General features: G+C 44.7%; 12 protein-coding genes, 1 non-coding gene and 1 pseudogene across 26 annotated transcripts; 7 read left to right on the top strand and 7 right to left on the bottom strand.

Annotated features, from left to right (window-relative positions):
- The first annotated feature begins 25,087 nt into the window (after positions 1–25,087).
- Positions 25,088–28,463, top strand: LOC139548461 (protein unc-119 homolog A-like). The gene is made up of 4 exons (XM_071358168.1): positions 25,088–25,169; positions 27,109–27,202; positions 27,992–28,164; positions 28,351–28,463. The coding sequence occupies exons 1-4, from the start codon at positions 25,088–25,090 to the stop codon at positions 28,461–28,463; spliced, it is 462 nt and encodes a 153-aa protein (XP_071214269.1).
- A 2,577-nt stretch (positions 28,464–31,040) lies between these two features.
- Positions 31,041–40,840, bottom strand: LOC139548460 (forkhead box protein N1-like). Its single transcript, XM_071358166.1, has 8 exons — positions 40,692–40,840; positions 39,439–39,807; positions 39,047–39,154; positions 38,230–38,420; positions 35,385–35,481; positions 33,118–33,325; positions 32,376–32,804; positions 31,041–32,259 (listed from the first exon to the last, which is right to left on the bottom strand). The coding sequence occupies exons 1-8, from the start codon at positions 40,827–40,829 to the stop codon at positions 31,940–31,942; spliced, it is 1,860 nt and encodes a 619-aa protein (XP_071214267.1). The 5' UTR covers positions 40,830–40,840; the 3' UTR covers positions 31,041–31,939.
- Positions 40,841–50,748: 9,908 nt separating this feature from the next.
- Positions 50,749–81,668, bottom strand: LOC139548459 (solute carrier family 13 member 2-like). Its single transcript, XM_071358165.1, has 9 exons — positions 81,567–81,668; positions 78,483–78,611; positions 75,030–75,166; positions 74,598–74,818; positions 73,595–73,775; positions 73,045–73,167; positions 72,497–72,706; positions 72,161–72,255; positions 50,749–50,813 (listed from the first exon to the last, which is right to left on the bottom strand). The coding sequence occupies exons 1-9, from the start codon at positions 81,666–81,668 to the stop codon at positions 50,749–50,751; spliced, it is 1,263 nt and encodes a 420-aa protein (XP_071214266.1).
- Positions 81,669–86,961: 5,293 nt separating this feature from the next.
- On the top strand, positions 86,962–90,733 carry LOC139548458 (proton-coupled folate transporter-like; annotated as a pseudogene).
- A 12,727-nt stretch (positions 90,734–103,460) lies between these two features.
- Positions 103,461–115,865, bottom strand: LOC139547970 (NAD(+) hydrolase SARM1). The gene is made up of 10 exons (XM_071357218.1): positions 114,519–115,865; positions 113,954–114,341; positions 113,569–113,799; positions 110,503–110,715; positions 109,366–109,457; positions 109,039–109,232; positions 108,658–108,790; positions 108,246–108,435; positions 105,743–105,864; positions 103,461–105,510 (listed from the first exon to the last, which is right to left on the bottom strand). The coding sequence occupies exons 1-10, from the start codon at positions 114,995–114,997 to the stop codon at positions 105,378–105,380; spliced, it is 2,175 nt and encodes a 724-aa protein (XP_071213319.1). The 5' UTR covers positions 114,998–115,865; the 3' UTR covers positions 103,461–105,377.
- A 2,651-nt stretch (positions 115,866–118,516) lies between these two features.
- Positions 118,517–123,956, top strand: vtna (vitronectin a). Of its 2 annotated transcripts, XM_071357216.1 has the most exons (9): positions 118,517–118,655; positions 118,797–118,916; positions 119,236–119,465; positions 119,556–119,745; positions 120,104–120,243; positions 120,456–120,612; positions 120,852–121,004; positions 121,284–121,946; positions 122,069–123,956. In XM_071357216.1, exons 1-9 carry the CDS (start codon positions 118,598–118,600, stop codon positions 122,191–122,193), a joined length of 1,836 nt encoding a protein of 611 aa, XP_071213317.1. In that variant the 5' UTR covers positions 118,517–118,597; the 3' UTR covers positions 122,194–123,956. The 2 variants fall into 2 exon arrangements, with proteins under 2 accessions (XP_071213317.1, XP_071213315.1); XM_071357214.1 differs by having other exon boundaries at positions 119,236–119,745.
- A 319-nt stretch (positions 123,957–124,275) lies between these two features.
- On the bottom strand, positions 124,276–130,391 carry LOC139547967 (scavenger receptor class F member 1-like). 2 transcript variants are annotated; one of them, XM_071357213.1, is made up of 13 exons: positions 129,778–130,391; positions 129,504–129,565; positions 129,031–129,132; positions 128,581–128,848; positions 128,141–128,404; positions 127,827–128,045; positions 127,528–127,656; positions 127,233–127,339; positions 126,951–127,059; positions 126,745–126,869; positions 126,427–126,564; positions 126,002–126,191; positions 124,276–125,830 (listed from the first exon to the last, which is right to left on the bottom strand). In XM_071357213.1, the coding sequence occupies exons 1-13, from the start codon at positions 129,876–129,878 to the stop codon at positions 124,768–124,770; spliced, it is 2,877 nt and encodes a 958-aa protein (XP_071213314.1). In that variant the 5' UTR covers positions 129,879–130,391; the 3' UTR covers positions 124,276–124,767. The 2 variants fall into 2 exon arrangements, with proteins under 2 accessions (XP_071213314.1, XP_071213313.1); XM_071357212.1 differs by having other exon boundaries at positions 124,276–125,836; positions 129,778–130,390.
- A 180-nt stretch (positions 130,392–130,571) lies between these two features.
- LOC139547969 (RILP-like protein 1) lies at positions 130,572–147,369 on the bottom strand. The gene is made up of 8 exons (XM_071357217.1): positions 146,612–147,369; positions 145,271–145,394; positions 138,308–138,429; positions 134,867–135,055; positions 133,686–133,855; positions 133,430–133,552; positions 133,229–133,327; positions 130,572–132,136 (listed from the first exon to the last, which is right to left on the bottom strand). The coding sequence occupies exons 1-8, from the start codon at positions 146,975–146,977 to the stop codon at positions 132,004–132,006; spliced, it is 1,326 nt and encodes a 441-aa protein (XP_071213318.1). The 5' UTR covers positions 146,978–147,369; the 3' UTR covers positions 130,572–132,003.
- A 794-nt stretch (positions 147,370–148,163) lies between these two features.
- Positions 148,164–172,078, bottom strand: LOC139547965 (pre-mRNA-processing-splicing factor 8). The gene is made up of 43 exons (XM_071357211.1): positions 171,879–172,078; positions 171,135–171,255; positions 170,803–170,971; positions 167,228–167,392; positions 166,795–167,013; positions 166,252–166,464; positions 165,958–166,083; positions 165,709–165,814; positions 165,101–165,291; positions 164,687–164,806; positions 164,323–164,512; positions 163,828–163,947; positions 163,507–163,641; positions 163,166–163,295; positions 162,675–162,871; positions 162,129–162,335; positions 161,568–161,731; positions 161,317–161,443; positions 160,919–161,111; positions 160,512–160,699; positions 160,031–160,269; positions 159,687–159,833; positions 158,782–158,992; positions 158,424–158,540; positions 157,991–158,238; positions 157,516–157,695; positions 157,089–157,224; positions 156,761–156,930; positions 156,380–156,509; positions 156,120–156,266; positions 155,669–155,829; positions 155,233–155,424; positions 154,705–154,942; positions 154,314–154,442; positions 154,047–154,160; positions 153,622–153,795; positions 153,041–153,234; positions 152,540–152,779; positions 151,778–151,919; positions 151,325–151,465; positions 150,894–151,033; positions 150,324–150,526; positions 148,164–149,001 (listed from the first exon to the last, which is right to left on the bottom strand). Exons 2-43 carry the CDS (start codon positions 171,241–171,243, stop codon positions 148,847–148,849), a joined length of 7,017 nt encoding a protein of 2,338 aa, XP_071213312.1. The 5' UTR covers positions 171,244–171,255; positions 171,879–172,078; the 3' UTR covers positions 148,164–148,846.
- LOC139548669 (small nucleolar RNA U109) lies at positions 161,898–162,031 on the bottom strand. The gene has a single exon (XR_011669757.1). It is a non-coding gene; the product is annotated as a small nucleolar RNA U109 (small nucleolar RNA).
- A 6,400-nt stretch (positions 172,079–178,478) lies between the features above and the next one.
- LOC139547964 (arsenite methyltransferase-like) lies at positions 178,479–184,094 on the top strand. 2 transcript variants are annotated; one of them, XM_071357209.1, is made up of 10 exons: positions 178,479–178,620; positions 180,539–180,669; positions 181,030–181,180; positions 181,412–181,548; positions 181,692–181,761; positions 181,920–182,001; positions 182,230–182,361; positions 182,527–182,669; positions 183,184–183,267; positions 183,451–184,094. In XM_071357209.1, the coding sequence occupies exons 1-10, from the start codon at positions 178,507–178,509 to the stop codon at positions 183,550–183,552; spliced, it is 1,146 nt and encodes a 381-aa protein (XP_071213310.1). In that variant the 5' UTR covers positions 178,479–178,506; the 3' UTR covers positions 183,553–184,094. The 2 variants fall into 2 exon arrangements, with proteins under 2 accessions (XP_071213310.1, XP_071213311.1); XM_071357210.1 differs by lacking the exon at positions 178,479–178,620 and adding an exon at positions 178,808–179,035.
- Positions 184,095–186,861: 2,767 nt separating this feature from the next.
- On the top strand, positions 186,862–548,293 carry LOC139547962 (BCAS3 microtubule associated cell migration factor-like). Of its 8 annotated transcripts, none has more exons than XM_071357197.1 (26): positions 186,862–186,973; positions 189,721–189,811; positions 190,264–190,318; positions 190,582–190,657; positions 192,133–192,239; positions 197,328–197,409; positions 200,922–200,994; positions 214,477–214,584; positions 214,707–214,783; positions 219,936–220,012; positions 220,748–220,831; positions 226,264–226,428; positions 232,314–232,407; positions 249,889–250,022; positions 255,099–255,369; positions 267,598–267,630; positions 286,155–286,305; positions 302,563–302,607; positions 310,908–311,032; positions 311,387–311,552; positions 321,608–321,708; positions 329,948–330,048; positions 335,704–335,900; positions 336,087–336,184; positions 521,675–521,842; positions 546,636–548,293. In XM_071357197.1, the coding sequence occupies exons 2-26, from the start codon at positions 189,741–189,743 to the stop codon at positions 546,782–546,784; spliced, it is 2,808 nt and encodes a 935-aa protein (XP_071213298.1). In that variant the 5' UTR covers positions 186,862–186,973; positions 189,721–189,740; the 3' UTR covers positions 546,785–548,293. The 8 variants fall into 8 exon arrangements, with proteins under 8 accessions (XP_071213298.1, XP_071213297.1, XP_071213300.1 ...); XM_071357196.1 differs by having other exon boundaries at positions 226,255–226,428; XM_071357199.1 differs by lacking the exon at positions 267,598–267,630.
- Positions 373,205–397,819, top strand: LOC139547473 (clumping factor A-like). The gene is made up of 2 exons (XM_071356357.1): positions 373,205–373,338; positions 396,526–397,819. The coding sequence occupies exons 1-2, from the start codon at positions 373,205–373,207 to the stop codon at positions 397,817–397,819; spliced, it is 1,428 nt and encodes a 475-aa protein (XP_071212458.1).
- Positions 548,294–560,098: 11,805 nt separating the features above from the next.
- LOC139547963 (T-box transcription factor TBX2b-like) lies at positions 560,099–570,012 on the top strand. 4 transcript variants are annotated; one of them, XM_071357207.1, is made up of 7 exons: positions 560,099–560,965; positions 562,064–562,331; positions 563,740–563,886; positions 565,430–565,506; positions 565,808–565,995; positions 566,805–567,412; positions 568,315–570,012. In XM_071357207.1, exons 1-7 carry the CDS (start codon positions 560,607–560,609, stop codon positions 568,747–568,749), a joined length of 2,082 nt encoding a protein of 693 aa, XP_071213308.1. In that variant the 5' UTR covers positions 560,099–560,606; the 3' UTR covers positions 568,750–570,012. The 4 variants fall into 4 exon arrangements, with proteins under 4 accessions (XP_071213308.1, XP_071213309.1, XP_071213307.1 ...); XM_071357208.1 differs by having other exon boundaries at positions 560,156–560,965; positions 562,064–562,340; positions 565,826–565,995; XM_071357206.1 differs by having other exon boundaries at positions 560,475–560,965; positions 565,826–565,995.
- The last annotated feature ends 4,490 nt before the right edge of the window (positions 570,013–574,502 follow it).

The following is a 574,502-nucleotide window of genomic DNA, read 5'->3' as shown; positions in this document are numbered from 1 at the left end:
TGAAAGAGACTGCTTCTCAGGTTAAAATGAATTGCACCAGCCTCACAGAGTATACAGACTGGTGGCTGTTGTATTACTTGCATCAATTCACCTTTCACATCAGTAGCGGATATACAGTACAATAGAACGAAGGCCAGGCATACTACGGTACTATTCTGTAGGCACTGTAGGATAAGGGACTTCTTGGCCACTTTAGAGACTTGGGATGCATCCATATTGTACTTGACACGCTAGTTTCATTTTATATCACAAACCAATGCCCTGTGGTCGTGGGTTAGCTAGATGGTAATAAGGCCTTTAACCTAAGCTTCCATGTACGATGAGTCATTTCAATAAACTGTACATACAGACTTGTGTCTGAACAATTTGGTTGCTATGCGGAGAGTCTCTGCTTTAAGCAAAGGGCATTTCTCATCATCCAGAGCAGTACTCATCCCAAAAGGCGCACTAGCCTGCCGACATCATCCCTTTTATCCATGTTGCTGTCCGATAGTGTTAGCTGTTTGGTTCTGTAACCCCCAGAGGAAGAGCAGAAGAGCAGCATCGGGCTGCAGTGGCGAGATAATACAGAAATCACTGATGATGGCTGCATAGTGATAATCTCTGCTCTCCACTGACATGTAATCTGGATTATGTTAGAAAGGAAGGGAATGTGGCGCTTCTATGACCTGATTGACTCTAGTTAATTAATGCTTCAGAGTCAAGCAGCATGCAACAAAACACTCAATGAAGAACGCATCCGGACATTTGTTTACAGGGCATATCATTTCTGATTAGAAGCCAAGTTTAGCTGATACTATATGTGTTACATTTGCTGTGTTCACTGTTTTGGTCTCTAGCCCACATAGTTGCAGTTTAGGATACATTCAGGAAACCATAGATCAAATGGCATAAATGGCATTTCTCTGACAAATGCTTTATGATAGCCACCTGCTATGGCCTAATAATTATTTGATTCATGGTCATTGTATAGAATATCGTTGTCCCCCCCTCCTTTAGGAGATGCAGTCGTATTGAATTTGGCCCTATGGTTGCCTTACTCCCTTTGAATCAGCACAGTACATACTGTATTAATGAACCAGAGAATCTTCATTATTCTGTCAATACATATGCTACATGTATGCCGAGACTGTACAGAGATCAATTTTGTCAATTTTCTGCTCAGTGGAGGAGAAATAACCAGTGAAAGACTGAAGCAGAAAATTGCAAGGCTTGCTGTGTAAATGACTTTCATGGCAGTGCTTTGGGAGGTAACTGCGTCCATTTTGGGGCGGCAGGGAGACACAGTGGCTCAGTGCTGATAAGGGAGGGAGACACACTGTTTCTCTGAGACAGGCATGATGAGGAAAATAAATGTAATCTAACCAGTAGAGAGAGTGTTTTGTGAAATGAGAAATGGTTTCTTATCAGTGTACTACTGTATGTATGCTGCATGGGGCTTTTCCTATAAGGAAAGGGGATCACAGGGGGCCTAGGGAGAAGGGATATCAAATACAGTAGTCACTGCAGGAATTTATTCAGCTTACAGTATGCCATGTATTTAATAGTATGTAAGATGTGAAGAGTTTCATTCCAAAACGCTATATATGCATTTTCATAAATGTTGGTAAATTAGCTTTTATTCTTTATAGAAATTATGAAAGAGATTGGTGTGTTCTTTCACTATTTAATCATGGCATGGGGTTGTTCAATGGCAGACATGTATTTATTTAAAATCTATCACTTGATGGTTTCATTTCAGGGAGACAAATAATCATGTTGTTTTGCAAAATTCGATATACCCGCCTCAGTCTCAGAGAAAGATGTAGTACTGCTAGGTTTTACACAGTCAAATCTAATAAATAACTACATCTGTCATAAATACATGTACACATGATACATTTGTGACATCAATATTATTATGTTTATATATATACAGTGGGGCAAAAAAGTATTTAGTCAGCCACCAATTGTGCAAGTTCTACCACTTAAAAAGATGAGAGAGGCCTGTAATTTTCATCATAGGGTACACTTCAACTATGACAGACAAAATGAGAAAAAAAAATCCAGAAAATCACATTGTAGGATTTATTTGCAAATTATGGTGGAAAATAAGTATTTGGTCAATAACAAAAGTTTATCTCAATACTTTGTTATATACCCTTTGTTGGCAATGACAGAGGTCAAACGTTTTCTGTAAGTCTTCACAAGGTTTTCACACACTGTTGCTGGTATTTTGGCCCATTCCTCCATGCAGATCTCCTCTAGAGCAGTGATGTTTTGGGACTGTTGCTGGGCAACACGGACTTTCAACTCCCTCCAAAGATTTTCTATGGGGTTGAGATCTGGAGACTGGCTATGCCACTCCAGGACCTTGAAATGCTTCTTACGAAGCCACTCCTTCGTTGCCCGGGCGGTGTGTTTGGGGTCATTGTCATGCTGAAAGACCCAGCCACGTTTCATCTTCAATGCCCTTGCTGATGGAAAATCTCACGATACATGGCCCCATTCATTCTTTCCTTTACACGGATCAGTCGTCCTGGTCCCTTTGCAGAAAAACAGCCCCAAAGCATGTTTCCACCCCCATGCTTCACAGTAGGTATGGTGTTCTTTGGATGCAACTTAGCATTCTTTGTTCCTCCAAACACGACGAGTTGAGTTTTTACCAAAAAGTTATATTTTGGTTTCATCTGACCATATGACATTCTCCCAATCTTCTTCTGGATCATCCAAATGCTCTCTAGCAAACTTCAGACGGGCCTGGACATGTACTGGCTTAAGCAGGGGGACACGTCTGGCACTGCAGGATTTGAGTCCCTGGCGGCGTAGTGTGTTACTGATGGTAGGCTTTGTTACTTTGGTCCCAGCTCTCTGCAGGTCATTCACTAGGTCCCCCCGTGTGGTTCTGGGATTTTTGCTCACTGTTCTTGTGATCATTTTGACCCCACGGGGTGAGATCTTGCGTGGAGCCCCAGATCGAGGGAGATTATCAGTGGTCTTGTATGTCTTCCATTTCCTAATAATTGCTCCCACAGTTGATTTCTTCAAACCAAGCTGCTTACCTATTGCAGATTCAGTCTTCCCAGCCTGGTGCAGGTCTACAATTTTGTTTCTGGTGTCCTTTGACAGCTCTTTGGTCTTGGCCATAGTGGAGTTTGGAGTGTGACTGTTTGAGGTTGTGGACAGGTGTCTTTTATACTGATAACAAGTTCAAACAGGTGCCATTAATACAGGTAACGAGTGGAGGACAGAGGAGCCTCATAAAGAAGAACTTACAGGTCTGTGAGAGCCAGAAATCTTGCTTGTTTGTAGGTGACCAAATACTTATTTTCCACCATAATTTGCAAATAAATTCATAAAAAATCCTACAATGTGATTTTCTGGATTTTCTTTTCTCATTTTGTCTGTCACAGTTGAAGTGTACCTATGATGAAAATTACAGGCCTCTCTCATCTTTTTAAGTGGGAGAACTTGCACAATTGGTGGCTGACTAAATACTTTTTTGCCCCACTGTATATACTGTATATCAAATGTCAAATGCAAATGTTTTACGTACAAATATCATATTACTGTATTGAATTATATATAATTCAATACAGTAATATGATATTTGTACGTAAAACATTTGCATTTGACATTTGAGTCGTTTAGCAGACAATCTTATCAGAGTGACAGTAAGTGCATTGATCTTAAGATAGCTAGGTGAGACAACCACATATCACAGTCCAATTGTAAGGGCTGGTGCTTTCCTCATCCTCGGATGAGGTGAGGAGAGAAGGATCTTCTGACCAAAATGCGGGTTCAGGGAAATATGCCATCTTTATTTATAAAACGAAAACTGATGACACGAAAACAAACACTTTCAAAGCTTACAAAATAACAAAACGACGTAGAACGCAACCTGAACATAAACTCACATCACAAACGTAAACTCACGGACAGGAACGTTACATCGAAACACACGAACAGCCAAACAGTCCCGTAAGTCAAAACACATCGACAACGACGAAAGACATCACAGGAGACAATCACCCACAAACAAACAGTGAGAACGCCCTACCTAAATATGACTCTTAATTAGAGGAAAATGCAAACCACCTGCCTCTAATCAAGAGCCATACCAGGTAACCCAAAACCAACATAGAAACAGATAACATAGACTGCCCACCCAAAACACATGCCCTGACCATAAACACATAAAAAACAACATAAAACAGGTCAGGACTGTTACAGTACCCCCCCCTCAAGATGCGCACGCCGGGCGCACAAGCACAAAGTCCAGGGGAGGGTCCGGGTGGGCAGTTGACCACGGTGGTGGTTCCGGCTCAGGACGCTGTCCCCATACCACCATAGTCACTCCCCTCTTCTGTCTACCCCTTCTACTGACCACCCTAACACTACCATCCCCTAAATAAACAGCTAGCACCGGGACAAGGGGCAGCACCGGGACAAGGGGTAGCACCGGGACAAGGGGCAGCACCAGAACAAGGGGCAGCACCAGGATAAGGACCAGCACCGGAATAAGGGGCAGCACCGGGACAAGGGGCAGCACCGGGACAAGGGGCAGCACCGGGACAAGGGGCAGCACCGGGACAAGGGGCAGCACCGGGACAAGGGGCAGCACCGGGACAAGGGGCAACACCGGGACAAGGGGCAGATCCCGGCTGAAGGACTCTGGCAGGTCCTGTTTGGACGGCTCTGGCAGGTCCATGCAGGCTGACGGCTCTCGACGCTCATGGCAGACTGACGGCTCTCGACGCTCATGGCAGGCTGACGGCTCTCGACGCTCATGGCAGGCTGACGGCTCTCGACGCTCATGGCAGGCTGACGGCTCTCGACGCTCATGGCGCTCTGACGGCTCTGGCTGCTCATGGCTCTCTAACGGCTCTGGCTGCTCATGGCTCACTGACGGCTCTGGCTGCTCATGGCTCACTGACGGCTCTGGCTGCTCATGGCTCTCTGACGGCTCTGGCTGCTCATGGCTCTCTGACGGCTCTGGCTGCTCATGGCTCTCTGACGGCTCTGGCTGCTCATGGCTCTCTGACGGCTCTGGCTGCTCATGGCTCTCTGGCGGCTCTGGCAGATCCTGTCTGGTTGGCGGCTCTGGCAGATCCTGTCTGGCGGGCGGCTCTAGCGGCTCCTGTCTGGCTGGCGGCTCTTGCAGATCCTGTCTGGCGGGCGGCTCTAGCGGCTCCTGTCTGGCTGGCGGCTCTGGCAGATCATGTCTGGTTGGCGGCTCTGGCAGATCCTGTCTGGTTGGCGGCTCTGGCAGATCCAGTCTGGCGGGCGGCTCTGGCAGATCCAGTCTGGCGGGCGGCTCTAGCGGCTCCTGTCTGGCTGACGGCTCTAGCGGCTCCTGTCTGGCGGATGGCTCTGTAGGCTCATGGCAGACGGGCGGCTTTGCAGGCTCATGGCAGACGGGCGGCTTTGCAGGCTCCTGGCAGACGGATGGCTCAGATGGCGCTGGGGAGACGGATGGCTCAGATGGCGCTGGGGAGACGGATGGCTCAGATGGCGCTGGGGAGACGGATGGCTCAGATGGCGCTGGGGAGACGGATGGCTCAGATGGCGCTGGGGAGACGGATGGCTCAGATGGCGCTGGGGAGACGGATGGCTCAGATGGCGCTGGGGAGACGGATGGCTCTGGCCGGATACGGCGCACTGTAGACCTGGTGCGTGGTGCCGGAACTGGAGGCACCGGGCTAATGATAAGCACCTTCCTACTAGTGCGTGGAGCAGGGACAGGGCACACTGAACTCTCAAAGCGTACTCTATACCTGGTGCGTGGTACCGGCACTGGTGGCACCTGGCTGAGGGCACGCACCTCAGGACTAGTACGGGGAGAAGTGACAGTGTGTACAGGACTTAGGAGACGCACAGGTGGCTTAGTGCGTGGGGCCGGAACTGGAGGCACTGAACTGGATACACGCACTATAGGGAGAGTGCGTGGAGGAGGAACAGGGCTCTGGAAATGCACTGGTAGCCTAGTGCGTAATGTAGGCACTGTAGGTACTAGGCTGGGGCGGGGAGGTGGCGCCGGAAATACCGGACCGTGGAGGCGTACTGGCACTCTTGAGCATTGAGCTTGCCCAACCTTACCTGGTTGAATACCCCCGGTTGCCCGACCAGTGCGGGGAGGTGGAATAACCCGCACCGGGCTATGTAGGCGAACCGGGGAAACCATGCGTAAGGCAGGTGCCATGTATGCCGGCCCGAGGAGACGCACTGGAGACCAGACGCGTTGAGCCGGCCTCATGACACCTGGCTCAATACTCAATCTAGCCCTACCAGTGCGGGGAGGTGGAATAACCCGCACTGGGCTATGCACTCGTACAGGAGACACCGTGCGCTCTACTGCGTAACACGGCGCCTGCCCGTACTCCCGCTCTCCACGGTAAGCCTGGGAAGTGGGCGCAGGTCTCCTACCTGCCCTTGGCCCACTATCTCCTAGCCCCCCCCCAAGAAATTTTTGGGAATTACTCACGGGCTTTTTTGGCTTCCGTGCCAGACGCGTTCCCTCATAGCTCCGGTTCCTCTCCTCGGTAGCCTCTGCTCTCCTCAGTGCCTCCACCTGTTCCCATGGCTTTTCGGGCTTCCAGCCACGTCTCCTTGCTGCCTCCTCAAACCACCGCTCCTGGGCTTTAGCTGCCTCCCTCTCTTCCTGGGAACGGCGATTTTCTCCTGCCTTAGCCCAGGGACCTTCTCCATTCATTATCTGCTCCCATGTCCAGAAATCCTTGTTTTTCTCCTGTCCCTTACTCCGTTTATTTTTCCCTTGCCGCTTGGTCTTAGCGTGGTGGGTGATTCTGTAACGGATGTCGCTCTCCTCATCCTCGGTAAAGGTGAGGAGAGAAGGATCTTCTGACCAAAATGCGGGTTCAGGGAAATATGCCATCTTTATTTATAAAACGAAAACTGATGACACGAAAACAAACACTTTCAAAGCTTACAAAATAACAAAACGACGTAGAACGCAACCTGAACATAAACTCACATCACAAACGTAAACTCACGGACAGGAACGTTACATCGAAACACACGAACAGCCAAACAGTCCCGTAAGTCAAAACACATCGACAACGACGAAAGACATCACAGGAGACAATCACCCACAAACAAACAGTGAGAACGCCCTACCTAAATATGACTCTTAATTAGAGGAAAATGCAAACCACCTGCCTCTAATCAAGAGCCATACCAGGTAACCCAAAACCAACATAGAAACAGATAACATAGACTGCCCACCCAAAACACATGCCCTGACCATAAACACATAAAAAACAACATAAAACAGGTCAGGACTGTTACACCAATACAGGATACGAACATTCCATTCCAGTTAAACAACTGATATATAGAGAACACATTTTCATATACATCTAAAATCTATTCATCAAAAATCTGAGAACAGTAATATTTAATACACACACACACACACACATAAGCAATCATTTCTGATGAAAAAACACACGTGACAAATTGGTAGATATAGTGTTTAGGAAACTCTTCATGTACAGTATACAATCTGTCTCCAAAGGAAACTGAAGAAACATTTTATCTTTGGCACATGCTCACATCTATTAGATAAACCATGGGCCATTTGACATTTGATGTGACTAGTTCACACAACATTGGATGTCATCCTATTACTCGAATGTAGTCAGATGGCCCGCTTTGTTGTGATAGTATTAATCATAATGGCTTCAGATTGTTCACCAGGGAGAATCCTTTCTCAGGGATAGCTCATTCCACTCTAGTCAGCCAACACTAACCCAACAGGCTTTTGGCTCTCAGGAAGTGTCTCACCACACAAGCAATTGCTTGAATATAGGCCACCACTCTTGGAAAACCATCCTAGGTAGCCAAAGCCAACAATACATCAACAGGCTTCTGGCAGAATACTGGGCTGCTCTGTATGTGTGGGGTGACTTAAATGTAAATGTAAATGTGAAGTGGGGAACCAACCTGTATACTGGCAGGTCTCAGTCTCACCACATCAGATAAAATGCAAATTAATTACTTAAAATTCATACAATGTGATTTTCTGGATTTTTGTTTTAGATTCCGTCTCTCACAGTTGAAGTGTACCTATGATAAAAAATTACAGACCTCTACATGCTTTGTAAGTAGGAAAACCTGCAAAATCGGCAGTGTATCAAATACTTGTTCTCCCCACTGTATATAGGCCACTTCAATCAGTTGTCCTTAGGTAACATAATGAGATCCTAAAAGTAGAACTATAGCTTTTTTTCTCACACTTATTGACTTCTTACTGTAGTTGTCAAGCCACATAACAGTACTATATGTAAGTAATAAGGCCCGAGGAGGTGTGTTGCGACGTGCCTAAGAACAGCCCTTAGCCGTGGTATATTGGCCATATATCACAAACATTCGAGGAGCCTTATTGCTATTATAAACTAGTTACCAACATAATTAGAGCAGTAAAACTAAACCACCCGGTTTATAATGTATATTAGCTATTGCTTGTTATTTATTACACCTAGTCACCTCCAACTGTTGTCCAGTCCTCCTCACTCATTGTGTGTTTATTTGTCTGCAGTGTAATTGTCTTTTTTTCAAATGAGTGTATGAAAGACATTACTGTAAGTATATTCATGTAAGTATATTAGCGCTCCAGTAATGAATCTCTTATTCAGTGAGACCAGCCCACTTCACGTCCAGCTTCTATACAGTCTCTCAATGTCTCCGTCATCATAGAGAGATTGAATTAAAGCCAGGGAAACACTGCATCACTGTCTGTCTGATAAACAACAACCTTTCCCTCTAACTGTATATTCCCATGACTGTATTTACAGTCTCTGGACTTGACTGTCACCACAATGGCTGGAGCTTTAAAAGCAAATTGATGTGTGTGGCTGGCCTAATTTAAATCTGCTCTTTGCATCTGTCACAAGGTAAACTACTATTCTATGGGGGTCATTCATCTGATGTCGATGGGCAGGACAGTCCTCTCCTCTCTTCTATTCTCTTCTCCCGTCCCGTCCTGTCCTCTCCCGTCCTGTCCTCTCCTGTCCTGTGCTCTTCTGTCTTCTCCTCTAATTTTTGCATGTGGATAGATGTCTTGTGGTGGGGATATTGTTCCTCACTTGGGTCAAAGCAACTCAACTCTAAATCTGATTAAACAAGTGTAATCTTTAGTATAACAAAACAGTTGTGATAGCCTGTTGATTTGAAGGTTAACAATTAACGCAAGTCGGATAGGCCTAAGTAATACAACATGTATGATCTATTGAGTGGCACATTGGGGTATTGAGAATGTATCATTGTGTGTGTGTGTGTGTGTGTGTGTGTGTGTGTGTGTGTGTGTGTGTGTGTGTGTGTGTGTGTGTGTGTGTGTGTGTGTGTGTGTGTGTGTGTGTGTGTGTGTGTGTGTGTGTGTGTGTGTGTGCGCGTGTGCGTGTGTGCGTGCCAGCCGACCACAGAGTCTGTGCACCGGTAGAGAGGAAGAAGAAGGAGCCACTCACTCAACACACTGTTGGTGGAGGAGGAAATGACTTCTTCGGTCAGGGACACAAAAACCCTCCATCCTATGGCTGTACCCGGCCCACCATGACAACATTGTGTATTACATAAGCAAAACCTTCCACAATATGCTATTGTATAATTTGCATAATGAAAAATACGAAAATATTATTACTCTTTTATTGTCGGACAGACCATTGTTACACCAGTCTTAGCATATGTGTTACTATTGTATGATGCAGGTCTGAAAAAAGGTTCACATGATAATTGAATGTATCTGTGCCTAAAGTTCTGGGGTAGGGAAATCTGTTTCCAGACAGACCGGTGAACTCAGTATGCCACGTAGTGGAAAGAGACCCTGGAGGAATATATGAACTTAGTCATACCGCCACGAGTGTGAGTGTGTTAAAGTGTGTGCGTGAGTGTGTGTGTGTATGTATGTGTGTGTGTGTGTGTGTGTGTGTGTGTGTGTGTGTGTGTGTGTGTGTGTGTGTGTGTGTGTGTGTGTGTGTGTGCGTGCGTGCGTGCGTGCGTGCGTGCGTGCGTGCGTGCGTGCGTGCGTGCGTGCGTGCGTGCGTGCATGCGTGCATGCATGTGTTCACCCTCTGAATGGGATGACGTGATGAACTGAGCCGATTCACGTTCAAGCTAAAACAGCCCTACGGTACAATAACACAACAGTACTTCTTTCCAAGCCGTATTCATTTCAGTTGCCTCCATTCTTTGTGACGTTTGGCACAGAATCCTATCAACATAGAGCAGAGTTTAAAATGGCCGCCGGCCTTTTCTCTCTCAACTGGTAGCAGTGTGACCCTGGGGGCCAGTGAAGTACTGTAGTGGTAGATGGTAGATATCAGAGGAAAGCTGTCAGAGAGATGTGTAACTGGAGCTCCCTGGGTTTTGTTTATTTTTCCTATGGCCCTAAAACATGGCTCCAACTAGGGCTACATGGCCAAGCTGCAAAGTCAAACTTGGCTATAACATTATACTTTTTTTGCCCTACAATATGCTTATTTTAAGGTTAAGGGTCAGAGCTTTTCCTTTGATCCTCCACCTCCTAGTATGTGTCTATACTTGCTCCTGGTTGGCTGAAGCAGTGTAGTAACCTGTAGCAGCCTATATTGTGGCTTCTACTGTTCCGCCTCTCTGATAAAAACATATTTGCTTCTCAAAGTTCTAAAGCAGATGAATAAAAGGATTGTGACCAGTAAACAAAACACCATAGGAAGGTTTGTTTAAATCAAAACTAAATGATAGACATGTTCTATCACTTAGTAGGTCTATCTTGTGTGTGTTTTAAAAAGGCCTAGTTTTATAGTCAATGACTTACCGTCACATATTGTTGTTATAGGCTACTGTAGACACACAGTTGGTCCACTTCCTCCATTTTGTTGAAGTGGGAAACAGTTAACTAGCCGTCTGTTGCAGATGCATCTCTACAGGGTTAATGCAGTTAACCCTTTCAGGACAGCAGCACCCCCTGCTGATCATCAAATCCCCAAGCCAGTGTGCTGCTGACAGTAGCTTTCTAGCTGACTGTATGTGCTGTAAATGTGAGTGAGAGGGCTTCTCCAGACAGTTACCACAGCCACTTGCATTACAAAGCAAGATGCCTGCATCATGATAAAGGAGCAGTACACTATGTTAACATGTAGACCTAACTCACACTAACATTAGATAAGATGGTGGTATTAGTCTAGTAAATGTGACAGACCTGTAAATGTAAGTGGAGCATTAATTGCTGTGTTGTTTTATTGCACAACTGGTAATGATATTTAATATGTCAGTGGCAGGAAAGGGAAGTGGATATGAGGTGTGTGTTTGTGTGTGTGTGTGTGTGTGTGTGTGTGTGTGTGTGTGTGTGTGTGTGTGTGTGTGTGTGTGTGTGTGTGTGTGTGTGTGTGTGTGTGTGTGTGTGTGTGTGTGTGTGTGTGTGTGTGTGTGTGTGTGTGTGTGTGTGTGTGTGAGATATTGAGGTGTGGGTGTGTTTATGTGTGTGTTGTGGTCAGACCGGGAGGGTTCCATCTCTATTACTGTACGTCAGCAGAGTAAAGCTTGAACAGGAAGTGAGGTTATTTGTGCGTCCCAAATTACACCCTATTCTGTATCAAGTGCAATAGTGTTGGTCAAAAGTAGTGCACTAGATAGGGAATAGGGTGCCATTTGGAATGTAACCTATTTGATAGGTGAGGCAATCGCTTAGTTACCCTGATGTGTGTGGTTAGCATGATGTAGCGCCTAGCACAACAGAACATAGTGTTCAATCACAGGGCTTGTGAACAGAGCTAGTATGTTCTGCAGAGCAACCACACAGCAACACTTCTCTCACAGCCAATTGCAGCTCAAATTCAGACCTTAACGCCTCGATCACACCGACAGCTTCATTGCATTTTGGTACACCAGAAGTACATTCAATTCCAATGGAATTCTGCGTTTGCCTTGCAGCATTGCGATGCAGAGGCAGTTGCAGTGTGTTCTGTGTGGTGCATACGTTGGATTTATCGGCTTGACAGAAATGGTAGCAGAAAGTGAATATTGAACTTTTGTTGCACACATATCTAGATGATGCTGCTTACCATTTTGCTCAATGACGCTGTCGGTGTGATGGAGGCGTAAAGCCTCCTGATACATCTCCCCCAGACCATTATACAAACAGACACAGGCCCTCTCACGCATTCCCTTCAAAATCAAGCTGCTTTTTCACACCGACCGAACAACAGACCAAGCGGGGGCTAAGGAGGGAGGAGATCTCATCTGCATTCAGCTCTTAAATAAAAACACAACCTTTCAATGAACTTCACAGCCAGTCAGCCAATCACCTCACAGTCAGCCAGCCAGCCAGCCAATCACCTCACAGTCAGCCAGCCAGCCAGCCAATCACCTCACAGTCAGCCAGGCAGCCAACCAGTAGCCTACAGGCAGCATATCTGAGACATGCTGTGTGAAAAAGCATAATAATAAGCCTATCACTATCATCCTGAAAAAAAATAACTATTTCAAATGTAGATTTGTTCCTGTGGGAGACTGTCAAATGTTAGGTTTTGGGCATGTACTGTAAATAGGTCTCCTTGTGTATTTATCCATGTTGATTGACAGCTCGAGTCAAGTCAAAAGAAAGAAAGAGGGAGATGTGAAGGAAGCTTGTGGCTGAAAAGTCTTCTAACTCCTCCTGGCTAATCTGGGGGATTAGGAGCTATAAATGACAGCCAGTCGCTTGCTGATGATGAATGCCATGAACAGACATCTTGTGTCAAAACAGGTCCCTTTCTTTAAGAACTATATATGGCAGTCGCTTGCTGTTGATGAATGCCATGAACGGCCATCTTGTGTCATACAGGTCCTTTCTATAAGAACAGCATGACTCAAGGCTGAGTCTAATTTTACTCCTCCGCAATACTTCTGTGAGCTTTGAAGCATTCGATGCAAGAAATGCAGATCAGTGTCAGCCCATGCTGTATTGTGTCCAGTTTTGGAATAACCTGAGGCTCTATCATATCCTGTAGCCTTGTCGTCTACTGTGTATGAATATAAGGACTGTACATTAGGCATAGAACCTGCATAAAACCCACATCCCTATTACGTGGAGTTCATGTCAATGTACCATGTTGTATGTTGACACATCTGTTCCAAGACATATCTGAAGGTGTTCTGCATCACACTGTAATGTATTACAGGCAGAGCCTCAGGCAGTAACAGCCAAATTGCTTTCTGAGCAAGTGTGTAAAATGTCTTTCCCATCTCTTTTTTTTTATTTTTTACATTTGAGTCAACGCTCTTATCCAGAGCAACTTACTTAGGGTTAAGTGTCTTGCTCAAGGGTACAGACAGATTTTACACCTAGTCGTCTCGGAGATTCAAACCAGCAACCTTTCTGTTACTGTCCCTACCTTCTGTTAAGTTCCAGACAGAGAAAGACACACGGACACACACACACATGCGCACACACACAGCAGGAGGCCCAGTGGTCTGACACCACTTTATCAGATCACTGTAAAATAGCATTTCATTACCCTGATTTTTCATGACAACAACCATATAAGTTACATCTATACAGCACAAACAGATCTGAGACCAGCTGATAGAGTTTCATTACCATTTGAATTAACCCTAACATGATCCGTTCAGCTCTGCTTTGTCTTGGTTATGCAAAGTGGACAGGTGGGGGAGAAAAGGTAGAGGAGGAGGAGAGGTGGGTGGAGAGGAGGAAAGGTAGAGGAGGAGGAGAGGATGGTGGAGAGGAGGAAAGGTAGAGGAGGAGGAGAGGAGGAAAGGTAGAGGAGGAGGAGAGGTGGGTGGAGAGGAGGAAAGGTAGAGGAGGAGGAGAGGTGGGTGGAGAGGAGGAAAAGTAGAGGAGGAGGAGAGGTGGGTGGAGAGGAGGAAAGGTAGAGGAGGAGGAGAGGTGGGTGGAGAGGAGGAAAGGTAGAGGAGGGGGAGAGGAGGAGAGGTGGAAAGGTAGAGGAGGAGGAGAGGTGTGGAGAGGAGGAAAGGTAGAAGAGGAGGAGAGGTGGATGGAGAGGAGAGGAGGAAAGGTGGAGGAGGAGGAGAGATGGGTGGAGGGGAGGAAAGGGGGTTGAGGAGGAGGAGAGGTGGGTGGAGGGGAGGAAAGGTGGAGAGGAGGAAAGGTAGAGGAGGAGGAGAGGTGGGTGGAGGGGAGATAAGGTGGAGGAGGAGGAGAGGTGGATGGAGGGGCGTAAAGGGGGTAGAGGTGGAGCAGAAAGCAGAATGTCCTGGCACGGCATCAGAAGAAGCGTTGCTAGGTGATGCTGTTAAAGGAAAAGGAAGTGAAGAGTGGCACTCCTCTCAGGGAGAGAAAAAGAGGGAAAGAGAGAGAGGCATTAAGAGAGAGAGACAGAGGGAACCTGGGAGACGCTGCCACTTCAGAGCCTTCCGGCATCTGGCTGCCACCGAGCTGCCGACACACATGGGCAAGCACACGGACAAACACACACACACAGTCGCACAGGAAGAGATACACACACGCATGGCCACATATTATTCATAAACACTCATAGAGCTCATAGACACTCATAGGGCAAAAACACTCATAGAGCTCATAGACACTCATAGAGCAATAACACTCATAGAGCTCATAGACACTCATAGAGCAATAACACTCATAGAGCTCATAGACACTCATAGAGCAATAACACTCATAGAGCTCATAGACACTCATTGAGCAATAACACTCATAGAGCTCATAGACACTCATAGAGCAATAACACTCATAGAGCTCATAGACACTCATAGAGCAATAACACTCATAGAGCTCATAGACACTCATAGAGCAATAACACTCATAGAGCTCATAGACACTCATAGAGCTCATAGACACTCATAGAGCTCATAGACACTCATAGAGCAATAACACTCATAGAGCTCATAGACACTCATAGAGCAATAACACTCATAGAGCTCATAGACACTCATAGAGCAATAACACTCATAGAGCAGGGTCCCTTATGTTCACACATACACAGACAGAACCACACATAGGATTCCAGACGAACCAGATCTCCTTGACCATATGGAGCAGCGGCAGCCCGTAGGACGCAGACTGAGAGGACAGTGACACCCTATATCTAATTACACCCAGGTTCCTTGATTCACACACATAACAACCAAACTATACACACAAAGAACCATCCATCGATATGTACACACGCACAGACAAACCACAGGGCCTGTCTGTGCTGCAGAGCTCAGCTAATATAAGGCATCCCATATAGCACACACTGATATACTGTATCTAGATGAGAGACAGAGGACACAGTGATATACTGTATCTAGATGAGAGACAGAGGACACAGTGATATACTGTATCTAGATGAGAGACAGAGGACACAGTGATATACTGTATCTAGATGAGAGACAGAGGACACAGTGATATACTGTATCTAGATGAGAGACAGAGGACACAGTGATATACTGTATCCGCCGGATCCTAATTCACACAGAACGATCCATAGAGCTCGACTCACACTCTGTGAAGCCCATTTCTATCTCACACACAGTGTCTACAATGCCTCCATAAGCACATACAATAAGACCTAGAGCTCATATTATTATCAGGTGCCAGACCGTTAGGATGACATACTTCCGCACAAACAGGGAACAAAAACGTTTATCAGTTACAGTATAAACTCTATCAATGTTAGAGTTGGTTCTCATGAACTGTCTAATGTCACCCACCTGTCATTTTAATATCACCTTTTAGTCATTACAGGTTGATGAATGGCCATCTGTATGGCAATTTTCTTGTGATGCAGTACACACACACACACACACAAACGCACGCTCACACACACGCTGAAGTGAGCAAGACAACAGTGGTACTCTGTGTAGACTAGACTACAAAGTCAACTGGCCTTTTAACTGCACAGTGCAGTGGCATCCCTCAAGTCTCTGCCAAGCAGCTCCTATCTGATATCTGCACAGCCAGCAGTTTGAAGGAAGTGTTTTGGTGAAGTTCATTACAGAGAGAATCCCTCTGCTTTGAAGAGTAAGCAGTAAGCCACTGCTCAATGTTCTGACTCACTGAACCATGCTGGTACTGGAACATCAATACACCTGACAATGTAGGCATCTACAAGAATTTCGCTACACCCACAATAACATCTAGCTAAATATGTGTATGTGACCAATAAAATGTAATTTGATTTGATTTTGACTGCAGACTGATACAATGCAGGTTCAGTTGTGCTCTGTCCTGCTGCATACTGGAAGTGTGCTTGGACCAATCAGACTGAATTTAGACAGAGACAAATGTATTAATTACAAAGGAATACACACACACATACACAGAGACACACATACATACTTTACACACACACACACACACACACACACACACACACACACACACACACACACACACACACACACACACACACACACACTTATTCATATACCCTCCATAGATGCGTAGATCACCTGGGCCACCTTGCTCAATGATATCAATAGGCTGTCTCTACTCAGACATTTATGTATTGTAATATGCAGGTCAACTCCTGGTGGGATTGCAGAAATGTCCTTTTGATGGTTTTCTCTGTAAATTAAGCCATAGCTTTATTCATCTTTATTAGCCTAGTTACTCAAGGGAATACTGGTAAAGGTCATCATGGACCAGGTTGTTGCTGTGATGCGGTTAATGGACAGAACTGTTTTAACATTCAATTACAATGTATAATCTTCCTCTTCTCTCCTCCCACCTCTCATCGAATCCTCTCCATTCCTCTCTTCCTCTCCTCTCATCCTTCTCTTCTCTCCTTTCATCTCTTCCTCTCCTCTCCTTCTCTCCTCTTCAAGGATAACCATTCAGATGAATAGGAAGTGGAACCTCTTCATGTTGAATATGATGATTCACGCCATATTTGTCATGACTCCGTCTTTCTGTCCCTCTCTCAATGTTTTAGACGTAAATCACAATCTTGTGTTGTCGTTCCTTGTGAGGAAATATACACAATGATCACTTAAATGACCCTTAAAACTTCTTATGGCTGAGATCCCGTTAACGGGATCGACTTGACAACAGCCAGTGAAAGTGCAGGGCGCAAAATTCAAACAACAGAAATCTCATAATAAAAATCCCTCAAACATACAAGTATTTTACACCATTTTAAAGATAACTTGTTGTTAATCCCACCACAGTGTCCGATTTCAAAAAGGCTTTACGACGAAAGCACACCATCTGATTATGTTAGGTCAGTAAACAGCCATTTTTCCAGTCAAAGAGAGGAGTCACAAAAAGCAGAAATAGAGATAAAATGAATCACTAACCTTTGATGATCTTCATCAGATGACACTCATAGGACTTCATGTTACACAATACATGTATGTTTTGTTTGATAAAGTTAATATTTATATCCAAAAATCTTAGTTTACATTGGCGCGTTATGTTCAGTAATGTTTTGCCTCCAAAACATCTGGTGATTTTGCAGAGCCACATCAATTTACAGAAATACTCATAATAAACATTGATAAAAGATACAAGTATTACACATGGAACTTAAGATAAACTTCTCCTTAATGTAACCGCTGTGTCAGATTTCAAAAAAACTTTACGGAAAAAGCACACCATGCAATAATCTGAGTACGGCGCTCAGACACAAAAACAAGCCATACAGGTACCCGCCATGTTGTGGAGTCAACAGAAGTTAGAAATAGCATTATAAATATTCACTTACCTTTGATGATCTTCATCAGAATGCACTCCCAGGAATCCCAGTTCCACAATAAATGTTTGTTTTGTTCGATAACGTCCATAATTTATGTCCAAATACCTCCTTTTTGTTCGCGCGTTTAGTTAAAAAATCCAAATTCACGACACGCAGGCACACTTAGTCAAGACGAAAAGTCAAAATATTCCATTACAGTTCGTAGAAACATGTCAAACAATGTATAGAATCAATCTTTAGAATGTTTTTAACATAAATCTTCAATATTGTTTCAACCGGAGAATTCCTTTCTCTTTAGAAACGAAAAGGAACACAGCTACCTCTCACGGGGGCACGCCTGAGTGAGCTCGTGGCAATCTGCCAGACCCCTGACTCAATCAGCTCTCATTCCCCCCTCCTTCACAGTAGAAGCATCAAACAAGGTTCTAAGACTGTTGACATCTAGTGGAAGCCTTAGGAAGTGCATTATGACCCCATAGACACTGTATATTGGATAGGCAAACCTACAAACCTCAGATTTCCCACTTCCTGGTTGGATTTCTTCTCAGGTTTTTGCCTGCCATATGAGTTCTGTTATACTCACAGACATCAGTCAAACAGTTTTTGAAACTTCAGAGTGTTTTCTATCCAAATCTACCAATAATATGCATATCTTAGCTTCAGGGACTGAGTAGCAGGCAGTTTACTCTGGGCACCTTATTCATCCAAGCTACTCAATACTGCCCCCAGCCATAAAAGTACAGCGGATGAGGTCTGTTAGGATTTTAACAGCAGCTATTACTGTACTTTTGTTAATCTATTATGTACATGCAGGCTTTACTCAGTGAGGAGAGAGAATGTAGAGACATTTAGGAGCTGTGATTGCAGGTCTTTTTGGTGACTCGTTGGGTATGACATTTGTTTACAAGTAGAGTACATTTATTTCTATGCAAATGTTCACACTGTCTGGATCACGATGAGGGAAATTAGCGCAGGTTAATTAGCATAGTGTGGAATGTCTGATGACATTCTCTCTCCATCTGTAATTCTGGCTGACTTAGCGTGTGTGTGTGTGTGTGTGTGTGTGTGTGTGTGTGTGTGTGTGTGTGTGTGTGTGTGTGTGTGTGTGTGTGTGTGTGTGTGTGTGTGTGTGTGTGTGTGTGTGTGTGTGTGTGTGTGTGTGTAACTTGGCGTGTTGCTATCCCTCCTCTGCAGAGCATCTGTCGGTAATCTGTCCAGTCAGCTTCAGATTTATAATCACACACGCGTTTTGCAGTGCAGTGTTTCACGGGCCAAAGATTCAAGTTAACGCTAGGCAGCCATGTAGTGTATTCTCTCCCTACCTACCTGCCCACTGGACTGGATGAGTGGGCAAAGCTAAAGCTACAACAGAAATCAATCAGAAAGTAGATTTCCCAATGAGGAAGCTGACATGATCACTTATATGATGTGCGGTGTATATTGTGTATCGGGATGTGTAGCGAAGGGAATACAATATTTAGGCTACATGAATAATCAGGGATGGCTGATTAACGTGGCCCACGCCATGTTAGTTGAAATGATTGAATAGCTCATGCTCATACAAGCATTACAGTGAGTCATCATGACAGTCTCTGATGGAACAGGGTCCATGTGCCTTTTGGCATTGCCTGCACAAAGGTCTCTGATGCTATCTTACTCTGAGCCTTCAGCATTTCAGACCCTGTTACTTCAGATGGCTCAATGACTATTGGACCTACAGTAGGTACAGATAATGTAGTGGTATTATCATTGTCATCTTTTGTGATGAGCAATGGAGTATTGGTCACTTTGGGTGTGTCTCAATAGTCTCTCCTCGTCTCCTTCCGGCAATCTACACTGACATGAATGAAATGAACAGGTGAAAGCAATTTCCTGGTTCAGTTGGCATCCTCCATAAATTATTTGTCTGTGTTCAGATCAGTAAAGGGGAGGAAGCCACTTTAGACTATTGAGATGTGGCCTTCTTTGTACTATGGGTCATGGTGATGACTATTGAGATGCAACCCTTGTACTGCAGTATGGGTAGTGGGGCTCATACAATTTGCTCATGGAGCTCCTGTTTAGCTAGCTGATCTGTAGCCGTCTCATGTTCTGAGAACATCACTCTTATCAGACATCCCGGTCACAGTAAAGAAGGCAAGGCTGCCATGTGCCAAGAACATAGTGCCAGTGTTGCCAGGGTAACAGCACCTTAATTTCCAACACACTGTGGTTGTAGTTGTCATGGCTGTAGAAATGTGGGTGGAGCTTTTGGGGTTGAGTGACAGATTGGAAAAAGGGACATCGATTATAGAAATTGAATGGTCATAATAACGTCATTTCTTACAATTTTGCATACGGCACAGCATTATTTTTTAAACCAGAGATTGAATGTACACTTGACTTTTCTTACACCGTGATGCAGCATGGTTATGTGTTGATGAGGATTTAATGGCCGCACTATTCTGCTCTACCACTTGTTAGCCGATGCCTGGACACAGCTTGGGCCTCTGATCTAACGTGCTAGGTGTTAGATAACACCTACCATATGGCACCAGAGTCAGAGTGCAAATGAAGGTCATTCAGTCACTACACATATAACTGACCTACAATCATGTTATAGAGCTGTAATAGTCTACAGTGTTTTGTTATGAATATTTACATTCTAACACTGTAGGTCTGTTCTATAATTCTTTGTTTATTATTGAGGGGACAGCAACATTTCATTTGAAATGTATTATTTCACACCGATTTGAACCTGAATGACCTGTGCTCCCCAAGGAGGAAAAGGTTAGCCTAAGAGCTGTAAGTTAGTGTTTGAACTCAATGGTCAATTATTGAAGATATACTGTAGTGTGCAGCCCTCCATATTCCTACTGTTTATTTACCACATTTACCCCAAAATCACTGTGTTATTCACCTACAGCTACAGTATCTACCTCAATACTCCAGTATCACTACACATTGTCCATTTGGTATTGGCACTGACCTTGAATATACCTGACATTCTTCTGTTTTTGTCTTTTTCTTCCTCTCTTATTTCTCAAGATTTTATATTTTTATTTTTGTATTAGTTATACTATTTTGATATTGAATACTGCACTGTTGGATAGTGCTTACAAGATAAGCATGTCACTGTACATGTGCATGTGACAAATAAAACTTGAAACTTGACTCTGGCATAATATTCTTAGTAGTACAGATAAGTGTCATACATCAACATCAGTTATTTTGTGAACCACTGTAACCCGCAGAGCTTGCAGTAGGTTGGCCTCAGAAGTAAAAATCACAGAATTTGTGGTTGCTGGTTTAAGTTGGAGAGCTACATGTACAGTAAATCTGTTGACTTGTCTGTTATTCCAGCAGACATGTGATGTTGTGTAGCTATCCCAGTGCTGAGTGCTTTCCCATCAACTCCACTGAGACAACCTTTCTGGACTTAGACATAGACCCCCGGTCTTACATATTAAAAAGGTCCATTATCCCACAGCACACACACACACATACACACACACACACACACACACACACACACACACACACACACACACACACACACACACACACACACACACACACACACACACACACACACACACACACACACACACACAGCAGAGTCCAAAGCCTGCTACCAATTATTTTAATGAACCTAACAACACCGGAGCCTGAGCAGGGAACGAGGGCGTCGTCTTAAGACCTCAGCAGATTTGTGTGAAGGCCCTTTGAGTCCAACACTCCCCCCTCCTCCACTCACATAGACACACACACACGTATGTGAGCGCACACATACACACAGACACACACGCGTGCATGTGTATGCACAAACACACACACAAGACCTTTCATACTTACTTACACATACACACACCTCCCCTCTCTCCATGTAGCACAGCTAGGTACCAGGAAGGCTAAAAATATCTCCTGGCCATTGGCTAGCCAGTTTGGTCCATCTGCTTCCTAACCCTTAGGTAAGTAAAGAACTGAAGAGAGAGAGGAAGAGAGACAGAGAGAGAGAGAGAGAGAGAGAGAGAGAGAGAGAGAGAGAGAGAGAGAGAGAGAGAGAGAGAGAGAGAGAAAGAGAGAGTGTGTGCACACACAGTGTATGTTTTGTGTGTGTTTGAGGGCTCGCTGAACTCTTACTAGAACGTGCTCTTACTATTCTACCTCAGTACAGTTTTGACATGAAGTTATATCAAAGGCTTAGAGGCAGGTGCCCACCTGTAGTTTCCATTAATGGGACGCAGGTAGGGAGGGGTGTATGAAAGGGGTGTAGTGGTCAATGTGTGGGGTGGTGTCGGGGGAATGGGGGTTATACTACAGCAAAACCTATAGTTTCCCCAAATCCCCTTAACGTCTTCCAATCTGTCCATGTGACGGTGAAACAATGTAAGCCTCTTAGTCCTAATCCACAGCCTGTGGGGAGGTGAGTGTATGCCACAGGGCTGTAGATGCTGTCCCTTAGGCACAGATCTGTAAAAAGGGTGCTATCTAGAACCTAAAAGGGTTCTACGCATTTCCCCATAGGTTAACCCTTTGAAGAACCCTTTTTGGTTCCAGCTAGAAGTCTTTTGCATTTCATGTATTATCCTTTCCACAGAGAGGGCTCCACATGGAACCAAAAAGGATTCTACCTGGAACCAAAAAGGGTTAATCTATGGGGACAGCCGAAGAACCCTTTTGGAACCCTTTTTTTCTAAGAGTGTGGGATCAGCGTACAGTACTCTCGACCCAAACCTTAGGTTATGTTGGCTGGCCCCCTGGTGTTGCCCTCGACAACATGCTTCAACCAACTGAGCTGTATTGGAACCATACGTGTTTGTTAGTGTTCTATTTCTGTCCTAATATTTTTCCTTCCACATATTCCAAACTGTAAGTTCTGTGAGAGGGCCTTATAGAAGTGTCTCATATTCCAAACTGTAAGTTCTGTGATAGGGCCTTATAGAAGTGTCTCATATTCCAAACTGTGAGTTCTGTGAGAGGGCCTTATAGAAGTGTCTCATATTCCAAACTGTAAGTTCTGGGAGAGGGCCGTCTCATATTCCAAACTGTGAGTTCTGTGAGAGGGCCTTATAGAGGTGTCTCATATTCCAAACTGTAAGTTCTGTGAGAGGGCCTTATAGAGGTGTCTCATATTCCAAACTGTAAGTTCTGTGAGAGGGCCTTATAGAAGTGTCTCATATTCCAAACTGTGAGTTCTGGGAGAGGGCCTTATAGAAGTGTCTCATATTCCAAACTGTGAGTTCTGTGAGAGGGCCTTATAGAGGTGTCTCATATTCCAAACTGTGAGTTCTGGGAGAGGGCCTTATAGAAGTGTCTCATATTCCAAACTGTGAGTTCTGGGAGAGGTCCTTATAGAAGTGTCTCATATTCCAAACTGTGAGTTCTGGGAGAGGGCCTTATAGAAGTGTCTCATATTCCAAACTGTGAGTTCTGGGAGAGGGCCTTATAGAAGTGTCTCATATTCCAAACTGTGAGTTCTGGGAGAGGGCCTTATAGAAGTGTCTCATATTCCAAACTGTGAGTTCTGGGAGAGGGCCTTATAGAAGTGTCTCATATTCCAAACTGTCAGTTCTGTTAGTGTGACACAAAACACTGTGGGCCTGCATGTTATCACAGAGAGGTTCTGTGGTTATTGTCAGTGTCACATCTTGGCAGACTCAAGGATTAGAGGAATAAAAATAGCTATTTCTGTCTCTGTGTTAGGTGAGGATCTGACAGGCTGGCCAAGTGGCTGGATGCGGCAGGGTCAGAGTGTTTAGTGAAGGGGCATGTTTTGGAAGAGCTGAATCAGTGAGCACAAGGCTTTAACAACTGCATAATTGTCTTTTAACATAGCTATTATTACTTGCTATTATTACTTGTATATATGGTCCAGGTGTACCAAGTTTCACGCTTTTACATTCCTCTATTTGATAAAAGTGAACTTTTATACTAATATATTAAACATTTCTGGTCTGGTTTGTATGCAAGAGGTTGACAATTCTAGAATGTTCATGAACTTGAACAAATGTATCGTAAAAGTATCACATAGTCTTTGTGGAACTACTGTTCATTCCTTTGATTAAAAGGTGTTCTGTAGAGTATGTAGCCCTCCTGTATTCAGATTAAAAGGTGTTCTGTAGAGTATGTAGCCCTCCTGTATTCAGATTAAAAGGTGTTCTGTAGAGTATGTAGCCCTCCTGTATTCAGATTAAAAGGTGTTCTGTAGAGTATGTAGCGCTCCTGTATTCAGATTAAAAGGTGTTCTGTAGAGTATGTAGCCCTCCTGTATTCAGATTAAAAGGTGTTCTGTAGAGTATGTAGCCCTCCTGTATTCAGATTAAAAGGTGTTCTGTAGAGTATGTAGCCCTCCTGTATTCAGATTAAAAGGTGTTCTGTAGAGTATGTAGCCCTCCTGTATTCAGATTAAAAGGTGTTCTGTAGAGTATGTTGCCCTCCTGTATTCAGATTAAAAGGTGTTCTGTAGAGTATGTAGCCCTCCTGTATTCAGATTAAAAGGTGTTCTGTAGAGTATGTAGCCCTCCTGTATTCAGATTAAAAAGTGTTCTGTAGAGCATGTTGCCCTCCTGTATTCAGATTAAAAGGTGTTCTGTAGAGTATGTAGCCCTCCTGTATTCAGATTAAAAGGTGTTCTGTAGAGTATGTAGCCCTCCTGTATTCAGATTAAAAGGTGTTCTGTAGAGTATGTAGCCCTCCTGTATTCAGATTAAAAGGTGTTCTGTAGAGTATGTTGCCCTCCTGTATTCAGATTAAAAGGTGTTCTGTAGAGTATGTAGCCCTCCTGTATTCAGATTTAAAGGTGTTCTGTAGAGTATGTTGCCCTCCTGTATTCAGATTAAAAGGTGTTCTGTAGAGTATGTAGCCCTCCTGTATTCAGATTAAAAGGTGTTCTGTAGAGTATGTAGCCCTCCTGTATTCAGATTAAAAGGTGTTCTGTAGAGTATGTAGCCCTCCTGTATTCAGATTAAAAGGTGTTCTGTAGAGTATGTAGCCCTCCTGTATTCAGATTAAAAGGTGTTCTGTAGAGTATGTAGCCCTCCTGTATTCAGATTAAAAGGTGTTCTGTAGAGTATGTAGCCCTCCTGTATTCAGATTAAAAGGTGTTCTGTAGAGTATGTAGCCCTCCTGTATTCAGATTAAAAGGTGTTCTGTAGAGTATGTAGCCCTCCTGTATTCAGATTAAAAAGTGTTCTGTAGAGTATGTAGCGCTCCTGTATTCAGATTAAAAGGTGTTCTGTAGAGTATGTAGCCCTCCTGTATTCAGATTAAAAAGTGTTCTGTAGAGTATGTAGCGCTCCTGTATTCAGATTAAAAGGTGTTCTGTAGAGTATGTAGCGCTCCTGTATTCAGATTAAAAAGTGTTCTGTAGAGCATGTTGCCCTCCTGTAGCACTCCTGTATTCAAATTAAAAGGTGCTCTGTCTCCTTTCTGTTTCAGACTACCTATGTTCCCCAGAGGAGAACGTTCACATGATCGACTTCACACGGTTCAAGATCCGAGACATGGAGACAGGAACGGTTCTGTTTGAGATCACCAAGCCCCCTGCACCAGGTATGTGCTATGTCGAAACTATCACATTATACAGTACAGATATTAGAAACATGTCCCCCATTATAATGTATTTAATCAAGACATGGAGACAGGGACGGTGCTGTTTGAGATCACCAAACCACCAGCACCAGGTCAGTATTAGGCCTGTCTGTGCTATGTACACGACCGTTCAAAACGCTACAAAACACTACAATAGTCATTTACAGCATTAGCAATGTCTAGACTGTATTTCTGATTTTATGTTATTTTAATGGACAAAAAAAGTGCTTTTCTTTCAAAAACAAGGACATTTGTTAGTGACCCCAAACTTTTTTTCTTGTTAACAAACTATAGTTTTGGCAAGTCGGTTAGGACATCTACTTTGTGCATGACACAAGTCATTTTTCCAACAATTGTTTACAGACAGATTATTTCACTTATAATTCACAATTCCAGTGGGTCAGAAGTTTACATACACTAAGTTGACTGTGCCTTTAAATTCCCGAAAATGATGTCATGGCTTTAGAAGGTTCTGGTAGGCTAATTGACATAATTTGAGTCAATTGGAGGTGTACCTGTGGATGTATTTCAAGGCCTACCTTCAAACTCAGTGCCTCTTTGCTTGACATCATGGGAAAATCAAAATAAATCAGCCAAGACCTCATAAAAAAAATTGTAGACCTCCACAAGTCTGTCTTCTAGAGATACACGTACTTTTGTGCGAAAAGTGCTAATCAATCCCAGAACAACAGCAAAGGACCTTGTGAAGATGCTGGAGGAAACAGGTACAAAAGTATCTATATCCACAGTAAAACGAGTCCTATATCGACATAACCTGAAAAGCCACTCAGCAAGGAAGAAGCCACTGCTCTAAAACTGCCTAAAAAAAGCCAGACTACGGTTTGCAACTGCACATGGGAACAAAGATCGTACTTTTTGGAGAAATGTCCTCTGGTCTGATGAAACCAAAATAGAACTGTTTGGCCATAATGACCATCGTTATGTTTGGGGGGAAAAGGGGGAGGCTTGCTAGCCGAAGAACACCATCCCAACCGTGAAGCACGGGGTGGCAGCATCGTGTTGTGGGGGTGCTTTGCTGCAGGAGGGACTGGTGCACTTCACAAAATAGATGGCATCATGAGGGAGGAAAATTATGTGGATATATTGAAGCAACATCTCAAGACATCAGTCAGGAAGTTAAAGCTTGGTCGCAAATGAGTCTTCCAAATGGACAATGACCCCAAGCATACTTCCAAAGTTGTGGCAAAATGGCTTAAGGACAACAAAGTCAAGGTATTAGAGTGGCCATCACAAAGCCCTGACCTCAATCCTATAGAAAATGTGTGGGCAGAACTGAAAAAGCGTGTGCGAGCAAGGAGGTATACAAACCTGACTCAGTTACACCAGCTCTGTCAGGAGAAATGGGCCAAAATTCACCCAACTTATTGTGGGAAGCTTGTGGAAGGCTACCTGAAACGTTTGACCCAAGTTAAACAATTTAAAGGCAATGCTACCAAATACTAATTGAGTGTATGTAAACTTCTGACCCACTGGGAATGTGATGAAAGAACTAAAAGCTGAAATAAATCATTCTATCTACTATTATTCTGACATTTCACATTCTTAAAATAAAGTGGTGATCCTAATTGACCAAAGACAGGGAATTTTTACTAGGACTAAATGTCAGGAATTGTGAAAAACTGAGTTTAAATGTATTTGGCTAAGGTGTATGTAAACTTCCGACTTCAACCGCTGGGTTAACTAGGCCCAGGCAGTAATATGCATGATTCAATGAATTACTCCTATTAGCTAGGTCGCCATTGAGAAGGTGTTATTTCGCTGTGTGAGTTGATCATCTAAGGCTCTGAAACAGTGTCTATTCAGAGAGGTACACAGCAGAGAGACCGCGCTTCAAAACAGCAGGCTTGTTAACACGGTCTCTTTTGTGACACTGTGGCAGCGGGCGAAAAGAAGGACATGGACCCCAACGGAGGCCGCTTCGTCCGTTACCAGTTCACCCCCGCCTTCCTGCAGCTGCGCCAGGTCGGAGCCACGTAAGTCACAGCTAAGATGGCCGCCAGGGTGTGTGGGTGTGTAAGAATGGTGGTGCGGTGGACACTCAGTGCCCTGCTGCTCTACGAAGAGGAGACAGATGGGGAGGGCTATTCTCAGAGAGTGAGAGGAGGTGAGACTGTGTGCATGCCTACGTGCTTGCATGCGTGTTTGTGAGTGACAGATACCAAGGAGCCAGGAAGGCCGTACAGTAGGGGGCAGAGAGAAAGAGAGAGGGAGAGAGAGAGAAAAAATAAGGCAGAGAGGGAGAAAGAGAAAGAGAGAAAGAGAGATGAGGAAAAGGACATTCGGGCCAGTTGTTATTAATTACTGCAGTGGGCTAAATCACTGTTTCTTGGTAGTCTTAAACAAATCTACTTTGAAACCAAAGTATACACTTCACACACATGGTTATGGGCTTAAAAAAAGAAGACACCTGTACTATTTCATATATAAAGTTGAAATGTTTGGAGTTTGCATCCCAATACTACACTTTATATAGATCATAGAAGACTGAAATATAACAAAATTGTTTGACATAGAAACACCAGATGTTCGACTGTTTAAAATAATCTTTATTAATCAGGAAATTCTGAAAAATATGAATAACATTCCACCCATGAGGTCAGTGTTTCATTGGACTGCAGGAAAGGGCTACAGAATGGGGGCAGATGAGGAAACATGGAATTATACTTCTGTTCTGCAGCAAACTATAACAAACTAATGATGTGTGTAAGTGTGTTTCCAAGAGTTTATCAGATCTCTCTGTCCCCCTGTCCTTTCTGACACAGTGTGGAGTTCACAGTGGGAGACATGCCCATCAACAACTTCAGGATGATTGAGAGGCACTACTTCAGAGAGCAGCTCCTCAAGAGCTTTGATTTTGAGTTTGGTTTCTGTATGCCCAGCAGCAAGAACACCTGTGAACACATCTATGAGTTCCCCCCTCTGTCAGAGGACATCAGTGAGTATAGACACTCATAGAAACAGAGACACAGACATAGCACGCATGCATGCGTGCACTTCCTGTACCCATACCAGACAGGCCGACACACACACACACACACACACACACACACGTTCACTCAAACACACACACTTACGCAAACACACACACACTGATATGTCCTTGCTCTCCCTTCTTCCTCAGTGCGTGAGATGATCCTGCACCCATACAAAACGCAGTCCGACAGCTTCTACTTTGTGGACAACAAGCTGGTGATGCACAACAAGGCAGACTACTCCTACAGTGGGAGTCCATAGGACCACAGGACCCCCCTAGACACCTAGACCCATCCCAACTCCAACTCAATCCCACCCCCCCCATGGGACCACGGACAAACAGACAGACGAACGTGCTGACGAATGGAGAGATGTATGGACGGACTGACAGGTCACAAGCAACAGGACTGATGGACAGCCTCACGCACTCTCAGCAGCTTTATTTCTCCAATCAGAATTCCCCCATTGCTTGTTATTGCCTCAATTGCAATCCCCTACTCCAAGTCTCTTGCAATGACCTCTCAACTTATGTTTCTGTGTCTGATAGACAGTGTTGTAGATGTGTTCACAGTGTAGCATACATAAACACACACATACCTTCGCTATGGGACACATCTGATGTGGCCTGATCTAGACAAAATAAAAGCACAACAAGTACAGTATGTAAGGGCCAGTAACAATGAATGAGATTGACTGTCTAGTCAGTGTTTTCTGAAGGGCTCAGTCAATCTGCTAAAGAGAAAAAGAGAGCAGGAAAGAGAGAAAAAGGAGAGACAGAAAAAATTGAGAGAGAGAGAAAGAGAGACAGAGAGAGGGTCTGCTTATCTGCCCTTCATCTCATTGACATTAAGCTATTTGAACAACAGACAGACAGACCCGCCAGTTGTCTGTCGCAGGACCAAGTGACACAGACACACAATTCTCTGACATCCTCAAAACATGTATTCTAGTCGAGCAAGCAGAACCTATATATTTCTACTAGGGTTCAGCAACTTTTTTTTACTCTTAAAGAAAGTCAAAAAAGTTTATTGAATTTCTAATAAATAGCCATTAGCTCTGAATGACTCGATGTCCCTGATAGGAATAGTACTACTGTTTGATGAAGTTCTTTGTCGATCACCATTCCACTAGAAACCAGTCAAATGCCATTAGGGTACAGTAAGTCGTAGAATGGGACAGGTACTCTTTTAAAGTGAATGTGTCGTATTTAGGGATGTAAAATTCTAGCTTTCCCAAAATTCCCTGGTTTTCCAGAAGTCCCGTTTGGAGGATTCCTGCGTTTCTTATTCCAACCTGATTCCCGGAATCTTCCAACCTGGATTTCCGGAAAACTTGGGAGTTTTAGGAAAGTTACTGGAATTTTGCAATCCTAGTCGTGTTTATTTCCGTATACTCATAGTTTTATGTTCTAAAGTATTTTTTTAAATAGCCACTTTGAGGAGTTAAAAGTAGGTGAAGGATAGTCATATAGGAAATCAAAACCAGATATTCATTTTGATATCCAGCACATACTATTTAGTCTCAAGTGATCTGCAGATTTATTTAAAATAAATGTGTTTTTTGTAAATTAAAACAAAAAATTGTGTAAAGTTTAGATGGTTGAAATGCCACTTTGAGAAATAAATATATGTGACTTTTTGGGAAGTTTTGAAATGCGTCTTGTGGTCTTTATTCACTTGATAGGAAGATGATGATATGTGGGAACAGCCAATCACAGTGCATTCGGAAATTATTCAAGACCCCTTGACTTTTTCCACATTTTGTTACGTTACAGCCTTATTCTAAAATGGATTCAATAGTTTTTTTCCCCTCATCAATCTACACACTATAACCCATAATGACGAGCAAAAACAGGTTTTAGAAATGTTTGCAAATATTTAAAAAATAAAAACTCAAATATCACATAAGTATTCAGACCCTTTATTCAGTACTTTATTGAAGCACCTTTGGCATCGATCACAGCGTCGAGTCTTCTTGGGTATGATGCTTCAAGCTTGGCACACCTGTATTTGGGGAGTTTCTCCCATTCTTCTCTGTAGATCCTCTCAAGCTCTGTCAGGTTGGATGGGGAGCGTCGCTGCACAGCTATTTTGAGGTCTCCAGAGATGTTCCATCGCGTTCAAGTCCGGGCTCTGGCTGGGCCACTCAAGGACATTCAGAGACTTGTCCCGAAGCCACTCCTGAGTTGTCTTGGCTGTGTGCTTAGGGTTGTTGTCCTGTTAGAAGGCGAACCTTTGCCCCAGTCTGAGGTCCTGAGCGCTCTGGAGCAGGTTTTCATCAAGGATCTCTGTACTTTGCTCCGTTCATATTTCCCTTGATCCTGACTAGTCTCCCAGTCCCTGCCGCTAAAAAAACGTACCCACAGCGTGATGCTGCCACCACCATGCTTCACTGTAGGGATGGTAGCAGGTTTCCTCCAGACGTGAGGTATTTCTGTTTTTTATTTTAATAAATAAAATATAAACTGTTTTTCGCTTTATCATTATGGGGTATTGTGTGTAGATTGATGAGGAACATTTTTTATTTAATCCATTTTAGAATAAGGCTGTAACGTAACAAAATGTGGAAAACGTCAAGGGGTCTGAATACTTTCCGAATGCACTGTATAACAAATGTTGTTTTACAATGACTGGATAGATCTGTGACAGAAATTAGAAGAAGGGAATTGCATAGATAGACACAGAACAATTGTCTAGACTAGAATATAAATTCATGAATGAATTCAAGCGCTATAAATCAAAAACAGTTTACTATATACTCAGTTAAGTCATACAAGAAAAAGGGGCTTTTCACACATGCCTTGACTAAAATACACTCTCAAAAAATGTGTCTGGTAAGGTGATTTTATTTTTATTATGAGATAGTGCCTGCAGGAACCAGATGAAAGCCTGAGAACAGTCGTCTGGCTCTGCCTTGATATTGACTTCCATCCTCAATGGTAATTTAGCTATAAAGCTTTGAAAACTATTTCTATAAAGCAAAATGAATTGAGTAAACAGTGAGTATGTTCCCTGTTTCGTATAAGAAATTATGCTAAGACACATTTTGTAATTGTATTCATTAGCTTTGAGCTAAAAAACAACTGGCTTGAATCATCTCTTGTCACCATAAGCTGTATAAAAGGCTAATTGCAATAGTGGGAACATATCACACCAGGGGGCTTATTCAGGAGAATGCGACTTCACAGAATGTTCAACATAGAAATGTTTTGTGTAGAACATATATGATTCTCTGTAGTGTAGAATACGGAAAAAATGTGATTAGTGCTGTATTTCTGTCTACAACTTTAAAGTTCCCAGTAACTACAGCTCTACAGCTCTTTGCTGCCATCTTGTGTGGAGTTAGGTCATACTGCACTCTACTCTTAATCACTGAACAGTCAGGTGTGTCATGAGCTTTTGGATACATTCATTCTCATGAATGTCAAGTCTTGACTTTGACCCAGCCAAAGTCATTGTTATGAATAACAACATATTTTTTACGCGGTTATGATCAAATCTGAACTCAGACTCCCCCATTCTCTTTAGACTCATTGTCGACAAATTGAGTCAACGTGCTCTGCATGTTCAAAGCAAAGCAAAATATGACATTTGATTGTGATCATTGCTACATTCACTTTCAAACTGAGCCCTTTGTGATAAGTCTTGACCTTCACAACCACAGTCTTGAGTTGTTCTAGAGGTCCAGGGGGGGGGTCTTTGTGAGCTATTCCACGAAGGGAGCCCTATTCCTGGGCTTCAAAGCAAAGGTATGGGGGTGTTCCCCATAGAAGTGAGGTAACCAGCCAAGCTCTCCACACCTGGGTAGGCTGTGTGGTACTGTCCATTAATATGTAGGTCTGATGGACCTCCACATCCTCCTCCCATCTCCTCCTCATCTTCCTTCCCCAGCCCGTCGGAGATCCACTCTGATGTCTGGTTGACAGGACCGGTGCTCCTCAGACTGGACCCCAGGAGGAGGTGTGTTGGCTGGGAAGAGGATGGGGACAGGGAGGGGCTGATTACCACCAGCGAATCAGGAGCCAGGCTGTCCTCTCTCAGCTCGTCCCACAAGTAACCTGAGAGGAGAGTGAACAAGGTTGTAAATCTTGTTGTAGATTGTATAAAAATAATTCCTGAATATGGTTCTCTCTGTCTTGGCCTCTCACTCTCTATCTCTCTCTTTCATCCTTACCGTGGAGCTGCAGGTCAGTCAAGCTGGGGTTGAGCGTGTCGATATCGTTACTAGCATCTTCATCTAGCTGTAGCTCCTGTATGCTCCTGGGCCCAACATCATACTCTGCCTGTATGGTGGCGCTACAGGTGGGGGGTGTCTGCCCCGCCAGAGGGGAACCCAGGGTACCCACATTGGGGGGGATTCCCGATGGAGGCTGCTGTCTGCAGGGGGAGTAGAAGGAGAAGGGGGGGGTGGGGGGCAGGTAATGGGGGTGCTGTTGGACTGTCAGGGAGGGAGGGGGGACGTGGGGGTAGAGGGGAAGTCGAAGAGGGTGACAGGGCTCTGGAGGATGGGATGTGAAGGAGGAAGGGGTAGGGATTTGGTTGTGGTAAGAAGGTAAAGATTTCAGCTTCTCTGGTCTTTCCCCCAACAGGCGATCCAGGTCCTCTGAGAAAACAGAGAAAGAGAGAGAGAGAGACTGTGGGTAAATTGAGATGACCTTGCACTTATCTCCTGTAACAGCTGCCAAAAAGGCTGAGTAGATAGAATCACCAGAACGCTGGAGTTGCTCAGTCTCAAAGGTAAAATACCCTGTATGTAACAGCATCTTATTTAGGGTGTCATTTATGCCATGACGGACCTGAGAATTGCCAAGCTTACCCTCCACCTAAAATACTGGCATCCGAACTTTGAGGAAGCGCAAATAAAACATAGCCCAGGTCTAAGGGGAGTCCTGGTCTGTGATGTATAGACCACCTACCTGGCCTGGCCATGCTCTTGCGGACAGTGAGGGGGTCTTTACGGCGCCACTTGTGTAGCTCTTCCTGCATCTTCTCTATCTTGGCTGGGTTGAGGGCCCACAGGCAGCCCTTACGGGAAGAGTTGCCAATCTTATTCTCCACCTTCTCAAAGCACTTATTCAGAGACAGGTTGTGGCGGACCGAGTTCTTCCATCCATCTGGAGCTGTCTGAGAGACAGAAAGGAGAGGAAAAACTCACAGTAACAGTGTATTTTTACATTTTCCATGGGATACTTTTTGTTCTCTTAAATTTTTCAATTTCAATATACTATTGTACAGTTTGTATGTAAATAATCAAGGTATTGCTTTGAAGTATATTTAACATTTATTTATTCCTTAAAGGGGCTATCTGTAAAGGGGTGCGTAACTGGTGGCAGGGAAGTCAGACTCAGGAGAGCAGAACTAGGTAGTAGCCGGAGCAGTTTAATCCAAAAACCAACGGCATAAAAATACAAAAACCCGACGCGCACCAGTAAACATGTGCACAAGCACTTACAACAAACAATTCCACACAAAGACATGGGGGGAACAGAGGGTTAAATACACAACAAATAATGAGGGAAATGGAAACCAGGTGTGTAGGAAAACAAGACAAAACAAATGGAAAATGAAAAGTGGATCGACGATGGCTCGAAGACCGGTGACGCCAACCACCGAACGCCGCCCGAACAAGGAGAGGAAATGACTTCGGTGGAAGTTGTGACACTATCTGCGATTGACGTATCCGTTTTTGGACTTTTCAATTAATGATATTTACCCATCAGTGGAGGCTTCTATGGGGAGGACAGCTCACAATAATGGCTGGAACGGCACAAATGACCACTAGCCCGTCCTCCCCAATTAAGATGCCACCAACCTCCTGTGTTACCCACTGATCCTTGAAGAATATAACTTATAAGTTAGTTCAGAACCCAAAATATATGCTTGTTTTACTCCACTGTTTGTGAACATTAAATGTAAACAAACAATATACACCTTGCATCCAGAGCTCTGTCCAGCCCCATCCCTCAGCTTTTTACCCCAAACAGGGGCGGGCAGAACACTGAGTTATTGTTTCAACTGCCAAAACCCTAACCAATTAAGTAATTCAAAATCAAGTCAAAAGTCAAGAGGAACCAAAGCAGTGTGAGTGCCATGTCGCACACACACACACACACACACACACACACACACACACACACACACACACACACACACACACACACACACACACACACACACACACACACACACACACACACACACACACACACACACACACACACACACACACACACACACACACACACACACACACGTGCACACTCACATGCACACACACCCCCCGAGGTAGTCTCTCAGTCAAAGGTCTTACTGTATGTGTGGCTGGAGAGGAGCCAAAGCTGTTGCAATGCCACATTGCACCTTCCTCCACCTCCTCCTATAAACAGCCAGCCAACAAACAGCCAACCATTTCATGGGTCTATAACCACTGGGATGGATGGGAAGACACTGATCAAGCCCTAACGGGAATCAGCCGGGGTGGCCCACGGTTAGCCTTGTTAAACACTGGCTATGTCCCAAATGGCACCCTGTTACTTAGTGCACTACTTTTGACTAGGTCCTATAGGCCACGCCTGTATTCTCTATGGAATAGGTAGGGGTCGATGATGCTTAACAAACGGCTGGGGAAGAGGCTAGCCTATGGCTGCTTCTGCTTTGGCACACTGTTGAATCTATATACACTATTACAGTATCATTCATCATTCATCTACGGAGGCTTGCCAGGAGATCTGGAGACTGCTAGGTGGTAGAGCACATCCTTCCAATGTCTAAAGAAAATATAGGGTTTCTCTCTCTCTCTTTTGATATCACTCTCTCTTTCTCTCGCTCTGTCCATCTCTCTCTCCCTATCCATGTCTTTCTATAAAGGGCTTATCGCCAGATAAGACAGGATTGAAGATCAACAGGCGTTGATCTCTCAGTGATTGAGTCTTTTAAACCACATGTAAATACTACAGGGTATTTACTTTACAAGTGTGGTTATGCCCAATGCATAACACACTTATGTGTCTGTTTTGGAAAGTTAGGTGATGCAAAGTTCATACAATTTCTCAGTGCATGATTTATAGCAATGGTTATAACAACTCTGCCTGTGACATTGCACAGATAAAATACATAGGATGAGAATAATGAAACAGAGATGACTGTTGGGTCAGTGAGAAGTCATAATGTCCTCCTGCTGTACCTTGAAGTAGGGGAAGTGTTCAGTCATGAACCTGTAGATCTCACTAACCGGGAGACTCCCTGTCTTACTGTTCCTCAGAGCCATGAAGATCAGGATGCTATGGATAGAAGACAAACATTGTAGTCAGTGTAGTCAATCAGATGTAGTCAATTTATATTATTATTATATTTATTATTACGTATATTACATTTTATTATTTAACATCACAGTGTTGTTTCTCCCTTTCATATACACTACAATCTCAGAAAAAAGGGTTCCAAAAGGGTTCATCGACTGTCCCCGTAGGCATAGGGGAACCCTTTGAATAACCCTTTTTGGTTCCAGGTAAAACCCTTTTTGATTCCAGTTAGAGCCCTTTTGGGCTCCATGTGGAACCGTCTGTAGAAAGGGTTCTACATGGAATCAAAAAGGGTTATTCTAAGGGTTCTCCTATGGGGACAGCCCTTTAAGGTTCTAGATAGCATATTCTTTTCTACGAGTGTACATTCATGACAAGGATTCATGATGACATCCACAAAACACTAAAAGGAAACAAGGACATTCACGTTGTTATTATTACACTATTTCAGTCTTTGAGGAAAACGTCTGAAAATAAGCATAGTAGATACAGTAGAATTGACATTATCGTAAATAAAAGCACGAATGGTCTTCCGTAGTGGGTTTGAATAAGAGGCTGTGCTGTGTATGCAGAACCAGTGAAGATCTAGGGCATGGGCCACCTCACACACACACACACCCCATCCACCTCACACCTGCAAGCCTGAGGGATAATTTGTATTATGTAACATTGATACTTGAAAGTAGTTTAGGTTAAATCATTATTGAAATATATACCATCTGGTCCTCAGAGGACCAGAGTACAAAATGTGCAGAAACTAACTGAAATCATAGCTGAACACCGAATACTTGGGTTCACTTTCAATCCAAACTGGTAAACTGGTTTTAGGGGTTATTAAAGAACTGACATGCTAACAGCTCAACTTCTTTTTGTTTCACCTTATAAACATTATTTCAAACATGTAGAGAAAGAAGAGTGATGAAATGGGTCTGATTAAATAAGGTCTTGATTGAATAAGGTCTTTAGTATATAATTAATGCTGCACCAAAGTCCAAAATCTGATTGTACAGGTTGGTAAAAGATTGTGATTATGCACATGTATGGAGTATCGAAGTAGGGTGCTGTCATGACTCTTTCCTGGGTGAGGATCAAAGGTGCCAGATCAGCTTGGCAAATGGCTCACGGATTGGGCTGGTTTTGACACCTTCACACCCTGTCATAAATTAAGGGAGAGAGAACTCTCCTTCTGGCTCTCTAGTAGCAAGGTTGGAATGTGCTTTGTGTAGAGAGAGACTTTTGCCGCCAAAACCTTTTTGTCCAGAAAGTGAATATGGGAACAATATTTATAAGAGAGGAATGTTAAGAATGATCAGTGGGGATCTAAAGAATAATCATGTCATATTGTTTATTATTTTGTGATGTCCTGAAGGATGGTATAGTTTTTGTAACTCTGAAAGTGTACGTATTCTATGTATCAAGTTTACATCTAAATATGTAAAATATATGATTAAATATGAGAACAGTTTTGTGAAGATAGTGATGTGATTTTAGCCTTCTAAATGAGCTAATTGTTTTTCATATAAACGTGTGCCCAGTCAGTAACCACGCCCAAGTGATGACAGACATTGTGTCGGCGTGATGGAATGCCCCCCTTTTTACCCAAGGATAAAAGCCTTGGAAACTAAATTTACATTAGACCAAAACATGCCGGGTTGCTGCTGGCGTGTAACGTGGTCGGGAGCCTGAACCTGAATAATCAGCCTTCAGACCATTACGAGACCAGCCAACGTACAGCGTGAGCTAAACGTGACAAATGGTTTGAACTCTACAGACCAGAAAATGTGAGACGGTAGTCCATACGTTTGAAATGGTGAAACTCTGAAACTCTCAATCTCTACACAAGAAGAAGAAACTCACTAGACCGTAGCATTTACCAGTCTGCAGCTGGCATGTAAAGTAGTCTAGGACATTTGATCAAAGACACGAGGGGAAGGAATAGGTCCCTCTCAGACAACCATTGGCACATCTGAAGTATCTATTCTACCACTCCACTACCAGTGAAGCTCTACAAAAGACATTGTGACCTCTGGTGGACAAACCAGAACCTTACACCCATCGACAAATTCACCATAGGAGTCATCGAGTTCAACAGAGATAGACGACGATCAAGGACAGCTATGCGTAAATGTATATATTGTACTTCTTATCCGAGTGAGCGGTGGTTCATGTGCAAAGTATTACTATTCCTTTGAGTGTAGGTTCCAAATGTAACAACGATAAGTTGACTCTTTGTCTCTCCCTCTCTTTACCTACCCCTCCCTCTCCATATATGTAACAAGCCGTCATATCATGTCAGTCCACTAGGGACTTTTATCTCATGTAAGTGTGTATGTGTATTCTGTGTTATTATTTAGTTAGTTAGTAAATAAATGATTAAATCAATTTGTGTAGTACTGAATATTCAGAAGGGCTAGGGTTCTCGTTGATCCAAGGATTATGCAACGTTCGGAATGGGACTGATGAGGTAATAATTCATAATTGACTGTTATTGATGTAAGAGATATCTACATATCTGTAGAGTTTAATTTGGGAGGTGGTAAGTCATTAAACAACTTAACATTAAACATTAAACATTAACATTAAACAACCTAACTCCATGGTGCCCCAAATTTCTAATGAATTAATTGTTACATGATCAATTTAATTGAGGTACAATTAAACATAGTTAGTTGACAAAATAAATAACAGTCATTAGATGAATGATAGTCACGTCACGACAGTGTTCACCTGTATGAGTAGATGGGCTTGGGGAAGAGGGACTGCATGCTACTGTCCTGATGGGTTGGAGTGGAGAGGCACTGGAGAGAATACTGAGAACTTTTGGATTGTCCACTGGTAGAATACACACCTGGTGAGAACTGGAGAGAACACACACACGAACACACGCACATACGTACACACACATTGTTACAGCAAAACTTGTATTACTTTAGCAACAGAGTGTGTACACAGTGAGGTTTTTCCAAACCGCACAGCTGTGTGCTGCAAAGCCTACAACTGTAAACAAGTTCACGGTATGATATAATCAAGCCCTGTTGGCAAAGTGTTATTTTCCTTGGCAAGGTGTTTGACAAGGTATTTGGCAGAGTGGCACTAATCCTTGGAAAGATATGCAGTAGAATACACACCTAATAGGAAAGATATGCAGTACCGTAGGTGGTTTCTATGTCAATCAACCTATACACCGCCAAAATTCCACCCAAACAAAAAGAGGTTGCCAGTTTGTAGTCCTAAAAAACAGAAATTAGTTTTGTTCTTTGAGAGAATATTAATCAGTAAACATGACATTAATGAATTATGAAGCCTTAAGTGCTTTGTGTGCTTGTTTCGATTACATAAATGCTTCAAAATTCAAAAATGTTTACGTTAGCAGATGAAGATTATCTCATAGAACAAAACATATACTATAAGATCTCCTAAGCCTGTGTTTACCACTGACCTTATTTTCTGTGCAATTCCAAAATCACTCCATTGAGATAAGCTCCTCTAAGAAACTCCCCCTTAAGTTATCACCTCACCCTGTACTTTGGTCCTGCCCACTCACCTGCGGAAGCGGGGCTAGGGGGCTGTAGGAGGCGTGGCCTTGGGACAGGAAGCAGGAAGGTTCTTCGGGTGCATCCGGTGGTTCTGTGTAAGAGCACTGGGAGCCCTGCTGTGTTGAATGAAGGGAATGAATGAAGATAATAGCATGATTCAAGTGATGAAATCTGAGAAAACTCATTGGCAGCACTAGTATCAACGTGATGTGTGGGTGGGTGGGTGGGTGGGTGGATAGGAGCTGTAGGTGTGTATGAGAGATCTGTCTATGGGGAATTACTTGCACATGTGGGGCTCTCCCCGATGGCCATGTACACCTGGGTATGGTACTACAGTTCATCTGGTGGCGTGTACGAAGAATGAATAGCCATTTAGAGTATGAGTATCACTGTATCATACCATCAGTCTGGAAGCCTGGAAACTCCCGTTGTATGGATCCCAGGATGTCTGTTCCTCACTGGTAGATGTGCGTGTGGCAACGAAGCTATCTGGAGCCTCTACCTCTCTGAGACAGACGAAGGTACGAGACCCAGGGGCACCAGGGGCCAGGCAACCGGTGCCAACCCCATCATCGCTGAACTGATGTCGGTAGGGGTGGAAGCGGTCAGCCGATCCTGACACTAAGTTTGACCTTTGACTCTGTCCCACCATGGCTCCATCAACGCTGTGCCTCCTGCAGCTCTCTGCAGCGGCATTTCTCTGTCTGTAGGTGGCACTCTCTCTCTCGCGCTGGGCAGTGGTAAATGACACAGAACTGCTCTCCTCACACTGAGGGGAGATGAATATACAATTTCTAAGCTGGTTATTTAGCAACGTCCAGAATCTCCTGGCTAGCATCTGCAATCATAAAACAATGCAAGTGGAAATAGCCAACAATCACCTACATTTTATCTCCTGGCATTGTCTGTGTCCCAAGTGGCATCCTATTAGGGAATAGGGTGGTATTTGGGACGCAGACATTATTTCTGTTTAAACACATCATGCCTGTTTCAGGGGGGGTGTGGTCGTATTTTGATCTCTAGATAGATATTACTGCCCCAAGGGTGGGTAATTAATTAGTCCAAAAGAAGAGGAACGTGATTAATGTCAGGATAAAACTTAACACATTTTCTCCAGGGCATCTTGTCCTTGAAAAGGTCCTGTGTGTGCGATAGGTAGATAGTTTACATCCTTTTAGATTCACTCATAAACAATCTCTCTGTTGCAAGCAGACCTGGGTTCAAACAGTATTCATTTTCATTCAAATACTTTATCTGGCACACTGGAACCAATGAAAATGACAAATGAAAAGTATCCAATGGAACCAAAAAAAGGTACATTTTTCAAAACCTGTCCATCTACCACTCCAAGCAGGCTGAAGCAAATGCTCAAAGTATTTGAAAGATAACAAATACTACTTGCACTGAGGTTTGGTTAGTCAAACAGCTAAGGGCTAATGCACTAAGATCACAGTGTGTATTCTGGAATTACCACTGGAGGAACAGTAGCCTAATGCAGGTGCAGGAAAGGAGATTAGATGGTTAAAGCATGCATGGCTTTGGGCGAGATCAAAATGGAGAGAGTGTTTCCATGCCCATGGCTAACATCTGGATTGTTTCTGGGTGAAAATGGGTGCAACTTTAAAAGAAACAGTTTTCAGTGGATTCTGGTACCTGTGAGTGCGCCATCTGCTGGAAGGAGAACCCTGGAGGCTCAGAGGGGCGTAGGGAGGAGGTCTGAGGGGCTGGTGTCGTTGTCAGGAACCTGTTGGCACTGGGTGTAAATGTGGAGCTGGGAGAGTCTGTAGACATGATAGTGTGCCTAGAAAGAAATCTGCACCCGGGAGGAAAATATATATTTTTATTTATTTATTTTACTAGGCAAGTCAGTTAAGAACAAATTCTTATTTTCAATGATAGCCTAGGAACAGTGGGTTAACTGCCTTGTTCAGGGGCAGGATGACAGATTTTCAATGGATTCAATGTTGCAACCTTTCGGTTACTAGTCCAACGCTCTAACCACTAGGCTACCTGCCGCCCCTCAAACATGTTTGAGTTTGGGGTGTGATATACACTGATTGTACAAAACCTTAGGAACACCTTCCTAATGTTGAGTTGCACCCCCTTTTGCCCTCAGAACAGCCTCAATTTATCAGGGCATGGACTCTACAAGGTGTTCTTTGGGTGGTGGACCATTCTTGATACACACAGGAAACTGTTGAGCATGAAACACCCAGCAGCGTTGCAATTCTTGACACACTCAAACTGAGCCTGACACCTACGACCACACCCCATTCAAAGACACTTACATATTTTTTCTTGCACATTCACCCTCTGAATGGCACATATACATGATCCATATCTGAATTGTCTCAAGGCTTAAAAATCCTTCTTTAACCTGTCTCCTCCCCTTCATCTACACTGATAAAGGGATCATAGCTTTCACCTGGATTTACCTGGTCAGTCTCTGTGGTCAGTCTATGTTTTGTACACTCAGTGTAGCTCAACATGTGTGTTATGAGTCACAATCCCATTCCCTGTGTTTTTTCTCTATGTGATTTGGAATTGGAAATTAATTGGAAATGACTAGCTTTCACAGGTCCATGACATGTACTGTTTGCACAGTGGCTTGTATGATTCATCTCTTTGTGGTTGATGCTTACCAGTGCCATCCATGCATTACATTATATTTTTATTGTATCCTTCAGTCTGGGTCATTCATAGTATGAATGTACCTTTCAGGTAGGCTACAGCACTTAACCCCATTGTAACATCTCAGTGGTCTTCTGGGCATCTCTGAGTTATCATTGTACAAGACTAGGAGCGATACAGTACGTGATCTTTAAGTGTACAGGTGTAGGTACTTTAGGTTCGATGGAACAGTTTCCCGGACACAGATTAAGTCTAAGAAGCACTTTAAATGGAGAAACATTTTGTCTAGGACTCTATGGAAGGAGGCAAGGTGCTCTTCCATCTTCATCAGTTTACAGTTCTGTTATCAGCAGAGGTGTGAGGCACGTGGCAAAAGTTACCAGGAAGGGTAACCTCATACACACACATATTTGCACGCACGCACGCACACATACACACACACACTCCTCAAAGCTCATTAAAATGGGCAACAAACTGTGAAGATTAGGTCACTCAAAACCAGCTATTGCTGAGGTGGGTTGAAGGGTGACATCAAGACCCTTTTGTTGTGTTGTGTGTGTGTGTGTGTGTGTGTGTGTGTGTGTGTGTGTGTGTGTGTGTGTGTGTGTGTGTGTGTGTGTGTGTGTGTGTGTGTGTGTGTGTGTGTGTGTGTGTGTGTGTGTGTGTGTGTGTGTGTGTGTGTGTGTGTGTGTGTGTGTGTTTGTGAAAAAGGTCAAATTGAGGGTGCTTATATTTCCCCTGCTTACCTGCATGTACATGTGGGGAACCTGTACTTGTGTAAGAGGTGTAACATTAAAATGTGTTTTTTGCTTATCCCAACTCCCCGAGACACCCTCGGAGAGTGGGGTCACGGCCAGTGATCCACAATTATTGATGGCGACTCGATTCAGAGATGTAGAGAGCGAGACAGAGAGAGAGAGAGAAAGATAGAGAGATATTGTGGAAGTTTTCATACAGGAGTAATAAGGAAGTGAGATGTCAGAGTTGAGACAGCCTTTGTTCTGTTGCAGCAACAGCTCCTTTGACTTTTGACCTGTTTGACTCAAACCTCTGATTGGCCGTTTGGAGTTGCACTGACGAGGAAGAATAACTAATCAAGAAAAAAAATCGCTGTGCTGCCATTTCTTTGGCCAAAGATGGTTAACTGGATTTAAGGTGGAGCGGGATCTGTGGACGGTTGAGGACTATAGTGTGACATCCCTGTTTGTAAGCATACTGTGACCTCTGACAAAAGGGCTGGACCTTTATGACATAGGTGAAGTGCACTTGCTATGTAACAGCAGGGTCCTTCGTTAGACTCTGGGAACTAACCAATATACTACAATACATCTTCACAATTAACCTTAATGTCTAAATGATTTGACTCTAGGAACTGTGTACTGATAATGGTCTCCACAACCAGAAGCTAATACTAACAAATGTACAGTATGTGCCATTCAGATGAACAAACGCTGCCATTGTCTGTGAGTTGACATGGGAAAAGGAATGGCACCAGTCTGCCATGTTATCATAACCCTAGAAAAAACGACCCATTAAAAATCAGGTATCAAAATGTCCACAGTTTGTCCTGAGGATATTCCCACAATTCAGGAGCCAAAATGTATGAATGAATGGTTCCCATCTGATTTAAAGACAAAAATATGTATGTGAATAATTTGATACACCAGTGTTTAGTGGTGGTGGTTTTCCTTTAAGTGTCCAATTCCTCTTTAAAGCTCTTCTAAAGCTGAACGGTGTGCTGGTTCCTGACAGACCTGGGTTCAAATGGTATTTGAAATCATTATGAATACTTTATCTGTGCTTGATTGAGCATGCCTTGCTTAATGGACCAATAGAATAGTCCCAAAACTGTAAAACCCACCCATCTGGCACTCAGGGTAAGCTAGAGCAGACGCTCAAAGTATTTTAAAGATTTCAAATAGTATTTGAACCCAAGTGGGTTTGTTTCTGAGCATGTTTCAGCTGTCCCAGTGTTGAGATGTTGCCATAACTAACCCTCACCTTGACAAACAGTTCTAATGGACCAAGAAAGTCTACTTTTTCACTTTCATCCATCGTGTAATTAGGAAGTACTTATTTTCATCTCCTTTGCTCTGTCGGTTCCTGAGTTGTGTTGTTATAACTGAAGCCCAGAGTGCCAGCAGTGAGATGAGGGGAGAAAACTAATATCATCTCAAAGAACGAATACTGGGGACTTAACCCTCGTTCACTTCACTTACAGTTTTGTGACCTGTTGACATTCCAAGTCATCCATCACAGATGTTATAAGCTTCTGTGCAGTATCTCTATGCTCCTACATGTCATGTCACAGACAGTAACACAGGGGTGGGCAACTTCTGACTCAGCACTAACACACCTGTTTCAACTAATACAAGTCTAAATTGAAGATCATGATTAGTTGATGTGATGAATCAGGTGTGTTAGAGCTGGGCTGGAACAAAAGCCTTGTTCCAGCCCACATTGTTAATGTTGTATATGACTATTGTAGCTGGAAACGGCAGATTTGTTATGGAATATCTACATAGGCGTACAGAGGCCCATTATTAGCAACCATCACTCCTGTGTTCCAATGACACGTTGTGTTAGCTAATCCAAGTTTATCATTTTAAAAAGCTAATTTTATTATTTTTCCTTTATTTAACTAGGTAAGTCAGTTAAAAATAAGAATTTGTTCTTAACTGACTTTCCTCGTTAAATAAAGGTTAAATAAAAATGAGAAATGTATACTGTAGCTAAGAAAGTAATAGTAAGTGTACAGTTGAAGTCGGAAGTTTACATACACTTAGATTGGAGTCATTAAAACTCGTTTTTCAACCACTCCACAAATTTCTTGTTAACAAACTATAGTTTGGGCAAGTCGGTTAGGACATCTACTTTGTGCATGACATAAGTCATTTTTCCAACAATTGTTTACAGACAGATTATTTCACTTATAATTCACTGTATCACAATTCCAGTGGGTCAGAAGTTTACATACACTTGGAAAATTCCAGAAAATTATGTCATGGCCTTAGAAGGTTCTGATAGGCTAATTGACATAATTTGAGTCAATTGGAGGTGTACCTGTGGATGTATTTCAAGGCCTACCTTCAAACTCAGTGCCTCTTTGCTTGACATCATGGGAAAATCAAAAGAAATCAGCCAAGACCTCAGAAAAAAAATTGTAGACCTCCACAAGTCTGGTTCATCCTTGTCTGGTTTATCCAAACGCCTGAAGGTACCACGTTCATCTGTACAAACAATAATACGCAAGTATAAACACCATGGGACCACGAAGCAGTCATACCACTCAGGAAGGAGACGCATTCTGTCTTCTAGAGATTAACGTACTTTGGTGCGAAAAGTGCAAATCAATCCCAGAACAACAGCAAAGGACCTTGTGAAGATGCTGGAGGAAACAGTGACAAAAGTATCTATATCCACATTAAAACGAGTCCTATATTGACATAACCTGAAAGGCCGCTCATCAAGGAAGAAGCCACTGCTCCGAAACCACCATAAAAAAGCCAGACTACGGTTTTCAGCTGCACATGGGAACAAAGATCGTACTTTTTGGAGAAATGTCCTAAAATAGAACTGTTTAGCCATAATGACCATCGTTATGTTTGGAGGAAAAGGGGGACGCTTGCAAGCCGAAGAACACCATCCCAACCGTGAAGCACGGGGGTGGCAGCATCATGTTGTGGGGGTGCTTTGCTGCAGGAGGGACTGGTGCACTTCACAAAATAGATGGCATCATAAGGGAGGGAAATTATGTGGATATATTGAAGCAACGTCTCAAGATATCAGTCAGGAAGTTAAAGCTTGGTCGCAAATGGGTCTTCCAAATGGACAATGACCCCAAGCATATTTCCAAAGTTGTGGCAAAATGGCTTAAGGACAACAACGTCAAGGTATTGGAGTGGCCATCACAAAGCCCTGACCTCAATCCTATGGAAAATTTGTGGGCAGAACTGAAAAAGCGTGTGCGAGCAAGGAGGCCTACAAACCTGACTCAGTTACACCAGCTCTGTCAGGAGGAATGGGCCAAAATTCATCCAACTTATTGTGGGAAGCTTGTGGAAGGCTACCTGAAACGTTTGACCCAAGTTAAACATTTTAAAGGCAATGCTACCAAATACTAATTGAGTGTATGTAAACTTCTGACCCACTGGGAATGTGATGAAAGAAATAAAAGCTGATATAGATCATTCTCTCTACTATTATTCTAACATTTCACATTCTTAAAATAAAGTGGTGATCCTAACTGACCTAAGACATGGCATTTTTATTAGGATTAAGTGTCAGGAATTGTGTAAAACTGAGTTTAAATGTATTTGGCTAAGGTGTATGTAAACTTCCGACTTCAACTGTATGTTGTGTAGTAAGCTTTTAGTAGCCCATATGCCTCACCCTAATAATTTGGTCTATTTTCCCCTCTTAATTCTGCCTACTGTTCTGACTTGGTGGTGCACATGTAGCCTATAACCTGTTTTATAAAAATGTAATCATCAAATATTGTAAGAGCTGTCGTTGTCGGCTTATATGCCCCCTTTATTTATGCTATGGTTCTGACTTGGTGTACAGGGAGAACACTGTAAGAATGGCCCATGTTCTGAATTCTGCTACTGTACATTTCAAAGGTGCTGAACAAATAGTTATATTGACTACGTCCGTCCTAGCTCGCTCATTAATGTTTTAATCGAATTTACGGATTGGCTCTTATCCGCTTGTCGTCCCCTTATGACATAGTTTGTACATCTCAATTGTCATTAGAAACCACATTTGTTTAAGCAAGTCAGCCATATCAGATATGTTTTTTATAAGGCAGTAAATGAGGCTGAATTAACTGTTTCGCTGCCAGACAAGGCTCCACTGATAGCCAGGTGTAGCAGTGGTAAGATGTTGGGACTGCTGTTGGGACTCTGCTATTGTAACAGCTTTATGTAGGCCATAACAGCTTGTGAGCATAGTTTGTCACCATTATAGTGCAATTCATGTATTGTTTAGTGTTGTATTGTGTAGTGAAGTGGCTTTGCTGGCATGCATCCCCCCTAAAATGTTTGTTTCCCCATCAAGATTTACATGCTAAAATCGCCACTGGTTACAACCTTATTCTAAAATGGATAAAATAATCAAATATCCTCATCAATCTGCACACAATACCCCATTATGACAAAGCGCAAACAGTTTTTTAGAAATACCTTATTTAAGTAAGTATTCAGACCCTTTGCTATGAGACTCGAAATTGAGCTCAGGTGCATCCTTTTTCCATTGATCGTCCTTGAGATGTTTCTATAATTTGATTGGAGTCCACCTGTGGTAAATTCAATTGATTGGACATGATTTGGAAAAGCGCACACACTTGTCTATATAAGGTCCCACAGTTGACAGTGCATGTCAGAGCAAAAAACAATCCATGAGGTCGAAGGAGTTGTCTGTAAAGCTCTGAGACAGGATCGTGTCGAGGAACAGATCTGGGAAAGGGCACCCAAAAAATTCTGCAGCATTGAAGGTCCCCAAGAACACAGTGGCATCCTTAATTCTTAAATGAGTTTAGAACCACCAAGACTCTTCCTAGAGCTGGCCGCCCGACCAAACTGAGCAATCGGGGTAGAAGGGCCTTGGTCAGGGAGATGACCAAGAACCTGATGGTCAAGCACCTAAAGGACTCTTGAGAAATGAGAAATTGAGAAAGAAGATTCTCAGAACTGATGAAACCAAGATTAAACTCTTTGGCCTGAATGCCAAGCATCACGACTGGATGAAACCTGGCACCATCCCTACGGTGAAGCATAGAGTGGGGATGTTTTTCAGCATCAGGGACTGGGAGACTAGTCAGGATCAAGGGAAAGATGAACGGAGCAAAGTACAGAGAGATCCTTGATGAAAACCTGCTCCAGAGCTCTCAGGACCTCAGACTGGAGCGAAGGTTCATGTTCAACAGGACAACGACCCTATGCACACAGCCAAGACAATACAGGAGTGGCTTCGATACAAGTCTTTGAATGTCCTTGAGTGGCCCAGCCAGAGTCCAGATTTGAACCCGATCGAACATCTCTGGAGAGACCTGAAAATAGCTGTGCAGCGACGTGCCCCATCCTACCTGACAGAGCTTGAGAGGATCTGCAGAGAAGAATGGAATAAACTCTCCAAGTACAGGTGTGCCAAGAAGATTCAAGGCTGTAATCGCTGCCAAAAGTGCTTCAACAAAGTACTGAGGAAAAGGTCTGAATACTTATGTAAATGTGATTTCCAGGTTTTTGGGGGGATACATTTGCAAACATTTCTAATAACCTGTTTTTGCTTTGCCATTATGGGTTATTGTGTGTAGATTGATAAGAAGAAAAAAAGTTATTCAAATAAGGCTGTAATGTAACAAAATATGGGAAAAGTCAAGGGGTCTGAATACTTTCCCGAATACACCGTTTATGCTTTTTTGGAGGAATTTAGATAGGGTGCTCCTCCAACCTGTTTACCAGGAATTTGTCATTTTGGGGAGGTTTTTCCTGGAAACCATTGGATAGGACCATGAAACCAGGCAAAGGCATAATCCCATAGCCTCTCCTCTCTGTACAGGCTCCATGCCTACATGTGAAAGTGCTGGCTTGCCTGTTGTCAACAATGTGATAGTCATATTATACAACTCACAGCGCTCCTGTTAGTTCTCACATTACATTTACTATTTAGACAAACAAACACTGGCAGTGATCCAAAATGCATACTTGTGTTCTATCTAGAGCGTATAGCAAGTACGAAAGACAACTGTCATTTTTCAAGTGTGATTCCAAACATAAGAATGTAAAAAGACAAGTATGTCAAGTTCTATAAGTGTACTTGGGAGTACTGGAAAACAAAGCACGCAAGGGAGCATACTTTTTCATTCCCTTTGGTGGGGAGGGTATCCCATAACACCTTGCGACACAGCGAGAATTTCAAAAACGTCTGAATTAATGGTGGACTGTTATGGTCCCTGTTCGGGAGAAACTTTTACAGTTCTAGCCAGCCAAGTTGTTTGTGCATTCTTACATGATCAGTCAATACTGTACATGCATGTAATGTCTGTTTAACTAACGTTAGCAAGCTAGCTAACTTTCTTCCTGTCACTTTCCCCTCCCCTCGTGTTTCACCATTGCATATGAAGAAAATGTTTTGAGTAATGAAATTATACATTTAAAGTAAATCAGGGACAACTTGATCAAGCCTATGAATAGGAAAACTGTTTACAAAACCATTGCACATTAACAAAGGTAGTTGTGGTTCGCAGCAACTTGAACCAGAACCAGCTAAGTTGATCATACAGCAGGGGTAGTTACTCAGTCCATTGTGGCTGACACAGGGCCAGAAGGCCACTAAAGCTTGCTTAATGTCGTTAGTCGGTGCCCTTTCAGCCGCTAAACATCAGAGTTGCAGGTAAGAAGACAAGACTCATCTTTGTTCAACGCTTTTCTTTTGAAAGTAGTGTCCCCCCAGCAAACACACAACCACCAAACAAGGTCCTCTCCTTGTGGGCCTTAACATGCCGTACATGAGTTTTCAGTGTCATTTCACAGGCATGTCACACTTAATAAAGAAACAATAGCTGATTAGAAGCACAGACAGGTGTAATGCCATAGGTTCGTCATATTTGCTCCAAAGTTTCCAACCTTTTCCCATCCTTGACCATTTAGACATGCTCAACTCACCCTCCTTGATTCGACAACAATCTTGTTCTGCCAGTAGGCCACAGTATCTTATTTGAATCTCGTGGTGACAATCAATCATTCCAGTCCAGTCTGGGGAAGAAGAAGAATTGATCAGATTCACACAATCCACATGGTTTAGCCTAAACACCTGGAACACTTTCCAACAGAGCGATTCTTCTTTTGAAGAATACTGTTGAAGATATATTGACTAAGAAGAGTGTGGTAGTAGGAAGCAGAGCTGAAGGGCTGGTTCCAGCCTTCAGAGCATTAATCTCATGCTCATTCTCTCTCTTCTTTCACTCTCTCTCTCTTTTTCTCTCTTTCTGTCTGGCCCTCAGCCAACCCACAGTAGCCCAGCAGAGAGCTATGAGATACATAGAAGGAAACCTGTCACAACAGGTTCCAAAGGCCTAGCTACTGTACTGCTGAAGTCACCACTTCTGTCTCTCTCTCCTTCCCTCTTTCTTTACCTGATTCGAAGTAGGTGACTTGTGTGAATGGGGCATCAGATACACTTTAATCACATCCCCTATCCACTGGCAGAGAGTGTGTACTAAGCCCCGGTTTCAGAGCTCGTCCACATTAATAGGACCTGTAGGATAGGATCTGGTTCTCCCTGTGTAATTGCACCAATCATAAGAGCCTGTATAGCATATTAGTTCAATTATCTAGCTTGGTCTATTGACACTAATTGCTGTTCTTTGATTGCATCAGGGCTCTCATTTGCTACGGCAATATATTATTATTTTATAATTGTTTTGTAGATTAAAAAATGTTGACATTTTGATGCATCTGCATAAAATAGCATTAGTTAACGAATGAAACTGCTGGATTAGACGTACCCAGATATGTCCAGGTGTGTCGCGGACGCAGTGCCAGGCAGTCAGGTGCTGAGCAGACGGCACAGGCTCAGAGAAGAAGTGCCAGGTGTGTCACACTCTGTCAGACCGGTCACATGCCAAGGTGGTTGTTGGTTTAGATAGACTGAGTGGCGCTGGGTAGAGGAGAGGGGTTGACCCTTTGAGCCTCTCATTGAGAAAGCAAATGATGGACTGAATCGCTGAAGACCTCTTCCAAACTTTTATACTGACAGATGGATCAAGACCAACACCTGAGCCAAAGAGGGAGAGAAGGGGAGGAGGGGGGGAAGGAGAGAGAGAAAGAAAGTAAGAGAAAGAAGTGGAAGAAGTATGTCAATACAGGTAAATTCCTATCCTACCCTCCAAGTAAACCAAGAAAGTAACACCCTCCCTCCCTCCCTCTCTCTCTCTCTTTCCTTCCCTCTCTCTCTCCTAGCCTCTCTCTCTCTCCCTCCCTCTCTCTCTCTCCATCTCTCTCTGAGCTGCCTTAAAATTCAAACCAGGCTGAGGTGATTGATAGATAGACAGAGGGATAAGTTACAGATGAATAAAATCTTAGGTTACAGTGGGGGGTCTCAGCCAACCTCTCAACGCAGTCAAGTAGCCGCAGGGGGCTCCTCCTGACAGAAACAGGGATTTCTGAAGAGGTGGAATGTGGGAAAGAAGTCCTAAAGGGCACTTGTTGAAATGACACCAAACCCCACTTGGTAAAAAAACAAAACATCCTGTAGCACTGAGGTGTCCTTGTTTGCTGTTGTTTTACTAGAATTGTTTATTTTCGGGCAATGGAAGGGTGGCGGGGGGGAATTCTAGTCTTGAATCATTCTCCATTAGTTGCCACCTTAGCACATGCTCCAGACAGGCTCATCAAAACAAACTGTTCATGCAAATCTCTGAAACGATTGATGCCGCAAACACGTGTAACACAATTTGACCATATACCTATGTGTAACTGCTATGTTATTACATGGTAATAGAGTGTAGTGGGTGCTAGAAAGAAACAGACATTTCCGTGAAGTGAATTATACACTGTGCCTTGTTACAATTGTATCAGCCAACTAAGGTCCTTAGATCAGGATCCTATCAACCCTGGGATTCCACTTGTGTTACAGTATGTTACATATCTAGAGTATGTTACATATCTACAGTGTGTTACATATCTACAGTGTGTTACATATCTACAGTGTGTTACATATCTACAGTATGTTACATATCTACAGTGTGTTACATATCTACAGTATGTTACATATCTACAGTGTATTACATATCTACAGTGTATTACATATCTACAGTATGTTACATATCTACAGTATGTTACATATCTACAGTGTATTACATATCTACAGTATGTTACATATCTACAGTATGTTACATATCCACAGTGTGTTACATATCTACAGTGTATTACATATCTACAGTATGTTACATATCTACAGTGTATTACATATCTACAGTATGTTACATATCTACAGTGTGTTACATATCTACAGTGTATTACATATCTACAGTATGTTACATATCTACAGTATGTTACATATCTACAGTGTGTTACATATCTACAGTATGTTACATATCTACAGTATGTTACATATCTACAGTGTATTACACATCTACAGTATGTTACATATCTACAGTATGTTACATATCTACAGTGTATTACATATCTACAGTGTATTACATATCTACAGTATGTTACATATCTACAGTATATTACATATCTACAGTGTATTACATATCTACAGTATGTTACATATCTACAGTGTGTTACATATGTACAGTATGTTACATATCTACTGTGTATTACATATCTACAGTATGTTACATATCTACAGTATATTACATATCTACAGTGTATTACATATCTACAGTATATTACATATCTACAGTATGTTACATATCTACAGTATGTTACATATCTACAGTGTATTACATATCTACAGTATGTTACATATCTACAGTGTATTACATATCTACAGTATGTTACATATCTACAGTGTATTACATATCTACAGTATATTACATATCTACAGTGTGTTACATATCTACAGTATGCTACATATCTACAGTATGTTACATATCTACAGTGTATTACATATCTACAGTATGTTACATATCTACAGTGTATTACATATCTACAGTATATTACATATCTACAGTGTGTTACATATCTACAGTATGTTACATATCTACAGTATGTTACATATCTACAGTATATTACATATGTACAGTATGTTACATATCTACAGTGTGTTACATATGTACAGTGTGTTACACATCTACAGTGTATTACATATCTACATTATGTTACATATCTACAGTGTATTACATATCTACAGTATATTACATATCTACAGTATGTTACATATCTACAGTATATTACATATGTACAGTATGTTACATATCTACAGTATGTTACATATCTACAGTGTGTTACATATGTACAGTGTGTTACACATCTACAGTGTATTACATATCTACAGTATGTTACATATCTACAGTGTATTACATATCTACAGTATGTTACATATCTACAGTATGTTACATATCTACAGTATGTTACATATCTACAGTATATTACATATCTACAGTATGTTACATATCTAGAGTATGTTACATATCTACAGTATGGTACATATCACAGGAGGTTACATATCTACAGTGTGTTACATATCTACAGTATGTTACATATCTACAGTGTATTACATATCTACAGTATGTTACATATCTACAGTGTGTTACATATCTACAGTGTGTTACATATCTACAGTATGTTACATATCTACAGTATGTTACATATCTACAGTATATTACATATCTACAGTATGTTACATATCTACAGTATGTTACATATCTAAAGTATGTTACATATCTACAGTGTATTACATATCTACAGTATGCTATATAGGTATAGGGGCTACTTCACGTAAAGTGTTGCCAGTTTGTTAACTCTGAAATGATGTGTGTCATTACTAGAGTACAATACACTACAGTTTATTTTTCTCCAGGTAGTGTCGGTGCCAATGATTAAATCAAGCTATACCAACAAACACCACTTGAACATCAGAAGAGAAAGGAAACCATACGATGGCTATCCCCACAGGAGATAACAGACTGACTTACTGTGACCTAAACCTCTTGTTGTGTTGCTTGCCTGCTGCCTCTAATTGGGCCATGTCATCAGAATGACTTATACTGCATCTGGTACTCTTATATGTAATCAGTTCAGCAAATCAGAACACATATACATATACATATGAATGAGAACTTTCAATCAATCACCGATTCTGTTATTGTCAGTTTTTATTGTGGTTATTTGGCCCAGGTGCTGACATGGGGGCTCCCTGTACACACCTGCTTACTGCTTTAATTTATTTTTAATTTCACCTTTATTTAACCATGTAGGCAAGTTGAGAACAAGTTCTCATTTACAATTGCGACCTGGCCAAGATAAAGCAAAGCAGTTCGACACATACAACAACACAGAGTTACACATGGAGTAAAACAAACATACAGTCAATAATACAGTAGAAAAATAAGGCCATGGTGGCAAGGTAAATACAATATAGCAAGTAAAACACTGGAATGGTAGATTTGCAGTGGAAGAATGTGCAAAGTAGAAATAGAAATAATGGGGTGCAAAGGAGCAAAATAAATAAATACAGTAGGGGAAGAGGTAGTTGTTTGGGCTAAATTATAGATGGGCTATGTACAGGTGCAGTAATCTGTGAGCTGCTCTGACAGCTGGTGCTTAAAGCTAGTGAGGGAGATAAGTGTTTCCAGTTTCAGAGATTTTTGTAGTTCGTTCCAGTCATTGGCAGCAGAGAACTGGAAGGAGAGGCAGCCAAAGGAAGAATTGGCTTTGGGTGTGACCAGAGAGATATACCTGCTGGAGCGCGTGCTACAGGTGGGTGCTGCTATGGTGACCAGCGAGCTGAGATAAGGGGGGACTTTACCTAGCAGGGTCTTGTAGATGACCTGGAGCCAGTGGGTTTGGAGACGAGTATGAAGCGAGGGCCAGCCAACGAGAGCATACAGGTCGCAGTGGTGGGTAGTATATGGGGCTTTGGTGCCAAAACGGATGGCACTGTGATAGACTGCATCCAATTTATTGAGTAGGGTATTGGAGGTTATTTTGTAAATGACATCGCCGAAGTCGAGGATCGGTAGGATGGTCAGTTTTACGAGGGTATGTTTGGCAACATGAGTGAAGGATGCTTTGTTGCGAAATAGGAAGCCAATTCTAGATTTAACTTTGGATTGGAGATGTTTGATGTGAGTCTGGAAGGAGAGTTTACAGTCTAACCAGACACCTAGGTATTTGTAGTTGTCCACATATTCTAAGTCAGAACCGTCCAGAGTAGTGATGCTGGACGGGCGGGCAGGTGCAGGCAGCGATCGGTTGAAGAGCATGCATTTAGTTTTACTTGCATTTAAGAGCAGTTGGAGGCCACCGAAGGAGAGTTGTATGGCATTGAAGCTCATCTGGAGGTTAGTTAACACAGTGTCCAAAGAAGGGCCAGAAGTATACAGAATGGTGTTGTCTGCGTAGAGGTGGATCAGAGACTCACCAGCAGCAAGAGCGACATCATTGATGTATACAGAGAAGAGAGTCGGCCCAAGAATTGAACCCTGTGGCACCCCCATAGAGACTGCCAGAGGCCCGGACAACAGGCCCTCCGATTTGACACACTAACCTCTATCAGAGAGGTAGTTGGTGAACCAGGCGAGGCAATCATTTGAGAAACCAAGGCTATTGAGTCTGCCGATGAGGATGTGGTGATTGACAGAGTCGAAAGCCTTGGCCAGGTCAATGAATACGGCTGCACAGTATTGTTTCTTATCGATGGCGGTTAAGATATCGTTTAGGACCTTGAGCGTGGCTGAGGTGCACCCATGACCAGCTCTGAAACCAGATTGCATAGCGGAGAAGGTGCAGTGGGATTCGAAATTGTTGGTAATCTGTTTGTTGACTTGGCTTTCGAAGACCTTAGAAAGGCAGGGTAGGATAGATATAGGTCTGTAGCAGTTTGTGTCAAGAGTGTCCTCCCCTTTGAAGAGGGGGATGACCGCAGCTGCTTTCCAATCTTTTGGAATCTCAGACGACACGAAAGAGAGGTTGAACAGGCTAGTAATAGGGGTTGCAACAATTTTGGCAGATAATTTTAGAAAGAAAGGGTCCAGATTGTCTAGCCCGGCTGATTTGTAGGGGTCCAGATTTTGCAGCTCTTTCAGAACATCAGCTGACTGGATTTGGGAGAAGGAGAAATGGGGAAGGCTTGGGCGAGTTGCTGTGGGGGGTGCAGTGCTGTTGACCGGGGTAGGGGTAGCCAGGTGGAAAGCATGGCCAGCCGTAGAAAAATGCTTATTGAAATTCTCAATTATAGTGGATTTATTGGTGGTGACAGAGTGTCCTATCCTCAGTAAAGTGGGCAGCTGGGAGGAGGTGCTCTTGTTCTCCATGGACTTTACAGTGTCCTAGAAAGGTTTTGAGTTTGTGTTGCAGGAAGCAAATTTCTGCTTGAAAAAGCTAGCCTTGGCTTTTCTAACTGCCTGTGTACATTGGTTTCTAACTTCCCTGAAAAGTTGCATATCACGGGGGATGCTAATGCAGAATGCCACAGGATGTTTTTGCGTTGGTTAAGGGCAGTCAGGTCTGGAGAGAACCAAGGGCTATATCTGTTCCTGGTTCTAAATTTCTTGAATGGGGCATGCTTATTTAAGATGGTGAGGAAGGCATTTAAAAAAAATAACCAGGCATCCTCAACTGACGGGATGAGGTCAATATCCTTCCAGGATACCCGGGCCAGGTCGATAAGAAAGGCCTGCTCGCTGAAGTGTTTCAGGGAGCGTTTGACAGTGATGAGTGGAGGTCGTTTGACCGCTGACCCATTACGGATGCAGGCAATGAGGCAGTGATCGCTGAGATCTTGGTTGAAAACAGCAGAGGTGTATTTAGAGGGCGTGTTTATGGCTTTGGGGTGGTACCTGGTAGGTTCATTGATAATTTGTGTGAGATTGAGGACATCAAGCTAGATTGTAGTAAGGCTGGGGTGTTAAGCATGTCCCAGTTTAGGTCACCTAGCAGCACGAGATCTGAAGATAGATGTGGGGGCAATCAGTTCAAAAAAGGTGTCCAGAGCACAGCTGGGGACAGAGGGTGGTCTATAGCAGGCGGAAACGGTGAGAGACTTGTTTTTAGAGAGGTGGATTTTTAAAAGTAGAAGTCCAAATTGTTTGGGTATAGACCTGGATAGTAGGACAGAACTCTGCAGGCTATCTCTGCAGTAGATTGCAACACCGCCCCATTTGGCTGTTCTATCTTGTCTGAAAATGTTGTAGTTAGGGATGGAGATTTCAGAGTTTTTGGTGGTCTTCCTAAGCCAGGATTCAGACACGGCTAGGACATCCGGGTTGGCAGAGTGTGCTAAAGCAGTGAATAAAGCAAACTTAGGGAGAAGGCTTCTAATGTTAACATGCATGAAACCAAGGCTATTACGGTTACAGAAGTCATCAAAAGAGAGCGCCTGGAGAATAGGAGTGGAGCTAGGCACTGCAGGGCCTGGATTCACCTCTACATCACCAGAGGAACATAGGAGGAGTAGGATAAGGGTACGGCTAAAAGCTATGAGAATTGGTCGTCCAGGACGTCCGGAACAGAGAGTAAAAGGAGCAGGGTTCTGGGGGCGATAAAATAGCTTCAAGGTATAATGTGCAGACAAAGGTATGGTAGGATGTGAATACAGTGGAGGTCAACCTAGGCATTGAGTGATGATGAGAGAGATATTGTCTCTAGAAACATCATTGAAACCAGGTGATGTCTTCACATGTGTGGGTGGTGGAACTGAAAGGTTGGATAAGGTATAATGAGCAGGGCTAGAGGCTCTACAGTGAAATAAGCCAATAAACACTAACCAGAACAGCAATGGACAAGGCATATTGACATTAAGGAGAGGCATGCTTAGCCGAGTGATCATAAGGGTCCAGTGAGTAGTGAGGTTGGTTGGGGTCACGGCGATTCAGACAGCTAGCCGGGCCATGGGTAGCAAGCTGGCAGAAGATGGAGGTCTGTTTTTAGCCACCTCGTACGTTTCCGTCGGTAGATTAGTGGGGTTCCGTGTGGTAGAGGGGACCAATCCAATTGTCAAAATAGTTATAGTTATAGTGGCCCAAGAAAATTGTCCGATAGACCTAATCAGATTGCAGCCGATAAGACAGCTAACGATTAGCGGGCCGCAGATGGGCGTTCAGGCAGCGGAGGGGCCAGTTGGATAACTCTCTCGGTCAGATAACGTCGGTAGTCCAGTCGTGAAGGCCCGGTGGGGCTCCGTATCGACAGTAAAACAGGTCCGGATAGGTGATTGTAGCCCAGGAGTGGCTGATGGAACTCTTCAGCTGGCTAGCTCCGGAATAATTGATGTTTGCTCCGGGACCGACGTTAGCCAATAGTCACTCGGATAGCAGCTAGCTAGCTGCAAGATCCAGGTGTAAATGTCCAGAGCTTGCGGTAGAAATCCGGGGATATGGAGAGAAAATAGGTATGCTCTGGTCTGAGTCGCGTTGTACAAAACTGGCGATAGCTTTTCGAGCTAAAGGATAACTGCTTACCTGATAACACCTGACAACAGCTGCCCTGGAAATAATAGAGAGCTGCCAATCAGAGCTCTGCTCTTACTAGACTGGTAACCTAGGTAAGAGATGCTAGGTGAAGATGCCACACACAGCCAGGTCAGGCCAGACAGGGTAGCTTGACTACAGTACAGACAATCCTGATGCCAGTGACCTGGCAGAGAGCTAGATGCTAAAGTTGTGTAAACTGCCAATACTAAATTATTTTAACAAAGTGATGTTTATAACACATGTAAAACACAGTGTTTCTTATCGAACAATACTGTGGGTACTGTATGTGGTATTGTATGTGGGTAGCTTGATGATGTTTGACGCCAATGTGAGAGGCAGGTGAGAGAGGTAACATGTTGATGACCTGGTTTACTCAGAAAGAGAGGAATATTGTGTCCTTAAATATCATGATTTATGAGTTCATGTTTTAAAACTCTAAAAAGAACACTCCCAACCCCCAGGGAACATAAATAGATTTATAACTTAGTGATTCCACTCTTGGCTCATGGTAAAGGTATATAAAATAGATATTTATTTACTCTCCCAGTGATTCAGTGGAACATCCCAAATGGCACCCTATGCACCTTTGACCTGCGCCCTGTCAAACCGAGTGTACAATGGAGGAAACGGGGTGCCATTTGGGACACATCCTATATGCTATTAAACAGCAGCTGTCTACCCAGGAGACATTATAGAACAATATTATGCAGGTCTCTTATTTAGCTCTCTTTGAAAAGAAAAACGGGCATAAAAACACACCTTGAAAATATAACGTGTACCTTATCTTTAACAGAGTGCAGTAGCCTATCGAAAATGTGTGAATGACCTACAGTGCATTCAGAATATATTCAGACCCCTTGACTTTTCCCACATTTTGTTACATTACAGCCTTATTCTAAAATTGATTCAATAGTTTTTTCCCCTCATTAATCAACACACAATATCCCATAATGACAAAGCAAAAACTGTTTTTTGAAATATCAAATTTACATAAGTATTCAGACCCTTTACTCAGTACTTTGTTGAAGCACCTTTGGCAGCGATTACTGCCTTGAGTCTTCTTAGGTATAACGCTACAGGCTTGGCACACCTGCATTTGGGGAGTTTCTCCCATTTTTCTCTGCAGATTCTCTCAAGTTTTGTCAGGTTGGATGGGGAGCGTCACTGCACAGCTATTTTCAGGTCTCTCCAGAGATGTTAGATCGGGTTCAAGTCCGGGCTCTGGCTGGGCCACTCAAGGACATTTAGAGACTTGTACCGAAGCCACTCCTGCATTGTCTTGGCTGTGTGCGTAGGGTCGTGTGCGTAGCGACTCCTGTGGCGGGCCGGGAGCAAGCACGCTGATACGGTCACCAGGTGTACAGTGTTTCCTCCGACACATTGGTGCGGCTGGCTTCCGGGTTAAGTGGGCATTGTGTCAAGAAGCAGTGCGGCCTGGTTGGGTTGTGTATCGGAGGACACATGGCTCACGACCTTCACCTCTCCCGAGTTGAAGCGATGAGACAAGACTGTAACTACCAATTGGATACCACGAAACTGGGGGGGAAAGGTATAAAAAAATATATATATTTATATATGGAACCACCCTACCACCTGACTATGCATGGAACCACCCTACCACCTGACTATGCATGGAACCACCCTACCACCTGACAATGCATGAAACCACCCTACCACCTGACTATGCATGGAACCCACCCTACCACCTGACTATGCAAGAAACCACCCTACTACCCATCTATGCATGGAACCACCCTACCACCTGACTATGCAAGAAACCACCCTACTACCCATCTATGCATGGAACCACCCTACCACCTGACTATGCATGAAACCACCCTACTACCCACCTATGCATGGAATCACCCTACCACCTGACTATGCATGGAACCACCCTACTACCCATCTATGCATGGAACCACCCTACCACCTGACTATGCATGGAACCACCCTACCACCTGACTATGCATGAAACCACCCTACCACCTGACTATGCATGGAACCACCCTACTACCCATCCATGCATGGATCCACCCTACCACCCGACTATGCATGGAACCACCCTACCACCTGACTATGCATGGAACCACCCTACCACCTGACTATGCATGAAACCACCCTACTATCTGACTATGCATGGAACCACCCTACCACCCATCTATGCATGGAACCACCCTACCACCCATCTATGCATGGAACCACCCTACCACCTGACTATGCATGGAACCACCCTACTACCATCTATGCATGGAACCACCCTACCACCCATCTATGCATGGAACCACCCTACCACCTGACTATGCATGGAACCACCCTACTACCTGACTATGCATGGAACCACCCTACCACCTGACTATGCATGGAACCACCCTACCACCTGACTATGCATGAAACCACCCTACCACCTGACTATGCATGGAACCACCCTACCACCTGACTATGCATGGAACCACCCTACCACCTGACTATGCATGGAACCACCCTACCACCTGACTATGCATGGAACCACCCTACCACCTGACTATGCATGGAACCACCCTACCACCTGACTATGCATGGAACCACCCTACCACCTGACTATGCATGGAACCACCCTACCACCAGACTATGCATGGAACCACCCTACCACCTGACTATGCATGGAACCACCCTACCACCTGACTATGCATGGAACCACCCTACTACCATCTATGCATGAAACCACCCTACTACCCGACGATGCATGAAACCATCCTACTACCCGACGATGCATGGAACCACCCTACCACCTGACTATGCATGGAACCACCCTACTACCTGACTATGCATGGAACTACCCTACCACCTGACTATGCATGGAACCACCCTACCACCTGACTATGCATGGAACCACCCTACTACCCGACTATGCATGGAACCACCCTACTACCATCTATACATGGAACCATCCTACTACCATCTATGCATGGAACCACCCTACCACCTGACTATGCATGGAACCACCCTACCACCTGACTATGCATGGAACCACCCTACTACCCGACAATGCATGGAACCACCCTACTACCTGACTATGCATGGAACCACCCTACTACCCGACTATGCATGGAACCACCCTACTACCATCTATGCATGGAACCACCCTACTACCATCTATGCATGGAACCACCCTACTACCATCTATGCATGGAACTACCCTACCACCCGACTATGCATGGAACCACCCTACTACCATCTATGCATGGAACCACCCTGCCACCTGACTATGCATGGAACCACCCTACCACCTGACTATGCATGGAACCACCCTGCCACCTGACTATGCATGGAACCACCCTACCACCTGACTATGCATGGAACCACCCTACCACCTGACTATGCATGAAACCACCCTGCCACCTGACTATGCATGGAACCACCCTACCACCTGACTATGCATGGAACCACCCTACCACCTGACTATGCATGGAACCACCCTACCACCTGACTATGCATGAAACACCCCTACCACCTGACTATGCATGGAACCACCCTACCACCTGACTATGCATGGAACCACCCTACCACCTGACTATGCATGGAACCACCCTACCACCTGACTATGCATGGAACCACCCTACCACCTGACTATGCATGGAACCACCCTACTACCCGACTATGCATGGAACCACCCTACTACCATCTATGCATGGAACCACCCTACTACCATCTATGCATGGAACCACCCTACCACCCGACTATGCATGGAACCACCCTACCACCTGACTATGCATGGAACCACCCTACTACTATCTATGCATGGAACCACCCTGCCACCTGACTATACATGGAACCACCCTACCACCTGACTATGCATGGAACCACCCTGCCACCTGACTATGCATGGAACCACCCTACTACCATCTATGCATGGAATCACCCTACCACCTGACTATGCATGGAACCACCCTACCACCTGACTATGCATGAAACCACCCTACCACCTGACTATGCATGGAACCACCCTGCCACCTGACTATGCATGGAACCACCCTACCACCTGACTATGCATGGAACCACCCTACCACCTGACTATGCATGAAACCACCCTGCCACCTGACTATGCATGGAACCACCCTGCCACCTGACTATGCATGGAACCAGCCTGCCACCTGACTATGCATGGAACCACCCTACCACCTGACTATGCATGAAACCACCCTACCACCTGACTATGCATGAAACCACCCTGCCACCTGACTATGCATGGAACCACCCTGCCACCTGACTATGCATGGAACCACCCTACCACCTGACTATGCATGAAACCACCCTACCACCTGACTATGCATGGAACCACCCTACCACCTGACTATGCATGGAACCACCCTACCACCTGACTATGCATGGAACCACCCTACCACCTGACTATGCATGGAACCACCCTACCACCTGACTATGCATGGAACCACCCTACCACCTGACTATGCATGGAACCACCCTACCACCTGACTATGCATGAAACACCCCTACCACCTGACTATGCATGGAACCACCCTACCACCTGACTATGCATGGAACCACCCTACCACCTGACTATGCATGGAACCACCCTACCACCTGACTATGCATGGAACCACCCTACCACCTGACTATGCATGGAACCACCCTACTACCCGACTATGCATGGAACCACCCTACTACCATCTATGCATGGAACCACCCTACTACCATCTATGCATGGAACCACCCTACCACCCGACTATGCATGGAACCACCCTACCACCTGACTATGCATGGAACCACCCTACTACTATCTATGCATGGAACCACCCTGCCACCTGACTATACATGGAACCACCCTACCACCTGACTATGCATGGAACCACCCTGCCACCTGACTATGCATGGAACCACCCTACTACCATCTATGCATGGAATCACCCTACCACCTGACTATGCATGGAACCACCCTACCACCTGACTATGCATGAAACCACCCTACCACCTGACTATGCATGGAACCACCCTGCCACCTGACTATGCATGGAACCACCCTACCACCTGACTATGCATGGAACCACCCTACCACCTGACTATGCATGAAACCACCCTGCCACCTGACTATGCATGGAACCACCCTGCCACCTGACTATGCATGGAACCAGCCTGCCACCTGACTATGCATGGAACCACCCTACCACCTGACTATGCATGAAACCACCCTACCACCTGACTATGCATGAAACCACCCTGCCACCTGACTATGCATGGAACCACCCTGCCACCTGACTATGCATGGAACCACCCTACCACCTGACTATGCATGAAACCACCCTATCACCTGACTATGCATGGAACCACCCTAACACCTGACTATGCATGGAACCACCCTACCACCTGACTATGCATGGAACCACCCTACCACCTGACTATGCATGGAACCACCCTACCACCTGACTATGCATGGAACCACCCTACCACCTGACTATGCATGAAACCACCCTACCACCTGACTATGCATGGAACCACCCTACCACCTGACTATGCATGGAACCACCCTACCACCTGACTATGCATGGAACCACCCTACTACTCGACAATGCATGGAACCACCCTACTACCTGACTATGCATGGAACCACCCTACTACCCGACTATGCATGGAACCACCCTACTACCATCTATACATGGAACCACCCTACTACCATCTATGCATGGAACCACCCTACTACCATCTATGCATGGAACTACCCTACCACCCGACTATGCATGGAACCACCCTACTACCATCTATGCATGGAACCACCCTGCCACCTGACTATGCATGGAACCACCCTACCACCTGACTATGCATGGAACCACCCTGCCACCTGACTATGCATGGAACCACCCTACCACCTGACTATGCATGGAACTACCCTACCACCTGACTATGCATGGAACCACCCTACCACCTGACTATGCATGGAACCACCCTACCACCTGACTATGCATGGAACCACCCTACCACCTGACTATGCATGGAACCACCCTACCACCTGACTATGCATGGAACCACCCTACTACCCGACTATGCATGGAACCACCCTACTACCATCTATGCATGGAACCACCCTACTACCATCTATGCATGGAACCACCCTACCACCCGACTATGCATGGAACCACCCTACCACCTGACTATGCATGGAACCACCCTACTACCATCTATGCATGGAACCACCCTGCCACCTGACTATGCATGGAACCACCCTACCACCTGACTATGCATGGAACCACCCTGCCACCTGACTATGCATGGAACCACCCTACTACCATCTATGCATGGAATCACCCTACCACCTGACTATGCATGGAACCACCCTACCACCTGACTATGCATGAAACCACCCTACCACCTGACTATGCATGGAACCACCCTGCCACCTGACTATGCATGGAACCACCCTACCACCTGACTATGCATGGAACCACCCTACCACCTGACTATGCATGAAACCACCCTGCCACCTGACTATGCATGGAACCACCCTGCCACCTGACTATGCATGGAACCACCCTGCCACCTGACTATGCATGGAACCACCCTACCACCTGACTATGCATGAAACCACCCTACCACCTGACTATGCATGAAACCACCCTGCCACCTGACTATGCATGGAACCACCCTGCCACCTGACTATGCATGGAACCACCCTACCACCTGACTATGCATGAAACCACCCTACCACCTGACTATGCATGGAACCACCCTACCACCTGACTATGCATGGAACCACCCTACCACCTGACTATGCATGGAACCACCCTACCACCTGACTATGCATGGAACCACCCTACCACCTGACTATGCATGGAACCACCCTACCACCTGACTATGCATGGAACCCCCCTACCACCTGACTATGCATGGAACCACCCTACCACCTGACTATTTATGGAACCACCCTACCACCTGACTATGCATGGAACCACCCTACCACCTGACTATGCATGGAACCACCCTACCACCTGACTATGCATGGAACCCCCCTACCACCTGACTATGCATGGAACCACCCTACCACCTGACTATGCATGGAACCACCCTACTACCCATCTATGCATGGAACCACCCTACCACCTGACTATGCATGGTACCACCCGACTATGCATGGAACCACCCTACCACCTGACTATGCATGGAACCACCCTACGACCTGACTATGCATGGAACCACCCTACCACCTGACTATGCATGGTACCACCCGACTATGCATGGAACCACCCTACCACCTGACTATGCATGGTACCACCCGACTATGCATGGAACCACCCTACCACCTGACTATGCATGGTACCACCCGACTATGCATGGAACCACCCTACTACCTGACTATGCATGGAACCACCCTACCACCTGACTATGCATGAAACCACCCTACCACCTGACTATGCATGGAACCACCCTACCACCTGACTATGCATGGAACCACCCTACCACCTGACTATGCATGGAACCACCCTACCACCTGACTATGCATGGAACCACCCTACCACCTGACTATGCATGGAACCACCCTACCACCTGACTATGCATGAAACCACCCTACCACCTGACTATGCATGGAACCACCCTACCACCTGACTATGCATGGAACCACCCTACCACCTGACTATGCATGGAACCACCCTACTACTCGACAATGCATGGAACCACCCTACTACCTGACTATGCATGGAACCACCCTACTACCCGACTATGCATGGAACCACCCTACTACCATCTATACATGGAACCACCCTACTACCATCTATGCATGGAACCACCCTACTACCATCTATGCATGGAACTACCCTACCACCCGACTATGCATGGAACCACCCTACTACCATCTATGCATGGAACCACCCTGCCACCTGACTATGCATGGAACCACCCTACCACCTGACTATGCATGGAACCACCCTGCCACCTGACTATGCATGGAACCACCCTACCACCTGACTATGCATGGAACTACCCTACCACCTGACTATGCATGGAACCACCCTACCACCTGACTATGCATGGAACCACCCTACCACCTGACTATGCATGGAACCACCCTACCACCTGACTATGCATGGAACCACCCTACCACCTGACTATGCATGGAACCACCCTACTACCCGACTATGCATGGAACCACCCTACTACCATCTATGCATGGAACCACCCTACTACCATCTATGCATGGAACCACCCTACCACCCGACTATGCATGGAACCACCCTACCACCTGACTATGCATGGAACCACCCTACTACCATCTATGCATGGAACCACCCTGCCACCTGACTATGCATGGAACCACCCTACCACCTGACTATGCATGGAACCACCCTGCCACCTGACTATGCATGGAACCACCCTACTACCATCTATGCATGGAATCACCCTACCACCTGACTATGCATGGAACCACCCTACCACCTGACTATGCATGAAACCACCCTACCACCTGACTATGCATGGAACCACCCTGCCACCTGACTATGCATGGAACCACCCTACCACCTGACTATGCATGGAACCACCCTACCACCTGACTATGCATGAAACCACCCTGCCACCTGACTATGCATGGAACCACCCTGCCACCTGACTATGCATGGAACCACCCTGCCACCTGACTATGCATGGAACCACCCTACCACCTGACTATGCATGAAACCACCCTACCACCTGACTATGCATGAAACCACCCTGCCACCTGACTATGCATGGAACCACCCTGCCACCTGACTATGCATGGAACCACCCTACCACCTGACTATGCATGAAACCACCCTACCACCTGACTATGCATGGAACCACCCTACCACCTGACTATGCATGGAACCACCCTACCACCTGACTATGCATGGAACCACCCTACCACCTGACTATGCATGGAACCACCCTACCACCTGACTATGCATGGAACCACCCTACCACCTGACTATGCATGGAACCCCCCTACCACCTGACTATGCATGGAACCACCCTACCACCTGACTATTTATGGAACCACCCTACCACCTGACTATGCATGGAACCACCCTACCACCTGACTATGCATGGAACCACCCTACCACCTGACTATGCATGGAACCCCCCTACCACCTGACTATGCATGGAACCACCCTACCACCTGACTATGCATGGAACCACCCTACTACCCATCTATGCATGGAACCACCCTACCACCTGACTATGCATGGTACCACCCGACTATGCATGGAACCACCCTACCACCTGACTATGCATGGAACCACCCTACGACCTGACTATGCATGGAACCACCCTACCACCTGACTATGCATGGTACCACCCGACTATGCATGGAACCACCCTACCACCTGACTATGCATGGTACCACCCGACTATGCATGGAACCACCCTACCACCTGACTATGCATGGTACCACCCGACTATGCATGGAACCACCCTACTACCTGACTATGCATGGAACCACCCTACCACCTGACTATGCATGGAACCACCCTACTACCCATCTATGCATGGAACCACCCTACCACCTGACTATGCATGGTACCACCCGACTATGCATGGAACCACCCTACCACCTGACTATGCATGGAACCACCCTACGACCTGACTATGCATGGAACCACCCTACCACCTGACTATGCATGGTACCACCCGACTATGCATGGAACCACCCTACCACCTGACTATGCATGGTACCACCCGACTATGCATGGAACCACCCTACCACCTGACTATGCATGGTACCACCCGACTATGCATGGAACCACCCTACTACCTGACTATGCATGGAACCACCCTACCACCTGACTATGCATGAAACCACCCTACCACCTGACTATGCATGGAACCACCCTACCACCTGACTATGCATGGAACCACCCTACCACCTGACTATGCATGGAACCACCCTACCACCTGACTATGCATGGAACCACCCTACCACCTGACTATGCATGGAACCACCCTACCACCTGACTATGCATGAAACCACCCTACCACCTGACTATGCATGGAACCACCCTACCACCTGACTATGCATGGAACCACCCTACCACCTGACTATGCATGGAACCACCCTACTACTCGACAATGCATGGAACCACCCTACTACCTGACTATGCATGGAACCACCCTACTACCCGACTATGCATGGAACCACCCTACTACCATCTATACATGGAACCACCCTACTACCATCTATGCATGGAACCACCCTACTACCATCTATGCATGGAACTACCCTACCACCCGACTATGCATGGAACCACCCTACTACCATCTATGCATGGAACCACCCTGCCACCTGACTATGCATGGAACCACCCTACCACCTGACTATGCATGGAACCACCCTGCCACCTGACTATGCATGGAACCACCCTACCACCTGACTATGCATGGAACTACCCTACCACCTGACTATGCATGGAACCACCCTACCACCTGACTATGCATGGAACCACCCTACCACCTGACTATGCATGGAACCACCCTACCACCTGACTATGCATGGAACCACCCTACCACCTGACTATGCATGGAACCACCCTACTACCCGACTATGCATGGAACCACCCTACTACCATCTATGCATGGAACCACCCTACTACCATCTATGCATGGAACCACCCTACCACCCGACTATGCATGGAACCACCCTACCACCTGACTATGCATGGAACCACCCTACTACCATCTATGCATGGAACCACCCTGCCACCTGACTATGCATGGAACCACCCTACCACCTGACTATGCATGGAACCACCCTGCCACCTGACTATGCATGGAACCACCCTACTACCATCTATGCATGGAATCACCCTACCACCTGACTATGCATGGAACCACCCTACCACCTGACTATGCATGAAACCACCCTACCACCTGACTATGCATGGAACCACCCTGCCACCTGACTATGCATGGAACCACCCTACCACCTGACTATGCATGGAACCACCCTACCACCTGACTATGCATGAAACCACCCTGCCACCTGACTATGCATGGAACCACCCTGCCACCTGACTATGCATGGAACCACCCTGCCACCTGACTATGCATGGAACCACCCTACCACCTGACTATGCATGAAACCACCCTACCACCTGACTATGCATGAAACCACCCTGCCACCTGACTATGCATGGAACCACCCTGCCACCTGACTATGCATGGAACCACCCTACCACCTGACTATGCATGAAACCACCCTACCACCTGACTATGCATGGAACCACCCTACCACCTGACTATGCATGGAACCACCCTACCACCTGACTATGCATGGAACCACCCTACCACCTGACTATGCATGGAACCACCCTACCACCTGACTATGCATGGAACCACCCTACCACCTGACTATGCATGGAACCCCCCTACCACCTGACTATGCATGGAACCACCCTACCACCTGACTATTTATGGAACCACCCTACCACCTGACTATGCATGGAACCACCCTACCACCTGACTATGCATGGAACCACCCTACCACCTGACTATGCATGGAACCCCCCTACCACCTGACTATGCATGGAACCACCCTACCACCTGACTATGCATGGAACCACCCTACTACCCATCTATGCATGGAACCACCCTACCACCTGACTATGCATGGTACCACCCGACTATGCATGGAACCACCCTACCACCTGACTATGCATGGAACCACCCTACGACCTGACTATGCATGGAACCACCCTACCACCTGACTATGCATGGTACCACCCGACTATGCATGGAACCACCCTACCACCTGACTATGCATGGTACCACCCGACTATGCATGGAACCACCCTACCACCTGACTATGCATGGTACCACCCGACTATGCATGGAACCACCCTACTACCTGACTATGCATGGAACCACCCTACCACCTGACTACCACCTGACTATGCATGGAACCACCCTACCACCCAACTATGCATGGAACCACCCTACCACCCAACTATGCATGGAACCACCCTACCACCCAACTATGCATGGAACCACCCTACCACCCGACGATGCATGGAACCACCCTACCACCCAACTATGCATGGAACCACCCTACCACCCAACTATGCATGGTACCACCCTACTACCCATCCATGCATGGAACCACCCTACCACCCGACTATGCATGGAACCACCCTACCACCCAACTATGCATGGTACCACCCTACCACCCAACTATGCATGGTACCACCCTACCACCTGACTATGCATGGAACCACCCTACTACCCATCCATGCATGGAATCACCCTACCGCCTGACTATGCATGGAACCACTGAGTGTTTCTCTTGTTTGTTTGTCCTCTGAGTGACACTACCATGCAATGATCACGGCAGAATGTTACCAAGATTATAACCCAAATGTTTTTACATCTCATTTTATTTCCAACCGCCCTGATGACCCTAGGACATGGAAAAGTAATCCTGTCAGTTGTTCCTTTAATTAATTCTATAAATTGTAATTACATTTTATTTTATTCATTTCCTTCTTTACCCTAAATTATTATTTAGTATTTTCCTTAATTTTTTAACCTACTGTTTTGAAAGGATTCTGAATTATCTGAAAGCTATATAATTGAAAACAACAATAAGAACATTGAAATAGGAGGATTTGCCTTCCGTACCCTTCAAACCAATTGGGGTCTCCGTCAGTGGGCATAATCCTATGGGTGGCAATGGGATTTGAGGTCATCATTTTTGCCCAAATTTATATTCTGCAATCCTACAGGAAGTGGGTATGAAGGGAGCAGTGCCCCAAAATGTATGAACCCAAAAATCAATGTGCAACCCAAATAGTAATGTCATCATCAGACATGAACTATAATGCAATTATAACCAATACAAATAATTCCACATTTAGTTTGAGATGGCGTGTACTTGGACACTTTAAATTATTCTCCTATTTGGAGTGGTTGTGTGTGCAGCATTTAATACAGTAGACATAAAAACTGTTGAAACAATAATAAAAAATATATACATTTTGTGCAACAGCTGTAAGGACTAAGAGCGCAACGTTTCATAATAATATGCCACTGTTGGAGTTCCTGACATCAAAATAACATTTGTATTCCAACACAGATTGCCATTCACATTAAATAGATGTTTGTTAGTTTGTTGTTGTTTTTGACATAATAATGTGTTCAGAGAAACATAAATGATCTCATAGATTACCCTTATAATCCCCTAACCTCAAATAAAGTTATATTCTATTCTATTCTATTCTGTTCTGTTCTGTTCCCCAAACAGACACAGTATTTTCACCTCGTGTCCGCTCCTCTAAACTTAAGCCGATTTGGCTATCCCAAAAAGGATAAAATACGACCTGCATAGCTAGCTGTACAAAAAACATTTAAATAGATTAATTTAAATTAATTCAAATTAATCAAAACTTTGACAGAGTGGAGGAGGAGTACCAGTCCAACCGGTAAACAGATACTGTGTGTGTTGTTATATGGAGTGTGTATACAGTAGCAGCTTTAGATCACCCTGAGTGGGTTGACCATCAGCACTGTCTTCTGTTTACAGCCTGCCCCAGATAGAGGTGTACATACAGCATCTCTCCCCTCTTCCCATCCATCCACTCTCTTCCTCCTCCTCCTCCTTCCCTCCTTCCTTCCTTTCTGGTGTCTCTGGATCAAGGGGTGGGTATGGTGGTAACATTGGCCCAGTCAGGGAAGGTGTTGAGATTGAACATGGCTGCTTACTACAAGTTTAGATAGCTGGCTAGACTAACTTAACAATCTAAAAAATGTTAGCTGCTAATTGAGTGACTGCCAATGACTGACATAACTAGAGGAAAACTGCTTGTGGACAACCAAATGTCAAAGTTGAGACGCCGATTGAGTCCCCCCCAAAAATAATGTCACGGCTCACCATTAACATGTCCAACCCATACTTTAAGAAAGGCCGCTCTATACAATAGTATCACAGACAGGCAGACACACACACAGTCTCTCTCAATCGCACACTCCTAAACACACACGTCAAATCAAAAAAAAAAAAATGGTCACATACACATGGTTAGCAGATGTTAATGCGAGTGTAGCGAAATGCTTATAGTAATATCTAACTAATAATCGAACATTTCCCAACAACTACCTAATACACACAATCTAAAGTGGTGAATGAGAATATGTACATATAAATATATGGATGAGCGATGGCAGAGCGGAATAGTCAAGGTGCAGTAGATGGCATAAAATGCAGTATATACATGTGATATGAGTAATGTAAGATATGTAGGCATTATTAAAGTGGCATTATTCAGAGTGGCATTGTTTAAAGTGACTAGTGATCCATTTATTAAAGTGTCCAGTGATCGGGTCTCAATGCACAAACGTGCATACACACACACACACATACCATCCTCAGAGTACCCGCCACATCTGGGTAGTTGGGATGGGATCACAAAGAACAGCGTTGAAATCAACATGGCCACTGTGCCATCAGTGACGTACCTGGGACATAGACATCTACATATAAACAATGTCTCTCAGTCCCACTCAACGTGTCCCTATGTATTAATATGGTAGTTACATAGGCATGTACAGTGGAATTACAGTTTATGTACATATTATGTGTATAGCTGTATTTGTTGCTTACAAAGACTGCAGAAAGCTATTAGATAAAAAAAAGCGAGATAACCAGGCAGAACCACAGGGAGTTACAACACAGAACATACTGATGTCTATCACTCACGGTTTGTCCTTGTTGAAGAGCACAGCGGCCCAGCCGGGCATGAAGCCTGGTTCTCTGGTGAACCAGAGCAGGACCAGCAGGACAAACATCACCAGGATGCAGCCCTCAGCGAAGGACACACTGCCCAGCTTCTTATACTCATTCTTTATCACCCCGTACGCCTCCTTGTCACCATCTTTATTCGTTCCACAGCCAAACAACTTCTTCATGCTGTGGGTGAATGGGCCAAATAGATCCGAGACATATCAGAGATCTCTATACAGTACCGTATAGGGCGCTGGGTCTTATATAGGCTTTTATCTACTTTATCTATAGGTCAATGTCTAACATAAATGGATATCTACATAAGTGAAATATGACCATAAACCATTACCTTCTATTGTTTTACTATGCTTATTATATTGCATTTTGATGATTGGATATGTTCGTGAATGTGTCCCCTTTCAACATGGATTGCAGGCACATAATCACATTGCTTCGGCTTCCTGCCAAGAGTGTTATGGATGTTATTGACTGGAGGTAAAACATAACAGAAAAGAAGGACTCACTTGCAGCCCAGGTAAATAAACTGCAGCCACAGACAGGAGATGATCAGCATCAGAACCATGTTGGGGAAGGAGAAACCAAACCAGCTGGCAAAGTTGATGATGTCTCCATTTCCTGGGAACAGTCTATGGGGAAAGAATGATAGAATGATAGAATTAGAACTAGCATCAGTTACATGAACATTCCAAAGGGTACTGTACTGTAGGTACACCCAACATGGCCGCCGGGCGGTGCACCCACCAAAAAATGCTGCATTGAACGGGAATGTGCAGGGAATTCTAATTCTATCGAGGAGGTGACAGAGATGTTAGCTAACTCCCAAGCCAAGGAACTACTGTACAGTCAGTGTATCCAGCCTTGTGCTGTACACTGGGCAAAGTACACTGGGCACTGCAGTTTTCCCAGAGAAGAACAGTTGCTAAACCAGTGTGCAATACTGTATCCACACACAATAACCCTTTAATGGGAGCTACTCAGATGGGTATCTTACTGTATTTACTTGTAATAATACCCATACATAGTAAGTCTTTATAAACAGACATATAAACATACTCGTCGACCTGTCCTTTGAGGATGAGGTTCGGGGCGGTGCCGGTGAGGGTGGCTGTTCCTCCGATGCTGGCAGCGTAACACACACTGAGACTCATGCCTTTATCCAGTTTCAGGTACTTAGCCTCCCTCTTTAGCCTCCTCTCCCTCGCCTCCGGACTCTCCTCCACCTCTGGCTCGGGCTCTGGAGTGAGAGAACCATGGGTCAGCCAATCAGAATGTTCAGGGGTTAGAGGTCAGTCTGTCAGAAGTTTTCCTAAGGGTAACTAAGGGATTAGGACAAATATTTTCCACCTGTTGTTTTCAGGGAGTCTGAAACAGGGATGATATAGAATATGATGTACAATATGTCTGAGTCAGTTGTATTCCATCTTAGCCAGACGAGAGAAGTCCAAACAATCTTGTCTTGAACAGACAAAATCTATAAGGTCACATCCTGAATAAGCTTATCAATATCTCTTACTTACTTGTGTACCTCTACTAAGATGAATGGTTGAACAATTGACAGAAGGGTGTTTCAGGGAATCCACAACAGGTGTGAATGAGGTGTGTTATTCCTGGGCTGGAACAAAAGCCTGTCCACCCTGTGGGTTTCAAGGACCATGACTGAGGAACACTGATGTTGAGAGAACACACACTGTACTCTACTTACCGAACTGAATTACATTCTTCATGGGCTTGACATCCTTTGTACATTTAGTAGCACCTCCATCATCTGCCAAATAAGGGAGATATCATTTATTACAAAAACAGAAAGATGTGAATCAGCTTGTGATTGTGAAAGCTCATGGCGAACTTATGGACATAGTCTAGTGGTACCAGGCTGTATTTTAGTTTGAGAATGGCTTGAGAAACCTAGAATGGATGGTGTCGAGGCTAATGGACACAAAACAAATTACTCTCAACACACACATACACACATACACACATACACATACCCCGCCCCACACACACACCACTTCCTCTTAACAACACACACATATGGTAATACTGTTCTCCTTGTCACCCATATCAAAGGCTTGGTTGTCCTGGCCCTTAGGTATCCCAGTCCCGGGCCCGGCCCCCCTGATGGCCATCAGGTCCATCTCCCTCTCCTCTGCCTGTGCCTCGGTGTCACACAGCTGCTTCAGCACAGCATTAGCGATGGGCAGCATCATGGCAGTGGAGGCTGTGTTACCGATCCACATGGACAGGAAGGCTGTGGTGCCCATGAAGCCCATCATCAGACTGGAGAGACAGGAAGGGGAGAGAGAGAGAGAGAGAGAGAGAGAGAGAGAGAGAGAGAGAGAGAGAGAGAGAGAGAGAGAGAGAGAGAGAGAGACCATTTAAAAAGGAAACAGATAAGACATTTGATATGAATTCCACATTGGGCTATCAGAACACTAGACCAAACAGCTCTGTAATAGGAGAAGTAAAACAGATAAAGGGGGTCTCTTACAGGGCAGGCCTCACCCGTACTACGAGAAGTACTCTGAGGGCGATGCGTTTGTGAAGGTTCCAGTGTTCCACAGCTATAGCCATCAACAGCCCTCCAACGAACAGCATGTTAGAGTCCTTCATGTACTGGGTACACACCTGGATGAGAGACAAACAGGGGGGTTCTGAATGACTGTACTGGTCTGAGACAGGTTCTGCTTATAAATACCATAATATACTAAACATGGGATCAACAGTAAGGACTTTATCAACAGTACTTACACTACCGTTCAAAAGTTTGGGGTCACTTAGAAATGTCCTTGTTTTGAAAGAAAAGCACCTTTATTGTCCATTAAAATAACATCAAATTGATCCGAAATACAGTGTAGATATTGCTAATATTGTAAATGACTATTGTAGCTGTAAACTGCATACTTTTAATGGAATATCTACATATGCGTACACAGGCCCATTATCAGCAACCATCACTCCTGTGTTTCAATGGCACGTTGTCACGACTTCCGCAGAAGTCGGTCCCTCTCCTTGTTCGGGCGGCGTTCGGCAGTCGACGTCACTGGCCTTCTAGCCACCGCCGATCCACTTTTCATTTTGTCTTTGTCTTACACACCTGGCTTCACTCACCCAATTACTTGATTATTATTTAACCCTCTGTTCCCCATGTTAGTTTGTGAGTTATTGTTTGTATGTAGTAAGGTCCGTTAATGTGGGCTCTCTTTTGTAGTGCATTTGTATTATGTTGAGTAAAGTACGTTTATTTACTCATATCTGCTGTCCTGCGCCTGACTCCTATATACCAGGTACATACAGACCACATTCCAGAATAACTCACCCGGAATGGAGTCAGCAGGGGCAGACGCCCTCCCTGTGGCGGTAGAGGAGTGCGTCCAGTAGCACGCGACCATGTTGCAATGTCTGGGCACCGCCATGGATTGCGTGCTGCAGACGATGGATCGCTGGGAGAGAGGAGAAGGTTTTCCAGCGCCTCCATCAGCCCCACCACAGCAGGTCCCACTGTCCACCCCTCTTTCACCCGGTCCCAGCGGGATTCGGCTCGCGCTCCCGAGGGAGTATGATGGGACGGCTGCCGGATGCCAGGGGTTCCTACTCCAGCTGGAGCTCTACCTGGCGACTGTCCACCTGGATCCTTCGGGACGTGAGAGCGTGTACGCTCTCGTCTCCTGCCTTTCAGGCAAAGCCCTGGAGTGGGCCAACGCCGTATGGAGTGAAAGAGATGCGGCGTTGGATCATTACGCAGGTGAACGTCTGTTCCACCTGAGGCAGGGGACGAGGAGCGCGCAGGATTTCGCATTGGTCTTCCGGACCCTGGCCGCCAGCACGGGGTGTCTGTCGGGAGTTGGCCTGCCGAGACACCACCCTCACATTGGACCAACTGGTGGACCTGTCCATCCGGCTGGACAACCTACTGGCTACCCGCGTACGTCCGGATCGGGGCCTGTCAGTTCCATCCCCCAGCACCTCCTCTCCGACGCCCATGGAGCTGGGGGGTGCTGCGCTTAGGGCGACCGGAGGAGGGGCCATTCCCTGCACCATCTGTGGCCACAGAGGGTACACTGCTGGTCGGTGCTGGGGGGGTTCCTCAGGGAGTCGAGGCAGCAGGCAGGGCACTATCGTGTCACCCCAGGTGAGTCGGCACCAGGCTCACTCAGAGCCCCCTGTTGCTCACATGTATGTGTTTATTAGTTTTCCTGAGTTTTCCCCGCATTCCCAGCATAAGGCGCTCGTAGATTCAGGCACAGCTGGGAATTTTATTGATCATTCATTTGCCCACAGTTTAGGGATCCCCATTGTTCCTGTGGATATAGCCTTCCCTGTGCACGCCCTAGATAGTCGACTATTAGGGTCAGGGCTGATTAGGGAGGCCACCGCTACACTAGACATGGTTACGCAGGAGGGTCACAAGGAGAGAATCAGTCTCTTCCTTATTGATTCTCCTGTGTTTCCTGTGGTGCTGGGCCTACCCTGGTTGGCCTGTCATGACCCCACGATTTCGTGGCAACAGAGGGCTCTCAAGGGGTGGTCACGAGAGTGCTCAGGGAGGTGTGTAGGGGTTTCCGTCGGTGCTACTATGGTGGAAAGTCCAGACCAGGTCTCCACCGTGCGCATCCCCTTAAAATATGCCGATTTGGCTCTCACCTTCTGTAAGAAGAAGGCGACTCAATTACCACCCCATCGACGAGGGGATTGTGCGATAAATCTCCTGGTAGACGCAGCACTTCCCAGGAGTCACATGTATCCTCAGTCACAGGAGGAGACGGCGGCTATGGAAACATATGTCTCCGAATCCCTGGGGTAGGGATACATTCAGCCCTCCACTTCACCTGCCTCCTCGAGTTTCTTTTTTGTGAAGAAGAAGGATGGAGGTCTGCGCCCGTGTATTGACTATCGGGGCATCAATCAGATCACTGTGAGGTACAGCTAACCGCTGCCTCTCATCGCCAGTGCGATCGAGTCAATGCACGGGGCGCGCTTTTTCACAAAATTGGATCTCAGGAGCGCTTACAACCTGGTGCGTATCCTGGAGGGGGACGAGTGGAAGACGGCATTTAGTACCACCAGCATTTGTAGGTTCGATTACAGGCTCAAAATGGCTAGAAACAAAGAACTTCTGAAACTCGTCAGTCTATTCTTGTTCTGAGAAATGAAGGCTATTCCACGCAAGAAATTGCCAAGAAACTGAAGATCTCGTACAACGTTGTGTACTACTCCCTTCACAGAACAGTGCAAACTGGCTCTATCCAGAATAAAAAGAGGAGTGGGAGGCCCCGGTGCACAACTGAGCAAGAGTACAAGTACATTAGAGTGTCTAGTTTGAGAAACAGATGCCTCACAAGTCCTCAACTGGCAGCATCATTAAATAGTACCCGCAAAACACCAGTCTTAACGTCAACAGTGAAGAGGCGACACCGGAATGCTGGCCTTCTAGGCAGAGTTCCTCTGTCCAGTGTCTGTGTTCTTTTGCCCATCTTAATCTTTTATTTTTATTGTCCAGTCTGAGATATGGCTTTTTCTTTGCAACTCTGCCTAGAAGGCAAGCATCCCGGAGTCGCCTCTTCACTGTTGACGTTGAGACTCTGTACGCCTATCTAGATATTCCATTAAAAACCAGTCATTTATAACATTAACAATGTCTACACTGTATTTCTGATCAATTTGATGTTATTTTAATTGACCACAAGGAAATAACTAAGTGACCCCAAACTTTTGAACGGTAGTGTAGGTGCTTTATTTACGCGTCCTCATAACTGTATCTACTAAACCAAGATTTATATTTCACATTTTTGTCATAACAACTGTTGACCTGTTTATTTTGATCATAAAACAGAATCTTGTTTTCTCCATTGCTGAGTCTAGTGGTTGGGTAAGATCCAGTCATTAGGTATGAAGGTGGTTGAGTAGAGAGGGGAGAGAGGGGAGAGGATAGTGGTGTTGGTACCTCACTTGACTCCATAATACCCATCATAGGGAAGAGGATGACAGGCAGCAGACCGGTCACAGCCAGGGGCATGCACTCTGTACACCAGTACAGGGCCGTCAGGATGATCACATAGCCACAACTAGCCTCCTGTACACAGACAGACAGACAGACAGACAGACAGACAGACAGACAGACAGACAGACAGACAGACAGACAGACAGACAGACAGACAGACAGACAGACAGACAGACAGACAGACAGACAGACAGACAGACAGACAGACAGACAGACAGACAGACAGACAGACAGACAGACAGACAGACAGACAGACAGACAGACAGACAGACAGAGACTGTGAGAGGGCTGTTGAGGTAGGTAGCATACAACAACTGTTGTTGTAGGACAACACGTACAAACGCGTACCACACACAGTCATTCCTCTCTCAGGACCATTTTGTTCTCAGTGAACAATCAGCTGAGACAACAGCCAACAGCATCAAAGCACTGACAAGTAGTATAACTATTTTAGAACATAAAGATATCTTATTGTGTGCAATTCAATACATCTATTCAATAAGTTAGTTTCAGTTACAGTTGTTCTTACAATGCTTAGTAAATAATCATCATTCTTGAAGAATATACAGTGGGGCAAAAAAATATTTAGTCAGCCACCAATTGTGCAAGTTCTCCCACTTAAAAAGATGAGAGAGGCCTGTAATTTTCATCATAGGTACACTTCAACTGTGACAGACAAAATGAGAAAAGAAAATCCAGAAAATCACATTGTAGGATTTTTTATGAATGTATTTGGAAATTATGGTGGAAAATAAGTATTTGGTCACCTACAAACAAGCAAGATATCTGGCTCTCACAGACCTGTAACTTCTTCTTTAAGAGGCTCCTCTGTCCTCCACTCGTTACCTGTATTAATGGCACCTGTTTGAACTTGTTATCAGTATAAAAGACAACTGTCCACAACCTCAAACAGTCACACTCCAAACTCCACTATGGCCAAGACCAAAGAGCTGTCAAAGGACACCAGAAACAAAATTGTAGACCTGCAGCAGGCTGGGAAGACTGAATCTGCAATAGGTAAGCAGCTTGGTTTGAAGAAATCAACTGTGGGAGCAATTATTAGGAAATGGAAGACATACAAGACCACTGATAATCTCCCTCGATCTGGCGCTCCACGCAAGATCTCACCCCATGGGGTCAAAATGATCACAAGAACGGTGAGCAAAAATCCCAGAACCACACGGGGGGACCTAGTGAATGACCTGCAGAGAGCTGGGACCAAAGTAACAAAGCCTACCATCAGTAACACACTACGCCGCCAGGGACTCAAATCCTGCAGTGCCAGACGTGTCCCCCTGCTTAAGCCAGTACATGTCCAGGCCCGTCTGAAGTTTGCTAGAGAGCATTTGGATGATCCAGAAGAAGATTGGGAGAATGTCATATGGTCAGATGAAACCAAAATATAACTTTTTGGTAAAAACTCAACTCGTCGTGTTTGGAGGACAAAGAATGCTGAGTTGCATCCAAAGAACACCATACCTACTGTGAAGCATGGGGGTGGAAACATCATGCTTTGGGGCTGTTTTTCTGCAAAGGGACCAGGACGACTGATCCGTGTAAAGGAAAGAATGAATGGGGCCATGTATCGTGAGATTTTGAGTGAAAACCTACGTCCATCAGCAAGGACATTGAAGATGAAACGTGGCTGGGTCTTTCAGCATGACAATGATCCCAAACACACCGCCCGGGCAACAAAGGAGTGGCTTCGTAAGAAGCATTTCAAGGTCCTGGAGTGGCCTAGCCAGTCTCCAGATCTCAACCCCATAGAAAATCTTTGGAGGGAGTTGAAAGTCCGTGTTGCCCAGCAACAGCCCCAAAACATCATTGCTCTAGAGGAGATCTGCATGGAGGAATGGGCAAAAATACCAGCAACAGGGTGTGAAAACCTTGTGAAGACTTACAGAAAACGTTTGACCTCTTTCATTGCCAACAAAGGGTATATAACAAAGTATTGAGATAAACTTTTGTTATTGACCAAATACTTATTTTCCACCATAATTTGCAAATAAATTCATTAAAAATCCTACAATGTGATTTTCTGGATTTCTTTTTCTCATTTTGTCTGTCATAGTTGAAGTGTACCTATGATGAAAATTACAGGCCTCTCTCATCTTTTTAAGTGGGAGAACTTGCACAATTGGTGGCTGACTAAATACTTTTTTGCCCCACTGTAACTTATATTGCTTAATGAGCTTAGTTCAACTGTCATACTCTATCAGAACCCAAAATATGAGCTTGTTTAACTCCAATGTTTGTAAACAATGTAATGTAAACACACTCTGTATAGTCTCAAAACATGGTTAAAACTATCATTTTTATACCATGGATGGTGAGTCCTTGCATCCCTAGCTCCGTCTATGAATTTGAGAGTGGTTATATTTCTCCAGCCCCATCCCTCAGCTTTTACCAAAAGTTTTAATCAGTGATGGGTGAACCTATGTAGTTGTTTGAACTGCAGATTGCCCCTTTAATATATATTTTGATATATGAAGTTAATCAAATACATTCTTAAAGGGGAAAAACGGGCTTGGATTTTATAGAAACAAATATATTTTATGACACACGGTAAGCCATTGATGATAAAAGATGAAGAACTATAAACTGCCTGTAATGCAAGTCTTTCATGCATGATGATTTATTGTCCTGGAGGACAACCGTAACTCACAGGAAACTCAACCTGTTATGTGCATGGCTGCTGAACCTCCTATCTACACACACTAAATTACCAGTCTACAGTAGATTCCTGGATATTGTGAAATAATAAAAAATGTCACAAATACAATGGAAATGTCACTTTAGGAAATACATACAGACGTGTAACCAAAATATTCAGTGAAGCTTTAATAAACATATAGAGTTGTCTAGGAATTTCGGCATTCAATTTGTGTACAACCAGGACTTGAAATGCTTCAGAACGTTATCCTCAACTAAGAATAACTTCTGAACTTTCAAGAGGGTTAAAACAAACACATCAAAGCCTCAGTTATACACAAACAAACACACGCAAACACACACACACACTCTTACCGGTCCCCCAACTATTATGGGTAGAGGTAGAATCAACAGTGGGGTGAGGAATATGATCAGGTAATTCCGATACCTCCATAGCCCAGTCAGACACACCACCATGGCTGGTCCAGATATCCAGAGAGTAGCTCAAGTACACAGAGAAGAGAGATAGATATATTAGACAGAAAATCTAATTAGAGTGTGGGTGCAAAGGTTTTACGACATAATTGGGGACGCTACCACGCTGTTTAAAGACAGAACAGGAGATAAAGTTGCAGTATACATACAGTATATCACGTAGAGGCTGAATTAAATATTAACTTTTGAGTGAGGTGACTGGGCTGAGGAGGGAGTGTGTTGTACAACACAAGACAGTAGTGTGAGTGAGAGAGGGGGTGAGTGAGTGAGTGAGTGAGTGAGTGAGTGAGTGAGTGAGTGAGTGAGTGAGTGAGTGAGTGAGTGAGTGAGTGAGTGAGTGAGTGAGTGAGTGAGTGAGTGAGTGAGTGAGTGAGTGAGTGAGTGAGTGAGTGAGTGAGAGAGAGAGAGAGTGATTGAGTGAGAGTGTGAGTCAGTGAGTGAGTTAGTGAATGAAACAGTCACACCTTGTAGAGTTCATGCCCCGACTAACTGAGGGCAAAAGAGGGTGCAATTTAATATTAGGAAGGTGTTCCTAATGTTTTGTACGCTGTGCATCTCCCACCCCATCCTACCCCCAGCCCTTAAGGCACTGCTGGCTTTGCAAGTGTTACCTATTTCTCTGTTGATCCATTGGGCACCCTGTCACATGGTCATCACATTCACCTGAGGATGCCTCACCCATCCCACCTCTCCCTTGTTTGGGTTGTGCTGAAGTCTATTGAAGAGAAAAACAATGACAAGAGCTGGACAGAAGGCCTTGTCAGTTATATACCTGCATAAGGGCCTCTCCTACCGAAATCTGGGTGGTGTTCAGTAACTATAACCTGAAGAAAACGGGGCGGTACAATCTGAATGTTTCTAATACGAGACGCTCATATACCGTTTCCATTGCAAAACATTTTGCTACAGGATTCCCTAATGAACACGACCCATGAACTCCATCTTCTGTTGAAGCCAGTTTATTGTCCCATAACAACAGTTGTCTGTTGTACAGAAGAATAATAGTTGTTGGAACAACCCTACGCGACTATGTTTTCAGAGTGAAAACATATTAGACTAGGAAATGTAAGTTCCTAAGCATGTTTGGTGCTTTAACCACTGTCATTACCGTTACATCTGCTCCTGCCACGCCCTCTACTGCTCATTCTGTGTCTCCTTGACCTGCCGCCACTCCCCCAGTGCTCTCTCCCTCTCTCTCTCTGTGTGTGTGTGATTGTGTGGGCGGAGACAGGTGTGCTGGAGTCAGAGCAGAACCCCACCAGCTGCAAGCTGTTCCATAATCAAGACCTCTAACAAATACTCAGCCCTGCCACTTCCACTCGTCCAGATCGTAATCCCTGCTCAGTCAGTCTACGTTTCTAGCCATTTATTACTATTCAGATCCTGTTATCCAGTTGTACCTGTTTTCCTTGCCTGACGCTGTTTTCCTCTCCGCTACAGTTCTGCCCGCTCTGACTCTGGTCCCTGTCTCCAGTCCCACGTCTCGTTTTCCTGCTACTCTGTCCTGGATTCCCCACTCCACTACTCCCTTGGATTCCCCTCTGGACCTGCTTACCCTGTCTCAACCCCTCTCACTTCAGCCTCCGCATCTGGTTTCCAGCAACCCGCCCGAGCTTCCCTCGACCTGCACTCCATCTCCCCCCTGTGTTTCAATAAACACCTTGGTTACTTCATCCCAGTCTCCTCATCTGAGTCTGCTCTTGGGTTCCCCTGTTCCACTCCACGTAACAATTACATGGTGTCATCATCTCTGGGCAGAGTACACACACCACTGTTTAGAAACAAAGGAATATTCCTCCATGCCACCCGTAACTCAGATTCGCAGAATTGTGTGTGTGTGTGTGTGTGTCTGCCTGCGTGTGTGTACCACAATAAGTAAACCAAGGATAAGAGTTTTCATGTCAACTCTCCCATGTTAAGACAATATTACATACATTGTCCTTTACATAAACACTGTATTGCACAAGGCAGCCTTGAATTGGGTTGGAATTACTCTTCAGCACAAATTCCCGTTGAGTTATAAAGAAACGTTTTTATATGACCTGTTTAACAGTGTACTTCAATTGCTGCAGCTGGAAGTCAAAGGTCCCTTTCTCCCAACAAACCTTTTGTTCTCAGTAATAGTGGAATTTGAATTGCAATAATGGAAAGTACTTTTTCATTGAAATTATTGATTGCTTAATTTTGGGTTATTTAGGCAATTCTGATAGTAAACTCGTTTCAAATGATGTTCTGGAATTCTGTGCCTTTAATGTACAGATACTGTATCGTAGACATTACTTGGAAATGTTATAGAATGCATCTTTAATACAACAGGATATGTGAGGATATTTCTGAGAGGGATTGGTGAAACATGTGAGGGCACATGCAGGATGAAAATTCCCTTTTATGCAAATAAACCAATTTAAACTTTGGCGAAAAGAGAGCGGAATTGGACCTGTATCAAATACCTACACAAATACCTGTATCAACTTGTAGCACATTAAAGCTAAGGCAATACTGTGACAGCATCCAGAAGGCTATTGAAAATGATAAATCATCACCCAATAAAGTTTTTTTCTGTGTAATAATTAAAAAAGGTCAATTTGCGATTGGTACATCCATTTTTAGACTTTTAAATTGATAACATATACACTGAGTTTACAAAACATTAAGAAAACATTCCTAATATTGAGTAGCACCCCCTTTTGCCCTCAGAACAGCCTCAGTTAGTCAGGGCATGGACTCTACAAGATGTTGAAAGTGTTCCACAGGGATGCTGGCCCATGTTGACTCCAATGCTTCCCACAGTTGTGTCAAGTTGGCTGGAGGTCCTTTGGCTGGTGGACCATTCTTGATATGGGAAACAGTTGAGCATGAAAATCCAAGCAGCGTTGCACACTCAAACCGGTGCACCGGTCACATACTACCATACCACATTCAAAGGCGCTTAAATCTTTGTCTTGCCCATTCACCCTCTGAATGGTACACATACACAATCCGTGTCTCAATTGTCTCAAGGCTTAAAAATCCTTCTTTAACCTGTCTCCTCCCCTTCATCGACACTGATTGAAGTGGATTTAACAGGTTACATCAATAAGAGATCATAGCTTAAACCTGGATTCACCTGGCCAGTCTATGACATGGGAAGCACGGGTGTTCCTAATGTTTTGTACCCTCAGTGTATTTCCATTGATTCTTGAAAACGTATAAATGCCTCATGAGTACAACTGTCATACCCCACCAGAATCCAAAATATAAGCTTCTTTTACTCCATTGTTTGTAAGCAAACACTGTATGGCCTCAAAACGTGGTTAAAACTATTATTTTGGTGTAATGGATCATGGACAGTCCTTGCATCAATAGCTCTGTCTATGAATTTGAGAACGTGATTACATTTCTCCAGCCCCATCCCTCAGGTGTTTCCCAAAAGTTTTAAACAGTGTCGGGTGAACCTTTGTAGTTGTTTGAACTGCAGATTGCCCCTTTAATGTCTATTTTGATAAATTAAGTTCATAAAATCAATTGTGAGAGGGGAAAAAACAGACTTGGATTTTATAGCAACAAATATATTTTTAAGAAACTTTTTAAATAAATGTCAGTTTATCCAATGATCTAGGCCTGTTAAGCTATTATAAGGCTACATGTGTAATAACTATCTAATAACATAAAGAGTGCAGAATGTGTAATAATTCTTAGATTAAATGTCTAAATGTTTGACCATTATTTTGAAATTACTTGATGAAATTAAACAAATGCATGTGGTGACATTGTGACAATTTGTTGATGGGCAATTCCAAAGTAACAGAGTGACAAAGCCTCAGATTTTTCTATTTAAAATGTATGTCAAACCAAAACCAATGATTGCAAAGTTAAACAAACCATGCACAAGGACTCTGTCTACTTAAAAAAATTCCCACAGAACATTTTACAAAAACACATTTACTTGAAGAACCGTGCAAATGCAAAGTTTGGTAACAGAATGACAGCACCACAAATAAAACAATGAGACAGATATTTCACCGGATGTATAAATGTGAAGCATTTGGTTGGCTTTTCCACTCACTACCAAATATGATGTTGAGAGGAAGCCCAGTGGCAATCGGAAAATGGAGCAAGATGGATTTTGGCCGACATTCTGCACATGTTCTCATCGATTAAGCATCTGATCTCAATAAATGTTTCTGTTTCCAGAACTGGAATCTGTTATGAACAGAGTAGACAATGTTTGGTAGAGTTTACCCTTTGCCAAAGTGTCAATACATTGCCTTGTTTAGAAGGAGTGCAAGGGCGAATTGAGTTATTGCACACTGCACTTCACAAAGTAGGCGTTCTCTAACGGAAATATTCAAATACATGCTAGAATGCACCAATAGGCTCTCGAGAGCTCGTGCTTTGCTCTGACCACTTTCTTGCTTGTTCTGCCTGCTATGATTAATTTGCTTACATTGGAGACTACAGGCTGTGGTCTATCTTGGGTTACTTCTAAAAAATCTTTGACAGCACAAACCATAATTTTGTTATCAAACTTTGCATCTGCACTGTTCTTCAAGTAAATGTATTTTTGTAAATTTTTCTGTGGAAATTGTTAAAAGTAGTCCTTGTGCATAGAGGTGTGTGGTTTGTTTAACTTTGTAATCATTGGTTTTTGTTTGACATACATTTTAAAGTGACATCTGTGTGACTCTGATACCATGGAATTGTCCTGAAATCAGAAAGCAACAGAAGCTCGAGGTGCAGTTTAAAGCTTTGTCCAGATGGAGCGATCTCGAGACCATTACATGCTGACCAGACCGCATGCGTGTACGGTCTTGTCCACCCACACCAGACGCGTTCAGGACACGCAGGTTGAAATATCAAAACGAACTCTGAACCAACTATATAAATTTGAGGACAGGTCGAAAAACATTTAACATTTATGGCAATTTAGCTAGCAAGTTTGCTGTTGCTAGCTAATTTGTCCTGGGATATAAAGATTGGGTTGTTATTTTACCTGATAGGCACAAGGTCCTCTCCTCCTTCAGGCTTCTTCAGCTTCTTTGGACTTTATATGGTGGTTGGTAACCAGCTTTAAGCTGCATTACCAGTACCAACTGGACTAGAGTGTGGACATCAATTCATCATTCAAAACCAATTTGTTTTTAGGAGCATATACCCACGTGGGTGATTGAAAGACGAACTGAGGTCCACGCTCCAGTCCAGAATCAATTAGTTGCTAGTGCCGATTAACCAATGAATCTGCTTTATCATTGTGGGCACCCTTGACTGACTTATCGATGAATCAACTAACTCATCCTTACTCTCAGACGACTTCAACACCATCCAGGCATTTTGCATTGCCTTTGTGGCTGATATCAGCGACAGGGGCTCCCAGACCTTCAGGGTGGCAGTGCTGGAGGCCTATCTGGGACTGGCTGGCTGTAACGAACTTCGTCGGGAGAAGGAGAAGAGGACCAAGGTGCAGCGTGGTAAGTGTTCATATTACTTTTAATAAAATACGAAACACTTGACAAAACAACAAAACGACAAACGAACAGTTCTGTAAGGTGACGACACACAAAACAGAAAACAACTACCCACCAACACAGGTGGGAACAGGCTACCTAAGTATTGTTCTCAATTAGAGACAACGATAGCTGCCTCTGATTGGGAACCATACCAGGCCAAACACATAGAAATACAAAACAAGGACAACATAGAACACCAGACATAGAATGCCCACCCCAACTCACGCCCTGACCAACCAAAATAGAGACATAAAAAGGATCTCTAAGGTCAGGGTGTGACACTGGCATGCTGGCCAGTAACATAGGGGGGCAGTGGTGACAGGCACGAGCGTAGGTTATTCAACGTTAACTTCTTCTTAATAGAGGGCGCTGTTTTCACTTTGGGAAAAAATCGTGCCCAAATTAAACGGCCTCGTACTCTGTTCTAGATCATACGATATGCATATTATTATTACTATTGGATAGAAAACACTCTGAAGTTTCTAAAACTGTTTGAATTATATCTGTGAGTAAAACAGAACTCATTTGGCAGCAAACTTCCAAACAGGAAGTGAAAATTCTGAAAATGGCCTTGCCTATTCAATTGCCTTGTATTTATGGATCTGTATGCACTTCATACGCCTTCCACTAGATGTCAACAGGCAGTAGAATGTTGAATGGGGTGTCTAGCTTGATGTGAGACCGAATGAGAGCTTTTGGAGTGACAGGTCCGCCATATTGGCAGTATTTTGCTGCGCACCTGGGAGCACCATATCATTTTCTGCAATGCGTTAGGTAGACACGACGAAATGCTCCGTCTTGGACGTTATTGGATACATATGAGAAAAACATCATAAAGATGGATTTTCAGCTGAGTTTGACCAGTTTATTCGACTTTTATTATGACTTTTGGAATTTTTCGTTCCATGCGCCAAGCGTTCATGGACACGTGAGCACCATTATGCTAGCCAAAGTTGCTAATTCGACAGAAGAAATGGACATTCTAAAACAAAACAACGATTTATTGTGGAACTAGGACTCCTTGCACTGCATTCTGATGGAAGATCATCAAAGGTAAGAGAATATTTATGATGTTATTTCATATTTTTGTGGAATATGTTGGCTCCAACATGGCGGAGAATGGCTGAGCGCTGTCTCAGATTATTGCATTCTGTGCTTTGTACTAAAGTTATTTTTTTAAATCTAACACAGCGGTTGCATTAAGAACAAGTGTATCTTTCATTTGCGGTACAACATGTATTTTTCAGCAAAGTTTATGATGAGTTTTTTGGTTAGATTACGTCGCCGTGTAAAATTTCTCCGGACAATTTGGTGTTATTTGTGACGATGGCTGCGTTGTAAAACCCAGATTTGTAGCTATAAATATGCACATTTTCGAACAAAACATAAATGTATTGTATAACATGATGTCATAAGACTGTCATCTGATGAAGTTGTTCAAAGGTTAGTGATTAATTTTATCTCTATTTGTGGGTTTTGTGAAAGCTATGTTTGCGGTGAAAAAATGGCGTTGTGCGTTTGGCTATTGTGGTGAGCTAACATAAATATATATTGTGTTTTCGCTGTAAAACATTTTAAAAATCGGAAATGTTGGCTGGATTCACAAGATGTTTATTTTTCATTTGCTGTATTGGACTTGTGATTTCATGAAATTATATTATATGATATCCCTGTGGCGCTAGGCTAGGCTATGCTAGTCAGCTTTTCTGATGAGGATGGTCCCGGATCCGGGAGGGTGATTAAGTTAAGATGGCCCAAGGTAGCTAGCTATCTGTGGACTGAAAACGTATCATTGTCTTATTCTTCTTCAATTCATATTTTGATTACAGTATGTTTATACGTGTCTAAACTTGTGATACAGTAATGTAACTAGATAACACTTATACTTCTCATTGGGACTTTTCCTCCCAAGGTACATTGACACATTCTGGCTGGTGCTGGTCACTAACCTGGCTGCTGGCCTCTTTGCCCATCTGTGTGTACCCAAGTCCGTCACCCCTGACCCCAGTGTCAAACTCTTCACCACGCGCCACCACCGCGTCGTCTACCGCCTCGACTCTGTACTAGGCGACCCTACCGAGGCTGGCAGTTACACAAAATGGAGGAGGTACAAACTGTGGCTCTACACCTCCTGCTTCTTCCTGGTGGTGGTCCACTTTGGCAGCCGCAAGCTGTATGTTCTGTATGAGCTGAGCTCTCCGCTGTGCTGGGGCCCACGGCTGATCGGCTGGGGGTCTGCAGCCCAGAACCTGGCCTACCTCAGCAGCCTCCTGGGGTTAAGGACCATGCAGCGATGCCTAGAGGACTTCTGGGTGTCTCTGGTGGTACTGGCCTCAAACATGACTGGCCTGGTGGTCATCTCACTGGCCAACACTACTGAACTCATTCACAGGTGAGAGGCTATCCCAGAAGACAAAATCTGTTAAAATGTCATCATTACATCAGCTTAGAGTTCACTAGATTTCTTTATTGTTATGAACATGTGTTCTTGGCTCAGCTAGCAACAGTATAAGTCAGCAGTATTATCTGGTGGTGTGTCTGGAGAACAGTGCACAGGGGGAAACGCTCTAGTATCACACAGTAAAACACATGTCTCCCAGAGTAATAGATCAATAAGCCTGCCCTGGAGGAATTCTGTTTTCTCTCTCCTCCTGCCTTGTTTCCTCCACAGAAAACACACAGCTGGGTAAAGGTCGCAAAACTCTTCGCTTATTCACTGCCCTCTAGTGATGGTGATAGATTAATACATGGAAAATACCCAAGTAAACTTCCATAGTGTACCTTTAACCTGAAGTAAATGTGTATCCACTCCCCTTTTCTAACAGGCTATGGGCTGTGCTTCCTCCACATGGCAGCCACTCCAGTCCTCAGGGCCAAGCTGTCCAAGCTGGTGGGGCCTGAAGAACACGGTGAGAGAGAGCTTTCAAAAGAGGGCCCTTAGCTGGAATATGTTCTCAATATGTTATGGCCGCTCATGTATACAGTTTCATAGTGCTCTATGACGACATCTATAAGGTGCTATAACTGTTCATAATGTAGCATAACATTTCATGAGAATATGCTTTAAGTATTACAGACATCCTCTATGTCCTTTGTGTTTCAGGTGAGTTGTTTTCTTCGGTGGCCTGTGTGAAGGGGCTGTGATCCCTGGTGGCCAGCCTCTTTAACTCTCTCTACGCAGCCACCCTGCACATCACGAATCAAATCAAATCAATTTTTATTTGTCACATACTTCAAATACAACAGTGAAATGCTTACTTACAAGCCCTTAACCAACAACACAGTTTTAAGGAAATACCTAAACAATTAAAATTAAGAAAAAAGTAAGAGATAAGAAAAACAAAAACAAATTCCCCTTCCTGTTCGGAGCCCTCCTCCTCCTCATCCCCACAGGAATCATTGGGTAAGTCCTCCCTTTCCTGAATTTCCTATTTCAGTTTTCCTCATTTAAAACACTGCAGCCATAAACACCTTGTGATTCATGCATGTTGTTGTGTGTTTAGGATAGTGGAGTGTCGGGATCAGAGGACAGACAGAAGAGAGGACTCTGCAACATCCTGACACAGACAGACAGACAGACAGACAGACAGACAGACAGACAGACAGACAGACAGACAGACAGACAGACAGACAGACAGACAGACAGACAGACAGACAGAGACAGACAGACGATAAACTTCATCACATCACAGCTTGAGCCTCTGGAAGAACACAGCTTCTACTGCCCTACATACACCTTTTCAACAGTATGTATGAGAGGTAGCTAACTGTCATTAGACCACACAGAGGTTGGATTCCGTGGCTTCAACACCAAAAGACCAAAACCAAAAAGCTGGAACCACCAGCCAACCCCCCATGACAGACATCACTGTGAGACAAGAAGAAAAAGAAGTCTGGGTTCCCTGTTGTATTTTAAACCGAACATCTAATGTGAGCTGACATACAATTGTGGTCAAATATAGTTTTTTACAATCACTTTGGCACTAATTTCAGAATCTTGATGTCATTTTTCAAAACTCTAACACTTTTTCCACTTGCTTGGATACAATACACATAAAGCTAAAATCTTTTGTTCATTGAACTAAAATCACCTGTTCAAAATGACACAACTTAACATCAAAGTATTACCATTTCAAAATGCAATTCACACATTACATCTGAGATGACTGTCTATTCATTTCATTACAATGAACTAACTATCAAGTGATACAACTGCTCAAAATGATAAGTAATTGTTGTATTACTCTTAATGCATAGTTTTATGGAAACTGACGAACAATATTCCACGTTTAGATCATGAAAGTTTCAGGATAACGAGATCCATTGACACCCATTACCGTGGAACATGAACCAATTGGACTACATTATCTATGGATGTAATATTTCATGATCATTCTTTAACAGACACTGTTTCTATGGTCCCATGTACCACTTTTCCAGACCATGTTTTCAGATTTGACATTACTGTACACTCACCGGCCACTTTATTAGGTACACATATCTAGTACTGGGTAGGACCCCCTTTTACCTACACAACAGCCTGAATTATTCACGGGGCTGTACGTTAAGAGATGCCCTTCTGCACACCATTTGTGGCCTTTCTGTTAGCTTGAATGAGTCTGGACATTCTCCTCTGACCTCTCATTAACAAGGTGTTTTTGCCCACAGAACTGCCGTTCACTGAATGTGTTTTGTTTATCACACCATTCTCTGTAAACTCTAGAGACTGTAGTGCGTAAAAATCCCAAGAGGGCAGCTGTTTCTGAGATGCTGGAACCCCCATGTGTGGCACCAACAATCATACCAGGGTCAAAGTTGCTTAGATTACGCATCTTGCCCGTTCTAATGTTTGGTCGAACAACAACTAAAGCTCTCTACTCTATATATTGAGTTGCAGGCAGCCACATGATTCGTTGTTTGAAGGAGCAGGCTATTTGCGTTAACACGCAGGTGTACCTAATAAAGTGGCCGGTGAGTGTATGTTTGCAAGCCCTTGTAATTGCTTTTTCAATACTGCCAACTCGTTACTGATGATTGATTTCACATTGTGGTACGAGTATATAGTGAAATGAGTGGTATCCACCTACAACACCATAGCGATAACATGGAGCCAGCAGGTGATCCAGGTCACAATAGAAGTCAAGCAGTGGGAGGAGGAAGACATGGTGGTCAAAGGAATGGCAGGGGACAAGCACCCCTTCTGAGTGGTGGTCGTGGGCCTGGTTTGAGAGGTGTGGGGGAACGTGATAGAGGACAAGGCCACGGACCAAGATAGCGGCAGCAACAGCAAAGAGTGTCCAAGCAATAGTTGTAGACCATGTTGTAAATCATGGCATGACAATGACTGAGGCAGCTACTATGTTCAACCAAACCTCAGAAGATCAACCGCGGCCTCAATCATCAGAACTTTCCTCAATGAGAACCGCTAAGTCTTCAGCATGCACTAAACATTAGGCTACTCTCAATTGTCAAATGACTGTACAGTATACTGCATGCCTGTAACGGGTTTCGTCCTCTTCGCCTGACGAGGAGTAGTAGGAAGGATCGGAGGACCAATGCGCAGCGTGGTAAGTGTCCATAATGATATATTTAATAAATCAAAACGAATACTGAACGAAAATAACAAAAGTACAAACAACCCAAAACAGTCCCGTATGGTGAAAACACTAACACAGGATACAAACACCCACAAAACACAAAGGAAAACAGGCTACCTAAATATGGCTCCCAATCAGATACAACGACTGACACCTGCCTCTGATTGGGAACCATACTAGGCCAAACACAGAAATAGACAACCTAGACATAAAACATAGAATGCCCACCCACATCACACCCTGACCAAACAAAACATAGAAACATACAAAGCAATCTATGGTCAGGGCGTGACAATGCCAATGTGTACCACAGAGTTGATGATGTGACTAAATGTGTTCTTACTGTAATTATCCCTGCAAAATTGAGACTAGGCCAAATAGGGGAGTAGAGGCAAAATTCTGACTGACCAACAAGAGCGGGCTGTGGTCAATTTGGTTCGGGCCAGAAATTATATTAGCCTTACAGAAATTCGGCAGCACATCTTGGATTGACGACATGTTCAACAATGTGGAAGCCATAAGTTTGCCGACTATTGCCCGCATGCTGAAAAGACACCAGGTGTCTCTAAAACAGCTATACCATGTGCCTTTTGAAAGAAATGCAGACAGAGTGAAGCAACTGAGGACTGAGTATCTTCAGGTATGTTCAGTTTCAAGATGCCTGTTGTGAAAAATTCCCCAAAAATTCTACATCATTGTAATCAGTAATTCTCTTTCCAAAATGTCTTTTTAGAGGGTGATGGAGCTGGATGCTGATGATAACCATCACAAATTCCTCTTTTTGAATGAGGCAGGCTTCAACCTGGCCAAGACAAGGAGGAGAGGTTGGAATTTCACTGGCCAGCAGGCAACCATCCAAGTACCTGAACAACGTGGGGCAAACATCACCATTTGTGCGGCTATATCGGAAGATGTTGTGGTGGGACGCAGACCTCGTATTGGATCATATAATGCAGCTCTCCTTGTAACCTTCCTTGATGAGCTAAATCAGGTCTGTAGAGCTGATGGCGTGACCTATGTCATTGTGTGGGATAATGTCAGGTTTCTAGAGGCGAAAGAAACGCACACCTATTTAGGCGAGGTGCTGGCTAGCGAAGTGGAACACTTGAAGAATAAAGGAGAGCCGCACACCCTAGGAACTCAGATGCAAAAATGTTTATGTCCAACGTTTCGACAGACAAGCTGTCTTGATCAGGGTATAATGACAACCACACCGGGTGACTCATTTTATATAGTGTCAAAAGACACACACAGGTGTCTGTAATCATGGCCGGGTGTGGCCTGATATCATTGGTTAATTGTCATATATTAAAAAAGCAGATCAAAGTCTATGTTGAGACTGAAGGGAGCAAGGGTGTCACGATTTTGGAAATGAGCAGACCAAGGCGCAGCGTGAATTGAGTTACACATCTTTCATTACAAAGTGAAACTAGAAACAAAATAACAAAACTTACAAAGACCGTGACGACATAGTGCACAAACACACTAACACAAACAATATCCCACAAATGCAGGTGAGGAAAAAGCCTACCTACATATGATCCCCAATTAGAGGCAACGATTACCAGCTGCCTCTAATTGGGAACCACACAAACCTCCAACCTAGAAATCTATAAACTAGATAACCCCCCCAGTCACGCTCTGACCTAAACACCATAGAGAACCGAGGGCTCTCTATGGTCAGGGCGTGACAAAGGGTCTTTAGATTAAAGATCCAGGCAGCCTCTCGTTTTACGAAATTATCGAGGTCACCCCCTCTCCTACGGAGGGTGACATGTTCGATGCCAATATAACGTAGGGACGAAATCGAGTGGTTTGCTTCCAAAAAGTCGAGTTTTTGCACCTAATTGTGCTACGATGCTCCGAAACTTTGATCTGAAGCCATTCTTGTGATGTTTCTGTTGTAGGCCTATGTAGCCAAATTGTATCTATGATCATACGCTATCCATTTATGTTTTTTGTATGCTATTTTAATATATGAGAATTAACCAATGATATCAGGCCACACCCGGCCATGATTACAGACACGTGTGTGTCCTTTGACACTATATAAACGAGTCACCCCGCAGTGTTTGTCATTATGCCCTGTTGAAGACAGCTTGTCTGTCGAAACGTTGGACAAAAAATATTTTGCATCTGAGCTCCTAGGGTGTGCGGCTCTCCTTTATTTGTCATAATGTCAGGTTGCACCATGCTCAAATGGTGCAAGCATAGTTTCAGGCCCATCCACAATTTACCACCATGTACTTACCCCCATAATCTCCTTTCCTTAACCCGATTGAGACATTCTTTTCCACATGGAGGTGGAAGGTATATGATAGGTGCCCTCACGAACAAGCCACCCTTCTCCAGGCCATGGATGTAGCTAATTATTTTTGCTCTGATTCAAAGAAACCAGTGTTGTGATTTTATTGTATTTCATCAATACGTTTCAGATTTTGTTCAATGATTCCACTGTGTCTGTAGTATTCTCTCTACTAGTCCTTTTACAGTGATGTATTTACGTGTAGTACCATAATGAAACATATCACATATTTTGTACTACAATATTTAATGATTGTACGAACAACTACACAGTGAAACTATCGGTATCTTGTGTGTGGGTAATCTAAATTAATGTTCCTATGGTATTTCATGATACTTTTTTAATTAAATTGCTAACATGCATTGGTCAAAACTGAAGTCACATTGTCAGAACTCTCCACACAGTCAGCAAAACAGAAGTGTATGTGGACCAAACTGTGAATCATTTTTCATTGCTTTCACACAAAATGCATTCAATGACCACATTCTCTGAAATCCATTAAGTCTTTTCTCATTCATACTCCACCACCTGCAAAACTATATATTTGCAGCACGTTTTCAAATGCTAACACACTGTTTTCAAAACTGTTAAAAACACATTCAAAACAGAATGATGGCAAATGTTGTGCATTTCTGCAGTAACCAGATTGAAACAGTGGGTAAACTGCCTTGTTCAGGGGCAGAAGGACAGATTTATACCTTGTCAGCTCAGGGATTCGATCTAGCAAAGTTTCGGTTACTGCCCCAATGCTCTAACCACTAGGCTACCTGCCTCTACCTGCCTCTAACCACCAGGCTACCTGCCTCTAACCACCAGGCTACCTGCCTCTAACCACCAGGCTACCTGCCTCTAACCACCAGGCTATCTGCCCTCTAACCACCAGGCTACCTGTCGCCCAGTACAATAGATTATACTATTATACTACTATGTTGTTTTTTCAGGAATTTGTTTTTGTTTCAACTTTTTATTTTTCACAGGTAAATGACTATATGTAAAGATATAGAAAAAATAAAGGCTATTGAAGCAAATTGCTGCATTTCTGATTCATTCTTGTTACATATATTTTAGTACAGTCAATAAAGTGAAAAGGTTTTATTCTTATTCAATAATTAAATACTGATTTATGTAAAAAATCATTCAAACTTCAAAGAGAAAAGTTATTTTATGTAATGCTCCCTGTTAGTGATTTCTAGGTCAGTGTGTTATGAGTGACAATGTATGCTTTCTGAGTGAGATTTGTTGCCAGTGTTATGGTCGAACAAGCTTATTTTGAGACATGTATGAAGTGTTTTGGTGGTTTGAGTAAGTTTTGGAGGTGAGATTAACTGTTTGGCCAAGATGCATGTTGGTAATGCAGACTGTGAAGAGTTTTGAAAAAGTGGCTTCAGTATTGACGGATGCTTGTTAGCAATTGAAAAAAACTGTAGTTATTTGAACCAAGGATTCTGCAAGTGCAAGGTTTCTTTAAAGATATGAATGCACAATACAATGTTTTGAACATTGAACAGCCTGTATTACAAGTGATGACTGTTTTGAGTTTTGTGTCTAGAGTTTTGAAAAATGACCAAGGTTCTGAAATTAGTGCCAAAGTGATTGTAAACAACTGTAATACCCACACTACTATATCAAACAATCCAGGGGTAGGCAGAAAATACATGACTCAGAAAATATGAAATTCAATAACAGTGGATCTCGATGTCACCCTAGCATACGAGCAGCAGATAGATTGGCTTTAGCCCAACTTGTCCAGACTCAACCATTAGTATCTCTTAACAAAACGAGACTGATCGGCTTCTAGCAGCAGTCAGGGAGTACTGAGTTACACTGCTTACAGTTTACTGTCATCCCTCCATTCAACAGATAGCCCAGTCTAACCCCTTAAGTGGCCTCACACAGCAACCCTGTCACCCCTCCATACAATACACATACACAGAGAAGTCTCTGTGTGTTTGTGTGTCTGTGTCTGTCAATTGATGGCTTAGTCTAAACTCCCTGCTCCCTAAAGTGTTCCCACATAGCAACACATGATAACCCCTGAACATGAGGTCTCAGCTAACACACACACCACACACACTGACCTGGGTTCAACCCTCAGTAGCACAGAGGGGCAACCAGATCTCGTATAACACATTTAAATGGTGCAACGGAACTGAGAGGTTGAGGCCAGGGGAAGGGTTGAAGCATTACTGTCATTCAGTATTTGTGATGATTTCTTTTGATTGGCTGTTAGGGGGAAGGAAGGCCCATGACAGGCCTACTGGCTTCCTATTTTCTGATTTTGTATTTTATTTAACTAGGCAAGTCAGTTAAGAACAAATTCTTATTTACAATGACGGCCTAGGAACAGTGGGTTAACTGCCTTGATCAGGGGTAGAACTACAGATTTTTACCTTGTCAGCGCTGGGATTCGCTCTAGCAACCGATCGGTTACTGGCCCAACGCTCTAACCACTAGACTACCTGCCACCCCAAATCATGTAACCAATGTTTCCAATGCACTGACTGGAAGTTGCTTTGGATTAAAGTTTCTGCCAAATGACTAAAATGTAAATGTAAACTCAGCAAAAAAAGAAACGTCCCTTTTTCAGGACCCTGTCTTTCAAAGATAATTCATAAAAATTCAAATAACTTCACAGACTTCATTGTAAAGGGTTTAAACACTGTTTCCCATGCTTGTTCAATGAACCATAAACAATTAAGGAACATGCACTGTGGAACGGTCGTTAAGACACTAACAGCTTACAGACGGTAGGCAATTAAGGTTGCAGTTATGAAAACTTAGGACACTAAAGAGGCCTTTCTATTGACTATCTATTGACAAAAGAAAGATGTCCAGGGTCCCTGCTCATCTGTGTGAACGTGCCTTAGGCATGCTGCAAGGAGGCATGAGGACTGCAGATGTGGCCAGGGCAATAAATTGCAATGTCCGTACTGTGAGACGCCTAAGACAGCGCTACAGGGAGACAGGACGGACAGCTGATCGTCCTCGCAGTGGCAGACCACGTGTAACAACACCTGCACAGGATCGGTACATCCGAACATCACACCTGTGGGACAGGTACAGGATGGCAACAACAACTGCCTGAGTTACACCAGGAACGCACAATCCCTCAATCCCATCAGTGCTCAGACTGTCCCCAATAGGCTGAGAGAGGCTGGACTGAGGGCTTATAGGCCTGTTGTATAGCACGTCCTCACCAGACATCCCCGGCAACAACGTTGCCTATGGGCACAAACCCACCATCGCTGGACCAGACAGGACTGGCAAAAAGTGCTCTTCACTGACGAGTCGTAGTTTTGTCTCACCAGGGGTGATGGTCGGATTCACGTTTATCGTCGAAGGAATGAGCGTTACTCCGAGGCCTGTACTCTGGAGCAGGATCGATTTGGAGGTGGAGGGTCCATCATGGTCTGGGGCGGTGTGTCACAGCATCATCGGACTGAGCTTGTTGTCATTGCAGGCAATCTCAACACTGTGTGTTACAGGGAAGACATCCTCCTCCCTCATGTGGTACCCTTCCTACAGGCTCAGCCATACTGCTCGTTTTTTCATGATTTCCTGCAAGACAGGAATGTTAGTGTTCTCCCATGGCCAGCGAAGAGCACGGATCTCAAACCTGTTGGATCAGAGGGTGAGGGCTAGGGCCATTCCTTCCAGAAGTGTCCGGGAACTTGCAGATGCCTTGGTGGAAGAGTGGGGTAACATCTCACAGCAAGAACTGGCAAATCTGGTGCAGTCCATGAGGAGGAGATGCACTGCAGTACTTAATGCAGGTGGTGGCCACACCAGATACTGACTGTTACTTTTGATTTTGACCCTCCCTTTGTTTCTTGGACACATTATTCAATTTCTGTTATTATTCACATGTCTGTGGAACTTGTTCAGTTTATGTCTCAGTTGTTGAATCTTGTTATGTTCATACGAATATTAACACATGTTAAGTTTGCTGAAAATAAACGCAGTTGACAGTGAGAGGATGTTTCTTTTTTTTCTGAGTTTATGTGAGAAAATATTGTGAATTGATTTTGTCTGCACCGTACAGTATAACTGATTTTTAGATACAGTGAATGATATTTATCATCTTTAAAAAGGGAACGAATTAATGATTAAATCATGCAGATGATATACTTGGTAACACTTAACTTTAAGGTGCTTCTTATGAAATGTTATTGCCTTATAAAACATTCATAGCACCTTGTAGATTCAGTCGTGGAACATATGAAACTCTACAATAAAGCAAGACACAAAAGTTTGTGTTTTATCATGAGTGTGTCATGTTTTGTCATTGATTATCATGTCTTGTCCCTGTGCTTCCCTCTGCTGGTCTTATTAGGTTCTTTCTCTTTCTCTCTCTCTCTCCTCCTCCCTCTCTCCCTCTCCCGCTCTCTCTCTCTCTATCGTTCCGTTCCTGCTCCCAGCTGTTTCTCATTCTCCCTACGACCTCATTTGCTCTTTCACACCTGTCCCCTATTTTGCCCTCTGATTAGAGTCCCTATTTCTCCCTCTGTTTTCCGCTCCTGTCGTTGTCGGATTCTTGTTTGACGTTTGCTGTTTCTGTGTCCTTGTTCCGCCCTATCGTGTTTTTGCCTTCATCAGATGCTGCGTGTGAGCAGGTGTCTAGGGGTCGCGTCTCCAGTCGTTCATCTCTACTGACGAGAGGATTTCAGTTTTCCTGTTTTGTTTTTACCTTAGATATTCAGGAGTATCGTTTTTTGTCTATGACTGGAATAAAGACTCTGTTTCTATTTCGTCGCTTTTGGGTCCTCCTTCATCAGCATAACAGAAGAATCCGACCAAGATGGACCCAGCGACTATGGATTCTCTCAACACTGCCGTCGGGTTCCAGGGAGCAATGCTCGGCAGACACGAGCAGGAATTGTTTGCTGCTCGTCATGCCGTTGAGACCCTGGCCGCTCAGGTCTCTGATCTCTCTGGACAGTTTCAGAGTCTTCGTCTTGTGCCACCAGCTACTTCCTGGTCTTCCGAGTCTCCGGAACCTAGGGTTAATAACCCACCATGTTACTCTGGGCAGCCCACTGAGTGTCGCTCTTTTCTCACCCAGTGTGATATTGTGTTCTCTCTCCAGCCCAACACGTACTCTAGTGAGAGAGCTCGGATCGCTTACGTCATATCACTCCTTACTGGTCGGGCTCGGGAGTGGGGCACAGCTATCTGGGAGGCAAGGGCTGAGTGTTCTAACGTTTATCAGAACTTTAAGGAGGAGATGATACGGGTCTTTGATCGTTCAGTTTTTGGGAAGGAGGCTTCCAGGGGTCTGGCTTCCCTATGTCAAGGTGATCGATCCATAACGGATTACTCTATAGAGTTTCGTACTCTTGCTGCATCCAGTGACTGGAACGAGCCGGCGTTGCTCGCTCGTTTTCTGGAGGGACTCCACGCTGAGGTTAAGGATGAGATTCTCTCCCGGGAGGTTCCTTCCAGCGTGGACTCGTTGATTGCACTCGCCATCCGCATAGAACGACGGGTAGATCTTCGTCACCGAGCTCGGGGAAGAGAGCTCGCGTTAGCGGGGCTTCCCTTCTCCGCATCTCGACCATCTCCTTCCATCGGCTCAGAGACTGAGCCCATGCAGCTGGGAGGTGTTCACATCTCGACTAAGGAGAGGGAACGGAGAATCACCAACCGCCTTTGCTTCTATTGCGGTTCTGCTGGACATTTTGTCATGTCATGTCCAGTTAAAGGTCAGAGATCATCAGTAAGTGGAGGGCTACTGGTGAGCGCTACTACTCAGGTCTCTCCATCAAGATCCTGTACTACCTTGTCGGTCCATCTACGCTGGACCGGGTCGGCTGCTTCCTGCAGTGCCTTGATAGACTCTGGGGCTGAGGGTTGTTTTATGGACGAAGCATGGGCTCGGAAACATGACATTCCTCTCAGAGAGTTAGGGAGGATCACACCCATGTTCGCCTTAGATGGTAGTTCTCTCCCCAGTATCAGATATGAGACACTACCTTTAACCCTCACAGTATCTGGTAACCACAGTGAGACCATTTCTTTTTTGATTTTTTGTTCACCTGTTACACCTGTTGTTTTGGGTCATCCCTGGCTAGTATGTCATAATCCTTCTATTAATTGGTCTAGTAATTCTATCCTATCCTGGAACGTTTCTTGTCATGTGAAGTGTTTAATGTCTGCTATTCCTCCTGTTTCTTCTGTCCCCTCTACTCAGGAGGAGCCTGGTGATGTGACAGGAGTGCCGGAGGAACATCATGATCTACGCACGGTCTTCAGTCGGTCCAGAGCCAACTCTCTTCCTCCTCACCGGTCGTATGATTGTTGTATTGATCTCCATCCGGGGACCACTTCTCCTCGGGGTAGATTATTCTCTCTGTCGGCTCCCGAACGTAAGGCTCTCGATGATTATCTGTCTGCTGAAGGCATTCAGATGGATTCCGCTAAGGTCCAGGATGTCAGCGATTGGCCTGTTCCTAAGTCACGTGTCGAGTTACAGCGTTTTCTCGGTTTCGCTAATTTCTATCGGCGTTTCATTCGTAATTTCGGTCAAGTGGCTGCCCCTCTCACAGCTCTGACTTCTGTCAAGTCTTGTTTTAAGTGGTCTGGTACCGCCCAGGGAGCTTTTGATCTCCTCAAGAAGCGTTTTACATCCGCCCCTATCCTTGTTACTCCTGACGTCACTAAACAATTCATTGTCGAGGTTGACGCTTCAGAGGTGGGCGTGGGAGCCATTCTGTCCCAGCGCTTCCAGTCTGACGATAAGGTCCATCCTTGCGCTTACTTTTCTCATCGATTGTCGTCATCGGAACCCGAGGGGATTCTCCCTGAAGGGCGTGTTGTCGGGTTGACTGTCTGTGAAATTGAGAGACAGGTAAAGCAAGCACTCACTCACACTGCGTCGCCGCGCGCTTGTCCTAGTAACCTTCTGTTCGTTCCTGTCTCTATTCGTCTGGCTGTTCTTCAGTGGGCTCATTCTGCCAAGTTAGTTGGTCACCCCGGTGTTCGGGGTACGCTTGCTTCTATTCGCCAGCGGTTTTGGTGGCCTACTCAGGAGCGGGACACGCGCCGTTTCGTGGCTGCTTGTTCGGACTGCGCGCAGACTAAGTCAGGTAACTCTCCTCCTGCCGGTCGTCTTAGACCGCTTCCCATTCCTTCTCGACCATGGTCTCAGATCGCCTTAGACTTTAGTACCGGTCTGTCTTCGTCTGCGGGGAGGACTGTGAGAGCCGCCAATAAACGTAGGATTAAGAGTCTTAGGTATTGTCGCGGTCAGAGAGTGTGGCTTTCCACTCGTAACCTTTCCCTTACGACAGCTTCTCGCAAGTTGACTCCGCGGTTCATTGGTCCGTTTCGTGTCTCTCAGGTCGTTAATCCTGTCGCTGTGCGACTGCTTCTTCCGCGACATCTTCGTCGCGTCCACCCTGTCTTCCATGTCTCTTGTGTCAAGCCTTTTCTTCGCGCCCCCGTTCGTCTTCCCTCCCCCCTCCCGTCCTTGTCGAGGGCGCTCCTATTTACAAGGAACGGAGGATCATGGACATGCGTTCTCAGGGACGTGGTCACCAGTACTTAGTGGATTGGGAGGGTTACGGTCCTGAGGAGAGGAGTTGGGTTCCTTCTCGGGACGTGCTGGACCGTTCGTTGATTGATGATTTCCTTCGTCGCCGCCAGGGTTCCTCCTCGAGTGCGCCAGGAGGCGCTTGGTGAGTGGGGGGGTACTGTCATGTTTTGTCATTGATTATCATGTCTTGTCCCTGTGCTTCCCTCTGCTGGTCTTATTAGGTTCTTTCTCTTTCTCTCTCTCTCTCCTCCTCCCTCTCTCCCTCTCCCGCTCTCTCTCTCTCTATCGTTCCGTTCCTGCTCCCAGCTGTTTCTCATTCTCCCTACGACCTCATTTGCTCTTTCACACCTGTCCCCTATTTTGCCCTCTGATTAGAGTCCCTATTTCTCCCTCTGTTTTCCGCTCCTGTCGTTGTCGGATTCTTGTTTGACGTTTGCTGTTTCTGTGTCCTTGTTCCGCCCTATCGTGTTTTTGCCTTCATCAGATGCTGCGTGTGAGCAGGTGTCTAGGGGTCGCGTCTCCAGTCGTTCATCTCTACTGACGAGAGGATTTCAGTTTTCCTGTTTTGTTTTTACCTTAGATATTCAGGAGTATCGTTTTTTGTCTATGACTGGAATAAAGACTCTGTTTCTATTTCGTCGCTTTTGGGTCCTCCTTCATCAGCATAACAGAGTGTTTCACAACTATGGACCTTCTGCCTCATGCCTTACTGATTTAGTCTGCACTTTCATAAAACGATTGCATCTATTAGCTGCTAAGAATATGTTAATTATAATAAGGCATTATAACGCTTCATAAAAATCTATTTCAAGTACAGTGTTGCACAGAAAGAATCACAGACGTACTGTATCCTCAGGTTAGTAGTTTTTATTGCGTCACTGTATTGTTAAATGACAACACTGCCTAAATCTTAAATAAAAGAAGTAAACAAGAACCTGTCCATGTATACAGTATTTAATCAACATACCTGTATTGAGAGCAACACATATATTAAGGCAACAGGGGAAATAGCCCAGAAGAGCCATCAAAACAGTGACAAGATGTAGCTAGTAGTGCTGAGAGCAAATACTGTAGCTTTAGACTGAGGTGACATTTTGTGTTTGCCTTCCTGCACACCATTTAGGTGTGGGTACATACATCACACCAAGGTGTGGGTACATACATCATTAACAGATATGAATCTACAAAACAAACATGTCACTGAACCTAAGAATTCCATGTTTAAAATAATGTTTTACCAATCCACTTCATTTAATTATAAATACGATAACCTGGTGATTTTATGACTTCTGCGGTCATTTTGAAACACTTACGTAATATCTAAACTGATAACCAGATACTGCATGATTGTTTTGGTTGGATGTTTCTAGAATCTTTATCTTGTCACAGATAATAGTATAGTAAGACTGTAGGTGATTTAGACAGGGGTGGTGCATGCTGGTACATGTCTAAGAAGGATCCTCAATGTGAGCCAAGTATACAGTATTTAGCTCTGCCCTCAATGTGATAACATTTATCTACTGAACTGCTTCTATCCAATAGATACAAGCAAGTGAACTAAGGCTAACTGTCAAGCAGCCAAATCAATGACAGAATCTCTTAGCGTTATGAAGGAACCAAACCACAAATCAGTATTGTAGATACAGCGGTTTAGCCAAACAAAGTAATGCAGCATGTTGTGACTGTATACTACAAGACTTTCTGACAGGAAGATGATGGAACCATTTTCATGGAGTAGCTTCAGCCTTAAGGGGTAGTGTAGATATTGGTTTTGTAAACTAATTGTATCTTTGTGAACAGAGCGTCTATCCATTTTCACATCAGCAAGATGCATTGATAATGGTATTTGTCATTGCCTTAAGCTTCGTTGAGAGAGATAGTTCTTTGTGAACTTCTGGTTGTTGTTAAGCACATGAGCGCAGGTTTGTAATGAGTATATGTAGCTGGTGGGATCTGAACCCCTCTCTCCTGGTCCGGAAACTAACATCTCAACCATTAGGCTAATTCCCCCTTGGGCAGAGGGTGACACTTGCTTTAAGTAACAGGCAGGGCTACCTCATCACGAGAACAGGATTCCAAATCACCGTTACATATAGAGATCGTACATCATCTCTGTTGGATTAAGCTGTTTGCCATCACCTAGGTTACACTATCGTAAAGAGACATATCAAATACGGGCAACAGTTGACCACCAATGAGCATACAGGGTTTCATTTATAAACACCATGAGAAAAAAAGAGATATAGTTTACACTGGATCATGATTAAAAACCAGGATATTGTTTCGTCTTAGAAAGTATGGGCCTATTTAAGACAATGAGAGTGTAGTGCTATTTAGAGGCAACAGAGATACTCCAGATTGTTATTACATGTTATGCTCGGTGCCAGCGATAGCTGATATATCACACTGGTTATTTCCTGAGAGACACAAAATATCCCTGACCACGCCAATAACAGCTTATGACTGTGGCCCTGCAGTTTAAGGGAGTAGTACATGGTATTTAGAAGTGCTGAAACCCCAAATTACATTTAGTATTTACGCTATGGACTATAATTTCATTAACTTTACATCTGGATCAGCGGCTAGTAGCAAAGCCATCTCATTAGCATATGATCTAAATACAGCCTATTAAACATGTCTTCACATGCACAGGGTTAGAGCTCACCAACCAGAGCTCAGAGCACGCTCTGTTTGGTATTATTGATTACTGATCACTATTGGTCACCATTTTACATCATCACAGACCAGAGGACCTCCAATCAGAGGCCTCTATTTCTTCTGTGGTCCCTGAGGCCCCTTGGGGCAGTCTGTCTTGGGGCTGTCGGTCAGATCTTGGCTGGGGTTGCCCATAAGGAAACGTAGGATCTTCTCAATGGTGGCCTCCTGGTACTCATGGGACCACCTGTATGCAGAGAGAGAGAGGAAGGGAGGGAGAGTCAGAGGAAGAGAGAGGGAAGGAGAAAGAGAGGGAGAAAGAGAGAGAGAGGTGAAGAGAGATGGAAAGAGAAATTGATAGAGAAAGAGGGAGAACGAAAATGAAAGATAGATTTGATTCCTACACTTCAGATAAATGCCCAAACTGCCAATCATTCTCAAACAGATTCTGCGGTACTGTATCTCTCTCTGTGACTCACTTAATGCCATTGAAGTTTAGGATAGTTTTCATGTCCTCGGGAAGAGTGTTTGGGTCAGGCCACAGGAAGTTATCAGTTACAGGGACAATGTTCTTCTTTCCAGCCAGAGCTGTGACAATCTCCTGCAGGATTTACGAGAGGTACGTTAAATCACGGACAGACACAGAATGCACCCGCAGACATGGAATGTCTACACTTGGAAGGGGCAGGGGTATATGGGAAAAATAATCTCTCAACTATAACATTGTTCTGTATGGAGGGGACCTCTCTATGTCTAATATTGTATATCACCAACATATAGATGGAACATCTAGACATGTAAAGGCCAGGGTGACCGGATTATACACATAGAAAATAATTGCAATTCCATCTAGATACTATAGGATCTACAGTTGAAATCGGAAGTTTACATACACCTTAGCCAAATACATTTAAACTCAGTTTTACACAATTCCTGACATTTAATCCTAGTAAAAAATCCCTGTCTTTGGTCAGTTAGGATCACCACACAATGTGAAATGTCAGAACAATAGTAGAGAGAATGATTTATTTCAGCTTTTATTTCTTTCATCACATTCCCAGTGGGTCAGAAGTTTACATACACTCAATTAGTATTTGGTAGCATTGCCTTGAAATTGTTTAACTTCGGTCAAATGTTTCGGGTAGCCTTCCACAAGCTTCCCACAATAAGTTGGATGAATTTTGGCCCATTTCTCCTGACAGAGCTGGTGTAACTGAGTCAGGTTTGTAGGCCTCCTTGTTCGCACACGCTTTTCAGTTCTGCCGACAATGCTTGGGGTCATTGTCCATTTGGAAGACCCATTTGCGACCAAGCTTTAACTTCCTGACTGACGTCTTGAGATGTTGCTTCAATATATCCACATAATTTTCCTTTCTCATGATGCCATCTATTTTGTGAAGTGCACCAGTCCCTCCTGCAGCAAAGCACCCCCACAACATGATGCTGCCACCCCCGTGCTTCACGGTTGGGATGGAGTTCTTCGGCTTGCAAGCAACCCCCTTTTTCTTCCAAACATAACGATGGTCATTATGGCCAAACAATTCTATTTTTGTTTCATCAGACCAGAGGACATTTCTCCAAAAAGTACGATCTTTGTCCCCATGTGCAGTTGCAAACCGTGGTCTGGCTTTTTTATGGCGGTTTTGGAGAAGTGGCTTCTTCCTTGCTGAGCGGCCTTTCAGGTTATGTCGATATAGGACTCGTTTTACTGTGGATATAGATACTTTTGTACCTGTTTCCTCCAGCATCTTCACAGGGTCCTTTGCTGTTGTTCTGGGATTGATTTGCACTTTTCGCATCAAAGTACGTTCATCTCTAGGAGACAGAACGCGTCTCCTTCCTGAGCGGTATGACGGCTGCGTGGTCCCATGGTGTTTATACTTACGTACTATTTTTGTACAGGTGAACGTGGTACCTTCAGGCGTTTGGAAATTGCTCCCAAGGATGAACCAGACTTGTGAAGGTCTACAATTTTTCAAGGTCTTGGCTGATTTCTATTGATTTTCCCATGATGTCAAGCAAAGAGGCAGTGAATTTGAAGGTAGGCCTTGAAATACATCCGCAGGTACACCTCCAATTGACTCAAATTATGTCAATTAGCCTATCAGAAGCTTCTAAAGCCATGACATAATTTCTGGAATTTTCCAAGCTGTTTAAAGGCACAGTCAACTTAGTGTATGTAAACTTCTGACCCACTGGAATTGTGATACAGTGAATTATAAGTGAAATAATCTGTCTGTAAACAATTGTTGGAAAAATATATTGTGTCGTGCACAAAGTAGATGTCCTAACCGACTCGCCAAAACTATAGTTTGTTAAAAATTAATTTGTGGAGTGGTTGAAAAACGAGTTTTAATGACGCCAACCTAAAAGTATGTAAACTTCCGACTTCAACTGTATGTGAGAATGCTGTTCATCGACTACAACTCAGCGTTCAACACTATAGGGCCCTCCAAGCTCATCACCAAGCTCAGGACCCTGGGACTGAACTCCTCCCTCTGTTCTCCATCCTGGACTTCCTGACGGGCCGCCCCCATGCGGTGAGGGTAGGCAACAACACATCCGCTACGCTAACACTCAACACGTAGGCCCTCATCACATACGCTGCTGCTACTGTTTATTACCTATCCTGTTGCCTAGTCACTTTAGCCCTACCTGTAATCACATATCTAACTCAATTACCTCGTACCCCTGCACAAGGACTCGGTACTGGTACCCTGTGTATATAGGCAAGTTATCTTTACTCATTGTGTATTTATTCTGTGTGTTATTCTTTTTTCTATATTTTTCTCTCTGCATTGTTGGAAAGTAAGCATCAAGTAAGTAAGCATTTCACTGTTTGTCTACACCTGTTGTTTACGAAGCAAGTGACAAATACAAATTGATTTGAACATCTAGACAGGTAGCTGCAGCTGTATACTATTGGATCTATATTGTTCTGTATGCAGCACCCATCTATGTATAGATCTATCTATGTCTGACCTTGTGTACCCAGTCCTTCATGCCAGTGTCGCCCATGCACTTGTCGAGGGCATTGGCAGACAGCACCAGGATGAAGTTCCGTGCACGCTGGACGCTCTGGATCAGCTTGTCAGCAAACTTCCCTGCTTCCAGCTTCTCCACGTCAATGAACACACTGAAACCTCTGACCTGAAGGTGGACCTTCAACAGACTGGGGGGAGAGAGGGAGGGGAGGGGAGAGAGAGGGAGTGGAGAGAGGGAGACAGAGAAAAAGGTGGGGAGAAAGTAAGGATTGACGATCTACAGATCTTAGACTCCAGATAATCCTGACGAACCTGATTAAGTTGTTTATCTTCCAAAGCTCCCTAGCTTTCCCTCTCTTTACCTCTCCCTAGCTTTCCCGCTCTCCCTCTCCATCTCCCTCTCTCCATACCTGGCCAGCTGGGAACCGGTGGTCCTGCGGTAGCTAATAAACACATCCGGTCCAGGGGGTTGGGCATCGGTCAGACACGGCTTAATCGGCCTACGGGTGGCTGCCAGGATCTTGGCGCGGTGGATGCCATTCTCTAGAAGGAGAAAATGAATACTTTATTCTCCATTATAAACTGGGTGGTTCGAGCCCTGAATGCTGATTGACTGACAGCCGTGGTATTCTACGGGTATGACAAAACATGTATTTTTACTGCTCCACTTTGCATCGTGCCTAAGAACAGCACTTAGCTGTGGTATTTTGGCAATATACCACACCCCCTCGGGCCTTATTGCTTAATTGTCTCGCAGGGGGCGTAAATGTGTCTTTTGGTTCACAACCCACCTATGTAACAGTCTGACTGGAGCTGCTGGTCGGTGAGGTGGAGGACGTTCTTGCGGTCCACTCCAGACTGTACCAGGCCGTAGGTGTACTGGCGGAAGCGCGGGTCCACCTCACCCAGCCAGTCAGCCATGTTGTTGGGGTCACAGGTCGAGTAGTTGGCGTAGGTCTTCAGCACGCGCAGGTCACGGAGGAACCTAGAAGACAACACAAAATGGAGTGGGCAGGGTAAATCAGGGATTTTATTTCAATGTTCAATTTCACTGAAGTTGACTGGTGTAGCAGACGTTTTATATGCTTGACATAAACTTGACAGACGACTGAACTAACCTCTTGCGAGTGAGTCCTGCAGTCATACCCAGGTCAGTGCTCAGATCCTGGTCTGTGATGTTAAGCAGTAGGTCGCCATCCACTTGCAGCTCCTGAAGGACGGGCACAGAGAGGAGAAAGAAAGACTGAGTGAATATAGTGAGCAAGAGGCTAAGGAGAAATACAGGTAACTGCCAAAATAAAGGGAACACCAACATAAAGTGTCTTAATAGGGCGTTGGGTCACCACAAACCAGAACAGCAATACACCTTGACATAGATTCTACTAGTGTCTTGAACTCTATTGGAGGGATGCGACACCATTTTTCCATGAGAAATTCCATCATTTGGTGTTTTGTTGATGGTGGTGGAAAACGCTGTCTCAGGCGCCGCTGCAGCAGAATCTCCCAAAAGTGTTTAATTGGGTTGGGATCTGGTGACTGAGACGGCCATGGCATTTGGTTTACTATTGTAAAGTGGTTGTTCCACTGGATATCATAAGGTGAATGCACCAATTTGTAAGTCGCTCTGGATAAGAGCGTCTGCTAAATGACTTAAATGTAAATGTAATGTAAATGTTTACATCGTTTTCATACTCATCAAACCATTCAGTGACCACTCGTACCCTGTAGATGGGGCCATTGTCATGTTATGGGGGCATAGCTGTGGTAGACAAAATAATGGCCAAATTAATGGCCTGCCCAGCATTTTTATACATGACCCTAAGCATGATAGGATGTTAATTGCTTAAATAACTCAGGAACCACACCTGTGTGGAAGCACCTGCTTTCAATGTACTTTGTATCCTTCATTTACTCAAGTGTTTCCATTATTTTGACAGTTACTTGTAGGTATCCATATCTAATCGATATGAAACCAAACATTCACCTTATTTTCTCAACATCTCTCCAAGGACTATAGAAGAGCATTCTCATTCGTTATTGTTCAAACTTTGTCTTTTGCTATCGCTATCTCTATCTCTCTTTCTCTCACACACAAACACACACAAACACACACACACACACACACACACACACACACACACACACACACACACACACACACACACACACACACACACACACACACACACACACACACACACACACACACACACAGAGAGAGACACACACATACACAGAGACACAGAAACACACACCTGGAAGCGCTCAGTGTAAGCGCTGAATCCAATCACTTGGAGCCATCTCTGCACCTCACCACCCTTCCAGTTGGGCACGGAGGACAGGATACGTCGTGGAACCTCCTCCCCCATCATCCTTAGTGCACGCTTGGCCAGGGCACAGGCCGTCCCATTGCTGGAGTACATGACGATCCTTTTCAGGCTCTGCACCGCACCTATCTCCTGGAAGATCTAGGAGGAAGAATGCACACACATTCAATTGTATGTCTATTGATATTGTAGGACCGGTGATTTTAACACAGGGAAACTGAACTTAACTATTTTTTACCAAATGTTTTACCACCATGTCACCTGTGCAACTACAGGCAACAAAACTCTTTATCACATTTACTCCATACACAGAAACACATACAAGGCTCTACCTCGCCCTCCCTTTAGCAAATCTGACCATAACTCTATCCTCCTGATTCCTGCTTACAAGAAAACAGGAAGTACCAGTGATGCGCTCAATACGGAAGTGGTCCGATGAAGCGGATGCTAAACTTAGGGACTATTTCATTAGCACAGACTGGAAAAGTTCCGGAATTCATCCGATAACATTGAGGAGTTTACCACATCAGTCACCGGCTTCATTAGTAAGTGCATCAATGACGTCTTCCCGAAAGTGACCGTAGTACCCCAATCAAATAACATGGATTACAGGCAACATCTGAACTGAGCTGCAGGCTAGAGCTACTGCTTTCAAGGAGCATCCTGCTACAACCTCTGACGAGCCATCAAACAGGCAAAGGATCAATACAGAACTAAGACCAAATCCTACTACACCGGCTCTAAAGCTCGTCAGATGTGTCAGGGCTTGCAAACTATCACGGATTACAAAGTGAAATGCAGCAGCGAGCTGCCCAGTGATGCAAGCCTACCATACGAGCTAAATGCCTTCTATGCTCGCTTTGAGGCAAGTAACACTGAACCATGCATGAGAGCACCAGCAGTTCCGGACGACTGTGTGATCTCGCTGTCAGTAGCCGATGTAAGACCTTTAAACATGTTAACAATTACAAGACCGTGGGGCTAGACGGATACCAGAACGCGTACTCAGAGCATATGCTGAGATTTTCAACCTCTCCCTGACCGAGTCTGTAATACCTACATGTTTCAAGTAGACCACCGTAGTCCCTTCACCCAAGAACGTCAAGGTAACCTGTATAAATGTCTATCGCCCAGAGCACTCATATCTGTAGCCATGAAATGCGTTGAAAGGCTGGTCATGGCACACATCATCACCATCATCCCAGACACGCTGGACCCACTCCAATTCGCATATCGCCCCAACAGATGACAGTATCTCTATTGCACTCCACACTGCCCTCTCCCACCTGGACAAGAGGCACACCTATGTGAGAATGCTATTCATTGACTACAGCTCAGCATTCAATACCATAGTGCCCTCCAAGCTTATCACTAAGGTCAGGACCCTGGGACTGAACACCTCCCTCTGCAACTGGATCCTGGACTTCCTGGCGGGGCATCCTCAGGTGGTGAGAGTAGGCAACAACACATCCGCCACACTGACCCGCAACACGGGGGCCCCTCAGGGGTGCGTCCTTATTCCCCTCCTGTACTCCCTGTTCATCCACAACTGCGTGTCTGTGCACGACTCCAACACCATCATTATGTTTTCTGATGACACGTCAGTGGTAGGCCTGATCACCGACAACGATAAGACCACCTACAGAGAGGAGGTCAGTGACCTGACAGTGTGGTGCCAGGACAACAACTTCTCCCTAAATGTCAGCAAGACAAAGGAGCTGATTGTGGACTACAGGAAACGTAGGGCCGAGTACGCCCCCATCCACATCATCAGTGCTGTCGTGGAGCGGGTTGAGAGATTCAAGTTCCTTGTGTCCACATCACTAAGGAATTAACATGGTCCACACAAACCAACACAGTCGTGAAGAAGGCACGATAACGCCTCTTCCCTTTTAGGGGGCTGAAAAGATTTGGCATGGGCCCTCAGATCCTCAAAAGGTTCTACAGCTGCACCATTGAGAGCATCTTGACTGGCTGCATCACCGCTTGGTATGGTAACTGCTTGGCATCCGTCCGCAAGACGCTACAGAGGGTAGTGTGTATGGTCCAGTGCATCACTTGGGTCAGAGGAAAGCCCTAAAAATGTTCAAAGACTTCATTCACCCAAGTCATAGACTGTTCTCTCTGCTACCGAACGGCAAGCGGTACCAATGCACTGCAAGTCTGGAACCAACAGGACTCTGAACAGCTTCTACCCTCAAGCCATAAGACTATTAAATAGTTAACCAAATAGCTACCTGGACTATCTGCATTGAACCTTTTTGCTCTTTTGACTGATTACATATGCTCTGCTACTGTTTATTATCTATCCTGTTACCTAGTCACTTTACCCCTACCTATATGTACATATCTAACTCAATTACCTCGTACCCCTGCACAAGGACTCGGTACTGGTACCATGTGTATATAGCAAAGTTATCGTTGTACTCATTTGGTATTTATTCCTTGTGTTATTATGTTTCTATATTTCTCTCTCTACATTGTAGGGAAGGGCCCGTAAGTAAACATTTCACTGTTAGACTACCCATGTTGTTTATGAAGCATGTGACAACTACAATTTGATTTGATCTATAGTTAGGAAGTGGGCACCAGAAGTAGTTTTAGGCCCCATAAGGTTGTTGGATGGAATCCCTGTATCCACTACCTACTAAAGCAGCGTTTCCCAAACTCAGTCCTCGGGACCCCAAGGGGTGCACGTTTTGGTTTTTGCACTAGCACTACACAGCTGATTAAATTAATCAACTAATCATCAAGCTTTGATAATATGAATCAGCTGTGTAGTGTTAGGGCCAAAACTAAAACGTGCATCCTTCGGGTCCTGAGGACAGAGTTTGGGAAACGCTGGACTATAGTGCTTACCAACCATGTCGTGACTTGGAGAGCTACAGGAAGGGTGTGCAAGCTTTTGTTCCAGCCCAGCACTCACATCTGAATTCAGCGAATCAACTGCTCATCAAGGATGAACCAGTTGTGCTTTTGTTCCCTGATACTGACCTTGGTGTTGCGCTGGCGTGACTTGATGCTGGTTTCGACACACAGGTAGAAGGCAGCAATACATTTCCCCTCCAGTCTGGCACCATCCAGTAGTGGCAGCAGCTGCTGTAGGTCTGCAGCCGTCCTCCCCTGCATGCTGTCTGCACTGTCCAGCAAGCTCCGGGCAAACTCATCAGGGTCCAGAGAAGCAATAAAGGGCTCCACCAGCTCCAATGTCCCGGACTTCACCACCTATAATAAGACATTTAACAGAAACTTTAATCCAAGGTGATTTACAGTGTTATGCACATCCATATTTCCATATGGGTGGCCCGAGCAGGAATCGAACCAACCACCCTGGCGTTACAAGCTCCATGCTCTACTAACTGAGCCACACAGGACCCACCTCCTTCTCAATCTCCCGGTTATTGGCGAGCACGGCCACCGCTAAACACGCATGGAAGCGGATGAGTTCGTCCTCTTTGGAGAACGCCAATGGAAACAACCACTCAGCTGCCTGCTTCTCAATCATCAGCCGCTGGCAGCGATGGCCGCCATACATGGCACAGTTGGCGAGTGCAACGGCACAGTGGCGAAGGACGGTGGGGTCGGTACCGCGACACCAGAAGAGCAGGGCATCCAGGGCGCCGTTGGCGATGAGCTGGGCAGACGTCTCCTCTGTGTGTTTGAACATGTGCTCCAGGATGCCTGAGACACTGCGGGCCAGCTGGGCATCCTCTGTCTCCCTCGTCAGGTTCAGGATCACCCCCAGACCCATGCGAGCCACGTAGTCTCTGAAGAGGAAGAGAGAGAGAGGTGAAAAGGGTCAACAAAAAGACGAGTATACAACTAGGTTTATAAAGACTAAGACTTACTGTATGTGGGTCCTGGAAACTGGCCCTTACGGTTAGGACCAAGACAATATTTTGTATAACAGAAAAAGTGCATGTAGGCATGTAGTGAATACACACCTGTTCTCAGAGACCAGTATCTGCTCCAGTAGTTTGGCAGACTCATAGGTGATCTCCACAGCAGGTGTCATGAGGAGTTGCAGGAGCAGCTCCAGTCCTCCATCCAGTCGTATCCTGTTGCATATCTCCTCTGCAACCTGCCTGCCCACAGTGGGTAGAACCCAGGCCTCCTCTACTAACTGGAACGTTTCTGCTATGGCCCTGCGGGTCTCATCTAGATCCGAGGTATCTTTGGCTGATTTCAGTGTCTTGATAGCGGAGCGCAGGGCTGGGAGCGAGGTGTCCAAAACATCCTGAACGTCGGCACCATAGACACCCGGCGAGACCGGTGGTGCTTTCGGTTCCGAGGATGAGCTAGAGCTGCCCGACCTCCGGTTCCCAATCCGGCTGACATATTCCGGTACTGTGAGTCTTTCAGAGCTGAACATGGAGAGGTATCGATAGAGTCTCCAGAGGAAAACGGTTAGAGATAAGAGCATCCACCGATCCACCGACAGGGCTTGTGGCAGGCCCTGATCAATAACAGATCAATTGTCTATTTCTCAGGAGAAATAAACGTGTGCATATTAACCTGGTTAGAACTGAATGGGAAACTATGTTTGTCTTGCATTCGAGTTGTTTAGATACTTAAACAAACCACAATAGGTGAAATTACAATCCCATCATCTCTACTGGATGCTAAACTTTAAATGAAAACTGACAGCTTTTAGTAAATTGCATCATCATCACACTGATGTCATCTTTGAAAATAAGTAGATAAAGACTTACTCATCTCGCATCATCATGACCAAGCAGTCACACTATGCTTGCATTTAAACACGGATGTCCTCCGTTTACTCCTATCATTTACACGAGGCCTTCTTGGATCAAATTATGTCTACTCAGAATAACCCGAGTCAAAATAAATGATCACGCCTCCACTGTATCCACTATGAAATAATGTATCACCACTGCGGAAGTTCACAAAGCTGCTAGACGGGATTTTTTTCTCTCTAAAAGCCCATTACACAAATGACGTTTACCAGCTGGATGGAGAAATATAAACAGCTCTGTTGTCTTCTGTCTCTCGCTTGCATTACTGAGATTTAATCCAGACAAAGACGCACTGTTCATCAAAATGCCTCTCACGGTTTTCCTTTTTCCTCTCTATTCACATGACTCTCTATTGCTATGCTTTAAACCACAAAAAATAGATATCTTATTTCCGTATTATTAAAATAGCCTCACTCTTTGACATCCTCGCCTCAGCATCTTCGAGCATCCTGAAACTAGGACCGCCCATTACCTTCAGGATATATTTACAGACCAACTGTCATGCCGAGGTCTGCTCAGCAACAAAGCGCCAGTATGGTGCTCGTCTCCACTATGCCCCCTTGTGGATCAAGGTAGAAGCATAATCAATCCACAAGGTGTTACACACATCAGCTGTGCCAAATATGTTGTTATGGAGCTACAATAAGATAAAACAGTGGACATCAATTACTATATCAGCAGAAACAAATAACAATATGTTGTCCATTGTAGTCATTAGGCCTTTTACTGTTGCTTATGTAACGGATGTGAAATGGCTAGCTAGTTAGCGGTGGTGCGCGCTAATAGCCTTTCAATCGGTGACGTCACTAGCCATTTCACATCCGTTACACTTAAAGGGTCAATCTATGATTTCTACATCAATCTTTTTACTTTTCAATTCATGATATAGGCTACAGTGCCTTCAGAAAGTATTCTTACCCCTTGATTTATTGCACATGTATTTGTATCACAGTCTGAATAAAAATTGATTAAATAAAACATTTTCTCATCCATCTCCACACTATAATGACAAAGTGGATTTTTTTTTTTTTTTTATGTTTGCAAATGTATTGAAAATGAAATACATACATATCTAATTTACATAAGTATTCACCCCCCTGAGTCATTACTTTGTAGAAGCTCCTTTGGCAGCAATTGCAGCTGTGAGTCTTTCTGGGTACGCTTTCCCCACCTGGATTGTGAGACATTTGCCCATTATTCAAATTTTCCAAGCAGATTTAAGTCAAAATTATAACTCGGCCACTCAGGAACATTCACTGTCTTCTTGGTAAGCAACTCTTTGTAGTGACTGGATGTATTAATACACCATCCAAAGTGTAATTAATAACTTCACCACACTCAAAGAGATATACAATGTCTGATTTATTATTTGTGCCCATCTACCAATAGGTGCCCTTCTTTGCAAGGCATTGGAAAACCTCCCTGGTCTTTGTGGTTGAATCTGTGTTTGAAATTCACTGCTCGACTGAGGGACCTTACAGATAATTGTATGTGTGAGGTACAGAGATGAGGTAGTCTTTAAAAAATCATGTTAAACACTATTATTGCACACAGAGTGAGTTCATGCAACTTATTAAGCACATTTGTACTCATGAACTTATTAAGGCTTGCCATAACAAAGGGGTTGAATAATTGTTTACTCAAGACATTTCAGCTTTTCATTTTTAATGAATTTGTAAAAATGTTGAAAAACACAATTTGACTTTGACATTATGGGGCATTGTGTTGTCAGTGATAAAACATCTAAATGTAAAACATTTTTAATTCAGGCTGAAACAACAACATTTTGAAAAAGTAAAGGGGTGTGAATACTTTCTGTATAGCCATTGATTCTTGAATAATATCATTCATAAATACTTCATGAGCTTGGTTTTAGTTCAACTGTGTGACCCCATCACAACCCAAAATATAAGCTTGTTTGACTCTTTTGTTTGTAAAAACTGTAATTATAAACAAACACTGTAGAGCCTCTAAACATGGTTTAAACTATACTTTTTATAGCATGGTTGGTCAGTCCTTGCATTCATAGCTCTGTTAACTCTATGAATTTTAGATTGGTTACATTTCTCCAGCCCATCCCTCAGCTGTTTACTGAAACATTGGCGGAGTAGGGTGGTTGCTTTGTAATTGTCCGGACTGCAGATTGCCCCTTTAATGATTATAATTTACATATTTTACAACATTTACAAATAGTGTCAGTAATTCTCTTATCAACCAGACCAACAAGGCCACTAACAGAAACTGTGTTAGGTCTACACTATTGATCACTCAGACATCTATACTGTGAGATTTTGGATTTTGTGTAACTTTCCAAGTACTGTAGGCTTATGTAACTTCTTCAAAGTAGATTAACTAGACAATTGGAACTCAAACTCTCTCGCTCAATTTGAAAAGGTTATTTCCAAAAAGCTGTATCCACCAATTTTTCACGTTTGTGTTTTTTCATTCGAAATGATTGCTTATGGGTACCTTCATATCTGTGTAAAATATTACTGTTCTCAGATTTTTTATTCATAGATTTTAGATGTGTATTAAATTGTGTTATTTTTTGCCCAACGCTAATTATTAATTGTTTAGCTGGAATGGAATGTTCGCATATATTGTATATTTGACTATGATATGTGGTTGTCTCAGCTAGCTATCTTAAGATGAATGCACTAATACTGTAAGTTGCTCTGGATAAGAGCATCTGCTAAATGACTAAAATGTCAAATGCAAATGTTACAGATCTCATATTACTGTATTGATTCATTTTGTAAAAACATTTTGTAATTATTGATGTCACAAATGTATCATTTGTACAGTTCTTTATTACAAATGTCGTTATTTGTTACTTTGACTATGTAAAACCAGCAGTACTACTTATTTCTCTGAGAGTGAGGCAGATATAGAGCGTTTTGCAAAAAAACATGCTTATTTGTCTCTCTGAAATGAAACTATCAAGGGATAGATGTCATTGAACAACCCCATGCCATGATTAGATAGTGATAAAAACACACATTTCTTTCACAAGTTCTTTAAACCATGAAAGCTAACTTACCAGCATTTGATATAAAGCATTTTTGAATGAAACTCTTTATTTACTGATTGCTTCAGCAAAAACAAGGTTGATAACAAGGTTGAATCAAGGTTTAAGTAAACATTCTGTAGAGGTGAATGACACTGGTAGCCACTGCATTGCATTGGTAATTGATTAGTAGCACACTGTTCTCTACCCCTGGGTCCTCTCCGTCACACACCCAGAGAGACCCAGAAAGATAGACAGCATGAGGCTCGGGCTGATACTCCTGCTAGCCGGGATAGCTACTGTGTTTGCTGCAGAGGGTAAGTATACCATTAAAAAATATATAGTCTAGGTTGACTTGAAAATGTATTGGGGACGTTTTGGTTGAAATTAAACTGAGTTGTCATTTCTGCTGTTCTATTATCATTTATAAGTTACCTCTCTGTGTCCTTTTGTGTCAGAGTCATGCATGGACCGCTGTGAGAATGGCTTCGACTCCAAGAAGGATTGCCAGTGTGACACCATGTGTCGGTACTACAAGAGCTGCTGCTCAGACTACGAGACCGCATGTCATATGAAAAGTAAGTTGTGTGTGTGTGTGTGTGTGTGTGTGTGTGTGTGTGTGTGTGTGTGTGTGTGTGTGTGTGTGTGTGTGTGTGTGTGTGTGTGTGTGTGTGTGTGTGTGTGTGTGTGTGTGTGTGTGTGTGTGCGTGTGTGTGTGCGTGTTTGTATATTGATTGTTAGAAAAGTCACAGATTTCCCTTTTAACAACCTTTAAAGGTCATATTGAATAATGCACCACTGATTAACATGGTAATGAGTTGCATATGTTCATCATTCATATAATATTTTGCTATTAATTCATTGTGTGATTCATTTAATGTGACCTGTTTCCTTCAGCACGCGGGGACACCTTTGAATTTGCAGAGGATGACGATGGTCCATTTACCCCTACAACGCCCGCCTTCCCGACCCAACCTGAGGCCGGGGAATCCAGCTCCAGCCAACATAGGCAACTCACACGCCTCAGAACCCCCAACACCACCCCTACTCCTGCCAAAATTGCCACAAAGATAACCCCAGTCACAGAGCCAGCTAGAGGCGCAGCTCGAGGCCCACAGAGAGGCCAGGTCCCAGTGGTTGTCCCACTCCCGGAGGCAGCTAAAGCCACTAGGGCACCGTCGGCCACACAGGCAGGTAGAGGCTCAGATAGAGGCCAGTTCCCAGTGGTAGTCCCACTCCCAGAGACAGCTATAACCACCGAGGCAACATCAATCCCACAGACAACCACAGAGGAAGTGGTGACGACCACCAAGGCTCCGGTAGTAGACCCAGATGCACAGCCATGCAGCAGCAGGCCCTGGGACTCCCTAATGCAGCTCAAGAACGGCTCTGTCTACGCCTTCAGAGGTAAGGGTCTTCATGGGTCTTACTCAGTCACCTTCAGAGGTAAGGGTCTTCATGGGTCTTACTCAGTCACCTTCAGAAGTAAGGGTCTTCATGGGTCTTACCCCGTCACCTTCAGAGGTAAGAGTCTTCATGGGTCTTACCCCGTCACCTTCAGAGGTAAGAGTCTTCATGGGTCTTACCCCGTCACCTTCAGAGGTAAGAGTCTTCATGGGTCTTACCCCGTCACCTTCAGAGGTAAGGGTCTTCATGGGTCTTACCCCGTCACCTTCAGAGGTGTCGGTGAGTGGAAGAAAAACACCAGGAGAGGTTTTGTTTATCTGTATCTCTATGTAGGTGTTTGTTTTGTGTCCTTTCCTAGGGGAGTGGTTCTTTGAGCTGGATGAGAAGTCGGTGATGCCCGGCTACCCCAAACTGATCCAGGACATCTGGGGTATCAGAGGGCCTATAGATGCTGCCTTCACACGTATCAACTGCCAGGGAAAGACATACATGTTCAAGGTGGGATGAATACCCTGGCTAGAGAGCTTAGATTAAATATTAAATGTTGGTAGGATGGTAGAAGGTTGGTAATGGAAGTTATATCTCTAGCTGTCTGTATTTATTATACATTTTATAAATGTAATACATTTGTTATAAATTTCCAACTTCACTGATATAAATTACATTTATTAATTTCAAACATATTTTTCAAATTGCAAATCCTCCAACAGGGTAACAAGTACTGGCGGTTTGATGATGGTGTGCTGGAGGAGGACTATCCCAGGGATATCAACGTGGGCTTTGAGAAGATACCAGACGACGTGGACGCAGCCTTCGCCATAGCAGCCCCTGGACACCACGGCAAAGAGAAGGTCTACTTCTTCAAAGGTCACACCAAATCTTAAATGAAGAAAACACAATCCACTAGGCAGTTGCTAATTGATAAGTGATTGAATTCATTTTTGTGTTTAAACTTGAGAATACCTCTCAATGATAGTCCTCCTCCTGAACTTATTCAAATGATGGAAGATATAGCCACAATGAAGTGACTAACTCACTGTTTCCAGTGTATTTCTTTTCACATAATCTGTTTTGTTAACAGACCAGTTGTTTGTCTGTGTTCCCAGGTGACCAGTACTACCAGTATGAGTTCAAGCACCAGCCATCACATGAGGAGTGTATCAAGATGTCAGCTGGGTCTCCCTCTGCTCTGTTCACAGCCTACACTGACATCTACCACAACAACTGGGAGGAACTCTTCAACATGCTCTTCAGAGGCAGTAAGACGCTGTGGCGCTTTCTCAATGATCTTTTCTTGTGTCCTCACTTCCTCTTTCCATTCCTCCTTCTCAAAACGCATTGGAGAAGAAGATCCAAGCCTCTTACCTGTGGACCTTCTCACCCAATGCGTATTGAGGAGGTGAAGAAAGAGGATATAAGGAATCATTAATGGCACAATGTTGACTTTAAGAAAATGGTTGCTTAACAAACAGGAATAGTTTTAAAGCTAGCCCCCACCATCTAATGCTACATCTCATCTGTCATTCTCTCTCCACCAGTCCCCAACCACCATGGTGGGCATCGGTTCATCAACAAGGACTGGATCGGCATCAAGGCCCCAGTGGACGCTGTCATGACAGGGAGACTCTACATCACCCCCAGGTCACTGGCCCCACCCCTGTTCCCACCCTTACCCCCTTTACGGGACCACAACGATGGGAGGCGCCAGCCATGGGACCAACAGTGGGGGCAGTATGGTCAACAGGATCAGTTAAATGGACAGCAAAATGGACAACAATATGGACAACAAGGACAACAATATGGACAGCAGTGGGAACAGCAGTGGGGCCGCCGCAGAAGTAGGCGCCAGTCTTACTGGGGTGCCGGGACGGGAATGACTATGGGGCAGGCGTTCGCAGAGAAGGGGATGGATATGGGGAAAGGATTCGCTGAGAAGGGTATGGATCTCGGTCGGAAGCTGGCGGAGAGGGGGATGGCTATGGAGGGGATGTTTGGAGGGTGGGACATGCGTCGAACGTATGCCAGGGATGAAGACAGAGACAGGGATAGAAGGAGGGATGACCAGGATAGGAGGAGGGATGACCAAGACAGGAGAGGAGATGGATACAACTATGACTCCAGATACAACGCTGAGGGGAGGGCCTACTGGGAGTTTGTCAACAAGGGCCAGCCAGTGCAGAGCGTCTACTTCTTCAAGGGAGGTAAGGAAGGATACTTTATTGTCCTATTGCTTTTTTCTTTTTAACCTCCCATTAAACACACACCCTAAGGGCACAGAACAACTTGAAATCCACCAGACATATTCTCTGTATTCGTTTTCCAGATAAATACTACAGAGTGGATCTGAAGAACAAGAAAGTGGACCCAGCCAGCCCTCCTTACCCCAGGTCCATTGGCAAGTACTGGCTGGGCTGCCCTGAAAAACACCTGGAGGCCGAGAAGAAATAGTTTCACAACTGGATAAAGAAACATATGCAGTATGTCAAAACATGTTTTACATCAAAGACTCAAATAGACAGTAATTTAAAGCTAGATAATTAGAAGAATCACTTGAAAAATTAAAGGAGAGCCGCACACTATGAGCTCAGATGCAATACTTTAATAACCTCATATCCAACGTTTTGATAGACAAGCTGATACCCTGATGAAGGCAGCTTGTCTGTCGAAATGTTGGATATTAGGTTATTAAAGTATTGCATCTGAGCTCCTAGAGTGTGCGACTGTTCTACTACGCTAGCCAGCGCCTCTCCTAAATAGGTGTGCGTTTCTTTCGCCTCTAAATTAGAAGAATCACGTCACAAAAATGTTCTGATATGAGGCCATTTCTCTTTGTACCTGGAATACTTGTGTGTAATACTTTTATAATTAAATATTTTCTAGCTGTAAAGGGTACCCACATGTTATTGGGGGTATTGAAATTAATCCAAGGCTCAATTCAGTCAAACTAGCCTTGTAGTATTTGCGCTGTAGCTCCCCTTATTGGAGATCAATGAAGGCCCATCCCCTCTGTTCCCCACCCCCTCTGTTCCCCACCCCCTCTGTTCCCCACCCATCTCTGTTCCCCACCCCCTCTGTTCCCCACCCCCTCTGTTCCCCACCCATCTCTGTTCCCCACCCCCTCTGTTCCCCACCCCCTGTGTTCCCCACCCATCTCTGTTCCCCACCCCCTCTGTTCCCCACCCCCTCTGTTCCCCACCCATCTCTGTTCCCCACCCCCTCTGTTCCCCACCCGCTCTGTTCCCCACCCCCTCTGTTCCCCACCCATCTCTGTTCCCCACCCCCTCTGTTCCCCACCCGCTCTGTTCCCCACCCCCTCTGTTCCCCACCCCCTCTGTTCCCCACCCATCTCTGTTCCCCACCCCCTCTGTTCCCCACCCCCTCTGTTCCCCACCCATCTCTGTTCCCCACCCCCTCTGTTCCCCATGATTTGGGGCAAAGTTCAGCTGGTTGGTTGGTGTGCAAACTGAAGTCCACAAAAACACTACAGTGAATACTATAGTAATTACTGTAGTATACTGTAGTATTTACAGTTAACTATAGTATAAATACTGTAGTGAAAGAAAACTGTAGTATATACTATAGTAATTAATGTAGCATTTTTGCGGATTGTAGTATACTGTAGTATTTACTGTAGTGTTTTTGCGGACATTATTGTAGTATTTACTATAGTTTTTGGTTTTATTATCTTTGACATAGAAGTGGAGGCTTTCACAGTGTGTAGTATAGTATTCTACAGTATACTACTGAATTCTATTGTAAACTGTAATAATTTGTGGGTTATCTCTCCTCTCTAATATCTGACCCAGTTCACAAGAGGGGTCTTTAAAGGTTGGATTGACAGTGTGATACAGAAACACTACTACCACCTAGTGAATGACAGGCTAGAAAGACATCAACAAACACAACTCTGGACCACCAGGACTCCATTTCCTGACTAGCGCTTTCAGTGGAATATGATGAAACTGTTTTTGGCTGCATAGAAGGACATGCTATGTGGGAGGCAAGCTTAACAGTGATCAAGAGGACACAGGCTTGGCAAAACCTACAGATAGTACATAGACTATGCTAGCCTGATAGTAGACTATGCCAGGTAGCCGGGGGATATCTGTTCCAATGAGACACCACAGCGTACACGGTCCAGACTTGTTGATTCACTGCTGATTTTTGGAAACATTCAGAAATTTGATTAAAGAAGATCAAGTCATCAATCATCCATTCTAACCCTGTCTGTCAACCCCTCCTTAAATCCTGTACAAGCAGAGGGGGAGTGGTCACCATAGAGATTAATATAGTCTCTACAGATATGTCTATGGTGGCTTATTTTCTTTTATATGTAAATCCCAACACAACCAAAATGCTCTCAACCCTACAATATTGGGAATGCAGCTGACAGACACCATAATACATCAGATGCATGGCAGGTATCAGTTTCATCACTTGGTTTGTTTCACTCAGAGTGCATCCCAAATGGCACCCTGTTTCCTTTATAGTGCACTACTTTTGACCAGTGCCACTTTAAAAGGAATAGGGTGCCATTTGGGACACAGCCTAATACATATCACAGACAGGTGATGGTGTGACAGGTGATGGTTTGGGAAGTGTTGGTGCTGCCAGTGCCAACACTTTTAAATGGTTCAAGCTGGCACCACAGAGCAATGTTATCCCAGTGATGACAGACAAGTCAAAGTGAACAAAGTGCACAGGAGCATTTTTTAGTTTTCATTTGCATAGTTGTTTCACACATGGCAGTTACAGTGTCAATAACTATTTGGTAAGGTGATTTCAACATTATCCTATTGTTGTATAATATACATACATACAGTACATATTGTACAGAACCATCATATACATAGTGTAATTCATAAAATTCTATACTCAATATTGTAAAGATTGCTAGTTTATGTCAGACTCGACTGTTAACTCAGTACAGTAGGCTAGTTTCCAAATGCCTCATTCATTAGTAGTTGAACTACATACTCAATTGTGAGAAGAGATAGAGCACCACAGTCATTGCATCTGAAATTAGGAATGCATAATCATCACATTCTCATAAAGGTTAGGTCCATCGTCCACACCGGCCACCACTCCTTCATTGGCGATGACTTCACTCAGACTAACAGCGTCTGTTACAAATCCAGCTGGCCCGATTGTTCGATATCCACTCTCAGTCTGCATCCCAGGGTCGCCGTTCTCTTCCCTCACCCCGGACCTTTCACCCCTGACCTCTGACCCAGCGACCTCTGGCACGCTTTTCAAAATGGAGGACAGGGGCCTCGTGGGCGTAACAGTGGCAGGGGCGTCCTCTGGTGGGGGTTGAGTGTTAGTGCCAGCGTCAGTGTTTCCCATGACAGCTGGGGAGCTGTGGTGGGCGTGCTGTTTCCTCCTACTGGGTTTCCTCATAGATACGCCTTCCCCTACAGCACCCTCCACCCCCGAGGGTGGGGGACCCCCCTGCTCCCACACACTGACCCTAGTCTCCAGCTTCCTCCTGGGGGGCTTGGTGATCCCCTCCGCCCCCGGGCTCTTCCCCTTGGGCTTAGTTCCCACCTCCTGGTCTTTGTGTCTCTGGAGGCTGCCTAGCCTGCGTAGCATGGCCTGTACCGGGCCCTCCGAGCTGGGGAGCTCTAGTTTAGACAGGGGCCTCCCCACCCCCGCCTTCCCCACTGTCACATACACTGTGGTCACTTTGTCCATCCCTTTATCCATCTCTGCCTGCTGGCCATCGGATGTGGACCCTGGTGTTTGCCCACCCTTTCTGGGAACAGCAGCGTTGGATATGGTGCGCATTTGCCCTACCACTGCTCCAGGCACCTGCAGGGTAGACATGGCTCGGGATGGGGTAGTTGTGTACCTGTCCACATCGGGGTCCCCTGCTTCACCACTGGATTCTGGGTCTTCCAATGGTCCAGTCCCACCTCCACATCCATCCACCCCCCCCTCACCTGTCTCCGTCTCTTCCCCCTCTGAGGCCTTCCCTCCCTGGGCCTGGAGGGCTGACAGCATCAGGATCCCCCAGGGGGACTTGGGTTTGGTGCGGGGGGCCCCGGGAGTCAGGTCCTGGGCAGAGCCTCGGCGCTCCTTGGGGCTGAACCTCGGATGAGATGAGATTGTACTTTATTACTCCCCAAGGGTACATATTTTGACATTCTCACAACATTAAAAACAATCACAAAAAGAGAATTGAAGTGCTGCGTAGTGTCGTGTGGTGTGTGTAGCGCCCAATGTCCTCATCATGATGACTACGACCTGGTGTTACCTGGTGCCTTCGGCGAAGGAGACGGAGGGGCATTTGGACTTTGCGTTGCTGGAGGTGCGTGGGATGCCAAAGGGGAGGGACATGTCTTCTGCACTAATACTGAAGGCAGAGGGGTCAGGGAAGATGTTACACTTAGAACTCATCTCATGCTGGAACTCCTGGAACTCACCGCCCGCCACTGCTGGGATGTCTGAGGGACGTAGAGGGGGGGAATGGAGGGACAGGGAGAGAGAGAAAAAATGTAGTCAATCGAAACACAAAGGGTTGAACACACACACACACACACACACACACACACACACACACACACACACACACACACACACACACACACACACACACACACACACACACACACACACACACACACACACACACACACACACACACACACACACACACACACACACACACACACTGATTACCTTCTCTGGGGGGGACACAGTAGAGCACCTCTCTGGTCTCCTCATCACTGTCGAAGAAGGATCCCTCCGTCACCCAGCCTGAGGAGGGAGGCTCTATGAAGCTGTGGTTGAACGTCAGCTCAGGGTCGTGGTGGGACACTGGAGAGAGAAGCGTTTATTATTATTATTATTGTCATAATATTGTAATACGTATAGTATGGACACCACTCCTTTTTCCAAGCGCATGGAGAAAAACTTTCAGAGCATCCAAGTACTAGAGTTTCTTCCTTACATAGATACAGACATATGACATGATCTCTAGTGTGATATTGGACTGACCTGTGACTCTGGGTAGCCCAGAGGACCAGACAGAGATACAGGGTACAGCAGAGCTCACGTTGGCCAGGACGTTATACACATGATGCTTCATACGGACAGAGGTACCACCGTCACCCACTGCTACCCTGTAGGACCAGAGCAGAGTCAGAGGAACACACACACACACACCTGTCTTTGTCATCAGAATTATATACACACACACACACCTGTCTTTGCCGTCAGTAGGTCCTCCACAGCAGCAGCAGCAGCAGATCAGCCCCAGCAGCACCAAGAGCAGAGGGACCAGGAGACCAGTGATCAGAGCCCTGTGACCACCTGACACCACACACACACGCGCGCACACACACACAAACAAATGTGATTCAACCTCACATATTCCTTCTTGAGGAAAAACAAATATTTTAATCCATAGGCTCATCTACTATTACTTATCATTAGCTACACATTATCCACCAACTAGCGCTGTATCCAATAGGAGGAGTACATACTGTATGGACACGCCCCCGTTGCTGGGTGACAGGCGGTGCCCTCTCCACAGTCACAGACAGAGGAACAGTTAAAGCCATACAGCTGGTCTGGACAGGTGATGTTACAACTGGGGACACAACAGAGAGAAACCTGTTAGTGACAGCCAGATACATAATCCCAGCAAGATGTCTAAATCAGACATTATTGGATTGGAGAAACGTAGTTATTTGAACCATTGTTTCACATCACTTCAAGGAAGGATGCATTTTAAGAGTATTCAAACAGAACCTCTGTCTGCTTTCTCAGTACTCTCACCTCCGTCCCTGGAACCCAGGCCCACAGACACAACTTCCTGTCACGCGATCACAGTGGCCATGGAAACAGGAGCTGCACAGGGAGCGGCAGGCGTCCCCGAATGTCCTGTTAGAGCACGGCTCGTCACACCTGCAGACATACAGAGTGGCCCAGATAACAGAGGGACAACAAAACTATCAGCACTAGAAGAAAACACTGAACCTTTTCAGTATCAACGACACATGCATGTCTGGGAAGTGGAATTACTGTAAAAGGTCTCAGATACGTTTCACTGGTAGTTAGCCATCAAACACACACACCTGGGTTCGGTCCATCCTGGATCACATCGTGAACACGCCCCCGTCCTGGGGTCACATGGTTCACCGTTTCTGCAGCGTGGGCATGCCTCCTGGCAGTGGTTTCCATGGTAACCGTGCGGGCACAGCCGGTCACAGTGTGTGCCGTTCCACCCAGGCTCACAGGCCGTACAGACACCATCAACCACAGAGCATGACTGGCCTCCTTCACAGTGGCCACAGCTACATAGGAGGGCAGAGAGAGAGAGACATCCACAGCAAAATGACAAGGCTGTACCATCAAAACATCACTGCAATATCCATATACACTCTCTTACCTCAGTTTACAGCCACTGCCATACTCCCCAGGTCCACACGGTTCGTTACAGAAGGCTCCCTTGTACCCAGGCTGACATACACACTCCCCGCTGACCGCATTACACTCGCTGTGCTCCAGGTCACAGTTACAGCGGCGGTCACACGTCGGACCCCACCACCCGTTCTGGCATTCACACGCCCCCGTCTTCTGTTGGCAGGATGATATGTAGCAGCTACAGCGAAGGCTGCACTTCTGACCCCAGTAACCCGGGGCACACTGACACCTGCCAACCAACGTTTTTTAAGAAAACATATATTTCTATTGTGTTGTAGCTATTGTGTTAAAAATATGTGTGTACACTGTCCTTTAAATTATTAAATTGCAGGCTAAATTTTATCAAGTGATTCAGCTTTTAGCTAACTAATGCCTCCCATTGTAAATAAACCCATTCTCTCTCACCTGCCGGTCAGTGGGTTGCAGGTGGAGGTGCCTGGGTAGCACTGGCACTGTTTGGTACAGGTGGGTGTCCACCAGCCCTCGTCGCAGGTGCAGTTGCCGTGTACGGGGTGGCAGTGTCCATGACGGCCACATTTGCAGGCGTTCTGGCAGAGTGGCCCCCAGCGGTTGGAGAGGCATGTACACTCGCCCGTGATCGGGTCACAGCGCCCATGAGGGTGGCACTTGCACAGCTCACGGCAGTCCGGTGCCCAGAACTCTGGAGGGCAGCCTGAAGAGGGAGACAGGTTGTAATACTTCAGTAGTTTCCACTTAATTACAATGTTCTTACCCTTTTATTCCTGCAATGTAAAGCACTACCAAAGTTGTTATATTGACTCTTGTTGTGTTCAAAATATATTGTTTGAGTGACACAGCCTATGTAACTTAAACGTCAGAGTTGATTTGACTTACGTGTCTTGCAGTGGGCTCCATAGTAGCCAGGTCGACAGCGACAGACGCCCGGGTATACACACACCTCATCCTGCTGGCAGGCCTGCTCGCCATCACACACAGCTGGAGTCATAAACAACAGACACAGTGCTGAATTATACAATACTACCTAAACAAGACAAAAAGCCTGTTCTTGTGTGCCCTGGACGGTTTTACACAATTTACTGTCAGCTGATACTCACGTAAAGTACACTCCTCTCCCCTAAACTGATACTCATGTAAAGTACACTCCTCTCCCCTAAACTGATACTCATGTAAAGTACACTCCTCTCCCCTAAACTGATACTCATGTAAAGTACACTCCTCTCCCCTAAACTGATACTCATGTAAAGTACACTCCTCTCCCCTAAACTGATACTCACGTAAAGTACACTCCTCTCCCCTAAACTGATACTCATGTAAAGTACACTTCTCTCCCCTAAACTGATACTCACGTAAAATACACTCCTCTCTCTGTTGTCTCCATCCAGTGCAACAGACAAGAGTGGAAGTATCCCTGTTAGAGGTGGGTAAACAAAATACATACTGTAAAGCATAGTAGGAAGTTTCTTGATGGGACTTTTTACTGTGTTTTTTTTCATGAAATAATGGAAGATTACAATTATGAAGATACTGAGAATGTTTCATAAAGCAAGGATACATGTCTGGATAGAAAAGGCAGAAAACGAAAGTGAGAAAAATAAAGTGTGAGTGTAATGTAGTCATCACCTGGGGTCCTGGCAGACGTTTCTCCCTGAGGGAGCCAGTCTCTGAGGGGAGGAGAGGGAACAGCAGAGCAGTAGTCCTAGACCCGTCAGAAACTGGCCCATGTCCACCCCACAACCAGGTACCAGCCCACAATAGGTCTCAGAACGTGTCCAACTCACAGGAAAATCCCTTTCTCCTTTTCTTCTCTTTCTCTCACTCTTCTCTTCCAAAGTCCAGAAGAGGACAATGGAAATTGAAGGCAGTCTTCTCTCTCTTTCTCAATTATTTTTCTCTCTCGCTCCCTCTATCTGTCTTTCTCCCGTCACTCTCTCGTTCTACCTTTATTTTCCCTAGTCCAGCTCTGTGGTCTTGTAGGCCAATGGAAGGCAGTCTTTCTCTTTATGTTTCTCTCTCCCTGCCTCTATCTGTCTTTCTCCCCAGCCAGCTCTCTTCAGTCATTAGTCTTGTAGTTGTATGCCCAGCCTGACTGAGCGGTCCAAACCCGTCCGTTTCCTCTCCCTCTTTCCTGGGGAAGTTAGAGCCACTTCCTCCCATTCAATCTGCCTCAGTAAGGCTTTTTTAAGACATCACCACATACTGAGAGATTATGGAAAGAGGTGAGCAGCATATTTAGATGTGTTTGTATGTGTGTTTGTGTACTGTACATCTGTCTTCCACACAAGAACACACACACACTCACCTTGTTGCAAAGTAAAGCCTAACTGTCCATCCTAGATCAGAAGTGGGATGTTCTCTTGGTAAATGGATGTATGTTGACAGCCCAACTCACATTCTCCCACAATACACACTTCTGATTTCAATTCAGATATTTATTTGGTTTTTATAGCTCAAAGGCTTCTCCGTTTAAAAATAGTCATGCTTACAAAAAGAACATGTACATACAGTTTGTAGGAAAATACGTCATTTAACACTATCACCAGCAGCATTCATTTAGAATGTCAGAAAACTACGTCAGAGTCAGATGTCTGAGTACCGATAAGTTATGGGAGGGGGCAGCCATTGTTGTAGGTGTGTGTTTCTGTGTGTGTTTGTTTAACGATATGGTCAGATGGAAGGATAGTGACGGCACACACACACCATCTCCCATTTACCCCCAAGGAAACACACATTTCCTCTGTAAGTGCAGCAACTAACTTACAGGGGCTGGTGTCTCAGTGAACACACACACACACACAGAGACAGGCGTGCACACACGCACACTTGGCAGCCACATGCATAACAACCAACCCCAATGCTCAATTCATGGTCCTAGGGAAGACATGGTTGAACTCATAATAGGATTCTATCAAAAATGTAAGAGCTGATGGTTAAGAATATAAATTCTAATCAATAAATGACTGTTACTCTGTGGCAAAAGGTTTTCTATAACTCACACTATGTCCAAGTCCGTCACAGATTGTAAGAATTACAGCAACCCCAAAACACACCAAAAACACCCACACTAGGTCAAATGTTAAACACATAGAAGTCCACCATGTGTGTTCCTGCAATGACTAATGATTGCTGTGTTCAAAATATATCTTGGTAGGCCTCCCGGGTGGCGCAGTGGTCTAGGGAACTGCATCGCAGCGCTAGCTGCGCCACCAGAGTCTCTGGGTTCGTGCCCAGGCTGGTTGGTTGGGTTGTGCTTCGGAGGACGCATGACTTTCGACCTTCGTCTCTCCCGAGCCCGTACGGGAGTTGTAGCGATGAGACAAGATAGTAATTACTAGCGATTGGATACCACGAAAATTGGGGAGAAAAGGGGCTAAAATTTATTTAAAAAAATATATATACTGTATATATCTTGGTATCTTTGGCTAAAAATATTTGTTAAAATATCTCAATACAAATTTGCTTCAGAGATTTGTTGTAGATGGTTACATACCAATACACATCACTATAATGTTGAATACAAATACTAAAACAATTACAAAAGCATTATCCGTTAAAAAAAGTCCCTCTTAATAATGTCCTGCACAGTTATTGTCAATGCAAAGTGTACAGTTGGCCATCTCACCATTCTGAACCTATTCCTGAGAGAAACAGAGGGAGAGAAAGAGAGAGGAAGAGGAAGAGAAAGGTATACAGAGCACGAACGAGGGGGTAATAACAAATAAAGAAGGAAGGCATGAGAGAAGGCTCTTCCTTTCTTAGGGCTGCTGTGGAGACCTAACCAGTATGAAACATCCTGTGAAAACTGAACAGAATGGAGGACAAGTGTAGTTGGACGGGTGTTGAGGGTTGTTATGGTGATTGTCGGGGTTCTGTCTCCGCAGTGTTGTCAGTGTCGTCGATGATTTCCCAGGAAGAAGCAGCGTTGTTTTCACTGGGACTACGGCTGCTGTGGTTGCTGCCGGAGCGTGTCAGGAAGCCAAAGCTAGGAGACAACACAGGTCTAGGATCAGCTATACTAACTCACAACCAGAAGAAACTAAAGGTACACACAGGAGGAGAGAAAACAACACAGGTCACAGGTCAGAGATATTGTCTGAAAGGTTATATGCCGCATAGTCTCTTGTGACCGACTGTGATCATTAAACGGTAAGCGTGCATGTGAGATGTGGTTCTGGTCAGGGTTTCTGAGATCGCTTCCATTTTGTATTTTTCGTCTTTTTGTGTATATATTTCAATTTATTACGTTTGTTTATTCCATGTGTAACTCTGTGTTGTTAAATGTGTCGCACTGCTTTGCTTTATCTTGGTCAGGTCGCAGTTGTAAATGAGAACTTCTCAACTGGCCTACCTGGCCAACTGGCCTACCTGGTTAAATAAAGGTGAAATAAAATAAAAAATAAAAATAAAAACATGTAGTAAGTACTACATTCTGTAGATATGAGGTAGTCCCTAGTTACACCACAAGGGGGAGTAGTCTATGTTTATATTAATGAGCCTAGTCAGAGGCATCAGCAGGTGCTGTGAAAGTTATACATTGAAAGTAAAAGCAGAACAGTGAACAGAGCTGCAGCATGTGTTTGAATGTCTGCCTTGAGGTAAACATAGACACACAACAGTATTATCAGGAGTCCAGAGGTAGTTTAACATAGACAGACAATATAATCAGGATTCAGGACATAGCCACAAGTTGATGGAACGATTGATGCATGCTGGAGGCCTATGAAAGAAGCCAAACCTGTCAAACCAACCACAGACCTGCCTCAAATTTGCCTAGCCAATCAGTGGCCTCGAAGTAAGGGTTATGGTAGGGAACTGCATAGTTAACTGAGGCTCATTGTCATTACAAATCAGGCTTTTGCAGGAATTCTCCAACAGAACAAGGTCCTGCATCAGTTTAGCAGAGTAACAACATTGTAACAGGCAACTATTCATACTATATTTCTAGAACTATCTCCTGATTGGGTTTCTTTGAATGTTGTAAATGTGCTTTAAACATGTTTACATTTCTGTATGTAAATAGCTATGTTAATAGATGTGTTGTTTACATTAGCAAAAACAGGCCAGTAGTACTTACAGGTTCCTGATGCGAGACTCTTGTGGTTTGCTGTCAGTGCTATCTGTCTCGGTTTCTGTCTCTGCTCTCCTCTCAAACAGGGGTCCTTTCTCCTCATCACTGTTTAAGGAAAGCACATCCACAAAGTCAGCACTGCGTCTTTGTGTTTGTGTGTGTGGGTGTGTGTGTGTACCCGTGTGTGTGTTTGTGTGTCAGTGTCACCTGCTGCATTCGTCCTCTGGCATGCCCAACATCTTGGCCTTGATGACAGTTTTCTGTTTCTTTATGGCAGAACGTACAGCGTCCAGCAAGAATCCTGGACACCGCTCATCATTCAGGATCTCCCTGTGAGGATGACACAAATGACACACACGTCAGTACATACACACACAGGTATGAAACTAGACAAACACAAACAAACAAACATGTAAACACATACATACACACCCATAAAAGGTATGAAACCCATAGTACCTACCTTTGGTAGTAGGAGAGTTCCTCCTGCACCAGGAACAGGTTGGCTTTGAGCTCGTTCCTCTCTGTCAGCATCTCTCTGACCTCCTGCTTGGTGAAACAGGGTCTGTTGGGATCTTTCAGGTCTATCACCAGCTTGTCAGTCAGGTCCACTTCTGTCTTACACGGATTGGCCTGTTGGGGTGGAGAAAACATAGGTACACTATCACAATTTACTTAATGTAACAACAGTCATGTGTTTTATGGCTAAGGGAAACAAAATGTTGTTGTTCACCTGGTATAACACATTTAGTGAACTTTACAGTCTTTGAAATTGTCTAAAAGCATAATACCCATCAAAATGATGAGATTTGGCAAAATGTGTGACTATTACAAAGTAACAAGACAAAATGTTTCTTGTAGTGAGATTTCTTAGTCACATTATACTGTAGGTGGACAATACATACATGTACATCTTGTGCCAACGCTGTTTCCTCTCACAACAATGAGTTAACTCCTTTGTCAGAGAGGAAAGTCACACATATTACCTTCATTTCTCTTATCTTAGTCATAACAAATATTTCAAAATGGCTACAGTTTCTTTTACAGGGTGAAGAGTTTAAAGAAAACAAAGGCCAAGTGTAAGACTTGGCAGAGAGAGGACAGTGACAACTGTTCAAAGATTAAAGTTCAGCTACAAAATAAACTGAGGGAGAGGGCAGGACACTAAAAGTTCTCTAGAGAAATGACAACAAGGTGTAACAAACAAGTCAGTAAAGTGAGTCAGAATACACCACACTGCATGACTAATGTTTATGTAGTATTATAAACTTGGTACTTTGGGTCCTGGATACTGATTGGCTGAAACAGCATTTCAACTGTGTGTATATCAGACAATATACCACAAGTATGACTCAAAAGTACTTGTTTACTGTTCCATGTATGTTGGTAACCAGTTTATAATAGCGATAATGCACTTTAGGGATTTGTGGTATATGGCCAACAAACCACACCCCCTCGGGACTTTTTGCTTAAATATAATATGAAGGTCCAAGGCCAATTCAAAAATGGAAATGAACCCTTGCCTTTCAACAAGGGACAAACACACCTTTACACACACAGAGCCACCCATCCACACACATACAACCCTCCACACCATGCATGCACACACACGCACCCCACCGCTTTCACATAGACACTTCTTACCGTGCCAGCAGCAGCGTTGGCCTTTTCCAGCTGGGTGGTGAGGCGTTCTATCTCTTTCTGTTTCTCTCGGAGGTCTGCCTCCATGTCAGCCTTCCTCTCCACAGCATTCTTCACCTGGGCCGTAACGATGCTCTGCTTGTGTCTCAGCTCCCCATTCATCTTCATGAAGCGCTCCAACTGCTCCTGCAGCTGTATGTATGTATATATATATACACACACACACACACACACACACACACACACACACACACACACACACACACACACACACACACACACACACACACACACACACACACACACACACACACACACACACACACACACACACACACACACAGGTATGTAACAACACATTAACATAACACTCATATTACATACATATACACTCATTCACATCCAGGCCGATGATATGATATGCTAGATATCATAGCAGGCCTTTGTGGGGGTGCAGGGACTCATTGGGAGCAAGAGGAGAGGACCATATTAGACAAACACAGGGGGTTACTCCCATGAACAGAAAAACATGTTCAAGCATCATTTTGAGCAAACTTCATTTAGGAGGCCTAGGGTTCTAGGTAAGGTGAAAAGCCTAGAAACATCAACAAACACACCCAGCTCGAGCTGGAGTTTAAAACCATTACTGTGTGACAGAGAGAGCTGCTGTGAATAAGGGAGTGGAGTCATGGCCCAGACTTGTCTCCAAGATGTGGGTGATGCTCAGCACAAACCCATAACAACTATATCAGTACTGTTTCAGTATCATGTTTTATTAGTCGTATGTACACGTGGTATACACCGTCCAATGAAATGCTTACTTGCAGGTTCCTTTTGACAATGCAACAACAATAAATAATAAAAGATAAGAATACGAACGTAAAGTAAAATGGCTCAGTAGAATAGAATAATCATTTTAGCATAAGTATAATACACAATTTATAGTCCAATATTTACAAGTGTTTTGGGGAAGGGAGGATTGGGGGGCAAGTGTTTGAATTGTGCAGTACTAAGCAATCATAACAAAAATCTGGTAGTAGCAGTTGTGATGTGTGTGTAGCATGAATGTACACTGAGTGTACAAAACATGATCTTTCCATGACATAGACTGACCAGGTGAATCCAGGTGAAAGCTATGATCCCTTATTGATGTCACTTGTTAAATTCACTTCAATCAGTGTAGATGAAGGGGAGGAGATATGTTAAATAATTATTTTTAAGCCTTGAGACAATTGAGACATGGATGTTGTATGTGTGCCATTGAGAGGGTGAATGGGAAAGACAAAATATTTAAGTGCATTTGAACGGGGTATGGTAGTGGGTGCCAGGCGCACCCATTTCAGTGTGTCAAGAACTGCAACGCTGCTCGGTGTTTCATGCTTAACAGTTTCCTGTGTGTATCAAGAATGGTCCACCACCCAAAGTACATCCAGCAAACTTGACACAACTGTGGGAAGCATTAGAGTCAACATAGGCCAGGATCCCTGTGGAACGCTTTCGATACCCTGTAGAGTTCATGCCCCGACGAATTGAGGCTGTTCTGAGTAGAGGTCGACCGATTAATCGGAATGGCCGATTAATTAGGGCCGATTTCAAGTTTTCATAACAATCGGTAATCGGCATTTTTGGACACCGATCATGGCCGATTACATTGCTCTCCACGAGGAGACTGCGTGGCAGGCTGACAACTTGTTATGCAAGATGCATTAAACGCATCTTATGAAAAACAATCAATCTTAACATAATCACTAGTTAACACATGGTTGATGATATTACTAGTTATCTAGCTTGTCTTGCGTTGCATATAATCAATGTGGTGCCTGTTAATTTATCATTGAATCATAGCCTACTTCGCCAAACGGGTGATTTAACAAGCGCATTCGCAAAAAAAGCACTGTCGTTGCACCAATGTGTACTTCACCATAAACATCAACGCCTTTCTTAAAATCAATTCACAAGTATATATTTTTAAACCTGCATATTTAGTTAATATTGCGTGCTAACATGAATTTCTTTTAACTAGGGAAATTGTGTCACTTCTCTTGCGTTCTGTGCAACTGAGTCAGGGTATATGCCTGCAGTTTGGGCCGCCTGGCTCGTTGCGAACTGTGTGACGACTATTTCTTCCTAACAGCCAACTTCGCCAAACAGGGGATGATTTAACAAAAGCAAATTTGCGAAAAAAGCACAATCGATGCACGAATGTACCTAACCATAAACATCAATGCCTTTCTAAAAATCAATACACAGAAGTATATATTTTTAAACCTGCATATTTAGTTAAAAGAAATCCAGTTTAGCAGGCAATATTAAACCAGGGAAATTGTGTCACTTGTTGCACGCAGAGTCAGGGTATATATGCAACAGTTTGGGCCGCCTGGCTCGTTGTGAACTAATTTGCCAGAATTTTACGTAATTATGACATAACATTGAATGTTGTGCAATGTAACAGGAATATTTAGACTTATGGATGCCACCCGTTAGATAAAATACGGAACGGTTCCGTATTTCACTGAAAGAATAAACGTTTTGTTTTCGAAATGATAGTTTCCGGATTTGACCATATTAATGACCTAAGGCTCGTATTTCTGTGTGTTATTATGTTATAATTAAGTCTATGATTTGATATTTGATAGCAGCAGGCTCGTAACCATTCATTCAAACAGCACTTCGTGCTTTTCGGGTGTAACCGATGTGAAATGGCTAGCTAGTTAGCGGGGTGCGCGCTAATAGCGTTTCAATCGGTGACGTCACTCGCTCTGAGACCTTGAAGTAGTTGTTCCCCTTGCAAGGGCCGCGGCTTTTGTGGAGCGATGGGTAACGATGCTTCGAGGGTGGCTGTTATCGATGTGTTCCTGGTTCGAGCCCAGGTAGGGGTGAGGCGAGGGACGGAAGCTATACTGTTACACTGGCAATACTGCCTATAAGAACATCCAATAGTCAAAGGTATATTAAATACAAATGGTATAGAGATAAATAGTCCTATAATTCCTATAATAACTACAACCTAAAACTTATTACCTGGGAATATTGAAGACTCATGTTTAAAGGAACCACCAGCTTTCATATGTTCTCATGTTCTGAGCAAGGAACTTAAATGTTAGCTTTTTTAAATGGCACATATTGCACTTTTACTTTCTTCTCCAACACTTTGTTTTTGCATTATTTAAACCAAATTGAATATGTTTGATTATTTATTTGAGGCAAAATTTATTTTATTGATGTATTATATTAAGTTAAAATAAAAGTGTTCATTCAGTATTGTTGTAATTGTCATTGCTACAAATAAATAAATAAATAAATCGCCCAATTAATCGGTATCTGCTTTTTTTGGTCCTCCAATAACCGGTGTGTGTGTGTGTGAGTGTGCGTGCGTGGGCACTGAAGCGTGTCTGGGTACACTCGTATTCAGATAGACTGTACATGTAGTCTTCTTGTCCTTACCGCCTCCACCTCTTTAGACACGCTGGCTATCTGCTGTGCTTTGGCCCTCAACTCATCTCTCTGCTTGTCAACCACCTCCTTCAGTTTCAGCATCACCTCCCGCTCCTGCCGTTGGACACGGTCTGGAACACAGGACCACAACAATACAATATCATCACTGTGGGTTTTCAATGGTCAACAGACGGTACAGAGACAACACATTAGGGCACAAAAAATAAAAGTAAAGAAATAAAAGCGCAACGGAAAACGGAAATTAATGTCCAGGAAGTCCCTAATGAACATGTCCCAGTAGTTCATCAACCATCAACAGTCGGTCAGCACTAAGTCCCCAGCCAAAGCTGCTCAGTGGAGTGTATCTTAAGGTCTGTGGTTAAACAGTAAAGACACTTAAGGATTATCCTTCAGCACATGGTCATCTTTAAGCAGTCTGGTTTATACCTGTTGATTCAGACACACTACTCTGGACGTGTAATGACTGATACATAACCTATGGTGGAGATTATTTTATTTAACCTTTATTTAACTAGGAAAGTCAGTTAAGAACAAATTCTTATTTACAATGACGGCCTACCCCGGCCAAACCCTCCCCTAACCCGGACGACGCTGGGCCAATTGTGCGTCGCCCTATGGGACTCCCAATCACGGCCTGTAGTGATACAGCCCGGGATCGAACCCAGGTCTGCAGTGCCTTAGACCGCTGCGCCACTCAGGATCACAGGAGCTATGGCGTTTTAATTTGGATGGACATTGGAGACACTAATGTTCCTAGGCCAAACTGGTGCAATTAAACTTAACAACAAGCAGCTAACATGGACCTCTTGGTGGGAAAACTGGTTTCAGCGTGTAGTATGGCTGGGGCCCGTAGAGGTACTGCAGGGGGTCCACAATTTTCTATACCTTTTTATAAATAAAACAAAATGAGAGCCTGCCTGCCATTCTGTCCCATTTCGTAGCCTTGGACTACGAACCTCTGCCTACCCACGACCTGCCCTTCGCCTGCCCCCTTGTTATAATAAATATTCTGAGAACCGAACCATCCGCCTCTTGTGTTTGCATCTGGGTCATATCCTGAGTCGTGATAGTACGAACTGGCCCTGACTGACCCAGCAGACTCGGACCAGCTCCACAATGCTGTCTCCTTCCAAGGAGCCGCCATTAGAAGACACGAAGAGGTACTCCAAAACCTTATGGAAGGATTCCAGATCTTGGCGGAATGCCACTACCACACTTTCACTACATTGCTGGAGCAATTCCAAGGATTATCAACTGGGCAACAAGCCATTACAGTAACACCCCAGACGCTTCTCCCCAGCCTACCCCGGCTTCCCGAGAACCCCACTTATCTCCTCCGGAGCGCTATGCTGGAGATCCTGGAACCTGCTGGGCGTTTCTCTCCCAGTGCTCCCTCATCTTTGAGGTACATCCCTCTTTGTTTCATTCGGATCAGTCGAAAATAGCATATCTTATAACGCTGATGTCTGTAAGGGCGCTCGCCTGGGCTACGGCAGTTTGGGATCAACAATCCGCCTTTTGCCTTAGTCTGGAGGATTTTGTGGTGGAGCTAAGGAATGTGTTCGAATCCCCGGTGTCCGGAGAGAGGCGGCTTGGAAGCTACCTCGTCTGAGTCAAGACTTCCGCAGTGTGGCTGACTACGTGGTTCACTTTTGGATGCTGTCCACCGAGAGGGCCTGGAATCTGGAGTACCTGTTTGACACCTTCCTTCATGGATTATCGGAGGAAATCAAAGACGAACTCACAGTCCGGGAGTTACCCAGAGACCTCGACTCCCTCATAGCCTTGAATATAAGGATTGATGGGCACCTACGGGAACGCAGGAGAGAGAGGAGTTCTGTTCTCAGCCACACTCGCTCGTCCACGTTTTCTCCCTCGCCTCCGAAGAACCCCGGAAGTCCCCGACGCCTGCATTCCTGAGAGAATCCGAAATCACCCGAGCCCCTCGGCGACTCGTCTCCTCCTGAGCCCATGCAACTGGGCAGGGCTAGATTGTCTCCTAGCGAACGTTTTCGCAGGCTGAGCTTCAACAGTTGCCTGTATTGTTGTACTACAGGACATTACATAGCCACCTGTCCAGTAAAAGAACAGGCTCATCAGTAGGTACGGGTACGATAGTGGGCCATACAGGGAGTCTCCAAACTCCCATTACTTGTACTCCTCTCCATGCTGTTCCACTCCTGCTGTGGGGTGGTCGGTCAAAATGTCTTCGGGTGCTCATTGACTCTGGGGCTGATGAGAGCTTCATGGATGCTACCCTGGTATCTGAGCTGGGAATCTCTACTCAACTCCATTCCCATGGACGCCAGAGCTTTGAAGGACACTCCATTGGCAGGGTTACTCACAGTACGGTTCCCATTAACCTGCAAGTGTCGGGTAATCACAGTGAGTCCCTACAGTTTCTACTAATTGCATCTCCTCATACACTTGTGGTTTTGGGATTTTCATGGCTCCAGAGGCACAACCCCCTGATCGACTGGGCTACTAGTTCTATCCTGGGTTGGAGTCCGTTCTGCCATGCACATTGCCTTAAGGCGGCGCAGCCTGCCCTGGGACACCCTTCTGCGGGCTTGGGAAAAGCCTCGGTACCAGGACCTCCGGGAGGTTTTCAGCAAAGCTTGTGCCACATCCCTTCCTCTGCATCGACACTGTGATTGCGCTATTGACCTCCTCTCGGGCACCACGCCACCTCGGGGTTGGCTTTATTCCCTGTCTGGCCCGGAGACCAAGACCATGGAGGTATACATTAAGGACTCCCTAGCTGCCAGGATCATGCGTCCTCCTGCCTCCCCTGTCGGTGCATTGTTTTGCTTTGTGGAAAAGAAGGACAAAACCCTGCACCCATGTATTGACTACCGGGGCCTCAATGACATCACTGTAAAGAATTGTTACCCACTACCACTCCTCGGCTTTCGAGCTTCTCCAGGGGGTGACCTTCAGAACACCCATCACCTGGTTCGGATACGGGAATGAGACTAGTGGAAGACAGCCTTCAACACGGCTAGCGGACACAACGAGTACCTGGTTATGCCGTTTGGTCTGGCCAACGCTCCCGCAGTGTTCCAGGCCCTGGTCAACGATGTGCTCTGTGACATGTTGGTTTGTGTTTGTCTATCCGGTTTGTGTTTGTCTATCTCAACAACATCTTTGTCTTTTCCCTGGCGGCTCAAGAGCATGTTCGCAATGTCTGACAAGTCCTCCAGTGCCTCCTGGAGAACCAGATGGATCCTGACAAGGTGAAAGCTGTGGTGGATTGGCCCCAACCCACATCCAGAGTCCAGCTGCAATGTTTCCTGGGATTTGCTCATTTCTACCGTGGCCTCCCCCCTCTCTGCACTCCCCTCTCCCAAGGTTCCGTTCATGTGATCCCCAGCTACTGACCGGGCGTTTCTGGATCTGAAGCACCGTTTCACCACAGCCCTCATCCTAATCCATCCGGACACGTCCCGTCAGTTTGTGGTGGAGGTTGACGCCTCGGACATTGGAGTGGGGTCCGTCCTGTCCCAGCGTTCTGTCCAGGACCAAAAGCTGCATCCAGGCGCATTCCTCTCCCATCGTCTCAATTTCGCTGAGAGGAACTATGATGTGGGAAATCGGGAACTTATTGCGGTCAAGATGGCACTGGAGGAGTGAAGGCACTGGCTCGAAGGGAAGGAACATCCATTCTTAGTGTGGACCGATTGTAAGAATTGGGAATATCTTCGCACCGCCATGTGCTCAACTCAAGGCAAGCTCGTTGGGCTCTGTTATTCACTCGATTCAATTTTACCATTGCCTACTGCCCTGGGTTCAAGAATGTGAAGCCTGACGCCCTCTTCCGCCTGTATAGTTCCGCTGCTACACCATCTGACACTGAGACCATCCTCCCTACCTCCTGTCTAGCAGCTACACTAGTCTGGGGTATTAAGAACCGGGTCCGCAAGGGGCCACGTTCCCAGCCAGACCCCGGGGAGGGGGCGGCTAACCAGATGTTCATCCCAGATTCGGCCCGGTCCTGGAATGGAGCCATTCCTCTAAACTCACCTGTCATCCCGGCTCTCGCCGGACCCTGGCTTTCTTCCACCAACGTTTTTGGTGGCCCACCATGGTTCCGGACGTCTCCGCATTCGTTGGCGCCTGCACAGTGTGCACACAGAACATGACTCTGCGGCAAGCTCCGGCTGGCCTCCTTCAACCATTCCCTGTTCCTCATTGCCACTGGTCCCATATATCCCTGGACTTTGTCACTGGTCTCCCTCTGTCTGATGGCAACACCACCATCCTTACTGTGGTGGATAGGTTTTCCAAAGTGGCACATTTCATTCCCCTTCCAAAGTTACCCTCAGCCAAAGAGACAGCTTATGGTGCAGCACGTCTTCTGGATTTATGGACTTCCGGTCGACATGGTCTCCGTTTGGGGTCCTCAGTTCTTGTCCAGGTTCTGGAAGGCATTCTGCACCCTCATTGCATCATCGGCCAGCCTGTCCTCCGGGTTTCATCCCCAGTCTAACGGCTAATCAGAGTGAGCTAATCAGACTACTCTTCGCTGCCTCGTCTCTGCCAAACCCACCACCTGGAGCCAGCAACTTGTGTGGGTGGAGTACGCCCGCAACTCCTTCCCTGCTCGGCCACTGGACTCTCGCCCTTCGAGTGTTCCTTGGGTTACCAACCCCCGCTCTTCCCTGAGCAAGAGGAAGAAGTCAGCATAGCCTCGGCCCAGATGTTTGTCCGCTCTTCTTACGACCACCTCCAGGTATCACCGGCCTCCGGCTCCCCGCTATCGGCCCGGACAATGGGTATGACTGTCCACCCGTGATCTGCCCCTCCGGATGGAGTCTCAAAAACTTTCCCCACGTTTTATTTGTCCATTCCCCATCTCTAATGTCCTTAGCCCCTCTGCTGTTCGTCTTTTGTTGCCCCTGCCTGCCCTGATCCTGAGCCTGAGTCTGCTGTTCTGTCCCTTTTTTGACTCTGCCTTGGACTACGAACCTCTGCCTGCCCTTTTGCCTGCCTCTTTGTTATAATAAATATTCTGAGAACCGAACCATCCGCCTCCTGTGTCTGCATCTGGTTCATATCCTGAGTCGTGATACTATTTTGTTGTATGATACTAGGGTTGGTGCTCTTAGCAGCTTCCATAGCGCAGCGAGAGTATAGACTACTAAGCAGGGACGAGATGAATAATGAATATCTTACGAATACTTAATAAATTAGTGTAATAATACAAATATACGTGTCTATTATAGTCTATTAGTTTATTTGTATCTTTTCTGCTTTGTTCGTCTTTCAGTATTTACATAACAAATGTCACATTTACGGTCACACATTCACTTCCCAAATAAACAAACACCGGAATTTCTGTCAGCAATGTTTTTCCGTGTGATTACCACCATAAGTAAATACTCTGAGCCAGCTTTGCAGTAACTCCATTCCCGTGACACACATTACTTTGGGGTATTTTACCTGTTGTGGTGGGTAGTATGTTTGCATACACACATGTGAGAAGGGGATTGTTTCTAAGAGGTGTGTAATATATTATGTATGACAGAAAGGGTAAGTACCATACCCAAACCTTCCTGGACATGGTTGCCCCTAAGGCAGATGTTTAAACTAACTTTCCTGAGCATGGTTGCCCCTAAGGCAGATGTTTAAACTAACTTTCCTGAGCATGGTTGCCTCTAAGGCAGATGTTTAAACTAACCTTCCTGAGCATAGTTGCCCCTAAGGCAGATGTTTAAACTAACTTTCCTGAGCATGGTTGCCCTTAAGGCAGATGTTTAAACTAACTTTCCTGAGCATGGTTGCCGCTAAGGCTGATGTTTAAACTAACCTTCCTGAGCATGGTTGCCCCTAAGGCAGATGTTTAAACTAACTTTCCTGAGCATGGTTGCCCCTAAGGCAGATGTTTAAACTAACCTTCCTGAGCATAGTTGCCCCTAAGGCAGATGTTTAAACTAACTTTCCTGAGCATGGTTGCCCCTAAGGCAGATGTTTAAACTAACTTTCCTGGACATGGTTGCCCCTAAGGCAGATGTTTAAACTAACTTTCCTGAGCATGGTTGCCCCTAAGGCAGATGTTTAAACTAACTTTCCTGAGCATGGTTGCCCCTAAGGCAGATGTTTAAACTAACCTTCCTGAGCATGGTTGCCCCTAAGGCAGATGTTTAAACTAACCTTCCTGAGCATGGTTGCCCCTAAGGCAGATGTTTAAACTAACTTTCCTGAGCATGGTTGCCCCTAAGGCAGATGTTTAAACTAACTTTCCTGAGCATGGTTGCCCCTAAGGCAGATGTTTAAACTAACCTTCCTGAGCATGGTTGCCCCTAAGGCAGATGTTTAAACTAACCTTCCTGAGCATGGTTGCCGCTAAGGCAGATGTTTAAACTAACATTTACATTTACATTTAAGTCATTTAGCAGACGCTCTTATCCAGAGCGACTTACAAATTGGTGCATTCACCTTATGATATCCAGTGGAACAACCACTTTACAATAGTGCATCTAACTCTTTTAAGGGGGGGGGGGGGGTTAGAAGGATTACTTTCTCCTATCCTAGGTATTCCTTAAAGAGGTGGGGTTTCAGGTGTCTCCGGAAGGTGGTGATTGACTCCGCTGACCTGGCGTCGTGAGGGAGTTTGTTCCACCATTGGGGTGCCAGAGCAGCGAACAGTTTTGACTGGGCTGAGCGGGAACTGTACTTCCTCAGAGGTAGGGAGGCGAGCAGGCCAGAGGTGGATGAACGCAGTGCCCTTGTTTGGGTGTAGGGCCTGATCAGAGCCTGAAGGTACGGAGGTGCCGTTCCCCTCACAGCTCCGTAGGCAAGCACCATGGTCTAACCTTCCTGAGCATGGCCCCTAAGGCAGATGTTTAAGGCTGTTCTATATCAACCAACCTCCCTAAATTTCGTTGCCCTTAAGGCCGCTGTTTAAGCCAATCGCGTGTGTGTATGTGTGTTTATGTGTTTTAAACCAACCTTCCTGGACATGGTTGCCCCTCAGGCAGCTCTGTAACTCCTGATTCTCCATCTGTAGATGCAATACCTGGGCCTGCAGCTCCTCGCACCTCCTCTTCTGCTTCTCCACCTCCTCCTGCACCTCCTGGTGGGGGACAAGGAGGAGCTGTTACAGACTCTGGGATAGGAGGAGACACACAGCATACCCACCATAGAAATAGAATGACATTCTAGTCATTATATTTCTATGGTACCCATAACCATTGACTTCTAGTGAACTCATTGCAACCAGAGGAGTCTACAGGTACTTGGTGGTGAGGAAGAATACGCTCCTAATTAAATCAAAGATATTGATAGCTACAGAGTGCTAGCTGAAGAATGTTCCAAGTGAAAGAGAAAAATAAGCCAACAAGACCAATAACAGACAGTGTAATCAGGTGTGAGACAGAAACAACGTGTTGTAATGAGCAGGGCCCATGGTGTGGTGTGTGGTGCATAGACATGTGGTGTAGTGAAAACTGTAGTACCAACATGTTTCCTCTTATCATATCAAATCTATGATCGTTGAGATCACAGACCAGATAACAGTGACTTCCCTAATTATACTGCGATATAGCCTGGGTTCATTTATATTAAACACTGCACAATGCACAGTTTCTCCAGAGATACATCTGATCAAGACCGAACTGTGCGATGTAGTAGGGAGTTGTAGTTTCCAACATGACAATATTCTACATAGCTTATTGCAGAAAATGTGGTAATTAACTACATTGACCATAATCCATTGCACGGGACTTTTATTGTTTAATTCTGCGTTGTTACATCATTCGACCCACGTAATGCACAGTGCAGTTAATGTAATTTTTATTTGATCAAAACCGAAATCCGTGATACATACTGTGGCAATAGCGACCTGTCAATAAAAACACACGAGGGACATCATAACGACAATGGCACGAGCGTCCATTCTGAACACACCATTCCGTGATGTTACATAACAGAAACGACATATAGTCTACATTTCACTTAGGCTACTAATACAACTAAAATGGAGCCTTCTCTGTGTGGGGGAATAGTTGCCAGTGGTAGGTCTACACACAATGTGTCACACAGATAACAAATATGTTTTGTGAGCTGTCACTTGCCACTGAATGGGCATGATGAATAACGTGGCATGCTAACGTGCAGCAAGTAGTAGTTATTAAATTGTACCCTAGCCGTCAAAACAATTCAATTGCTACATTGTAGCAGCAACCCCAAATCACATATCTTCAGTGTTGTTACAATCCGCTAATTGAAACGATACGTCACTGGAGGTATTATCTGCCCCATGTTACTACCATGTTATTACCACCGACTCACCCGTTGTATTTCGTTCTTGCTTTCTTCGCATTCTTTCACATTTCTCGTCTTCTTCTGTTTCTGTACATTAAGTGTTTCGAACGCTTTAAGTAAGTCTTCTTCTTTTGACTTGTGTGCATGGTTCCGCGATGCGAAGCTCTCCAAAAGTTCTAGAACTTTGACAATTTTAGGCACCAGTCCTGTGGCGCTCTCTTTACCGTAGCCGTCAATAAGTGTTTCCACTTCCGAGCCAATCAATTTAGCTATTTCGTATACATCATCCACAGTTAGTGCTGAACATGTCCTTTCAAAACACACCTCTGTCTTGACGTCTTGCTTTTGATCGTTTCTACCGCAATCCTTCTCCATTATTGCACAAGTGTGCATGCAAGTTACTATCGAAACCCAGAAACAAAAAGAACGTCGTTCTCACGGTGACATGATAGTTCCCCGGCGAAAGAGTCCGAAACACAATTAAAGCGAAAGCGTTCTCGCAATAAACAGGTGTCTTATCTACACGGCGATATGCTGCTGCATCTAAACTTAATGCATTCGTCAAATCGTCACCCTATGCTCGAACTTGACTGAGTTGCATGCTTGGTCAGAGACGAGAACAAACCCGTTCTAACTTGAACCTCATTCGAGTATACGTCACACATTTTACCTAACCCTAGTCTAGAACATTAATGAGGCCCAATTCAAATAAAATAACATCGAGTTCCTCATCGAGATGTCTTGAAAAAACAAAAGTGTACTGTCGATTGGACGCCAATATTTCTGCCCACTCGGCTTGTTTGTCTCAACATCCCTTCTACTTTCCTGACCAATGTAATAGGAGTGAGTTATTTAACCTTAATTTAACTAGGCGAGTCAGTTAAGAACAAGTTCTTATTTAAAACGGTGGCCTACCCCGGACGCTGGGCCAATTGTACACCGCCCTATGGGACTCCCAATCACAGCCAGATGTGATACAGCCTGGATTCGAACCAGGGACTGTATTGACCTCTTGCACTGTGATGCAGTGCCTTAGACCACTGCACCACTCTAAAGCCACATAACACAGTGTACTGTTACACTGGTATGCTAGGTCGACCATACAGTAATGCATCAGACAAGCACACAAATTGGATTTCCTCTGAAGGCATGGGAAACGATCAATGATGCTGTACTGTTCTTTAACAGCAGCCATAGATAAAACTGAATAGATCAAACAAAATATAACAACTGCAATTGAAGGACACAATCTACCCACATTTGTTTCATTGCCACGACAATTCAGTTTGCAAAGCAGAGTAAAAAAAATACATTTGTACTTTTTTTGAATGCTACATTCTTAGTCATCGAAGAGACAATGCCGCAAAATAAGGTTCAGTCTTTGGCCAGTTTGCGCCCTGTCCCATGAGTCCCAACTCTTCCAGCTCAGCCACCACCAGTAAGTTTGACTGCAGACATCATGCTAAGCACCACAGCAGTCAGTATCCCTGGTGTGTCCTTGCTATAAGACAGTGCTATTCACAAAATACATGATAACTGCACTCACACAAAAACTGACAGACAACCAAACAAGGGCAAATACTTATAAAATGTTGATCTTTATTTAAACCCAAACTAAGTGTCCACAATGAATGCACAACATAGCAAGTGGGTAAGAGACTGCTTGCATAAACAACAGTACATATCAATTCCATTGTCACAGTTCAGTTTCTATGGGAGAAAAAAATTAGCATTATGAATATGATTAACTACCCATTTAAAGAAATGCCACAGAAAAATGAATCTTACAGCTATATCAACTACTACACACTGAAGACAAACACAAATACCATTACAGTCGCAGCAATGTGTCAAAAGGAAAGCCATAAATGAAACGCAGTAGAATTCACATGCCTTATTGGAGAGATCAGAGGGGAGAGGGCAACCAAATGGAACAAACATAATTTTGCAGAAAACATACACATTGTGTCCTAAAAAGGTGGTACTAGGCTTACATACAAATTCCCCAATATCTTCAGGCCATCCCTATCAGTTGGTACACTCAGTCCATCACAGCTATGGAGATCACACACTTGTGAGATCGCCATTGCTGTGCTGTACCTCATTTCCTTCCTTCATGGAGCAGTAGTTATTCATAACTTCATGGCTGGCTGGGTCAAATGATGTCTTGACTGTACTAGACAGGGCCGCATAAGGAAGTCCATATCATAGAATATCTACAATAGAGAGGTAATCCTCTCATCTCTGAGCAGAGTGCCAGTCTCAACCGTACATGTCCTCTCTGTCTGCGTTGTAGATCTCTCCCTCCTGCAGGGAGGCGAAGTTGAGGAAGTGAGAGGGCCGATGGACCTCGTGGTAGAACTCCTTGGGGTTGGACAGCTGCAGGTCATACTTCATGTTGGGGTCGTGGCGAACACCTGAAAGAGGAAGAGAGGATGTATTATTGAGATGTACTACATTGCCAGAAGTATGTGGACACCTCTTTAAATTAGTGGATTCGGCTATTTCAGCCACACCCGTTGCTGACAGGTGTATAACATTGAGTAAAGACAAACATTGGCCTTACTGAAGAGCTCAGTGACTTTCAAAGTGGCACCGCCATAGGATGCCACCTTTCCAACAAGCCAGTTCATCACATTTCTGCCCTGCTAGAGCTGCACCAGTCAACTATAAGTGCTGTTATTGTGAAGTGGAAACGTCTATGAGCAACAACGGCTCAGCTACAAAGTGGTAGGCCACACAAGCTCACCGAACAGGACCGCTGAGTGCTGAAGCGTGTAAAAATCGTCTGTCCACGGTTGCAACACTCACTACCGAGTTCCAAACTGCCTCTGGAAGCAACGTCAGCACAGTAACTGTTAGTCGAGAGCTTCATGAAATGGGTTTCCATGGCCGAGCAGCCGCACACAAGCTTAAGTCCACCATGGGCAATGCCAAGTGTTGCCTGGAGTAGAGTAAAGCTCGCCAACATTGGACTCTGGAGCAATGGAACGCGTTCTCTGGAGTGATGAATCACGCTTCACCATCTGGCAGTCTGACAGGGACAAATCAGTGTTTGACCGATCACAGGAGAACGCGATCTGCCCCAATGCATTGTGCCAACTGTAAAGTTCGGTGGAGGATGAATAATGGTCTGGTGCTCTTATCATGGTTGGGGCTAGGCCCCTTAGTTCCAGTGAAGGGAAATCTTAATGACATTCTAGAAGGTCCATAAAGAAATGGTTTGTCGAGATTGGTGTGGAAGAACTTGACTCGCCCGCACAGAGCCCTGACCTCAATCCCATCCAACAACTTTGGGATAAATTGGAACGCAGACTGCTAGCCAGGCCTAATCACCCAACAGCCTGACCTCACTAATGCTCGTGGCAGAATGGAAGCAAGTCCCCCCAGCAATGTTCCAACAGCTAGTGGAAAGCCTTCCCAGAAGAGTGAAGGCTGTTATAGCAACAAGGGGGGGGACCAACTCCATATTAATGCCTATGATTTTGGAATGAGATGTTCGACGAGCAGGTGTCCACATACCGATAGCATGTTGATAATCAAACACTGCAAGCATGTGGTTGGAAAATGCTTATTTCCCTGATATGTTACACAGATGTTGAATTTCATTATTTCAAATACACTAAGATTTGAAGACACTGATAGCCATTATACAAGACTTTCCATTTAGCATGCTTTTTCAATCTAGGAATAGGTTTAATCTGTGTCTGCGAAATCCCGGGTTCTATGCACTACTCACCCATGAAGTTGTAGTTCCAGGAGACCTGTCCAGGCACCATGAAGAAGCCCAGGAAGCGATCAGACAGAAGCATCTGAACCCTCTCATAGTGGGAGGGCAGGTAGCCCTTGGGGTTGTTGCCCTTGTCTGTGTTCTGTCTGCCCCACTCGTACCCACTGGGAGTCAGCTTGTAGGCCGTCAGAGTGCAGGAGCCGGGAGTGAAACTGGAAATGAATAAAGATGTTATACGGTAGTTAGCGTTGATGTACATGATGCAACTTGAATGTTAAGAAGAGTGATGCATGTATAGGTGGAGTTAATCAATGTTTACAAATGTAGCTGGGGTGGTTGGGACGATGAATAACCTTGACGAGACCCGAAGGCCTTAGTTCAGGCTAACCCAGTCTAGTGACGAGTAGACAGTCTGGGTTTAAACCAAGTCGGTCAATCCAACCAACATACAATAAAGCCCTCTATAACCGGGCTGGCCTGGTCTGTCATGAAGTAAGACCGTTTTCAAATTAGCTACTATATGTAGACTCACTGCTGATAAGAGTTACTAAAAAGCAAGTACAACAGTATCTGTCCTACCTGCAGGTGATGATGATGGTCTTCTCTCCGTCCCAGGCGGGGTTGTCAGCCATGATCTTGGCGTGGCTGGTGACGTCCTGGGGGGAGAGTTGGGGAGACTCGTTGGGCTGGGTGTGGATCCAACCCAGGGGCTCCATCTCCTGTAGGCGGAGATGGGGTAGAGAGGAGGTGAGACACAGGGGAAGCAGGAGTGCGTGTGTGTTCTGCCCTGATCAGGAACTGAACACTTCCAATTTCAAAGGCTATGGCACACTTGGTATGAGCCTCAAAAACATAGAGACAAGGAAAATGAGCCATGGTTCATGGTTAATCACTTCCACATAATGAGACGTGATCCAGTAAACAGCATGCCATCAAATCATGTTATATGCTTGTATCTGAGCATGTGTGTTCATGTGTGAGTGTGTGTATGGTATCCCCTAAGTCTGTACCTTGAGGTACTCGTGTCCTGGCAGCTGATTGGGTAGGTGGACGGTCTGATGCGTTCCCCACTGGGGTACCATGACGATACACCTGATCTCCTTCACCTGGGGGTTGTCAGGGGGACTGGTGCCGTACAGGTAACCTGCAATCTGGAGACAGAGGGGATGCACACGCCAGCAACACACATTCAGACTGACCGATATATAAAAACTATACAATAGACATGATTGAGGGTACCAAATAATCCTGTTCTAGCTATATAAGCAGTTAAGCACTTCATTCATATATAAAGAGGATTACAATAATATCTAAAGAGATGTACAAAGAGATGAAGGTAGAGTGATTTGACTGTTTTAGCATCATAGTAGGCATTTTACCACAACAAGGGTCACAAGCAAAGAGATAACTAGGAGAGGTTTACGGTGATGCAAACAGGATAAACAGTAGGCTGCGGTACTGACCTGGGCCCGCAGGTCTGAGATGCAGATGAACTTCTTGAGGACGTTCTTGGGCAGGATGTAGGTGTAGCCCGTCTCCTTGATGTCATCAGACGACACGTAGATGTGGTTGGTCCTCAGGTGCAGGTTGGCAGCAGAGATGGCCCTGCAGGAGGAAGTTATCAAAGAGCCATTATTGGCGCTTCATTCACTTCCGAAGCTATGGCCTTGATTTCACAACTCCTGCTTGGAGGAATAACTATAATATAACAATCAAAAAGCTCCAAGAAAGTTTATTACATTCCTTTGTCAGCACCAAGGGTGATTGGAAGGATATACAGTGCATTCGTAAAGTATTCAGACCCCTTGACATTGTTACATTACAGCCTTATTCTAAAATAGATTTTTTTCTTTCTCAATCTACACACAATTCCCCATAATTACAAAGTGAACACAGGTTTAGAATTTTTGGCAAATAAAATAAAAAACAGAAATGCATTATTTACATAAGTATTCAAACCCTTTGCTGAGACATTGTTTCCATTGATCATCCTTGAGATGTTTCTACAACTTGATTAGAGTCCACCTGCAGTAAATTCAATTGATTGGACATGATTTCGAAAGGCACACACCTGTCTATATAAAAGGTCACACAGTTGACAGTGCATGTCAGAGCAAAACCAAGCCATGAGGTTGAAGGAATTGCCGGTAGAGCTCCGAGACAGGATTGTGTCGAGGAAAAGACCTGGGGAAGGGTACCAAAAAAGGTGTCTCCCCCCTACATACCTGACTCTCCATTCTGTCTTGGAGGAGAAGGTCTGTGTCTCGTAGTTTGAGGTTGTTGAGGTGATGATCTCGTCTCCGTGTTTGTTGACTGTGCGTGTCTGCGTGGCAGTGAGCTGGGACTGCTCCTTGGTCTGCTTCTCAATCTCAGCAATCTGCTGGCGCTGCTGGGACGGAGCAGAGATCTCCATGCCCAGGATGATGTCACGGATCTCAGACTGGGTCAGAGACGCCACGTTCACACTGGAGAGTTCAGAGAGTCGAGGTCAGATATGGTTGAGGGAGATTTGGGATTGAAATGCATGCTCGCTTGTAGAGGGTACCCTAGATGTTACTCGATTCCATAAACATTTTTGCAATAGCTTATTGAGATGGTTAGAATTTTTTTTCTTTTAGGTGTTGTGAACTCTCATAATAGCAAATGGAAGTTAATATACATATGACAGCGTTGTGAAGCTTCATGACAGCTTTACAAAGGCCACCACAGACATTATAGCCACTCACTTGTTCTTCTTTCCATAGTCGGCCAGGATGAGGTCTTTGAGCTGCACCTCCACCTTGATCCACTCTTCGTCGGTCAGCGTGGGCCAGATGTGGTGAGGCTCTGTGATGGTGGTCTTATCCGGCTTCAGGATCACCTTGGCACGGTCGTTGTTCACATGGAGCGCCCTTAGGATCAGAATGAGACGGGAGAACGCCTAGAGACAGGAAACAGAGCCACACAGACACTGGTTAAACAGAAACGGCTTGCCCAATAAAAGTTTTGCACTCCAGAAGAGCTTCTAGAATGAGAAACAGGACTAGACATTGTTGATATTTATGGCATCATTCTTCAGTTAGCAGGCTTCTATGTATACTTAACACTTTATATATATATATTTTTTTATAAACATTGACCCCTATCGGCTAGATTTGGCATAAATCGCTGTTGAATCCTTTTTAGTCTCATTCTAGTTTTATCGGTCACAGGAAGTGAACAGCCACTCACGATGCGGGAGGAGAGTGCCTTGAACCAGTCAGTCTAATATCTCCACCATCTTGCTTAAGTCTCATTCTTGTACAAAAAGAGTAGGAAGTAGACTAACGGTGTAGGAGGAGATGGTCTTGAGCCAGTCGTCGTACAGGTTGAACAGGACCATCTGAGGCTCGGTGGCCTTCAGGATTAGGTCTCCAAACTTCTCCACCTTCAGACAGGCCTGGAAGGGCAGCTGCAGCTCAGAGCCCTTGATCACAATGTTGGGGAAATCCAGCAAGTGGACCTGGGAGGAGAAAGGGATAAAAATAAAATGTTAGGTTGTAAAGAGATTGTAATTGCTACACATTGGTCATCTCAGTTTTTCAATAATCTCAACCGTATCAAAATGTATCACAGAGAAGCGTGATAGTCAAAATATTTATCATCTCAGTCAAGTACTGATGTGTAAATTGGGCACATTAAATGCTATGTCTATATCAATGAGGTGCAGTGTGAAGTGTAATCAATCGATGTGATTGAGGTATGGGGTATCACCTCGAGGGGGTCCAGCATGCCCTTCCTGGTGACAATGATCTGTTTGGGCTGCTCCTCCACAGGAAGGGAACGAATCAGAGCAGCCACCTCCTCAGCTGTCTTCCACTTCGCCAGCTATAAAAGGAAGAGTGAAGAGGAGGAAAGAAAGAGGTGAGGACATTGAGCATAACTAGTCTTCCATGCATTTTTGTTTTTCTCCTTTCCAGAGTCTGATTGCCCTGTGCATTGCTAAAGAGAGTAAAAGGTATTTTTCATTTGAAGACGTACCTGTCCCAGACGTTTCTGTCCGGCCCACACAGAGGTGTGGATGATCTTGAGGAAGAGCTGGCCTGTCCTGGGGTTGAAGATGAAGATGGCTCCGTTGATGGGCTTGGTGGTCAAGTTACCCTCAAACGTCTGCAAGGACAGAGCAGGAGTATTTACATGACTGAAGATAGACAGTGTTTAACATCCTCTGAGACTAGTTGCCTAACAGTATATATTTTCATAAATGTTTCATTGTCTGAAAATGTTACATTATAAACTATTCTAGAGGTACACTGCTGTGCCAGAGAATCCAACCAATAAAATTAGAAGCCCTAGAACGTTTACATGAATTGCAGAATGTCTCTTCTCTAATAATTCTAAATTCTAATTCCGCCCCAGACTCCTCACCCACCTTGTGGATGGTGACCCGGTAGACGTTAGTGTCGTCCACAAACCAGATGATCTGATTGGAGAAGAGCTCTCCGTAGTTCTGGGAGGACAGGTAGGGCTCAGTGGGCTCTGAGGAGTAGAGTTGCAGACCCTTACGGATGCGCTCCCTCAGGACGTACAGAGCAGGGTTGGCCTTCATGATCTTAGCCATGGCCTGCTGGATCAGGGGCTTGCCTCCCGGGAACCAGTTACCATACCCACTGGAGAGAAGGGAGAGAGGTAGGGAGGGAGAGAGAAAGAGGGTGGCTGGTGAGTTCCTATGTCACGTAATAGACAAACAAACAAGTGTTCGGTAACAACCTTGAGTTCACATGTGTGAGAGGGCAACTGTTGACAACTATACAAGACTACTAGCTACGCTAACAACATTTCCCATCACTTATCATGTGGACATTAGTGGTAATGCTAGAACTCATGTCTACAGGCTAGCAAATGTATCCATTACTTATCATGCAGACATTAGCAGAAATGCTAGCGTAGCTATGCTAACCTGTGGAGGTTGTAGGCCAGGTCGATGGCGATGAGCACCCCGGTGGGGGAGGGGTAGATGCTCATGTTGTCTGTGGTGTAGTCAAGGAACTTGGCTCTGGCGTAGCGCTCGATGTCGTGAGAGTCGTAGTCTCCCCAGCGAAGCTGTATGTCGATCCAGTACTTCTGGGTGGTGGTGCTGTCCATCACGTCCCTGACGAGGGAGAGAGGTCAAGGATTAATTAGTACTAAGACAGAAATAAGGTCTATATAATGGCAAGAATAACTTGGCTTCTTGTCAAACTTGGATCTATTATGTCATGGAAGTTTGGAAGCCGTTTCCATTTTGAGATGGCACATTAAAATGGATACCCGCAAAACATCGTTCATATCCAACCAACTAAGAAACAGCTTCAGTGTTAACCTGGAATAAGGTTAAAAAAACTGTAGCGCCGTACTTTGAGTCAGCGAGCAGCGAGGGGCGTGAGACGTTCCACTTGTAGGAGGCGAAGAGTAGTATGTCGGCGCAGGAAGAGTTCATCTTGTAGGACTTCCTGGGGTGAATGGTCTCTTTCTGCACTGTCTCGATCTCCAGGGCATCCAGCTCCTGGTCAAACACCTACATACACACAGACAGAGGAAACAGATTTTTTGGAAAAGTTTCATATGATAAAAATGTACTTTTCAAACACGTTTTTTTGTGATGTCGGTAGAGAATGTCCTTAATAAAATGCAGTGACATTTATTTGGGTTTTGCAAGTTATTGCTGCCTGGAGAGGCATTGAAGGGAAAGGTACACAAACGTATCATTGGAGTCTACAGCCATGTCTCAAGATCATCCGGCTTCCTGTGATCCCTGATTGAACCAAATACATCAAGCTGGAGATAAAAGGTTTCTTAGTGATGTACCTGACAGAGATCCATGACGACGCTCTCGTGGATCTTCTGCCACAAGTGAGCCCTGAAGATCTGGATGAGGGAGATTTTCAGGGTGGGGATCTTTCCGTGCATGAAGATCCCGGTCAGATCCAACTGGACCTGGAAACCCACGTACACCTAGAGAGGACAGAATACAGAGCATGATTGTAAGTTAAGAGTGACAATATAATTAACAAAACAAATTTGGGAAATGCATCCGTGTGAGTGTGTGTGTGTAGTCAGGTACTCACGTTGGCCCTGTTGATGGTGGGGGACCACCAGAGGGTGAAGCGACGGTTGGGGATCTGGTTCAAACCAGATCTCTGGGCGTTGGTCAGCTTCTTCCACTTCATGGACTCCTCAAAGCCACTGGCCTTCTCCCTGTGGTGAAGTGGAGATGAGGCTGGAGGTTAGCTAGGTAAAACCCCTCACATCTACATTATGTTATACTGCAATACATGTCTGAGCATGCATAACATAAATACGTTAGGTAAAACCCCTCACATCTACATTATGTTATACTGCAATACATGTCTGAGCATGCATAACATAAATACGTTAGAAAATGCGCACACACAAACATGCAACAATAACAGCCTACGTCACGTAGTGAATGAGTGTGTGGTACTGACCAGAAGAGACCCTCCCAGGTGGGGAAGTAGGTTCCTTTGAAGAGCGTGTGTTCCAGGATGCCCTCCACCCCTCCCAGAGCCTGGATCATGTCTGTCCTGTAGTTGTTAAGGTTCCACAACTTCCCGTCGTGACGCTGGTGGGTCCACCAGAACGGGTTCTGCTTCAGAACCTACAGGACAATCAGACAGAACAGAGTTTATGTTCTCCTTCACAAACTAGGACACAATGAGAAAGAGCATCACATTAATGTCTGGACATACGCTGAAGGCTTTTACCAGAATTTAATTGGTTAACTTTCATTAGAGTACCACCTGGTTCCTGTCTTACCTGGTACTGTTTGAAGTCAGTGCGGACCCTCCAGCCCTTGTCGTAGGCCAGCGTGTGTCTGTCCTTCTGGAACAGGGTGTTGATACGGGGGATACCTCTGTCCCAAGAGTCCTCTAAGTCCTCCAGGGTCAGACGCCTGACAGGAACACAAGACATCTATCAACTCTCATAGTACTAAACCTCTGAACCATATGACCATCGGGTTACAGACTATGGAGCGAAGGCTAGGTTTACACTTCGAAAAGTCTTCTCCTTAGCAAAACCTCTAAAATGTTGAGTTATACATTCTGGCATGCATCAAAATCTCCAAGTGGAACCATCCGTGCAGGGTGTGATTAAAAACGCCAAGTGGAGCTTAAAATCCAGCCTACATGGGGACCAGGGGTTGAGATAGAGCAACTGTCTTGCCTGTGTAGGTGTTCAGTACCTGTTCTGTGCGATAGCCTCCTGTCTCTTCAGGGCGTACTCTGCCCAGACTCTCTGGGAGTCGATGAACTCACTCTCCCAGGGCTGGATGTAGCGGTACAGGTTAGGAATCAGCTGGTCCTCCTCGTGGCTCATACCGGACCGGAAATGAGTGATGCCAACGTCAGTCTGCTTCGACCACCTGAGGGAGAGCGGCAGGACAAGATGGGTTAGTGGCAGGAAGGAAAACTTCCCTCCAACTCGTAATTTAAAACATGTATTAATATGTAATAACTAAATTTCAAAGAGGCAGTAATGCAACCAGGTCTATCTTCATTAGTCAACTAGGAATGTCATATCATTATCCAGCTCACATTTCTATCAATACCATGTTCTCTAAGTTTGCAGTAAGTAGACTTTGTTACCCTCATACAGGAACATCTATGGCCCTTTTTATACAAATCCTAGCTTCTACATATTCTGCATTTTGCGCTCACCTCAGATCGGACTGTGGGATGAGGACGTGTCCCATGGACAGCATGCCCAGCCCTCCCAGCTCCTTGGGGGTGTAGAAGACCACAGGGGGGAAGCGACTGGGCATCTTGGAGTTGAGACCGATCTTGATACGGGTCTGGATCTTGTTCTCACATTTCACCAGCAGGTCCAGCAGCTCCTGGGTGTTGACCACCGCCTCACGGAAGTACGTCATCAGCCCTATCAGAGCCGTGTTCCACTTGTTCACAATCTGAGGGGAGATTGGGGGCGGTAATGTATTTCAACATTAGTACGGTTCTCATAACTACAGTTATGAACCCAACTAATGATGAATTTCATTTTGATCATAGATTTCTTTAGTTGGTATACTTTATATAAAATTACAGAATCTCAGTGAAGAAAGAAACAGTGATGTTTTGTAAAGGAGTTGTTTACCTTGGTGAAGGTGGTGGATCCTGAGGCCATGAGGATCTGTCTGACTCTGTTGTGGAACCGCTGCATGGACTCATCATCCACACGCAGGAAACACTGGGCAGTACGCTCTTTGGTCACCTACACACACACACACACAGCAAGAACAGCCTTGTCTTAGTACAAGGGACAACAGCGTAGCAGTTCCAGTCAGCCACAGCGATGAAGGTCTGACTATCTGGTGGCAGCTGCCATGATCATTTAGCACACCACTGTATCACCATGGAGACGCAGGACGGGGTCAACTGGTTTTAACCAGGTAACATCCCTCTTCCTCCAGCCCTTCTCTCTCCATCCTTCATCCCTCTGTTTCCCCTCTCACCTCGTTCTGCAGGTTCCAGACTCCGTCCTTGTGGGTGAACTCCTCGTAGCTGGTGCGACACTTGGGCAGGATGCGGCACTCGAAGCCACACATGTTGAAGAGCAGGTTAGGGTTGTCTTTGCTGTAGACTGACACAAAGCTGTTCTCCCATTGGACCGTGGTTACAGAGCGAGGCAGGCGGTTCTTAATGTCCCAGAACACAGCACGACCCCTGGACGGTTACAGAGAGGGAGGGACAACTATTAATTCACAAGATATGAGTATCGCTGTTCCTCCCATTCAAGTTGCTGGTGTTTGGTTCTAAATATCAGTAAGAACTCGGACACTATGAAAGCTTATACCAAGTTTATTCGTCCCAAAGGATGGAACAGCTGAACAGACCAAGACGTGGTTCTACCAGTGGTGGTATATGTACACCCCATTTTGGGGTGGAGTCTCCTCCTTCTTGCTAAACATTGCATCTTTATTGCTAGGCAGGAAATTAAGTGATACGGGTAATAGTGTTCCTTCTCCCTTAATGTGACCTGACCCCCTTCATCACTAAACCACGGCTCTCTCCCCTTGTCACTGCTGCCACATGTGATCGTTTCCCCTACACTCAGTACATTCCAAGCTTAATTGCACTGACCATTCCTCCTACAGATACCCATTAACTTCTGGTATAGACCCTAGACTATAGCACCCCTCATGTCTCTAGCATAACTAATGATTAATAATATTCAAAGTTTGGAAACAAAGATAAGTCCAAAATGCAGTGATTCTGCAGAGCTCAACTGACAATGCAAACTTCTGAAGCTGAATTAACCAGAATCCCAACATTGGTGAAGCAGGGAAAATAAAATGTGCAGGTCTCACATCAGTACATCTCACATGAGTACTGCATTATTTTCTCAGCTACGACTCACAGGTTGACGTCGTGCTTCATCAGTCTCATCCTGGCGTCTCTGGGCCAGCACTTCTTGTTGTTGTAGCCCACAATGTTCTCATTGTTGGGGTCAGGGTGCTCTGTTAGGTACCTCTGGATCAGGTCCCTTGCCTCATCAGCTGAGAACCTGGAAAAAGGAGAAAAGAGCAGGACACGTCAATCACTGAGCTTCTACAGATTCCTACATGCATAAGTCTAAGCCGTTAGTCTACACCAAGTAAAATTTGTGTGTGTGTGTCTCTTCTGCTCCTACTCAGGTATTTGATGTAGCGTCAGTTAAGGAGTACTAACTTCTATCTAAGGTGTTGTGTTACTGTTTTGTACCTGAAGAAGATATGTATACGGTCGATGTATCTGCAGTAGAGGCGGATGGGGTGGGCACTCTCTGTGGCTGTATCCTGGAAGGACAGGAAGTCGTTGGGCATTTGAGGGGGTCCAGCCATCTCACTGGCCCGGTGGAGGCCCAGCACCAACAGGTCCATGACCAGGCCGTAGTACTGCACGATGAACGAGGCAAACTGCAGACCACGGATGATACCATACGAGTTGGTGTGGTTCATGTCCTGGGATGGGAGGGAGGAAGGATATATATAAGCAACTAAACAGTTAGTAGGGAAAAGTAAAAGGTATAATATCAAACAATGCCATCATTTAACTGACAAAAAAGACAAGCATAATATCTTCGTCATTGCTTTTGAATGAGGAAAATTGGAATCTGTTTACTTCCTGAATTGACTCAAATTAAATTGATTTGATCCGAACCCTGCACAACAAACCCCTCTTCGAGATAGCAAGGTGGTCTCACCTTGTAGTTGATGACCACGTTGTTCTTGGCAGTCATGTAGTCAGCGATGTTGTGGTCCACGATGAGACGCAGCAGTCTGTTGAGCAGCGTCAGATCTATTTTCTCATACATCTTTTCATAGCGAGACTCTAGCATCACGTTACACTCTCCCTCCATCGTCTCCCACACATCCTGCAGGTTGTTGATGCCTGGTTACAAAACATAGGGAAAATTGTCTGATTTGTATCCTACCATGAATGGATATAGAATTATTGAAAGCGTCAAACAGAAACGATTGCAGAGGGTGTAGATACTTTTTGCTATTATACAATATGCATTGGCAGCATAGGCTCTGTGAATAAACATACAGTACATAAATAATACAACTACTATAAACACACTCAAAATCTACCCAACCTAGTCCTCACCTTGGCACCACTTGTAGACGAGGAGTGGAGGAGGCTCTGTGTCAGCTGGTTTGATCCAGGGGGGGAAGAGACGTCGTTTGTCAGCCTCATACCACAGGTACTGGTCCAGGTAGGCATCTGTGATCTTCTCCAGGGGCTCCACGTCATACACAGGCACCAGGTGACTGTACAGGTCCATGAACTCTATGCCCACCTAGAGAGGGGGGAGGAGAGCGATTGGAGTGGAATGGCTGAGTGCTAAGTTCATAGAAGCGAGATAGATTTGGGTCTTAAGACAGTTAACTTGGTCAACTGAAAGTTCAAATCATCTCCATATAGTTAGACGAAATGGGATGAAATTTAGAGGGTGACTTACGCAAAAAGCCCAGTGTGTATTTAGAGTTGGTCCTGGGACTAACCTCTTTGAAGGCTCTCTGTGTGAGCAGGTGCCGTTTGATTCTGGACAGGGCCTCGTGAGGGTTGTCATAGGCCTGCTCTATCAGCCCCAACTCCTCTCTCTGGGACTGGTTCAGCCTGGACTTCACACTGGAAAGAGAAAACAACCACACGGTCAAATCACTGCAAGATACCTCAGCAGAAAGGATCTAAAGCCATCTTATTACAGTACATGTTCCCTAACAGGAGGCTACAGGCAGTTGGTGTGTGTTACCTGTAGGCCTCTTTGAGCCTCTCCAGGGCCAGGATGAGCAGTTTGGTGTCATGTTTGTAGGACAGTGGGGGGAAGGGGATGGGGGAGAAGCGTCTGCTCTCCAGCCAGTGGACTGTGGTGGTGTAGATGGCCACAGCCTCCTCTGCTGTGATGTATGGACCATCCTGGGAGACACAGCTGACACATTATACACACTGCATATGGCAATATGAAGTCATAGGAACCAAGTTACCAGTTTTGGTACAAATAAATAAACCGTACCATTAAATTATAGAAAAATACAAACAAACATCCCATATATATATACACACACTTTTTTTCTTTTTAAACAAGTGTCAGAGTATTATACTACCGACTCAGCCTGTTCTTGAGAGACTGGTGGCCCTGTTAACTCTGCTGGTTTGCTGTTGCATGGCTGAATTGTCTACACTCCTCACAGCAGAGAAGGTAGTTGCACCATAGAGAGAAAACTATGTGTTCTACCTCTATGGTTGCAACAGCTATGCACTTACCTAGTGCCTTCCATGCCATAAATGAGGATCATAGTGTGTGCTGTATTACCTTCAGGTAGTTGTGCTGCCTCTCCTGCTCAGCCTTCAGGTACAGACGGGTCAGTCTGCCCAGGTTCTTCTTGCACACAGTCTTGTCCACGGTTGCGCCGCGCCTGATTCGCTCGCGGTTGTAGTGGGCCGTGTTGGTCCACCAATCAGCTTTGGCCTTCACGTAGCGTAGGATCATGTTTTCGATGGGTGTGGGCAGGCCTGGGACCTGGAGGGAGGACATGGATTAGATGTGTCAAAAGCTGTCCCAGTACTGGATAGGTGTAAATGAACTACCTTCCAGTAATGGCAAATGTTGTACCTTTCAGGAAAACAAGTTGTGTTTATTGCTTACAAAATCGTAATTGCTGAAGACAACTGAGTTTGATGAAAGATCATATTTCTATAACATGTCACCAATAAATATTCTTAAAGCAAACATTCCCCGAACTGCCTCTACCTTTTTGGCAGTAAAAATCAAGCACACAAGACCCTGGAATGAAGCCCCAACATTCCTTTCCACCTATATGTTGCCTCCTCATCCATTTTCATCTCTATAATCTCATACCTTCCAGGGGATGTTGGCCTTCCAGCAGCGCCAGGACTCAGAGAGGTGCTGCAGGATGGTTCTGGCCTTGTTCTGCTTGATGCCCTCAGGCATCATGTCCAGGATGTCGTGCATCACGGCCGCACGCAGCTCCAGGTCAAAGTGGGACTCCACACGCTGCTTCGTCACAGTCTTCGCCACGCCCTTGGAGTGACGACCTGTTGAAGGGGACATTCACGATTGGTTGATTGACTGGTGTTCCCAATCAGTCCATCAGTACGAGAGCTTCTCACAATCCACAGTGAATTAATTTGCGTTTTCTTGTCGTCACAGTTCATATGGTCCTGCTTTTTCCCTTTCCTCACCTGTATCAAAATATTTACGTTTGTTCAAGGGCTCAAAAGCAACTGGGCAAGCAAGTAGTTCATTGATAGGCCATTGTGCCTCGTGATAATTAGTATCACAAACAGTTCTAACATCACCTATGATTAAGGGAAGTTAAAAGGCCTTACCTTCAAACTGCCTGGCCAGCAGGTTGCCCAGCCATCTCTCCAGCAGGGGGGTGATGCCCCTCATAAAGAACAGCCACACTCTCCATCCTGGTGCCCAGAACCCACAGCCTGGACCCTTACCCACTGGACCCTGAGAACACAGCAAAACAACAACAAACTCAGCCTTTATTTGTGTCCCAATATAAACACCAATACATTACAGAGCAGATGTGTTACTTAATGGTGTTTCAGACATGTTGGCAATAATAGACAATTGTTCCTTCACAAAATCGACAACATAGGTAATGTTTGTGTGACCATTTACATGGACATAAGTGTGTGGGTGTATACTCAGTACTCACAGTATTGAAGCGGTAGTAGATGAGGTGCTTGAGGTCCTTGCACATCCGGATCTGTCTCATCAGCTTGTACTTGTAGCGGTACATGCCAGTCAGCTGGCCCACGTGGGCAAAGATGTACTGCAGCCCGTCTGACAACTACAGACCAAGGAGGAAGTAGGGAGAAACAATACATATTAGGAAAGACTTTAAATTGAAATAGGTTTGAATCAATTTCTAACAGGTACTTCCAATTGTGAGCCAAAATAAAATCATGCTATTTAACACCACATAAAGGAAGATTTTATTGGAGCTTTGATGTTATTCAAGTGCTGTGTTGCTGACCTGGAAAGCATCCACGTTGCCCAGTCTGTACTGCACGTGGCTGTCCACCACCAGCTTGCTGAGACGCAGCACCTCTCTGCACAGATGGAAGGCATTCCCGAACCTGGACTTCTTACGTTCCTGAAGAAAAGACAGACACCCCAGGTGCATTCAGCAGGGCACAAGGTTATAGACTGCATTTAGATAGAAATATGATAAGTAGAACAAACATGCCTCTGACACGTGGAATAATGTCAGCTCTATTCATTACATTTCTATCTGCAAATTTCCACAAAGTTTGCCAACACCACCACTAAACTGTTAACTCGTTGCAGGTTAGATAAAACATGCTTGCAATGCAGCATGTCACAAGCACCCGTTAATATTGTGCTACTCAAATTAGGATTTAGTTACGCAATTTAAACAACTAAGGGCTGCGGTACGGCCGGGGGTTGGACAGGACTTCTCTCCGTCTTGCCCCTCTTACATCAGTTGACATCCAGTTTGACTGGTTACCTTTGTGGTGAGGGTCTTGACAGGCTTGAGGTTGAAGTTGTAATCCAGGTGCAGGTAGTTGAGGTTCTTGCGGTGGATGAGCAGGTTGAGCATGTTGTAGCCCTGTCTGCACACCTGCAGGCCCACCTCCACCCAGTCCAGCTTAGTCGACTGGAAGAACTTGGTGGCTTTAAAGGAACGAAACAAGTACCTGGTAGGGTAGGACAGAGGCTGGTCAGATTGTTGTACTTGTGGTATATTTTTTCCACAAAATTGTGCTGCAAATAGTCAATGCCAGTTATTTTTCCGTATCAAACATCTACGAACAAACATTTACAAAATTGAGGGTTCTTTTAGTAACTTGAGAATCATCATTGATGCTTACCTCTTCTTCTGGGCCTTGGGTGGTCTGTGTTTGAGAGCGTTGAGTACGTAGTACTTGAGCAGTTTCTGGTAAGACACACGCACCTTCACTGGCTGGCCGGCCGGGCAGTGCTCACGATACCTGACATGGGAGGCAGTCAGGCAGACACTCACTAATTAGATTTTCATTTAGTATTACCATGCCATCTTTATTAGGTTTACAATATCAGCAGAGACAAGAGAGTTCACAGATATAGCAGTCATCTTCAGTCATTACAGGTCTATGTAGGACATGCTACTGAGTATTTATTGTAAAAGAGAAAGTTTCCAATGACGTACCTAGTTTAAAAAAGGCAATAAATACATTTACACAGCAATATCAATTCCCATCCTACATCAATTATTACCAAATAATGTTATTTGAGTGTTTCCTCACCAGTTCTTGATGAGTGGGATGTCGATGGCCCGCCTAGTCCTCCCAGAGCGCAAGTTGAAGGGGCGTGGAGCCCAGAGCAGAGCGATTCCATTGGCTGTGTTGTCTGTGTAGAGGGGCGTCTCCTTCAGGAAGGGCTCCACGTACTCTGGAAGCTCAAACTCTTCGTCATCCTCTGGCAGAGGCTCCTGACTCTGTAGGGGTGTGAGTATGGGTGAGAGAAGTGGGGGGGGGGCAACAAAACAACAACAGGAGCACACTACACTGCAATAAAGAAGTATCTGCTATTAGTTGACTCCTCCAATCTCAAAATAGGTGTTTGAATGCTGATGGACCAACTGCAGCACAGGTTCTGTTCAGCCAGTAACCCACCATTCAATTCACTTTTCCTCCAGTCGTTACGCACTTGCAAGCAAACCAATGCAAGTGCGCCTTTGTGGGAGGGGTACTAGCTAGGTAGATACAATTTGAGAAAACATTTCTGTGCCCTAGGCTAGACTGAGTTAAAGGCGCTGCTTGGGCAGGGTTCATTACAAATCAAGAGGAATTTGTCTCTGAAGGGCAATTTGGTTGCAGTGCATAACGTACTGTACATTGAAAACAACACATACCTTGACTGAGTGTCTGTGGGAGATGGGGTTGATCAGGGGGTCAAAGTAAAACGCTGGCAAATCAGGATCCTCGGTCTTGATGAACACCACATTGGGAGTGTGGTACCTACAGAAACACTAGTTAGCATTGATGGCATATCGCCCAAATGTGTGCATGTCAATAGTTGGTTTCCATTTCTGGAATCTAGGAGGATGTTCTGGGGCCTGTATGAGATAGACAGTAATGTCAGTAGAGGGCATCTTTCTCACCAGGTGAGGTGAACGTGGTGGGGAAGGTTGTTGTACAGGTATGGGAAGGCAATCTTGTACTCTGTCCTGATAGGCTGTCTGATGATGATCTTGTTGATGTCGTTGAACTCATTCCAGTCTTCATCTCTGAGATGGGAGAAGAGAGTTTAGGAACAGATACTTCCAGTGTAATGCCCAAAAGCCACCACAAGTTAGACAGCACTAAAAATATTTATTTGAGTGATTCAGCAATGTACAGTAATGTACTTAAGAGTCTCCACTAAGGGGTAACAGCCTAAAGACCCAGGCTCTTACTGGAGGTTGATGTCCCTAACTAGGGGTTCAAACTTGGGTCCCCCAGGGATGGCCATGTTGAGAGCCTTGGAGGTGAAGAAGGCCTTCAGGTCAAACAGGTAGAAATAGTTGTAGTCCACCAGGTCTGTCAGCAGCTGGTTGGCCAGACGGTACAGCGTGGACATCATGGGCAGGGTGAACTGCCAACGCCTGTACGTGGTCCCGTTCACATACCTGGAGTTGAAGGGAAGGAGAGAAAGGCAGGTTCATACAAGGACAAAAAGAAAATAGATAACCAATCTAGTCGTGTTTTAGCTTGAAGAACATTTGACTGATTTCAACTTACTCAGAACTTGTGCTAAACCAACCAAGACTTGTGTTTAAATATTGTGGCTTACATTAAGAAGTATCAGGTCTTTGGTACACTGTGATAATATTCTGATGACCACCAGGCAATAGTTTAAACTGTGTAATTTGAAAATAAAATGAAACTCAGTGTGGAGGTGTCCTTTACACATCAGGACTGTCCAGAGAGAAACCAAAACAGGTTTTGCTGTCACTCACTTGTTGGCGTCCTTGAGGGGCTGGTGTTCGTAGAGCCACTCCGCCACGGAGGAGTCCTCTTCTGCATCCAGCTCCATCTGGATGGCCTCCAGCGGCTCCACGTCCAGGATGTTATCAGCGTAGTCCAGCGGAGGTTCCTCATCGTCAAAAGGAGGGAAACGCATACGCTTGAAGTGACGACGGTCCCTCTTCTCACGACGCATCATGATCCACATGGCGCTACGGAGAAAATGTAACTAGCAAGTGAACAAGGATCATCTAGGTGGTTTGAGGCATCTATGGCTAACTCTAGTGTCTAACAATTCAAAAGAGGACTTTTATGAAAACTAGGCATGCTTCAATCCATAAACAGTCCTCAATTGTTCATTCACTCTAAAAATTACACTAAAACAGAAATAAAAACATGCATGAACAGAACATTAGTCCGTCTCACCCCCACTGGGCGATGTAGACAGGCTCAATGACCCAGGGGATCTCGTTGACGAAGGAGATGGCTCCAGTGATGTGGTATAGGACAGGAACGTCTCTGATCTGCTCCCAAGGCATGGGCATGTTCTCCAGTAGCTTCAGCACCGCGTGGGGCATGTACTTCAGGGCTCTGTGGAGAAGACCGCACAAAAAGGAGAGATGGGAAGATTAGTGGAGACAGAGCGGAAGTGGTGTGAGGTGTTGGGAGATGGGTGAAAAGATGACGACGGGGGGCATGGTTAGCAAACCACAAAACATTTTATTTATCAAAACCTCCGTAAACAACAGGTATAGGCTAACAGTGAAATGCTTACTTTCCTCTCCTTATGTGTGGCGTCAGTATGCATGTGTGCGCATATGTCGTGTGTGTGTTAGAATGTCAGTGTAAGTATGAGTGTATGCAGGGTCCAGTTGGTTCTAGACACAGCTGCACTGGCACCGCTTGCTGTGTGGTAGCAGAGAGAACAGTCTATGCCTTGGGTGGCTGGAGACCGACCATTTTTGGGGGCATCCTCCGACACCGCCTGGTGTAGAGGTCCTGGATGGCAGTGACCTTGGCCCCAGTGATGTACATGGCTGTACTCAACACCCTCTGTAGCGCCTTGCAGTTGCCGTACTGAGCAGTGATGCAGCTAGTCAAGATGCTCTCAATGGTGTAGCTGAGGGTCTAAGAACCCATGCCAAATCTTTTCAGCCTCCTAAAGGGAAAGAGCCGCTGTCATGCCCTCTTCACAACTGTGTGGGTGTGTGTGGACCATGTTAATTCCTTAGTGATGTGAACACAGAGGAATTTAAGCTCTTGACCCGCTCTACTAAAGCACAACCGATGTGGGTGTGGGCATGCTTGCCCCTCCATTCCCTCTAGTCCACGATCAGCTCCTTTGTCTTGCTCAAGTTGAGCAGTCGTGTCGTCAGCAAACGTGATGGTGTTGGAGTTGTGCACGGCCACTCGGAGAACAGGAGAGGACTAAGCACACGTGTTGATGGTCAGCGTGGTGGAAGTGCTGTAGCCTACCCTCACTGCCTGGGGGACGGCCCATCAGGAAGTCAAGGATCCAGTCGCAGAGGGAGGTATTCATTCCCAGGGTCCTGTGCTGTAGTCGATGAAACTCATTCTTACATAGGTATTCCTTTTGTCCAGGTGGGCGAGAGCAATGTGGAGTGCAATAGAGATTGCGTCATCTGTGGATCTGTTGGGGCGGTATCTGAATTGGAGTGGGTCCAGGGTTTCTGATGGTGTTGATGTGAGCCATGACCATAGCTTCAAAGCATTTCATCGCTGTAAATTGTTTTTTTACACGTTTATTTAATCTTTATTTAACTAGGCAAGTCAGTTAAGAACACATTCTTATTTTCAATGACGGCCTAGAAACGAGGCAGAACGACAGATTTTTAACCTTGTCAGCTCGGGGGATCCAATCTTGCATTGACTACATTGCACTCCACGAGGAGCCTGCCTGTAAGCGAATGCAGTAAGCTAAGGTAAGTTGCTAGCTAGCATTAAACTTATCTTATAAAAAACAATCAATCAATGACTGTCATTGCTCCAATGTGTACTTAACCATAAACATCAATGCCTTTCTTAAAATCAATACACAAGTATATATTTTTAAACCTGCATATTTAGCTAAAAGAAATCCAGGTTAGCAGGCAATATTAACCAGGTGAAATTGTGTCATTTCTCTTGCGTTAATTGCACGCAGAGTCAGGGTATATGCAAACGTTTGGGCCGCCTGGCTCTTTGCGAACTAATTTGCCAGAACTTTACGTAATTATGACAACATTGAAGGTTGTGCAATGTAACAGGAATATTTAGACTCATGGATGCCACCCGTTAGATAAAATACGGAACGGAATAAACGTTTTGTTTTCGAGGTGATAGTTTCCGGATTAGTCAAAGGTATATGGTTTAGAGAGAAATTGTCGACGCGTTATAATTCCTGTAATAACTTGCGGCTGAATTTGAAAGGGGTTCCTTCATTATTTTACCGTTCATGTCTTCCATAGAGAATGTCTTGATCTACTTCAAATAAGGTCTGTGTTTCGTGCAGGCTTAAACCGCCTCGACGTTTTGATACCCGTGTAAATCTCACTAGGATAAGGTAACGTTTGTCAACATATTTTCATAAATCCACTCTACATGTTTTTTAAATCTTCGCTTATATTTAGCCAATATTGATCAGAGTTACCTTGTCCTATGGATATCTACACAGTTATAAAATTGGCACGGTGATGTAAGCCTACACGAAACACAGACCTTATTTTAAGTGAATCTAAAAATATCCTATGGAATAAATGAAGGAACCGCTTTTCAGATTTTGCTAGATGTCATGGGAATTATGACTCGCACTTTGGTTGTCAATTCTTACCATGCCCATTATTAAAATAGGATTTCCTGCATATAGAAATTAAAGTTTTTGTTTTCAACATTCATCACAGGTAACTTAAACTCAATTTTTATTCAAACAGTTGAGAGTATTTGTCTCCTAAGCAGACTCTTCAGTATCATTGTCACTTCAGAGCTCTGTGCGTGTGTGTATCTATGTATTATATTAAGTTAAAATAAGTGTTCATTGTTCATTCAGTATTGTTGCAATTGTCATTATAACAAAAATGTGTGTGTATGATATATATATATATTTAAAAAAACGTTTTTAAAAAATTAATCGGCCGATTAATCGGTATCGGCTTTTTTTGTCCTCAAATAATCGGTATCGGCATTGAAAAATCATAATCGGTCGACCTCTACACAAAACACCCAAAAATGTAACATTTGGCGATTGTAATTAGGCCAGAATTTATGCAGCCACTCATTGCTACCTTGGCAAAATGTCAGTGTTCTCATCTAACCATAGGCTATACCACCCGTTTTCAGGTCCATTCAAATCAAATCAAAGTTTATTTGTCACGTGCGCCAAATACAACAGGTGTAGGTAGACCTTACAGTGAAATGCTTACTTACAGGCTCTAACCAATAGTTTAAAAAAGGTATTAGGTGAACAATAGGTAAGTAAAGGAATAAAACAGTAAAAAAACAGGCTATATACAGTAGCGAGGGTATAAAAGTAGCGAGGCTACATACAGACACCGGTTAGTCAGGCTGATTGAGGTAGTATGTACATGTAGATATGGTTAAAGTGACTATGCATATACGATGAACAGAAAGTAGCAGTAGCGTAAAAGAGGGGTTGGCGGGACAGAATGCAGATAGCCCGGTTAGCCAATGCGCGGGAGCACTGGTTGGTCGGCCCAATTGAGGTAGTATGTACATGAATGTATAGTTAAAGTCCATTCGCTAAATTCTCCATGCCTCTGACATGCAGTAATGATAAGTAGTGGTGTAATAGCCTAGTTTTCTTGCCATTTTGTTTTAATTATTGTGATAGGTTCATGTTTTATACGTACTGCGAATCACATTATTTATTTTGCCCGGGACACCGTACCGCTTTACTTTCACCCCTGGGTATCATTAACAAAATGTTCCCAATTCTTCTCCAAATCACTAGAGTTCCATAGAGACAATGGGAAGTTGCTTCTTACCCCAGGTATACCCTCTTGTCGTGACGGAACTTCCTGTTGGTCATGTCACCGTGGTCCCTGATGATCTTACGGACGTGCTCAGGTGGCATGTCCTCCTTCTGGGCGTCAACAAACCCAAACTTCCTCTTCTCAGAGTAGCGCTTCGCCTGCAACTGCTGCCATTTTCTGGCTGTCGTATTGGGAAGAAAACAATAATGGTTATATTCTATGTTCATTCAAAGGAATTTTCCATTTTATGAATCGAATAACAACCCCATGGAAATCATAGCCAAAGGGGCAGTGAAATGTTATGGAACAAATGGATCAAAAGTTCTCCATTGAGCTGAACCCACCTTTTTCTTGCAGTTTTTCCTCAGACATGTAGTCTGGAACCTGGGCTGGGGGATGGATACCTGGGGGCATTCCACCAGGTACCCCTCTATAAGGGAAGGCAGCTGCCATGGCGACTCACAACTTGAAAGATGTATACAAAAATACAAAAATTGGGCAAACTAGAATAATGTATTATTAGTTAACTAGTACTTCAAAGTACATAGTCCATGCATGTCAATAACAAGTAACGCATCAGCTTATTGTGCTCCAACCAAATTCATCACGAAATGTTTCAATTTACCAACATGTGAACAATGGCTGCTGCTTTCTGATAAATATAAACGACAAACAACTCAGTGGGAGTAATTATTTAGCCAATTCTTCCTAATGTTAGTTAGTTAACGTTAGTAGGTGAAATCTTTAGCAGTGCAAAGTCTGGAAAGCTAGCTAACGTTAGTTCGCTGGCTAGCTAAATTATCTTAGCCACTGAATGTGCGAATGTTTTGTAACACTTAGTTGTAGCACGCGTACAATTTCAAGTGCGTCGTTAGCACACACATTGGGGAGATAAAAAAAAGTGTGCAAACTTGTTCACCAATAGATTAACAAAATACTACCCTATGGTCTGATTTAAACAACTAATTGGTTAGTAATTGTTACTGGTTGGGCGACAACTTTTATGTGAAGGCCCAAAATGAAAGTACTAGCTAACGTTAGTCTGCTAATGCTAACTAGCTCAATTACACAACCAGAGGTAACCATACCTCCTGCTCCACGTCCAGGGTAACTGCTTTGTATTGAAAATAGCCTTGGTTTGCACACGATTATAACAACATCTCTCTGTAAAAATTCAATGAACTTTTCCCCGCTTTTCACGATTGTATTGATTAGCCTTCCTCCTGTCCAAAGCATGCAGTGTGAACGACACCGCACGTTGCGCGCAATTCGCTTGAATTCACGAACCCGTACGCTGTTTGATGGATTTCGACCAACACAAACAAAGGGACTACGCAAGAAGATGCGCAAACGTAAAAGACATGCGCACTAATTCAAAGTCCCCGGATGAAGAAACGGAAGTCTCGTCAGTTGGACAGGATAGCTGTGTTCGGATACTCATACTAACCGTACTATTTGTGACTTGGGTTTAGTAAATCGTATGCTTGTTGGTCATAGTATGGATATAGTTAGCATGACAAAAGTTCCCGGATGTCGTACTAAATTCGCCAAAATATACACGCAGAGAACACTATTTCCGTACTTTGGGGCCCATAATGCAATTGTTCAGAAATGGGCGTGGCTTCACATCGTTTTCAGATTTGAAGAAAATGGCGGAAAATATGCAGCCGATTTACAACGAGAGCGCATACAAATTCATTGCTTTAACTAATTATGACAAATGTTTAGAAAATGTTGAGCAATTTAATAAAGTAATGACTTTTCAATTAAGTTACCTTACACCTAATGTTGTCTGACAATTTGTTTGCTACGCTGTCCTTACGAACCACATAGCAGTATGTATCGGTATGTTTTCTAGTTACCTAACGTTAGCTGGCTACTTATACATCAAACTTGCCAGTATATTAACTATAGGCTATCTAACTAACTACCCAACGTTTATTGACTTGATTATTCCCGTCATTTTTAGCTTAGCTACGTGGTGCGTTCTCAATAAACTTCCGGGTGCTTTCGTAAATTCGGTCTGGCTATATATACTCCGATTTCAGAGCACTCTCGTCTGAGTAATGTATTTAGGGCGAATAAAATGGCAGATGGGTCATAGTAACTGTTAAACTTGACAATACTATTTTCATCATTTATTAGGCTCTGAATGCTCCTAATAAGACCCTTTTTACCCAATTTACCAGAAAAGTATAGAATTTAAGCAACAAATACTCAGAGGCTTTTCTAATTATTTCAGGGGATTTTAATGAAACACCTGATGCATCTGCTGGTCGTTTTCCTCATAGAACGAGTCAAAACCCTCAAAATAGTAACATTATCATTACATTATGCATGGATCTCCGTGTTGAGGATGCCTGGCGTTATTTCAATCCGGATGCTAAGGGTTATACCTGGACCAACAAAACTGTCACGTAAATCTAGAATAGATTTATTCCTAATTTCCCCTTTTTTGTTACAATTTGTTTTAGATGTAGATCATCAGTTGGCTCCCTTTTCTGACCATCACTTGATTTCCCTGAATTTACAAGCTACTAAAAAATCAAAAGGTACTCGAGGATATTGGAAATTAAACAACACACTTCTTAAAGATACTACTCTCATTGAAAACATCAAATCATTAGCTAAAGATATTTTTGCAAGAAAAGACTTGGGTCATGGAAGTAGATGGGAATTTTTCAAATATAAAGTCAGAGTGGTAGCCATTAAACGCGCCAAAGAGCTGATGCAATTAAAGAACCTTAGAGAAAAGGAGATGATGAGCAAGCTTGATAGATTATCTTTCTTTAGAAAACTATCTGAAGAAGAGGAGTCTGTGTTAAAGTCTTTACAACTAGAATTAGAACAGCTTTACACGGATATGGCAAAGGGTGCCTTTGTAAGGTCAAGAGCAAAATGGATTGAAGAGGGGGAAAGAAACACTAGTTACTTTTTTGCACATGAAAAGAGAAACCACAAAAGAAAATCTATAACTGCACTAAAAATTAACGATGTTTTATGCAAATATCCCATTACAATATCATCATTTGTCAATTCCTTTTATGAAAACCTTTACAGCTCTCAAATTCAGGAAGATGGTTGTGAAAGCTACATTTGCCACATTCAGAATTATGTCCCTGAAATTGAGGATGATTTCCACTCAGTTTGCGATTCACCTGTGTCAATTGAAGAAATTAGAGAGGCTCTGAATTCAATGAAAAAAGGGAAATCACCTGGCCTCGATGGCCTGTCAATTGAATTCTATAGACAGTTTTGGGAGTTACTAGAAGACCCGATTTTCAATATGTTTCAAGATTGTATTAAAAATGGGGAAATGGTCTCCACTATGAAACAGGGCCTTATTTCATTGATTCCCGAAGCCCGATAAAGACCCTTCTCTCATTGACAATTGAACATGAATTTCTCTTTAGGTCTCTTAAACTTTTTGGATTTGGTGAAAATTGTATTAAAGTAATTTGCATGTTTTACAAAGATATAAATAGTTCTGTGCTACTAAACCTTAATACTTCCAAAAGATTCAGTATCAACAGAAGTGTACGACAGGGATGCCCAATTTCGCCATTTTTATTCATTTTGGTTGTGGAACTTCTATCTATAGATATTCTGAATAATGCAAATTTGTATGGCTTAACCATTTTTAACAAAGAAATCAAAATCTCCCAACTGGCTGATGATACTACTCTTTTCTTAAGAGACAAAGACCAGGTCACCCATGCCCTTAATGCTATAACTGCATTTTCTATTGCATCAGGATTAATGCTGAATGTTTCTAAATGTGAAATCCTATGTTTATTTGACTCTGATGATAAAGAAATATAACATATTCCTGTAAAGGACTGTGTTAAATATTTAGGAATACATCTGTCAAAAAACCACTTAGTCAGACAACATTTGAATTTCTCTCCTAAAATTAAGAGAACTAAAAAATAGATTTAATAATTGGCTACAAAGAGATCTTTCTATACTTGGGAGAGTACTTCTGTCCAAGGCAGAGGGACTGTCTCGTTTTGTGTACCCCTCATTATCGTTATGTGTAAATCCAGCTACTTGTAACAGGGCTCCGGGCAGCCGAGCGGAAATGAAGGAAAACTCGCCTCCCTGCGGACCTGGCATCCTTTCACTCCCTCCTCTCCACATTCTCCTCTTCTGTCTCTGCTGCTAAAGCCACTTTCTACCACTCTAAATTCCAAGCATCTGCCTCTAACCCTAGGAAGCTCTTTGCCACCTTCTCCTCCCTCCTGAATCCTCCTCCCCCTCCTCCCCCCTCCTCCCTCTCTGCGGATGACTTCGTCAACCATTTTGAAAAGAAGGTCGACGACATCCGATCCTCGTTTGCTAAGTCAAACGACACCGCTGGTTCTGCTCACACTGCCCTACCCTGTGCTTTGACCTCTTTCTCCCCTCTCTCTCCAGATGAAATCTCGCGTCTTGTGACGGCCGGCCGCCCAACAACCTGCCCGCTTGACCCTATCCCATCCTCTCTTCTCCAGACCATTTCCGGAGACCTTCTCCCTTACCTCACCTCGCTCATCAACTCATCCTTGACCGCTGGCTACGTCCCTTCCGTCTTCAAGAGAGCGAGAGTTGCACCCCTTCTGAAAAAACCTACACTCGATCCCTCCGATGTCAACAACTACAGACCAGTATCCCTTCTTTCTTTTCTCTCCAAAACTCTTGAACGTGCCGTCCTTGGCCAGCTCTCCTGCTATCTCTCTCAGAATGACCTTCTTGATCCAAATCAGTCAGGTTTCAAGACTAGTCATTCAACTGAGACTGCTCTTCTCTGTGTCACGGAGGCGCTCCGCACTGCTAAAGCTAACTCTCTCTCCTCTGCTCTCATCCTTCTAGACCTATCGGCTGCCTTTGATACTGTGAACCATCAGATCCTCCTCTCCACCCTCTCCGAGTTGGGCATCTCCGGCGCGGCCCACGCTTGGATTGCGTCCTACCTGACAGGTCGCGCCTACCAGGTGGCGTGGCGAGAATCTGTCTCTGCACCACGTGCTCTCACCACTGGTGTCCCCCAGGGCTCTGTTCTAGGCCCTCTCCTATTCTCGCTATACACCAAGTCACTTGGCTCTGTCATATCCTCACATGGTCTCTCCTATCATTGCTATGCAGACGACACACAATTAATCTTCTCCTTTCCCCCCTCTGATAACCAGGTGGCGAATCGCATCTCTGCATGTCTGGCAGACATATCAGTGTGGATGACGGATCACCACCTCAAGCTGAACCTCGGCAAGACGGAGCTAGTCTTCCTCCCGGGGAAGGACTGCCCGTTCCATGATCTCGCCATCACGGTTGACAACTCCATTGTGTCCTCCTCCCAGAGTGCTAAGAACCTTGGCGTGATCCTGGACAACACCCTGTCGTTCTCAACTAACATCAAGGCGGTGACCCGTTCCTGTAGGTTCATGCTCTACAACATTCGCAGAGTACGACCCTGCCTCACACAGGAAGCGGTGCAGGTCCTAATCCAGGCACTTGTCATCTCCCGTCTGGATTACTGCAACTCGCTGTTGGCTGGCCTCCCTGCCTGTGCCATTAAACCCCTACAACTCATCCAGAACGCCGCAGCCCGTCTGGTGTTCAACCTTCCCAAGTTCTCTCACGTCACCCCGCTCCTCCGCTCTCTCCACTGGCTTCCAGTTGAAGCTCGCATCCGCTACAAGACCATGGTGCTTGCCTACGGAGCTGTGAGGTGAACGGCACCTCCGTACCTTCAGGCTCTGATCAGGCCCTACACCCAAACAAGGGCACTGCGTTCATCCACCTCTGGCCTGCTCGCCTCCCTACCTCTGAGGAAGTACAGTTCCCGCTCAGCCCAGTCAAAACTGTTCGCTGCTCTGGCACCCCAATGGTGGAACAAACTCCCTCACGACGCCAGGTCAGCGGAGTCAATCACCACCTTCCGGAGACACCTGAAACCCCACCTCTTTAAGGAATACCTAGGATAGGATAAAGTAATCCTTCTAACCCTCCCCCCCCCTTAAAAGAGTTAGATGCACTATTGTAAAGTGGTTGTTCTACTGGATATCATAAGGTGAATGCACCAATTTGTAAGTCGCTCTGGATAAGAGCGTCTGCTAAATGACTTAAATGTAAATGTAAAATGTTGTAAAGAGATCAATAAGACCTTTCTTGACTTCATCTGGAAAAATAAGTCTCACAAAAAATCTGTCCTTTCTAACAAAAGAGCTGAAGGCGGTCTAGAAGTGTTGGATTTTGTTGACATAAATAACACTTTCAAGATAAACTGGTTGATTTTTTTGGGGGGATTAATACTGATTCAATATGGTATTTCATTCCAAATAATGTGTTTAATAAATTGGGAGGTCTTCAATTTTTACTGAAATGTAATTATATTCCTGAAAGATTACCTGCTAAATTGGCTAGGTTTCACCAACAAGCTATAATGGCCTGGAAAATATGTTTCCTGCACAATCTTTCCCCACATAAAGCTCTTTTGTGGAATAATTCAGACATAACTGTAAGGAATAAGTCATTGTTCTACCCCAGCTTGCATGAGAGGAATATTGACTTTGTTCTTGATATTTTCGACAACAAGGGTAATATTCTCACATATGAACAATTTATAACATTGAAAGAGTTTCCAATACCTTTCAGAGAGTTTATTTCTGTGATCAAAGCCGTTCCCAGTGGTCTAACTACACTAATGAAAACTCATCTTAGCTTTGGGAATGATCACAAAGTTTATCCAGAACTCAGATTGGAAGGCGTGAGCCTACTTGATAGATCTTGTTGTAATAAATATATAAGACAAATTCTTCATTCACAAAACCAACTTACACCGAGAGGAAAGTTTTTCTGGAACATGCTTATTCCTGACATTGTCTGGAAAAATGCATGGTTAAGGCCTTACAAATACTGTATACCAAACAAAGTTAAGGAAGTGCACTTGAAAATTTGACATAAGATATATCCATGTAATTCTATGATATCCAAATTTGTGGCTGTTGATGATATCTGCGTTTTCTGTGAAAAAGGTGGGAATCTGTCTCACTTGTTCTTTGAATGTAAATTTGTGTCAGAATTTTGGGAAAACCTTGCAAAATACTTATTTACCATTATGAACACTGCCTATGTTTTTGACATGAAAGATATATGTTACTATTGCAATGATAACAAGACCACTGAAATTATTGTACATTTTTTAAATTCTTGTTGCCAAATACTTCATACACAAACAAAAATTCCCAAATTCTCTACAAAAATTAAATTTTTTTCTGATTGAATTTAATTATCTTATTAAAACATTAACCCTAGTGAATAACAACAAGAATAACATCTTCCTGAATCATTATAAGATTTTTTCAGAGTGAATACAATTGCACTAAAATTGTTTAGTTTTTGTATTATTTTATTGATATTTTTTGTATGTTTGAGCGTTTTCTTGTTAATACCTGTGTTTTGTTTTGTTAGACATGTTTGATGTAGCAATGTAAGTTGATTTTTGTATTATGAAACATGTTTATTTATTTATTTAAAAAGTGGTGATGTCCCATCCTTTCAGGTTGTTGTCACGAGGTAGGACTAAATACATTTAAATAGTGGAGTATGGTATTCATTATTATTTATTGTGAGTGTAGTGTTAGATGGTAGGGTATTTTTTTGGGGGGGGAAAAATAAGTAAAGCATAAGGGAGTTATACTCCAGTCTAGTAGGTGGCGGTAATGCAACATATATTCAATGCCAACTGCAGTTAAACCTCGAAAAAGAAGGATTTCAAAGTTCATCCTGAGTCTGCTTCTAAAAAAATATTTATTTGTCAACATGTCAACACAAGTCCATGACAATGTCAAGGTAGGTTTGTTTTGAGATTACAACCATGCATGTAGCTACACTCATTATTAAAGGTAGCTAAAGAAAGACGTTGTTTTGATCTCCTAGAGTACCTACCCTCAGCCTAGGTATGTGTAATAAGTGTTGCACCTTGTTCCCTGCATCGATCTTTCAACACAACACCGCGCAACATGCCGTCGCCACTGTCTTGCAGTAAATGTTCTACACATTTTGAGAAGAAAGCAAAAGGGTTCAGAAGATTACGTATTTTAGCGCTAACAGATGAGAGGACAGCTAGAGTACTTTCCACGGACATTACCCCACCACTCTGTCCGCATTTCTGTGTCCAGACAGTCAAATCAGGCTTCAAATAACCATTTCCTCCGTGACTCCTCCGGTCATTATGTCAACAAAACAAGTGCATGACAATGTCAAGGTAGGTTTATCCTTACGAAAAAAAGATGCCGTCAGTGCAGTAACTGTAGTACACTGTTGTATAAGTGTAGTTAGAGTGCAGTATGCTGCAAATACTGCGTCCAAAATAACTGTTTAACTACAGTAAATTATTCAGCAATTATTGCGTCCAAAACACCAGTTGACTGCAGTTTCAAACTGCAATTTTTTTGTAAGGGTATCATCATATTTTCTATCAGAATAATGGTTAGGGCAGGCAACCCTTTTGCTGGTGTACTGCAGGATTTGGGTCCAACTAGGCACCACACCTGCTCAGCTGAGCTAATTGATCAGTTCATTGATTGCCTAAATTCAACACACCTGGTCTTCCAGGTCGGTTAAATCAAAAACATGAAGTGTCTGAGGCACTCCAGGACCAGGGTTGCCTACCTCTGGGTTAGGGGGTTGGCTCTACAGTCCCTGGACACGGGTTCCAATTTGCAACAATATCATATCACGTTGCCTGGGGAGCAGACAGGTGAATTTAGAAATTGGAAACCTATTCCTATTCCACATTGTCTTGGGTGATTTCTCTGAAACAGATAAAGCCTAGTCCTGAACTAAAAACCAAACTCAATATTGAAAGTGATTTTTAGTCCACGACTAGGTTTAATCTGTGTCTGGAGACTGCCCCCATATTCAGCTAGTCAAGGGCATGATTTATTATTATTTGTATTTATTTAACCTTTATATATCCAGGTTAGTCTCATTGAGATAAAATCTATTTTTCAAGAGAGACCTTGTTCAACCAAGACACCAGTGGGGGGAACAATGTTTGAGACAAATATCAGATATACTGTAACATGTCTGTACAGTATGTTTTTGACGTAAACACAAATACATTTCAATTACAGAAACATCCAAATGTCATAAAAAATCTATCATATATACCACCGCATCAAGTCCTAATGACAATCACATTCCTCAGTAACATGTGAGTCAACAAAAGTTTTAAACTCCTCCAAGGAAACAAGATTCTGGGGTTTCAAGCTGGTCTGGAGAGAATTCCAAGACCAGGGAGCTGATTAGCTAAAACACTTTTTGACATGATCTGTTCTTATTTTAGGAACTGTTAAAAGTAAGTAGGAGTGAGACCATATCTGGTATTTATTTTCAGACTTTATTAAAGAAGAACAAAAATAGTGTCAGTTTTACCAAAACTGCCTTAGATCATAATTCATATAGTATAGCAATGTTTAAGCCTATGTAGAGTCAACGAAGACTAGCCAACAGTGTGTTCAGATGCTTTTAGTTGGTAATAAACCTAAGAGCTGCATGATACATGGAATCAAGTACCATCAGGGTAGTGCTTGAGGTCTGCATATAAATTACATCAGGGCATTGATGATCATGTCCAATTAAATGAGTGTGCTTGTTCAAGATCAGTGGAACAGTTGTTGGGGACACCTAAGGACAGAGAGGTTTGGGAAACACTGGTACCAAGTATTTTAATAGTGACATTTAAATATTTTGATCTCTTCCTCAGCAATATTATGGTTCTCGCCTGGAGTCCACCTGTGATCTGCAGACCAATGCTGCCTGCTCTCTAGCCTGCAGGCCAATGCCCAAGAGTGCTATAGAGGCCCTCAATCTCGTTCACCCTGAAGTAACCAAACGGTATGACGATGACAATGAACCAATTGATTCAGGACTGCTTCTGTTGAGAATGTATCTATTTGTATAATGATACAGAAGTAGAATACATTCATTTCCAACCAATATACACGAATAAAGACTAATATTGCAGCAAATGTGAAACTGGTTAGGACACACACTCTTTGTTCCAGATTTAGCAGACACTCTTATCCAGAGTGACTTAGTTAGTGCATTCATCTTAAGATAGCTAGGTGGGACAACCACATATCACAGTCATAGTAAGTACATTTTTCCTCAATAAAGTAGCTATCAGCAAAGTCAGTGCTAGCTAAAGGGAAAAGTGTTCGTTCACGAAAGGCTATATATGTCATTTTGTTCTAGGTTCTTTGGCTGTGGTCTTCCTGTTCCAGAGAAACTTCAGGGCTGCAGAATCTTGGACCTGGGCAGCGGTTCCGGCAGAGACTGCTATGCCCTCAGTAAACTGGTTGGCGAGACTGGCCATGTCACAGGCATTGATATGACTGAGGAACTGGTATGTATAGCACCTAGACCTATATATTCACTCACCCTACATCTTCAGTAATCTAACAATCATTCTATTACATTGGTGTGTGATACTCTGCTTTCTGCTGTGGTAGTGTATGGCTCAGTTGGTAGAGCACGGTCCTTGCAATGCCAGCATCATGGATTAAATTCAGGCTGGGGTCATCAATACAAAAATGAATGTGTAAAATCAGCTACTAAATGTATTTTTTGTTCTCAGATTCTAGTCTCCCGTAAATACATCCCATACCACCAGGAGAAGTTTGGCTTTGAGAAACCCAACACCACCTTCCTCCAGGGGTATATGGAGAAGCTAACTGCAGCTGGCGTTGAGAATGACTCTATGGATATCATAGTGTAAGTTGAGGAACAATCATGTTAATTTGCTATCAAAACAATGAGTCCTTCTTTCTCTTTTGATCGTTTATCTGTTTTACTGTGTCACGATCTGTTGGGAAAGTGAACAAAAATCCACTTCTTTTATCTACTGTTTCTTCCAGGTCAAACTGTGTCATCTGTTTATGCCCTGATAAGAAAACGGTGCTACGTGAAGCCTATAAGGTCCTCAAGGTAAATAGTCCACCACACTGCCTGTTATCATTGCATAACATGATTATTAAAACGAGTATCCCTGGGCTTTATAAAATACAGATGGCAGTGACTGTGTCTCATGAAAAGTACTCCTTTCTTTGCCCGTGTCTCTCTCCCATCTCTCCTGTGTGATATAGGAGGGTGGTGAATTATACTACAGTGACATGTATGCCAGCAATGTTGTTCCTGACCACTTAAAAGAAGATTCAGTTCTGTGGGGTAAGTGATCAAGTTGCACCTTCCTAGCAGACAAATAATGTTTGGTAATGCATATTCTGCTTCTGTAGAAAAGACTATCTCTTATCTTAAATATTTTTCAGATTTAGTCACATTGGTGACATCTCAATATACCCATAAGTGGTTTCACTTGACCCGAGTGTGCCGTGCAAGTTGTAGAACTGCACTTCACACTGATGATGTTCTCTTTTCTTTTGTGTTTTGTGATAGGTGAGGGAATGGGCGGTTCCCTCTATTGGCGCGACTTTATCTCATTGGTCCAGGAGGTGGGCTTCAGCACGCCTCACCTCATCTCAGCCAGTCACATTGAGGTCCACAACTGCGAGCTCAAAAAGAAAGCAGGTATATGCATCTCCATGACTGTCTAAGGCTACTTACTGTAGGATGGAAAAGGTATGCAGTTCTTACGCTAACCTAACTAATAGCACATTTATTAATGGGATCTAGAAGAATTTAGTATAAAAAATGTAAGCCTAGTCAGTCACTTCCATTTCCAATGTGTTGCAGGTGATATTAGCTATGCATCTGGCACTTACCGGCTCTTCAAGTTGCCCAAAAAGCTTGAGATGTCAAGTGCAATAGTGACCTACAAGGGGACAGTGCCTGACTACCCATGTCAGCTGGAGTTTGACTCCTCCCACTGCTTCAAGGTATGTTGGTGCAAACACGGCAGGGCTCTCCAAACCTGTTCATGGAGAACTACTGTTCTGTAGTTTTCGCTCCAACCTCAATCTTGCTCACCTGATTCTAATAATTAGCTGGTTGATGAGCTGAATCACGTTAGTTACAACAAGGGTTGGAGTGAACCTACAGGAGGGTAGCTCTCTAGGAGCAGGGTTGCAGTGAACCTACAGGAAGGTAGCTCTCTAGGAGCAGGGTTGGAGAACACTGAAACACAGCATAATAGGACTACCCTCACCTAAGCCATTTTCATTAAGGCAGCATTTTGTTTATGTAGCAAGGTCATGTTGTTCCCTTATTTTATGAACAATTGTTTTACTTGTGTATGCATACTGATACAGTAGTTGGTATGGACCACTGATACACACACCTTTTATACATACAAATGGATTCCACACTACTTTAGGTCAATGCACAAATTGTGTGGGTTGTCTAATATGTTAAGTGAATGTATAATAATCCCTGTGATGTTGTGCTGTGCAGAAGGACGTGGCGCTGCAGGTGGATGGGGAGATGGCTGCTATCCTTCAGTGCTCTCGCTTCTCCTCGGACTTCTGCATCCAGAAGGTAGGTACCACTTTACAAAGGTAACACCTTATAGCTCTGTAATAGCCATGTAATTACAATAGTAACATGGTACCCAAAAGCAATCAGGGACTTTATTATTATTATAGGAAATAAAGCTACTCCGCAAATACCTCAACTGGCGTTTACTGGTGATCATTTGAATCCTGAACTGTCCCTTTTCAGTACGGCCACCTCAACCCATTTCTGCTGGCCGATAAGCTGGGCTCCTCAGTGAAGCAGTGCTCCAAAACAGGCAAAGCCGCAGGAGGCTGTGGGGAGACCTAACTACACCTGGATGACATCATATCCATGAAGGATCCTCCTCAGAGTGACAGGGTGTATGTCCCAATAGTCTCTCCTTCCTCCTGAAGTGTGCACTCATTCATTACTTTCCACAAATCTAAAATCATTGGATTGTTGTTGGCCTGGGCTATTGGGAGTTTCCACCATATTTCTTATACCAGTCATTTCATAACAGTGAAGGGAAGTGAACAAGTGCACTTGAAGGAGAGGTTATTTGGATCACCCAATGTGACAGAAAATACGTCAATTTTGATGTCCGTACCTATGTAGCACAAATTATATAAAAAGGGTTGTAGTGTTTCTTTTCAGACTGAAAAGCCTACTGTGCCTTGAAATACTATATTTTCCTCCCATGTCCAGCTCATAGATTTAAATGGCAATGGTTATTTTATTATGTGACATTTGGAGCATTTCCTTGATAATACATGAGACTGTAGCCTATATACTAACTTATTTACACACTGATGTGGACGCCTAAGGCCCGCCCAGTCATTCAATGTAAAAATTAAATTAGTAAAAAAAGACTTGTCTTGTTAAATTATCAAATTACATGCACACGGGCTGAAGGTCCCACCAGCCCATACACATAGATCACTTGACAAACACACAAAAGAGAAGATAAATAATTCAACAAAACTGCCAGTTTCAGATATTTATTTGTATCTAGGAGTATTCTGTGTGTGGTGGTGATTTTGGGCCTCGCTAATGTGACCCACATTACCTACAACGAGGTCAAATCATGATGTCAGTGATCTTCAGGTTGGAGTCCTAGAAAGATGCTGAGTGTCCGACTTGGAATTCCAAGTTGGATGACCATTCCGAGTTCCCAGTTGTCTTGAAAGCTCGGAAGTCAGAGATTTCCTAGTTCCCAGTTGTTTTGACTGCGGCAGTAGCCAGACTAGCAGGGTTTCCACTAGTTACCACAGCCACCATTAGTCATGATTAGATTATATTTTAGATTAGTTTAATAGTCACATGTACAGGGTTGCAGATGTAATTACAGGGTACAGTGAAAGGGGGAGAAGATAGCTGATTTAGTGGTGGTTATTCAGCAGCCTGAAGGTCTGGGGGTAGAAGCTATTGGCCAGTCTTACAGTTTTTGCCATGATGCTCATATTATGCCCTTGTCTGAGTGATGGAAACGGGGAGAACAGGCCATAGCTCGGGTGGCTGGGGTCCCTGAGGATCTTCTTGGCCTTCCTGCAACACTTGGTGTAGGTGTCCTGGAGGGCAGGCTGAGTGTACCATCCACTGTAACGCCTTGCGTTCCCTGGTGGTGGAGTTGCAGCCAGACAGTTTGCTCTCGGTGCTCCTGTAGAACACTGTGAGGGGCCTCGGGACATGCTGAATTTCTTCAGCATCCTGAGATTAAATAGCCGCTGTCGTAAAAATTAGCTTTTTGGTCTTAAGGTTAGGGTTAGTCAAGGTTAGCAGTGTGGTTAAGGTTATGTTTAAAATCTTAGCAACCAGGAAATGGCAGAGCGATTTCTGCAAAGTGCATCTTTATGTGTTTCCCTTAAAGGCTTACCTTAATAATACTGTTACCTTACCTAAGGGAATTGTTTAAGGGTGTTGCATATAGTCCCTCAAACATTTCCTTGGATAAGGTAATCATTTAAGGGTTTAAGGTTAGAGTAGTGCAGAAGTTGTCATATGCTGAGGCATTGAAGAAAGTAGAGGAAGATGGGTCAAGGGAGAGGGATCCTGAGAGGAGTGGTGTGAATAGTAGATCTGTACCAGTACAGAGGGATAGGCCAACAAGTGATATGTGTTTCAGTAAGATTGGATTTTTAGCGTTTATAGTAATGGTTATCAACTGTACTGCAGGGATGGACGTAAGTCGCAGAAAATTGAGATTGTGGTGGCAGCTGCAGAGAAGTATTTGGGTGTGTGAGACTTGACATCAGAAGAGTTACAGGGTGTGTATAAGTGGTGATGTCTCATCCTTTCAGGTTGGTGGCATGAGGTAGGACTAAATAGATCTAAATAGTGTAGTAGGGTGGTGTTATTTTTATTTAATTTGTTAGATTTTTTTGTGAGTGTAGTGTTAGATGGTAGGGTATTTGTTTATTTCAAGCAAAGTATAAGGGAGTTGAACTCCAGTCTAGTAGTTGGCGGTAATGCAACATATTGGATGCCAACCGCCGTTAAACCTCATCGAAGAAGCACTCTTATCGAATATTCAAAAATGTATTACAATAATGAGATGTATCCAAACTTAAGGAAAGCTTTGACTATGTACAGACTCAGTGAGCATAGCCTTGCTATTGCGAAAGGTCGGGGTACGCAGACCTGTGCACACTGCCCACAAAATGAGGTGGAAACTGAGCTGCACTTCCTAACCTCCTGCAAAATGTATGACCATATTATAGACACATATTTCCCTCAGATTACACAGATCCACAAAGAATTTGAAAACATACCCGATTTTGATAAACTCCCATATATACTGGGTGAAATACCACAGTGTGCCATCACAGCATAAATAATTGTGACCTGTTGCTGCAAGAAATGGGCAACTAGTGAAGAAAAAACACCATTGTAAATACAACCCATATTTATGTTTATTTATTTTCCTTTTTGAACTTTCACTATTTGCACATAGTTACAACACTGTATAAATACATAATAGGACATTTGAAATGTCTTTATTCTTTTTGAACTTCTGTGAGTACCATGTTTACTGTTAATTTTTGTTTATTTCACTTTTGTTTATTATCTACTTCACTTGCTTTGGAAATGTTAACATGTTTCCCATGCCAATAAAGCTCTTGAATTGAATTGTATCCACCAATCCAAAGAAAGGATAGCCGGGAGCTAAACAGGTCGACATGCCGCTTTGTGGACAACGACTCCCATTGTTAGGACGGAGAGACTTCTATCTTTTCAGTATATCCATAATCTTTGATTAAATTTAAGGAAACTTTAATTAAAAGATGAGAAAATTAAATATGTTTCATGCAACTGGGCCCAGAGTTCTCGCTGAAACTGCATCAGACACATGCGAAGAGGTATCACGCGAGAACTCGATGTAAACAAACAAATCTGTGTGGTTCGAAATCGGGCTTTGTGTCATGGTGAGCACGTTCACGACAGGATCATTGTCTGTTGTGACTCATGAAAATAAAATGTAGCTGTTGATCAAATTTAACAATTTCATAATCACCCCCAAAATAATCTGCGAGATTCCTAAAAATTATCCTGGGACAAACAGGGTATTATTATTCACTCTGATTGGACGAGGACCTACAACACCCGCCTCTGTCGTACACTGATTGGCTTGGTGAACGCAGCGAGGATGCTACCATTGGTCTCTAACTCTGACACGTCTTTCCTACTGTTTTATGGCAATTATTTAGGAGATTCGTTGAACTAACAAGATAGCTAGACAACAACACACTAGGTATGTATTGAATAACATATACATTAGTTGGTTAAACTTCGCGAATGATGTTTAATAAATAGGTGTAGCTACTGGTGTTTGATAAAATGACTTGTCTGGTGGTGGTTAGCTAGCTAGCTGCTGCTGTCACAGAAAGAATAGGACTGGAGACTAACGTTAGTTCTTGACATCTAAGTTAGCTAGCTACATTTATCAAACAATTTAGACTTTTTTAAATATCCGCAGATATTTCTTGTTAGCTAACTAAGTCATCTTCAGTTTGTGATTTGAGGCTGACCAGCTAGTTGGAGGAACCAACTTGAGCTAGATAGAGTAGCTAGCTAGCCAGTTAGCTGTCAGTGTTACCAAATGTTGCAATCATTGTTAAGGCTAACAGTAGTTCGTGTATGTGTACCTAATCATATTTGTTAGTTACTTTAACCCAAGTATCTAGATCCATTTGTAGTTAAACTTGTAAAAAACAACAACTGTAAAATGGCTCTAGTTAGTATGTTAGCTATTAGGGGAGAGTGGAGTAAGTTGCGCCAAAGGGGTAAATTGAGCCACCCTTCTAGGAAACCATACACAAAATGCATAATTTGACCACATATTTAGGAAGAGGTCATAATTTCATGTAGTCTTGAGGAAGAAACCACATTTTCATCAAGTCAAATTAATTTATTGTTAGAGGTTTCATAATGCTTGTATCTTAACCAAAATATATAATTTTAAGATTGTTCTATACATAATTTGGGGTCCTACACCTAGCATGAAAGTGCATCCTTGTAGCTGTGTGGGCTAATTTATTACAAATGTTTGTCTTGGGGTAAGTTCAACCAATGGCAAGTTGAACAAATTGAAGGCTGGGATATGAGGTAAAAACGGGGCCTGGCCTATGTTCAAAGTGTTTTAGAAATGTACAGTGTTTGTTAGGTGTTAAGCCTGTGTTAAAATATGCTTAAAAATAAGACAAAAAGCTATTTTGTTGAATTGTGTTTGGGAAATAAAAAATAAACATGGTTTTTAAAAGGTAGTCTTAATATTTCATTCAGTACAGTAAATGTGTAGGCGTCTTAACTCCCCATACCCAAGGTAAATTGTGCCATCAGACCACTTTTTTTGGACAAGCTATGTTTTCAAAACTAATGTTTACTTGAATTCTGATTATTTCCAGGGATACACAATATCCTAAAATATATGTAGCCTAGATATCTTTGTTAGAATACTATATTTCCCTTGATAGGGTGCTTAATGTAAAAAATGGTTCAATTTACCCCACTCTCCCCTACTGGATAACTTTAGTACAAGTCCATTCACAGTCTGACAGCTGGCTAACAACACTTCTGAATGAAAGAAAGAAAAGAAAACAGTTAGCCACTATATTTAAAATCAAATCAAATTTTTATTTGTCACATACACATGGTTAGCAGATGTTAATGCGAGTGTAGTGAAATGCTACACATAACAGTAAATAGAAATACAAACACATTACCTGGAAGACAGTCACCTTTGAATGGCACAGTTTCAAATTAGACACAAAAAGGAGATAATTGTAGTCGCATAACAATGTTCCAGACTTGGTGCATTGGTACTGCTTGCCTTGCAGTAGCAGAACAATCTATGACTTGGGTGGCTGGAGTAATTTACAATTTTTTGGGGGCCTTTCTCTGATGCCGCATGGTGGTCCCGCATGGTGGTCCTTTAGTGGTCCTGGATGGCAGGGAGCTCGGCCCCTCTGATTTACTTGGCTGTACGCACTACCCTCTAGCACCTTGTGGTCAGATACCAAGCAGTTTCCATACTAAGCTCTCATCTGAGGGCTCATGCCAAATCTTTTCAGCCTCCTGAGGGGGAAGCGATGTTGTCGTGCCCTCTTCACAGCTGTGTTGGTTTGTGGACCATGATATATCTTTAGTGTTGTGTACACTGAGGAACTTGAAGCTCTCGACCCGCTCCACTACAGCCCCGTTGATGTGAATGTAGTCCGCGATCAGCTCCTTTTTCTTGCTGACGTTAAGGGAGAGGTTGTCGTACTGGCACCACACTGCCCGGTTTCTGACCACCTCCCTATAGGCTGTCTCATCGTTGTCGGTGATCAGGCCTACCACCGTTGTGTCATCTGCAAAATTAATGATGGTCTTGGAGTTGTGCGTGGCCACACAGTCGTGGGTGAACAGGGAGTACAGAAGGGTACTAAGCACAGTCCCATGAGGGGCCCCCGTGTTGAGGGTCAGCATGGCAGATGTGTTGTTGCCTACCCTCACCAACTGGGGGCATCCCGTCAGCAATTCCAGGATCCAGTTGCAGAGGGAGGTGTTCAGTCACAGGGACCTTAGGTTGGTGATGAGCTTGGAGCGGACTATGGTGTTGAACTATGGTGTCGAAATTATTAAAGATAATTTAATGTAGCAAAGGTAATCAAGCTCAAATTGATATGTGATACAGGAAATGTATTGAAAATAAAAAACAGACTTACATCCTAGTTACTGAATGTAATGATTTGGCCCTAATCATGGTTATATTAGGCAGGTTTGTTGGAGCGGGGCGTGGTTTACTGTGTTGACTATCAGGTGTACCGTTAGGCCTACATTTTGTAGTACAAAATGTTAAATTAGTACAACCAAAAGTGGTAGGAATCTGTTCAAGATCTTTCGTGACCATTCTACACCCTATATGAAAGTCTACTAGTCTCGACCTTTATGGAGACCGAGACATAAATTAAACCTAGCTATTACCGGATTGTAATAGTCATGTTCTTTCCTCTGTAGGATAAAGACTTGGAGACAGAATGGCATCAGAATCTCCGCGCAGACCAAGCCGCTGTGCTGGAGGGGTTGTGGTGCGAGCACAAGCTGCCACGTAAGGACACACACACACAATAAACACACACACACACACACACACACACACACACACACACACACACACACACACACACACACACACACACACACACACACACACACACACAGAATAATAGGCTTTCAGCTATTCCACCTGAAGTGTCTGGTCTGCCTACTTATACAAGTTTCCCCTTGCAAAGCATGACATTGCCTAACAGCTAATCCCATGATGGTTGTTATTGACCATCAGTTTCAGACATATGCTTCAGTGCTATTGATCAATATGATCTGGTTCAGTATATTTCCTTGGGCACTTTTTGAGGTGGAGAGTGCATAACAGAAAGTGTTAACTACAACCAATTTAGCTGAATTAAGTGCAAAGACAATACTTATACCTATGCATACACTACAAATATTCTACTCTTAGGTATACACATTCAACAAGGTAATGCTATTGTGTTATTACAGTGAGCAGTCGTATATGGAGAGTGTTGTGACCTTCCTCCAAGATGTGGTCCCTCAGGTAAGACTGTTTCCATTGATTGTCGTCTTTTCTACAGTAACAGAAATGTGTATTACATGTTACCCTTATTCAGAATGACTAGCTTACTCAGGCAGTCAATGGTGTTTTTATAGGGTGGAGAGAGTTGAAGTATAGGATTAACTGAATCACAAATTATCTTATTAAAGTTTTAATAGGTCATTCTATGACATTAACAGATTGCAGTAATTTAATCTGATAAATTGTTGTCCTCATCTCCTACTTTTCTTTTGTCCAAATTCAAGGCATACACTGGCGCACCCCCAACTGATGAAAAAGAGAAAATAGTTTGGGTCAGATTTGAGAAAGCTGACATCAATGGTAAGTCCAAGAACAGTTTCAAAGCTTCCCCCCTTGACTGTGTTGTGTTCAACCTTGGAGGGCATACACGTTCTGATAACAACTGAAAACTTGCTTCATATTATCTGGTATTTTAAACCCAGAGATTAGCTTAAACCATATATAAACAGGTTCTTGAATATTATGAGTTTACTGAAATATGCTGATAAGTGGCCTCTTGTTAGAATTCCTGGGTAGAAAACTGTTTAAATGTGACACATGAATAGTTCCTTTGGCAGGCGTTGTTTGCGAACCATTTGATGGTTCATTTCTTGAAAGGACTTTGAGTGACAGGTCTGATGTATCTCAATGGCACAAGTCTGTGTGTGTGTGTGTGCGCGCCAGATCTCTCCCTCAATCTGACAACAGCTGTGTTGATTAGACACAGCATTTTGTCTGTGTTTATAAACATTTCTACCACTTTAATGTTATTTACGCAAACCTTTTGAAGAGGACTTCTGTTTGGCGTTCAATTTAGAGCTTCACTGTTCCAGCCCTGCTTCTTTGCATGCTCAATGTAAAGCAAATTGTTCCATACGGAAGCAATGGTTCATATACATTAAAAACGGCTGGAGTTGACACGCATTCAAAGTAGCTAGAGTTGAACATTTATTCAGAAGAATGAGCTGGAACACTTAAACCCCAACCATTCTTCTACAAAATGAAACAGTTTTGTAAAAGGTTTTTGAAATCGACAAAGACAAGGATTAATCATTTTAGATAGCAGCAACAAACAAAGCAGTCAAATGTATTGTATAGACTGATTATACACTGAGTGTACAAAACATTAAGAACAATGGCTCTTTCCAAGACACAGACTGACCAGGTGAATCCAGGTGACATGTCACTTGTTAAATCCACTTCAATCAGTGTAGATGAAGGGGAGGAGGCAGATTAAAGAAGGATTTTTATTGAGACATGGATTGTGTATGTGTTCCATTCAGAGGTGGAATGGGCAAGACAGAAGATTTAAGTGCCTTTGAATGGGGTATGGCAGAAGTGCTACGCTGCTGGGGTTTTCACGCTCAACAGTTTCCCGTGTGTATCAAGAATGGTCCACCACCCAAAGGACTTCCAGCCAACTTGCCACAACTGTGGGAAGCATTGGAGTCAATATGGGAAGGTGTTCAATATCAGGAAGATGTTACTGATGTTTGGTATACTCAGTTTATGTTTGCATATGTTTATGGGGAGACCTACAAGACACAGGCACATACAACAGTTGTCTGGGATGGAGCCCGCTACAGAAGTACACTGGTTCTGATTAGACCCCCCCCCCCCCCACCCCCGGTCTTCACTGGTTTTGCCAAAGTATGGTAAATATCTATGTCAGGCAGTTCTAGTTTGATAGTCAATTCATCAAAGGAATTAAAATCAAAATAAGTTTGAATAAGTCTACAGAGTTGACTGAATATAAATGTATAACTTCCCTTTGTGTTTTCCTGTGTGTCCATCAGATACGTCCCGCTCCCCAGAGTTCCTGGAGATGCACAGTGGCAGCAGTGACCCTCCCCTCTGCCTCATGATTGGTTATGCAGACGGGATGCAGATCTGGAGCATATCCGTGAGTGTTTTTGTTGTTACTGTGCTGTTGTTGGTGTTGAAGCTTGCTGTTTGGGATTTTAGGCTGGGTTTCTGAATAAGCACTTTGTGACATCTGCTGGTGTAAAAAGGGCTTTATAAATACATTTTGAATAGAAAGATGTTGAACAACAAAAGACACGCGAGTGGCACTGCTGTCTAAGACACTGCATCTCAGTGCTTGAGGCGTCACTACAGACACCCTGATTCGAATCCAGGCTGCATCACATCCAGTCCAATAGGGCGACACACAATTGGCCCAGCGTCGTCCGGTTTTGGCCGGTGTAGGCCGTCATTGTAAATAAGAATTTGTTTTTAACTGACTTGCCTAGTTAAATAAAGGTAAAAAAAACCAGACATTATTGTATCTCATTTGCCGTACCCCTTGTCCCCCACTAGATGTCAGGATAGACCAGGGTGTTAACAGTTAATTTATTTTTTAAAATGCTCCAGTCAATTACAAGTCTTGACAACTTCTGCACCAACAGCTTCTCTAGGATCTGTGTTGTGGTTGTTAACATATGAAATACAGATCTTTGTGTTTTTGGTGTTGAAATATTTCATTTTAAATATAGAGCTGTTTACATTTGATGAGCAGGTTGGGTAGGTTGGGAGACACTACTCTCTCCAGGTCCCATAATTACAGGAACCATAGCACCTATTGTGCACTCCGGCTGGGAATTGCAAAGGACCTCACGATACGATATTATCACAATACTTAGGTGCCGACACGATATTATCACAATACTTAGGTGCCGATACGATATTATCACAATACTTAGGTGCCGATACGATATTATCACAATACTTAGGTGCCGATACGATATGTTGCGATTCTTTATGTGTTCGATACTGTGATTTTATTGCAATTCGATGTTCCAAACAAATTGCGCACCATATGTCTGCTGCAGAGGGACAAGAGAGAGACATCAACATTTTTATTAGTCATGGAAATAAAAGTGCTGAAACAAATTGTTCCCTGTTTAAAAAGAAGATAGAGAACAAACTTTGAAAGAAAATACTGGCGTTTGGTACAGCCAACTAAGACAAATAATATTGCGATATTGTCAAAATGATATCCCGATGTGTAACTGTATCTATTTTATTTTACCCATCACTATTGTGCACCCACATTGAGCAGACTTGAACAATAGAGAGACATGCACAGGCCTCCACAATGTGAGGAGAATCATGGAGGTGAGAGAAGGGCCACTCATTTCCTTCTCTCCTCGTCTGTCACTGAGGAGGTAGACTTAGACTTTTGATATTCTTTTAAGGTGGTTTGTGTTGATGTGACTGGTATCATCCCAGGGTCAAATATTTAAGGAGGAATATGGATTGAAATAAAGTAAGAAACCACTTATGGAAAAACCTAAGAGTGGAAATAGCATTAATGTTTTTCCTGCACTTTTTTGTGCACATTTGTATTCTTTTGAGTTAATTTCAAAGCCCTACAAGGAGGAAATGTAAAGGCTATTTGAAAGAGCTTTTTTTCAACCACAGTAAAGTAATTTCCAGGATTATCTGAAAATAATAACTGAGATATTCTTTAGTAAAATCATTAGAGGATTTTGTCAGCTCTACAACTTAAGAAATAACCTGCAACTCTGCAAAGGCCTCTATTTAGGACTATCAGGTTTCACGTGCAAGCTGTCACAGAAACATGCTAACTTAACATACATCCTGTGAGATCTAAACAGCCTAAGTCCTTAATCAGTCCTTTCTAAACATCCACAGGCCACCAAGGAAATGACACACTTCCCCTCCACACACTGACACTGGAGGCTGACTGACACACACACACACACACACACTGGTGGGATGTGGCTATGAACAACGTCTCTGTTGTTAGCGCACCTCTTCTCTCTTAAAGATGAGAGGAACTATATGCAGCTAGCTACAGATGTGCTACACTAGCCAGCCTACATAATACCATCCAGAATAAACTAGTAGAGGAGAAGGGCCATAGCCAGCCAGCCAGCTACAAATGTGCTGCTGCACTACATATAGAGTATTGTAGTACCATCCCGAGTTGGGTACAGTATAGTTCCGTTTCAATACCAGTCGACCAAGGAGTGGAATTGGAATTGGCCCCAACTGGGCGATACACTCGATACTGTTGCGGTGTTGCTCCTCTTTATCTCACACTCTTACCCCTCTTGTAGTTTTTCTGTGGTTTTGGCATGTTTCCGGGACGTTTTGTCTCACTGGGTTCATATTAAGTTATGATAGCACCTCAGTCTCGAACCCTGAGTAGCTGTAAAGTTTTTTTGACAGTCGCTAAGCCGACACCCTCTGTAATGGCACTGACTGCATGGAGAGACACACACACATACACACTCCTCATCAGACGCCCGACAGAGTGTGTATGTGCATATCAACCGTCCGTGTGTGTGTGCATTACTGTCCACTCAGACAGCGAGGGATCTTTGACTGGATAGGTGTCGCCTGTCTTGTCCCAGACAGATGAGGCCCATACTACCGTGGGCAAGTTGTTGGCCGGAAGAGGTGTTGGGGGAAATGACCAGCTTTGAAGAGAGGTGTCTGTGTGGGCGCTGTTATTATTAAAGTACAGTCCCAGATAGGGACAATATCAGCCTGTCTTCATGTGCTTCCAAGAGGGATAAAAGTTATCACCGCTGGTCCACCGCCTGCTTTGAAGCTCAACAGTGAAAACGCCCCCCGCTTGTGACCTTAGTACCAAGTGTTATGTGTCTCTCATGGTGGAAAGTAAAATTTAAATCAGCTGTTGTTTTAGGATACCCAAAAGCACTTCATTTTGTTGAAAATTATTCATTGATCATATTCATATACTATCATTAGGCCCTTGCCGTGTGTCCTGTCTGAATGCATGTCTGTCTGTCTACAACTGAGGGGTAATACAGAGATTAAAACACTGTGTACAACACTAGTTTCCACAGAAAACATCCCACCCAGACCCAGAAATGAAATTAATAAAAATTATGATAATAAAAAAATAAATACACACACACACACACACACACACACACAGAGAGAGAGAAAGAAGCAATTGGGCATATTGCTGCTGTATAGACAGGCGGCTAATGTAATGGCAGAAAGCAGAGATGCATGTTGTTGATGCCTGGCTGGCTGTCTTGTCACACAGAGCCATGTAAGGCAAGGATGAGCTGTGGGGTAATGCACAATGCCCACCGTATTGTCATTATCCTAACCCCCCGCCCACCCACCACACACAATCCAGCAAATTCCATTATTCTCCAACTCCATTTGCTGTAGGAATCCCACCCATCCTCCCACCATAGTCCCACTTATTCCCTCTCTGTGCTCCTTTAACCTGCTAGTGGTTTATGATGCTCTAGTTTAATGCCACTGGACCGAGCTGCACTTTTAATAAAAACAATGGCCTGATCCACCACTTTGAAAAGAGGCTACTAATTGTGCGAAAGAGCATTCATCCTCGGATGTGCTTATCTACTTAAGACACGTGGATTATGGTGACAGTAATGTGATAATGCACGTTTCGCTGTAATTTAACACAAAAAAAATCACAAAAGTGGAGCTTAGAGCTTAAAACAATGCACCATTACAGGCGTCAGAGCCACCACGGACCACGCAAGGGTTCTGACCTGACTATCCAAGCCTCTCTCTGGGGCCTAATGCAGGGGATGACCTAGCATCTCTGGAGCCTCGAACAGGGACACAGCTACCACTTTAATTCCATTAACAGTTCTCATTGCATCTGATACAACAGTAAAGACAGGAAGCAACCTACAATAACCTCTGATCTATTGGTGACCTCCAGCTATAGATACTGTAGCTTCTCAGAATGACAGGGGATATAGGCCTACACAGTACACGCTGGGTGAACAACAGGTGTGGCGGACATGTTCAACATGTCGATGTGGGAACACTATTTCCTGAACACTATCCACCTGCTAACCTGTCATTCTTTACTTCAGATACTGTATGTAAGTCGCTCTGGATAAGAGCGTCTGCTAAATGACTTAAATGTAAATGTAAATGTATGTAGGCTATGTTTGATCTCAGTTCTGTTCAAAGCATTTTAAAAGTATTTTTGGCATCAGTCATCATAGCACTTTTGAAACCAATTACCTGAGCTGTCTGGTTATCAGACTGTTGGTCTTGCCAGCCAGGCGACACCGCAGCCTGCTCTGTCCCATTGGCTCAGTCACAGAAAGAAAGAGTAGGCCGCTCGTTTGCATCGGAATGCTTTGGGGACCTTTGTTGGTAGCTTTCACTCTACTGTTTGGTTGGCACTTCAACCACCAGCCCCTCCTCCACTACCTTTAGTGCTCCCCTTCCTCTCCCTCTAGGCCACCCCCCCCCCACCACCCCACCCCCCAATCTCCCTCTAGGGCCCCCTTCCTCCTTGACAAGCCCCTTTCCACGCAGTTGGAATAGATGTTTTATTTTTTTCCCAGTGTGAACAAATCTCTCTTTGTTCCAGCTAGGGGCCCCCACATTGTCTTTTGACTTTGCCCTGCTGCCGACTTCTTAGCCCTTTAGCCTCCATCCAAACAGGAGCTTTAAGTTTGTGGTTGTGTAGCGTTGATAATTCTTATCATTACGCTGAGGCTTAATCATAAGTATGGCCGTATTGATTATCGGAGCAGCCTCGTAAAGAACTAGTGGTCACCCCACCTAGTGGTCACAACTCCAGCCCTGTTGACTATGGCAAACTGTTAACAGTTTTATATGAAGTGTTTACCCTAGCATTGTATAGGTGGGCTTGCCCCCCTGCCTAGCTCTATTCAGCTGGTGTTTGCTTGGCCAAGTGTTTTTGACAGAACTACACCGCAACAACCGTAAAACAACAATGTCCTCTTTTAAATACATTTTTTACATTTCCTTTATAAGAAATCAGAGTAAATGAGAGTGGTCTTAGACTGAGCGTTCATTGTATGCATTTATGTCAGAAGGACGGCGAGAGAAAGCTGGCCAGCCACTGTAAAATAGTCTCAAAGCGTTTGACTTTTCACTGGTGACACTACTTTTGACTTGTTACATTTACTTGTTCTTACATTGTTGTTGAACTTGCTCTACTCTCTTTTCCCCCTCTCTGTTGTAGCTGGGTGGGGAGGCCCAGGAGCTTTTCTCTGTGCGCCACGGACCTGTGAGAGCTGCCCACATCCTGCCAGCGCCCCATATCAGTGAGTATCTACCTGCTTACCTCTGCCATCTTTTACGTCTACCCTAACGTTTCCCAGTATTTCTGTCGTTCTACGCGTTCACATCAGACCATCTTTGAGTGTGATGCACATTGTAAGCGATGTTGTTCCCAGGGACTCAGGTCCTCAAGATGCTTTCGTTCTATAAATCAGTAGAAAAGCTTGGCTGTTTTCAGCTTGTCATGTCACATGAACCTCCTCTCTGTCCACTTCAGTCAATATTTATCCACCCAATCTGCAAAGTGGAAGAAAAAACGCTCTGCCGTTAAATGTATGCGTTTTGAAGCACATTGGTCTTGTTTTTCCTCTGATGTGAGTTTTCAACACGGCCTCTCCTCCCCCGAAAAAATTCAATCACTTAAACTCAAATCAGTTCTCGCCAGCGCTCAAGGACCGCTCTTGAAACGAAGTTAAGTGTGGCACAATTTATGTCGTTTGAGGATGTGGCGTGTGTGTGTTTGCTGTGATATGTCATGGGTTAATTAAAGACTACCCTGTTTGTTAATAGTCAGAAGCGCCATGCCAGCGCCCCCTCTCTTCCTGTTCCTATCCTAATATTAAAGGCAGTCCTGGCCTCAATCATACTGTTGGCCTGGCCCCCGCTGGCTCAGACTGACTCAGAATGAAGTGACAGAGCTCTGGTGAGCCCCCCCCCCACCATTTATATCTCTCCCTCTCTCAAGTCACTCATTGGCCCCATTGTATTACAGGGGTAATAGCATTTCTAAAGGTTAGGTATGGAAGAGAAGCAGGCCAGTGAAAAACATGTCCAAGGTTCTGATCTAATCATATTCAATCAGAGACTTCAAAGGAAAGCAGAGGGGACATATCACCTCTAGGTTGCCTATGGACCACCCTCACAGACACACCGTTGTATCTAATATTAGACCGTAAGCATTCACATCCTCTTAAACCCATATACAAGTGGATTTCCCTCGTTCTGCCAATTAGTTATTCTCGAGGCATGAAGTTTGAATTTGCTGTCACTGCAGGTATAATTCAGAAATGAAGTGAAATGCACAAAACGCTAGCATGTGGCGTTCTGGTGAGAAAATCAGCTTTTTGTTCTCGCTCTGTGTTCCGGTCCTTTGGCAGATTTCAACAATGCACAATGACAGCATTGAAAGGGCCCTGGACGTGGATGAAAGCCACCAACAGTAATAAGAAGCAGCAGATACCCAACACATGAGGGGAAGGATTCTCTGACTGCTAAAATAAAAATGAATTGTACTACCAGAGTAGCGGGGGGAGAGAGCGAGAGACACTGATTGCAATCTGTTAGACACAGCCGGCGCAAACAGTGTTGCTCTGTGGCAGCTGTTAAAAGACCAATTGTTTCAGTCGGGATCCTGGGTGGGCGGGTTTGGAAAGTCCTGAAAATAGGTGTCGGTTCAAATAAGTCAAAAGGCCCCTTCCTGGAATAGAGGAGGAAGTGGTGTTTTTCCGAAGAGAGTGATCAGTTTATCTGTCCAGCATCCCACAGTTTGTAACCTATGCTCTTTTCTTCCGTCTTCTGGTATAGGCCATATATACGCCAACCAAAGTGATTCACAGTACAATAGATGAGCATTGATGACAAGTGATCCTAATATATACAGTATGAGCCTTCTGTTGGTCTCTTGAACAGTAGAATGGATGTCAGTAATAGTATTGTGTTGGACCTGAACTCAGATGACCCAGAGGCCCAGCCTCCATGTAAAGGGACTAATTACTGAAATGGCTCTGGAAATTATATAATTTTATAACAGCAAACATGTTGGCTTCAATACAGACTTTGCCTTCCTCTATAAATGAGACAAACACACACTCAACAGTCAAACATACAAATGTCGAGTTTGAAATGGAGCTATATTATATCTCTGAAATTACAGTCTACTCATAATCAAAGCATAGTCAACACTAGTCATGAAGGAATCTTAGATCATTTTCCCCCTGACTGTATTTACAGAAACTGTTTATTTTCCTAAATTCATTGTTCAAATGAAACCCTTTGGTATTTTGGGGAAATCATATTTGCCTACAGCTCAATATGGTGACCCGTTGTGATGTTTGATGACAGAAATATGAGTGCAGAAGAAAGGCTGTGTTTGGGAGTGTTAGGGGTTTGAGGACGGCACATTGGCTCTCCCACACGGCACGGTCACACCACAGGAACTCACACTGATTACTGTCAGGGCTAAATGACTCCCCTCCACAGGCCTAACAGCTTCTTCAATCTGGACCCCCACTACGCACGCACACACACACGCACACCACATCCCTCCCTCGCCATCTTTAGGAATGGGACAATTAGGGGAAAATGGCACCCTATTCCCTACATAGTGCACTACTTTGATCAGAGCCCTATGGGACAGAAACTAAATATGCCCACTGGGCTTTTACCATACTGTAATTTCGCCCCAAACCCAAAGAATTAAACAGGCAGACAAAAGAACCCTACTCAGCTTTGAAGGGGTTCTCTGTCAATCTATCTCGCTCTATCCTCCCCTCCATACGGAGAGGAAAGATAGTTTGAGTTCAGCACGTTGCGCAGAGTGCTGTTTCTGTTTTTCCGTCTCCCTCCTCTCCTTTCTTCTTAATGTCTTGCATGCTGGTATGTTAATCTATTTGATCCCCATAAGTCTTCATGTTAACCTGGGCATTATTCTGTGGTCAGCAGGGATGAGTCCTCTCCAAGTTGCCTGGAATGAGACGGTCCAACTTCTGTAATGTTCTATTTTATATATTGTCTCCTTCTCCTCTTCAGAATTCGGTGTTATTTTTATTTATAATTTTTTTACCCCTTTTTATCCCCAATTTCGTGGTGTCCAATTGTCTCGCTGCAACTCCCGTACGGACTCGGGAGAGATGAAGGTCGAAAGCTGTGCGTCCTCCGAAACACAACCCAGCCAAGCCGCACTGCTTCTTGACACTATGCCCACTTAACCCGGAAGCCAGCAGCACCAATGTGTCGGAGGAAACCCCGTACACCTGGCAACCGTGTTAGCGTGCATGCGCCTGGCCCGCCACAGGAGTCGCTAGAGTGTGATGGGACAAGGACGTCCCTGCCGGCCAAACCCTCCCCTAACCCGGACAACGCTGGGCCAATTGTGCAATGCCCAATGGGTCTCCCAGTCGCAGCCGGCTGTGACAGAGCCTGGACTCAAACCAGGATCTCTAGTGGCCTTAGACCACTGCGCCACTCGGGAGTCCATCTCTTCAGATTTTTTTAGGGGGTATCATTTGATTACAGAGCTACTGTAGTAATGTAATCAACACGCATCCTGCTACAGTAGCGCTAGTTAAGTGGAGTGGGTGGCTCTGGCAGGCTGGACTGGGCACACTACACAACAGGCCTCTCTCACATGCATAGGGCCCACTAATGATGAATGATCACTGCTCTCTGTCAGTCCCTCATCATCATCATCTCTCTCTCTCTCTCCTTCTCCTCCCCCTTTTTTTCTTCTCCTTCTCCCTCTTCTTCTTCTCCCTCTTTCTTCTTCTTCTTCTTCTAGGTCCGCTGATGATTGATAGTTTTGCGGACAAAAGGCCTCTCCTGGGGGTGTGCAAGAGTACCGGGTCCTCAGGGTGAGTACAGTACACATTTCTCATGACATCGCTGGGAGATACGCTTAGGAGGGTGGTATCTGACTGAATCCACAAACTGTGCCTTTTACAGTACAAGCCCCTAGAGATCCGATAATGTGATTCTATGTACAAGCCCAAGTCTTTCCCATGCTGAAAGAGTTGATTTTTCCTGATGACATCATTAGAGTTACAGTCCATTAGCTCTAAAGCCTTTCTCTGGTTGGGTCAAAGTTGAACTACGCCACACACACTTGTAATCCAGTTTCCACATGTGCTAACCATGGCTGCTGGTAACCATGACCACTGGTAGGAGTGATGTGCGTCAGTTGGCGACCAGGCATAGTTTTATTTTATTGGGCGCCCCCAGTTTTCGAGCGTCTCAGAAGTTAGTTTATGTATGATGATGGACTCATTTCTGGTCTAGTCGTTCTATTTCTCTGGCCTCCATCTCACTGATTGGTCACTCAGACAGACACACAGTGGCACCAGATTGCACAACATGTCAACGTGACTTGCATACTCGGACTACGTCTGCAATGACACCCTATTTAGTAGTGCACTATATATAGATCAGACTGTCATTTCATACAACACCTTAACATGAGTTCCCTTTCCCCATCCTTCCTTCCTTCCAGTCACATCACATGCCTGGTTAACAAGGGAGCAACAAGTCAAATAGTTGTTTTGATCTTTTACTAGAAATAATCAGGTTTGCAAGAGCTGACACAAGGTAGCGCATTAGTAAGTCATTTTGGGTGATCTTAGGTTGACTTTCCTTGCTAATTTACCATACTTGGATAAGCAAATCTGTCTGCATGGCGAGGCAGAAAAGGAGCGAGGAGATGAGAGGAGAGGTTAGAGGAACAGGAGGAGGAGGAGATGAGAGGAGAAGATGTGAAACTTCCATGTGGTAATGGAATGTCCTTTCTCTGTCACCAGAGTCGATCTTTATTAAAATGTGTGGGAAGGGAAAGACAGGCTAGGATCCTTGGTTGTACTGCGTGACGTTCAGACGTTACGAGGTACAAATCTTAAGTACATTTGAAAGCCTATAATTTGGCCTACGTAATAAGAGCCATCAAAGCCCCCCTGGTGAAGAGAGAGAACCCCAGGCGTCTGTTCTCTCCATACGTTGCCATGACTTCCATTTTTCCCCTCCCCTTGTCCCTGCTCCTCTTCCAGAACATCGAAAACATTTAACTCGATATTTCCTACCTGGGAAATGAAATAAGGAAGTCTGTCTTCGGCTGGGCTTTGATGGAGACCACCTTCCCCAAGTATTCAAAGTACAGCTGCCTCCTCCTCTACTGCCTCTGCCACCGATTCTCTACTGCCTCGTCTACCTCTGTACTGCCTCTACCACTGCTCTGGCTGTGTTCTGGCTGACACGGAGAGAGAGCTACAGACGGGGAGGATTTGGCTGCTTGGCCTGGTGACTGACGCTCAGCAGTAATGCTGAAAACATGCTTGATGCTTAAAAGCCCAAACCCTGACCTCTGGCTGAATGGCACAGCCAGGCTGGGGCCATCCTGACTCCCGACCGACAGAGGTGTTTGGTAAATAACACTACATTAAAAGAAGAGAGGAGTCCCCTATGGCCACAGCACAGTTTTTCCGTTCAGGACGTTCGTAAACTTACTAAGGTCCTCACTCAATTTTTAGCATATAATCATTTTAAAATAACAGCTTTTGTCAACCAGCAAAAAGGATGCCGGCTTGACACTTTAATGGAAAACAGATTGGAGTCTTGGCCGCGAGAGCAGCGCTGGTTTAGAAGTTGGTTCAGTCAGCTCGAGGCTTAGATTACAAGATTTGCAAATTAAAGGAAAACCAGAAAGGGGGAAAAAGCATGTGTGCCTATCCTTGTATTTGTGGGCTTCTAGCCAGACCCACTCAACATAATTTTATCAATGGAAAGGATTATGCGTTAAGCCAAAACAATGTATGGATCTAGTGATTTTCCTGACAGCAAAGTACATGTGTGTCCCTTCACGCACTGCGCCGGTGCCAGTTGGGTTGGTGGGGGAATTAGTGAAGAATGCCTGTGTGCCATACTGTATCAGCCCCTGGGCTCTGGTCTTCCAGCTCTCCTGCTCCTCTTCTCCTCACATAGTGTCTGGAAAGGATTTGTGTTTCCAGCCCCTGCTGCTGCTGGTCGTTGTTATTATATAAATGATTTAATTAGGTCCGCTGGTATTAACATTCAGAACATTTAAGACTGCTCTTTGTCAATGAATGCAAATCACAGAGGCAGGGGGTGGAGGGCGGAGGCATCTTAACTGTTTGTGGGTGTTTTTCGGAGTGGGAGCATACACACACTCCCAGGGTAAAAGTTCAGTAGTGAAGAAGAAGCCTGCTTTTGTTCTCACTTCTGTGTCCCAAATGGCACCCTATTCCCTGACTAGTGCACTACTTTTGACCAGGACCCATAGGGCTCTGGTCAAAAATATTGCACTTTTAGGGAATAGGATGTAATTTGGGACATAACCTCTGAGTTTGGGAACTGTGTGGGTGAAGTGTCTGGGCGGGCAGAAAGCTCTTGTCAGCAGAGCCCCTGACATTTACAACCCCCCAGTCTTCCTACCCTGTACGCCCTCCCCCAAATCTCCAGATGCACAGAGGATGTGGGCATGATTTTATTATTTATTTTTGACAAATAAAGTGTTCTGTCACCATGGAGACTATGGATGGATTCATATTTTCTGAGGGTTCCGGCTGGCCGGAACTCATGGAGACTCCCCCGAGGGTGACAATGGTCACCATGGCTACCTACCACAGACGGTAGCCAGTAGCGACCTGGAAACCGTCAGCACCAGTATAGGTGGATAGGATGCATGTTTTTCTTGCCTGATTTTTACATTTATTTAATTCAATATTTATCATTACCAGCGTTTTAAGTGCTGGGCCTTTCAAGAGATGATGGTTTCAGCACCAGGCCACGGCCCTCCAGCTGGCCCCTGTGAACCTCCCACGGACCTGTCCTTTAAAACTCACGGCTTTTCACACCTCACCAACAATGCCGGTGTCGTGTCCTTGATATCTCAATATTCATTAGACACATTTAGCACACAGTTTTTAATCTAATGCAGGAAGATATAAGCTATGTGTAATTTGAAATGACACCCGACAACAACAAAGCAAGCTTGATCCTAAAAAAGAGATCATGTCATGTCCCTAATTTGTCCTTATCTTAATGCTTTATCCACTAAGTCCTGTTGTCACCAAAAAAAAAAGAATAATCCTGTCACCTAATGCCTTGATATTAATTACAGTATTGAAGGGAAAACCCCACTCATTCCACTAAACATTTTCAAAGAGACTTAGATGAAAGCCTATTGTGGTACTAAGCTGTGCTTTTCATTGCTATTTTCATGACAGGTTTAGCAGTGGTAAATGCGAGGTATCCCTCTAAAGTGTATTAAATGGTAAATCTCAGAGCCTTTGTATTAAAAGAGGCACCAGATTTTGGAGAAGTGATGCTTTTGAAGCCAGCATGAGGCCTTTGGGCTGTTCTCTTAGTCACCATGATATGCACGCACGTACCCCCTCCCAGTGGGGACACAGCGATGATGTGTGTGTGTGTACAGCCAGTGTTGTCTTTTTTGTGGTCCAGCTAACCACAGAATTGATTAAGAGAAAAATAAAGCTCTAACAGGGACATTTGATTTATTTCCTACTTTTGTTTGTTTTCAATTTGTGGGTGGGAATGTCGTGTTCTTCTTTTTAAGAGTTCTGATGAAATCATTCCAGAACCTTTTGTGATGGCCATCTGTGGAAACGGGAATGCCTGTAATCTCATCTAAACCTCCTTTTTAATTTTAGCCCACACACTTACATTTAGACTTACACACACATCTCACACTCACTCACTCATTCAGCGCTAACGGAGGGCAGTCTCTGGCTTTATTTTGAAGCGTTTATTTTGACTTCCTCGTCTGTTTTCTGTCGGCTGAAAATATGTTCTGCTTCGCCAGTTTTCCCCTTCAAATAGGAAGTGAGTTTAAACACAGTGGTACGAAGTGGAAGATATAAAAAAAAAAAAATTACACGCACAATGAGGCATAAATTTCAGCCCACAGTTCATTCAGCTTTTGTGCAGTATGTTTTACATTCCGTTAATGACCAATTTAATGTGAAAATATAATCAGGGCATTTCAGTTTTGTGATACTGAAGGTATTGTTCAGCAACTTAGAATTTATTTCCTTATGTATTAATATGCCACCTATTTCTATTAAGGGAAGTAGCATATTTCTCCTCTCAATATCACTTACCAGTAATTTCCAACCCCAATTAGTTTTGGTGTGTTTAAGGATGAGAAGCCGTGAATGGATGGAAACCAGATGAAGTACCTAATCTCATAAAGAAAACATCAGTATACTGTACCTCACTTGGGATTTGAACTAGGTACCCTCTAGTTACCAATACGTTCGCTTCACCAAGAAGCTGTTTTTGTGCATGTGAGTGAGAAATAGACATTAGGGATGCTATGCTATTTAGCACACCGTCTCCTCTCTCATAGTGTGTGTCCCAAATGTTACCCTATTACTTGTACAGTATTGTACACTACTTTTGACCTGAGCCCTGTTGGCCCTTGTCAAAAGTAGTGCACTACATGGGGAATATGGTGCCATTTGGGATTCATCCATCTTGTCCTTGTGTCATGGATTCTTGTCTTCCTTCCCCTCCCGACTGTTCCTCTGAGACAGTCTAGTCCAGGTGCAGCTAACTGCTGCTTAGATCTGTGCTCTGTCTGTCCTCTGTGTGTTCCGTGCAGACTGGGACACTCATATAACTTGAGGTCTCCAAGGATAGGAAGACCCTAGCCTTTGAAGTGAAGCCTTTTGAAGAGTTTTAAAGCAGTGTTCCATATATATTTTCTTTTTAAAGATGCTGCAGGACGGGTAGCCCATCTTTATCTGTGTTGTAACCGACAAGGGTTTATTCAAAGAGTAGTTGTTCATTTTTGTGTTGATAATGCAGTGATATTTTTATTTTATAGTAATATCTTTAGTAGTATTCAATTCTCATCTGACACTTGACAGTAAAGAACAACTCCATGTGTTATCACAAAGTGGACTCCTTGGCAGATACACCCTGAGACAACATATTGTGTATTGGACAATGAAGAATGTTGGTGTAAAGTGTACAGGTTGAATTACCTTGGTTTTAAAGTATTTTCTGTTTGTTCATAATGCTCTTTCTGGCTGACCTGTCGTGTTGTTGAATCTTCCTCGTAGGTAGTCTGCTATGAGTACGTTGTTTGAACTTTAATATGATATGCTACGATATTTAGAGCATTTGACTATAGGCTATTTGACACAACTGTGCTTTTAGCTGTCAAAGCTGAAGTATAGGTGTGAATGCACACTTGACGAGATGCTGTGTTTTGTTTTAAGTGTTTCCACTTAACTCTGACAGAAAATTGGCGAATAGTGAACTGACAAGAAGTGCATTAAATACAAGGCATGTGTTTTCGATGATAAATATTCATGTCCACTCCGCTGCTGTCAGTCATGGTGAGGAGGTTGAACTCCTGTCCATCTTGGCACCTAATCTTTATTATTAGGCTCTCTTTTGTTATTGTTTTCTAAGCTGACAAATGGAATTGTTTTAAGAAGGTAAGACCATGGATCGTTTGACTATGATTTTGAGTTTTAGGACCGCTTTAGGTATATAAAAAAATATATTTTTGATGAAATATTGAATTCAGCCTTTACCACCATAGAAACACATTGAATAACATATTAATAAAGGGCAAAAAAAGACAGTAAAAAATTCAGTCATAAGGAATAAGGTTTTGAAGGGTCTGTTCTATATCTAGGAGATAGAAGAAAGCTCAGGAATTATTTTACCCCTTGTCTTTGACACAACTACCTCCATAATTCCATTAATTTGTATGGGTTACCTGTAGACAAGTCCTGTGACTCTTCTGGGAGCCGTAGAGCAAAACGGAGAACACCATCACGTTCGCAAGAGTCTCCCCTTTCTATAGGATGGTCATATTAGTTTTTTTAGGCCAAACCGTTTGGATGCAACAAAGGGCGAAATAGGTGGATGCAGTGGATTGAGACGCAGCCCATGCAAAAAAACAGACTGATTGTGATGCAGATTTTTTTAGTATGTTACCTAGATTGACGCACTGGTACGTCAATAAACTCTAGTGGTTTACCAAGGGATTTTTGCAAGCGCTCTCTCTCTCTCTCTCACACACACACACACACACACACACACACACACACACACACACACACACACACACACACACTGGCGGGGCAATGTGTTTCCAATATGCTTGTTGGTGGTGAAGGTACGGTACTGAATGAGGAGGAAATGTATTTCTGGCAGTGCTGCAGACATGGAGCTGTGGTTGAACTTTTTACCCTAATTACTTTCCCGCTAATGCCCGCGGCGTGCCGGAATCACAGACCCCCTCCCCACCCCCCCGAGCTGCCTCTGATGTGGCCAGCGTTTGTTGTGTGTTGAGGGTTGGGTTCTACAGGAGAGAGGGGGAGTGAGAAAGATGGAGAGTGGGTTGGGGGGGGGAGAGAAGGAAACTTTGGGAATATTGTGACAGAATTTGTGTCTCTTTTCTTCCAGTACCACCCACCTCACTTGATGTCTATGAAAATAAAGTAATTGTTTTCATGTGCGTGTGTGTAGAAATAACTGTTATAAATTTATGACTCAGCCTCACCAGTCTGATCTCAGTCCAAAGATTAGTTTTACCAATTTGTCCATGCTTTATTTGTAACATGTTTCTCAAAACACCACTGTGAGATCAGTTCCAATAGGCTCTTCTGTTAAGAAAAAAATTAAACATTGCCTCTTCTTTGTATGATTTTCTTTCCCCCAAAAAATCTTATCACTGACATGTGTCAGTTTTGGTAAGCATTTAAGCTCTTCAACTCCAAGGAGTTTTACCAATATCGTTCACCAGTAGTGCGTGCATATCAAACAATTTCCCAGATGCAAGATATACAGTACCAGTCAAAAGTTTGGACACCTACTCATTCAAAGGTTATTCTTTATTTTTTACTATTTTCTACATTGTAGAATCATAGTGAAGATATCAAAACCATGAAATAACACATATGGAATCATGCAGTAACCAAAAAAGTATATTTTATAGCCACCCTTTGACTTGATGACAGCTTTGCACACTCTTGTCATTCTCTCAACCAGCTTCACGAGGAATGCTTTTCCAACAGTCTTGAATGAGTTCCCACATATATGCTGAGCACTTGTTAGATGATTTTCCTTCATTCTGCGGTCCAACTCATCCCAAACCATCTCAATTGGGTTGAGGTTGGGTGACTGTGGAGGACAGGTCATCTGATGCAGCACTCCATCACGCTCCTTCCTGGTCAAATAGCCCTTACACAGCCTGGAGGTGTGTTGGGTCATTGTCCTGTTGAAAAACCAATGATAGTCCTACTAAGCGCAAACCAGATGGGATGGCGTATCGCTGCAGAATGCTGTTGACCCAAGCATGTTTCTTCTTCTTATTGGTGTCCTTTAGTGGTGTTTTCTTTGCAGCAATTCGACCATAAAGTCCTGATTCACACAGTCTCCTCTGAACAGTTGATGTTGAGATGTTTCTGTTAGTTGAACTGTGATGCATTTATTTGGGCTGCAATCTGAGGTGCATTTAACTCTAATGAACTTATCCTCTGCAGCAGAGGTAACTCTGGGTCTTCCTTTTCTGTGGCATTCCTCATGAGAGCCAGTTTCATCATAGCGCTTGATGATTTTTGCGACTGCACTTGAAGAAACTTTCAAAGTTCTTGCCATATCTTCTGTATACCACCCCTACCTTGTCACAACACAACTGATTGGCTCAAATGCATTAAGAAGGAAAGAAATTCTACAAATGAACTTTTAGCAAGCCACACCTGTTCATTGAAATACATTCCAGGTGACTACCTCATGAAGCTGGTTGAGAGAATACCAAGAGTGTGCAAAGCTGTCAAGGCAAAGGGTAGCTACTTTGAAGAATCTGAAATCAAAAATATATTTTGATTTGTTTAACACTTTTTTGGGAGGTTACTACATGATTCCATATGTGTTATAGTACTGTAGAAATGAAAGAAATCGAAATACTCTATAGTCTTGGTCACTGTTGTTTAATATGCACCCGTAGGCCTATAGTTTATTGCCCGGTCTGTGGCCCGGGTGGCATCCCTGGTCTCTGTGCACTCTGTCCCTGTCCCCTCAGCCTCTCAGCCCTTCCAGCTGAGACTGCAGGGACCAGGCCCAGGCTGTATTTGTTTTGCGTTTCCACAGCGTGTAATTGTCTGTTCGTATTCAGGGAGCTCGTAAAGGGCTCAGCTCTGAGCTGCAGTCCGAAACGTGGTGACGTCCCCCTCCTTGTAAATAAAATTTATTTGCTTGCTTTTTAATTCCACTTTACGGTTTCCCCAGTTCCCCTGCTCTACCCCACTGCAGCCCGCCACATGAAGTGTGCAGTTTTTTTATCCATCAGTTCCGCTCCGGTTCATAAAAATGTATGAATTAATAACCTTCCCGGTTCCCATCGACCAGAAGCCAGACGTTCCCTCCCGGAGAAGAAGTACAAGCCCAGCTCACAGAGCTATCATGTTGGAGGAAAAATAACAGATGTTAAAGATGTCTTTCATATAGAAAAAACCCTTTCTAGTGATTTAAATGGCATGCGTCTGACCTAATGTACATAATAACCATTGTAAACTGATGTGTTGCTAAAATTAAGGCTCTGCCCCGGTTGTAAATGTCACATAACCGTTCTGTTGTCTATACTTTTTCCAAAATGGTACAGTAGCTAGTCTGTAGCAGGCCAGGCAAAACAGAGCTGTGCTGTGCTGGATGGTCAAGAGGCTCAGAAACATGGGCTTTGTCCCAAATGGCACCCTATTCCCTAGGTAGTGCACCACTTTTGACCTGGTCCCATAGGGCTCTGGGAAAAATTGGTGCTCTATATTGGGAATAGGGTGCCATTTAGGATCTACACGTCTATTTTACTGGCTTGCCCTGCTACATCCATCTATTTGGCTGCTTTACAGCCTACTACCCAGTTATTATCGGAGTAATTTAGGTTTACTGTTATGTGGGGGAAACCCTTCATGTTAGAAGCGTTGTGAAGTCGACATGGGCTAAGACCAACCGTTTCCACTCAAGCAGGCTTAGACTCTCCTCCAGAGGTCATGGCTGTTGGCTCATCAGTGGGTGTGTGTGTTGCTCTATTTCTGTGTGTGTGTTCCTCTATTTCCATGTGTGTGAGTATGTATGCAAGTGCTTAAAGACACTCTCAACCTTTTTTATGATTTTACAATCTCATCTGTCTCTCTCGCTCTCCTAACCGCTTCAATCTCCTTCCCTCTCTCTTTGCATCAATTCAGACCCAAAAGGCCATCCCAGTAAATAGACACGTTGATCTCATAGCCATAATAACAGTCCTATTACTGAGGTGGAGGAGTGCGCTCAGTGTCACCTTAACATGTTACTGGACTGACATCTAGCCCTGATCAATGATGATTTAGCCTGGCTTTCAACCCACGCCTCCGCGGCACCAGCACCAGGAAATTACATTACAGCTGACCCTGCCCTGGCTCCATTAGAACGCCGCCATTTGTTAAAATACTGCCCAGGCCGAAACAATTCAACTGGGGGCCATTTTCATTCTGTAATAGAGGGACGGGCGTGCTATCATCATTGTCCCCATGAGTGAATCAATCCGGACGCCTGATATTTCGTAAAAAGCATTTGGATTAGATTGAGCTGACCCCGGTGATAACGCTGCAATCGATGGAGGAGCTGCCAGAAAACAAGTTAGGATAAGTTATCTCTCTATTAATCTCATTGCCTGTACTCAGATTGGTAATGCTTCCTTGCTGTGCCAGAGAGTATCATCATATGCCTTGATCTCCTAGTGTAAGTCCTGCAGCAGATCAGTATTTGGTACGGCTGCTATGGACACCCAAAACTCTGTCACCTCCTTTGTCTTCCCCATTGTCTCTTACAGGAAATGAGGGGGGAATGCACACACTTTGACATGCACACAGAACGTCAGACAATCCCACTGGCACACACACCAGACACCCACAAACAGACGTACGTGCGCACACAAACATGCAATGTCAGGTATGCATGCATACACAAACATGTATGTACGCGCGGACACAATGTTTTAGGTCTCTGGCTGGGCTGAGAGATCTGAGGGCTCCCGTGGCGCCGGAGCTGCTGCTGAGTGTCCAGCCACTGGCCTGGGAAAGTTTCCTCAACAGCCAGCCAGCGAGAGTGAGAGTGTGTGTTGGGTGTTGCCGCTGGCCTTGTCAGTGGGTGTGTGGAGCCGCGTTCATGTCTGCACCGGCTCTGTGGAGTGGTGCTGCTTACACGCACACACTAATCCCCTTGATCAAGGGGTAAGCGTCCTTTTAGGGAGTGGACAGCCGTAGCGGCCAAGGTAGTATATAGGGTGTCATTTGAGACGCAGACGATTTTCCCGCGAGAGGGTTACTCTCGGCATGATTGACATCTATTGAAATCTTATTGATGATGTTAGGTATTTTGAGACAGGGGGCAGTAGGGTGTGTTAGAAGCTCATGAAGTCACTATGGATTAGGGACTAGGTGTGATTTCTGGACAAGACCAACAGGTAACTGCCAAAATAATGGACACGCCAACATAGTGTCTTAATAGGGCGTTGGGCCACCACGAGCCACCAGAAGCCACCAGCTTCTATGTGCTTTTGTCTGGAACTCTATTGGAGGGATGTGACACCATTATTCCAATAAATTTGTGTTTTGTTTAAGGTGGTGGAAAACGCTGTCTCAGGCGCTCCAGAATCTCCCGCAAGTGTTCAATTGGGTTGAGATCTGGTAACTGAGACACACCCTTTAAACCCCCTATGCTCCTTTTGAGACCCCTCTTTCAAAGTCACAGATCTCTTCTAGTCATTAGTGCTGAGCGATTAACCGGAATTTAGTTTTTTAAACAACGAATTGACAAATGGCGGGCAGTTATTTAAATTCCATTTCGATAGTTTTCCCCCGTGAGCTCAGTGCGCACATTGCACAGTTTTTATTTTTAGATAAATCAGATCCAGCCTGAACTGTGGGATGTAGTAGGGAGATGGTTTCCAGCATGCCACAATTCTACGTAGTATAGCACCTAAACCATGGTAATATGCTACCATGACCATAATCCATTGTGCATCTACTTGTTCAGTTTCTTTTACGCCTGCTACGGAAGACAGAAGAATGTGTGATCGTGAGATGATATAGACAGCAGGTGTTGCTTCGCAAGGTATCTCTACCTGAAAATACATGATCTAAATGATTTGATGGTATTCAGCAGACATAAAAGTATGCCTTGTTTACTTTGAAGTAAATAGTGATTTTGTCAGACAGCATGGAGATGAAGACTTGGAATTAAATAATAGTCATCAAATAAAATAAATGTAATATACACTACTGAAATATTTTATTACACTGAAGTAATGTGAATAAATTAAGATTATAAGTAATGAGCAGTAATTGGCAGTCACTACCATCATGGGACTTTTATTAATAGTTTTATTCTATATTACAGCATTCAACCTACATAATGCATAGTGCATTTAATGTAAAAATATATATATAATCGAAACCAAAGTTGATTAATCGCTCAGTACGACTAGTCATGGAGCCAAAATAATGGACAACTGGGCATTTTTATACATGACCCTAAACATGATGGAATGTTAATTGCTTAACACCTGTGTGGAAGCGCCTGCTTTCGATTTGGCATCCCTCATTTACTCAAGTGTTTCCTTTATTTTGGCAGTTACCTGCATGTCTCCCTTTTGTCTGCAACAGGACTAAATTAATGTTTTTGTGTTTTTGTACCAACCAGTCCCCAGGCAGACATGGAGCCAGAACTTCATACAGCCTGTGTTCACAGAAACTAATACTGCTTGGCATTTGCTGTAGCGACAACACTCAATATAGCCAGTCTACACACGGCTAACACGAACCAACAGCAGTTAAACAAGGGCCATGTCTACTGACCAAGAGAGCGGAAAAGGAGGAGAGAGCGGGAGCGATGAAACCCTTGAGAGAAAGAGGAATAAGAGAGAGAGACGGAGTGAAAGAGAGGGAACAAGATCAAGAAGCGAGAGAGAACAAGAAAAGGAGAGAGAGGAAAAAAATAATGTAGTGCAGGCAGACTGGCTTCTCTATCATCGGCTCCATTCTAAGATTCCCTCATAAGAAGAATTATGGCAAATGAAACCCCCTCCGGTTCTCCATGGCTGCGACTCAGGGCTATCGAGTAGCACATGGAGGAGAGTCCCTGCAGCTTTTTACCATTCATCTCTCCCCAAAGTGTTTCCATGTTCCCGGCGCTTTGCGGCCAGTTTAAGATGTCTTGGCTGCTTTGTGATGGCCTGATGTGTGCATATTTTGAAATGGGGTAATTTTCTCAACGGTTCGGCCATAGTATTTCATCCACTGTTTGCATCTGTCAGAGAGAGGCCTGAATGGAAGGAGCAGATCTTTTCCACCATAAAGAATAGAAAGTAGCTGCCTGTTGGTTGGTCGGTCGGTCAGTTGGTTTCAGTGATTAGGAACGCAGATGGACATTACAACCTTATTGACGCATTGAGCCCAGTGGAGTAGAAGAACTGCTACAGGATTGGGCTCGGACTTTCGTATGAACTTTTTTGTGTTCGTAGGCTGACACAGAAAGAAGCTCTCTTAGATTTCTGGTGATTTTAGGGTCATCTCCTCTGAAATTGTACACAGTGACAGTGAACTTTGTATCGTAAATACTTTACAGACTTACGTTTTTATAGGAAGAGATTAAAAAATAGCCTGCTGAAAGCAAACAACCCCAATGGCCCTAGAAACAGAACCAACACACGAATGTGGCACCATGGTCTCTGCCAGTGGGGAGAGATCAAGAGAAGGGAGAGCGAGCGAGACCGAGGAGAGGGACAGACCGATAGAGGGAGAGAGAACAGTTGATGAGGATTTATGTCTATGTTCCAAGGCCAGCAGCCACTGGCTGGTGTTGGCCTACCTCCCGAGTAGGCCTCCAGTAAATGTGTGTTACATGACAAACCATTTCCCTATAACCCCTCTCCTCTTCTCTGACTCCCCTCCCTGGGGTGCTCTGGGGTTCCAGCCTGCCACAGGCCTCCTCTCCACTGCGCCTTCTAAATGTTGATTCACTGGTCGCCAGTGGCCTGGGCTCTCAATGGCGTTTGATCTTCACTTACAGCTGTTTAACACTGTCTCTGATTACCCTGGTGTGTGTGTGTGCGTGTGTGCGTGCGTGCGTGCGTGCGTGCGTGCGTGCGTGCGTGCGTGCGTGCGCGCGCGCGCGCTTTGGTCCATGTGTGATTTAAATATTTGACTAATGACTCATGATGACTCAGAAGTCCAAGCATCTGTATGACCTCGAAAATATCTCTGTTTTCTACTGAAAGTTTCAAATAAAGGATGTGTTTGTGTTTCTATGCCTAGGACCAGCCCCCCATACTGCTGTGTGGACCTGTACTCTCTGAGGACAGGGGAGATGGTCAAGTCCATCCAGTTCAAGACGCCCATCTACGACCTGCACTGCAATAGGGAGTACGTACAGCATAATCACTTTTCGTATTCATATAAAGTGCATTCATATCAATATATTGCAGTATTATGTTATATGAAAATCACATCCTATTTGTAATTTTCCAGATTTTTTGTTGTTGTAGGATTCTAGTTGTCGCCCTGCAGGAGAAGATTGCTGCATTCGACAGCTGTACCTTCACCAAAAAGTTCTTTGTTACAAGTAAGGAGCTGGGACTGTGTGTGTGTGTATCCTAAATCATACCCTATTCCCTACATAGTGCACTTCTTTTGAACAGAGTCCTATGGGCCCTGGTCAAAGGTAGTGCACTATGTAGGGGATCGGGTGCCATTTAGGATGCTGTCTGTGAATTTGGCCACTTTGGATGATAAGGCTTTGATGTATGTGTTCATGTTGAACCAGATGACACACTCATGGACGTTTGTTTTCCTTGTGGCTTTGATCAATAAAACCCCCCCTGATTATACTTCACACATTGTTCTTATCACCATGCACACACACACACATATACAAACACATATATATACACACACACACACTAGATTAGTACTCACAGATGCATCTTCTCTTCAGTGAAATCAATGGACATATCATCTTGGAACAGATGCTCAGTCTCTCCTGTGTCTCTCTGTGTACATATGTGAAAACACCAAAGTGATATAGCTACCCACTAACCGTTATATAGCCAGTAGCACCAACACACAGAGCCAGAACCAGCCCAGTCACGTAACACATCAGCATTTTCCACACAAACATCCTACCACCAAAAAGACAAGCAAGTCTGTCACGCTGGCATCACCCAGCCCAAACAACCAACTAACTAAACACAGATACTGGCAGCGTTTATCCCGCAATACACAAACCACCATGCCCCCTCAAGGAGCACCACAATTAGAACAAGTCTTTGAAACCGGTCTAAACTGTTTTCACTGAAACATCATGGTAGAGCAGGCTGAAGCCCCTCTGGTAGCTTAACACATCTCAACATCACTGACAGTATGTTTATAACATGTTTACAACTCCTGATTGTAACCTCGACAACTTACAGATACTATTTTTTATTTATTTCACCTTTATTTAACCAGGTAGGTCAGTTGAGAACAAGTTCTCATTTACAACTGCGACCTGGCCAAGATGAAGCAAAGCAGTGCGACAAAAACAACAACACAGAGTTACACATAAGCAAACGTACAGTCAATAACACAATAGAAAAGTCTATATACAGTGTGTGCAAATTAGGTAAGATTAGGGAGGTAAGGGAATAAATAGGCCATAGTGGCGAAATAATTACAATTTAACAATTAAGCACCGGAGTGATGGATTTGCAGAAGATGAATGTGCAAGTAGAGATACTGGGGTGCAAAGGAGCAAAAAAAAAAATAACAATATGGGGATGAGGTAGTTGGGTGGGCTGTTTACAGATGGGCTGTGTACAGGTGCAGTGATCGGTAAGCTGCTCTGACAGCTGATGCTTAAAGTTAGTGAGGGGGAGATAAATCTCCAGCTTCAGTGATTTTTGTAATTCGTTCCAGCCATTGGCAGCAGAGAACTGGAAGGAAAGGCGGCCAAAAGAGGAGTTGGCTTTGGGGGTGACCAGTGAAATATACCTGCTGGAGCGCGTGCTACGGGTGGGTGCTGCTATGGTGACCAGTGAGCTGAGATAAGGCGGGGCTTTACCTAGCAAAGACTTATAGATGACCTGGAGCAAGTGGGTTTGGCGACAAATATGAAGCAAGGGCCAGCCAACGAGAGCATACAGGTCACAGTGGTGGGTAGTATATGGGGCTTTGGTGACAAAACGGATGGCACTGTGCAAGACTACATCCAATTTTCTGAGTAGAGTGTTGGAGTGTTTTGTAAATGACATCGCCGAAGTCAGGATCGGTAGGATGGTCAGCGCAGGATGACGTGAAACAGTATATGTAACAAGGCCATTGCTGCCTGCAGATAGTAAACTGACTGCTTTTAGGAGAATTTGGTCTTAATGCGGTGTCTGCCTGCCTTTCCTATCCATGTCTGGCTGGGCCACGGGACAATGACTGTTAATCGCCCTCTATGACGCTTCCTCCTCGTGAAATGGAGACGCGTTTCTCTTTGGGGAGGATGAGGAGCAACACATGCGTCCTGTAATGTGGGTGTTTTTAGTTGTTCTTGTCTTTTATAGTGGTGTGGAGTGGGGATGAGGTTAGTTAGGTCTGTGTGTGGATGTGATGTTGGGTTTGGGGTTGGTGATTCCCCTTTTTCTCGATCAAATGTTTTATTTTCTCTTCATCTTTCCTTATTTCGGCCCTTTGCTTTTTCTCTTTCCTCTGTTCTCCTCAGCCTTTTCCCCTCTCACTTAGTCTGTCTTTTATTTTCTCTTCATATCCATTCCTCTTCTCCCCCTTCCTCTCTTCTTTCTTTTCATGTCTTTTCTGTTTTCCAATATCTCATCTCATCCTCTTCTCTCTCTCCTCTGTTCCCTTTTCGCTCTCTTTTCCTCTCTCCTCTCATCCCCCTATCCACACAGGATGTGTCAGACACATGTTATCTCACTGCCTGGGCTGAGTGGGTCATTCTCCCCCAGCCGTGGAGAGCCAACAAAAGGCCATAGCATTGTGGCTTACCTCAAGTCCTATTCACCCCGCGCCTCCCAGCCTTGACTCTTCTGAACACTAAATTACTGTCTGACTCCATCTCATCTGCACCCTGAGCACTACATTACTGTCAGCCAAACCCCTCTCCCTTTGGCTCTCTCCCTTTGCACTCACATGACCTCATATTGGTGTGTGTGTACTGGTATGTACGTTTGTGGGGGTATGTGTTTGTATATCTGTGTGTATGTGTGTGCACAAACAAGCGTATTTGTCCCCGTTACTCTCTGCGTGCATTTATGGCAGGTTCCATCATGACTCCTTCTCTGTTTACAGATATGTTTGGGAGTAGTGGTGAATCCTGATGGTGTGCTCAAATACCTTGAGTGTTTTGGAACTAATATATTGGTCTATTAAGCCAGACAAGCTTAATCAAGCACAGATAACGTTTTTGAAATCATTTCAAATAGTATTTGAACCCATGTCTGGTGCTGTCTGGCCATTGACTCCAGTGTGTGTGGTTGTATTTAGTTAATTATTACTCATGTCTACTGTGAGATGACTGTTTACATCAACATCTGTGTGAGTGGGTGGACACATTTGTTCCAGTATACAGTGCATTCAGAAAGTATTCAGACACGTTGACTTTTCCCACATTTTGTTACGTTACAGCCTTGTTCTAAAATGGATTAAAAAAATTATTATCCACTCAATCTACACACAATACCCCATAATGACAAAGCAAAAACAGGTTTTTAGACATTTTTGCTAATGTATTAAAAAGGTAAAACTGAATTATCACATTTACATAAGTATTCAGACCCTTTACTCAGTACTTTGTTGAAGCACCTTTGGCAGCGATTACAGCCTTGAGTCTTCTTGGGTATGATGTTACAAGCTTGGCACACCTGTATTTAGAGAGTTTCTCCCATTCTTCTCTGCAGATCCTCAAGCTCTATCAGGTTGGATGGGAAGCGTTGCTGCAGAGCTATTTTCAGGTCTCTCCAGAGATGTTTGATCGAGTTCAAGTCCAGGCTCTGGCTGGGCCACTCAAGGACATTCAGAAACTTGTCCCGAAGCCACTCCTGCATTGGCTTGGGTGTGTGCTTAGGGTCGTTGTCCTGTTGGAAGGTGAACCTTCACCCCAGTCTGAGGTCCTGAGTGCTCTGGAGCAGCTTTTCATCAAGGATTTCTCTGTACTTTGCTCCGTTCATCTTTCCCTTGATCCTTTCTAGTCTCCCAGTCCCCGATGCTGAAAAACATCCCCACAGCATGATACTGCCACCACCATATTTCAACGTAGGGATGTTGCCAGTTTTCCTCCAGATGTGATGCTTGGCATTCAGGCCAAATAGTTCAATCTTGGTTTCATCAGACCAGAGAATCTTGCTTCTCATGTTCTGAGAGTCCTTTAGGTGCCCTTTGGCAAACTCTAAGCGAGCTGACATGTGCTTTTTTACTGAGGAGTGGCTTCCATCTGGCTACTCTACCATAAAGGCCTGATTGGTGGAGTGCTGCAGAGATTGTTGGCCTTCTGGAAGGTTCTCTCATCTCCACAGAGGAACTCTGGAGCTCTGTCAGAGTGACCATCAGGTTCTTGGACACCTCCCTGATCAAGGCACCTTCTCCCCCGATTGCTCAGTTTGGCCGGGCGGCCAGATCTAGGAAGAGTCTTGCTGGTTCCAAACTTCTTCCATTTAAGAATGATGGAGGCCACTGTGTTCTTGGGGACCTTCAATGTTGCAGAAATTTTTTAGTACCCTTTCCTAGATCTGTGCCTCGACACAATCCTGTCTCGGAGCTCTACGGACAATTCCTTTGACCTCATGGCTTGGTTCTTGCTCTGACATGGACTGTCAACTGTGGGACCTTATATAAACAGGTGTGTGCCTTTCCAAATCATGTCCAATCAATTGAATTGACCACAGGTGGACTCTAATCAAGTTATAGAAACATCTCAAGTATGATCAATGGAAACAGGATGCACCTGAACTTAATTTCGAGTCTCATAGCCAAGGGTCTGAATACTTATGTGAATAAGCTGTTTCTGTCGTTGTTTTTAATACATTTGCAAACATTTCTAAAACCTTGTTTTCGCTTGGGCATTATGGGGTATTGTTATATCTATTTTAGAATAAGGCTGTAACGTAACAAAATGTGGAAGAAGTCAAGGGGTCTGAAGACTTTCCGAATGCACTGTATACTGATAGCTTGATCCGTGTGTGAATTTATGGGCTGTTTGTCCTCTTCTTCTGTATGTATGTTGACGTCCATTTGTATTTATGCTGAGCTTTTCAGTGTGTGTGTGTTTCTTTTTACTTAGAGCCACATTATGACCTAATGCGTTCTGTGGCACACAATAAAGTGGGGACGGCTCCTGTCTAGATTGACTGGCAGACACACTGATCCCTATGGGGACTACTAAAGCACACACACAGTGATCCACTTTCCCCTCTCAAACACATTAGGGCTTTAAGAGAAACCGAGACACACTCGGAGGAGAGGAACTCTGACTTCTAAAGCGAATATCTACAGCAGCATTATCAGCATTCACTGTTTCTGCAACTTCTAAAAGGGAACATGTTGAAGTTAGGTAATCCCAGGGCAGTCCATTTGAGATACGCAGTCATGATTTTACGCCTTGATTGGTGTATATAAATTGGTGTGACTGTGTTGTGTCAGCCTCAATTGTGCATCCAATTTGTCCCGTGGCTGAAGGGTATGGAGAAAGTATGGAGTTCACCTTCAATAACTGTATGTTTCCTCCCGTGTGTTTTCAGGCTGCTTTCCATGTCCGGGCCCCAACCTAAACCCCATAGCACTGGGAGGACGCTGGCTAGCCTACGCTGAGAATAAGGTAGGACACAGGCACACACACACACACACCCATCCGTCACAGATGTACTTATCACAACAGCATATTTACAGTCCTCAAAAGCATTTTTTATTTGAGCTCTTTAATCTCTCAGTACAACTCATTCCAAGAAGATGCCACTAGAAATGATAACATCTGAAAACCAACAGATGTAGGTTTTTTTAATGTCTATTTAATAGGATTGTGGTATTTTCCAAAAGCAAGTCCACTCTACGCAATAGGTTTAATGGATAATTGTGTCTGGTAGTTTTCTGATTACGACCGGCCACTCAAGCAATTGACAGATGGGTCAGTGACTACTTGTTACTATGGCATTGGGCAGTAGACCGAGTAATGTTGGGAAACGTATAAGCTACTCTGTTCGTGAAGTATAGAGTAGGTCTGGGATGGATGGCTGGATCCAAGGAAATGGACAGTGGGATAGGAGTAGGAGTGTTTTTAATGTGCAGCTCCTCCATATTCTGTTTCTGGTTGGCATCAGGTGCAGGAGGACGATGGTTATGTATTTCTTATCTGTTTTTCTCTCTCTGTGTTTTTCTCTCTCTGTGTGTGTCTCTCTCTCTCTCTCTCTCTCTCTCTCTCTCTCTCTCTCTCTCTCTCTCTGTGTCTCTCTCTCCCTGTCTCTCTCTGTGTCTCTGTGTCTCTCTGTCTGTCTGTCTGTCTGTCTGTGTGTGTGTGTGTGTGTGTCTCTCTCTCTCTCTCTCTCTCTCCCTCCAGTTGATCCGGTGTCACCAGTCTCGAGGCGGTGCCTGCGGGGACAATGCCCAGTCTTACACAGCTACAGTCATCAGCGCTGCTAAAGTAAGTCAAACACATACACTCTCTCACACACACTTCCCTCCATCTCAGTGGTTGTAATAAAATCATTTACATCTGTACATTTCTGAGAAGTGATATAGGATCCACCTAGGCTTTCCCCTGTGAGTCAGACACCATTCTGAGAATCTATATCATAACCCAGACACAGGCCTTGAGAGTCAATGAGCATCTTAACTCAATTCTATGGTCCCTGTATTTGTCTGTAGGGGGTTCCATCCTGTACTGTCCTGCAATATGGGACATATGGCCCCTGTAATACTCCTCTCAGCTGGAGAGCACCGCCAGGCTACGCTAACTGCTAAGCCCTTTGATACCAAACTGAATTTATACCCCTCCGCTCTGTTGATGTAGCGGCTAAGCTATCCCACGCTACTAGCCTAGCACAGCAATTTCCTCATATGGTTCCAGTCTCCTGTCTTTTCCAAGCCTGCAAAGGGGAACTCTAATTGATTTATGAAGCCCCCTCGGGTTATTCCCATGGTCTCTCCCTCCCTTTCTCCTTAATGAGCGCTAACGGCTAGCGTGATAGCAGTCCCATTAGCCGCTAATGGCGGCTTGCGAAAGTATTCACTCCCTTGGCATTTTTCCTATTTTGTTGCCTTACAACCTGGAATTAAAATAGATTTTTGGAGGGTTTGTATCATTTGATTTACACAACATGCCTACCACTTTGAAGATGCTAAATATTTTTTGGGGTGAAACAAACAAGAAATAGGACAAGAAAAACAGACAACTTGAGCATGCATAACTATTCACCCCCCCAAAAGACAATACTTTGTAGAGCCACCTTTTGCAGCAATTACAGCTGCAAGTCCTCTGGGGGTATGTTTCTATACGCTTGGCACATCTAGCCACTCGGATTTTTGCCCATTCTTCAAGGCAAAACTGCTCCAGCTCCTTCAAGTTGGATGGGTTCCTGCTGGTCATACCACAAATTCTCAGTTGGATTGAGGTCTGGGCTTTGACTAGGCCATTCAAAGACATTTAAATGTTTCCCCTTAAACCACTCGAGTGTTGCTTTAGCAGTATGCTTAGGGTCATTGTCCTGCTGGAAGGTGAGCCTCCGTTCCTGTCTCAAATCTCTGGACGACTGAAACAGGTTTCCCTCAATAATTTCCCTGTATTTAGCGCCATCCATCATTCCTTCAATTCTGACCAGTTTCCCAGTCCCTGCCGATGAAAAACATCCCCACAACATGATGCTGCCACCACCATGCTTCACTGTAGGGATGGTGTTCTCGAGGTGTTGGGTTTGCGCCAGACATAGCGTTTTCCTTGATGGCCAAAAAGCTAAATTTTTGTCTCATCTGACCAGAGTACCTTCTTCCATATGTTTGGGGAGTCTCAAATCGAAGTTTATTTGTCACGTGCGCCGAATACAACTGGTGTAGGTAGACCTTACAGTGAAATGCTTACTTACAGGCTCTAACCAATAATGCAAAAAATGTATTAGGTGAACAATAGGTAAGTAAAGAAAACAACAGTAAAAAGACTGATAAACAGTAGTGAGGCTATATACAGTAGCGAGGCTACATACAGACACTGGTTAGTCAGGCTGATTGAGGTGGTATGTACATGTAGCTATGGTTAAAGTGACTATGCATAAATGATGAACAGAGAGTAGCTGTAGCGTAAAAGAGCCGTTGGTGGGTGGCAGGACACAATGCAGATAGCCCGGTTAGCCAATGTGCGGGAGCACTGGTTGGTCGGGCCAATTGAGGTAGTATGTACAGTCGTGGCCAAACATTTTGAGAATGACACAAATATTCATTTTCACAAAGTCTGCTGTCTCAGTTTGTATGAGGGCAATTTGAATATACTCCAGAATGTTATGAAGAGTGATCAGCTTAATTGCAATTAATTGCAAAGTCCCTCTTTGCCATGCAAATGAACTGAATCCCCCAAAAACATTTCCACTGCATTTCAGCCCTGCCACAAAAGGACCAGCTGACATCATGTCAGTGATTCTCTCGTTAACACAGGTGTGAGTGTTGACGAGAATAAGGCTGGAGATCACTCTGTCATGCTGATTGAGTTCGAATAACAGACTGGAAGCTTCAAAAGGAGGGTGGTGCTTGGAATCATTGTTCTTCCTCTGTCAACCATGGTTTCCTGCAAGGAAACACATGCCGTCATCATTGCTTTGCACAAAAAGGGCTTCACAGGCAAGGATATTGCTGCCAGAAAGATTAAACCTAAATCAACCATTTATCGGATCATCAAGAACTTCAAGGAGAGCGGTTCAATTGTTGTGAAGAAGGCTTCAGGGTGCCCAAGAAAGTCCAGCAAGCGCCAGGACCGTCTCCTAAAGTTGATTCAGCTGCGGGATCGGGGCACCACCAGTACAGAGCTTGCTCAGGAATGGCAGCAGGCAGGTGTGAGTGCATCTGCACGCACAGTGAGGTGAAGACTTTTGGAGGATGGCCTGGTGTCAAGAAGGGCAGCAAAGAAGCCACTTCTCTCTAGGAAAAACATCAGGGACAGACTGATATTCTGCAAAAGGTACAGGGATTGGACTGCTGAGGACTGGGGTAAAGTCATTTTCTCTGATGAATCCCCTTTCCGATTGTTTGGGGCATCCGGAAAAAAGCTTGTCCGGAGAAGACAAGGTGAGCGCTACCATCAGTCCTGTGTCATGCCAACAGTAAAGCATCCTGAGACCATTCATGTGTGGGGTTGCTTCTCAGCCAAAGGAGTGGGCTCACTCACAATTTTGCCTAAGAACACAGCCATGAATAAAGAATGGTACCAACACATCCTCCGAGAGCAACTTCTCCCAGCCATCCAGGAACAGTTTGGTGACGAACAATGCCTTTTCCAACATGATGGAGCACCTTGCATAACGCAGAAGGGATAACGAAGTGGCTCGGGGAACAAAACATTGATATTTTGGGTCCATGGCCTGGAAACTCGTCAGAACTTAATCCCATTGAGAACTTGTGGTCAATCGTCAAGAGGCGGGTGGACAAACAAAACCCCACAAATTCTGACAAACTCCAAGCATTGATTATGCAAGAATGGGCTGCCATCAGTCAGGATGTGGCACCGAAGTTAATTGACAGCATGCCAATGCGGATTGCAGAGGTCTTGAAAAAGAAGGGTCAACACTGCAAATATTGACTCTGCATCAACTTCATGTAATTGTCAATAAAAGACTTTGACACTTATGGAATGCTTGTAATTATGTAATTAATTATACTTCAGTATTCCATAGTAACATCTGACAAAAATATCTAGAGACAATGAAGCAGCAAACTTTGTGGAAATAAATATTTGTGTCATTCTAAAATCTTTTGGCCACGACTGTACATATGTACATGAATGTATAGTTAAAGTGACTATGCATATATGATTAACAGACAGTAGCAGCAGCGTAAAACAATGCGTTTCGGCGTCCCACATGCCTTTCGGCGAACACCAAACATGTCTGCTTATTTCTTTCTGGCCACTCTTCCGTAAAGCCCAGCTCTGTGGTGTGTACGGCTTAAAGTGGTCCTATGGAGAGATACTCCAATCTCCGCTGTGGAGCTTTGCAGCTCCTTCAGGGTTATCTTTGGTCTCTTTGTTGCCTCTGATTAATGCCCTCCATGCCTGGTCTGTGAGTTTTGGTGGGCGGCCATCTCTTGGCAGGTTTGTTGTTGTGCCATATTCTTTAAAGAATTTTATGGATTTAATGGTGCTCCGTGGGGTGTTTTAAAGTTTAGGATATTCTTATATAACCCAACCCTGATCTGTACTTCTCCACAACTTTGTCCCTGACCTGTTTGGAGAGCTCCTTGGTCTTCATGGTGCCGCTTACTTGGTGGTGCCCCTTAGTGGTGTTGCAGACTCTGGGGCCTTTCAGAACAGGTGTATACATACTGAGATCATGTGACAGATCATGTGACACTTAGATTGCATACAGGTGGACTTTATTTATTTAACTAATTATGTGACTTCTGAAGGTAATTGGTTGCACCTGATCTTATTTAGGGGCTTCATAGCAAAGGGGGTGAATACATATGCACGCACCACTTTTCCGTTTTTTAAATACATTTTTTTAAACAAGTATTTTTTTTGTGTATGTCCATTACATGAAATCCAAATAAAAAGCCTTTTAAATTAAAGGTTGTAATGCAACAAAACAGGAAGAACACCAAGGGGGGGGGGTGAATACTTTTGCAAGGCACTGTACATCAAAAAGAGCAGCGGCAGCAGCGCTGAAGTGTTAGCCTGGCTAACGGAGGGAGGGGGAAACGAGGTCCCGGTCTGCAGCCGCCGTTTAGACTATATATTATCATCTCAATATTTTCACTGCTTCCCCCCTCCTCCGGTCTACAACGCCACACTCCGACTGAGTGCTGCTGTCCAGAGACTTGGAAGGCGAGAGGGGGCGTGGAGAGAGCGCTAAGGGGAAGATTTTGGGGAGTATTTCCAAGCATTTTGTAGGAAATAATATTTTCTAACAGTGCATAATTCCAGCTGTATTGTTCCTCATACTAATCACTGGAATGTAAACATAAAGCAAAACTGCGTGTGTGATGCTCTGCATCAGTGTGGAGGCTCCTCCATGTCCTCTCCGGGCCTAGCCAGGGTGTCTGACTCAAACACCTCTGTGGCCTGGGCCAGGCCAGGCTCAAGGAAATGGATAGACTCCACTTAAGCACCACTATCTCACCGCTACACTTTCCTGAGCTAATGGAGTCCGTATACTGTGTGTGTGTCAGCGCAAAGGGGCCCCGGAGAACCTAATCAGGTATTCAGGCCAGGCAGCACTGTCAATACCATGTGGCGCCTCTCGTTTGTTGGGTCTATGCATCACACACACACTCACCCACCCACACACACTCCCTCACTTGGTGACTCCACCTAGCCCACTAACAGACTGGCGTGTGTAAATTGCTCAGAGCCCCATCAATAATGAAACAGTGCGTTTGGCTCCTAATTGATCAACACTAATGTGTTTTCTAATCACTGCAGTGTGACGTTTTAGTGCTAATCCAAACAGGAGCCATTGATCTTTGTAGGGCTGAGAAGGGGGGAGTCTGGGGAGGAGAGACTGGTGGCAGACACTTGGCTCCTGCTGTTTCAGCACTCCACATCATCAGCAGCAGCTGATAGCATTGAGTAAATAGCCAGTCTCTCTCTCACAGACACACACGCACACACGCTTATAGGCATGCGTAGACACAGTCGTTCTATATTGATCAACACTTCTCTCCCAGATCCCCTTAGTCAAACAGACATACTGGTGTCTTTATTGGAAGTGTCTAGTTGGTTTATGACGATGAGCCCAATCTGATGTTTGTTTCCTGCTATTCTCCACCTCCCCCCTCTCTCCCTTCTCCTCCCCCCTCTCTCCCCTATTCTCCCCCCTCTATATATGCGCTGCTCTCCCTCCCCCTTCCCCCTGTCGTTCTGGTTAGACCCTAAAGACTGGTCTCACCATGGTGGGGAAGGTGGTGACCCAGCTAGCTGGTACTCTACCCACTGGCGCCCCCGACGAGGAGGGTGCTACCCCCCACAGCACCACCCGCCGAAGCCCCCATGCCCCCGGAGTAATCACCGTCATTGACACACACAATGTGGGAGAGGGACAGGTATGTGTGATCACTAAGTTATAGACCCTGGCTCTCCAACCGTGTTAAATCACCTTTTGATGTAATGGTAAGAAAATATACATGTTCTGCAACCAGAAATGGAAGAAGAAGGAATACTGCAAAAAAATTGTTTTCACACAATGTGGAGTTTAAAAGATGTTGTTGGAGAGGTACATGTATTACTGTGTCTTACCGTCTGTGTTATGGACCATTGCTCTGAAGTAATGTTGAAAAAGTGTACAAAGCGAAACATACATCTTGGTTGGTTTTTGTGTATGTAGTAATCCTTTTGGGGTTGTTTGAACAATAATTCTCACCTGATAATAATGTGTCATCACTACCTTTTTATAAACTGTCCCAACCTACTGTATCTCAGTAGACTGCCACTGGCTGCTCGATACATAATGGGAATGTGTCTCTTCCTGCTTTTGGCACAGGTCCCAAGTGAAGACCAGGCCATAGAAATGGAATGATTTAACACAAAATAAAGAACCACATGAATCATTTTTCTTTCAGTTACATACATGTATTTGTTTAGGGGGTAGATCAGCTTTAATATTGCAGCTCTTACTCATTCAAGGGTTTTTCTTTGAGTCCTGACCTCAACCTGATTGAGATGCTGTGGCATGACCTCGAGAGCAGTTCACACCAGACATCCCAAGAATATTGCTGAACTGAAACAGTTTTGTGAAGAGGAATGGTAAAAAATTCCTCCTGACCGTTGTGCAGGTCTGATCCGCAACTAAAGAAAAGACGCCAAAGAACCAAAGAGCCAAGCCAAAGAACACCATCCCAACCATGAAGCACGGGGGTGGCAGCATCATGTTGTGGGGGTGCTTTGCTGCAGGAGGGACTGGTGCACTTCACAAAATAGATGGCATCATGAGAAAGGAAAATGATGTGGATATATTGAAGCAACATCTCAAGACATCAGTCAGGAAGTTAAAGCTTGGTCGCAAATGGGTCTTCAAAATGGACAATGACACCAGGCATACTTCCAAAGTTGTGGCAAAATGGCTTAAGGACAACAGGGTCAAGGTATTGGAGTGGCCATCACAAAGCCCTGACCTCAATCCCATAGAAAATTTGTGGGCAGAACTAAAAAAGTGTGTGCGAGCAAGGAGGCCTAAAAACCTGGCTCAGTTACACCAGCTCTATCAGGAGGAATGGGCCAAAATTCACCCAACTTATTGTGGGAAGCTTGTGGAAGGCTACCCAACACGTTTGACTGAAGTTAAATCATTTAAAGGCAACGCTGTCAAATACTAATTGAGTGTATGTAAACTTCTGACCAACTGGGAATGTGATGAAAGAAATATAAGCTGAAATAAATCATTCTCTCCACTATTATTCTGAGAATTCACATTCTTAGAATAAAGTGGTGATTCTGACTGACCTAAGACAGGGAGTTTTTACTAGGATTAAATGTCAGGAATTGTGAAAAACTGAGTTTAAATGTATTTGGCTAAGGTGTATGTAAACTCCCAACTTCAACTGTATATATGTTTTACAGACACAGTATGTTTTACATTAGTTATCTTGTTATTAGTTGTTATTATTCCCAACCTTCAGCTCCATTCAACCCCTCCCATCTATCTCTTAACACTATCCATATTGGATTTCTATTTGCCATATATTTTAACTGTGCTGTTATGTTTCACAGAAGTTCTGAATCTTTTCTATTCTCATAATTTCTACAGATTGTAAAATAAATATATATATTTTTTGCTAAAACTATTATTATATTATTGATTATTGACTATGACTTTTAAAATCACCCAGTATTGCTATCTGCCGCGTTAGCTCCAGGTAAATGTTGCAATTCTTCAGCCATTCCTGGACCTGTGACCACAAGCTACATATGGACAGTACCAAAACAAATTATTGAATTATTCTGTCTCTTCGCAGCAAAATCTGCCGAGGTTGTATCCCCCATATTTATAACATTGTATTGGTTTAAGAATTTCGTATAATAATTCAATTGAAATATTCTACGTTTTGAAATCCGCCGTCATTTTGCGTATCAGTTCATAAACCATGTGCTATGGAATCGGTACATCGAAAATCTCTTCCCAGCTATTTCGCAATCTATATGGCACAGCTGTCAATTTTTTGGGTCCAATAAATGAAACTGTTAAACTTTTTTATTTATCAGAATTTTCTTTAACCAACTATGGTCTTTAATGCAGGGCCGACAGACAAGTTCCCTACTTTTTCCCTCTTCCACTTTGCTCTTCCATTTTTGCAGTAATGCTGCAATTAGTTGGTTGTAATTTTGAGTAGAGCAGACATTTCCATATATTTTTCTTAGCTGCATGTGTGACATAACTGCACCAGTATAATATTTGTAAATTATATAATAAACACGACTATTTCGTTTTTTAATACATTTTTATTTTTTTTATTTTTATCTATTAGTATTTTTGAGTTTAACCACTGTTTGTTCTGTTTTTTTCTTGTGGATTAAATTGAAATTGCAACCAACTTTCTATGGCTTGTTTTTAACAATAGTGATATTTTGGGAGTTTTCCTTTTCAAATATTAAAAGTGCGAGGTTGTAATCTGAATAAAGGGAAAAAGGCTCTTCTTGAAAATGGGGGGAGACATTCTTTTTAATTTGCTAGAGAACTAGTTTGGATTTAAGTAACTTTTGTTACATGTTGTTGAAGCCTGTAGTGAGAGGTCTAATGCTTTAATATTTAATGATTTCTTCCGTCTGAATTCATATTCATTATATAAATAGGCCTGTTTAATTTTTTCTGGCTTGCAGTTCCAACTAAAATGGAATGTATTTTTTATTATAATTTAAATAACGGTTCGCTAGGTGCAGGCAAGACCATAAGCAAATAGGTCAACTGGGATGAGACTGAAGAGTTAATCAGGGTCATTTTTCCACAAATAGACAGGTATTTTTCTTTCCATTGTAGCAAGATCTTCTCTATTTTTCTAAGTTTCTATTTACATTTATTGGAGTGAGATCAAGTATTTCTTTCAGGATATGTATACCGAGTATGTCCACATCACCATCAAACCATTTTATTGGTAAACTACATGGTAATGTAAATGTTGTATTTTTAGAGATCCAATATGTAATATTATACACGTTTTCCTCCTCTTGACAGTTTAACACTTTCTGAGAAGTAGCCATTGTTTACTATTTTACACCTAGGGTTACTATACATGACTTTAACCCATTTCATAAGAGATTCTCCAAAATTCAAATGTTCCAGGCATTTATTTATGAACTCCAGTCGTACTGTGAAAAACATGGGCGAGTATCTTTGTTGAATAAGTTCCTCCGTTTCTTTTTGTTTTTCCTGTAATTTATTCTGAGCCTTTGGTACAGTTTTATTGGTATCTCTGTTCTGTTAGTATCTCTGTTCTGTTGTTAATATGGACTATTTTGACCTAAACATTTAAGTGTTCCATACAATAAGGGGATCTGCTGTACCTATGTTATGTCGGAAAAATTCCTCTGTTCTAGTTGTTTTTATCATCCGTTAGGGTTTGATTCAATTTCCAATATCCTTGCCCATGTGGAAATTCATTAAGCGTAATGTATATGCCAATTATCTAATGGTCCGACCGTGTTCTGTCCCCTATCAACACTTTTTAAACTTTTGGTGCCAACGAGAATGACATAAGAAAGTAGTCAAGACGACTAGCTTGATTGAGCCTCCGCCATGTATATCTCACTAGGTCAGGATATTTAACCCTCCATATATCCACTAGTTCCAATATATCCATGACATTTGTGATTTCCTTTAGAGCATGAGGGTGATAGTTTGTAGTATGATTTCCTTTACGATCCATTGAGGTATTATAATCTCCCACCAGCACAGCTGTTCTTTGTTTGCATCAAACTGAACTCTGTCTCTAGACATTCTCTCATCAGAGTTAGAAGTGTTTTTTACTGATGCGTTGTGGGTAACCAGAAAACGTTCCCAGGTGTCCGTTTCCTTGTACAGTATCTTTAATAGAGTGTCACATTTACTGAGCTACAGCCTTACATGTTTACACTTCTCACATACAAGGCCCTTTTACACACACAACGTTTAAATCAGAACAGATTCTCTATCCTCTCTTCCCTCCTTTTTCTTGTACTTTCTGACCTCCATAAACACACCTTTTGGGTTTTGTGGTGAGAAACCTCCCAGGTTAAACTTTTTTAAATCCTCTGCTAGAGCGAACACAGGAGCCCACCAACCAACCCCACACCCCACACACGTACCTGACAGTACCTCGGGGCCTAAGGTGGGATTTATTTTGCTTGCTCACTCATATTTTCCCAGCTCGGCCTTCGCCACAGCGCCAGCTTTTTTAAGCCGTGGGGAGACTTAATGAATGCACTGCTAATCATCACCAGTAACCTCACAAGATGCTTGAACGCCATCCTCTATTTTTGGCACATTCCTCTCTTCCTAGCTCCCTTAGTGAAAGGGTGTCTGTGTAATGCTCACCGTATTGTTGGTTATAGCCGCTATGTATAAGGGGCATAAGGTTACTATAAATCCATACCATGCCTTTTATTGTAGTGCAGTGGAAGAATCATTGAATTCCTAAACTATGACCACACAACAGTGTGTGTGTGTGTGTGTGTGTGTGTGTGTGTGTGTGTGTGTGTGTGTGTGTGTGTGTGTGTGTGTGTGTGTGTGTGTGTGTGTGTGTGTGTGTGTGTGTGTGTGTGTGTGTGTGCGCGCACGTGCGTGGGCATCCCAGTCTCCTGAGGGCTCCTCCAGACCGGGGCTAAGTTCCTCAGATGCAGGTCTGCACTGTGTCACCAGCAATTTTACAGTAACCCTACACTGCACATAAACACAGTTAGGAGAAAGAGGGAGAGAGGAGGGGGCGAGAGAGAGGAGGGAGGGAAAGAAGGGGGATTTCTGTGTGACTTCAGCGTATAGCTGTGTGTTATATAGGTTTTGCGTTGCTTTCTTGCCACATCTCTCAACTCACACTATTAGTTTGTTGACTCTTTCATTGGAAGTGGTGACCCTTCTTTACACACACACATTCCTCCTGTATAATAGGTTTACTCTCCAGAGGTAGCCCCCGACACTAATTCTCCTTTTCAAAGGGCTTCAGCAGGATTCCCTCACAGAACAACATTGTGCCTCTGATGTAATAAAAGGGGTCTGGCTTATGTCTCCCCTTTTCCTTGTTCTTCTCTTTCCCTCCTTTCCTCTCTCCTTCTCTCCCTCCAGTCCAGTCTGAAATAAAGGGCTCAGTTGAGCTCAGTGGTTGTTTTTGTGTTTGGACTGGCTCATATTAATACGAATGCAGCAATGCTCCCAGCTCCTTAATGCAACACTAGACCAGATTTATCACTTTGAGACCGACCTGCTCTTTCTCGCTCCCTTTTGCTTGCTCTTTCTCTCTCCCCCCCATCTCCTTTCTCTCTCTCTCACTCTTTCTCTGGCCTTATGTCTGAGCTTAGTTATAATCTGTTCAAGACCAGAAACGTTTACACACACAATGTCTCTGGCCTGAGAACAGACTCATACTCAGCATCACTGTGATTTTTTTTGTTGCACAGTCGGAGGACTTATAGCTTAGCTACTGGTCTGAGATCAGCCTCTTGTCAGGCGTCTTAGTTTTCATGCAGCACATGGAGACAGATGACGGGCATAGTGCTGCGGTGACAGTATAGAAAGAGTGAGAGAGTGTGTTCTCTCTTTTGCTGCTGAATGTCTTGCCATTCCAAGCCTCTTTCTGGTGTTTATTGGCATTATTGCTAATTACATCCACAAGGGGGCAATGGTCTTTACCAATGGGATTGTAACATATTAATTTTCCATTATTTTACAGCAAGATGCAAAAGAAGTCCATGTGTTGGAATTTGGTCCCGCTCTGTGTAAATTCTGTTGTGTGTGTGTGTGTTCCAGGTCCTGGTGAGTGAGGACTCAGATGGAGAGGGAGTGGTGGCCCACTTCCCAGCCCATGACAAACCCATATCCTGCATGGAATTCAACCCCAGCGGTAAGGAGATGGCTCACTGCAACACACACACACACAGGCATACACACCAAAAGTATTTATTTTGGATGTAAAGAACGCTAACCTGAATTTGAGGGCAGGTTTTGGCAATCAATCCATAGTGAAGAAAGTGAGTTGAGGGATGAGGAGTTATTTGTTGTTGAGTGTGAACCCAGATGAAGGGAACACAACCTCACTGTCCAGGTCTTAAAAACCTCTTCTGTGGGACTCCAGGGTGTGTCCCAGTCTTAACCTCTTCTGTGGTACTCCAGGATGTGTCCCAGTCTTAACCTCTTCTGTGGGACTCCAGGGTGTGTCCCAGTCTTAACCTCTTCTGTGGGACTCCAGGGTGTGTCCCAGTCTTAACCTCTTCTGTGGGACTCCAGGGTGTGTCCCAGTCTTAACCTCTTCTGTGGGACTCCAGGGTGTGTCCCAGTCTTAACCTCTTCTGTGGGACTCCAGGGTGTGTCCCAGTCTTAACCTCTTCTGTGGGACTCCAGGGTGTGTCCCAGTCTTAACCTCTTCTGTGGGACTCCAGGGTGTGTCCCAGTCTTAACCTCTTCTGTGGGACTCCAGGGTGTGTCCCAGTCTTAACCTCTTCTGTGGGACTCCAGGGTGTGTCCCAGTCTTAACCTCTTCTGTGGGACTCCAAGGTGTGTCCCAGTCTTAACCTCTTCTGTGGGGCTCCAGGGTGTGTCTCAGTCTTACCCCTTCTGTGGGACTCCAGGGTGTGTCCCAGTCTTAACCTCTTCTGTGGGGTTCCAGGGTGTGTCCCAGTCTTAACCTCTTCTGTGGGACTCCAGGGTGTGTCTCAGTCTTAACCTCTTCTGTGGGACTCCAGGGTGTGTCCCAGTCTTAACCTCTTCTGTGGGACTCCAGGGTGTGTCCCAGTCTTAACCTCTTCTGTGGGGCTCCAGGGTGTGTCCCAGTCTTAACCTCTTCTGTGGGACTCCAGGGTGTGTCCCAGTCTTAACCTCTTCTGTGGGACTCCAGGGTGTGTCCCAGTCTTAACCTCTTCTGTGGGGCTCCAGGGTGAGTCCCAGTCTTAACCTCTTCTGTGGGGCTCCAGAGTGTGTCCCAGTCTTAACCTCTTCTGTGGGGCTCCAGGGTGTGTCCCAGTCTTAACCTCTTCTGTGGGACTCCAGGGTGTGTCCCAGTCTTAACCTCTTCCGTGGGGCTCCAGGGTGTGTCCCAGTCTTAACCTCTTCCGTGGGACTCCAGGGTGTGTCCCAGTCTTAACCTCTTCTGTGGGACTCCAGGGTGTGTCCCAGTCTTAACCTCTTCTGTGGGACTCCAGGGTGTGTCCCAGTCTTAACCTCTTCTGTGGGACTCCAGGGTGTGTCCCAGTCTTAACCTCTTCTGTGGGACTCCAGGGTGTGTCCCAGTCTTAACCTCTTCTGTGGGACTCCAGGGTGTGTCCCAGTCTTAACCTCTTCTGCGGGACTCCAGGGTGTGTCCCAGTCTTAACCTCTTCTGTGGGACTCCAGGGTGTGTCCCAGTCTTAACCTCTTCTGTGGGACTCCAGGGTGTGTCCCAGTCTTACACCCTGGAGCCCCACAGAAGAGGTTAAGACTGGGACACACCCTAGAATCCCACAGAAGAGGTTAAGACTGAGACACACCCTGGAGCCCCACAGAAGAGGTTGTCTCAGTCTTACCCCTTCTGTGGGACTCCAGGGTGTGTCCCAGTCTTAACCTCTTCTGTGGGACTCCAGGGTGTGTCCCAGTCTTAACCTCTTCTGTGGGACTCCAGGGTGTGTCCCAGTCTTACACCCTGGAGCCCCACAGAAGAGGTTAAGACTGGGACACACCCTGGAGTCCCACAGAAGAGGTTAAGACTGAGACACACCCTGGAGCCCCACAGAAGAGGTTGTCTCAGTCTTACCCCTTCTGTGGGACTCCAGGGTGTGTCCCAGTCTTAACCTCTTCTGTGGGGTTCCAGGGTGTGTCCCAGTCTTAACCTCTTCTGTGGGACTCCAGGGTGTGTCTCAGTCTTAACCTCTTCTGTGGGACTCCAGGGTGTGTCCCAGTCTTAACCTCTTCTGTGGGACTCCAGGGTGTGTCCCAGTCTTAACCTCTTCTGTGGGGCTCCAGGGTGTGTCCCAGTCTTAACCTCTTCTGTGGGGCTCCAGGGTGTGTCCCAGTCTTAACCTCTTCTGTGGGACTCCAGGGTGTGTCCCAGTCTTAACCTCTTCTGTGGGACTCCAGGGTGTGTCCCAGTCTTAACCTCTTCTGTGGGGCTCCAGGGTGTGTCCCAGTCTTAACCTCTTCTGTGGGGTTCCAGGGTGTGTCCCAGTATTAACCTCTTCTGTGGGACTCCAGGGTGTGTCCCAGTCTTAACCTCTTCTGTGGGACTCCAGAGTGTGTCCCAGTCTTAACCTCTTCTGTGGGGCTCCAGGGTGTGTCCCAGTCTTAACCTCTTCTGTGGGACTCCAGGGTGTGTCCCAGTCTTAACCTCTTCTGTGGGACTCCAGGGTGTGTCAGAAAGGGCCTATGAAGTGGGGATGTATGCGTACGTGTTACAACGGTAGTCAGTGGGGCCTGTGCCTGAGGGTGCATGCACTCACCTGCAGTCAACACACAATGGAAGTGGCTTGATCAAGCAGGCCCTGCAGTGACAATGGCACTTCATCCCACTGTGGGAGAGTGACAACAACCATGCATTGATATGTGAAGTCACACACCGGGGCACTCCCTTTGTGTTTCTGTGATCACACTCACTCAGTCAGGCCTTGATGTCGGTCCGACACCCGGTAGACAGCCTTAGGTGTGTGAGGTGTTGAGTTACGTAGCTCACCTCACAACAGATGAGTTACGTTGCTCTCCTCACAACGGAAGAGAGGTTAGTTAAGAGGCGTTAGAGAGTTTGGCGTGTCAGTAGTCACTGGGATCATGGACCAAAAATTCATCTAACACACTCACCCGTGTCACAAGGGCTTTCAGACGTTGAAAACACAATGCAGCCTTAAAGGTCCAACGCATTTGTTTTTTCTCAATACAAATCATTTTTGGGTAACAATTTAAACCTTACTGTGATTGTTTTCAATTAAAATGGCCAAAAATAAACATAAATAGCTTCTTAGCAAAGGGCAATTTGTAAAGCAAGAATTTTGCTATGAATGTCTGGGAGACTGAAAATTAGCTGTTATTGGCAGAGAGGTTTGGAACTCTTTCTTATTGGTCTATTAACTAATTTACCACATTGTGATGTCACCATACAAACCAAAACTCCATCCCACCAAAACGGGCTGAAATTTAAGGCGGTCTTTTCAAACAGCTCTTACACTATAAAAGGGTATTATTCCAACCTGTCTTTCCATGACATACAGTGCCTTTGGAAAGTATTTAGACCCCTTGAACTTTTGCACATTTTGTTACGTTACAACCTTATTCTAAAATTGATTTAAATATTTTTTTTTTTTTTTAAATCTTCAGCAATCTACACACACACTACCCCATAATGTCAAAGCAAAAACTGTTTTTTTTAAGTGTTTGCAAATGTATTAAAACAGATACCTTATTTATATAAGTATTCAGACATTTCTAAAGCATTGAAGGTCCCCAAGAACACAGTGGCCTCCATCATTCTTAAATGGAAGAAGTTTGGAACCACCCAGACTCTTCCTAGAGCTGGCCGCCCGGCCAAACTGAGCAATCGGGGGAGAAGGGCCTTGGTCAGGGAGGTGACCAAGAAACCAATGGTCCCTCTGACAGAGCTCCAGAGTTCCTCTGTGGAGATGGGATAAACTTCCAGAAGGACAACCATCTCTGCAGCACTCCACCAATCAGGCCTTTATGGTAGAGTGGCCAGACGGAAGCCACTCCTCAGTATAAGGCACACGACAGCCCGCTTGGAGTTTGCCATGAGGCACCTAAAGGACTCTCAGACCATGAGAAACAAGATGCTCTGGTCTGATGAAATCAAGATTGAACTGGCTTGAATGCCAAAGACTAAGTGAATCCAGGTGAAAGCTAAGATCCCTTATTGATGTCACTTGTTAAATCCACTTCAATCAGTGTAGATGAAGGGGAGGAGACAGGTAATCATTACTTTCATTATTTTAGGCTATCTGGTATTTGTGCATAAGGCTAAACTTTAGGGTTTAACTATACATGCGCCAATTGCCAGATAATGCTTTTGGGAATGGCAAAGAAAGTTAACATCAATCTACAGAGGCAAAAGGCCATTGTCGAAGTTAAATTCAATAAGACAAAAGCTGAGAAAGGAGAGTTGAAAATATAGAGAAGTGGTAAAAGAGGATGATGGCAGTGCTGGCTATGTTTGGCGGCAGGTAGCCTAGTGGTTAGAGCGATGGACTAGTAACCGAAAGGTTGCAAGTTCGAATCCCACGAGCTGACAAGGTAAAAAAAAAATATATATATATAAATCTGTCTTTCTGCCCCTGAACAAGGCAGTTAACCCACTGTTCCTAGGCCGTCATTGAAAATAAGAATTTGTTCTTAACTGACTTGCCTAGTTAAATAAAGGTTAAATAAAATAAATAAACAATTGATTGTGAGGCGCTATGCAAATTCGACAGTCACAAGACAGAACTTCAAATAGGCCTATGGCATGTCAAGGAACTGTGTAGCCTACTGTTTAGATGGGTTAAATGGAAACTGAAATCTGGACATTGACTAACTAGAATAACCTACTGTTTTTTTTGGCGAATTCCAAAGTCCTCTGATAATACTAGTCCTGTGCGAATCGACATCCCTGTGTTTTGAGATAAAAGTGCTTGCGGTTTGAGCAAGAAAACAATAACTGATTCGATAAATTGAACAAAGTGCTGCGCATAGCCTATATGAAGGGCCTACATGTATCAACCTTCAGTGAATGCTTTTGTTTATACGTTGTGCGAATTAATTGAACATCACCAAATGCATCATAAAACAATATTGCGCCGATTTAATGCAACCCTTGCTGTTAATAATAGATCGCAAAGCTGCATTCAACTGAGCTAAACGTTTGGAACAAGTTCACTTTCTCATCCATAGCCTAAAAACGCATATCAATTGCAAGTTAGCTGTTTAGCTTACATCTGAAGGCTGGTGGCATTTAGGATGTCTGCTGTGGATCATTAAAATATCCTCAAATCAAATATTATGGCGACACCATACCAACGATGGTTTGGTATGGTTTAGAAACCTGCGAACGAAGCTCGCGTTATCAATGTAGCATGTTATCGCCTGGAAATATCTCAACACTTAGAAGAAATAAACTCCAGACATCCGTCATAACTGAGAATTACAGGGGGCAGATTGTAAAAACGTCCTCTGGAATAATGTACTTTCTGGGGTAATAAATACATAATCATCGTTCTCTAGTAATACCAGTCCCTTGCGAATAGGGCTATAGCCTTAATAATAAGTCCTACAGAATTAAGCATTTCTTGCAGTAAAATTATACACCAAATATAGGCAACATATAGTCGGGCGGTTTGCTAATGAGTTGTTAGCAATTGCTGGCGGGTGCGGGTGAACAAACCGTTGACCTGCAGCGCCACTAGTTGCTACAACCTATGAATTAAAGTTTACAACGTAGGTGCACACAGGTCGAGAGATACATTTGAGTTGCACACTCTTGATTGCATCTAGCTGATCTAGTATGTAATCATTAGTCCAACATTTGCAAACGAGTTTCAATTGGACAACTTCGGATATGTTTATCCCTGTTTAGTTTGCCTCTGTTTTTTTAAATGCACTCCTAATCACAGTTCACTTTCATTGCAGCCATGTTGTATTCCTACTTGCATCTATGCTCTCTCCTCCTCTCACCTTTTCCCTTTGCTTGTGGACTTCAATGCACAACACATCAGCTGTATGTGACCAGGTGAAAAAACCTTTACAAACCATATCATAACCACTCCACACAGCCTACATTGTTGTCACCATATTAGCTAAAGTAACATCATAGTCATCATAACTCATAGAACTAACGCATTAGTAAACCCGCTATAATTATGCAGTAACGTTACAGTGTTAAATCAGTAAGCAGTTTAGCACTTACATCGGTGGGCCCCGGTGGCAATGAATTAGTCAAACCAAAAGCTTACCTTGACTTGGAAGAGTTCCAGTGTTGTGTTGGAAAGTCATAGCCAGCTAGCTAACGTGGCGTCCCTCTGTTTGAGCAGGTTGTTTAAGTAAGCTAAACTAGCTAGCTGGATTTTCTAGCTAAGTATTTGAAACTGAAAGTGAAAAAAATTACTCTATCTCTCTTGCGTCTCCTTCATTTTGGAAGAAATTAAATTGTTCTAAACTGTTCAACTATTGTCTTTGAGTCAACTACTCACCACATTTTATGCACTGCAGTGCTAGCTAGCTGTAGTTTATGCTTTCAGTGCTAGATTAACTCTCTGATCCTTTGATTGAGTGGACAACATGTCAGTTCATGCTGCAAGAGCTCTGATAGGTTGGAGGATGTACTCCGGAAGTTGTCATAATTACTGTGTAAGTCTATTGAAGGGGATGAGAACTATGAGCCTCCTAGGTTTTGTATTTTAGTTAATGTACCCAAGAAGGACAGAAGCTAGCTGTCCTTCAGCTACACCATGGTGCTACCCTACAGAGTGCTGTTGTGGCTAGTGTAGACATTAATTGCAAAACAGTGTGTTTTAACCTCACTAGGGTAGGGGGCACTATTTTCACCTCCGGATGAAAAGCGTGCCCAAAGTAAACTGCCTGTTTCTCAGGCCCAGAAGCTAGGATATGCATATAATTGGATAGAAAACACTCTAAAGTTTCCAAAACTGTTAAAATAATGTATGTGAGTATAACAGAACTGACATGGCAGGCGAAAACCTGAGAAAATGTTTTAATCTAAAAATGACAACTTTTAAAATGTTAAAAAATATATATTTTTATGAAATTCACTGAGGAGGATGGTCCTCCTAGGGCGCACCGGTTTGAGTGTGTCAAGAACTGTAGCGCTGCTGGGTTTTTCACGCTCAACAGTTTCCCATATGTATCAAGAATGGTCCACCAACCAAAGAACATCCAGCCGACTTGACACAACTGTGGGACACATTGGAGTCAACATGGGCCAGCATCCCTGTGGAACACTTTAGACATTTTGTCCTGTCCATGCCCCAACGAATTGAGGCTGTTCTTCCCCAGAGTCAGATGAACTCGTGGATACCATTTTTAAGTCTCTTCATGCAGTGTGAAGGAAGTTGCTAACAAGCATTAACGCAATTGCTAACTGGAATTCTTTTAACTGCTAGTATGCTAGCAGATACCATAGACTTCCAGTCATTGCGCTAATGCTAGTTGGCATTGGCTCACAAAACTACCTCTAACTTCTTTAATACTAGATGCAGAGACTTACAAGTGGTATCCATGAGTTCATGTGACTTTGGCTTCATTGCCAAAATCCCGTAGTATCCCTTTAAGGAGAGAGACTGTGTGTGTGTGGTTCAGTTTTACCCAGAGTGCCGTGGATGCTTCCTGGCCTCACTCTACACCAAATGATTTTGCACTGGCGTCTTCCCCCTTTTATGGATTGTTCCCCCTCGGAAATAAAGGCACCACACAGTGCAGTGTGTCTGCATGTGTGTGTGGTGTGTGTGTAAAAGAGCAGCTAATAAAGTAGCTGCTGAGTGATGGTGCTTACTGTGACCTCCAGTCTTTGGTAGGAATCCTTCACATGCCTCTGCTTCTGACCAGACTAGAATGCACCTCCCAGGAAAAAAAATTCAGATTTATAACACACACACTTTTTTGTAACAAACATTCACCGCCTTTATACATGAACTAAATGTATACCTTTGTACACATACACATCCTCAATCATTTGCTTACAAACACATAGACTAACCCATGCACCCATTGACAATATGTGTGACAATAAATCCCCAACACACACCCTTGTACAGATTATGTTTTACGCCTTCACATGCACTCGAGTCACAGATACACTCACACAAAGCGCACGATCACTCTGACACGGCACACACAGTAATCACCTTCACATACATAGCGTGCTCTCCAAGCAGGTAAATGCAACATTTAATCTAGAAGGATTGTTACTTGGAGGTTTAGCAGAGCTGTTGTTTGGCAATTACAGAACAACTCCGCCCCCTCTTCAAATCTTCTTTCCCTGGCCTGTATGACCGGTCCAGTCTGTAGGGGGCGCCCTTGGTTCACCTTGACGACCTAGAGTTGACTCAGTCGACCTTTACCCTATATGTGTGTGCGTGTTTGTGTGTGTGTGGAGCCGAATTTACCAGGAGCAGGGGTGCCGCCGCTCTGGCCATCCGCACAGCGTCCAGCCGGCAACCGTGACCACCTTTTCATTGTACTGTGAAGTGTAACACACTGAGTATACACAATGTTTGTGTCCCAAATGTCCACTTCAAGCACCCCCCACCTCCCTACTCCTGTTAACTTTACTGCCAAATCACCACATGGGTGCGTTGCCACCTCATTTATGCCTGCCCAAGTCTGAAAGACCTTAAGAGTTTTGAATTACGACGGTGTCGGGGCACCCCGAAAAGTACCCCAAGAGCCACGTTTCTTTCTCTTTTTTCCCCTTAGCAAGGTAAGGGTGAGTGTGTTAGTGTGTGCGGAGTAGCTGCATAGTCCTCCCCACTTCGATGCCTTTCATCATTAAGCCTCATGATCAAAACAACTGCCACGTTGGTCTCTGAAGCCGCCTGCTGTAGAGTAACAGAGAGCGAGGCGAGTCCCTTGGTCTTGATTGGGTGACTCGCAGTCTGTTTGTCCTGAATTAACTGCACAGAGAGAGCAAAATGAAGAGAGAAGAAAAGGACGAAAATTGTCTCAATCTACCGTAGGGCCTTCAGTACCATGTCCTCCTTCTAACAGTGGTCAAGTCAACCCCAAAAACCACCAGAGCCAGTATGAAACAATGCTATGACTCGACAGCTCAGTGACTGGTCCTGGAAAGCCCAACAAGTCCAACCCAAGAAGCATGACGCAACAAACCCCATAGAACTGCTTGTGTATGTTGGAGTGACTACACAGACAGCGGAGTGGTTATGGGGTGACTGGTCTGGCACCCTGTCCTGGCTGTGTGGCGTTCAGAGGTTCTATTCCTAGTGGTGTAATTAGAGGATAGGATGCTGCTCTGTTGAAGGCAGTTGTGAAGCTACACGCACACACACCCTTTAACAGCTGTAAGCTGTTTTATTTACCTCATCTCCTTCACTCCTTCACTACAATCTGTCTCTCCTTCACCTCTTACCCTCGCACTTCACATCATCTTGACTTGATTATTAACTGAGATGCCCAAGGTCAAAGACACATTGTTTTAACGGTAGGGCCTGTGAAACAGTTTGTGTGGAGGGTGGTTTGATTAAAGTGTGTAAGGCTGTATGCAGTGTATGATTAGGTGGTTGGACAGGAGAGACACTCGCTCTCTCTCTCGCTGTTTGTAATTCCTCTCAATCACGCCACTGATAAGAATCTTGGAATCTGTTCCTCCATGGAAGATTAGTTCAGCGTTGCTCGCTCATTTACAGGAACTCAACCTCACAACCGCTCTTAAAGAGACACACACACGACGACACACACTGAACCTAAACATCTTGTTTAATAAAAAAACAATGTTACTATTCTACAAACATTCACTCGCCTAACTAACCTCACACCTCTTAAATATCTACAAAGTCTTGGTAAACGAGGCTAGAACTAATCTCCAGCCACACTGCCTTAGCCCACTAAAGCCCAGCCCATGTTTAGTAACACAGCATCATAATGAATAGCCTGGTGAATTGATGATCGAAACATGGAAAGTGCCAAGCAGCTGTGTCATGATGAAGAAGGGTCACTGTGGTGTCATAACTCCTTGATGTGTGAGAGAGAGTCAGGCCTTCACCCCAACTCCCAGCTAACCCACACCACACATGTTGAACACGAGGGAGACACCCCGAAGATACAACCTCCACACCCCCAGCTGACTCATTTAGCCTGCAACGAGCTGTCTTCACACACAGCAAGCAATTACCACTCCCCTCGTGGTTGTATCTTCGTGTTATGTGAAGTGGTGCTTTCACTTTATTTTCACACTCATTTAGCAAGATGTGCAGCTGTGTGTGAGTGCGTGTGCATGCGTGTACATGTGACATTTGTGTGTGTGTGCCAACCATATCCGTGTTTGTGCTTTTTAGCACCATGTCACAGAGTTCTCAGAATCCCTTGTTTTACCCAGTAGCAGGGCTGTCCATCCACCATTGGCCAATCACAGAGGATTAAACCCCCATGGGGTCTGCCAGTCGTTGGGACCTTTCCTGCCCCACACACACACCTGTCCATGCCACGCCCTGGGAATCATAGCTTTAGTAAAGCGCCGCTGTCCTCCTTAGGTAAAGCTGATGATCTATATATTTTTCCCCAGCGAGCTCTGTCATAATCTATGTAATTCTCTTCCTTTCTCTCTCTCTCTCATCACTCTCCCTTTCTCTTTATTTTTTCCTCTACTTTTATATCCCTTACTCAGTTTTTAGCTGTTAAAATTTCCCCGGATAATGATTTTGTCTATTCTAGAGATCTATTGTGGATTTCCCACTGTGACTGTCCACCGTCTGTCCAACTGCAGACAGCCTGCTAGCAAGGTTTTGTGCTTTCAGCTTTTGGCTCATAAAAAAAATGATATAGCTGCACACTCCTTCCTGGGTCAGTTTTGTTTTGAAGAGGTCTTCCACAGTACTGTAATGAAAGGCTACTGAAATTGGATACATAGCTGTAACGATGAATTGTGCTCTGCTCTCGCGTACAGAGTTTATGTAGTATGTCTGTACGGTGTGTGCAGTGGTCAGTGTCTAGTGTGTGTGTTTACAGTGTAGTCTTAAGTGCCTGATGAATTTGCAGAGCTACCAGACCTATGCTAGGTCTCCCTTTAGTGCAGTCATCTCTATGGCCAGTTGGACGTCGTTCTCGCTGACGCTCTCCTACTGTTTGTCCAAGACACTGTAAAGCCACCACTGTCTGACTGCGGTTGTTTTTATGGTGTTTCCATACTAGGTGGTAAAAAGCAGCGGCACCGTCTTGGGAAGTCAAGGCCTCAGACCTGGGCTGTAAAACCACAAGGAGATCAGAGGAAAGAGGGAGAGCGAAAGAAAGGGGCAGTGAGGGAAGGAGGAGAGAAATAGAGATAGGAAGAGAAGGAGGAGGAATAGAGAGAGAGAGCGGAAGAGAGGGAGAGGAAGAGAGCGAGGGCTGGCTAGGCCCGAGACTGATCGACTGTTAGCAAGGTCTCAGTGGAAACTTAAGCCCAAATCAGACCACGCCTCCACTCCAACCCCCCACCCCACACAATCCAGACACCTCAGGCTCTGCTGTTGAGTCATCCACAACCCACACACACGACAACACGCAACCCTGTGTGTAAGTTTTTATAGTGTGGGGCGGGTTCTGATCTGTTCCCCTGATTTGATTTGGGGCTTTATTTTTCACAGAATTGAAGTCCACTTTGTAGACATACTGTATTTGGTACTGTGTTCACAAGATCCATTAAACACACACACATTGTTCAAAAAGCCTATCCTTGTACCTCCCCTCCAATCCCCCTTCCGTCAACGGCAGGCAGCACAGAGTAGCGTGAAATCTTATCTGCGGCGGCGAATGTTTGAGGGGATTCATTAGTTAACAGAAACACTAAAAGACAACTTTTAAATGGAGGTTAGAGATTACAGCCCACTCTCTGTTTTCAGAGAAACTGATTAAAGCTTTTCATCAGTCCTCTCTCCTTCCCTCCCTCCACAGTCCCCCTTTCTTTATCTGCAGATTGTGCTCTGAGTCCGACCAATTTGTTTGGGGGCTTTTAAACATGACAACAAAAGGCTGCTGTTATAGCCTGGCCTCTAAGCTGCTGGGAGAATGTGTTTTATCTGTCTGCCTGTTATGACGGAAAACTCAGACAGAGGCAGCAATACAATAACAAGCCTGTGTCCTGAATGACACCCTATTCCCTATATAGTGCACTACTTTTGACCAGGGCCCATAGGGTTATTAATGCACCATGAAGTGAGGTTTAGTCACAATGGATTTAGGAATGTTTCGTGTTTGCGGTAGAAAGAATGCGCTAACTTCTCTTCATTTGGAGAAGGGAAGTACATAGATGTAAATGTTCCATACACTGACCATGGTTTTAGAATGTTTGGATTTACTGTACATTCAGCGCATTGACTAACAGAAGGCGCTAACTTCTCTTCCTTTGTGGAGGAAAGTGTGATATAAAGTGTGATATACATATATATATATATGTTTCGTGAGATGTGAGATGTATAAATGTTCCATAATAGTGGCGGTGGATTTGGATTGAGTTCTCTTAGTTGAACAGGTGGACTAAAGGTGCTGTATAAGGATTCTGCTCCAATGGCTCCCTATATAGTGCCCTACTTTTGACTAGGGCCCATTGGGATGCAGACTAACTCCAACATCTCACTTCTGCCCCCGCCACGCTTCATGAACTTGACTGCGTGTGGAACACTCCTCCCTCTGTAAGTGAGTCAGCATTACTTGAAAGCGGCAGGTTTCACCTTGTAAAGAAAGAAAGAGTCAACCATCTTAATATTAAGCTAATTGCTGCCTGTTGGCGATGGTTAGTCAGCCATTTTCAATCTATTAATATCTGAGAGAGAGGGAGAGCTGCTCAGCTCACTGGTGGTCTGGCTGGGAAGCAGATAGAAAAACACTCCTCAGTTTCACTCCACTGTAGATCAAATGAACCATAACTTTTTTTCTCCTTCTCTCTCTCTCTCTCCCCCTCCATCTCTCCCTCACTCCTTCGCCCCTCGGTTGGATTGTGGATGTGGTTTATGGAGTTAAGAGTGTTGGAGAATCCAGTCCAAGCCAGAGCTGCCGCAGCAGTGTAGCACTCTGGTCTGCTCTACTCTGGTCTGCTCTGGTCTACTCTGGTCTGCTCTGCTCTGGTCTACTCTGGTCTGCTCTACTCTGGTCTGCTCTGGTCTACTCTGGTCTGCTCTGGTCTACTCTGGTCTGCTCTGCTCTGGTCTACTCTGGTCTGCTCTACTCTGGTCTGCTCTACTCTGGTCTACTCTACTCTGGTCTACTCTGGTCTGCTCTACTCTGGTCTGGTCTGTTCTACCCTGGTCTGCTCTGGTCTACTCTGGTCTGCTCTGGTCTACTCTGGTCTGGTCTACTCTGGTCTACTCTACTCTGGTCTGCTCTACTCTGGTCTACTCTGGTCTGGTCTAGTCTGGTCTACTCTACTCTACTCTGGTCTGCTCTACTCTGGTCTGCTCTGGTCTACTCTGGTCTGCTCTACTCTGGTCTGCTCTACTCTGGTCTGGTCTGCTCTACTCTGGTCTGCTCTACTCTGGTCTGCTCTACTCTGGTCTACTCTGGTCTGGTCTGCTCTACTCTGGTCTGTTCTGTGGCTCTATGGCATAGTGCTACACTCTATGGGTGCATCTCAAATGGCACCCTATTCCCTATTATAGTGCACTATATTTTTCTTTTATTCTTGATTTAACCTTTATTTAACCAGGAAAGGACCCATAAGGTTAGAAACCTCTTTTGCCAGGAGGACTTTGCAAGAGGTCGGCAGGAAGTAGTCAGCGGGTAAAAACAACACGAACACGATACAATAGCTACATTAAAAACAGTCACAATGGTCAACAATATTATCTTCTATCAGAGCTTTAAAATCAGCAAACAATACCTTCTCCTCCCCTTTTTCCAATTTGGTTCCCTGGGCTCTGGTCAGAGTATTGCACTACGTTGGGTGCCATCTGGAACACAACCCATGCCCCTTCCTGGTACTCAGCACAAATAACGCTCCTTACCCGACCACATAATATTGTGAGGAATCGCCAGTGGTGGTAGTGAGAGCCAGGGCTAAGCCAGGGTATGTTCCTCCCTCCACCTTGCCCGTCGGCCTGATGGAATCTGCACTGGTCATTCCAGCGGCCAGTGGTCAGGGAGGGCATAGACAACGTTTCATTTGGAGACACTTTCAGCCAATCCCTCCAACCCTTTTTTTCTTCATCCCTCCATCCAGCTTTAGTGTGGTTCATAGCCCAGTCACGATGCTAGGCCCTGTGCCACTCACTACAACATGAACAGCAACAGGCTCAGTGAAAGAGTTCATAAAATAAGGAGCCACTTGACTTAAGCTTCAAAAGATCTTACTTTTCGCCTGCATAACATCAACAACTTATTGACCGCATGGCGACCCATTGGGTGAGTATTAGCCTCCCACCCCGCTCCACCCCCTATCCTGGTTATCTTGATGTGGGGCGGTGAGGGAGAGAGAGGGAGAGACAGAAATGGAGGGAGGGCTGTAGGGAGGCTGGCCTCAGGACCCAGTGAGTTCTGGCCGGTCTGGTCTGAGTGTGCAGCTTTGATGTCAGTCTGTCATGCCGGGGCCCACTTTAGTTTTTACTGCACCCCTGTGTGTTTTCCACCGCTATCATAAACACCTTGAAAAACCCAGCACGGACGCAGCCGAGAGAGACCGCCACACACTCGTACACACGGGCACACAGTACACACATACAGTACACCGAAAAACCCACACACGGTCATTAACTGACACACCACACGCATCCAGTATTACGCACTTAGTCTCACACACATACAGTACACACACACTGTACACAGAGAAACGCTCACATCCACACACACACTGCCTGGCAGTCTCTCATCACCAGCCCCACAGCCAGCCCTGAAGACAAAGACTCTGTATGATGCATGTTGTGCTCATTTGCTCATAAGTGTATGCGTCTCCTACAGCAAATTCCCCAGTGTCCTCTTAACGTTTTCTAACTACACATGGTTAGAATTCGACATTTCCCCTTTTTCAAAGGTTTTGGAGCCAAGTGTTGTTAATTAGAGAGGGGACTAGTTTTGTTGCGGCACTCCCAAGTGGGAGACCTCATCACTGACTGCCCTCCCTTCGTCTCTCTCCTCATCTGCTTTTGTCCAGAAAAAAAAGTCCCAGCCACTTTGGAAATGAAATATCCTTGCACTATTAATGGGATTGAGCAGATGTTTTCTGTTTATACGTTTTGAGACGTGACAAAGGCTGCAGCAAAACACAACAAGGAGAAGTTTTGTGGCACAGTCCTTCTTTCCAGTGAAGAGCGAGAGAGAGAGAGAGAGAGAGCGAAGGAAGAGAGATTATATTTATGTGAATTATTTTATCACCCGCTCGCTCGTTCACTCACAGCCAGGCAGCGGGCCTTCACGCAGACTCACGTCTCACACATGGCAAATTAGAGGTTCTCTCTCCAACCAGTCGGTTTGGGTGTTCCAGGAAAGCAAACCCATTTTCATAAAGAACGTTGTAAATAACACTGATGCCCCAGAGAATGGGGAGGCTGAGGTGTTTATAAATAGGACGTGTCAAACGGAGCTCCGACAGCTTCAGGTTTGCAGCTGCAGCAGGCGGCTCTCACACCGCCGACCAGGAACGCTGCTTTTTAATTTGTGCTTCCCGTGGCCTAACCGACTGACGCCTCTCGGCGAGGGCCTGTATTTCAACAAGGCCACAAAAGCCCCAACCCTGGGCCCTTCCACTCCGGCCGGGTGCCTTTTGGAGTGCAGAGTGTACCATCAGCAAGAAGTCATGTCCTGGTCAGCCTCGCCAAGCCTCATCTGTCGAAGCCCGTGGCGAGCCAGGGAGGGAGGGAGGGAGGGAGACGCGCTGGGCGGCTTGGGCCATGGAGTGAGAAGAAGAAAGAAAGGGGGGAGGGAGTAGAGGGTGGCTGGCTAAGGGAGAGGGGAAGCTCCCAGATAAACAGAGCACAGCGCCTTAACTCCTAATCACCCTACGCTTCCGTTTGCAGACTCTATAATTAGAAGGGTCCTTCTTTTCCATGTATTCCCAGTTGACGCAAAGGGTTCTTGTGGCTTGGCACCTCATTTGGGGCGTGGGTTTAGTTTATGGCCAGGGCCCTGAGCTTCCAGCTTTGGTTTGGTCTTCACTTCTGATACAGCATGAATAGCTAAACCACCGTCTAATGCCTTGCCTGCTCTAGTTTTCTGTTTTTCTTTTCTTTCCTTCCAATGTCCCCCTCTTTGACTCCTTCTTTTCGACTCCCTCCATCAGTCTTACTCTACGTCCCTTCTTCTACTCACCTCTGTACCTCACCCTGTTACATGGCTGCTGTTGGATAAAGGTGGAAACTGGCTGCATCCTAAATGGCCCCCTATTCACTGGGCCCTAGTCAGTTGGGCACTATATAGGAAATAGGATGCCATTTGGAAAGCAATCTGTGAGGTCTGAAAGCAGTGTCCCGAAGACGTGGATAAAGGCAGCCCTCTGCACCTCTGATTGAGGGGTTGGGTTAAATGCGGAAGACACATTTCAGTTGAATACATTCAGTTGGACAACTGACTAGGTATCCCCCTGTCCCTTTCCCCTTCATCTAGCCTACATTCCTTTTTGGTGGTGTCTTTCTTCTTCATCCCTCTTGCATGTGTTGCTGGATTCTTTTCATCTCATGCCATTCCATCCTCCTCTTTTACATTTGACATGCCACCCAATAAAGACTGCCTACTAATTGCCAACTTATTGCAACCTCCACAGAAAAGACCCAGCGAAGGAAAATCACTAGTTATTCTCCTGTCAAATTATGGCTGTGAGGCTTTGGGTTCGTAGGCTTCGACGTAGAAAATTCTGCGCCATTTCTCTGGTCACACACTTTTCAGTTTGAGCTAAAGGGCTGACGTTTTGAGTTATGGCACTTTTATGTTTTTGGTAGAAATATAAAGGCTCTGTGAGGCTCTGTCCTGGGCTGACTGCGATCTGCGTTTAGATCTGGGTTTGTTCTGGTGTGGTTTGTTGAGTGTGTTGTTTACAGTAAAGGCCTATACTTTCAGCAGTTTGACAAACTTCAAATCAAACGGCTAGAAATGAATGGGCCTGTCATCGGAGGTTACACACGAGCTACGCTGTGGTTGTGTGTTAGGACAAACACACACACACACCTCCCAGTCCCTAGAACGAAGATATAGTTATAAGGGTATGGTTGCGACTGGAGAACAAATTATAATGTGAGGGATAAGCAAGCGTTTTACGGCAGTGACAAACGATAGCTGGTGTGTTTTTATTGGGTGGTTTGTTTGTGTACCGGCATGGTGGGGCCGATATGTCCCGCTTTGAAGGGATTGTCGAGTTCTGCACGGTTCAAAGGTTTTATTAACAGCTAAATAAGTCTTCAGTTTTTGACTGAAATGTCTCTTGTTCTACAGTGAATCAAATAGTTGTTTTTGGTACTGGTTTGTATGCACACAAATTTTAATCAAAGACTGACATTTGTCATTTCTACAGTACATTTAATCTCTGTACTGGCCAGTACACTACTGGTCTGGATAATATTCTGAAATATTTCATATGGGGTTTGGAGTTGATTTTTATGACTGTTGGAAATTAAACAGTTTTGCCAATATACTAAATCCTCCTGAATAACTCTTGGATATGAAGAATAGGGCTCTGCCAATGGTTATGTATTACGGTGTGTGTGTGTGTTAATGTACATGTTGTCTCTGTCTCCAGGTATGCTGCTGGTGACTGCAGACACCCTGGGCCATGACTTCCATGTGTTCCAGGTCCTCACACACCCCTGGGCCTCCAACCAGTCTGCTGTCCACCACCTCTACACACTGCACCGTGGAGAGACTGAGGCCAAGGTAACGCACGTAATATTCATCATACACTCACTGACGCCTACTTATCCCCTGTAAATAATACGCATTTTAGTAATTCAGCACTGAGGTGGTTTCTGAACAGGGCCACCCAGAGCTGTTTACTGAGTGTGCTCTGGCCGCAGCATCTAAACCAAGCCTTTGATCCTCTGTAGTGTATGTTTGCCTGTGTTGTGTCTAAACACTGTCAGATAGACAACACTGGGCTTCATCAGACTGTACAGCTGAAAGGAAGAGCCGTTTTATGCCTCTGATCAGACACAGTTCTGTAGCATGGCCTCACTGGTTCCAGAAGTACATGGGGGGAAACGGTGTGCATGTGTGTGACCACTACAGCTTCAACGTCATTTCCTCAAGACATTGTTAGGAAGGGTAAAACACTATTAGGCTGGAGGATCTGAGTTGAGTGTTTGTGTGCGTGTGTGTGAGCGGATAAGAACCCAAACAGGGCGGGGTGTGACCCCGGCAGCTCTGTAATTGATGTGAAGGATGATTTAGAAACAAGCAAGGCCTCATTGCCTCTCACTTGACTGCAGCACCAGATTCCTCACAGCTGTGGAATCACAGCCTTCCAGCCAATCAATTAATCAGCGTCCAAAGCAAACACATTTTCAAAAGCTGAAACAATTTGTAAGACAAATAGGGCATGGCGAGTTTCAAACAACATTCACTATGGCTCATTCAATAAAAAAGTCTGCTGCATGTTTTCTTCTTGTCCCTAGCTAACAGTGCTCTCTCTCTCTCTCTGTCTCTGTCTCTCTCGCTCTGCTGAAAATCTAATATTTTGAGTTGGTAGAAGGAGAGATGACCCCCTTTGACATGACACTTTCTTCCCCGACTAATCACATTGTGAGGCTGTGCAGAGCCTCTTTTGAGGAATGGCCACCATTAAAGCTCTCCCTCTGTAGTTGTGGCTGCTGCTGCCGCTGAATGTCAGCTGAGGCCTTGCTTATGGAACACACACACACACACACACACAGCCTCAGTGGCATATAAGGAGATTTATTTGATCCAAGTCAAGGGACGCAGCATCCTGTATTCTCCCTTTACAGCATGCAGGCCTGTTATATAGAATCACAGTTTATGCAGCACTTCTGGCAATCCAAATTGTAGGTTTAGTCCCATGAGATAAAAGTTACCCTAGTGTTCTCTCCTATCGGGCCATCACTCCAAATTAGAGGATTAAGATTGAATCCTACTACACCGGCTCTGACGCTCGTCGGATTTGGCAGGGCTTGAAAACTATTACTGATTACAAAGGGAAACCCAGACGCGGGTTGCCCAGTGACGCAAGCCTACCAGACGAGCTAAATGCCTTTTATGCTCGCTTCGAGGCAAGCAACACTGAAGCATGCACGAGAGCACCAGCTGTTCTGTGTGATAATGCTCTCGGTAGCCATTTTTTGTCCATTAAAATAACATCTAATTGATCAGCAATACAGTGTAGACATTGTTAACGTTGTAAATTACAATTGTAGCTGGACACGGAATATATTCTTTTTGGAATATCTACATAGGCGTACAGAGGCCCATTATCAGCAACCATCACTTAAAATGGCCAGAAACAAATAACTTTCTTCTGAAACTCGTCAGTCTATTCTTGTTCTGAGAAATGAAGGCTATTCCATGAGAGAAATTGCCAAGAAACTGAAAATCTCGTACAACGCTGTGTACTACTCCCTTCATAGAACAGCGCAAACTGTCTCTAACCAGAATAGAAAGAGGAGTGGGAGGCCCCGGTGCACAACTGAGCAAGAGGACAAGTACATTAGAGTGTCTAGTTTGAGAAACAGACGCCTCACAAGTCCTCAACTGGCAGCTTCATTAAATAGTACCCGCAAAACACCAGTCTCAACAGTGAAGAGGTGACTCCGGGATGCTGGCCTTCTAGGCAGAGTTCCTCTGTCCAGTGTTTGTGTTATTTTGCCCATCTTAATCTTTTCTTTTTATTGGCCAGTCTGAGATGGGTTTTTCTTTGCAACTCTGCCTAGAAGGCAAGCATCCCGGAGTCGCCTCTTCACTGTTGACGTTGAGACTGGTGTTTTGCGGGTTCATTTACAACATTAACAATGTCTACACTGTATTGCTGATCAATTTGATGTTACTTTAATGGACAACATTTTTAGATTTTCTTTAAAAAACAAGGACATTTCTAAGTGACCCCAACCTTTAGAACAGTAGTGTAGGTCCTTGATTGCAGGAAGCTTGGCTTCGGTGATGTACTGGGCCGTACGCACTACCCTCTGCAGTGCCTTACAGTCAGATGCCGAGCAGTTGCCATACCAGGCGGTGATGCAACCCGTCAGAATGCTCTCGATGGTGCAGCTGTAGAACTTTTTAAGGATCTGGGGACCCATGCCAAATCTTTTCAATCTCCTGAGGGGGAAAAGGTTTTGTCGTGCCCTCTTCACGACCGTCTTAGTGTGTTTGGACCTTGGTGTCCACATCACTATAGATCGTTGGTGATGTGGACACCAAGGAACTTGAAACTCTTGACCCGCTCCACTACAGCCCCGTCGATGTTAATGGGGGCCTGCTCGGCCCGCCTTTTCCTGTAGTCCACGATCAGCTCCTTAGTCTTGTTCACATTGAGGGAGAGGTTGTTGTCCTGGCACCAGACTGCCAGTTCTCTGACCTCCTCCCTATAGGCTGCTTCTACCTCCAAGTCATAAGACTGCTGAACAATTAATCAAATGGCTACTGGACTATTTACATTGATCCCCCCCCCCGCCTCTCCATTTGTTTTGTACACTGCTGCTACTCGCTGTTTATTATCTATACATAGTCACTTCACCCCTTCCTACATGTACAAATTACCTCAAACCTGTACCCCCGCACGCTGACTCGGTACCGGTACCCCCTGTATATAGCCTCATTACTGTGATGCTTTTATTTTTTCGTTTATTTGGTAAATATTTTCTTAAATCTTCTTGAACTGCACTGTTGGTTAAGGGCTTGTAAGTAAGCATTTCACGGTAAGGTCTACACCTGTTGTATTCGGCGCATGTGACAAATAAAGTTTGATTTGCTCAGTGGAGTTTGTAGGCTAAACTATTTAATATGTACTTATATTGGTTTGTAAGATACTTGTATTTCTGTTGGTATTTTTGCCCCATTTAGTCTATTTCTATGGATATTTCTTCTCTTATTAATGTACTCTCATATGTTTAGCTTTGCAGCCGTTCCAGGGCAAAAAGTATATTTTTAGTTGGCAACTTGTGGTGTTCTATTTACTTTAGCAGAACTAATATTTATCTGTGGAGAGCTTGGACCCTAGCTGCCTGTCCCGCTAGTGTCATGTTTGGACCAGAGCACTGATCTAGGCTTTGCTTCGACCTTGTGTGCGGCGCTCCTCCACGGACACACACAGGATTGTAATGGGCTGGTTAATGTGTGACTTATAACGGCAGGTCCTGCTGCCTGGCTGTGTGTTACTAGCTTTGATCCTGCTGTTGTAAACACTGTAGAGACTACAACAGAGCGAGAGAGCAGGCTGTAGGGCACAGAGGTTATCTCCTACACAGCATACAATGCCGGAAGTGCAAATGGTGATGTAGCAAGGTGGGTGGACAACTCTTATCTAGCTGGACTGACTGGCTGGGCTCGCTCCGACTCACCACACACACTGACACACACACACTGACACACACACACTGATTCACTGACACAGTCAACCCAGGTAAACAGGCATGGCTCTGATAGCGACAGAAGGGTTTCTCAGTAATAGGGCCCTAGGTGGTTTGAAACCAGTTTAAAGGGGAGTACACTCAGTGACCAGGCAGGTCAGGGTGTTTTGTATGGTCAGTCTTTTTCTTGCTCTGTGTGTCTGTTTTTGTTTTTAGTTTTCCATTGTTTTTTGTACCTTTTCCCTTTCATTTTGGTCTGTTGTCCTTTTACTCTGTCTCTGTCTCTCAGGATTCCTGTCATTCCATTGTAGTTCCTGCTAAGTGACAGTAACTCTAACTTATCAGTGTTACTGATAGAGACCGAGACACTTTGAACACTTCTATGTCTGTCTGTGTGTGACATCTCTACTGTCTCCTCTACCACAACATGTCTGCTCATCTCACCCATACACACTTCTGTTCTGAATGTTCTGGGTCAAATCACAGTCTGATTAAGTAAGAGACTTCACCCAACTTCTGCTGTTGTTGGAGAGTTTGTATCCTACAAAATATGGGGAGAGGACAATGTTATCCTGATCAAGAATGTACCCCCTCCCCATATTGACTTTAATCACGGCTAGGCAGAGCTCAGCTGAAACTACCCCCTATCCTTGTCTGTGCATAAAAACTGGTATGTGTTTGGTATGTGAAGGATGCCCCATTAACTGTCATTGCTGAGGACAATTACCCAGCCAACCTGTGCCATGGCCACAGATGAAACACACAGACACAGGTAGACAGATCTCACAGTGGAAAAGATAAACCTCTCTTTTTCTGAGGATGAATACTGTTGACTCTCTTTTACACTTTATTTTCTGTCTGTCCGTCCCTCTCGCCACCTCTGTCTTTATCTCTCTCTGTCTTTATCTCTCTCTGTCTTTATCTCGCTCTGTCTTTATCTCGCTCGGTCTTTATCTCTCTCAGTCTCTGTCTCTCTCTGTCTCTCTCTGTCTCTGTCTGTCTCTGTCTGTCTCTCTCTCTGTCTCTCTCGTGTCTGACATAGTTGTGTAGATGTGATCTGTTGGAGTGTGTCCTCTGTGAGCTGACTGTGTGTGTAGCTCTTGAGACCACAGGAGAGAAATACCTTAATTGTCTTCTGCAGACAGACTGTTGGGCTGTCTTTACCAAAGACTTAAAAATACATTCCCACCAAACCCTCAACAACCCTCCAGATACCTCCTTTCAAATGGTCATCTTATATTCTCTATTCAGTGGTCAGTTCAACATCTATTTGAGAATGTTAAGGGGAACATTGGTTTGGTTTTGCTGTAAGGTCAACTGCCTTACTACTTATACGCTGTGTTACTGTCAACGTATGACAAGCTGATCAGCTTCTTCTCTCTTTATTTATCTCTCTCTGCCTGTCTGTGTCTCTCTGTCTGTGCCCCTTCCCCAGGTCCAGGACATCTGTTTCAGCCAGGACAGTCGCTGGGTGGTGATCAGCACACTGCGTGGCACCTCCCACGTCTTTCCCATCAACCCCTACGGTGGTGCGCCTTGCGCCCGCACTCACATGTCCCCCCGCGTGGTCAACCGCATGTCCCGCTTCCAGAAGAGTGCAGGGCTGGAGGAGATAGAGAATGAACTGAACAGCAAGCAGGCTGGAGGAGGGAGATGCAGCCCCATCCCTGGGCTCTCCAGCAGCCCATCGGGGTCCCCACTACACGGTAAGGATAGAGGACACACACTCGTGCACACAGATGCACAGGCACCAAGCACAGAACTAATCCTCTTACTATTGCGCAGTACATAAAACCCCACAATACGCAGCATGTGTTGTGACATGGCTATAGCTGATATGGTGGTTGTGGCAGCACACAGCTCTTCAGACAGCAGCGGCTCCAGTTCCAGTAAGTGACAACAACCGCTGACTGGCTGTCACCTGAGTAGACCTTGTTCTGCTGGGGACTATGACCCGTCTGTTACAGCCTTGGTCCTGTTGGTCAAATACCCCTAAAGCCGCCTGGCCTGGCTGGCACACACACACACACACTATACACACTACCACCGACGCGTGGGCACACACACCCACTCATACACAAACAAACACCTGTTGACATATACTCATCAGCAAGTTCACAGAGAAAAATCACAGTTCAGGGTCGAGGCTGTTTGCAGATCTTCTCAGTTTGCCCTCCCTCCCTCCCTCTCACTGTCAGGGCATCAGTCATCCATCTCTCTCCCACTCTCTGCAGCCGTGGCGCCCTGACTTCCCCTCTCGCTTCCTCGCCTATTGTTAGCCCCAGACCCCCCCCCCCCCCCCCCCCACTACTCAGTTTGTGTGACTTCTCTCCCCCAGGCTCTGTATTAATGACCACTGTCAGATCACTTCCCCAACAATTAAAACAATGTCAGAAGGACGTTCAAGCCAAGCCAGAGTGACGTCAAGCCCAGGGAATGTACTGCCGCCGCGGCTTGTCTCGTTCTGGATCTAGAGAGAAAAAGTGGAGAGAAGGAAATGGAAAGGGAGGGAGGAGAAAGAGGAGTGAAAGAGGGAGAAATAAATTATGAAAGAGAAGGAGAAAAAAACATGGAGGGAGAGCGAAAGAGTTCAGCTTTTGTAGCGGCAGTGAATGGAGGGAGAGGGGAGCAAGAGACTCATAAATCACACTCCATTTTCAAAGGAGGGCATTAGAGCCACCTGTCAACAATTAGTCTCTTCACTGATACGTGTGTTTGTGTGTGTGTGTATGTATGTATGCGTGTGTGTGTGTGTGTGTGTGTGTGTGTGTGTGTGTGTGTGTGTGTGTGTGTGTGTGTGTGTGTGTGTGTGTGTGTGTGTGTGTGTGTGTGTGTGTGTGTGTGTGTGTGTGTGTGTGTGTGTGTGTGTGTGTAGGCCCCCAGGGATGGCAGACGGCTATATAAATGTTACAGCGTAAAGAAAGACTAAAATACCACTGTCTGAGGCAATAGGTTTTTACGTTTTCAGGACTTTGATATTTACAGCGTATCTGTTTCTTTTTATTAGGGAGTCTGTGATAAAGTTAGCCAGGAATCTGGGGGCTGGGTTTTGGAGATGTCATTCTCTGCATGGTGTTGGAGATGGTGTGTGAGTTTGTAGGGGGAGAGTCTAAATCTTCAACTACGACACACACACAGTGGCCAGTTTAACATGTAAATCTTGGTGGGACAAACTCCCCCAATTTTTTTTTACGCATGCCAGCAAAGCCACTACTCAACACTAAACAATACATTAATTGCACTATAACGGTGACAAACGGTCCCCGCAAACTGTTACGGCCTACATAAAGATGTCCCAACAGCAGAGCTTTCTTTTCAGCACCATAGATTGAATCCTTACCACCGCTACACCTGGCTATTAGCGGAGCCTTGTCTGGCAGTGAAGCAGTTCATACAGCCTCAATTACAGCCTTAAGTACGACCCTGCCTCACGCAGGAAGCGGCGCAGGTCCTAATCCAGGCACTTGTCATCTCCCGTCTGGATTACTGCAACTCGCTGTTGGCTGGGCTCCCTGCCTGTGCCATTAAACCCCTACAACTCATCCAGAACGCCGCAGCCCGTCTGGTGTTCAACTTTCCCAAGTTCTCTCACGTCACCCCGCTCCTCCGCTCTCTCCACTGGCTTCCAGTTGAAGCTCGCATCCGCTACAAGACCATGGTGCTTGCCTACGGAGCTGTGAGGGGAACGGCACCTCCGTACCTTCAGGCTCTGATCAGGCCCTACACCCAAACAAGGGCACTGCGTTCATCCACCTCTGGCCTGCTCGCCTCCCTACCTCTGAGGAAGTACAGTTCCCGCTCAGCCCAGTCAAAACTGTTCGCTGCTCTGGCACCCCAATGGTGGAACAAACTCCCTCACGACGCCAGGTCAGCGGAGTCAATCACCACCTTCCGGAGACACCTGAAACCCCACCTCTTTAAGGAATACCTAGGATAGGATAAAGTAATCCTTCTAACCCCCCCCCCCCCTTAAAAGAGTTAGATGCACTATTGTAAAGTGGTTGTTCCACTGGATATCATAAGGTGAATGCACCAATTTGTAAGTCGCTCTGGATAAGAGCGTCTGCTAAATGACTTAAATGTAAATGTAAATGTAAATTACTGCCTTCAAAAAAACATAGCTGATATGGCTGACTTGCTTAAACAAATGTGGTTTCTAATGACAATTTAGATGTACAATTTCGATTAAGACATTAATGAATGAGCTAGGAATGATGTAGTCAATATGACTGTTCAGCACTTTTGAAATGTACAGCCACAGAATTTAGAACATGGGCAGTTCTTACAGTATTCTCCCTGTACACCAAGTCAGAACCGTAGGATAAATAAGGGGGCATATAAGCAGACAATGAAATCTCTTTAAATATTTTATGATTACGTTTCTCTAAAACAGGCTATAGGCTACATGTGCACCGCCAAGTCGGAACATTAGGCTTTAGGAGTGGGAAAGGGACCAAATTATTAGGGTGAAGCACATGGGCTACTAACAGCTTACTACACAACATACACTTAGTATTACTTTCTCAGCTACAGTATTGTCACGAGAATTATGTTCTCAATGTTCATAACCCAATTCAATTAAACTACTCAGTCTGCAACCCAGAATCTGTAAGATACTGGTTGAACGAAACAGACGGAGGCCCAGCTACGATAGTCAGAAAGTTTATTTACAAGAGCGCTAGTTCGTTGTACAAAACCATTCATTTTATGCTAGCTCCTTACGCACATACTTTTGCACACAAACAAAATTCATACGCACATACATTTGCACACAAACAGTAGGTATCCTACGCACATACTGTATCAATACCCAGCCGATAAAGATTAGGGACCGTGAGAAGCACTCCCTGTCCTCCCTCAAATCTCTGTGGCCCCTAGCCAAGGTCGGCACCGAATCTTGCTCAGACAGTCTGTGTTTAAGATAATATAGAGACATATTGTACAGATATATTGTTTTCCGACTAAAACTACACACATCATTTATTATAATTTTACTGACTAAGACTACACACATCATTAATAATAATTTGATGATTCTAATGTATTTCATTGATGATTCTAATCAATTACATACAATTATATAGTTTCGGGGTGGAATATTCTAATCATTCATTTAAACATATAAATTCCATCAACAAGTATACATATCTCCCTGGCAAAATCCATCATTTTTGCAGCAGCATACAATACATTTTTGGACCTTGTTGTGCTGTTCTTACTTGAACAGGAAGGTGGCATGGCAGTCCTTCGTGGGCAAATTTTATTATCAAACTTTGTCATCAAAGTCTGGCATTCTCTGGATTTATGGTGCTTTCAAGACAACTGTGAAAAAAAACAAGGTTGAATCATGACATCAGTGATCTTCAGGTCGGAGTTCTAGAAAGAGGCCTGAGTTCCCGACTTGGAATTACGAGTTGGATGACCGTTCGAAACTTATTTTCAGCAGTCCGAGCTCGTTTTTTTAATGTTCCCAGTTGTCTTGAACTCATTGAATTCGGAGATTTCCGAGTTCCAGTTGTTTTGAACGCGGCAGAAGTCATGCTGGATTGACAGCATGGCCAATGTAGTCAATCATTTCTGGCCCATGGTGTTGAATGTTTATCCTTTTAAGCTTGGAAAAGAGTCCCTTAAACCCAGATTTGGAACACACACCCACTCCACTGAATAGCAGTCTGGTGATTGCTTTGTAGTGCTTGCAGTTAGCCACTGATTCCTTCCGATTTCCAACTTGTTGTGTCATGTTTATATCCAATGGCCGATGAGCACTGATACGTTATCTGTAATTTCTCTTCATATGACAAGGATTGAAAAGGATTTGCCAGTAGATTGTCGACTTGATTCATGATGACTGCTTTCTAGCTAAGATTTTGAAAGTACGATGTTGACATGATCAGTCCAATCAAGGCTACGGTAGATATAACGTGATTTGACGTCACTTTATCTAAGGCCAATGACCTTGAGCCTTCTTGGATGGGCATTTCTAATGTAACTCTATAGCAGCACCCAAGGGGCTTGAATTTGAGCTCTCACCGTAGATTTTGCGGTGACGTAGTGTCCTCATGAGTGACAAAATACTCAGCCAATCACGAGGCAACTAGAGAACATTACCAACCGCTACGCTCCGTGTTTTCCTCAGGCTGCCCCACCACCACAGAAAGCACTGAGCTAGGCTGAAACACCATCATTTTGGAGCTGCCTTACTCAAGAAAGCAAAAAAGAGACCATGTTTGTATGTGGCTTTAAAACTCAAAGATTTTTTTACATTGTTTTCAAACTAATATGTGACATGTATTAATGCCAAAATAACATGCCAAACAGGCATTTTTTTGTTGTTGTTGTTGTTATTTTGCTAAACAGGTTGGGCTTAAAACAGGTGGTTTTCAGCCCAAACTGCCCTGAGTGACCGGCCGCCACTGGATCCACACACTCCCTGATGTGTCACGTTGGTTCAGTTAATGTTTCTTATAGGCAGGCAACCCAATTATGATTTTTTTTTCACTAATTGGTCTTTTGACCAATCAGATCACCTCTGAAAAATATCTGATGTGAAAAGATCTGATGTGATTGGTCAAAAGGCCAACTAGTGGAAAAAAGATCCGAATTGGACTGCCTGTGTACACACAGCCATAGAGGAGAAAAATTGTGTGTCCAGTATGACGTTGTTCAACACGTCTTCTTTCGGTAAATTGTTGACAGGTTTCTCACCCTGAGAACTGACTATTCTCTAGGTCAGGGATCATCAACTAGATTCAGCCACGGGCCAATTCTTTCTTGAGCGGATGGTCAGGGGGCCAGAACATATGTTTTTATTTTCTTTAGACTCCAAATTGACCGCAAGAAGCCTAAACAGATAATATTTGACTAAAACATAATAATTTCAAACCTTGATTACATGTGGGTACATTGTCTTGTGTAGGGTGCTGTCTTTCGGATGGGACATTAAAGTGGGTGTCCTGACACTCTGTGGTCATTCAAAATTCCATGCCTCTTATTGTAAGAGTAGGGGTGTTCACCCCGGTGTCCTGGCTAAATTCCCAACCTGGCCACATTACGTCATGGCCGCCTAATCATCCCCCTCATTCCTAATTGGCATATATGACTCCTCACCTCTCCACCTGATAGCTGATGGGTGATGAGAGTTGTCACAAAAAAAGGTTGCCGCGCATCACTGAGATGGGTGCATCTCATTGATAGTGGATGAGGTGAGTTTCCCCCTACTATGTAAAGAGCTTTGAGTACCTCAGTTGGTAGAAAAGTGCTATATAAATCCATTCCATTATTATCAATTATTATTCATTTATTATTATTTGTATACGATCACATATGTCTCTCTATTATAAGTGGAATACTTCGGAACAGATTTCCAAAATGTGAATCACTTGGAGCTGATTTCCTGGTGTGTTTACAGTCTTTTATGCCCAACAATAACAATTCAACAAGCAAGCAAAATACACTGCTCAAAAAAATAAAGGGAACACTTAAACAACACAATGTAACTCCAAGTCAATGTGCATGTGTCTGCTCAAACGGTCAGAAACAGACTCCATGAGGGTGGTATGAGGGCCCGACGTCCACAGGTGGGGGTTGTGCTTACAGCCCAACACCGTGCAGGACGTTTGGCATTTGCCAGAGAACACCAAGATTGGCAAATTCGCCACTGGCGCCCTGTGCTCTTCACAGATTAAAGCAGGTTCACACTGAGCACATGAGCACGTGACAGAGTCTGGAGACGCCGTGGAGAACGTTCTGCTGCCTGCAACATCCTCCAGCATGACCGGTTTGGCAGTGGGTCAGTCATGGTGTGGGGTGGCATTTCTTTGTGGGGCCGCACAGCCCTCCATGTGCTCGCTAGAGGTAGCCTGACTGCCATTAGGTACCGAGATGAGATCCTCAGACCCCTTGTGAGACCATATGCTGACACATGCACATTTGTGGCCTGCTGGAGGTCATTTTGCAGGGCTCTGGCAGTGCACCTCCTTGCACAAAGGCGGAGGTAGCGGTCCTGCTGCTGGGTTGTTGCGCTCCTACGGCCTCCTCCACGTCTCCTGATGTACTGGCCTGTCTCCTGGTAGCGCCTCCATGCTCTGGACACTACGCTGACAGACACAGCAAACCTTTTTGCCACAGCTCGCATTGATGTGCCATCCTGGATGAACTGCACTACCTGAGCCACTTGTGTGGGTTGTAGACTCCGTCTCATGCTACCACTAGAGTGAGAGCACCGCCAGCATTCAAAAGTGACCAAAACATCAGCCAGGAAGCATAGGAACTGAGAAGTGGTCTGCGGTCACCACCTGCAGAACCATTCCTTTATTGGGGGTGTCTTGCTAATTGCCTATAATTTCCACCTTTTGTCTATTCCATTTGCACAACAGCATGTGAAATTTATTGTCAATCAGTGTTGCTTCCTAAGTGGACAGTTTGATTTCACAGAAGTGGGATTGACTTGGAGTTACATTGTGTTGTTTAAGTGTTCCCTTTATTTTTTTGAGCAGTGTATATAAATTTTTTTGCTCAGAAAACATGGGGGGACAAATAAAACCACCCAGGGGCCAAATTCGACCACCAGTTGGGGAACTCTGCTTTAGGTGTTAATGTATTCTGTACTATTCTTGTTCTGAGAAATGAAGGCTATTCCATGCGAGAAATTGCCAAGAAACTGAAGATCTCATAAAACGCTGTTGAACAGTGCAAACTGGCTCTAACCAGAATAGAAAGAGGAGTGGGAGGCCCCAGTGCACAACTGAGCAAGAGGACAAATACATTAGTTTGAGAAACAGACGCCTCACAAGTCCTCAACTGGCAGCTTCATTAAATAGTACCCGCAAAACACCAGTCTCAACGTCAACAGTGAAGAGGCGACTCCGGGATGCTTGCCTTCTAGGCAGAGTTGCAAAGAAAAACCCATGTCAGACTGGCCAATAAAAAGAAAAGATTAAGATGGGCAAAAGAACACAAACACTGGACAGAGGAACTCTGCCTAGAAGGCCAGCATCCGGAAGTCGCCTCTTCACTGTTGAGACTGGTGTTTTGCTGGTACTATTTAATGAAGCTGCCAGTTGAGGACTTGTGAGTCGTCTGTTTCTCAATTTAGACACACTAATGTACTTGTCCTCTTGCTCAGTTGTGCACTGGGGCCGCTCACTCCTCTTTCTGGTTAGAGCCAGTTTGCACTGTTCTGTGAAGGGAGTAGTATACAGTCTTGGCCTAAAGTTTTGAGAATGACACAAATATAAATTTTCACAAAGTCTGCTGCCTCAGTTTGTATGATGGCAATTTGCATATACTCCAGAATGTTATGAAGAGTGATCAGATGAATTACAATTAATTGCACTGTCCCTCTTTGCCATGCAAAGGAACTGAATCCCCAAAAAACATTTCCACTGCATTTCAGCCCTGCCACAAAAGAACCAGCTGACATCATGTCAGTGAATGTCTCGTTACCACAGGTGTGGGTGTTGACGAGGACAAGGCTGGAGATCACTCTGTCATGCTGATTGAGTTCGAATAACAGACTAGAAGCTTCAAAAGGAGGGCGGTGCTTGGAATCATTGTTCTTCCTCTGTCAACCATGGTTACCTGCAAGGAAACACGTGCCGTCATCATTGCTTTGCACAAAAGGGCTTCATAGGCAAGGATATTGCTGCCAGTAAGATTGCACCTAAATCAACAATTTATCGGATCATCAAGAACTTCAAGGAGAGTGGTTCAATTGTTGTGAAGAAGGCTTCAGGGCGCCCAAGAAAGTCCAGCAAGCGCCAGGACCGTCTCCTAAAGTTGATTCAGCTGCGGGATCGGGCACCACCAGTACAGAGCTTTCTCAGGAATGGCAGCAGGCAGGTGTGAGTGCATCTGCACGCACAGTGAGGCGAAGACTTTTGGAGGATGGCCTGGTGTCAAGAAGGGCAGCAAAGAAGCCACTTCTCTCCAGGAAAAACATCAGGGACAGACTGATATTCTGCAAAAGGTACAGGGATTGGACTCCTGAGGACTGGGATAAAGTCATTTCTCTGATGAATCCCCTTTCCGATTGTTTGGGGCATCCGGAAAAAGCTTGTCCGGAGAAGACAAGGTGAGCGCTACCATCAGTCCTGTGTCATGCCAACAGTAAAGCATCCTGAGACCATTAATGTGTGGGGTTTCTTCTCAGCCAAGGGAGTGGGCTCACTCACAATTTTGCCTAAGAATACAGCCATGAATAAAGAAGAATGGCACATCCTCCGAGAGCAACTTCTCCCAACCATCCAGGAACAGTTTGGTGACGAACAATGCCTTTTCCAGCATGATGAAGCACCTTGCCATAAGGCAAAAGTGATAACTAAGTGGCTCGATGAACAAAACATCAATATTTTGGGTCCATGGCCAGGAAACTCCCCAGACCTTAATCCCATTGAGAACTTGTGGTCAATCCTCAAGAGGCGGGTGGACAAACAAAAACCCACAAATTCTGACAAACTCCAAGCATTGATTATGCAACAATGGACTGCCATCAGTCAGGATGTGGCCCAGAAGTTAATTGACAGCATGCCAGGGCGGATTGCAGAGGTCTTGAAAAAGAAGTGTCAACACTGCAAATATTGACTCTTTGCATCAACTTCATGTAATTGTCAATAAAAGCCTTTGACACTTATGGAATGCTTGTAATTATACTTCAGTATTCCATAGTAACATCTGACAAAAATATCTAGAGACACTGAAGCAGCAAACTTTGAACATTTATATTTGTGTCATTCTCAACTTTTGGCCACGACTTTACAGTGTTGAACAATATCTTAATTTCCTTGGCAATTTCTCGCATGGAATAGCCTTCATTTCTCAGAACAAGAATAGACTGACGAGTTTCAGAAGAATGTTCTTAGTTTCTGGCCATTTTGAGCCTTTAATCGTACCCACAAATGCTGATGCTCCAGATACTCAAGTAGTCTAAAGAAGGCCAGTTTTATTGCTTCTTTAACCAGAACAACAGTTTTCAGCTGTGCTAACATAATTGCAAAAGGGTTTTCTAATGATCAATTAGCCTTTTAAAATGATAAACTTGGATTAGGTAACACAACGTGCCATTGGAACACAGGAGTGATGGTTGCTAATAATGGGCCTGTGTACGCCTATGTAGATACTCCATTAAAAGTCTGTTTCCAGCTACAATAGTCATTTACAACATCAACAATGTCTACACTGTATTTCTGATCATTTTTATGTTATTTTAAATTGACAAAAAATTAGCTTTTCTTTCAAAATCCAAGGACATTTCTAAGTGACCCCAAACTTTTGAATGGTGGTGTTGGTTTTTATAAATTGTTGCTAATTTATTAAATAAGTATAAATATACAGTACCAGTCAAATGTTTGGACACACCTACTCATTCAAGAGTTTTTCTCTATTTTACTATTTTCTACCTAGTAGAATAATAGTGAAGACATCAAAACTATGAAATAACACATATGGAATCATGTAGTAACCAAAAAAGTGTTAAATCAAAATATATTTTAGATTCTTCAAAGTAGCCACCCTCTGCCTTGATGACAGCTTTGCACGCTTTTGGCATTCTCTCAACCAGCTTCACCTGGAATGCTTTTCCAGAAGTCTTGAACGAGTTCCCACATATATGCTGAGCACTTGTTGGCTGCTTTTTCTTCACTCTGTGGTCCAACTCATCCCAAACCATCTCAATTGGTTTGAGGTCAAGTGATTGTGGAGGCCAGGTCGTCTGTTGCAGCACTCCATCACTCTCCTTCTTGGTCAAATAGCCCTTACACAGCCTGGAGGTGTGTTTTGGGTCATTGTTCTGTTGAAAAACAAATGATAGTCCCACTAAGTGCAAACGAGATGGGATGGCGTATTGCTGCAGAATGCTGTGGTAGCCATACTGATTAAGTGTGCCTTGAATTCTAAATAAATCACAGACAGTGTCACCAGCAAAGCACCTTCACACCTCATCCTCCATGCTTCTCAGTGGGAACCACACATGTGGAGATCATAATTTTACTTCACTGCGTCTCACAAAGACATGGCGGTTGGAACCAAAAATCTTACATTTGGACTCATCAGACCAAAGGATATATTTCCACCGATCTAATGTCCATTGCTCGTGTTTCTTGGCCCAAGCAAGTTTCTTCTTCTTATTGGTGTCCTTTAGTGGTGGTTTCTTTGCAGAAATTCGACCATGAAGGCCTGATTCACACAGTCTCCTCTGAACAGTTGATGTTGAGATGTTTCTGTTAGTTGATCTCTGTGATGCATTTATTTGGGCTGCAATTTCTGAGGCTAGTATGAACTTATCCTCTGCAGCAGAGGTAACTCTGGGTCTTCCTTTCCTGTGGCGGTCCTCATGAGAGCCAGTTACATCATAGAGCTTGATGGTTTTTGTGACTGCACTTGAAGAAACTTTCAGAATTCTTGAAATGTTCCGTGTTGACTGACCTTCATGTCTTAAAGTAATGATGGACTGTCGTTTCTCTTTGCTTATTTGAGCTGTTCTTGCCATTATATGGACTTGGTCTTTTACCAAATAGGGCTATCTTCTGTATACCACCCCTACCTTGTCACAACACAACTGATTGTCTGAAACGCATTAAGAAGGAAAGAAATTCCACAAATTAACTTTTAACAAGGCACACCTGTTCATTGAAATGCTTTCCAGGTGACAACCTCATGAAGCTGGTTGAGAGAATGCCAAGAGTGTGCAAAGCTGTGTTATTTAATAGTTTTGATGTCATCACTTTTATTCTACAATGTAGAAATATAGAAAAACCCTGGAATGAGTAGGTGTGTCCAAACTTTTGACTGGTACTGTATATTTATATTTTTTTCATAAATTGTTTGCGCGGCCCCCCAAAAAACCCTCCCCCTAAAAGTTGATCACTATTTGCTTTGTTTATCTTCTGTCTGTTTTGTGAACAGGTTGTTTCTCGGGCTTGAATCTGGGATGATGAATCAGTCAGAAAAGCCACAACAGCTGCCCTCTGATTGTCCCCTCTGACAACACATTGATTTTGGGGAAGGAACTAAGAAAAGTTCACATTCTTCAGAGCTGCCAGGCCGCTTTAAAAATAGAAATCTACAGTTTTTTCCCCCTCTCTCTGTTTAAATATGGAGTCGTGCTAGTTATTCTCCTCAAGTCCTGTTTTAACCCCTTGTCCTATGATCTTCACCCATGCATCCTCAAAGGAATGGCTAACCTGATGTCTCTAATTATTTTATTTAATTGAGCCAGTGTATTCAATTTAGAGCCCTGCACGGGCAGGAGCACTACCCAGGGCGCTACCCAGGCCCGATTTGCTTCTGCCAAATTTGATGAGGTTGAAGAACTTCTGACAACATGTTATGATCTTAGTAAGATATGACTGTACTGCGCTTCAGAGCACGAACAAAAGGCTCAGCTTCAGAATGTTAGTGATCAATTGTAATGATACCTGAGCCCTACCCGGGCCCAACCCCGTGTATCATTTTGGGGCTCGTCGGGTAGTAGAGCTCTGATTCTATTGACCCAATGTCCCTAATAATGTCCATGTAACAATATGAATGACTATTTGACAATCTTTTTTAACTTCTATTCACAAGTCAATCATATAGCTTAGCTTTTGATCTAGTTTCTAAAGTAGATTACACAAACCGAACTTGGATGAGTGCTCTGTTGGTCAACTGCTTAGACATCATAGATACACTGTACATATTTGATTGTTGATATGGAAGTGGATGTTTCATGTACTTTAAACCAATGTGTTTGTTTTAAACTGTCTTATGTATGGTTTTATCAGACTAATTGTCTGTGGTAGTTGAGTCTGGCTGATTTGGGGTCAGTGTTTGACTATAGACAAGACTGGGCTGGCTCTGCTGTGCTTCTGTCACTGTCCGACAGAGTTCAGTCCAAACACTCCTGTGATTGAAAGAGAAAAGTTATGCTGTACTGACTCTACTGCTATTCCATTCAACAGGAGCAAAATGCAGAAAGAAAAGAGAAAATAGAGGTCAGTGAAGTCTGGTCCGCCGTGTGTCCACTCGCATCTGTGTGTGTGTGTGTGTGTGTTTTTTGCATGAGCCCGTATGTGTTTTCAGCTGGGGTCAAACAATGACACATCAACAGATGAGTGTTAGTCTGTTAGTGAGGGTGCTGATTTCTCCTGGTGGCCTGAAATAGAGTGCTTGGTGGTTCATTGTGGATCCAACAGTCATCCAGCCATCTGGTTTCTGGCCCACGTTCAGAGGCTGCAGCAAAGGGCAAAACAAGGTGCAAAGGGAAACTGTTAATTCACTGTTGATAAAGGGATACTTCCTCTGTGCCATTACAAGCCAACACAGAGCTTGTTTTGGTTTTCAGGGTTCTTTAATCCTTCACACCGCCCTTTTCTGTCAGTCATCGTCCTCCGGCCAAAACATAGTCAGTGTAACGGACGCCGGTCGTACGATGATGGCATTTGCTGTATGTCCCAAATGACACCCTATTCCCTATATAGTACACTACTTTTGACCAGAGCTCTATGGGCCCTGGTCAAATGTAGTGCACTATAAAGGAAATATCGTGCCATTTTGGATGCAAGCATTACCTCGGAGTGGTTGATAACTAACTAACTAACGTTAAGCTAGCGAGGCGTGACACGTTTACGACTTGACCCTCTGACCTAGGGCTTGTCTGTGAAGTTCTATAATTAGAGCTTTTTAAACGCTCACTTTGAAGTGCAGAACACACTGATTTTGTCACCCTTCGTAAAACATGAGGTTTGATGTTGTTTGCTTGCTGTGTGCTCCACAGTGGCCTACTGTAGATGACCTCTGTAACACACACACACACACACACACACACACACACACACACACACACACACACACACACACACACACACACACACACACACACACACACACACACACACACACACACACACACACACACTGGAAATGAGTATCAATCACCTCAGCATAGTAACGTTGTATAGTGAAAGATGAAGGAAGATGTGGTTTACAGCGTATGTGATGGTCATACAGTTGCTTCTACACATTTTTATTTTTCTCTTGTGACAGATGAATCTGTCCCTTACTGAAAAGCGAAGGCAGTGTAGTTAGTCTTCACCTACATTTTCAACCTCTCCCTGACGTCTGTAATACCTACATGTTTCAAGCAGACCACCATAGTCCCTGTGCCCATGAACACCAAATCAACCTGTCTAAATGGCTTTCGCCCTGTACCACTCACATCTATAGCCATGAAATGCATTGAAGGCTCACTTCGCCATCATCCCAGACACCCTGGACCCACTCTATTCACACCTATGTGAGAATGCTGTTCATTGACTACAACTCAATGTTCAACACCATAGTCCCCTCCAAGCTCATCACTAAGCTAAGGTTCCTGGGACTGAACACCTCCCTCTGCACCTGGATCCTGGACTTCCTGACGGGCCGCCCCACAGGCGGTGAGGGTAGCCAATAACACATCTGCCACTCTGAGCCTCAACATTGGGGCCCCTCAGGGGTGCGTGCTCAGTCCCCTCCTGGAATCCCTGTTTACCCACAACTGCGTGGCCGCGCACGACTCAAACACTATCATTCAATTTGCCGACGACACGGAGGTAGTAGGTCTGATCACCGACAACGATGAGACAGTCTGTAGGGAGGAGATAAGGGACCTGGCAGTGTGGTGCCAGGACAACAACCTCCTTAACCTTCAGTAAGACAAAGGAGCTGATCGTCAACTACAGCAAACTAAGAGCTGAGCACGCCCCCATTCACATTGATGGGGCTGTAGTGGAGCAGGTCGAGAGCTTCAAGTTCCTTGGTGCACACATCACTAAGGATCTATCATGGTCCAAACACACCAACACAGTCGTGAAGAGGGCACAACAACACCTCTTCCCCCTCAGGAGGCTAAAAAAGATCCTCAAATGTCTACAGTTGCACCATTGAGAGCATCTTAACTGGCTGCATCACCGCTTGGTATGGCAACTGCTTGGCATCGGACCACAAAGTGCTACAGAGTAATGCGTACAGCCCAGTACATCACTGGGGCCGAGCTCTCTGCCATCTAGGACCTCTATACCAGGCGGTGTCAGGAAGGCCTTAAAAATGTTCAGATTCCAGCCACCCAATCTCTGCTACCGCACGGCAAGCGGTACCAATGCACCAAGTCTGGAACCAACAAGACCCTGAACTGCTTTTACCCACAAGCCATAATACTTCTAAACAATAGCTAATCAAATGGCTACCCGGACAACCTGCGTTGACCCTTTCTTGCACTAACTCTCTTGCACTGACTCTATGCACACACACAGGACTCTACCCACACACTCACATATACTAACACACACACACACACCCTACATACACCCACACATAACATGCACATACATGCAAACTGACCACACATTCAAACACTTTTACACTCACCAAATACACTGCTGCTACTGTCTTATCTATCCTGTTGCCTAGTCAATTTACCCCTACCGAAAGTGCCTTGAAAGTATTCAGACCCCTTGACTTTTTCCACGTTTTGTTACTTTACAGCCTTATTCTAAAATGGATTAAAGCAATCTACACACAATACCCCATAATGACAAAGCGGAAACAGGTTTTTATTTTATTTTTGCAAATGTATATATATATTTTTTTAAACGATACCTTATTTACATAAATATTCAGACACTTTGCTATGAGTCTCGAAATTGAGCTCAGGTGCATCCTGTTTCCATTGATCATCCTTGAGATGTTTCTACAACTTGATTGGAGTCCACCTGGGGTAAATTCAATTGATTGGCAATGATTTGGAAAGTCACACACCTGTCTATATAAGGTCCCACAGTTGACAGTGCATGTCAGAGCAAAAACATAACCATGAGGTCGAAGGAATTGTCTGTAGAGCTCCAAGACAGGATTGTGTTGAGGCACAGATCTGGGGAAGTGTACCAAAAAATATCTGCAACATTGAAGGTCCCCAAGAACACAGTGGCCTCCATCATTCTTAAATGGAAGAAGTTTGGAACCACCAAGACTCTTCCTAGAGCTGGCCGCCTGGCCAAACTGAGCAATCGGGGGAGAAGGGCCTTGATCAGGGAGGTGTCCAAGAACCTGATGGTCACTTTGACAGAGCTCTAGAGTTTCTCTGTGTAGATGGGAGAACCTTCCAGAAGAACAACCATCTCTGCAGCATTCCACCAATCATGCCTTTGTGGTAGAGTGGCCAGACGGAAGCCATTCCTCAGTAAAAGGCTCATAATAGCACACTTGGTGTTTGCCAAAAGACCGTCTCTCAGACCATGAGAAACAAGATTCTCTGGTCTGATGAAATCAAGATTGAACTCTTTGGCCTAGCGTCACGTCTGGAGGAAACCTGGCACCATCCCTACGGTGAAGAATGATGGTGGCAGCATCATGCTGTGGGGATGTTTTTTAGCGGCAGGGACTGGGAGACTATTCAGGATCAAGGCAAAGATGAACGGAGCAATTAACAGAGATCCTTGATGAAAACCTGCTCCAGAGTGCTCAGACTGTGGCGATGGTTCCCCTTCCAACAAGACAACTAACCTAAGCACACAGCCAAGACAACTAAGGAGTGGCTTCGGGACAAGTCCCTGAATGTCCTTGAGTGGCCCAGAGCCTGGACTTGAACTCGATCGAACATCTCTGAAGGGACCTGAAAATAGCTCTGCAGCAACGCTCCCCATCCAACCTGAAAGAGCTTGAGAGGATCTGCAGAGAAGAATGGGAGAAACTCCCCAAATAGAGGTGTGCCAAGCTTGTAGCGTCATACCCAAGACGACTCAATGCTGTAATCGCTGCCAAAAGTGCTTCAATAATGTGCTGAGTAAAGGGTCTGAATACTTTTGTAAATGTTATTTCAGTTTTTTTATTTAATAAATTTGCAAAAACGTCTAAAAACCTATTTTTACTTTGTCATGGCACCAAAGGAGATGGCTGCCATTTTACGATCCGTAACCAATTGTTCTATTGTGTATGTTTTTTCGCGTTATTTGTAACTTATTTTGTACATAATGTTTCTGCCACTGTCTGTTATGACCGAAAAGAGCTTCTAGATATCAGGACAGCGATTACTCACCCCATACTGGAAGAATACTTTTTCTTCATCGAGTCAGAGGGGAAGGATTTACTTCAGACACCCAACAAGGCCCTCGTCCCCGTCACGCGCAGAAAGAGACGGGGTTACCGTGCCTTGTAAGGATCCGTCGCAGAGAGGGTAATCTACCATTACCATCTGTTCTATTAGCCAACATACAATCAATAACATACAGCTGGTGGGTTTTAAGCTTTTTCTGCAGGATAGAACAGCAGCCTCTGGTAAGACAAGGGGTGGCGGTCTATGTATATTTGTTAACATCTGGTGCACGAAATCTAAGGAAGTCTCAAGGTTTTGCTCACCTGATGTAGAGTATCATAATGATAAGCTGTAGACCACACTATTTACCAAGAGTTTTCATCTGTATTTTTCGTAGCTGTCTATATACCACCACAAACCGATGCTGGCATTAAGACCCCACTCAATGAGCTGTATACGGCCATAAACAGGTCAACATTCACAAGGCCGCAGTGCCAGGTAGATTACCAGGACGTGTACTCCGAGCAAGCGCTGACCAACTGGCAAGTGTCTTCACTGACATTTTCAACCTGTCCCTGTCGGAGTCTGTAATACCAACATGTTTCAAGCGGACCACCATAGTCCCTGTGCCCAAGAACTCTCAGGTAACCTGCCTAAATGACTACAGATCTTTAGCACTCACGTCTGTTGCCATGAAGTGCTTTGAAATGCTGGTCATGGCTCACATCAACACCATTATTCCAGAAACCCAAGACCCAACAGATCCACAGATGATGCAATCTCTATTGTACTCCACACTTCCCTTTCCCACCTGGATAAAAGGAACACCTATGTGAGAATGCTATTCATTGACTACAGCTCCGCGGTCAACACCATAGTACCCTCAAAGCTCATCACTAAGCTAAGGACCCTGGAACTAAACACCTCCCTCTGCAACTGGATCCTGGACTTCCTGACGGGCCGCCCCCAGGTGGTAGGGGTAGGTAACAACACATCTGCCACACTGATTCTCAACATTGAAGCCCCACAGGGGTGCGTGCTCAGTCTCCTCCTGTACTCCCTGTTTACTCATGACTGCGTGGAAAGGCACGACTCCAACACGGTCATCAAGTTTGCCGATGACACAACAGAGGTAGGCCTGATCACCGACAACAATGAAACAGCCTATAGGGAGGAGGTCAGAGACCTGGCCTTGTGGTGCCGGGACAACATCCGCTCCCTCAACGTGATCAAGACAAAGGAGATGATTGTGAACTATAGGGAAAAGGGCCGAGCACGCTCCCATTTTCATCGACGGGGCTGCAGTGGAGCAGGTTAAGAGCTTCAAGTTCCTTGGTGTCCACATCACCAACAAACTATAATGGTCCAAACACACTAAGGCAGTCATGAATAGGGCACGAGAAAGCCTATTCCCCCTCTACTACCGGGCACGGCAAGCGGTACCGGAGCGCCACGTCTAGGTCCAAAAGGCTTCTTAACAGCTTCTACCCCCAAGCCATAAGACTCCTGAACAGCTAATGAAAGGGCTACCCAGACCCCTCTTTTACGCTGCTGCTACTCTGTTTATTATCTATGCATAGTGACTTTAACTCCACCTACATGTACATATTACCGCGACTAACCGGTGCCCCCGCACATTGACACTGTACCGGTGCCCCCTGTATATAACCTCGCTATTGTTATTTTACTGCTGCTGTATAATTATTTGTTACTTTTATTTTACATTTTTTACTTATCTATTTTTTACACTTATTTTCTTAAAGCATTGTTGGTTAAGGGCTTGTAAGTAAGCAAACTTGTACTCCGTCTGTAGCCATGTTATTTTATACTCCTTATATACAGACAGTATAGCCATGTTATTTTATACTCCTTATATACAGACAGTATAGCCATGTTATTTTATACTCCTTATATACAGACAGTATAGCCATGTTATTTTATACTCCTTATATACAGACAGTATAGCCATGTTATTTTATACTCCTTATATACAGACAGTATAGCCATGTTATTTTATACTCCTTATATACAGACAGTATAGCCATGTTATTTTTACTCGTTATTTTAATTTGTTATTCACTGTGTGTTCCTTGTGTCACTATTTATATATATATTTTTATGTATCTTATATTTAACTCTGCATTGTTGGAAATGGACCCGTAAGTAAGCATTTCACAGTTAGTCATCAACTGTTGTCTACAAAGCATGTTACAAATAAAATTTTATTTGATATCTTACCAGTTTGTAATCATAACTGAAAATCATAACTTCCCTTTTAAGTTATTGTATCATGTAATGTTCCTATTATATATGTATTTGACATTGAATGGAAAAACTTCTGACTTCCAGGCTGCATCACATCCGGCCGTGATTGGAGTCCCATAAGGTGGCGCACGATTGGCTCAGCGTTGTCCGGGTTTGGCCGGGTTAGGCCGTCATTGTAAATTAGAATTTGTTCTTAACTGACTTGCCTAGTTTAATAAATAAAGGTTAAATTAGAAAACAAAAAACAAACTTGCAGTACATATTCCATGGGCTCTCTCAGCGTGTAGTACCGGTGTCATCCTCTGTATGGTGCTGTGTTCTCAGAGTTACTCTAGGCAGAAAGCTGGCCTGGCTCTGTAGTGCCAGTCAGTCCCTATTCCACTCCACTGAGAGAGCGAGGAGAAGACGTGTAAAGCTTGACTGGCGCAGCATAGTTTTGCCTTGATAGGAATCTAGCCCAACAGAAACAGAAAGGGCTGGGACGGCTCTGTAATTCCTCCTGCCTTCCTTTTTGTGAATGGTCACTTCCTTTCCACTGAAAAACATTCCCCTCATGAGTTCCACTTTTAAATTCACAGTATGTAGGGTAGTTTGGTAATTGTGTTTTGGGTTTAACCCAAACTGAATGTTTTGTAACACCAGCCTAGCAAAAATTTATTTTTTCTCACATTTTTCCCTGTGTAAATATTTGACTTATTGTAGTATTGTTAAAAGAGTAGAAATCCGTAATGAATGCATTATTTTGCTTTAGTCCAATTTAGTCTCAGATGTAATACACTGGGTGAAACTGAAGAGGCCCTAAAGGAAGATTTATGTTTTGTTGCCATAAATGTACATATGTCCCCTAGACCCCTAGGTTGTCTGAATACGTTCACAGTAGGTGTTCTTTTATGATTCTGGTGTCTCACTGGGACCAAAATGTATGTTCCTGAAATTAAAACGGGGAGCTTTGAAAATATGAGTAAAATGTTTTTGTTTCTCAAATTATCACACTTATTATCACACTGGGTTAAGAAATATCACAGTTGGAGAGAAACCATTTCCTCTGAAAATTACAAATCCCAAAATACTCATGAAACATTTAACCACAATTTACATTCATCTACAATTTAGGATGTGCAAGTGGAAATTCTCTCTCCCCAAAAAATCAAATAAAAGTGTGAAGTACGGTATAAGCTTGTACATATAGTTTTAGTATTATTTTGAATGTGTGTCTTGTGGCATTCAGGCCAGGGCTGTACTGTAGTTGTGTGTTTTTCCTCCTCGTGGTTCGAGGCCCAGTCGGCTGCTGACTTCTGCTTGAGTCAATAACGGTGATCTCAGAGTAAAACCACACAGCAATCGAACAAGACATTTACTCAAATTTGTGCTCTCTGTATTTTATGGATCCAAAAAGTTGAAGGAATATGTATCTGTGTCAGTGGTTGGTTGACTCCACTGTGGGGACTCATTTTTATGTAACTCTTAATAGCTCAGTCTCTGTCCACTATACCCATTATCATTGGGATTTCACTGCCACTCATAGTTATTGGATTTTCTAAATGACAATGTTAAAATAAAGGAACTCAGTTTCACTGTTCTACATGGGTTGAGAGAATTCTTGTGACTTCAACCGGTAGTGCTCCACATAGGCCACTCTGTGTTTCTCAATAGAACAGCTTTTACTTTTACAACGTGTTACCTTGTCTCGTTACACTGGGTTACTTCATAGAAAGACAGGCCTCCATTATAGTTACCAAGCCCCCAGTGTGTTTCTCACTCCCTCTATTGTAGCCTGAGTGGGAGTTGCTCTAGCTAACTGTTGGTTGAACCTCTGTTGTGATGATGTGGAACTGTAGCCAACTGTCTTTAACTCTGACTAGGTTTGGTGTGGCTTAGTATTGGGAAGCCCCTGTATTCTGCTGTGTGTTGTCCTCCTCTGGTAAACCCGTCTGCTGTCTCTGTATAGGGCAGCGAAGGCTCAGGGTTCGGCTGACACGCGTAGCCTGCCATAGTTTAACCGTGGTGAGGAAATTAATTAGTGACTTTTCTCATGACCTGAGTCAGAGCGCCAACAGAGCGCCAACAGAGCGCCAAGCAGCCTTGCTACTGTACCGCCAGTTACACTGGAACACAGGCCACTAAGGCAACAATAATATATCACCCTTATACATTTAGAGCTTGAATGAAAAGTGAACAAATTAAGTTATGTGTCATTATATAGGATGTATTTGTTTTATGAGAAGGATATAGATGGTGGTTTCTGTAGCCTATTGTCATAAACATAGATACAGTATTTGTTTAAAATTGCTGTCTTTTTTTATTGTGCATATGCAATTATTGTAATAAAATAAGTTATTTGTCTTATGTGTTTTGGAAAAGTGTAAATTGTTAATATATTTTAATGTGTTTAACTGCATTGTCTGTTTGGGATTTTTAAAATGGGATTTTTAAAATGTAATTCTCTTGATTTAGAGACTGCTGAATTGTGCCAGTTAAATCTAGATGAAAGTGCTCTTGAGGTTGCTACCAGTTATTTAAATGTAACCACCATTGTTATTGGACGATAATCATAAAGTTACTATGCTCCATTTCGATCGAGGATATTTTTAAGACTGGAATGATTTACCAAATACATTTGTAAATAGTTACAAAAATACCAGTCTTTACTTTGGGCTGTGTTTGGAAGCTGAACAGGGAACTGTGGGCCTCTAAAGATGTTGATTAATTAGCTAGCTGTAGAACATGTGGTTGAACAGTGGTAACTTTGATTAAAGGAAGCATGGTCTTGCCAGTCGTGTGTAAGACATTGTGGGCTGATTAGGAAGGGGATAGCTAGGTTTTTTTTACATTAGAAACTTAGTTACCTGAACAACCAGTACATTTGCACTTACATCAAAATATCACCATATAAAGATTGTTGATGGTACATACTGCGTATTGAGGCACTCATGCACCCTTCCTCATCCCTCTCTCTCTGTCTCTCTCGCTGTCTCTGGTCTTGACTGTTTCCTCTCCTGCTGGCTGAGGGGTCATGTGGGAGCATCTGCCAGGCCAACCGGTCCTGTTTCGTTCCTCTCCTCTCCATCTGGGGGGGGGGGGGGGGGTGTACCACCGCTCTGTTTACAATCACACACACTGACACGCACACACCATTTTAGTACTAGCTTTTTCAGTTCCCCTGTTAGCAGTGCTGCAGGATGCCGTTGGTAGTTAAGTGACTTCTGAGCTGTACGTATGTTTGAGAGGTTTTTTCTGATGCTGAGCTGTGCTGAGCTGTGTAGACCTGGCTGCTTACCTCTGAACTACATGGACATGATCACATTATTGCCTGCCTGGTCCTGCTGATCACAGACATGCTCTGGAGGGCCCATTGATCAGCCTTGTAGATAGGCATTCACATCCAGACCCTCTACCATGGCTCTATTGTTCTCTCAATCTCTCCTTCCATCACTCTCTCATATAGCTTTCTCTCTTGCGTTATCTCTAACTCTCTAAAAAATACTCCTCTCTGTCACCATATCAACCATCTGAGGCATTGTAAATACTGACGTGCTGACATGTACTGCTGAAAACTAATATATCTGATTGCGGTGTGTGTGTTTGGTTGTTGGGGCTAGTGAACTAGGTTGTCCGTTTGTATGCTCTTTGACACATCAATAAAGTGGGCCTACATGTGGGAAATGTAGGCTTTGCATTTGGACACATGAGAAATTTCAGTAAAGTTTGCTACCAACTATATTTTTATAAACAGTCCCCTGAGTGTCCCAAATGACGTCTCCGAAAACAAACCCCCATCATGGGTCGTTTGGGGAAAAGCCATTTTCACACAGGCTGGCTTGACCTCCCCTCAGCTAAACAGCAGCCTTAATATAGCAGGCAGGCGGGGAAACTGAGGAGAAGAGAGTGGTGATGGGAGATGCCTTGGCCCTGCTCCGGCACGCCATCTTTACCTGCGACTCAGTCCGATGGCTTTTCCACAAATGTCTTGTAAATCTTGTGATGTTTTTTTTCTTTGCAGCATATAAGGGTTCTTTTAATTTGTTTTCACTTTGTCCACTGGGATCCCCTTTTTGTCTGGCACTTTCTAGCTCTCTCACTCTCTCACTCACAAACAAAATGATATATATATATATATATAAGGACTTTAGTGGCATTGGAAACATATGTTAACATTGCCAAAGCAAGTGAAGCTTCAAATGTAATATATGTAAATAGTTAAAGTACAAAAATACACATGTGGGTTGTATTTACAATGGTGTTTGTTCTTCACTGGTTGCCCTCACTGGTTGCCTGTGGCAACAGGTCACAACTCTTGGTGCTGTGATGGCACACTGTGGTATTTCACCCAATAGAAATGGGAGTTTCTCAAAATTGGGTTTGTTTTTGAATTCTTTGTGGATCTGTGTAATCTGAGGGAAATACGTGTCTCTAATGTGATTATACATTTTGCAGGAGGTTAGGAAGTGCAGCTCATCCTGAGGGGGAAACTCACCAAATGAGTTTCCCCCTCATTTTGTGGGCAGTGTGCACAAAGCCTGTCTTCTCTTGAGAGCCAGGTCTGCCTATGGCAGCCTGTCTCAATAGTAAGGCTATGCTGACTGAGTCTGTACATAGTCAAAGCTTTCCTTAAGTTTGGGTCAGTCACAGTGGTCAGGTATTCTGCCACTGTGTACTCTCTGTTTAATGTAGCAGTCTAGCTTGCTCAGTTTTTTTCTAAATTCTTTCCAATGTGTCAAGTAATTATATTTTTGTTTTCTCATGATTTGGTTGGGTTGTGGGTCTAATTGTGTTGCTGTCCTGGGACTGTGGGGTCTGTTTGGGTTTGTGAACAGAGCCCCAGGACCAGCTTGCTTAGGGGACTCTCCAGGTTCATCTCTGTAAGTGATGGCTTTGTTATGGAAGATTCGGGAATCGCTTCCTTGTAGGCAGTTGTAGAATCTAACAGCTCTTTTCTGGATTTTGAAAATTAGCTGGTGTCGGCCTAATTCTGCTCTGCATGCATTATTTGATGTTTTACGTTGTACACTGATGATATTTTTGCAGAATTCTGCATGCAGAGTCTCCATTTGGTCCCATTTTTGGTGAATTCCTGGTTGGTGAGCGGACCCCAGACCTCACAACCATAAAAGGCAATGGGTTCAATAACTGATTCAAGTATTTTTAGCCTGATCCTAATTGGTATGTCGAATTTGATGTTCCTTTTGATGGCATACAAGGCCCTTCTTGCCTTGTCTCTCAGATCGTTCACAGCTTTGTGGAAGTTACCTGTGGCGCTGATGTTTAGGCCGAAGTATGTATCGTTTTTTGTGTGCTCTAGGGCAACGGTGTCTAGATGGAATTTGTATTTTTGGTCCTGGCAACTGGACCGTTTTTGGAACACTATTATTTTTGTCTTACTGAGATTTACTGTCAGGGCCCAGGTCTGTGCAGAATAAATAGGTCCCGCTGTAGGCCCTCCTTGGTTGGGGACCGAAGCACCAGATCATCAGCAAACAGTAGACATTTGATTTCAGATTCTAGTAGGGTGAGGCCGGGTGCTGCAGACTGTGCTAGTGCCCATGCCAATTTGTTGATATATATGTTGAAGATGGTGGGGCTTAAACTGCATCCCTGTCTCAGCCCACGACCCTGTGAAAATAATTGTGTGTTTTTTGCCAATTTTAACCGCACACTTGTTGTTTGTGTACATGGATTTTATAATGTTGGATGTTTTTCCCCCAACACCACTTTCCAGCAATTTGTATAGCCGACCCTCATGCCAAATTGAGTCAAAAACTTTTTTGAAATCAACAAAGCATGAGAAGACTTTGCCTTTGTTTTGTTTGTTTGTTTGTTTGTCTGTCAATTAGGGTGTGCAGGGTGAATACGTGGTCTGTCGTACGGTAATTTGGTAAAAAGCCAATTTGACATTTGCTCAGTACATTGTTTTCACTGAGGAAATGTAAGAGTCTGCTGTTAATCATAGTTCAGAGTAATTTTCCCAAGGTTGCTGTTGATGCCTGTCCCACGGTAGTTATTGAGGTCAAATTTGTCTCCACTTTTGTGGATTGGGGCGATCGGTCCTCCAAATATTGCGGAGGATGCCAGAGCTGAGGATGAGGTTAAAGAGTTTAGCCAATTGGAATTTGTGGTCTGTATATTTTATCATTTCATTGAGGATACCATCAACACCACAAGTCTTTTTGGGTTGGAGGGTTTGTATTTTGTCCTGTAGTTCATTCAATGTAATTGGAGAGTCCAAGTGTGTTCTGGTAGTCTTTAATAGTTGATTCTAAGATTTGTATTTGATCATGTATGTTTTTGCTGTTTGTTCTTTTTTTATAGGTCCAAAAAGATTGGAGAAGTGCTTTACCTATACATCTCTGTTTTAGATAGATAACTCTTCGTGTTGTTTGTTTAGAGTTTTCCAATTTTCTCAGAAGAGGTTAGATTCTATGGATTCTTTAATTACATTGAACTGATTTCTGACGTGCTATTCCTTATTTTTTCTGTATTGTTTTAGTGATTCACCATAGTGAAGGCGTACGCTCAGGTTTTCTGGGTCTCTGTTTTTGGTTGGATAGGTTTCTGAATTTCTTTCTTTTTGCATTCTTCATCAAACCATTTGTCGTTGTTGTTAATTTTCTTCTGTTTTCTGTTTTAAATGTTTAGATTTGATAGGGAAGCTGAGAGGTCAAATATACTGTTTAGGTTTTCTACTGCCAAGTTTACACCTTCATTATTACAGTGAAACGTTTCATCCAGGAAGTTGTCTAAAAGGGATTGAATTTGTTGTTGCCTAATTGTTTTTTGGTAGGTTTCCACACTACTTTCCTTCCATCTATAGCTTTTCCTAATATTATTCAGTTCCTTTGGCTTTGATGCCTCATGATTTGAGTATTGCTCTGTTCAAGTAGACTGTGATTTTGCTGTGGTCTGATAGGTGTGTCAGTGGGCTGACTGTAAACGCTCTGAGAGAATCTGGGTTGAGGTCAGTGATAAAGTAGTCTACAGTACTACTGCCAAGAGATGAGCTATAGGTGTACCTACCATAGGAGTCCCCTCAAAGCCTACCATTGACTATGTACATACCCAGCATTCGACAGAGCTGCAGGAGTTGTGTCTAGGGGGGCATATGGGGGAGGGAATGCTTCACCTCCAGGTAGTTGTTTGTCCCCCTGTGTGCTGAGGGTGTCAGGTTCTTGTCCAGTTCTCGTATTTAGGTCGCCACAGACTAGTACATGTCCATGGGCCTGGAAATGATTGATTTCCCCCTCCAGGATGGAGAAGCTGTCTTCATTAAAGTATGGGGATTCTAGTGGGGGGATATAGGTAGCACACAGGATAAAAAAAATTCTCTGTTGAGAATTTCATTTTGAATTTCCAGCCAAATGTAAAATGTTCCTGTTTTGATTAATTTAATAGAGTGAGTTAGGTCTGCTCTATACCAAATGAGCATACCCCCTGAGTCCCTTTCCTGTTTCACACCTCGTAGTTTGGTGGATAGGACTACCAGCTCTCTTTAACCTAGGGCAACCAGTGGGTCCATCTCCATAGGTCTGGTCTGAGGGGGCCTAAATGGGGTGTGGGCATGGTTGACTTGGGGGGGTGTAGATTGGTTGGGTTGTGGATGTGTCTGGTGGTGCTGTGGTCTGGGTGTAGGTCCTCTCGGCGTGGTCCTCCATGTGTAGGTCCGGGGGGGTGGGTGGGTCCCGCAGGTCTGGGAGAGTGTCTCGCTGGTCTGGGCGGGGTGTCTATTGATCTGTAGTTCCTGTGTGAGGTGTTGAGGCTGAGGGCAAGTTCCTTTAGGTTCCGGACGAAGGTGGGCACTGCTGCCTTGTATAGGTGGACCTGGTCGTAAAGGCTGTCCAGGGTGAAGTGTTGGGCCAGATAGACATTTGGTTTTGTGTCTTTCTCTCTCTCTCTCTCTCCTCTCTCTCGCTCTTCTCGCTCTCCTCTCTCTCTCGCGCTCTCTCTCTCCTCTCTCTCTCTCTCCTCGCTCTCTCTCTCCTCTCTCTCTCACGCTCTCTCTCTCTCTCTCTCTCTCGCGCGCTCTCTCTCTCTCTCTCTCTTCTCTCTCTTCTCTCTCTCTCTTCTCTCTCTTCTCTCTCTCTCTTTTCTCTCTCTCTCTCCTCTCTCTCTCTCTCTCTCTCTCTCTCTCTTTCTCTCTTTCTCTTTCTCTCTTTCTCTCTTTCTCTCTTTCTCTCTCTCTCTCCCAGTTGAAGGGGCTTTACTGGCATGGCATGTTGGCATATGTTTACATTGCCAAGGCAAGTGAAATAGATAATAAACAATACAAAATTAACAGTAAACATTACACTCACAAGAGTTCCAAAAGAATAAAGACATTTCAAATGTCATATTTCTATATACAGAAGTGTTGTAACAATGTGCAAATGGTTAAAGTCTCTCTCTCTCTCTCTCTCTCTCTCTCTCTCTCGTCCACTCCTCTCTCTCTCTTTTTCTCTCTTCCCTGGAAGTGAGTATTTTAATAATAATAGTTTGGGGAATTGCGATCGCAGGGCTGGTTTGGCATGACAGCGAAACTTCAGCTCAGCAGAGTAGCTAAAGTTCCTTTCTCCTCTTATACCCCCTCATTTCCTTCACCTTAATCCCTACTTCATGTGCCCCCACCCCTCCCTCTCTCCCTCCCTCCTTCTCTCTTCACTATAACATGTCTGGGAAACTTGGACAAGCAAGAAAGGCATGAATGGATGAAACGGTATACACTGAATGTACAAAACATTTGGAATACCTTCCTAATATGGAGTTGCAGCCCCTTTTGCTTTCACAACAGCCTCAATTAGTCGGTGCATGGACTCTACAATGTGTCAAAAGCTTTCCACAGGGATGCTGGCCCATGTTGACTCCAATGCTTCCCACAGTTGTGCCAAGTTGGCTGAATGTACTTTGGGTGGTGAACCATTCTTGATACACACTGGAAACTGTTGAGCATGAAAAACCCAGCAGCGTTGCAGTTCTTGACACACTCAAACTGGTGCGCCTGGCTCATACTACCATACCCTGTTCAAAGGGACTTATATCTTTTGTCTTGCCCATTCAACCTTTCACATTCACAATCCATGTCGCAAGCCTTAAACATCCTTCTTTAACCTGTCTTCTCCCCTTCATCTACACTGATTAAAGTGGATTTAACATGTGTCATCAATAAGTGATCAGAGCTTTCACCTGGATTCACCTGGTCAGTCTGCCATGGATAGAGCAGCTGTTCCTAATGTTTTTTTCACTCAGTGTACATCAGTATTCCCTAGCTTTGCATCCGCTGCTTGCTTTCTTTCTGTCTGTCTCGCTCTACTTCTCTCGTTCTACTTCTCTCTCTCTCTACCTTTCTCTATACGTACCTCACTCTCTCTACCTCTCTCTCTCTACCAGAGTGCTCCTCTTTACCTTACTTGCTTTTTCACGGCCAAGTCCCAAGTCCACGTGCAAACAAAACACAATTCAAATTCAACATGAAAATATTTGTCAACAGCTGCAAAGTCTAGACACTTTTTTTTCTTCTCGGAAACGGCCGAGCTCATTTCTTGTGTGCATCGGATGCAAATCGGGCAGCAAAAGCGAGATATCCATGACCGGGCTGAGAGGGAAACCGAGAGACGGAGAGACGCTGTTTAGATGAGGATGCAAATTGGTTCGGAGCAGAAGGGAGTGAGGGAGGGATGTAGAGAAGGATGAAGGGATGGAGATGGAGGGATAGAGGTAGAGAGAGTGAGGGATGTAGAAAAGAACGGAGGGAAAGAGGTAGAGATGGAGGGATGGATGGATGGGATAGGGGGAGCAAAGTTTAGGATCAAGGGAAATGGAGGGAGGGATGGAGAGATCAGGCTGGGTCAGGTGACATGCTGACCTCTGGCGGGAGCCTTGGCTGGACTGGGTCGGGTGGATTTGCATTGATGGATCTTCTTTCCATGGGGCTGTCATGTATCAGTGCTCAGGCACATCACGCCCCAGTCATTAATCAAATCATGGCCCCATCTCGCTCCCTCGCTAGGCTAGCGATCTCTCTGCCAGACACTCCTGCTCCTCTCTCTCCCCCTCAGACAAGCAGACATCCAAGATGTGTTTTAGATATCGTCTTCTGCCTGTGCGTGGTTTTCGCCACTTTTCCCTGTCCTCTCCTCACTGACTGGCCTCTGATGAGTTGGGCCCCTTGGAATAACGTAGGGGGGTGTAGCGGTCCAGTCAACAGCCCAATAGCCACAATAGCTCCACCAAAGTCAACTACACCTGTTCCTCTTTGGGTTGTCAAGGGTGAGGGGGTTAATGTGGTGCATGCAGACACAGAGAGAAAGATTGAGATGGGGAGAGAGACTGAGAGAAAAGAAAAAGAGAGACGGAGAGAGAGAGCGGCGGGTTGAAGTGTCCTGCTGGAAGGATGCTAAATTCATTAAGATTTTTTCTTCCTCCTGTCCTACGTTTAGGCCAGCTGTAGCACCATTATGGCTTTACAGGCTGCTTCCTGTTCAAATTCCTCCTTTTTTCTCCTGCTCTTCCACACAAAAGGTGGCTGCGTTGGGGGTGTAGTGCTTTTGAAATGTGAAGGGCCCTCGAGAGCCCAGGGCAACTGTCTCTCTCTCTCTGTCGGGTTGGAGAGACGGAGAGGCTTAGAGGCCAAGTGGGAAGGAGGGCTGCATTCCAAATGGTACCTTTTTCCCTACATAGTGCGCTACCTTTGACCAGAGCCCTATGAGCCCTGGTCAAAAGTAGTGCACTATATAGGGAATTGGGCTCCATTTGGGATACAAACAAAGTTTGTATAACGTCCTCCTCTCTGAAGGCCCTGCTGTTTTGTTGGGCCTCCACATCTAAATGGTCTCTTTTTGGATTAACACAAAGACATTATTTGGCCGCACTAATGAAACACAGAGAAACACTTTAATGATCTAAACCCCCCCCCCCCCCCCCTTCCTCACCCTGTCCCCCCTTCCTCCTCCTCTCCCCATCACTGCTTTGATTCCAATAATAATCACAACCCTCTCCTTCATTGTGTTGTTTTTGTAGCATGTTTTCTTTTGTCTCTTTGTCCCTGGGTACCCCCCTTTTAAACTCGATGGCTGTCGCCTTTCAAATGCAACAATGGAGAAAGGAAAACATTCAGAGAAAGATCATTGAGTTTTGGTCCTGAAGGTTATGCTGTTTTTCTGCGAGAGTACTTAAACTTGAATCTTTCTAAGGACACATATTGTATTGTAAAATACATCATAGTACATTCTAGGTTGAAGTGTATTGTGTCGTGATGGAGAGTAGAGCTTATGTTGAAATTGGTAAATCCTGTTTCCCATGTTGTCTTTAATGAATGAGTTATTTATATTGAACAGGTTATTGTGATTTAGGAATTATATGGAACTAATGTTGAGGGCTATGATCAGGTCAACCATCATGCGAAGAGTTTACCGCTCTCCTCCGATGACCTGCATATTTAATTAAGCTCTTCATATTATATTCACTGTACAACTTCCAAGGGATATATTCCATAGATCATGAAATAGTGTCTCATCAAATAGTTCTAACTTGCTGAAACCAGGTATGATGTGGTGGACATAAGAAGCTGCCGTTGGTTTTCACTGTAAAAACGTCTCGTGATATTTAACGTACACGCAATAGATGTTGAACTCCTAGAAGTGACCTGACTTTGACTTACTGCTGCTGTTTTACATGCAACAGTTGTACTCATAGTAATGAATGGATTCTACATTACTGCTTTGGTATTTACAATTAGTGCTTAAATGTAATGTATTTGCACAGTTAGAGAAAGGGGCACATTCTCTAAGTCTACTAAGCCTGCAGTGAGCAAACATCTTTGTGTGTGTGAGTGCATGTTTGTGTGTGAGTGCATGTTTGTGTGTTCATGCCATACTCAAACATCATGCACCTCTCTGATGTAGCTCTTTAAGGCCATTCGATGTGGTGCCCTTTGACATGGCCTGATTGTGTTTAGCTTGGGCTCCACTCAGATGAGAGAGGTGTGTGTGTGCGACTCCTGTTGATTAGGTCTGATTAACTGACTGCTGGGTACTAGTGGCTCTGAGGCGCCGCATCTTGAGCTGGTTACCTCCAATCAGGGCCACGGCTCATCCAAGGCCTTGGACCCCAGGTATGCGTGTGTTCAAACGTTGATGAAACATAGGACTACATGAACTGTTGCATTGTTACTGTTGGACTTGGACTTGTATTACATATTTTCTCTCTCTCTTTGTGCAGCTAAACTCACCAGCCAGGAGTCATACAACATCTTCACCAACAACAACATGGGTAACCCTCGTCTGTCCCCTCTGCCCAGCCTCACCATAGTGCTGCCCCTGGCACAGATCAAACAGCCCATGACCCTGGGCACCATGACCAAGCGCTCCGGGTGAGTCTTCCTGCACAGCATCCAGCCATGTGTTGTTGTCACACTCTGTCCATCACACTCTGTCCATCACACTCTGTCCATCTAGCTATTCACTAGTATTAACCCGAAGTAGCCTTTACAACTCAGCCTGTCCTCCTTTGGTCACAGACAAAGCCATTGATCATGTTGAATTTTTAGTTTTTCATCTGTATTTGTTATGAATCCATTGGATTTGCGAGAAACATCCACATGATATTATATCCAGCCTGGTTTGGAATCTGTTGCCAGTCTGTCTCTATGTACAGCTACACTACAGTAAAGCTACATGTCTCTATGTAAACATTTACCAGTGAGTCTCTCTATCAGGCAGTATCTGTGCGTGTCAGTGTGTCCTCTCCCTCTCCTCTCTCTTGGTCAGTCACGCTATGACTAAGTCTGTAGTTTTAAGAGGCGGTGAGTCAGAGGAGAGAGACTGCACCTTGTGAACTTCATTTACATACAGGTGGCATCACAATTATGTCTGGATTTTAATATTTTCATTTAAATGTCATTTTCCTGTCATGTTTGAATGGGACATGTTGTAATGATGGAAGCAGCAGGCTACTGGGGTTTCTTCCCAATGATATTAGATCACTTCAGTTCTGTATAAAGACACTAGACATCTGAGACTGGTGGTTAGAAACACACCATCATTAGTTTGATTCATCTGCATGATTATTACAAGGGATTTGTTTTATGGTGAAAGGAAACCCTTTTTTTTTCGTGCCCTACTGAGCAAAACACAGTAGGTAGAGAGGAGAGATTTGAGAGTATAACTGGCAGGTCATCCTTCTGGAGGAAACTCCTGAACTGGCTAGTTGATTATTATTTCTTTTTTTTCAGATCGGCTGCTTTAGTCTGCCTGTCTGTCTGCCTGCCTGTCTGTCTGTCTGTCTGTCTGCCTGTCTGCCTGTCTGTCTGTCTGTCTGTCTGTCTGTCTCTGTCTGTCTGTCTGTCTGTCTGCCTGTGCCAGCCAGCCAGCCAGTTTGCCAGTATCCTTTCACTCTCAAATTGACAAGCACAACCTTCTCACCAGGTCTCCTCTCTACTGTATCAATTCAAGTCAATACAATAGGACTGTATTAGTTGCCACAGCAAAGTCACAGAAAAATCTCAAGTACATTAAAGATAACTCTCATCTTTCCATTCGTCTGTCCGCTTCAGGAGAGAAGGCGTCAGGGCAGGCTAATGAAGCTAGACAGGCAGCTGTGCATCCCTCTCCTGCCCTGCACCAGACCCCCTGCATACATACATACACACTCACACACATACACACGCACGTAGGCGGCATGTTGTGCCCATGAAGTGCGGGGTGATATCAAGTGTGTTCACGCAGACTTGCACAGGAGTATCTAGGCACCATCTGTTTGTTTGCGTAGCCGGCTGTGTGTGTGTGTGTGTGTGTGTGTGTGTGTGTGTGTGTGTGTGTGTGTGTGTGTGTGTGTGTGTGTGTGTGTGTGTGTGTGTGTGTGTGTGTGTGTGTGTGTGTGTGTGTGTGTGTGTGTGTGTGTGTGTGTGTGTGTGTGTGTGTGTGTGTGTGTGTGCGCGCAAACGGGCCATCCGGTAGCTGTATTTACACCTGTGTGAGCAGATACCCGTTGGCAGAGTGGGAGAGGAACACACCAGGTGGTTAACCTACATTCTCTCATGGCCCGTCTGTCTGCAGCCTACTCTAGTGCATTTCAAACACACACACTCCATTGCCCCACAGACCGCTCCTGGAGGAAGCCACCACAGTCGTTGTTCCACACAGGGCACCCGTCTGAAGGTTTCCTCCCGTCCTATTCCAACTTCCTTTATGATCTCCAATGGGACCGGACTAGCCGTTGCTATTAGAGAAAGACTTATATGGATTTTTTTCGGGCCGAAACCGTTTTTTGGGGGGTCAAGTAGGCCGATAGCCGATATTCAATATCATTACATTTGAAGATTTTGATGACAAAATATCCCAGAGATAGCCATGTATGCATCAATTTTAAAATCAAACAAAACATTTGACTTAGATTGATAAAAACTAACTACATAACGGCAAAACTTTTATTTGAATGGTAAATCAAGATAGAACTGCCAAAGGGGGAGGAGTTGCAATCTACTGCAGAGATAGCCTGCAAAGTTCTGTCATACTTTCCAGGTCTACGCCCAAAGAGTTCGAACTTCTAATTTTAAAAATTAATCTCTCCAGAAATAAGTCTCTCACTGTTGCCGCCTGCTACCGACCCCCCTCAGCTCCCAGCTGTGCCCTGGACACCATCTGTGAATTGATCGCTCCCCATCTAGCTTCAGAGTTTGTTCTGTTAGGTGACCTAAACTGGGATATGCTTAACACCCCGGCAGTCCTACAATCCAAGCTTGATGCCCTCAATCTCACACAAATCATCAAGGAACCCACCAGGTACAACCCTAAATCCGTAAACATGGGCACCCTAATAGACATTATCCTGACCAACCTGCCCTCCAAATACACCTCTGCTGTCTTCAATCAAGATCTCAGCGATCACTGCCTCATTGCCTGTATCCGCCACGGGTCCGCGGTCAAACGACCACCCCTCATCACTGTCAAACGCTCCCTAAAACACTTCTGCGAGCAGGCCTTTCTAATCGACCTGGCCCGGGTACCCTGGAAGGATATTGACCTCATCCCGTCAGTTGAGGATGCCTGGTCATTCTTTAAATGTTACTTCCTCACCATATTAGACAAGCATGCTCCGTTCAAAAAATGCAGAACCAAGAACAGATATAGCCCTTGGTTCACTCCAGACCTGACTGCCCTCGACCAGCACAAAAACATCCTGTGGCGAACTGCAATAGCATCGAAGAGCCCCCGCGATATGCAACTGTTCAGGGAAGTCAGGAACCAATACACGCAGTCAGTCAGGAAAGCAAAGGCCAGCTTTTTCAAGCAGAAATTCGCATCCTGTAGCTCTAACTCCAAAAAGTTCTGGGATACTGTAAAGTCCATGGAGAACAAGAGCACCTCCTCCCAGCTGCCCACTGCACTGAGGCTAGGTAACACGGTCACCACCGATAAATCCGTGATAATCGAAGACTTCAACAAGCATTTCTCAATGGCTGGCCATGCCTTCCTCCTGGCGACTCCAACCTTGGCCAACAGCGCCGCCCCCCCCGCTGCTACTCGCCCAAGCCTCCCCAGCTTCTCCTTTACCCAAATCCAGATAGCAGATGTTCTGAAAGAGCTGGAAAACCTGGACCCATACAAATCAGCTGGGCTTGACAATCTGGACCCCCTATTTCTGAAACTGTCCGCCGCCATTGTCGCACCCCCTATTACCAGCCTGTTCAACCTCGCCTTCGTATCATCTGAGATCCCCAAGGATTGGAAAGCTGCCGCGGTCATCCCCCTCTTCAAAGGGGGAGACACCCTGGACCCAAACTGTTACAGACCTATATCCATCCTGCCCTGCCTATCTAAGGTCTTCGAAAGCCAAGTCAACAAACAGATCACTGACCATCTCGAATCCCACCGTACCTTCTCCGCTGTGCAATCCGGTTTCCGAGCCGGTCACGGGTGCACCTCAGCCACGCTCAAGGTACTAAACGATATCATAACCGCCATCGATAAAAGACATTACTGTGCAGCCGTCTTCATCGACCTGGCCAAGGCTTTCGACTCTGTCAATCACCATATTCTTATCGGCAGACTCAGTAGCCTCGGTTTTTCTAATGACTGCCTTGCCTGGTTCACCAACTACTTTGCAGACAGAGTTCAGTGTGTCAAATCGGAGGGCATGTTGTCCGGTCCTCTGGCAGTCTCTATGGGGGTACCACAGGGTTCAATTCTCGGGCCGAATCTTTTCTCTGTATACATCAATGATGTTGCTCTTGCTGCGGGCGATTCCCTGATCCACCTCTACGCAGACGACACCATTCTATATACTTCCGGCCCTTCCTTGGACACTGTGCTATCTAACCTCCAAACGAGCTTCAATGCCATACAACACTCCTTCCGTGGCCTCCAACTGCTCTTAAACGCTAGTAAAACCAAATGCATGCTTTTCAACCGTTCGCTGCCTGCACCCGCACGCCCGACTAGCATCACCACCCTGGACGGTTCCGACCTAGAATATGTGGACATCTATAAGTACCTAGGTGTCTGGCTAGACTGCAAACTCTCCTTCCAGACTCATATCAAACATCTCCAATCCAAAATCAAATCAAGAATCGGCTTTCTATTCCGCAACAAAGCCTCCTTCACTCACGCCGCCAAACTTACCCTAGTAAAACTGACTATCCTACCGATCCTCGACTTCGGCGATGTCATCTACAAAATAGCTTCCAACACTCTACTCAGCAAACTGGATGCAGTTTATCACAGTGCCATTCGTTTTGTTACTAAAGCACCTTATACGACCCACCACTGCGACCTGTATGCCCTAGTCGGCTGGCCCTCGCTACATGTTCGTCGTCAGACCCACTGGCTCCAGGTCATCTACAAGGCTATGCTAGGTAAAGTGCCGCCTTATCTCAGTTCACTGGTCACGATGGCTACACCCACCCGCAGCACGCGCTCCAGCAGGTGTATCTCACTGATCATCCCTAAAGCTAAAACCTCATTTGGACGCCTTTCCTTCCAGTTCTCTGCTGCCTGCGACTGGAACGAATTGCAAAAATCTCTGAAGTTGGAGACTTTTATCTCCCTCAACAACTTTAAAAATCTGCTATCCGAGCAGCTAACCGATCGCTGCAGCTGTACATAGTCCATCTGTAAACTACCCACCCAATTTACCTACCTCACCCCCCATACTGCTTTTATTTATTTACTTTTCTGCTCTTTTGCACACCAGTATCTCTTCTTGCACATGATCATCTGATGATTTATCACTCCAGTGTTAATCTGCTAAATTGTAATTATTCGATGTATTGCCTACCTCATGCCTTTTGCACACATTGTATATAGATTCTCTTTTTTTTCTACCATGTTATTGACTTGTTTATTGTTTACTCCATGTGTAACTCTGTGTTGTCTGTTCACACTGCTATGCTTTATCTTGGCCAGGTCGCAGTTGCAAATGAGAACTTGTTCTCAACTAGCCTACCTGGTTAAATAAAGGTGAAATTAAAAAAAATTAAAAAAAATGTCTTGATAATCTGGGTAAATCAAGATGGCATAGGCCTACTCACAATACAGGTGAATGCATATTCAATAGGACTGTCTGCATGCATTGCGTTATTGAGCTTGTTTTGGTTGATCAAAACAAACTCAATAATGCTACAGTTGACATATGGGACTTATATTAGCCTACTGATCAACAACATTTGTATAGAAGCATCACTCCAGCATGTCATTCCTGTATGGAAGGACATCATATAGGCACAGTTATTAGTTTGAGAATATGAAGAAAATCTATTCATTGCAAATGTGTCCAACCTAATGATTTGTGATCACAGAGGCTTATGAAAGTTGGATTTTTTTGTCATTTTCCATGATAGGGAAAAAATATTTTATCTTCAGATGTCAGGACGCATCTCTAAAACATTTTAAAACACTTCTTTCTTTCCCTATTACAACAATCATCTAATCCGACTATCAATTGTCAATTTACAGATATGATTGTGTCTGGTCAGATCAGCGCCATAAAATAGCTAACGTTACATCGCAAGTCAGATGGCTCGTTCCCGAAAAATGATAACCAGCTAATGTTAGCTACGTTCACTATTGGCTCCTATCTGATATCTTAGCACCATGTTTATTTAGCCAGCTAGCTAGCATAGTAGCTAATATTCGTAGCTAGCTAACACCACAGATGAAAGGGTTAGATCATAATCTTTGCTAACAAGTCACATAGCTAGCTTGCGTATTGCATGTATGTCAGGGCACGTCGACACAAGCCTTGTTATTAGTGAATTAAGTAAACTAATATTTGCAACAGGAGTTTTGATTTTGATCACTGTGTCAGTTTCTCAATATTGCACCTTTCTGTTGGTAAATGAGCTAGCTTGCTGCTGCTTCAGATTTTCCCAGCTAGACCTTCCTCTGCGTTGTCCAGTGCTCGTGGCTCAGGCAGTGAGTGGCTGCTGGCATAGCATCAGTTTTGCTATGTAGAGGGACTATCGGCAAAGCCGATAGAGAAGGGCCTATAGCCGATAGACTAGAAAAGGCCAATATCGGCCCGATATATCGGCTTAATTGCTAACAGGCCAGAATTGGAGCTGAAGACTTTCAACAGTTTGCTTCTCTCAGAACAAGCCATTAGGAGTAAGGGAGATGAAAGGAACCGTCCCCCCCCCCGTCCCCCCTCCTTCTTTCAGAGTTGTTCCAGTTGTCTCTGTGTTTGGAGGAAGGGGATGAGATGTATCCCTGTGATGCACAGCATCCTGCCCCGATAACCTCCACCAGACGAGGGCAGAGTTCCAGGGTAAGGGAGCAGACAGAGCTGGAGCAAAGACTCTGGGACACCTCAAAGTCACTACAGAGATGTGGGCTCTCTCCCCACTGGGTACAACATACATGGGTTCAAATAGTATTTGGTTTTTGATTGAGCATTGCTAGAGTGCAAGATGGGCAGGGTACTTTTGAACCCAGGTCTTTAGTACAGTGAGAATGATGGAGGAGGTGACCACCCACATGACCTCTGGTTTCCTGTCAGCCATATTTGGCAGAAGTCTGAGACGGAGATGGAGAGACAGAGAGTGTAAAAGAGAGAGAGAAATGAGCACTATCATTTGAGGCCTTCGAGAGCTTTTTAACTTTTTAGTGTTTGGTTGCTTCAATCCTGGATTGTAATTGCTAGCAAAGTATACTCTGAAACGTACTCAGAGAGACACGTGTTTGAAATGAAACGGCAATGAATTAGAGATGGAGATGAAAAGGAAAACAAGGGAATCTGACCTGGAGTAAATCCCACTGATGGGTATTCTCCGCTAATGCAGACAGAGATGGAGAGAGCGAGGGAGATGGAGAGAGCGAGGGAGACAGAGAGTGGGCCCTCCTGACCTTCCACAGATGGGCAGAACAGATTACTATAATACTTTTGTACAGTAGGAGCAACTAGCCGCCTGCCAACCCATTGTCTCATAGAGCTCTAATGAGAAAAGCACTGAGAGGAGATGGGTTTTAAGAGCCTAAAAGCAGCTAGCGAGCCCTGTAGCGCCAGGCCTCCAGCACACACAGCACTGCGTATGGAACGTGTCACATGCTAAACCGTTTGCACAAATCACCCTCTCCTCCCTTTAATGGCCCTGGCGGAGCAGCATTAAGGCCCATGGGTTAAGAGTTGAATGTGTGAACGATTACTCCACGGGAGTGGGGTCGTCAACCTCCCAGGTCGATTTATCACTTTCTCTATTGCTCTCTATCCCCTCATCCCCTCTTCCTCCCTATCAACCATCCGCCTGCTTTTCTTGGTGTTTCTGTGTGTTCTCAACAGAATCGTAATGCGAGCATTAGCTAGCACGTTTGGAGACAAACTTTTTATATACTGTAAGTAGGGCCTTTACAGTGTTTTCCATTAGCGCGCGGCCGGTTACAGACTCATTTTCAGCCAGCTATATTTTCCACTTCATATTAACAAGGCTACTTTTCAGTAAATTGTTTTTAAATTCGCTAGACCGTCGAGCCCTTTCCTGCTAGAATGAATGATATGCATCTCTTCTAGCGATCTATTGATAGGATAGGTGCCTGTCAGTCACAAAGCGAGCGATGACAGGGAGACACAGCAGAGAGGAAGAGGTGAATCTGTCCAAAATAAGCCCAGTGTGTTTCTATGGGCATATTGGACTGAATATTGTCGCGTGCCTTCCTGCCTTTGGGACAATGTTAGGGCGGAGACCTGAGCATCTCGTCATTATATACAGATCTCTGGTTGCAGTCAAATTTCTTTACACGGAGGTGTGGGAGGGTATAAGGTCTTACATTGAGAGGATGAATAGGGTCTTACATTGAGAGTATCTTCATTGTGATACCAATAGAAAATAATAGCAATCTATATTTTCAAAAGCGTGTGAGTTTCATGTTCATATTTCACAACCTCCACGGGCTTTTGGAGTTACCTACACGCGATTTAGCAAAATAATAGGCGTACACTTGATTTAGGCTACATGCTAAATGTTTCTGCTCTGTGATAGATTGAGCAAATGAATAGATGATGAGCAGCACTCACCTCAACTTAGCTAACATTTCCACAGCCTAAGTGTAGTCTAACCAATATCCAAACGGAGTCCTCAAACTTGTCTAAAAGCAGCACGACACGCTGCTGAAATAGTTGAAGACACGCTATTGCTTCAAATGTAGATTTAACAATTGGATGACTTTTTGGGAGTTTCAATCAGCACTAAGAAACAATGTGATGCCTTCAACTGCATTAACCTACTTTATTCCAATATTTTTGTGTTTCAGTGCTATTTATTCCCACAGTAATTCTTTATGTATCCATCTAGTTGTGGTTAAGAAAACTGTTCGAAGGGTTATGCAAAGTGTTGGGTGAAGTGACATGCCTCGCAAAGTTTAGAATTGCCAGGAAGATGATAACAAGCTGGTAGTAACAGCCGCTGCCTAGCAACCATCAAGAGCTTAAAAGCGTGGTGCATGCCAGTTCTGCCTCAGCAATACGGCTACGTTTCATACTAAGCTGTAGGCAGAACTTTACAGCAATCATGACTATGTCGGTTTGCAGAAATAAAAGTTTAGGCTTTGATCCCGGCAACACCTTTCAGATATAAATAAAAGGTGGAAAAAGTTGGCGGGATGCTAAAGTTGGCGTGACAACATCTTGGTATGAAAGTTGTATAAGAAAGTAGTCCTGATCATATACTGTAGGCCTAGACCTAGACAATATCCAGAACAACTAACAATAATCTGAGTTCATACATTTTCAGTCATTCAAATTGTAAAGTCATGTCTTTCTAGACAATACCACAACAAATTCTTCCGATCTGGGAGGTAAGGTCTTCAATAATTTCATTGTGTATTTCAGATGGAATCAGTGCATTAGAATGTACCAGAGCACACCAAAATATACTTTCCTCAGCTAGATTTATCAATTCCCAGTGGGTCAGAAGTTTACATACACTCAATTAGTACTTGGTAGCATTGCCTTGAAATTGTTTAACTTGAGTCAAACATTTCGGGTAGCCTTCCACAAGCTTCCCACAATAAGTTGGGTGAATTTTGGCCCATTCCTCCTGACAGAGCTGGTGTAACTGAGTCAGGTTTTTAGGCCTCCTTGCTCGTGTGACAGGTTAAAGGAAATACTAATAGGCTGTTATACATTAAAAAGTATTAGTAAATTCATAGTATGTGAGGATCTTAAAACATCTAAGGTTAAGAAGATCATGCATTCAGTATTAGTTGATAGATTGATAACATTTATATAATTCTGTTAAAATCCATCAAGCATACAAAGGGTACGAATTGTGAGAGGAATGTGTAAACGTTATGTTGATTACTTTATGTTGTCGTGGATAAAGTGTTAATCTGTGATCTACTAAATGCTCTTAATCTATGAGCCTGAGATCGATTGCTCTGGTCTCCACTCAAGTTCACGGAGAATTCGCGGTCTTTTTCTCATTGCACTAAACGTTCCATGAGTAAACATTCCGTATCACGCTCTCGTGATTCTTTCTACCCTTTTTCAGGGGTGTAACACTCGCACATGCTTTTTCAGTTCTGCCCACAAATTCTCTATAGGATTGAGGTCAGGGCTTTGTGATGGCCACTCCAATACCTTGACTTTGTTGTCCTTAAGCCATTTTGCCACAACTAGTATGCTTGGGGTCATTGTTAATTTGGAAGACCCATTTGTGACCAAGCTTTAACTTCCTGACTGATGTCTTGAGATGTTGCTTCAATATATCCACGCAATTTTCCATCCTCATGATGCCATCTATGTTGTGAAGTGCACCAGTCCCTCCTGCAGCAAAGCACCCCCGGAACATGATGCTGCCACCCCTGTGCTTCACGGTTGGGATGGTGTTCTTCGGCTTGCAAGCGTCCCCCTTTTTCCTCCAAACATAACAATGGTCATTAAGGCCAAACAGTTATTTTTGTTTCATCAGACCAGAGGACATTTCTCCAAAAAGTACGATCTTTGTCCCCATGTGCAGTTGCAAACCGTAGTCTGGCTTTTTTATGCCGGTTTTGGAGCAGTGGCTTCTTCCTTGCTGAGTGGCCTTTCAGGTTATGTTGATATTGGCCTTGTTTTACTGTGGATATAGATACTTTTGAACCTGTCTCCTCCAGCATCTTCACAAGGTCCTTTGCTGTTGTTCTGGGATTGATTTGCACTTTTTGCACCAAAGTACGTTCATCTCTAGGAGACAGAACACGTCTCCTTCCTGAGCGGTATGACAGCTGCGTGGTCCCATGGTGTTTATACTTGCGTACTATTGTTTGTACAGATGAACGTGGTACCTTCAGGCGTTTGGAAATTGCTCCCAAGGATGAACCAGACTTGTGGAGGTCTCCAATTTTTCTGAGGTCTTGGCTGATTTCTTTTGATTTTCCCATGATGTCAAGCAAAGAGGCACTGAGTTTGAAGGTAGGCCTTGAAATACATCCGCAGGTACACCTCCTATTGACTCAAATTATGTCAATTAGCCTATCAGAAGCTTCTAAAGCCATGACATAATTTCTCGAATTTTCCTAGCTGTTTAAAGGCACAGTCAACTTAGTGTATGTAAACTTCTGACCCACTGGAATTGTGATACAGTGAATTATAAGTGAAATAATCTGTCTGTAAACAATTGTTGGAAAAATGACTTATGTCATGCACAAAGTAGATGTCCTAACCGACTTGCCAAAACTATAGTTTGTTAACAAGAAATTTGTGGAGTGGATGAAAAACGAGTTTTAATGACTCCAACCTAAGTGTATGTAAACTTCCGACTTCAACTGTACTTGTGGAAGACACTACCTATACTGTATATCAAATGTAATTTGTGTTGTAATCTTTTATATCATATTGTTAGTGCGTTTGGGAACTATTTGCCTAGTTTTATCAGTTTTTTAAAAGAATTTAGCATGTCAGAAACAGACAACCTATCGACATCACGTATTACCATAACCCTCTGGAACAGACTGCCTGCATGACTTTAACTAAGTTATATTTCCTCTATTGACCAGCAGTGTCCCTCTCCAAATTGAACTGTAAGAAATAAGAAACAGCACAACATGCGTTATTTGAACCCAAGATCCAGTACAGGCTTGTTGCATTGAGACCTGAAACACTACTTATCCGTATCCTATCAGCCACCATCCATTTACCCAGCAGGAGGCTAGCAGGATGCCAGGGGTTAAGTGCCTCACAGGGGGGATAAAGTACACCAGCGATGCCCGCCTCCCAGTGCCAGTGAACGCTCAATTGAGGCCAAGGCCCGATGGTAATGTTAAAATGTTGAACTGCCCCCCCTGCCCATGCTGGTTGGCTAGCTTTCGGATGTAATGGACCCATGCCCATGTTGTTATGTTAGCTACTGGCTAATCCCTATCCATGCTGTTAGGCTAGCCACTAGCTATTGGATATCTGTGTAACCTCTGGCCCATGCTGTTTGGCTGCTGGCTAAATGTGTTCGAACAAGCATAACAGGAGTAGAGTTAGCATAGCCAAGACCCACTGGTCCTGTTAAAATGTTAAACTGACCCCCTGTCCTGTTGTTAGGCTTGCTACTATAGAACTCTGTGACCCCCTTCCACATGTTGTTTGTCTAAATATTGGTTAGTTGTGTGACCCCCCCCTGCTCATGCTGTTTGTCTAGCTACCAGCTAACCCTTTAACCATGTTGTTTGACTACTGGCTAAATTGTGTTTGAATAAACATAACAGGACCCCCGACTTCCATTACACTGCTCACCCCAAGTCCAACCACTCAGACAAAGGTCTCTTCTTTAAGAGGACAACACTGGTCTCCAGTGTGCATTGGAGGTTATATAGACTCAACAGTAGTCTCCAGTGTGCATTGGAGGTTATATAGACTCAACACTGGTCTCCAGTGTGCATTGGAGGTTATATAGACTCAACACTAGTCTCCTGTGTGTATTGGAGGTTATATAGACTCAACACTGGTCTCCAGTGTGCATTGGTTATATAGACTCTCCAGTGTGCATTGGAGGTTATATAGACTCAACAGTAGTCTCCAGTCTCCAAATCACCACCGAATTAAAGTTCACTTTGTTTCTTTTTTTCTCTCCATCTAAACCCTCTTCTCATATCCGTGGACTAATACAGATAGTTGACTGCCCTGCTAGTCTACACACACACACACACACACACACACACACACACACACACACACACACACACACACACACACACACACACACACACACACACACACACACACACACACACACACACACACACACAGTGTCGTGTTAGTCTGGAGAGATTCAGATGGATGCTCCGTCCCTCCACAGCAGATAAAATAAAGAAGTGGCGTGCCGTGCTTTGATTGGCCAGGGGCCTTGTCTGTGTCCCAAATGGCACCATATACCCTATATAGTGCACTACTTTTGACAAGGCTCCATAGGGCTCTGGTCAAAAGTAGTGCACTACAATGGGAATAAGGTGTCATTTGGGAGTTTCTGCAGTACTGATGTGGTCTGCTGTGTTCAGGGACAGAGTTCAGCCTCATCTGGCCATTATTACTGTTGGGAAAAAGCTGTTTACTGTAAACTGTTTACAGGGGTCTGTCACTATCTCTGAACATGCAGGGTAAACACAGGAACACACTCCCACTCCTTATGGCTCGTAAACACTGGCCCGGGGAACACACACACTGACAGAGAGATACACACTCAAAAAAAGACAGTACACACCGTCACAAAGAACCGGACACACACTCGCCCACACCCTCAGAGGCTTGCAAACACACACAAATACTCACAAAGACAATGCACAAACACAAATATACACTCACCCAAAAATAAGTCACATGCAGACACATGATGTTCTTTTCAAACACAGTAATAGTACGGCAGTATATCTAAGCCATAAACCAACCATGTTTAATTGGCATTAATGGAACGTCCCTGTGACATACACAAACTTGATTTCATATGACAGTGATTCTGTAGCGCATATCTGATTCCTTGGTAACGCCCTAAGCAAAGGTAGTTAAGATTTCCCTTTTTTCTCTTTAACCCTTTACACTCGTATTAGAGGTCGACCGATCAATCCGCATGCCCGATTAATTAGGGCCGATTTCAAGTTTTCATAACAATCGGTAATCGCCATTTTTGGATGCCGATTATGGCCGATTACATTGCAATACACGAGACTGCGTGGCAGGCTGACCACCTGTTACGCGAGTGCAGCAGGGAGCCAAGGTAAGTTGCTAACTAGCATTAAACTTATCTTATAAAAAACTATCAATCTTAACATAATCACTAGTTAACTACACATAGTTGATGATATTACTAGTTTAACTGCGTTGCATATAATCAATGCGGTGCCTGTTATTTTGTCATCGAATCACAGCCTACTTCAACTTCGCCAAACGGGTGATGATTTAACAAAAGCGCATTCGTGAAAAAAGCACAATCGGTGCATCAATGTACCTAACCATAAACATCAATGTCTTTCTTAAAATCAATACACAAGTATATATTTTTTAAACTGCATATTTAGTTCAAATAAATTCATGTTAGCAAGCAATATTAACTAGGGAAATTGTCACTTCTCTTGCGAGCAGAGTCAGGGTATATGCAGCAGTTTGCGCCGCCTGGCTCGTTGCGAACTGTGTGAAGACCATTTCTTCCTAAGACCGTAATTAATTTGTCAGAATCTTACATAATTTTGACATAACATTGAAGGTTGTGCAATGTAGCAGCCATATTTAGACTTAGGGTTAACACCCGTTTGATAAAATATGGAACTGTTCTGTATTTCACTGAAAGAATAAACGTTTTGTTTTCAAAATTATAGTTTCCGGATTTGACCATATTAATGACCTAACGCTCGTATTTCTGTGTGTTTATTATATTATAATTAAGTCTATGATTTGATATTTGACTGACTGAGCGGTGGTAGGCAGCAGCAGGCTCGTAAGCATTCATTCAAACTGCACTTTCCTGCATTTGCCAGCAGCTCTTCACTGTGCTTCAAGCACTGCGCTGTTTTTGACTTCAAGCCAATCAACTCCCGAGATTAGGCTGGCAATACTATAGTGTGTATAAGAACATCCAATAGTCAAAGGTATATGAAATACAAATGGTATAGAGAGAAATAGTCCTATAATTCCTATAAGAACTACAACCTAAAACTTCTTAACTGGGAATATTGAACCTTGGAATATTGAACCAACTTTCATATGTTCTGAGCAAAGAACTGTAACATTAGCTTTTTTACATGGCACATATTGCACTGCTGCTTTCTTCTCCAACAGTGTTTTTGCATTATTTAAACCAAATTGAACATGTTTCATTATTTATTTGAGATTAAATTGATTATTATTGATGTATTTTATTAATTTAAAATAAAAGTGTTCATTGTTCATTTGGTATTGTTGTAATTGTCATTATTACAAATATATATATATAAAAATCGACCGATTAATTGGGATTGGCTTTTTTTGGTCCTCCAATAATCGGTATCGGCATTGAAAAATCATAATCGGTCGACCTCTCATCTGTATATTGGTTGAAAATGGCAGATTTGGGCACTGATAAGCACCTAAATTGGAAATCAGTGGCTGTACAGTAACATGCTATAAATGACGTCAGAGCTCAGGGTCTCTGCTTTACAGCTGTCTATGGGTTTTGACTGACAGCCGTTATGAACTTGAGCACCGCGCCCGACAACAAGTTGCCCGCATCCCTCCAACTAATTGGGCAGCTTGTGCTAATGTTTTGTTGTCTGAGTGAGGGAAGTGTTGTAAATTAAGATGATTCTATGTATTTTGAAGAATGAGACGTTTGATCTCATACAAGCAAGCCAAACACCTTTTGAGTCCAAATGTGCACTTCACATTTTCATATCATTAAACTCATGTCATATACAGTGTCAACGTTTATGGTCACTGTGTTTAATGTCCAGTTACAAGATGACATGTCGTCACACCCTGAGTTGTTCTGAACAGAATGATCCTGTTTGTTTATTGTGAAGAGAATTCGCAGCTGAACACACATCTGAATGCACTCATGACTCCTTTCAATGCTCACCTAAATTATGATCTGAATTGCCTTGTGAAAGCCTGACACTGTAAGATCGTATTTTATAACTTAGCCAGTCATGTTGGCAATAGAACAAGCTTTCAAATGATGCCCACCTGACCCAGATTGCTATTTATAATGTGCCGTTTTGGGATTGCATAAGGAACAACAGTAATTGTGACAGTAATGGTGGGGATGCAGGGTTTTGTTCGAGTAACTCAACGGCACAGCTAGGAGAGCTTAAAAAAAGCACCTTATAGTTGAGACTCTTTGAGTCATAAAAGTGCATTACAATTACTTAGAAACTGTGCACTCTTTTGACCAGAGCCCTGTGTGACCACTTGGGGAAACCAGTTAGTCCTCTCACTCAAACACTTGTCATTGTTTAGTCTTATGATGTACCTACCCCACATTTAGCAGGAATATTCTTATCATGTTACTACATTTTTCATATTTTGTTATCAACGATTGTGCCAAAAAGTAGAGTAAATGTAAAATGCAAAAACTGTTTGGGTAGTCTTGTGTCAGGTGAACTGTTGTGTCCTCAACTTTGGTATAATGATTTCCACTATCTCTAAACTGTTCCCTTTCTATTGCTACCGTGCTTATGCTTTTCTAATTTCTTCTGTAAGAATTTTTTAATTTAGCCCTATCCATATAGGCCGATTCCCACGAGTGTAAAGGGTTAATAAAAAAACGTCAATGCCTTGTTCCAATGTAAAAAGCATATCATGATTTATCATCAAGACTTTGTGTTTCTTATTCATACACTCTTTCCTTCAAAGAAAGAAAATAAAAAAAGTTGATGGATAGCTAAAAGGAAAAGCATGCTCGTACGCTTCCTCTGACAAACGTATGGTACAACACACACTGACACACACATACATACAGTATGTCCCTTACCAAACGTATGGTACTGCACTTTACAGAATGGTCTGAGTTGTTGAGTCAAGGAGTCATGTCCCAGGTTTCAGATCAATTCTAACACGGACAGTTTGCTTCCTGCTTTATGTGTCTTGTACGATTAAACAGACAGGTCAAAAATGTAAGACAAAAAGTGTCTCTGTTCTAGGCTGACTGGCTAATAATGGTTTTTCCATCTATCTCTTCTTTGTGTGTCTCTCCCTCCCCATGAAGACCTTACCTCTTTGGGGCAGGATGTTTTGCCATTAAAACTCCATGGTGAGTTTCCCTCCTCACTACCTACCTACCAGCATGCTCTCTTGTTGCTCTGTCCTGGCTCAAGACAACTGTGTCCCAAATTGAACCCTATTCTTTATTTAGTGCACTACTTTTGACCAAATCTCTGATCAAAATAAGTGAACTTAATAGGGAATGAGGTGCCATTTGGGACGCAATCAACGACTGCATCCATCACATCTTTTCATTCGTGTCTGAGTATATTGAGTGTATTTTCAACACATCCTGTCAGTTTGTTCAGTCATCATCCCTGAGGAAAACACCATGGACGTGCCTCTCTTTTTTTCACACTACTTTCTTGACAATTTTTTGATTCTCTTTTCTTGTGCTCTTTAAGTGGATTTCAGTTTACACTTTGGGTGGGTGATTTCACAAGCTGCTTGTCTTGTGTCTATGCCTAAATCTGACATCAAGATTCACACCAAACAACATTTAAGCCCACATAAACTGTATAGGGAATTGGGATAGTGGTTCGTATTGAGAAAAGAAAATGGTTGATTTCTGAATCTTTTTTTTTTATGGCGTGGTTAACTCACAAACCCAGAGGTATGTTGGAACATCACTGGAACCTTCTTGTCTGGCTCCTTGTGGTCTATTTGAACCCACCACTTCTTCATGATGGTGATCTCTCTCTCTCTCTCTCTCTCTCTCTCTCTCTCTCTATCTCTCTCTCTCTCTCTCTCCCTCTGTCTGTCTGTCTGTCTGTCTGTCTGTCTGTCTGTCTGTCTGTCTGTCTGTCTGTCTGTCTGTCTGTCTGTCTGTCTCTCGCTCTCTCGCTCTCTCGCTCTCTTTTTCTTTCTCTCGCTGTTCACATTAAACCACAGACAGTTGTATTAAGAGTAACACCTTGGTTGACCTCATGTTGTCCCCATTGTGTTTTTATTGTTATTTTGTGGCTATATGATTGAACAATCGGGTGTGTCCTAAATTGCACAAAGCCTGTCCGTTGTGAACAGACGTGTGGCTAATGTGGCTTTAGCCATCCGTCTGTATGTTACTTTTTCTTTGTACGTCAATTATACGATGTAATTGATGAATGTCATGTAATCAGTGATTTGCCTCCCTTTCTGGGAAAACAATGTGGTGCTTATGTGTCAACTTAGAGAATAACATTGTTGTTGATTTGAAATATGGCTGTTGATTTGTTATAGGCTTATAATCATTTCCTTGAACTTTGAACATTTTGGAATAAGAGGTGGATTGTATAATCATGAAAAGGCAGTTAGCATTATTTTGTACGTAGAGAGATTTTACTATTCATGCATCATTCTGTTTCGAATTCATCTCATTTACCTCAGTTGTGATGAAAGATGCCTACTTTTATACAGCATTGTCATAGCCAATTTCCCTCAGAATGTAAATTACACAGGACTATATGTTTAATATGAGGTTTTTGTCCACGCACCTCAGTTTGGGCCTAAATCTACTGCGAACGACAGAGAACATTACAGTTCTCTAGGTTAGCGATGAGTTTTCTAACCATGCAGCTCTCTAATACTCAGGAGAGCAGAAAGTTCAGTTTCTCTCTGTCAACGCTGTCTTGTGAAATCAGATGCTTACAAGCTTTTAAAAAGAATCCCCATTATGACAGTCACTTATGGACAGATGATTGAGTGGCTGGGCTCAACGGCGATGCAGTGAACTTTTCTTCCTCCAACTCGCTCTCTCACTACTCTCTCGTTCCTCCCTCCATTAACTTCAGGAAATGAATAGCATGTGGTTCCTTCCCCAAGTCTTGGCTTTCCTCTCTTGTTGTGGCCAGTTACTCACTCATACTTTTTAATTGAAGCTTGTTTCCCTCTCCTCTCTTAGCTCCCTCCCTCCCAGCCCAGCTAGGCTCTTAGTGAGTTCAGAGAGTGGTATGCTTTTCAAAGGTACATCATTAGCATTTGTTAGCATGATGAACCCCCCCCCACAGTAACAGTAACTGCCTACCTTTTGCTCTGCCTTTGGCTCCAACTCAAGCTAGCTAGTTAAAGCACTATTGTTCCTGTAACAGCATGTCCCTGGACTGAGGGCATAACAGATCATTGGTCTAACTTCATAATTTCAATTGTGTTTTATTAACAGTGTTTTGTTTGGACGGGCTGGAGAGGATGTGTGAGATGAGGACCTGGACATGTAACAAGGCCTCTCTTTCTCTCCCATAATGGTAGCCTCCCAAATGGCACCCTATCCCTTATAATATAGTGCATTATCAGAGTGTATATATAGGGAATAGGGTGCCATTTCTGACACACCCAATGACACATACAGTACAGTAGCATGTCTTCCTCTTCCCTGAATAACCTCTTCTCTGAACCCTGATGTTCCCCATCTCCGTATCCCTCCTTTTTTTGAACAGTTTAGGATGGAAGAGTGTGGCGCGTAACCTCTGACCACCGTCCAATTACATGAGCTCACACTAGACTAGCTGTTACATATAGACATGGAACCTCCATCTAGGGCTATTCTAGGGTGGGGCAGGCAGGAGATACAACCATCCCACGATAAATCCTTCTCTCAGCAGTAGTGTGATGAGGAACATTAGACATAGAGCGAGGAAGGGGGGTTGAAGTTTCTGATTCTCTGTGTGCATCCCAAATTTCACACTATTCTCCACATAGTGCACTCTTTATTTTTATTTCACCTTTATTTAACCAGGTAGGCCAGTTGAGAACAAGTTCTCATTTACAGCTGTGACCTGGCCAAGATAAAGCAAAGCAGTGCGACAAAAACATCAACACAGAGTTACACATGGAATAAACAAACGTACAGTCAATAACACAATAGAAAAATCTATATACAGTGTGTGCAAATGAGGTAGGATAAGGGAGGTAAAGCAATAAATAGGCCATGGTGGCGAAGTAATTACAATATAGCAATTAAACACTGGAATGGCTGATGTGCAGAAGATGAATGTGCAAGTAGAGATACTGGGATGCAAAAGAGCAAAAATTAACAATATGGTGATGAGGTAGTTGGGTGGGCTGTTTACAGATGGGCTGTGTACAGGAGCAGTGATCGGTAAGCTGCTCTGACAGCTGATGCTTAAAGTTAGTGAGGGAGATATAAGTCTCCAGCTTCAGTGATTTTTGCAATTCGTTCCAGTCATTGGCAGCAGAAAACTGGAAGGAAAGGCGGCCAAAGCAGGAGTTGGCTTTGGGGATGACCAGTGAAATATACCTGCTGGAGCGCGTGCTACGGGTGGGTGTTGCTAGGGTGACCAGGGTGATCAGTGAGCTGAGATAAGGCAGGGCTTTACCTAGCAAAGACTTATAGATGACCTGGAGCCAGTGGGTTTGTGGACAAATTTGAAGCGAGGGCCAGCCAACGAGAGCATACAGGTCGCAGTGGTGGGTAGTATATGGGGCTTTGGTGACTGTGATAGACTACATCCAATTTTCTGAGTAGAGTGTTGGAGGCTGTTTTGTAAATGACATCGCCGAAGTCAAGGATCGGTAGGATGGTCAGTTTTACAAGGGTATGTTTAGCAGCATGAGTGAAGGAGGCTTTGTTGCGAAATAGGAAGCCGATTGTAGATTTAATTTTGGATTGGAGATGCTTAATGTTCAAATATGGGCCCTGGTCAAAAGTATTGCACTATATAGGGAATAGGGTTCCATTTGATATTGTTCCATTTGGGAGGCAGCCTCTGATTATTTCGCTGAGATGTTGAAACGGCATTTTAGTCAGTCTTCCCCACTCAGTCCGCTCGGCTCCCAAATAGCATCATCATTACAGCCGTCTGTCTGTAGCTCCAGCCTCCTGCCCCAAGGCCACCTCTGTTTTGGAAGGCTGCTGTAAAATAATAAATGTGACGTTGAGGGATGTGTCCTCCACAAGGCTGCCCAAAGCCCTCTCTCTCGCTCTCTCTTTCTCTTTCTGTGTCTCTCTTGCTCTCGATTTCTCTTGGTCTCTCTCCTCTCTCTCTCCCTCCCTCTCCCCATCTCTGTGGTTCTTTCTCTCTCCTCTGTCTTAATGCCCAGCCCCAGTCTCAGCCACTGATACATATTAAACATATGGCCTGGGCTTTGCCTCCGCTCCTCTCAACCCCATTCTGAGTTACACTGGGTGTGTCCCAAATGACACCCTATTCCCTATGTAGTGCCATACTTTTGACCAGAACCCTATGGGCCCTGGTAAAAGTGTGTATATAGGGAATATGGTGCCATTTTTAATGGATCCACTGTTCTGCTCTACCCTACCGGTCTTTGCAGCTCTTTGTCGCTGGAGGAGCCGACAGAAGTAAGGCTCTATCGTATTTGTTTATGGCGAGGGACCAGCCCCCTCCCAACCCTTCGATGGCGCCTCATGTTTGCCACGGCCCTGTAATGCGAAAGGGCTTTGATGGTGGACGTCACAGATTTAATTACGCCCTTGAGGAAAAGCTATTAGCTCAGTTAAAAGTCCTCATTTGTTAAATGAAAAGTGGAAATGACATACGAGTAGTCTTTTCAGTGAATTAAAGTTGCAGAGAAAATGAGGTCTTCCCAATAGCACAAAATAACATCTCGTGGGGAGAGGGGGGGAAAGGAATTTGACTTCTTTTTAGTGCCATCCATCTCCCCCTCTCTCCCGTCCCACTCGGTATATTTATTTATTGTAATTTATTGATACTGGGTTCCACCTTTCTTTCTTTTTTCTCTTTCCTGACCGGTTCCTCTGTACCGTATAGAGTCCAGTCCAGAGTACTGTATGCCTGTCTGTCTGTCTGTCTGTCTCTGTATGTCTGTCTGTCGCAGGGTGAAAACCTCAACACTTCAAGTGAGACAGAGAGGAAAATAATAATTTGAAACTGAGATGAATAACCTTTTGCGGTCATTTCTACTAGAACCAAGCTATGATCCCACTCCCATTAGCAGACAGTGTACTCTTCAAAGAGAGAATATGTAGAGTATCTGCAGTAGCTGATCAGTATGGAGTCACCACAAGGAGAACTTATCACAGTCTGTTGTGTGTGTGCGCTTGCAGGCGTACATATGTGTGTGTGTTAGTACCCAGGCCAGCCCTGCAGCATAGATTCTTGCAGCAATCTTCTCTTCTCAGCCACAGCGCCATAAGAGCCGTTTACACTTTTAATTTGTCACTGGGTCTTTCCCCTCAATGCATGAAAACATGTCCTTTTTATTGAATGTTATTCCTTGATGTATTATTCAAGCCGGCCTCCATCCAAAGACAACCGTGAAAAGTGGGGAGATAAAATACCTTCCTTCACACCACACACAGCGCCGTGTGGCAAACGCGTCAGCCTGAGATTTCACCCCAAAACCAAAGTCAAGCCACTGGAATAGGATTTGTGTTTCCTGGGGATATTGAAACCAGTTGACCACAATTTTTTTCCAGTAAGAGAGAGAGAAGAAGCAGAATGTTGGAGAGATGAAACCCCTCACTAAAGAAGAGCCCGACAGACTCCATCACTCTCACCACTAGCTGTCAAATACACCACACACACAAATCACAGTGAGCAGTGAAGTGAGATTACATGTTCTATAATGACTAACACATACCCCAACCCTCTTTCCCTCCTTCCCCTAACCATTCACCAGCTCCCATATCATTTACTCTGTTAAAGAGAGATCCAGAGCACGGAACAGGATTTGTTGAGTTTGCCATCACCATATCAGTCATACTTTGATATGCGGATGTTGTGTTAGAGAGGTTGAGAAACGGGGAGAGAGTGACTGAATAAGAAAACGTAGAGAGAGGGTGACTGAATAAGAAAACATAGAGAGAGAGTGACTGAATAAGAAAACGTAGAGAGAGAGTGACTGGAAGAGAAAACGTAGAGGGAGTGACTGAAATTGAAAATGTAGAGAGAGAGTGACTGGAAGAGAAAACGTGGAGAGAGTGACTGGAAGAGAAAACGTGGAGAGAGTGACTGGAAGAGAAAACGTGGAGAGAGCGTGACGAAGAGAAAACGTAGAGAGAGAGTGACTGGAAGAGAAAACGTAGAGAGAGATAGTGACTGGAAGAGAAAACGTAGAGAGAGAGTGACTGGAAGAGAAAACGTGGAGAGAGCGTGACGAAGAGAAAACGTAGAGAGAGAGTGACTGGAAGAGAAAACGTGGAGAGAGCGTGACGAAGAGAAAACGTAGAGAGAGAGTGACTGGAAGAGAAAACGTAGAGAGAGAGTGACTGGAAGAGAAAACGTAGAGAGAGAGAGTGACTGGAAGAGTAAAGGTCGAGAGAGCGTGACGAAGAGAAAACGTAGAGAGAGAGTGACTGGAAGAGAAAACGTAGAGAGAGTGACTGGAGGAGAAAACGTAGAGAGAGAGTGACGGGAAGAGAAAAGGGAGAGCAAGACAGAGGGAAGGCGGAGTGAGAAGGAAGCAGTGTGCTGTGTTGGCTGACCCCTGGCCGTCCGGCAGAGGCTCTGCATGTTTTCATAGCTCTGTATCTCCTGGACACGTTGACAGACAGACAGTCGGACGGATGGACAGATCCGAGGAGGCAAGAGGGACGTAGAGTTAGCCAAGGCAATATCCTGACATGGTCTTATCGCTCCTCTGCTTCCATGGCTTACTGTAGATATTTGGTTATCCAGCCTCACCCCTCACTCTCTCTCTCCAACACTAATAAATACACAGCCAGTAACGCTGTCTAGAGCACCCCCCGTTCTACCCAGAAACATCCTTCACACGGTGTCGGCTAAACAAAGACCTCAACATCTCCCCCACGTCCAGGGAGTAATTTACGAGCTGCTGACAGTTTGAAGGGAAGAGGAGGAGGGAGAGTTGAGGCCCGCAACAGGTCATTCAACACCTGTTAGTGTGTCACTGAGGCTGAGAGGCCAAGAAGAGTTCAAGTACTGGACAGTATGCCATCACACTGGATTAATCAGAACAGCTTTGGGTACATAGTATAGAAAATCTTTGAGAAATGTATCATAATTATATTTTCTGGTTATTTTGAAGTGAATTGTTGAATATTACATAATTTAATTATATAGATGTTGGACTGTGTGTGTGTGTTTGTGTGTGTGTACAGTTGGTTGTGCGTGTTCAAGCGGACTGGCGTGAGTTTGTGTATGTGTTAGTGAGGTCTTCGTGGTTAGATCAGAGGTGAACTGTGTCAGACTGTGTCAGGCCCTTCAGCCTCCATCCCTTCCTCCGAGGGTTTTACTGTCCACCTTGGTTATAGGGCTGGACAATAATACCAGGCCGCTCCGCTACTGTTCTCTGATCAATAGCATATGCAGCCCTATCACCATACTGAACTTTTCGTGTGTTCTCTTTCATCCAAACGGTCCTGACATGTCTGAATAATCCAATAACTCCCAATAAATTCTCTCAAACGGCTAACTCAAAGTGAGACTAGGGGAAGCAGCTGGAAGACTAGCAGCATTCGAGGCACATGTTCAAGCAAGTGATAACCATTATGGCATCCTCAAATATTCGCTGAAACTTTTTTCTATTCATGTGTGTTTGTGTGTGTGTTTGGGTGTGTGCGTGGCACGTGTGTATTAGTGTGTGGACACGCATACACACGCATACACACACACACTCCCAGTCCTCTGTACAGTCCATGGTCAGGCCAGCCTGTAATGGTTTGAGTGTACATGGCGTGCTTCATGACAAAAGGAAGGATGTAATCAACGAGCAGCACATGCAACACAGGCTTTAAAATACATCCTCTACAGAGCTGCAGTCCTGATCTACTGGCATGGGAATACACACTCACACACACGCTATGCCGTTCAGACCGCGGGAACCCTGTATTGAATGAGGGAGGAAATATCCTGTATTATGTCTAATGATGTTTTTCATTTGCTGAATAGTAGAGACCAGTACATAAATAATTTGTTCAGACACGAGCACAGTGAAATTGGAGACAATTCAGAGCAAATATGAATTTTCTTTTCTTCTTTTTTGCTACCAATGTACTTAAAATTAAGTCGCCCTCGTCTCTTTTTTTTGCTAAATTGCATGAAGTGTAATTGTGTTAAAAGCTTGGCTTGTTTTTGGTTCACAGATGTGGCAGTGTTTGAGCTTTAATATCTCAAACCAGATTGGGCATCATTCTCTCTACAACATTTGGCAACAATTCTCTCTCCTCATTCTTTCTTTAACTACAGCTTTAGTTCATCTAACAACTCAAACCGCCAGCCTTTATCTTCTTTAAGAGGAGTACCCTGTGTCTGTGTCCCCTCGGCTGGGCTCTCCTACCCACTCAACCTCTCTCTCTCTCTCCCTCTCTCTCTCTCTCTCTCTCTCTCTCTCTCTCTCTCTCGCTCTCGCGCTCTCTCTCTCTCTCTCTCTTGCTCTCGCTCGCTCTCTCGCTCTTTTTCTCCCCCCCTGCAGCAAAGCCAAGCCTCCCCCTCAGATCTCCCCCAGTAAGTCCAGTGGAGGAGAGTTCTGTGTGGCTGCTGTCTTTGCTGCCTCACGCTCATGGTACATGACCAACCCCAACATGAAGAGAGAGAAAGGTGAGGGGCTGTAAAGGCTTAGTAGCATTATGCTCATCATTAGATCCCACTAGTGCATTAGTATCCTAGCTGTTACCCCCAAAACCATCATCACACTAAAACACTTTCATTTTGTTTTCATTTGGTCATTTAAAAGTTCAAAATCTGTTGGAGAATCGTAAATACCATTGGCCTTTAAACTTTGCTCTGGGTGTTGACCCCTCTTAGCCTCCTGTGTAGACGCAACATTAAGGTCAGGGAAGTAGGAACACACTCAGTGAGATGCTGGGCGGAGTAGACAAAACACTTAGCTAAGTCACAACAACGTGCTCCTCTTACTCCGTAACGTTGACCTGTTGACCTCCTGTTACTCAGACCAGTCCAGCCGGTCAGTGGTGGAGTCCCTCTACATCCTCAGTTGCTATGGCACCCTGGTGGAGCACGTCCTGGAGCCTCGGCCAATCAGCACGGCCCAGAAGATCAGCGATGACACACCCCTGGAGCTCAACACATGTCCACGGGCCTGCTGGAGCCTGGCCAGGTAACTGACCCTTCCTAACACATACACACACGTACACACACACACACGTACACACACACATACACACACATGTACACATATACACACACACACATATACGCACACACACACACACACACATATACACACACAGACACATATATACATACACACATACACACATCAGTGGCGGTCAGTGCAGTTTAAGATGAGGGAGGACAATTTTTTTAATGAGCATGGCCTTATTTCTATTACATCATATTGAATGACTGCCATTCATATTCCATTCACCCAGTTCAATGTAACATCGATAGGTTTAGGCTGTTACATGATACTCAAATTTTCCTATACCCATCATGAGGTTGCTACAACCTAGCCTATGAATGAAAGTTTACAACGTAGGTGCACACAGGTCGAGAGACAAATTTGAGATGACAGTGACACATTCAATACCGCCTCGCACACTCTTACCTGCATCTAGTATATCTAATCATAACCATCTAGTATATCTAATCATAACCATCTAGTATATCTAATCATAACCATCTAGCTGATCTAATCATAACCATCTAGTATATCTAATCATAACCATCTAGCTGATCTAATCATAACCATCTAGTATATCTAATCATAACCATCTAGTATATCTAATCATAACCATCTAGTATATCTAATCATAACCATCTAGTATATCTAATCATAACCATCTAGTATATCTAATCATAACCATCTAGTATATCTAATCATAACCATCTAGTATATCTAATCATAACCATCTAGTATATCTAATCATAACCATCTAGTATATCTAATCATAACCATCTAGTATATCTAATCATAACCATCTAGTATATCTAATCATAACCATCTAGTATATCATAACATCTAGTAACCATCTAGTATATCTAATCATAACCATCTAGTATATCTAATCATAACCATCTAGCTATCTAATCATAACCATCTAGCTGATCTAATCATAACCATCTAGTATATCTAATCATAACCATCTAGTATATCTAATCATAACCATCTAGTATATCTAATCATAACCATCTAGTATATCTAATCATAACCATCTAGTATATCTAATCATAACCATCTAGTATATCTAATCATAACCATCTAGTATATCTAATCATAACCATCTAGTATATCTAATCATAACCATCTAGCTATCTAATCATAACCATCTAGTATATCTAATCATAACCATCTAGTATATCTAATCATAACCATCTAGCATATCTAATCATAACCATCTAGCTGATCTAATCATAACCATCTAGTATATCTAATCATAACCATCTAGTATATCTAATCATAACCATCTAGTATATCTAATCATAACCATCTAGTATATCTAATCATAACCATCTAGTATATCTAATCATAACCATCTAGCTGATCTAATCATAACCATCTAGTATATCTAATCATAACCATCTAGCTGATCTAATCATAACCATCTAGTATATCTAATCATAACCATCTAGTATATCTAATCATAACCATCTAGCTGATCTAATCATAACCATCTAGTATATCTAATCATAACCATCTAGTATATCTAATCATAACCATCTAGCATATCTAATCATAACCATCTAGTATATCTAATCATAACCATCTAGTATATCTAATCATAACCATCTAGTATATCTAATCATAACCATCTAGTATATCTAATCATAACCATCTAGTATATCTAATCATAACCATCTAGTATATCTAATCATAACCATCTAGTATATCTAATCATAACCATCTAGCATATCTAATCATAACCATCTAGTATATCTAATCATAACCATCTAGTATATCTAATCATAACCATCTAGTATATCTAATCATAACCATCTAGCTGATCTAATCATAACCATCTAGTATATCTAATCATAACCATCTAGTATATCTAATCATAACCATCTAGCTGATCTAATCATAACCATCTAGTATATCTAATCATAACCATCTAGTATATCTAATCATAACCATCTAGCTGATCTAATCATAACCATCTAGTATATCTAATCATAACCATCTAGCATATCTAATCATAACCATCTAGTATATCTAATCATAACCATCTAGTATATCTAATCATAACCATCTAGTATATCTAATCATAACCATCTAGTATATCTAATCATAACCATCTAGCTGATCTAATCATAACCATCTAGCTGATCTAATCATAACCATCTAGTATATCTAATCATAACCATCTAGTATATCTAATCATAACTATCTAGTATATCTAATCATAACCATCTAGTATATCTAATCATAACCATCTAGTATATCTAATCATAACCATCTAGTATATCTAATCATAACCATCTAGTATATCTAATCATAACCATCTAGTATATCTAATCATAACCATCTAGTATATCTAATCATAACCATCTAGTATATCTAATCATAACCATCTAGTATATCTAATCATAACCATCTAGCTATATCTAATCATAACCATCTAGTATATCTAATCATAACCATCTAGTATATCTAATCATAACCATCTAGCTGATCTAATCATAACCATCTAGTATATCTAATCATAACCATCTAGTATATCTAATCATAACCATCTAGTATATCTAATCATAACCATCTAGTATATCTAATCATAACCATCTAGCTGATCTAATCATAACCATCTAGTATATCTAATCATAACCATCTAGTATATCTAATCATAACCATCTAGCATCTAATCATAACCATCTAGTATATCTAATCATAACCATCTAGTATATCTAATCATAACCATCTAGTATATCTAATCATAACCATCTAGTATATCTAATCATAACCATCTAGTATATCTAATCATAACCATCTAGTATATCTAATCATAACCATCTAGTATATCTAATCATAACCATCTAGTATATCTAATCATAACCATCTAGCTGATCTAATCATAACCATCTAGTATATCTAATCATAACCATCTAGTATATCTAATCATAACCATCTAGTATATCTAATCATAACCATCTAGTATATCTAATCATAACCATCTAGTATATCTAATCATAACCATCTAGTATATCTAATCATAACCATCTAGCTGATCTAATCATAACCATCTAGCTGATCTAATCATAACCATCTAGCTGATCTAATCATAACCATCTAGTATATCTAATCATAACCATCTAGTATATCTAATCATAACCATCTAGCTGATCTAATCATAACCATCTAGTATATCTAATCATAACCATCTAGCTGATCTAATCATAACCATCTAGTATATCTAATCATAACCATCTAGTATATCTAATCATAACCATCTAGTATATCTAATCATAACCATCTAGTATATCTAATCATAACCATCTAGTATATCTAATCATAACCATCTAGTATATCTAATCATAACCATCTAGTATATCTAATCATAACCATCTAGTATATCTAATCATAACCATCTAGTATATCTAATCATAACCATCTAGTATATCTAATCATAACCATCTAGCTGATCTAATCATAACCATCTAGTATATCTAATCATAACCATCTAGTATATCTAATCATAACCATCTAGTATATCTAATCATAACCATCTAGTATATCTAATCATAACCATCTAGTATATCTAATCATAACCATCTAGCTGATCTAATCATAACCATCTAGTATATCTAATCATAACCATCTAGCCATCTAGTATATCTAATCATAACCATCTAGTATATCTAATCATAACCATCTAGTATATCTAATCATAACCATCTAGTATATCTAATCATAACCATCTAGTATATCTAATCATAACCATCTAGTATATCTAATCATAACCATCTAGTATATCTAATCATAACCATCTAGCTGATCTAATCATAACCATCTAGTATATCTAATCATAACCATCTAGCTGATCTAATCATAACCATCTAGTATATCTAATCATAACCATCTAGCTGATCTAATCATAACCATCTAGTATATCTAATCATAACCATCTAGTATATCTAATCATAACCATCTAGTATATCTAATCATTACCATCTAGTATATCTAATCATAACCATCTAGTATATCTAATCATAACCATCTAGTATATCTAATCATAACCATCTAGCTGATCTAATCATAACCATCTAGTATATCTAATCATTACCATCTAGTATATCTAATCATAACCATCTAGTATATCTAATCATAACCATCTAGCTGATCTAATCATAACCATCTAGCTGATCTAATCATAACCATCTAGTATATCTAATCATAACCATCTAGTATATCTAATCATAACCATCTAGTATATCTAATCATAACCATCTAGTATATCTAATCATAACCATCTAGCTGATCTAATCATAACCATCTAGCTGATCTAATCATAACCATCTAGTATATCTAATCATAACCATCTAGTATATCTAATCATAACCATCTAGTATATCTAATCATAACCATCTAGTATATCTAATCATAACCATCTAGCTATCTAATCATAACCATCTAGCTGATCTAATCATAACCATCTAGTATATCTAATCATAACCATCTAGTATATCTAATCATAACCATCTAGTATATCTAATCATAACCATCTAGTATATCTAATCATAACCATCTAGCTGATCTAATCATAACCATCTAGTATATCTAATCATAACCATCTAGTATATCTAATCATAACCATCTAGTATATCTAATCATAACCATCTAGTATATCTAATCATAACCATCTAGTATATCTAATCATAACCATCTAGTATATCTAATCATAACCATCTAGCTGATCTAATCATAACCATCTAGCTGATCTAATCATAACCATCTAGTATATCTAATCATAACCATCTAGTATATCTAATCATAACCATCTAGTATATCTAATCATAACCATCTAGTATATCTAATCATAACCATCTAGTATATCTAATCATAACCATCTAGTATATCTAATCATAACCATCTAGTATATCTAATCATAACCATCTAGTATATCTAATCATAACCATCTAGTATATCTAATCATAACCATCTAGTATATCTAATCATAACCATCTAGTATATCTAATCATAACCATCTAGTATATCTAATCATAACCATCTAGTATATCTAATCATAACCATCTAGTATATCTAATCATAACCATCTAGTATATCTAATCATAACCATCTAGTATATCTAATCATAACCATCTAGTATATCTAATCATAACCATCTAGTATATCTAATCATAACCATCTAGTATATCTAATCATAACCATCTAGTATATCTAATCATAACCATCTAGTATATCTAATCATAACCATCTAGCTGTATCTAATCATAACCATCTAGTATATCTAATCATAACCATCTAGTATATCTAATCATAACCATCTAGTATATCTAATCATAACCATCTAGTATATCTAATCATAACCATCTAGTATATCTAATCATAACCATCTAGTATATCTAATCATAACCATCTAGTATATCTAATCATAACCATCTAGTATATCTAATCATAACCATCTAGTATATCTAATCATAACCATCTAGTATATCTAATCATAACCATCTAGTATATCTAATCATAACCATCTAGCTGTATCTAATCATAACCATCTAGTATATCTAATCATAACCATCTAGCTGTATCTAATCATAACCATCTAGTATATCTAATCATAACCATCTAGTATATCTAATCATAACCATCTAGTATATCTAATCATAACCATCTAGCTGATCTAATCATAACCATCTAGTATATCTAATCATAACCATCTAGCTGATCTAATCATAACCATCTAGTATATCTAATCATAACCATCTAGTATATCTAATCATAACCATCTAGTATATCTAATCATAACCATCTAGTATATCTAATCATAACCATCTAGTATATCTAATCATAACCATCTAGCTGATCTAATCATAACCATCTAGTATATCTAATCATAACCATCTAGTATATCTAATCATAACCATCTAGTATATCTAATCATAACCATCTAGTATATCTAATCATAACCATCTAGTATATCTAATCATAACCATCTAGCTGATCTAATCATAACCATCTAGCTGATCTAATCATAACCATCTAGTATATCTAATCATAACCATCTAGTATATCTAATCATAACCATCTAGTATATCTAATCATAACCATCTAGTATATCTAATCATAACCATCTAGTATATCTAATCATAACCATCTAGTATATCTAATCATAACCATCTAGTATATCTAATCATAACCATCTAGTATATCTAATCATAACCATCTAGTATATCTAATCATAACCATCTAGTATATCTAATCATAACCATCTAGTATATCTAATCATAACCATCTAGTATATCTAATCATAACCATCTAGTATATCTAATCATAACCATCTAGTATATCTAATCATAACCATCTAGTATATCTAATCATAACCATCTAGTATATCTAATCATAACCATCTAGTATATCTAATCATAACCATCTAGTATATCTAATCATAACCATCTAGTATATCTAATCATAACCATCTAGTATATCTAATCATAACCATCTAGCTGATCTAATCATAACCATCTAGTATATCTAATCATTACCATCTAGTATATCTAATCATAACCATCTAGTATATCTAATCATAACCATCTAGTATATCTAATCATTACCATCTAGTATATCTAATCATAACCATCTAGTATATCTAATCATAACCATCTAGTATATCTAATCATAACCATCTAGTATATCTAATCATAACCATCTAGTATATCTAATCATTACCATCTAGTATATCTAATCATAACCATCTAGTATATCTAATCATAACCATCTAGTATATCTAATCATAACCATCTAGTATATCTAATCATAACCATCTAGTATATCTAATCATAACCATCTAGCTGATCTAATCATAACCATCTAGTATATCTAATCATAACCATCTAGTATATCTAATCATAACCATCTAGTATATCTAATCATAACCATCTAGTATATCTAATCATAACCATCTAGTATATCTAATCATAACCATCTAGTATATCTAATCATAACCATCTAGCTGATCTAATCATAACCATCTAGTATATCTAATCATAACCATCTAGTATATCTAATCATAACCATCTAGCTGATCTAATCATAACCATCTAGTATATCTAATCATAACCATCTAGCTGATCTAATCATAACCATCTAGTATATCTAATCATAACCATCTAGTATATCTAATCATAACCATCTAGCTGATCTAATCATAACCATCTAGTATATCTAATCATAACCATCTAGTATATCTAATCATAACCATCTAGTATATCTAATCATAACCATCTAGTATATCTAATCATAACCATCTAGTATATCTAATCATAACCATCTAGCTGATCTAATCATAACCATCTAGTATATCTAATCATAACCATCTAGTATATCTAATCATAACTATCTAGTATATCTAATCATAACCATCTAGTATATCTAATCATAACCATCTAGCTGATCTAATCATAACCATCTAGCTGATCTAATCATAACCATCTAGTATATCTAATCATAACCATCTAGTATATCTAATCATAACCATCTAGTATATCTAATCATAACCATCTAGTATATCTAATCATAACCATCTAGCTGATCTAATCATAACCATCTAGTATATCTAATCATAACCATCTAGTATATCTAATCATTACCATCTAGTATATCTAATCATAACCATCTAGTATATCTAATCATAACCATCTAGTATATCTAATCATAACCATCTAGTATATCTAATCATAACCATCTAGTATATCTAATCATTACCATCTAGTATATCTAATCATAACCATCTAGTATATCTAATCATAACCATCTAGTATATCTAATCATAACCATCTAGTATATCTAATCATTACCATCTAGTATATCTAATCATAACCATCTAGTATATCTAATCATAACCATCTAGCTGATCTAATCATAACCATCTAGTATATCTAATCATAACCATCTAGTATATCTAATCATAACCATCTAGTATATCTAATCATAACCATCTAGTATATCTAATCATAACCATCTAGCTGATCTAATCATAACCATCTAGCATATCTAATCATAACCATCTAGCATATCTAATCATAACCATCTAGCTGATCTAATCATAACCATCTAGTATATCTAATCATAACCATCTAGCTGATCTAATCATAACCATCTAGCTGATCTAATCATAACCATCTAGCATATCTAATCATAACCATCTAGCTGATCTATTCATAATCATCTAGCTGATCTATTCATATCATCTATTCACATCATCTAGAATATATAATCAACAGTTCCAAACTACAGTTTCTATTGGACAAATTCAGGTATCTTTATCCTCGTTTCATTTGCTTCCGTTTAAGAAACGTTTTTCATCAGAATCGGTGGAATGAATGCACCCCTGATTACGCATAAACACAGTACACTTTCATAGCAGCCATGTTGTATTCCCTCACTTTTCCCTTCAATGAACAACACAGCTGTATGCAAAAAAAACGTTCCAATCCAAACCATGTCATAACCACTACACACAGCCTACATTGTTGTCCCCATATTAGCTGAAGTACCATCCTAGTCTACATAGCTAATAGAACTCATGCGTTAGTAAACCCGCTACAATTATGCTGTAACATGTATAGTCACTAAGCAGTTACACCGGCGGTCCCCGGTGGCAATACATTAATAAAACCAAAAGCCCACTTTTACTTGGAAGAGTTCTAGTGTTGTGTTGGATGGTCATAGCCAGCTAGCTAACATAGAATCCCTCTGTTTGAGCCGGGTGTTTAAGTAACTGAACTAGCCAACTGCATTTGCTGGCTAAGGAAGTGAAACTGGAAAAAAATTACGCTCTCGCTCTTGCTTCTCCTTCATTTTTGAGAAATGAATTTGTTGAAAACAGTTCAGCTATTGTCCTTCTCTCTCTTTGAGTGAACTACTCACCAAATGTTATGCACTGCAGTGCTAGCTAGCTGTAGCTTATGCTTTCAGTGCTAGATTAATTCTCTGATCCTTTGATTGGGTGGACAACATGTCAGTTCATGCTGCAAAAGCTCTGACAGGTTGGAGGCGTTTCTGTGTAAGTCTATGGAAGGAGGTGAGAACCATGAGCCTCCTAGGTTTTGTATTGAAGTCAATGTACCCAGAGGAGGACGGAAGCTAGCTGTCCTCCGGCTACACCATGGTGCTACCCTACAGTGTGCTGTTGAGGCTACTGTAGACCTTCATAGCAAAACAGTGTGTTTTAATCAATTATTTGGTGACGTGAATATATTTTAGTATAGTTTTATCTAAAAAGGATAACTTTCAATGTTTTAAAATGTATCTCTTTATGAAATTCACTGAGGTGGATGGTCCTCCCCTTCCTCCTCTGAGGAGCCTCCACTGACACACACACACGCGCACATACACACACACTTTTCCCCGCTCTGTTAAGCTGTGGTTCATGTTATGAAGATTTACATACAGTAATATATTGTACAGTTATACAGTTGTGTGTGTGAGACATTATCATAGTAAACTGCTTTTTATTATAGGACTCATATATTTTCTAACATATTGTATGTATAACCTAGTTATAAAATAATATTGGATACAGTGAAAACATATTGTGCTGCAGAATCCCATTCATCCATGTCAAATGAGCAGCTGGAACCAGATATAAAGTTCTGCTGCTGTGGCCCAGTTCTCTGTGATCAGACTACAGCTATGTAGGACAAAACACATGTGATGTTCATGTTGTACACTACAGTACTGTATGTAACTACTATAGTATACACACCTTCATATGTTATATCTGCCTCTGTACTGCCAGGCTCCAGGGACCACAGTCTATTTACACCCAGCAGGGGCACTGCTCTATACATCTGGCCCTCAATCTGCAGCCTTTGTTTGACCAGAGCTCTATTTTGTAATGGTGGATCACCAAAAGGGTCCTAAATGGGTAAAAGTAGTGCACTACATTGGGAATAGGGTGCCATTTGGGACAGATACTGAGATTTTCTTCTCTGTAATTGAGTTGTGTGTTTCTCTCCTATGTTGTTTGGTTGTTACAGGACTCCACTGTGGAATGAGCTGCAGCCTCCCTTTCTCTCCAACCACCCTCTGGTGCTGGCCTCTGACCTGGTGCAATATTACCAATACCTCCTGGCTGGATGTAAGTATTATACACTGTGTGTGTGTGTGTGTGTGTGTGTGTGTGTGTGTGTGTGTGTGTGTGTGTGTGTGTGTGTGTGTGTGTGTGTGTGTGTGTGTGTGTGTACTCTTCTCTGTATGTGTATATAAGTACTCTTTGTACTAGAGGTCGACCGATTATGATTTTTCAACAGCGATACCGATTATTGGAGGACCAAAAAAAGCCGATAACGATTAATCTGCCGATTTTTTTATAAATTAAAAAATTAAAAATTAAAAAAGAAGAAGAAGAAAAAAAAGAGGGAAAAAGTATTTGTAATAATGACAATTACAACAATACTGAATGAACACTTATTTTAACTTAATATAATACATCAATAAAATAAATTTAGCCTCAAATAAATAATGAAACATGTTCAATTTGGTGTAAATAATGCAAAAACAAAGTGTTGGAGAAGAAAGTAAAAGTGCAATATGTGCCATGTAAAAAAGCTAACGTTTAAGTTCCTTGCTCAGAACATGAGAACATATGAAAGCTGGTGGTTCCTTTTAACATGAGTCTTCAATATTCCCAGGTAAGAAGTTTTAGGTTGTAGTTATTATAGGAATTATTGGACTATTTCTCTCTATACGATTTGTATTTCATATACCTTTGACTATTGGATGTTCTTATAGGCACTTTAGTATTGCCAGTGTAACAGTATAGCTTCCGTTCCTCTCCTCGCTCCTACCTGGGCACGAACCAGGAACACATCGACAACAGCCACCCTCGAAGCAGCGTTACCCATGCAGAGCAAGGTGAACAACTACTCCAAGTCTCAGAGCGAGTGACGTTTGAAACGCTATTAGCGCGCACCCCGCTAACTAGCTAGCCATTTCACATCGGTTACACCAGCCTAATCTCGAGTTGATAGGCTTGAAGTCATAAACAGTGCAATAGCTGCTGGCAAACGCACGAAAGTGCTGTTTGAATGAATGCTTACGAGCCTGCTGCTGCCTACCACCGCTCAGTCAGACTGCTCTATCAAATCATAGACTTAATTATAACATAATAACACACAGAAATACGAGCCTTTGGTCATTAAAATGGTCGAATCCGGAAACTATCATTTCGAAAACAAAACGTTTATTCTTTCAGTGAAATATGGAACCGTTACGTATTTTATCCAACGGATGGCATCCCCTAAGTCTAAATATTGCTGTTACATTGTACAACCTTCACTGTTGTGTCATAATTACGTAAAATTCTGGCAAATTAATTACGGCCTTTGTTAGGAATAAATGGACTTCACACAGTTCGCAATGAGCCAGGTGGCCCAAACTGCAGCATATACCCTGACTGCTTGCACGGAACGCAAGAGAAGTGACACAATTTCCCTAATTATAAGAAATTCATGTTAGCAGGCAATATTAACTAAATATGCAGGTTTAAAAAATATATACTTGTGTATTGATTTTAAGAAAGGCATTGATGTTTATGGTTAGGTACATTGGTGCAACGACAGTGCTTTTTCGCAAATGCACTTGTTAAATCATCACCGTTTGTCGAAGTAGGCACATCGATTATATGCAACGCAGGACACGCTAGATAAACTAGTAATATCATCAACCATGTGTAGTTAACTAGTGATTATGTTAAGATTGATTGTTTTTTATAAGATAAGTTTAATGCTAGCTAGCAACTTACCTTGGCTTCTTACGGCATTCGCGTAACAGGCAGGCTCGTGGAGTGCAATGAGAGGTGGTTAGAGCGTTGGACTAATTAACTGTAAGGTTGCAAGATTGAATCCCTGAGCTGACAAGGTAAAAATCTGTCGTTCTGCCCCTGAACAAGGCAGTTAACCCACCGTTCCTAGGCCGTCATTGAAAATAAGAATGTGTTCTTAACTGACTTGCCTAGTTAAATAAAGGTGTAAAAAAATTCAATTTTTTTTTTTTTTAATCGGCAAATCGGTGTCCAAAAATACAGATTAACGATTGTTATGAAATTAATTAATTGATTAATCGGTTGACCTATACTTTGTACGTGTGTGTGTGTATCAAGCTCCATTAGACCTGTGCCAGAGCTGAAGCCTACTAATTCCTACTGTTTGTTCTCTATGGGAGATTGTCTTCACCCTCTTATTGGTGACATGCTGAGGAGTAGGACTGTTTCAATCATCCTCCATTACTTCCCTGTTCCCTCTTAAAACCCTCAGTGGAGATCCGACATCTTTCCATCACTCCATCTGAGTAGTGCTCTGGTCTCAGATCCCTTATCACACGAACTGTCAGCTTTTCATCCGTTCTGTTCCGTCTGTACGGCACTTTGAATCAAGCCTTTGTCACTGTATGTCTCTTTGTCTATCTCCTCTGAACAAGTCAGCATGACAATGCTAACAGCTCAACCAACTCCACTCAACTCATTCAAATGAAGCCAATTAGCCAGCCTCCAAACTCCTCCTAACTCAGTAACAAGTACAAAGAGCACCAAGCACTTTAGCTTGACATGTGAAAGGCTGTGGAGGCTGGAGATGGCAGAAGGAAGAAGACGACAACTCTGGGGGGCAGAGTGCACACGGATGGCCACACATTTAATTTATCCTCCGTTATAAGTGTGCGTTGTTGCATTAGCTGCATAAACATAAATCAGTAATTAGCTCCTGAAGTGCCGTTGGGGCAAATCCCCTTCTCCTCCCGTGTGCCTGTTCTTCTGTCTCCTCTATTCTACGCTAAATTGTCTGCTTCCCAAATGGCACCCTATTCCCTACTTAGTGCATTACTTTAGACCAGGGCCCTATGGTCAACAGTAGTGCACTATAGGGAATAGGGTGCCATTTGGGAGGTAGACGTTCTCCCAGTGCTCAGGGCTGAGCGGGTAGGATATTTTCTCAAATTAGTTCCAATAGTCCTTTCTAGTGTCAGAGCGATGAAGTCAAGTTGGTGTGACGGGTCGGGCAGCGGGCATCGGAGCTGGGTTTAGTGTGACTCTGTCCTGCGAGAAGGCATAATGATTTAGTCTCAGGGCTCTCTCACATTTAGCTCCAATTAGTGATGGCCAAAATATCACTGCCTGCCCCACCTCGTCTGTCCCTCCCTCCCTCGTCCCCGTTCCTCCTGCCAGCCGAGCAGCACCAACCCTAATGCACTCACACACCCAGGTCAATACAATATGCACATCATTTGTCATCTTGTACTTCTTCTACCCATCGCTCCGTTCTGCTCTGGCCCCGGGCGTTTCCTGCATGCTGCTACGGCTCACGGAGTGCCACCTTTCATTCCTCCACTTTGCACCCGAGCATCGACTGAAAGTTCTGTTTCACAACACGGTGCCTCCGCTCAGCCCGCCAGAGATTGGCTGGGCAGAGAGGGAGTGATCCAGGGCGGGCGATCTGACCTCAGGATGCATTATGCTACGCTACACTACAGCCACACAACAGGATGCACACACACACACACACACACACACACACACACACACACACACACACACACACACACACACACACACACACACACACACACACACACACACACACACACACACACACACACACACACACTGTTGGCTCTGTGGGCCTTCTCCAGTGGTGCATAAAGATCAGGGCTTATGAAGGGAGAAGCTGCTACTCTCCTCCCTGCTCCGATACAAACTACTACTATCAGGGTCTAGTTTACATAGTAGATACTACCCCAAACGTCAACAACCAGAAGGACATAGTGACGGGAGGAAAAAGGGAAAGGGTTAGGAAGAAAGCGAAAGAGACCGAGACAAAGAAAGAGGGAGAGAAATGGAGATTGATGAAAGAAAATTTGCAAAGATAAAGACGGAGAGGGGTATGATTAATCACGGGCCCCTTTTAGATCTGCAAATTAGTCTGTGTATTCAGGGACCTAGCTGGGTTCCACAACCTTCTAGAGCATGGGGTTAGAGGGTTTACATGTTGTGTGATTGACAGCAGCTGTTCTCTCTATATTGGATGACCGGTGTGATTAAAAATGCATGTTGCTGTGGAGGGAGGGATGGAGCTCATGCCAGCCTAGCCGGAGAGGAGCCTTGCAGGCTGGTGATAAAAGCAGCGGTGGCGCCACTTCATGGTCACTATCTCCACCTGTCCATCTGCCCAGCCCACTGGCACCGCTCTGGGCCCGCTCTGCTCTGGGCCACAGCCGGGTAAACAGCAGCCCCACCACACTGCTGGGGATGATAAGAGACCGAGAGAGAAGTGCACACAGACACACACACACACACTCACACACACACACTCACAGACACACACACACACTCACAGACACACACACACACACACTCACAGACACACACACACACACACACACACACACACACACACACACACACACACACACACACACACACACACACACACACACACACACACACACACACACACACACACACTCACAGACAGACACACACACGAACATACACACACTCACACAGACAGGGACACAGAGACAGAGAGATATGAAGATGCGATAAGGAAGAAGAGCTGGCCTCATAAATGCTGTCTCAGTCCAGCTTTGATGGCTCAGGGAATCCTCACTGTGGTGTGGATGGCTCAATCAGCCAGTTAGGAGAAACAGAGACCCTTTTCATTCTAAAAGGCCCAAAATGAATGAATGAATAGGGCCAATTTGTGTTGCCCTGAGGTGTCAGAGTAGATTTAATCCTGCGGTCGGATCCCTTAGAATAACACCACCACACGATTGATGAATGTGAGGCTTTTTTCCGTCCTTATTTGCAGCATTCATTCCTGAAATTCAGGGCATATTTTCCCCTCTCTGGTCTTGACGTTTTTTGAAGCGAGGGGGCTGTATTTACATAGCTGTCTGTCGTGTGTGTTCAGACACCTCTTCCCCGGCCGCAAGACTTCGTCGAGGCAAACATGGCGTGAATAATTTACCTCCCTGCTCTTCTGGCTGGCTCCTCTGATCTCTCTGAGTAGGCTAGGCACCTCAGTGGTGGCTGCGCTGATGCTTTTAGGCCCTGGCCTCCCCCTAGTTTCAAGTTTTATTAGTGGTATATACAGTATACACATGGTATACACCGTCCAACGAAATGCTTACTTGCAAGTTCCTTCTTGACAATGCAACAACAATAAATATTAAAAGATAACAATACGAATATAAAGTCTAGCCCCTAGCTTCCTTTCATAATGTAGTAACTGGCGACTGGCTGTCTCCTGGGCCTTCCACCATGACGAAGTGCCACGGCCTCGTCAATCACCGCTAATTCGCTGAGTGAGAGACTTCCGAGGCCGGCAGGAGCTGATCTTCACCGCTGGGCGGTTTGGTAAAGAGAAAGTGGGAAAGGATCAGCCATGGACAAGCAAGCCAGATCGTGACATTATCCCAACTGGCCTGCCTAATTGTCAAAAGGAGCTGCCCAAATGAGCGCAAGAGAGACAGAGAGAGAGGTTAGAGGTGGAACGGAAGGGACAGGCCAGACAACTAGACAATGAGGCTGACCACCACTGAACAGATCAGATCATTAGTCATATTTCTCCCCAGAGATCAGCCCCTGCCCTGAGGTCAGCAGTCAGCCCGGATCAATACATGGCCCTGCTTTGTTCTGGGTCTGCTCACTATACCTGCTGTTACTGCTACCTGCATCCGCCAGACAACTCACTCTGTCTGAAATTGCACACTATTCCGGATATAGTGCACTACTTTTGACCAGGGAACTGTATAGGTACTAGGGTGCTATATTGGACGCACCTCTGCGCTACCTACTGCTACTGGCATTGACCAGACCACTCACTGAGTCTCTCCTCTGGTCAGCAGAACTAGACCACATCCTCTCAGAGACACAGGCTCTTTAAGATAGCTTAGGAAAGTTTTTTAAATCACTTTTGTTTTTTAGTGTGTTTTACCAGAACAGGGGATTTTTCAAAGAATAACACCAATCAGATGTGCCTGGTAAACACCACCAATTAGCAATTTTTCTACTTGATAGGAATGGTTATAATAGTAATTTCAGATGGTAATCTTTGCTATCAACCATCACTAAAGCAAATATGCCGCCTTGTGATGATTAATTAGTACACTGTTTTCACATTGTGTTGTCACTGGACTGAAACATTTTCGTACATGTTATGGCACTTTCCTATTGAAGGTAGAGTAGAGCTCTGTTTCCTAACCCCCCCCCCCGATGATTATAGGGAGATTTGGGCACTCATTTGCATATCATTAAACTCATGTCATACACAGTGGCAACGTTTATGATCACTGTGTTTAATGTACAGTTACAAGATGACATGTCATCACACCCTGAGTTGTTCTGAACAGAATGATCCTGTTTGTTTATTGTGACGAGAATTTGCAGCTGAACACACATCTGAATGACTCCTTTCAATGCTCACCAAAATTGTAGAACTTAGCCAGTCATGTTGGCAATAGAACAAGCTTTCAAATGATGCCCACCTGACCCAGATTGCTATTTATAATGTGCCGTTTTGGGATTGCATAAAGAACAACAGTAATTGTGACAGTAATGGTGGGGATGCAGGGTTTTGTTCGAGTAACTCAACGGCACAGCTAGGAGAGCTTAAAAAAAGCACCTTATAGTTAAGACTCTTCTTTGAGTCATAAAAGTGCAATGAAATGATTAAGGAATAATTAAGGTGGTTGGCAGCTTGGAGACACCAGTTAGTGGTCTCTCTCAAACCCCTGTGATTTGTTCCTCTTATGTTGCACCTACCCCACATTTACCAGGAATACTCTTATGTTACTCAAGGTATGCAGAGTATGTTGTTATCAACAAATTTGCCGAAAAGTAAATGTAAAATGCACGTAAAGTCAACAGTGTAATGTTTGGATTCTTGTGTCAGGTGAACTGTTGTCCTCAACTTTGGTATAATAAATGTTCCCATAATTACCAAACTCTTACCTTTCAATTGCTACCATGCTTTTGCATTTCATATTTATTCTGTAAGAAACATTTAAATTTATCCCTATCCATATAGGCTAATTACCATGAGTGTAAAGGGTTAAGAGTCCCTAATGACAGTAAAAACAGCAGACCCAATGGCTCTCTGTCGATCTATCTATATATCAATCCAGCCACTCAGGTAGATATGTCTGTAAATGTGTGGTTGGCTCAGTCTGTCTCTCTATACCTGCATTCCCTAACACACACACACCCTACCTACCTACCTACGACTGGGCTTGACCCTTGGGGTTGACCACTGCCTCCCCACTCAGGAGCCTGTCCGGCTCTCTCAGGCCAATGGAACCCCCCCCCCTGTCGCCGTAACCCGATCCAGCCAGCCAGCAACTGCTCCAAAGCATCAATAATTAATTAGGGAACAGCTATTGCCCCCAAGGGGTCATAGAGCAAGAGTAGAGTGGGTGGGAGCGAGAGAGGGATACAGGAAGGAAGGGTAGTAATGATTTTGTTTAATAAGTAACACAAGCAGGCTTTGTTCTTCTGCCATTAGAGAGCAACCTAAGGTATCAAAGGATCTGGCTAGGAACCACACACACCTTCACCACACCCGTGTGTCCAGAGCAGGAGAGAGCAGTGTGGTGCAAGCTTTTAGGAAAACGAGGGCAGCCTCTCCACAGTGGAAGAGTGTCAGTCGAGGTATTTGTTACAGCACTGCTGTGTGTGGTGTCAAACCGACAAGCACACCTCCTTAAGAAGCCTCCCAACACCTACTCTACGCACGAGAGAGACAGAGAAAAAGCGAGAGAGCGAGGGAGAGAAAAGGCGAGAGGGGGCAAAAGAGACAGCAGCGCCTTGTGCTCTCCAGATGAGAACTTGACAACTTTATTAGTCATTCCCACATTAAACAAATTCACCACAGACTGACACGGGGTGGGGGGCGCTAGGCCCTGAGGTGCCATGAGAAAAGACTGATTCTACACTTTAAGCTTCATTCTCCATGCCTGCTTATTCAAGCCTCCAACTACGCCATCTGTCTGGGTGCCTCTCTCTCTGTGCCGCTGACGGGCCTCACGCACGCTCACTCACACACATGTTCTCTTTCACTCACACTTACACATGCTCCTTCACACACTCAGGCACACATATGCCCAAATGCCCTTTTGCTCTCTTTCCTCCCCCCTCTCTCGACTTAACTGAGTGTCAGAGACACTAGACAACAGGAAAAACTCACGCTCTCTGTCTGTCTGTCTGTCTGTCTCTCTCTCCCTCCCTGTCTGTCTGTCTCTCTCTCTCTCGCCCTCTCTCTCTCGCCCGCTCCCTCTCTCGCTCGCCAGCTCTAACAAACACTATCTCCCTGTCTCTGTGTCCACAGTGGTGCCCCCTGGAAGCCCTGGCCCTATCACACGCCACGAGTCTTACGACAGCCTGACGTCGGACCACAGCGGACAGGAGGACGAGGAGTGGCTCTCACAGGTGAGACTGGCACTGTCCGGCTGGCACCTCTGAGTGATAACCAAGTCAACATCATGAAACACACCAGCACTAACACGCCTGATTCAGGTCATCTAAAGGGTTGATGCTTAGTTACTGGTAGAGCAGGTTTATTAGTCCACCAGGAATGGATTGAGGAATCCTTCCAATCTATAGCAATATCAAAGCATTTGCATCATCTGCACTTCACATGTCCTATGGTGGCTAGAGAGGGACAGTCACCCCTTCAAGAGCCTATTGCACAGCAAACTCATTATTTTCTCTCCTAAAGGACTTCTCCTTACCAATAGCTGGTAGGGGGAGCCTTTTGCGTCCCTTTGATATTTTAAGTAGAAATTGTGCACAAATATTGCATTTAAAAGCCTGTCATATTAAATTAAGTTCCCTTTAACATATTGTAGACCACTTGGAAAATCCTAGAAATCAGATTTTTTTATATGAATGAAGACTTGCTAAAGTGTTAAAATTCACATTTTCACATTCTGAGACTTTTAGGAAGATTTTAACCCACTTAACCCCAACATTTCTTTAGGTTTTCACCATTGTAAAGCCCTAGTTATTTCTTTGCTTTGACAAAGTAATTTCTTAAGATTATTATTTATTTAATGTGATTAGTGATTCATTTGAAGGTATAAAACGATATGTGAACTGAACTCTCATTTTTAATATGGTGCAAATAATCCTTTTTGAATATGTTTTTCTAAAGAAACATTGAACAGCTAATAATAGTCAAATCATAGTGTAAAAGCAGGTCAGCTTGTTTTACTATTTTGGGCAATTTTCTGTTTTCTGGTGTAAATCTGAGTGTGTGGAACATGTTCAACCTGTTACCCACATATAGACAGGCTAGAAAACCGTCCATTCCCCCTGTCACGAAAGGATTTATGGCTGATTCAGAGCAATCTTCAATCTTCTTACAGTCAACCCTGTTACTTTATTTGGCACTTAATAGGCACACCATTTTTTAAATTTAACCTCTTGTTTTTTTATTAAGTTGGTCTTCATGACAGAATGTTACAATTTTGTTGAAATAAAATGTGTTTTCTTTTCACCAAGTTACACTACTCAAAAGGCACTCAATTGTTGAAACGACCCAGGAGCTAATAGGTGGATTTTGGACTAAGTGGCTCTTGACTGTTGGACTCCTTGTCTTTGTCCAGCAGTGCATGATGCCACTATTGAAATAAGGTTACATTTTAATCTAATACCAAATAGTGGCCTTTTTGGCACTGAGTACTGCCGTGAGATGTGGTTTGGAGGGATATATGGTTGGGATATGTAGCGTTACAGATAGATAAGTTGTATAATGATATGACCGCACTCTCTTCAGCTTGGTTAACCCTTCACTCCCTCATGTCTGAAGCCTGATCTCTGCAGGTAACCATCACATTTCCACCATCAATAATTTCTGGCCATATATAATGGATTGGGGTAAATGTATCCCACTTAGTCTGTGGTTTCCTTGTGGTTAGTAGCTACTGATAGTGTTGCCGGGAGCCAAACCAACTACCGTCTATCTACCATCTCCTGCACCAAAACTACTGACGCTTGGCTGGATTTACGCTTGCTCTGTGCTATTATTAGCCAGGTGAAATCTTTGTAAATGGAGGTTGGCAGCCAGGCCACTAGGGGGAGTTGTGCTGTTTTGGTAAGGTACAGCTTCAAACTGCCAAGCAGTGATGGGGGACATGGCGTTATGGGGGACACGGTGTTATGGGGTTGTCTGTCAGACAAACTTGTTAAGCCAAGGTTCTGACTTATTGCACTCAACAAAGTTACCACAAGACTTTGTTGGTTGTCGCAGTGCTATCCTCAGGAAACAGCACGGTATATTTTCAATGACACTAATTCTGACACTTAATAGCTCCTGTAAATCATTGGATGAGGCTCCTCAACATGGCATCTCACTTGTGCCTCCAGTTTATCCCAACACACTTACCTCGTCGCCTTTCAAATTCAAATCTGAAATGGCACTGGAAGACAAGAATGGTCTTGATCCATTCTAGACACAAGCCCTCTAAGGTCATGCTGTCAGTTTCTTTCTGTTCTGTACAATAGTCTAGAGGATAAATAGTGAAACATGTATAGTATGATGATAATGGCTAGATTGAGTTAGAGCAGCGCTGTCTTGTGGATGTCATTAAATCAGATCCCTTCATTAGATTATCAGCAGTGTTCAGAATCAGATGTATCTGCAGGTTTCTAATGCAACTCCACATTGTGACCTTTGGTGTGTGCCGTCCGTCTGGGCGCTGTATGTAGTGTGACTTAGGAGACATTACTTGTGTCCCAAATGGCCCCCTATTCCCTTTATAGTGCACTACTTTTGACCAGGGCCCATAGAGGTCTGGTCAGAAGTAGTGCACTATTTAGGGAGTAGGGGGCCATTTGGGACACAGTTTGTGCGTAATAGTGTAAGTGGCTCTCAGGTCCATCAGATGACAACAATGCCTGAATCAACCCCACAAATTCCCCCTTATCCTCCTGGTTTCAATACCCCTCCATCAAGTCATCAGGTCTGGCTCTGACGGTCATGACACATTCTATTGGGTTAATGCAGTAGCGACCAGGCCTCTGGAGACTGGACTATAATTCTCTCCCTCCTCCACCTCCTGTGCTATACAGTGACTTCATATCAGACGTCCCTGAGCTGTTATATCAACAGTCCATTGGTGGTTCTGTGAGCTCTACACAACTCTGTTATAACTCGTGTTGTCAGGACAGGGTGCGACAGACCGACAGGAGGGCCGAGACAAGGAAAGCTGGGCATGACAGACAGATAGACAGGAGGGCAGAGACAAGGAGAGCTGGGCATGACAGACAGATAGACAGGAGGGCAGAGACAAGGAGAGCTGGGCATGACAGACAGATAGACAGGAGGGCAGAGACAAGGAGAGCTGGGCATGACAGACAGATAGACAGGAGGGCAGAGACAAGGAGAGCTGGGCATGACAGACAGATAGACAGGAGGGCAGAGACAAGGAGAGCTGGGCATGACAGACAGATAGACAGGAGGGCAGAGACAAGGAGAGCTGGGCATGACAGACAGATAGACAGGAGGGCAGAGACAAGGAGAGCTGGGCATGACAGACAGATAGACAGGAGGGCCGAGACAAGGAGAGCTGGGCATGACAGACAGATAGACAGGAGGGCCGAGACAAGGAGAGCTGGGCATGACAGACAGATAGACAGGAGGGCAGAGACAAGGAGAGCTGGGCATGACAGACAGATAGACAGGAGGGCCGAGACAAGGAGAGCTGGGCATGACAGACAGATAGACAGGAGGGCAGAGACAAGGAGAGCTGGGCATGACAGACAGATAGACAGGAGGGCAGAGACAAGGAGAGCTGGGCATGACAGACAGATAGACAGGAGGGCAGAGACAAGGAGAGCTGGGCATGACAGACAGATAGACAGGAGGGCCGAGACAAGGAGAGCTGGGCATGACAGACAGATAGACAGGAGGGCAGAGACAAGGAGAGCTGGGCATGACAGACAGATAGACAGGAGGGCCGAGACAAGGAGAGCTGGGCATGACAGACAGATAGACAGGAGGGCCGAGACAAGGAGAGCTGGGCATGACAGACAGATAGACAGGAGGGCCGAGACAAGGAGAGCTGGGCATGACAGACAGATAGACAGGAGGGCTGAGACAAGGAGAGCTGGGCATGACAGACAGATAGACAGGAGGGCAGAGACAAGGAGAGCTGGGCATGACAGACAGATAGACAGGAGGGCCGAGACAAGGAGAGCTGGGCATGACAGACAGATAGACAGGAGGGCCGAGACAAGGAGAGCTGGGCATGACAGACAGATAGACAGGAGGGCAGAGACAAGGAGAGCTGGGCATGACAGACAGATAGACAGGAGGGCCGAGACAAGGAGAGCTGGGCATGACAGACCGATAGACAGGAGGGCAGAGACAAGGAGAGCTGGGCATGACAGACAGATAGACAGGAGGGCCGAGACAAGGAGAGCTGGGCATGACAGACAGATAGACAGGAGGGCAGAGACAAGGAGAGCTGGGCATGACAGACAGATAGACAGGAGGGCCGAGACATGGAGAGCTGGGCATGACAGACAGATAGACAGGAGGGCCGAGACAAGGAGAGCTGGGCATGACAGACAGATAGACAGGAGGGCAGAGACAAGGAGAGCTGGGCATGACAGACAGATAGACAGGAGGGCCGAGACAAGGAGAGCTGGGCATGACAGACAGATAGACAGGAGGGCAGAGACAAGGAGAGCTGGGCATGACAGACAGATAGACAGGAGGGCCGAGACAAGGAGAGCTGGGCATGACAGACAGATAGACAGGAGGGGAGAGGAGAGGGCAACATCTGGCCCTGCGCCCCGACACTGATGAGAACCATGGCATCTGTTTATCTCTGGGGCTGGGCGACACTGATGGTGTTAACTGGCGAGTACACACACACACTGAAATCCTCCTCCCTCCCCCTCTCTGTGGCCTAATTTACACAGCTGTGCCAGGCCACGTGTCACACACACACACACACCATGGGCGTATTACGAGACCCTAAGCTGTCACCCCTGTCTTGGCTCTTTCACTGTCAAATAGACATGAGAGAGAGGGGGACAGAGTGTGGAAGAAGGAGAGTCTGTGTTAAATAAAGAGAAAACTGGAGAATTGAGAGGAGCTCTTAGCGAGAAAGAAAGTTGGAGACGGCAGATAGAGGAGAGGGAATGAGGGAGATGACAGAGGGGGAGAGGGAATGGGGCAGAAGGGAGAGGGATTGATGGAGAGGGAATGATGGAGAGGGAATGGGGGGAGAGGGCAGAGGGCGAGAGGGAATGGGGCAGAAGGGAGAGGGAATGAGGGAGAGGAGAGGGCGAGAGGGAATGGGGCAGAAGGGAGAGGGAATGGGGCAGAAGGGAGAGGGAATGGGGCAGAAGGGAGAGGGAATGAGGGCAGAGGGGGAGAGGGTAGAGGGCAGAGGGCGAGAGGGAATGGGGCAGAAGGGAGAGGGGATGAGGGCAGAGGGAATGAGGGCGAGAGGGAATGAGGGCAGAGGGCGAGAGGGAATGGGGCAGAAGGGAGAGGGAATAAGAAATTGGGAGTAAAAAGAGAAGGTGAAAGCTAGTTACAATTGTTGTGTCCTCTCCTCATCTCCCCCATCCATCTAGTGTAACATTACTGACAAAACTTCTATGGAGTCTGCCACTCTGTCATGTTAAGGCCCACCATGCCATCTCTCAGGGGAAAGACACTGCGGACAGCTGTTCCTGAGCCTTAACGGCCACGGTGGCATTTCTCAGAAAGGATGACCCTAATTTGGCTCTGACGCTCGTCCTCTAATCCCGTTGCCACGGAAATCTGTCTCCCTCATTTCCTCTTCCCCTAACGCACACACCCGCCAGCTCATTGTGACTACAGCGTCTTGGCTCTGTGGACAACAGGCTTTAGTCTGACAGGTTTACATCCTGAACGGATGTGGACAGTGACGCTGTAGTAGTTATTTTATTAGTCCCAAATGGGAAACTGGTTTTCAGCAGTTTGTACACAAACACAGTAGCAGTATTTTCGTTTAACCTAAGTGAAATATGACGAAGGTAAGTGCACTATTCCAGTGGTTTTATGTTGCTAGCGTGCTAATGGTATTGTCTGGCCCCTACCAGGTGGAGATAGTGACCCACACAGGGCCTCACCGTCGGCTGTGGATGGGTCCTCAGTTCCAGTTTAAGACCATCCACCCATCTGGTCAGACTACGGTCATCTCCTCCTCCTCCTCCGTGCTGCAGTCCCAGGGCCCCAGCGACATTCAACAGCCTCTGTTAGACTTCCACACTGATGACCTGGACCTTCACAGTCTCAGGTAGGTGGACAATCATGCTGCCATAGTTGTATGTGACTTCTGCTATTTTGAACAGGTCTTCTCTTGCAAAAATAAGATTTAATCTAAATTATTCTATGATATATATATATATTATATCTATAAATGTAGCATAACAGCAGTTAAATAAACACACACATAAGTAGCTGTACATTTCTGTGTGTGTAGGATCCAGCCCGTGCGTTCTGAGCCGGTCAGCATGCCTGGTTCCTCTCGGCTGGTGGCTGAACGGAGGGGACAGGGGACGGTCATTGATATAGGATCGGGTAGGAACCATGCTACTTTATACTATACTATTCCATCTGTCTGTCTTGATATATGTATATTTGTGGTATGAGACTGTGTACAGGTGTCTTCACCTTGTTCAGTACAGAAGAATGTCTGTATACACACACACACGTAAATGCAAGACCCGTGACCTGTGTCAACTGTATCTTATTCATAATGATGGTAACATTATGACTGTGGGCCTAGCGTACACCCCAGCCTTTGTTTTCCTCTTCAAACACACAGAACCACGTTAAACCACATAACGACTTACATGATAATCTACTCTGACTCTTCACAGTATCCAAGCCGGAGATAGTCCTAGTGATGACATAATCATAACCCTGCATTGTGATTGGCCTGATCTGTGTATTAGATTAGATTGATCTGCTTTAAAGATGGTCTCTTTTTACGTTTGGCCTTTTCTTCATCCTGTTAGGATGTTAGGGTTTAATCCAATCATGTTGAGATGAAAACCGGCACGTACAGTGTTGTTCTCTAGGGGTTATTGCCGTTGTACTGATCTTGTGAGAATCTCAATTGGATTTAGTGCTAGTTTTTTTTATGTCATTGTGAAGCCACCGTTAGGATCAATGTGACTAGTATGATGTCTTGGTATTTCTGCTGTGTGTTTATTATGGTTTTATGTGTGTAGAAGGTACAGTAACCTAGCCCTGTTTGTTTTATTAACACTGTATCTTCGCTTGAAGCATGTTTTGACGAGGTATCTCACTCCCTTTCACCAAAACCCAAAATCATCTACAAAGTACATTCTTACCTGGTTTGAACCAGGAAGGCTTCCCCTCCCTCTCTCCTTGTTGTCTGGAGGACTGAAGGAGGAGAGGAGAAGAGACGAGAGGAGGTAGAAGGAGAAGAGAGATGAGGAAGGGAGGAGGAGGGTAGTGATGGTTATCAGTCTCTAGCCTGCCACCGGTGTGGCGCCTCTTCTTATCAGACACACATCGCTTTTGTCTTTCCTTCAAAAGGGCAAGTGTGTGTTTGTGTGTGTGTGTGTGTGTGTGTTTTAGCATGGATTAGTGCAGTTTGTGTGTGTGTGTGTGTGCACGGACTTTGCAGCTAATGTAGCCAAAGTCCCAGCAACTTGTGATTGTATAAGTGCTTAGTGGCAGTAACATCAGTCATACAGTAAGTTCCACTGTAGAGACTCTTCCAGTCCATGGGACTCATAGACAGTCTCCCCAGTGTCTGGGATGTTATCTCTGTGTATATGCTGTATCCTACACTACACACTCTACTAAGACATTCCCCAGGGGCTTAGGATTGGGACACACACACACACACACACACACACACACACACACACACACACACACACACACACACACACATACACACATACACACATACATACATACATACATACATACATACATACATACATACATACATACATACATACATACATACATATCTTTATGGGCAGGGAAGAGGGATGTAGAAGCTCTACAGCCAATGTCTAGATTTTCCTCACTAAACAAAATCAATGGGACCTGCAGCCGCCATTATCAATACTGTCTATCTTCTCCCCAAGAGAGTGTCTGTGTCTGTGTCTGTGTGTGTGTGTGAACTTGTGTGCTCCACTGTCGTAGACTAGGTGAGTGTCCTGGTAGACAGGATCATTCTGTGGTACGGCGGAACCAAAGAAACAATGCTAGAGGACACAAACAAAGAGACATAAAGGCTGTTCATCTTCTCTGTGCTGATAAGTCTCTGACAGGGATCACAGTGTCCCTACAGTCTGGATAGGTAGTTGTTTTGTTATGACTCACTGAAGAAAACACCCTGCTCCTTGTTCTGGAGAAAAACACTTTCTTTAGCCCCCCCTCGCTTGTGTGTTTTATCGGGAGCCTGGGATCTAACTAGTGTTGCTGCTTACGACAGAGCAGGAGGAGGGAGAGAGAAGATGCAGACATGTTATGAGTTAGTTATCACAGGTGTGTGTGGGGTGGGGGGAGTTTGTGTGTCCTCTTGAAAGGAGGAGCAGGAGAGATATACGGCACCAAAGACATTTATTGAACACTACTGCCGTTAAGCATTAAAAAGTGTGTGTGTTTAGTCCATTAAAAGGAGACGGTCTTTCTGGTCTAATCAGTGTTGGATCAGCAGTTAACAGCCATTAGAGAGATGAGAATGTCCGAGACACTTCCTGACACATTATCACAGCTGACGCTGCTGCTGCCCCTCTCACTGATACCACTCATCCCACACACTGAGAGAGGGAGGTGTGTGTTGTCACCTGCACAGTGCAGCCCCTCAGTCATGTAGCATCCAGGGCTGGTGGTCTCCCCAGCTGTTGTAGTAAGAGGTGGAGGGATAAAATGAATGGAGGGATGGAGAAATCGAAGGAAGGATGGGTGAGTCCCTTCATAGCTGAACGGTCCTAGGAAGGTAGACAGGCACCTGCGCGCCCCCCCCCCCCCCCTAACCCTAACCCCACACACACACACACACCCACACAGAGTAACTGATCCTTAACCCTACACCCCACAATTACCTGAGCAGCCATAAAGGCCTCCTGTGTGTGGAGAGATAGTGGTCACATTCACAACTCTACCATTATGCCATATGATCTCTTCCTTTAAGGAAATTGGGGGGAATATCTTTCTTTCATTACCCGTGACCTCACCCCCCCATCTACCCTTCCTTTTCCCCATCCCCATTCTTTCTCTCCTCCCATCAATGGGGTCCTTGTCCCCTCTGCTCTCTAAAGGTTTCACTTCTTCCGGCGACCTGGGGGTTGCCAGGACAATAAGTTGAGGTGGCACCGCCTGGGGTCACAGTTCTAACAGAGACATCTGTTTTGTCATCACACCCCTGTAATCAGCCAGTGAATGATACCATTCTTATAACCGCACCGCTTTGTCTGACTGAGAGAGGGAGGGTTAGAGAGAGGGAGGGTTAGAGAGAGGGAGGGTTAGAGAGAGGGAGGGTTAGAGAGAGAGGGAGGGTTAGAGAGAGAGGGAGGGTTAGAGAGAGAGGGAGGGTTAGAGAGAGAGAGAGGGTTAGAGAGAGAGAGAGGGTTAGAGAGAGAGAGAGAGGGAGGGTTAGAGAGAGAGGGAGGGTTAGAGAGAGAGGGAGGGTTAGAGAGAGAGGGAGGGTTAGAGAGAGAGAGGGTTAGAGAGAGAGGGAGGGAGGGTTAGAGAGAGAGAGAGAGGGAGGGTTAGAGAGAGAGAGAGGGAGGGTTAGAGAGAGAGAGGGAGGGTTAGAGAGAGAGAGGGAGGGTTAGAGAGAGAGGGAGGGTTAGAGAGAGAGGGAGGGTTAGAGAGAGAGGGAGGGTTAGAGAGAGAGGGAGGGTTAGAGAGAGGGAGGGTTAGAGAGAGGGTTAGAGAGAGAGAGAGGGTTCGAGAGAGAGAGAGGGTTAGAGAGAGAGAGAGGGTTAGAGAGAGAGAGAGGGTTAGAGAGAGAGAGAGGGTTAGAGAGAGAGAGAGAGGGTTAGAGAGAGAGAGAGGGAGGGTTAGAGCGAGAGAGAGGGAGGGTTAGAGCGAGAGAGAGGGAGGGTTAGAGCGAGAGAGAGGGAGGGTTAGAGAGAGAGAGAGGGAGGGTTAGAGAGAGAGAGAGAGGGTTAGAGAGAGAGAGAGGGAGGGTTAGAGCGAGAGAGAGAGAGGGTTAGAGAGAGAGAGAGAGAGGGTTAGAGAGAGAGAGAGAGGGAGGGTTAGAGCGAGAGAGAGGGAGGGTTAGAGCGAGAGAGGGAGGGTTAGAGCGAGAGAGGGAGGGTTAGAGAGACCGAGGGAGGGTTAGAGAGACCGAGGGAGGGTTAGAGAGACCGAGGGAGGGTTAGAGAGACCGAGGGAGGGTTAGAGAGACAGACGGGGAGGGTTGGAGAGAGAGTGTTATAGACGGAGAGCGAGCGAGAGGGAAAAGGGGGAGGGAGGGAGAGAGAGAGACCTTTCTATCCCTGCCGCTATCTCTCCCTCTGTCCTTTTCTTTCTTCCTTTCCTTCCTGGGGAGATGACAGTAAATGGGTTTTGGTAGCTGCCTAGATTTATTGTGTGTGTGTGGTCTTTTTTAAGACTTGAGGGAGATGGGGGGGGTTTGACCACATGTAAGGATTTATTGTGTGGGTGCATGAAATGGATGGAAATGGAAGCTGGAAGAGTGTGTGTATGACATTGGACATTGATTCGTGTGTTGTTGTGTTAGTGCACTTTTTAGCAGGAGAGAATGTGTGTGTGGGGGGGGGGGGGGGCACTGTGCTGACCTCACTAGGATTGTTTGAAGTGCTGTGCCAGTGTAAGCCATATGTTTTCCCGTGTGTGTGATATTTATTTGTGTGTGTGTGTGATATTTGTGTGTGTGTGTGTGATATTTGTGTGTGTGTGTGTGTGTGTGTGTGTGTGATATTTGTGTGTGTGTGTGTGATATTTGTGTGTGTGTGTGTGTGTGTGTGTGTGTGTGTGTGTGTGCGGCCCTGGCTGTGTGTGTGTAATGCCAGGGGGCAGTGGATACTGAACAGCTGCTGTTTAGAGCAACTTTAAAAACACCAATGTGTCGGGCATCTGCTGTGTGTTCCCTGTTCAACCTGCACATTATATATAGGGTGTGTGAGTGGGGTATGAGGTTACATCTGCTGTGTGTTCCACGTTCAACCTGCACACTATATATAGGGTGTGTGAGTGGGGTATGAGGTTACATCTGCTGTGTGTTCCCTGTTCAACCTGCACACTATATATAGGGTGTGTGAGTGGGGTATGAGGTTACATCTGCTGTGTGTTCCCTGTTCAACCTGCACACTATATATAGGGTGTGTGAGTGGGGTATGAGGTTACATCTGCTGTGTGTTCCCTGTTCAACCTGCACACTATATATAGGGTGTGTGAGTGGGGTATGAGGTTACATCTGCTGTGTGTTCCACGTTCAACCTGCACACTGTAATAAGGGTGTGTGAGTGGGGTATGAGGTTACATCTGCTGTGTGTTCCCTGTTCAACCTGCACACTATATATAGGGTGTGTGAGTGGGGTATGAGGTTACATCTGCTGTGTGTTCCCTGTTCAACCTGCACACTATATATAGGGTGTGTGAGTGGGGTATGAGGTTACATCTGCTGTGTGTTCCACGTTCAACCTGCACACTGTAATAAGGGTGTGTGAGTGGGGTATGAGGTTACATCTGCTGTGTGTTCCCTGTTCAACCTGCACACTATATATAGGGTGTGTGAGTGGGGTATGAGGTTACATCTGCTGTGTGTTCCACGTTCAACCTGCACACTATATATAGGGTGTGTGAGTGGGGTATGAGGTTACATCTGCTGTGTGTTCCCTGTTCAACCTGCACACTATATATAGGGTGTGTGAGTGGGGTATGAGGTTACATCTGCTGTGTGTTCCCTGTTCAACCTGCACACTATATATAGGGTGTGTGAGTGGGGTATGAGGTTACATCTGCTGTGTGTTCCACGTTCAACCTGCACACTATATATAGGGTGTGTGAGTGGGGTATGAGGTTACATCTGCTGTGTGTTCCCTGTTCAACCTGCACATTATATATAGGGTGTGTGAGTGGGGTATGAGGTTACATCTGCTGTGTGTTCCCTGTTCAACCTGCACACTATATATAGGGTGTGTGAGTGGGGTATGAGGTTACATCTGCTGTGTGTTCCACGTTCAACCTGCACACCATATATAGGGTGTGTGAGTGGGGTATGAGGTTACATCTGCTGTGTGTTCCCTGTTCAACCTGCACACTATATATAGGGTGTGTGAGTGGGGTATGAGGTTACATCTGCTGTGTGTTCCCTGTTCAACCTGCACACTATATATAGGGTGTGTGAGTGGGGTATGAGGTTACATCTGCTGTGTGTTCCACGTTCAACCTGCACACTATATATAGGGTGTGTGAGTGGGGTATGAGGTTACATCTGCTGTGTGTTCCCTGTTCAACCTGCACATTATATATAGGGTGTGTGAGTGGGGTATGAGGTTACATCTGCTGTGTGTTCCACGTTCAACCTGCACACTGTAATAAGGGTGTGTGAGTGGGGTATGAGGTTACATCTGCTGTGTGTTCCCTGTTCAACCTGCACACTATATATAGGGTGTGTGAGTGGGGTATGAGGTTACATCTGCTGTGTGTTCCCTGTTCAACCTGCACACTATATATAGGGTGTGTGAGTGGGGTATGAGGTTACATCTGCTGTGTGTTCCACGTTCAACCTGCACACTATATATAGGGTGTGTGAGTGGGGTATGAGGTTACATATGCTATGTGTTCCCTGTTCAACCTGCACATTATATATAGGGTGTGTGAGTGGGGTATGAGGTTACATCTGCTGTGTGTTCCCTGTTCAACCTGCACACTATATATAGGGTGTGTGAGTGGGGTATGAGGTTACATATGCTATGTGTTCCCTGTTCAACCTGCACATTATATATAGGGTGTGTGAGTGGGGTATGAGGTTACATCTGCTGTGTGTTCCACGTTCAACCTGCACACTATATATAGGGTGTGTGAGTGGGGTATGAGGTTACATCTGCTGTGTGTTCCCTGTTCAACCTGCACACTATATATAGGGTGTGTGAGTGGGGTATGAGGTTACATATGCTATGTGTTCCCTGTTCAACCTGCACACTATATATAGGGTGTGTGAGTGGGGTATGAGGTTACATCTGCTGTGTGTTCCACGTTCAACCTGCACACTGTAATAAGGGTGTGTGAGTGGGGTATGAGGTTACATCTGCTGTGTGTTCCCTGTTCAACCTGCACACTGTAGGGTGTGTGAGTGGGGTATGAGGTTACATCTGCTGTGTGTTCCACGTTCAACCTGCACACTATAATAAGGGTGTGTGAGTGGGGTATGAGGTTACATCTGCTGTGTGTTCCCTGTTCAACCTGCACACTGTAGGGTGTGTGAGTGGGGTATGAGGTTACATCTGCTGTGTGTTCCCTGTTCAACCTGCACACTATATATAGGGTGTGTGAGTGGGGTATGAGGTTACATATGCTATGTGTTCCCTGTTCAACCTGCACATTATATATAGGGTGTGTGAGTGGGGTATGAGGTTACATCTGCTGTGTGTTCCACGTTCAACCTGCACACTATATATAGGGTGTGTGAGTGGGGTATGAGGTTACATATGCTATGTGTTCCCTGTTCAACCTGCACATTGTAGGGTGTGTGAGTGGGGTATGAGGTTACATCTGCTGTGTGTTCCCTGTTCAACCTGCACACTATATATAGGGTGTGTGAGTGGGGTATGAGGTTACATATGCTATGTGTTCCCTGTTCAACCTGCACACTGTAGGGTGTGTGAGTGGGGTATGAGGTTACATCTGCTGTGTGTTCCCTGTTCAACCTGCACACTATATATAGGGTGTGTGAGTGGGGTATGAGGTTACATATGCTATGTGTTCCCTGTTCAACCTGCACACTATATATAGGGTGTGTGAGTGGGGTATGAGGTTACATATGCTATGTGTTCCCTGTTCAACCTGCACACTATATATAGGGTGTGTGAGTGGGGTATGAGGTTACATCTGCTGTGTGTTCCACGTTCAACCTGCACACTATAATAAGGGTGTGTGAGTGGGGTATGAGGTTACATCTGCTAGGACACTCCAGACCCCTGTAAGTGTCTCTCTTAACTGTCATGTATCCATGGATAGGTCTATGTGTATATGTAGAAGGGGTGTCTGTGTGGGAGGGACACACACAGACACACACAGACACACACACACACAGACACAGATGCCAATATACCCACACACCCTAAGCCTGCATGGCAGGGGGTGTAGTGTCAATTTGGGGACGACATGTCAGTTTGGAGACAATGCCATCGCTAAATAGACATGACCTCAAACCAAGCTGCAGAGTGCCAGCCTTTACCCTCCATGTAAGGCACTGTGCTGTTGTGGGGACACCAGCGTGGATGGATGTGTTTCTCTGGGTATAGACAGCCCAGGAACATTGTCTCTCCATCCCTTATGTCTCTCCAGGGGAGAAGTCCTTGTCATCATGGTTAACACTGACAAGTCGACTAGACACCCAGAAAAGTTTAGTGACAACACTCACTTTCTCCTTCTCTCTTTCCCTCCATTCCTATCACTTCATCCCTCCCTCTCTCTCCCCAGCATATGCCTCACACACTCTACCAGCCTCCCCTCTCTCTACCCCCCTCCCACCCTCCCATCTCCCCCTCGTCTCCCTGACACTAACTCTCTTTGACAGTGTCTCCATTGCGGTGTGGGATAATCCACTGGGCAGGGTGTTAAAGTAGGACCCAACCGGCCCTCTCAGCTCCATAATGGATCGATCCGGACGGCCCCACAGCTGGCTGCTGTAATGGTATTTTTTTACACCTAGCTAGCTAGCAGAGGCAGAGCAGAGTAACGCTAATGCACGCCACCGCTTCCGCACTGCAACACACTCCCTCCTTAAAAATGAATAGGGGATGGAAAATGAGAAAGCACTCACGACGAGGAGATGAAGCGAGAGAGAGAGATGGATAGAAAGAGAGGGATGGATAGAAAGAGAGAGATGGATAGAAAGAGAGAGATGGATAGAAAGAGAGAGATGGATAGAAAGAGAGAGATGGATAGAAAGAGAGAGATGGATAGAAAGAGACAGATGGATAGAAAGAGAGAGATGGATAGAAAGAGAGGGATGGATAGAAAGAGAGGAATGGATAGAAAGAGAGAGATGGATGGAAAGAGAGAGATGGATGGAGAGAGATGCATAGAAAGAGAGAGATGGATAGAAAGAGAGAGATGGATAGAAAGAGAGAGATGGATAGAAAGAGAGGGATGGAGAGAAAGAGAGAGATGGATATAAAGAGGGATGGGTAGAAAGAGAGGGATGGATAGAAAGAGAGAGATGGATAGAAAGAGAGGGATGGATAGAAAGAGAGGGATGGATAGAAAGAGAGGGATGGATAGAAAGAGAGGGATGGATAGAAAGAGAGGGATGGATAGAAAGAGAGAGATGGATAGAAAGAGAGAGATGGATAGAAAGAGAGAGATGGATGGAAAGAGAGAGATGGATAGAAAGAGAGGGATGGATAGAAAGAGAGGGATGTATAGAAAGAGAGGGATGGATAGAAAGAGAGGGATGGATAGAAAGAGAGGGATGGATAGAAAGAGAGGGATGGATAGAAAGAGAGAGATGGATAGAAAGAGAGATGGATAGAAAGAGAGGGATGGATAGAAAGAGAGGGATGGATAGAAAGAGAGGGATGGATAGAAAGAGAGGGATGGATAGAAAGAGAGGGATGGATAGAAAGAGAGGGATGGATAGAAAGAGAGAGATGGTTAGAAAGAGAGGAATGGATAGAAAGAGAGAGATGGATAGAAAGAGAGGGATGGATAGAAAGAGAGAGATGGATAGAAAGAGAGAGATGGATAGAAAGAGAGGGATGGATAGAAAGAGAGGGATGGATAGAAAGAGAGGGATGGATAGAAAGAGAGGGATGGATAGAAAGAGAGGGATGGATAGAAAGAGAGGGATGGATAGAAAGAGAGAGATGGTTAGAAAGAGAGGAATGGATAGAAAGAGAGGGATGGATAGAAAGAGAGGGATGGATAGAAAGAGAGAGATGGATAGAAAGAGAGGGATGGATAGAAAGAGAGGGATGGATAGAAAGAGAGGGATGGATAGATAGAAAGAGAGGGATGGATAGATAGAAAGAGAGGGATGGATAGAAAGAGAGATGGATAGAAAGAGAGGGATGGATAGATAGAAAGAGAGGGATGGATAGATAGAAAGAGAGGGATAGAGAGAGATGGATAGAAAGAGAGATGGATAGAAAGAGAGGGATGGATAGATAGAAAGAGAGGGATGGATGGATAGAAAGAGAGATGGATAGAAAGAGAGGGATGGATAGAAAGAGAGGGATGGATAGAAAGAGAGGGATGGATAGAAAGAGAGGGATGGATAGAAAGAGAGGGATGGATAGAAAGAGAGGGATGGATAGAAAGAGAGAGATGGTTAGAAAGAGAGGAATGGATAGAAAGAGAGAGATGGATAGAAAGAGAGGGATGGATAGAAAGAGAGAGATGGATAGAAAGAGAGAGATGGATAGAAAGAGAGGGATGGATAGAAAGAGAGGGATGGATAGAAAGAGAGGGATGGATAGAAAGAGAGGGATGGATAGAAAGAGAGAGATGGTTAGAAAGAGAGGAATGGATAGAAAGAGAGGGATGGATAGAAAGAGAGGGATGGATAGAAAGAGAGAGATGGATAGAAAGAGAGAGATGGATAGAAAGAGAGGGATGGATAGAAAGAGAGGAATGGATAGAAAGAGAGGGATGGATAGAAAGAGAGGGATGGATAGAAAGAGAGAGATGGATAGAAAGAGAGAGATGGATAGAAAGAGAGGGATGGATAGAAAGAGAGGGATGGATAGAAAGAGAGGGATGGATAGATAGAAAGAGAGGGATGGATAGAGATGGATAGAAAGAGAGATGGATAGAAAGAGAGGGATGGATAGATAGAAAGAGAGGGATGGATAGATAGAAAGAGAGGGATAGAGAGAGATGGATAGAAAGAGAGATGGATAGAAAGAGAGGGATGGATAGATAGAAAGAGAGGGATGGATAGATAGAAAGAGAGGGATGGATAGAAAGAGAGGGATGGATAGAAAGAGAGAGATGGTTAGAAAGAGAGGAATGGATAGAAAGAGAGGGATGGATAGAAAGAGAGGGATGGATAGAAAGAGAGAGATGGATAGAAAGAGAGAGATGGATAGAAAGAGAGGGATGGATAGAAAGAGAGGAATGGATAGAAAGAGAGGGATGGATAGAAAGAGAGGGATGGATAGAAAGAGAGAGATGGATAGAAAGAGAGAGATGGATAGAAAGAGAGGGATGGATAGAAAGAGAGGGATGGATAGAAAGAGAGGGATGGATAGATAGAAAGAGAGGGATGGATAGAGATGGATAGAAAGAGAGATGGATAGAAAGAGAGGGATGGATAGATAGAAAGAGAGGGATGGATAGATAGAAAGAGAGGGATAGAGAGAGATGGATAGAAAGAGAGATGGATAGAAAGAGAGGGATGGATAGATAGAAAGAGAGGGATGGATAGATAGAAAGAGAGGGATAGAGAGAGATGGTTAGAAAGAGAGTGATGGATAGAAAGAGAGTGATGGATAGAAAGAGAGAGATGGATAGAAAGAGAGAGATGGATAGAAAGAGAGAGATGGATAGAAAGAGAGAGATGGATAGAAAGAGAGGGATGGATAGAAAGAGAGAAATGGATAGAAAGAGAAGGATGGATAGAAAGAGAGGGATGGATAGAAAGAGAGAGATGGATAGAAAGAGAGAGATGGATAGAAAGAGAGAGATGGATAGAAAGAGAGAGATGGATAGAAAGAGAGGGATGGATAGAAAGAGAGAAATGGATAGAAAGAGAAGGATGGATAGAAAGAGAGGGATGGATAGAAAGAGAGAGGTGGATAGAAAGAGGGATGGGTAGAAAGAGAGGGATGGATAGAAAGAGAGATGGATAGAAAGAGAGATGGATAGAAAGAGAGAGATGGATAGAAAGAGAGTGATGGATAGAAAGAGAGAGATGGATAGAAAGAGAGGGATGGATAGAAAGAGAGAGATTGATAGAAAGAGATGGATAGAAAGAGAGAGATGGATAGAAAGAGAGATGGATAGAAAGAGAGAGATGCATAGAAAGAGAGATGGTTAGAAAGAGAGAGATGGATAGAAAGAGAGATGGATAGAAAGAGAGAGGTGGATAGAAAGAGAGATGGATAGAAAGAGAGGGATGGATAGAAAGAGAGATGGTTAGAAAGAGAGAGATGGATAGAAAGAGAGAGATGGATAGAAAGAGAGGGATGGGTAGAAAGAGAGAGATGGATAGAAAGAGAGAGATGGATAGAAAGAGAGAGATGGGTAGAAAGAGAGGGATGGGTAGAAAGAGAGGGATAGATAGAAAGAGAGGGATGGATAGAAAGAGAGAGATGGATAGAAAGAGAGAGATGGATAGAAAGAGAGAGATGGATAGAAAGAGAGAGATGGATAGAAAGAGAGGGATGGGTAGAAAGAGAGGGATTGGTAGAAAGAGAGAGATGGTTAGAAAGAGAGGGATGGATACATTTACATTTAAGTCATTTAGCAGATGCTCTTATCCAGAGCGACTTACAAATTGGTGCATTCACCTTATGATATCCAGTGGAACAACCACTTTACAATAGTGCATCTAACTCTTTTAAGGGGGGGGGGGGTTAGAAGGATTACTTTATCCTATCCTAGGTATTCCTTAAAGAGGTGGGGTTTCAGGTGTCTCCGGAAGGTGGTGATTGACTCCGCTGACCTGGCGTCGTGAGGGAGTTTGTTCCACCATTGGGGTGCCAGAGCAGCGAACAGTTTTGACTGGGCTGAGCGGGAACTGTACTTCCTCAGAGGTAGGGAGGCGAGCAGGCCAGAGGTGGATGAACGCAGTGCCCTTGTTTGGGTGTAGGGCCTGATCAGAGCCTGAAGGTACGGAGGTGCCGTTCCCCTCACAGCTCCGTAGGCAAGCACCATGGTCTTGTAGCGGATGCGAGCTTCAACTGGAAGCCAGTGGAGAGAGCGGAGGAGCGGGGTGACGTGAGAGAACTTGGGAAGGTTGAACACCAGACGGGCTGCGGCGTTCTGGATGAGTTGTAGGGGTTTAATGGCACAGGCAGGGAGCCCAGCCAACAGCGAGTTGCAGTAATCCAGACGGGAGATGACAAGTGCCTGGATTAGGACCTGCGCCGCTTCCTGTGTGAGGCAGGGTCGTACTCTGCGAATGTTGTAGAGCATGAACCTACAGGAACGGGTCACCGCCTTGATGTTAGTTGAGAACGACAGGGTGTTGTCCAGGATCACGCCAAGGTTCTTAGCACTCTGGGAGGAGGACACAATGGAGTTGTCAACCGTGATGGCGAGATCATGGAACAGGCAGTCCTTACCCGGGAGGAAGAGCAGCTCCGTCTTGCCGAGGTTCAGCTTGAGGTGGTGATCCGTCATCCACACTGATATGTCTGCCAGACATGCAGAGATGCGATTCGCCACCTGGTTATCAGAAGGGGGAAAGGAGAAGATTAATTGTGTGTCGTCTGCATAGCAATGATAGGAGAGACCATGTGAGGATATGACAGAGCCAAGTGACTTGGTGTATAGCGAGAATAGGAGAGGGCCTAGAACAGAGCCCTGGGGGACACCAGTGGTGAGAGCACGTGGTGCGGAGACACATTCTCGCCACGCCACCTGGTAGGAGCGACCTGTCAGGTAGGACGCAATCCAAGCGTGGGCCGCGCCGGAGATGCCCAACTCGGAGAGGGTGGAGAGGAGGATCTGATGGTTCACAGTATCAAAGGCAGCCGATAGGTCTAGAAGGATGAGAGCAGAGGAGAGAGAGTTAGCTTTAGCAGTGCGGAGCGCCTCCGTGACACAGAGAAGAGCAGTCTCAGTTGAATGACTAGTCTTGAAACCTGACTGATTTGGATCAAGAAGGTCATTCTGAGAGAGATAGCAGGAGAGCTGGCCAAGGACGGCACGTTCAAGAGTTTTGGAGAGAAAAGAAAGAAGGGATACTGGTCTGTAGTTGTTGACATCGGAGGGATCGAGTGTAGGTTTTTTCAGAAGGGGTGCAACTCTCGCTCTCTTGAAGACGGAAGGGACGTAGCCAGCGGTCAAGGATGAGTTGATAAGCGAGGTGAGGTAAGGGAGAAGGTCTCCGGAAATGGTCTGGAGAAGAGAGGAGGGGATAGGGTCAAGCGGGCAGGTTGTTGGGCGGCCGGCCGTCACAAGACGCGAGATTTCATCTGGAGAGAGAGGGGAGAAAGAGGTCAAAGCACAGGGTAGGGCAGTGTGAGCAGAACCAGCGGTGTCGTTTGACTTAGCAAACGAGGATCGGATGTCGTCGACCTTCTTTCCAAAATGGTTGACGAAGTCATCCGCAGAGAGGGAGGAGGGGGGGGGGGGATTCAGGAGGGAGGAGAAGGTGGCAAAGAGCTTCCTAGGGTTAGAGGCAGATGCTTGGAATTTAGAGTGGTAGAAAGTGGCTTTAGCAGCAGAGACAGAAGAGGAGAATGTAGAGAGGAGGGAGTGAAAGGATGCCAGGTCCGCAGGGAGGCGAGTTTTCCTCCATTTCCGCTCGGCTGCCCGGAGCCCTGTTCTGTGAGCTCGCAATGAGTCGTTGAGCCACGGAGCAGGAGGGGAGGACCGAGCCGGCCTGGAGGATAGGGGACATAGAGAGTCAAAGGATGCAGAAAGGGAGGAGAGGAGGGTTGAGGAGGCAGAATCAGGAGATAGGTTGGAGAAGGTTTGAGCAGAGGGAAGAGATGATAGGATGGAAGAGGAGAGAGTAGCGGGGGAGAGAGAGCGAAGGTTGGGACGGCACGATACCATCCGAGTAGAGGCAGTGTGGGAAGTGTTGGATGAGAGCGAGAGGGAAAAGGATACAAGGTAGTGGTCGGAGACTTGGAGGGGAGTTGCAATGAGATTAGTGGAAGAACAGCATCTAGTAAAGATGAGGTCAAGCGTATTGCCTGCCTTGTGAGTAGGGGGGGAAGGTGAGAGGGTGAGGTCAAAAGAGGAGAGGAGTGGAAAGAAGGAGGCAGAGAGGAATGAGTCAAAGGTAGACGTGGGGAGGTTAAAGTCACCCAGAACTGTGAGAGGTGAGCCATCCTCAGGAAAGGAACTTATCAAGGCGTCAAGCTCATTGATGAACTCTCCAAGGGAACCTGGAGGGCGATAAATGATAAGGATGTTAAGCTTGAAAGGGCTGGTAACTGTGACAGCATGGAATTCAAAGGAGGCGATAGACAGATGGGTCAGGGGAGAAAGAGAGAATGTCCACTTGGGAGAGATGAGGATCCCAGTGCCACCACCCCGCTGACCAGAAGCTCTCAGGGTGTGCGAGAACACGTGGGCAGACGAGGAGAGAGCAGTAGGAGTAGCAGTGTTATCTGTGGTAATCCATGTTTCCGTCAGTGCCAAGAAGTCGAGGGACTGGAGGGAAGCATAGGCTGAGATGAACTCTGCCTTGTTGGCCGCAGATCGGCAGTTCCAGAGGCTGCCGGAGACCTGGAACTCCACGTGGGTCGTGCGCGCTGAGACCACCAGGTTAGAGTGGCAGCGGCCACGCGGTGTGAAGCGTTTGTATGGTCTGTGCAGAGAGGAGAGAAGAGGGATAGACAGACACATAGTTGACAGGCGACAGAAGAGGCTACGCTAATGCAAAGGAGATTGGAATGACAAGTGGACTACACGTCTCGAATGTTCAGCAAGTTAAGCTTACGTTGCAAAACATCTTATTGACTAAAATGATACAGTACTGCTGGCTGGTGAAGTAGGCTAACTAGCAGTGTTGACTACGTTAGAAGGACGAAAATAGCTGGCTAGCTAACCTCGATAATTACTCTAAACTACACAATTATCTTTGATACAAAGACGGCTATGTAGCTAGCTAAGAAAAAATTGCTAAGATCAAACAAATCAAACCGTTGTACTGTAATGAAATGAAATGAAATGTAATACTACCTGTGGAGCGAAGCGAGATGCGACTACTCGCTCCAACCCGGAACTACCAACAGAAAGAGAGAGATGGATAGAAAGAGAGATGGATAGAAAGAGAGGGATGGATAGAAAGAGAGGGATGGATAGAAAGAGAGATGGATAGAAAGAGAGGGATGGATAGAAAGAGAGAGATGGATAGAAAGAGAGGGATGGATAGAAAGAGAGATGGATAGAAAGAGAGGGATGGATAGAAAGAGAGATGGATAGAAAGAGAGGGATGGATAGAAAGAGAGAGATGGATAGAAAGAGAGGGATGGATAGAAAGAGAGAGATGGATAGAAAGAGAGGGATGGATAGAAAGAGAGGGATGGATAGAAAGAGAGGGATGGATAGAAAGAGAGAGATGGATAGAAAGAGAGTGATGGATAGAAAGAGAGTGATGGATAGAAAGAGAGAGATGGATAGAAAGAGAGATGGATAGAAAGAGAGGGATGGATAGAAAGAGAGAGATGGATAGAAAGAGAGGGATGGATAGAAAGAGAGTGATGGATAGAAAGAGAGGGATGGATAGAAAGAGAGTGATGGATAGAAAGAGAGGGATGGATAGAAAGAGAGTGATGGATAGAAAGAGAGGGATGGATAGAAAGAGAGTGATGGATAGAAAGAGAGAGATGGATAGAAAGAGAGGGATGGATAGAAAGAGAGTGATGGATAGAAAGAGAGAGATGGATAGAAAGAGAGATGGATAGAAAGAGAGGGATGGATAGAAAGAGAGAGATGGATAGAAAGAGAGGGATGGATAGAAAGAGAGGGATGGATAGAAAGAGAGAGATGGATAGAAAGAGAGGGATGGATAGAAAGAGAGTGATGGATAGAAAGAGAGAGATGGATAGAAAGAGAGATGGATAGAAAGAGAGGGATGGATAGAAAGAGAGAGATGGATAGAAAGAGAGGGATGGATAGAAAGAGAGGGATGGATAGAAAGAGAGAGATGGATAGAAAGAGAGGGATGGATAGAAAGAGAGGGATGGATAGAAAGAGAGGGATGGATAGAAAGAGAGAGATGGATAGAAAGAGAGTGATGGATAGAAAGAGAGTGATGGATAGAAAGAGAGTGATGGATAGAAAGAGAGGGATGGATAGAAAGAGGGTTGGATAGAAAGAGAGATGGATAGAAAGAGAGTGATGGATAGAAAGAGAGTGATGGATAGAAAGAGAGAGATGGATAGAAAGAGAGAGATGGATAGAAAGAGAGAGATGGATAGAAAGAGAGGGATGGATAGAAAGAGAGATGGATAGAAAGAGAGAGATGGATAGAAAGAGAGAGATGGATAGAAAGAGAGAGATGGATAGAAAGAGAGAGATGGATAGAAAGAGAGAGATGGATAGAAAGAGAGAGATGGATAGAAAGAGAGAGATGGATAGAAAGAGAGATGGATAGAAAGAGAGGGATGGATAGAAAGAGAGAGATGGATAGAAAGAGAGGGATGGATAGAAAGAGAGTGATGGATAGAAAGAGAGGGATGGATAGAAAGAGAGAGATGGATAGAAAGAGAGTGATGGATAGAAAGAGAGTGATGGATAGAAAGAGAGAGATGGATAGAAAGAGAGATGGATAGAAAGAGAGGGATGGATAGAAAGAGAGATGGATAGAAAGAGAGGGATGGATAGAAAGAGAGAGATGGATAGAAAGAGAGGGATGGATAGAAAGAGAGAGATGGATAGAAAGAGAGGGATGGATAGAAAGAGAGGGATGGATAGAAAGAGAGAGATGGATAGAAAGAGAGTGATGGATAGAAAGAGAGTGATGGATAGAAAGAGAGAGATGGATAGAAAGAGAGATGGATAGAAAGAGAGGGATGGATAGAAAGAGAGAGATGGATAGAAAGAGAGGGATGGATAGAAAGAGAGTGATGGATAGAAAGAGAGGGATGGATAGAAAGAGAGTGATGGATAGAAAGAGAGGGATGGATAGAAAGAGAGTGATGGATAGAAAGAGAGGGATGGATAGAAAGAGAGTGATGGATAGAAAGAGAGAGATGGATAGAAAGAGAGGGATGGATAGAAAGAGAGTGATGGATAGAAAGAGAGAGATGGATAGAAAGAGAGATGGATAGAAAGAGAGGGATGGATAGAAAGAGAGAGATGGATAGAAAGAGAGGGATGGATAGAAAGAGAGGGATGGATAGAAAGAGAGAGATGGATAGAAAGAGAGGGATGGATAGAAAGAGAGTGATGGATAGAAAGAGAGAGATGGATAGAAAGAGAGATGGATAGAAAGAGAGAGATGGATAGAAAGAGAGGGATGGATAGAAAGAGAGGGATGGATAGAAAGAGAGAGATGGATAGAAAGAGAGGGATGGATAGAAAGAGAGGGATGGATAGAAAGAGAGGGATGGATAGAAAGAGAGAGATGGATAGAAAGAGAGTGATGGATAGAAAGAGAGTGATGGATAGAAAGAGAGGGATGGATAGAAAGAGAGGGTTGGATAGAAAGAGAGATGGATAGAAAGAGAGTGATGGATAGAAAGAGAGTGATGGATAGAAAGAGAGAGATGGATAGAAAGAGAGAGATGGATAGAAAGAGAGAGATGGATAGAAAGAGAGGGATGGATAGAAAGAGAGATGGATAGAAAGAGAGAGATGGATAGAAAGAGAGAGATGGATAGAAAGAGAGAGATGGATAGAAAGAGAGAGATGGATAGAAAGAGAGAGATGGATAGAAAGAGAGAGATGGATAGAAAGAGAGAGATGGATAGAAAGAGAGAGATGGATAGAAAGAGAGGGATGGATAGAAAGAGAGAGATGGATAGAATGAGAGAGATGGATAGAAAGAGAGAGATGGATAGAAAGAGAGGGATGGATAGAAAGAGAGGGATGGATAGAAAGAGAGAGATGGATAGAAAGAGAGGGATGGATAGAAAGAGAGGGATGGATAGAAAGAGAGAGATGGATAGAAAGAGAGAGATGGATAGAATGAGAGGGGTGGATAGAAAGAGAGGGATGGATAGAAAGAGAGGGATGGATAGAAAGAGAGAGATGGATAGAAAGAGAGATGGATAGAAAGAGAGAGATGGATAGAAAGAGAGAGGTGGATAGAAAGAGAGAGATGGATAGAAAGAGAGATGGATAGAAAGAGAGAGATGGATAGAAAGAGAGAGATGGATAGAAAGAGAGGGATGGATAGAAAGAGAGGGATGGATAGAAAGAGAGAGATGGATAGAAAGAGAGATGGATAGAAAGAGAGAGATGGATAGAAAGAGAGAGATGGATAGAAAGAGAGGGATGGATAGATAGAAAGAGAGGGATGGATAGAAAGAGAGAGATGGATAGAAAGAGAGATGGATAGAAAGAGAGAGATGGATAGAAAGAGAGAGATGGATAGAAAGAGAGGGATGGATAGAAAGAGAGGGTTGGATAGAAAGAGAGATGGATAGAAAGAGAGTGATGGATAGAAAGAGAGGGATGGATAGAAAGAGAGGGATGGATAGAAAGAGAGAGATGGATAGAAAGAGAGGGATGGATAGAAAGAGAGAGATGGATAGAAAGAGAGGGATGGATAGAAAGAGAGAGATGGATAGAAAGAGAGAGATGGATAGAAAGAGAGGGATGGATAGAAAGAGAGGGATGGATAGAAAGAGAGAGATGGATAGAAAGAGAGAGATGGATAGAAAGAGAGAGATGGATAGAAAGAGAGAGATGGATAGAAAGAGAGGGATGGATAGAAAGAGAGGGATGGATAGAAAGAGAGAGATGGATAGAAAGAGAGAGATGGATAGAAAGAGAGGGATGGATAGAAAGAGAGAGATGGATAGAAAGAGAGAGATGGATAGAAAGAGAGAGATGGATAGAAAGAGAGAGATGGATAGAAAGAGAGGGATGGATAGAAAGAGAGGGATGGATAGAAAGAGAGAGATGGATAGAAAGAGAGATGGATAGAAAGAGAGAGATGGATAGAAAGAGAGAGGTGGATAGAAAGAGAGAGATGGATAGAAAGAGAGATGGATAGAAAGAGAGAGATGGATAGAAAGAGAGAGATGGATAGAAAGAGAGGGATGGATAGAAAGAGAGAGATGGATAGAAAGAGAGATGGATAGAAAGAGAGAGATGGATAGAAAGAGAGAGATGGATAGAAAGAGAGGGATGGATAGAAAGAGAGGGATGGATAGAAAGAGAGAGATGGATAGAAAGAGAGATGGATAGAAAGAGAGATGGATAGAAAGAGAGAGATGGATAGAAAGAGAGGGATGGATAGAAAGAGAGGGTTGGATAGAAAGAGAGATGGATAGAAAGAGAGTGATGGATAGAAAGAGAGGGATGGATAGAAAGAGAGGGATGGATAGAAAGAGAGAGATGGATAGAAAGAGAGGGATGGATAGAAAGAGAGAGATGGATAGAAAGAGAGGGATGGATAGAAAGAGAGAGATGGATAGAAAGAGAGAGATGGATAGAAAGAGAGGGATGGATAGAAAGAGAGGGATGGATAGAAAGAGAGAGATGGATAGAAAGAGAGAGATGGATAGAAAGAGAGAGATGGATAGAAAGAGAGAGATGGATAGAAAGAGAGGGATGGATAGAAAGAGAGGGATGGATAGAAAGAGAGAGATGGATAGAAAGAGAGAGATGGATAGAAAGAGAGGGATGGATAGAAAGAGAGAGATGGATAGAAAGAGAGAGATGGATAGAAAGAGAGAGATGGATAGAAAGAGAGAGATGGATAGAAAGAGAGAGATGGATAGAAAGAGAGGGTTTCTTTGTCACTCATTTTTTTCTAGTTTCTCTATTTCCATCTGGAAAATCTAAAATGTTCTGTTCAGTCCTGTTGAAGTTAGAATGTGGGGGAACATCGCCCCACCTAAGTAATTGGGGTGGAAACTTTGCTATTTCACAAAGCCCAAATGGCACACAATGGTTGTTTTGTAATTATTTTGGTCTCCTTATGGTTTTGTCCCTGTGTGGGTGGAGTTGTGGAATTGAAATTAGGAGCTGTTGAGGGATTGGCCGGGCTGGAGGGTTGAAAGGGCATTACCATGGTTTCCAATGGCATAGGGGAAGTCAGTGTCATAGAATGGTCAGGTGAAGACTGCCTACCCCCCTCATCTTTCTTCCCTCAACCCCTCTCCTGTCTTCTCTGCCATGTCTTTCTCTCTCCCTTCCTCCCCTGGCCAGGCCTCAGTATCCAGGTGTGGAGGTGCTGCAGGTCAACTCCTCTGCAGGTGTGTGTTAGATGATATCTGCTCACCTGGTCCACTCCAGCCACAGAGGCAGTCTTTGTGTATTCATTGTAGTGGGCAACACACACACCCCTCCAGCCAAGTCACCTTCCAGCTAACGGAGGGAGGGAGCAGTCTTTCCCTCCTCACCTGTACATTAGGTCCCATGCCTGTTTTACTGGACTGTGTTTCCAATCACCGGTGGAACGTGAAAAATGTCCGCTTGGGACTTCCGCCCTGGCTTCCTGTGTGTGGCCAGAGGTAGAGAATGGGGAAGAGAAAGAAATAAAGAGAGAGAGACAGCGAAAGGACATGCTCCTTCAGAGTCAGCCTCATCAGCAGTAGCGTCATCTCTAGGAAACATAAAAGAGGAAAAGAAAGAAAGCGAGAGGGACAGAACGTGAACCTCTCTGATGTGATGTCCACTGGTTCTGTCAGCACCTCTGCTGCTTCGTAGTGTCTTCACTGTCGGCCCAAAACCAACCTGACACTTTTCTTAGTGAGCTCTTTCTTTGTCCTTTTCTTCTGTCTTGAATTTGTTGTAATATGCAGTTGTCTGTGTCTCATGAGGTTTTATATGTTTGTGAAAGTGCAGAAAGTGCACGTTTATGCAGGTATACTGCAAGTGTCTAATTTTGCATGTGTTTGTTTTTTGTATTTTGCTGCTTGTGCAGTCCAATGCTGTCTCTTGAATGCCCTCTCCCTCTTTCCTCTCTGTCTCTCACTGTCTCCCTCTTTCCTCCCTGTCTCTCGCTGTCTCCCTCTTTCCCCCTGTCTCTCACTGTCTCCCTCTTTCCTCCCTGTCTCTCGCTGTCTCCCTCTTTCCCCCTGTCTCTCACTGTCTCCCTCTTTCCTCTCTGTCTCTCACTGTCTCCCTCTTTCCTCTCTGTCTCTCACTGTCTCCCTCTTTCCTCCCTGTCTCTCGCTGTCTCCCTCTTTCCCCCTGTCTCTCACTGTCTCCCTCTTTCCTCCCTGTCTCTCGCTGTCTACCTCTTTCCCCCTGTCTCTCACTGTCTCCCTCTTTCCTCTCTGTCTCTCACTGTCTCCCTCTTTCCTCCCTGTCTCTCGCTGTCTCCCTCTTTCCCCCTGTCTCTCACTGTCTCCCTCTTTCCTCTCTGTCTCTCACTGTCTCCCTCTTTCCCCCTGTCTCTCGCTGTTCCCCCTGTCTCTCGCTGTCTCCCTCTTTCCTCCCTGTCTCTCGCTGTCTCCCTCTTTCCCCCTGTCTCTCGCTGTCTCTCTCTTTCCTCCCTGTCTCTCACTGGCTCCCTCTTTCCCCCTGTCTCTCGCTGTTCCCCCTGTCTCTCGCTGTCTCCCTCTTTCCTCCCTGTCTCTCGCTGTCTCCCTCTTTCCTCCCTGTCCCTCTCCTCCCTGTCTCTCGCTGTCTCCCTCTTTCCTCCCTGTCTCTCGCTGTCTCCCTCTTTCCCCCTGTCTCTCGCTGTCTCCCTCTTTCCTCCCTGTCTCTCGCTGTCTCCCTCTTTCCCCCTGTCTCTCGCTGTCTCCCTCTTTCCTCCCTGTCTCTCGCTGTCTCCCTCTTTCCCCCTGTCTCTCGCTGTCTCCCTCTTTCCCCCTGTCTCTCGCTGTCTCCCTCTTTCCCCCTGTCTCTCACTGTCTCCCTCTTTCCTCCCTGTCTCTCGCTGTCTCTCTCTTTCCTCACTGTCTCTCGCTGTTCCCCCTGTCTCTCGCTGTCTCCCTCTTTCCCCCTGTCTCTCACTGTCTCTCTCTTTCCTCCCTGTCTCTCGCTGTCTCCCTCTTTCCTCCCTGTCTCCCTCTTTCCTCCTGTCTCTCACTGTCTCCCTCTTTCCCCCTGTCTCTCGCTGCCCCCCTCTTTCCTCCCTGTCTCCCTCTTTCCTCCTGTCTCTCGCTGTCTCCCTCTTTCCCCCTGTCTCTCACTGTCTCCCTCTTTCCTCCCTGTCTCTCGCTGTCTCCCTCTTTCCTCCCTGTCTCTCGCTGTCTCTCTCTTTCCTCCCTGTCTCTCGCTGTCTCCCTCTTTCCTCCCTGTCTCCCTCTTTCCTCCTGTCTCTCGCTGTCTCCCTCTTTCCTCCCTGTCTCTCGCTGTCTCCCTCTTTCCTCCCTGTCTCTCGCTGTCTCTCTCTTTCCTCCCTGTCTCTCGCTGTCTCCCTCTTTCCTCCCTGTCTCCCTCTTTCCCCCTGTCTCTCGCTGCCCCCCTCTTTCCTCCCTGTCTCTCGCTGTCTCCCTCTTTCCTCCCTGTCTCTCGCTGTCTCACTCTTTCCTCCCTGTCTCTCGCTGTCTCCCTCTTTCCTCCCTGTCTCCCTCTTTCCTCCCTGTCTCTCGCTGTCTCTCTCTTTCCTCCCTGTCTCTCGCTGTCTCCCTCTTTCCTCCCTGTCTCTCGCTGTCTCCCTCTTTCCTCCCTGTCTCTCGCTGTCTCCCTCTTTCCTCCCTGTCTCTCGCTGTCTCTCTCTTTCCTCCCTGTCTCTCGCTGTCTCCCTCTTTCCTCCCTGTCTCCCTCTTTCCCCCTGTCTCTCGCTGCCCCCCTCTTTCCTCCCTGTCTCTCGCTGTCTCCCTCTTTCCTCCATGTCTCTCGCTGTCTCTCTCTTTCCTCCCTGTCTCTCGCTGTCTCCCTCTTTCCTCCCTGTCTCTCGCTGTCTCTCTCTTTCCTCCCTGTCTCTCGCTGTCTCCCTCTTTCCTCCCTGTCTCTCGCTGTCTCCCTCTTTCCTCCCTGTCTCTCGCTGTCTCCCTCTTTCCTCCCTGTCTCTCGCTGTCTCTCTCTTTCCTCCCTGTCTCTCGCTGTCTCCCTCTTTCCTCCCTGTCTCCCTCTTTCCCCCTGTCTCTCGCTGCCCCCCTCTTTCCTCCCTGTCTCTCGCTGCCCCCCTCTTTCCTCCCTGTCTCTCGCTGTCTCCCTCTTTCCTCCCTGTCTCTCGCTGTCTCCCTCTTTCCTCCCTGTCTCTCGCTGTCTCCCTCATTCCTCCCTGTCTCTCGCTGTCTCCCTCTTTCCTCCCTGTCTCTCGCTGTCTCTCTCTTTCCTCCCTGTCTCTCGCTGCCTCCCTCTTTCCTCCCTGTCTCTCGCTGTCTCCCTCTTTCCTCGCTGTCTCTCTCTTTCCTCCCTGTCTCTCGCTGTCTCCCTCTTTCCCCCTGTCTCTCGCTGCCTCCCTCTTTCCTCCCTGTCTCTCGCTGTCTCCCTCTTTCCTCGCTGTCTCTCTCTTTCCTCCCTGTCTCTCGCTGTCTCCCTCTTTCCTCCCTGTCTCTCGCTGTCTCTCTCTCTCTCTCTCGCTGTCTCTCTCTCTCTCTCTCTCTCTCTCTCTCTCTCTCTCTCTCTCTCTCTCTCTCTCTCTCTCTCCTCCCCACTCTCTTGTTATCAGTATTGCAGGAAGCTCAACGTATCACATTCCAGCAGCACACAGCCTAAGTAAGAACCATTCATTTGACGACAGCAGCATAGGACCAGATGTGAACGTCTCTTTTGATTTGAACTCTTTCCCAGATCCTTATCAATCTAATTTAGCCCTCATTGTCTAGGAGGAGGGGAAAGAGGAGGAGGAGAGAGAGGCTGTGAAACATCAGGCCATACACATGTTCATAGGACAGACTTTTCCCTGGGCTTCATTTTTGGTTACCTCTTACTTTGTGATTTGCGTGATAATAGGAGAAATTGTTCTATTAATATTCATCTGTGTTTTTGTTTAGTGTGTGTGCATTCCCTTACCCATTTTTTCTTCTATATAATAACACACACACCCTAGTGCTTAACACCATCAAAATGAATTCATAAGTTCAGCTCTCCCTAGGCTAGAGGGTGCTGGCCAAGTGCACCGAGCACAGCTCTCTCCAATATGCCTCAAAATAACCCAGACCAGCCGGCTTATGAAACACACATACACAAACACATACCGTGTGTGTTTAATTTCATACACACAGGCTGTACTCCCCTCATATGAGAGCGGAAATGTATTCAGAACCAATAAACACACAAAGTACCCCCCCCCACACACACACACATACACACTGACACACAGTTTTGTCACACACACTGACACACAGTTTTGTCACACACAAACTCCCTCCTGAGAACATGTGTTTTCAATGAAGGTTGTAAGGCTGTGAGGCCTGCTCAGACTATATGAAGTCATGTATACTGCCAAACTTCCCTGCACATACTGCTTATATTAATGCCTCTGTATGGAGTGGGGAGATGTGGGTATTGTGTGTGCTTGTAGCATGTGTTTTTGCATATACTGTAAGCATACCGGAATCACTGTTTGTGTGGATGTGTGCGCTGTTAGTGTTGTTGTGTGTGTATGTGGAGTGCTTTATTTCCCTCAGCCCTGTAGTCCTACTCCATAAGAGTAGGTGCAGCAGTCAACACTAGCTCTGCTCTGTGTTGCCCTGCTTCTATTAAAACTAACCCTTTGATCTGGCCTATACACAACCCACCACTGGGAGGGGGTTGGTTGGTTGGTTGGTTGGTGTGTGTGTGTGTGTGTGTGTGTGTGTGTGTGTGTGTGTGTGTGTGTGTGTGTGTGTGTGTGTGTGTGTGTGTGTGTGTGTGTGTGTGTGTGTGTGGATGAACAGTGAACACTGCCCCATGGGGGTTACAAACACACTTAATGCAATTATCCAGCAGCAGAGATGAGGGTGAGAGACAGGAGGCGCCGGGAAGGTGCCTGGCTGTGAAGCGTGTGTATTTTCTCTGGCAGCTAGTCCTGGCATTTCCACTGGCCCTGTGAAAGTCTCTTCACCCCCTAGTGTTCCAACTCTCTCATCTCCTAATTGGGGCTTCCCTGTGTGTGTGTGCGCATGTATTTTAGCTCCAAGTGCTGATATAACAAGCACCCCAAACCCTCAAGGTCCCCATTACCCCCTATGTCGTTCTTACAGCCTCTGGGAGTAAGAGGCTACTGTAGCTAACTACTCCATTAAAGCCTATGGCAGAAAGAGCTAGGCTAGCTAACTGAGTAGCCACTAACCAGCCAGCCCTTTGGTCAGCGCTACATCATTCACTAAATGAGCATTACACGGGCTAGTGTCTGAGCTTCACAGCACACACCGATCACACATAGCACAGGGGCCAGTCACAGTAAGTGCATCAAGGTTTTGACTTGCTGCTGCTAATTGTGTCCCATCTCCTTGTATTCATGGTTTGTTGCAAGAGAAGACCTGGGATCCTAACTTCAGATGCTGAAGTTCAAATCATGTGAACGTTACATTTACCAGCTCACTAGTTAGGATCCATCTTTTTGGACTGGGTGTATTAGTAATATGAGTGAAGACCTTTCAGTCAGTGTGTTAAACTGACCCCAGGACAGATTCCCAGAGCAGCAGCTTTGTAGTAAAGCCTAATAAACACACAGTAACTAATGAAGCATCTCAACTCATTTAGACAAATTAGGAACATATGTTGTCCTCTTGCAGACACACAGTTCTCCTCTAGTACAGGAAATCTGGGAAGAAAAACGATCCTACAGTAAACATCTTTCCTTTCCATCACATCTTTTCTCTCGCTCTACTCCTCTTATTTCAGTTGAAGGCATTCAGTTGTACAACTGACTAGGTATCCCCCTTTCCCTCTCTTTCTCTCCTTCTCTCCTTGTCTCTCCCTTCCTCCTTATAATATTTTATTTTGTATTTTCTCCCTTTTTTCCTGTAATCCAGTATGTATAGCTTACCCAAACACAGCCCTGTGTTTAGACACTCAGTCTGAGACAGTCCACAGCTTGGGAAAGGCCCTGGCCAGACCAGGAAAACTGGGAAAACCAGGATACAATTTGGCACTTATGGAGCCTAAACGATTTCCTCCTTCTCTTCCTGGCCAGTCGCTCTGCTCCTAATGTTTTACTGGGAAAACCAAAAGGAACCACTTGGAACGCTCAAAATTGCATCCGGGAAAATGTTTATGTTACACACACACACACGCACACACACACGCACGCACGCACGCACGCACGCACGCACGCACACACACACACACACACACACACACACACACACACACACACACACACACACACACACACACACACACACACACACACACACACACACACACACACACACACACACACACACACACACACACACACACACACACACACACACACACACACACACACACACACACACACACACACACACACACACACACACACACACACACACACACACACACACACACACACACACACACACACACACACACACACACACACACACACACACACACACACACACACACACACACACACACACACACACACACACACACACACACACACACACACACACACACACACACACACACACACACACACACACACACACACACACACACACACACACACACACACACACACACACACACACTTTTTCTGTCAAATGAGTGATTATCCGTGTAACCTTGAACTCTAACAGTAAACAGTGTTCTCTTTTCTCAGTCATTAGTGGTCTTAGGGAGGCTACAGTGTTGGCATGGCTGAGCTCTATGTCACTAGTTTCCTATTTGGCAGGGGTAAGGTGAATACTCTGTTAAAGTAAATCCTATGCTGTAAAGTTGAGTCTCAAGTGACCCTAGGGAAAAGAGCAGACACATAATGTACACACACACAGCACGTACACATACACAGCCAGCCCCCCCATCCTGACCCATTGATGTAAACACTGTGCCCCACTAATTATTTTATTTTGGCGTCTCGTGCAAATTGACTTTAGTTGCCCTCTGGCATTTTAATGTTGTCGGCTGGGTAACATGAACCTCTTTTCCCCGCAGAAACTATGGCAGCCAAGGTATTTGAAGTCCCCTCCACCTCACCATGAATTACTGAGATATTAGTTAGAAGAAGCAGAGAGTAGTCGAGGGATATGCTGTTGGAGTGGATGTAAATGAGGAAGGGATAAGTCATCAGACAGTTCTACTGCTGTTGACTCGTTTCCATCCAGTGCCTGGAAACAGTAGCAGAGTCCTGATAAAGTTACATTGCTCCTGTAAAATCAATATTACTGAGTTACAAACAAGCCTTAAAGCAAGGAATTAACTAGGGGAAGAATCTAATGTCTGAAGCATTAGGTTGTAAAGTATTTTAATAAGACTGACAAACTAACGCTGATAAATTAGATGAACTGATGGTCAGACATTTCTGGCTTTCCTTTTTCTCTCTATTCTTCTCTTTCTAGTCTTTACTTGACTTCTCTCGCACAGTTGTGAATTTTTAGCCAGCTTTCTTTTTTTTACTTTTGCAAAACCTCCTGGCCCTAGTTATCATTCAAATGATAGAAGGAAGCCTTTCAATATGGTGTGAGTCAGTAAGTCGGTCACCTCTCATAGTAGGAAATAGCCTCAACTGTAGAGCAGCTGTGTAGCACTCGGCTGTTTTCTCCCGTCGCTGATTCATCTGTTCTAACTATTCCCAGGAGGAGAGAGGTGTTGGGTAACTTACTGTAACAGGGAGAGATGGAGGAAGGGGAGTCGTGGGAATGTGGAGGAATGACTCGGCTTTTGTTTTCTTTAAACGGCTCGTTCGCACATCAGACTTCACAGGCAGGGGGAAATCGGACTTCACAGGCAGGAGCACATCACAGACTTCACAGGCAGGAGCAATTTGTCCTCTTTCTTTTTCTTTCTGTTCTTCCTCTCCTGGTTTTGAATCGTTTGGCAGCTGGGCCAGAGTTACAGTCCGGTCCCGTGTGGCTCAGTTGGTAGAGCATGGCGCTTGCAACGCCAGGGTTGTGGGTTCATTCCCCACGGGGGGACCAGGATGAATATGTATGAACTTTCCAATTTGTAAGTCGCTCTGGATAAGAGCGTCTGCTAAATGACTTAAATGTAAATGTAAATGTTGTGTGTGTGTGTGTGTGTGTGTGTGTGTGTGTGTGTGTGTGTGTGTGTGTGTGTGTGTGTGTGTGTGTGTGTGTGTGTGTGTGTGTGTGTGTGTGTGTGTGTGTGTGTGTGTGTGTGTGTGTGTGTGTGTGTGTGTGTGTGTGTGTGTGTGTACACACACACACTTCACTTCTGTCTACACACTCTCTCTCCAGCCTCTGGACCTTGACAATTCCCTAGAGGAAAAGCCTGGCCCCTCTTCTCTTTTTTGTGGCGTCTTTCTCTCTCTCCATCAGACATCTGGAAACAGGCATGTTTGCAGTCGACAACCGCTGCACTTTGACTTGAGTATGTTATCTGGTAAAAGTGTGCATGTGTGTCAGAGTAGGCCTACCATCGCTCAAGTACTCTTTGTGTGTGTGCGTGTGTGTTTTTCTTGGTCCAGTTTGGCTCAGTTGGTAGAGCATAGTGCTTGCAACGCCAGGGTTGTGGGTTCGATTCCCACAAGGGACCAGTATGAAAAAGAATTTAAATGTATGTCTTCACTACAATAAGTTGCTCTGGATAAGAGCACCTGCTAAATGACAAACATGTAAATGTGTTTGTTCATGTGTATGTGTTTACATATGTGTGTGTGCTTTCCTTCAAGGTATACTGAGGGGTCAATAGGTGATTTCTGATGTTGTCTGGTCTAAACACATGTTTAGAAGCAGGGCAGACCAGAGCCCACTGGACGTTTGGCAACCATTAACACACTTCCTCAGTCAGTTCCGGAGGCAGCTCTCTGAGGACCACAGAAAAGGGGAGGCGTGTGTGTGTTATTCTTTATCCCTATCCCTGAGTAGCTAAGCAGAATTTATAGACGGGCACATTTCCCTCATACACTTGCCAACACTCTTCAAAAACATATCATGTATCACCCTCACATATTCCCAAAGTATGTATCATCAACTAAAGAATTACTCAGCTCCCCGGGCCCAGCCACACTCAGCTCCCCGGGCCCAGCCACACTCAGCTCCCCGGGCCCAGCCACACTCAGCTCCCCGGGCCCAGCCACACTCAGCTCCCCGGGCCCAGCCACACTCAGCTTCCCGGACCCAGCCACACTCAGCTCCCCGGGCCCAGCCACACTCAGCTTCCCAGACCCAGCCACACTCAGCTCCCCAGACCCAGCCACACTCAGCTCCCCAGACCCAGCCACACTCAGCTTCCCAGACCCAGCCACACTCAGCTTCCCAGACCCAGCCACACTCAGCTCCCGGACCCAGCCACACTCAGCTCCCCGGGCCCAGCCACACTCAGCTCCCCGGGCCCAGCCACACTCAGCTCCCCGGGCCCAGCCACACTCAGCTCCCCGGGCCCAGCCACACTCAGCTCCCCGGGCCCAGCCACACTCAGCTCCCGGACCCAGCCACACTCAGCTCCCGGGCCCAGCCACACTCAGCTCCCCGGGCCCAGCCACACTCAGCTCCCCGGGCCCAGCCACACTCAGCTCCCCGGACCCAGCCACACTCAGCTCCCCGGACCCAGCCACACTCAGCTCCCCGGGCCCAGCCACACTCAGCTCCCCGGGCCCAGCCACACTCAGCTCCCCGGGCCCAGCCACACTCAGCTCCCCGGGCCCAGCCACACTCAGCTTCCCAGACCCAGCCACCTGAGGGCCCTGGCCGCCCGGCAGGAAATGAAAGGATCATTTTGTTTGGGGCGAGATGAGTGGATGGAGGGGGAGAGGGAGTGATGCTCCTAGGCGTGACACAAACACCCCAACCTCCAACAAGAGATGGAGGGAAAGAAAGGGTGAAAGAGAAAGAGAGAAACAAATTGGGAAAGAATGAAAGAGCAAGATTAAGTGGGCGGCAGGTAGCTTAGTGGTTAGAACATTGAACCACTAACACAAAGGTTGCTGGTTCGAATCCCTGAGCCGACAAAGCTCTGTCAATGTGCCCTTGAGCAAGGCACTTAACCCTAATTGCTCCTGTAAGTTGCTCTGGATAAGAGCGTCTGCTAAATGACAAAACATTAAATGTAAGTGTTATTGCAAGACGTTCCAAAAGTGTGTGGGACGGAGTTGACTTAGAACACTTTTGTTGGATTGGAATAAGTAGTTTGTGTATACTATGTTCCTGCCGCAGTTATAAAAGGTGACCAACCATTTTTATTTATTTATTGCATTTATTTCACCTTTATTTAACCAGGTGGGCAAGTTGAGAACAAGTTCTCATTTACAATTGCGACCTGGCCAAGATAAAAAGATAAAGCAAAGCAGTTCGACACATACAACAACACAGAGTTACACATGGAGTAAAACAAACATACAGTCAATAATACAGTAGAAAAATAAGTCTATACAATGTCAGCAAATGAGGTGAGATAAGGAAGGTAAAGGCAAAAAAGGCCATGGTGGCGAAGTAAATACAATATAGCAAGTAAAACACTGGAATGGTAGATTTGCAGTGAAGAATGTGCAAAGTAGAAATATAAATAATGGGGTGCAAAGGAGCAAAATAAATAAATACAGTAGGGGAAGAGGTAGTTGTTTGGGCTAAATTATAGATGGGCTATGTACAGGTGCAGTAATCTGTGAGCTGCTCTGACAGCTGGTGCTTAAAGCTAGTGAGGGAGATAAGTGTTTCCAGTTTCAGAGATGTTTGTAGTTCGTTCCAGTCATTGGCAGCAGAGAACTGGAAGGAGAGGCGGCCAAAGGAGGAATTGGCTTTGGGGGTGACCAAAGAGATATACCTGCTGGAGCGCGTGCTACAGGTGGGTGCTGCTATGGTGACCAGCGAGCTGAGATAAGGGGGGACTTTACCTAGCAGGGTCTTGTAGATGACCTGGAGCCAGTGGGTTTGGCGACGAGTATGAAGCAAGGGCCAGCCAACGAGAGCGTACAGGTCGCAGTGGTGGGTAGTATATGGGGCTTTGGTGACAAAACGGATGGCACTGTGATAGACTGCATCCAATTTATTGAGTAGGGTATTGGAGGCTATTTTGTAAATGACATCGCCGAAGTCGAGGATCTGTAGGATAGTCAGTTTTACAAGGGTATGTTTAGCAGCATCAGTGAAGGATGCTTTGTTGCGAAATAGGAAGCCAATTCTAGATTTAACTTTGGATTGGAGATGTTTGCTGTGAGTCTGGAAGGAGAGTTTAAGGTCTAACCAGACACCTAGGTATTTGTAGTTGTCAACATATTCTAAGTCAGAACCGTCCAGAGTAGTGATGCTGGACGGGCGGGCAGGTGCAGGCAGCGATCGGTTGAAGAGCATGCATTTAGTTTTACTTGTATTTAAGAGCAGTTGGAGGCCACGGAAGGAGAGTTGTATGGCATTGAAGCTCGTCTGTAGGGTTGTTAACACAGTGTCCAAAGAAGGGCCAGAAGTATACAGAATGGTGTTGTCTGCGTAGAGGTGGATCAGAGACTCACCAGCACCAAGAGCGACATCATTGATGTATACAGAGAAGAGAGTCGGCCCAAGAATTGAACCCTGTGGCACCCCCATAGAGACTGCCAGAGGCCCGGACAACAGGCCCTCCGATTTGACACACTAACCTCTCAGAGAGGTAGTTGGTGAACCAGGCGAGGCAATCATTTGAGAAACCAAGGCTATTGAGTCTGCCGATGAGAATGTGGTGATTGACAGAGTCGAAAGCCTTGGCCAGGTCAATGAATACGGCTGCACAGTATTGTTTCTTATCGATGGCGGTTAAGATATCGTTTAGGACCTTGAGCGTGGCTGAGGTGCACCCATGACCAGCTCTGAAACCAGATTGCATAGCGGAGAAGGTGCAGTGGGATTCGAAATTGTTGGTAATCTGTTTGTTGACTTGGCTTTCGAAGACCTTAGAAAGGCAGGGTAGGATAGATATAGGTCAGACGACACGAAAGAGAGGTTGAACAGGCTAGTAATAGGGGTTGCAACAATTTTGGCAGATCATTTTAGAAAGAAAGGGTCCAGATTGTCTAGCCCGGCTGATTTGTAGGGGTCCAGATTTTGCAGCTCTTTCAGAACATCAGCTGACTGGATTTGGGAGAAGGAGAAATGGGGAAGGCTTGGGCGAGTTGCTGTGGGGGGTGCAGTGCTGTTGACCGGGGTAGGGGTAGCAAGGTGGAAAGCATGGCCAGCCGTAGAAAAATGCTTATTGAAATTCTCAATTATAGTGGATTTATTGGTGGTGACAGAGTGTCCTATCCTCAGTAAAGTGGGCAGCTGGGAGGAGGTGCTCTTGTTCTCCATGGACTTTACAGTGTCCTAGAAAGGTTTTGAGTTTGTGTTGCAGGAAGCAAATTTCTGCTTGAAAAAGCTAGCCTTGGCTTTTCTAACTGCCTGTGTACATTGGTTTCTAACTTCCCTGAAAAGTTGCATATCACGGGGGATGCTAATGCAGAATGCCACAGGATGTTTTTGCGTTGGTTAAGGGCAGTCAGGTCTGGAGAGAACCAAGGGCTATATCTGTTCCTGGTTCTAAATTTCTTGAATGGGGCATGCTTATTTAAGATGGTGAGGAAGGCATTTAAAAAAAATAACCAGGCATCCTCAACTGACGGGATGAGGTCAATATCCTTCCAGGATACCCGGGCCAGGTCGATAAGAAAGGCCTGCTCGCTGAAGTGTTTCAGGGAGCGTTTGACAGTGATGAGTGGAGGTCGTTTGACCGCTGACCCATTACGGATGCAGGCAATGAGGCAGTGATCGCTGAGATCTTGGTTGAAAACAGCAGAGGTGTATTTAGAGGGCGTGTTTATGGCTTTGGGGTGGTACCTGGTAGGTTCATTGATAATTTGTGTGAGATTGAGGACATCAAGCTAGATTGTAGTAAGGCTGGGGTGTTAAGCATGTCCCAGTTTAGGTCACCTAGCAGCACGAGATCTGAAGATAGATGTGGGGGCAATCAGTTCAAAAAAGGTGTCCAGAGCACAGCTGGGGACAGAGGGTGGTCTATAGCAGGCGGAAACGGTGAGAGACTTGTTTTTAGAGAGGTGGATTTTTAAAAGTAGAAGTCCAAATTGTTTGGGTATAGACCTGGATAGTAGGACAGAACTCTGCAGGCTATCTCTACAGTAGATTGCAACACCGCCCCATTTGGCTGTTCTATCTTGTCTGAAAATGTTGTAGTTAGGGATGGAGATTTCAGAGTTTTTGGTGGTCTTCCTAAGCCAGGATTCAGACACGGCTAGGACATCCGGGTTGGCAGAGTGTGCTAAAGCAGTGAATAAAGCAAACTTAGGGAGGAGGCTTCTAATGTTAACATGCATGAAACCAAGGCTATTACGGTTACAGAAGTCATCAAAAGAGAGCGCCTGGAGAATAGGAGTGGAGCTAGGCACTGCAGGGCCTGGATTCACCTCTACATCACCAGAGGAACATAGGAGGAGTAGGATAAGGGTACGGCTAAAAGCTATGAGAATTGGTCGTCCAGGACGTCCGGAACAGAGAGTAAAAGGAGCAGGGTTCTGGGGGCGATAAAATAGCTTCAAGGTATAATGTACAGACAAAGGTATGGTAGGATGTGAATACAGTGGAGGTAAACCTAGGCATTGAGTGATGATGAGAGAGATATAGTCTTTAGAAACATCATTGATACCAGGTGATGTCATTGCATGTGTGGGTGGTGGAACTGAAAGGTTGGATAAGGTATAATGAGCAGGGCTAGAGGCTCTACAGTGAAATAAGCCAATAAACACTAACCAGAACAGCAATGGACAAGGCATATTGACATTAAGGAGAGGCATGCTTAGCCGAGTGATCATAAGGGTCCAGTGAGTAGTGAGGTTGGTTGGGGTCACGGCGATTCAGACAGCTAGCCGGGCCATGGGTAGCAAGCTGGCAGAAGATGGAGGTCTGTTTTTAGCCACCTCGTGCGTTTCCGTCTGTAGATTAGTGGGGTTCCGTGTGGTGGAGGGGACCAATCCAATTGTCAAAATAGTTATAGTTATAGTGGCCCAAGAAAATTGTCCGATAAACCTATTCAGATTGCAGCCGATAAGACAGCTAACGATTAGCGGGCCGCAGATGGGCGTTCAGGTTACGTCGCGACGGAGTGGCCAGTTGGATAACTCTCTCGGGCAGATAACGTTGGTAGTCCAGTCGTGAAGGCCCGGTGGGGCTCCGCATCGGCAGTAAAACGGGTCCGGATAGGTGATTGTAGCCCAGGAGTGGCTGATGGAACTCTTCAGCTGGCTAGCTCCGGAATAATTGATGTTTGCTCCGGGACCGACGTTAGCCAATAGTCACTCGGATAGCAGCTAGCTAGCTGCAAGATCCAGGTGTAAATGTCCAGAGCTTGCGGTAGAAATCCGGGGATATGGAGAGAAAATAGGTCCGGTGTGCTCTAGTCTGAGTCGCGTTGTACATAACTGGCGATAGCCTTTCGAGCTAAAGGATAGCTGATGACCGCCAACCGTGGTTAGCTGAATACTAACGTTAGCAAGTGAACTGGCTAGCTAACTTCTGGCTAGCTTCTGTTGTGGATTTCAGATTTGAGGTGAATAATACTTCTTTTTTTTTATTGGTGAGGCGGGTTGCAGGAGAGTGTTTTGAAAAAAATATATATAAAAAGATATGCGAAGAAAATATGTAAATATATATATACACGGGACACGACAAGACGAGAACAAAAGGACGTCTGACTGCTATGCCATCTTGGAACCATGCCTGACTATCTGTCCAAATGTCTGGCCCAATGTCCTCTCACCTTGTCTCCTGGCTTCCCTTCCCACCTCCACCCCACTAGACTCTCTACAGTAGCTCTGTGAGCCTTTTTACACACAACTGGGTTAAACCTAGCAGATAGTGTATTGTTGGTGTTGAAGGGACCTGTGTTTCTGAGTGTGAATGCTTTGTCAGTCAGGGTTAGTTTCAGGTGAGGTGCTGCCTGGTTGCGTTTTTTGTTGAGGTGTGTGTTTGTGTGAGAAATCTAGGTGCTATCTGTCTATTGTGTGAAACACCTCTCTCTGCAGAGCGTTCGTCCCCGTGGCGAAGTGACTTGGTGTCGTTCAGAGACACACAGCAGGGAGAGCTGGGTAATCTGCCTCAACAGCCTGTCTACTGGTCTAATACTCGCACATCTGAGTGAGTGTGTATTTCTGGAAGGGCCAACCCTAACTGGCAAGCTCTGTGCCATTAAGACCAGTAATAATACACCAAAAACACACACAAAAACCAATAGGGAATGGGACCGAAATGACAATCACAAAAACGCACACACACACACTTACATTTGTGAGAGGAGGCGGGGGTGGATGGATGGATGGATGGGTGGGTGGGTGGGTGGGTGGGTGGATGGGTGGGTATCGTTGAGTTCGTGCAGTAAGTGACTCACACACACATACAGTGCTGGCCGTGGGGGGTGAGAGTGGTGCTACCATTAGAGTGGTCATTAGAGCAGCAGTCTAGAGCAGCCCAAGGCCAAAGAGCCTCTGGCCTCAATAGACCTTTTACAAACACTGGCCTCTGTCTCCCTCTGTCCTCTCTTTCTTTAACTCTCTATCCCCCTCTTTCTCTATGTCTCTAGTCTCCACCACACAGTTAGGCTGCAGGGACAGCGAGATTCACTTAACCATCACACAATGTACTGGGAGGTGTAGGTCTGCCACTTTCTGCCCAACCAACAATAACCCCCACCACATCAACTCCTCCTCTCACAACACACAAGTCTTTGGTGTGCATGTGTGGGCGTATGTGTGTATGTGCGTGAGAGCGTTTGTGTGTTTTACCCTTGGCATGGATGGATCCCTCCTGGGTGTTCTGCTCTCTCACTATAACAACGAACACCAATTAACCCTTAGCCTTCACTCACACACACACAGTTTTCATCAGTGCACCTCTGGCCCTACTAGTTGTTAACAGGCACCCACTCAGTCTTAAAGAGCAGTAACGAACCCCACTCCTCTCCAGCGAAGGTTCAGCTTGTGCTTCCATACTGTGTTGTCTATTTTGTCAAAGAACGAAGGTGTGTATTCAAGTGTTGTGCTGGGAAATTAGAGCAACACCCGCCCTCCCCTCTGCTTTCTGTGTGGACAGATTGTTCACTCTGACCTTTTGGCTGTGTGCCTCCTGGCTCTCTACACTGTCACAGAATATTATCTCCATTACTAACTGTAGAGTAGAGCCATAAAAAGGTTCAGCTGGACACACACTGAAGATGACGTTTTAGACTGACATAATGTTGTCTTACACAATAGACTATTCTCTGTCTTCAGTGGATGACATATGGAGCAATGTAATGTACACACCCAGCCGGTATCTCTAGCCGCGTCCTCAGAGCATGCGCAGACCAGCTGGCTGGAGTGTTTACGAACATATCCAATCTCTCCCTATCCCAGTCTGCTGTCCCCACTTGCTTCAAGATGTCTACCATGGTTCCTATTCCCAAGAAAGCTAAGGTAACTGAACTAAATGACTATCGCCCCGTAGCACTCACTTCTGTCATCATGAAGTGCTTTGAGAGGCTAGTTAAGGATCACATCACCTCTACCTTACCTGACACTCTAGACCCACTTCAATTTACTTACCGCCCCAATAGATCCACAGAGATGCAATCGCCTGCGCACTGCACACTACCCTATCCCATCTGGACAATAACTACGTCAGAATGCTGTTCATTGACTATAGCTCAGCCTTCAACACCATAGTACCCTCCAAGCTCATCATTAAGCTCGGGGCCCTGCGTCTGAACCCCTCACTGTGCAACTGGGTCCTGGACATCCTGACGGGCAGCCCCAGGTGGTGAAGGTAGGAAACAACACCTCATCTTCACTGATCCTCAACACTGGGGCCCCAAAAGGGTGCGTACTCAGCCCCTCCTGTACTCCCTGTTCACCCTTGACTGCGTGGCCACACACGCCTCCAACTCAATCATTAAGTTTGCAGACGACACAACAGTAGTAGGCCTGATTACCAACAATGACAAGACAGCCTACAGGGAGGAGATGAGAGCCCTGGCGTCAACAAAACGGAGGAGCTGATCGTGGATTTCAGGAAACCGAGGGAGCATGCTCCTATCCACATCGTCGGGACCGCAGTGTAGGAGGTGACAATCTGAAATGGTCCACCCACACAGACAGTGTGGTGAAGAAGGTGCAATATTTGTATTTTATTTATTTAACCTTTATTTAACTAGGCAAGTCAGTTAAGAACAAATTCTTATTTACAATGATGGCCTACCCTGGCCAAACCAGTCAAAGGTTAATGAAATACAAATGGTATAGAGAGAAATAGTCCTAAATTCCTATAATAACTACAACTTAAAACTTATTACCTGGGAATATTGAAGACTCATGTTAAAAGGAACCACCAGCTTTCATATGTTTTCATGTTTTGAGCAAGGAACTTAAACATTAGCTTTTTTACATGGCACATATTGCACTTTTACTTTCTTCTCCAATACTTTGTTTTTGCATTATTTAAATCAAATTGAACATGTTTCATTATTTATTTGAGGTTAAATTGATTTTATTGATGTATTATATTAAGTTAAAATAAGTGTTCATTCAGTATTGTTGTAATTGTCATTATTACAAATACATTTAAATATTCGGCTGATTAATCGGTATCGTCTTTTTTTGGTCCTCCAATAATCGATATCGGCTTTTTTTGGTCCTCCAATAATCGGTATCGGCGGTGAAAAATCATAATCGGTCGACCTCTAGTTCTTATAGGCACTTTCGTATTGCCAGTGTAACAGTATAGCTTCCGTCCCTCTCCTCGCCCCTGCCTGGGCTCGAACCAGGAACACATCGACAACAGCTACCCTCAAAGCATCGTTACCCATCGCTCCACAAAAGCCGCGTCCCTTGCAGAGCAAGGGGAACAACTACTTCAAGGCCTCAGAGTGAGTGATGTCACCGATTGAAACGCTATTAGCGCGCACCCCGCTAACTAGTTGATAGGCTTGAAGTCATAAATAGCTCAATGCTTGAAGCACAGCGAAGAGCTGCTGGCAAACGCACAAAAGTGCTGTTTGAATGAATGCTTACGAGCATGCTGCTGCCTACCACCGCTCAGTCAGACTGCTCTATCAAATATCAAATCATATACTTAATTATAACATAATAACACACAGAAATACGAGCCTTAGGTCATTAATGGTCAATACGAACATTTCGAAAACAAAACGTTTATTCTTTTAGTGAAATACAGAACCGTTCCGTATTCTATCTAACGGGTGGCATCCATAAGTCTAAATATTCCTGTTACATTGCACAACCTTCAATGTTATGTCATAATTACGTAAAATTCTGGCAAATTATTTCGCAACAAGCCAGGCGGCCCAAACTGTTGCATATACCCTGACTCTGCGTGCAATGAACGCAAGAGAAGTGACACAATTTCCCCAGTTTAATATAGCATGCTAACCTGGATTTCTTTTAACTAAATATGCAGGTTTAATAAAATATACTTCTGTGTATTGATTTTAAGAAAGGCATTGATGTTTATGGTTAGGTACATTCGTGCAACGATTGTGCTTTTTTCGCAAATGCGCTTTTGTTAAATCATCCCCCATTTGGCGAAGTTGGCTGTTTTTGTTAGGAATAAATAGTCTTCACACAGTTCGCAACGAGCCAGGCGGCCCAAACTGCTGCATATACCCTGACTCTGTTGCACAGAACACAAGAGAAGTGACACAATTTCCCTTGTTAAAAGAAATTCATGTTAGCAGGCAATATTAACTAAATATGCAGGTTTAAAAATATATACTTGTGTATTGATTTTAAGAAAGGCGTTGATGTTTATGGTCAAGTACACATTGGTGCAACGACAGTGCTTTTTTTGCGAATGCGCTTGTTAAATCACCCATTTGGCGAAGTAGGCTATGATTCAATGTTAAATTAGCAGGCACCGCATTGATTATATGCAACGCAGGACAAGCTAGATATACTAGTAATATTATCAACCATGTGTACTTAACTAGTGATTATGTTAAGATTGATTGTTTTTTGTAAGATGCGTTTAATGCTAGCTAGCACCTTACCTTGGCTCCTTGCTGCACTCGCATAACAGGTAGTTCGCCTGCCACGCAGTCTCCTCGTGGAGTGCAATGTAATCGGCCATGATCGGTGTCCAAAAATGCCGATTACCGATTGTTATGAAAACTTGAAATCGGCCCTAATTAATCGGCCATTCCGATTAATCGGTCAACCTCTAGTACACATGCATACATGCATACATGCATACATACATACATACATACATACATACATACATACATACATACATACATACATACATACATACATACATACATACATACATACATACATACATACAGTACACACACACACCAACGCCTTTGAGCTCCAACGCTCTGGACAGGAGCCCAGGACTCTTCCAGCTTCAGGTTTCACTCTGTCTGTGTGTTTCTGTGTGTGTATGTGTGTGTGTGTGTCAGCAGCAGCTCAGGAGTCCAGGTCTGTGCTCTCGTCAGCCCACATCATTGTCATTAGTCTACTAATGAGGAGAGGATTTACTGCTGCATTAGGTAAATGTCACTTCACACAGACACACACTAACATGTACTGTATGCACACAGTCCAAAGAAAGATATGACACTGGCTGCTTCATCTCAACCTCATTCAGAGAGATGATTCATTTTGAGTTCTTCTCCACTCCTTTTCTTTGTCCTCTTCCTCATCTCTCTTCTGTCACGAGTCTATGAAGGACAGCTCACTGAAGCAAAGCTTAGCGTACTATCTTTCTCACCCGCTCACTGAGATGTGTGGCTAATGTGGCTAACACCAATCAATGACTCACCGCAATGCTGCCTTAGCTAGATCGCTCTAGCCTAGCGTAGCATCTCTCCCACCAGCTTATTGAGATGTGTGGCTGATGCTGGCTAATGTGGCTAATGCTAATCAGTGAGTCACTACAGTCTGCTGTAGCTAGCCAGTGTACTGGATCACTGACTGTGTAATTAGCATCATCATCAGCGCTAATACACTTATCAGCTGTGACATCCACCACCATCCCTGCCCACATACATTCTCTCGCTCTCTTTTTCTCCATGTCATACACACTTTCTCTCTCTCTCTCTGTCTGTTTGTCTCTGTCTCTCATATACACACTCAAAACACAAACACATATATTGACACAAACAGCAGACTGGGTGCATTCAACCCAATACTCGCTGCTACCTGTACCACATACTGTAGTTTGTCCTCTCCTCTACCCCTCTGGCCTCTTCTTCCCCTCTGGCCTCTTCTTCCCCTCTGGCCTCTTCTTCCCCTCTGGCCTCTAACCCTCTGGCCTCTAACCCTCTGGTCTCTAACCCTCTGGTTTCTTCCCCTATGCTCTCTGACTAGGAGGACGGAGTTGCTATAACCAGAGACAGGTGTCCAAGGCTGCTCCGTTAGACTGTTGTTCCCTTTATAGTGCACTACTTTATACCCTTTATAGTGCACTACGTTATACCCTTTATAGTGCACTACTTTATACCCTTTATAGTGCACTACGTTATACCCTTTATAGTGCACTACTTTATACCCTTTATAGTGCACTACGTTATACCCTTTATAGTGCACTACTTTATTACCTTTATAGTGCACTACTTTATACCCTTTATAGTGCACTACTTTATACCCTTTATAGTGCACTACTTTATACCCTTTATAGTGCACTACTTTATTACCTTTATAGTGCACTACTTTATACCCTTTATAGTTCACTACTTTATACCCTTTATAGTGCACTACTTTATACCCTTTATAGTGCACTACTTTATTACCTTTATAGTGCACTACTTTATACCCTTTATAGTTCACTACTTTATTACCGTTATAGTGCACTACTTTATTACCTTTATAGTGCACTACTTTATACCCTTTATAGTGCACTACTTTATTACCTTTATAGTGCACTACTTTATACCCTTTATAGTGCACTACTTTATACCCTTTATAGTGCACTACTTTATTACCTTTATAGTGCACTACTTTATACCCTTTATAGTGCACTACTTTATTACCGTTATAGTGCACTACTTTATTACCGTTATAGTGCACTACTTTATACCCTTTATAGTGCACTACTTTATTACCTTTATAGTGCACTACTTTATACCCTTTATAGTGCACTACTTTATACCCTTTATAGTGCACTACTTTATACCCTTTATAGTGTACTACTTTATTCCCTTTATAGTGCACTACTTTATTCCCTTTATAGTGCACTACTTTATTCCCGTTATAGTGCACTACTTGAATAGGATGTAATTTGAGATGCAGAACTGATATTAAGCCCTGGGTTTATGAGGGAATCATCAGGATCACAGCAGCTCTCTGACATGTTGTCAAACAGAGTCCACCACCACTGACTCCCATCACAGCAGCTCTCTGACATGTTGACCAACACAGCCCACCACCACTGACTCCCATCACAGCAGCTCTCTGACATGTTGACCAACACAGCCCACCACCACTGACTCCCATGACAGCAGCTCTCTGACATGTTGACCAACACAGCCCACCACCACTGACTCCCATCACAGCAGCTCTCTGACATGTTGACCAACACAGCCCACCACCACTGACTCCCATCACAGCAGCTCTCTGACATGTTGACCAACACAGCCCACCACCACTGACTCCCATCACAGCAGCTCTCTGACATGTTGACCAACACAGCCCACCACCACTGACTCCCATCACAGCAGCTCTCTGACATGTTGACCAACACAGCCCACCACCACTGACTCCCATCACAGCAGCTCTCTGACATGTTGACCAACACAGCCCACCACCACTGACTCCCATCACAGCAGCTCTCTGACATGTTGACCAACACAGCCCACCACCACTGACTCCCATCACAGCAGCTCTCTGACATGTTGACCAACACAGCCCACCACCACTGACTCCCATCACAGCAGCTCTCTGACATGTTGACCAACACAGCCCACCACCACTGACTCCCATCACAGCAGCTCTCTGACATGTTGACCAACACAGCCCACCACCACTGACTCCCATCACAGCAGCTCTCTGACATGTTGACCAACACAGCCCACCACCACTGACTCCCATCACAGCAGCTCTCTGACATGTTGACAAACACAGCCCACCACCACTGACTCCCATCACAGCAGCTCTCTGACATGTTGACCAACACAGCCCACCACCACCGACTCCCATGACAGCAGCTCTCTGACATGTTGACCAACACAGCCCACCACCACTGACTCCCATCACAGCAGCTCTCTGACATGTTGACCAACACAGCCCACCACCACTGACTCCCATCACAGCAGCTCTCTGACATGTTGACCAACACAGCCCACCACCACTGACTCCCACACTAGATGACTACTGCACATGTCACCAGGTTAAAAGGACACCATTTGAAAATAAACTGTGTGCGCCTCTGTATGTACAGTTGAAGTCGGAAGTTTACATACACCTTAGCCAAATACATTTAAACTCAGTTTTTCACAATTCCTGACATTTAATCCTAGTAAAAATTCCCTGTTTTAGGTCAGTTAGGATCAGCACTTTATTTTAAGAATGTGAAATGTCAGAATAATAGTAGAGTGATTTATTTCTTTGTGATGTCTACTCCAATACCTTGACTTTGTTGTCCTTAAGCCATTTTGCCACAACTTTGGACGTATGCTCGGGGTCGTTGTCCATTTGGAAGACTCATTTGTGACCAAGCTTTAACTTCCTGACTGATGTCTTGATATATTGCTTCAATATATCCACATAATTTTCCATCCTCATGATGCCATCTATTTTGTGAAGTGCACCAGTCCCTCCTGCAGCAAAGCACCCCCTCAACATGATGCTGCCACCCCCGTGCTTCACGGTTGGGATGGTGTTCTTCGGCTTGCAAGCCTCCCCCTTTTTCCTCCAAACATAACGATGGTCATTAAGGCCAAACAGTTCTATTTTTGTTTCATCAGGCCAGAGGACATTTCTCCAAAAAGTACGATCTTTGTCCCGATGTGCAGTTGCAAACCGTAGTCTGGCTTTTTTATGGCTGTTTTGGACCAGTGGCTTCATCCTTGCTGAGCGGCCTTTCAGGTTATGTCGATATAGGATTCATTTTACTGTGGATATAGATATATTTGTAGCTGTTTCCTCCAGCATCTTCACAAGGTCCTTTGCTGTTCTTCTGGGATTGATTTGCACTTTTTGCACCAAAGTACGTTCATCTCTAGGAGACAGAATGGATCTCCTTCCTGAGCGGTATGACTGCTGCGTGGTCCCATGGTGTTTATACTTGCGTACTATTGTTTGTACAGATGAACGTGGTACCTTCAGGTGTTTGGAAATTGCTCCCAAGGATGAACCAGACTTGTGGAGGTCTACAATTTGTTTTCTGAGGTCTTGGCTGATTTCTTTAGATTTTCCCATGATGTCAAGCAAAGAGGCACTGAGTTTGAAGGTAGGCCTTGAAATACATCCACAGGTACACCTCCAATTGATTCAAATGATGATTATCAGAAGCTTCTAAAGCATGACATCATTTTCTGGAATTTTCCAAGCTGTTTAAAGGCACAGTCAACTTAGCGTATGTGAACTTCTGACCCACTGGAATTATGATACAGTGAATTATAAGTGAAATAATCTGTCTGTAAACAATTGTTGGAAAAATGACTTGTCATGCACAAAGTAGATGTCCTTAACCTGAAATTTGTGGAGTGGTTGAATATTTTTTTTTAATGACTCCAACATAAGTGTATGTAAACTTCCGACTTCAACTGTATGTGGGTGTGCGTTCGTGCCTCTGTGTTTGTGTGTGACAGTTAAGCCAGATCGTCTCTTTACAAGGCGAGGCCATTACATAATTGTGGAGGACCAATTAGATCACATTCTGTGAGAGCTCCTGCTAAAGTCATATTAATTAATTATTGGTCCCTGGAGGTTGCTGTGGTGAGGTTATCGCCCTGGCGTGTCTGGCTGTAGTCACGGTAACCCAGGCTGCCTATCTGTCGTGTCTGTCTGTCACCGAGGGAGAAAGCGGGAGACAGACTGAAAGGGAATTCACCTCTTGCATAAGCTGCCATATTGCTATAGCGGAGCTTTGATGTAGCTAGGAGTGAGCTACAGTACTGCTGGCTAGCATCTCAATTACTGTGTGTGTATGCTCTGTGGTGATTCATTCCACAACTATCCAGTGATCAAAAGTAGATGATACTTCCTGTGGAGGATACTTCCTGTAGAGGATACTTCCTGTGGAGGATACCTCCTGTAGAGGATACTTCCTGTGGAGGATACCTCCTGTAAATCAAATCAAATGTATTTGTCACATACACATGGTTAGCAGATGTTAATGCGAGTGTAGCGAGATGCTTGTGCTTCTAGTTCCGACCATGCAGTAATATCTAACAAGTAATATAACCTAACAATTTCACAACAACTACCTTATACACACAAGTGTAAAGGAATGAATACGAATGTGTACATAAAAATATATGAATGAGTGATGCCCGAACGGCATAGGCAAGATGCAGTAGATGGTATAGAGTATATACATATGAGATGAGTAATGTAGGGTATGAAAACATTATATGAAGTGGCATTGTTTAAAGTGGCTAGTGATACATCAAGATGGCCAGATGCAGTAGATGGTATAGTGTACAGTATATACATATGAAATGAGTAATGTAGGGTATGTAAGCATTATATAAAGTGGCTAGTGATAAATTGATTACATACATTTTTCCATTATTAAAGTGGCTAGAGTTGAGTCAGTATGTTGGCAGCAGCCACTCAATGTTAGTGATGGCTGTTTAACAGTCTGATGGCCTTGAGATAGAAGCTGTTGTTCAGTCTCTCGGTCCCCGCTTTGATGCACCTGTACTGACCTCGCCTTCTGGATGATAGCGGGGTGAACAGGCAGTGGCTCGGGTGGTTGTTGTCCTTGATGATCTTTTTGGCCTTCCTGTGACATCGGGTGGTGTAGGTGTCCTGGAGGGCAGGTAGTTTGCACCCGGTGATAAGTTGTGCAGACCTCACTACCCTCTGGAGAGCCTTACGGTTATGGGCGGAGCAGTTGCCGTACCAGGCGGTTGATACAGCCCAACAGGATGCTCTCGATTGTGCATCTGTAAAAGTTTGTGAGTGTTTTTGATGACAAGCTGAATTTCTTCAGCCTCCTGAGGTCCACCCTCTCCACTACTGTCCCGTCAATGTGGATAGGGTGGTGCTCCCTCTGCTGTTTCCTGAAGTCCACTATCATCTCCTTTGTTTTGTTGACATTGAGTGTGAGGTTATTTTCCTGACACCACACTCCGAGGGCCCTCACCTCCTCCCTGTAGGCCGTCTCGTCATTTTTGGTAATCAAGCCTACCACTGTAGTGCCGTCTGCAAACTTGATGATTGAGTTGGAGGCGTGCATGTCCATGCAGTCGTGGGTGAACAAGGAGTACAGGAGGGGGCTGAGAATGCACCCTTGTGGGGACCCAGTGTTGAGGATCAGTGGGGTGGAGATGTTGTTACCTACCCTCACCACCTGGGGGCGGCCCGTCAGGAAGTCCAGGACCTAGTTGCACAGGGCGGGTCGAGACCCAGGGTCTCGAGCTTAATGACGAGTTTGGAGGGTACTATGGTGTTAAATGCTGAGCTGTAATCGATGAACAGCATCCAGATGGGTTAGGGCAGTGTGCAGTGTGATGGTGATTGCGTCGTCTGTGGACCTATTGGGGCGGTAAGCAAATTTGAGTGGGTCTAGGGTGTCAGGTAGGGTGGAGGTGATATGGTCCTTGACTAGTCTCTCAAAGCACTTCATGATGACGGAAGTGAGTGCTACGGGGTAGTCATTTAGCTCAGTTACCTTAGCTTTCTTGGGAACAGGAACAATGGTGGCCCTCTTGAAGCATGTGGGAACAGCAGACTGGGATAAGGATTGATTGAATATGTCTGTAAACACGCCAGCTGGTCTGAGCATGCTCTGAGCACGCGGTCGGGGATGCCGTCTGGGCCTGCAGCCTTGCGAGGGTTAACACGCTTAAATGTTTTACTCACGTTGGCTACAGTGAAGGAGGGCCCGTAGGTTTTGGTAGCGGGCCGTGTCAGTGGCACTGTATTGTCCTCAAAGCGAGCAAAAAAGTTTAGTCTGTCTGGGAGCAAGGCGTCGTGGTCCGCGACGGGGCTGGTTTTTCTTTTGTAGTCCGTGATTGACTGTAGACCCTGCAACATACCTCTCGTGTCTGAGCCGTTGAATTGTGACTCTACTTTGTCTCTATACTGACGCTTAGCTTGTTTGACTGCCTTGTGGAGGGAATAGCTACACTGTTTGTATTCGGTCATGTTTCCGGTCACCTTGCCCTGATTAGAGGATACTTCCTGTGGAGGATACTTCCTGTAGAGCATACCTCCTGTAGAGGATAAATGTCTACTGGTGCCACTGAATCCTGCTACCACAGATTAGAGAGTAGCTCCCTAGTATTGTCTTCTAAACATCTTACCAGCCCACACACTCTATCTCATAATCAGCTGATGATGCAGGATGGCACACCTAGGGCCCCGGCACATGTCCACCAGGCTTGTGTGTGTGTTTTGTGTGAACGTGTACTTGTTTGTGCCCATGTGCTTATATATGTTTCTCCCAGCCATATCAACCATGATCAAAACAGATAAGACTGTGGTCACGACGCTCTACACTGTTTTCCGATGGAAATTCTAAATGGCTGCACCATCAGAATCAAATGAGTCCTTGGGTCTTTTAAGTGTCACGAAAGGTTCAAATTAGAGACTGGTCTTTGAAGCCTGAGTGTGTGGGATATTCTTTAACCCTTTGTAGTCTGGGACTGGGTCGTTCCTGCTTAACAAAGACGTGCTCGCATCACAGATCAACTGGTGCACATGTTCTGGAGAAGGAAAAAATGATCTAGGCTCCTGCTTCAGTGAGTTAGGAGATAGGGGTCATAATGGAACCAGAACCACATAGTATCAGTGAGGTAGGAACTATGGGAAGGGGCTATAGGCTGGAATGGAACCAGACACATGCATCAGTGAGTTAGGTAGCCAGCCAGTCAGTTAGCCAGTCAGCCACCTAGTCAGTCAACCAGTCAGTCAGTGAGTACAGTTCTTCCAGTAGTGAGAATTGGCATATGGAGCCTATCTTTGCAGGGCTGTTGTGATGCCACTCTCTGACCTCCAGATTGAAAGGATCTGTGTTCCGCCACAGGCACGCTGCTGCTTGCAGTGTGGGCCGTGTCACTTAGCATTGTGTTCAGATCACTGTGTTCAGCTCACTATTCAATAGAGAGGAGTGGAGAGGAGAGGTGATGCAGAGTGGAGGGAAAAGAGGAGAGGAAAGGGGGAGGGGAGATGTGATGCAGAGTGGAGGGAAAGGGGGAGAGGAGAGGTGATGCAGAGTGGAGGGAAAAGAGGAGAGGAAAGAGGAGGGGAGAGGTGAGGTGATGGAGGGAAAAGAGGATAGGAAAAGGGGAGAGGAGAGGTGATGCAGAGTGGAGGGAGGAGAGGAAAGGAAAGGAAAGGGGGAGAGGTGATGCAGAGTGGAGGGAAAAGAGGAGAGGAAAGGGGGAGGGGTGATATATTCATCCCTGTGTGTCAAGGACAGGGTATTGGGGCTGGCGGGGGGATTGTGTTTGTGCCAATAGGATGCATGTGTATGTTTTTTAGGTCAAATATGTGGTCAAATATGGATTTCAGGCTAATATCATCTCGGCTGGTGACTTATTTAAAAGTGTGAGTTGATAGGTGCTGTGGTGTGGTACTGTGCTGGGAAACTGTGCTGTGCTGGGAAGCTGTGCCTGGTGGTGCTGTGTTCTGAGCCTGTCCTGTCTTACTGTGTGACTGATAGCAAACATATGGCTGTGTTTAGTAAGCCTAATGAGATCAGAACCAACCAGAGGATCAAGCCTTTTAATAGCAAAACCACATTCTGATTCCTATTGAAGAGCCAGGATTTGGGTTTAGGGAGGGAGGGAGGGAGAGAGAGGGAGAAGATTTGAGGGATGGAGAGAATGAGGGAGGATAGGAGGGAGAGAATGAGGGTGGATCCCAGTTCTTGCTCTACCCTACTGAGCTGTTTGTCCTGCATGAAGTCATTCCCACCAGTCTCTTTCTCGCTCTCTCTTTTTTCTCATCCTTCCCTCCTGTGTGTGCTGCCGTCCTCACCTCTCCTGACATCTCCGCCTCATCACCAGCTATGTGAAGTGACAGGCCACATCCTGGGGTGGCTAGCAAGGGCTGGTATAGCACTGCAAAAGAGCAGCACGACTCCCAGACACAGACAGACAGACAGACAGACAGACAGACAGACAGACAGACAGACAGACAGACAGACAGACAGACAGACAGACAGACAGACAGACAGACAGACAGCTACCTCTTTGCACACACCGCGGGCCATTCCCCCTCCCTTCTTCCCAGTCTTAATTCCTAAACGTATTTGCTCCAGTTGCTGCTGGGCGCTGCAGGGCTGGCTGTGGGGAGGGCACTTCACACACTACTGCCCCGGACCCACTACACACACTCATATACTCACACACACCACACAAACACACACACACAGGGCAATAACCAGACGGAGAGGGAGACACGGCCAAGTGCACTGCTTATCTGTACAGGAGGGTTCAGTGAACTGGACAGCAGGGAGGGCACCTCAGCCTGGTACTACCCAGTCAAGTGAGCCAATGCCCCTCTTCCACTGACACGTATGAAGGTGGCAGGGGAATAGTCAGCAAGGGCTAAGGGGCTACTCTGTTCCCATGACTGTCTCCTCTGGGATGAAGAGGAGTGTGAAGCGCTAGAGAAAGGGGGATTGGTATGTCTAAATTCATGCTCTACCCCTTTGACATTTTTATATATTTTTCTCCATCTCTCTCTTTCCTCACTGTCTCTTGCTTTCTCCCTCTTTCCTCCCTGTCTCTCAGTCTCCCTCTTTCCTTCCTGTCTCTCGCTGTCTCCCTCTTTCCTTCCTGTCTCTCGCTGTCTCTCTCTTTCCTCCCTGTCTCTCACTGTCTCCCTCTTTCCTCCCTGTCTCTCACTGTCTCCCTCTTTCCTTCCTGTCTCTTGCTTTCTCCCTCTTTCCTCCCTGTCTCTCACTGTCTCCCTCTTTCCTCCCTGTCTCTCGCTGTCTCTCTCTTTCCTCTCCGTCTCTCGCTGTCTTTCTCTTTCCTCCCTGTCTCTCTCTCTTTCTCTCTCTCTCACACACTCACTCCTCCCCCTCTCTCTCTCTCCTCCCCCTCTCTCTCTCTCTCCTCCCCCTCTCTCTCTCTCTCCTCCCCCTCTCTCTCTCTCTCTCCTCCCCCTCTCTCTCTCCTCACTCTCTCCTCCCTCTCACCTCCCTCTCTCTCTCTCCACTCCCTCTCTCTTTCTCTCTCTTTCTCTCTCTCTCTCTCTCTCTCCTCCCTCTCGCTCTCTCTCTCTCACTATGTCTCTCTCACACACACACACTCTTTCTCTGTCACTGGCCTCAGACCAGAGTAGTACACTCTACTTCTCCCCAACCTGTTTAAGAGGCTGTAAAACTAATTGCTAGGAAAGCAGGTCGTCCCATGAGACTCAAACAAGGATTATAATTTCCCCAAACATGCAAAAGGATGTCCACAATCATCAACCATGCTCCCATGAGACACTCTCTCTTTCCTGAGCTATTTCTAAGTGCTCTCATATGAATATCAAGACATTTTCTCACTCAAGTAGCTCCATTACTTTTTACTCCCAAAGTTTTTTTACAAGTTTGTTTGTTTCAGTTAAGCAAGCGTGGAGGAAAATTTGTCCTAAATATCACACCGAAATCTCCTGTTGCCCTGCCTTTGCCCTTGTGGAAGCAGAGAAGAAGAAATAGAGGACGGAGAGAGATGAAAAGGTCTGGGGATCTCGTGAAAATCTAAAACAAATCTCCCGGAGCAGAGAGGTTAACCCCTTCAGCCAGCGGAGACTTTGAAGTGGAGTGGCCAAATTGTTAATTGTCGGCGATGGGCTTAGGGAAAGGTGGTAACAATTTAACTCCAGCACTGAGCTGCTGGGTGCGGCTCCATGCCTGGCCTCGCCTATCAGGTGTTTGCAGATGTTGTTGTAGCCTCGCTGGGGAAAAGGACACGAAAACCCTGCAGATGAGACGCCGACTTAACCGCCCGATAATGCTTTGTTTGCTCAGGCGATTGCTCTCTAATTGGCAGGGAGGGGAAAACAGAAGCTCAGCGATTGGACAGCTGGAGCGGTTACCGCGGCCATTTTTGAACGTATGCTCACCGACAGAAGCTCGCAATTATCCAGCACACCTTCCCGTGGCAGGGATGACGTCACGACTGCTTTTCCTCTCTCGGATACGGAGCTGTATCTATGGTTACAGATAAGACACCATAATCCACTCAGTCCTTGGCGACAGGTTTCAGCAGTGTTTAGAAGGTTTGTCAAATCACTTCATCTGGAGCCATTTTCACGGTGTGCCCACTTTGTGTTCTTTGTACTACTGTATGTAAATATCCCCTCCGTGTGACCAGTCACTCCTCAGCCTGGTCTATCATTGCATCGAAGCCCCTTAAAAACCAACCTTGGCACTTAGAAAAACACAAAAAATGTCACTTTTTATCTAAGCTTTGTGTATAGTTCTGACTGCAGTGGTGGCGTCTGTGTGTCCCCTACCCTGGCTGTCTTTGTGTATAGTTCTGACTGCAGTGGTGGCGTCTGTGTGTCCCCTACCCTGGCTGTCTTTGTGTATAGTTCTGACTGCAGTGGTGGCGTCTGTGTGTCCCCTACCCTGGCTGTCTTTGTGTATAGTTCTGACTGCAGTGGTGGCGTCTGTGTGTCCCCTACCCTGGCTGTCTTTGTGTATAGTTCTGACTGCAGTGGTGGCGTCTGTGTGTCCCCTACCCTGGCTGTCTTTGTGTATAGTTCTGACTGCAGTGGTGGCGTCTGTGTGTCCCCTACCCTGGCTGTCTTTGTGTATAGTTCTGACTGCAGTGGTGGCGTCTGTGTGTCCCCTACCCTGGCTGTCTTTGTGTATAGTTCTGACTGCAGTGGTGGCGTCTGTGTGTCCCCTACCCTGGCTGTCTTTGTGTATAGTTCTGACTGCAGTGGTGGCGTCTGTGTGTCCCCTACCCTGGCTGTCTTTGTGTATAGTTCTGACTGCAGTGGTGGCGTCTGTGTGTCCCCTACCCTGGCTGTCTTTGTGTATAGTTCTGACTGCAGTGGTGGCGTCTGTGTGTCCCCTACCCTGGCTGTCTTTGTGTATAGTTCTGACTGCAGTGGTGGCGTCTGTGTGTCCCCTACCCTGGCTGTCTTTGTGTATAGTTCTGACTGCAGTGGTGGCGTCTGTGTGTCCCCTACCCTGGCTGTCTTTGTGTATAGTTCTGACTGCAGTGGTGGCGTCTGTGTGTCCCCTACCCTGGCTGTCTTTGTGTATAGTTCTGACTGCAGTGGTGGCGTCTGTGTGTCCCCTACCCTGGCTGTCTTTGTGTATAGTTCTGACTGCAGTGGTGGCGTCTGTGTGTCCCCTACCCTGGCTGTCTTTGTGTATAGTTCTGACTGCAGTGGTGGCGTCTGTGTGTCCCCTACCCTGGCTGTCTTTGTGTATAGTTCTGACTGCAGTGGTGGCGTCTGTGTGTCCCCTACCCTGGCTGTCTTTGTGTATAGTTCTGACTGCAGTGGTGGCGTCTGTGTGTCCCCTACCCTGGCTGTCTTTGTGTATAGTTCTGACTGCAGTGGTGGCGTCTGTGTGTCCCCTACCCTGGCTGTCTTTGTGTATAGTTCTGACTGCAGTGGTGGCGTCTGTGTGTCCCCTACCCTGGCTGTCTTTGTGTATAGTTCTGACTGCAGTGGTGGCGTCTGTGTGTCCCCTACCCTGGCTGTCTTTGTGTATAGTTCTGACTGCAGTGGTGGCGTCTGTGTGTCCCCTACCCTGGCTGTCTTTGTGTATAGTTCTGACTGCAGTGGTGGCGTCTGTGTGTCCCCTACCCTGGCTGTCTTTGTGTATAGTTCTGACTGCAGTGGTGGCGTCTGTGTGTCCCCTACCCTGGCTGTCTTTGTGTATAGTTCTGACTGCAGTGGTGGCGTCTGTGTGTCCCCTACCCTGGCTGTCTTTGTGTATAGTTCTGACTGCAGTGGTGGCGTCTGTGTGTCCCCTACCCTGGCTGTCTTTGTTTGTCAGCTCAGCTGCTGTGTGACAGGGTTGATGCCCCTAAATGTCACCTCCGCTTTGGGCTGCTGCTCTCCAGGTGAAACATTAGCCCATCACAGACAGACAGACACAACACACTGGCAGGGCTGGTGCTGAGAAAGCACTTTGAACTGGTTGACTCCCTACACACACACACACACACACACACACACACACACACACACACACACACACACACATACACATACATATATATATATATATATATATATATACATTCATAGACACACGCCTCCCCCCCATCTGTCTGTTAGGCTTCCTACCTCTGATCATTTTAGGCAGATTCAAATCTGACCAGGTTCTTTTCAAGTTGTGGTGTTTGCGACCTAGCATGATTCAACATAAAATATCAGCAAGAAACATTTTGATGAAGTGTAAAACTGGTAGCTGTTTGAGACATGTATAGCCACATAGGAGTATGTAGCCTATGTTTCATATTGAGTGTGTTGACAGTTGACATTTAGAGGTGAGAACTGGTCCTCTCCTGACTGCTGCCCCGTTCCAGCCGTCAGTCCCAATACCCTGGCTAGCTGAGACGACAGAGCTGTGTGGCCATGTTGCCCCTCTTTCTCCATCTCTGAAGGCTCCTTTAGCCTGCTCATTCTGACAACTCCTTGTTGGTGTGGGTGGTGACCACTGGCTTGGTCCCGTGTTACCGGCCGGCTATGCCGAGAAACTGACGTCCCAAATGGCACCCTATTCCCTATATACGGCACTATTTTTGATAGGCTCTTGTCAAAAGTAGTGCACTATATAGGGAATAGGGTGCCATTATGGACGTACCCCCTGTCTGTCAGAGCTCTCACCCATGGAAGGGTCTGGTGTGGGCCCTGCTGTCCCGGATCCCCAGACCGGAGCTGTGCTGAAGGACAAAGAGCACACCGGAGCGCGACAGAGACCCCTACAGTGTTGGAGGAACACTCTCTGTTGATCCTAAAACAACCTCTCGTCTGGGTCAACACACGCACTCACGGCTGGCTGGAGGTTATTGAAGCTGTTTGACAGGAAGCTTTGTATCACCTCTATATTATTGTAGAAGTCTTATTGCAACAGCGTTGAACATGCGTCGAGGATGTGGAGCAGACTTATCAAATCATTGTTCAGTACTAGCTGTGACTAGGTCATGAAGTACTGTAGTTTATAGCCTGCTACAGTTTGAACACTACAGACCCAAATACATCTACCTCCACGTGCGTTTAGCCCCTGAAGGCTGTCAAAGCATCTCTTTTCCTCTGTCCTTCCCTGCTCTCTCTAGGACACACACACACACACCTTTCGCTCGTGTCCCTCTGTCCACATGGTCTGTGAGTGCAGCACCACTGATCTGTGAAGGAAGAGGATGTTGCAGCAGTCCTTCTCTCTCCTTTCCTCTTTCCTTGTTTTCCTTTTCTGTTGTTTCTCTCTCCCTCATCCTCTCTCTTCCCTCTTTTCTCACCCCAGTCTTCTTTCCTTTCTCCCTCACTCCCTCTGTCACCCATTCACACTCCCTCTCTCTCTCTCTCTCCTCCCTCTCTCTCCCTCACTTTCTCTCCCCTCTCCTCCTTCTCCCCTGTCCCCAGTGGTGGTGTTGTTTGTAGAGCATTATAATTTATAACTCAACAGAGTGGATTTAATTTCAGCAGCACTGGGCTCGCCAGCAGGGCGCCAGCCTGCAATCAGGAGAATCAGCAGCGAGCGGCCGCGAGCCCCCGCTGAATGGAAAGTATTATCACCAGCCACAAACGGACACTGTTTCTCCTCAGACAACTCCCTCGATGCTCCCCAACAGTGCACCAGCGCCTCCCCGGCTTGTCTTTCATTCAGCTAGCTATTCCTGTCCTCCACTGATCCTCCTCTTCTCTCTCTCTCTGTCATTGTAGTTGCTCTCTTGGTGTTTATGCTATCATGTTGTATTTTAAAGAGCTGTTATAAATGCTTATAGCATGTGTTCCAATGCTTATAATGCTGATGTAATATTTATGGAGACATCATATAGTAGGCACTGTAAGTACACCCTATATGTCCATTTTAAACAGGTGGCTCATATAAAGTGTAAGCAGTTGAATCTGTGGTTCTCTGCATGTTGACCAGTAGAACTCTGCTACATACGAAGGTCGTTTTGCTCTATTGCCCCCTGAGAGTTCTAAAGCAAAAAACTATAGGACATAGTCCTCCTCTCATCCGCCAACACTGTGTTCTGCCCCCTATCCTCCCTTCCTCCTCTATCCTGGGGAGGAATTCTCCACGGCCTGTCTAACAGTTGCAAAAATCTTTCGCTCATAAATCTCAATCTCTGTGACACGTGCCAGACAAAGGAAGCTCCTGCACACTGCGGGAGGGATAGAAATGAGGGGAGAGAGAGAGAGAGAGAGAGAGAGAGAGAGAGAGAGAGAGAGAGAGAGAGAGAGAGAGAGAGAGAGAGAGAGAGAGAGAGAGAGAGAGAGAGAGAGAGAGAGAGAGAAAGAAAGAGAGAGAGAGAGAGAGAGAGAGAGAGAGAGAGAGAGAGAGAGAGAGAGAGAGAGAGAGAGAGAGAGAGAGAGAGAGAGAGAGAGAGAGAGAGATGTTTCTGGCAGGTGGGCTTGGCGCTAGGAGTAATGTTATTGAAACACCAGGGTCATTGTCAAAGCTGAAAGAGTTTTAGACATGCTGGTCCTGAAGTGAACATTTTACATAATTAAATGATATGAGCACATAAATGTATCATGAATTAGTTGTTGGACTTTTGTGGTTGCGTTCATGTGTAATATTGTGTGTGTTGCTGTTTCAGTATACTACCTACACACAGTATTTTTCTTTCCAAAGCAAAGCGGTCATATTCGTAAATGGAAGGCGAGCCGACATCTTTCTCCGTTTAGCATAATTAATACCCTGGATTTCCAACTCGCCTTTTGTTAACCTCAGTAATGACAAACTGAAAGGCTTTAGAAACTCTGAAGAATAACACACATGGAACAACAACAAAAAAGGAGTCAACTACAAAAAGCCACAATTAGCTCATTACATTTGCTGGAAGTTTTGTAACCACATGAAATGAGAGGGAGAAGTACTTTTTCTCTTTCTCTCTCTCTCTTTGTCTCTGTCTCTCTCTTTGTCTCTCTGTCTCTTTATCTCTCTCCCTCCCTTTATCTCTGTCTCTCTGTTTGTCTGTCTCTGTGTTCTGTTTCTTGGTGAGGGGTTCAGCGGAAGGGTTCATCTCGTAAAGACTACATCGTGAGCATTTTTATTATCGAATATCTCCCCCATAATTGAAATGGTGTGGCCTGGTTTTGTCATTTGGCAGGCGGAAGAGTCTTTGGAGTGTCTGTGTGTGGTCACCTACCGTCCATTTTTTTCTGCCGCTTAGTTTTAGCACTGTAAAAACACAAACATAAAAAGGGCAGGCAGGCAGGCAGGCAGGCAGGCAGGCAGGCAAAAAGTAGTGCACTATGTAAGGAATAGGGTGGCACTTGGGACGCAGCCTGGGAGAAGATCCTCAAATCCTGTTGGTCTCTTGGTAACCTGAGTGTTGTTGGGCGGGGGACAAGGGAGTAATAACTTCTCAAAATGTAAGTCCACAAATGACCCGTCGCCATGCCGACGTCTAAAGACGGCAGGCGAGGCCGAGATGGAGTGGCGGGATGGGGGATGCAGAACGGTAGAGCCCTCTGTTTCCGTTCCTCACCACTCTGCTACTCTAGTCGTAGTTGTTTCATTTAACATGGAGTTATGAAGTGTTAGGGAACCCTTTTAGTTTTAACGTCCCTAGGCAGCAGTTGTAGAGGAAGCATGTACTGTAGGAAAGGGTAAAGCGAAGGGCAATGTTATTTCTCCCTCACCTTCTCTCTCACCCTCTCTCTCTCTTTCTTGCTCTCTCCCTCTCTCTCTTTCCCTCTTTCTCGTTCTTTGTCTCCCTCCCTTTCAAATCATTTATCCTGTTAATGGCCTTTTTGCATGAACTGTGCCCAAACCTAATCAAAAGCTGAATGTGATAAATGGTGCCTGCTGAAGTCGTGTGTGTGTGTGTGTGTGTGTGTGTGTGTGTGTGTGTGTGTGTGTGTGTGTGTGTGTGTGTGTGTGTGTGTGTGTGTGTGTGTGTGTGTGTGTGTGTGTGTGTGTGTGTGTGTGTGTGTGTGTGTGTGTGTGTGTGTGTGTGTGTGTGTGTGTGTGTGTGTGTGTGTGTGTGTGTGCGCGTACTGAGCTGTGCAGGCCAGTGAAAGCCCTAGAGGCGGTGGAGGCTGATTGGAGGGCACATGTGTGATGTGGCTGGGAGATCAAAAACACACACTTGATGAATGTGAGGCTGGCAGGAGGAGGAGGGGGGAGAAAAAGGGAGGGATGGATGGAGGGGGGGGGGGGGTGCCCTATGTTCTCTGTTCTCTGCTGCTGATCAAGGTCGTTCTTGGTTCATTAAATTCTGCCAAGAGGCTCACCCTCATAAGCAACTAAGAAATGTACACACACACACACCCACTTGCATGAACCATCTCTCCTCTTTACTGTTCCTTGTTGGAGTGAATGCAGCTTATTCAAACGCAGGACACACATTCCCCCTCACTCCTTTCACTTCACACATGACGCGGCCCACCTCTTCACCCATCTGTCCGGCTGTGTGTTTAGGGCTGGCTGTCATGCAAGGCTAACATGGCACCGAGCAGTGGGGCAAGCTCAGCATCTGGCCATGGCCGAGGGAGCTAGGCTGGAGCAAGACTCTTACTACACGGTATAATAGTAGTGTAAGCTGGCTGTATTAGAGACACTACATGACTAAAAGTATATGTGAATACCTGCTCTTTGAACATCTCATTCCAAAATCATTGTCATTTGCTACTGTAGCAGCCTCCACTCTTCTGGGAAAGCTTTCCACTAGATGTTGGAACATTGCTGCGGAGACTTGCTTCCATTCAGCCACGAGCATTAGTGAGGTCAGGCACTGATGTTGGGCGATTAGGCCTGAATCGCAGTGGGCGTTTGAATTCATCCCAAAGGTGTTCGATGGAGTTGACGTCAGGGCTCTGTGCAGGCCAGTCAAGTTCTTCTACACCGATCTCGACAAACCATTTCTGTATGGACCTCGCTTTGTGCACGGGGGCATTGTCATGCTGAAACAGGAAAGGGCCTTCCCAAAACTTTTGCCACAAAGTTGGAAGCACAGAATCGTCTAGAATGTCATTGTATGCTGTAGCATTAAGATTTCCTTTCACTGGAACTAAGGGGCCTAGCCCCAACCATGAAAAAGAGCCCCAGACCATTATTCCTCCTCCACCAAACTTTACAGTTGGCACTATGCATTGGGGCAGATCGCGTTCACCTGGCATCTGCCAAACCCAGATTCGTCCGTCGGACTACCAGATGGTGAAGCATGATTCATCACTCCAGAGAATGTGTTTCCACTGTTCCAGAGTCCAATGGAGTCGAGCTTTACATCACTCCAGCCGACGCTTGGCATTGTGCATGATGATCTTAGGCTTGTGTGCGGCTGCTCGACCATGGAAACCCATGAAGTTCCCGACAAACAATTATTGTGCTGACGTTGCTTCCATAGGGAGTTTGGAACCCGGTAGTGAGTGTTGTAACCGAGGACAGACGATTTTTACGCGCTATGCCTTTCAGCGGTCCAATTCTGTGAGCTTGTGTGGCCTACCACTTCACGGCCGAGCCGTTGTTGCTCCTAGACATTTCCACTTCACAGTAACAGCATTTACAGCTGACCGGGGCAGCTTGAGCAGGGCAGACATTTGACCAACTGACTTGTTGGAAAGGTGGCATCCTATGACGCATGCCATGTTGAAAGTCACTGAGCTCTTCACTACTACCAATGTTTGTCTATGGAGATTGCATGGCTGTGTGCTCGATTTTATACAGCTGTCAGCAACGTGTGTGGCTGAAATAGCCGAATCCACAAATTTTAATGGGTGTCCACATACTTTTGTATATATAGTTATATATAGTTATGATAGAGAGAGAACCAATATAGCTGGAAAACATGTGCTTCTACACCTGCATTGCTTGCTGTTTGGGGTTTTAGGCTGGGTTTCTGTACAGCACTTTGATATATCAGATGAAGAGCTATATAAATACATTTGATTTGATTTGAAAACATAGTACAAGAGGCACAGTAAAGATACAATTAAAATAGTTTGAGTATTTAACTCACATCACAGGACCAGACACTATTGCTGCTGAAAGCACCTTATTTTTGTCAGTTTACATCAGTGTGAGATCGTGACAGTTTCACTGATCAGTCATCACCCAATGACTGATCTTTCTGCTGGTTATTAAATATGGGAACACTCACACACACACACACACACACACAGAGCTCAGACTCACACAGAGCTCAGACTCACACAGAGCTCACACAGAGCTCACATACACAAACACACACACTGAGCTCAGACTCACTCACACACACACACACACACTGAGCTCAGACTCACACACACACACACACACACACACACACACACACACACACACACACACACACACACACACACACACACACACACACACACACACACACACACACACACACACACACAGAGAGAGCTCAGACTCACACACACACACACACACACACAGAGAGAGCTCAGACTCACACACACACACACACACACAGAGCTCAGACTCACACCTCTGAGTTGTGATGGGGCTCTGATCCACAGAGTGACACCAACATAGCTGGTAGCTGTCCCATTAAAGGTTGAAGGTTGTTTTATTTAGTGTGAGCTCCTCTGAGCAGATGTCTTGATGACTCAGTGTCTCTGCTCTCTTTCCCAGTGGTAAATGAGGCAGGTGGCAGGGTGAGACCACAGTGGTTCATTTACTGTAGATTCCAGAGGTGTCACCACAGGGATCACCCAATGACAGCAGAGGAGAGACTGAAAGTAGAAATGTGTCACGGAATCCCACTGTTAGTCCCATGACTATAGCTTCAATGCTAGCCTCACCATTGCTAGCTCCCTCACTCCCCTAGCCTTTAAATCTGGGACCATTAGCATGCAGCAAGGCGCTGACCTTTTTAACACTAACACCCATACACTGCCTGCATCTCAAAGGGCACTCTATGCCCTTAGGGCCCTGGTCAGAAGTAGTGAGGGAATTGGTGCCAGTTGAGACGCAGATAAAACTGACTCTGTTTAAGTCACTGAATATTATTCAAGGCTCTTAGTATGTTATGTGTTAATGGTATTCTACTGTTCACCAGACCTGGGGCAGTAACGGCCACTGGGCCAGCCTGACGTGCTGGAGGTGATATGAGCATATTGACACTAATGGTTCTTACAGCTCTGCTGGGCTGGTTGCCTCCCTCCTCTATCCTCCATAAACATGAGCCTAGTGAGCGTCGGTAATGTCGGTAATGTAGTGTCCACCGCACCACTGTACTGTGCTAATATAGTCAGTCACTTACATTAGGATGCGCTCTCTATCGCATCCCTCGCACTTGTGGTCCGTAGTCTCTACCCGCTCCGCTCCCGCTCATGATTCTATTTGAGAGAAGCAGGTTCTGTCCTTTCTATCTGGAGCACTGTGTATGAGGAATGGTGGTCAGGCTGTGTGTTGTTGTTGTCTGTGTGCCCTGTACCCGTTCTTTAAGAAATCAGTTTCAACAAACTAGCAGAAAATGTTCTGCCGCAATCAGCTTTTGCATTCTGAAAAGATGGTTGAGAAGCCATCATACTTTGTTTTTAGAGACCGACAGAGACCAGAGACAGAGACCAGAGACAGAGACCAGAGACAGAGACCAGAGACAGAGACCAGAGACCAGAGACAGAGACCAGAGACAGAGACCAGAGACAGAGACCAGAGACAGAGACCAGAGACAGAGACCAGAGACAGAGACCAGAGACAGAGACCAGAGACAGAGACCAGAGACAGAGACCAGAGACAGAGACCAGAGACAGAGACCAGAGACAGAGACCAGAGACAGAGACCAGAGACAGAGACCAGAGACCAGAGACAGAGACCAGAGACAGAGACCAGAGACAGAGACCAGAGACAGAGACCAGAGACAGAGACCAGAGACAGAGACCAGAGACACAGACAGAGACACAGACAGAGACACAGACAGAGACACAGACAGAGACACAGACAGAGACACAGACAGCGACACAGACAGAGAACACAGACAGAGAACACAGACAGAGAACACAGACAGAGAACACAGACAGAGACACAGACAGAGACACAGACAGAGACACAGACAGAGAACACAGACAGAGAACACAGACAGAGAACACAGACAGAGAACACAGACAGAGAACACAGACAGAGGACACAGACAGAGGACACAGACAGAGGACACAGACAGAGGACACAGACAGAGAACACAGACAGAGAACACAGACAGAGAACACAGACAGAGACACAGACAGAGACACAGACAGAGACTCAGACAGAGACTCAGACAGAGACTCAGACAGGAGACACAGACAGACAGAAAGACAGAGACACAGACAGACAGAAAGACAGAGACACAGACAGACAGAAAGACAGAGACACAGACAGACAGACAGACAGAGACACAGACAGACAGAGACACAGACAGACAGACAGACAGACAGACAGAGACACAGACAGACAGACAGACAGACAGACAGACAGAGACACAGACAGAGACACAGACAGAGACTCAGACAGAGACTCAGACAGAGACTCAGACAGAGACTCAGACAGGAGACACAGACAGGAGACTCAGACAGAGACTCAGACAGGAGACACAGACACAGACAGACAGAAAGACAGACAGACAGACAGACAGACAGACAGACAGACAGACAGACAGACAGACAGACAGACAGACAGACAGACAGACAGACAGACAGACAGACAGACAGACAGACAGACAGACAGAGACACAGACAGACACAGACAGAGACCGACAGACAGACACAGACAGAGACCGACAGACAGACACACAGAGACACCGAGACCGACAGACAGAGACCGACAGACAGAGACACAGAGACACAGAGACCGACAGACAGACAGAGACCGACAGACAGACAGAGACCGACAGACAGACAGAGACCGCCAGACGCAGACCGCGACACAGACAGACAGAGACGCATACCGAGACACAGACAGACAGACAGAGACTGACACAGACAGACACAGACAGACAGACAGACACAGACAGACACCGACAGAAAGAGACTGACACCGACAGAAAGAGACTGACACAGACAGACAGAGACTGACACAGACAGACAGACAGAGACTGACACAGACAGACAGACACAGACAGACAGAGACTGACACAGACAGACAGAGACTGACACAGACAGACAGAGACTGACACAGACAGACAGAGACTGACACAGACAGACAGACAGACACAGACAGACATACAGACAGACAGACAGACACAGACAGACAGAGACTGACACAGACAGACAGAGACTGACACAGACAGACAGACAGACACAGACAGACAGACAGAGACACAGACAGACAGACAGACAGACAGACAGAGACACAGACAGACAGACAGACAGACAGACAGACAGACAGACAGACAGACAGAGACCGACAGACAGACACAGACAGAGACCGACAGACAGAGACACAGAGACCGACAGACAGAGACCGACAGACAGAGACCGACAGACAGACAGAGACCGACAGACAGACAGAGACCGACAGACAGACAGAGACCTTCAGACGCAGACCGAGACACATACCGCGACACAGACAGACAGAGACGCAGGCCGAGACACAGACAGACAGAGACGCATACCGAGACAGAGACTGACACAGACAGAGACTGACACAGACAGACACAGACAGACACCGACAGAAAGAGACAGACACCGACAGAAAGAGACTGACACAGACAGACAGACAGACAGACAGACAGACAGAGACTGACACAGACAGACAGACAGAGACTGATACAGACAGACAGACAGACATAGACTGACACAGACAGACAGACAGACAGAGACTGACACAGACAGACAGAGACTGACACAGACAGACACAGACAGACAGAGACTGACACAGACAGACAGACAGACAGACAGACAGACAGACAGACACAGACAGACACAGACAGACACAGACAGACACAGACAGACACAGACAGACACCGACAGAAAGAGACTGACACAGACAGAAAGAGACTGACACAGACAGACAGACAGACAGACAGAGACTGACACAGACAGAAAGAGACTGACACAGACAGACAGACAGAGACACAGAGACCGACAGACAGAGACCGACAGACAGACATAGACCGACAGACAGACAGAGACCGACAGACAGACAGAGACCGTCAGACGCAGACCGAGACACATACCGCGACACAGACAGACAGAGACGCAGGCCGAGACACAGACAGACAGAGACGCATACCGAGACACAGACAGACAGAGACTGACACAGACAGACAGACACAGACAGACAGACAGACACAGACAGACACCGACAGAAAGAGACTGACACAGACAGACAGACAGACAGACAGAGACTGACACAGACAGAAAGAGACTGACACAGACAGACAGACAGACAGAGACTGACACAGACAGACAGACAGAGACTGACACAGACAGACAGACAGAGACTGACACAGACATACAGACAGAGACTGACACAGACAGACAGACAGACAGACAGACAGAGACTGACACAGACAGACAGACACAGACTGACACAGACAGACAGAGACTGACACAGACAGACAGAGACTGACACAGACAGACAGACAGACAGACAGACAGACAGACAGACACAGACAGACAGACAGAGACACATACAGACAGACAGACAGAGACACAGAGACACAGACAGACAGACAGAGACAGACAGACAGAGACACAGACAGACAGACAGAGACCGACAGACAGACACAGACCAAGACCGACAGACAGACACAGACAGAGACTGACAGACAGAGACGCAGAGACCGACAGACAGAGACACAGAGACCGACAGACAGAGACACAGAGACCGACAGACAGAGACACAGAGACCGACAGACAGAGACACAGAGACCGACAGACAGACAGAGACCGACAGACAGACAGAGACCGACAGACAGACAGAGACCGACAGACAGACAGAGACCGACAGACAGACAGAGACTGTCAGACGCAGACACATACCGAGACACAGACAGACAGAGACGCAGGCCGAGACACAGACAGACAGAGACGCAGGCCGAGACACAGACAGACAGAGACGCAGGCCGAGACACAGACAGACAGAGACGCATGCCGAGACACAGACAGACAGACAGAGACTGACACAGACAGACACAGACAGACACCGACAGAAAGAGACTGACACCGACAGAAAGAGACTGACACCGACAGAAAGAGACTGACACAGACAGACAGACAGACAGACAGAGACTGACACAGACAGAAAGAGACTGACACAGACAGACAGACAGACAGACAGAGACTGACACAGACAGACAGACAGAGACTGACACAGACAGACAGACAGAGACTGACACAGACATACTGACACAGACAGACACAGACAGACAGAGACTGACACAGACAGACAGAGACTGACACAGACAGACACAGACAGACAGACAGACAGACAGAGAGACAGACAGAGAGACAGACAGAGAGACAGACAGACACAGACAGAGAGAGAGAGAGAGAGAGACACCGACAGACAGAGAGACACAGACAGACAGACAGAGACACAGACAGACAGACAGAGACACAGACAGAGACACAGACAGAGACACAGACAGACAGACAGACAGACAGACAGACAGACAGACAGACAGACAGACAGACAGACAGACAGAGACACAGACAGACAGACAGAGACACAGACAGAGACACAGACAGACAGACAGAGACACAGACAGACAGACAGAGACAGACATGTTTTGCATTTTTATTGTGGGGTGGGTGGGTGGTGGGTGATGCTGTTTGTCAACTCCTTAAACACAAGTGGTGTGATGGTCCTGGTCAAGGGATTGGTTGTGGTTGTTTTGTTGAAGTAAAGCTGCCTGGTTTCTCTCTCTGTTTGTCTTTGTAGAACGGAGCAGACTGACCAGGTGTCTGGTCTTCATGTCAGTAGAAACGCTGCAGTCTCTATGGAAGCCACATATTATACTATACTTAGTATACTTTGTTGTGCTTCTACAATTCTCCATCACTTTCATACTGATTTGAGGCATTTCTCCTAGCCTAGTCCAATGTCTTTGGGGCCAAAAATGTGCTTAGTATCGCTACAGGACTGGGCCCCACACATAACTAACACGTGCACACACACACACTTTTAATTTAGTTTCCTGCGGTTACCCAAGCTCAACTCTCCCTTTTCCTGTGACATGCCGGTGCATGTTAAACACGGGTTATTTATAATCTGGGCTTTCTCTCACACACGTCCTCTTCCTCTCTTAATTGTCAATGCACATTGCTGCTGACCCTCTTCCTGTGTATCCCCCTTTCTTCCTCTCTTCCTCAGTGGCATCGTAATGGCGCTCACCCCAGGCACACACACACTGGACTGCTGTGTGACTGTCAGCTGGGAGGGAGGGAGGGAGGGAGACAGACGTTGAACTTTAAGCTAACAAAAGCGAAGCACTGCTCTTTGTGTAGCTGATGATGTGCGTGAGACTTAGCAAGATTGTGATCAATTCCATTTCAATTCCAGTCAATTCAGAAAGTTAACCAAATTCCATTTCTAATTCCACATTTCAAATATTCATAATTGAAAAAAATTGAAGAGAATTGGAATTTCAATGTACGTCCTGAATTGACTGGGATTGAAATGGAACTGATCCCAACCCTGACTCAGTGTTGATGTGTGTGTGTGTATGACCATTCATGTGTGTGTTTAAAGATCAGCCAGACATGCCATACCCACCACATCTCTTTCTCACACTCAGGCGGTGCATGTGGGTTGGGTTGCTAGTTTGGGAGCGTGATTAGTGAGCAGACAGACTCATCTGAGGAGGGGAGAGATGGGAGCAGAGCAGTAGTTCACGTGGGGGTCAGAGCTGCTGCTCCCTCATTTCATTTTAATTGAGTTAAGATGTGCAAATAAGAGCTCTGCTGCACACTGCACTCATTATCCATACAGGCCTGTACGCGCGCGCGCACACACACACACACACACACACACACACACACACACACACACACACACACACACACACACACACACACACACACACACACACACACACACACACACACACACACCACACACCACACACCACACACCACACACACACACACACACACACACACACACACAGGACCTGCTCACAATTAGACCACTAACAGACAGGCAGCACAGACCACTACTTGCGACACATATACACACAAACACTTTTGCATTACTCAGCGACACAACCAGTCACACATGAGTGTGTACCCACTCCAACACATAAACATGAATACTGTACTAAAGGTTTTCCCAATTCGCATTTGAGTTTCGAGTCGTCACTGCTATGACATTATATAATTAAGCAATAAGGCCAGAGGGGGTGTAGTATATGGCCAATATACCACGGCTAAGGGCTTTTCTTAAGCACGATGCAAAGCAGAGTACCTGGATTCAGCCCTTAGCCGTGGTATATTGGCCATATACCACAAATCCCCAAGGTGCCTTATTGCTATTATAAACTGGTTACTAATGTAATTAGAGCAGTACAAATTAAATGTTTTGTCATACCCGTGGCCTACCACGGCTGTCAACCAATCAGCATTCAGGGCTCTAACCAAGTTGGTTTGTGCATAAGAACAGCCTTTAGCCGTGGTATATCGGCCATATACCACACCCCCTCGGGTGTTATTGCTTAAATACAACAGTTACCCTGATGCCAGTCAAATCAAATCAAATTTATTAGTCACATACACATGGTTAGCAGATGTTAATGCGAGTGTAGCGAAATGCTTGTGCTTCTAGTTCCGACAATGCAGTAATAACAACAAGTAATCTAACCTAACAATTCCGCAACTACTACCTTATACACGCAAGTGTAAAGGGATAAAGAATATGTACATAAAGATATATGAATGAGTGATGGTACAGACGGCATAGGCAAGGTGCAGTAGATGGTATAGAGTACGGTATATACCTATGAGATGAGTACTGTAGGGTATGTAAACATAAAGTGGCATAGTTTAAAGTGGCTAGTGGTCCATGTATTACATAAGATGGCAAGATGCAGTAGATGATATAGAGTACAGTATATACATATACATAAGAGATGTGTAATGTAGGGTATGTAAACATTATATTAGGTGGCATTGTTTAAAGTGGCTGGTGGTACATTTTTACATAATTTCCATCAATTCCCATTTTTAAGGTGGCTGGAGCTGAGTCAGTTTGTTGGCAGCGGCCGCTAAATGTTAGTGGTGGCTGTTTAACAGTCTGATGGCCTTGAGATAGAAGCTGTTTTTCAGTCTCTCGGTCCCTGCTTGGATGCACCTGTACTGACCTCGCCTTCTGGATGATAGCGGGGTGAACAGGTAGTGGCTTGGGTGGTTGTTGTCCTTGATGATCTTTATGGCCTTCCTGTGACATCGGGTGGTGTAGGTGTCCTGGAGGGCAGGTAGTTTGCCCCGGGTGATGCGTTCTGCCGACCTCACTACCCTCTGGAGAGCCTTACGGTTGTGTGCGGAGCAGTTGCCGTACCAGGCGGTGATACAGCCCGACAGGATGCTCTCGATTGTGCATCTGTAGAAGTTTGTGAGTGCTTTTGGTGACAAGCCGAATTTCTTCAGCCTCCTGAGGTTGAAGAGGCGCTGCTGCGCCTTCTTCACAACGCTGTCTGTGTGGGTGGACCAATTCAGTTTGTCCGTGATGTGTACACCGAGGAACTTAAAACTTTCCACCTTCTCCACTACTGACCCGTCGATGTGGATAGGGGGGAGCTCCCTCTGCTGTTTCCTGAAGTCCACAATCATCTCCTTTGTTTTGTTGACGTTGAGTGTGAGGTTATTTTCCTGACACCACACTCCGAGGGCCCTCACCTCCTCCCTGTAGGCCGTCTCGTCGTTGTTGGTAATCAAGCCTACCACTGTAGTGTCGTCCGCAAACTTGATGATTGAGTTGGAGGCGTGCATGGCCACGCAGTCGTGGGTGAACAGGGAGTACAGGAGAGGGCTCAGAACGCACCCTTGTGGGGCCCCAGTGTTGAGGATCAGCGGGGTGGAGATGTTGTTACCTACCCTCACCACCTGGGGGCGGCCCGTCAGGAAGTCCAGGACCCAGTTGCACAGGGCGGGGTCGAGGCCCAGGGTCTCGAGCTTGATGACGAGTTTGGAGGGTACTATGGTGTTAAATGCTGAGCTGTAGTCGATGAACAGCATTCTCACATAGGTATTCCTCTTGTCCAGATGGGTTAGGGCAGTGTGCAGTGTGGTTGCGATTGCGTCGTCTGTGGACCTATTGGGTCGGTAAGCAAATTGGAGTGGGTCTAGGGTGTCCGGTAGGGTGGAGGTGATATGGTCCTTGACTAGTCTCTCAAAGCACTTCATGATGACGGAAGTGAGTGCTACGGGGCGGTAGTCGTTTAGCTCAGTTACCTTAGCTTTCTTGGGAACAGGAACAATGGTGGCCCTCTTGAAGCATGTGGGAACAGCAGACTGGGCTAAGGATTGATTGAATATGTCCGTAAACACACCAGCCAGCTGGTCTGCGCATGCTCTGAGGACGCGGCTGGGAATGCCGTCTGGGCCTGCAGCCTTGCGAGGGTTAACACGTTTAAATGTTTTACTCACCTCGGCTGCAGTGAAGGAGAGCCCGCAGGTTTTGGTAGTGGGCCGTGTCAGTGGCACTGTATTATCCTCAAAGCGGGCAAAAAAGGTATTTAGCCTGTCTGGGAGCAAGACATCCTGATCCGCGACGGGGCTGCTTTTCTTTTTGTAATCCGTGATAGACTGTAGACCCTGCCACATACCCCTTGTGTCTGAGCTGTTGAATTGCGATTCAATTTTGTCTCTGTACTGGGACTTAGCCTGTTTGATAGCCTTGCGGAGAGAATAGCTACACTGTGTGTATTCGGTCATGTTTCCGGTCACCTTGCCCTGGTTAAAAGCAGTGGTTCGCGCTTTCAGTTTCACGCGAATGCTGCCGTTAATCCACGGTTTCTGGTTTGGGAATGTTTTAATCGTTGCTCTGGGTACGACATCGTCAATGCACTTCCTAATGAACTCGCTCACCGAATCTGCATATTCATCATTGTTGTTGTTGGACGCCGTGCGGAACATATTCCAATCCGCGTGATCAAAGCAGTCTTGAAGCGTGGATTCAGATTGGTCGGACCAGCGTTGAACAGACCTGAGCGCGGGAGCTTGTAGTTTTAATTTCTGTTTGTAGGCTGGAATCAACAAAATGGAGTCGTGGTCAGCTTTTCCGAAAGGAGGGCGGGGGAGGGCCTTATATGCGTCGCGGAAGTTAGTATAACAATGGTCCAGAGTTCTGCCAGCCCTGGTCGGACAATCGATGTGCTGATATAATTTAGGGAGTTTTGTTTTTAGATTAGCCTTGTTAAAATCCCCAGCTACGATGAATGCAGCCTCAGGGTGTGTGGTTTCCAGTTTACAGAGAGTCAGATAGAGTTCGTTCAGGGCCATCGATGTGTCTGCTTGGGGGGGAATATATACGGCTGTGATTATGACCGAAGTGAATTCCCTTGGTAGATAATGCGGTCTACATTTGATTGTGAGGAGTTCTAGATCAGGTGAACAGAATGACTTTAGTTCCTGAGTGTTGTTATGATGGTCACACCACGTCTCGTTAATCATGAGGCATACCCCCCCGCCCCTCTTCTTACCAGAAAGATGTACAGTGGGGAGAACAAGTATTTGATACACTGCCGATTTTGCAGGTTTTCCTACTTACAAAGCATGTAGAGGTCTGTAATTTTTATCATAGGTACACTTCAACTGTGAGAGACGGAATCTAAAACAAAAATCCAGAAAATCACATTGTATAATTTTTAAATAATTAATTTGCATTTTATTGCATGACATAAGTATTTGATCACCTACCAACCAGTAAGAATTCCGGCTCTCACAGACCTGTTAGTTTTTCTTTAAGAAGCCCTCCTGTTCTCCACTCATTACCTGTATTAACTGCACCTGTTTGAACTCGTTACCTGTATAAAAGACACCTGTCCACACACTCAATCAAACAGATTCCAACCTCTCCACAATGGCCAAGACCAGAGAGCTGTGTAAGGACATCAGGGATAAAATTGTAGACCTGCACAAGGCTGGGATGGGCTACAGGACAATAGGCAAGCAGCTTGGTGAGAAGGAAACAACTGTTGGCGCAATTATTAGAAAATGGAAGAAGTTCAAGATGACGGTCAATCACCCTCGGTCTGGGGCTCCATGCAAGATTTCACCTCGTGGGGCATCAATGATCATGAGGAAGGTGAGGGATCAGCCCAGAACTACACGGCAGGACCTGGTCAATGACCTGAAGAGAGCTGGGACCACAGTCTTAAAGAAAACCATTAGTAACACACTACGCCGTCATGGATTAAAATCCTGCAGCGCACGCAAGGTCCCCCTGCTTAAGCCAGTGCATGTCCAGGCCTGTCTGAAGTTTGCCAATGACCATCTGGATGATCCAGAGGAGGAATGGGAGAAGGTCATGTGGTCTGATGAGACAAAAATAGAGCTTTTTGGTCTAACTCCACTCGCCGTGTTTGGAGGAAGAAGAAGTATGAGTACAACCCCAAGAACACCATCCCAACCGTGAAGCATGGAGGTGGAAACATCATTCTTTGGGGATGCTTTTCTGCAAAGGGGACAGGACGACTGCACCGTATTGAGGGGAGGATGGATGGGGCCATGTATCGCGAGATCTTGGCCAACAACCTCCTTCCCTCAGTAAGAGCATTGAAGATGGGTCGTGGCTGGGTCTTCCAGCATGACAACGACACAAAGCACACAGCCATGGCAACTAAGGAGTGGCTCCGTAAGAAGCATCTCAAGGTCCTGGAGTGGCCTAGCCAGTCTCCAGACCTGAACCCAATAGAAAATCTTTGGAGGGAGCTGAAAGTCCGTATTGCCCAGCGACAGCCCCGAAACCTGAAGGATCTGGAGAAGATCTGTAGGGAGGAGTGGGCCAAAATCCCTGCTGCAGTGTGTGCAAACCTAGTCAAGAACTACAGGAAACGTATGATCTCTGTAATTGCAAACAAAGGTTTCTGTACCAAATATTAAGTTCTGCTTTTCTGATGTATCAAATACTTATGTCATGCAATAAAATGCAAATTAATTACTTAAAAATCATACAATGTGATTTTCTGGATTTTTGTTTTAGATTCCGTCTCTCATAGTTGAAGTGTACCTATGATAAAAATTACAGACCTCTACATGCTTTGTAAGTAGGAAAACCTGCAAAATCGGCAGTGTATCAAATACTTGTTCTCCCCACTGTATGTTTCTGTCTGCGCGATGCGTGAAGAAACCAGCTGGCTGCACCGACTCCGTTAGCGTCTTTTCAGTTAGCCATGTTTCCGTGAAGCAGAGCACGTTGCAATCCCTGATGTCTCTCTCGAATGTTACCCGTGCTCGGATTTCATCGACCTTATTCTCAAGAGACTGGACATTGGCGAGTAGTATGCTAGGGAGTGGAGCGCGATGTGCTCGTCTCCGAAGCCTGACCAGGAGACCGCTACGTTTGCCCCTTTTTCGGCGTCGTGTAGCTTCGCCGGCTGGGATCAGGTCCATTGTATTGGGTGGAAGGCAAGACACTGGATCCGTTTCGGGAAAGTCATATTCCTGGTAGGAAGGGTGGTTAGTTGACGTTAATCGTATATTCAGTAGTTCCTCCCGGCTGTATGTAATGAAACTTAAGATCACCCGGGGTACCAATGTAAGAAATAACACATAGAAAAACAAAATACTGCATATTTTCCAAGGAACGCGAAGCGAGGCAGCCATCCTGTTCGGCGCCGGAAGTTGTCCGAGCCTGTGTATTTGTGCGTCCTAAAACTGTGTATTTGTGCGTCCTTTGTGTGTGTAGTTTGAGTCTATGGTACAGTTTCTATTATTCCTGGTTCTGAGCTGGAGCTGAGCTGGTACAGGTTGCTGTCCTGTCTCCACGGTGCCTTGCCGCTCTTATTCAGAAGGCACCATCGCCAGCCTAATGGGTAATTTAGAAGAACTGAAAGAAATCACTTTTCTTTTTTACTTGGCTTGGAAACAGTAAAAGGTGTGCCCGGCCTTGGATACACTAAAGAGGCGTGTCCAGACTCTATCTACTAGGCTTCTGATAGGCTGCATATGCCCGTCACTCAGTATGGCACCACCCCCTGCCAAAACAATAGCTCAGTAAAATGATGGAATGGATTTGCATGCTGCTTAAAAAAACAAACAAAGGAGAAGAAATTTAAAACACAACTGTTTTTTTTGTGTGTGTTTTGTTTTCTGCAGGTATATCCTAAAGGAGGCCTGCTCTGCCCGTATTTATATTTATTTGTCATTTCGATTTATTTTGCTCTCCTTTTATATTCTAAAGCATGCATGTCCATTCCACCATCTCCTCCCTCCACTTCCTTTATTGATTTGCCATCACTGTGAGAGAGTGAAGAGGAAAGGCGAGAGGAGAGATGGAGGAGAGGACCACGGGCCAGCGCTGGGTGGTTCCATAGAGTACAGAGGACGTCTGTCTGTCTGTCTGTCTGTCTGTCTGTCTGTCTGTCTGTCTGTCTGTCTGTCTGTCTGTCTGTCTGCCATGAGGGTAGGACCACTAGAAGAGACCCTGCAAACCCCACTGTAAAAGAAGCACACCGGTTGCAGCAGTCCAAAGTTGTGTTCAGGAGCCTATAGACACAGTCGTCTCCATGTCAGCTCAGAGATTGACCCCAAAATGGCCGCCAGGTCAGTGCAGTGTCAGGGTACTACCAGCCTGCAGCTGTATACTGAGAGAAACTGTGAGAGTGAAAGTGGCCCCAGCTGCCTCTCTCATTGTGTTCTGGATGTGTTGTATTGCTAGATATGGGTAGGCACAGTGAACACTGGCTGGGAACATAATATAGTATGGCTTATGAGCAGAACATGTGTTTTTCTTTTCTTTTTGACAAAGGCGGTTAGTAGTGCACATGAAGGTCAGGGCTATGTGGAGATGACCTCCTATGTATGAGAGTAGCGCTCTCCTCCCTCTGTCAAAATATACACCCCTTCCCTCTCTAACACTACACTGAGTGTACAAAACATTAGGAACACCTTCATAATATTGAGTTGCAGCCCCTTTTGCCCTCAGAACAGACTCAATTCATCAGGGCATGGACTGTGCAAGGTGTCGAAAGCTTTCCACAGGGATGCTGGCCCATGTTCACGCCAATGCTTCCCACAGTTGTGCAAAGTTGGCTGGATGTCCTTTGGGTGGTAGTAGACAATTCTTGATACACACGGGAAACTGTTGTGTGTGGAAAAACCCAGCAACGTTGCAGTTCTCGACACACTCAAACCAGTGCGTCTGGCACCTACTACCATAAAGGCACTTCAATCTTTTGCCTTGCTCATTCACCCTCTGAATGGCACACATACACAATCCATGTCTCAATTGTCTCAAGGCTTAAAAATCCCCTTCATATACACTGATTGAAGAGGATTTAACAGGTGACATCAATAAGGGATCATAGATTTCACCTGGATTCACCTGGTCAGTCTATGTCATGGAAAGATCAGGTGTTCCTAATGTTCTGTCCTCTCAGTGTACAGCCAGATGTATACCTCCATCACTCCTGTCCCTGTCCTGTTGTTAATGTGTTAATGGTAGAGATATATGCTAGCTAAGCCCCTCTCACACCCCTACCAGGAGCGCTTTTGTTTTGACTGTCGCTGACAACGTTCAAATCTATTTTGGATATTCTTCCGTAGCCGTGATATTTGTAACGTCTGTTTCCATAATGTCCTGTGCTGTATGCACGTTAATGTTAAAATTGCTGTACAGTAACATTGTTGCATTGTTTACATTACGTGATGACATTATAACACGATATTGACATTGATCGACTGTATAATATATGGACATCGTCAGTGTTGATCTAATGTTGTGTGCTTGTAGAGATTAAAGTCTAAGCATAAGGAGAAGTCTGTGTTTGTCACTTTTGTGGCCCACACGCGTAGATGAATGCGTGCATGCAGTCAGTGGTGGAAAAAGTAGCCAATTGTCATACCTGAGTAAAATTTAAGATGCCTTAATTGAAAATGTATAATTCACCCAGTAAAATACTACTTGAGTAAAAGTATTTACTTGAGTAAAAGTATATAAAAATAGTTGGTTTTAAATATACTTAAGTATCAAAAGTAAAAGTATAAATCATTTCTAATTCCTTATATTAAGCAAATTTATGGATAGCCAGGGACACACTCCAACACTCAGTCATCATTTACAGATAGTCAGGGGTACACTCCAAAACTCAGTCATCATTTACAGATAGTCAGGGGTACACTCCAACACTCAGTCATCATTTACAGATAGTCAGGGGTACACTCCAACACTCAGTCATCATTTACAGATAGTCAGGGGCACACTCAAACACTCGGTCATCATTTACAGATAGTCAGGGGTACACTCCAACACTCAGTCATCATTTACAGATAGTCAGGGGCACACTCCAACACTCAGACATCATTTACAGATAGTCAGGGGCACACTCCAACACTCAGTCATCATTTACAGATAGTCAGGGGTACACTCCAACACTCGGTCATCATTTACAGATAGTCAGGGGCACACTCCAACACTCGGTCATCATTTACAGATAGTCAAGGGCACACTCCAACACTCAGACATCATTTACAGATAGTCAGGGGCACACTCCAACACTCAGACATCATTTACAGATAGTCAGGGGTACACTCCAACACTCAGTCATCATTTACAGATAGTCAGGGGTACACTCCAACACTCAGTCATCATTTACAGATAGTCAGGGGCACACTCCAACACTCAGACATCATTTACAGATAGCCAGGGGTACACTCCAACACTCGGTCATCATTTACAGATAGTCAGGGGCACACTCCAACACTCAGACATAATTTACAGATAGTCAGGGACACACTCCAACACTCAGTCATCATTTACAGATAGCCAGGGGCACACTCCAACACTCGGTCATCATTTACAGATAGTCAGGGGCACACTCCAACACTCAGTCATCATTTACAGATAGTCAGGGGCACACTCCAACACTCAGTCATCATTTACAGATAGTCAGGGGCACACTCCAACACTCGGTCATCATTTACAGATAGTCAGGGACACACTCCAACACTCGGTCATCAATTACAGATAGTCAGGGGCACACTCCAACACTCAGACATCATTTACAGATAGTCAGGGACACACTCCAACACTCAGACATCATTTACAGATAGTCAGGGGCACACTCCAACACTCAGACATAATTTACAAACTAAGCAATTGTGTTTAGTGAGTCTTCCAGATCAGATGCATTTGGGATGAGCAGGGATGTTCTCTTGATAAGTGTGTGAATTTGATAATTTGCCTGTCCTGCTAAGCATTGAAAATGTAATGAGTACTTTTGGGTGTCAGGGAAGATGTGTTGGGTAAAAAGTACATTATTTTCTTCAGGACTGTAGTAAAGTAAAAGTAGAAGTTGTCAAATATGAATAGTAAAGTACAGTTACCCCAAAAAATTACTTAAGTAGTACTTTCAAGTATTTTTACTTAAGTACTTCATACCACTGCATGCAGGGTGTGTGTATTGTGGATGAGAGGGAGACATCCTTGCATGATGTAGCCCCCTGGCTCTGTGTGTGTTTGTGTGTATGTGTGTGTGGTTGTGTGTGTGTGTGTGTGTGACCATGTGTGTATAATGAACACAACAAGGAGAGCCAGGAGCAGAGTGTGTGTTAGAGTGTGATGTGTGTGACTGTGTGTGTTGAATTATTTATACTGAGGGAGGAAGGGGAGGTGGCAGGGCTTTGTTTAAACTATAATTCTCTCTGGACTCACAGGTCCTATCCTACGGTTAGTACTGTACACCCTGTTGTAGGCTCTTACCGCTACACAGCCACAGCCAATGTAGACATTGTAGTCCATCAGTGTGTTGGCTACACATTGGACTTTCATGTACATCTCTGTTGTGTGTGATACAGATAGACACGCCATCTGTATCTCCACACTACTACCCTTTACAGCATTCTACTAATAAACTATTGTCCTAACAAATGAATAAAGCTGTTTCATGTTTGGGTGAAAACCAAATGGCTACGCCTGAGTAAGTGAACACAGCTAAGTCTGAGTGTGAACCGTGCCTCCTGACCTGGATACTGAATGTCTCCAACCTCCAACCCAAATGAGCAGCATGTGATTCTGTTGTGCCCAGTGAGTCCCTAGTCCATAGGTCGTCCTCTCTGTCTGTCTCTCCGTCTGTCCACACACAGACCACGTCCCGCGCACACTTCCACTCCACATAGCCCCATCTCTCACTCCATACTGTAGACACGTAACACACACATTATACACACTGCACCCCTCACACTCCACTTACCCTCACACCTGCCCTGGGGGTATCTGCCAATACCATAACATCCCGAACATTGATCCTTGAATGCAACTCATTGATCTTCAAAGTGTTTTTTGCAACACCTCTGAATGTTTGATCCTCCTGAACACACCCCAGGTCAACAACTGGCAACCACAGTAGTAGTTTCATCTCCTCCACAGTGTTTGACTAGAAGTTTCTCTCCTGTTCACTGTTAGTTCTACTGTATGTTCTCTTTGGCTCTCCAGCCGGCCCAATTTCAGCCATTTATCCTATACTTTGTAATCAGCACCACAATTATAACGCAGAAATACGCAGTGATTGCCGTTCCATGTGTATTTTGGAAGGTTCCGATAAGCCAAAAACAATAGCAGTCCAAACAGAACGACCGTTGGGTGGACTTAAAGTATCCGTGGCCGCCCGCAAGGAGGTTGTAGCTGCTTTGAAGAGTCTGGTCCCAAATTACAGCCCTGCCATAATGAAGTATTACTGTGCAATTACCAGACAGAGCATGGAAACGAGCTGTGTTTCTCTCTCTGTCGGACACAGGGGTGAAACGGGAGGCAACGGGAGGTTGGGAGAGGGAAAGTGTCGACAGCACCAAGAGGGTGCATGTGTATCAGCTATGCTTCGTACCCTTCTCTATGGATATACACCTTGCATGTGCCTACTACAATCTGATGGTAAAGAAGGTGTGTGTATGAGTGTCCAGCCAGCCAGCTGTGAAAAAGTCTGCGCACAAAAACACACTGTGAAAGAACAGGCCTGTTTGGCTGTGGGCTGCATCGCCCTCACCTGAGGAGTCTATGGCCTTGTGAATAATCCAACAGACAGGCCCTCATACATAATGCAGCAGCAGCACACACATGCTGCTCCCTCCATCCCTCCCTGCACACTGTGCGCTGGCACCACCACCCACCTCTGCGCTAACAAGGCCTGATCCATTTTTCATCAACACCCGGTGCCTGGCCAGCCCCTTTACACATGCAGGGGGGCTGGTATTTCAGGAATGCAGGTTGTCTGGGGGTTTAAAAGTTTCACTAAGAAGGCAGCCAAGGTGTGTCTTACTCCTCCTCTTCTCCTCTCTTCCTGTTCCTTCCTGGTGACCAAACTTTTTATAGTCCCGTACCCCTTCAAACATTCAACCTCCAGCTGCGTACCCCCTCGAGCACCAGGGTCAGCACACTCTCACGTGTTGTTTTTTGCCATCATTGTAAGCCTGCCACACACACACTAAACAATACATTTATTAAACATAAGAATGAGTGTGAGTTTTTGTCACAACCCGGCTCGTGGGAAGTGACAAAGAGCTCTTATAGGACCAGGGCACAAATAATAATAGAATAATAATCAATAATTTTGCTCTTTATTTAGCCATCTTACTTTTTTTATTTTTTATTGTTCATCGAAAATTGTGAATAACTCACCACAGGTTAATGAGAAGGGTGTGCTTGAAAGGATGCAGGTAACTCTGCAATGTTGGGTTGTATTGGAGAGAGTCTCAGTCTTAAATCATTTTCCACATACAATCTGTGCCTGTATTTAGTTTTCATGCTAGTGAGGGCCGAGAATCCACTCTCACATAGGTACGTGGTTGCAAAGGGCATCAGTGTCTTAACAGCGTGATTTGTCAAGGCAGGATACTCTGAGCTCAGCCCAATCCAGAAATCTGGCAGTGGCTTCTGATTTAAATTCATTTTTCACAGAACAGCTTGTTGCAATTTCGATGAGGCTGTCTTGTTCAGATATCGGTAAGTGGGACTGGAGGCAGGGCATGAAAGGGATAACGAATCCAGTTGTTTGTGTCATCCGTTTTGGGAAAGTACCTGCGTAATTGCGCACCCAACTCACTCAGGTGCTTCGCTATATCACATTTGGCATTGTCCGTAAGCTTGAGTTCATTTTCACACAAAAAATCATACAATGATGGAAAGACCTGTGTGTTTCCTTGTTAACTTTTTTGGGATAGGGGGCAGCATTTTCACTTTTGGATGAATAGCGTGCCCAGAGTGAACTGCCTCCTACTCTGTCCCAGATGCTAATATATGCATATTATTATTATTATTATTGGATAGAAAACACTCTGAAGTTTCTAAAACTGTTTGAATAATGTCTGTGAGTATAACAGAACTCATGGCAGGCGAAAACCTGAGAAGAATCCAACCAGGAAGTGGGATATCTGAGGTTGGTCAATTTTCAAATCAGCCCCTATTGAATGCACAGTAGGATATGGATCTGTTTGCACTTCCTACGGCTTCCACTAGATGTCAACAGCCTGTAGAACCTTGAATGAGGCTTCTACTGTGATGTGGAGCCGGATGGGAGCTGTTTGAGTCAGTGGTCTGGCAGAGAGCCAGGTCCTGGTCATGCGCATTTCACATGATAGCGACCTGCGTTCCATTGCTTCTCTACAGCCAAAGGAATTCTCCGGTTGGAATGTTATTGAATATTTATGATAACAACCATCCTAAAGATTGATTCTATACTTAGTTTGATAAGTTTCTTCGACCTGTAATATAACTTTTTGAAGTTTTCGTCCGACGTTCGGCTGGACCTGCACAAGCGTTTGGATATGTGTACTAAACGTGCTAACAAAAGTAGCTACTTGGACATAAATAATGGACATTATCGAACAAAACAACAATTTATTGTGGAACTAGGATTCCTGGGAGTGCATTCTGATGAAGATCATCAAAGGTAAGGGAATTTTATAATGTAATTTCTGATTTCTGTTGACTCTAACATGGCGGATTTATTTATTTTTTATTCTGAGTGCCGTCTCAGATTATTGCATGGTATGCTTTTTCCGTAAAGTTTTTTTGAAATCTGACACAGCGGTTGCATTAAGAACAAGTGTATCTTTAATTCTATGTGAAACATGTATCTTTCATCAAAGTTTATGATGAGTATTTATGTTATTTGACGTGGCTCTCTGCAATTTCTCAGGATTTTTTGGAGGCATTTCTGAACATGGCGCCAATGTAAACTGAGGTTTTTGGATATAAATATTAACTTTATCAAACAAAACATATATGTATTGTGTAACATGAAGTCCTATGAGTGTCATCTGATGAAGATCATCAAAGGTTAGTGATTCATTTTATCTCTATTTCTGCTTTTTGTGACTCCTATCTTTGGCTGGAAAAGTGTCTGTGTGTTTTTTGACTTGGCGGTGATCTAACATAATCATATGCTGTGCTTTCGCTGTAAAGCATTTTTGAAATCGGACACGATGGGTAGATTAACAAGATGTTTATCTTTAATTTGCTGTATTGGATTTGTTAATGTGTGAAAGTTACATATTTCAAAAAAATATTTTTGAATTTCCCGCGCTGCCTTTTCAGCGGAATGTTGTCGAGGGGTTCCGCTAGCGGAATGCCTGTCCTAGACTTAATGCAGACAGAGAAGAGCTCCAACTTCTTTATCATAGCCTCAATGTTGGCCTGCACATTGAATATATTTGCGGAGAATCCCTGTAATCCTAGGAGTCAAAGATAGGAGTCACAAAAAGCAGAAATAGAGATAAAATTAATTAATTTGGCATGTTTTGTTTCCAAATGTCTGTGCTAGAGGGGGTACGCAGCTGGAGGTTGAATGTTTGAATGGGTACGGGACTATAAAATATTTGGCACCCACTGCACTAAAGTAATACTGCAAAAAATGAAATTAACTTCCTGTCCTGTTTGCGGCAAACACATCTCTGAGTACCACTCTTCATATTTTCAAGCATGGTGGTGGCTGCATCATGTTATGGGTATTCTTGTCATCGGCAAGGACTAGAGAGTTATTTAGGATAAAAAGTAACGTAATAGAGCTACGCACAGGCAAAATCGGGGGGTTATGGGTTGAATACTTATCTAATCAAGATATATTAGTGTTTATTTTTCATATAGAGTACCAGTCAAAAGTTTGGACACACGTATTCATTCCAGGTTTATCTTTATTTTGACAAGTTTCTGAATTGTAGAATAATAGCGAAGACATCAAAACTTTGAAATAACACGTATGAAATCATGTAGTAACCAAACAAGTGTTAAACAAATCAAAATATATTTTATATTTGAGATTCTTCAAAGTAGCCACCCTTTGCCTTGATAACAGCTTTGCACACTTTTGGCACTCTCCCAACCAGCTTCATGAGGTAGTCACCTGGAATGCATTTCAATTGGTCTCATGAATCCAAATTTGAGATTTTTGGTTCCAACCGCCATGTCTTTGTGAGACGCAGAGTAGGTGAGCAGATGATCTCCGCATTTGTGGTTCCCACCGTGAAGCATGGAGGAGGAGGTGTGATGGGGTGGTTTGCTGGTAACACTGTCAGTGATTTATTTAGAATTCAAGGCACACTTGACCAGCATGGCAACCACAGCATTCTGCAGCGATATGCCATTCCGTCTGGTTTGCACTTAGTGGGACTGTCATTTGTTTTTCAACAGGACAATGACCCAACACACCTCCAGGCTGTGTGAGGGATATTTGACCAAGAAGGAGAGTGTTGGAGTGCTGCATCAGATGACCTGGCCTCCACAATCACCCGACCTCAACCCAATTGAGATGGTTTGGGATGAGTTGGACCGGAATAGCAGCCAACAAGTGCTCAGCATATGTGGGAACTCCTTCAAGACTGTTGGAAAAGCATTCCAGGTGAAGCTGGTTGAGAATATGCAAAGGGTGGCTACTTTGAAGAATCTGAAACACTTTTTTGGTTACTACATGATTCCATATGTGTTATTTCATAATTTTGATATCTTCACTATTATTTGAATGAGTAAGTGTGCCCAAACCTTTGACTGGTTCGGTGCATATAGGTGGGGCTAAAGTGGCTAGGCAACTGGATAGATAATAAAAAATGTAGCAGCAGCAGTATGTGATGAATCAAAAGAGTTGGTGCATAGAGGGTCAATACAGATGGTTTGGGTAGCATTTTGGTTAACTATCGTAGTCTTATGGCTTGGGGGTAGAAGCTGTTCAGGGTCCTGTTGATTCCAGACTTGGTGCATTGGTATTGCTTGTGGTGCGGTAGCAGAGAGAACAGTCTATGACTTCGGTGGCTTCGGTGGCTGGAGTCTTTGACAATTGTTAGGGCCTTCCACTGACACCGCCTGGTATAGAGATCCTGGATGGCAGGGAGCTCGGCCCCATTAATTTACTCAGACCTGTAGTGCTTGCTAGTGTATAGCTAATAGCTCCAAGTCTTTGACACAGAGCTGTTGGCTAGTGTGCTGACTGTCATAGCTGTTTTGCTAGCGTGCTAACAGAGGTGGGGTCAGGACCCTCAGCGAGCCACGGGCCGGTGCCCTAAATGAGAACCATGCCCCATTCAGGGACGCGAGTCGGAGAGAGCAGGGTCAGCAGCTGGTGGAGGATATGGCAATCATTTATAAAAATATGCTTTCTCAAGCCCACGAAAACAAAAAGGGCCCAAACCCAGCAGCTGGGAAGGGTTGGAAGTAGCCCCAAGGCTGGCAAGGCCCCTCCAGATGGGGAGGTTAGGCCGGGGCTAGCCAGGCTGCTCCACTTAAACTTCCGATTCCCATTAAGGGAGCCCAAGATTGCAGGGGAAGGGGAGAGGAAGAAAAGCAAGGAGCATGACTGCTCTGTTTTTCACCCCGCTTAATCAAATAAAGCAGGAAGCTTCCGAGACAGAAGACTTGTGTTTATTTATATTTACGAATACACTCCTCCCCCTCCAACTTAACTTTTATTTATTTTCAAAATTTGTATTTTCTCTCTCAGATATTCTCTGGAATTTTAAGCCTTTTTTATGCTTGTCGTATAAATGTCCACTGATGAAGCTGAGAATGTCCTAATACGTCACTTTTAGTCATGTTTTTCTTCTCTGTAAGTGTTCCATTGTTTTAAATTGAGCCACAGGGAAATTTAGAAAGAGCCCCACATCCGCTGTACTGAGAGTGATTTGCAAAAGCAGGTCAATTTGTTCTAATACGGGTTGTTGTATGAAATGGCCACATGGAACAGGCTTTAAATATGAATTGATGACCCTCTTTTCCCTCGCGCTGATCAAACACACACACATACAGTGAATTTAGGAACGTTTTCAGACCTCTTTACTTTTTTCACATTTTGTTACGTTACAGCCTTATTCTAAAATGTATTAAATAATTTTTTCCCCTCATCAATCTACACACAATACCCCGTAATGAATAAGCAAAATGTTTTTTTATAAAAAATAAAAACTGAAATATCACATTTACATAAGTATTCAGACCCTGTACTAAGTACTTTGTTGAAACACCTTTGGCAGCGATTACAGCCTCGCGTCTTCTTGGGTATGACGCTAAAAGCTTGGCACACCTGTATTTAGAGTTTCTTCCATTCTTCTCTGCCAGATCCTCTCGAGCTCTGTCAGGTTGGATGGGTACAAATAATACTAGTAAAAATTCCCTCTTAGGTCAGTTAAGATCACGACTTTATTTTAAGAATGTGACATGATAGTAGAGAGAATTATTTATTTCAGCTTTTGTTTCTTTTATCACATTCCCAGTGGGTCAGAAGTTTACATACACTCAATTAGTATTTGGTAGCATTGCCTTTAAATTGTATAACTTGGGTCAAACGTTTCGGGTAGCCTTCCACAAGCTTCCCACAATAAGTTGGGTCAATTTTGGCCCATTCCTCCTGACAGAGCTGGTGTAACTGAGTCAGGTTTGTAGGCCTCCTTGCTCGCACACGCTTTTTCAGTTCTGCCCACAAATTTTCTATGGGATTGAGGTCAGGGCTTTGTGATGGCCACTCCAATACCTTGACTTTGTTGTCCTTAAGCCATTTTGCCACAACTTTGGAAGTATGCTTGGGGTCACCCATTTGTGACCAAGCTTTAACTTCCTGATTGATGTCTTGATATGTTGCTTCAATATATCCACATAACTTTCCATCCTCATGATGCCATCTATTTTATATGCCATCCACTTTATCTATAAAGTGGTGATCCTAACTGACCTAAAACAGGGATTTTTTACTAGGATTAAATGTCAGGAATTGTGAAAAACTGAGTTTAAATGTATTTGGCTAAGGTGTATTTAAACTTCCGACTTCAACTGTGTGTATATACACATACACACATACATACATACCCACATATATAAATATACATACGTGTGTGTGTGTGTGTGTGTGTGTGTGTGTGTGTGTGTGTGTGTGTGTGTGTGTGTGTGTGTGTGTGTGTGTGTTTGTGTGTGTGTTTGTGTGTGTGTGTGTTTGTGGGATGTATATATATATATATATATATATATATATATATATATATATATATATATATACACCTTTTTTAAATATATGTTCCTTTATTATTTTCCGCTAACCCTACTACCCTGGAGTAAACTAGTGAACAACAACTCTTAGGCTTCTACTTCCAGCTTATACATACAGTATACATTTTGTGGACACTATCTATTTTACAATAGTTATATCCTGTTTGTTTTTAGTCCTGTCCTTCTTCTACCCTCACCCTCTCCCATCTATCTCTGATGTCCGTCAAGTTTGATTTATATTTGCCATATATTTTTAGCTGTGCTCTTTCACAAAAGCTCCGGTCCTATATACATCCTACAGACACCGTATATTCTACTTTGGTTGTCTTATTAGTCCCACCCTTCAGCTCCACTACCCTTCCCAAATATCTCTTAACACCATCCATTTTGGATTTCTATTTGCCATATATTTTTCACAAAAGTTCTGAACCTTTCTATTCTCATAGTTTCTACAGATTGTGAATTAAAGATTTTAAAAATGGCTAAAACTTTTATTATATTATTGATTATTGACTATGACTTTTCAAGTCAACCAGCAGTGCTATTTTTTGGGATCCTTAAATGAAACTGGTATATTTTTTTAATTATCACAACAGGCAAGTTTCTCCCTGCCCCCAGGCCCTTCTCCCCTGATTGCTCAGTTTGGCCGGGCGGTCAGCTTTAGGAAGAGTCTTGGTGGTTCCAAACTTCTTCCGTTTAAGAATGATGGAGGCCACTGTGTTCTTGGGGACCTTCAATGCTGCAGAAATGTTTTGGGACCCTTTCCCAGATCTGTGCCTCGACACAATCCTGTCTCGGAGCTCTACGAACGATTCCTTCGACCTTATGACTTGATTTTTGCTCTGACATGCACTGTCAACTGTGGGACCTTATATAGATTGGTGTGTGTGCCTAACCAAATCATGTCCAATTAATTGAATTTACCACAGGTGGACTCCAAGTTGTAGAAACATCTCAAGGATGATCAATGGAAACAGGATGCACCTGAGGTCAATTCCGAGTCTCATAGCAAAGGGTCTGAATACTTATGTAAATAAACTATTTCTGTTTTTTTATTTTTAATACATTCACAAACATTTCTAAAAACCTTTTTTTCACTTTATCATTATGGGGTGTTTATTTAATCAATTTTAGAATAAGGCTCTAATGTAACAAAATGTTGAAAAAGTCAAGGGGTCTGAATACTTTACGAATGCACTGTATATACAGTGGGGAGAAGAAGTATTTGATACACTGCCGATTTTGCAGGTTTTCCTACTTACAAAGCATGTAGAGGTCTGTAATTTTTATCATAGGTACACTTCAACTGTGAGACGGAATCACATTGTATGATTTTTAAGTAATTAATTTGCATTTTATTGCATGACATAAGTATTTGATACATCAGAAAAGCAGAACTTAATATTTGGTACAGAAACCTTTGTTTGCAATTACAGATATCATACGTTTCCTGTAGTTCTTGACCAGGTTTGCACACACTGCAGCAGGGATTTTGGCCCACTCCTCCATACAGACCTTCTCCAGATCCTTCAGGTTTCGGGGCTGTTGCTGGGCAATACGGACTTTCAGCTCCCTCCAAAGATTTTCTATTGGGTTCAGGTCTGGAGACTGGCTAGGCCACTCCAGGACCTTGAGATGCTTCTTACGGAGCCACTCCTTAGTTGCCCTGGCTGTGTGTTTCGGGTCGTTGTCATGCTGGAAGACCCAGCCACGACCCATCTTCAATGCTCTTACTGAGGGAAGGAGGTTGTTGGCCAAGATCTCGCGATACATGGCCCCATCCATCCTCCCCTCAATACGGTGCTGTCGTCCTGTCCCCTTTGCAGAAACGCATCCCCAAAGAATGATGTTTCCATCTCCATGCTTCACGGTTGGGATAGTGTTCTTGGGGTTGTACTCATCCTTCTTCTTCCTCCAAACACGGCGAGTGGAGTTTAGACCAAAAAGCTCTATTTTTGTCTCATCAGACCACATGACCTTCTCCCATTCCTCCTCTGGATCATCCAGAGGAAACTTCAGACGGGCAAACTTCAGACGGGCCTGGACATGCGCTGGCTTGAGCAGGGGGACCTTGCGTGCGCTGCAGGATTTTAATCCATGACGGCGTAGTGTGTTACTAATGGTTTCTTTGAGACTGTGGTCCCAGCTCTCTTCAGGTCATTGACCAGGTCCTGCCGTGTAGTTCTGGGCTGATCCCTCACCTTCCTCATGATCATTGATGCCCCACGAGGTGAGATCTTGCATGGAGCCCCAGACCAAGGGTGATTGACCGTCATCTTGAACTTCTTCCATTTTCTAATAATTGCGCCAACAGTTGTTGCCTTCTCACCAAGCTGCTTGCCTATTGTCCTGTAGCCCATCCCAGCCTTGTGCAGGTCTACAATTTTATCCCTGATGTCCTTACACAGCTCTCTGGTCTTGGCCATTGTGGAGAGGTTGGAGTCTGTTTGATTGAGTGTGTGGACGGGTGTCTTTTATACAGGTAACGAGTTCAAACAGGTGCAGTTATTACAGGTAATGAGTGGAGAACAGGAGGGCTTCTTAAAGAAAAACTAACAGGTCTGTGAGAGCCGGAATTCTTACTGGTTGGTAGGTGATCAAATACTTATGTCATGCAATAAAATGCAAATGAATTACTTAAAAATCATACAATGTGATTTTCTGGATTTTTTAGATTCCGTCTCTCACAGTTGAAGTGTACCTATGATAAAAAATGACAGACCTCTACATGCTTTGTAAGTAGGAAAACCTGCAAAATCGGCAGTGTGTCAAATACTTGTTCTCCCCACTGTACATATACACACACACGTACACACAGGCCTGGTGTGCGTATTGTGTTACTACAGAAGGTTCAATTATTTGATTATATGGTGAAAAAGCGTTTCTAAAGCGTTTCAGAGGCTGTCCAGGATTGGTCTTCAAGTGAAAAACACGGAGCTGTTTCGCACAGCACTGGGAACAGACTGGCAATCATAATACAGATCTAATGTGAGCCATTGCCAAGAGAGAATCTCCATCATACACAGAGCAGGCTGACATAGAAGGTTTCCCTAATCTTGCAACCTCTTTTCCAGAGTTAGATCATTAGATCATTATAGAGAGAGGCTCCTTTAATGTTTACTATTAGTATGAAGTTGTGGTGTGTGTTGCCATGTTAAACCCTATGTATGTGATAGGGTTTCATCCCACCACGAATCCCTATTGCAATAACAAACCATGTGGAAGAGGTAGAAAGTGCATTGAGCCCTGAGCCAAACCCCCTTCACTTCCTATACAAGCCCTTGGCTTAGGGAGTACAACAATTTTCCAACTTTTATTGGAATATGAAAACCCTAGAATAAATATTCCTCAGACATCCTAATGTAAAAATCATATGTATGGCCTTTTGAAAGTAAAGGAATTGGTATTTGTGGTCTATGGGAGGATGATATTATACCCACATTATATTGTTGAAAAATGTAATTGTGAGCTAGATTATAGGTTTGGATGCCAAAGCGGATGTACACTTTCAGATATTGACATCAAAGTTTTTAAAGGTATATGAAAACATTCCTATTTGATATAGTTAGACGGTAGACGCCATAGAGCTCACATCATGTTATGAAACACGAGCGCTGGTCTTAATTTGAACAAAGGACCACTTTCTTGATAAGCCCGCACTGTGGTGGCATGTCTTGGTTTATCAATGATGTTATTGTGAGAAGTGACAGCTTAATTTCCCCAACTCTCTTTTTCTCTCTTTCACTCTCTCTGTCTGCCCCTCTGTCTGCCCCTGTCTGTCTCCCCCTCTCGGTTTGCCCCCCTCTGTCTGCCCCTTTCTATCTCTCTCTCTCTGTTTCTCTCTGTCTCTCTGTCTGTACGTCTCTCTCTCTGTCTGTCTCTCTCTGTTTCTCTCTCTCTCTCTCTCTGTCTCTCTGTCTGTCTGTCTGTCTGTCTGTCTCTCTCTCTCTCTCTCTCTCTCTCTCTCTCTCTCTCTCTCTCTCTCTCTCTCTCTCTCTCTCTCTCTCTCTCTCTGTATGTCTGTCTGTCTCTCTATCTGTCTGTCTTTCTCTCTGTCTGTTTCTCTCTGTCTGTCTTTCTCGCTCTCTGTCTCTGTCTCCTGTCTCTCTCTTTCTGTCGCTCTCTCTCTGTCCTCTGTCTCTCTCTCTCTGCCTGTATCTTGACTTAGTCTCACTATTTGTGTGAGCTCACTCTGTCATCACCTCGGCCGGCAGCAGTCTGTGTGGGTGAGGGTGTGTGTCTTGTGACAGCAGCAGTAGACACTGTGAGGTAATCCAACCCTAGCACGGCGGCCCTCCCCCTCCAGCCCTCTGGGCCTGCTACTCACTGCTCCCAGGGTCAAAGTTCATGACCTCTAGGATCTGGTGAGGTCAGTGTCCCCAGGGCTCTGCTTCTCTCCCGGAACACTCCTGCTGCCCAACCCTCCCAGACATTACTGGCCCATTAGGGGAGGAAATTGAAAACACGGACCCACCCCCTACACACACACACACACACACACACACAATGGGGGCAGCCGGCGGACGCCATTTGTAGGGTCTAATTGTAGTGTAATTAAGATGTAGCTGAGGGGGTGAGAAGGGTTGAAGGGTGAGACTCTGACAGGAAGGGAGAGCATGATGTTGATGAGAGGTCAGCGAGAGGGACGTCTAGCGCCACTCCAAGCTTCCGACAGAACATTCCCCCAGGAGTGTGTTTGTTGTTGTCACTTGGGTTCAGAAAAGTAGCAGACATTTGCCCTCTTTTGTACTGCACAGATGACTCTAGTATTTAGTGAATTTCTGGGGGAAAAAACAAATCATTTTTCAACTAGTTACTTTTACATGCATTTCTACACATCACCATGGATGTTCTGCAATCATTTCAGACATTACAACAAGAATGAAAACAGCTTTTCTGACCCTGGAGTTTTTAAGAAATCTGGTTCGCAATTTAGTTCGCAATTTGGCCATCACTTTAGATTAGTCCTACCCGGGCTTGGTAAACTACAGCCCGGTCTCTCCTCTCAGCCCTGTAACATTAGATCCCAGGGTCCGGGACATGGAGTGTACATGTGTATAAAACACAATTTCCCAAATAACACCCTATTCCCTATATAGTGCACTACTTTTGTAAATTGCATGTACACTGTATATTACTTTTGACCAAGGGCTTTACTCAATAGTATATAGGGAATAGGGTGCCATTTGGGATGCAGTGTGCTCTCACATCTAATGAAAGAAAGCAGCCTCCCCCTGTTCATTAGCCCCAGCCTTATTGAGTTAGTTAGAGCCCTAAACCTCTTCCCTAACCTCTAGCTGCTATTCCCTTCCCTGGGCTGTCTCATTCCCCTGACTGGCCTACTACTGACACTGAGAGGCTGCTCACTGACACTTACCCTCCGCCCACCTAAAGCCTGTCTCTCTCTCCTACTCTCTCCCTCTCTCCATAGGAGAAACACATATTCACAATTAGAGAGTTAGTCACAGGAGTCTGACATGGTGGACCAGGTCAGGTCTCTGTAGTGACATGGTGGACCAGGTCAGGTCTCTGTAGTGACATTGTGGACCAGGTCAGGTCTCTGTAGTGACATGGTGGACCAGGTCAGGTCTCTGTAGTGACATGGTGGACCAGGTCAGGTCTCTGTAGTGACATGATGGACCAGGTCAGGTCTCTGTAGTGACATGGTGGACCAGGTCAGGTCTCTGTAGTGACATGGTGGACCAGGTCAGGTCTCTGTAGTGACATGGTGGACCAGGTCAGGTCTCTGTAGTGACATGGTGGACCAGGTCAGGTCTCTGTAGTGACATGGTGGACCAGGTCAGGTCTCTGTAGTGACATGGTGGACCAGGTCAGGTCTCTGTAGTGACATGGTGGACCAGGTCAGGTCTCTGTAGTGACATGGTGGACCAGGTCAGGTCTCTGTAGTGACATGGGGGACCAAGTCAGGTCTCTGTAGTGACATGGTGGACCAGGTCAGGTCTCTGTAGTGACATGGTGGACCAGGTCAGGAGGCTGATGACTACATGACTCATCAGCAATCTGGGCTCTAGTAAAGATCAGAATGATTGAATTTGTGTGAAAATTCTGTAAATATATAGATTTTCATAATATGTTTGTTAGTGGTAGGTTTAGAGTAGAAGTGAATGAGAACTTTCTGAGAGTGTTTGCTAGAGTCTACAGAAGGTTGTGTCTCAGTCAGTGTTCTCTCTGTGACTCCGTGTAAACAGACACCTATCAACAGCTGGCCACTTGGCTACAGAACAGTCTTTATATAGAGAGAAGAACTACTGACCCCACCACACACACACACTTCGAGTCAGGCACGTACACTTACATGACCACACATACATAAACAGCCATAAGCACACATCTGCCTGACCATACAAAAACGCACACATTGTCCCTTCCGCACGGCTGCCTAGTGTGCCCGCTCCCCTAGAGACAGACTGGGCCGTGTTTACGGCTTTTCCGGAACTTTCACAGGAAGCGAGTGCCTCTCTCCACTTCCAACTTTGTATTTTTGCATCAACACTTGATGGGGTTTATTTGTGCAGGACAACAGCGCTGGAGGATTTATTGCACTGTAATCTAAAGAGAGAGAGACCTACATCCCATAATACAACGGTCAGAATGACTGTGAGAATGTAAACTGCAGGGAGAGTCAATTATACAAATAGAGATAGCTTGTAATACTCTCAATGTTCTCTGTTGGAGGACACTGTGGATTCTCTCTGGAGGCAGAGGTACTGTCTGCCTGCCAGGAAAACACTCCAAACTCATCCCCATCTCTCCCTCTTCTCTTCTCCTGTCCTCTTGACCAAGTGGCTGGTTGTCCCTGGTGTTGTACATGGTGCGTGGTCATGCCAGATTCATCTTGTGTAACACGCCTCATTCACCTCTATCTAGGATGTACAACAGTAGAATACACATTACATACGCCCACACACAGCTCATCTTAACTGCTGCTGTCTATCTGAGGAAAGCAGATCTGTATCACTTAGTGTTGTTGTGCTGCTCAGTTCAGCCTCTCTCTCTCTCTCTCTCTCTCTCTCTCTCTCTCTCTCTCTCTCTCTCTCTCTCTCTCTCTCTCTCTCTCTCTCTCTCTCTCTCTCACTCTCTCACTCTCTCACTCACTCACACTCTCTCTCTCACACTCTTTCACTCACTCACTCACTCACTCTCTCTCTCTCTCTCTCTCTCACTCTCTCTCACTCTCTCTCACACTCACTCACTCTCACACTCACTCACTCACTCTCACACTCACTCACTCACTCACTCACTCACTCACTCACTCACTCACTCACTCACTCACTCTCTCACACACACACACACACACACACACACACACACACACACACACACACACACACACACACACACACACACACACACACACACACACACACACACACACACACACACACACACACACACACACACACACACCAGCGCAGAGAAAATGACAGCCTCCAACAGAGCAGCACACTGCCCAGCCTAACGCAGCACACTGCCCAGCCTAACGCAGCACACTGCTCTGTGACCAAGCACTCACCCCAGTCCATATCCCCTCTCACTGCACTTCAAATGAGTCTGGCCATAAAAACAAGCTGTTCAGGACGTTTTGATGTGTGCGTGGGTATGAGTTTGTTTGTGTATAGAGTAGTTCATGGCGTGGTTGTTTTTAGCTACAGTACATGTCTGGATGTCTTTATTGTTGAGTAGAGGTGAAGCGTGTTGCTTCTCATTCGGACCTCTTGTCAGAGAGACTAAGGTCATTGAAATATGAAGATTTGCCAGGTCATCAATGTACTTATCTTTACATATTGTTGTAAGTTGAATTATCATCTTATTTTTATGGAAGTAAAAACATGCTGATTGCCACTGATCACAATCTAGACTTGTAGTGGTTGTAAAATAACCACTGGGAGTACAGGCAATTTACTATATTGCATGTGGAAACAAACTCTATAGAAAACCATAGGTTAATCAACCAAATCTACTATTGTAAGTGATTTAGATGGACATAGTCCACCTGGGATGGGCAACCCTTACTTACTTACTGTTGACAGTTACAATTGTATAATACAAAAGGTGAACTTTTGAAATGTGGTTGTGCATCAGCAGTTTTTCTTTTATGTCAATTAGTGCATCAGCTAACATTTGTTAGATTGGTAAATTAGTCTAGCGGCCAGCTATCTAATCTTGTAGTAATCATGGTCCAATTACCTACTGGGGTCCCCCATTGATTTTGTTAGTCACTCTCACTCAGCTATATTAAAAAGTCAAATTTTTCTCACCACCCATGGCAAAATGAGTAGAATTGCATGACATTTGTTGTAAAATTACTAAATCTTCTCTCCACCCCATGGCAAAATGTGTAGAATTGCATGACATTTGTTGTAAAATTACTAAATCTTCTCTCCACCCCATGGCAAAATGAGTAGAATTGCATGACATTTGTTGTAAAATTACTAAATCTTCTCTCCACCCCATGGCAAAATGTGTAGAATTGCAGGAAATTAACTCTAAAACGTCTAAATGTGTTTCTCTCAAAGTGGGGGGCAAGGAGCAGCTGACTGCATGTTTGGGTATGAATGTAGGTACGCTGACCCATGAGCCACTGAGGCCCCTCATGATGAGTTCAGATTTTTGGTGGCCCCGACCCCCATCAAAGTTGCCCATCCCTGCAGTAAATTATTGTAGCCCACATCTTGGAACAGTTCTGTTATTTCCACGTTCTTTCCACACTTGTCTTTTTTTCCTCCAACCTCCTCAGACAATATTTGTCATGCTGCTTGTGTATTACAAAACCCCAGAGCATTGTAACGGATACACAGAGATCCAAACAGCACTCTCAGACCAAGGCCCAGTCCCAAATACCACCCTATTCCCTACATCAGTCCTACTTTTTACCGGAGCCCTGTGGTTTTCCCTATTGGTCCTGGTTAAAAGTAGGGCACTATGTAGGGAATAGGGTGCCATTTGGGACGCAAACCAAGGCTCCGAGCTGAGTAAATATTTGGAGGGCCTTGGTTCAGAAGAGACGCTCTGCTGTAAGAAGGCCCTTGAACTCTTGGCTGTCCCACATTGGGAGAGAGAGGCTTGAGTATGCTAGCAGTGTATGTATGTATGTGTGTGTGTGTGTGTGTGTGTGGTGTGTGTAGTACGATCTACACTCGGCTGTCCGCTACACACCGATAAACACCCCGTGCCGTGTTCTGGCCTCTTCCGAGTGTTGTACGGTGGAATAATACACACACTGAGGATACACTCACTTGCATAAATATACATATACTAACTGGACACGCACACATGTTCACACAAATGTTACAACACACATGATGTATGCATGCTCATACCTAAACAGTTTACACATACACACACCTCTACTGTACAGATTCACAGTACTCTTTATACACATATTACACATACACACACCTCTACTGTACAGATTCACAGTACTCTTTATACACATAATACACATACACACACCTCTACTGTACAGATTCACAGTACTCTTTATACACATATTACACATACACACACCTCTACTGTACAGATTCACAGTACTCTTTATACACATAATACACATACACACACCTCTACTGTACAGATTCACAGTACTCTTTATACACATATTACACATACACACACCTCTACTGTACAGATTCACAGTACTCTTTATACACATAATACACATACACACACCTCTACTGTACAGATTCACAGTACTCTTTATACACATATTACACATACACACACCTCTACTGTACAGATTCACAGTACTCTTTATACACATATTACACAAACACACACCTCTACTATACAGATTCACAGTACTCTTTATACACATAATACACATACACACACCTCTACTGTACAGATTCACAGTACTCTTTATACACATATTACACATACACACACCTCTACTGTACAGATTCATGGTACTCTTTATACACATAATACATAGACACACACCTCTACTGTACAGATTCACGGTACTCTTTATACACATAATACATAGACACACACCTCTACTGTACAGATTCACAGTACTCTTTATACACATATTACACAGACATTCACTCAGCAGAGCCTGTTGACAGGAGTCCATTGTGACTGGGAGACCAGGAAGAGAGAAAATGAAATGTCTGTTTGTAATTCCCCCTCACTGCTACCCTACCTTAAAACAGCCATGGTTCTTTGAGAATGCCTCGTTGGGAGAGAGGGGGGAGGAAGGAGGGCATGGGGGAGGAGAGAGAGGGGGTAGGGTGGACAGGGAGGGATAGAGAGAGTCAGTCAATCACAGCCAGGGAGAGGGGAGGAAGAAGGAGGAGAGGGGGGAGCAGTATAGGGGTGAGGGACGGGTGTCGCTGCAGGGCCCGTGTGAACTTCCTGTGAAGGTGTGGAGGATGAGGCGGCGCTGGGAACAGAGGCACATAAGCGTCACGCGGAGATGAGTGTCTGAGCCACGGCTTAGATGCGACTGTTTCACCCCGCCGTCCATCTCTCCCTCTATCCATCCTTCTATCCCTACTGGCTATGATGATATTCCACCAAGCTTCACAGACCTCTCCCAGAGCAGCGGCTTTTAAAAAGGAGACATGGTGTACACTGTCGTCAGGGCCCTGAAAAGGCTTCTCATCTCTTCCTCTCCTCTCTCTGGCTTTGTTGTTTCTTTTTCTCTCTTCTTGCTCCTTGAAAAGCTTCACTCGCTGTTGAGTGTGTCAGGGAGGAAGGGGGTTGGTGTGGGTCACAGCACCAGGAAAAGCCTGGGTGGAAACGTCCCAGCGTGGGGTAGCTGCTTCTCACACAACACTGTTACTGTTGACGTGACCTGACCCAGGTCTGGCCCGGGTCTGGTCCTGGTGCTATAGCAGGGTGGTGGAGAGTGGACCCAACAGGTGGTTAGACCCACCACCCTGCTGTTTCCTCTGTCACCCTTTCTTATTGTCTTTCTCTCTCTACATCTCTCATTCTCTCTCTCTCTTTCTCTCGCTCTCTGGAGCAGAATATACCCTCTTCTAGACTAGAGTGTTTATCTCCTGACACTCTCAGTCATGTGGAGGGAGTTCCAGCCCCTACAGTCAGTAATTCCAGCCAGACACCCAGTCATTATTTTAATAAAATGCAATTACCACCATTACTGGGACAATTGGGTTTTGTGACTGCCCTTTTCTGTACCCCTGCCCTCTCCAGCCCCCTCATCCCACCCCCACACTAGACAAATACACTGACCGTCCCCACCACACTACTTAATGCCTTGGAGGCAGGTCAAGCCGTGGGCTGTGGGCCATGGGGCTGTAGGGAGGTCAGAGGGAAAACACACGCTGTATTGTGTTGTTGTTTAATTCAACGTAATCTAAAGTGTTCCATGGGAGGGGGGTCCTGTGGTCTGGGGGTCCCTCTCCTCCCCTCCCTTCTCCCCCCGCTGTGGAATTTCATTAAACTGTTAAAAGAGAGGCTTCCATTTATCGTGGATGTCAGAGCCCAGTGTAAAGTGTGTTTTAAAATGTGTCTCAGTATGGTTAGGAGAGGAGGGCCCGTTTTCCCTCCATGTGGTTTTAGGTCATGAGGGGGGCCACTGTTGTGGGACAGCGTCACACGGGGTGGTGGGGTGAGAGGCAAGCTTTTGTGCTAAGTGATATAAAGACGACCCGGCCAAACTGGGCTGCCTTTGTTCTGGGCTGGGCTGCCTTTGTTCTGGGCTGGGCTGCCTTTGTTCTGGGCTGGGCTGCCTTTGTTCTGGGCTGGGCTGCCTTTGTTCTGGGCTGGGCTGCCTTTGTTCTGGGCTGGGCTGACTTTGTTCTGGGCTGGGCTGCCTTTGTTCTGGGCTGGGATGCCTTTGTTCTGGGCTGGGCTGCCTTTGTTCCTGCAAAATATGATTTGAGATTAGGACCCCAGGGCAGGCATCTTTTTCAATGACCCGTTTTTGTCTTTTTCTGCCAGCTATTCTAATCAGCAGGCCAGGCCTGGGGGATGACTGGGGAGAGAGACAAGCAGGATAAAGATGCAGTGTTCAGGAGGAGAGTGGTTGCAAGGAAGGAATTCCAGGATCTGTCATCTGCCAGACATTAACCCCTTATCTTTCCTCCTTACGCACCCTAACCCCCCCCCCACACACACACACACTCTTTCACCCCTCCTCTCGACTTTCCTCATTCCACCCTTTCTCTCGTCTTTCCTCCATCCATCCCCTCGTCTTTCCTCTAGCCATTCTTCCATCCCCAGATTCCTTCCTGTGGTTTGGGGTGACCTCTCCAGCTCCAGATTCAGCCCCAGAGACACACTAGAATAACATGGAGGATCTTTCCAGACCCCCAGCTAGAGTACAGAGTGCTAGTGTCTGGCCATGAGAATGGCCTCAGGTAGACAGGAAAGGCCTGTATGGTATGGGTGGAGTAAAGTATGATGAAGAGGGAAGGGGTTAAAAAGTATGGGAGTATATACAAACAACAAGACAACGTAAACGGACATGACAAAGCCACTGCTCCGTGTGTGGATTCTTACTTAACATGAAATGTTTATGCTGTGTGAGGAGGAAGACATTTGGTGGTTCCTGATGATGAGTTCACAACAATTCCATGTTAGCTGCTGTCGTGTATCGTGGCATGGAAAGATTGAGAGGCTTCATCTCTTCTGGACTGAGATACAGATATGGACCAGCACCTTCTCTCCTTTTTCTCTCTCTCACTCTGTCTCTCTCTCTCTCTCTCTCCTTTTCTCTCTCTCCTTTTCTCTCTCTCCTTCTCTCTCTCTCTACGTGGTGCTGGCAGCCCTGGGGATATGCCAGGCTTTCAATTCACTGTGGGAAGGGCCTCGGTACATCTAAAAAGATGGGAGGGTGAGTATCACGCCGGCAGAAAATGGGCAACCTCACTCTGCTAGGGAGAGCAGCCTGAGGCATCCTGCCTGTCCCCGGGCACTCCTCTCTACAGCAGCTTTTAGACACGCTCTCTATCGCTCTTATCTCTCTCCTTCTTCCCTCTCTCAGATTCTCTCTCTCTTCCTTTCTCTCTCCATCTCTCATAGTCTCTCTGACTGTTTTTAATGATATCTGCTGTAAAGTGCAGAGCGGAGCAAATGCGTCAGGAAAGGTTAAGACGGCTTTAGTCAACCTTTGTTGTTGTTTTTGCTGGAGGTTTTTAAAAATCTGGTTTAGGAATAATTTGTATCTGTTTTTTTAATCCGGTTTAGGCTAGATGGAAGATCTCTCTTGGAAAGTACAGTGTGCGGTTGAAGTGAGGGATTTGTTCAAATTAAGCTCTTAAAGATCATGTAACATAAGTGGAAACAAATGTGAATGCTTGCCATGTTCCTTCATGGGAAGCTAGACAGCCCTATGCCCATTCCTAGTCTTAGCCTCAGCACTAACTCCAGCCCCAGTCCCAGCACCAGTCCCAACTCTAACCCCAGCACCAGTCCCAACTCTAACCCCAGCACCAGTCCCAACTCTAACCCCAGCACCAGTCCCAACTCTAACCCCAGCACCAGTCCCAACTCTAACCCCAGCACCAGTCCCAACTCTAACCCCAGCACCAGTCCCAACTCTAACCCCAGCCCCAGTCCCAACTCTAACCCCAGCACCAGTCCCAACTCTAACCCCAGCACCAGTCCCAACTCTAACCCCAGCACCAGTCCCAACTCTAACCCCAGCACCAGTCCCAACTCCAGACCCAACTCCAGACCCAACTCCAGCCCCAACTCCAGACCCAACTCCAGCCCCAGTCCAGCCCCAGTCCCAACTCTAACCCCAGCACCAGTCCCAACTCCAGTCCCAACTCCAGACCCAACTCCAGCCCCAACTCCAGCCCCAGTCCCAACTCTAACCCCAGCACCAGTCCCAACTCTAACCCCAGCACCAGTCCCAACTCTAACCCCAGCACCAACTCCAGCCCCAACTCCAGCCCCAACTCCAGCCCCAACTCCAACTCCAGCCCCAACTCTAACCCCAGCACCAGTCCCAACTCTAACCCCAGCACCAGCCCCAACTCCAGCCCCAACTCCAGCCCCAACTCCAGCCCCAGTCCCAACTCTAACCCCAGCACCAGTCCCAACTCTAACCCCAGCACCAGTCCCAACTCCAGCCCCAACTCCAGCCCCAACTCCATCCCTAACTCCAGCACCAGTCCCAACTCTAACCCCAGCACCAGCCCTAACTCTAATCCCAGCACCAGCCCTAACTCTAACCCCAGCACCAGTCCCAACTCTAACCCCAGCACCAGTCCCAACTCTAACCCCAGCACCAGTCCCAACTCCAGCCCCAACTCCAGCCCCAACACCAGTCCCAGCACCAGCCCTAATTCCAACTCCAGCCCCAACTCCAGCCCCAACTCCAGCCCCAACTCCAGCCCCAACTCCAGCCCCAGTCCCAACTCTAACCCCAGCACCAGTCCCAACTCTAACCCCAGCACCAGTCCCAACTCCAGCCCCAACTCCAGCCCCAACTCCAGCACCAGTCCCAACTCTAACCCCAGCACCAGCCCTAACTCTAACCCCAGCACCAGCCCTAACTCTAACCCCAGCACCAGCCCTAACTCTAACCCCAGCACCAGCCCTAACTCCAGCCCTAACTCCAGCCCTAACTCCAGCACCAGTCCCAGCACCAACACCAGTCCCAGCACCAGCCCTAATTCCAGCCCTTGTCCAACCAAATCAAAGACTAAGATCTAACCCCTGCTCTAACCTTAAAGGAAAAATCCACCCCAAAAATATATTTTGGTATTTTTTTCATTAGTCCACTGTTGATACATATGAAAGAAATGTATCATCATGATGATGTGGCAAATGCCACTTTGCTTCTTGAAAGTCCAATATCTTGAAAACTTGACTGCTGAAATGCAAAACACTGTATTAACAGTGGACAATTTTTTTCTCTCCTTTAAACCACAACCCAAGCCTTCGCCTCATTCTCAGCCCTAGCCTTAACTCTAGGCCAACCTAGTCAAAGACTAAGACTTATTCTCTACTCTAACCTTAGACCAAAATCACTGCCACAGACCGAATAGGAGACAGCGTGAGAGAGGTCCTGGGCGTCCTGGCCCCCTGTCCCTGGCTCTGTCCCTGGCTCTGGCTCTGTCCCTGGCTCTGGCTCTGTCCCTGGCTCTGTCCCTGGCTCTGTCCCTGGCTCTGTCCCTGGCTCTGTCCCTGGCTCTGTCCCTGGCTCTGGCTCTGTCCCTGTCCCTGGCTCTGTCCCTGTCCCTGGCTCTGTCCCTGGCTCTGGCTCTGTCCCTGTCCCTGGCTCTGTCCCTGTCCCTGGCTCTGTCCCTGTCCCTGTCCCTGGCTCTGTCCCTGTCCCTGTCCCTGTCCCTGGCTCTGTCCCTGTCACTGGCTCTGGCTCTGGCCCTGGCTCTGTTCCTGGCTCTGTTCCTGGCTCTGTCCCTGGCTCTGTCCCTGGCTCTGTTCCTGTCCCTGGCCCTGGCTCTGTTCCTGGCTCTGTTCCTGGCTCTGTCCCTGGCTCTGTCCCTGGCTCTGTCCCTGTCCCTGGCTCTGTCCCTGTCCCTGGCTCTGTCCCTGTCCCTGGCCCTGGCTCTGTTCCTGGCTCTGTTCCTGGCTCTGTTCCTGGCTCTGTCCCTGGCTCTGTCCCTGGCTCTGTCCCTGGCTCTGTCCCTGGCTCTGTCCCTGGCTCTGTCCCTGGCTCTGTCCCTGGCTCTGTCCCTGGCTCTGTCCCTGGCTCTGTCCCTGGCTCTGTTCCTGGCTCTGTTCCTGGCTCTGTCCCTGTCCCTGGCTCTGTCCCTGAGCGGTGTGTAGGAGGCCGAGCTATGCTGGCGATCTGTGTTATACATGGCAATGAATGATGGTCAAAGAAACCATCTCCTGTGTCAAAGTACCCAACAAATATGCCTTTCTCACGGGCTCGGCCAGGCCAGGAGAAGTGGCCCTTTGTCGCAGCAGACGCACATGCTATCAGCTTCCCTGCATCTCCATAAAATATGCCCCATTGTCCCAGAAGCCAACTCTGTGTACTCCAAACCAGCAGCATTCCTGAAGTACACCCCTCCCTCTCCTCTCTGCCTCCAACCATTCTTAGGACTCACTCCTTCAATCCTTCCCTCTTCCATCAGTAGTATCAGTGGAATGCTTTCTCAGAGAGAAAGGAGGGGGAAACAGCCTAACATGTCTGTCCTTTCTGTCCCTCACTGCTACCCGTAGGGGGCAGTATTCCTGTTGTGGTTAACCGCGTGTCTCGTCACCACATCGTGCCGTAAATAAAAGACAGTGAATCCCCCAGTGCCTGGTGAGCCGCTTCCATTTGTGAGTGATGGGGAGCAGCTTGCCCACTGTACCCAGGGCACTGTCAGCTGCTGCTGGGGATAGTGGGAGGTGATTTGTAGTGTTTATCTCTGTGGCATACATCTCTCCACACACACACACACACACACACACACACACACACACACACTCACACTCACACTCACACTCACACTCACACTCACACTCACACACTCACACACTCAGTTAAACAGAACATGGCTCCATCTGAAACGGAACACACTTCCTTGAGTAGAGGTGGAGGTTCTGTTCTGGGGTGAAAATGGTTCTTCAGAAGAAAATCTAAAATGAGGAAGTGGGAGTCTATTTGAAAAGCGTAGTGCTCTTTTCACGGTGTTGCTAGTGTTGGATTGTTTTTCATCAAGGAGCTATTTACTTGAGTCCAGCTTGTAGTGTGTGTGTGTGCGTGTGAGAGTCTGAGAGAAAAGCCTGGCCTTTCTGCAGCTCTGATGGCAGAGAAAAGCCTGGCCTTTCTGCAGCTCTGATGGCAGAGAAAAGCCTGGCCTTTCTGCAGCCCTGATGGCAGAGAAAATCCTGGCCTTTCTGCAGCTCTGATGGCAGAGAAAAGCCTGGCCTTTCTGCAGCCCTGATGGCAGAGAAAAGCCTGGCCTTTCTGCAGCCCTGATGGCAGAGAAAAGCCTGGCCTTTCTGCAGCCCTGATGGCAGAGAAAAGCCTGGCCTTTCTGCAGCCCTGATGGCAGAGAAAAGCCTGGCCTTTCTGCAGCCCTGATGGCAGAGAAAAGCCTGGCCTTTCTGCAGCCCTGATGGCAGAGAAAAGCATGTATTTCTAGGTATGTGAAAGCTGTGGGTCTCTACACACTTCTGGGATGGATTATGTCGTGTCTTTGGAAAAATAGAAACCCACCGACCGACCAGAGACAGCTATTTGGACCACTTAAGTTAGCTCCCAATTGTAAACCATAAAAGCAGTGTCTTTTTCCCTCTCTTTGTTACTCCCAGTGCTGGGTTTTAGTGTGTTGGAAACTGAAATGCAAGGCAGGTGTCTGGAGAAAGTGTATCCCCCATGCAGGTCCTGTTCTACATGCGTTGTACAAGGCCACTATCAGACCAGAACTGTGGTGCTCCATCCATGCTATTGTCTAACACGACTACAGTGCTATCCTGCTCCTCCATCCATCCTCTAACTGGCACTGTGTCTGCATACTGTACACACCACCACCGACTGTGTCTGTATACTGTACACACCACCACCGGCTGTCTGCATACTGTACACACCACCACTGACTGTCTGCATACTGTACACACCACCACTGGCTGTCTGCATACTGTACACACCACCACCGACTGTGTCTGCATACTGTACACACCACCACCGGCTGTCTGCATACTGTACACACCACCACTGACTGTCTGCATACTGTACACACCACCACCGGCTGTCTGCATACTGTACACACCACCACCGACTGTGTCTGCATACTGTACACACCACCACCGGCTGTCTGCATACTGTACACACCACCACTGACTGTCTGCATACTGTACACACCACCACCGGCTGTCTGCATACTGTACACACCACCACCGACTGTGTCTGCATACTGTACACACCACCACAGACTGTCTGCATACTGTACACACCACCACCGACTGTCTGCATACTGTACACCACCACCGACTGTCTGCATACTGTACACACCACCACTGACTGTCTGCATACTGTACACACCACCACCGACTGTCTGCATACTGTACACACCACCACCGACTGTGTCTGCATACTGTACACACCACCACAGACTGTCTGCATACTGTACACACCACCACAGACTGTGTCTGCATACTGTGCACACCACCACCGACTGTCTGCACCTGATCACTATCAGTTTGACAGATTTGACAGCAGTAACCCCTCTGATGATGATGTCAGCACCATGAACCTTCCTTAGCCACAGCCTCAGCCCTAGCCCCAGTCTTAGCCTTAGCCCCAGTCTTAGCCTTAGCCCCAGTCTTAGCCTTAGCCCCAGTCTTAGCCTTAGCCCCAGCCTTAGTCTTAGCCCCAGTCTTAGCCCCAGTCTTAGCCTTAGCCCCAGTCTTAGCCTTAGCCCCAGCCTTAGTCTTAGCCCCAGTCTTAGCCCCAGTCTTAGCCTTAGCCCCAGCCTTAGTCTTAGCCCTAGCTTCAGCTTCAGCCCTTAGCGCGCACACACTCACACTCTTCACATACGCTGCTGCTACTCTGTTTATTATTTATCCTGATTGCCTAGTCACTTTTACCCCTACCCACATGTACATATTACCTACCTCGTACCCCTGCAAATTGACTCTGTACCGGTACTCCTTGTATATAGCCTCGTTATTGTTGTTTTATTGTGTTACTATTTCCTTTTTTTTTTTAGGTTATTTGTCTTTTTAACTCTGCACTGTTGGTAAAGGGCTCGTAAGTCAGCACGTCAGGTAAAGTCTACACCTGTTGTATTCAGCGCATGTGTCACGGCCGTTTAAAGGAGTGGACCAAGGTGCAGCGCGATTGGAATACATCTTTTAATTCAACGAAGAACACTTAACAAAATAACAAACAAAACGTGATGCCAACGTAGTGCTCACAGGCAACTAAACATGGACAACTACCCACCAAACCAACATGGAAAATGGCAACCTAAATAGGCTCCCCAATCAGAGACAACGATAAACAGCTGTCTCTGATTGGGAACCCACTCAGGCCACCATAAACCTACAACCCCTAGACAATACAAAATCACCATAGATAACAAAAAACCCTAGACAAGACAAAAAAACCTAGACAATACAAAAACTAAACAAACCACCCCTTGTCACACCCTGACCTAACCAAATAATAAAGAAAGCAAATATAACTAAAGTCAGGGCGTGACAGCATGTGAGAAATAAAATTGGATTGATTTGATTAACCCCTGCCCCATCCCCAACACCAGCCTTAGCCCCTCTTACCTGATCACTATCAGTTAGACTGAGCCCAACACTAACCCCTCTGATGATGAAGTCAGCACCATGACTACTACAGTCCTAATGGAGTCTTCCCTGTCTTTGTCCTTAACCATCTATTCCCATCAATTATTCAGCAGGGAAAGGAAAGCGTTTGAGTGTGTAACACTGATCCACTGCTACTGAACAATCTATTCTCCGCTGCACTGTGGTGTGAGTCATGAAATACTGCCTACCCAGGCAGACCAATCTGTAAATGAGCAGTATACTAAGGAGACGGTTGTTTTAAAGATGTTAAGTATGCGGAAGATGATGTAGCGAGTCTGTGGAAGAGGATGTAGCGAGTCTGTGGAAGATGATGTAGCGAGTCTGTGGAAGAGGATGTAGCGAGTCTGCGGAAGAGGATGTAGCGAGTCTGCGGAAGAGGATGTAGCGAGTCTGCGGAAGATGATGTAGCGAGTCTGTGGAAGAGGATGTAGCGAGTCTGTGGAAGAGGATGTAGCGAGTCTGTGGAAGAGGATGTAGCGAGTCTGTGGAAGAGGATGTAGCGAGTCTGTGGAAGAGGATGTAGCGAGTGCATGACAAAGCAAAAACAGGTTTTTAGAAATGTTTGCAAATGTATTAAAAATAAAAAACAAATACCTTATCTACATAAGTATTCAGACCCTTTCCGTTGATCATCATTGAGATGTCCACCTGTGGTAATGCAATTGATTGGACATGATTTGGAAAGGCACACACCTGCCTATATAAAGGTCCCAAAGTTGACAGTGCATATCAGAGCAAAAACCAAGCCATGAGGTTGAAGGAATTTTCCGTAGAAGCATTGAAGGTCCCCAAGAACACAGTGGCCTCCATCATTCTTAAATGGAAGAAGTTTGGAACCACCAAGACTCTTTCTAGAGCTGGCCGCCCGGCCAAACTGAGCAATCAGGGGAGAAGGGCCTTCGGCAGGGAGGTGACCAAAAACCCAATGGTCACTCTGACAGAGCTCCAGAGTTCCACTGTGGAGATGGGAGAACCATCCAAAAGGACAACCATCTCTGCAGCACTCCACCAATCAGGCCTTTATGGTAGAGTGGCCAGACGGAAGCCACTCCTCAGTAAAAGGCACATGACAGCACACTTGGAGTTTGCCAAAAGTCACCTAAAGGACTCTCAGACCATGAGAAAGATTCTCTGCTCTGATGAAACCAAGATTGAACTCCTTGGCCTGAATGCATCACGTCTGGAGGAAACCTGGCGCCTTCCCTACGGTGAAGCATGGTGGTGGCAGCATCATGCTGTGGGGATGTTTTTCAGCAGCAGGGACTGGGAGACTAGTCAGGATCGAGGGAAAGATGAATGGCACAAAGTACAGAGAGATCCTTGATGAAAACCTGCTCCAGAGCGCTCAGGACCTCAGACTGGTGCGAAGCACACAGCTAAGACAACGCCGGAGTGGCTTCGGGACCAGTCTCTGAATGTCCTCGAGTGGCCCAGCTAGAGCCCGGACTTTAACCCGATCGAACATCTTTGGAGAGACCTGAAAATAACTGTGCAGCAACGCTCCCCATCCAACCTGACAGAGCTTGAGAGGATCTGCAGAGAAGAATGGGAGAAAATCCCCAAATATAGGTGTGCCAAGCTTGTAGCGTCATACCCAAGAAGACTCAAGGCTGTAATCGCTGCCGAAGGTGCTTCAACAAAGTACTGAGTAAAGGGTCTGAATACGTAAAATATCTAAATGTGATTTCTGTTTTTTTTTTTTTTTATACATTTGCAAAAATTTCTAAAAACCTGTTTTTGCTTTGTCATTATGGGGTATTGTGTGTAGATTGATGAGGGAAATCAATTTTAGAATAAGTCTGTTACGTGACAAAATATGGAAAAAGTCTGAATACTTTCCGAATGCACTATATTTAAGAGGATGTAGCTACAGTAGCATATGTAAGAGGATGTCGCTACAGTAGCATATGTAAGAGGATGTCGCTACAGTAGCATATGTAAGAGGATGTCGCTACAGTAGCATATGTAAGAGGATGTCGCTACAGTAGCATATGTAAGAGGATGTAGCTACAGTAGCATATGTAAGAGGATGTAGCTACAGTAGCATATGTAAGAGGATGTCGCTACAGTAGCATATGTAAGAGGATGTAGCTACAGTAGCATATGTAAGAGGATGTCGCTACAGTAGCATATGTAAGAGGATGTAGCTACAGTAACATATGTAAGAGGATGTCGCTACAGTAGCATATGTAAGAGGATGTCGCTACAGTAACATATGTAAGAGGATGTCGCTACAGTAGCATATGTAAGAGGATGTAGCTACAGTAGCATATGTAAGAGGATGTCGCTACAGTAGCATATGTAAGAGGATGTAGCTACAGTAACATATGTAAGAGGATGTCGCTACAGTAGCATATGTAAGAGGATGTCGCTACAGTAGCATATGTAAGAGGATGTCGCTACAGTAGCATATGTAAGAGGATGTAGCTACAGTAGCATATGTAAGAGGATGTAGCTACAGTAGCATATGTAAGAGGATGTCGCTACAGTAGCATATGTAAGAGGATGTCGCTACAGTAGCATATGTAAGAGGATGTAGCTACAGTAGCATATGTAAGAGGATGTCGCTAGTATGTGGAAGAGGATGTTGTATGTGTCAGGAGGTACGAGGATAGGGGGGAAAGGAAGCAAAGGCGTAGTGAAAGGAAAATAGTGAAACAAATGGTAACAACTTAGTGTCAGAGTTGATCAACAAAACAGGCCGATAGCAGTTGGTGTTGGGGGCTATGAGTCCACTAGAGGACTACAGACCATGTGTGTGGGGGGGGGGGGGGTTGTGGAGGAGCCTGTCTGTCTCGGTCTGAGAGAAGGTTGAGTGGATGTGAGAGGAGACGGGACAGAGGGCAGGGTGAGTGATGCTAATTGAGATTAGCGCCTGGTGTCCTAAATTGACACAGGCTGCATGGGCTGCCCAACAGACACACACACACACACACACACACACACACACACACACACACACACACACACACACACACACACACACACTCCCAGAGACTCCCAGGCTGTCAGACCTAGGCAGCCTTGTGTTTTTTTCCTTCCTGGGGGGCAGCAGGAAGGATATGAATGGAATGGACGAAAGAATGAAAGAAGAATAAGAAAATAAATAGCCAGAGGAAAATTGGCTGAAAATAGCAATGATCCTGAAATGGAGAAAGAGAAGAAACAAATATCCTTCCTTTTCTTTTCTCCCCTCAACCCTCACTTTCACTCGACTGACGGAACCAGACTTCCCATTAGTTCAGAATAAAATCCATAGGGTTTCCCGTGAAGAAGGGCCCAGCTTGGGATGCCTGTGAAAGTCAATTAGATCCACACTGACGGAGGCTACGTCCTAAATTAAACCATATTCCCTATATAGTGCACTGCTATATAGAGAATATGGTTCCATTTGGGACGTAGCCTCCGTCAGCTAGAGCCCTATATAGAGAATAGGGTGCCACTTGGTACGTAGACAGAGGCTTTTGCACCCTGTACCCTAACAGACCACCCGACAGACCCTGGACTAACTGTGTGAAGAGGGGGGGGGGGGGTCTGGGGGTATTAGATCTATGATCTGAGAGTGCTGTATTGAATATTTTATTGACTGTCTGCTTGCCCTGTGCTGACCTGCCTGACATGCTAACTCCTGGGCCTGCTGGAGACGCCACGTCAGTTCACATCAGAGCAGCCGGCCGTGAGTCTCCCAAAGCATTTCCTGTGAATAAACTCTGGCACAGCGGGGGAGGGGGGACCAGAACTAGACCACGGCAGCGAGGGAACACTGGTGCACTATAGACCAAGACAGACACGTTCGTACGCGCACACATGTGCGCTGCATGTACACACACTCTCATGCATGGACACATGCACATAAACACACGATACACACACACAATCTTTCTCTCATCTGCACATTCTTTCCAGTACAAACACTCTCCCTCTCAAGGACTGGTGAAAGTGTTGGCCTTAAACCTTCTGTAAATTGCATCAACTCTGGCCACATGTACGCTTCATGTACCTGGAATAGTGGGACTCACTGACAATGTTGCTGTTGTGCACTGTTACATTGCTCATTTGTGACATTCCAATTGTCACTTAACTTCCTTTACATTTCAAGATCATTTTGACCTCACCCCCTCTTCCAATCTCACTCTCTCCCCCTCTCTCTCTGCCCCCTGCCTTTGCCACCTCCTCCTCTCTCTCTCTTCCCCCCTGCCTTTTCCCCCTCCTCTCTCTCTCTTCCCCCCTGCCTTTGCCCCCTCCTCCTCTCTCTGCCCCCCTGCCTTTGCCCCCTCCTCCTCTCTCTCTGCCCCCCTGCCTTTGCCCCCTCCTCCTCCTCTCTCTGCCCCCCTGCCTGTTCCCCCTCCTCCTCTCTCTGCCCCCCTGCCTTTTCCCCCTCCTCCTCTCTCTGCCCCCCTGCCTTTGCCCCCTCCTCCTCTCTCTCTGCCCCCCTGCCTTTGCCCCCTCCTCCTCCTCTCTCTCTGCCCCCTGCCTTTGCCCCCTCCTCCTCTCTCTCTCTGCCCCCTCCTCCTCTCTCTCTCTGCCCCCTCCTCCTCCTCTCTCTGCCCCCTTCTCCTCCTCTCTCTGCCCCCTCCTCCTCCTCTCTCTCTGCCCCCTCCTCCTCCTCTCTCTCTGCCCCCTCCTCCTCCTCTCTCTCTGCCCCCTCCTCCTCCTCTCTCTCTGCCCCCTCCTCCTCTCTCTCTCTGCCCCCCCCCCTCCTCTCTCTCTCTGCCCCCTCCTCCTCTCTCTCTGCCCCCTCCTCTCTCTCTCTGCCCCCTCCTCCTCTCTCTCTCTGCCCCCTCCTCCTCTCTCTCTCTGCCCCCTCCTCCTCTCTCTCTCTGCCCTTCCTCTCTCTCTCTCTCTCTCTCTCTCTCTCTCTCTCCCCTCATTACTGGCGTGATGGACCTGTACTTCCTGATGCCCCGCCCCCAGGTGGTAAGGGGAGGCAACAACACATTTACCACACTGATCCTCAACAATGTGGCCCCTCAGGGGTCAAGCACGACTCCAACACATTCATTAAGTTTGCCGACGGCACAACAGTGGTAGGCCTGATCACCGACAACGATGAGACAGCCTATAGGGAGGAGGTCAGAGACCTGGCCATGTGGTGCCAGGACAACAACCCCCTCCCTCAATGTGAGCAAGACTAAGGAGCTGATCGTGGACTACAGGAAAAGGCGGGCCGAACAGGCCCCCATTAACATCGACGGGGCTGTAAGTGGAGCGGGTCAAGAGTTTCAAGTTCCTTAGTGTCCACATCACCAACGAACTATGACGGTCCAAACACACGAAGACAGTCGTGAAGAGGGCACGACAACACCTTTTCCCCCTCGGGTGACTGAAAAGATTTGACATGTGTCCTCAGATCATCAAAAAGTTCTATAGCTGCACCATCGAGAGCATCCTGACCAGTTGCATCACCACCTGGTATGGCAACTGCTCGGCAACTGACCATAAGGCGCTGCAGAGGGTAGTGCGTTCGGCCCAGTACATCACTGGGACCAAACTTACTACCATCCAGGACCTATATACTAGGCGATGTCAGAAGAAGGCCTAAAGAATTCTCAAACACACACTCACTCCGCGGGAAGAATCTCCAGGAATGAAGCAGCCCCTTCATTGAGTACACACACGCACCACAAATCCCCTGACCTGTCACAAAGAAGAGAGGTCCAGTCACCCAAGTCATAGACTGTCCTCTCTGCTACCACACGGCAAGCGGTACCGGAGAACCGAGGCTCCTTAACAGCCATAAAACGGCTGAACAATTAATCAAATGGCCACCCGGACTATTTACATTGACCCCCCGCACTGCTGCTACTCGCTGTTTATTATCTATGCATAGTCGCTTTACCCCTACCTACCTCGACTAACTTATACCCCCGCACATTGACTCGGTACCTGTTGTATTCGGCGCATGTGACAATTAACATTTGATTTGATGGTCTTTCTAAAGTGTTAAAAGTCAGTCAGGCAGGAACGTCAGCACCGAACTTGCTGCTCTCACAGAGCTCTTTACTTTTTCATGAAGATGAGACTGGCTCTCATCTCACGGGACAGGGCTGCTAACCAGAGACTAACTACACTGATCCTACATCAGAGAAGACAAAGAAGTACTGTATACTGAGCATACGGAGACATATCTGATATAGATATGGGTATGTCTGACCAGAGAGGACGTAGTGTTTATTATACTGATCCTGGGTCAGAGCCTCTTCATCTCATTCTCCTAGGTCGTCAACATAGTCAGTAGAGCCTTCCCACTTACGGCTCACATTCACAAAAACATCCCTTCTCTGATTCTCTCTGTTCTTGTTCCGTCTTTCTTCTCTCTCTCTCTCTGTCCTGCTCTCTCTCCCTCTCTCTGAATGACATGAAAAGGCTATGCAGTGATGCCAACCCTGAAGAACCACCGGCTGGCTGCCTGTCACAAAGAGGAGAGGTTGGGGTTCCACAACCTCTGGCCTTGTTTGTTTGCCTTACACTGTCATCCACTGCCTTACACTGTCATCCACTGCCTTACACTGTCATCCACTGCCTTACACTGTCATCCACTGCCTTACACTGTCATCCACTGCCTTACACTGTCATCCACTGCCTTACACTGTCATTGTCTGCCTTACACTGTCATCCACTGCCTTACACTGTCATCCACTGCCTTACACTGTCATCCACTGCCTTACACTGTCATCCACTGCCTTACACTGTCATTGTCTGCCTTACACTGTCATCCACTGCCTTACACTGTCATTGTCTGCCTTACACTGTCATCCACTGCCTTACACTGTCATCCACTGCCTTACACTGTCATCCACTGCCTTACACTGTCATCCACTGCCTTACACTGTCATCCACTGCCTTACACTGTCATTGTCTACCTTACACTGTCATCCACTGCCTTACACTGTCATCCACTGCCTTACACTGTCATTGTCTGCCTTACACTGTCATCCACTGCCTTACACTGTCATCCACTGCCTTACACTGTCATCCACTGCCTTACACTGTCATCCACTGCCTTACACTGTCATTCTCTGCCTTCTACTGTCATTATCTGCCTTACACTGTCATTCTCTGCCTTACACTGTCATCCACTGCCTTACACGGTCATTCTCTGCCTTACACTATCATCCACTGCCTTACACTGTCATCCACTGCCTTACATTGTCATCCTCTGCCTTACACTGTCATCCACTGCCTTACATTGTCATCCTCTGCCTTACACTGTCATCCACTGCCTTACATTGTCATCCACTGCCTTACATTGTCATCCACTGCCTTACATTGTCATCCACTGCCTTACATTGTCATCCTCTGCCTTACATTGTCATGCTCTGCCTTACACTGTCATTCTCTGCCTTACACTGTCATTGTTTGCCTTACACTGTCATTCTCTGCCTTACACTGTCATTCTCTGCCTTACACTGTCATCCACTGCCTTACACTGTCATTATCTGCCTTACACTGTCATCCATTGCCTTACACTGTCATCCACTGCCTTACACTGTCATCCTCTGCCTTACACTGTCATCCTCTGCCTTACACTGTCATCCTCTACCTTACACTGTCATTCTCTGCCTTACACTGTCATCCACTGCCTTACACTGTCATCCTCTGCCTTACATTGTCATCCTCTGCCTTACACTGTCATTCTCTGCCTTACACTGTCATTCTCTGCCTTACACTGTCATTCTCTGCCTTACACTGTCATCCACTGCCTTACACTGTCATCCACTGCCTTACATTGTCATCCTCTGCCTTACACTGTCATTCTCTGCCTTACACTGTCATTCTCTGCCTTACACTGTCATCCACTGCCTTACACTGTCATCCTCTGCCTTACATTGTCATCCTCTGCCTTACACTGTCATCCTCTGCCTTACACTGTCATCCACTGCCTTACACTGTCATCCACTGCCTTACACTGTCATCCTCTGCCTTACACTGTCATCCACTGCCTTACATTGTCATCCACTGCCTTACACTGTCATCCTCTGCCTTACACTGTCATCCACTGCCCTACACTGTCATCCACTGCCCTACACTGTCATCCACTGCCTTACACTGTCATCCACTGCCTTACACTGTCATCCACTGCCTTACACTGTCATCCTCTGCCTTACACTGTCATCCACTGCCTTACACTGTCATTCTCTGCCTTACACTGTCATCCACTGCCTTACACTGTCATTCTCTGCCTTACACTGTCATCCATTGCCTTACACTGTCATTCACTGCCTTACACTGTCATCCACTGCCTTACATTGTCATCCTCTGCCTTACACTGTCATCCACTGCCAAAATTCTAACCGCCAATCGGTCCATAGAAATGCTTTCAAAGAAACATTATTTTTGGAGGGGTTATAGTTTAAGTTTCAAATGATGAGTTACGCCAGAGCACACTGCCAGACCCCATGCTGTGTGTGAAGCTGTGACGCCTGTCCTACACACACACACACACACACACACACACACACACACACACACACACACACACACACACACACACACACACACACACACACACACACACACACACACACACACACACCCTCAGGCTCTCCTCCACACCATGCTTCCTGTCCCCATCGATCACTCTCTGGCGTTGCCGCCACACAATGTCTCCATCTTTCTTCCTTCCTCCCTCCAAAGCCCGTGTTTGACAGAGTTGTGGTCAGAATGTGTCTGGGGAGCATAAGGACGGGGGTGGAGGGAGCTCTTGATAGTGAAGAGGACCCCCAGTGTTGAAACTCAACTTGTAGCTCAAACAAAAAACGGAATTTGACCGGGTGTCATCAGCAACGTGTGTGTGTGTGTGTGTGTGTGTGTGTGTGTGTGTGTGTGTGTGTGTGTGTGTGTGTGTGTGTGTGTGTGTGTGTGTGTGTGTGTGTGTGTGTGTGTGTGTGTGTGTGTGTGTGTGTAATATTGAATATTGTCTAATATGGTTGAGTTAGGCTACTGGTAATCAAACTATAGTTCCTATCCACTGAGATACAGCAACTGTTGAATGGGAGTTGAGTAGTTTGAAAGGAGCTTCTTTTGTGACAGGAGGATGGGGAACTGTAGCAGTGAATTACACTCTGCCTAGCCTGGCCTCGAATATATACACACACAGACTTGGGCTGTATAGGGTTTTCCCCTCCCTTTCTGTAACATGCCAGACAACAGCATTCCTCACTCTTTAGGTGTTTTATCCCACACCACCAAAGTTGTTAAAAGCCATTAAAAAGGGCTTCCTTAAAACGATTCCTGAAGTTGGCCATGTACTTCTCCTCGCGGCTATATTAAATAAATAAAATACAGGCTCGCCTTGCCTCCTCTGAGACAGAAAGCTTTCTATGGGGGCCAGAGATGAGAGGAAGAGCGCGTGCTGAAAGGGTCACTATAATACCACCGTTAAAACACTGCAAATGTAATTCAGCCCAGAGGTTGGAACTTTAAAAGTGCAACGTGTGTCTGTCTGCCTCTGTATGTCTGTTTTTCTGTGTGTGTGTGTCCGTGTGAGTTTTTAAAAGGATTTAAAAGGTTCGGAGGGTGGTCATGAGAGCGCTAACGGCAAGCTACTCGCTCTCTCTCTTTCACTCTCTCTCTCTCCCTCCATCCACTCCTCCTCCTCCTCCATTCTTCCCACATCCCCTCTTTGCTCTAGGAGCCTCCATGAAAGTTTGATGTGGATATTAGCTTGTTGCTCATCTTGCACCTTGCTGTTTATAGTATTGACAGCAGTAGTGAACTGTCTGTGAGGCAGATAGCATCGCCAGGCCACTCCAGCCCTCCCTCCTCCTCTCTGACAACATTAGAAGTGTTTTAACTGGGTTTTAATGGCCGTGCCGTCCTCAGTACTACAGCCCTCTCCCTCCACCTCCTTGACGTTGGAAATAGCTGTTGTGAAAGAAACCTATGCCTGATGGGAGATGACATGCCCTCCGTTTTCCTTTCTCTACCTCCCTTCACTCTCTTCTTCCTCGCTGGCGCTGCCACAGCTCATGTGACTGACTGAGAGGAACTAAGGGCTGCCCCCTGACAAGGCCATGCCCCTTACGGACTGGATCCCCTCCTTCCCCCGGTTCGCTCTCTCTCTGTCATTGTGAATGGGGTTCTGTGAAGCAGTGTGTTTTGTGTGTGTGGTGCTAGAGGTGGGTAACGCTCATTAGCAGAGTTTAGCGACACACAGGGCAGGCTGAATGGGGGAGCTTGTTGCCACACAATGGCTCTGTCCCCCCCTGAGGAACTGTAGTCTGTAGGCCCTGGCTCCACGCTGATGCCAAACCTCCCTTTTCCTCCCTCTTCTCCCTCCCCTCCTCATCCCCCAAAACCAATTGCTCTCTCTCTCCTTCTCTCTTTCTTTCCCTCGCTGTATCTTTCTTTCTCCCTCTCTCTCTCTCTCTTTCTTCCTCTTTCTCTCTCAGTGTTGGGTTTGAGGGGATAGACAGATGTCCTGCAACAGCTTTATGTGTGTGTGTGTGTGTGTGTGTGTTTCAGAGATCAGACCAAGCTGTCCAAACTGCTCATCAGATGAGGTCATGTGGCATCCCTGCCCCCCACTTACAAGGTCACATGTCCCACACACACACACCCACAGTGACCCAGTGTCATACACACAACATCCCCAACAAGCACACTATTATCCAATAAGCAGCCACCGGATAGAACATATCAGATCCAATTGACTCTCCTGCTGGCTTTAAGACAATTCATCAGCCACTGATTAGGAATGAAAGCAATCAGTGTTTTAGGCAGGCAGGGGGGAGGGAGAGCGATTGTATGGGTCAGGGGGTGGATGTAGGTAGATCAGAGTGTGTGTTTCTTTGATTCTCTTAATCTATAGCATTAGTGCCACACCCACATATTACTTCAGTGGAGTGTGTGTAGAGTAGTGGTGGGAACCATATGCATTTAGCATTAGTGGTCCGGACCAGTATTTTAAACTGAGTATCATGATCAACCATCTACACTGAACGAAAATATACAGAGCTGTTGCCAGATAATTGAATGTTAATTTCTCTACCGTAAGCTGCCTCCAACATCCTTTTAGAGAATTTGGCAGTACGTCCAACCGGCCTCACAACCACAGACCACGATAAAACTCATTCTGATTGGCTGGGCCTGGCTCCCCAGTGTGTGGGCCTATGCCCTCCAAGGCCCACCCATGGCTGCACCAGTCATGTGAAATCCATAGATTAGGGCCTAATTCATTTTTAAATTGAATGATTTCCTTATATGAATTGTAACTCAGTAAAATCTTTGACATTTTTGCATGTTACTTTTATATTTCTGTTCAGTATATGTTGATAACAATAATAATAATAATATGACATTTATCAGCTGCTTTTATCCAAACAATTTACAATCATGCATGTATACATTTTTCACACGGTGGTCCCAGTGGGAATCAAACCCATGACCCCTTGGGTTGCAAGAGCCATTCTCTACCAACTGAGCCACACAGGATCACATGTTGTAGCAACCATATTTATCTACTTTTCCTGTTAGTAAGCTAATCTGAAATTATATTTTATTGCTCTCCTCTGTACAGAACAGTAGAACTAGCTGTCCAGTTTCCCTGTCATCCACAGTGTTTGGAGTCCATTTTGTGTCAGAAGCACTCCCAGTTTCCCCAGAGTGGTGGTTCTTGTCCTCAGGTGCTGAGTTAACACCTAGGCACTTAGGTCCATAACATGGTCCTCTCACACTGTGGCAGAGTGTGGAGGGTAGAGGTGCTGGGAGCTCACAGCCACTGAGGGAAGAGGGAGGTGTCACTGGACCTGTCTGCAGCCTGTCAGCTATCTCGCTATGATTCACACACAGGACTGTGTGTGTGTGTGTGTGTGTGTGTGTGTGTGTGTGTGTGTGTGTGTGTGTGTGTGTGTGTGTGTGTGTGTGTGTGTGTGTGTGTGTGTGTGTGTTTGTGTTTGTGTTTGTGTTTGTTTTAAGGCCAAGGGCCGGAAGGCAAAGTCTTCATCACACTCAACCCTATCGCACCAATCCGGACATCCGTGACAAATTCAATTTATTTACTCTCTCGCTGCTAATTTAATTTCACAACTCAATTGTGTTGTTCCGGGGTGATGTCATTGCTCTGGTCTGTTACTATTGGGTGGTTCTTCATTGCTGTTTCTGAGGACTCTTTTTGGACACGATCTGGGACTTTATATTCATCATTGTTACATATGAGTTGAGCTGAATAACTATTTTCAGTGGGATCCTCTCCTCTTTTCTCCTTTTCTCTCTGCCTCCTCTTCTCCTCTCTGCTCGTCTCCTTACAACTCCTCTCCTCACTACTCTCCTGCTCTCCTCTCCTTCTCTTCCTCTCTTTTGCAGCAGTGGGATCAAAAGTTCAGGTCAGGTTCGTCGAACGATCACACCCTCTCATCCCTTATGGGATACATTACTGCTTCTCGACAAGGACTGTGAAAGCACACTCAAAAACACACACACTATGTCTTGGCAGTGTGAGCTGTGTTAATGTCTCCAGCAGCAGTATCACCCTCAGGTAGCATGTCTTCTCCATTAGCTCTATGTAGCACTACAACGGGTCAGTGTTGTCTCTCCTCCCCATAGAGTTGCTGAACTATCCCAGGCATCCCGTGAACCCTCTGGACATCTAATATGAACCCTGTCCGTCTTAGCTGAGGTGGCTATAATTCTCTTTTCAAGAAAACATATTATAATAGGGTCAGCAGTCTTTCCCCCAAAGAGCTACTGAACTATCCAAGGCATCTGGTGAACCATAGTAGTATCTGTCTAATATGAGCTGGTTATAATTCTCTTTCCAAGAAAATGTATACCGTAATGTAATTCATAGGGCTAAGAGTTTTTCCTGACCCTGTGACCGGACTACAGAGTTTTTCCTGACCTTGTGACCGGACTACAGAGTTTTTCCTGACCCTGTGACCGGACTACAGAGTTTTTCCTGACCTTGTGACCGGACTACAGAGTTTTTCCTGACCCTGTGACCGGACTACAGAGTTTTTCCTGACCTTGTGACCGGACTACAGAGTTTTTCCTGACCCTGTGACAGGACTACAGATTTTTTCCTGACCCTGTGACAGGACTACAGATTTTTTCCTGACCTTGTGACAGGACTACAGATTTTTTCCTGACCCTGTGACCGGACTACAGAGTTTTTCCTGTCCTTGTGACCGGACTACAGAGTTTTTCCTGACCCTGTGACCGGACTACAGAGTTTTTCCTGACCCTGTGACCGGACTACAGAGTTTTTCCTGACCCTGTGACCGGACTACAGAGTTTTTCCTGACCCTGTGACCGGACTACAGAGTTTTTCCTGACCCTGTGACCGGACTACAGAGTTTTTCCTGACCCTGTGACCGGACTACAGAGTTTTTCCTGACCCTGTGACCGGACTACAGAGTTTTTCCTGTAGAAACAAGAGCACACCGGTCCCAGGATATAAAGGACTGAAGCTCTGAGAGTCTCTTATATTCCCGAAAAGTTGAGTTGTGTCGACAAAACATCGGACATAGGGGGTCTGTGATTCTGAAAACCACTGCTGTGGTGTCACCTTTGATCAGGAGTAACAGGATTTTGAGAGGATGTAGTGGACGTTTAAAGACCCAGGTCTGGGCCAGGGTCAGTCCCTGGCTCTACTCCCAGAGAGCAGAGGGAGGGCTGAGGCAGAGAAGGGGGAGGAGGGGGTGCAGTAAGACTTTGATCCCAGGACCATGTCATCTTTATGGGGGTGTTGAGAGGAGGAAACCAGGCCAAAAGAACAGACTATCACACGCTACCAGGCCCGCTCCCTGTGTGTGTGTGTGTGTGTGTGTGTGTGTGTGTGTGTGTGTGTGTGTGTGTGTGTGTGTGTGTGTGTGTGTGTGTGTGTGTGTGTGTGTGTGTGTGTGTGTGTGTGTGTGTGTGTGTGTGTGTGTAAGCGTGGTACAAGTTGGCACAAAACACACACCACATGTGCTAGCCGTCTAGCCGCCCCTTACGACACCCCCCAGCTCAGCCCACCCCAACCGCCTTGACCTCCTGACCTCTCAACTCTACTTGATCCTTTTAGAAAAGTCCTCACAGAACCACTGGTCCCGGGTCACTGGAAACGTCAACACACACAACGTGTGACTACACCTTACAGTGAGATGGAGCTGGGCCTGCTGTTGTGTAAAAAGCTGTTAGCTAGCTGGGTGTGCTAGAGGCTTAGAGATGGGGGTAATAAGCTTACATGTCAGGCCTGTTGGTTAGCTAACGGCCAACACGGCTGTGTGCGCGTGCGTATGTGTGTTCTCTGCTCTCCGTGGCAAAACAATGGCTGATTATCCCACTACTCAAAAGGAATGCTCCGACTACACTACTGGTAAACAGGGTGCAGGAGTTGGTGCCGTGTGTGTGTGTACACACAGGGTGATGGTGTGATAGTAGATTCATCTCTGTGGACTAGGGATGATGTTTTAAATCAGGTCAGGGGATTTGGGGTGCGTGTGTGTACTCAATGAAGGGGCTGCTTCATTCCTGGAGACTCTTGAGTGTGTGTGCGGTGTGCTAACTGAGTAAAGCTGCCTTCTAGCCCAGGGCAGTCTCTCTCTGTTATTATCACTCTTCACTGGCCACACACTGCAAACTGTGGCGCTAAGAGCTCTACCACTCTAAAGGACAGAGGGAGGGAAGAGGGAGGGTATAAGACAAGATGTACCCGTTCTGTATGTCACGTGTGTGTTTGTATATGTGCCAGTGTGTTGTGTGTTTATTCTCAAAAAGAAAGTGATTAACTAAATCACACTGTGACAGTATAACTCACTTGATATTCTTTGGAATGATCTCAATATGAGATGTGTTTTTCTCTCCTCTTGTCTCGTTTCCTCTCCCCCTGGGCCCTGACTGTACCACTACTCAGGTAAGACATGAATATTCACTAATACATACACACCCTGTTCGAATGCCTGTAGTGTCAAGTACTATGTTTCAGCGATTTGTTTCACTTGTGTGCTTTGAGTACAATCATGTTTGAGTGTGTGATCAGCAGACACGTGTGATGATATGAGAACACTCCCAGATCTAGCAGGATGAATCCTTTGCTTTGGCGGTGGGGGAGGAGGAGGAGGAGAGGAGAAGGAGAGGGTGTCATTTAGCTGTAGTCTCTCGTTCTCTCCCTCTTTCTCCTTTAAATAATGTTGGCTGAAGGGGCTGTAGTCTGTAAATGAAAGGTGATCTCTTTCTGAGTGAAACTTCAAGCAGACAACAGCTGCTGGCCTGCCAGGGTCAGCCGCCGGTCAGTGTGTGTGTGACTGGATCGTGTTCTTCATGTTGCGACCTCTCTTGACATATGTCTGCGTGATGTTATCTCTCTCATCGTTATGTGTGTGTATGTGTGTCTGTGTATGTGGTTATCTCTCCCATCATCACATACCATATGTCTCCTGGAAGAGGGGATGAGAGACAGGAGAGTTGGATGAGAGGAGGTGGAAGAGGAGAATGATTGAGGTTGGATGTGGTGCCGGTAGCAGGGAGAGGTGTTTGAAACCATGGAGACAGAGAGGGAGACTAGGACATGTCTGGTTTTGGCATGTGGAGGGAGGCTAGCTAGCCCTGTTGACTCATTTGGAATGATGGGCAAATGTAAGGGGGGGGGGGGTAGTTTGAAGGTCACCCCTGTGTAATTAAAAGCACATTAATTATTTACTTACACCTATTGCTCACACCTTTCCAGTCCTCTCAGATCTATGCAGCAGAAGATAGAGGGTAAGGATGTGCCACCAGGCTCAATGCCAGCCTGTAAGGGCCTCCTGCTACGGCCTCCCGCTAGGCTAATCTGGTTCCTCGTTAAACCCTGCTGTTATAAACCAGGACTAGGGGGTTAACACTGGGGGCTAACCGCTAACCCTCCAGAGTGACCAGTAACCTGATCCCGCCTGGCCCACCTCGGGGCCCTCTGGGCTGAGGGAGATCAGGGCCTAGCCCCCCTCCCCTGATTCTCTCTGGGTGCCAGGCCTTGGAGCTGGGCTGTGACACCCTAGAGATGGATAGTAATCCCCAGTCAACCCTGATGTTATCACATGGTGATAGGACTACAGTCCCGGTGAGACTATCACTGCAGTGTGGCTGCAGGTAGTGTAGGGAGAGAGAGACAGGTGTCATAGAGAGAGACAGGTGTGGAGTGTGTATGTATGTTTGTGTGTGTGTGGGCGGGAGTGTGTGTGTGTGTGGGAGCGGGAGTGTGTGTTTGTGTGTGTGTGTGTGTTTGTGTGTCTTCCCTCAACAGCAGGATTAAAAGCTTGGTAGCTTGGATATTCTTATTATTTTTTGTCTTTTTGGGTGGGTTAATCTGTTGCCCGCGGTGATAATCTGGCGGAGTGTGACAAAAAAAAGAGGCAGAAACTGAATATGAAAACAGCTATCAAATGACCCTGGAACGCTGGTCTGTGCAAAACATTACAAAGGCCCAGGGACAGACACAGAGAATACGTTCCAAATGGCACCCTATTCCCTATATATAGTGTACTGCTGTTGACCAGGGCCCATAGGGCTGTGGTCGAAAGTAATGCACTATGATACAATGAGAGAGAGAGAGCACTTTTCTCTTTTCTCCCTCGTTCCCCAGACTTCACCCTTTCACATCCAACTGGAGGGATTTCTCCTCTTTCTGTATACTTCTGCTATCTGTTTCTTTGTTCACTCCTTTCTTTAAAAACAATCCCTCTTTGGACTCTATGGTAACACTCAACACTTGTGAAAAAAATCACACAAAACAACTTGACACAACTTTTTTTCAGACCACTCCAAAGGGCACCATCAAACAGCCAAGCAGTGCTCCTAACTTTGCCTTTGTTCCCCTCCTTGCGCTGTCCCCCTCCCCAACTTTAATTAACTTGTCTGCTTGTCTGAGTCTGGAGGCTTTAGCCTCTGACAATAACCCTACCTGCAACAAGTGCCTAAGAAAGCCCAGACACAAAGAGAGAAGATTAGCCTGACATTGTCCCTATGCTAGTCTTATTATGATAGTATTAGACTGGACTGGAGAGGCCATTCAGCCCCGGAATCAGGCTTTCAGCGGTCCGGAGGCCAGGGGCCAGCTGGTTGTCTGGCTGCTACCATTAGCCTCCAGAGTTAGGGGTTCACCTTTTGAACATACTTCTCATGAGTAGAGAAATACCAGGACAAATCCCCAGGTCATAATTGTGTGTGTGTGTGTGTGTGTGTGTGTGTGTGTGTGTGTGTGTGTGTGTGTGTGTGTGTGTGTGTGTGTGTGTGTGTGTGTGTGTGTGTGTGTGTGTGTGTGTGTGTGTGTGTGTGTGTGTGTGTGTGTGTGTGTGTGTGTGTGTGTGTGTGTGTGTGTGTGTGTAACTCCTACTTATATCATAGTGTGTTAGTCAGATGTGGTTGTTGTTTTAGGGGGGCTGTCATAAGTCTCTGACATTGACTAGAGATCTGGCACTCCTGTTTCATGTCTCTGGGAGAGCTTATTAATGTCTCTTCTGTGTGTTACCTGGTAAGGGACATTGGACATAAGTTAACTCTGCAAGGACTTGTCTCCTCTTCTTCCCTTTCCTCTGGTCTTCAACTTCTCTCCTCTCCTCTGCTCTACTGTCCTCTTCTCTCTTCTTGTCTTCAACCTCTCCTCTTCTCTCTTCATTTGCCAAAAGGGACACACGTTTGACCAGAAATGTAAGATACAGAATGCACCTTTAAAGCCTCACAGCGTCCCTCTCTCCTCCTAACCTCTCAGGGATCTGAGCATCAGAAAAACACGAGGGAACCAATTTGATGGCCACCCCATTAAGGCCCGGCTCCATATGGGGATGTCGTCTCTAAAACCACTCCACTAGAATATCACACAATTAGTAACAAAGGCCCTGGTACACTTTGATCAACCAACAGCAACATGGAACCCCTTAACTAGATTTCTCCTCTCCACTATCTATCCACCGCTCAGTAAACTGATACTCCAGGACCTGTTGAGGAGTGGATGGAGATTTTTCTACACTAAGTGCTTAGGTCCAATGAAATCTGGTCTATGTCCCAAGTGACACCCTATTCCCTATATAGTGCACTGCCTTTGGCCAGAGCCCAATGGGTCTTGGAATAGGGAATAGTGTGCAATTTGGGATACAGACATGTTCCTTTCATGTGAGGCTGTCTAGGGTCGAGATTACAACACATTAACATGGGTTTGTTTAGAGGGTCAGTTAGAGATGGGAGCCAAACATAGGCCACACATAAAAGAGAGCGGGAGAGAGAGAGAAGGATAAAGATGGAGAAAACAGCTGGGGAGAAAAAGGTAAACAAAGGATAGAGAGAGGAAGAGAGGGAGAGTGGGAGAGCAAAATCTAAATCAGTCAACAGACTACGAGAGGGTATTTCCGTGTGTGTGTGGGGGGGAGAAGGGTTGCAGAGTAACTTGGTCAGGCTGACTCAGGGGTCTAGCTGTGTGTTTAGTGGAGGAAGTGGACGTGCTAAGATTGTTATGAAAGACCGAGCATATAGGAAGTAGCACTTAGTGGGGTCTCTGTGAATGACTGCCAGGTCAGGAAGCACAAGTGTGAGATTTGGCCCCTGCTCTCTCTCTCTCTCTCTCTCACTCTCACTCTCTCTCTCTCTCTCTCTCTCTCTCTCTCTCTCTCTCTCTCACTCTCACTCACTCTCTCTCTCTCTCTCTCTCTCTCTCTCTCTCTCTCTCTCTCTCTCTCTCTCTCTCTCTCGCTCTCTCTTACTCTTACTCTTACTCTCACTCTCACTCTCACTCTCACTCTCTCTCTCTCTCTCTCTCTCTCTCTCTCTCTCTCTCTCTCTCTCTCTCTCTCTCTCTCTCTCTCACTCACTCACTCACTCACTCACTCACTCACTCACTCACTCACTCACTCACTCACTCACTCACTCACTCACTCACTCACTCACTCACTCACTCACTCTCACTCACACACTCTGCAGCTATACAGCCTGTAGGGAATGTGATGACTGTGGACCCCCTGGGGATACTCAGCAGCATACTTGGTACTCTCTTTCTCTCTCTCCTCCCCTTCGTCTTCGTCAATTCTCCTCCTCTTTCTCACCATTCCCTGGCCGTTCACATAACCCAGGCCTCCAGAGAGGAAAGGGGGAGGGAGGGTGAGCAAGAAGGAAGAGGATGAGAGGAGAGGGAGGGGTGAGAAGAGAGGAGGAGGAAGGGAGGGGGTAGGATAGGGCTCAGAGGGCAACAGAGTTGGCTCCCTGAAATAGCCCAGGGTAAACAGAGGCTAGCCTGAGAACCAAACATCAGCCCTGGTTCCTGTGCCACAGGCTGTTTCCCAAATGGCACCCTATTCCCTATATAGTGTGCTACTTTTAACCTGGCCCATAGGGAAGCAGCCACAGTTAGCCATTTCTCCTCTGCTATGGGGGCCACCGGGGGACATTTCTCACAGGGGGAACCAGTGGTAACAGGGGATAAATCACACACATCACACCAGTCAGTCACTCTACTCTAGGATTGGTGTGGATTTCTCTCTCCCTTAGTCTAATTGTGTATCGCAATATATTGCATATTATAATATGGGTGGTTCGAGACCTGAATGCCGATTGGCTGATAGCCGTGGTATATCAGAACGTATACCACAGGTATGACAAAACATGTATTTTTACTGCTCTAATTACGTTGATAACCCGCTTATAATAGCAATAAGGCACCTCAGGGGGTTGTGATATATGGCCAATATACCACAGCTTATGGCTGAATCCAGGAACTGGCCTTATTGCTTAAATATACAGCTTACACACACATGGACCACTGTTTGAGTACTGATGTGTTCCTGGTTTGAAGAGCATGAGGCTCTACCTGACCTTTCTGCATCTGTCTGCTCACACATGTTTACACACACACACACAGTAGTGTGTGTTTGGCGTCTAGCTGCTTCTGCTGGCATGAGCGCAGCTCTCTAATTAAAGGAGAGAAAGTGTTTGTGACACCTCTGGTCTGGCCGGCTTGGCTAGCTGTCCCACTGTCTCCTCCACTCTCCTCACATCAACACACACACCTCGCCTAAGAGGGTCTGCCGTGGCAAAAGCAGTATCTGTCCCGACACCTAGGGTGTCACACGTGGCAATTAATTTCTCACCAGACCCTCCCCGAACACACTTACTCTGCTACACACACACTATGCAGGTGATTCAGTCTTACACACATTCTTGCACACGCCGGTGTACACACACATTGATTGTCTGGGTGTTGGGTGGCTGTTAGCGGCTGTTCCACCTGGGTCCAGGCAGTGTATGTGGGCAGAGCAGTCCTCTAGGCCTTCTCTCATTAACGAGATCTGGTCAAAGAGAGGTGATACCCAAGGAGGACCAGGACCAGCCCTGGGAAAGGCAAGAAGCTGAGGTGGGTGGTGTGACAGAGATAAGAAAGTTGGAGAAAGTGAATGAGGAGAGAGAGAGCGAGAAATATTGTTGGAAGCTGGGCAAAGCCCTGAGAAAAGCCTGGACCCTCTGGCCTGGGTTTGGGAGGCCGGGGTGAGGGGAGGGGCCAGGATGGAGGGCAAACTGAGTGACAGAGGGGATTGCCGCAGGGTGGGAACGCAATGTCTTACCAGGCTGTACTCCCACGGGACCCCCGGAAACACATGCACGGCTCTCTTCCTGCCTCAGGTCAGGCCCCCTATTCAGCTTCCCACCGATCAGGGTCTTTCTTTCTGTGAGCGACAGAGCGAGAAAGAGAGATGGAGAGAGATTAAAATTAGGCTCAGGCTGTACTCTGGCTACTACACTGGCCCTCCATCAATCCCCCTCCTTCCATCCCTCCCTCCATCCCTCTCCTCCCCCCTCCCTCCATCCCTCTCTTCTCTCCTCCCCCCTCCCTCCATCCCTCTCTGCTCTCCTCCCCCCTCCCTCCATCCCTCTCCTCCCTCTGCCTGAGAATATGACTGTTAAGAGAGCAGGTCACTTTCACACACTAATTCTTGTGTGCCAGAACAGCGGAGATAGGAGCACTTATTTTTCAAAGCCTTGGGCTGTTTCATTCCAAAAGTGTATCCCCTCCCCTCCCTACTACTCCTTGTTCTCTTCCCCTTCACAAATCACACAGGACGGGATAGTTGAAATCAGCATGGTGGAAACGAGGTGCAGATGTTGCTTATACCTACCCAGTGGTTTGAAATCAACAAAGACAGAAGAGAGAGGATAACTTTTTAAAATGAAATGTAGCCCAGCTCACCCAGTAGTAGTAGTTGAGGCAAGGGGAAGTAGGCAGGGAGAGGGTGTGTCTTTGTCTGCGTGCATAGTATGTGTGTATTTGCATCTGCAAGCGTGTGTGTGTGCGTGTGTGTGTGCGCGTCAGCTTCTGTGCATCTGTCTATGCATGTGTGTCTCCAAGGTCTGAACTTTGCCTGACCCCCCAGCTCTGCTTTTATGATGTCGCCTATTTCATTTGAAAGGCTGAGTCATGACTGCCGCTCCTCCGAGAGACAATTAAATGCCAGTAGGAGCAGATATCACCTTGACTACCTCCCAAATGGCACCCTTTTCCCTATATAGTGCACTTCTTTAGACCAGGGCCCTGGTCAAAAGTAGTGCACTATAAAGGGTATAGGGTGTCATTTGTTACCCATTCTCTCGTATACTACATCCCAGACGCACTACCTGGGGTTAGAACAATGTTTACCCTCCGAAATGTTCTGTTCCCCACCTCCTACTAGCACTCTATCTGATGTCACTCATACTCTAATCACACAGGTAGCACAAAGTGTTCTGGTGAGTGAGCGAGTGAGTGAGCGAGTGAGCGAGCATGTAAATTGCTAGTTGGTCCATCCAACCTAAGTAATGCTAGGGGAAACACTGAAGGCACTGGTTTGTGTTTTGGTCAAGTCATTGGTCATGTGGTATCTTTGTGGACTTGCACTGTGTTTTCTCACTGTAGGATTAGACAGGAGTTAGAAAGGGCCAGTGGTATTATGACTGGACTTTCCTACACTGGTATGCTGTCGCTATGTCTTTACACATGATGCTAGTGAATGAATGGTGTGGGCCCATATCTGCTGTGTCAACGTGAAGAGATAGCAGGAATCTTCTCCCATTTATCAAACCATATTTCACAACCCTGAAGAGATGGATGTGGACTCTACTGTCACAAGGTCATGTGGGCTGTGTGTGCGCTCTCCCCTCCAAATCAAATCTTATTGGTCGCAGTCACATATTTAGCAGATGTTATTGCAGGAGTAGCGAAATGCTTGTGTTCCTAACTCCAACAGTGCAGTAGTATTTAACAATACACAACAATACACACATCTAAAAAGTAAAATAAATATTAGGACGATCAATGTCAGAGTCCGGAATATAGATGTATGTGATGGGATGTATAGACATTATGGACAGTATATGGATAGCATATGTAGTATATCTGTAGAATACGTAGTATATGTACAGCAATAGTTAAGTAGGATAGGCCTTGACTAGAATACAGTATATGGATAGAATATGTAGTATATCTGTAGAATACGTAGGGTAGAATACTATATTTACAGCAATAGTTAATAGGTGAGAGGTGTTTGTATGTGCCTGCAGGCATAGGATTACTGCACCACAGTATATGAGTACTGGACTTGAGCGCGTGTTTGTGTGTGTGTCGGGGGGACGCCAGGCTGTCTCAGGCAGGGAGGCCCTCCCCAGCACCAGAGAGGCAGGAAGAGAGATACTATAAATCAGAGCAGATTACAGAGAGAGGAGGAAGGAGAGAGAGAGACAGCTGGACCGCTCCACTGCACCACAGACTCCTCTGGTTAATGTCTCAGACCTACTGTAGCACTGCAGTTCACCTAGATCCTGATCCAGACCTACCTCTACCGCTGGGCCCAGGCCCAGGCCTAGACCTAGACCAGCGCTGCTAACCTATCACCTATCCACTGTTTTAGCACTATCCCCCAGCCCTGTCTCCTGTACTGTCCTAGCACTATCCCCCAGCCCTGTCTCCTGTACTGTCCTAGCACTATCCCCCAGCCCTGTCTCCTGTACTGAACTAGCACTATCCCCCAGCCCTGTCTCCTGTACTGTCCTAGCACTATCCCCCAGCCCTGTCTCCTGTACTGTCCTAGCACTATCCCCCAGCCCTGTCTCCTTTCTCCAACCCTGTCTCCTGTACTGTCCTAGCACTATCCCCCAGCCCTGTCTCCTGTACTGAACTAGCACTATCCCCCAGCCCTGTCTCCTGTACTGAACTAGCACTATCCCCCAGCCCTGTCTCCTGTACTGAACTAGCACTATCCCCCAACCCTGTGTCCTGTACTGAACTAGCACTATCCCCCAGCCCTGTCTCCTGTACTGAACTAGCACTATCCCCCAGCCCTGTGTCCTGTACTGAACTAGCACTATCCCCCAGCCCTGTGTCCTGTACTGAACTAGCACTATCCCCCAGCCCTGTGTCCTGTACTGAACTAGCACTATCCCCCAGCCCTGTGTCCTATCTCCAGCCCTGTCTCCTGTACTAGGGATTATTTGAACAGTTAACCCCCTGCCTCTCCTCCATGCTCCCCTCTTTATTACATTTCCTGTGAAATAAGAGAGAGAGAATATCATCTTTCCAGTACTGGAGGGAGGTAGCAGAGGGAGAAGGAGAGGGATGGACTGACAGGAGTTTTACAGGGTATCTGTTGGTTCACAGCACCACTGAGGAAGCAAAATCCACTGACCTGGCTCAGAACTGTGTGGATCGTTGAATTGTTATTTAGTTGTTATTGCGTATTACAGACCACAAGAAACCATCTGTGTTGTTGAACTGTTGTTAAAGTCCAAGTTGATTAGTATTTAGTTAGCCAATATAAAGATCCTATGAATACTCTGAGGTAAGAAAATTCACATTCAAGTCCATCACTCATTATGTTCTAAAAACTCACTTAATTTTACTAAAACCATTTATCAATTATATTTTTGTCTTTTTCTAATTATTACATACCAGTTTCCACAATATATTTATTTTTTCTTGATTCTTTATCTGATTTTAATTTGGCCATCCCTCATTGGGACAGCAAAGAAGGGATTTGTTGTGTTTTGACTACAACCTTCAAATGGCACCCTATTCCCTACATAGTGCACTACTTAAAGGGCTCTGGTCAAAAGTAGTGCACTATATAGGGAATAGGGTGCAATTTGGGATGCAGACAGGGTCACTGATCCACATAATTTCCCCTCCAAATCGCCGTCTGAAAGTGATGGTTTCACTGTTATTCTTTCCTATTTTAGGGCAAGGAAAGCCTGTGATGTTATCTTATAGCTTGCCAACATTCTCATTGTCTCTCATTCTCGCTCTCTCCATATTTTTGCATTTAATTGTGTTTTGACAACTTTTTCTTTCCGTCGAAAGTCAGTTATAGCTTCCAGTCCTGTGGTAAGGATAGCTTCTGATGACGGCTGAAAGATGGCCGCCGTGAATCTCTTACAGAAACCATGAGGAAATCCTTTGAAAAGAGGGAGCCAAGGCAAGCACTAGGACTGCGTCACAAATGGAAACCTATTCCCTACATAGTGGACTACTTTTGACCAGGACTCATAGAGCTTAGGGTGCCATTTGGTACACAGCCTAGGACTGGTGACCTTGATTTTCCTTTTTGATGCCTGGATTTAAGTCTTTATACTGTACAGTACAAAGCTCCCAGTTTCTCTCCTGAGCCCTGTTTTACAGTGCAGACTTCAGCCTTGGTGAGGCTCCTTGGCAGCCATTTTAGGGTCAGTGTTAAAACAGTGGAGCAGTTAGTTATACAGCAGGACCCAGCTACTGTATAAAAGGCCATGGGAAAGACACGCTGGGACCTGTCACTGAGAGATGTCAAATGTCGTCAAATTTCTCACGCTTTTTTTCCCTTCTTCCTTCGTTCGCTCTTCCTCTTTCTCTCTATTTTCCCCTCATTTGGTCTTAGGGAAAGTATTGATCCCTCTCTTCCCAAAGTTATTTATAATTGAAAATAAACAAGGAATGTGCAGTTTCCATGGGAACTGTCCGAATTTGGGGTAGCCTGAAATTGTTGTTGTTTTTTTGTATACATATAAGTCCTGTGAATACGCAAGGGAGGGAGGGAAGGATGGAGGGGGTGAGGGAGAGGAGGGAGGGAGCGAGGGAGGGAGAGGAGGGAATGGAGGGAAGAGGAGGGTATGGAGGGAAGAGGAGGGTAAAACATGATACTAGTGTCACCAGCGAGCAAGTGGAGGGAAACGTGGGGAAGTCCAGCTTTACCCCAGTGAGCTGAGCGTTACACATCCTATTATTATCCCTGGACTGTGCGACAGCTCTGACCACTAAGAGGAACTCTAACACACACACAACCCCCCTCCCCACTCATTCACACACATTCTCTGTCCCCTCAGGCCAGGTCATTCCCAAGTCTTATTTCTGCTTCACTTTATGGGAATGCTTAAATGTAGCTATGGCAGGGAGGGCAGTTATAATAATCAAAGCCTTCACACACTGTGCCGTGGCTTCCCAATCCAGTTCTAGGTGGTCTGGCTAGTCTTGTGGCATGTTGTCACTCTCGGCTGGCGGTGCCATGTTGGATCCACACAGGTCGGGTGGCAGGGCACAAGTTTACCTGATTTACTAAGCTGTCCAGTAAGAGCCTGTGCTAAAACAATAAGTTACTTTTGCTCTCTTTGAAACCCTACAATTTCTACATTTGAAGCACTGTCTGGCCTGTGGTGTGTGTTTTTATTTCTTCATCAAGTGAAAGCCCCAGAGAGATCTAAGGTGATGAGGTGTTAAAGATATATTTGACATATGAGTACTACACCCTCTCAACCTCCTTTGGCAGACACACACACACCTGTGGACCAACTGTGCCTGTGGTCGTCATCCCCCATGGGGTGAAACTGTCACCACGTGGAGTGTTCTACTGATTAGCCTGGGATTTGTGTGTGTGGACCACCCAAACAGTGCCACGTGTGTGAGGTGTGAGCGGACAGGTCTGTCCCACAGGCTGCAGTGGACACACAAGCAGTGGTTTAAGCGCTGGGAGACTCAAACTGTGTGAGCAAGAGCTGGCACCCTAAGTCTCTTCATTTCAATTTGTAACATTTGCTTAACCTTTATTTAACTAGGCAAGTCAGTTAAGAACAAATTCTTATTTACAATGACGGCCTAGGAATAGTGCCTTGTTCAGGGGCAGAAGGACAGATTTTTACCTTGTCAGCTCAGGGATTCGATCTAGCAACCTTTCGGTTACTGGCCCAACGCTCTAACCACAAGGCTACCTACTGCACCATGTGAAAGAGGGGAGTGATGGAAAGACTTACTCACTGCAAATCAGTCAATCGTGGAGAGGAGGATGAGGAAGATGAGGAGAGGAAGAAGAGGATGAGGAGAGGAAGAAGAGGATGAGGAGAGGAAGAAGAGGATGAGGAGAGGAAGATGAGAGGAAGATGAGATGAGGAGAGGAAGATGAGGAGTGGAGGAGGATGAGGAGAGGAGGATGAGGAGAGGAGGCTGGGGAGAGATTGAGCTCTTAGGAAGTAGAGGTGAAGTCCACACACACACTGCACACACTGCTAAAGAAAACCACTCATATATCTAACATGTCATCAACTCCCACTGTTTGGTTAGTACTATGGCTGGTTTACACTCACTGCTACTGAAGTACTCCCCTCCATACCCCCACCTGACTGGGGGCTTAAAGTGTCTGTTTGTTTTGTGATTGTGTGTGTGGGGGCAGGCAGTATCTGTCTGTGAGTTAGTGTGTTGGTCCCTGTCTTGGATGGGGGCTAAGCCCACCATTGACTCAGGCTAGACAGAGTGGGCCAGTCTAGGCACACACACACACACACACACACACACTTCAGGATCCACTCAGAAAAATTCCACTGTCTGAGGCGCTGATCCCTTGTGTGTGTGTGTGTGTGTGTGTGTGTGTGTGTGTGTGTGTGTGTGTGTGTGTGTGTGTGTGTGTGTGTGTGTGTGTGTGTGTGTGTGTGTGTGTGTGTGTGTGTGTGTGTGTGTGTGTGTGTGTGTGAGAGAGCAAGAGCTGTGTGAGTCAGAGGAGACTTCACCTCCTACCGGTAATCCTCCCATGTCTCCCTCTATCCCTCCCTTTACCGTTCCCTCACTCTCACTGTCTAGAGGAGAGGTGTTTGGAGTCTGGGCCACTTTTCCTCATACCAAACCAGAGCCATTAGTTAGATGGGGTCTGTGTGGAGGAGTGTACTGTGCGTGTGTGTAGGAGTTTACAGTGTGTGTGTAGGAGTTTACAGTGTGTGTATGGAGGAGTGTAAACTGGGTTTTGCCTTGAAAATCGTCAACATTTTGTGGGGAGTTTTTTTCCCCTCTCTCTCCCTGATGTTTCTGTATGAGAAAAACACTAAGGTAAATGCCAGTACTTATCACCTAGGTGCATTCGTTTATCTTGCTTTGTAGAACCTCTACAGTATGTACGCCCAACCTATTGTTTTTATCTTTCTTACCAAACGGTGAGACAAAATGAATTCTCTATGCAACACTCCCTGTTGCACAGTCGTCTCAAATAGTGAAATATGCCAGAGTTGGTTCCCAGAGAGGATGGTTTGTATTTGGTCTTGTCTGAATTACGGCGACATTAGTTTAAATAATAATTATCCTCTACATCGTTCTGATGACCAGCATAAATCTCCGTTGGCCGAGGCCACAGAGCAATAGGAAACAGACGGTACATTCTGCTAGCATAACGGCTGCATCCCAAATGGCACACGATTCCCTATGTAGTGCTCTGGTCAAACGTTGTACAACATGTAGTGAGGGCGCATTCCTGGTAATTGTAGTCCTCTAGGATCAAACAGGAGGGAGTGTTCAGACCAGTGAATCTCTCCTCTGAAGGAGGAGACATGCAGCAGTCAGTGGGCTAACTCACATCAGATGTTCCTTTCTTTGTTAATTCATATCAAAGTAGAAACTCTTACTAGCAGTAAGGAGTGAGCTTAGCTCTCTCTCCATTCATTTCCAGAGAACACTTCACTTTGAAGTTTAACCAGTGGAATTTGTGGCATTTTTCAGGGTTGTTACGTGAATGGATGGACCGTCTCATCTGTCTGTGTCTGTGTGTGTGAGACTAGTGTTCCACTTTAATCATGTTTACGTACTGCTTTACTCATCTCATATGTATATACTGTATTACATTCTGCTGTATTGTAGTTAATGCCATTCCGACATTGCTCGTCTTAATATTTATATATTTCTTAATTCCATTCTTTTACTTTTAGATTATATACATCTATATTCCAGACTCTGACATTGATCGTCCTAATATTATTTTACTTTTTAGATGTGTGTATTGTTGTGAATTGTTAGATAATACAGCACTGTTGGAGCTAGGAACACAAGCATTTCACTACACCCGCAATAACATCTGCTAAATATGTGTATGTGACCAATACGATTTGGTGTGTGTGTGTGTGTGTGTGTGTGTGTGTGTGTGTGTGTGTGTGTGTGTGTGTGTGTGTGTGTGTGTGTGTGTGTGTGTGTGTGTGTGTGTGTGTGTGTGTGTGTGTGTGTGTGTGTGTGTGTGTGCGCGTGCAGGGGGCTGCATATAAACATTTATATTGCGTTAAAAGAGTGATGTTTAAGAGAGACCAAGCTTTTCTCACAAAAGCTTTCTTGTGATTCATAGCAGGACTTGATCTCAGGGTGTTTCTTCTCCCATCAGCGATGTTGGTACCAGCTAATATGAGACTGGCCAGACAGACTAACGCTCTGTAGGAGAGACATGGCTTGTGTCCCAAATGGCACCCTATTCCCTACATAGTACTACTTTTGACCAGGGCCCATAGGGCTGTGGTCAAAAAAGAGTACACTATATAGGGAAATAGGGTGCCATTTGAGTTGCAACCATGGTGAAAATTGGCCTCCTGACATTTACTGCTGTAGCGTGACATTATTGTGCTGCTGACTCTGTTTTCAAACAGAAAGGAGCAGCCTTGTAAAGTCGAACTTCTGCTTTATGGCCTGGGCCAGCACTCCTGTGGATATGAAATTCCAGGGAGAACGCCAGGGGAGTGGGTCTGTGTCCCGGCCCAGGGAGAACGCCAGGGGAGTGGGTCTGTGTCCCGGCCCAGGGGAGTGGGTCTGTGTCCCGGCCCAGGGAGAACGCCAGGGGAGTGGGTCTGTGTCCCGGCCCAGGGAGAACGCCAGGGGAGTGGGTCTGTGTCCCGGCCCAGGGGAACGGGGAGGGGGTCTGTGTCCCGGCCCAGGGGAGTGGGTCTGTGTCCTGGCCCAGGGAGTGGGTCTGTGTCCTGGCCCAGGGGAGTGGGTCTGTGTCCCGGCCCAGGGAGAACGCCAGGGGAGTGGGTCTGTGTCCCGGCCCAGGGGAGTGGGTCTGTGTCCCGGCCCAGGGGAGTGGGTCTGTGTCCCGGCCCAGGGAGAACGCCAGGGGAGTGGGTCTGTGTCCCGGCCCAGGGGAGTGGGTCTGTGTCCCGGCCCAGGGAGAACGCCAGGGGAGTGGGTCTGTGTCCCGGCCCAGGGAGAACGCCAGGGGAGTGGGTCTGTGTCCCGGCCCAGGGGAGTGGGTCTGTGTCCCGGCCCAGGGGAGTGGGTCTGTGTCCTGGCCCAGGGGAGTGGGTCTGTGTCCCGGCCCAGGGGAGTGGGTCTGTGTCCCGGCCCAGGGGAGTGGGTCTGTGTCCCGGCCCAGGGGAGTGGGTCTGTGTCCTGGCCCAGGGGAGTGGGTCTGTGTCTCGGCCCAGGGGAGTGAGTCTGTGTCCTGGCCCAGGGGAGTGGGTCTGTGTCCTGGCCCAGGGGAGTGGGTCTGTGTCCTGGCCCAGGGGAGTGGGTCTGTGTCCCGGCCCAGGGGAGTGAGTCTGTGTCCCGGCCCAGGGAGGGGGTCTGTGTCCCGGCCCAGGGGAGTGGGTCTGTGTCCTGGCCCAGGGGAGTGAGTCTGTGTCCCGGCCCAGGGGAGTGGGTCTGTGTCCTGGCCCAGGCTGCCTGGGAATGTTTTGTCTTTTCCCAGTTATCCTTTTTCAGTTAATGACTGTTCACATTGACACGTCAGCCAGACAGACACTGTGTAAAAACCCCTCCTCTCGCTCTCTCGCGTGCATATTCTCTCTCTCTCGCTCTGAGGTGTAATGCAATCTATCGTTGGTAAAGGGCCTGACAGGGTTGGAGCCGTGTGTATGTGTGAGATTGTTCTGGTCTTTGGATGCAGTGTGAGCATGGTGTGAGTGGAAGCAGAGCCCAGGTCTGGTCTTCATCACAGAGAACTGCCCAGGGCCAGACCTTCTACCAACACCAGCAGCCCAGGGGTGGGTGAACAGGGACTCTTGCAAATAAACTACATAACTACATATTCTAACGTTTTGAAATCACCACCGCATTGCAATAGGTAGACAAATGCAATATTAGTATGATATCACGTCTGACTAGAGTTTAGTACCTCAAATACAGCTAAGCTCTCTCAACAATGGGCTGTGGTTGTTGAGGTGCATTGTATCTGTATGTGAGTGTGTTGAGCCTGATAGAGCTGTCAGAGGTCAGCAGTGCTGTCTGGTGAGAGCTGTGAGGTACCCTTCAGCAGAAACAGGGGAGTTGGGGGTGGATCAGGGTGTTAAATCGCCAGCCCGTTTCACCCGCAGCATGGGTCCTATATGAATAGCACACTCGTCCTACAGTAGCTCTGCAGCTATCCAGCGTGTGTGTCTGTGCGTGTGTGTCAGTATGTACTAGTAGGTGTTTGTGCATGCAATTTGTGGGCTTGTGTTTCTAGGCACCTGGATTGGGGGGCTCATCTCAGCCAGCCAGTCCAGTTGGGTGAGAAGGGGCAGGGCCAGATAGGGCCACGAGGGGTTAATGTTGTACTCACGCCAGCTTAGCAGGGTAGAGCGCAAGCAGGGATTGGGGTCTGTGGGTGTTGGGGTGACAGGTACTAGTCCAGAAAGTGCCTCTCTCCTCCTCTCTTCTGTCTGTTAGCTTGCCACTAGCTAACCCCCCCTAGATGTCGAGGCTAGGGTCGTGACGGTTGGGGGGAGGGCAGGCGGTCACCGGTTCAGGTAGCCCACGCGCATGCCTGTCGCCGTGGTGACTGAGAAGGATGTGATATTCACCCCCCCACCCCATCCTGATGACGGTTTGGGGCTCCCCTTGAAGAATTCAGGACATGTTTCTCAGGCTCTGCTAGGACTGTCAGCAGCAACACACACACACACACTCACATGTGTTATCTTCATATGGGTTTAAATACCCCCCCCCACCCCCTCAGACCCTCAAGCCTATCTGAATGTGGGTTTAGGGCCAATCCTCAGTCCCACGCATGTCCCCCTGTCTGTGGAAGATGAGCCGGTCCATCCCTGTGTGACCTCCTGGACAGTGGTAATCCATCAGGAGTGGGGAGGGAACTAGCAGCAGCAGGGCCTCTGGAGGATGTTGTGTCTGGGTAGAGTTGTTTCTAAGGGGTCAGCAGTTCTGTCGTCTCTGTGTCGCCTCAGACTCCCACTGGCCAAGTTATTCCCGAGTTATTCCGGTGCTTTCCACACAACATCTCTTCCAGGAACACTGCATCTGACTCACCTCCAACCCGCTATGGGAACACTGTGTGTGTGTGTGTGTGTGTGTGTGTGTGTGTGTGTGTGTGTGTGTGTGTGTGTGTGTGTGTGTGTGTGTGTGTGTGTGTGTGTGTGTGTGTGTGTGTGTGTGTGTGTGTGTGTGTGTGTGTGTGTGTGTGTGTGTGTGTGTGTGTGTGTGTGTGTGTGTGTGTGTGTGTGTGCCTGTGTGTGTGTGCCTGTGTGTGTGTCTGTGCCTGTGCTTCAAGTCCACAGAGACAATTGTCTTGATCTGTAACTTTCTTTTTCCCAGTGCCAACTCGAGGCACCACAGTCACATTCACATACTGCTGTAATATCACTGGATATGGTTATGCTCTGTGATGATGTAATATCACTGGATATGGTTATGCTCTGTGATGATGTAATATCACTGGATATGGTTATGCTCTGTGATGATGTAATATCACTGGATATGGTTATGCTCTGTGATGTAATATCACTGGATATGGTTATGCTCTGTGATGATGTAATATCACTGGATATGGTTATGCTCTGTGATGATGTAATATCACTGGATATAGTTATGCTCTGTGATGATGTAATATCACTGGATATGGTTATGCTCTGTGATGATGTAATATCACTGGATATGGTTATGCTCTGTGATGTAATATCACTGGATATGGTTATGCTCTGTGATGATGTAATATCACTGGATATGGTTATGCTCTGTGATGATGTAATATCACTGGATATGGTTATGCTCTGTGATGATGTAATATCACTGGATATGGTTATGCTCTGTGATGATGTAATATCACTGGATATGGTTATGCTCTGTGATGATGTAATATCACTGGATATGGTTATGCTCTGTGATGATGTAATATCACTGGATATGGTTGTGCTCTGTGATGATGTAATATCACTGGATATGGTTATGCTCTGTGATGTAATATCACTGGATATAGTTATGCTCTGTGATGATGTAATATCACTGGATATGGTTGTGCTCTGTGATGATGTAATATCACTGGATATGGTTGTGCTCTGTGATGATGTAATATCACTGGATATGGTTATGCTCTGTGATGTAATATCACTGGATATGGTTATGCTCTGTGATGATGTAATATCACTGGATATGGTTATGCCCTGTGATGATGTAATATCACTGGATATGGTTATGCTCTGTGATGTAATATCACTGGATATGGTTATGCTCTGTGATGATGTAATATCACTGGATATGGTTATGCTCTGTGATGATGTAATATCACTGGATATGGTTATGCTCTGTGATGATGTAATATCACTGGATATGGTTATGCTCTGTGATGATCTGAATCATCAGCCACCAATATAAATATCATACTGTGTATAATCTAGATACTATACTCAGTGTCTGGTCCACCTTTATATCGATTGATGTTACTCCCTAGATAGTGTTTTCTAGAACATTACATAGAAAGCTCTTTAGACTTCACATCCATATTGTAAAAAAAGCCATCTCGTATGATGTTGTTCATATTTCACATTGACTTTCTCTGTGTGTAGTCAGGGGACTGATGGTAGTTCACTGAGTCCTAACAATACCCAGTAGGGTGAGTGGATCACATATCAAAGCTTTTAGGCCATATGGCAAATCTTTGGAATAATCAATTCTATTTGACGTTCAGAAACAATGAGCCTGCGTTGCAAATGGCTCCCTATTCCCTATACAGGATCCATAGGGCTCTGGTTAAAAGTAGTGTACTATATAAGGAATAGTGTGCCATTTGGTACTCACACTGATAGTGTTTGGGTTGCCTTAGGAAATATGTCCCAGCTTCTGTTGATAACTCCATACTTCCTGATTCAGCTGAATGAGCTCAGGTTGAGGGCTGAATGGTCTGGCTTCTGAATGTTCAATACTTGCATGGAAGTTTAGACAGCGACAACATAGAAACAGCAGAATATTTACTGGCAGGGTGTGGAGGGTTGTGGGATAGGAATGGGAGGAGGGGGTGAGTGGCGTCAATGCGCTTCATCTAGATCCGGGATCTGGGACCGCCACTGTCATTTGCCATACATACATACGCACGCACGCACGCACGCACGCACACACACACACACACACACACACACACACACACACTCTCACTCTCACTCTCACTCTCACTCTCACTCTCACTCTCACTCTCTCTCTTTCTCTCTCTCTTTCTCTTTCTTTCTCCTCTCTCTCTCTCTCTCTCTCTCTCTCTCTCTCTCTCTCTCTCTCTCTCTCTCTCTCTCTCTCTTTTAAGGATCCTCCTGTGGCTTTTGGACTGTACAGACGAGCTTTAACAGCAATGTTTGTGCGTGCATGCTTGTGTGTCTGGTGTCTGAGAGAGCTCGGGTGGGGCAGGGCAGCATGAACCGGAGACCCCCAGAGTGCTCGTTGTGCTAATAAAACAGCAGGCCTATCGGACACCAAACACCCCCGATCAAACCCCATTACATTAAGGAAATATTACACCTCACACTGCCAAGGGCTAGGACTGATGCATTTACAAGGCAAGGCATTAGAGTGTGTGTGTGTGTGTGTGTTAGCCGTGAATAGTTATATCTGTTTACCTCCGGTGTTGTCAGGACTTTGGCAGTCCCTTCACAATACACTGACTCTGTCCTGTCTGTTGGTGCCCAGGGTAATATTGATTTACAGGTCTGCAAACCTACTCTAGCTGATGTAGGCAGCATATCATTTGTTTGACAGTTCACTCTTTGTTGTCATTTTAGCCTGCTGGAATACTTGTATGCAGTAAATCTGAATAAGCATTGTCATTGCTGCTGAGCTAAGGCAAGCCCCTTATATGATGAAGTACAGCATTTACAGATCTCAAGTTGTATGTATGTATGTGTATGTGTGTGTGCGTGTGCGTGCACGGCGTGCGTGCGTGCGGGGAGGTCTGGAGAGATTCTTATGTCTCTGTGTGTGTAGAGTGTCTGTGTTAAAGATCCAATCCGCATTAGGAGAAACAGCGACACTGTTCGCCCCAGCGCCTTTTATTTGTGTTTTTTTGTTTGTTGATGAAACGGAGGTGAGGCGCCTCCAGCTCCGTGGGGTAAAAATTGCGGCACATATTCTGCTCTTCTATCGCGTGTGCAATGATGTCTGAGGGGGAAAAACGGTGTTTGTTGTTTGCAGTAACTTCTTCGTTGTTGTAATATCTCAAACGGACGTGGTCCACCATTTCTAGAATCAGAGAGAGAAAAGAAGGGAGAAAGAGGGAGGGGAGGATTGACAGCTACCTACCTCCTTTCCAGAGAGTCAACTAAAAAGGTTGAATGTTTAACCTTTACGGTCAAGCTTCTGCCTGGACCTTGCGCGATCATAGAGCAGCCTCTGAAATTGACGAATACAGTAAAGTAATCCGACATTCAAACTCATGTCATGAAAAATCTAACTAATATAATTTTGGTCTATTTCCTACATTAGCTACATACTTCCCTGTTCTATGTCACCTCTCTGTCATTCCCTGGTTCAAAAAACGGACCTACAAACCTCAGGAAGGGATTGATACTGCAGCTAAATCAAACCAATATAACTGCTATTACGTGAACACAAACATTCCGGGAGGACATTTGAGATTCACCATCATCTCCACCGCCAAGGGAGGTTAACTGGGTTAAGAATCTTAGCGGCTCTGAAGCCTTTTGGAGCGATTCCTTATTAATCTCTCTCACCCCCATCACCCCATCACATCCCCCCACCAAGACATTAGCGCCAGGTTTAGGCGGATTTACCTCGCCAGATAACACGACCAGATCTGTCAAAACAGTCAACCCCCCATCCCTACACACACACACATCCTCAGTCCCAACGCCACTGCCAGACAAGACACCAAGGTTATTTTAGTTTGTCTTTTTATTTCTATTATGTAGTTTCATGATTTTATTTGAAATTCAGTTTAGTTTCAGTTAGTTTTCAGATCATACTGTGTTTATTTTTAAGTTTTATAAAAACTTTAATCTTAATTTAATTTGTATATTATTTAGTTTCAGTGTTAGGGACAGAAAGTAGCCTATGTGTTGTTGGCATTGATGTGTTAGTAAAGTTTTTGGGGATTTCACTTATTGTCAATACGGGGCAGTAATGCATAGGTGATGGGTCAGGTCATAGGTTAGGTTTAAAGGTAGACTCAGCGAGATGATGTAGATGCACCAAGTAAACAGTAGTAGTGGGTCAATTTCCGCAACAACCTGGAGCGCTGAAGCTCGAGGCTAAACCTCTGTTTTGGTCCTGTAGCTACCAGGTTGTAGTAGACACTCTGTGTGACTGTGTGAGAGTCTTGCATCGCACTCATCTCAACGTGTGTGTTTCTCTGCTCAGACGTTGCTGATGCCTACCAGATCTTACAACACCTGGATAGGTTTTTTTACGTATCGGTTAACCACATCATGGTTGTGTTCACCTGCTCAGACGTTGCATGCATCTGCCAATGGTTGCATGCCACTTCATCGACTGTGCAGGCTGGTCCAGACTGATATTCCTTATGATGTGGTGAGCTGATATGTAAAATACCTGTCCAGGCGTTGTAAGATCTGGCATGCGTCAGCAGCAACATCTGAGCAGAGAAACATGTTATAGCAGTCTGGTGCCCGACTGCACAGTCCACGACTTGACAAGCAACCATTAGTTGATGCATGTCTGAGCAGGGGAACAACCAATATCTGCGGTGCTGCTCGTGGCAACGTCATTTCACGCCTTTAAATGAGTCAATCTCTGTGACCGCCAGATTCAGAAGCTTCAAAACCCCATTAGAAAAAAAGCTTGAAAACCCCATTAGATTTTTGACCAAAATTGAGAAAAACAACTAAAACTGTACATAATTCATGATTGTTTTATTTGATTTAGTTTGTTTTGGAGTCAAAGATAATAGTTTCAGTATAGTTTTAGTTTTTGAAACGTGTTTCTTTTTATTTCAGTTTACTAAATTGATTTTACATGATTCGTTTTTCTTTTCTTTTCTGTTGCATTTTACTATAATATGACAGGAACTTTCCTATTCTAACTTTTCTATCTCTCCTCTTTTCTCCTTCCCTCGCTTTTCTCCTTCCCTCGCTTTTCTCCTTCCCTCGCTTTTCTCCTTCCCTTGCTTTTCTCCTTCCCTCGCTTTCTCCTTCCCTCGCTTTTCTCCTTCCCTTGCTTTTCTCCTCCTCCTTTACTTCCCGCAAACTCTAGATTAGGGAGCCAACTAATCCTATATATTTTAAAAATGTTTTCTTACTAGGCCTTCTCACCAAATGACCCAATTCCCCCCTCCTCTCTTTTTCTGGTCATTGGTCAGTGATGCATCACACATGCACAACATCTGATGAACAAGTGTAGTGGCCTAAGATTGTTGGTGACATCATAAGTAGTGAGATACTGAAGATATGTGTGTGCGTGTGTGTAGTCTAAACTGTGTGTGGAGGAGTGGCCATGTGTTTACGTGAGGGACTGATTAGAACGCCTGAGTATCTTCTAACAGCCCCCCCCCCACACACACACACACACACACACACACACAAATTGAGTCGTAGTCTCTCTCTCTTTTAGTCTCTGTCTCAATACGTGTGTGCTCATCAACATGTCATTTTAGCATGTTTTTCTGCTGTATGGTTGCGTGTTGTTTTGCCTCCTTCCTGCTCTGCCATTAATACCTGGGGGAGGGATGTGTAGTGTGTTATATGTAACAGTCTGGTATTGACAGTTGAATTGGTAGCCTGTATTATTGTGTGAACTGTCATCTGTCTCCCTACCCTGGGTCTGGGTCCTGTGTAAGGCTCTTAGAGGGATAATCTGGGCTCTGCCAGGGGTCTTACATCGCCCGCCCAGACCAGGGGTGTCGGGAGGATCAGGACGAGGCGCGAAAAGGACAGGATAGCACACACATCGACCCCCGCCCCGGCTCTGAGGATCGGTGGGGGGGGGGAGTTCTGATATTTCTTTATTTCTTTATTTTTGTACTTTTTGGATTATGTGTGTATTGCTAGTTATTACTGCACTGTTGGAGCTAGAGACATACGCATTTCGCTGCACCTGCGATAACATCTTCAAATATGTGTACCCGACCAATAAACTTTTATTTGATTTTGAGTTTCAGTGCTGTATGTGTGCGTGTGTGTATGGGCACTTGGGCTTGGAGGGTAGACTAGGGAAGATGTGTGTAGACTGTAGCTTACTGAGTGAAGGAGGGTGTGAGGGCGGAGGGGAGGGGGTATTTGGAGCGGACCCTCCCTGCTCTGTCTTGACCTTAGAGCCATCAGGCCCCTCAATGAGCCAGCGTGTCTGTGAAATGCACTTTATTATTGGTTAATCTGCCCACAGTGGCAGCCCTTATTTCACACTGGATTCCACCCCTGTGGAGACTGTGTGTGTGTGTGTGTGTGTGTGTGTGTGTGTGTGTGTGTGTGTGTGTGTGTGTGTGTGTGTGTGTGTGTGTGTGTGTGTGTGTGTGTGTGTGTGTGTGTGTGTGTGTGTGTGTGTGTGTGTGTGTGTGTGTGTGCACCCCGTGGGGCCGTGCCTAATTGGACAGATTTGCACAGCGGGGGTGGAGGCACAGGCGTGGTGGGAGATTGATATATGGACGCCTGAGACAGAGCGCGCAGAGTACACACTCACACTAAATACTCTTGCACACCATAAGTATTTGTGATGCATACACACATCACATACATTCACAAACACACACACACTCCACCCCACTAATCTAGCCCTACCCAGAGAGAAAGCGTTGGCAGTATAACGGTTATTATATGCTTAGTGTTGTGCTCATACCCAATATCTGAGATTAGCTACGTAATCAACTCCAAACTTTGAGCCCATTTGGTGAGTTTTTCTGTCTATAGATGGCGTCGCCATTTCCATTGGGACATTATCCTGAAAGTGATGAAGAGAGTTGGTTGCTGTGTGTGTGTGTGTGTGTGTGTGTGTGTGTGTGTGTGTGTGTGTGTGTGTGTGTGTGTGTGTGTGTGTGTGTGTGTGTGTGTGTGTGTGTGTGTGTGTGTGTGTGTGTGTGTGTGTGTGTGTGTGTGTGTGTGTGTGTGTGTGTGCGCGCGTGTGTGCGTGTGCGTGTGTGCGCGTGTAAGCCTGATGGAATTGAGCTGCTAGACCCAAAGCTTTAATCAGGGTTTTTGGCGAGGGGTGAGTGTGTGACGTGTGCAGAGCCTTAAGAGCAGGTTTGAACCCACACTGTTTCATCAAGCCCTCACGATTCGCTCATATTTGGACCAAAAGCCACCACACTCACAACCAGCTGGTTTCCAGCCCTAGACCCTAGAGTTAGGACTGTAAACACACAGTACACATACATACAGTTATAAATGCAGACACAAACACACACACAACATATACTATATACACCATATATACACACACACACAAAAAGACCACATAATGGGCCATTTCAGCACCCAGACCACAGCTAATAGAGTAAATGACAGGGGAAGGCTGTGAGAGGGTGTGTGTGAGTGTGACTGTGTTTGTTGTTGTTTTCCCCACACAGCTCTGGCTCTGTCCCTGGCCAAACACTCTTTGATGTGTGTGTGACAGGGGGAGGCATCCCACAGACTCTCAGGGCCAGAACCCCTCCCTCCCTCTCTCCATCCGTTGCTCTCTTGGTCTATCTCTCCTTGTGGCTGCGGGGGATGACAAGGCACACTGCTGTTTCGCTGTAGGACCCTGCAGCTGCCTAAAACACACACTCACACACTAACACACACATATGGGTCTGGTTATCTCACCCTAGTCCTCTGGCCTACTCTGTTTCTCTCTCTGTTTCTCTCTCTCTGTTTCTCTCTCTGTTTCTCTCTCTGTTTCTCTCTCTGTTTCTCTCTCTGTTTCTCTCTCTCTCTCTCTCTCTCTCTCTCTCTCTCTCTCTCTCTCTCTCTCTATCTCTGTTTCTCTCTCTGTTTTTCTCTCTCTCTCTCTCTCTCTCTCTCTTTCTCTCTCTCTCTCTCTCTCTCTCTCTCTCTCTCTCTCTCTGTGTTTCTCTGTTTCTCTCTCTCTCTCTTTTTCAATTCAATTCAATTCAAGGGGCTTTATTGGCATGGAAAACATGTGTTAACATTGCCAAAGCAAGTGAGGTAGATAATATACAAAAGTGAAATAAACAATAAAAATTAACAGTAAACATTACACATACAGAAGTTTCAAAACAATAAAGACATTACAAATGTCATGTTATATATATACAGTGTTGTAACAATGTACAAATGGTTAAAGTACACAAGGGAAAATAAATAAGCATAAATATGGGTTGTATTTACAATGGTGTTTGTTCTTCACTGGTTGCCCTTTTCTTGTGGCAACAGGTCACAAATCTTGCTGCTGTGATGGCACACTGTGGAATTTCACCCAGTAGATATGGGAGTTCATCAAAATTGGATTTGTTTTCGAATTCTTTGTGGATCTGTGTAATCTGAGAGAAATATGTCTCTCTAATATGGTCATACATTGGGCAGGAGGTTAGGAAGTGCAGCTCAGTTTCCACCTCATTTTGTGGGCAGTGAGCACATAGCCTGTCTTCTCTTGAGAGCCATGTCTGCCTACGGCGGCCTTTCTCAATAGCAAGGCTATGCTCACTGAGTCTGTACATAGTCAAAGCTTTCCTTAAGTTTGGGTCAGTCACAGTGGTCAGGTATTCTGCCACTGTGTACTCTCTGTTTAGTGCCAAATAGCATTCTAGTTTGCTCTGTTTTTTTGTTAATTCTTTCCAATGTGTCAAGTAATTATCTTTTTGTTTTCTCATGATTTGGTTGGGTCTAATTGTGCTGTTGTCCTGGGGCTCTGTGGGGTGTGTTTGTGAACAGAGCCCTAGGACCAGCTTGCTTAGGGGACTCTTCTCCAGGTTCATCTCTCTGTAGGTGATGGCTTTGTTATGCAAGGTTTGCTTCCATCGCTTCCTTTTAGGTGGTTGTAGAATTTAACGGCTCTTTTCTGGATTTTGATAATTAGTGGGTATCGGCCTAATTCTGCTCTGCATGCATTATTTGGTGTTCTACGTTGTACACGGAGGATATTTTTGCAGAATTCTGCATGCAGAGTCTCAATTTGGTGTTTGTCCCATTTTATGAAGTCTTGGTTGGTGAGCGGACCCCAGACCTCACAACCGTAAAGGGCAATGGGCTCTATGACTGATTCAAGTATTTTTAGCCAGATCCTAATTGGTATGTTGAAATTTATGTTCCTTTTGATGGCATAGAATGCCCTTCTTGCCTTGTCTCTCAGATCGTTCACAGCTTTGTGGAAGTTACCTGTGGCGCTGATGTTTAGGCTGAGGTATGTATAGTTTTTTGTGTGCTCTAGGGCAACAGTGTCTAGATGGAATTTGTGGTCCTGGCGACTGGACCTTTTTTGGAACACCATTATTTTGGTCTTACTGAGATTTACTGTCAGGGTCCAGGTCTGACAGAATCTGTGCAGAAGATCTAGGTGCTGCTGTAGGCCCTCCTTGGTTGGTGACAGAAGCACCAGATCATCAGTAGACATTTGACTTCAGATTCTAGTAGGGTGAGGCCGGGTGCTGCAGACTTTTCTAGTGCCCGCGCCAATTCGTTGATATATATGTTGAAGAGGGTGGGGCTTAAGCTGCATCCCTGTCTCACCCCACGACCCTGTGTGAAGAAATGTGTGTGTTTTTTGCCAATTTTAACCGCACACTTGTTGTTTGTGTACATGGATTTTATAATGTTGTATGTTTTACCCCCAACACCACTTTCCATCAATTTGTATAGCAGACCCTCATGCCAAATTGAGTCGAAGGATTTTTTGAAATCAACAAAGCATGAGAAGACTTTGCCTTTGTTTTGGTTTGTTTGGTTGTCAATTAGGGTGTGCAGGGTGAATACGTGGTCTGTTGTACGGTAATTTGGTAAAAAGCCAATTTGACATTTGCTCAGTACATTGTTTTCATTGAGGAAATGTACGAGTCTGCTGTTAATGATAATGCAGAGTATTTTCCCAAGGTTACTGTTGACGCATATTCCACGGTAGTTATTGGGGTCAAATGTGTCTCCACTTTTGTGGATTGGGGTGATCAGTCCTTGGTTCCAAATATTGGGGAAGATGCCAGAGCTAAGGACGATGTTAAAGAGTTTTAGTATAGCCAATTGGAATTTGTTGTCTGTATATTTGATCATTTCATTAAGGATACCATCAACACCACAGGCCTTTTTGGGTTGGAGGGTTTTTATTTTGTCCTGTAACTCATTCAAGGTAATTGGAGAATCCAGTGGGTTCTGGTAGTCTTTAATAGTTCATTCTAGGATTTGTATTTGATCATGTATATGTTTTTGCTCTTTATTCTTTGTTATAGAGCCAAAAAGATTGGAGAAGTGGTTTACCCATACATCTCCATTTTGGATAGATAATTCTTTGTGTTGTTGTTTGTTTAGTGTTTTCCAATTTCCCAGAATTGGTTAGAGTCTATGGATTCTTCAATTACATTGAGCTGATTTCTGACGTGCTGTTCCTTCTTTTTCCGTAGTGTATTTCTGTATTGTTTTAGTGATTCACCATAGTGAAGGCGTAGACTCAGGTTTTCCGGGTCTCTATGTTTTTGGTTGGACAGGTTTCTCAATTTCTTTCTTAGATTTTTGCATTCTTCATCAAACCATTTGTCATTGTTGTTCATTTTCTTCGGGTTTTCTATTTGAGATTTTTAGATTTGATAGGGAAGCTGAGAGGTCAAATATACTGTTAAGATTTTCTACTGCCAAGTTTACACCTTCACTATTGCAGTGGAACGTTTTACCCAGGAAATTATCTAAAAGGGATTGAATTTGTTGTTGCCTAATTGTTTTTTGGTAGGTTTCCAAACTGCATTCCTTCCATCTATAGCATTTCTTAATGTTACTCAGTTCCTTTGGCTTTGATGCCTCATGATTGAGTATTGCTCTGTTCAAGTAGACTGTGATTTTGCTGTGGTCTGATAGGGGTGTCAGTGGGCTGACTGTGAACGCTCTGAGAGACTCTGGGTTGAGGTCAGTGATAAAGTAGTCTACAGTGCTACTGCCAAGAGATGAGCTATAGGTGTACCTACCATAGGAGTCCCCTCGAAGCCTACCATTGACTATGTACATACCCAGCGTGCGACAGAGCTGCAGGAGTTGTGACCCGTTTTTGTTGGTTATGTTGTCATAGTTGTGCCTAGGGGGGCATATGGGGGAGGGGATGCTGTCACCTGCAGGCAGGTGTTTGTCCCCCTGTGTGCTGAGGGTGTCAGGTTCTTGTCCAGTTCTGGCATTTAGGTCGCCACAGACTAATACATGTCCCTGGGCCTGGAAATGATTGATTTCCCCCTCCAGGATGGAGAAGCTGTCTTCATTAAAGTATGGGGATTCTAGTGGGGGGATATAGGTAGCACACAGGAGGACATTTTTCTCTGTTAAGATAATTTCCTTTTGAATTTCTAGCCAAATGTAGAATGTTCCTGTTTTGATTAATTTAATGGAGTGAGTTAGGTCTGCTCTATACCAAATTAGCATACCCCCTGAGTCTCTTCCCTGTTTCACACCTGGTAGTTTGGTGGATGGGACTACCAGCTCTCTGTAACCTAGAGGGCAACCAGTGGGTCCATCTCCTCTATACCATGTTTCTTGCAGGATGACAATGTCTGTATTACCGATTTCTTTGGTGAAGTCCGGGTTCCTGCTCTTTAGGCCAAAGGCAGATGACCTCAGGCCTTGGATATTCCAGGATGATATAGTGAAGTATGGCCATGTTTCTCTCTCTCTCTCTCTCTCTCTCTCTCTCTCTCTCTCCTCTCTCTCTCTCTCTCTCTCTCTCTCTCTCTCTCTCTCTGTCTCTGTCTCTGTCTCTCTCTCTCTCTCTGTTTCTCTCTCTCTGTTTCTCTCTCTCTGTTTCTCTCTCTCTCTCTCTCTCTCTCTCTCTCTCTCAATTCAATTCAATTCAATTGACTTTATTGACATGGCAAGTTATTATTACTTACATTGTCAAAGTATACATATCGAAAAATTTAAATAAAATATATATGTATATATATACACAAAATATATATATATTTATATATAAATAAATGGTGGGACTAACAGTAATAATAATAGTAGTAGTGGACATGGGATTACCATTAATAACAGCTACAACAACAATATTAATCAGAACAACAATACATTAAAGCAACAGTAGTAGACCAGTGTCAACATGACTGAGAAGACACATGACCTGGTACGAAAGACAAAACAAAACTAAGCTAAATGGGAAATATTATCAACATTACTTTGCATTTTTCACTGGCTGTCCCTCAGGCTGTGGCAGGAGGACACATATTTGGCTGCCAAAACTGCACATTTTGGCTTTTCACCCAACAAATATTTGAATTTTTCTTCATCTTTTATAGTTTCAAATTCTTTGTATTGAATTATAATTTTGGGAAAGAAATATGCTCTTAGGTCTGAGTATTTGTCACAGTGTAGTAGGAAATGCACTTCTGTCTCTACCTCTCCCCTGGAGCAGAGTGAGCACAGCCTGTCCTCCCTGGGCAGCCAGGTTTGTCTGTGACGACCGGTCTCTATAGCCAGACTGTGCTCACTGAGTCTGTACCTAGTCAATGTTTTCCTCAGTTTTCTATCAGTCACAGTGGTCAGATAGTCTGCCACCATGTACTGTCTGTTTAGAGCCAAATAGCATTGAAGTTTACTTTGATTTTTTGTGGTGTCTTTCCAATAGGTTATATATTTTTCTTTTTGTTTTGTGATGATTTGGTTGGGCCAGATTTTCTGAGGGCTGTCCCGAGGCTCTATGGGGTTGGTTTGGGTTGGTGCACTGAGCCTCAGAACCAGCTGGCTGAGGGGACTCTTCTCTGGTTTCATCTCTTGACATTGTAGAGCTGTGTGATGGAATGTTTTAGGGTCACTTGTTTTTAGATGGTTGTAAAATTTGATGGCTCTTTTTTCTATTCGAATGAGGAGGGGATATTGGCCCAATTCTGCCCTACATGCGTTATTTGGAGTTTTTCTTTGTACTTGCAATACAGTCTTGCAAAACTCTGCATGCGATACTTCAATTGGATGTTTGTCCCATTTAGTAAATTCATTATTAGAGAGTGGACCCCATACTTCACTGCCATATAGAGCAATTGGTTCTATAACTGATTGAAAAATTTTGAGCCAGATTCTAATTGGAATTTCAATTTTGATGTTCCTTTTAATGGCATAGAATGCTCTTCTTGCTTTGTCTCTCAGCTCATTCACAGCCATGTGAAAGCTACCTGTGTTGCTGATATTTAGTCCTAGATATGTGTAGTTTTTGGTGTGTTCTAATAGAACTGTGTCCAAATAGAATTTATATTTGTCATCCTTATTTCCGGACCTTTTTTGGAATATCATTATATTTGTTTTTTTTAGGTTAACGGTCAGAGCCCAAGTCTGACAGAACCTGTGAAGATGATCTAGGTGTTGCTGTAACCCCTCTTTAGTGGGAGACAGCAGCACCAGGTCATCTGCGTACAGCAGACACTTGATTTCAGTGTTGTGTAGGGTGATACCAGGTGCTGTCGATTCTTCTAATGTTTTTGCCAATTCATTCATGTAGATGTTAAATAATGTTGGACTTATTGGGCAGCCCTGTTTCACTCCCCGCCCCTGAGAGAAGAAGTCTGTTTGCTTGTTGCCAATTTTAACCGCACATTTGTTTTTAGTGTACATTGATTTAATAAAATCATATGTTTTCCCTCCAATACCACTTTCTATTAGTTTATAAAAAAGACCTTCGTGCCAAATTGAATCAAATGCTTTCTTGAAATCTACAAAACACGAGTAGATTTTGCCTTTGTTTTGGTTAACTTGTTTATCAATTAGAGTGTGGAGGGTGTAAATGTGGTCTGTTGTACGATAATTTTTTAGAAATCCAATCTGGCTTCTGCTCAGGACGTTGTGTTCGTCAAGGAAATGATGTAGTCTGCTATTTATAATACTGCAGAGAATTTTCCCCAAGTTGCTGTTAACGCATATTCCTCTGTAATTATTTGGGTCAAATTTGTCTCCATTTTTATAGATTGGTGTGATCAGTCCCTGGTTCCAAATATCGGGGAAAATACCTGCAGTGAGGATAATGTTGAAGAGTTTGAGTATAGCCAATTTGAATTTGTGGTCTGTATATTTGATCATTTCATTTAAAATCCCATCAGCACCACAGGCCTTTTTGGGTTGGAGATTGCATATTTTTTCCAATAATTCTTCTTCTGTAATTGGGGTATCCACAGGATTCTGATAGTCTTTGACTGCTAATTCAAGGATTTGTAATTTTTCTTGTATATCTTTTTGTTCTGGGCTCTTTGTTATATTGCTGTAGAGGTTTGCAAAGTGATTTCTCCACATATCCCCATTTTGGATAGCCAACTCCTCATGATGAGGTTTGTTTAATTTATTCCAATTCTCCCAGAAGTGGTTTGATTCTATGGATTCCTCAATTCCATCCAGCTGATTTCTAATGTGCTGTTCCTTTTTTGTTCTTAGGGTGCGTTTGTATTGCTTCAGTGTTTCCCCATATTGAAGGCGTATATTTTTGTTGTCTGGTTCTCTGTGTTTTTGATTAGATATATTTCTCAATGACTTTCTTAGATTTTTGCAATCATTATCAAACCATTTTTCATTATCTGTTATTTTTGGTTTGCTCTTATGCTTCTTTAGATTAGCCAAGGAGGCTAATTTGTCAAATATAAAGTTTATGTTCCTAACGGCCAAATTTACACCTTCATTGCTGAAGGAGAATGTTAAGGCTAAAAAGTTGTCCAGGAGAGATTGTATTTTTTGGCTACTAATTGCTTTTTGGTAGATGTCTGTACTGTTTGCACTCCATCTATAGGCTTGTTTAGTACCATGTAATTTATTGGGCCATGATGCTTCATGGTTGGGTTCTGCTCTTCTCAGATACACTGTGATTTTACTGTGGTCTGAGAGAGGTGTTAGTGGGCTGACTGTGAAGGCTCTGAGAGACTCTGGGTTTAGGTCGGTGAGGAAGTAGTCTACAGTGCTGCTGCCAAGGGATGAGCTGTAGGTGTACCTACCAAAAGAGTCTCCTCTCAGCCTGCCATTGACTATGTACAGACCCAGTGTTCGACAGAGCCTCAGGAGCTGTAATCCATTTTTGTTTTTCACTTTGTCATAGTTGTTTCTGTGGGGGTATGTGGGGAGGGAAAGGTTATTGCTTCCTGGTAGGTGTTTATCCCCATGACTGTTAATAGTGTCTTGTTCTTCTGCTATTCTAGCATTCAGGTCTCCACAGACCAGTACGTTGCCTTGGGCCTGAAAGTGACTAATCTCTCCCTCTAGAATGGAGAAGCTCTCTTCGTTGAAGTAGGGTGACTCTGAGGGGGGAATGTATGTGGCACAGAGGAAGACGTTTTTATCTGTCAAGATAGCCTCCTTGTTGATTTTTAACCAGATAAAGAATTCTCCTGTTTTGATCAATTCGATTGAATTAATTAGTTCAGATTTATACCATATTAGCATTCCCCCTGAGTCTCTGCCCTGTTTGATTCCTTTTAATTTAGTGGATGGTATGATTATCTCCCTATAACCTAGTGGACAGCCAGTGGAAACATCACCTCTGCACCATGTTTCCTGTAGTACTAAAATATCAACATCATCAATTTCTTTCAGGAAGTCTGGGTTTCTGCTCTTTAGCCCAAAAGCAGAGGACTTCAATCCTTGTATATTCCAACATGCAACGTAAAAAGACTTCATAACTTTTTTTTTTTCTCTTTTCTTTACCTTTCAAAATGAGACAAACACTCACAATCCAAGAAGAACCATTAAAATAGGATTTTTCAATTAAAGTAAACTCTTATTTTGCAAATGTGATTTGTTTATCATTTAAGATAGAATTTGTGTCATGCCACTTGGGTGGATGTAGTGTGAGAATGGTGGAGTTCTTGTGCTCATCTTACCATGACCCTCGGCCCATCACATGTGAGCATAGTAGACTCAGCATTTGTTTAATGTCACTCATTTGGTTGGTGGGGGCTGAGCCAGTTGCTCCTCTCACAGCCTGTGCGTAGCTCTGCCTGCTGGGCTGTGGCTCCTCCAGGTGTGGGTCTGCGGTGGGGAGGAGGGGGGTGGTAGGCCTCATCTGGGTGGCTCTGAAGCTGGGCTGGGGTGGTCTGTGCTGCGCTGGCTGTGGTGGGCATTGAGGTTGGTGGTGCTGTGGTCGTGGCTGGGGGGTCCAGGGTGCTGGTCCGGGATGTTGTCTCAGTGATCTCGGCGGGGTGGAGATTGCTCCGCTGTTCCTGGGTGGAGAGGTCGGGCTGCGGTTTAGAGCGACGTCCTTGAGAGTCTTGGCAAGGATGGGGACTGTCTCCCTGTACAGGTGAACATGGTCATAGAGACAGTCCAGATCGAGGGTGGGATGGTGGGCCAGGTGTACATTGGGTCGCAGGGCACAGTCCCGGGATAGGCTGGCATTTATTCTTTGGATTGTGGCAGGGTGGAAGTCCCTCCTCTGTAGAAGGGTTGACACTATGATTCTTGAGTTGGGGAAGATTGCGGAGGCCTTCTCAATCACTCCCCGTAGTGAAGTCGCCACCCTCTCCTGCTGAGCACGCAGGTCGTTGCTTCCGGTATGATTATGTGGCTTGGCGACCCGAGATGGTTCTTATCAAGCAGCTCCATGGCACTTTGCGTTGTTGGGCACCACACCTTTCTCGTTTTGTGTCTAGGGAAAAGTTTATTCTCCTGAACATACTTCCCATTTGAGTCCATTAACAGGACGATGTCAGCCAGTGTTTCTTCTGGACTGGGGGGGGCAGAGGGGGGGCTGGTGGGTGTTGGAGCTGGGGTGTGGCTGGTCTGTGTGGGTGCCACTGTCAGTGGGAGGCTGTTCTGTGGGTTGGGGAGGAGGGGTGCAGCAGCCAGGGCTGGGGAAGTCTGGCTGGTTGAGCTGGGCTCCTCTGCTGTGTGAGGGCAGGTCATAGGGTGGTGATCTATCTGCTCCTGCAGCCTGTCCTCTGCTCTCTTTCTCTCCTGCAGCTCCTCTCTTAGTGCGGTCAGCTCCTTATTGCTGCTCTGCCTGTCTTTTTGGAGCTCTCTCACCTCCTTTGTTAGATCAGCCAGCTCTCTCTTGAGTCCGTCTCTCTCTTGCTGAACCTCTTTCAGCTGTGTTGCAAGGCTGCTGTCCTGCTCTGTCCTCACCTTGGTTAGGAGCTCCTCTAAGGTGTGGTTGTCTGGTTGCTGTTTGCTCACGCTCTCCCTGAGCAGGACCACCTCCCCCTCCAGTTTGGTGAACTCATCCCTCATGGCAGCCATGGTGGTGAGGAGGGCCTGAGCCTGCTCTGCACTGAGGGGGTCGCTCTCCTCCTGGGGCGTGTCCTCCACTATGGTGGAAAGAGAGGTGCTGGATGTGCCTTTTTGGGTGGGGAGGGTAGGGATGAGGGTGGAGTTTGTGTTGTGGGAGGGCATGTCACTGGTGGTGTCCTTCTCTCTCTCCGCTCTCTCCTTAATGGTCTGAAAGTCTGTTTCAAACAGCCTGATGTTACCTTGCACCATGACAGTCCCAGTCTTGTAGAGGTTGATTGTTATCATGGTGCTGTCAGGGTCGTCTGTCTCTTTGATTTTCAGCTTCCACCCATTACAGATTCCCTCTTTCTTTATGCATGGGTAGTGAGAGCAGACTGCTGAGCGCCATGCATTTGGCTGGTCAGTGAGGAAGATGAGATTACTCACGTCACCGTTTTTGTAGAGGTCTGCAAAAAGGGTTTCTGGCCTCTTCTCTAGTAGTTTCTGTTTGAAAGCTTTCCTCATTGTGTCATTTTTGACCTTTTTTGGGTAGAGAATGGATTCTGCGCTGAGGGGGAGTGGGGACATGGTGTCTGTGCGCTCTGCTACTACCGCTACTGCTGCGCTGTTCTGCTGCCCCGTTGCCATGGCAACCGATTTGTTCGTCTGCTGTTCGCGCTACTTTCAAAAAACAGCAAATATAGTGAAAAATCCTCACACAACAGACTGAAGATATGTTTACAGTTAGTCCGTGCTCCTTTTTGTTTTACTCACTCAGTTTGGTCGTTTGATGTAGTTGTATTAACTGACCTTGCTAGTTTTGTTCTAGCTCGTTTCTTATGGCTAGCTTGTTAGTCTGCTGGCTGGGTCTTTGTTGTGTAGCTAGCTAGCTAGACTCAAAACTTCTTAACTTGAGGCGCCAAGTTACTTTTTTTTCTATTCTGAATGTATAGAGTTGTTGTTCATCACTTCTTGTCTGGAATTCTTCTTCGATTAGAGTGTTTATCTCATTCTAAAAACCAAAAAAATCAAATATATCAGGAGCTCATGTTGAGCATGACTCTCTCTCTCTCTCTCTCTCTCTCTCTCTCTGTTTTTCTCTCTCTCTCTCTCTCTCTCTCTCTCTCTGTTTCTCTCTCTCTCTCTCTCTCTCTCTCTCTCTCTGTTTCTCTCTCTCTCTCTCTCTCTCTCTCTCTCTCTCTCTCTCTCTGTTTCTCTCTCTCTCTCTCTGTTTCTCTCTCTCTCTCTCTCTCTCTCTCTCTCTCTCTCTCTCTCTCTCTCTTTTTATTTTATTTATTTAACCTTTATTTAACCAGGTAGGCAAATTGAGAACACGTTCTCATTTACAATTGCGACCTGGCCAAGATAAAGCAAAGCAGTTCGACACATACAACAACACATAGTTACACATGGAGTAAAACAAACATATAGTCAATAATACAGTGAAAAAAATAAGTCTATATACAATGTGAGCAAGTGAGGTGAGATAAGGGAGGTGAAGGCAAACAAATATATGTATAAATAAATAAAATATAAAAAGGCCATGGAGGCGAAGTGAGTACAACACAGCAAGTAAAATAAAAACTAAAAAACACTGGAATGGTTGGTTTGCAGTGGAAGAAAGTGCAAAGTAGAGACAGAAATAATGGGGTGCAAAGGAGCAAAATAAATTAATAAATAAATACAGTAGGTAAAGAGGTAGTTGTTTGGGCTAAATTGTAGATGGGTTATGTACAGGTGCAGTAATCTATGAGCTGCTCTGACAGCTGGTGCTTAAAGCTAGTGAGGGAGATAGGTGTTTCCAGTTTCAGAGATTTTTGTAGTTCGTTCCAGTCATTGGCAGCAGAGAACTGGAAGGAGAGGCGTCCAAAGGAAGAATTGGTTTTGGGGGTGACTAGAGAGATATACCTGCTGGAGCGCGTGCTACAGGTAGGTGCTGCTATGGTGACCAGCGAGCTGAGATAAGGGGGGACTTTACCTAGCAGGGTCTTGTAGATGACCTGGAACCAGTGGGTTTGGCGACGAGTATGAAGCGAGGGCCAGCCAACGAGAGTGTACAGGTCGCAGTGGTGGGTAGTATATGGGGCTTTGGTGACAAAACGGATGGCACTGTGATAGACTGCATCCAATTTATTGAGTAGGGTTTTGGAGGCTATTTTGTAAATGACATCACCGAAGTCGAGGATTGGTAGGATGGTCAGTTTTACAAGGGTATGTTTGGCAGCATGAGTAAAGGATGCTTTGTTGCGGAATAGGAAGCCAATTCTAGATTTGACTTTGGATTGGAGATGTTTGATGTGGGTCTGGAAGGAGAGTTTACAGTCTAACCAGACACCTAGGTATTTGTAGTTGTCCACATATTCCAAGTCAGAGCTGTCCAAAGTAGTGATGTTGGACAGGCGGGCAGGAGCAGGCAGCGATCGGTTGAAGAGCATGCATTTGGTTTTACTTGTATTTAAGAGCAGTTGGAGGCCACGGAAGGAGAGTTGTATGGCATTGAAGCTCGCCTGGAGGGTTGTTAACACAGTGTCAAAAGAAGGGCCAGAAGTATACAGAATAGTGTCGTCTGCGTAGAGGTGGATCAGAGAATCACCAGCAGCAAGAGCGACATCATTGATGTAAACAGAGAAGAGAGTCGGTCCAAGAATTGAACCCTGTGGCACCCCCATAGAGACTGCCAGAGGCCCGGACAACAGACCCTCCGATTTGACACACTGAACTCGATCAGAGAAGTAGTTGGTGAACCAGGCGAGGCAATCATTAGAGAAACCAAGGCTGTCGAGTCTGCCAATGAGGATGTGGTGATTGACAGAGTCAAAAGCCTTGGCCAGGTCAATGAATACGGCTGCACAGTATTGTTTCCTATCGATGGCGGTTACGATATCGTTTATGACCTTGAGCGTGGCTGAGGTGCACCCATGACCAGCTCTGAAACCAGATTGCATAGCGGAGAAGGTGTGGTGTGATTCGAAATGGTCGGTAATCTGTTTGTTGACTTGGCTTTCGAAGACCTTAGAAAGGCAGGGTAGGATAGATATAGGTCTGTAGCAGTTAGGGTCAAGGGTGTCCCCCCCTTTGAAGAGGGGGATAACCGCAGCTGCTTTCCAATCTTTGGGGATCTCAGACGACACGAAAGAGAGGTTGAAGAGGCTAGTAATAGGGGTGGCAACAATTTCAGCAGATAGTTTTAGAAAGAAAGGGTCCAGATTATCTAGCCCGGCTGATTTGTAAGGGTCCAGATTTTGCAGCTCATTAAGAACATCAGCTGACTGTATTTGGGAGAAAGAGAAATGGGGAAGGCTTGGGCGAGTAGCAGAGGGGAGGGCAGTGCTGTTGTCCGGGGTAGGGGTAGCCAGGTGGAAAGCATGGCCAGCCGTAGAAAAATGCTTATTGAAATTCTCAATTATAGTGGATTTGTCGGTGGTGACAGTGTTTCCTATCTTCAGAGCGGTTGGAAGCTGGGAGGAGGTGTTCTTATTCTCCATGGACTTTACGGTGTCCCAGAACTTTTTTGAATTTGTGTTGCAGGAAGCAAATTTCTGCTTGAAAAAGCTAGCCTTGGCTGTTCTAACTGCCTGTGTATATTGGTTTCTGGCTTCCCTGAAAAGTTGCATATCACGGGGGCTGTTCGATGCTAATGCAGAACGCCATAGGATGTTTTTCTGTTGGTTAAGGGCAGTCAGGTCAGGAGAGAACCAAGGGCTATATCTGTTCCTGGTTCTAAATTTCTTGAATGGGGCATGCTTATTCAAGATGGTGAGGAAGGCATTTTTAAAAAATGACCAGGCATCCTCTACTGACGGGATGAGATCAATATCCTTCCAGGATACCCCGGCCAGGTCGATTAGAAAGGCCTGCTCGCTGAAGTGTTTCAGGGAGCGTTTGACAGTGATGAGTGGAGGTCGTTTGACCGCTGACCCATTACGGATGCAGGCAATGAGGCAGTGATCGCTGAGATCTTGGTTGAAAACAGCAGAGGTGTATTTGGAGGGCAAGTTTGTTAGGATGATATCTATGAGGGTACCCGTGTTTACGGAATTGGGGTGGTACCTGGTAGGTTCATTGATAATTTGTGTGAGATTGAGGGCATCAAGCTTAGATTGTAGGGTGGCTGGGGTGTTGAGCATGTTCAAATTTAGGTCGCCTAGCAGCACGAGCTCTGAAGATAGATGGGGGGCAATCAGTTCACATATAGTGTCCAGAGCACAGCTGGGGGCAGAGGGTGGTCTATAGCAGGCGGCAACGGTGAGAGACTTGTTTTTAGAGAGGTGGATTTTTAAAAGTAGAAGTTCAAATTGTTTGGGAACAGACCTGGATAGTATAACAGAACTCTGCAGGCAGTCTTTGCAGTAGATTGCAACACCGCCCCCTTTGGCCATTCTATCTTGTCTGAAAATCTTGTAATTGGGGATGAAAATGTCTGAATTTTTGGTGGTCTTTCTAAGCCAGGATTCAGACACGGCTAAAACATCCGGGTTGGTAGAGTGTGCTAAAGCAGTGAACAAAACAAACTTAGGGAGGAGGCTTCTAATGTTAACATGCATGAAGCCAAGGCTATTACGGTTACAGAAGTCATCAAAAGAGAGCGCCTGGGGAATAGGAGTGGAGCCAGGTACTGCAGGGCCTGGATTCACCTCTACATCACCAGAGGAACAGAGGAGGAGTAGGATAAGGGTACGGCTAAAAGCTATGAGAATTGGTCGCCTAGAGCTACTAGAGCAGAGAGTAAAAGGAGGTTTCTGGGGGCGATAAAATAGTTTAAAGGAATAATGTACAGACAAAGGTATGGTAGGATGTGAATACAGTGGAGGTAAACCTAGGTATTGAGTGATGATGAGAGAGATCTTGTCTCTAGAAACATCATTGACACCAGGTGATGTCATCGCATATGTGGGTGGTGGAACTGAGAGGTTGGATATGGTATAGAGAGCAGGGCTAGAATCTCTACAGTGAAATAAGCCAATAAACACTAACCAGAACAGCAATGGACAAGGCATATTTACATTAAGGAGAGGCATGCTTAATCGAGTGATCAATAAGGGTCCAGTGAGTAGAGGTTGGTTGGGGTCGTGGCGATCCAGACAGCTGGCCGGGTATATGGCTATCGGTAGCAGCATAGGATGGAGGTCTGTTAGTAGATACCTCGTGCGTTTCCGTCGGTAGGTTCCGTGTAGTGGGGTTTTGTTCAGATAGCAGCCGATAAGACAGCTAACGATTAGCGGGCCTCAGATGAGCGTTCAGGTAACGTCGGGACGGAGGTGCCGGTTGGATAAATCCCTCGGGCAGATAACGTCGGCAGTCAGTCGCGGCAGTCAGTCGTGAAGGCCCGGTGGGGTTCCGTATCTGCAGCAGCAACAAAAGAAACGGGTCCGGATGGTGATGGAACTCCTCAGCTGGCTAGCTCCAGCATGATTTGAGTTTGCTCCGGGGTCGACGTAAGCCAATAGTCACACGGTATGCAGCTAGCTAGCTGCGAAATCAAGGTGCAAGTGTCCAGAGCCTGCGGCTGGAATCCGGGGAAACTGAGAGAAAAAAGTCCCGGAATGCTCCGGTCCGAGTCGCGTTGCACAAAAGTGCCGGTAGATTATCGAGCTAAAGGAATAGCTGATGACCACAAAACGTGGGCAGCTGAAACACCAACGCTAGCCAGTAAACCGGCTAATTTCGGGGCAGCTACAGATTAGCTTCTGGCTAGCTATCGGAGTAGCTTCTGGTTAGCTTTCAGGCTAGCTTCTGAATTAGCCCCTGGCTAGCTTCCATGATGGATTTTCAGATTGAGGTAAATAATACTTTTTGTAATTGGTGAAGCGGGTTGCAGGAAAGCTTTTGCAGGAAAGCTTTTGTAGTTGAGTTCTTGGATAATAAATAAATAAAAGATATGCGAAGAAAAGGTGTAAATATATATATATACAGGACACGACACGACAATACGGAAAAAGACTAATGCTAATTAATTACTTAAAAATCATACAATGTGATTTTCTGGATTTTTGTTTTAGATTCCGCCTCTCACAGTTGAAGTGTACCTATGATAAAAATTACAGACCTCTACATGCTTTGTAAGTAGGAAAACCTGCAAAATCGGCAGTGTATCAAATACTTGTTCTCCCCACTGTATATATACAAAATATATATATATTTATATATAAATAAATGGTGGGACCAACAGCAATAATAATAGTAATAGTAGGGATTACCATTAACAACAACTACAACACCCATATTCTCTCTCTCTCTTTCTCAGTTTTTCTCTGTTTCTCTCTCTCTGTTTCTCTCTCTCTCTCTCTCTCTCTCTCTGTTTCTCTCTTTCTCTGTTTTTCCCTCTCTGTTTCTCTCTCTCTCTCTGTGTTTCTCTCTCTCTCTCTCTGTTTCTCTCGCTCTCTATGTTTCTCTCGCTCTCTGTTTCTCTCTCTCTCTCTGTTTCTCTCTCTCTCTGTTTCTCTCTCTCTCTCTCTATCTGTTTCTCTCTCTATGTTTCTCTCTCTCTCTATGTTTCTTTCTCTGTTTCTCTCTCTCTGTTTCTCTCTCTCTCTGTTTCTCTCAATTCAATTCAATTCAATTGACTTTATTGACATGGCAAGTTATTATTACTTACATTGTCAAAGTATACATATCGAAAAATTTAAATAAAATATATATGTATATATATACACAAAATATATATATATTTATATATAAATAAATGGTGGGATTAACAGCAATAATAATAGTAGTAGTGGACATGGGATTACCATTAATAACAGCTACAACAACAATATTAATCAGAACAATACATTAAAGCAACAGTAGTAGACCAGTGTCAACATGACTGAGAAGACACATGACCTGGTACGAAAGACAAAACAAAACTAAGCTAAATGGGAAATATTATCAACATTACTTTGCATTTTTCACTGGCTGTCCCTCAGGCTGTGGCAGGAGGACACATATTTGGCTGCCAAAACTGCACATTTTGGCTTTTCACCCAATAAATATTTGAATTTTTCTTCATCTTTTATAGTTTCAAATTCTTTGTATTGAATTATAATTTTGGGAAAGAAATATGCTCTTAGGTCTGAGTATTTGTCACAGTGTAGTAGGAAATGCACTTCTGTCTCTACCTCTCCCCTGGAGCAGAGTGAGCACAGCCTGTCCTCCCTGGGCAGCCAGGTTTGTCTGTGTCTCTCTCTCTGTTTCTCTCTCTCTCTCTGTTTCTCTCTCTCTGTTTCTCTCTCTCTCTCTCTGTTTTTCTCTCTCTCTGTTTCTCTCTCTCTCTGTTTCTCTCTCTCTCTCTGTTTCTCTCTCTCTCTGTTTCTCTCTCTCTCTATGTTTCTCTCTCTGTTTCTCTCTCTCTCTCTCTGTTTCTCTCTCTCTCTCTCTGTTTCTCTCTCTCTGTTTCTCTCTCTCTCTCTCTGTTTCTCTCTCTCTCTCTCTGTTTCTCTCTGGCTCTATGTTTCTCTCTCTCTCTGTTTCTCTCTCTCTCTCTGTTTCTCTCTCTCTCTCTCTCTCTGTTTCTCTCTCTCTCTGTTTCTCTCTGTCTCTATTAAATCAAATCAAATCAAATTTTATTAGTCACATACACATGGTTAGCAGATGTTAATGCGAGTGTAGCGAAATGCTTGTGCTTCTAGTTCTGACAATGCAGTAATAACCAACAGTAATCTAACCTAACAATTCCACACTACTACCTTACACACACACACAAGTGTAAAGGGATAAAGAATATGTACATAAAGATATATGAATGAGTGGTGGTACAGAACGGCATGGCAGATGCAGTAGATGGTATAGAGTACGGTATATACATATGAGATGAGTACTGTAGGGTATGTAAACATAAAGTGGCATAGTTTAAAGTGGCTAGTGGTACATGTATTGCATAAAGATGGCAAGATGCAGTAGATGATATAGAGTACAGTATATATACATATGAGATGGGTAATGTAGGGTATGTAAACATTGTATTAAGTGGCATTGCTTAAAGTGGCTAGTGGTACATTTTTACATAATTTCCATAAATTCCCATTTTTAAAGTGGCTGGAGTTGAGTCAGTATGTTGGCAGCGGCCGCTAAATGTTAGTGGTGGCTGTTTAACAGTCTGATGGCCTTGAGATAGAAGCTGTTTTTCAGTCTCTCGGTCCCTGCTTTGATGCACCTGTACTGACCTCGCCTTCTGGATGATAGCGGGGTGAACAGGCAGTGGCTTGGGTGGTTGTTGTCCTTGATGATCTTTATGGCCTTCCTGTGACATCGGGTGGTGTAGGTGTCCTGGAGGGCAGGTAGTTTGCCCCTGGTGATGCGTTCTGCAGACCTCACTACCCTCTGGAGAGCCTTACGGTTGTGGGCGGAGCAGTTGCCGTACCAGGCGGTGATACAGCCCGACAGGATGCTCTCGATTGTGCATCTGTAGAAGTTTGTGAGTGCTTTTGGTGACAAGCCGAATTTCTTCAGCCTCCTGAGGTTGAAGAGGCGCTGCTGCGCCTTCTTCACAACGCTGTCTGTGTGGGTGGACCAGTTCAGTTTGTCCGTGATGTGTACACCGAGGAACTTAAAACTTTCCACCTTCTCCACTACTGACCCGTCGATGTGGATAGGGGGGTGCTCCCTCTGCTGTTTCCTGAAGTCCACAATCATCTCCTTTGTTTTGTTGACGTTGAGTATGAGGTTATTTTCCTGACACCACACTCCGAGGGCCCTCACCTCCTCCCTGTAGGCCGTCTCGTCGTTGTTGGTGATCAAGCCTACCACTGTAGTGTCATCCGCAAACTTGATGATTGAGTTGGAGGCGTGCATGGCCACGCAGTCGTGGGTGAACAGGGAGTACAGGAGAGGGCTCAGAACGCACCCTTGTGGGGCCCCAGTGTTGAGGATCAGCGGGGTGGAGATGTTGTTACCTACCCTCACCACCTGGGGGCGGCCCGTCAGGAAGTCCAGGACCCAGTTGCACAGGGCGGGGTCGAGACCCAGGGTCTCGAGCTTGATGACGAGTTTGGAGGGTACTATGGTGTTAAATGCTGAGCTGTAATCGATGAACAGCATTCTCACATGGGTATTCCTCTTGTCCAGATGGGTTAGGGCAGTGTGCAGTGTGGTTGCGATTGCGTCGTCTGTGGACCTATTGGGTCGGTAAGCAAATTGGAGTGGGTCTAGGGTGTCCGGTAGGGTGGAGGTGATATGGTCCTTGACTAGTCTCTCAAAGCACTTCATGATGACGGAAGTGAGTGCTACGGGGCGGTAGTCGTTTAGCTCAGTTACCTTAGCTTTCTTGGGAACAGGAACAATGGTGGCCCTCTTGAAGCATGTGGGAACAGCAGACTGGGATAAGGATTGATTGAATATGTCCGTAAACACACCAGCCAGCTGGTCTGCGCATGCTCTGAGGACGCGGCTGGGAATGCCGTCTGGGCCTGCAGCCTTGCGAGGGTTAACACGTTTAAATGTTTTACTCACCTCGGCTGCAGTGAAGGAGAGCCCGCAGGTTTTGGTAGGGGGCCGTGTCAGTGGCACTGTATTGTCCTCAAAGCGGGCAAAAAAGTTGTTTAGCCTGTCTGGGAGCAAGACATCCTGGTCCTCGACGGGGCTGGTTTTCTTTTTGTAATCCGTGATTGACTGTAGACCCTGCCACATACCTCTTGTGTCTGAGCTGTTGAATTTCGACTCGATTTTGTCTCTGTACTGAGACTTAGCCTGTTTGATTGCCTTGCGGAGAGAATAGCTACACTGTTTGTATTCGGTCATGCTTCCGGTCACCTTGCCCTGGTTAAAAGCAGTGGTTCGCGCTTTCAGTTTCACGCGAATGCTGCCGTCAATCCACGGTTTCTGGTTTGGGAATGTTTTTATCGTTGCTGTGGGTACGACATCGTCAATGCACTTCCTAATGAACTCGCTCACCGAATCAGCATATTCGTCAATATTGTTGTTGGACGCGATGCGGAACATATTCCAATCCGCGTGATCGAAGCAGTCTTGAAGCGTGGATTCAGATTGGTCGGACCAGCGTTGAACAGACCTGAGCGCGGGAGCTTGTTGTTTGAGTTTTTGTTTGTAGGCTGGAATCAACAAAATGGAGTCGTGGTCAGCTTTTCCGAAAGGGGGGCGGGGGAGGGCCTTATAAGCGTCGTGGAAATTAGTATAACAATGGTCTAGTGTTTTTCCAGCCCTGGTAGCACAATCGATATGCTGATAGAATTTAGGGAGTTTTGTTTTTAGATTAGCCTTGTTAAAATCCCCAGCTACGATGAATGCAGCCTCAGGGTGTGTGGTTTCCAGTTTACAAAGAGTCAGATAAAGTTCGTTCAGGGCCATCGATGTGTCTGCTTGGGGGGGAATGTATACGGCTGTGATTATGATTGACGAGAATTCCCTTGGTAGATAATGCGGTCGACATTTGATTGTGAGGAGTTCTAGATCAGGTGAACAGAACGACTTGAGTTCTTGTGTGTTGTTATGATGATCACACCACTTCTCGTTAATCATAAGGCATACCCCCCCGCCCCTCTTCTTACCGGAAAGATGTTTGTTTCTGTCGGCGCGATGCATGAAGAAACCAGCTGGCTGCACCGACTCCGTTAGCGTCCCTTGAGTTAGCCATGTTTCCGTGAAGCAGAGCACGTTGCAATCCCTGATGTCTCTCTGGAATGCTACCCGTGCTCGGATTTCATCAACCTTATTGTCAAGAGACTGGACATTGGCGAGTAGTATGCTAGGGAGTGGAGCGCGATGTGCCCGTCTCCGAAGCCTGACCACGAGACCGCCACGTTTTCCCCTTTTTCGGCGTCGCACAGGGTCGCCGGCTGGGATCAGATCCATTGTATTGTGTGGAAGGCAAAACACTGGATCCGTTTCGGGAAAGTCATATTCCTGGTAGGAACGATGATGAGTTGACGTTAATCGTATATTCAGTAGTTCCTCCCGACTGTATGTAATGAAACCTAAGATTACCCGGGGTACCGATGTAAGAAATAACACGTAAAAAAACAAAATACTGCATATTTTCCAAGGAACACGAAGCGAGGCAGCCATCTCTTTTCGGCGCCGGAAGGTCGACCGATTATGATTTTTCAACGCCGATCGATAACGATTATTGGAGGACCAAAAAAAGCCAATACCGATTAATCGGACGATTTATAAAATGTATTTGTAATAATGAATTACAACAATACTGAATGAACACTTATATTAACTTAATTTAATTTTAATTTTAATCTTAATTTAATACATCAATAAAATCAATGTAGCCTCAAATAAATAATGAAACATGTTCAATTTGGTTTAAATAATGCAAAAACAAAGTGTTGGAGAAGAAAGTAAAATTGTGCCATGTAAAGTGTGCCAAAATATGTGCCATGTAAGAAAGCTAACGTTTAAGTTCCATGCTCAGAACATATGAAAGCTGGTGGTTCCTTTTAACATGAGTCTTCAATATTCCCAGGTAAGAAGTTTTAGGTTGTAGTTATTATAGGAATTATCGGACTATTTCTCTCTATACCAGGGGTGTCAAACTCAAATACCCAGTGGGCCAAAATGTAAAACCTGAACAAAGTCGCGGGCCAACATTGAACAAATTAACCTTTTAATATGGACCCAAACAAGTTTTGCTTTAACATTGAATATGGAACAAGCATCGCTTATTACCATACAATATATAATTTAATAGTGGAGACATGCAAAATCGAATTTCAAATGAAAAAACACATCAATGGCATTCATTTATTAAATAAATAAAATGTAAATAAAAATCGTATGCCTCTTTTCTATTTGCAGCCTTCTGATTTAAATACCAAAATAAACTTTTTCCACTGGCTAATAATTTTACAAATAAAATGATAATAAATCAATCAACCATTCAAGCCCATGCCTTGTAGCAAGAAAAAGTGCACAAAGAAAACGTTAATTATTGCACACTGATCTAATCTGATGTGCCCAAGCCAGCACTTTGTGATGTGGCTTTTTTGAACATATTCTGTTGTGAAACCAAACTTATTTTCATCTCCTCTACTTTCTGGCTCCTTTGAGTCATGTCCAGGTCCTTGTATTTGTCATGGTGTTTCGTTTCATAGTGTCGTCTAATGTTGTACTCCTTACTTACAGCCACGTTGACTCCACAAACAAGACAAACAGGTTTGTCTTTTACATATGTAAACAGATATTCTGCCTCCCACTTGTTCAGAAAGCTCCTGTTTTCTGCCTTTCTTTTCGCCATTTTTGGGAAGGGATAGCGCGCTGACAGTTGTAGCGTCTATGTTGCTATGACTACTGTCACAGAGGAGAGGGCGTTTCTGGGTCCTGTCCTGATTGGCGCGCGAAAACAACAGCAGAGCATTATGGGATTCGTAGTATTAGCGGTGAATGCGCTGTATAATACCGGCGGGCCAGCTCTAGTAGTAATTTGGTATTGTCTCGCGGGCCAAATATAATTACCCCGCGGGCCAAATTTGGCCCGCGGGCCAGAGTTTGACACCCATGCTCTATACCATTTGTATGTCATATACCTTTGACTATTGGATGTTCTTATAGGCACTTTAGTATTGCCAGTGTAACAGTATAGCTTCCGTCCCTCTTCTCGCTCGTACCTGGGCTCGAACCAGGAATACATAGACAACAGCCACCCTCGATGCAGCGTTACCCATCGCTCCACAAAAGCTGCGGCCCTTGCAGAGCAAGGGGAACAACCACTCCAAGTCTCAGAGCGAGTGACGTTTGAAACGCTATTAGCGCGCACCCCGCTAACTAGCTAGCCATTTCACATTGGTTACACCAGCCTAATCTCGGGAGTTGATAGGCTTGAAGTCATAAACAGCAGAACTGCTGGCAAAACGCACGAAAGTGCTGTTTGAATGAATGCTTACGAGCCTGCTGGTGCCTACCACTGCTCAGTCAGACTGCTCTATCAAATCATAGACTTAATTATAACATAATAACACACAGAAATAGGAGCCTTAGGTCATTAATATGGTTGAATCCGGAAACTATCATCTCGAAAACAAGACGTTTTTTCTTTCAATGAAATACGGAACCGTTCCGTATTTTATCTAACGGGTGACATCCATAAGTCTAAATATTCCTGTTACATTGCACAACCTTCAATGTTATGTCATAATTACGTAAAATTCTGGCAAATTAGGCGGCCCAAACTGTTGCATATACACTGACTCTGCGTGCAATGAACGCAAGAGAAGTGACACAATTTCGCCTGGTTACTATTGCCTGCTAACCTGGATTTCTTCTAGCTAAATATGCAGGTTTAAAAATATATACTTTTGTGTATTGATTTTAAGAAAGGCATTGATGTTTATGGTTAGGTACACATTAGAGCAACGATACACACCGCATCGATTATATGCAACGCAGGACACACTAGATAAACTAGTAATATCATCAATCATGTGTAGTTAACTAGTGATAATGATTGATTGATTGATTGTTTTTTATAAGATAAGTTTAATGCTAGCTAGCAACTTACCTTGGCTTACTGCATTCGCGTAACAGACAAGCTCCTCGTGGAGTGCAATGTAATCAGGTGGTTAGAGCGTTGGACTAGTTTAACTGTAAGGTTGCAAGATTGAATCCCCCGAGCTGACAAGGTAAAAATCTGTCGTTCTGCCCCTGAATGGGGCAGTTAACCCACCGTTCCTAAGCCGTCATTGAAAATAAGAATGTGTTCTTAACTGACCTGCCTAGTTAAATAAAGATTAAATAAATATAATAATTGTCAAATCGGTGTCCAAAAATACAGATTTCCGATTGTTATGAAAACTTTGAAATCGGCCCTAATTAATCGGCCATTCCGATTAATCGGTCGACCTCTAATCTCTATGTTTCTCTCTCTCTCCCTCTGTTTCTCAATTCAATTCGCTTTATTGGCATGACGTAACACTGTACATATTGCCAAAGCTTATTTTGGATATTTACAATATGAAAATAAATAAAAATGAGAATCAAAATTGTCAACAGGACAACAGTAATAACAATGACCAAGGGTCAAAATAACCATACATTCAACAATAACAATAAGCATACAGTAGAGTACATGTGCAGGTTGATTGGTCTGTCAGACGCTGTCCCTCAACTTATGGTAGGCAGCAATGTAGTGCGCTGCCAACCCACAGCTCTCTGCGTCCTCCCCCAACAGGGCGGGTAGCCTACTCTCATCAGAGAGGTCTTTGAAACCTTGAATAAGGTTTTCAAATTTGGGGAAATGACACTTTCTAATTGTTTTATATTTTTGACATTTTGTCAGGAAATGCAGCTCCGTCTCAGGTTCTGCTGTTGTGCAGTGGTTGCACAGCCTTTCCTCTACAGGGAGCCAGGTTTTCCTGTGTCTACCCTTCTCAATGGCAAGGCTGTGCTCACTGAGCCTGTACTTTGTCAAGGTTTTTCTAAGGTTTTGATCAGTAACCATGGTCAAATATTTAGCCACGGTGTACTGTCGATTTAGGGACAGATAGCACAGCATTTTGCTTTGTGTTTGTGCTTGTGTTTCCCAATAAGCAATGTAGTTTTGTTTTGACTGTGTTGTAATTTGGTTTATTCTGATTGATTGGATTCTCTCTCTCTTTATGTTTCTCTCTGTCTCTGTTTCTCTCTCTTTATGTTTCTCTCTGTCTCTTTCTCTCTCTCTTTATGTTTCTCTCTGTCTCTCTGTCTCTATATTTCTCTCTGTCTCTATGTTTCTCTCTCTCTCTCTGTTTCTCTCTCTCTCTACGTCTCTCTCTCTCTGTTTCTCTCTGTCTCTCTCTCTGTCTCTATGTTTCTCTCTCTCTCTCTGTTTCTCTGTTTCTCTCTGTCTCTATGTTTCTCTCTCTCGCTGTCTCTCTGGGAGGATATGACATCATTCCTCCAGTGACCTGGCTTCTCTGTAAAGCAGGAGGATGTCTAATACAGAGATTTTAGATTTAAGCCCTGAAAGATGTTTAGACGTGTGTGTGTGTGTGTCTCCTTGGGAACAAAATATACTCTAGTCTATTTAATTAATATCTATCGCTGACATCCTCAACCATTGAGACCCAGTAGCACCCTTAGACAAAGCTACACACACAGACACACACACACACACACACACACACACACACACACACACACACACACACACACACACACACACACACACACACACACACACACAGAAAGGACACACCACTGCTACATTCTCCATGAGGAGAAGTAAACAGCATGCATCTGGACTGAATCTTTCTTCCATGTCTTTGCCAAGAAGCTTCTATTTAATAAGTATTACTTAACAGAACTGTCAGAGACATACCCTAGTCTTCTAGGTAGATGGAAGACGTGTGGTTTCAGGAGAGGCACAGCTCATTGGCTCTCTCAATGGAGGCTATCTCCTGCACTTTGCTCCACACACACACGAAAGCACACAGTGCAACGTTTTCTTTCATTTCATCTTGGCTGTGACTTCATGAAATGTCAAATCAGCACAGCCGATCTAGTTTGTCTTCCGCTCCGTCTCTCTCAGACACGTGAACAAACAGGCTGTGTTGTTGTATGTGTTGTTGCTGTGTATGCATGCACAATGTGTGCTGTGCATGTGTGTAGTCTCCATTGTTGTTCAAGACTGTCGCCCAAACAAAATGGTTGACGTATCCACGTTGCACCGGACTTATTGTCCAACCCCATATGGAACCAGTTTATCCACGATGACTTCTCTCCATTTCGGGCTCTTTGAAAATGTTGCTACTCCCCAGAAACAATATTCCCTTTGTTTATGTTTTTATGTTTCTTTTTTTTTTATGTCTGTCAGAAAACTTTAAATAAGCCAGCAAGCTAAGAATTACTTGCAGAAAGTTAATGCAGAAATATAATATGGCGTGTTTCTCAACCTGCTGTGTTTCTAGAGAGTGTGTGTGATGTTGATGCCAGGGGATAAATCACAACAGGTGACTGATGCTTTTGGCCCATTACAGATTTTTGAAATAAGAACTATGCCTATGAGTTTTATAAAATGACCATTGTGTGTGTCTGTGTGAGATTTAGGGAATTTATGTAAGTAAACGGGGTGTGTGTGTGTGTGTGTGTGTGTGTGTGTGTGTGTGTGTGTGGACGTGTTTAACTATTGTGTGGACGTGTTTAACGTGTGTGTGTGTGTGTGTTGGCATGGGCCAGTGTAGATCGATGATCTGTAAAGTGTATTTGTTATTGGCCTATATGCTTTGGCAGGTGATGAAAGAGAACCACTGATTACACTCCCAGATGTCACATACACATCACTGCTCACCGCTCTTCTCTTTAAAGTGTGTGTGTGTGTGTCCAGTCTGTGTGTAGATATCTACTGTCCCTTAGCCCTTTGTACTTTAGCAGCTCCCTAGTCCCTCTCCAGACACACACACACACACACACGCATCACCCCATGCAGATTCATCCTGTGTGTCTAACCCACTTAGCTCTAAAAATACCTTGACCGTGACATCGTCCCAGCTTACAAGTCAACCATTAAATCCTAAAATTAGGCCATTATCAAAACTGACTTCAGATCAGTATATATTGACAACTGGCGGTGAATGTCTATGACTGCGTCCCATAAGGCACCCTATTACCTCTATAATAGGAATTTCCAGATGAAACAAAAGGAGACTAGTCGTTGATAAAGTGTGCCACCGGGAAAACTATATTTTGTGTGGTATGCAATCAGGTATATCTATATTCATAGACTTGTCAAAGACGTTTGACACTGGACCATACTTTCTTGGTGCAGAGATTGAAGTGTGTTGGGATTACTGGTCATGCTCTGGAGTGGTTTGAACTGCCTGTCAAATAGAACCCGGTGTGTGGTTGGAAGTCAGACTCCATAGAGTTGTGCTCGGGTGTGCCTCAAGGATCAATTTTAGGTCCCCTGTTTATTATCTAGATCAACACCATTGGGAGACAACACTGTTCTCTGTTCAAGTGGCAGCAGTTTGACGTTTGAAAAAGCTCAAACAGCTTTTGCCATCATTCAACAGAATCTGTACGATTTGAAGCGTGTTCTAAATTCCTCCAAAACAAAATGCAAGGTTTTTTCCTACACTAAACACTCTGAAAACCATGTAATTACTACCTTGGAGGGACATTCTATAGAGCAAGTCAAAAGTTACAAACGTTTGGGTGGTTGAGAAGTTCAGCTTCACCACCCATGTAGAGAACCTGTCAGGAAACTCAAGCTGTGTATTGGGTTTTATTACTGGCAAAAAAAAATTGTGGCTCCTTTACTGACAGAAAATAGTTGATTCGTTGTACTTTTCTCTCTGTATTAGACTATGGTGATACTATGTATGTGCAAGCCTCAAGCTCTACACTGAAGGCTCTTGACTCTGTGTATCATGCAGCCCTTCGTTTTGTCACCAAACAGAGACGTCTAACTCACCATTGTGATCTCTAGCGTGCTGTCGGGTGGACATCACTAGCAACACGCAGGCTCAAACACTGGTACAATACATTCTTATTTACAAGGCCATTTTCGGAAAACTGTTGTTTTATCTATCCTCTCTTCTAGCTCGAAATGAAAACACATTCAGCGCAGATCTCCATCTTGTTTTATGCTAAGAGTCCTGAAAAAAGGTCCTTTCATTACTCAGTCCCCTGGTCTTGGAATTCCCTCCACACCAACCTACAACTACAGGACCTGGTGTCCCTGGAGGAGTTGAAAGGACAAATAGATGAACAGGTTGTTGAGACATGTAGTTTCTTGTTGTCACCCGATGTCACTAGTTTGTGTTACCTTATGTAAGGAAGCATGTTGTTTTGAACACACTGCTGTTGCCGGTGTCTTCTGTCCGTTTTCTTACTTTGTTTTTTTGCATTGTGTGTTTTGTTTTTTTACCTCGTCTATTGCCAGGCCGTCAGCGTAAATAAGAATTTGTTCTTGCCTAGTTAAATAAAGGTTTACTAAAAAAGGTTTAATACAAGTTGCAACAGGGAGACAACCTCTAGCATAGAAGCATAGAAAATGTGTAACTGGCCTTCTCTAAGCGGGCCCTTTTATTCTAATGTCACAGAACCAATGTTCTGGTAACACCCGCCGAGTGGCTGTAGGAAGTCACATCAGCTGCTACCGAATCACACAGGGTCACAAAGTACATTAACAATCAGTGTCTTAAGTCCTTGTACCTCCAGTCTGGCATCAATCACTATCAAAAGATATGAGAACAATCCATAACGTTCCATATCAAATCTAGTGACCATCAAAAGGAGTGTCCCAAATAGAACACTGGAAATCATAACTATGATATAGAGGGAAAATATAGAAGTATGCTAAGCATTGTGTTAATTACTCTTAACTAAATATTAACTTCATTAATCTTAAATTTCAACATTACATCCTCTATAATGCACTACTTTTGACCAGAGGCCCTTGTCAAAAGTAGTGCACTATATAGGGATTAGAGTGCCTTTTGGCATGCAGACAGTGACAGACAGCTTAATGAAGCCTGAGTCTGTTGATGTGAGCCTCATGTTATTAGTACTGTATCAAGGCATGTCTGTCAATATGTCATATGTCAATATGTATCTAGACTATTCATCTGTAAATGAGGGGGTGATCTCCATTATGGAAGACTGGAGAGAGACGGGCAGGGCTGGACTTGTATGTGTAACAAGACAGGGCTACTGAGACCTCGTGTGCGTGTGTGTGTGTGTGTGTGTGTGTGTGTGTGTGTGTGTGTGTGTGTGTGTGTGTGTGTGTGTGTGTGTGTGTGTGTGTGTGTGTGTGTGTGTGTGTGTGTGTGTGTGTGTGTGTGTGTGTGTGTGTGTGTGCGTGTGCGTGTGTGTGTGAGATAAAAGTGCAGATCCTGACACTTTTACTGCAGGTATGTGGGGTGAGGATTTACAGAGCTTGTTTGGAGGCCAGTCAGGGGCTGGACCCAGGGCTGAGACAGATACCGTGACTCATGGTTGTGTACCCATTCAATTGTTGGGAGCATATTTAGAGTATGAGACTGTTTTTTATTTATTTAGATACAGTGACATACACGTACACACTATCACACTGTCACACGTACACTCTGTCACACGTACACACGTATGTTGAGCAGTCTAAGGCCTATACAGTCCACTCCTTGTGTTGCTAATGCCATCCCAAAAGTAGTTGACTAGGGTTGGATTCTGTGAATAACCAAGGATTTAGGGATGGCTGGGTCGATTGAGTGAGGGAAGGAGCGTCCTCCCTCGAGGGGTTCAGCGAAAGCCAGCGGTTCCAAACCTCTCTGCCAATACCAGCAAATTGTCAGTTTTCCTTTCCCCACTCAGACCACTCCCAGAGAGTCCTAGAAAAATAATTGCCCATTGCTAAGAAGCTATTTTTGTTTCTTTTTTACAATTTTAATTGAAAACAATTACAGTAAGGCACTTAATTGTTACCCAGAAATTATTTGATATTGAGATAAAAATGGCTGCATTGGACGTTTAACTATGTAGGAAAACACTTTTCCCCCCCCATACTCCACAAGTCAACAACAATATTCTAGTAAGATCAGAGTGCACCATTATTAAAGAACAGTTGTGATAATAACCTCATGGGAAATGTGTGTTCTTCAATGTATGTGCTTTATTCATTTTACCATGAGTTTGGAGATGGCTATGCTGGAGATGAAGTCTCTAAAACCACCAAAGCTTTATCAGAATATTGATGTACTGTATGTTGAGAAATCTACAGCCAACAATACAGTCCAATACTACTGACACTACTGCCATCCCAAGTGTAGGTGACTAGGGTCGGATACTGTGAATACCCATGGATAGACGGTTGGAGGGATGGATTGAGTGAGGGAAGGAGCATCCTCTCATCCTCCCTCGAGAGGGGACCAGCGACAGCCAGATAAGCGGCTTTCTGCAAAATGACAGAATGAGACAAAGATGAGAGAAAGGAACTAGTCCCAGGTGAATACTTGGTTTAGGCCACAATCCTATCAGCCTGAACTGAATAGAGGATTCTCCAGAAGCGGATTTTACTTCCTGGAAGTAGGTCCCCTCTGTGATTTTTTTTAACAATTGGGGATGGTGTTGTTATAATGGGAAAATAGAGAGATTATGGGGAGGGAGGGAAAGAGGGTGAGAGAAGAGGACACACATTTCTGTCCTGTCAAGCAAACAAATGGGCCTGAACATCAGTGTGTAACTCATGACCATCACCGCATCGTCATCACATTAGCCTCATTCAATTACACTGCAACTCGATGCTCCCTGAAATCAGTTAACTACTGCTAAACCATGAAGTGCACTACCAAAGATAGGCCTTTGCTTTTCATAGACAGTCCATGTTTTACCTATACCCACACTTTGTTTAGGTGTGGTTAGCCACTTATGGTAATGAGATGAAGGGACTAGTCTTCCCCAAGGTGTTTGGGTTGGGGAGATGCTATATACATTATTTTAATTGGATAGAGGCAGATAAGTCACTGTGTTAAGTGTTGTTAAGTCAGGAGGGGTAAAGTTAGAAGTGGCATGTGATTGTATGTGTCACAAATGGCACCCTATTCCCGATAGAGTGCACTACTTTTGACAAGAGCCCATAGGGCTCATTTGCGATGTATTTGTTGTGTTTGCTGGGTTGCCAAATTCTGGGTAGAGATATGAAGGCTGTTTGGGTCTCTGTGTTGCCATGTTGGGTTGTAGTGAAACCTGCTGTTTGACAGAGAGAGTATTAAGGCGTGATTCTCTGACCTGAGGGTGACCCGTCGGCACCAGGCTGTAGAAGTACACACACACAGATCGTCGCTGTCAGACCATGCCTGCCGTTTGTCAGGAAACACACCCTGGAGAGGTTTTCTCTGTGTCAAACCACTTGCTCCTCTCTAATCAAGACCAGGGCACCTCCTCACCCCATCATTACCACCACACTCCCCTAACATACACACCCCGCCAGCACAGGCCCTGGAAAATGGTAAGTGGTGTGTTAAGATGGTGCCGACATACACGGCAGCTCTGCTTCTAGCTCCTAAGCAACTTTGCAATATTTAGTTTTATTGTGTGTTATTTCTTACATTATTATATTATAATTTTTTTGTGTTATAACATACAGCCGGAAATAACTTTTGGATATCAGAGCAGCGGTAACTCAACAGCATTACGACCAGGAATACTACTTTCCCGAATTGGATCCTTTGTTCGTACACCCCAGGGCAATTGAACTTATCCCAAAGGCTGCTCCAAGACGCTGCCAGTGGAGAAGAGGTATTCGGAGTGTACTTCTAGTCCGACTCAGGAGGCGGGCCCACCATCCACTGCTTATGAGTATATTACTCGCTAATATTCAGTCTCTGGATAATAAAGTAGACGAGCTCAGGGCGAGGATCTCCTTCCAGAGAGACATCAGGGACTGTAACATACTCTGTTTCATGGAATCATGGCTCTCTCTGGATATACTGTCCCCGTCCATACAGCCAGCTGGGTTCTCAGTTCATCGCACATATAGGAATAAAGAACTCTCTGGGAAGAAGAAAGGCAGGGGTGTATGTTTCATGACTAACTACTCATAATGTGATTGTGATACCATACAGAAACTCAAGTCCTTTTGTTCGTCCGACCTAGAATACCTCACAATCAGATACCAACCGTATTACCTTCCAAGAGAATTCTCTTCTGTTTTAGTCACAGCCGTGTATATTCCCCCTCAAGCTGATACCATGACGTCCCTCAAGGCACTACACCACTGGACTTTATGCAAATTGGAAGCCACATATCCTGAGGCCGCATTTATTGTAGCTAGGGATTTTAACAAAGCAAATTTGAGGAAAACGCTATCAACACATTGACTGTACTACTCGCTTAGGAAAAACATTAGATCACTGCTACTCGCCTTTTCGAGACGCCTACAAGGCCCTCCCCCGCCCTCCCTTCAGCAAATCAAATCAGGACTCCATTTTGCTCCTCCCTTCCTATAGGCAGAAACTTAAACAGGAAGTACCCGTGCTAAGGTCTATTCAACGCTGGTCTGACCAATTGGAATCCATGCTTCAAGATTGTTTTGATCATGCGGACTGGGATATGTTCCAGGTAGCCTCAGAGAATAACATTGATGTTTACACGGACACGTGACTGAGTTCATCAGGAAGTGTATAGGGGATGTTGTTCCCACGGTGTCTATTAACACCTACCCAAACCAGAAACCATGGATGGATGGCAGCATTCGCGCAAAACTGAAAGTGTGAATCCCCGCGTTTAACCATGACAAGGTGACTGGGAATATGGTCGAATACAAACAGTGTCGTTATTCTCTCTGTAAGGCAATCAAACAGACAAAACGTCAGTACAGAGACAAAGTGGAGTCGCAATTCAACTGCTCAGACACGAGAAGTATGGGTCTACAGACAATCACGGACTACAAAAGGAAAACCAGCCACGTCGCGGACACCAACGTCTTGCTCCCAGACAAACTAAACACCTTCTTCGCCCGTTTTGAGGATAACACAGTACCACCGACGCGGCCCGCTAGAAAAGACTGTGGGCCCTCGTTCTCCGTGGCCGATGTGAGTAAGACGTTTAAGCGTGTTAACCCTTGCAAGGCTGCCGCCCCAGACGGCATCCCTAGCCGAGTCCTCAGAGCACGCGTAGACCAGCTGGCTGGAGTGTTTACAGACATATTCAATCTCTCCCTATCGCAGTCTGCTGTCCCCACTTGCTTCAAAATGTCCACCATTGTTCCTGTACCCAAGAAAGCAAAGGTAACTGAACTAAATGACTATCGCCCTGTAGCACTCACTTCTGTCATCAGGAAGTGCTTTGAGAGGCTAGTTAAGGATCATATCACCTCTACCTTACCCGACACCCTAGACCCACTTCAATTTGCATACCGCCCCAATAGATCCACAGATGATGCAATCGCCTGCGCACTGCACACTGCCCTATCCCATCTGGACAAGAGGAATAACTACGTCAGAATGCTGTTCATTGACTATAGCTCAGCCTTCAACACCATAGTACCCTCCAAGCTCATCATTAAGCTCGGGGCCCTGGGTCTGAACCCCGCCCTGTGCAACTGGGTAGGAAACAACACCGCCACTTCACCGATCCTCAACAAAGGGGCCCCCTCCTGTACTCCCTGTTCACCCATGACTGCGTGGCCACGCACGCCTCCAACTCAATCAAGTTTGCAGACGACACAATAGTAGTAGGCCTGATTACCAACAATGACGAGACAGCCTACAGGGAGGAGGTGAGGGCCCTGGCACAGTGATGCCAGGAAAATAACCTCTCCCTCAATGTAAACAAAACGAAGGAGCTAATGGTGGACTTCAGGGAACAGCAGAGGGAGCACGCCCCATCCACATCGACGTGACTGCAGTGGAGAAGGTGGAAAGCTTCAAGTTCCTCGGCGTACACGTCACTGACGATCTGAAATGATCCACCCACACAGACAGTGTGGTGAAGAAGATGCAACAGCACCTCTTCAACCTCAGGAGGCTGAAGAAATTTAGCTTGGCTCCTAAAACCCTCACAAACTTTTACAGATGCACAATTGAGAGCATCCTGTAAGGCTGTATCCCCACCTGGTACGGCAACTACACCGCCCGCAGCTGGCTGGAGTGTTTACAGACATATTCAATCTCTCCCTATCGCAGTCTGCTGTCCCCACTTGCTTCAAAATGTCCACCATTGTTCCTGTACCCAAGAAAGCAAAGGTAACTGAACTAAATGACTATCGCCCTGTAGCACTCACTTCTGTCATCAGGAAGTGCTTTGAGAGGCTAGTTAAGGATCATATCACCTCTACCTTACCCGACACCCTAGACCCACTTCAATTTGCATACCGCCCCAATAGATCCACAGATGATGCAATCGCCTGCGCACTGCACACTGCCCTATCCCATCTGGACAAGAGGAATAACTACGTCAGAATGCTGTTCATTGACTATAGCTCAGCCTTCAACACCATAGTACCCTCCAAGCTCATCATTAAGCTCGGGGCCCTGGGTCTGAACCCCGCCCTGTGCAACTGGGTAGGAAACAACACCGCCACTTCACCGATCCTCAACAAAGGGGCCCCCTCCTGTACTCCCTGTTCACCCATGACTGCGTGGCCACGCACGCCTCCAACTCAATCAAGTTTGCAGACGACACAATAGTAGTAGGCCTGATTACCAACAATGACGAGACAGCCTACAGGGAGGAGGTGAGGGCCCTGGCACAGTGATGCCAGGACAATAACCTCTCCCTCAATGTAAACAAAACGAAGGAGCTAATGGTGGACTTCAGGGAACAGCAGAGGGAGCACGCCCCATCCACATCGACGTGACTGCAGTGGAGAAGGTGGAAAGCTTCAAGTTCCTCGGCGTACACGTCACTGACGATCTGAAATGATCCACCCACACAGACAGTGTGGTGAAGAAGATGCAACAGCACCTCTTCAACCTCAGGAGGCTGAAGAAATTTAGCTTGGCTCCTAAAACCCTCACAAACTTTTACAGATGCACAATTGAGAGCATCCTGTAAGGCTGTATCCCCACCTGGTACGGCAACTACACCGCCCGCAACCGCAGGGCTCTCCAGAGGGTGGTGCGGTCTGCCCAACGCATCACAGGGTCATACTGCCTGCCCTCCAGGACACCTACAGCACCCAATGTCACAGGAAGGCCAATAAGATCAATGACCCGAGCCACGGCCTGTTCACCCCACTATCATCCAGAAGGCGAGGTCAGTACAGGTGCATCAAAGCTGGGACAGAGAGACTGAAAAATAGCTATCTCAAGGCCATTAGACTGTTAAATAGACATCACTAGCCGGTACCGCCCAGCTACTCAACCCTGCACCTTAGCCTCTACGGCCTTATATACATAGACATGGAATCAATGGCCACTTTAATAATGGAACACTCGTCACTTTAATCATGTTTACGTACTGCTTTACTCATGTACAGTGAGGGAAAAAAGTATTTGATCCCCTGCTGATTTTGTACGTTTGCCCACTGACAAAGAAATGATCAGTCTATAATTTTAATGGTAGGTTTATTTGAACAGTGAGAGACAGAATAACAACTATATACTATATACTGTATTACATTCTGCTGTATTTTAGTTAATGCCATTCCAACATTGCTCGTCCTAATATTTATATATTTCTTTATTCCATTATTTTACTTTTTGATGTGTGTGTTGTTGTAAATTGTTAGATACTACCGCACTGTTGGAGCTAGGAACACAAGCATTTCGCTACACCCGTAAATACATCTGCTAAATATGTCTATGTGACCAATACAATTTGATTTGATTTGATTTGAAAAGGAGAAAACAGAGCCCTTCCCTTTTCATGTAAGCCTCCTGCGTCTCTCTCTCTTGTGTTGTTAAGTGGTCAGAGCCATCAAAACACCAGCAGAACAGACCTTCAAACCAGAACCACAGTCCCCATAAGGCAGGTTGGCCTCCCGGGTGGCCTCCAGGTTGGCCCGGTTACTGCTCCCGGCGGCGCCATGATGTATAAAGAATATCTGGACCCAGTCAATGTCTTCGAATCCAAAGAGAATATTATTTACCAAACACTGCTGTAAAAATATATATATTTTATTGTGTTGATAAGATGGCGGCCATTCCTATCCAGGAATAAACAACCAATGTTGCCATATTGTTTTGCGCTAAACACCAGCGGCCCAGCCTGCATCATACCAGGCATCTCGTACTTTGATCCTGATGTTCTTTTATATGTCATTTACATTGGTGTGTGTGTGTGTGTCCTCTCGATAGCCAATCTGTCCCCTCTCAGGTGCCCTCATAACAGACAAGCCAGCATAATCAGCACTGGAGAAGACACGCAGTCACACACATTACATGGTGCGCTGTGTGTTTACATGATGCATGTGCAAACACAGACACTTATGTGTGGTACCATCGTTCAGGGTCAAAGCACGTGAACATATGGCACTGGTGTGTTTGGGAACTATACGGTGCAGTCACGTGTACATTGACAGACACACAATATGACATTTTTCCAGGCCACAGTCTGTGCAGCATTTGCAGTATCCCAGTATCAACCATTTTGATGATGCAGGTTCCAGTTTCAGATTAGAAGGGAGGCAGGCTGAGTCACAGGTCTAATCCCACACACAGAGAGAGAACAGAGAGTTATTATCTGCTGGGATATCTGTGCGGCCTTGTCACACTCACCGTCCTGGTATGGGGGTTATGTTGTTGGGACAATTATGTCCTATCTCCCTTCTATCCTTTGATCTCACTGACTGAACCTACCGCCACTTTTAGACCCTTTTCCTATTGAACGGTTTAAAGACAAACCATGCTGTCGCCTATAAAAAGTTCCCCCACCAAGACAGAGAGCATGTGGGTCAGATATGTATACACACTACAGTACAGAGAGGTGTGTGTTTGTCTCAAAGGCTTTGAAGTCTGTCTGACAGTGCCACACACAGTGCAGAGACAGACAACCTCCTCTGCTATTAAAGGTTTAAGGCTAATCGTGAGCTAGCCATCATTGCCTCTCTGACACTCCTTTAAACTAGCTTTAAACAGGGAGGTGCAAAGTGAAGCCTCTCTCTGTGTGTGCTTACGTGTGCACGTGTGCTTGCGTGTGTGTGTGTATGCTTACGTGTGCACGTGTGCTTGCGTGTGTGTGTGTGTGCTTACGTGTGTGTGTGTATGCTTACGTGTGCACGTGTGCTTGCGTGTGTGCGCGTGTGCTTACGTGTGCACGTGTGCTTGCGTGTGTGTGCTTACGTGTGTGTGCACGTGTGCTTACGTGTGTGCTTACGTGTACGTGTGCGTGTGTGTGTGTGCTTACGTGTGTGTGTGTGTGCTTACGTGTGGGTGTGAGTCTTTGGCCCCGGGCAAGCCCCAGTATTGACAGGATTACTAGTACTCAGCCAACCCAGGAGAGAGAGGGAGGGGGAGTAAATCATTTAAAAACAGGGCCTAGTGTAATGAAAGACAGGGAATCTAGTGAAGAGCAAAGAGAGACCTCCTGGGAGCTAGCTACCTATCACAGGCGTTAATCCTGGGAGTTACAGCTCGATTAACACTTAACAAGTCGCTCACCACTTAACTGCTCTGGCAAGCAGCTCTCCTCTCTCACTGATTCTCCTCTCCATGGACCTGCCCTGCCTGGCCAACATCACACACACTCTGTCAGACTTGGTCACAGCGCAAGAAGAGTGTGTGTGTTTGACTACCACTGATAAAGACATAGCCTCAACCTCAAATCTGCTGTCTCACATCCCAGCTAGTCACCACACCAAGACAGACATGCATTCCGTGCCCCAACTGCTCCAGGTACAAGTTGTCCAGGTCGAACTCAGGGGGTTAGTCTGTATCTTTCCAAGTATACACCTCTGTGTCCTTCAATCCGGTCAAATCCTGATTTACGCAGTGGCATGTTTGTTTTCCAGAAGGCGTTTGTTTTCCCAACACAAATGACCCCGTCCCTACAACCCTCCGTTTACAGCCCTAAGGACTCGTTAGCTTCGCCGCTCTAATGGCACCCCCGTACAGTAAAGCCTAATTGAATTATCGCTATCAGCTAGCCAACCGTTAGCCTCCCGTCATTAGGCTGTTTAGCAGCCAGGTAGCCCAGAGATGATGGCATGTGGCGGGTAGTTATGCATTGCGTGCAGTGTGTGTTTGTGTGTGAGTCCAGCTGTGCCATCCTGAGCTGCCGCCCTGTTGTAAAGGTGAACACACACACACTGATTAAGTCTTTAAGGAAACTAGCGTTGGGAGAGATCAGTAGGGCCTGATTGTCAGTCGGTGTGGTGGTGAACTAACAGCTGGGAGAACTAATCCAGCCTGGGATTTAGTTTTACCATGATAAAAAAAAATCTCTCTCTCCTCTTTCTATTTCTCTCTCTTTCTCTCCTTTCTCTCTCTCCTCTCCTCTCCCCTCTTTCTTCTCTCTCTCTCTCCTCTCTCCTCGGTCTCTCTCTCCTCTCCTCTCCCCTCTTTCTTCTCTCTCTCTCTCCTCTCTCCTCGGTCTCTCTCTCCTCTCCTTTCCCCTCTTTCTTCTCTCTCTCTCTCCTTGGTCTCTTCTCTCTCTCTCTCTCTCTACTCTCTCCTCGGTCTCTTCTCTCTCTCCTCTCCCCTCTTTCTATTTCTCTCTCTTTCTCTCCTTTCTCTCTCTCTCTCCTCTCCCCTCTTTCTTCTCTCTCTCTCTCTCTACTCTCTCCTCGGTCTCTTCTCTCTCTCCTCTCCCCTCTTTCTTCTCTCTCTCTCTCTCTCTCTCTCTCTCCTCTCCCCTCTTTCTTCTCTCTCTCTCTACTCTCTCCTCGGTCTCTTCTGTCTCTCCTCTCTCGCTAAAATGATTGTGAACATCATGTCCTCATGTTTCAGTTGTCGCTAGAAAATGGTCGGTGACAAATAGAAAAAAGAGGGATTGAGATGGACACAAACCAAAGCCCCACACTGCAGAAGAGGAAGCCCATATCATGCTGCTCCACACTCACTCTGCCCCTCGGTTCCTACTAACCCCTGAGGAGTGCCAGGGTTATTTGATTAGCTTCATAATGATAATGACAGGAGTGGAGGAGTGGGACTGGCTGTCACAGGCTAGAGGATCGAGAGATCACCCCTGATGGAGAGGGGGCGGGGGGGGACTGGTGAACTTGACATCTACGTACAGTGCAGTCGAAATATATTCAGACCCGTTTACTTTTTCCACATTTTGTTACGTTACAGCCTTATTCTAAAATTGATTATATAAAAATGTTTCAATCTACTCACAATACCCCATAATGACAGTGAAAACAGACATTTTTGCAAATGTATAAAAAAATAAAAAGCAGAAATAACTTATTTACATAAATATTCAGACCCTTTGCTATGAGACTCGAAATTGAACTCAGGTAAATCCTGTTTCCATTGATCATCCTTGAGATGTTTATACAACTTCATTTTAGTCCACCTGTGGTAAATTGAATTGATTGGACATGATTTGGAAAGGCACACACCCGTCTATATAAAAAAAACAAGCCATGAAGTTGAAGGAATTGTCCGTAGAGCTCCGAGACAGGATTGTGTCCAGGATTGTGTCCATCATGCTGTGGGGATGTTTTTGAGCAGCAGGGACAGAGCAAAGTACAGAGAGATCCTTGATGAAAACCTGCTCCAGAGCTCTCAGGACCTCAGACTGAGGAGAAGATTTACCTTCCAACTGGACGGAGGAGTGGCTTCGGGACCAGTCTCTGAATACCAGAGCCTCGGCTTGAACTTGATCGAACATCTCTGGAGAGACCTGAAAATAGCTATGCAGCGACGCTCCCCATCCAACCTGACAGAGCTTGAGAGGATCTGCAGAGAAGAATGGGAGAAACTCCCCAAATGCAGGTGTGCCAAGCTTGTAGCGTCATACCTAAGACTCAAGGCTATAATCGCTGCCAAAGGTTCTTCAACAAAGTACTGAGTAAAGGGTCTGAATACTTATGTAAATATGATTTCCGTTTTTTATTTTTAATAAATCAGTGTCATGGTGGTTTTGGTGTAGTAACTATTAAGACATACTTTGGTGTACAGTCGTGACCAAAAGTTTTGAGAATTACACAAATATTAATTTTCACAAAGTTTGCTGCTTCAGTGTCTTTAGATATTTTTGTCAGATGTTACTATGGAATACTGAAGTATAATTACAAGCATTCCATAAGTGTCAAAGGCTTTTATTGACAATTACATGAAGTTGATGCAAAGAGTCAATATTTGCAGTGTTGACCCTTCTTTTTCAAGACCTCTGCAATCCGCCCTGGTATGCTGTCAATTAACTTCTGGGCCACATCCTGACTGATGGCAGCCCATTCTTGCATAATCAATGCTTGGAGTTTGTGGGTTTTTGTTTGTCCACCCGCCTCTTGAGGATTTACCACAAGTTCTCAATGGGATTAAGCTCTGGGGAGTTTCCTGGCCATGGACCCAAAATATCAATGTTTTGTTCCCCGAGCCACTTAGTTATCACTTTTGTTATCACTTAGTTACCACTTAGTTATCACTTTATGGCAAGGTGCTCCATCATGCTGGAAAAGGCATTGTTCGTCACCAAACTGTTCCTGGATGGTTGGGAGAAGTTGCTCTTGGAGGATGTGTTGGTACCATTCTTTATTCATGGCTGTGTTCTTAGGCAAAATTGTGAGTGAGCCCACTCCCTTGGCTGAGAAGCAACCCCACTCATGAATGTCTCAGGATGCTTTACTGTTGGCATGACACAGGACTGATGGTAGCGCTCACCTTGTCTTCTCTGGAAAATCTTTTTTCCGGATGCCCCAAACAATCGGAAAGGGGATTCATCAGAGAAAATGACTTTACCCCAGTCCTCAGCAGTCCAATCCCTGTACCTTTTGCAGAATATCAGTCTGTCCCTGATGTTTTTCCTGGAGAGAAGTGGCTTCTTTGCTGCCCTTCTTGACACCAGGCCATCCTCCAAAAGTCTTCGCCTCACTGTGCGTGCAGATGCACTCACACCTGCCTCTTGCCATTCCTGAGCAAGCTCTGTACTGGTGGTGCCCCGATCCCGCAGCTGAATCAACTTTAGGAGACGGTCCTGGCGCTTGCTGGACTTTCTTGGGCGCCCTGAAGCCTTCTTCACAACAATTGAACCGCTCTCTTTGAAGTTCTTGATGATCCGATAAATGGTTGATTTAGGTGCAATCTTACTGGCAGCAATATCCTTGCCTGTGAAGCCCTTTTTGTGCAAAGCAATAATGACGGCACGTGTTTCCTTGCAGGTAACCATGGATGACAGAGGAAGAACATGATTCCAAGCACCACCCTCCTTTTGAAGCTTCCAGTCTGTTATTCGAACTCAATCAGCATGACAGAGTGATCTCCAGCCTTTTCCTCGTCAACACCCACACCTGTGGTAACGAGAGATTCACTGACATGATGTCAGCTGGTCCTTTTGTGGCAGGGCTGAAATGAAGTGGAAATGTTTTTTGGGGATTCAGTTCATTTGCATGGCAAAGAGGGACTGCAATTAATTGCAATTCTTCTGATCACTCTTCATAACATTCTGGAGTATATGCAAATTGTCATCATACAAACTGAGGCAGCAGACTTTGTGAAAATTTATATTTGTGTCATTCTCAAAACCTTTGGCTAGGACTGTAGTAGTTTCCGTGTTGTGGTTAGTGTTTTTGCTCTGTAGTGGTTGACGTGAACCCCAGGCGTGGGTGTGAGAAATGAGTTCATACCATTAGGATCCTGCCATCATGTTGATTGAGACTAATGGGTTAATAGCTTTGTGAAGGAAGTCTTCATAGAGCATCTGGAGTTCTGTGACAGTGAATTCAGGACACACTTATTCTTACGCTGACACAGACTAACACAAGCTCTCACACCTCAATTCCACCCGTTACGTACTCAGCCCATGTAAATAAATGAACTAGCTCACTAAACGTCACACACGGTTCACACACCAGCATAGTGAGGTCTCAGAAAGATGGGCCATTTTTCACAGCAAGGACAGAGGGTTGTTTAAAGGGTCAAAAATGTAATTCCACACTGTGGTAAAACATCAAATCAACAGCTTGGTAACTATAATAACGTCATGTCCCTACTATGGCACACAGGGCTACTGTTCTCTGTCTCACCCACACACACACAACACCCCACACACAGGCTCTTGGCCATGGCTTTGATAGTGGGCCTGCTGGCAAGGGGGGGGGCGGTCCTTTGAGGAATCACCAACGCACATACACACACAGCTTTTTTATGAAGTGGTGTAAAGTTATCAGCGTCTCCTGGCTTGCCCGGGACAGTGTGTGTCTAACAGCAGATAGCCAAGTGGAGACCTGGTCCCTCTTATCTGTGTGTAGAACCAGGCCAGGCAGGGCGGCCCGTGCGGGCTCTCGCCCCAGCATTAAAGCCTGTCAGTGGGCCACAGTGTGGCTGAGGCTGGCCAGGTCTCCATACACCAAGGGCATAGATAGACACTGAACTTAACTCTGAGATCAAAGGGTCCACTGTCACTGCTCCTTCTGATAACACAGACCCAGTCTGGGCCAGGGGACTAGGTGTCAGTGTAGAGAGACCAAATAACAACCACCAGACCACAACCACCAAACCACAACCACCAGACCACAACCACCAGACCACAACCACCAAACCACAACCACCAGACCACAACCACCAGACCACAACCACCAAACCACAACCACCAAACCACAACCACCAGACTACAACCACCAGACCACAACCACCAGACCACAACCACCAGACCACAACCACCAGACCACAACCACCTGACCACAACCACCTGACCACAACCACCTGACCACATCCACCAGACCACAACCACCAAACCACAACCACCAAACCACAACCACCAGACCACAACTACCAAACCACAACCACCAGACCACAACTACCAAACCACAACCACCAAACCACAGCCACCAAACCACAACCACCAGACCACAACCACCTGACCACAACCACCTGACCACAACCACCAGACCACAACCACCAGACCACAACCACCAAACCACAACCACCAGACCACAACTACCAAACCACAACCACCAAACCACAACCACCAGACCACAACCACCAGACCACAACCACCAGACCACAACCACCAGACCACAACCACCAGACCACGACCACCAGACCACGACCACCAAACCACGACCACAACCACCAGACCACAACCACCAGACCACAACCACCAGACCACAACCACCAGACCACAACCACCTGACCACAACCACCTGACCACATCCACCAGACCACAACCACCAGACCACAACCACCAGACCACAACCACCAGACCACAACCACCAAACCACGACCACAACCACCAGACCACAACCACCAGACCACAACCACCAGACCACAACCACCAGACCACAACCACCAAACAAACAAACAATAGGAGCAAGTCTAGGGAGGCTCTTTTAAGATAAAGATCATTCCAGCATTTTACTGGTGTTTTCTCACTCTAGTTCCTTCTCTGTTTTGTATTTTCCTTACCTCTACTCTGTCATGCCTCCTTTTCTATCAGTCATTGTCTTTCTCTACATCTCTCTCTCTCTTTCTCTCCCTCTCTCTCTGTCTTTCCGCTCTGTTTATCAGTCCAGTGGCTCTTCTTAACTTTCCAGGAAAAAAGGACCTATCCTCTTCCCTTGTTTGATGTTATCCCTCCATCCAATTCACTGTCCCTTCTAGTTGTGTTTTCTAATGATACAGTGTATACCCTGTGGTATCCTAAAAAGCACCAGGCTAGCCTAAAGAAACATACACATCTTGTTCATGCCTGTGTGTCTGCATTCCATATTTACTCTGGGGCTGTTAATACCCCACAGAAGAGAGAGTGCCTCTCTGCACGTACACTGTGTTTTCCAACAAGACACCCACCTTTGACTAAACAAACAACAAGGCCTACTTTTCTATTTGCTGGATTTAAAGGGATACTTTGGGATTTTTAAACCATTTTTAAACCACTAGCGTTAACCCAATGACTGGGCCGCATTCCTAAAATCCCGAAGTATCCCTTTAACCAGGGCCGTAGTCAGTGGTGTCTGCAGCCTTTGTCCCAGCTACTAAATCTCTTGACTTAATTCACTGTTCATCACATCCTGAAGTACAGGGGGAGTGAGGGAATTGGCTAAAATGGGGGGACAGTATTGTTTGAATCAGTTGTTTTAGTGTCTGTCTGGCTGGCTGGGACCCAGAGATAGATGGAGACAGACACGGAGGCTGCCTGGTGGCAGGGCTTTCCATTTCAGAGATAGATGGAGACAGACACGGAGGCTGCCTGGTGACAGGGCTTTCCATTTCAGAGATAGATGGAGACAGACACGGAGGCTGCCTGGTGACAGGGCTTTCCATTTCAGAGATAGATGGAGACAGACACGGAGGCTGCCTGGTGACAGGGCTTTCCATTTCAGAGATAGATGGAGACAGACACGGAGGCTGCCTGGTGACAGGGCTTTCCATTTCAGAGATAGATGGAGACAGACACGGAGGCTGCCTGGTGACAGGGCTTTCCATTTCAGAGATAGATGGAGACAGACACGGAGGCTGCCTGGTGACAGGGCTTTCCATTTCAGAGATAGATGGAGACAGACACGGAGGCTGCCTGGTGACAGGGCTTTCCATTTCAGAGATAGATGGAGACAGACACGGAGGCTGCCTGGTGACAGGGCTTTCCATTTCAGGGGTAGAGATTTGAAGAAAACAGCACACTAGGTGGTGTTTGAGGTCAGGACTCCACTTGACAGTCTGTGTGGTTATACAGATTTAGTGTGTGGTTGTTATGGTTGTGAATGTGGTTGTGTATTTGGAATGACCGTGTCGTGTATGGACTGATTGTGTTTGTGGTTGACCGACTAAGTGTGCAGTAGCCAGCGTGCCGTTATACTGACTATTAGAAGGTTCTTGCTTCTATTTTGACCGTGTGTATGGTTCAACTGATCAGTGTGCACTTTAACAGATCATACATCTCATTTATACTTTGTATACCTTAACTGACCATGTTTCAGGGTTCTACTGAATGTGTTTGTGGTTGTGTTGTGCTGATGGTCTATAAATGGTTGCGTTTGTTGTTCCAGGGACGTTTGACCGCAGTGTGACCCTGCTGGAGGTGTGTGGAAGCTGGCCAGAGAGCTTTGGCCTGCGTCACATGAGCTCTGTGGAGTCCACCGAGGAGGGGCTGAGAGAGAGGCTGGCAGACGCCATGTCAGAGTCACCATCCAGAGACATAGTGGGCTCGGCTACCGGTCAGTCACAAACATACAAACACACACTAACCCATACACAGACACGCACACACACACATATACACACATGCGCGTGCGTGCGCACACACTAACGCGCGCACACACACAGACTCATAAATCATTTGTCATCATTAATAATTTCATGGTTTCAATCTTTCCACCAATTTACTGACCATTCATTCGCTCAAACTGTGAAATGTGATAGTGGTCAACTTCATTTTCTTAACTTTTTGAACTTTCATTTACTATCTTTCAACCGCTACTCTTAATCATGCTTGTTTGGTTTTGCAGCAGCTAGTTTTCAAAAGTGTGCGGGTGTATATTTGTGTGTGTGTGTGTGTGTGTGTGTGTGTGTGTGTGTGTGTGTGTGTGTGTGTGTGTGTGTGTGTGTGTGTGTGTGTGTGTGTGTGTGTGTGTGTGTGTGTGTGTGTGTGTGTGTGTGTGTGTGTGTGTGTGTGTGTGTGTGTCAGCCATTCAGACAATCCAAATGTTTAACTCATTTAGGAAGCGGCAGCGCTCTTCCTCTCCTTAAGTGAACAAGAGTTCCTTTGATTTTTATGGTGGGAGAGGAGGGGTTTCTCTTAGGGAGAGGAGACTGCCACTGGGAGCTAGGAGCGGCAAAGGGTCACAAGGCATTAATGTGTTTAGCATCGACTACCCCCCCACCCCTCCTCTCATCCCCTTCTCTCTCACCCTTCTCGCTCTGCTCTCATCCGTCTCTCTCTCTTTCTATCATCCCTTTCTTTCTCTCGCTCTCGTTGCCCATCTTTTACGACATAATCTTGTTTGGACCTATTCATTTACAGAGGCCCCTGCAGCAGCAATGGCAGTCACATGGAATGGACACTCTTTGGGACTCCCTCGCCCCCTCCTCTCTCGCCCGCTCTCTCTGTGTCTCTCTCTCTCTGTCCCTCTCTCTCTCTCTCTCTCTCTCTCTCTGTCCCTCTATAATTGCTCCTGTCTCTGTGACTCTGCTCGTCATTAGATTAGGGGCCGACTCCCGGACACTTGTAGTCTGCGCTTGTCCATCCATCGCTACGGCTACAGCCCCCTCTAATGCAACACAAAATTCATTACTGATCACATTACATCCAATCTCCCCCCATTTTCCTCTGCCTTGGGCCCTCCTATAAACATGAACTTAACCCTTTCTTGAGAGAGGGAGACATAGAGGAATGGGCTAAATATTGTTTGAGGGGGGGTCAAATGGAGCCGAGTCTGAGACATGCACATCCATTCTGTCTGACTGAATAAGTCCCAAACTACACCCTGTTCCCTATGTAGTGCACTACTTTTGACCAGATGCCTATGGGCCCTACTATATAGAATAGGGTGACATTTGGGATGCAGGCTGTCTTTGTGTGACAGTGGCACCAAGCTTCAATCAGGGAATAACTCGGACGTAATGGAGGCAAATCTAATATGGACCTCTGGTTGATGGCTGTCTGTAATGTAGAGAACGTGTATGTGTGTGTTCGGTTCATAGAGAGAGAGGCCTTTGATGGGCAGGGCCAGATGGTGTATAGCTTAGAGAGTGTCTCCACGTGCAGTGCCCAGTTTCCCCTATCCTTAGACATACTGTAGGCCCCATTGGCCTAGACCTGAAGGATTCACTCATACACAGATTCTCTCTCTATCCGGCTTTCGCACACACACAGAGGGACGCGGTATTGGAATGCTGGATGATGGAACAAATCACCCTCTTTGACATTTCCCCCTCAACACACAACCCCAGACACACACACTCAGGCTCACGCTCAGAACAAAGCCTGCAGTCACACAGATTTGAGTTTTCAGGCACAGCCAGAGACCTACTGTCGCCACAGCCAGGGGCAGGTGACACAGATAGAGAGATGGATAGATGGAGAGAGAGGGATATAAGGAGGGGGTGGGACAGGAAGACTCCTAAACATACTCTTCCAGGAATTAGATTTGCGCTAGCAACATAATGTTGCTGATGTGATTTTGCTTAATGGTTCAACCCCAACATGAATTCCATTGGAGCCGTGAAGAGGACACCTGTTTTAGCCCGGTTTAGTATATTCCAACCCTAGTCTACTCTCAGCCCAACCCCAGTATAACATAACCCAGTCCAGCCTTTGTCCTCAGCCAGTGTTAGGCCAGTGTTTATGGAGGCCACGTTCAGGATCCAGCCCTGACCTATGTTAATAGAGCCATTGTAAGGGAACTGGTGTCTGCTATATATCTGACATGCAACTAACTCTGTCAACCAGTCATTACATTTTAACGCTAATATTTACGGTATATCCTCATCAGCATCCAAAAATAATGGATACAAACTGTGGATGTGTGAGTGCACGAGCATGTTTATGTGTACGTGCGTATACACTGAGTGTACAAAACATTAGGAACACCTGCTCTGTCCATGAACATCATACAGCTGGCAGGTTTTATACTGTATCGGCAGGATAGAACAGCAGCCTCTGGTAAGACAAGGGGTGGCAGTTTATGTTTATTTGTAAACAACAGCTGGTGCACGAGGTTTTGCTCACCTGAGGTACAGTATCTCATGATAAGCTGTAGACCACACTATCTACAGTTGAAGTCGGACGTTTACATACAGTTAGGTTGGAGTCATTAAAACTCGTTTTTCAACCACTCCACAAATTTCTTGTTAACAAACTATAGTTTTGGCAAGTCGGTTAGGACATCTACTTTGTGCATGACACAGATATTTTTCCAATAATTGTTTACAGACAGATTATTTCACTTATAATTCACTGTATCACAATTCCAGTGGGTCAGAAGTTTACATACACTAAGTTGACTGTGCCTTTAAACAGCTTGGAAAATTCCAGAAAATGATGTCATGGCTTTAGAAGCTTTTGATAGGCTAATTGACATCATTTGAGTCAATTGGAGGTGTACCTGTGGATGTATTTCAAGGCCTACCTTCAAACTCAGTGCCTCTTTGCTTGATATCATGGGAAAATCAAAAGAAATCAGCCAAGACCTCAGAAAAATTGTACACCTCCACAAGTCTGGTTCATCCTTGGGAGCAATTTCCAAACGCCTGAAGGTACCACGTTCATCTGTACAAACAATAGTATGCAAGTATAAACACCATGGGACCACGCAGCCGTCATACCACTCAGGAAGGAGACGCATTCTGTCTCCTAGAGATGAACATACTTTGGTGCGAAAAGTGCAAATCATTCCCAGAACAACAGCAAAAGACCTGGTGAAGATGCTGGAGGAAAGACCCGTAGCACTCACGTCCGTAGCCATGAAGTGCTTTGAAAGGCTGGTAATGGCTCACATCAACACATTTATCCCAGAAACCCCAGGACCACTCCAATTTGCATACCGCCCAAACAGATCCACAGATGATGCAATCTCTATTGCACTCCACACTGCCCTTTCCCACCTGGACAAAAGGAACACCTATGTGAGAATGCTATTCATTGACTACAGCTCAACGTTCAACACCATAGTACCTTCAAAGCTCATCACCGAGCTAAGGATCCTGGGACTAAACACCTCCCTCTGCAACTGGATCCTGGACTTCCTGACAGGCCACCCCCAGGTGGTGAGGGTAGGTAGCAAAACATCTGCCACGCTGATCCTCAACGCTGGAGCTCCCCAGGGGTGCGTGCTCAGTCGCCTCCTGTACTCCCTGTTCACCCACGACTGCATGGCCAGGCACGACTCCAACACCATCATTAAGTTTGCTGACGACACAACAGTGGTAGGCCTGATCACCGACAACGACGAGACAGCCTATAGGGAGGAGGTCAGAGACCTGGCCGGGTGGTGCCAGAATAACAACCTATCCCTCAACGTAATCAAGACTAAGGAGATGATTGTGGACTACAGGAAAAGGAGCACCGAGCACGTCCCCATTCTCATCGATTGGGGCTGTAGTGGAGCAGGTTGAGAGCTTCAAATTCCTTGGTGTCCACATCAACAACAAACTAGACTGGTCCAAACACACCAAGACAGTCGTGAAGAGGGCACGACAAAGCCTATTCCCCCTCAGGAAACTAAAAAGATTTGGCATGGGTCCTGAGATCCTCAAAAGGTTCTACAGCTGCAACATCGAGAGCATCCTGACTGGTTGCAACACTGCCTGGTATGACAACTGCTCGGCCTCCAACCGCAAGGCACTACAGAGGGTAATGCGTACAGCGTAGTACATCACTGGGGCCAAGCTTCCTGCCATCCAAGACCTCTATACCAGGCGGTGTCAGAGGAAGGCCCTAAAAGTTATCAAAGACTCCAGCCACCCTAGACATAGACTGTCATAGACAGTTCTCTCTGCTACCGGATCGCCAAGTCTAGGTCCAAGAGGCTTCTATCCCCAAGCCATAAGACTCCTGAACATCAAATCAAATGGCTACCCAGACTATTTGTATTGCCCCCCTTTTACACTGCTGCTACACTCTGTTATTATCTATGCATAGTCACTTTAATAACTCTACCAACATGTTCATATTACCTCAATTACCTCGACTAACCGGTGCTTACCTCGACTAACCGGTGCCCCCGCATATTGACTCTGTACCGGTTCCCCCTGTATATTGCCTCGCTATTGTTATTTTACTGCTGCTCTTTAATTATTTGTTACTTTTATTTCCTATTATTTTTTATATTTTAACTGCATTGTTGGTTAGGGCTTGTAAATTAGCATTTCACTGTAAGGTCTACACCTGTTGTATTCGGCGCATGTGTCAAATAAGATTTGATTTGATTTTGACATAAACTGATCAGGTGAAAGCTATGAACCCTTAATAATAATGTCCGGGGTAGGGGAGGGTTTGGCCGGCCGGGATGTCCTTGTCCCATCGTGCTCTAGCAACTCCTGTGGCGGGCCGGGCGCCTGCACGCTGACTTCTGTCACCAGTTGTACGGCGTTTCCTCCGACACATTGGTGCGGCTGGCTTCCGGGTTAAGCGAGCAGTGTGTCAAGAAGCAGTGAGGCTTGGCAGGGCCGTGTTTTGGAGGACACATTGCTCTCAACCTTTGCCTCTCCCAAGTTCGTACGGGAGTTGCAGCGGGACAAGACTGTGACTACCAATTAGATATCACGAAATTGGGGAGAAACAGTGGTAAAAATAAATAAAACAACAATAAAATAAAAATGATTAATAATGTCACTTGTTAAATCAACTTCAATCAGTGTAGATGAAGGGGAGGAGACAGGTTGGAGAAGGGTTTTAAGCCTTGAGACATGGATTCAGAGGGTGAATGGGCAAGACAAAAAATGTATGAACGGGGTATGGTAGTATGTGCCAGGCGCACCGGTTTGAATGTGCCAGGAACTGCAACGTTGCTGGGTTTTTCACACTCAACAGTTTCCCATATGTATCGAGAATGGTCCACCACCTAAAGGACATCCAGCCAACTTGACACAACTGTGGGAAGCATTGGAGTCAACATGGGCCAGCATCCCTGTGGAACACTTTCAACACCATGTAGAGTACATGCACTGATGAATTGAGGCTGTTCTGAGTGCAAAAAGGGGTGCAACTCAATTTTAGGACAGTGTTCCTAATGTTTTGTACACTCAGTGTGCATGTGCTTGTGCACTGTGTTCATAAAAGTGTGTGACCCTCCAAACCCAGGAAGTATGTCACTCGCCACCAGGCCCTGTGTGTAGCAGGAACTTGTTATGTTCTAATTATTTATCAAATTGTCGGATGGCGGTCCACATAGGTTTATGATTTACTTAATTAGGCCTACTTCCATGTACTATTGGAGTGTGGATTTGGCCGGTTGATTCCACCGGCTTGCGTGTAGGTTTTGGAGGAGCTCCACCTCTTGTCCGATGTTATCGTGGTACAGAAAACCTTGCCTCTGCCACCACATGTAGCACTGTGTTTTTGTATGTATGTACAGTACTGTGTGTGTGGGGGGGTGTGGGGGTGGGTGGGGGTGGGTGGTTTGGAAGAAAGCAAGCAGTTGATGTAATCTGTTGGTGTGGAGTGAGGATTTCCTCCCTGCCAAAGAGAGTGGTACGTTCCAGTGTGTTTGGGGACCTGTCAGGAGACCAATGAAAGTACAGACTATGAGAGCTAGGTCTATGGGTCCCACTTATGGAGAAACAGAGCGGTTAGAAGGGCACAGGGCCTTTCCATCTATACAGATTCTTGCCACACACACACACCTCTTACTTTAGTGGTCTGCTTTTTAATCTGATCTTACAGTAATACTCTTTACTGCCTGAATGTCTAGAAAGAGCACTCATTGCATGTGAACGTGAATGCACCTCTTTGGGCTAGTATATGTGAATCATTTCATGAAGTTTGTTTCATAATGTCTGATGAATTGGGCATATTAAGCCGTGTGGATGCTAGACTCTAGACTCCAATCCTCTGGTTAGCTCTGTGAAAACCTCTATTGTTCCCTACTGTAGGTTTGGTAATGATGCTCCTATCTCCTGTTTGACTTGGACAGCCTCTTGTAGCCATTCGCAGAAACTACCAGGTCAATTATGTGACTGACTGGGTTCCTTTCTACCATTGCTTGTTTTAACACACAGATATCCATCGCAAGAACAACAAAACACACCACAGCGGTCCACCACACACGCACGCACGCACGCACGCACGCACGCACGCACGCACGCAGGCAGGCAGGCAGGCGCGGGCGGGCGGGCGGGCGGGCGGGCGGGCGGGCGGGCTGACTGACTGACTGACTGACTGACTGACTGACTGACTGACTGACTGACTGACTGACTGACTGACTGACTGACTGACTGACACATCAACTCACTTCTCACTTCACCTCTTTTTGCACTTGGGGACGTGGCTTTAAACCATTGGGAACAGACATGTTGGGTTAACCAGCGGACACACGGCCACACACGCACACCCCTCTGTCCTTCTCACTCACCATTTGTGTACTTGACTGAAAACTATTAGTTGATAATTTTGTCACCTTCCCCCAGGGTCCTGTTATAACCTGCTTCACTAGAGAAAAGGTGAAACCCCGGAGTCCTGTTCTAACCTGCTTCACTAGAGAAAAAGAGAAACCCAGTCCTGTTCTAACCTGCTTCACTAGAGAAAAAGAGAAACACAGGATCCTGTTCGAACCTGCTTCACTTGAGACAGAACCCCAGGGCCCTGTTCTAACCTGCTTCACTAGAGAAAAAGATAAACCCAGGGCCCTGTTCTAACCTGCTTCACTATAGAAAAAGAGAAACCCGGAGTCCTGTTCTAACCTGCTTCACTAGAGAAAAAGAGAAACACAGGATCCTGTTCTAACCTGCTTCACTTGAGACAGAACCCCAGGGCCCTGTTCTAACCTGCTTCAATTGGGACAGAGAAACCCAGGGCCCTGTTCTAACCTGCTTCACTAGAGACAGAGAAACCCAGGGCCCTGTTCTAACCTGCTTCAATAGAGAAAGAGAAACCCAGGGCCCTGTTCTACCCTGCTTCAATAGAGACAGAGAAACCCAGGGCCCTGTTTAAACCTGCTTCAATAGAGACAGAGAAACACAGGGGCGTGTTCTAACCTGCTTCACTATAGACCGAGAAAGACACTGAGTGCACTCTGTACCACTGAAAGACATTCAGCTGAGCTGCTAAAAGAAATTAGAAAAAAAGAAGGGAACCCTGGGAAAGAAAAGGGAAAGTGACATGAGCTGAGGCTGAAGAGTATGGTGCAGAGGAAAAAGAAGGGAGTGTGAAAGAAGAGCAATGTCATTATTTCTGCCCCTCAGCACTCCTCCATTCACTGGCAGGTCGCTCCCTCTCTCTCTCTCTTCCTCTCTTTCTCTTTATCTCTCTCTTTTTATCTCTTCCTCTTTCTCTACCTCTCTGCAGCCAGCTGAGAGCGTGAGAGTAATCCGCGGCGACAGTGTGAGACGAGGAAGAATAATTCCTGTATTCAGAGCCGCCACCGCTTATATATTCCTTTTCTCTCCTCTCCTCCCTCTCTTTTGCACTCCTCCACTGATACGTTGGGCCTGGATGTCATTGTATCATTTGCCCTGGCTTCACCTCTCTCTGCCACTCTGCCCTGCTAGCCTAGAGGAGGGGTGGGGGGTAGTTTTACTATCATGTGAGGACCAGAAATACTCACAAGGATAGTAAAACAAGGAAAATTTGCTTGTCCACACAAGGAAAAAGCCCTATATTAGGCTTAGGGGTTAGGGTTGCAGTTAGGGTTAGGAGTTAGGTTCATGGTTAGGGTTAGGGTTAGGTTAAGCGTTAGGTTTATGGAAAATAGGATTTTGAATGGAACTCTATTGTTAGGTCCCCACAAGGATAGGGAAACAAACTGTGTGCGTGTGAGAGGGCAGAGATTCTTAGCCTTCTGCAAATGGGCTTTTTGTGGAGTTTTTTTTAGACTGCACTTAACAGCTTGCTCAGGGGAGAGACGCCGTGAGAGTTCAGGAAGAAAGAGGGCGAGAGATGAAGAGAGGGAATGAGAAATAGGGCGATGGAGAGGTAGAGAGAGTGAGATTGCGATGTGGAGAGTGGGAAGCACATCTTACAAATGTGTATGTGATGTTCCAGGTCTGTTTTGGGTTGTCTAGACAAGACAGCGGTGAAACACTTTTAAACCAGGAAGCATTTTAGAGGAGTGGAATTTAGGAAAAGGACTCTGTATCCGAGGTGTCTCCGAGTTGTTCTCCACTTTAGTCTGTTGTATGATTACTACCTATATCTTTTTACTCTGACTTCACTGTTTAAACCTATGACTCTCACATCCATCTGGAACGATACAGCCTTTCTCCTAGCATGAGTAGATGAATAATAAATGCACTAATGTAGTATATACCTCCTGTATATTTACTTAAGCACTCATTTATGCTGACACTCAAACACAAGCACACCTATATGTGCATATGTGTGTATATATATCTACAGTGGGGAGAAGAAGTATTTGATACACTGCCGATTTTGCAGGTTTTCCTACTTACAAAGCATGTAGAGGTCTGTAATTTCTATCATAGGTACACTTCAACTGTGAGAGACGGAATCTAAAACAAAAATCCAGAAAATCACATTGTATGATTTTTAAGTAATTAATTTGCATTTTATTGCATGACATAAGTATTTGATACATCAATGATACAATGTGATTTTCTGGATTTTAATACAGGTAATGAGTGGAGAGCAGGAGGGCTTCTTAAAGAAAAACTAACAGGTCTGTGAGAGCCGGAATTCTTACTGGTTGGTAGGTGATCAAATACTTATGTCATGCAATAAAATGCTAATTAATTACTTAAAAATCATACAATGTGATTTTCTGGATTTTTGTTTTAGATTCCGTCTCTCACAGTTGAAGTGTACCTATGATAAAAATTACAGACCTCTACATGCTTTGTAAGTAGGAAAACCTGCAAAATCGGCAGTGTATCAAATACAAATACGGCAGTGTATCTCCCCACTGTATGTCTATGTGTATATGTATATATATATATATATATGTATGTATGTATGTATGTATGTATGTATGTATATATATATATATATATATATATATATATATATATATATACATACATACATACATACATACATACATACATACATACATACATACATACATACATACATACATACATACATACAGTGGGGAGAACAAGTATTTGATACACTGCCGATTTTGCAGGTTTTCCTACTTACAAAGCATGTAGAGGTCTGTAATTTTTATCATAGGTACACTTCAACTGTGAGAGACGGAATCTAAAACAAAAATCCAGAAAATCACATTGTATGATTTTTAAGTAATTAATTAGCATTTTATTGCATGACATAAGTATTTGATCACCTACCAACCAGTAAGAATTCCGGCTCTCACAGACCTGTTAGTTTTTCTTTAAGAAGCCCTCCTGCTCTCCACTCATTACCTGTATTAACTGCACCTGTTTGAACTCGTTACCTGTATAAAAGACACCTGTCCACACACTCAATCAAACATACTCCAACCTCTCCATGGCCAAGACCAGAGAGCTGTGTAAGGACATCAGGGATAAAATTGTAGACCTGCACAAGGCTGGGATGGGCTACAGGACAATAGGCAAGCAGCTTGGTAAGAAGGCAACAACTGTTGGCGCAATTATTAGAAAATGGAAGAAGTTCAAGATGACGGTCAATCACCCTCGGTCCGGGGCTCCATGCAAGATCTCACCTCGTGGGGCATCAATGATCATGAGGAATGTGAGGGATCAGCCCAGAACTACACGGCAGGACCTGGTCAATGACCTGAAGAGAGCTGGGACCACAGTCTCAAAGAAAACCATTAGTAACACACTACGCCATCATGGATTAAAATCCTGCAGCGCACGCAAGGTCCCCCTGCTCAAGCCAGCGCATGTCCAGGCCCATCTGAAGTTTGCCAATGACCATCTGGATGATCCAGAGGAGGAATGGGAGAAGGTCATGTGGTCTGATGAGACAAAAATAGAGCTATTTTGGTCTAAACTCCACTCGCCGTGTTTGGAGGAAGAAGAAGGATGAGTACAACCCCAAGAACACCATCCCAACCGTGAAGCATGGAGGTGGAAACATCATTCTTTGGGGATGCCTTTCTGCAATGGGGACAGGACGACTGCACCGTATTGAGGGGAGGATGGATGGGGCCATGTATTGCGAGATCTTGGCCAACAACCTCCTTCCCTCAGTAAGAGCATTGAAGATGGGTCGTGGCTGGGTCTTCCAGCATGACAACGACCCAAAACACACAGCCAGGGCAACTAAGTAGTGGCTCCGTAAGAAGCATCTCAAGGTCCTGGAGTGGCCTAGCCAGTCTCCAGACCTGAACCCAATAGAAAATCTTTGGAGGGAGCTGAAAGTCCGTATTGCCCAGCGACAGCCCCGAAACCTGAAGGATCTGGAGAAGTTCTGTATGGAGGAGTGGGCCAAAATCCCTGCTGCAGTGTGTGCAAACCTGGTCAAGAACTACAGGAAACGTATGATCTCTGTAATTGCAAACAAAGGTTTCTGTACCAAATATTAAGTTCTGCTTTTCTGATGTATCAAATACTTATGTCATGCAATAAAATGCAAATTAATTACTTAAAAATCATACAATGTGATTTTCTGGATCTTTGTTTTAGATTCCGTCTCTCACAGTTGAAGTGTACCTATGATAAAAATTACAAACCTCTACATGCTTTGTAAGTAGGAAAACCTGCATAATCGGCAGTGTATCAAATACTTGTTCTCCCCACTGTACATACAGTTGTGGTCGGAAGTTTGCATACACCTTAGCCAAATCAAATCAAATTTATTTATATAGCCCTTCGTACAACAGCTGATATCTCAAAGTGCTGTACAGAAACCCAGCCTAAAACCCCAAACAGCAAGCAATGCAGGTGTAGAAGCACGGTGGCTAGGAAAAACTCCCTAGAAAGGTCAAAACCTAGGAAGAAACCTAGAGAGGAACCAGGCTATGAGGGGTGGCCAGTCCTCTTCTGGCTGTGCCGGGTGGAGATTATAACAGAACATGGCCAAGATGTTAAAATGTTCATAGATGACCAGCATGGTCAAATAATAATAATCACAGTAGTTGTCAAGGGTGCAGCAAGTCAGCACCTCAGGAGTAAATGTCAGTTGGCTTTTCATAGCCGATCATTAAGAGTATCTCTACCGCTCCTGCGGTCTCTAGAGAGTTGAAAACAGCAGGTCTGGGACAGGTAGCACGTCCGGTGAACAGGTCAGGGTTCCATAGCCGCAGGCTAAAATTCTCTGTCTTACATCAGTTAGGATCACCACTTTATTTTAAGAATGTGAAATGTCAGAATAATAGTAGAGAGAATTATTTATTTCAGATTTGATTTCTTTCATCACATTCCCAGTGGGTCATAAATTGACATACACTCAATTAGTATTTGGTAGCATTGCCTTTAAATTGTTTAACTTGGGTCAAACATTTCGGGTAGCCTTCCACAAGCTTCCCACAATAAGTTGGGTGAATTTTGGCCCATTCCTCCTGACAGAGCTGGTGTAACTGAGTCAGGTTTGTAGGCCTCCTTGGTCGCACACGCTTTTTCAGTTCTGCCCACAAATTTTCTATGGGACTAAGGTCAGGGCTTTGTGATGGCCACTCCAATACCTTGACTTTGTTGTCCTTAATCCATTTTGCCACAACTTTGGAAGTATTCTTGGGGTCATTGTCCATTTGGAGGACACATTTGCGACCAAGCTTTAACTTTCTGACTGATGTCTTGAGATGTTCCTTCAATATATCCACATCCTTTTCCTGCCTCATGATGCCATCTATTTTGTGAAGTGCACCAGTCCATCCTGCAGCAAAGCACCCCCACGACATGATGCCGCCACCCCCGTGCTTCACGGTTGGGATGGTGTTCTTCGGCTTGCAAGCCTCCCCCTTTTTCCTCCAAACATAACGATGGTCATTAGACCAGAGGACATTTCTCCAAAAGTATGATCTTTGTCCCCATGTGTAGTTGTAAACCGTAGTCTGGCTATTTTATGGCGGATTTGGAGCAGTGGCTTCTTCCTTACTGAGCGGCCTTTCAGGTTATGTCGGTATAGGACTTGTTTTACTGTGGATATAGATACGTTTGTAGCTGTTTCCTCCAGCATCTTCACAGGGTCCTTTGCAGTTGTTCTGGGATTGATTTGCACTTTTCGCACTAAAGTACGTTCATCTCTAGGAGACAGAATGCATCTCCTTCCTGAGCGGTATGACGGCTGCGTGGTCCCATGGTGTTTATACTTGCGTACTATTGTTTGTACAGATGAAAAATTGGTTCCAAGGATGATCGAGACTTGTGGGGGTCTACAATTTTTTTTCTGAGGTCTTGGCTGATTTCTTTTGATTTTTCCCATGATATCAAGCAAAGAGGCACTGAGTTTGAAGGTAGGCCTCTAACCACTAGGCGGCAGGGTAGCCTAGTGGTTAGAGCGTTGGGCTAGTAACTGAAAGTTTGCAAGTTCGAATCCCCGAGCTGACAAGGTACAAATCTGTTGTTCTGCCCCTGAACAAGGCAGTTAACCCACTGTTCCTAGGCTGTCATTGAAAATAAGAATTTGTTCTTAACTGACTTCCCTAGTTAAATAAAAGTAAAAAATAAAAAATACATCTACAGGTACACTTGACTCCAATTGACTCAAATTATGTCAATTAGCCTATCAGAAGCTTCTAAAGCCATGACATCATTTCTGGAATTTTCCAAGCTGTTTAAAGGCACAGTCAGCTTTGTGTATGTAAACTTCTGACCCACAGGAATTGTGATACAGTGAATTATAAGTGAAATAATCTGTCTGTAAACAATTGTTGGAAAAATTAATTGTGTCATGCACAAAGTAGATGTCCTAACCGACTTGCCAAAACTATAGTTTGTTAACAAGACATTTGTGGAGCGGTTGAAAAAATGAGTTTTAATGACTCCAAGCTAGGTGCATGTAAACTTCCGACTTCAACTGTATATGCGTATAGAGGCACTAACATGACTCACATTCTCAGACACACACATACAGTGTCTTTGGAAAGTATTCAGACCCCTGGACCTTTTCTACATTTTGTTACATTACAGCCTTATTCTAAAATGGATTCAATAAAAAAATATCCCGAGTAATCTACACACAATATCTCATAACAAGCGATAACAGTTTTTTTGCAAATTTATAAAAAATATAAAACAGATACCTTTTTTACATAGATATTCAGACCCTTTGCTATGATACTCGAAATTGAGCTCAGGTGCATCCTGTTTCAATTGATCATTTATACACTTGATTTTAGTCCACCGGTGGTAAATTCAATTGATTGGACATGATTTGGAAAGGCACACACCTGTCTATTTAAGGTCCCACAGTTGACAGTGCATGTCAGGGCAAAAACCAAGCCACGAGGTTGAAGGAATTGTCCGTAGAGCTCCGAGACAGGATTGTGTCCAGGCACAGATCTGGGGAAGTGTACAAAAAAATGTCTGCAGCATTGAAGGTCCCCAAGAACACAGTCAACACAGCCATCATTCTTAAATGAGCAATCGAGGGAGAAGGGCTTTGGTCAGGGAGGTGACCAAGAACCCCTCCTCAGTAAAAGGCGCATGACAGCCCGCTTGGAGTTTGCCAAAAGGCACCTAAAGACTCTTCGACCATGAGAAACAAGATTCTCTGGTCTGATGAAACCAAGATTGAACTCTTTGGCCTGATTGCCAAGCGTCACGTCTGGAAGAAACCTGGCACCATCCCTACGGTGAAGCATGGTGGTGGCAGCATCATGCTGTGGGGATGTTTTTCAGCGGCAGAGACTGGGAGACTAGTCAGGATCGAGGTAAAGATGAATGGAGCAAAGTACAGAGAGGTCCTTGATGAAAACCTGCTCTAGAGTGCTCAGGAGCTCAGACTGTGGCCATTGTTTACCTTCCAACAGGACAACGACCCTATGCACACAGCCAAGACAACGCAGGAGTGGCTTCGGGACCAGTCTCTGAATGTCCTTGAGTGGCCCAGCCAGAGCCCGAACTGGAACCTGATCGAACATCTCTGGAGAGACCTGAAAATAGCTGTGCAGCAACGATCACCATCCAACCTGACAGAGCTTGAGAGGATCTGCAGAGAAGAATAGAATAAACTCCCCAATACAGGTGTATTAAGCTTGTAGTGTCATACCCAAGAAGACTCGATGTTGTAATCTCTGCCGAAGGTGCTTCAACAAAGTACTGAGTAAAGGGTCTGAATACTTATTTAAATGTGATATTTCAGTTCTTTATTTTTAATAAATTAGCAATAATTTCTAAAAACCTTTTTGCTTTGTCATTATGGGTATTGTGTGTAGATTGATAAGGAAACAAAACAATTTAATACATTTTAGTGTAAGGCTGTAACGTAACAATGTGGAGAAAGTCAAGGCACTGTATATGCGTGTAATGGTGTGTCTGTGTATCAATAAAAGATGTGGTATGAATTAGTGATAGGGTACATAATGGACAGGCTGCGTTAAGGAGTGGAGCTGCTGAAACAGTGTTCCAGGGGTGTCTTCACGTATCAGATCTGTACCCAGAAAGCACACAGGCTTTCTAGGAAAGAAGAGGAGAGGAGCGAGAAAAGGGGATGGAGTGAGGAGAAAGTAAGGAGTGGTGAGAAGAGATAGAAGAGATAGAATAATTATTATTATAAATGCCATTTAGCGGACGCCATCATCCAAAGCAACTTAGTTATGCGCATATACACTTTACAGTGCCTTCAGAAAGTATTCATACCCCTTAACTTTTTCCACATTTTGTTGTGTTGCAGCTTGAATTCAAAATAGATTAAATAGATATTTGTTCCCACCCATCTACACATAATACCCTATAATGACAACGTGAAAACATGTTTTTAGAAATTTTTGCAAATTAAGTCAGATTTCTCACACCCCTGAGTCAATACTTTGTAGATGTACCGTTGCTAGTGATTACAGCTGTGAGTCTTTCTGGGTAAGTCTCTAAGAGCTTTGCACACCTGGATAATGCAAGCTCTGTCAAATTGGTTGTTGATCATTGCAAGACAACCATTTGCAGGCCTTGCCATAAATTTGCAAGTATATTAAGTCAAAACTGTAACTGGGCCACTCAGGAACATTCAGTCTTCTTGGTAAGCAACTCCAGTGTAGATTTGGCCTTGTGTTTTAGGTTATTGTCCTGCTGAAAAGTGAATTAATCTCTGTGTCTGATGGAAGGCAGACTGAACCAGGTTTTCCTCTAGAATTTTGCCTCTACTTAGCTCCATTCGGTTTATTTTTCATCCTGAAAAACTCCAGTCCTTAATGATTATGAGCATACCCATAACATGATGTAGCCACCACTATGCTTGAAAATATGGAGACTGGTACTCAGTAATGTGTTGTATTGGATTTTCCCCAAATATAACACGTTGTATTCAGGTCAAAAAGGGAATTGCTTTGCCACATTTTTTGCAGTATTACTTTAGTGCCTGGTTGCAAACAGGATGCATGTTTTGGAATATTTGTATCCTGTACAGGCTTCCTTCTTTTCACTCTGTCAATTAGGTTAGTATTGTGAAGTAGCTACAATGTTGTTGATCCATCCTCAGTTTTCTCTTATCACAGCCATTAAACTCTGTAACTGTTTTAAATTCACCATTGGCCTCATGGTGAAATCCCTGAGACAGTTTCCTTCCTCTCCGGCAACTGAGTTAGGAAGCACCCCTGTATCTTTGTCGTGACTGGGTCTACTGATACACCATCCCAAGTGTAATTAATAACGTCACCCTGCTCAAATGGATATTCAATGTCTGCTTAATTTTTTTTTAACCCATCTGCCAATAGGTGCCCTCAGGTAGTCATTCAAAAATCATGTTAAACACTATTATTTAAACTTATTATGTGACTTGTTATGCACATTTTTACTCCTGAACTTATTTAGGTTTGCCATAACAAAGGGGTTGAATATTTATTGACTCAAGACATTTCAGCTTTTCATTTTTAATTAACTTGCAAACATTTCGAAAAACATATTTCCACTTTGACATTATGGGGGATTGTGTGTAGGCCAGTGACAAAAAAATCTTTAATTTAATCCCTTTTAAATTCAGTCTGTAACACAACAAAATTTGGTTAAAGTCAAGGAGTGTGAATACTTTCTGACGGCGCCCTGTATTTATGGACTATTTTTTGCAAATATAACCAATTTTCAGGGTGGCCCTCCAGAGCTCGTTGGAGACCAAATGCGGCCCCCCGGGAAAAATGAGTTTGACACCACCGAATTAGACCAACATAGCACTGTTCTTACACATGTCCCATGGATACAGCTACCCACTAATAATATGCCATCATATCAAATGTCATGGCCCTGCTTGACTGTCTAAAATCAAAGCCAAACCAAAATCACTCTAAATGGCTACATTCAGACAACCAGCTATGATGGAGCCCCCTTCGCTTCAGTGTCATTTTCATACACAGGCTCTAATGTTCTTGTTTTTCCCCTCTTCTCTAAATTTACTCATTCAGGGTATAGCTAGTGATATTAGGATGAACCTTCCATATACCATGTTCCACTTCTGTTTAAATCACTGCTGTATTATTACCTATAAACTGATTCGGAATCAATGGTACAAGATGCTGTTTCTCCCTCCTCCCGGCCATTTAGACCCAGTTTGCGTCCCAAATGGCACCCTATTCCCTATATAGTGCACTACTTTTGACCAGGGTCAAAAATAGTGCACTATATAGGGAATAGGGTACCATTTGAGACGCAGACCCCGTCAGTCAAGACTAAATAATGGAATACGGAGTCGGTCGGCTAATTAAATAATGAGTTGATTAGTAGAAATGGACTGTAATGTTAAGTGATTTGAACCCTAGTAAATAGTTAGAGAGGTAGTGCCCTTAGGTTTAAGCAGCTTGTTTCATAAATTATACCTGCTACGGTAAGAGCCTGCTTAACCATTTGGAGATAGGCCCACCTCCAGCTTCTTCTGCTTCCCAAATGGAACCCTACGCCCTACATAGTGCACTACTTTTGACCAATGTCCTATGGGAATAGGGTGCCATTTGGGGAGCAGGCTCTATATATAATAGTTGATATGGCCAGCAGACAGCCTTGTTGTGTCCTCCTAGTCTTTAGCCTGCTGCTGTTTGCACACTCTGGGAGGAGTGGAAAGGGAAAGAAGAGGTGAGGGGTGGCAGTGTGTCCCAGACCAGAGAGCATGTGTGGCTGTGGCCTGTAGTTGTGTCCCCTGAAGTGAAGGGACAGCAGGGGACTACAGCAGGGGACTATGGGGGTACAGACCTGTGGTGTTGGGTATCAGACGTGCCATGGAATGTTCCATAGGAGTATGTTGGATGGATCTCATTCATGTCTTTGTCTTCTATCAAGTCAGATGTGTGTATGTCAACTAAGGTTGCAAAACTTCCAGAAATCCTGGTGGGAGGTTTCCCGGAATCAAGAGGGAATAAGCAGGAATCTGGAATCCTCCAAACAGGATTTATGGAAAACTAGGGAATTTATTGAAAGTTCCCAGAATTTTGCAACCCTAATGTCAACACATGCTGGCACTCACACACTCAGCACTGCAGCAGCAGCACCTCAGCTCCAGTAGAAAGGTAGTGGTCCTATGAGTGAGTGGAGTGACCTGATGTGATGTGGCCTGACTGTAGTGAAAGTCCCCTTCACAGCCAAATAGCACCATGCATACATACACACACTACCACCAGTCTGTTCAGCTGAGCCTAGCCCTCTGTCTCAACACATGCAGCATATACAGCTCTCTCTCCCTCTTTCTCTCACTGTTGCCCTGTATATAGTCCTGATCACCGACAACGCCTATAGGGAGGAGGTCAGAGAACTGGCAGTGTGGTGCCAGGACAACAACCTCTCCCTCAATGTGAACAAGACTAAGGAGCTGATCGTGGACTACAGGAAAAGGCGGGCCGAACAGGCCCCCATTAACATCGACGGGGCTGTAGTGGAGCGGGTCAAGAGTTTCAAGTTCCTTGGTGTCCACATCACCAACGAACTATCATGGTCCAAACATGCCAAGGCAGTCGTGAAGAGGGCACAACAAAACCTTTTCCCCCTCAGGAGACTGAAAATATTTGGCATGGGTCCCCAGATCCTCAAAAGGTTCTACAGCTGCACCATCGAGAGCATCCTGACCGGTTGCATCACCGCCTGGTATGGCAACTGCTCGGCATCTGAACGTAAGGCGCTACAGAGGGTAGTGCGAACGGCCCAGTACATCACTGGGGCCAAGCTTCCTGCCATCCAGGACCTATATACTAGGCGGTGTCAGAGGAAAGGCCAAGGCTCCAGTCACCCAAGTTATAGACTGTTTTCTCTGGTACCGGAGTGCCAAGTCTAGGACCAAAAGGCTCCTCAACAGCTTCTACCCCCAAGCCATAAGACTGCTAAACAATTCATTAAATCGCCACTGGACAATTTACATTGACAACTCCCCCCCCGCCCCCCTTTGTACGCTGCTGCTACTCGCTGTTTGTTTGTTACCTATGCATAGTCAGGTATGCATAGGTAATAGTCACCATGAAATGCTTACTTACAAGCCCTTAACCAACAGTGCAGTTCAAGAAGAAGAAAATATTTACCATGTAGACTAATATAAAAAGTGACACAATAAGAATAAAGGGCTTGTAAGTAAGCATTTCACGGTAAAGTCTACACTTGTGACAAATAAAGTTTGATTTGATATGCAGTTGTTTTCTTAGTGAAAACAACTGGCATATGACCGTCCGTCACTTTCCCTTTGGTGGATTACTTAGGTTACGAAGGGGCACTTAGGTTGTTTTGGGGTTAAGTTGTGGTAATAATATCTTGTTTTGGGATTTAGTTCAGAGATCAAGGTCCAGAGGTATGTTTATGTGTTTGGTTCTGTCCCAAATGGCACCTCTTCCCTATATAGTGCACTAATTTTGACCAGATGAACCCTATGGGTAGATAGACTACCTCCCAAATTGCACCCTATGTTTGTGAGTGTTAGTGTACTTAGAGAGGATGGTATGGTGGATTTTCAACAGCTAGCCGGATCATCTGTGTGGGCAACTAATGACGATGTCTCCTCTAAATCCAATGTGGCTTAACTATAAACATAGACTGACAACAGCTGCGCACTCGGCACCACACACTCTCTCAGGCCAACCCAGCGAGGGGGTAATGAAGAGGGACACTCAGTGTGTAGTGTATAGGGTTTCACAGCACCTTGATCTATAGCAGGGCCATACAACCAGTACAAGCTATTTACCAGGGTGAGAGAAATGAGTGGAGGGAATGAGGAGAAGAGGGGGAGAGATGGAGAGGAGTTATTGTATTTCCATGCAGCAGTCCTGGTGTAATGAGGTCTGATTGTATTTCCATGCAGCAGTCCTGGTGTAATGAGGTCTGATTGGAGATGAAGCAGTTCACCGTTTATCTGACGACCCGTGTGTGTGTGTCTGGGGGGAAATCTGACTTGTTGGCGCTAACCAGAGCCAGCTGGGGCCAACGGTGAGATTAAAGTTAAAACACAAAAACAATCAGTGGGGATAAGTATAGTATCGGTGTGTGTTACTGCCTCACTCCCAGACTCTGAGAGATAGAGGAAGAAGAGAGAAAGAAAAGCGAGAGAGAGGAAAAAGTGGCATCTCCTCTCTCCTCTCCGGTCATCTCCTCCACTCTCCTCTCTGGTCATCTCCTCCACTCTCATCTCCTCCCCCCTCCTCTTCGGTCATCTCCTCCTCTCCAGTCATCTCCACCTCTCCGGTCATCTCCTCCTCTTCGGTCATCTCCTCCTCTCCGGTCATCTCCACCTCTCCGGTCATCTCCTCCTCTCCGGTCATCTCCTCCTCTTCGGTCATCTCCTCCTCTCCGGTCATCTCCACCTCTCCGGTCATCTCCACCTCTCCGGTCATCTCCACGTCTCCGGTCATCTCCTCCACTCTCCGGTCATCTCCACGTCTCCGGTCATCTCCTCCTCTCCGGTCATCTCCTCCACTCTCTGGTCATCTCCTCCACTCTCATCTCCTCCCCCCTCCTCTTCGGTCATCTCCTCCTCTCCAGTCATCTCCACCTCTCCGGTCATCTCCTCCTCTTCGGTCATCTCCTCCTCTCCGGTCATCTCCACCTCTCCGGTCATCTCCTCCTCTCCGGTCATCTCCTCCTCTTCGGTCATCTCCTCCTCTCCGGTCATCTCCACGTCTCCGGTCATCTCCACGTCTCCGGTCATCTCCACGTCTCCGGTCATCTCCTCCACTCTCCGGTCATCTCCACGTCTCCGGTCATCTCCTCCTCTCCGGTCATCTCCTCCACTCTCCGGTCATCTCCTCCACTCTCCTCTCTGGTCATCTCCTCCACTCTCCTCTCTGGTCATCTCCTCCACTCTCCTCTCTGGTCATCTCCTCCACTCTCCTCTCTGGTCATCTGCTCCCCCCTCCTCTCTGGTCATCTCCTCCACTCTCCGGTCATCTCCTCCACTCTCCTCTCTGGTCATCTCCTCCACCCTCCACTCTGGTCATCTCCACCTCTCTGGTCATCTCCTCCTCTCTGGTCATCTCCTCCACTCCTCCTCTTCGGTCATCTCCACCACTCTGGTCATCTCCTCCACTCCGGTCATCTCCACCACTTTGGTCATCTCCTCCACTCTCCAATCTTGTCATCTCCTCTCCGGTCATCTCCTCCACTCTCCTATCTGTTCATCTCCTCCTCTCTCCTCTCCGGTCATCTCCTCCACTCTCCTCTCCGTTCATCTCCTCCTCTCTCCTCTCCGTTCATCTCCTCCTCTCCTCTCCACCGGTCCTCTCTCCTCTCCTCTCCTCCGGTCATCTCCTCCTCTCCGGTCATCTCCTCACTCTCCTGTCCTCTCCTCGCTCCTCTCTTCGCCTTGCTCCTTTCCTGTTCTTTCCTTTCCTGGTCTGTCCCCTCCTGTTCTCTCCTGTCCTTTCCTCGCTCTCCTGTCCTCTCCTCGCTCTCCTGTCTTCTCCTCGCTCTCCTTTCCTCTGCTCGCTCTCGTTTCCTCTCCTCGCTCTCCTTTCCTCTCCTCGCTCTCCCTTCCTCTTCTCGCTTTCCTCTCCTTTCCTCTCATTGCTCTCCTGTCCTCTCCTCGCTCTCCGGTCTTCCTCTCCTCGCTCTCCTTTCCTCTCCCGCTCTCCTGTCCTCTCCTTTCCTCTCCTCGCTGTCCTGTCCTCTCCTGTTCCCTCCTCGCTCTCCTTTCCTCTCCTTGCTCCCCTTTCTTCTCCTTTCCTCTCCTCGCTCTCCCTTCATCTCCTCCTCGCTCCACTCATCCGGTCATCTCCTCCTCTCCTCTCTTCCCCTCGCGCCTCTCTTCGCCTCGCTCCTCTCCTGTTCTCTCCTCTCCTCGCTCTCCTTTCCTCTCCTCGCTCTCCTTTCCTCTCCTCGCTCTCCTTTCTTCTCCTCGCTCTCCTTTCCTCTTCCTTTCCTCACCTTCTTCGTTCTCCTTTCCTCTTCCTTTTCTCTCCTTTCCTCTCCTCACTCTCCTTTCCTCTCCTCACTCTCCTTTCCTCTTCCTTTCCTCTCCTCGTTCTCCTTTCCTCTTCCTTTTCTCTCCTTTCCTCTCCTCACTCTCTTTCCTCTCCTCACTCTCCTTTCCTCTTCCTTTCCTCTCCTCGCTCTCCTTTCCTCTCCTTGCTCTACTTTTCTCTCCTTTCCTCTCCTCACTCTCCTTTCCTTTCCTTGCTCCCCTTTCCTCTCCTTTCCTCTCCTCGCTCCCCTGTCCTCTTCTTCTCCTCCTCTCTACTCTCTTCTCCTTGCTCTCCTGTCCTCCTCTCTTCTCCTTGCTCTCCTGTCCTCTTCCTCTGCTTGGCTCAGACTCACTGATTAAGAGCCGCTTTGTTTTCCCTTTGATCCCTCGCGCCACTCATCTCAACTTAATGTAGCCCCCTCACCACATCCTACATACACACATAAACACACACACTGCAAACACACACACAGCACAAACATGCTTTCGTGAGGAGGCTTACATGTTTGTACGTTGATTCATTGTGTGAGTGCATGCATGTCTCAGTTCTTTACATTTGTGTGTGTGTGTGTGTGTGCGCTCACGGCAGGCTGAAGTGAGAAGAGAAGAGTTTAGGAGGATTAGGCCATTGACAGGCTGCTGGACCATTTCTGGACGTTATTTCCACAGTCAGTCCACTTGGTAATGAGTTATTTACTGAGCCCAGTGGAACTGTTATTGCATTTTGCCACAAAGCACAACTCCATCCTCGCTAGATCGAGCCATGAGGACATTCAGCTTGGTGTTTGTCCAGGGGTTAGGATTGGGGCGAGTGGTTAGGAGAGAGGTGTTGGGGGTTAGGAGGGAGGAGGGAGGGGCTAGGGGCTAGGGGTTAGGAGGGAGGTGCTAGGGGTTAGGACTGAGGGGTTAGGAGTGTGGGTCTAGGGGTTAGAAGTGAGGGGTTAGGAGTGAGGGGCTAGGGGCTAGGGGTTAAAACAGAGGTTAGGGATTAAAAGAGAGGTTCTAGGGGTTAGGAAATGGGATAGAAGAGAACCCAGAGGAGGAGCAGGAGAGGAAGCGAGAGTGAGGTGAGTTGTGTAGTCAGAGAGACAACAGCACATCTACATGATTACAGCTGACAACGTGATATCATTAGATATCATATCATTACTGATTCATCCATTGTGTGTGTGTGTGTGTGTGTGTGTGTGTGTGTGTGTGTGTGTGTGTGTGTGTGTGTGTGTGTGTGTGTGTGTGTGTGTGTGTGTGTGTGTGTGTGTGTGTGTGTGTGTGTGTGTGTGTGTGTGTGTGTGTGCGGGCTCATGTGAGGGAGTGCGTGAGAGTAAACCCCAATGTGGAACAGTAGTCGACGTCAGCCACTAGGATTACTGTTCAGCTGTGACTGTGTTTCTGCTGCTTGTATCCAAGCAAATGAAAAAGGGAGGAAGGTGGGACAGAGTAACATGTGGAACAGAGTGGTGGTTGCATGTGTATTCTGTGGAAGGTAGGAAGGTAGGACGGCTTTGTGTAGCTCGTCAGATCTGAAGCCAACAGCTACTGTTTCCCGTGGGACATTCTCATGGCTCCAGTGTAACCTCTCCCTTCAGTCCACACCGCCTGGTTTACTTATGTCATGGATTGGATTTATACAAGGCCTTTACAGCTGCTTCAAGTGCTTTACATTGCATGGGATGTGATCATTGATGTCTGAATTGACTGGATGTATAAGTGAGAGCACGTGTTTGAGTTAAGCATTCATTTGTACGGTAGAAGGCTTGTGACTGTGTGTGTGTGAGAGCAGAGCTGTCTCACCTTCTACGTGTGCAAGAAATAGAGAGAGAGGAAGTGAGCGAAAGAAAGAAAAGAAAGGGGGATACCTAGTCAATTGTACAATAGCGCAGATATGTTTGTATATATGTTTGTGCAGCTGTCAGTTTCTGAGTGTGCTAGGGTACCGTTGCATGTCTGTGCAGGCAGCAGAGTAATAACGGTGAAAATACCACGCTGCCTATGACAGGTATATATACTGTATGTCTGATCTGTGTCACAATTCACCACGTAGATAACTGCCTTTATTCCTTCCTGACACCATGCCAGCCTGCACCCATCCTGACGGATATGTTTTACAGTATGTAATATCTTTAATATGTTCCGTATGGCCATGGACTGACTGTCTAATAATAGAAACAAGTAATATCTTTAATATGTTCCGTATGGCCATGGACTGACTGTCCAATAATAGAAACATGTAACAGTTTCCTGTGAATGGTGTTGGAGCAGCTTGTCAGACAGTGTGTCAGTCTACACAGGGTGCTGAAGGAGCAGACTGCTAGCTGGCATACCGTACTGTTACTGTAGCTACTGGGATGATTGATGAATCAGGTTGAGAGACAGTGTTTTTGACAGAGCAAACCAAGCAACCCTGAGACATGTGGTAGTGGAGGGAGTCTGGTCTAGTAGAGGGAGCAGAGTTTGGGTTCCTGACCAGAAGCAGCCCCTAGCCCCTACCTCTTGTTCCCGATAGGCTCTTCATCTGTTGTAGATCTGATAGTTGGATAGGGAGAAGCAAAATGGTTGTAGCTCCAACTTGGCCTCTGATAAAGACAACATCTGGCGGCTTTATGTGAATGTACATTTGTATTGGTTTGGTACACAGACAGGAACAAGACAAAATCCCACTCAACACTACATAATCTACTTACACCGTTACAACACGTTCAATGTACAGCTCATAGAAGATTGGAATTTTCATAAATGCTTTATGTACTCGTTGCTCTTTGTGTGTGTGTGTGTGTGTGTGTGTGTGTGTGTGTGTGTGTGTGTGTGTGTGTGTGTGTGTGTGTGTGTGTGTGTGTGTGTGTGTGTGTGTGTGTGTGTGTGTGTGTGTGTGTGTGTGTGTGTGTGTGTGTGTGTGTGTGTGTGTGTGTGTGTGTGTGTGTGCCTCTGTCTCTCCCCCACAGAGCTCCAGAGGGAGGGCAGCATTGAGACTCTTAGCAACAGCTCTGGCTCCACCAGCGGCTCCATCCCCCGTAACTTTGAGGGTTACCGCTCTCCACTGCCCACCAACGAGAGCCAGCCCCTCAGCCTCTTCCCCTCCGGATTCCCCTAGAGGAGACCAGGAGACAGCCTGCCTACCGCCCTACAAGACCTGGGGTCGAATACTATTTGATATCTTTCAAATGCTTTGAGAGTTTGCTTTAGTCTGCCTGGAATCCCTGATGGGAGGGGGCTACATTTTGGCGACTGTTCTATTGGTTCCATTACGCCAGACAAGCTCAATAAACCCCAGAAAAAGTATTTGAAATTATTTCAAAAAGTATTTGAACCCAAGTCTGCTAACTACCGTCCATCCTACCGCTTCACACAGCACAGCCGGACAGTCTTGATGGTCTCTCGCCATGTTGATATTCATTAGGATGTTATTGTGAGCAGTGGTCCCCTCTCTCTCTCTCTCTCCAAATCCAGGAACTGTCCAGTGTTTCTCCCACCTGCCGATGTGTTTATGTTTCTGAGTGTGTGTGGAGGGGGGATAATGTGTCACATGGCGTGTGTTTCATTTTGGGGGGGTGTGTGCTGCTCCGAGTGTGTGTTTTGTTTGCCTGTGTGTATGAGTAGTGAAAGAGAAGGCTGAGGCCGGGTGTATTAAGTGAGCAGTGTGTGACTCAGTCCCTCCTGTGTGTGTGTATAAAAAGTTCTCTGATGATCAAGGGTGTCCCAAATGGCACCCTATTTCCTATATAGTGCACTACTTTTTTTGCAACAAAAAAGAGGTCTGTGCTTTAATAAAATAAAAGGCTTATTCCTTTCTTGTATACACACACCTCAAACACAAGCACACACTTGTACGCTGAATAATTACTTTGCCGGCTTGCTTTTCTTAGTGAATGAGTCATTGCTAGACTTGACCAGACCACATAGGACTTGATATGAAGTCTGATCAGATGCACGAGTGAGAACAGAAAGAAAGACTTAAAACAGGTTCTGAATAATTGGTCACTAATTTTGTATTCGGTGTTAAAAACTCGATACAATCCTAGTCCTTTGTCTGGAGAATGGATGACTGGCTGACTACAGGGGTCTGTTCTGAAAAATGCAACGTTACAGGACTTTCAGGTAGAACATTCTATAGATCAGATATGTCCTGTAGGAAAATGAGTTATTGCAGATCTATATATTATATTTATATCTGTAACGCTCTGAAAGTTTCACCCTATTGAACACAGCCATGTTCCCGTAATTCTGCATGTTGAATGAGTCGATGGCTACTGCTGCTTGGTCACTGGCTAATGTAACATAAAAGGGTCATGATTCATTTATTATTTTTAATGCAGAACACATGCTTATTAATACATTTTCACTGTAATATTGATTTTGTACAATACTGAGTCGTTATTTGCTATACATTTGTGTTAATGAAATACTGAAGACTTGGAAAATAGTTTGCTGTGTTATATTATCACCCCTGGATATTCAATGATTTCATATATACTAAGTAAATATAACATCTGCATAGTCATTGTTTTAATCACGTGTACAAAAGTTAGCAGCTTGTGCTTCTGTAAATGTAAAGAGACTACTCGTTTAATTTAAGGAAAATAAATTAACCACACCAAAGCCAGTACACATTTTCTGCCAGTTTATTGTGGAAAAGCAGACTGTGAATACAACACTCTAAAACTTATCTGACACTCAGAACAAGAATCAAATTAACTACAAAATGTTCAAGAATCTAAAATCAATTACCTTAGACAGGAGCAAAACCAGGCCAGAGACTGAAATGGCCATGTGAATGTGTTTGAGCAGGCATACTCATGCCAACAAGCACTGGCTCTGCTCTTGCCTTCAGGTTGTTTGCCCCATAGAAAAATAATTTATAGAATGGGCTTGGAACTTCTAACCCTGGCATTTTTGATTGGTAAACACATGGGTACACTTACAGTGGCTGCCTGGTAATGTGATGCAATAATTTCCATGTTCATTCAAACGAATGTATTTTTTTGTAATGTCAGTTTAATCAACAAATTACAGCACATATGACTTGTCCACCCATAGAGTACCACAGTATGAGTCATATACCCATAAAACCTAGCGGTCAAACAGGGAAATGGTTCAAATCATTTTTCCACCATTCATCATCATTCATAGGTGATTTTATAAACACTTAAAATAAGGGCTGTGTTTCATGTAGGGTTACTCTGGTGTGACGTTTTGATAACCATGTAAATCTGTCTAGGACAGGGTTACTTTTATCAATAATTTGCCTGTATTTACCCCCCAAAAAATGAAATGCTAATTAGCTGCTAATGTGGCTATCATAAAACATTACAAATGCCATGATGATCTGGAGGAGGCTGCCGAATCGAGGCAAAGGTAAGAATCTCTGGATTAACTATCTGTTAACTAAATGTAGTAATGAATAAATTGTCTACATTTCTTTAAATGGACAATTCTGTGAACTGTCTTTTGCTATTTATTTATATATTTTTTAATCTCCCCAATTGATAGTTAGTCTTGTCTCATCGCTGCAACTCCCCTACGGACTCGGGAGAGGTGAAGGTCGAGAGCCATGCGTCCCCTGCAACACGACCCTGCCAAGCCGCACTGCTTCTTGTCACACTGCTCGCTTAACTCGAAAGCCAGCCGCACCAATGTGTCGGAGGAAACGCCGTCCAACTGACAACCGAAATCAGCTTGCAGGCGCCCGGCCCGCCACAAGGAGACACTGATGATGAGACAAGGAAATCCCGGCCGGCCAAACCGTTCCCTAACTTGGGCCAATTGTGCACTGCCTCATGGGTCTCCCGGTCACAGCCGGCTGGGATCGAACCCGAGGCTGTAGTGACGCCTCAGCACTGCGATGCAGTGCCTTAGACCGCTGCGCCACTCGGGAGGCCCTTTTGTCAGTTTTAAATTGACACAATACCTGATAGCAAAGGTGTCAGCTAGAGATGATGTGCAGGAGCTTGCAGAGATTTGTAGTTTTGAGTGATGTCTACTTTGACGCTAATTAGCATTTTTGAATCATAGTAAATAGAGCCAAATATATTGATAAGTCACCTTGTCTGGGAGAGATTTACATGGTTATCATAACATCACACCAGGGTAAGCTTACAAGAAACACAGCCCTCATTTTAAGTGTTTCTAAATTCCCCTATGGGAAAAATGAATGGTGGAAAAAACGATTGGAACCATTTCCCTGTCTGACCGCTGGGTTTTATGGGTATTATGACACCTCCACTGTGGGCATAATTGACTTGAATGGGGACGCCTGTTCTAGTCATTATATTTCTATGGTTTGCCCACTGACGCTCCCCTGGTGCCCCACACTGTGACATGATGCCCTGCATGCCAATGTCTCTCTGAGTCTGAGGGAACCATGCCCAGGCCAGTGCACCGGCTGGCACCTCTACCAGGGGCAGGGGCCCGTTAAGGAGGGCACACCTTAGCTGTTTCACTCTGTTTCAAAACGTTGTCTGCCTCCTGAACATGCCCCTGGTCTTTACCATCCTCTCCTGTGACAGTCTCCATTTATACCCATCCTCCTCTGCCAGCAAACCCTGTGAATAGATAGAGCAGCGAGAGGAGAGACGAGGTTGGCACCAGGAGAGAAGCCGCATTAATATATAGCTAGCTACAACCACTTGTGGACAGGTTTACTAAGCTTTTGCTAACATTGTTTTGCTCAAAATCACACAGAAAAAAATCCACTGCCCAAAGAACGCAAAATACAGAGCAAAAGTCATCTCTATCCAACCTCATATACTGTATTTCTTTAACTTTGTGGGATTTATTTCTGTACATATCTGTGTCTTGAAATGTGATGGAATTTGTTATTCACTTATATTCAATAATTTATCAGACTGTAATAGCATTATAATGTGTGTACAATACAAAACATTTAACAATATCAGATCTGAAATAGTATTTTGATTGCTGTCATTTAATTTTTGTCATCCTCTCAACTAAATAGACTAGGAAGACTTACATTGTTAGCAAATATTTATGTTAGGCAAGTAAAATTCCCTCTTTTTTAAATCACTTATAATTATTTTCCTTTCCTTGGTGCACTCCTTTGATCCACAAAGGAGACAACTAGATATCAAATAGGTCTACTTCGAATTAATTTATAGTGGCAGCCATTTGAAACCAATCAAAGGCAATACCATGTATTATATCCTATTGTTCATATGAATATGACAGAAAAAATATGTGCAGGTATGTTGATGACATTTTATGACCTTTTAGTTAATAAAACAAATGTCACTAACCAATTACAATTCGCATAGGGCTATTATTATTGTTAATTTAATGTACAAATGTAATCTTAATAGCCACTTTTCAGATCATGCTTTTCAATCGTCTAACAGGAGGCGAATCTTTTTTTTATAACCTAACCTTACAGTTCTGTGTTGTTTACATTGCCAAAGTGTCCAATGAAAAGGTTTTATGCATCAATGATTTTATTCAAACGAAACGCTTCCTCATAAACTGAGGACCCTAATCGCCTGATTCTGAGCAAGATTATAGCCTGCCTATGTGTACACTTATTTCTAATTCAATGATAGAGACCATCGTGTGAGCGGTTACGTTCGAAATTGAACACGGGAAAGTGCTTTCCTTGCTAAATGAAAGTATGTCTGAAATAAATGTAATTTCCCCCTGACCCAAGTAATTTCATATCGCTTCTGTATATAATACGATTCAATGTATTCGGTCGCATGAGTTGAAAATTGAATTTTGAAGCACTGTCAACAAGTTCAACTCTGTTAAATCAACACGAGTTTGATAGGACTGTAGCCCATAGTAGAGAGCAACAAAGCTATTTTCAAGGGAACTGAGTGCATGTGAAACATAATAGCCAGCCTATCCATGTTGTGTTGCAACATCACATCAAATTGATCAAGGCTGTTATAGAGTTACGGTCCTGAACAGAAATTGATCTGCTATATGCACATATATGTTGTCAATAGGACATTAAGTCTACACTTGTTGTATTCGACGCATGTGACAAATTTTGATTTGATTTGATTAACTTGTCTCTCTACTACCTATTTGAGCTTATACATTTGAACAAACCAAAATTGTTAGTCTATAGCAGCGGTTCCTAACCAGTGGTACTAGGACCCCTGGGCCTACATGACCTATCCACAAGGTTGATTTTTTTTAAATGAACTAGGCAAGTCAGTTAAGAACAAATTCTTATTTTCAATGATGGCTTATGAACAGTAGGTTAACTGCCTTGTTCAGGGGCAGAACGACAGACTCATGAGACCATAGGGATACAGGTAAAATGCACATGAGCGGGTACTTCAGGGGTACTCCGGACAGAGCAACATTTTAGGCTATATAGCCTATACCTTCCATTTCTGAAGTCAGTCAGATAACTTCCAACACCTAGGAAATACTCTCCCATTTATTTCAGATGTGGCCTATTTTTCGGTTTATTTCAACTGCAGATGCAACAATTCCATGAAGCTTTCTACTGAAGTTAATGATATACCTTTCCATATATAGTAGGTAGACATACTTGTAGCCTACATCAGTATCGACCCATATGGATTTAAATTGTTTCTTAGATGCATAAAATACACTTTGCAGTTCACTTTCAATTGTCCTATATCTCTAACCCTAAATATGTCCGAGGACAGCAGCTTTGTTTACAAGTTGTGAATCAGTAGCATTATGACCTTAACGAGGTTGTAAAAAAATCTAGTAAAGACTTCGATTACATCAGCTTATCGACACGAAGACAAAGCATTGCAACACAAATTCAAAGGTGCGTACAAATCACTGTTAACACTATTGTCAAAGTTACCCGCCGAAAGAACTAGCGGATCATTTATTGTTACGGTTCTTGTCAGTATTCACAAGATGTAAACAGTAGGCGGACACAAGATCAATCAATCTGCAGGCAATTCTCATTTCTCCGTAGGCTAATGCTTTTTCATTTATTCTAGGAGTACTCAAAGGATCAAATCTCTTCCAGGTGGCTATATCACTCACAAAATATCCTACGGTTTAACCCGCGCCATTTAATTAAAATCATTAGGCTATAATGCATTGCATAAATTGTTTACGGATTTAGTAGCTATGTTATTCTAACACCTTGCTATCAGTAGCATCCTAAAACTGCCATCTGATGTATTTTGAGGTTGTGGTTTGTTGTTTTTGTAATCCACTGTTATCAGTGAAACTATCAATTAAGGTCCATTCAATGCCACTCGACTGAAACCATGATATGGATGTTTCATTGAATCGCATGATATGCTTAAAGATAGTAAGTTATTTAGTGGTTTTGTTAAATATATTTTCAGAAATCAATGAATGGCAAACAATTACGTCTTTATGCTGCTATTTTGCACTCAAATAAGATGCTGATAGCGTGCCCTAAACCATTACGCTTGTGTAAGCTTGCTGCATTGAGGGTGGGGGGGGTTAATGATATATGCCAGGGTCACGGACTGGGTTGTAATTGAAAAAGCAACCCACATGCTGCACGGCTCAAGCGGCTCCGCGGCCAGGCCTCGCTGATCAAAGTTTGGGAAGCCGGAGAGGAGAGGGCGGGCTGCAGGCAGGGACATTCCCGGAGCTGCATGGAGTATTGTGTGTGTTCAACCTGTGTTGCCAGAAGCAGAAAATAAACAAAAACTCCATTCACTCTCAACCACAGACAATGGCAACGCAGATAAATGTTGGTGGGAAGATATTTCCTGCATTATTTTGTCAAGAACTATATACCCGTTGTCATGACATGTGTTTATAAAAGCCATTCTTAATGCATAGATGTTTTGTATATTAAAGTAAATAATACATTTTTACTACGGGTCACGTAGAATTAATGTCCAAGGGTAGCAAACTATGTAATGTGTGTAAACACGCACCCGCACGTACACACACACACCTTTGAATCACTGTCAAATGAACTTGGACAGAGTGAAACAGTGAACAACACAGACAACATGAGAGTATATTGGTTTAGTGAAGTAACATGGAGGCTGGAAAGCAGCAGTAAGGGTGTTCATCGGTACCCTGGGGTCATTATAGCGCCCCCACCTGTTGCTACCTGTGAAAGGTAGGCTGTCAGCATAGAATTGGGAGCTAGAATACTTCTCTATGGCTGTCAATTTCTCCAGACAAACGCTTCAAGCTTTCAAGAGGTACGTCAGAAAGACAATAAATAGGCTATACTATTCGCTAAATAAGTATCTAAAATATTTACAATCGACATACCTGGCATAATCACCAGTTCTGTGCTACTATTTTACAAATAACCTCAACCTATTATTACAAAAGCCTACTTTCAAGGTGATAGCTGCACGTGAAAATAACATCGTATTCACGTTTGTTGTAGGGTGGGGGTTATTCGGCTACCAGTGCTGCTTGTGAGAATTGTTATTTTTCATCAATCAGTCGCAATTTGGCCAAGCGGACAGGACAGCCCACCGGCAGCCCTGCTGACTCGGGTCAATGAGACAACACGAGCACGAAGACGAGCAAATTGAACACAATTCACAGAGGGCGAGAAAGAGGGATTAAAACCCGGCTTTCATGAGTGGGAGATGAAGAAATTTAGAGAAATTTAGAGTGGGGGCAGGGAAGGGGAGTAAAGCGAGAATGAAAGAGCGATGGGGAAGAGGAGGGAGAGGGGGTTGGTGGTAGCCTGGCTGGAGGAGGCGCTGGGTATACATGTGACAAGTGGAAATATGAGGGACTTTGACAGGTCTTAAACGGTCTGGCGCCAAGGCCTCAGTCTACCGGCTAAATATAGCAGGAGAGATGATGGGAAGAGAAGAAGAAAAGATGGAGAAAAAAAATACAATGTAGCGGGAGTAGCCTAAAAAATAACAAAACAAAATTACAGACAAATAAGGCTACAGTAGTAACAATACAGTGACCCGTTATTTCGTAATTAGAATTTTCCCGCAGCATATCAGTAACACGCGGGTCACCACAATGACCCTGAAGGTGTACTGTTCTTTCCGCACATTTTCACCTAACACTTGCAATTAAGCAAATGATATTGTGTGGACCTTACATGGCACAGGGCTTAATGCAAAATGATGTCTGTTGCTTTGGGGTTACAACCTTTTCCATAGGAAATGATCTCGAGGTGTGGCGAGCACATCTCTTGTCACGCACAGGAGCAAGCATAAAGACGTAATGGGGCATATTTCTATAGGACCATGTTCAACGTTTAACCGAAATATGCTGAATATTTCCGTTATTGCCACGTCTCTCATCTCTGCTTTAACAGGTAGCATAGAACGGGGAATGCTTCTGGCATTTATAACGTTAAACGTAATCTGTAATAACACCACATCACTTGAGGATTGCGTTTTTGTCCATTTAGCCCTATATAGTGTATTCACACACCTTCCACATTTTGTTGTGTTAAAAGGGTGATTCAAATGTATTTAATTGTCATTTTTGGTCAACGATCGACACACACACACAAAAAAAATCTAACATTTATTTAACAAATATGGAAAATGTAACACTAATATATCTTGATTAGATACGTATTAAGCCCTCTGAGACAACAATACATGTTAGAATCACCTTTGGCAGAGATTACAGCTGTGAGTCTTTCTGGGTAAGTCTCTAAGAGCTTTGCACACCTGGATTGTACAATATTTGCCCATTATTCTTTAAAAAACGATATTACTAGAAATTGATAGAAAGCCATTTTCATGTCTTGCCGTAGGTTTTCAAGCCGATTTAAGTCAAAACTGTACAGGCCATTCAGGAACATTCAATGTCGTCTTGATAAGCAACTCCCGTGTAGATTTGGCCTTGTGTTTTAGGCATACTTAGTTAAGTCCACAACTGAATGCATTCAACCAAAATGTGTCTTCCGCATTTAACCCAACTCCTCTGAATCAGAGAGGTGCAGGCAGGCTGCCTTATCAACGACCACGTCCACGGCGCCGGGATAGCAGTTATTGTTAGGGGTTAACTGCCTTGCTCAAAAACAGAACTGCAGATTTTTCAACCTTGCAAGCTCTGGGATTTGAACCAGCAACCTTTTGGTTACTGGCCTAACAGTCTTAACCGCTAGCCTATCTGCCATCGTTATTTACCTGCTGAAATTTGAATTTGTCTCCCCAGTGTCTGTTGGAAAGAAGACTGACCCAGGTTTTCCTCTAGTATTTTGCCTGTGCTTAGCTGTATTCCATTTATTTTTATCCTGCAAAACCCCCTAGTCCTGCAGATGACAAGCATACCCATAACATGATGCAGCCACCCCCATGCTTGAAAATATGTAGAGTGGTACTCATTGATGGGTTGTGTTGGATTTTCCCCAAACATAATGCTTTGTATTCAGGACAAAAGTTAATTTCTTTGCCAGATTTTTTGCAGTATTAGTTAAGTGCCTTGTTGCAAACAGGATTCTCTGTATAGGCTTCCTTCAGTACACTCTGTCATTGTGGATTAACTATAATGTTGTTGATCCATCCTCAGTTTTCTCCTTTCACAACCACTAAACCCTAACTGTTTAAAGCTGAACTGTTAAAATCACCATTGGCCTCATGGTGAAATCCCTGAGCAGTATCTTTGTAGTGACTGGGTGTATTGTTACACCATCCAACGTTTAATTAATAACTTCACCATGCTCAAAGGGATATTCAACGTCTGTTTTATATTATTTTTACCCATCTACCAATCGGTGCCGTTCTTAGCGAAGTAGTGAAAAACCTTCCTGGTCTTTGTGGTTGAATCTGTGCTTGAAATTCACTACTCGATTGAGGGACCTTACATATAATTGTATGTGTGGGGTACAGAGATGGGGTAGTCATTCAAAAATGATGTTAACCACTATTATTGAACACAGAATGAGTCCATGCAACTTATGTGATTTGTTAAAGACATTTTAAGTCCTGAACGTTTTTAGGCTTGCCATAACAAAGGGGTTGAATATTTATTGACTCAAGACATTTCAGCTTTTAATTTTTTTATTAATTATTAACATTTTCTACAAACAAAATTCCACTTTGACATGATGGGTTATTGTGTCAATGACCTACACACAATCTCAATTTAATAAATGTTTAATAACGGCTGTAACAACAAAATGTTGAAAAAGGAGGGTGTGAATACTTTCTGGAGGCGCTGTACACAGCGGATACCTGGAGTAACTGCAAACCCGTTGTTGATGTAATTAGTTGTTTAAGTATATACATAGAAACCATTAACATTCTCTATGTGGTGCTGATATTTTCCCGCTCAGAATGTTTCTTCTGCCCAACTTGAACCTCAGTAAGTAGGCTAAGCTTTAACGATGAGTCTTCTATATAGTCTAGCAGCAGTATAAGCGTCTGTTAGAATGCACTTCATTTCGCTGACTGGGCTACTGATTGACTCAGTCGACCACTAGTTGAATGTATAGCCTATAAAGGACGAAAAACACAAGTACGAAGGAAGAGTAGTGCTTTAAAATATCTGAGATTGATTTTAAAAAATGTACTCGAGCTAAATCAAATAGATCTGAAATAGGCTTCATGTTAAATAGCACTGAAACTGTAGCCCTATACATAAATTCCCTAACTGTAAAAGGTTTAAGAACATTATATTCACAAAACTAAATGATGAAACATGTTGGGCCTAATGAGCTATAAAAGTAGTCACCAAATTATCCATTATGCATAATTGACCATCCTTAACCTATTATAACAACAATAATTCTACAGGGTTTCAACAATTTCCCATTATTCTGATTATATTGTTCATACTAGAAATGAAATAATCCCAATTTACCTGATTCCTTTAAGTTAGGCCACATTATAAAGATTCCAATTAAATTATGCAGAATAATTGATTCAGTTCAAGCCTGATAAACCCGTGATCACAAAATGTATTGACAACTAGGCCTAATTAAATGCACTACAATTTTGAGCACGACTGGTGTGATAAGAAGTCTATAAAACCATTTACAGAATGTCTCTCAGATAAAAATGCTATTGGAAGAAAAATTAGTTTTGGAATAAATATCAAATCGTTTTATCTTACTGCACATTGCATAGTGACGTCAATCAGGTTTTAAAAGGGTAGGTCTGCAAAAACAAGTGATCTATGTTCCAAAAAAGATTCCACTGTCTCTAGTTTCTTTAGAATGTACAAGTATAAAACAACGTCCTGGATTTTGCTGGGATTTTCATGTTCAGATATAAGTAACATGTGTCTCACCTCATACCACCAAGGCTCATTCTACAGGGTGTTTTCTATTTATTTGTTATTAGTGGTACATTCCTAATCAGATGATATGAATAAGATAGTAAGATATCCGTATAACCTTGATGCACTAGAACAGACCACAAAAACAACACCAAAAGCTATTGCACCTTATACCATGTCAAAGGTGTGAAACTCTAAAAAGTATCCTACTTTTACGTATAGATTACATTTAATTTCATTCCGGGTTTTTTCAAATCTAACGTAAATCCTTCAAGCTCTCAACATGCACTTGGAAAGGAATGTGTTATATTCTATTGACACTAATGCCAATGGAGCTGTGGGAACACTGATAGGGAAGAAATGTAGACCTACACAAAACACCGACTCGGTCTGCGATAGAAGGTAAATCGGAAATGTGTGGTTTGTATCTGACGAACTCACTCGGAAGGATTATGAGTTTTTGTTTCAGTTTTTATGTCGAAGTGACGATGTTCTGGATTGAGCTAGAGCGGAACCGGATCTACCAGTCTGCGTCAGATAAACTTCTGGGCAGACTGTTCCGTGTATCCAAATTCTCACATTTTGATGCAAAGTAAAAATCCCTCCGAAAGAGCATTCTCAGACCAAAAACTCCAGACATAAGCCGCAGCTTTGGCGTAGATAGCGAGGGGGATTGGAGGGCGCTCGCTGCTGGTTGGATTTTAGGGTAAATATGAAGTGACAAGTGTCTGCTCTTATTGTGGTGCGTCAGCCGACTGGCGCCAAACGGCTCTTTAACCAACGGAATTCAAGTTAATCAAGCCAAGGGTCCACAGAATGGATTTCTTAAAGGTACAACACAACAGTACCAAGACCAAGTTTTTGATCGGGTCGCCTTAGGTTGCAATGGTCTCAAGTTTGTTATGTACTGTATGGGGTTTGACACATACCAACAAACTGTTCAGGCGAGTCAGGACGCTGTTGTGCGGTCACGCTCAGAGGAGAGACTGCCCTCATGATAATCTTTTATTATAAATCATCTCATTGCTGTTTCAGTTTATGCTGAAGATGAGAGCGAAGAAGGTCATATTAGCATAAAAGGAATAGTCTACGTCTATACAGTACAGTATAGGAGAGCTAACGATAGGCTACGTCAGGCTATTCCTTGTATTATTATTTTCACTATTTAGGCTATAAGGCAATCAAATAAAGTGAATGTACAATTAATCACTTTGCGTAGGTCATAACGTGAGTATGAATAATTTATTCTACCTCAAACCAAGTGAAGAGGACATAGATAGGCTACACATCAGAAGAAACAACATATTTAGTTTCTCTAAGGCTATAAGCAAGCACTCACCGCGTTCTATCTGTCGATTTTGCCCTCGAAATTCATTCATTTGTTTTCTTTTCTTCTTGCCTCGACGCAGCATCTGTCTCTGCGCTTTTCGAATGACCCGGGGCAGTTTTTAAAGTGGCAATGTCCGGTTTATTAATCGCTGTCCTTGCTGTGAATCGTTCACAAAACAGCAGCGAGTCACGGAAATGGACAGACATGAAATATAATCACTAAATCGAGTCCGATAGCCCACCATTCAGGTACGGGTGGCTGTGGACTCTCTTACCGTCTCAGCATAGTCTGTGTAAGTATATCATTAAGCACAACCAGTGAGGGAACAAACTGTATGCTATTATGGCCAAACCACGATCAACACTTCAACAGATAAAACTGCACGCGGATTTCTAAACAAACGAAACCAGATATAATGGCTATGAGGTAAAAATGTAACCTAAACTGACAACATAATCTTCACACGAAATGGAACCACAACGAATCTATTTGGAATCTTCGTTTTCCTGAGCTAAATTCATACTTTAAAAAATCTATCACCGGTATAGCCTACTAACTTGATTTAGCCTACCTCTAGGCTATAATGAAAGCGACCAAAGAGCAATAAACGTAGGCTATCTATTCGGGTATTGTTTCTGGGCTGGAGTTATGCACCTCGTCGAAAGTATAAAGCTCAAGCCGACCGAGGTGATGCCTCCACCCGCCAAGAATTGAGGGCTGACCCGGTGTTTGGCTTGGAGATAGGGGTGGGATTTCCCGAGCTTTCCTGTCATTGGTTAATATTTTATTCCGTTGACATGTTTTCTTACTGCTAATGCTTCCGACACCTTGTTGTCCACCCCCCTCTCTTAGAGCCTGGCTGGAGCTGTCAAAACCACGCCTATAGAGGCCCACAATTGGTCCAGAAAGCGTAAAATCGGCAATCAAAGGGGCTTGGTTCATTAGTGTTGGGATCGAGGCAGGAAGGACATGTGAGATAGTCACAGTTCTACAGCGAACAGGGCAAGATCTAACCATTTCAACTCCGTGTCCGTGTGGAATGATTGCTCTAGCCTTCCGAGAGACACATCTTATTTTTATCAAAGCGATTGGTGGGGAGAAAGAAGGAAACCCCGATTCTGCTCTCAAAGCGTCGCTGCTTCTTTATCTTTGACTAATATTGTTACTGCACTTCGTGGAGGTACCAGCAACGGGAGTTTACGTGTAGTATAGGCTAGTTCCTATCAATTCATTTTTTTCAGATAATAACCATCTATAACGCGTCTATTCATAGGCTAGCTATCTGGCACCGTATTCGAAATTACTTCTGTATACTTCTTAAAGAAATAAGACTGAAATAAATTATTCTGGAAACGGACCTACTATTTTTGCCCAGGGGGGAGAATATCACTGTATATCATCATTTCACTTCGATATTTTGGATGCACCGATGAGAGATCCAGTTTTCACAGGGACTGCCATGGCTTATCACCCTTTCCACGCTCACCGGCCGACCGACTTCTCCATGTCAGCTTTCCTAGCGGCTGCGCAGCCCTCCTTCTTCCCGACGCTCACTCTGCAACACGGGGCTCTCACTAAGCCCATGTCGGACCATCTCGTCGGAGCCGCGGAGGCAGGGCTCCACCCGGCTCTCAGCCACCACCATCAGGCGGCTCATCTCCGCAGCTTGAAGAGCCTGGAGCCCGAGGAAGAGGTGGAGGACGACCCTAAAGTCACACTGGAGGCCAAGGATCTATGGGACCAGTTTCACAAAATAGGAACAGAGATGGTTATTACCAAATCTGGAAGGTGAGAGTGCGCTCTGACAATTATTGCCAGCGAAGCTGACTACAGCGTCATGGTTATTCTCTGTCCATCAGTGGCGATTTTAGCGTGTATATCTTGGTGGGACAAACATTGTCCATACTGTATAGGCTTTGTGTTCAGATGTGCATTGTGTTCAGATTTATTCTGTAACGCTACAACAAGATTATGGCGAAAGCAAAGAGGGTACGAAAGAAGTAGCTACATTTAGGATTATAGGTAATAGTCCAGGCCCTGCTAGGCTAGACTGGCTCGATGTGATTGTGTTTTTCATTGTATTCTATTGCATGTTCTTTAATTTATAAGCCTAGTTTATCATCGAAATAAGTTAATTATTATTAGTTATACAATCAGAGTTTTCTTTATCATTGTGACCTGACTTGATAGCATTTTATTTAGTTTCGATGGTACGATTATAATGAAGTTATTATCAAGTTTGGAGCGTCTTTGACAGTAAAGGATATTTGACTAATTTTGAAAATGTAGAATTTAGTTTAGGCTAGTAGTCTTGCCAGAGAGGAAAAAAACTCCCCTGGCTTTAGTCAGTAAAACGAGAATAGCATATGGATCAAACTGCATTCTGTCATGACAGTTGAGCTTCTGGATTTTGTAAACAGACTGTCAGACTTGAAAAAAGAGGATTGTGATTTAACCTGATAGTGTCATATCATAAATATATTTCACTCGGCTGATTGCAGACGAATTTCTAAATATTATAATTAACAATAGAAAATAAATACAAAGTACTTTTAAGTAGGCTATTAGGACCTACACCTGATTCGTTTCATTTCCTACAACTATCATGGTATTTGCAAAGTTGCATGTACATAATTCGATGGAATGCTTTTATTATGAATGACAGTTCTGTCAATGAATATTACTTTATAATTTGCCTCGATCGATGATTTGGTGTTGCATTTTCCTGGACACGAAGGAGAGAGAGAGAGAGAGCAAGTCGCCTATTGACGTGTTATTACAATGTTATTGCCAGATTCATGGGTCTTGTCTGACAACATTAAATGTCATATTTGCATGAATAATCCTACATGGAGTTAATTCCACGCATATTTGTCTGTCTTCCAGGAGAATGTTTCCTCCGTTTAAAGTCAGAATAAATGGTCTTGATAAAAAAGCCAAGTATATTCTATTGATGGATATAGTCGCTGCCGACGACTGCCGCTACAAGTTCCACAATTCTCGCTGGATGGTAGCGGGGAAGGCCGACCCGGAGATGCCCAAAAGAATGTACATTCACCCGGATAGCCCGGCTACGGGAGAGCAGTGGATGGCCAAGCCGGTTGCTTTTCATAAACTGAAGCTGACCAACAATATCTCGGACAAGCATGGATTTGTAAGTACTGTATGTTGACTTTTATTTACATTTAAACACGCAATTGTATTTCTGATGGATAATAATAAATTACACACATTTTATAGACAATATGTTTTAGGTTTGGTGTAACACAATGTATTTAAAGACAGATACTGTTGGATGTTTTGAGCGAGATATTTCTATAGTTCTTGAATATTCTCATTCTATTTGCAACATGATTTTAGTAGGCCTAACGTATTTCCACTGTATTTTTCCCAATAGATGGCTTAGTATTGCCAGGCTGTTGCGAGGACATTGTTCAACTCAATGTCCACAGGCCTCTTTCCAAGTATGATCTCCCAAAATGTCTAAAGCTTCATAAAAGTAACCTATAAATCTAATATCATGCTCTTGTTGGTAGAAATAGTAATGTAACGCAATTACACATTTATAAAACTGAGTTGTACACGATTGTGGAAGAGGATTGTATTCATGATTCAAGTATTAGATTTGCTATTTTTAAAAAGCCTCATATAAACGAAGAGGAAGTTCGTGAGAATTGGGGATTATGAACTTCAGAAATCAGGTCAAGGAGACCGGGCAGAGGGGAAATCGGTTTGGATAGGGCGAGTCTCTGTGGCGTCCTTTCGGTTTGATAGCTTTACTCCGATCTAGCCTCACTGTCTTGAGCCAGCTTGAGCAGCGTGGAATAAAAACAGTGTATGGATGTAGCCTGTACTCGAACTGGAAGGCCGTGCCTATTCGTGTTTCGCCGTCGGTCCCTGAAGTGCTTTTTGTAGCCTACTGTAAAAAATTATCCGCGGAGAAGAGGGAAATTATGGATGCCACAAAAAGTAGACTATATAGAGAGAAGCTGCAGCGTGTGTTCAATGCTCCTATGTGCAAACAAACCGACTGTAAACAAATTGAACATTTACATGCCAGACGCATCCAGACGTTTTTGCAAAATGTTGCAGACAGTGTTTTGATAGATGTAGGCCATAGGCTATCCAAAGTTTACCTTTAATTATCCAGCCACTGTGTATAGGCCTACTTATTGTTGTAATTAATGAATGTATAGAATATACATGTTATAAATGTTATCAGATACCCAGTAGGTTGGCCAGCAGATATGACAATGCAAACATTACATTAACTGTTTATCTTAAATATTGTTTTGTATCTCGATCTGGGTTGACCACAGGTGTGTTCTCTTGCATTCTGAGAATACACACTAGACCCAATTCTAAATAAGACCTGCTCACTGTTATAAATAATAATGATACTAGGCCCAGTAATAATTAGTATAAGAAATAATAATACCATATTTTAATCTACTTTTATAGTGTGGGCCTACTTATGGGCTTACGAGTTATTTTGAGATAGGCATATCATCAGATGGTCTCGATGAAATGCTAATAATTCATTTTTTCCCATATTTCCACAGACGATTCTTAATTCCATGCACAAATACCAGCCCAGGTTTCATATCGTGAGGGCCAACGACATCCTGAAGCTCCCATACAGCACGTTCAGGACATACGTGTTCCCGGAGACAGACTTCATCGCTGTCACAGCTTATCAAAACGACAAGGTAAGCAATGTAATACAGTAGCACATACAATACTATACAATACTGTACAATACAGTGGAATTTAACATAGGCTACACTAATGTTCGAGACCATGAAATAACCTCGCCATAAAAGGTTGTGCCTATATTCAGACAAATGCCACGATTTCGTATCAGCAAAGGGTTAAACTGAGGTTCAATTTTGATTTTGTTTTGTTTGTTTGTATGCTGTGAAAAATTGGCTCATTTGTGGAATTAGATGGCCTCACTCGTTTGTTTAACCTTGTTGCATTTAATGATCTTTGTTTGCGAACGTTAAAGGAATACTTTTTACAGTGAAACCGTTGCTGCAGGGTTTTTAATCTGTAGGACTAAATGCACCTGCTCAATCAAACCGCATGTTGGTCATCATTGTCAAATGTTATGGTTAACCTTACGTAACCAGTTTAGCCTGCAATTGCAGCATATATTTGACTAGTAAAATAAGTATTTGAAAAGATTGGCTATTGCTGTTGTCTTTCCGTCTATGGGCTATGGACGATATGCTGCTGGCTACAATTCCATTCAAATCTAATTAGATGGCGCTTCTTTGGACACTGACACCATTTGGTTAAAGACTGATTTCCCCATGGTTATTCAGGGTGTCAGTAATTCCTAAGTTTGATGGTGAGTATTTATTTTAGTTGCAGTGTAAAATTATCTAGCTCCCTGCGCCCCTCTCCTCTTCCCCTCCATGAGTCTAATTGGCGTCCGTGTCAGAGGTGGTCTTGTTGCTATCGTAAAGTTTATGGCAAAGAGTCACAATCGATTAGAAGGCACTAGCCTCGTCAGTTTGTCCGCGAACTACACAGTCTCAGAGGCTGCCTGCGCAATCAAAGCGTGACAGATGGGGAACTGTGACTCCCTGATTGGTCGATTCATGAATTCCTCAAGAGTTCCATACACGGTGAGGAGGGGGGAAACACCGGCCTCTCAAACAGGACAAACCCCGTATCGAAACATTTAGGCCAAGCAGCGTGTACAGCGGTTCCAGTGACAGGGTTGGCTTTAAAGCCCATGCAGTATTTTTTTCCATACATGCCTTGCATGAAGCAACCCCCACTCAGCTCTCCCCCTCTCCCCCTCTCTCACTCTCTCACTCTCTTCGAAAAGAATGGATGGAGAAACACTGTATGTTTCTCATGGGGCTCGTGAGAATAACGCCTCGTCATTAAACCCCTATTAATAATGCAACATCTATCGGGGCTTTCTTTCATCTGAGTGTGTTCTGTTCGGTGTGTTTAACGGGACACTATGTATGTGGGAGAACTATATCAGACTAAATCAAGTGGAGAAAAACACGTGACCCTATATATAGGTCAAGACATTATTCGGCCTACCATATGCCTAACTGGACCTATATGCCCATAGGCCGAGTTATGGGCCTAATACTACTACTAGTACTACTAATAACAACAATAATGAATTGTAACGTCTATGGTTAGGCCTATGTGTCATTGTTTTTCTCGTTTATCTTGTGTACACCCTGCACTGCCTAATAGATTTTCTCTACCTCCTGTCTACAGATAACACAACTGAAGATTGATAATAACCCTTTTGCCAAAGGATTCAGAGACACTGGAAATGGAAGGAGAGAGAAAAGGTAAGCATAGGTTATGTCCATTCACCCATCACACTGTGTAGTCTAGCCTAGTTCTATAGAAATTATATTATCATAATACGATAATATGCATAGGTCCTATGTTATGCATGTTTCAACAATGCCCCAACGTTATTCCTTCATCTTTTTATTAGTTAACAAAATAAAAATGACAAAATGCATGCTATTCTCAATTCTGATGTAGGCTTATCATTGAATGTAGGTCGGCCTAATGCTTGCATCATGTCATGTTAATGGTGTATGGATGCCTTACTTGAATACATGTACCCACTATTATTAAAAGGGAACCGTTCAACTCTAGGAAACAGTTGACCCTTCCCTCCCTGCGGATGTATGAAGACCAATGCAAAGCAGACCGAGACGGGGGCGACTCTGATGCCTCCTCTAGCGAACCAACAACTGGCCGAGAAAGTGCGCACTCCCCAACCGGACCTGGATCCAGCCCGCTTAGGTTCAGTCGAATCAGCCGAGGTAAATTATATTCAACCTAAATCTCAGTTCGTTTGATAGGCTTAAACATAATAGTGCAATTGTGTCCAATGGCATTTAGACTTATGGTGGCTGAACTATGTAGGCTATAGGCCAAATCCTCTAGTAATTTAGCCTATTTGAGAGAATAGGCTTTAGGCCTATACCCAATAGTGTACGGTTTGTGAAACTTCATTTCATTTATTATGTCAAAGTATTAGATTTGTGCAACACAAAAAGCAATTTACCAAGAACACACAGAGTAATAGTACATTTTCTAATTACAAAATGTACTTTGATCGTTTTCAGCAGCTCATGTTCTTTAGATTTACAGTGTTCTTTCGTGACAGGCTATTTGTTCAACTCACTTATTATTGAAATATTAAATAACAGTTGTAATGCATAGACTTAATCAGTCTATTTGACCATCGAAAAACACTAACTTTTGACTGCTCAACTTTCGAGTCATAACTGAAGTCTATTTACTCTTGGGTAAAAATACAACACAAAAGCCACATGTCAATGCTCGGAGTAAGCCTCTTGGGCTGACATGTAGGAAGGAAACGGTTAGACAGGGCATGTTAACACTAAATCATGACTGTACACTTAAAATAATCACTTACACAGTGCGTGTGTGTGTGCTTGTGAATGTTGTAACCACTGCCGTTTCAACTGCTATTTTACTTTCCATTATTAATCATATATTTGTATTTATTTAAGTCTGAGCATGGCATGGAATTTTGTCAGTTATTTTACATTTATGCCCACCAACATACAGCTAATTCTGACTACAACTTTTTTTTTTATAACAGATGATAAAACCTGTACTGACAGTGAGCAAGAACTTGATCATCAGGACGATCGTTGTACCGCATCGAACAGCCCTGGACCCGAGCCGCCCTCTCCCTTCAGCCCGAGGTGCGAGGACCGGGTGAAGGATAAGCCGAGTCTGGACAAGAAAGACGACTATCCGTGCTCAAGGAAGCCGAGTGACTCCCTATTCAGGAACCTTGAGAAAGGAGACAAAACGGAGAACAGGCACAGGAAAGACACTACAGATTCGTCAAAAAAGAACACCACAGACAGCGGCGGGATAAGCGCAAGCAAGGAAAGTTTCTCCCCGCTCATGGTTCAAACAGAGAGCCCATCACACTTTAGCGCGAGCCACCTGCAGAGTCTGGCCCTGTCTGGCTTGCACAGCCAGCAGTTTTTTAATCCCATGAACGCCGGACAAATGCTATTTCACCCTGGACAGTTCGCTATGGGCCCAGGAGCGTTTTCTGCCATGAGCATGGGACATCTATTGGCGTCGGTATCTGGAGCAAGTGGTATGGAAAACGGCAGCCTCTCCGCCCAGGGCACGGGGGGCACCCCGAACCCTTTCCCCTTCCATCTGTCGCAGCACATGCTCGCCTCTCAGGTAAGGGAGACTTTAATTCTACACAGCAACAAATTGTTTGTTTGAACTCGGAGATCACTTATAGGCCATTATGCTCGTTTGACTTTAGGCCTAGAATAGGCTTTGACCAATAAAATAAAATAAAATCGTATTGGTCACATACACATGGTTAGCAGATGTTATTGCGAGTATAGCGAAATGATTGTACAAGTAATCTAACAATTCCACAACAACTACCCAGAAGACACAAATCTAAGTTAAGGCACGAGTCTTACAAGTATGTCCAAACTTAGTGCCAAAAGTCCACTGTAGACGCTATGCTTTGTACCATTTAACTGGCCAGATTCAGCAGGCTCTATTCTGGGCAGAACTCAATGTCTCAGTATGTTGGGTTATCAGGTCACTGCCACTAGGCCTAGGGAAGCTTGGGTCTCTTGAACGCTTATCATAGTGAGGACGCATGCTGGCAGAATAGCGACAAAAAAGGTATAGGCCTATATATATTATTATTACCATTATTTTGAACAACAGTTTTGTTAATTGTGTTTCAAAGCCGAAATGAACATGCTTTAGAAGAGCACCCATAAATCAACCACTCAGGAAATGTGTGGGTGCAAAAACGCAAGGCCTTGCTTTTATTTACCCCCCTTTGGATTGGGAATAAGCGTTCTCCTTTTTAGCCTCCAATGCGTATAGCCTTCATTATTCTTAGGGGTTCATTAACATCGGAGAAGATGACTTCCTTGTAGGTTTAATTATTGAAGTGAACTAGCTATTCAGGCCGTGCATAATTTGGTCGTTGAGCGGGTTCCCCAAGGTTCAATAGGACTAGTCATTTGAGTAGGCTACATCGTGGTCTGAATATATCACTATCACCAACACGGTCCCAGTACTAACTGCCATTTTCTCCTGTCTGATTTCAGGGCATTCCCATGCCGACCTTTGGAGGCCTGTTCCCATACCCATACAACTACATGGCTGCTGCTGCAGCCGCGGCCTCCGCCATGCCCGCCAGCACTACAGCCAGCTCGCTCTCGAGGAATCCCTTCCTCACCAGCTCCCGCCCTCGGCTCCGGTTTAATCCTTACCAGATCCCGGTGTCTATGGCCCAGAGCACAAGTCTACTCACCACCGGCCTGCCAGGCGGCCTAAACCCCGGCTCCGAATCCTCCAAATCGGGCAGCAGGGAGACGAGTCCCGTGCCTGATATCCACAACAACAAAGCGGGGTCGAGTCATAGGACCAGCTCTCCCAAATCGATGAAGGACTCTATCAATGAGCTCCAAAACATCCAGAGACTAGTGAGCGGCCTGGAGAGCCAGAGAGAGACGTATCCCCCCAGAGACTCCCCTAACTGATCTCACTAATGGAATAATATATTCCACCACGACTTGGCTTGAAAATCAGAGGACTTTATTAAACATTTTGTACAGCACATTACGCGAGGAAATGGCAATACAGTACCGGCCTACCTTTTCTCGCGCCTGGACGGAGCAAGGAAGCAGGGAATGAAGGAGAGAGAACCCGCGTCATCACTTACTGTTACTGTGTGGGGTACGCTTTCAATATTGTAGGAAATTGAAGCATCGAAATAATATGAAAACCAAAAGTGGGCACTGAATTTTTAGGCTGCTGGCTAAAACTTGAGTACACAAAGAGGATACCATACCACAAGGAGGAAAACTTACTAAGAACATTCTTCATGTAGAACATATTGATGTTAAAAGGACAGTGGAAACGTCGTGGCATTGTTTTTAGGGACTGAAGAAAGAAAGAACTTTATCGAACTATAATCAATAGACGTGCTTTTGATTTATGATGAGAGCACTGCAACAGCATAAGTACTGAATGAACATGGGTGAGCAACCTGTAGAATGACAGGAAAACAAGCTACATCCAAAAGGTTTTCAAAACATAGGCTATTTCAAAAGGGACGGATAAAATAAACATTCCGTTAAAAATAATTGATAGAAGAAAGCTTAGGCCTATCATTTTTGCCAGAAAAAATGTTTGAACTATTTATGTAATTAAAATTAATTATGTAAATAAGCTATAAAGGAATCCAATAATATGCAATTGGTATTAATTTATTCAAAACTGTACATTGGTGTGTATATAATATTTAGAGTTTAACTCATTGCTTTTTATTCTTTTTTATTTTACATGAACGTATAGGCCTTCTGTAAATGAAAGGTATTTAGCGCTTGTTGGTTTGAACCAAAACGTCTTTACATGTAGTGCATAGGCATAGCTGATTATCTGCCTGTGACACGTGAAGGAAACAAACATGTGTGCCATGTTTATCTGCAATCTCTGTCTGCAAAAACTAATATCAGAAAAGAGAGAGAGAGATAGAAAGAGAGAGGGAGAGATAGATAGAGGGAGAGATAGAAAGAGAGAGGGAGAGATAGAAAGAGAGAGGGAGAGATAGAAAGAGAGAGGGAGAGATAGATAGAGAGAGAAAGCTGCCTATTTGTCACATTACCTGACTATTATCTGCAGGAGAGGCAGAGATATAGAAAAACCTCAGGTCATTTCACTCCAACACAGGAGAGGATGATAACATGTATCTTTAAATGGGGCACAATGCATATCTATATATAAATATATTTAATTTGAAAGCGTATCTCGTTTATGTTGGTTGTCCGGGTAAATTCACTTTTTTGTTGAATTATCTCAAAATTTCAATTAAAAAAAACAATGTGTTAAAAAGTTTTGTTCACTCATATTTTGTATCTACTGGATACAGTTAAAGTACGTTTGAAATTCTTAAAAGTAATAATAATCATTTAAATGAATGATTAATAATGTATATAGGCTACCTATTACTAGTATTATTATGTTATAATTATAGCCGAATTATTATCTCCCAACATGAGATGAATGATGCCTCTAAATGAATGATAATATCGCCTTATAAAATAGAACTTAAAATGGTCAAAGACCTGAAAACACACACACACACACACACACGCGCGCACACACGCACACACACACACACGCACACGCACACAATTTTGTGAAACATGACCTAACTAGTTCACTGAGTGTATGGCGCCCTCTGTCGGCAATATATTTGAGGATAAAATGTACGTTTTTCAGCCCAATATTTCTCTAGCTCTTTATCAGTGATGATTGTTTAACAAATTCAAACGAAATATGTTACATTATACCATTTTTAAAAAGGCAAATCAATGTATTGTAGGTTTCTGTTCATAAGAGCAATGTAGCATGTATAACTGTCATTAGTTACAAGTCAATTTATTCTTATAATAATTAGGCCTATAGGCCCATAATTGTCATATTTTCATTGCGTTGCAGTTGAATAGAGGCACGTGAGTGATGACATGCAAGGCACTTATTTTTAAACTGAGCTACTGTTAGTGTTTCTATCAGTGTTTCCTGTAGTATTGTCTGTATTCTACTATTAATAGAATAGAATAGTAATATAGGAGTATTTATAGGAGGGCGAGACACGGAAGTTCTGCCTGCTCTCCATTTCAACCGCACATATCCTCTGCACTTTCAATGGCACTTGGCCTATAGACGCAGTTAACCGTTTGAGTGAATGAGAAAAACGGATCCCCATTTGTATGACACACACAAACACAGTAGCCTACGGTAGTCTATAGGTCTATTGAAATCAACAATAATTGACATATAAGGAGGGTTAAATGAAATATACTTTCCCATAAGAAATTAGACACTAATTAAATTTAACAGCAGTGCTCAACATGCCATAGGCCTTATAAGCATTTTGTTGACGCATTACAGAAACCGAAAGCATAACTTTCCAAAAAGTACACAAATATTGTCTTCCCACGGGCTAGTACAGATGAAAACTTCATTACTGTTTGGAAATATTTTAATCGTGAGAGAGATGCCTTGGTCGGGGAGACCTTGTCCCATATCACCGTGAAAGGGTTTTAAGCGCCACAGCACAGGCTGGGAAGTTTGGGAGGATGGGCGCTTGGACGCCTAGCCACTTTGGCAGCAGACAGCCCTTTGTCCAGCAACCGGCGCCTGTCGCCTGCCTGCCGGCCACACAGCCTCCCCACACCCGCGCACAAAGGTAGGGGGAGATCCCACCAGCCACAGTTCTTCTAATTAGAGCACCCCTTCTTGTTTCTTTTCTTTTCTTTCTGCAGCCATAATCACAAAACTCTCATTCTATTATGGGGCCATTGTTGCCCACTCTGTTATCTTCAATTAACAGAGTGAGCTACTCGACCTCGCGCTCTCGGATAACAAACTATTTGTCTAAAGCAATCAGTCAATGACTGATCAATAGGCTCGTTTAGTGGACTCATGGATGCGACTAATGATTGGTGACGGTTCGGGGTAAAAAGGCCAAGACTATTCACAACTTTGTTCAGTGATCAGTGTAGGCCGCTATTTTTCTATTGTTTCTACAACAGACATGAATAGAATCTCTACCAGGCCTGGTGGAACGAAATTAAATAAAATGTGCGCACGAGTTAATTAAAAGTGTGTGCATGACTCAAAAGAGCACGAGATAAGCCTGAACCGAGATAACTCCAATTCTCTTGCTCATCATTAACTTATATAATTAGGCTACAATTATTTATATGATTATTCAGCTACAGCAATTGAATATTCCGTTTTGACCACATTTTCACATGCATTCCCATGGGCATGAGAAAATGAAATTCTTCCTGATCTCAACCAACCAACCAACCAACCCAGCCAGCATGACTCATGATGAGTAAGTAGGCTACAGACTCCTTTCACTAAAATCAGGGCCAGACAATGACATGATGATGCTAATATATTTGTCCATTACAGTTGCCTTGTGTTCTGTGTGCTTATGTAGATTTCCGGATGTTTACACTTACCTGAATCTCCAAACATCTCTCAGCAAAGTGATCGTAGAGGCAGGTGTTTCGCTGATTGGATCACTGTTGCCTGACTGTGGCACAATCACAAAGGCACATTTTCCCGTAAAAAGCCGATATTTGAGCTTAAATTAGATAGCCTATAAAATAGCTTTATCAGTACAGCAAAGAAGAAATGCATTGGTTGCGTTCCCCTGCTCAGGCATTGCATGCATCAACCAAAGGTTGCGTGAAATTGCTATAACTAAACAATGTGGTTAGCTGATACTTAAAATACCTATCCGGGCGTTGTAGATCTGGCATGTGTCAGCAACGGATGGGCAAAGGAAAGCGTTCATTATCTGTTGTCTGTTCCACTGAATAGCAGATAATTAGGGGAGACCGAACAAAAAGTAACACTTTCAGTCTTTTGCTTATTTATGAAACTATTATTTGAGTTAGATTAATAATATGTTTATACAAACAACACACACATATACCATTAAATACTGTAACTACGTTTCTCCCTAGGACATGGCAGAAGCAAAATATTGTCTATTATATTGACAAGACAGTCAAGTGAACGCTATAACAATGGGAATACATGTCCTTAAAGATGGAAGGCAACAGTAGCTAATAAGAGGGCAGGCATGCGTGAACAACAGGCCATAGAGATAGATAGAGGACTCATCTTTGTATCTGTCCCATTATTGACAGCACGGACATCGCCACTGAGGCAATCTCCATTTTAAAGTAGTATATTTTCTTCTTCTTCATTGGCTGATCACTCCCAACTCAACTATCCACAATTGATAGAATCTGAATTATATTATGATAAAGAACAAGTAGCCTATTCACTTATAGCCATTGGTGATTAGTTGGTGATTATCTGGTGATTAGAAGCAAAGATTGTCTATTATATTGACAAGACAGTCAAGTGAACGCTATAACAATGGGAATACATGTCCTCAAAGATCGAAGGCAACAGTAGCTAATAAGAGGGCAGATGCATGCATGACCAGCAGGCCATAGAGGGGCGCAGCGATCTAAGGCACTGCATCCCAGTGCTAGAGGTGTCACTACAGACCCTGGTTCGATTCCAGGCTGTATCACAACCGGTCGTGATTGGGAGTCGCATAGGGTGGCACACAATTGGCCCAGCGTCTTCCAGGTTTGGCCGGGTAGGCCATCATTGTAAATATGAATTTGTTCTTAACTGACTTGCCTAGTTAAATAAAGGTTAAATAATTAAACATTAGTGGTCTGTCACACAGACAACAGAAAAGTTATTGATTAACTTGAAGAAGGACATTTAAAAAGTTTATTTTAACAAAATTATCGAGATTCCTAGCATGTGACAATCAGTGTAAGTAAGTTAACGAACTGGTAATTATCTTGGGGGCAGGAGGAGTCTATCCTGCATCCTATATCGCGCCCCATGCCTCCGCTATCTCAGAACGTGAGCTGGGTGAGAACACGGACAACCCACCACTGGAGGAGTGGAGACAGATCTCTTGGCGGAGATAACCAGCAAGGAAGCAGATATCAGCCCAGAATAGACCGTCAAGGAGGGTGGCGCGCGCACGGGCTGCTGTAACCTTCTAAATAAACATTTCCTTGGAAGCTCTCACCTGCTCTGCGTTCCGAAAAGACACTTGCCATTACCTGGATTTCAACATTCTTGGTAGTAGTTCACGCCTGCCTAAAGGTCATTTAAGTTTGTAGAGAGGAAGAAGAATTGTTTGTTGTCTCTACTAGTCAATGTTTGACAGGCACTGTTTCACAATTGAAAGGTGCCTGTCTGTCTCATTAAGTTACAGCTGTTTTATTTCTGCTTCTAGGGCTTCACAGTTGAAAAGAAAGCTATTAGGGCCCCATGGATATTGCATTTGGTTTGCACAAGGTTCATGAAATTATACCGAACCCCACAACAACGTCAAAATGGAATTGGCTATATTTTTGTCCTTTGTAGGTCCCCTGTCATTCTTACACCATTACCAGTATGTTTATTGACATCAAATATAATCACATCTTAATATAACCATAAATATCCTACACTTCATTCATTCCTACACTTCATTATTATCACCTGCATACACATAATGTGGGCTGGAACTGCCTCTGGCTCTGACTTTTTGCTTGTTCTTGCCCATCTCAGTGGACTTGCTCGAAACAGTTTTGAAGTACCAGCATTCACCACTAGATGTCACAACGACTTACTTTTAAAAAACAACAAGATTTTGGGAGAAATATCAGTATGAGATCAATTATTTTAT

This window comes from Salvelinus alpinus, chromosome 21 (assembly GCF_045679555.1).
Source record: "Salvelinus alpinus chromosome 21, SLU_Salpinus.1, whole genome shotgun sequence".
Classification (NCBI taxonomy): Eukaryota; Metazoa; Chordata; class Actinopteri; order Salmoniformes; family Salmonidae; genus Salvelinus; species Salvelinus alpinus.
This window is presented reverse-complemented; position numbering and strand designations above follow the sequence as displayed.

Bases quoted from the DNA above. Each gene is read 5' to 3' on its own strand.
- LOC139548461 (XM_071358168.1), top strand. From the start codon at position 25,088: ATGATCGACTTCACACGGTTCAAGATCCGAGACATGGAGACAGGAACG. The intron at 25,170-27,108 runs GTATGTGCTATG...ACACTGTGGCAG, and splicing joins CACCAAGCCCCCTGCACCAG to CGGGCGAAAAGAAGGACATG. The intron at 28,165-28,350 runs GTGAGTATAGAC...CTTCTTCCTCAG, and splicing joins CCCTCTGTCAGAGGACATCA to TGCGTGAGATGATCCTGCAC.
- LOC139548460 (XM_071358166.1), bottom strand. From the start codon at position 40,829: ATGTCTACAGACTCTCCCAGCTCCACATTTACACCCAGTGCCAACAGG. The intron at 39,155-39,438 runs GTATGATACAGT...CATTCAACACAG, and splicing joins TCCAGGCTTCCAGACTGATG to CAGGGCTCCCAGTGCTCTTA. The intron at 33,326-35,384 runs GTACAGCAGGAG...TCTGTCTCTCAG, and splicing joins AACACTTCCCCTACTTCAAG to ACAGCTCCAGATGGATGGAA.
- LOC139548459 (XM_071358165.1), bottom strand. From the start codon at position 81,668: ATGGTGGTGTGTCTGACTGGGCTATGGAGGTATCGGAATTACCTGATC. The intron at 75,167-78,482 runs GTACCAACACCA...TCTCTCATCCAG, and splicing joins GTATTATGGAGTCAAGTGAG to GTGTGTACCCAGTACATGAA. The intron at 73,168-73,594 runs GTATGTTTATAT...CTTTCCCCATAG, and splicing joins CTCAAAGGACAGGTCGACGA to ACTGTTCCCAGGAAATGGAG.
- LOC139547970 (XM_071357218.1), bottom strand. From the start codon at position 114,997: ATGCTCTTATCTCTAACCGTTTTCCTCTGGAGACTCTATCGATACCTC. The intron at 109,458-110,502 runs GTGTGTGTTTCT...CCCGTCCTTCAG, and splicing joins CTTACACTGAGCGCTTCCAG to GAGCTGCAAGTGGATGGCGA. The intron at 108,436-108,657 runs GTATGGAGAGAG...CTCTCCCCCCAG, and splicing joins ACCGGTTCCCAGCTGGCCAG to TCTGTTGAAGGTCCACCTTC.
- vtna (XM_071357214.1), top strand. From the start codon at position 118,598: ATGAGGCTCGGGCTGATACTCCTGCTAGCCGGGATAGCTACTGTGTTT. The intron at 121,005-121,283 runs GTAAGACGCTGT...TCTCTCCACCAG, and splicing joins CAACATGCTCTTCAGAGGCA to TCCCCAACCACCATGGTGGG. The intron at 121,947-122,068 runs GTAAGGAAGGAT...TTCGTTTTCCAG, and splicing joins CGTCTACTTCTTCAAGGGAG to ATAAATACTACAGAGTGGAT.
- LOC139547967 (XM_071357212.1), bottom strand. From the start codon at position 129,878: ATGGGCCAGTTTCTGACGGGTCTAGGACTACTGCTCTGCTGTTCCCTC. The intron at 127,657-127,826 runs GTGTGTGTGTTT...GTATGTCTGCAG, and splicing joins CCAGGATGGACCGAACCCAG to GTGTGACGAGCCGTGCTCTA. The intron at 126,192-126,426 runs GTAATCAGTGTG...TACGTCCCTCAG, and splicing joins CTGTGTCCCCCCCAGAGAAG to ACATCCCAGCAGTGGCGGGC.
- LOC139547969 (XM_071357217.1), bottom strand. From the start codon at position 146,977: ATGCACACTTGTGCAATAATGGAGAAGGATTGCGGTAGAAACGATCAA. The intron at 133,553-133,685 runs GTAGGTACTATG...TCATCCTCACAG, and splicing joins GAACTCTCCTACTACCAAAG to GGAGATCCTGAATGATGAGC. The intron at 133,328-133,429 runs GTGACACTGACA...TTCCTTAAACAG, and splicing joins CCAGAGGACGAATGCAGCAG to TGATGAGGAGAAAGGACCCC.
- LOC139547965 (XM_071357211.1), bottom strand. From the start codon at position 171,243: ATGGCAGCTGCCTTCCCTTATAGAGGGGTACCTGGTGGAATGCCCCCA. The intron at 162,872-163,165 runs GTAAGGCCTTTT...CCCCTTCAACAG, and splicing joins GCTGGCCAGGCAGTTTGAAG to GTCGTCACTCCAAGGGCGTG. The intron at 151,034-151,324 runs GTACAGACTTAG...CTCCGCCTACAG, and splicing joins CAGGACACGAGTACCTCAAG to GAGATGGAGCCCCTGGGTTG.
- LOC139547964 (XM_071357209.1), top strand. From the start codon at position 178,507: ATGCCAACTGCAGTTAAACCTCGAAAAAGAAGGATTTCAAAGTTCATC. The intron at 180,670-181,029 runs GTATGACGATGA...ATTTTGTTCTAG, and splicing joins CACCCTGAAGTAACCAAACG to GTTCTTTGGCTGTGGTCTTC. The intron at 181,549-181,691 runs GTAAGTTGAGGA...TGTTTCTTCCAG, and splicing joins GACTCTATGGATATCATAGT to GTCAAACTGTGTCATCTGTT.
- LOC139547962 (XM_071357196.1), top strand. From the start codon at position 189,741: ATGGCATCAGAATCTCCGCGCAGACCAAGCCGCTGTGCTGGAGGGGTT. The intron at 330,049-335,703 runs GTGAGACTGGCA...GGCCCCTACCAG, and splicing joins ACGAGGAGTGGCTCTCACAG to GTGGAGATAGTGACCCACAC. The intron at 336,185-521,674 runs GTAGGAACCATG...TTGTTGTTCCAG, and splicing joins GGTCATTGATATAGGATCGG to GGACGTTTGACCGCAGTGTG.
- LOC139547473 (XM_071356357.1), top strand. From the start codon at position 373,205: ATGCTGTTCATTGACTATAGCTCAGCCTTCAACACCATAGTACCCTCC. The intron at 373,339-396,525 runs GTGAAGGTAGGA...ACCAGAGACAGA, and splicing joins CTGACGGGCAGCCCCAGGTG to GACCAGAGACAGAGACCAGA.
- LOC139547963 (XM_071357205.1), top strand. From the start codon at position 560,607: ATGAGAGATCCAGTTTTCACAGGGACTGCCATGGCTTATCACCCTTTC. The intron at 560,966-562,063 runs GTGAGAGTGCGC...TCTGTCTTCCAG, and splicing joins GTTATTACCAAATCTGGAAG to GAGAATGTTTCCTCCGTTTA. The intron at 565,996-566,804 runs GTAAATTATATT...TTTTTATAACAG, and splicing joins GTTCAGTCGAATCAGCCGAG to ATGATAAAACCTGTACTGAC.